General features: G+C 41.3%; 15 protein-coding genes across 17 annotated transcripts; 6 read left to right on the forward strand and 9 right to left on the reverse strand.

Moving 5' to 3' along the window:
* Positions 1-17,747: 17,747 nt before the first annotated feature.
* Positions 17,748-18,731, reverse strand: LOC139285403 (olfactory receptor 52B2-like). The gene has a single exon (XM_070905969.1). It carries the CDS (start codon positions 18,729-18,731, stop codon positions 17,748-17,750), a length of 984 nt encoding a protein of 327 aa, XP_070762070.1.
* Positions 18,732-19,989: 1,258 nt separating this feature from the next.
* LOC139285405 (olfactory receptor 52E8-like) lies at positions 19,990-23,694 on the reverse strand. Its single transcript, XM_070905970.1, has 3 exons — positions 22,790-23,694; positions 21,575-21,587; positions 19,990-20,112 (listed from the first exon to the last, which is right to left on the reverse strand). The coding sequence occupies exons 1-3, from the start codon at positions 23,692-23,694 to the stop codon at positions 19,990-19,992; spliced, it is 1,041 nt and encodes a 346-aa protein (XP_070762071.1).
* Positions 23,695-26,405: 2,711 nt separating this feature from the next.
* LOC139285271 (olfactory receptor 52E8-like) lies at positions 26,406-27,374 on the reverse strand. The gene has a single exon (XM_070905805.1). It carries the CDS (start codon positions 27,372-27,374, stop codon positions 26,406-26,408), a length of 969 nt encoding a protein of 322 aa, XP_070761906.1.
* A 6,528-nt stretch (positions 27,375-33,902) lies between these two features.
* LOC139285406 (olfactory receptor 52E8-like) lies at positions 33,903-34,898 on the reverse strand. The gene has a single exon (XM_070905971.1). It carries the CDS (start codon positions 34,884-34,886, stop codon positions 33,903-33,905), a length of 984 nt encoding a protein of 327 aa, XP_070762072.1. The 5' UTR covers positions 34,887-34,898.
* Positions 34,899-40,639: 5,741 nt separating this feature from the next.
* LOC139285407 (olfactory receptor 2AT4-like) lies at positions 40,640-41,617 on the reverse strand. Its single transcript, XM_070905972.1, has one exon. The coding sequence runs from the start codon at positions 41,615-41,617 to the stop codon at positions 40,640-40,642; it is 978 nt and encodes a 325-aa protein (XP_070762073.1).
* A 4,059-nt stretch (positions 41,618-45,676) lies between these two features.
* Positions 45,677-46,705, forward strand: LOC139285408 (olfactory receptor 13G1-like). The gene has a single exon (XM_070905973.1). It carries the CDS (start codon positions 45,677-45,679, stop codon positions 46,703-46,705), a length of 1,029 nt encoding a protein of 342 aa, XP_070762074.1.
* A 5,745-nt stretch (positions 46,706-52,450) lies between these two features.
* Positions 52,451-53,386, reverse strand: LOC139285374 (olfactory receptor 52B2-like). Its single transcript, XM_070905937.1, has one exon. The coding sequence runs from the start codon at positions 53,384-53,386 to the stop codon at positions 52,451-52,453; it is 936 nt and encodes a 311-aa protein (XP_070762038.1).
* Positions 53,387-56,727: 3,341 nt separating this feature from the next.
* LOC139285595 (olfactory receptor 1M1-like) lies at positions 56,728-57,660 on the reverse strand. Its single transcript, XM_070906184.1, has one exon. It carries the CDS (start codon positions 57,658-57,660, stop codon positions 56,728-56,730), a length of 933 nt encoding a protein of 310 aa, XP_070762285.1.
* A 1,717-nt stretch (positions 57,661-59,377) lies between these two features.
* LOC139285589 (olfactory receptor 52B2-like) lies at positions 59,378-60,316 on the reverse strand. Its single transcript, XM_070906178.1, has one exon. It carries the CDS (start codon positions 60,314-60,316, stop codon positions 59,378-59,380), a length of 939 nt encoding a protein of 312 aa, XP_070762279.1.
* Positions 60,317-63,599: 3,283 nt separating this feature from the next.
* On the forward strand, positions 63,600-64,538 carry LOC139285409 (olfactory receptor 52N4-like). The gene has a single exon (XM_070905974.1). It carries the CDS (start codon positions 63,600-63,602, stop codon positions 64,536-64,538), a length of 939 nt encoding a protein of 312 aa, XP_070762075.1.
* A 2,000-nt stretch (positions 64,539-66,538) lies between these two features.
* On the reverse strand, positions 66,539-69,972 carry chrna10a (cholinergic receptor, nicotinic, alpha 10a). Its single transcript, XM_070906171.1, has 5 exons — positions 69,912-69,972; positions 68,774-68,919; positions 68,488-68,642; positions 67,328-67,860; positions 66,539-67,239 (listed from the first exon to the last, which is right to left on the reverse strand). Exons 1-5 carry the CDS (start codon positions 69,970-69,972, stop codon positions 66,539-66,541), a joined length of 1,596 nt encoding a protein of 531 aa, XP_070762272.1.
* A 1,071-nt stretch (positions 69,973-71,043) lies between these two features.
* Positions 71,044-72,534, forward strand: LOC139285632 (post-GPI attachment to proteins factor 2-like). Its single transcript, XM_070906227.1, has 5 exons — positions 71,044-71,220; positions 71,306-71,555; positions 71,909-72,015; positions 72,115-72,223; positions 72,404-72,534. The coding sequence occupies exons 1-5, from the start codon at positions 71,053-71,055 to the stop codon at positions 72,532-72,534; spliced, it is 765 nt and encodes a 254-aa protein (XP_070762328.1). The 5' UTR covers positions 71,044-71,052.
* A 1,983-nt stretch (positions 72,535-74,517) lies between these two features.
* Positions 74,518-97,913, forward strand: stim1a (stromal interaction molecule 1a). 3 transcript variants are annotated; one of them, XM_070905342.1, is made up of 14 exons: positions 74,518-74,661; positions 75,451-75,583; positions 79,291-79,421; positions 81,902-82,016; positions 83,216-83,327; positions 83,900-84,015; positions 87,137-87,314; positions 92,515-92,692; positions 92,900-92,935; positions 93,510-93,677; positions 93,888-93,988; positions 94,358-94,587; positions 96,255-96,318; positions 97,111-97,913. In XM_070905342.1, the coding sequence occupies exons 2-14, from the start codon at positions 75,463-75,465 to the stop codon at positions 97,610-97,612; spliced, it is 2,052 nt and encodes a 683-aa protein (XP_070761443.1). In that variant the 5' UTR covers positions 74,518-74,661; positions 75,451-75,462; the 3' UTR covers positions 97,613-97,913. The 3 variants fall into 3 exon arrangements, with proteins under 3 accessions (XP_070761443.1, XP_070761441.1, XP_070761444.1); XM_070905340.1 differs by lacking the exon at positions 92,900-92,935 and adding an exon at positions 95,517-95,597 and having other exon boundaries at positions 96,255-96,675; XM_070905343.1 differs by lacking the exon at positions 92,900-92,935.
* Positions 97,914-100,706: 2,793 nt separating this feature from the next.
* Positions 100,707-107,760, forward strand: LOC139285717 (protein sel-1 homolog 3). Its single transcript, XM_070906353.1, has 22 exons — positions 100,707-101,181; positions 101,420-101,546; positions 101,650-101,771; positions 101,870-101,985; positions 102,078-102,139; positions 102,233-102,365; positions 102,448-102,583; positions 102,702-102,839; positions 103,556-103,761; positions 103,854-104,033; positions 104,659-104,778; positions 104,940-105,080; positions 105,210-105,272; positions 105,396-105,569; positions 105,656-105,783; positions 105,872-105,955; positions 106,049-106,139; positions 106,217-106,304; positions 106,394-106,503; positions 106,606-106,733; positions 106,839-106,941; positions 107,496-107,760. Exons 1-22 carry the CDS (start codon positions 100,707-100,709, stop codon positions 107,583-107,585), a joined length of 3,015 nt encoding a protein of 1,004 aa, XP_070762454.1. The 3' UTR covers positions 107,586-107,760.
* A 55,122-nt stretch (positions 107,761-162,882) lies between these two features.
* robo2 (roundabout, axon guidance receptor, homolog 2 (Drosophila)) lies at positions 162,883-416,256 on the forward strand. Its single transcript, XM_070905977.1, has 30 exons — positions 162,883-163,006; positions 274,508-274,834; positions 359,123-359,280; positions 359,590-359,710; positions 360,094-360,232; positions 369,425-369,561; positions 370,844-370,855; positions 375,023-375,147; positions 376,819-376,990; positions 379,570-379,775; positions 380,879-380,960; positions 381,096-381,261; positions 381,393-381,559; positions 382,877-382,998; positions 384,851-385,082; positions 388,074-388,198; positions 388,293-388,464; positions 389,413-389,601; positions 390,553-390,579; positions 393,565-393,607; positions 397,662-397,789; positions 398,658-398,930; positions 400,365-400,490; positions 405,354-405,513; positions 407,566-407,829; positions 408,749-408,963; positions 413,105-413,287; positions 413,794-413,952; positions 414,169-414,435; positions 416,054-416,256. Exons 1-30 carry the CDS (start codon positions 162,883-162,885, stop codon positions 416,254-416,256), a joined length of 4,824 nt encoding a protein of 1,607 aa, XP_070762078.1.
* Positions 416,257-438,547: the final 22,291 nt, after the last annotated feature.

Raw genomic sequence — 438,547 nt, forward strand, 5'->3', positions numbered from 1 at the left:
ATAATCTTTATTAACAGTTTCTGATGAATTATAAATGGAGAGAAACTGCCTCTGGATAAACAATATACAGTTAGATTCAGGAAAATGTTTGGCCAGCAGAACAGGAAGTTGCCAACAGCAAATAATATGAACAGTCGAACACGTCTTGGTTTTATTTGAAACTAAACTTATGAATTGGTTCTAAAAACACAGTCTAAGGGCTGTGAATTGGAAGGAGTTAATGAATCAGTGTTTTGCAGGATTATTGCGTTTACCTGGAAATAAGAGTGTTAGTGTGTTTGCCTGATTTGTTTCATCTTGTGCTAGACTTCAACAATTCATTTCCGAACTGCCTTGAAAAGTGAGTGTAATCCCTGGTTGATTATTGTGTAATTTGAGCAACCTAAACCCAGAAGGTGGCGCCATGATGAAGTAAATTGGACAGCAAGTGCAGTTAAAAGTTTAGACCATAGTAAGTTAGTTATTGTGTCGTGCACAACCCACATGGACTTAATAAGACACCAAAAAATATTGTTGCAGTGGTGAAACATTTGTCAGACATGAACATAATTTCATACATCACATTGCAAAGAAATAACTTCGACCTCTGTCCCATGTTCAACAAATCAAATCAGCCAGACATGAGGTTCCCTTCCTAAAACACAGCTCAAGTTTCTTATAATGATTCATCCAGAAGAGCTCATCAGAGGCACACTACCAACAAGACAAATAGTCTTCTAGTAGTGTTTTTTGTGATGAATACTAACTGTTAGTTGAGTTGTACAGGCCACATACACACACTCACCAAAGAGTCCAGAGAAAAGTACCTTTTGTGTGTTGTGTGTGCACTTCCCCAGTGAGTCCATGCAGGGACCTTTTGTGATCCTTTGCTGGGATAGAGTTCCCTCTGTGTGTAATTGGAGACAGTCTCACAGTCACGGTGGCCTCCCAGTCACTTATAGGGGGTTCACATGTCCATTTATCAAACTTTTCTCAGCAGCATTGCCCTTTGCCATACAAAGAACTGTCCTCCTCTCAAAAGTGTTTGCAAATATGAATGAAGCCACAGTGGTCTCCTTTCAGTGGGTGTAACACAAAAACAGACTTTCATCCTCAGAGTTCCTGCATGTAGTTAACATTAGGATTACAACTTGTTTTTATTAGGGAAGAAGCAGAAACGATGGCGGTCCTGTTCCCCTGTGTACCAGTTACATTAGGTGTTACAGTAACAATGATTAAGTGAAGCATACATGTAATCACACAAGAGGTAGTTATTTAATTTTGAATATGAAAGAGAAACTTATTAGAATATTCTGGCAATGCTAGTCTCTACAGTAATAACCCAGATTTGAGTTATGTTGCTACATTAACCATCTGTTCATCTAAATTCAGTTTTAACAGTCTGTGCTACAGTGTCATGTCAGCTCTCTTTTGAAACCAATGTTTCAGAGCGGCAGTTTTTTTTTTCTTTTCTCTCGTTTCACCCATTGAATGTACGCCTTGCGGTCTCTGAATGAATCCCGTAAATGACATGCAGCAAGAAAGGCTCCCTCTAGGCCACCTTACTGGAGGCAACTGTTCAAAGAGTCCATTTCATCTCTACATTGAGGAACCTCAATGGCGAAATCCATGGAGGGAATATAAAACAGCCTGATTCAGCAAAACATAGTGGATTGTATTATTAGTCTTTTCTTTTTTAATCCCCAGAATTTGGGTTCATTTTTATAAAGGAAGCAAGGTCATGTGGACTAATTAATTTAAGGATTATGAGGCATGTTTTCTTTTGAAATATATAGAAAAACAACAAACTTTCAATCTGCTGCATTTTGGAGCCCCAAAAGAACTTTTTTTTCCACTGAGGGATTTGCATAGAGTGATGTCAAAGGGGCGTGTCAGTCAGGATTACAGGCTGAGAAGATTGAGTAATCACTATGGATACAGCTTTTATAGTTTTCCATTTGTTGGTCTTGGGTGGAGGTAATGCTGTGCAGGACTTCCAGGACTTCACTTTTTACCGCCATATCTTTTTTGTTTTGCTTATTCTTGATTTTGCGATCATGACCAACTAAGAGGCACTTAAGAAGTAATCTTTATAATGGACTCTACTGGACAATGGAGAAAATATACAATTTTATTGTTAAATTTTATGGTAAGTTGGCCTCTTAGCTCGCGTGATGCAGCAGTGAGAACAGGTTTTTGAAGTAACTGATCAACGTCTCAATCAGCGTTTAAATCTTAATCATTTATTAGATTTATATGATTACAGTGCATTTAAATGTGTGGAATAAGTACAGGCTGTGAAAACAAATCTCCCTGTAGGATAATAAGAACTGTAATTTAAAATCCTTCAAAAGTTTATGCATGAATCACTTTAACAAGATAAGAGTAATTTCTTTCTTTTTTCTATGGTTCCTTAGGTGTTTAATACTACGTCCTCTTATGAACCTTCATCTGGAAATACAGTGAATGTGAGCAGTGAGAGGCAGTTTGCAGATATCGTCTTAGGGCAGCATACGCTTCCCTCCTGGTATTATACATCTATTGAAGCTGTGCCCAAGCATGGCACCGTCAGCTTATACTCTCAGAACAGATGGCGAACACAGATGGCTTTCTCCAAAACGGTTTATTCATTTGAAGTGAAAGAAGACACAGTACCAGGTTAGTCATCTGTGCAGCGAGGCCTTTCCCCGTGTTAATTAGGCTCTAATGCATAATAAACATTTTTTTGAGTATTACATGATAGTTTATGAAATGTTATTATTTAACTTGTGATTCTAGATATATACTATCCTCACTTCTAATATTTAGGATAGTTCAGGTCTGTTTTTGACAATAATGTTGCCAAATGTTGTGCCAGTGATGATGCATTATCCATGTGTTGACAGGAACAGTTGTGGGAAAGGTGGAAACAGTGTTTGAGAGTCTCACGCCTATCACATACTCAGTGCAGGAGGATGACGGAGAGAACCTGTTCCTCCTCAGCCCCCTCTCAGGGGAGTTCCTATTATCCCGCAGCCTGGATTTCGAAGCACAAAGATTCTACATACTCACTGTGGTGCAGCAGGGGGATTCACAGGTATCCAGTGTCAGGGTGTACTTCAATGTGTTGGATGTAAACGACAACCCCCCTGTTTTCAGTCAGGATACCTTTTCTGCGTCATTGCTGGAAGACGCACGGGATGGCACTTGCTTCCTGTCCTTTAATGTGTCAGATAAAGATGATGGTAAGTGCAAAAGTACAATTGAAATTCAACCAACATTCAGAAGATGTCACACTTTAATGACTCCTGTGGTATTCAAAGGCAAAGTAGAATCCACACACTGTTCTTTGCTCCTACAAGAAACATTACATTGAATGCACATATCTCAAGTGACCAAACTGAACAGTCATTGCCTGCAGCTCATATGCGATCATACATGTGTCTTTAGAAAACAATGAAGTAATCATTGATCAAAGGTGTCAATGACTGCAATGCAAAACAATATGATTAACAGCCAGAAAGAACCTCAAAATGATCAAAACGTTACAAAACAACAGTGAATAAAAAAACACCGTAAAAAAGATTTTTCAGTGTTCAGGTGAGTTTCCTTCCTATGATCGATTTTCCTCCTACAACAAAAAATGTGGGATCCATGCAATTACTCCCTCCAGTGGCCATGACTGAGGCACTGGCATTGCATCTGGTACAGGTCTGTTGATGCAGCCTTTACCCACAGCAGCATTGTTTTGTAGTGAAGCCAAAATCAATTGTCCAGAACATGGTAAAGTTAAAGTTAAACAAAGGAAATGATTTTTACAATAATGGTTTGAAGTCTATTCATACCTTTTACTTACTGCTCATGTACTACAAATACAGGATTTATTTTCACAGTCCATATCCTATTTTTCATATTGGACATGGTGCTCCAGCTGGGGATTTATAGAGCTGTCCAATTAATAGGGGTCAAATTGAAAATCCTCACTGCATTGCACAGTTCAGCCAAAACTAATGAAATGCTATATCCATGTATTAATAGCATTTTTTCAGAAGTTAGACACTGTGTATTTAGCATCAACCTCATCCACATATTTCAGTTTATCATAGCAAAAAAAATGATAGCTACGTAAAATGTTGCCCCATTAATTGGATTGACCTGTACATGGTGAGCTCAATCTGCATGGATGACTGTGAAAATTAAAGCTTCCACATTATGAGTGTGAAAAGACTTAATTAATATTGACACATTTCTTTGGCTACACATGCCACATTTGACAAGCCAAATCCAGACATGAATCTTGCTCAAAAAGCTTCATGAAAAGCTCATGTTTAGTTGGAGACTAAAGTTTGCACATTTTAGTTTCACATTTGCCAGTGAATTCCTGGCCTCCTCAGTTTATTGCTAATGAATACTAAAGTATATCATTAGCGTAAACAGGTTGTCAGTGTCTATCAGTGTATCATGTTCCTTGAGTTATATACAGTCAACCAAGCCATTATGAGAATGACATTCCATAATTTATGATAACGTTAAGTGTCATTTTCCTCTCTGCCAGGTGATAATGGAGCCTTGAAACTGAGAGTGGCCAGTGGAGATGAAGAAGAAGTGTTCTTCATAAACCCAGCTGGTAGTTTATGCCTGAACACAGAGTTAGACAGAGAGAGACAATCCCTCTACAATGTGACTGTGACAGCCAATGACTGCCTGCAGCCTGTGTCTTTACAGTTCACCAGCACAGCGCGTGTTATTGTGGTGGTTGATGATGTCAATGACAACCCTCCATTGTTTGTGTCAGCCAAAATAATCAGTATACCAGAGGACGCTGCACTTCATTCTGTTATAATGACTGTACATGCTGAGGATGAAGACACTGGATGCAACGGGGAAGTTTTGTATTATTTAAATAACACTTGTGATGGACTGTTCAGAATCGATAATGAAAGTGGAAAAATATACCTGGAGGGAGCATTAGACAGAGAACAGGTAGACACCCTGACTATTACTGTAACAGCCACTGATACAGGCTCACCCAGGATGACAACCTCTATGAATCTCACAGTGCACGTTGAGGATGCAAATGACCATGATCCTGAGTTCTCACAAAGCACCTACAACCTGACAGTCAGAGAGGACACCGCCAGAGGAATGAGCCTGTTTCAGGTTCAGGCTCTTGATCAAGACATCGGGACAAATGGACAATTGCGGTACATATTGACCCAGGAGAGTCCATTTGTGGTGGACACGGTTCGAGGTGTCGTCACAGTCATGGATAAAATGGACAGGGAGAGGGATTCAAACTACATCTTAATCATAACAGCCGTAGATCAGGGGGATATACCCAGATCTGCTACTGCTGTTATCAGTGTCACAGTGTTGGATGTCAACGACTTTGCACCCCTCTTTACTCCAGAAACACTGACCATACATGTAATGGAGAATGAGGAGGACCCCTCTCAGCTAACACATCAGGTGCGACTAGCTCTTGTTTACCAAAGAGTGCATTAAATGTTGGTTATCGAATGTTTTGATGTTCATTTCTAGATTGCTTATGTATTTCTTTTTAACCAGGTCTCAGCTTTGGATGAAGATTTAGGCATCAACAGCCAGCTTACCTATTTTATACAGAAAGGAAATAGTGATGGTGGTTTGTTCTCCGTCACTTTCAATGGCACATTTCAAATTGTACACAGCCTGGACAGAGAGAGGGAGTCATTGTACTTCGTCACCATCATTGCTGTTGATTCAGGTGATTCAGGCCAAAGCTAAAATGTGATACACTTTACAATATGTTGTTCTTTAAACGTTTTACTGAGTCAGTGTCACTTAAAACTGTTTGCTAATTCATTACTTACTTTGTCATTTGAAGGAGTGCCACCTCTAACAGGTACTCTAACTGTACATGTGTTGGTGGATGATGTCAATGATAACCGTCCAGAGTTTACTGAGGAAGTCTACAACACCATAGTGTCTGAGGACAGTCCTCCAGGCACTGTTTTTGCCATGATATCAGCATCTGACATTGATGAGGGTGTCAGTGGGGAAATAAGGTAAAATGTCACGTCGAAGTATTGTCTATAATTTGTACTTGAGAAATTGCTGCTAATGTTATGCATTTTTGTCTGTAACCTTCTTTGGTATCATGTGTCTTGAGGATAGTAGTTTAATATTAGGATCAACATTTCTTACACAATAGTCTTTCTTGTGTATTTACTAAATATGCTGCATAAGAACAACTGGAAATCACTCATGTATTCTATATACATTACGTTGATTCATACTTTATCATCAGCTATTGCGTCTTTTGACTCTCCATTAGGTATTCCATGGAGAACCTCGATGTGCCTTTCGCCATCGACGAAACATCTGGAGAGCTTTTTACAACCGATGTCCTGGACAGGGAGACAGTAGCCGTCTACAGGTTGATGGTGATTGGCAGTGATAATCATCCTACTCAGCCTCTGTCAAGCTCAGTGCTCATTACTGTGCTCATTGGAGATATTAACGACCACTGGCCCCATTTTATGAACAGCCCCTATGTGGCCTATGTTCCCACTGAGATGGCTCCAGGTGAGTTTAACAGTATATTTCATCCTGGATAACATGGACTGAGAGTTTTATTTTGTTCATGTTTTGTTTTTTTTCCCCTACAGGCTCAGTTGTTTGTGCAGTGCAAGCAACAGACAGAGATACCGATATGAATGCAGAGCTACATTATTCATTATATGGACAAAGTTCAGATCTGTTTTCCATCGATCCATATAGTGGCACTGTATTCGCTTCAAGTGCTCTCCGGAGAAGGGAGGATATAATTGTCAATGTACATGTGGAAGATGCTGGAGAAAATCCTAAATTTGACATCACTACCATTAGTATCAGGTTTCAGAGCATCTCTGAGTTTCCAGAGATGAATGTGGACGTTCTGAGTGATTCCCTCTCTGAGGATGAGGCAGTGGGAACATTAGTGGCAGTCGTCTCTGCAGCGAGTATCAGAGCTGAACCTCTCTCTTTTTATCTAGCTTCTGGAAACTTTGAAGACATGTTTCATGTGGAGCGAAGTGGAGCGTTGACAGTGGAAAACCCTCTGGATTATGAGAACAAAAAGGAGTTCACTTTGTTGATAGAAGCCAGAGACTCTGGCTCGCCCCCTTTCTCATCGTTTGCAGAAATTCACATAAACATCAGTGATGTAAATGATAACTTCCCTCAGTTCACCCAAGTTGAGTACAGGTGTGAGGTTTTCGAGAACTCCCCGCCATCCTGGGTTTGTGATGTTCTTGCCATTGACGCCGATTCAGGCAGTTATGGCACAGTGCAGTACAACATAACAGAAGGAAACACTGATAATTTCTTCACAATTGACCCTGAAAGTGGTTTATTGAGCACCACTGCAAGTTTAGACAGAGAAAATATCCCTGAATTCAATTTGACGGTTGAAGCTGCTGAGCTATACAACCCTCTTCATAAAGACAGAGCAACTGTTATTGTTGTTGTTTTAGACAGAAATGACAACGCACCTCGTTTCTCACAGATTTATCTCACAGAGGTATCCGAGGATTTCCCTGTTGGACACACAATCATACAAGTCACCTCAACTGATGATGACACAGGTGCCAATGCAGTAATGAATTACTCCATAATTGATCAAAGTGATGATATGCCATTTAATATTGACTTCACCACTGGCTACATCACTGTTGAAAGACTTCTGGATAGAGAGATGCAGGATCATTATATCTTGAAAGTAAATGCGAATGATTCAGCATGGAGCATTAGCACCGACGTCACTATAACCATAGTAGATGTCAATGATAATAGACCAGTATTTTCAGATCACTTTTACACCGTTGTCCTCCCTGAAACGAAAGATAAAGAGGTGTTTGTTGTGCAGGTTCTTGCTACAGACACAGACATGGGGCAAAACCGTGAGATTTTGTATGTTATTGAACCTCCAAATGAGGAGTTTTGGGTGAATGCTTCCTCTGGTGAAATCTATACGAAGCAGCCACTGATGTTACATAACTCTGATTTTGAAATCTACCAGTTCATGGTCATTGCATTTGATTGTGGTAGTGTTCCTCTGTACAGTAACGCCACTGTCACAGTGAGATTAGAACCATATAACTACTACCCGCCAATGTTTTTACCTTTACGTCCTCTGATTGCTATTCCGTATCACATGGCTGTTGGTACTGAGGTGGCCCAGTTTACAGTAATAGATCTGGATGTCAATAACATCAGCGTTGGTGTTGAATATGTTTTGAATGGAGGTAATGCATCTGAGTTCTTCTTTATCCAAGCAGACAATGGAAAAGTAATTTTAAATCAAAGTTTGATGGAGAGCGTACATTTGTTTTTCACTTTATTAGTTATGGCAAAAGATCAGGGCTACCCCTCTTTATCATCACAGACTGAAATCACTTTTGAAATCACTGAGAAGAATCAATTTTCTCCAAGCTTTAGTGAGCCCGTAGTCACTTTCTCTGTTCCTGAGGACTTGTCGGTAGGATCAGTAATTGGAAAAATTCAAGCAGAAGATAGAGATTATGGTCCCAATGGTGTCCTCATGTACTGCATTACCCCAGAAAATCAATATTTACCATTCTCTGTAGGAGAAGCCTCTGGGCTGCTAACACTGATCAGAGAGCTTGACTTTGAAACAGAAGGTATTTATCATCTCCAAATCAAAGCCAGGGATGGTGGCTGGGTCTCTAAATCTGGCATGTTAAATGTTACAGTGGTAGTTATGGATGTGAATGACAATCCTCCAGTCTTTTCATCCTCAGAGTATACCACTTCAGTGCCTGAAAACTCAGAAACTGGAACAAATGTCCTAGATGTGAAGGCTGTTGATGCTGATTCAGGTGCAAATGCACAAATATCCTACTCTATTATTGCTGGCCATGGGGATAAATTTGCAATTAATTCAAGAAATGGCACAATCACCACTTTGGACGTCTTTGATTATGAGCAAGAGCAGATCTTTGATATAACAATCAAAGCTTCAAACATTGGTGGTCATACTTTATTTAGTTTGGCCCATGTTGTTATACAAATCTCAGATGTCAATGAGTTCACACCTGCATTCAGGAAAAAAGAATTTAACTTTTCGGTATTGAAAAATGTACCTGTTGGAACTAGGATTGGCAAAGTAACAGCTACAGATGATGACCAAGGCTCTGAAGGTCAGGTGTTTTACCTGATGTTTGGTCAAAACAAATATATGGGCTTTGAAATCAATAAACTTTCTGGAGAAATATACACAACTGGCAATTTGAGGAAACAAGGCAACAGTCACATAGTTTTAAAAGTTCTGGCGAAGAACTCTGGTGTTATTACTGGCATGGATGTAGATGAGACTTTGGTCCGCATCAGTGTCATCGACACAAATGATGCACCCATATTCACCACTGCACTTTATTTGGCAAATGTGACAGAAGATAGCCCGTTTGGGACATCTGTGATAACTGTGAGTGCTCTGGATCAGGACTCCATCTTGGACTGGAATCGTTTCCTCTTCAGTATTGAAAATGGAAACACTAACTTCTCTTTTGCTGTTGATCCATTCAGTGGTGTTATTTCAGTAAACTCTCCACTTGACAGAGAACTGTTGCCAGTTTATAATCTGACTGTTACAGCCACTGATAATGGCTCTCCACCAGCCACTGGGACTACTAATGTCATTGTGACTATTGATGATGTTAATGACAGTGCTCCTAAACTCACATTCACTGAGGCTCAAGTGAGGGAAAATCAGCCTCAAGGCACCATAGTTGCCAGATTAAATGCATCTGATTCTGATTTGCCACCAAACCAGGGACCTTTTACTTACTGGTTGGTAAATCCTTCAACAGATAGTGCTTTTTCAATGACTCCTGATGGAGTTTTATTCACCACACGGACTATTGATCGGGAACAAATCTCTGCATTTCGAGTCCTGGTGGCTGTTAGAGATGCAGGGATTCCTCTGCTGTCATCAACAACAATGATCCACATCAAGATTGTGGATGAAAACGACAACCCTTCGTTGCCTAGAAATATCTTCATCGAGGTGAAATATTTTGGCAGTTCTTTCCAAGGAGGCATAGTCGGAAACGTCCATCCTGAGGATCAGGATGAGTCTGATGCATTCAACTGCGCCATCAAAAGTGGTCCACTTAATATGTTTGCAGTACCTAATGGCACATGTGAGCTGTGGTCGTATCCTTTTCAAGGCGAGGCTACATTTAACATCACTATCGAAGCTACAGACCAATTCCACTTCCCAGTCAACAACAGCATCTATGTGAACTACAAAGGTTTCACAAATGCTTCTATAGACAGCTGCATATTATTCTATGTGTCATCATCCTCAATGGAAGAGTTTTTGTCTAATAAGTATTTGCGATTTGTGAAAGCTCTGGACAGTCTGTTCAACCTACAGGCGTCTAAGACTCATGTATTTGGAATGAAACATATTGGCAGTGAAATCCTTCTATTGGCTGCTGTTAAAAATTACAATGGTCAATACCTTAGTAGAGAGGTGGCCAGTGGTATCTCTGCAGGCCATAAGAAATTACTGGAGGCTCAGAGCAATGTGACAATTTCTCACATCACCAGTGATCCATGTTTCACCAGCCCTTGTCAAAACAGAGCAACATGTAACAAAAACATTTACATCAGCCAGGATGTTGCTGTTCTGGAAAGCACGGCGGTCATCTTTGTGTCACCGCAGAAAGAGATTTTTAATTGTACCTGTCCTGCCGGCTTCACTGGGACACTGTGTGAAGATGACGTTGACGAATGTGAAGTGAATCCCTGTGAGAATAAAGGCACATGTATCAATACTGCAGGAAGTTTCTACTGTCACTGTGAGAGTGGCTCCTCTGGCTCTGTCTGCTCTACTGATGGAGATGAATGTCTGAAGGTGAAGTGCCAAAACGGAGGAACTTGTATTCCCACTCATGATAGATATCACTGTCACTGTGTGCCGGGATTTGAAGGTAGACGTTGATATATATATTTTAAAAATCACATTCTTCGCGTTAATAGATTCCAGAATATCTTTAAAGTCTGGGCTTTATTTGCCTTTTCCAGGAGAACTGTGTGAGCAGTTCATAGACCACTGTAGATCAACCACCTGTGTTCAGGGCAGCTGCATCAATTCACAGACAGGATTCTCTTGCCATTGTCCCTTTGGTAAGAATAATGCATGAGGAAAGGATCTTTAGAGTAATTGAATTGCTTTCCTGCATAGAGTTACATGAGAAGATCAATACCACTCTCGTCTGGACAACATCATAAATCTCATCTCATCATAAATATACAGCCAGAAAGCAGCTGGTTAGGTTAGCTTAGCATAAAGACTGGAAAGAGGGTGAAACAGCTCACTAATTAACTTGTTATATTTAGTTTGTTTAATAATGTGTCGGGCTATTTCTTGGCCAGGAGCCTTTGCAAGGCAACCAATGGAGACACCAGACACCAGTATACCCCATCAAAAGTGCTTGCAATCCCCTCCCCCTACTCACTTCCGACATCAGAATTGGAGGGGCTGTGGGGGCTTACAATTTCTGTAACTTTCCTGAAACCAACACCCCGACATTCACGCCCACTTCACGCAATGATTGGCTAACTGTGCGAAGGCGAGAAAGGACCCTCTTTTTTCATTCCTTACACAATTATTTCTGCCACTTTTCATGTGTACAATTGAGTGCAACACTATCAAAGATTTTTGCAGTTCAGTTTTTGTAAGAAATAAACAAAAGACATGTAACGTGTTAATCAGTGAGCTTTTGAGGTCCTGCTAGACTGGTGGATTTTGTTTTCTTTGCACAGAGCCAGGCTAACTGTTTTCCCCCATTTCCAATCTTTGTGCTAAGCTAACCGGCTGCTGTAGCCTTGTATTCAATTGACAAGGTGTGGGAGTGGTATCGATCTTCTCGTCTAACTTTCCACAAGAAAGGAAATGAGTGTAATTTGCAAAATGTTGTACTATTCCTTTGAATTTCATGATATATACTCCAACTTTCCAAGCTACAATTGAAAAAAATGCTTTATTAAAATGTAGTAACGCTATGTTTCAACTTTATTTTAGGAGTCAGTGGAATCTACTGTGAGGAGCACAGTTATGGCTTTGAGGAGCTGTCCTTCATGGAGTTTCCCCCATTGGATCGCAGGACCAATTTAATCTCTCTAGAGTTTGCAACAGTGCAGAGGAACTCCCTGATCCTATACAACCCTGGAGGATCATCCAGCAGGGAGTTCTTAGCACTGGAGATACTGGATGGGGCCATACATCTCTCTTATGACCTGGGCTCAGGGCCTGTGAGGCTGCAGACAAACAAGAAAGTGACAGATGGATATTTTCACAGTGTCACTGCCAGGAGGATTGGCAATGTGAGTTTTAAATATGTCAGCACATACACAAGGTTGATCAGATGGCATTTTTAAATTGGAAATGAGAAAAGTGAATCTGAAAAGACTGATGCAAAATGATTTGCATTTAACAGATGGGTTCTTTGCATGTGGACAACTGCACTGATGTTCAAAACAAAGGATTTTGCTTTTCACAGAGTGATGGCCGAAGCTTAGAGAGGTAGCATTGAAATAATAATTGCTACTTTCCCATAATTCATGATTGCCTTTTGTTTAATTTTTATTAACAACCCCTCTCTGTCTTTATCTACAATCAGGACACTTGATGTAGGCAGTAATATGACATTTGGAGGACTGAGGACTTTTGAATCTATTTTACGGCATCCTGTTCAGATAAAAACTCATGACTTTGTTGGATGTATTCGTAACATTCATGTGAATGGCATCCTGCTGAGACCTTCAATGGCCCTTGCAACATATAACATCCTTGATAGGTAAGCATTTTACAATATAAACAATTCACTTTCCAAATATAATGTTAAACTGTGAGGTTCTATGATTTAAACTATATTATCTGGGAGTCTTGGTGGCGTTTGGGACACTGACCTTGTGGTCACAGCATCCCTGTTTTGAGTCAAGCTGGGGACCTTAGTTGTATGTCATCCCCCCTCTCTCTCCCAACTAATTTGTCATCTCTCTACTGTCCCCATCTAATGATTTTTATCATCTTTATTAACAACTTATTTACAAAATACAGAAAGTGCCCCTCTCGGTTACTTTTGTATATGTCTACATTTCAGCAATTTGTCCTTGTAACACTGTTTTACAAAGGTGTCCTCGGGCAACACCATCCCCATGTCACAGCAACCCATGTAGGAATGGTGGCATGTGCCATGACCTTTGGTCTGACTATCTTTGTGAGTGCAAAAGCCCTTATACTGGAAGCGACTGTGCCAAAGGTAAAGATACCTTTTAATTTGCAGAACTAGTTTTTGTTAGATTTTAGTCTTAACTTTAATGCCTTTCTTTTCATTTTCTTTCTTCTTGAATAGAAATGTCAGAGGAGCTTGTGTTGAGATTGAGTGGGAATGACTACATTGAGTATGTTATCAAGGAGCGATTCAAGAGAGACTACCTGCTAAAAGACTTGCTGGATGATGAGAAAGAGGGAAACACCAGGGAACAGAGAGTGATTAACATCAAGTTCAAGACCCAAGATGATGGAGTGTTAATGTTTGTTGTTGGACTGACAGGATACACGATGCTAAAGGTATGAAATTATTTTATTCACAGATTTACTCATCTTGTATTTATGTTTTGATGTGTAAAATTGTTTGTTTTTTCATTCTAATTAAGATAAAAGACAGAAAGCTGGTGTACATTTCCAAAGACACACTGTCAGGACACCTGTCAGAGTTCACTGTGGACTCTCCGATGGCTGACGGGGTCTGGCATGTCCTCTCCTTGTCCGGCAATGGACAGAACACTTTTCTGCTTCTGGATGGTAAACCAGTCTTGAACATCACTGACCCAAGTATGGATCTCACTCCTGTCAGTGTGGAAAAGATCATTCTTGGTGCAGCTCCGACAGATGATTCAAAGCTCCAACAGTCAGGTAAATACACAGTAATCATTGCTGACAAATGAAATATTGAATACATCTTGGACACGTAGTAACTGTACATGCACTGTTAATCAAGGCAATTCAAACCAAGAATACATGTGTGTTGTGCAGGTGTATCATATGAGGCATGTTTACAGACAAAGATCAAAGCATCTTTGTTGTGTTTTAGCTGAAGTAAAATGATTTTTAGGGGTTCCATCAATAAATATAGTTTTACTAGAGAGGTAAACAGGCATTAGAGAGGCAAAACAAGTCTCTTGTTATGTCTTGCACGCTGCTGTAATCTCTTCTTTTTATGACAGGGTTCACTGGATGTGTGCAGTATTTCAAAGTGACCAGGTACACTCTGCCTGTCAGTGGACACAGTGTGATGGTGGACGTCTGGCCGAGCTCCACTCTTGCCCAGTCAAGCTGCAGCTCTCCGGGTGTCTGCCTCCCTTCCCCCTGCTCTGAGGAGGACACAGCCAGGAGGGGTTGTGTCTCTGCACAATGTCCAAAGCAGCGGAGGTGTGGACCTGTTGTGCAGAACAGGACCTGCATTTGCTTACATAATGTCTCTGACCACGCCTGTGATATCTGCATCTCTACAACAGAGAGCAGTGATCGATGCTCTGAGGCGCAGGGCAGCGTTCCTCTATGGCTCATAGCTGTGATTCTTCCTCTACTCTCCATCCTGGTGATTATAGGAATGTTTGTCGCCCTTTACAGAGTGAGACGGCAGAAATGTAAGAATGATAGCTCGCCACAGAAAACAGAGCAAGGGACAGACAACGTGGCGTTTTGCTTTGATGACAACAGAATGCTCACAGATGCTGCTTCTGCAGAAAAAGAGAAACAACATGACCCAATGAGAGTTGATCAGCAGAGGTTAACTGTGGAGTTTTACTGTGATGCCAGTCTGTCAAGTGTTCAGCCGATGCCAAACAGTGAGCTGGAGTATTATGAAATCGGCAGCATCTCTAGTGCATTTCATTCAGACACTGCCTCACTGAAGCTCAGCTGCCACGAGCATTTGTACAGCACAAAGTGTGTGAAATCTGGTCCTCAACGGTGGGGAGATTTGAGGACACTGTTTGCAGGATTTAAGAAAGAACACTCCAGTGAAGAGCTGGCAAAAAGTCCAACGAAGCCTCAAAATGTGGCTTCCCTAAACAAGCAGTTGTCAACCAAGATGGATGCAGAGCAGTCCCAGCACATGCCGCCTTGTAACAAGAAGGGGTTCCTACAACCAGAGTTCCTGGAACCTGTACAATGCCTCACTTTTGAAGAAATTACTAAACTAAACACTCCTCTGGAGCAAACAATGTCACAACGAGCATCCCTGAGGTCCGGACCCACCAAGTCCACCACGATGATTGATGTGTCATCCGACAGTGAAACAGACAGCACATTCACAGGCTCACAGTCTGAGTGCGGACAGTTTTCTATCATCAGCGCCAGGAAATATATACATGACCAGTCGTCCCCGTCACTGTGCAGCTTCAGACAACAAGACATCTTGCCTGTCAGCTCATTCTTAAAACACACCTGTCACTCTGCTGTAGGTCAGCATAAAGCTGAGAGCGCTCCCTCCAGAATGTTTGAGCAATGGGAAAATATTTTAAATATTCACCTACCTTTTAGCAGCTATGCTCCTGTATTTGAGGATATTGCATGTCTACCCACTGAACCCAGCCATAGCTATGATATGCAAAGTGACATAGAGGAAACTATTTGATGGTGTAGCTAATGGGTCAGGTCAGTCTGTGACTCACACTTTATTTCAATAATGTTGATACATCAAAACATGGAAATCCTAAGTTTTAGTTTGAACTTTGACCAGGTTGTAAACAAGCACTTAAAGATGTTTTCACTTAGACCAAAACTCTTGATCTTTTTTTGTTCATTTTTTGCTGGTTTTCTCTCAAGACTTATTCAAGTTTATTTTTACATCTTCAGAGCAGCCAGAGGATATCTTGTGAGGATGATTAAATGTATAAACAAATGTAAAGTATTCATACGTTACTGAATGTTCTATATGTACAGTTTTGTCTGTTTCTTCAGTAAACTTTGCATTAATTGATTCATGAATATTCAGGATGCTGTTTTCAGATCTGTGTCTTGTAAATTATAAGATGGCGCTTCTCAAAACACGTGAATTTTAGAAAATGTTTTGTGTCCATTCACATTTACTGGCTTGCAGAACTATCTAACCAGAATGTTTAAGGGTAATGTGTCCTTGTGGAGTGTGCGATGGACTTTCTTGAGAGCCGGTCAACTGGAGAGTGAAGAAGTTTCAGGAGACCAGGATGTCTTACACAGAAGCATTTATTGAAGCATGATCTATCACGGAGAATGGAGATTAAGCAATACAAGTTTACACAGTATAGTGCCATCTCAATTCTGAAGGTGGTTTCCTGAAAGAGTCCTTTTATCCTGATGTTTGGGAACACAAAGACTGATTTGTCTCCCAAATGAGGTTATTCTCCACATAGCTAAACATATGAGAAGGACTATGCTTACCTAAGCTGCCTATAGTCATGTTACCGTGTGGTCTGTTGAGAAGAGACGCCAGAGTAGTATTTGTGGAGTCTCCTATGAGTACCACATATCTTACCTGACCTTGGGTTACTGGACCTGACAGACAAGAGGCTGTCTTGGGACCCAGTGTGTTATGTTACCACTAGTCAGAGAAGAGAGAGAGAAGGACTTTTCCTTCTCAGAGTGTGAATGGAGAATTACATGTAGCCTGAAAGTGAATCACTGTCTGTGGATGAAATTGACTTTACTAGGATGAAACATTATGTTGTACTTGTTGTAAACAGAGAGGACAAACTAATAGGAGACTCACTCTGTCAAATTACTGAATACAGTGGTCTGAAATTCTGTTGACTTGCATCCACAGGGTTCATGTTATTTTAACATACCTTAATGGTTTGGCTCCACCTAGTGGACAAATTCTAGGCTAGATTCAGAGGAGCCCCTCTAAACTGTGTGGATTGTGCATTTAGCACGCATGCAGAAGTGGAGTGCAGTGTGATGCCCTTTTTCAAGTTAAGAGGTTTCACATGCTGCACTCTCAAAATTCAACATAATCAAAAGAGTTGAAATCTGTGGAAATACAGTATACGAAACCTAAGCAAACAGATACATTGCACAATGTCCAGCATAGCCTGCAGATTAATCAATTATAATAATATGCTAAAATGGTTGAAAATCTCCCAGATGCATACTTGCAAACATAAAGAGAGATTTAATGTGTAGACAATTAGACAATCTGTGGGGTTTTTATTTTGCATTTAAGTATGCCGACCATCACAATTTTAGATTTCAGGACTACAAGATGAATTTATATCAGAAGAAAATAGTTTATTTGATTTTCAACTGAATCTGTATATGAGCAGAACTATAATGGAATAAACATGAACTCCATTAAAACAAACAATTAAATACAATTTTGAGTTAACAATGAGGTAAGCTTCTGTCATTTATACATTTGCATGTTGGTATTAATCAAATCATTTATTTGGACATGATTTATTTATTGATTTTCACCTACAATACATTCCACAGATCTAGGGGATGTTATCAAGTATTTTTTGTTGGGTTTTTTTGTTTTTTTTTACATTTTGCGAAAATTCTTGCATGCTTGCTTGTGGTTAAAAAATGCTCTCAAGCAAACTCCATGGTTTGTTGAAATTGTGGACAGTGCTAGTGGGATGATTTATTAATAAATAAAGTAAATTCAGAATTTCTGTCAACCGTCTTACCCTAACCCTTTATGACAACCAACACATTCTGTATGTTTTTCATCTCATACAGAAGTAAAATTTTAATTAACATTTTGTTTATGATCAAATTGAATTGCAATACTTACTTTTCTATTTTTAAATCTCTGCATCAAAGCTTCTTTAATGTCCTTGGTCTTGAAACAGTATATTATTGGATTAACTACAGCAGGTATGAGGCTGTACATCATGGTAATAACAATACGGGCATCAGTACTCATACTGAATCCGAAATTGTGAGAGATATAAACAAAACATCTTGGCACATAGTAAAGGCAGGTAATAAAGATCTGAGGAGCACAGGTGGACAGGACTTTGTGACGCCTCTCAGTGTGAGACATTTTCAGAACAGCGATGATAATAGAAAAGTAAGAAAAAATTATGAATGTTAAAGGAACCAAGAGATTGACCAAGGCAATTACAAGTGAAACAGTTTTAACATATGCAACATTTTCACCACACCCCAGCTGAGTTATTGATATATGATCACAGTAGCACTGTGTGATGACATTTAGGTTGCAGTAGGGCAAAGATAAGGCATGAAGCACAACCCCTGTCATACGTATGAATGTTAGAACCCAGCACAGGCTACCAGCAATCGAAACTACTTTGTTTGTAATCATAACAGGATATCGAAAAGGAAACCATATGGCAACAAAGCGATCTAAAGCCATAATCAGCAAAATTAAAGAATGAATAGCTCCCAAAGAATGGACAAAATACATTTGTGTAAAGCAGGCTCCAAATGGAGATATCATGTCATTCCACCAATATATGGCAATGATTTTTGGAAGAGTCACAATGCCAAATAGGATGTCTGTCATTGCAAGGTGAAAAAAGATTAAGTATGTTGGTTTGTGAAGAGTCCTCTCGTAAATAATAACAGCTAAAACAAAAGCATTTCCAACCACAATAGATAGGAAAATGAGAAGAAGAAGAACAGACACTGGCCCGTAATACTCAGGCGGAAGTCCAGGGAATCCAGTGATAATAAAGTCTTTTACAGTTGTAATATTGGTGTGTTTCATAATCACATGTACATAGCAACAGAAATTAAAATGAAATAAAACAAACAAGCCTGGAAGTGAAATTAGAAAAGAGAATAAAAAGCACTTCAGTCACATCTGTCAATACTGATGTAGTAATATCAAAGAAAGCGTACAAACCTTTAGTACCTTGGAGGATATTCCACAAGCTATCCCAATGATTACTTTGCCCTTTTAGATATTGTCAGCACCTCTTACCTTTTAGACTCTAACTCTGACAGACTATGTTCCATTAACAGGTTAGGGTGAATTTACCCCTACCTCCCTGAACAATCTGCTTGATATTGTGTCACACATGCACTTATCCTCCAGTGGCCTTGACACTCTACCTCCCAGATTTTTTAGAGGTATTAGAGGTATTCCACAACGTCCCATCTTGTTCAGCTTGTATACTCTCCCCCTTGGTCGTATGTTTTATGTGTCTTAAAAATCTGGATACTCTACACTGTTGCCTTACTACTATCAAAGATTGGATGTCCCTGAATTTTTTATAGCTGACTACGGACAAAACATAAATCTTGGTCGTTGGCCCAGACCAAATATTAGTCCATACCTTTATTTAGCATTTAGCAGGTAATATAAAACCATCTGAATTCTAACCATCACATTAAGAAAGTGGTTCAGTCTTGCTTTTTGAAACTCAGAAATATTGCCAAAATCAGTTCAGTATTGCCTAAGAACATCGTAGAGCAAGTCATCCTTGCATGAGTTATTGTTACTCCTTATTTTCTTGTTTAAGTGAGTCTGCAATTGCTCGACTTCAGTTGGTTCAGAAAGCGGAAGCCAGGCTTTTGACAAAGAGAGCACATTGCCCCATTCTGGCCCACTTTCATTGGCTTCCTGTCCACTTTAGAATTCAGTTCAAGATCCTCCTGATCACATTCAAAACCCCCCATGGCGTGGCACCCTCTTATATTTCTGGATTTATAACTCGGTTTTCTGCACCAAGATTATTTAGATCTGCGGACCAATTGCTCTTAAATGTCCCAAAGACAGTTACTGTTTTATCTCCAATGTTATGGAATTGCCTCCCCCTCACTGTCAGGTCAGCTGAGTCTGTACCACATTTTAAAAAAACGTTTAAAAACCCACTTGTATAGGCTGCTGTTATTACAAGCTGCTTGCAATTCCTATTGGTTTTATCTGTCTTTTAATTTTGTTTTGTTATACTGCTTTTATTGTTGAACATTTGTTTCTGTTTTATAAATTGTGTTTTTTTACTTGCTGTTTTCATGCTTGCTTACTTTCTAGGATAAAACTTCCTGATGGAAGTGATCTCTTCCAGGATGACAATGCCCCCACCCATAGGGCACGTGGGGTCATCGAATAGTTTGATGAGTATGAAAATGATGTGAATCATGTGCTATGGCAGTCACCAGATCTTAACCCAATTGAACACCTATGGGAGAGACAGCGCTCTCCACCACCATCATCAAAACACCAAATGAGGGAATATCTTTTGGAAGAATGGTGTTCCACATCCTCTCAGTAGAGTTTCAGAGACTTTTAGATTTAATGCCAAGGCGCATTGAAGCTGTTCTGGCGGCACGTGGTGGCCGAACAGCTTACAAAGACCCTTTATGTTGGTTTTTCCTTTAATTTGTCACCTGTCTGTAATTACATATACATTCTGGCAAACATTTTCTGCGGTAAATTCTAGCTTTATGGCCCTGACCCTGGCAATTACATACAGTGCATCCGGAAAGTATTCACGGCGCTTCACTTTTTCCACATTTTGTTATGTTACACCCTTATTCCAAAATGGATTAAATTATTTTTTTTCCTCAAAATTCTACACACAACACCCCATAATGACAATGTGAAAAAAGTTTTTTTGAAATTTTTGCAAATTTATTAAAAATAAAAAAGTAAGAAATCACATGTACATAAGTATTCACAGCCTTTGCCATGAAGCTCAAAATTGAGCTCAGGTGCATCCTGTTTCCACTGATCATCCTTGAGATGTTTCTGCAGCTGCAATTGGAGTCCACCTGTGGTAAATTCAGTTGATTGGACATGATTTGGAAAGGCACACACCTGTCTATATAAGGTCCCACAGTTGACAGTGCATGTCAGAGCACAAACCAAGCATGAAGTCAAAGGAATTGTCTGTAGACCTCCGAGACAGGATTGTCTCGAGGCACAAATCTGGGGAAGGTTACAGAAAAATTTCTGCTGCTTTGAAGGTCCCAATGAGCACAGTGGCCTCCATCATCCGTAAGTGGAAGAAGTTCGGAACCACCAGGACTCTTCCTAGAGCTGGCCGGCCATCTAAACTGAGTAATCGGAGGAGAAGGGCCTTAGTCAGGGAGGTGACCAAGAACCCGATGGTCACTCTGTCAGAGCTCCAGAGTTCCTCTGTGGAGAGAGGAGAACCTTCCAGAAGGACAACCATCTCTGCAGCAATCCACCAATCAGGCCTGTATGGTAGAGTGGCCAGACGGAAGCCACTCCTTAGTAAAAGGCACATAGCAGCCCGCCTGGAGTTTGCCAAAAGGCACCTGAAGGACTCTCAGACCATGAGAAACAAAATTCTCTGGTCTGATGAGACAAAGATTGAACTCTTTGGTGTGAATGCCAGGCGTCACGTTTGGAGGAAACCAGGCACCGCTCATCACCAGGCCAATACCATCCCTACAGTGAAGCATGGTGGTGGCAGCATCATGCTGTGGGGATGTTTTTCAGCGGCAGGAACTGGGAGACTAGTCAGGATAGAGGGAAAGATGAATGCAGCAAAGTACAGAGACATCCTGGATGAAAACCTGCTCCAGAGCGCTCTTGACCTCAGACTGGGGCGACGGTTTATCTTTCAGCAGGACAACGACCCTAAGCACACAGCCAAGATATCAAAGGAGTGGCTTCAGGACAACTCTGTGAATGTCCTTGAGTGGCCCAGCCAGAGCCCAGACTTGAATCCGATTGAACATCTCTGGAGAGATCTGAAAATGGCTGTGCACCGACGCTTCCCATCCAACCTGATGGAGCTTGAGAGGTGCTGCAAAGAGGAATGGGTGAAACTGCCCAAAGATAGGTGTGCCAAGCTTGTGGCATCATATTCAAAAAGACTTGAGGCTGTAATTGCTGCCAAAGGTGCATCAACAAAGTATTGAGCAAAGGCTGTGATTTCTCAGGTTTTTTATTTTTAATAAATTTGCAAAAATCTCAAAAAAACTTTTTTCACGTTGTCATTATGGGGTGTTGTGTGTAGAATTTTGAGGAAAAAAATGAATTTAATCCATTTTGGTATAAGGCTGCAACATAACAAAATGTGGAAAAAGTGAAGCGCTGTGAATACTTTCCGGATGCACTGTAGCTAGGCCTGCTGTGGCAGACAGGGGGCTAACCACCAAGGACCAGGTACCTAGGGCTTGTTACAGTTTCCCTGTTTTTCACTAAATCATGGCAGTGCTATGCATGTTGGGATGCAGCAGTCTGTGGCCATTAAACCGCTACATCAGTGAGACGTGAGTGGAAAAAAAAGCTTCCCTGTTATTGGAGATCCACTAGGAGGCACTGGCACTCACAGACGAAATAAACTGCAATATAATTTAGGGGTATTATACATTCATAACAGAAAATGTGTTTAATAATAAGAAATTGTAATGTTACTTAATAACTTAGAGAGAAACAATATAAATATTATAAAAAAGAGATTGTTGAGATGAGATAAATGGACAAAATTATTTTTATATACAATAGGTTGGAAAAAAGAAGGCTTTCCAGTACAAGTGAGTTTTAAGATGAGATATAAAGTTAATTCTGATTTGGCTGCTTACTCAGGCTAGGAAATCCAGAGCTGAGACACAGAGAAAGAAAAGGCTCAGTCAGCCCTACTAACATGGCGTGTAGTTAGAACGATCAGGAGACCCCTGAATGAGGATCTCAGGCTGCGATGTGGCTCATCGAGGATTTTATAAATTGTAATTATCTTAACATTGACTTGATGATTGACTTCATTAATTGCACATTGCCATGTTATACTTTATCCAGTTTTTGTGCAGATATTAACTTTCCTGATATGAAATTTCTTTTTCAAATTTTCTTTGATATCTTTGGTTTTGAAATAGTATATTATCGGGTTGACAACAGCAGGTATATGACTGTACAGCATTACAACAACAATGCGAACTGGAACACTGAAAGTGAATCCCACATTATTTGCCAGGTACACGAAGCATCTTGGCATGTAATACAGAAATGTGATGAGAAGCTGTGGCGTGCAGGTAGACAGAGTCTTGTTGCGGCCCTCAGAGCTGGACATCCTCATAACAGTAACAATGATGACAAAATAAGAGAAGATAATGAAACCCAGAGGCACCAACAAACTGAACATGGCAAGACCAAATGCAACTACCTGAATTTCTCGTATGTTCTCACATCCAAGAACGGTTATTGCTATATGGTCACAATAGCACTGTACGATAATGTTTGAATTACAGAAAGGCAATGTAAGAGAATCTAAAACCACACCCACCATCCATGACATTGGCATAAGCCATGATATTCCACAAAGCACAGAAACAGTGGAGTTTGTGAAAAGAGCTGTGTAACGCAATGGAGCACAAATTGCAATAAAACGATCAAGAGCCATCACCATCAGGATGAAAGAATGAGCCGCCCCTACAAAATGCACAAAATACATTTGTGCAAAGCATCCGTAAAATGAAATAATGTTGTCACCAAACCAATATTTTGATATAATCTTTGGAAGAGTAACAGTCCCAAACACTAAGTCAGTTAATGCCAAGTGGCAAAAGATCAGATATGTAGGTTTGTGAAGAGACCTTTCACATTTAACAAACACTAAAATGAAAATATTTCCTACAGCTATAGCCAAGAAAATTAGAAAAAGCAGGGCTGACACAGGTCCATAATACTCCGGTGAAAGTCCAGGAAATCCGAGGATGAAGAAATGTTTTATCCTCGTCACATTAGTGTACAACATAATCGCTTGAATTCACAATAACAACCTATCAAATAGAAAACACAAAGATTGAAGTAGTTACTGGATGTGACAAGTCTAGAAAAATATTAAATAACATGGATGCATTAACAATAAACCTAAGTACTGCAATTCTACTGCAAACAAAGCATAAGCCACTATAGTGTGATTTCATGTTTTCTATGGAGGATCTTAAGTGTAAATTTTACCTTGTAAAACTTACAGTGGATCTGCTTCTGTGAGCATACTGCAACATCTCATTGTAGTGCCATCTACTGTGGGCTTAAGATCTTGTTTGGTATATTTTATGTAAACACAGATCCCAAAGGGTCACATTCCCAAAGAGTTCCATGAGGTTTGTGTCGACATGACACATGACATGTTCAGTAAAATAATAGTAATAATAATAATCATAGTCATACAGAACTTTTCAAGCTTAAGCAAAAAGTGTAGAATTTACTTACTGACTGAGCCCATGCATAAACAATAGAAGTGCAAGTGGTTAAGATAATGGTTAAATATTGAGACATGTGACTTGAATCATTAACCGAGACTCATGGTGTGACTCTAGATGCGCTGGCCTCTGGTTACCACTGAACACACAAAATGTATATCAACCCTTCATCAAACTCCTGGTAAGACTCAGTTACAAGTAATGTGCTATTGCCCAACACTGTGTGAATATAATCCACTCAAAATTGTCTAGTGAGTGTATTTCCATTCTATTTCCAGTATGTAGTAGCTACAGTTCTTTTCGCTTGCATGTCTTTCTATTTATGTAATGTTAAGTGGATGCATTATAGGCATATCTCTGCAAATTTGGTCTGATGTCCAGAAATATATGGGTTGTAATGTCAAGCTCTGTGACCGCTCTCCAATCTGCTATAATTACAATTTACTACAGATATCTGGTTCATATTTCAACAATAGTTGGGCCTCTGCAGTAGTCCGTAGTCTTAAAAATCTATATGTTAGAAATGGATTACTTTCATTCCAGAGGCTTAAAGAGTGTTATTGTCTTTCTTGGTCTTCTTGGTCTTGGTTGCTGTACCTGCAGCTGAGATCAGCAATCCGTGCTCATGGAGTCCCGCGGGATTCACCTTTATGAACAGTAATCCCTGTGAGCCAAAAGCTCAGTCTTCAGATGACTCTGAATGCTCCATTTGGTTTTCATGTCTACTTCCGTGTATGTATTACGTAAGACAGAACCGATGATCATCTGCTCAGGGCACAGCGGTGACAGCATGACGACGAAGAAGAAGAAAAAAGAAAAAAGAAAAAGCTTGGCCACAAAGTAGCGGGACACGCTCGGCCACCCGCTCAGTCTGTCTGAGTCATTCGGCTGCTCTGCTCAGGACTGCTCTTTACTACTACTCAGGTTGTTCAGTATGTCTCACAGAAAGTGCCTTTTCTGTTGTGAAGGAAAGTAGGTAGTTTCTTGATGGACAGGCGGCTTTACTTGTTTCAAAAGTAATCGTTAACTACTGCTAACTGTAGCGGCCGTTCGCTAGTTAGCTGTGCATTTAGCAGTCCTCTTAGCCATAGATATATATATCTATATCTATGCTCTTAGTTGAGGCAGAGCAGCCGGAGGACATGAGAGGGAAAACCAGAAAACATTTTCTCCATAAAATGATTGAGTTTCACCAAATTCAGTGAATAAAGTTGTGTGTTTTTGTACAGTAATCAGTGAGGCCCAGTCCCCAGAAACACTCAGCTCATGAGCTGCCGGGAGCTGGCCAATCAGAAGAAAGCAAGCTTTTAGGGAGGCGGGCCTTGAAGAGACAGGAGCTTTTAGGGATATTTGACTCATAGAAAGATCATTACCTGTAAGTCATAAAGCGTGGGCTTCCATAGTAGAGGCTTGGGATATCATTGGTTCTCTTGCAAACTCACTTTTTCTTTCACGGATATAATGTATCACTAGATTGTAAGAAGACCTACAGATATTATTATTTTTTATTATTATTTGTGTGTTTGTTTTTTGCAAGGCAATGGCGATAAATGGTAAATGATCTCACTTTACTGTGACAAACTCAATAAAAGGTTGATCACAAAAAAGTTATAAACTGTGTAAATATAATCCACTCAAAATAGTCGAGTGAGTGTATTTCTATTCTACTCACAGTCTCTAGTAGCTACAGTTCTGAGTATGTGCATAGAAACTTGGTGCCTTCTGCTAATCAGTCCATTTCTGATGGATAGAAGAATGGATGTTTGTCTGCACTATTCATTTTAACAATGTGCAAAATGCAATGTACTTAGTATTTTTGCTCAAACCCTGTACAGCTTATTCTGGGGAGTGGTTGCTTTTCTCTTTTGTTGGATTTCTTTCTATGTCATGTCAGGATATTAAGTGATGCAAGTATTAGGGTCATGAATGCTATCAGATTGTAAACCCACTGCTTTTGGTGAAGTCTGTAATTTAAATGGCTTGTGTAGTGCCCAGTACAAGTAACCCCCAAAATGAATGAAAAACACACCCCCTTGTGCTTGAGTAAAAACTTTAGTTGTGGTATCTGAAGTCCTATTGTAAAGCAGAACATGTTGAAAAGTTCCTCACTTCCATTGTATGACATACAGTGCAGTATTGGTAAAGCAGTTACACCTGAAATTACCAGTGAGGGCCATTTAGATATCATTATCATCTGATTTGCTGTAAAATACTTGCTTTACAGTCAAGAAAGGAAAGTTGTATCATCAGTCATCAGTTATTAGAATGAAAGTTTTATCTCTATTCCAACTTTAGTTTTCTTCAGCCTCTTCATCAACGTCTGCTTGATGTCTTGAGTCTTGAAACAGTATATGATTGGATTAACAGCAGGAGGAAAAAGACTGTACAACAATATCAATAAAATGCGAACATCTAAACTGAAAGAAAATCCAACAGTGTTAGCTACATAAACAAAACATCTGGGAAGGTAAAAAAGACATGTGATGAATATTTGTGGGGTACAAGTTGACAAGGTTTTTTTGCGCCCTGCAGCATTGGACATTTTCAAAATAACCACAATAATGGAAACATAGGAAAACAAGATGAATGCAAGAGGAAGCAAAAGACAAAACATGGCCATACAGAGAGTAGTGACCTGCACAATTTTAACATCCTCACCACATGCCTGACTTGTTATAGAAATGTGGTCACAGTAGCACTGAGCAATGACATTTGATTTACAGTACGGTAAAGTGAGGGCATGGAGTACAATGGTCACCATCAAAGACACAGGTATGAACCAAGCAAACCCACAGAGCACAGATATGATGTTGTTTGTGATTAGGACAGGATAACGCAGTGGAATACATATTGCAATAAATCGATCAAGAGCCATTACCAACAAGATGAAAGAAGTCACTGATCCTAAATAATGAACAAAGAACATCTGTGTAAAACACCCATAAAATGAAATAATGCTATCACCAAACCAATATTTTGATACGATCTTTGGGAGAGTCACAGTGCCAAATGTTAAGTCATTCAGTGCCAGGTGACAAAAGACCAGATATGTTGGTTTTTGCAGGGACTTCTGACAGTTCACAAATGCCAAAATAAATATATTTCCTACTGCAATAACTAGGTAGATGAAAAAGAACGTAGCTGACACAGGTCCATAAAACTGTGGTGAAAGTCCCGGGAATCCAAGGATGAGGAAACTTCTTATCGTTGTGACATTGGTGTAGGTCATTATCAGCTATTTCACAAGCAGCACCAAGACAAAGAAAGCCCTGAAAAGTATAAGTCAAAATTAATTACATGCAGCATATCAAAAGTAATATTTAACATGACCTAATAATAACAATATACAAGAAAATGACTAGTCTCCGAATTGATCAAATTCATCAACTTAATCATTATTTACATTTGATAGTGTTGCAAGTTAAAAGTTTCTCTAATGTAATGATTTGCTCGCTTTTCTGTCGTCATATGATTATAAATTGAATAATAATAATACTAAATTGAATGAGTTCTTTGGTTAAAAAAAGTAAACACTTTTGACACATTGCTGTAGGCTCTGGTAAGTTGTGATTGGCATTTGCCACATTCTTTTACATTCAATACATTAAATGATTAATTGATTACATGAAAAATAATCATTAGATTAATGATAAATTTAATTAAAACATAATTTGCAGCCCTAAAGGTAATTACAAATCATATTCTTTACTCCTTTCTCTGACTGGAATCTATCAGAACCAAAATTGCCCAATATTAAAAGCACTTCGTCGTGAATTGTATTACTTTTCTCAGATGTTTTGACAAAAGCATGTACATTTTGTTTTTTAACATTTAAACCAATGGGTTATCTGACACATATATAATATGTAAAAGGGAACAAAGACAGTTATATAAAACAGTTGTTGTGTTTTCCATTCAGTGTCCAAGTAAGAGTCTTACCTTTCAGATGCAGGCCAACAACTAAAAGCTGAGTTCAATGCCAGACAGCTAATATCTGCTCCCTGTGATGTATGATCATGCAAATCCTCAAGGGTCATATTCTCAAATAAACGTCAAAAGTTCCCAAATGACAAGATGGTATCTTGTTCCTGACGATTATCAACAATTCTTTGAAAAGATAACAGTTAACAATGTACATCAATATAAAAATAAACAAGAATAGGCTTAAAGGGCCTCACCGAACCCCTTAAACTACATTCAGTCTGGTTGCGGAATCTTCCAAACAAAATTCCATGAAGAAGGAATATTGTAGCACTTTTTAACAAATCGTGAGTCGCTGTAATTGCTTTCTTGAGGATGACCTCTCACTGTATATCAGTGATTTTAGCAAGCAGTTGGCTCTGACTCCGCTCCCACTGAACTCAGATATTACTGAGATTCTTATTATTAGCTGTGAACATATAACTAAAACAAATTTAGCTGCCTCAAAAGCTATGCCTAAAGTCCATATGTGTTATGTTTGACCTTGAACTTAATATGTTAACATGACTGTACATGGTTGTTTTTTTCTTTTATAAACCTGGATTTGTTGAAATGTCTCAAATTCAGCACAAATTTGGTTTCATTAAAGCCCCCGCGTCTACAATTTGAAGTTTAACGACCCTCTAGTGGTAGTATCAAACAAGGCACCGAAAAGCAATGTAACCCCCCACCCGTACAAAGTGATTTCACTAATTTAACTAATTTTAAAATTGTTATCTTTGCTTGAATGGGGCAGTACAGATATTAGGGATGTGATGATTAACAAAAACAGTAAAGTGCCTGGTGGAAAAAAAAACGAGGTAAGCTCAGCTGAATTAAGCAAAAAAAGTTGGGAATTGTTTACCACGAGCATTTACTGAGAGCTTAGCTCTGAAAAATACAACATAGTACAGTATCTTGTTACAATTACAAAACACCAAAATATCACAAAAATCTCAAACCCCTAGAGAATTTTCATATTGTCTAACAAGAGCCTTCTGCTTTTCAACTTGCAACACACACCGGTCGCGTCACTTATTGTTGATCACCATTCATAGGCCTGTGACGTTCTGTGCTGCTTTTGATTGTCCTCAGTCTTTCGTACGTTCAGTCAGTTGTCAATCAAATAATTGTTTGTACATGTGCTGAACACCTGATGTTGGGGCTTGGAAGAAGGAGAAGTACAGGAGGAAGCTGGAGTGGAAACTCCAGCAGAACAACACTAGAGAGGTCTGGAGTGGAATGAGGACCATCACGGGTTACAGGCCGACCAACAACAGAGGAGCTGAAGGCAGTGTGTGTTAGGAGACAGCTGATGAGACTCCACTCAAGCAAGGCTGCAGGCCCTGATGGTGTCAGCCCCAGGGTGCTTAAAGCCTGTGCCCCCAGCTATGTGGAGTACTTCACCATGTCTTCAACATGAGCCTGAGTCTTTAGAGGGTCCCCGTGCTGTGGAAGACGTCCTGCCTCATTCCTGTGCCAAAGACGCCGCGACCCAGTGGCTCCAAGGACTACAGACCCGTGGCACTGACCTCCCACATCATGAAGACCTTGGAGAGACTCATCCTGGAGCAGCTCCGACCCTTGGTCAAGCCACACTTGGACCCCCTTCAGTTCGCCTATCAGCCCCGACTTGGAGTTGAGGATGCCATCATCTACCTGCTCAACCGCGTCTATGCCCACCTGGATAAGCCGGCGAGCACTGTGAGAGTCATGTTTTTTGACTTCTCCAATGCGTTCAACACCATCCGTCCGGCTCTACTGGGTGAGAAGCTGACGGAGATGCAGGTGGATGCCCCCCTCATGTCCTGGATTGTCAACTACCTGACTGGCAGACCACAGTATGTGCGCTTACAACACTGCGTGTCAGACAGAGTGGTCAGCAACACCGGGGCCCCACAGGGGACTGTCCTCTCTCCCTTCCTCTTCACCATCTACACCACGGACTTCAGCTACTGCACAGAGACCTGCCATCTTTCTGCCAGTTTTCTGATAACTCAGCAATAGTTGGATGTATCAGTAAGGGTGATGAGGAGGAGTACAGGGCTGCTGTGGACTACTTTGTTGCATGGTGCGAGCAGAACCACCTGCAGCTCAACGTGACAAAGACAAAGGAATTGACTGTTGATCTGAGGAGGACCAAGGCACCGATGACCCATGTTTCCATCCAGGGGGTCAGTGTGGACATTGTAGAGGATTACAAGTACCTGGGAGTTCACATTGACAATAAACTGGACTGGGTAAAGAACACTAATGCCCTCTACAAGAAGGGCCAGAGCCGTCTCTATTTTCTGAGGCGGCTGAGGTCCTTCAACATCTGCCGGACTATGCTGAGGATGTTCTATGAGTCTGTGGTGGCCAGTGCTATCCTCTATGCTGTTGCATGCTGGGGCAGCAGGCTGAGGGTGGCGGACTCCAACAGACTCAACAAACTGATCCGCAAGGCCAGTGACATTGTGGGGGTGGAGCTGGACTCTCTGACGGTGGTGTCAGAGAGGAGGATGCTGTCCAAGCTGCGGGTCATCTTGGACAATGTCTGACAGCCTCTCCATGATGTACTGGTCAGGCAAAAGAGCAGCTTCAGTGGGAGACTCATTCCTCCCAAATGCACAACGGAGCGCCAGAGGAAATCATTCCTGCCTGTGGCCATCAAACTGTTCAACTCCTCCCTCTGAGTGTCAGACACTCAGGAAGAGACTGGAAATCTGGATCTACTTCACCTGTTCATACACTACCTCATTATTTATTCTTTAAATGTGCCAGTGCAATACATATATGTCATGCACAACTGTGCAATACATACACATATATATACATATATACACTACCGGTCAAAAGTTTTAGAACACCCCAATTTTTCCATTTTTTTTATTGAAATTCAAGCAGTTCAAGTCCAATGAATAGCTTTAAATGGTACAAAGGTAAGTGATGAACTGCCAGAGGATAAAAAAAAAGGTAAGGTTACCCAAAACTGAAAAATAATGTACATTTCGGAATTATACAACAAGGCCTTTTTCAGGGAACAAGAAATGGGTTAACAACTTAAAGCTGTTCTGCAGCAATGGAGGTTGATCAAGCCTTGAAAGTTGGTGCTACCAATTCCTACAGGTGTCCCAACTTTTCTTGATTACTTACAACCCCCTCTGTCTGCATAAAAGTAGTGCTGGAACACACCGTGGTACCATACCTTCGTGAGCATTATTTGAACAGTATTGTACTGCAGAAAGTAGTGTGTTGCTATAAAAATGGTGAGGAAAAGGCAATTAACAATGGAAGAGAGACAGACCATCATAAAACTTAAAAATGTAGGTCTTTCCTACAGAGAAATTGCAAAGAAAGTCAAGGTGTCAGTGAGTACAGTTTCCTTCACCATCAAAAGGCACTCAGAAACTGGGGGAAATTCTGACAGGAAGAGATCTGGCAGACCCAAAGCCACAACAGAATCAGAAGACAAGTTTCTGAGAGTCAACAGCTTGCGTGATAGGCAGCTCACAGGACAACAGCTTCAAGCACAGCTTAATAGTGGTCGCAGTAAGCAAGTCTCAGTTTCAACTGTGAAGAGAAGACTTTGAGTTGCAGGTTTGACAGGTCGAGTTGCAGCAAGAAAGCCATTGCTAAGACGTCAGAATAAGAAAAAGAGACTTGCCTGGGCCATGAAACACCGCCAATGGACTACTGAAGACTGGAAGAAGGTGTTATGGACTGATGAAACAAAATTTTAAATCTTCGGCTCATCACGCAGGATTTTTGTACGCCGTCGAGTAGGCGAAAGGATGGTTCCTCAGTGTGTGACATCAACTGTCAAACATGGAGGAGGAAGCGTGATGGTCTGGGGCTGTTTTGCTGGATCCAGGGTCTGTGACTTGAACAGAGTGAGAGGCACCTTGAACCAAAACGGCTACCACAGCATTCTGCAGTGCCATGCAGTACCCTCTGGTATGCACCTAGTTGGTCAGGGGTTCATCCTACAGCAAGATAATGACCCAAAACATAAGTCCAAGCTATGCCAGAACTACCTTAGGAAAAAAGAACAAGATGGTAAGCTTGAAAACATGGAGTGGCCAGCACAGTCTCCAGACTTAAACCCCATCGAGCTGGTTTGGGATGAACTGGACAGAAGAGTGAAAGCAAAGCAACCTACAAGTGCCACACATTTATGGGAACTTCTGCAACAGAGTTGGGAAGAACTTTCTGAAGAATATTTGATTTCCATTGTAGAAAGAATGCCACGAGTGCGTTCAGCTGTTATATCTGCCAAAGGTGGCTACTTTGATGAGTCAAAAGTTTATAATACATTTTGGTTTATAAATTGATTCCATGATTTCTTTTTTAACTTCAATTGTTTATTTGTTCTGTGCTTTCATTTCAGAGTACAATGAGACATTAAACTGCATGATCTTCAATAAAAAACTGGAAAAATTGGGGTGTTCTAAAACTTTTGACCAGTAGTGTATATATATACACATGCATATACATTGTTATTGTATATATTTTTTACTTTTATTCTCACTTAAATATTGTAAATGTGTATATTTTTATCTTTATTTTTTATTTTCTATTTCTTATTTTTATATTTTGTACATACTTTAGCTCTGAATTTATGCTACTTTCTAATCTTGAATGGGAGCACCGGTACTGTACAATTTCCCCCCGGGGATCAATAAAGTATTTCTGATTCTGATTCTGATTCTGGAAATAGGACAGCATCAAAACACATCTTACGTAGAAAACAATGGGTGCAAGTGATTTGACACGCATCATATGCCGCCGGTGTGTGTTGCCCTTAGGCCTCTAGACTAAAATGTCAACAGATCCTTGAAAGTAATAGTGGAACAGTGTAGCCAGTGTATTCAGGCCCTAGTTTCACTTTATATCGTGTAAACTCAACTTAGAGACGGTTAAGTCACTGACAATCAAATTGGGCGAATACAAGTCACAGAATGTCTAGACTAATAAAAGAGAGGATGTCTGTATTATGGAATATCACAGATTTATTTGTATACCTACACCAACACGTACACACAATAACATTTCATTTTGTCTGTTTCTCTCACTTTCACATTTACATACACACAAACACCCAAACACATACTAACATATTGTTAGTCCACATCAATGAGATCATCTGCCATTTTGAAATTATGAAACTGTTGCACATGTTTAAATAAGTATTAACGAAGAATGCAAATCACATTAGGTTATACATTTTTTAACACTAGATCACAGGGATGCCATAATCATATTTTATTTAGCTTGTAGAACAAGACAATGATACAAACCTGATTAAAATGTTTGCAGCAAAGTTTACATTATCATTTTAATCACTGGCTCAAACATGGTTTAGAATTCTCTGGACGTTAATTATTAAGGTTGTGTTCATTAATAAATACAGGGTAAACCATGCTCACATTTTTGAATGTGTACACACATAATTAACACAATGTTTTCAGTGATCAGTTAAATGGATACATTTCATATATCAACCTAACTGAAGTGTACCAACAACTTTGCAAAACAGGTAAAGATCATATTTTTAAATCACATATTTTGCCTGTCAAGACTTGCCTGAGAAATGACGCTGTTCAGTGCATGAGATGGATATTAGAGAGCAGTTTGCCATGACTGTTTCATGTGAACTAAAGGTGCAGAAAAGAAAAGGAACACCTGAAATTTGGAGAAAAGAATGGCTGAGGAATTAAAGTTGGAGGTTAAGTGCAAAGCACAAATTGTGAAGGTGGGGTCTGTCTTTAATGTCACAAACTAATTCCTGCTGTTGGCTTATCATGTGCATTCTGTCTCATCTGTCAGTTTTACATTCATATGAAAGTTTTATCTCTATTCCAACTTTAGTTTTCTTCAGCCTCTTCATCAACGTCTGCTTGATGTCTTGAGTCTTGAAACAGTATATGATTGGATTAACAGCAGGAGGAAAAAGACTGTACAACAATATCAATAAAATGCGAACATCTAAACTGAAAGAAAATCCAACAGTGTTAGCTACATAAACAAAACATCTGGGAAGGTAAAAAAGACATGTGATGAATATTTGTGGGGTACAAGTTGACAAGGTTTTTTTGCGCCCTGCAGCATTGGACATTTTCAAAATAACCACAATAATGGAAACGTAGGAAAACAAGATGAATGCAAGAGGAAGCAAAAGACAAAACATGGCTACACACAGAGAAGTGACTGCAACAATTTTAACATCCTCACCACATGCCTGACTTGTTATAGAAATGTGGTCACAGTAGCACTGAGCAATGACATTTGATTTACAGTACGGTAAAGTGAGGACGTGGAGTACAACAGCAATCATCAAAGGCAGTGGTATGAACCAAGCAAACCCACAGAGCACAGATATGATGTTGTTTGTGATTAGGACAGGATAACGCAGTGGAATACATATTGCAATAAATCGATCAAGAGCCATTACCAACAAGATGAAAGAAGTCACTGATCCTAAATAATGAACAAAGAACATCTGTGTAAAACACCCATAAAATGAAATAATGCTATCACCAAACCAATATTTTGATATGATCTTTGGGAGAGTCACAGTGCCAAATGTTAAGTCATTCAGTGCCAGGTGACAAAAGACCAGATATGTTGGTTTTTGCAGGGACTTCTCATAGACAACAAATGCCAAAATAAAAAGATTTCCTATTGCAATAACTAGGTAGATGAAAAACAGCAGAGCTGACACAGGTCCATAAAACTGTGGTGAAAGTCCCGGGAATCCAAGGATGAGGAAGCTTTTCATCCTTGTAAAATTGGCGATCATAATTTGAGTTTACAATAAGAATCTATCAGACCCAGGACATTCAATAAAGCTACAAGCTACAGGCACTGACTAGACCTTTAAAATATTAACAGAGATATCCAAAACCCAACTATTCAAAATTATGCCCTGTATTTATATCTATAAAGTACATCTAATGACTCTGGTGATCTCCTATACATAGTCAGAAAATGGCTTTTACTTTCCTAATTGGAGTTCAGTGTCCAAATGCCCATTACAATGTGTGGAGGCCAGTTAATATCAGCCTTTTGTTAAGTCTGACATATCCTCAAAGGATCATAATGTGAAGTCATATGTTTATAAGTTCAACTTGAGGTTTTAATCAACTTGAGGAACACATCAAAACAGCACAAAAACAATGCGGACACTAAATTCTAATTCTAAGTTGTTTTTTGCACTTTTTGAAAGTATTTCAAAGGGGAAACTATTTAGATCAGTTAACATTGTTTCTTTTAGTTCAAGGCGATACAAAATTTAGAAGAAACCCTTATTATGGTGAAGAGGTTCTTAGGTGTTACAACCGATACCCCCACCCAACGCGGATATCACATTGAGTGACGGCTGTTCTACGACCTAATCTTTAGGTTTTCGAACGGACTCCCAAAATCTACACGCAAGACCGCCTTAGCCTGCTGAGGGAGCCTGGTTACGTTCCCGGAATATCATTACAATAAGGCCTATATAGTTGACTATGTGCCAACGACCGGATATTAGCAGGAATATCTGTGTGTGATAGGTGTTTGAAGATTGGTGGTACCCCAGTGAGACCCCTGAAGGAACGATCAATACCGGGGGAGGTCCACAGTGAAGGGTGGCGGACACTCGCCTGGTTTCACACTGGGCCGCCTCAAATGCCCAAATCCCTAATTCACAATTTAGAGATAAATTTAGGAAATCCCTCCCTGTGTCCCAACTATTTAGAAACTTCAACAGTAACCACCAAACAATCCACAGCAGCAGCAAAACATCAGACAACTGAGTTGAACCTATTCAACATGTCCTTCCATGTTAAACATCACAATATATACATAGCAGCTTTCTTAGAATTCATTAATCAAAGCCAAAATGTTTATCTACTGTCAGCATATCTCAAGGAGAGGAGTCTTTTTACCTGAGGGAGGCTACTTAGATGATCTCAGAGAGGAGCAACACAGGACTTTGGTTGGAGTGTACAAAGTACAACCCAATTTTATTGGAGTTTTATCAAAAAGAGTAAATGGATACAAAATGTTCAAAAAGAAGAAAATACAACAATCAGGTAACAAAGTCTCATGAACAACTAAGGCAAAAGCCTAAGCAGTCAGTCAGTCAGAGGTGACAGGTCTTCTCCGCTCGCACCCGCTCCTTTGTCTTCTTCTTCCTTTTCTTTTATACCCCTCGCCCTCCTCCAAGGGGTCAGGGGTTCAAAACGGTTATTTTCTGAGAAACACATCGCTTCATCACATTAAGACCATAAACCACATTTTCCGAATACCTCATCTTCCTTGTTTAGCAAGTGTGAGGTTTCTCACTTTGTAGGGTGTCAGACAGATGCAAAAACCAAGACTCGTATCTGTGCCTACCAGACGTCAGTTTAGCAGAATGTATAGGGACAGGCTGTTCAGAGACATTTTTGGAGAAGAGGTCGGTTTAACGCACTTCCTGTCCTTATTCGCTGAACTTAGTTTGAACTTATCAACTGAGTTTAAAGTGTTACTTCGAAGAAATAGGGGGGTGAGGGTATGACTCGGACACAACACAGGTGGAACACTCAACAATGGTAACACTTTACAATATGGTGCACAAAAATGTGAGTAGTTACTAAGCAATGAGAGAGGAACGACTCAGGAAAGACTTGAGTAGTTTCTGAATAACTCTAAATTGAGGACTATATAGTAGTCAATGATGAGTCACAAGAGAACCAACTGGAAGATACTATATTTTACTTTTATTCTGAAGTAGGCACAGGAAATGCTTTGTGTTAGTCGGTGAGATTAGCACTGGCCGCTATGGATCTAAAATGTGTCAAAACAAGGCAATGGTCATTTTTGACATTTTTTGACAGCAGATCAGTTTGAAATATTGCAGTATGGCCCGACCTATCTCCACACTTTGTTTTAGCAATGAAGAGCTGCAGGCCACAGTGTCAATGTCACTGAACATAATAATTGACATGTGTCAATGTGCCCTGCTGTCCGCAGACTCATGCTGTGTGCAGCATAAAATCTGATCACGGTGCTCACAGAGTGATGGCAAAAGGCCAAGTATTGCCAGACTTCTTTATTAAAATGACAATCGTTTGTTTTGCTGCCCCCAGTACTCTGTGGCCTTGTAATATTAAACTGCAGTTTCAGAGGCTGCAGCTTTAGTTAAAAGGGCTGAACTGGAAGGATTTTGCTTGTGGAATTATGCTTGTTTCGATGCGGAGCCTCTTCCCACCCCGCTAAAGCATTCACAGTCAGTGCTCCACCACCTTGCTCACGTCCCTCTCCCTCGCACAACGCCCCAGTTTTTAACCGTTTATCACCCGCTGCACCCTCACCTCCCATCATCCCTAAGCCAGTGGACATACAGTATGTCCTTCAGTTAACATTCCCATGCCAAAGGAAGTTGACAAACGAGGAAGGCCAATCCTCTACTAGGCAGGCAGGATGGTTTGCAACAACTTCAACCACCTGAGTTGCACCCTTTCTAACTGCCAGCTCCTGCATGTCTGCTCCTTCTGCGGAAGTGCTCACGCCAGGAGCACATGCCCCCACAACCCAACCACACCTGCAGACTGACGGCACCTCGGTTAAGGTAAATGTCCTTGCCACTGCGCTGTAAAACCATCCTGATAGACAGTTAGTTCAGTTTCTCATCTATGGCTTCACAAATGGTTTCCATCCAAGCATAGAAATACTCCCCGACACTTCCCACATTTGCCACAACCTTCAGTTGCTCTCAGAGAATCACACAAGAAGTCAAAGATGGATTTATGATAGGCCCATTCGACATCCCTCCCTTCCCTATAGACATACATATATATTGCTGTTGTATATATTTTTTACCTTTATTTTTCACTTAAATATTGTAAATGTGTATATTTTTATTTTCTATTTCTTGTTTTTAGATTTTGTATATACTTTTATTTCTAAATTTATGCTGCTTTCTAATCTTGAATGGGAGCACCAATACTGTACAATTTCCCCCTGGGGATCAATAAAGTATTTCTGATTCTGATTCTGATCTGATTCCCAGTGCTCCGCATCAGCCCAATAGATGTTGCCACTTGGAAATACTCTGGGAAAAGGAGACTAATAATAGACCTGTCTTCCTCACAGGGCTCACACATTCCGAGCAGCAACAGCATCATTCCCAAGTCCAGACTTCTCCATTCAATGTGCAACCAGCAATCACGCCATCACCCTCATTCGTTTGGCAGACCATGGAGCCTGGCTTTCTAAAGCAGATATCACCAGCCCATTCAGAGTCTTGCCCATCCTTCCACACTTCTGGCATTTTTTCTGGCGGAGTTTGCTGGAAAGGAGCCTATTATTTTTCCGTGCGCCTTACTTTTGGCAGTCCCAAGATCTTCGACTCTCTTTAAGAAGCCCTGTGCTGGATCCTTACCAACAACTACAGATTCCCTTACATACTCCATCTTTTCGACGATTTCCTCATCGTCACTCCATCTTTCCCTCCTACCTCAGGCTTACTACTCTTACGACAGCTTTCTCAGAACTTGGTGTCCCTCTTTCCAATGAGAAAACCTCGGGGCCTAGCACATCCATAGAGTCCTTAGGTATCGGATAGGTAATCCTTAGGATTTAATTTCCTTTCAGGCATCTCTGCCCTCAGCAAAAATACAGCACATCACTCTGCTTCTGTCAAACTATCTCCTGGCAGACAGATGCACCAAACGCCAGCTAATAGCCCTCCTTTGCCACCTCAATTATGCCATTTGCATAACCCCAGAAGCAAAATCCTTCCTGTCCAGCCTTTTAGCTAAAGCTGCAGCCGTCCCCTCTCTCCACAATAGAGTAGATTTGGATAATGCATTCAAAATGGAAATGTGTCTGTGGCAACATTTCCTGTCTTCCTGGAATGGCATTTCCTTCTTTTACAATGACTTCATCACTCAACCCTAGGACATTCAACTTTACACGGATGCAGTTCCTTTGGTAGGTTTCAGTGGCTACTATGGAGGGAGATGGTTCGCTGCCACTTGGTTCAAATCTCTCGACTCTGAATCCCACGTCTCCTTCATCCACGGTCTACAAGCGATACTCCATTGTCATAGCTGCCACTCTTTGGGGGCATGAATGGTCCAGGAAATCCATACTCATCCACTCTGATAACACTGCAGTCGTAGAGATCCTCAACAAAGGTCGATCTCGGTCTCCAGCCATCATGCAATTCCTGTGCAGGCTCACATTCATTTTGGCTCAACATCAGTTCATCCTCAGGGCAGCCCACATTCCTGGTTATTGCAACAGCATCGCTGATTCATTATCTCGTTTCTCATTTCAGAAATTCAAACACGTAGCCCCAGAATCGGATTTTCATCCCACACCAGTCCCACTGTTTTCACCCACAATATTCCACTAGCTAGGAAACCTCTGTAATGCTTCTTAAGAAGCCATCCTCAACAGCTTCGCTCCAAGTACTCTCTCAGCTTACCTAACTGGCTGGAATTGTTTCAAGGCATACCACACCACATACCACCTGCCATTTCCCTCTCTGGACAACATGCCCACTTGCAATTTTATCACCCACGCTCATTCCATCCAAAAAATCCAGTCCTCCACCATCCTTGGCAGTTCCTTGGCAGAACACTATTCAAGCTATTCCCTCCGCATTGGCGCAGCGTCCACAGCTGCCAGACAGGGCAAGCCATCCAGGTTCTCGGCCGCTGGACATCTCAGGCATATCGCTCCTACATTCGCAACAATCTTAACGATCTCCGTCAAGGCCATACTCAACTCAGCTCAACTTAATCTGACTCTTTTTGGGGGCCTGTAATCAGCTTGGGTGGAAACACACCTGAGACGAAACCCCCACACTGAGTCTCCCTCCGCTTCGGACTTCACTACAACCTCCCAGAGCAGCCAAACAGACGACATCCTTCTTCCACCTCCACCCCTCCCCTTTACATCCATTCATCTGTCTCTGACATCCAATACCTCCAGGATTTTCATCAAATCCTTAAATTACATATTGTTGTGGCGTGGTCCTTGCTAGTGAAACAATTTTCGGAGATGATTGATAAACAGAGAAGCATCCAAGAGATTGAAAGTTCAAAATACTGATACAATCTATTAGTTATTGACATACATTTTATTGAATTCATTTTGTAATAAAAACACAACAGATGGGTTTGAAACATACCTTTATTCTCTATAATCCATTTTGAGCTCCCTTTGTATTCTGACTAACACATGATACACTCCAATTCACATGACAGGTCTCTACAGTAATTGCTGGGGTCAATAAGAGCAATAACAATAACAATGGAGCTGTTTTCCTCCATACCCTGCAACAGAAATCACTGAACATTGTTGTAATAATGACATTCAATAAATTTTGATATACCTGATAGCAGAAACCTTTTGCTTCTCTCGAAGAATGGACTTGGTTGAAATTAAAATAACGTAATTAACACAGCTTTGACTTTCAATTAGTCCCCAGTCAATACTTTTTATGAAACTTTCCAGTCCTCACAAAGAGAGATGGCTGATAAGAAGAAAGGGAAAAACATTGAATAATGCATTGGTTTAACAGTTACTAATAGCTGAAACTTGTGCTTTTTGTGGAACTGGAATTCTGTTGAATTGCTTCAACAAGCTTTCTCTCATGTCTTTAGCTCTTAAGCAGTATATAAGTGGATTAATCATGGGGGGGCAAAGGCTATACAGCATGATGATTACTATCCGCACATCAGCACTAAATTTAATGCCAACATTGCTGGCTAAATATACAAAACATCTTGGTAAATAATAGAGGGAGATTATAATCAGCTGAGCACTACAAGTGGACAGAGATTTTAGGCGACCTTGAACATTTGCTATCTTAAGTACTGTTACAATTATAGAGCAATATGAGAAGATTATAAAGGCCAGAGGTCCCAGTAACATAACCATTGCAAGCACAAAAGCAGGAAAACCATAAGGGGCCCTGTCAGTGCATGCCAGCATTGTTATACCAATATGATCACAGTAGCAGTGGTTGATTATGTTTGAGGCACAGTAAGGAAGAGGGTACGCCCTAATAACTAACATTAAAGGGGCAGCCTTGGCAATAACCCATGCACTAATACTGAGAATGTGGATGGTGGAGTTTTTAAGAACAAGTGGATATCTGAGAGGATGGCAGATAGCCAAATATCTATCTAAAGCCATAAGGAAAAGAATATAGGAATTCACTGTGCCAAGATAGTGAACAAAGTACATTTGGACGAAGCAAGCAGTGAATGAAATGGTCCCTGACTGAAACCAATACTTACTGATGATCTTAGGCACAGTAGTTGTGCTAAAGAGAATGTCGCATGCACTCAGATTTAGAATTATATAATACATCGGCTTATGAAGGCTGCGGTTGGTTGCAAATAAAAAAAGAACAGTAGCATTGCCTGTCAAAGTCAAAAAATAAACTAAGAACAATACAGCTGAGGCAAGGCCTTGGTACCCTGGGTGAAGTCCAGGGAATCCAGTAAGGATGAATTCAGTCACAGTGGTATGATTTCCCTCTGGCATGGTGGAGTACAAATTTCCTGAACACCTTTGAAAAGGAAATATGTTTGCAGTGATTCAACACATTCGATACACACATAAAACACTACATCATCTCAAACATTTAAACAATAACAATACTTATGTAGTATTATTTATCTGACGTACAATTCACTGTATACCATTTTATAATAATTACTGTTGCATTAAAATAAAAAGAATAATACAAAGTGATTAACTCTTATTATAAGGCTTTAGCTGGCTTTATCAGTTTCTAGGACTCCGCCTTTTACACTTACCTTTCTCAAACAGTATTGCAGCATACTCTGCAGAGTCACCTGCTGAATCACCTCTTAAAAAGACTTAACATGCCTTGTGAAGAAGGTACGGTCAGTCAGTTAACCCTCTTAGCCACACTAATGGCTGATTGGGTGATGGATGATTTTTTCCATCAAGCAGAAAGACATCCACCAATTCTCAAGACAAACAAAAAGTGCAGTAAACCAACTGGAGTCATTGATTGCGTATTATTCTGTATTCCAAACATTAAGAGTACATTTTGTCTCGTAATTCTTATTACTATATATTACAGGTATTATTGTAGGTGTTAATATCCTGCATTTCAGACAATAATTAACAAAGTAATTACCATTAAATTGGTCAGTGGGGAAATATTGTATATTCTATTCATAGCAAGGAACCCTCACTTCATGACAGCTTATTAGAACAACCATTAATTTAATAATGCTAATGGATTACAAATCCCACAGGAGAAAATAACTGCACTTTAACAAAACCCCCGATGTGTACCTCAATTGATACTGAGGAAGAAGTGTTAATGTCCCCAGTGTTTAATGGTGGTCTCTCAGCACATAGCATGTGTTTAATCTGAGAAGAGGGATATTGGTAGCAGTTGTGGTTTTAGTATGAATGTAATGGTAAAAATAATTGTAGTAACAGAATGAATAGAGGTATAAGTGGTACATAACAGAAGCTAAATAAATGGTAAAAACCTGTATTCAATTTGGAACAAGTTATCTGTAAAGATGGAAGCAAGAGCGAGACAAATTTGAGATGCAATAGAAGGTTACTTTGTGCCTATTTTTAAATACTGTGTATCCATTCTCATATGAACATGACCTTCCTTGAGAGCCGCATGCAGGTCACCAATGAGCGTCCACCATCAACGCTTGCTGGTGAAGTGAAGTTAGTTTACCTTAAGAGACATGCTGAGTTTGAAAGATATGAAAGGACGTTTGTCACATTTTAATTTTGATATTGTGCAATGACTCTCCATAAAGTTTTTCAATGACTGTTGTGTTTGTGTCCTTTGCTGTTCATGACAGCTGACCCTGTGACAGGACATAAAACCAATCATCTTCTACAGCTGCCTCACCATGAAAAAAGCGTTTCTACTTCCTGTACCTGTGTCCTCCATGTTCAATGAGGAAGACTCTCTTCAGAACCACACAGTGCTTGCTTCCAGTAACAGATGTGTTTTTCTTCCTGTCATTTCACAGCATTCATATTTTGCCTTTCCCAAATCTATGGAACTTTACTAAGATGTCAATTCATGTGTAAGCAACATATCAAAGAGCTGATGTTCCCAAAAATAGTTAGAGAGTGAGTAGGTTAGAGCTGTGAAACAACGTTTGGACTATGCAGTTCTGGGGAAAACAACATTGCATAACATTGTTTTGAGATGAGAATTCACTAAGGTATAAAGACACACACAGAAGGCCCTACACTCTCACATGCACACTTTAATCACACACTTGAGACAGTTATTGACATGAGAGTCTAATTAGCTTCCTCTTGGAACTCATTTGTGTTGTTGCTTCTGAGTATCATCCGTCTAAAATAAACACATCTCTCTGCCTCCAAGACAAAACTTTTTGAAGGTAAATCACAACATCAACAGATAAATTGTAAAGTACTTGCACAAGAAGCATTCATGTTGTCTAGGCCTCCAAAATTGCATAGGTTTTCAAGCAATTAAATTACATGTTGGATAAGTATTCATATAAAAAACTGATCAACACAGTAGTGGATATTCACAACTTTCTTTGTGTAAAAGACTGTGTCTGCATGAGTTTCCTCAAAGTGCTCTGGATTCCTCGAATAGTCTAAATACATTCAGTTTAGGTCAACTGGAATTGCTAAATTGTCCATTAATGTGAATGTGGGTGTCTATGTCAGTGGTTCCCAACCTTATTCTTCAGGGACACATATTTTACTACCCCATCCACATACAATTTCAAAAAAAGGGGAAAAGTAGCCTACTTCTTTTGAAATATCCAATCAATTAACTGTACAGCTAAATAGTGAACTTAATACCTGCAGGGCATTTGTATAAAATGATCAATGTTTATAAAATTCTGAATATACCATTTCTTATCAATATTGCAATGTATCAGACAAATTTTCTTTATATTTTTAGGAACACAATTTTCTGTCCGTATTATTAATTTCTAACTATTACACTATCATAGTGTCAGAAACTAATTCGATGCATGTATACTATATTTTATATATATAGATGTTTTGATATATATATATACACATATTACTGTGACTTGTCCCAGGTGTACCCCGCCACTTGCACGAAGCATGCTGGGAGAGGCTCCAAACAAGATAAGAGGATTTGAAACTAACCAATAAGCATAAGCTTTCCTGATATGGGAAAACTAGACCAGGATTGTGCAGCCTCGCGGCTCTGTGAGTAGATACAGCGGTGCTTTGAGCTGAATGTGAACATCAGTATGCTAACATGCTCACAATGATTATGTTTTTAAGCTGATGTTTATCTCATGGTGTCTGGTCATGTCTAGTGTAGCATAAAGATGGGTAGGGGGAAGCAGCTAGCCTCTGTCCAAAGTGGGAAAAACATAGTTGGTATTTTGACACTAAAACATTATAGTCTTCTGTAAATTCTCTATTTGAACATGCTCACTTTGTAATTGGCACCTGGTCGGGAACACAAAGCCCCCTTTTCCTACTTACAACAGTGACGCACTGCTGGAGAATAGCAGTGAGTTGGAAATCAATGATACAGTTTTCGCAAGGGACTAAGAATGTGAGGTGATGAAAAAATGTCAGCGTAGCATCCAAATCACATATACTGTATACTGGACTGCAACATCAGGACCAGAGAAAGTGGCAAAGTGTAAGTCAGTCGTCAACCATCTTCAAGATGTCCACACTCATGAGGACCCCTTAGTCCCGAAATGTGAACATCCAGACAGGACAACTACAGACTCAAGGAAGTGGTTGCAGCCAGGTGTGAACTGTAAATGTTGCACAGTGTTACAACTTTAATAATATCCTATCCAAATATTTGTCAGGGGTCAAAAGTTTCCATTACACAGTAACTGTCTTTGGACATATAAGAACTACTTTGCTAGATGTGATATTTCTCCTGCCTCCAACTCTTTTCAACAATTTTTCAACATTTATTCAATATTTCTTTTAAATCTGGTTCCAAATCGGAGTCCTGAAGGATATCGTGAAGTTGAGCCCCCTCCACCAGACTTCTTCCTCTGAGATATTTCACAGCATCATCTTATGTTTTGCCCCAAAGAATGTTGTCTTTCCTTTTATGCTGTGCAGGTAAGGTATTTATACTATTGATATATATATTGTATCATTCATGTAATGATGGTCACCTATTGTTTTTGTAAATATAATATTTACTATGAATATTCATCATGTTAGAGCCACATGGCCATAGTTAGAAATTATTTTATGTGGTAATCAAAATGTAATTACTGAAACTGACAACTATTGACTACTATTGTTTTTATGTTGGGACCTTGACATTACTTTAGCATATTCTGGGATGCATTAGGATTCAATAATATTAACAGTTTAGTAAGGCTGCTAAACCACTGTTTTTCACATTATATCCAGGAACTGATGAAAGTCTTTGACAACCCAACCCCATACATCAAGGAAGTGCAGAACATTAACATCCCCGAAATATGGGATTTCTGATTTAGGAAATGTATTCATTTTGCTAATTGGATTAACCTAGCCAGCTGCTAGCACAAATTAGCTGGGGTCAGTATCCAATGTGATTGGACGATGGGTCTGCCTAATGAGAAGTTGCAGTTCGGGTTGGTCTTAAATCCTAGAGGCTGTCTGGTAAGCTCCATTGTTGGTTGGTTGTATATTTTGTTGAATATGAATGCCTCGATCAAAGTAACAGAATTTATTATAGGTGGTTTTGACACAACCCAAAGACCTATGCTAGTTGGTGTGGTTATATTGATTATCTATGTTCTTGCTATTCTAGCCAATATGGTAAACATCCTCTTCATTATTTATGACAAGAGATTACACAAACCAATGTACCTTTTGATTTGCAACCTTGCTGCTGTTGATATATTGTACACCTCCAGTGCCAGCCCAACAATGATTGGGGTTCTCCTTGCTGGTGTTAACACTATATCCTATGTGCCGTGCTTAATTCAAATGTTTGTTTTCCACTTGAGTGGGGTGATGGAGATGTTTGCTTTATCAGTAATGGCATTTGATCGATTGATTGCTGTTAGCTGTCCTTTTCAGTACCACAGTTATTTAACAAATGTGCGCACTCTTGTCCTTACATATATCCTGTGGATTGTTGCCTGTGCTTTTGTGTTTGTGATGCCTGCAACTGTGCGTTCTCTCCCTCACTGCAACTCAAAGCTGAAGTACACTTTCTGTGACTATGCTGCCGTAATGAGAACTACTTGTGTTAACCCCACTTACTATTTCAATCAGATTACCATCCTGTCATTCTTTCTGTTATTTTTCACTTTCATTTTTATCTGCCTGTCATACTTGTATATTATATTTTTTGTGAAATTATCCTCAACTGATGATAAAAGAAAAATGGGCAGCACCTGTTTGAGTCACTTGATCGTGGTAACGTGTTACTACTGTCCATTATTTATCCGCATTGTCTTGACCAGGTTAGGTGTGGTGTTAACTCTTGAGGCGCGCCATGGCTTAATGATAGGTGCCATCCTCGGTCCATCTCTTGTAAATCCTTTTGTGTACTGTTTTAGGACCAAAGAAATTAAATTTAAGATCTTTAAGATATTCAAGAAAGTTGAGACATATCAGTAGATTCTTGTGAACTGTGAATTTTCTTTCTTATACATGTTGCATCCTTTTATGGTCTAAGTATTACGCTGAAATGATGGAATATATTCATCCGTGCATTTCCTAAATTGTTTGCGTGTTAACTATTTTTTATGTCAATAAGTAGGTTTTCACAAAATGATATACTGTATAAAATGAAAATGAAAACATTTGAACTTTGGGCAGAAACAACGAATGTGACATTTGATTGTGATATTACAGATAAAAAGTTGTCTCAGAAAAATCTCAACATTTGCTGCTGTCAAATGTGAGAATTTGATCCTTTTTCCTTTTCATTTTATAGACAAAATGATTAAAATAATGAAATAAAAAATCAGCATATTCATTGATACATTGGTATATATTCATACAGATTAAATATATATGCAGTATGTATATAAAATATAAGGTATGGTATTCTACTTTTGCATTCAGTATGCAAGAAATTAATGTTTTGTTCCAGTTTGTACTAAAAGGATGTGCCAATGATGTTAATTAATGATGTTGATGATGTTAAAACTACTGCCAGTTAAACCCAATAGAAAGAAAAATGTTACAAATATTGCAGAGCACAGCTGCTGTGACAGACATATCACCAACATTACTAGTGTCACCGTAATTTGTCCTGTGTTTATATATTGAGCAAACACTGATGCTCACATGTTATTACGCTGGAAATGTTTAAAAAGAGTAAAAATGACAAAATCCCAAATTAATTTCACTCTTGCAGTTGTGGCACATTTACGTGTAACTTGATCTGTTAACGTCAATGTCCTTCTTTATGCCTCATACTTAATAAATACTTAATAAAAACTTGGTCACAAAAAGGATTGCTGTATAGTACACTGAGATAATTGTTGACAAGGAGCAGCTGGGAGGACAGGCAGCAGATAAAGGTAGGTTAAGAGATCATTCACAGGTGTGTGGGACAAGAGGAGCTCACTGAGGGTATCTGGTGGACACGTCAGGAATGGCAGAATCAGAAACACAGGCAGGAAAACAGCATGGGGGGAGCAAAGTGAGGGCAAGGATAGAGAGGATGGAAATCTAAAGTTACAAACACACAGTTAATATCAAACTGTCTGCATGGTGGAGCATTGTCGGACACAAAAACCTGCAAAAATATCTGTCAGGTGGAAGTTACTCAGAGCTTCATGATGATCAACAGAAGTTCAGTCAGAGCTCTGAGGAAATAGTGCAAAACAAACACTCAGCACAAAAATTATATATATGAACATTTATTCTTTAGCCTTCTTTAGACTTATAAAAACTGAAGACACTTGACTGATTTGTGACTATTTTAGATTATTAAAAGCAGTTTTGTGTGTATTGATAATACAACTAAAAGACATGTTAGTGGCATAAACAATAAAAGGTAAAAAAAAAAATAATTCAACAAAATAGTTACAGTATAGCTGGATGGTGAAACGTTGGTTCCACAAACCAATGGGTGGCGTTACAGTGGCAACGTCCACTTCTTTTATACAGTCTATGGTTATAGCACAGTTAGGATGTTGAAGTTAGTGCTTTGAATCTATTTTTGCTTTGAGAAAGTTTTCTTAAAAAGAAAAGATGTTCACGACTTTAGTGTTGCTAAATTAGAGCTCTATTGGTTGATTTTGGGCCTTTGACCAAATGTAATTAATTATTAACAGTCTATATCTACTTTAGTAAGACATTCGAATACCATTTCCATGGCTAATAAGGGGTTTCATAGTCATTTCATCAAGGCAAACCGCTTTAAGTTTCACAAGCTCACTTGTCTATCACTGTTTGAAATGTTGCCAAACAAAACAATAGCTGTTTGCTGCATCGTGTCACCAAACCCTTTGAGGTTCATTACCAGAGCTAAGTACAGAGGATAAACCACTCCGGAGGGCTGAGTGTGACACATCTTTCCTATCAACACTTAAACAAACAAGTCATTAACCTAATGAGCAAAGTTAAAGAAAGAAACAGTAACCAAGCGTTGGTAACCATGACACAATGAATTGCTGAGGCTCACTTGGTAACAAAGTTCAGTGGGAGAAGAGATCGTCTGACAGGTGACAACATTAATCAGATGCTGCAACATTACAAGAAGTTAATCTGGATTAGTTCTGTGTTTCCCAAAGTTTACAAATTACAAAACAAGTAAACAGCCTTTTGTTATATTTCTGTCTTACATCAAGCACATATCCTTCTACAAAACAACATATAATAAAGTACATCATGTGTGCAAGTAGACATAAAATAAAAAGGAGACAATAAAAACAAGACATAAAAAGTAGTATTGTCAATTAGAATAAAACAGAGCATCTTCAAACACATGATGCAATTCCCACATTTTGATATCCAACATGTCAAGTTTGACACGTTATGAGCTGCTCTGTGCCCAGTGATGTGCTTTGTGATGCACTCAACTAATAATGAGCCATAACAAGCTACAGTGTGCATGGGTGTATTAACTTTTACCAACTAATATATCTATCTGATAATTTGATCAGCTTTCATATTCTATGATTACATTTACAATCATATTTGCCACCACACAAGTTCCAATACTGTTTATTAAAAATAAAATAATATTGGATTCATGATGAATTGCAGTACTGTATATCAGTGTACAGTAACTGCAAAGTGTCTTTGCTTGTTCAAATCAGGGTTTTACATGCCAATATAAGACTAATGGAGACAATGAAATGTTCTTATAGGTTGAAAATTAACAATGTAGATAATCTGTGAGGTCTCTGTATGGTCATAACATTGAGGTGTGCAATATCAAATTTCACCACAGTGTTGAGACAAAGCATATTTTTGTATTAAGAAGGATTATCAAAAGAGTGATTAGATGTTTTTCAGGTGGTAGATTGTAAACTTGTGAGGATTTCTTTTAATTTACGGTGTTCTTAAAGATTTGAAATGTCATATTCAAGATAATTTGCTCCATTGTCAGGGAGTGGGCGGCTGTGCTACTCCCTTTGGGCATATGAAGACTCCTTCAAAGATTGTGAATACTTAACACAACATCAACAAATCCATCTTCATTCCAGTTAACTCAGTTCCTTCCGTCGTCGCAGCAACATCACTCTGCTCTGTCAAGACTCTTCTCACCTTGCGCTCTTCTTATCTCCATCTGTTCCAATTTCTTCTGATTCCCCTCCATCCAGCCCAGTCCATTGCCTAAAACTCATCTCCTGTCTATACAAACATAAGCACTAGTGAAGCACATGTTGTTAATACAAACCTATTAAACTGCTGGTGGGAGGAATGTTCCTATTTTTATTGACAGATTTTGTGGCACTTGCTGTTTCGAAACTCTCTACTGTTTACCCTTTTGACACTGGAGAAATGTTCACTTACATTTTCTACTTTCACTGTGTTTTGTATAACATCATATAAGCATCTGTTCATTTCGCAACTATTTTTACATCAAAGATGCTTGTAATGTGGTTGTGGTTTGCCTTATATTTATATTTATATTTAGATATTTAATTCATCAGTGGTGGTCCACAGTTTAGTTTCAAAGTACATGAAAATTAAAAAAGACAGTCAGTAGATAACAACAACAAACATAGTGTAGAAAAGATGGCTGACGGGTTAAATTGCAATAATAGATTTTAAGTGGTTCCTGAGAAGACTTAGTCAAAGTTTTAAACACTGTAGTTATGTCTAATTCTAATATAAAACAAATTGTAATATAAATTTGATTATTTAGACTTATTTGATGAACTTCATTTTACAATACACAGCAGCCTGCAAGCATTAATTGAATGGAAAACATCAGTTTTATTAAGAAGAATCATAATCAGCTTTATTGACCAATTATATTTAACCATACAAGGAATGTGCTCTCAGTGTATTAACACACAGTGCCAACAACAAATGTACATGAATATACATGAGACATACAGCCAAAACAAGGACAACAAGGCTAAACAAAGATAAGCAAACATAAACATATCATGTGCACTTATTATGTACTTAGTATATAATAGAATAATAGGTATTTAGTAATTAGGGTTCTTTAGATGTGTATATTAGATGATTTAATTGGTAGTTTATCTAAACTGATTTATAACAAAAGGATTATTTATGTTCATGCTGTAAAGGTTTTATGTGGTTTCAGTTTATCTGGAGCCGTTATAGAATTTCCTTTCCTTACGTTTGTGGCTTTCTTTGAGCTTAGTAAAATATTTATTTTGTCATGCTTAGTGTTTATCACTGGTTTTAGTTCACTCTAAGGACAGCGTGCTTTGCAGAAATACCTGGAACCCTGGTGGCCTAATGTTGTTCAGGACTGGCCACCTCTGACTATTTACCTACCTAAAACACAAGAGGGCAGCAAATCACTCAACATGCAACCGATCCATGCAGCAAAATCATGTGCTGTCTGTTTCTTTGCTGGTATGAACGAGTTTAGTGTGTACTGATGGCGCCCTCTGTTGTATTTGTATTGTGAATACACACAGTAATATGAAGAAGTGATTACAATGTGTTATGGAAGTTTGCTGCACAACACATCAAGCTGCCACTGACCTGGATGACTGACAACCCTCACAGCCAGCTTTCTATTTGCATCATTTAAGGTGCACATTACACATTTTAAAGAATGATTCATGCCTTTGTCAGATTCCATGTAGTGTTCCTCTAATAAGCTTTAAATTTCAGTATATTTCAAAATGTTACGATGATTTTGGTTTCATTGGAATTATTGAATGTTTGCCAGAACCAAGACTAAGATGCATCATTCAAGTTAGTTAATATCAGCAATACAAGATACTGTGCATGACTTACGCATAGCCAAATAGAGTTTACTTTCTATTTTGGACTTAAATCAGTGCATCTTTGACAATGCTTGAATGGAAGAATAAGACATTTGATGTACGTATTTGTATTCAATGTCTTCAGTTTATCTCCTTAATTTCTTTTACTTTTCATATAAACAGTATTATTCTCCCACTTAGGTTATGTACTGTATCTGAAACCTGTCTTTAAATTCTTCTTCTGATAACTGTCTCTTCTGTTTCACCATGCACTCATCAAATTTCAAGTGACTAAAAAAAGAATTCAGGTAGTATTCCCAGTATTCTCATTTCTTGTTTATTTCACATGCCTCAGTGCCTCACACACTTTATATTTCATGCTTTGGCTCAGGCAACCTTTTGAGAGTATCACATTAAAACAAAAAAATGTAATAACATATAATTAACATTTTCACAGCATGCTTTGATGAGACACTGGTTCACAGGTTTACCTACAAACATATTAGATTAAGTCCAACTGTTGCACATGTTAAAGAAAGCAATAAATGCATATAAGTAGTAGTATGTTGTTTTACTGTTAACTTATTCTTTCTAATTGTTAGCAACAATATGCATTGTGTAAACACACGTTATTTTTGAAGCAACAGCAGATGACAGAGCTCTAAATACAAGTCCTAAAGCATGTTACTGACAAACACTGATGATTTATTTGTAAAAATCTTCATATTGGGTGCAACTGCTAGAGGAGAAAAAATGATGAGTATGATAGAGGTTTAAATTGCTTTAAACACATACTGCACTGTAGTTTTCATATGCATTGTTTGAAAACTTTTCCCAGAAATGGTCATAAACATGAAGCCAAAGGATTTAACAGCAAGTATTGTATTTATGAGGTAGCAAGACACATAAAAGATTGTATGTAGAAGAAAATTATGTCACAGTTGTAAGAAGTTTCAGCTTGCCACATAAAGGCACTGACAGAGCATTAAGATGGAAGGATTTTATTCCTAAAAAAGTGCACTACTTTTTCTCGAATTTCTTTTGTTTTCAGTCCATAGATGATTGGATTCAACGTAGGGGGGAAAATTAACGTTGACACCCCTATAAATCTCCTTAAATGTGGTGAAATGTTCCTCATTCTGTATGATATGATGGTGAAAAGACCCAGACACTCCAGCAGGAGAAAAACAATTAGATGTGTAGCACATGTCTGCAGAGCTTTGGCTTTTGTGTCTGATCGTTTGGATCTGAAGCATGCAACAAGGATCTGGAGATATGTATACAAAATCGTCCCGTTAGCTATCACTTGTGACAGAGCGACTATGAAAAGCCCATAGATGTTATTGATGGTTGTGTCGGCGCAGACCAGAGACAGCAAAGATGGATTATCACAGTAGGGGTGTGTCAACTCAGATCGACAGCGGGGTAAACGCAAAAGCAGGAAAAAAAGCAGACTTATTATAACTAAACTACTCATCCACACAACTGTGATTATCCTCATAATGTGAGCATTAGTCATGACTGTGTTGTATTTCAAAGGGCAACATATGGCGATGTATCTATCATATGCCATAGCACTCAGAATGAACACTGTACCTCCTGCATAGATGTGGATGAAAAAAGCTTGGGCAACACAAGCTGAGTATTGCATTGTCCTGCTGTTTGTCAGTAATTCTTTAATGACCTGGGGGAAGAGTGCGGAGGAGCCTATAAGATCATTGATGGGAAGGTTCAGCAGAATGAGATACATGGGCTGATGCAGAGATTTGTTCAGCACAATAGTGAGGATCAGAATAAGGTTGCAGAAAAGTATGATCATGTAGCTCAGAGTTGCAAAAAGAAATGCAGGAAAGACAGTTTCAGAGGAGAGATTGAAGCGATTCAGCTCTAAAACCAACGATTTGTTGTACAGGGTGTCCATTGTTATGCTCTTCATCCCTAGAAGATTGAAAAATAATTAATAATTTAATAATTTCAGTAGCATAACTATATATACATAACATCAAGAGATAATGATGTAAAGTCCAGTCATATTTCATTTATAATGAGCAAACTGTAAATACTCACTGTTAAAGACAGAACTTACCAAATGAAAGCCTGAATACATCCACAGCACTTCAGTTCACACACATTTCAGTTAAACACGATGCATCATATATCATATACTGCACATAAATAACAAGTTATAGTCTTCTGGATTTACGGTTTTGCACTGAAACTCCAGGATGAAATACACAGAGAGGACAAACAGAAAACAGTGCATTCATTCACTTCCAAGGTGAATAAATATTGTAATTAGCAACATGAGAGTGTATCATCTCTACCCAGTGCTAGCAATACTGGTAATGACCAACTGGTAAGATGCTCAGAAGGATTAGCATCTTTATAGGAGGAGGCAGGTCCCTGGAGTCTTCTGCTTTACCATAAAGTTTATGTTTCGATTGTTATGGCAATGAGTTAAGCACATGCTGCTGTCAGTTTTGGCTGCTATTCTGATGACTCACCAGGAAGTTATCAAAATAACCAAGACTGCCAGGCCACAAGGAAACATTCTTCCACCAACAATCAAAAGTCCCAGGTACAACAGGAAAGGTAACTAGGAAGCATTTAATGCCTTTAGAAATGCTTAGCTTAGGCTGACGGTTGGTCTACCGAACAGAAAGCTCTACAGCTAGTACAGGCAATGCTCAGGCCTAGTTACTGCACTGGTTGAACGAGGCGGTTGAGGGTTATTGACAGTTCAGCGTGCCCATACTCCATACTGGTTTCAGGGGGGTGAATTGTATAAATTACCAAAAGCGGAGGCTGCAAGGGATTAAATTCAACTGAAGTAGTGTGAGCTGCCACTCTGGGTAAGTAGTCTAATAATTAGTAAGAGTCATGACAGCCTGTAGTGTCTCTAATAGTGTATAGGAGGGAAGGTGTGGACATCTGACGCTGCATCCCGACACCTTTCCGTCACTGAAGCAGCAAAGCATTGCAACCAAGTGCGGGTGGAGGTAGGAGACTACTGTGTTTGTGTGACAAGGGTGGACACACTGCTCAGTGCTGCTGGACACAGTTTCTTAACAGGTAACAAGGAGGACACCCATTCTACTACTACTGAAGAAGGGTTGTTTTGTTGCATAGCTTCATCCAAGTTTGGTCTGCAACAAATAGGAAAGTATGTGAAGAGAGGAGTGCCACACAGCAGACAGCCATTGTGGATGCCCTGGTCATCTTTTCCCTCAATACTTTTCATCCTCAATATGGACAACCATTCATCCTCAATACGGATCAGTGGCATTGATACAGGGGCTGTGCTACATGTAGCTTTGGTGATTCCTGATGGCAGAAAGTCATGGCATACCACAGCAAGTCAGTGGTATTCTGCATTTCATAGACTACTTCAGCTGCCTTCACTTCGCAGTCAGGACTCACCACTCTGCCTTGCAGTGGCTGATGTCTTTTAGCAAGCTGGCTAGAGGAATTACCAACATATGATGATACACAGGGTGCAAGGCAAGACATGAAAATGCAAATGCTCTCTGCACCACGCCCCCGGAGTAATGATGGTTGCTGCCACTGCAATAAACAGGAAGCACGGGACAGAGATATGTTAGTCCGTATCAGAGCACAGCCATTCCCTTGTGACAGCAGGTCACAAAGAAGAAGAGCTATTAAACAAACAAGTAAAAGGTAAAGGTCACAAAAAATTAATAATTAATTTTTGCAACACCCTTGGAGTAGCTGGAAAATACATTGTCACAAAGCTGAAAACGGCTGTTTTTCTTAGTTAATGAAAGGTTGACTTTTTAGAGTTACGTGGGACATCGACGCTACAAACATTTAATGAGCTTATATATGAATATGATGCATTGCTGTAGATTAAACTACCCAGCAGCATATAAAGTAGTTCAATTAGCGCTGTAAAATGCAACATACACATTAATGCACCAGTAATATTAATCATAAACAAAATGTATAAAAGTAGAAAACAACTGAAAGGTAAAAAATAAATGCAAAAATTAGGGCAATGATTTATAGCACTTCTCTCACGGTGGCAGTTAGACCAGTGGTGAGCTGGCTGAGTGGGATCTGAGATCATTTTTTATCCTCTTTCAACAGTTCATTTTTGCATCTCATCAGGGACATACACTGGTCTGAGAAGCCCAGTGAGCAGCTAAAGAGATATCTGAGTATGTATAGATGTACTTTTATTTACAAAACATTTTCTTCCCTCACTGAAAATCTTTTCCATCCATCACTTTTTTGATTTGTACACTCTAACTTCAAGTATTTCCTGTTGAATAAATGGTTTGGTTTGACAAAGGAATTAGAGGAGGATTGTAAATAAAGAATGATTTGTATAGTTGACAGTGTTTATTACATATATTTGTTTGCTCTTTAAATCAGTGTTCTCAATTACTGAAATAATAGACTATGTGTCTCAACACAGTCAAACTTGCCACTGAATTTACTTTTATTCCCGTATCAAGGACACAGGAAAGGGCTGCACATATCTCAGTGTTTCATTTCAGCATCGGTTATTCCTCTTATAGTGCGCATACAATATATAACAATATACAATATAAGAAAATATCAAATCACATGTCATATCGCACGTTTTGTGCCATTTATCATCAAATTGATTACAGACGTTTCACACAGAGCGTAAGCACACACTCAAAGGATTTGATTTAATTTACTTTTAATTGTAAAAGACAATAAATATATATACTTTTTTAAATTCCACATAAGTTCCATTGTAAAGGAAAATAAATGTGTTTTTCATTTCCACATCGGACACAATGGCATTACATTACAAAGTTTCACACAGAGCAGAATGTATATATATATATATTCTTTTTTTTTTAATTCAAATGTGAATGCATGTGCAGCTGTTTTATTTATCGCAATGATTTTCAGCAATCATCCAGTTCTGAAAGGTTCTGTCACTTTTAATTACCTCTCTCATATCTCATATTAGTTATTGTCATCATATTTCTTATCATGTATTAAAATGACTTACAGTAGAAATCTGAGGAAGAGAAATTACCTCAGCTGCTTCATGTGATACATTTTAAAAAGGTTAGATAATTCACATAGTGAAAGAAAACATGACATTTTTGTATGCAGACTATTTTTGCTGAAAGGATTAAATTATTCTGGATTTGCAAGTCGCCTTTAGTTTAGGCTCTACATAAATATACATTTGAAAAATAAAGGTGAATGTAAAATATTTCATAGGAAAGCTGAAACCGAAAACTGTGGTCACAGCTTTCATGAACCTACATTTCTTTTTAGGAACAGTTTTATGTTCTGCTTGAGTTCTGTGCTTTTCAATCCATATATAAGCGGGTCCAAAAAAGGGGGGAAAACTAAAACTGACACACCAAGACCCCTTCTCAGAAAAGGGGATACACTCTCAATGCGATGAGAAATGAGTGTAACCATAGTATTGATTTGTAGAATTAGGAAAACCAATAAGTGCGAGCTACACGTCTGCATGGCTTTTCGCCGGGCATCAGGCTGATTAGTCTTGATGCATGTACGCAGAATCTGTGCATATGTGTACAATATTATTGACAATGGTCCACCTTGGAGGAGGACTACAGAGGCCAGTCCATAGTAGTTGTTCACTTTGGTGTCCTCACAAGCAAGTTTCAATAATGACGGGTTGTTACAGTACAAATCCACAATATTTGTCCTGCAAATTTTGAACCGTGCAAGCATCGAAATCAACGTGACTATTATTGAGAAATTTATTAACCATATTAAAATAATAATTCTAACTAAGCTATGTGGACTCATGATGGTGTTATACCTCAAAGGACAACATATGGCAATATATCTGTCATATGCCATGGCACTCAAAATCAGCAAGTTTCCTGTACCATAAACATGAATCAAAAAAGCCTGAGTAACACACACAGGATGGGAAATCAGTCTGTTCTGTGTCGCAATGCTGAAAACAAGCTGAGGAAAAAAAGCCGTAGCACCCACCATGTCACTAATGGGCAAGTTGAACAGCAGGATGAACATGGGCTTGTGTAGCTTTTTGCTCCAAGCAATAGTTGTTAATACCAACAAGTTGAAAAACATAATTAACAGATATGTTAAAGTCCCAAACAAAAAGGCTGGGTAAATATATACATCAGATAAGCCTAGTGTTTCCAATGTTAGTAACACAGCAGAAGATGCATTTGTGTACATAATTGTAGTTACTGTACACTATAATGTTGTTGTTACTGTTGGCTCTTCTGTCAACGTTTGCCACCTGAAAAAAAGAAAAACATTATAGATATTGTCCCTAAGAACAAACAATCTTAGATTAAGTACCTTGGAATAATTCAGCTGTGCCTCTGATATCTTACCTGTGGCAATATGTTATCCTGTTCTCACCTGCAGTGTAACTGTGCTATATGGTGTAATGTAAAAGACTTTGCCTCTTAGTGGCATTTCAGCACAAGGATAGCCAGTGATATATAGGGAAAACATGTATGATGTAACGCAGTTTCAAAATAGTTGCCTTTTGTTTTGTGCCATCTGTGGGACAGCAGAGGGTTAACCTCTTGCAGCAGTCTCACATTAATAGCATCAAACACAATTGACAATTGACAATTTCCCCCCGGGGATCAATAAAGTATTTCTGATCAAACATGTGTTGAATGTGTGCTGAGCGTGCTCAGAAACACTTCTTTCCAGTGTTATGTGAAGATGATGGAGTATCTAAAATATTCAAATCAATCTCATGTTTTACTCAGATTTTAAAAATGTTTTTACTGAGTGTTTAAAAGAATTGAAAAGGACTCGACAGAGGACCGATGCTGGTTTTATTGATGGTTGACAATTGTTTTATCCACGGTTTTCCATTTTTTTTTATCTGTATATATACAGTTTTCATCTGACTTTAATCTGAGTTTAATATGTGATACTATGAAAATTAAATGTATGTTGTGTCATTGATTGTGCTGTTTTTCATTATTCATTTGTTTTCATTAAATGACTGAATAACAAGTGTGTTTCGGAATATGCAGATTTTATTAATGGACCACACAGTAAACATCAGCACATCTTATACATATTGTACGTATATTTGTTTGTTCTGGATTCTGCAATTACTACAGTGGGAATAATGGATGTCAAGTTATTTGCACTTTAGACACCAGGTAGCAGTGGTGCATGGAGTGCATGATAAGTAAACAAAAATGTTTCTTAAGGAGATGGCTACAAAGGTCACTCTTCTTTTACAGAAAACAATATTTAGATTTACATTCAAATGTGAAGAGGACAAGAACGAGTAAAGAACATATCCAGCTAAATATTCAAGGCAGTTTTACTTTTAAAATGGTTTAAATGAAAATGTAATTTCAAGGATTACATGGTAGACTATGTGCATTATGAGACTAATATCTCCATTTATAATTATTCACCAGTGCGCTTAAACAACACAAAGCACTCTGCACAACAAAAGAAACACAAAAGAAGAGATCACAATAACAAGAACAACGTAGTCAAGTAACATAATTTTATGATTGCAGGAAGATACACACAGTTTCACCCAGTTTCATCTCATCATTATCATTGTGAGACTCAACACATTGACTGGGCTAAATATCCCCACTTTAAACTGTTTTGGGGTTTTTTACCGCAAGTTGTATTGAGGAAGATCTATATTAACAAAAACATCAGTCAATGTAAAATGTCCTGTCCCACACTAGAAAACAGCATTTCCCAATGAACAAAACTGTTGAAAGTGATTTTAGTTTGTGTTCAAGTTCATGCGCTTGTTATGGATCCATGCATAGTTGATATTGTTTCCACAACATTGTTGACACAATGTGACAGAGTGCTCCTCAACAGTGTTGTGATGGTGACTGCAGTTCAAAAAGACAAAAATTCAGAGCTGTTAACTGCATTGTGCAAAGATTTAGACGGATACTCTGCTCGTTTTGAAGACTGTCAGGAGAGTGTTTCGTATTTCACTTGTGTACAGTCCATATACAATTGGGTTAAGAAGTGGAGGTATTAGAAAGATTAGCATGCCCATTATCTTTTGCAAGTCAGCTGAGACATTTTTGAACCTATGAGATAAAATTGTGAAAGTTCCCACAACCTCAAATATGACCAATATGAGAATCTGCGCAACACACGTGTTGACAGCTTTTACCTTTGCTTCAGACCTCCTTGTAACCACACATGTGATCAGAATCTTCACATAGGAAAATGCCTGAACAGACACACTTACAGCTTGCATGACAGCTGTGTTAAACAACCCTATGATATTATTGAGTGTCGTGTTTCCACATGTGAGCTTCAGCAGAGATGGGTTATCACAGAACACATTCATAATAAGAGATTTGCACCTGGGAAGCCTCGCCTGCAAAGAGAACAATGACACAATCAAGACAAAGTCAAGACCCCAAACTAGAGAGATAATATAAATAACGACTCTGGGTGTCATGATAGAGCTGTAGCGTAACGGCATGCAGATGGCAACATAACGATCAAAAGACATTGCAGCAAGAATAAACAAAATTCCACCACCATACATGTGGAGCAAGAATGCTTGTAAAACACAGAGAGGATAGGAAACCTTATTTGTCTCTGTAACAATGTCTGAAAGTATTTTTGGTAGCATTGCTGTTACGCCAATCAGATCATTGAGGGGAAGACTGAACAGGATGAAATACATGGGCTTGTGAAGGTTCCTCTTCAGAATGATCAAAGTCAATAACGTCAGGTTGCAAAAAACACCAAAAACATAAATCACAATACCAAGAAAAAATATGGGATACTTTCCTCCAGGTAGAATAACAAAAGGGTCCAGAGTTAACTCAGAGCTGAACCCAAAAGATTCATTTCCCATTTTCATTAATTGTTAAGAAGAAAAACAGCAATGAAGTGTCATTATTGGAAAGTGAGTCAATGTCTAAAGCAGTCAGACAACAAGTCACTTGCAAAGTAGTGCTGCATGAAATGTTGAGAACTGCCCTGACCTCCTTGCTCTATTTATTGTTGCCGTAACCATAACTTTTATGTTATGTCATCTTTTGCCTCTGGGATTGTCAGTGGCTGTCAATTACTATAAGTATACAGTTCTGAGAAAGAGAAACAAACCTATGAAGCCCAGCAGGTATTAAAGGTAAAATAATTTTTTTAAATCATATTTTTTTTGTTTGTTCCTCAGAAGTCATTTGTACCCTCAAACCTTACTTATTTTATTTTAATAGAAAAAATGTTTTGCCTAAAACAATTACTAGAAGTGTGTCCTCAAATTATTTAATTACAATTAAGTTATTGTACTATAGCAGAAGGAACTAAAGTTATGGATTGTTGTGGCTAGTTAGTGGTGGTGTAAAAGGCTTTATTAGCAGTAGCTGCCCTCAAATTACTGAATGAATTCCCAGAAAATTGGTAAGATAAGACAAGATGAGAAGAGGTGATGATTACAATGGCAGCACAAGGAAAAGGCTAAAGGTAAAGAAACAGATAAAGAACAATTTAAAATGACATAGATCATGACAAGAATAATGGACGAACAGTAAGTCCATTAGGACACTAGAGTGTGTATCATCATTGCAGCTACTCCAAATGAGACTGACGTAGTTTTTGGAAGTGCAGAGCTGTGCCTGATGTGATGACCAACTGTATTCAAACACAAAGAGAAATGGTTGACCTTATTAAAGAACACACATCGTCTATATCAAGACGACAAAGAGGCTTTCTGTGGCAATATGCGGTTTATGATACACATAATGTATGTGGGCCTTTATGATGATGAGTGCTGTCGATCCCAACAGGTGCAGAAATGATGGTACCAAATGTCAGAGGCCTATTACTGGCCCTTATGATAATTGTCTTTTATTTGACATTACAACATGTCTGTAGGTATAAACATTTTTGGTTTTTCTTAATTACCATATTTACTGTAACACAATCTCTACACTGTGGTACAATCAATCAAAAGAGGCTTTGCTGTTTATATTTTATATTTATTTATCATTATTATCATTTATGTTTTTTATTGTATAGATCCAGCTATATAGTTGACCGTCTTTTTAATGGTGGACTATATGAAATCCACATTTTGGACAGTACTGCAGGGAAGACCTGACATCTTCTCTTCTTAAGTTTCCATTACTTTGAAAAGGCTGTATTGGTATCACACAACAGGAATACTGGAAATTATCTTATCAAACTTTTCAACCAAAGGACTACTTCAATTATATCATGTAACTAGATACATTACAAACAGGCAGAGTTACATCAGCGAGATGCATCATTACTTTGTCAAAACACATTTATTAATGAGCTCCTTTGAGATATAATTTAATGATGTGTTATTAACTGTCTCACATTGTAATTAATCCCTGGACAATTAGTAAACCTCCAGTTGATAATGAGATTCCTTGTTGTTTCCTAATGAAGAACGTTTGTTTATTAACTCCCAAGAGAGGCAGCAGCATGTGAGGTTGCATGTGACATTACAACATGTAAACATTTGATTCCTTAACGTTAATTATTAAGCGTGTTATTATGGAAAACATTGAAACAGATTAAATTCACAGTGGACGGTTAAGTACCTCAACACAGTCTTTGTTTTGTGTTTTTCTTTCTCTCCATTCGTCTGCAATGTTGTGTACAAAATCCACAATTGTTGTGTTGTTGTCAATGAATGTGTGAAATGGCTCAATAGATTAGAAATGTATAACATATCAGAATTGTACAGTTCAGCTTTTTCATATTTGTTTATGCATCCTAGAGGAAAAGTACCAATTAAATTAGCACTGAAGTGGTCAAATCAGGCCTTCGGGAACAAGGGCCTTGTTCGTGCACACGGAAGGGCTGCTAGGACATTAGGAAAGACTAATCATCTCACCCAAGAGAGATGGACATGATGGACCCTTGATTTGCTTTGATAATTAATTTGACCTGCTAATTACTTTCTGTGGTCTTTCTCCTGTACACTTTACAACAACTGGAGTATAATCAAAAACTTTTCTTTAGAGTTTGCACGTTCTTTGTGTTGTGTTATGTTTGCATGAGCTTCGTCCCTACCCAAACACATTCAGGTTCGGTTCATCTGTCTTTGGAGAAAGGCCTAAATGCCCAGTGTATATGAGTGTATGATGGTTGACAGTATAACGTTTTTATTTACCAAAATGTATATTTCTGTATCCTCTATAAACTATATTGTAACCTGTAGTACTTATCATGACAGTGTGATGTCTCACAATTCTGGTGTTCAGACTCCTGCAGGGTTTTAGGTCATTTCATTCTTGCAACTTTTCAATGTGTATAAAGTCAAATGAAACGCTTTCCCTGTATGTTGACTTTATTTTGAAAATGTCTTAAAGAATTACGTCGACTGTGATGCACATTGACTTGAATTAAGACGGACATGCTTGACTAGCCCTAGACTCTTCAACATGTGTCCAAACTAGAGATTTCTATGCCTATACATGTGGGATCACATGTACAGTACAAAGGGCCTACCCCTTGTTAAACACTGGAGCTCTAATGGGGGGGCATCGATTTCAAATGTATCAACACTCAAAAACATAAAAGAGATCAAGATCTTGCTGCTGAGACGGGATTCCCTCCTCCACAGGACAGGTACTGTCATCTGGGAGAGCAAACGCTTCAGTGTTATTTCAACACTGTGCCTATGCCTGGCTGTAGGTTTTGTTGTGAATTTATTGTATATATGTACAGGATGAAGGTCAGCATCATTGTGGTGTAACATTTAATGTCACTTTAATATACATGAGGCAACCACTCTGCATCTTTAGACTTAATCTTATGTTTATAATGTAATTGTTCCTGCCTTTACAGAACACATTTAGGTATTTGTACAGGAGAAGGAAACTGAAATGAATAGTCAAAAAAGTAAGTATTGCCTTTACACACAAAGCATTTTTAATTTGCAATTGAATTCACTGTTTTTCTTTTATTCTGATGAGCTATTGTAAGTATTTCATTTATCATTGACATTTCACACAATAAATAACAGAATGGTGCCCAATATGCTACCCAATGTTTGCTATATACGTTTTTTGAAACACATATAGATTTTTTTCCCCACCCATCACTACCAGTAAAGATTCTGAAATGTTTTCTCTTTTAGGTTTTTCATCACATTAAACAGAATGGAAAGCAACATGACAGTTTCAAGCGATATCCTAGAGATCCAAGGCTTTGACATATCTCCAGAGTTCACGTACCCTCTGTTCTTCTTACTGCTATTTGTTTACTTTTGCCTGCTTTTTTCCAATATTGGAGTGCTTGTTCTCATCATCACTGAGAGGAGATTGCACCAGCCGATGTACATCCTCTTTTGTAACCTGTCTGTCAATGATCTAATAGGTAACACAGTCCTACTGCCTCAGCTGATGGCTCACATCATTTCAACAGAGCGGTTTATCACCTACAAACAGTGTGCGGTTCAAGCCTTTTACAGCCACACGTTCGGATCTGCTTCACACATGATTCTGGTCATTATGGCAATTGACAGATATGTGGCGATATGTCACCCCTTGAGGTACAGCTCAATTATGACCACCAAAACTGTGATTGGGCTGTCAGCAACTGCATGGGGGGTGTCATTAGTGCTCGTGTCCGTTCTGATAGGTCTCACAGTGAGGCTGTCCCGCTGTAGATCGGTTATACAAAATGCTTATTGTGACAACGCATCACTGTTCAAGCTTTCTTGTGAGGACGTGTCCATCAACAATATCTATGGACTCTTTTTCACTGTGCTGCTCTTTGGTTGCTCAATTGGAGGCATAGCTGCCACCTACATCAGAATAGCTCTCATCTGCTGGATCAAGAAAAACAAAGAGCTGAATAACAGAGCACTGCAAACCTGCGCGAGCCACCTTGTTCTTTATCTTATTATGCTCTGGTCGGGGTTTTTAACAATCATATTGCATCGTTTCCCTGATTACCCAGATTTAAGGAAGATTGCATATATTTTGTTTCATGTGGTCCCTGCTAACTTAAATCCAGTCATTTATGGAATGCAAACAAGGTCATTGCGGGATAAAATTATCCAAAGTCTGAAATTCAGAAAAGTGACCCCAATCTAATAGCTTCTGTCTTCTGTTCATAATTTGCTCAAGGCTTGAACATTAAGACACGTGTAGCTCATTGTTTTCACTTGTTACACCTGGTCTGTACCTGGAACACAGAGATGTTTTATACACAGATCAAAATTCAAGATACACAGATCAAAATTTCAAAACTCTCATAAACAGGCAAGGAAACACAAGATCTTTGTGTTCTGTTACCAGGTCTATCAGATCTCAACACATCAGATTATCATCATAAAGTGTGAAGACAGCAGAATGAGTGTCCACACTAGTTTCCCTGGCCCCTGTGTGCTAACAAGCTCTCTAACAACATCTTGTGTCTTAATGATAAAACAGCATCAAGGACCTGTTTTGTGTTCGGTTACTAATTTTGATTATTTCAAAGTTCATGAAAATCACTCAAATCACAATTTCTGTTGACCTTGCCTAAACTGTTCCTATGATAAGGAGTATCAATGAGCATACAATTAGAGTATATTCATATAATTTGTACATGTATGTTTTTAATATTTCATGCATCATATTCATTGTATTCACAGCTTATTACTCTTGAAATGTTAATACTGTGTTTCACTACAGTACAACAATACAATACAAAAAACAAAATATATATAAAATATCCAAAATGAACAGCTGTTTGTTTTCTTTGATTGTTTTTTTTTACCTTAATATGGATAACTGATATATAAATTAGTCATATATGTATATGTGAGAATGTGTTACCTGTCATTAAAGAAAACCTGTACAAGTAAAAACTGACCACTACCTCTTCAAGTATATATTATTGACTGCAGTTCTGAGGATGTGATTCGGTCTTGTAGGGACTTGGATGATCTTTTGATGAAAGGTCAACTAGTGGTCTCAACAGGTCTTGTGGTCTAATTAAGTTGCATCTCAGTTTAATTCTGTCTGAAAAACAGTTCTCCAATTCTCTGAACTTTACGATACAAATATCTCAAATAGTTCTTTCCAAATCAAACACTGTTTAAGCATTCTGTTTTCCTTTGGTTCAGATTAAAGAGTCATGGCCCACTTAGCAACATAAAGACCAGGGATAATACACCAAGCAGCCAAGCAAATGGTGGTGATCCCGGGGATTTAACAGATAATCCATGTGGGTTACACTGAGATGTTGTTTTCTCTTATTCTGATTTTATGTACATAACCTAGTCCAGCTGTATCTCTTCACATATCGACTCTTCTGTAAAGTTGGGTGATATTCTCTTTCACTAATTATTGTCATGATACTAAAATTACATTTCCCTCCTCCAATCAATTAATCAGCAATGATATTTATTCATAAAGCACATTTAAAAACAGCAGCAGCTGACCAAAGTGCTGTACAGGTCAGAGAGAAAAATAAATAAATAAATAATAAAGAATGGTCCGGAAGTGGTCCAGACTATTATTACCTCATGCTCATATGTATTTATTTTCAAAATAAAATTAGGAAAACAAAGCCACATTTCCATTATTTTCTGGAAATACAGTATCTGGAACCTCCTCAGTGTTCCTCAGGGCACCATCAGAAGAACAATAAGTCTGTTTTGTGTGTTGTTGGTTTAATTACTGTCCTTTCAAAATAATAGATTGGTTTCAAGGATGTGCACCTTTTACTTTACTTTGTGGACACAATGTGTGTAACAAATAAAAAAAGAAATGGTTTATTTATTCAAAATAAAAGCACAAAATGTATTTCTTGGCTGAGCTTGGCAACTCATGCAGCGTTTGGGATGAAAGTTGGGGAATGCAAGTTGTCAACAACAAAACCCATAAACAGGAAGTTTATCAAAGACCTAATCCTACTTCTAGTTAGGAATGCAGTAGGGTGGATGAATGGACCATTTCTAAGGGATTTGGGGAAATAAACGCAATCTGAATGTTAATTAAATTATTGGATAAAATGTACTTAATGAATGCTGTACTAACCTGTAATAATCTCTGTGTTATGTACACCAATTAACACTGTCATTAAGACAAACTTCTCAGTTCTGCAGTTAGATGGCTTTGCCCATGATGAGAAGGCTCATTAAAAACACCATTATGAAAAATATCCACATGAAGAAGCGGTCTAAAACTTTGGCAACTTTCTTCCACTCCCCAGTCCTTTTCTGTGTGGCCCTCTGATCTCTGTAGCAGTTGGCTATGTACTCAATGTTGCACAGCAGCTGCCTCTCATTGCTGTGGGTGCTGCAGGAAACCTCTCTGTCTTTTCTCTCTCCATCACTCACGCCTCCCTTCCTGCACCTCCTCGGACCCCCCGAATCTCCACAGTCCATGCTTATGAACATGCCGTTCTTCCAAGCGCTGTAGTGGTTGGTAGGGTTCTTCCCCAGGGAGCCTATCGGACTCATCATCTGCTCCATGTCTTCCCTCTCCTCTGCGCTCATGGAGCCACCAGTCTCTTGTCCTCTCTCCATTTTGAAGACACAGTCCTCTCTTCCTGGTCCTGCCTGACCATTCATGGTGCAGTTGGTGTTCTTTACAGTTGGGGGCTCCTGTTTCTCCGGCTGTGGTGACATGCAGTTCTCCCCGACTTCATAAACAAAACACATTCTGGCCATGTGCTGCAGAATGACTTTCTTGGCCCACTTGGGAACAGGCTTGGCATCCGGGCCACAGTGGTGTATGTTCATGATGAAGATGGTCAGGGCAGTGGAGGCAGTGATCATGGTCATCGTTGCAATGTAATACTTTCCTGTGGAAGAAAACAAGACAGGGACGTCAACAAAGAGTCGTAATGCATTGTCATTACACATGTTGGGACCCCATTTTATCGCCCCTACCAATAAGTGGCACATTCTCAGAGGGCGGCATGATCTCTGCAACCAACAGCTGAAAGACAGTGAGCGCCAGCATCACGGTGACACCCAAAGACACCTTCTCTCCAGAGTCAGCCGGCAGGTAGAAACCCAGTGGAGCCAGGAAAGAGATCATCACACATGGGATGAGCAAGTTGAAGACATAAAAGGAAGCTCTTCTCTTCAGTTTCAGCGTGTAGGTCACATCAGGGTAAGGGTCAGCGCAGCAGCCATACAGAATGACGTTCTTCTTAGCCGGCATACCCAGGACTTCCCACTCCACATTTTCCACCAGGTCAGCCAGGTCGGCACTCTCCATGGCGTTCAGGATGTCCAGCTGGTTGCCGTTGTATGTCCAGGAGCCATACGTGAACCTGCACTGCTGCGCGTCGAAGGGGAAGAACGACACGTCTACTTTGCAGGAGCTCTTGGTGATGGCTGGGGAATCCCACATTATCTGGCCATCGTGCCGGATCACCACATTGGTGTCCATGGAGCCAGTGAAGTGGTCATCAGCACTGAAAGACAAAGAAAACTTGTCTGGAAAAAGAAATTAGAGCACATTATTTTCACATTCACACCAAGAGCAAATAGATATGTTAGATACCTTTAAAAATAAATAACTGAAGAACAGTTGTAATGTCCTGGAGAATGATTCAAGAAAGAAACTTGATCAGGATGCAAAGGCACAAGTACACCAACTGAGGGAAGAGTCAACACGTTTAGGAGAGTTGTACATATTCCTCAGTGTTGCGTCTGCATTTCATATCTTTCCAGTAATGCAAAGTGTTTATATGTGTGGTTAGTGTACATAGTATGAGCTGTTATCATAATCAATGTAATGTCATCTGAGGCATCTCTAGGAAATCTTGCTCCCTGGCCCCACACCTTTCTCAGGTGATACTTCCTTCCTCCTTCCTCTTCCTCTTTGTCATAAAAGTGGTCCCTCTGATAGATGTAATTGTAAATCGTGTTAGTCTGTTCTTGTCAGATGGATCAGTTACATTACTGGTGTATAAAAAGCAGACAGAGGCCTGGACACTCCGATAAATAATGCCTTCAAGGAATGTTCAGCTTGTGCCTTTTATACTGACCAAAAGATCAGATAATAATTGAATGACTAACCCAATACCAGTCCGACCTACTTGTTATATAGGACTATATCAGGTCTCCATACATAACTACTAGGTATGCGGATGGTATCGAGTCCATCGTAATCATCTTTATTCCATTTGAGGTATGCATCAACCCACACTTGCCGTATCCATAAATATGCAGTCAAAATTTGGTTTCGCTCATCCTGCAAAACATTGAAAATTATAGAAAATAATTGGCAACAACAGGGAACATACAATAAAAAATATATATTGTGTGGGTATCTGCACAGATTCTTTTCACACATACAATCTTGTGTGCACTGTGGTGTTTTACCATGTCTATGATTTGTGACAGCGTAACCTGCAGGGTCACATTCAGTATGTTGTTTGTGTCCTCCACAGGCCTCAGTGCACTAGTATAGTTGGTGAATAAATCATTCAGGAGCTTTTGAGCGTATTTCCCATGAGCACACCGACAGGCTAAGACAGGGAGAGAAACAATGTGCAGTCATATCACCACAAAGCACCTGTATCTCAGTGTACATTAAATGTTCGTAATTTATAAAAGTCAAAATTAAGTACTTGTTTAAAAGGACATTCTAATGTGATCATTTTTGATCAATCAGTTCATCAACAGCAATGTGGATGCTGGGGCTTGAAGAAAGGTAGAACATGGGATAAAATGGGAATGCATGACAGATGGTGGAGGGGGACAAAGAGGACGTCAGGCTAGATTGCCCTTCCATAAAGCTCTAGAAAGAGATCAGGGAAATCTGCCATTATGTAGCAGCAGAGACTTTCTCTGCTCAGACTGTGTATGTGGAGTTTAGCATGTGTTGATTGAAGCTTAATCCACGGACATACAACATATGAGTATCGAAAAGAGTCTAAACAGGGAGGTTGAACATGTTTTCACATCACATGTGAAAGGTTATTTTAAAAAAGAGCATGATAAATGTCGCTTTTAGATTTAATTGTTCATGTTTTATAAATCAGTTATTCATGACACTTTTACATTCATAAGTCCAAATTACCAGGAAACCTGAAAGGAGATGTATGGACAGTTTTAGAAATGGTAACACTACAATTCATATTCTAACTGGAGCTTGTTTCCAGTGTCAACAATGGATTTGGGCATGCCAGATGTTAACCCTGAAACGCTGTTTCAATAAAGCCTCTGATACAAAGAAGGTCTACGGGATTATGATGACAGCAAATCCCTCAACAACTGGCTCCAAGTTTTGCGGATTCTAGGTAACAGCTTGCGTGGAAGAGGAATGGAAATCTGAGAAGAAATGGATGATCCACAGAATATTGAAATAATGGCATTAATAAAAATGAAATACAACCGATAGACAATATTTTATGCAAATGTAACATCTTTGCTGGCACAGTGTTAGAGAAAGAAAAAAAATAGCCTATATCATGTCAATATTTCAGATCGTATGAGGAAAAATAAAATGGAAACTTACTTGGCAAAATACTGACACACAAAAGAAAGCGAAATAAAGTTTGGATTCTCCATCGTTTCATCTTGCTGAAACTAATTATCTCGATCCAAAGACCATTTGAGCTCCCCTGTGCCCAACGAGTTTCATTCACTCAAAACCAAAAACAGAAGAAGTAAAAGAAAAACAGCTGTGCGACAGCGAACGCAGCTGTGTTGCGTTTGTGAGCTGCAGGGCCGCCAAGTGCAGCGAGAGAGGCGGGGCAGCGGACTGACGGGAGGACCCGGTTCTAACACAACGCTGCCACATGTTAACCCCGTACACACAGCAAGCCACACACACGAGAGTGTCTCTGATGGGGTATGCTACTGAAATAAATGAAAAAACGAAAATAAAAGTCGATCCTTTGTTTGTTATGCTACAGCACCACGGAGAGCTCCCAGCTTCGTCCTTTAATACCAATCAGGCACAAACTCTTTATTTGCGCTTTTTCTTTGTACATTGTGGCTACTTCTTATTAAGAGACACATTTTCTACATTATGCAGCATGTGGTCTGTGATCCGCATCCGCCCAAACGCAGCCGCCTCAGCACTCTCCTCCACTCACTTTCTCTTCCGGGTGCTGATGTTGTCCTCCTGCTCTCTGCCGCACGAGGAGGATGCTGCATCCGCGGGCCTGTTGTCCTCTTCTGGGAGCATTCAGCTGAAATACAGTGGGTGCAAAAAATATAAGATGGCTGGATGATCCCCCAGGTGTTTTTGTTAAGACATTGCACCCTGTCGTTGGTTTTCGGAAAATTCCGGTCCATCCTGCAGCCTGATATAATGAATGTTATTGTGATCGCGTAGTTATTGACAAGCCAGGTGCGGGCAGATTGTGGTAGCAATTGTTGTTATTACCCCTGTAGTGCAGGTAGGTTGATTTCGTTTTTCAGATTTCAGTAAATGCATGCATCTGTATCAAAATGTCCCCAAATAACTGAGTAAATATCGACGTCCTATAGCTGTGCTGACATGTTTTCTCATCTCTTTATGTATATTCCTATGTAGCCTATTTGACTTGGAGAAAGTTGTTCATGCTATATGCATCACACTTGCCTGTGTGTGTGATCGCCTTTGCAAGATAGTGTTTTTAAATCTGACTTTTTCACTGTTTCAGACGAAAATGCTACAAGGCTCAAATATCTTGGGGCATGAGAGGCCCCTGGTCATCAGGGTGTCATTCAGCACCTGTGTTCTTGGTACTGTGTGCCTGCCACTGTTTGGACTGATAACGTGTGTCTTCATATCCTCTGTCTTTCATTTTGAGGACTCTACTGGTACACACTGCCAGGTAATGTGCTTATTTTGCAAACTGAAACTTTTTGGTGCTCCATACATTTTTGAAACTATACTGAATCATTTCTGTGTGTTTTCAGGTTCCTAATTACCTGCCATCCATCAGTGCCTCAATAAGCCTCAGCCCTGAGTGCCACATATGGCGGTTCTGCATCGGACTGCACTCAGCACCGAGGTTCCTGGTGGCGTTCACCTACTTCAAATTCTACAAGACTCGTTTTTCCTCGAAGTTCCCCGAGAGGCCGCTCAGCTGCTTGAACCTGGCCTTCTCTATTTCTGAAAACCTCGGCCTCTTGCTCCTCACATACGTATCATCCAGTGAAACGTACTGTGAGTAATTCACAGTTTAGTTACTCGTATTGGAGAGGTTGTATTCAAGCCTTTGTTTTTAATTAAGCTTTAATTTACCTCCTAAATTAACTGAGATTTTCATTTGATTTTAAATGTGTTGGAAGGCTTTGATAAAGCCTCATTTCTATCCTAAACTCTTCATTCAGTATTCATTTTCAGCAAAATAGAAAACCTTGATGGGCGTACACTAAATTAAAAAACAAAGTATTACACTTTTAGCTGTTTTAAGCACAATACAGAGTTGAGTCACTGTAACAAGCAGGGTGATGCAATTTATTATCACAATTACTGTCCTTTACTGACCAGATTTCCCTCTCTCTTTGTATATTTAGTTGTACATAAGGAAGGTTTTGTCCTCTTCATTGTCAGTTCCCTTATCCACATGCTGATAACCTGCCGTTTATGGAAGACTATTAAGAAGTATTCATTAAGTCCTGAGGTAAGAAACACCATATCCCACACTACATGACTGAAATCCCTCGTCTCATTTGTAGTATTTCAGTCCATTTCAGTCTCACTGTTTTTTTCTCCTTTATAGGATGCCAAGTCTCACCATTGGAAAGTGCGTTTCTTACTTCTCAACGCATCCTTCTGTGCTTTTGCCGGGTTCTTCTATTGGAAACACAACATGTACTGTGAATCAGGGAGTAAGTAATAAATCAGTTTGATCCTTTTGGTTTCATCTGTAAGGGTCGTTAAACGTGCTTAATGGAGAATGACGCAAAATTCAAAAGCATGTTAGTCATATGAACAGTAATGTAACTTTGTAGCTGCAAAATGCTGACCAGAACATATCTTTATCATATACCTGTTTCTTCTTTTCACAGGTTATACATTGTTCGCCCTGTTTGAGTATCTAGTGGTCTTCTCCAACATGGCCTTCCATCTCACAGCAGTGTGGGACTTTAAGAGCCGGGAGGTCATGGTCATTTCATCCTCTGAAGATAAAGACTTCTGACTAGAAACACAAGGACTAAGTGCTAAATGTGCAACCACTCAACCACCTGATGATAGCAGCCTTGATCCTGCCCATGAGGAAGAGTGGGATGAAGGCCTTTTCCATATATTTCTGTGATGACAGAATCTTTAGAGGGTGTAGATATAAGACAAGTTTGAACAAAAGATATGCACATGTGCTACTGTATGGTCTATTCAGTTAGATGTAAGTGCATTTTTTTTGCCTCAGTGTCTCATTCATGGATGCCTTCACCTAAATACAGTTTATGTAATGTGAAATTTCAACTTTTATACAATACACAAAAACAATGTGTGGTCATACTCTATGTGTGCCAAAGTAAAGTGACAGTTCTTCAAGTATGCTCGGCTTTCATTTTGAAATACAAAATGGGCGAAAATGTCTGTAAATGATTTAGTAGGGAGTGCAGTCGTGGAAAGCAGGGTGTCCATGTGACCTTCCCTTTGAGCATTCACAATTTTGTGCCTCAGACAGTTTCCCCACACACAAACAAGTATTGAGACCACTGTTGTGAAAATACTTTGTCTTTAGTAATGCTTAGATTTAAATTTGTTTATATTACAACATTATCTAAGTTTTTAATATTTTTGATTGTTTGCAGTTGAAATTTATGCAACAGTTTTCAAATGTGAATTCTCCGTACTCTATGTGGCCATAATGCTCTGTTGTTGATCTGCTGCAGGTATTATGATCACACACTGCTTACCTAACTGTGACCTAAAAGTTAATGCTGCTGGATAAAAACTCAGTGGCCCACTGGTCATGTACAAACACAAATCACTGTTTCACAGTTTCATTAATAGTTCTAACAGCACATATGAGCTACGTGTACTCAATATATATATATATATATATATATATATATATATATATATATATATATATTAGATATGAGAGTGTGCTATACACCATAACAAAATTGCAATGCTCTGAAGCCTCTTTTCATACTCCCCCCTGAAATCCGACCCTGATGATGCAAGTACTGGCCAAGCACCAGCAAGAAGTCTCATTTTGGCCACAAGGACCTTGACTTGTAACAACAAAACCCAGAAAACAGTATTTTTACTTCCTGCAGTTCCACTTGCTAGTGTACATTAAGCTTATGATGTGTTTAGGTCTAGAAATGAATGGAAACATCCTCCAACACAGAGAGTACAGACGACTGTAAAGTATGTAAGACATAAGGTTGGTCGACATAGTTGCTTTATCAGTAGGAATACTTTCCTGTTATAGATATACTGTATATTACAATATGGTCAAATGTGGGCAACAGTTTATTGCCTTAACAATTTGATTATTTTAGATCAAACAAAACTCTTCAAATAAATCAAACAAAACCTTCAACGACTAATTTGTTAGTTTTTCATTACAATTTACTTACAGCGGGATTATGTTAAACGCTATCTCAATCTGACTACTTTGTCACAAGGTGATAAAAGTCACTAAAAGTCAATAAACAACATATTTGATAGACCATTTTCACAGCAGACACTTGTGATTGTGGGAAACATTAATAATATTAACGATGGCTGTGTTCAATTCAAGTGTCCCGGTAAGCCATGACAGTGTGACAGGGAGACAGCGTGCACAATACCAGGACCCTGAAACTCAAGCAGCTAAATGTGATTAAGCCAGCATTCATTTTATTATTCACACCTGTGCTTTTCCCTCTTTGACGTGTTAAAACTTTTTCCGGGCCCTAATGATAGGCACATACTGTAGAGGGAAGGACATTGGCGTAATTGTCCTTTAACATATCTACAAGCCCTTGTGTGCCGGTGTAATGGCTGAATCAATCCACTAGATGGCACACTCTAGCAATTTGTTTAGCGTCAAATTTATTCGACGAGACATCCAGTATACCTTCCACACGTTAGGCGGCGACACTTGCTGATGACAACCAGGGACACCGTGGTGTAGAGGAAGACAAGCCCACCCTCTGTCCACATTCTGCGGCTTTTTCGGTTCAGTCTCGGTCGGAGGAAAGACCGAGACCTTTTTCTGACAGGAGGGCGAGTTCGCTGTGCTTCTACTCCAGGCGACCAGGCGTCTGCTGCAATGTCAACACAGAGCTGAAACTACAGATCTGCTGGCTCTAATACATGACAGGTAACTTTAGTTTTTATGATTCAGCATTACATTGTTACAGTAGTAACATTGCCATCTAGCCTAGCTAAAACTATAGTTGCTCTTTATTAACGTCCCTTGTGTGACTTGCAGTGTCTTGTGGTTAGCTAACGTTAAACGTCAACTGTGGCTAACGTGCGTCTGTAGAAAATGCGTGTCGACACCGACATAAACCGAACAAACACGGAAGCGTTAGTGCGAGTGCTCGGTAATGTTACTCCCCCTTTGTTGGATATTTCACTTCATTTCCTAGTTAGCCGAGGTGCTTTGCTAGCTAGTCGGGGCTTGTCAGCCATCTAGTCACCAGACGCAGACGGACCAGGCTTCTGTTACTTTTCATAATCTTATTATTTTTCTCCCTGAAGTGATTTGTGTTTGCAAACATGCCGCCAAGAGCCCAGAAGCACAGCTAAACTGACAAAATCAGGGTTTAAAGGATTCCTTAGCTAAAGCCAGGTATTCGCAAGCTAACGACTGTGTAACGTTACGTTCATTCATTCAGGAAGAAGAGGCACACTTGAGAAGTGATAGCATGTGTCTGCAGTTGCTGCAGGGGATCTTTATGTAACTAACCGTATTTCTTGGTGTGCTCTAAGGCGATTAATGCAGTTTCCTGTCCTTGCTAAGATGTCATGTGTTCTAAGAGACAAAATAACCACATTGTTTTAATTATGAGCAGCGTTTAATTGATTAACCTAGAAATACTGCAAATTCGTTATGCTATATTAGAATATCAGAATTTTCAAGGGACTCTGTTCTCTTTTTTTCCAGCATACACCAGCCATGGAGTTCAACAAATTGGTGACCTTGTGGATATTTTGCTTGTGTCTGGTTGGCGAAAGTTGGACTGAAAAACCAAGTTCACCTACACCAGATAGTCAGATTGTTGAAAATGGGGTGTCAGGTGAGTAATCAATCATGGCATTCATTTGTTGTAGCATTTTAAAAGTCTGTTTCTATTCATGCTCTATAGATTGGCAGTTACAGTATTAGTGTTCGTGCCATATCTCTGTGATAGTGCAGGCACTATATGTAGCCATGCTGAGAATAGTCCAGCTGACATTCTCCATTAAGCCCTGTCCTCCAACTCAGATCAAGCCGGCTAGTCAAAAAGGAGGTAATTGATCTAATGGTTAGTAGAGCGAATGAGCAGAGGGTTAAGTAGTTTCTGAATCAGTTAGTAGTAATCTAGATGTTAAATTATTTCCTATAAATCGTTAATTAGGATAAATACATTGTATATGTGGTATTAAAAAAAACTGGCTTAGCACACTTCTACGCAACCATTGAATTACTGAATGTGCAGTACTATAGAGGACTACATAATGATATTATGTAGACATTCGCATCTTGGATTTGCACTTCTTATCATGTGTGTCGCCAAAATTCTTCACTACGTAACCTAATATGTAGACTCTCATGATGAAGGCAATGTGGGCATCTCATAATAGCATATTCCTGCAGTGACTTACTGCACTACTAGTTTTATCCTTTTTAATTGAAGGTTTAATTTAAAACATAAACATGTTGAGTGATTGTAATATCTTGCCTCAATCCATGAAGTAATTTCACACAAGTGATGACAGTGGTTGCATCTGTCAAGCGTATCTTGAGTCAATAAAACAGACTGTAGACTTTGAAACCTGAATCTACTTGAGATAAGTATGAGCCAGTAGTATGTATGACATACAATGACTCAGGGTTTTTTTAAAGTGTACGAGTGTAAGAATCTGTTTACATTTTAAAATATTTAACTTGAATTTATCCACTGTAAACTACTACTATATTATACTTAAAACTGGACCAAGACCCAGTACTACAAACTTGCTTGTTGAAACTACAGATGAACAATGTGGTTAAACAGGAACTGTTGAGGCATTGTCCAAGTTACTCACTCATACACATTTTGCATTTGAAGCACATTTTTTCTGATGTGTGCCAACAGTCCCAAGAGGCCACAGTGTGGGAAAGAATTTGTTCTTGACAGTGGGTTTTAAAGCTTGACAGGTATTCTGAATGGCAATAGGACTTTAACTGCTGCAGTTATGGAGTGTGTTTTTCATCTACATGCGAGCACACAGAATGAGTTGCGTAACGTGAGCTCTTAAAAAAGGCAGGCTGACTGGTATGTAAATATCTTATCTTGTGTCTCCGGAGGTTTGCAAGCCAAATGAGAAAGTGGGCCAGGTTGGGTGTATGAGAGTGTTGCAGGTGGTAGGTTTTCACTAGGGAAACTGTCATCCTTTGTTTAAAATGGAGAGTGTGAGAGAGTTATCGCATTTTTGGTATGTGGCTTTGCAGGTTTTCCGAAGCTGAATGCTTGCACGCTGTGGCTCAAAACTTCACTTTTCACTACGCCGAAGTTCATGTTGTGCATCCAGCCTTCCTAGTTCTACTTTAGTGGTTTTGTGTAGATATATAAGGGACAATTTGCCAACTACAAAACCTTTGACAGACACACATTCATGGACAAAGTGACGTGACCGTTGCAGAGATTAATCCGTGACATGGTTTACTTTCTGTTTTCTCTCTCTAACTGCTAAGCGAAACCAGTCATAACATGTCGTTCTGGGAATAAAGAAAACGTGGATTGGTATGATACGTTGATCAGTGGGAGGGGGCATTACTCTGGAAATGCCAGCACGACTCAAACCAACTGCCTGCAGTTGATTATACACTATTGTGTGGGTGACGGTAATTAATGATGAAGCAGTATCAATTGAGATATATGAACCTGAGCTTGGCCATTTATGAAAGGAGAAGTGAGTTTGATTTTGCATACTCCCACACTATATTGTTGTGGGGATGATGCAGGCAACATGGAAACAATGTCTGGCAATTCATTTCATCAAGTGTTAAACCAAAAAATACCTCTCTACTAGCAAACCAGAATAAACTAGAATAAAGCATTTTATTGAATAAAACTGTGGTATTGTGATTAGAAAGGTTTGATACAAATTTTTATGTTGCAACACACTCTGGTTGTTAAGGACAGAGTTTAGGAAGCACAAGGCCAGCCTTCCCCTTAACCCTCACCGTCACATTCCTCTTTTGTGAGTATAATGCAATGAAATACACAATAAAGCATACTGTGTTTGACATATGCTTCTTATATAACTTAATTTAACCTGGAAAAGGCCTCACTGAGATTGAAAATCTCAAATTTAAGAGAGTGTCTGGGCTAAGATTGCAACAGCACATAGAACATAAAGGTTATATAAGACAGATTTAAAATTAACTAAATAAAACATACACTTACACAAGGTTTCAGGGGCAGTATTCTTCTGAATTCACTTCAACCATGTTGCTTTACATTAAAATTCACATTTGAACATTACAGGTAGCCTGTCATGCCCTTTCACACAACTCCTGTGTGCAGTACAGCCAAAAAAGGTTTCCTCTTAGTGGGAGTGGCGGCATTATCTCTGATGGCAGAGGATTTCTAATCCCTCAGGAAGGAGAGGGAACACAGAGGGCAGACAGGCTTCACTAGATAACTTGCAGATTGCTAAATTACATGATAATTTATCATGGAAACATACATTTCTGATTCATCTACAGTTCATTGTGTAGCCCTACACTGAAATCCTCACACATTATTGAGGCCTGACCGTCAAAATGCTGAATACATTTGTACATAAACATCATTTAAACTAACAAACCCAAGTTTCTGACATTAAATAGAACTGTGAAATCCAAATTGATGATTGATGAAAACAAGTTGGAAGCCCATTATTATTAAAAACCGATTTGCCATGTGACATGGGCTGTTTATGGTCAACACAGTAGGTCTGACAGTCATGGTATCTGGCTTCTTGGTAACATCCCCGCATTGAGTGAAAGGCCTTACATAAACAAGGCTTTGTCTTCAGCTAAGGAATTTTGCAGTTCAGTTATCTGAGCAAGAGAGAGAGGGTGAGTGAGGAAAACCCAACTGGGGAAGTTTAGAGAGCTATTGTTGCATTAAGCAAAAATGAGTACTTGAGTAACTTTTTTAAATCACCTGTCTTTACAGGGTTGACTGTTGCGAGTAGATATTCCTGACATTGTTAAAATTCCACGTATGGTGCTGGAATCTAGCAATACAAACTTCAGCATACTATACTTTTTTGTCTTATCACATAGCAACAGGAGGAACCATGACTAGGATTTCCTTCAAACATCTTTTGAACAGTATCCGTTCAAATTGTCGGTACAGTACTGCTCGCTTTTAAGATTTGGTTGCTGTTTTGGTTGTTTCGAGACTCTGGATGACAGAGCAAGTATGATACTGAAATAAACTACAAAAAGTATTAAAGGCTTTGGAGCCTTTTAAGTTTTTGGTGTTTTCAAGAGTCAAAATAACTAAAATGAAACCAAAATATTTTGTAAAGAAATTTTGTTTCATTCATTCTCAACCTGGTATATATTTTTGTTTTTTTTAATCTTATAATTTAATCTTAGGCTGTCTAACCCTTCTGAACAGTGAATTAAGAAATTTGATTGATTCTTTTGATTTCTTTAGTCATCTTTGTTGTTGTTTTGGTAGTAGTCGTAGCAGAAGACGTGAATATAATGAGTTTCAAAGTTGTCTCTTAACACCATCTTGATATGACTCTGTTTCTCCACCAGATTTTTGTCGCATCGATGAGCCACTATGCAAGGATGAGAACGGCTTTCTCAGCTACGAGGCTATCCGTAGTATCCACAAGCAGATGGATGATGACGCAAACGGCAATGTAGACGTGGCCGAGACAGACGGCGTAAGTAACAGCCTAAACAGTCCTCATCGACCTGAGTTGATGCTCTGTCGAAGGTTTTTTGGTTTGTCTAGTCACAGAGGTGGTCATTCAGTCTAAAGAGGCTTACAGGTATCACTATTGTAATCCTCTGTCATCTGACTTGTCATAGGATTTGCTGCTAAGATGGTCAGTTAATCATAGCCCTGTAATGTCTTTAACTTACTCTGAGTAACTGGAGGATTTGTCCTGTTTGCACTCTAGTGCCCTTTTGACTGAAGTTTTTGACAAATAATTAACCAAATTCACATTAAGCCCTGTTGTAACTATCATGCACGTTACAGACATTGATCTTGGCACATTTGTTCAAACACATTGTAACAAAGGGTATTAGTGTACCTTAAATCAGTCTATGTGTTAAGAATAGTGTTGGCTGCCTTTCTTTTCAATACAGTGAAGCATAATGAAAGCACAGTTTAAACAGCTGTATAATGCTCATCAGAAGTCAAGTCTGTTGCTTCTCATACATCACTGGTGCCTTAAAGACACTGGCTGTAGTCCATTTAGCTTACATCCGGAGCTTAAGTCTAAACTACATGTTGTGGCCTTGAGGAGGCCTCCTCTGGGGCCTCATTTATGTTTGATTCAGTCTGTGGCATGTGGTTAAGGCCAGACCAAAGCAGGCAACGTCCCCACTGCAGCCGTCTCTGGTTTTAGAAGAGGCACTTGGCATGCAAATATCCCCAAGGCAAAGAATCAAGTGCAGTACAGTGAGCACTCACATCTGTAGTGGCTTTGAGCCGAGAAATAGAAAGCTCAAAATGATTAAGAGCACTTCAAGACAGTAGTCCGGGTTCCTGTTATCATACAGTGATTAAATAAAGAGGATAGTTGATTTCTTTATGACCAAGATCAAAGTATCTTCACTGCATCTGGTTTTTAAGAATAAGCTTTGGTCCTTGCCCACATTATAGAGGTCCTGCTAATTTGCTAATGAGTGTGTTTTCAGGAGCATGATATTTCACCTGCAGTAAAGACCATCTCTCTACCCTGTAGTAAAATCCTCCCACATGAATCTTTCAAGAAAGAAAGGCATCATGACTTATTACTGTCTTCCACCCATGTTGCATGAGTTGACCTTTGTGGGAGTGCAAGTTGTTTTTAAAAACCTGGTGGCTGAGTTAGCCTACAATACAGTGGGCAACCAGTAGCGTGGTTCCATTGGCCAGTAGTTGACCAGTGCCACTTCATTGGGGGCGAGGGTGGAATTCAGCGTGCCATAAATTTTGGTACTCTGCCATTTACTGTGTGCCACGGTGTCTTGTGTACAACATGCAGGGTTCTTGTTTTCAAGTCTCGAGTCTTTTTTTGTTGTTTCTATTACCCTTAAAGGTCCCACATTATGCTCATTTCAGCACCTAGACCTGCTTTATAATCAAACAAGACCTGGAAATCTCACTTTATACAATAGGGGACCTTTAACAATTAAGAAAATTCTATTATTTTAGTTTAGGAAATTTCATTTTGTTTGGCTGGTCAAATCAAAGCCTTAGAAATTGACGGTCACCAGCTAACAAAACATAAGCTACAAGTGGTTGGTCTAAAAATTGCAAAGGCAGTGCACTTTTCTATGGTGAATGGGCCCCTTTTTTGAAGGGGTCCCCATTCACCAATTATGACAATATCAAAAAAGTTACACTCAGATTTCCAATGATTTTACAGAGTGCTGCCTTTGTGATTAGTTTGACAGTGTTTGTGTTTGACAATTGTGTTTTTGCAATAATGTATCAGAGCAAAGTGTGGCGTCCAGATTCTAGAAACATTGTAGATGTTTGCATTGTTTAGTGTCACAAACTTATCCTATTAGATCTTCTCACCTCTTTTAGTTACACGTTTGTATTTTAATGTAGAGTAACTATTAACACGAGTGAGGACGAAGTTCTGTGCTGCTCCAGACCACTAAATAGTTGAAAACCTTTTCAAGTCATGTATGGTTGACATATTTATAGTGTGTTATGTTCCTTTCACAGTGAGTGGGGCAAATACACACAAATGCCACAAGAATTGCATTTACTTCTTTTTATGGGGGTTATAAAGACCGCAGTACTGAAACAGGTCACAGTGCTCACAATAAATCCAAACCTCTCAACAGCAAATTTCTACATTAGTCCTCCACCTATTCATACATTTTATGCAATCAGCCCCACCCAGATGGACTGTCTGTGTTGTTTAGTGTGTGGGCATTTGCTGTGATGTGATATTTAATTCCTGAATTAGGTGAAAGGAAAACCAAAACATTACACTCAGTGGTACATTTAAATTCGACATTGCAGCATTGTTCGAACTAAGCTAACTAAAGTTCTGTATGCTGAGACTGAGTCAGCAATGAAGACAAAAAGACAAGTTGTAAGATTTGAGGCCTTAACTGTTGTAACTACTTTTGTGTATTTAACACTTGTACAAGATTCTTTGTAACCACTACAAACATCCTTGTCATCCTGCAGTTCCTGAGAGAAGATCTAAATTACCATGACCCTAAGGCCAAACATAACACCTTCCATGGGGATGACCAGTTCATCAGTGTGGAGGACTTGTGGAATGCATGGAAGGGCTCTGAAGGTACTGCTTTGAGGCATCATTTCCCCCCCCTGAAGGCCAGCAGTGTTTTAAATAGCTAGTAAATTAGAGTTAATGTTTTTCCATGTGACGGACAGTATGGGTCACACGTTACCCTGCTTGACCTTCTTACTCACCCAACAAAAGAGCAGAGCATTTGATCAGATGGCTTGTCAAGCAAAGTGCAGTCTACTTATCAGCTCCAGCCAGGGGCAGAGCGGACATCATTGAATCTGTCAGCACAGAATTCAGATCCGCACTCTCACCTCCTTCTGCCTATCTGTGTGGCTCGGCTATCGTGTAATGTTTGAGAGCCCTCTTCATATGCTGTGCTGTATCTGGCATGTCTCTTCACACCCTTTGCTCTGGCTGCATTTCTCCCCTTTTTTGCTCATCATTCTAACCCTTACCCTGCATTGCAGATTCTTGACAGGGCTCTAGAGGTTTTGAGCCAGGAAACTGGGTTTTTTGTTTAAGAGAGCAACATATTAACACAGATAGCCCACACTGTGGACTGTCTGCCAGGAGCTGGGGTGTGGATTTTCCTTCCCTAGTTATTACTGTGGGCAATCCAATGTATACTATGCTATAGGATGCCTCATAGATCATTCAGACTGCACATGGTCATATAATATGTCTCGTGTCAAGCTGTATATACAGTGCAGTTAAAAAGTGTTATGATAGTGACACATTGTTGTTTTGGCTCTGTACACTGGGTTTAAAATCAAACAATATCTGTGAGCTTAGTGCTGACTCTCAGCTTTAATTCTAAGGTGTTTACATCTATTTTAAATGAACATTGTAGGTAGAAAGACAATATTTGTACCAGTTAACATAACCTTAGTGACAGTTATCATATGTAATATTTGGTTGCAGATTGTTTTGTAATCATTGACTGCTTAAAGTCTATGACCCATAGACGTCAGCAGACATTTGGTATCTTCCTGGTGATGTTCTGCTGGGCCGGTATTGCAGCCATCTTCAATTCTTGCTGGTTTCCAGGGCTTTTTGCCTTCAGTCTGTTATTAAACAAGTGAAACACATGATGAACTGGACTGAGAGGTCAGCTGATTTCTTTCTGACTGCACCAAATGTGATAGAGATGTATTGTAGCCTCGTTAGTAATGAATTCTGCAGGTATTAGATGGATGAGAATCGATGAGCGCTCTAACTATATGTTTTTGTTTTCCTTTTCCCCTCAGTGTATAATTGGACAGTGGATGAAGTGGTGGAATGGCTCATCACGTATGTGGAACTGCCACAATATGTGGATGCATTTCGCAAGATGAATTTTAATGGAACTGCCATGCCAAGGTAAGGGATTTCTCGGCTTGTATCAACTTTTTCTAACTTCTCCAAATTATAAACTGTACTAGATCTATGAAAAATGTGCCTCTGTAGATTTACCACAAATACGTTGTGGTTTACATAAGGCTGGTAAGAATTTTTTATTCTCAGAAATAAAAATTGAGTGCTTCAATGAAAGTGAGAAGATTGAAGCTGCAGGGCTTACTCATGACAGCAGTGATGCACAATGCAGGAATGATGCCGATACAAATAATTGACTTGATACAAATTCTTCAGTGTCAGCAATTTAAAAACCATTTACATTACCCTCTTTTTAAGTAATTACATTCCCTATTCTGATCAGTCAGTTATTACATTTATTTTTATTGCCCACTTTTTTATTTGGCTTCATTAAAAGGGCTCCAGTCTGTACATTTGTCAAAATTAGGGTATCTAATAACCATCAGTGTTTTAAATCTGATTGGTTGGATTTAGATGGATTTGGTAAGGGGTCACATTACGCATGGCTCAAAATGATTACACCCTTTGCTCTTCCTTCCTTGTTCTTGCAAAATGACTGCGTGTCTGCTCTCTCTCAGGTTCGCTGTGAAGAACACCACTCTGACACTCTCTATTCTGAAGATCCTGGATCGCAGCCATGTACAAAAGTTGCAACTCAAATCTTTGGACACTGTACTGTTTGGAGCGCCCCTGAGTATGTGACATTCTTCTTTTTTAATTCCTGTACTCTGATTCATACAACATCAGTAATTTGTTCTAGAGACTTCAGAACCCTGACTAACGATGAGAAGCAGGGTTCTGTTTCATTACATCTTCATGGAGGTTTAGATTTCAGTCCCATTTTTTTTGTCCATTTGATAAGCAGGATATCTCAAAAACCTGTCAACAGAATTCAGTCAAATTTGGTAGAAAGTTAGGCAATGGGATTGTTGTTCAAAGGACATCCCAATATTGTTACTAGACTGAAATGCTCGACTTACCTGGGTGCTAAAAGATGTGTCACACACTGTAGTTTCTTGCACTATTTTCATTGAGATACTGTGTTGGAAGTTTTTGACTTGCTCAGATCATTTTGCCTATCCGGTATAAAACTGGTCATCAGAGAGGCATAAAACATCCAAATGACAAAATCAAAACCTGTAACACCCTTGAATTGAAAAAATGTTTCTGTGAAACCTCTGTAGGAAGTGTAGCCACCACCATTACTAACATCCTGACCATTGTAGTCTGCTACACTCTCATTTTTCATCAGCAGTGGTGTGTTGTGGTCAGATTTTGTTTGCTTTATTTTATTTAGTCACTTATTACTCTACTGACTGATTTACTCACAGTTAGCTCACCTTTGATATGTAGGGGAAATCCTATTACCACCTGTATCGGTTTAAGGGATTGAGGAAGTGAGCTGAGGGTTAGATCACACTGCTCTGTATTCCAGACACACCTCTCTGCGTACTGAGACAAATAGACAAATACACCACTCATCCTCTCCCTCTCCTTCTCCAGTATCGCTGCTCCAGTTCTATAACTACAGATTGTAAACCTTCAGGCTTTTTTTCTCTCGTAACATCACAATGGTTGGGGTGTGTCTCAGCTGTTATACATCTTGGCAGTACTTTATAAAAAATGTTTTTACATAATCTGTGTTGACATTGGGAAAAACATGTTCCCAGAATGACTGCCAGATTTTTTTTTCTTTTAAAACACGTGTGTTGTTAAAATCTTAATTACAGTGTGACAGCTTAATTCTGACATTTTGTATTGATAAGCTAGCTCAGAGAATCAGAAAAATTTTGGACTTGGTGTTGTTAAAAATATGAATCTATAGAGCTCACATAAGACATTAGTGGTGTGCAGAGAGTTCCCTAGCCTTGAAGTTGGATCCTTTTTTTACTAGAGAACAACTAAGATGGATAAAACGTGAAGTGGAAGGTTGTATATTTGGAAGAGGAGTGCTAATGAATGCAGATATATGCAATCATTAGTGAAGCAAGAAGAGAAAATGTAAATGTAACGCTACACAGAAAAGAGGCATTTGCATTGGAAAGAAGTGTGTAGTGGTCTGTGTCTGGCATGTGTCATTGTGGATGAGTTTCGTTAGCCACACCTGAAGGAAGACATTGGCAAGCGCTGTCTGGCTTTGACAGCCTCTCACAGCCTGGGGTCCCACTAATAGTCAAACTGACTGACTGTATATAGCAGCAGCATTTTAAGACACATCTCACAATGGGTTGATCCTATTCGAGTGGACAGTTGTGCAATAATTAACCCAAGCTCATTTGGGTCCAGCTATTTCCAGTTTGTGGTTAATTAAATGTCACTTTATGCTCACTTGGTGGTGTTGAAAGGCAGTGGATGTAGTGTTGACTGTATGTAAGTAGCAGATTACATAGATGGGGTGATGACAGAAGGCAAACCATGTTTCCTGTTTGTACCAGAGCAGTAAATAGAACCAGGAGAACAGCAAATTATTTGATATTATCTCAAAGATAATGCACAGTGTTTCCTTCTGCTCTCTGTCACAATGCAAACCCAAGACAAATTTAGCACATATGCATTTCAGTTAAATATTGTGACCTAGTTTTGGGGAGTTGTGCTCTTGGTGGTTAAGAGGTAATGATCTGGATATATCGGCCTATCCAATGTAGCTCATGCCTAGTTATTGTACTTATTTATTAGAGAAAGGAGCAGTGGTTTACAGCTGTCCTGTAGATTTTCTGTTTCTCACTTCTGGTACATACTGTGACACAATAGCAGGAACAGCTCCTCCAAGTTCCTTGACTCTGATGAACCTGTGTTTGTTCTGGACTTTATATGCAAGTCTACAGGAATATACACAAACCTCCTGAAACATTATTCATCACAAGCTAGAGACTAGGTGATGTGCCTTTCATTATACATAGGGTTCATGTGGAGAGAGATGTGTGCTGTGAGGTGAAATTTGGATTCATCATGTATTGAAAGAACAATGTTTTAGGTGGCATGTCACTTTGATCATCTAAAGACAAACAAGCCTGTCTTTTTCTCCTAATTGTACTTCCTTTTTGTCTCACTCCAGGAAGTACAACTCATGTTTTTGACATCTCTTTCCCGCACACCCTGTTGCAGGTTTTGCAAGAAAAACTGTGCCTCGTCGTGTAGCTTGCAAGGCTTAAATTTAAGATGTGTGTCAATTGCTGCATGAGAATGCTCTTCTGACTCATCAAATTACAAATAGACTGTATTAAACCCAATCGTGATTCTGGGTTTAATTTTAAGATGAAGGCCTTTTGTAAACATTCTCCTTACTTGAAAGTTGATCTGAATCTAATCAAAGGCTTCTTACAAATGGGATAGCTGCTTTCTAGTCGCTGTGACTTTTAATAGCTATGAATCCCTTTCAATGACAACATGACTCACACTTATTCAGAGGAATGGCATCTAGGACTTGATTCATAGCTCCTCATGTGTACCAACATGTTATAGTTGCCATTGTTTGCTTTTCTGTGCATGTTTATTTGCAGCGGTTACCAGACTGAAATAGGCTGTGTTAAGCTGGCTTTGTCGTGGTCTTTTGCACTAGGCCCCTCTCACCGCAACCTGAACTTGTGCTACTGACTTTCCTATTTGGGTCACAAAACTTGCAGTATGACTAGGCCACGTTCAAGCACAAGCTTCACACCACATCCTTGTGAAGGTTGCTAGTTGTTAGGCAGCTTTATCTTGTGATCTTGATATATATTGCCTGGCTGCATTATCTATTGGTTTATCTTGATAATTTTGATGTTTATTACCTTGCTAAAATGTAACTATCTTCTTTTTTTTTCTCTTTGTATCAGTGAATAGGCATAACCACTTGAAGGACTTCATGCTGGTAGTGTCAATAGTCATAGGAATGGGTGGCTGCTGGTTTGCCTACATCCAGAACCGCTACTCTAAGGACCACATGAAGAAGATGATGAAAGACCTGGAGGGCCTGCAGAGAGCTGAACAGAGTCTGCATGACCTACAACAGAAGTGAGGGTTTTTCCCACCACCCACACAATAAACGGTGTTATACTCTATAAAGTTATAATCTCTACTATACTCTAAGTACTGTGTTGTGCACACATACCATTCGTTTCATATTTCCACATAAAACACAGTATTAAATGCGGCACAGCTTTCTGTTGTTTCGATCAAGTCTAGATCACAAACACTACTGTAAACTGACTTCAAACTAACTCTAACTCAAGAGTATTTTGATGAATAATAATTATCAATCTAAATACTAACATCAGCCAGTGTTGGATTGGCAACGTCTTACATGTCTTGCATTTGCAGTGAGTTATTCCTCACACATCCCTAGCTCATTGACTTATTGAGGGGTTAGCCTCGAACATTTAGATCAGATTTTTTTCTTTTTTCCCCAATACTGCGACATTCTGCTATGAACTTAGACTGATTAATTCATTACTATCGACTGAGATAATTCTGACAGACTCTAACAGCCTTCTGTTTTTGTTTGATAAATAGATGACGGTCTAACAGCCTCACTCTCATTAGTTATAAAGCCTTAGTGTGTGAAATTGTGTCTCTGCTCTTTAAGGTTTAATTTCACAAAAGTTTATTTCTTCTGGTGTTAGCTAAAGCAGGCATTCATTGAAAGGAGGCAGCCTGCTGGAAATCTTGTCTCATTGGGATTGTATTATACAAATAAGATGTGCTTGATTGTTAAGAATTTGAATCCTATATATATTTCATAACTCAGTCATAACTTTCACAGGATTGCATGTACAGGACAGAGCCACACAGTTCTAAAATGGGAAGTGAGAGACTGTTGGGTAATGAGAGACTGGAAGAGCTGCTCTATGATGTGGTGAAGAGACGCCTTAATTCTCAGTTTTACAGACAATTTTCTTTCTAGCCCTCACCTGTGATCGTACAATAAGCTTCAAGAAGTGATCAAAAGTTTAAATTGCGGATCCAAGCAGTCATGACTTCTCTGCTAGGTGGCTAGTCTCACTTTGTTACCTGGTTACCTCCTCGGCATCTTGCTTTGCTTTCACTGTAGGAAATTAAACTATGCTGATAATAGATTTGCCCAAAAACATGTGAATGGGTGACCTCTGTGAACCTTGCAGTTTAGCAGTTATTAAACAAGTCTTGTGAATGTTGTGTGTCTGCAGTATTGCATCACTTCTGTTGTGACACGGGATACTTCATGCTGACCGGCTGTATTCTGGCCTAAGAGGCATCAGGCCATTGCTGCCTTAATGGTTAAATGTTTTGAAGTTAAATGTTTTAAAATAAAGTACCTAAATAGAGCCAAATGCATGTAAGCAATTTGCGGTATCATTGAAAGTTATGAGACAAATCTAACTATTTTGGTCCTGTTAATACTTCAAGGAATGCTCAGAATGTGCTTTTAAGCATGTACCGTCTCCTCTTATTCCTTTAAAGGATACTCGGCTTCACCTCATACACAGGTCAGGCTTTTTTACTTTTTAAAGGATAAGGCATTACCAAGGTGCACAGATAGTGCCATCAAATTGTCTAAAGTCACTATGAAATGATATTTGATGTTTTGCTACTGATGTTTAGCATCTGCAATTGTAAGTATTTCTGATTAAAACAGGTTACTGGCTATGAAAAGTGACTGTTCAAAAGTGAGCTGCCTTCACCATAGTTGCATTTTGAAATCTGAAGTTGCAGATTTTTTTTATGATTGAAAGGCAGCGTGTGAGGATTGTTGTCATAGATGTGTGGTTGTTATTGATTGGAATTTGTATGTACACCTGCTGGTCTGTCATGAAGTTACCATTACATCCACTCCACCTAGAAAAGGGTTAGGACTTTAAAAGAAAAAATAAATACATTTTGTAAAATGTGACAGTTGGTGGTCAGTGTGAGCATGTTGCGGCATCATGTTGTGTCACTGAGCTCATTGAGTGGCCAAAATGGAAAGTGTTTAACCTCTGGGGATACCATGTTTTGTTTGTTCAGAAACCAGACATGGGCTCGGTCCCATTCACTGGCCAGAGTAAAGAACAGTGACAGGCGTTGCCACATGACTGTATGACATTCCTGTCTTGATGCTTGGGGACAGGGAGCTGTTGTAGGCATCAAAACGTTCAGCCTATTTTACCACCCTTATTACCCACATGAGTTGCTCTTTGTATCAGCTGGCTGTTTAGGAGATGCATGTTTTTGACACATGAGACGACATGCTCTAATGAACAGCAAATAGACTGAAAGACTTAGGTTTCACCCACTGAACTGAGTTTGGGGTTTGTGTCAGCCTTGGATTCTTCATTTTCTGGACAGTAACACCTTCCTATTGCACCGTAATGTGTCGGCCATGACTTCTGTGTGTGCGTATTTTATATGATATATATGAGGTGCAGTACGAAAAGGGAGTGGAAAGTATTTTTGTGGGATTTGCCGGCTGAATACCAACCAAAAGAGCCATTGACTGCTCCACTGGGGACAAACCATTGAGGTCAAACTCTGTCCCTCTGATAGACTGCCAGGTCAGTCTGTGTGTTGCCTCTGTGGCTTTATACTTTGATCAGTTGTGAAAATACACCTGCCACTGCCAACTTTGATGTGGGCTCTGACATGTCTTTCTTGCTAAGCTAATTGCTCATACTTAATTCTCCTCCCACAGGTGCAGACATGATTCAGCATGTTCTGTAGGTAGCCAAACTTACCATAGCTGATTGTAGTACCATGTTAGTTGTTGGGGACAGTGCTGTGCTGCTTTACATAGGGTACCTTGACCAGTGCAGACATCGCATTACATCTCATATATCAAAGTTAGGGCTATTCTTTCAGCGTTACCTGTATAGTATCTGCTGCAATCCAATAGTGTTATGCAACCACATTTAAATCTAATCTGTGGTGGAGAATGGATGAGCAAACTAATTGTCTTGTGCCCGTTTCTCATGAAGTAGAATATGTCTCATAAAGCGTAATCATTTTAAAATGACTTGCATTTGATTTGCAGTAGCTTGTGTATTAATCTTGTGTATTGATAATCAAAAGGCAATGTTAAGCAGAGATCATTCAGGCTAGTCTATGTATCTACTGCCAAAAGCAGATAATTATGATTCTCAGACATTTCAGAGTTGGTGTTGTTATGCATCGAACTGTTCTAAATCAGATTTCCCTATATGTGTTGCAGCCTGGACAGCCAAACGCTGTGGCTGTGGGAAGGGATCTTATAATATATTGTAGGTCAGTGTGACTCACAAGTAGGGTTGGGGCGATATTACGGTATATACCATGTGATGATAGAAATGTGTCCACTGGTAGAGATTTGGCAATACCATTTTCCTTCACGGGAGCTATCCCTCAGTTTCTCTGCTATGTATTCGGGGCAGGCTTGGCTATGTCGTAAATCAGGGCTTTTAAACTGGTTTGCCAACCACCGCCGAAGAAGAAAAGTAACACTTTAACAAGAAAATATGGAGGAGAGCGAAATTCTAAATGCAGAGCATGAAGCATGGTTATTTTAATCATTTCTTAATTAAATTTACAGATAATTACTGTATCGTGATATAGTTACCGTGATATAAAATTACAAATACCGTGATAGAAGATTTTGGCCTATCCCCTACTGATGAACAGACTTTCATCTCATACAGTACACGTGGAGTTGAGAGAGAGGTATGTCCTCTGTCTGTAGCCCTGCCTTTCCTCCTGATCTTTGCTGCCAGCTGCTCTCTTTCCATACCTTCAAGCAGATCCTGTGGTGGTATCAAGTAGCCTGGCCCAGCCATGGCTTCCCTGTTGGGAGACAGTGGGAGGAGGCTTTGACTAGAGCTGGATTTCCTGTGTGCCTTTTACAACGCTGTTTGACCCAGCCTCCGCCTCACTGGTGGGAGATGGTGTTAAGCATGACTGCTTAACATGTCAGCTCTAGTGCTAATTCACCCACATTTGGATTGGGGAGTGGTGTGCAGACAGACATCCTGGAAAAGGACTGGCGACAAGGACAACAACATTGCATGTGATAGGCATTAATAAGTGAATTAATAAGTTATTCTTTCCACACAAAATTAATGTTATTTATGCACATAAGATAAATACAAATGTAATAATATTAGTGTATACAAACTTGTGGGGTATTATTTACCTTCTACTGCAAAGTCTGCTGAGACATTGTGTCTGCATCCTGTGAGCCCTGCAATGCAGGTCAGTTGAAACAGCATTTGACATCCTCTCCCTGCGTATTGTAGCTCTGCCAGTGCTTTCAAATCTTAGCTAGAGAATGGCAGAGGTCAGGGTCGAAAGCATTAGCAGGACTGCCCACCACCCACATTTTCCATAGCTAGCTCTCTGGATCACCTTTCATTTCTCTGCACTTCTCTGCTGTTGTGTTTTGCCTGACAGGAGGACAGTGCCTCTCCCTAGTGACTCCCTATAGTACTGCTTCCTGCCCTTCAGTGTCTGGAGACTAAAAACAGGATTTCGTTGTTGTAGTTTTGTTGTGTCATAAGTCTCAATATTTTGTATTGGCACTTTGGAATTCCATTGTTATAATTGCTTAGCCAGATGAGGGACTATTCTGGTAAAAGCCCATTTTGAGTATTATCACCCAGAGTGCCCAGTCTCATATTAGGTTTACAGATCAAATTAAACCATTTATTTGTTGGTTTAAGAATTCATATTTTATTTCTGCATACTTGTTAATCACAATTCCTTTGCTGTAGATTAGGTCTTTATACAGATCACAGTATTTTAAAATGTTGTGTGTCTTAAGCACAAATAATTATGTCACAGGTGACAAGCCCCTCTATTAAAAGTTGACTTTTTATGAGGCTGGACTAAAAATATCCCACACACAAATCAACACATATGTTCTGGATACTACAGGAGCGTTGGGTACAACACTGTACTGTTCTAAAGTTACACGCAGGCAGCTGTTCCCATTCTTGGCTCTGCTCCCTCTGATGTTAGTTTATTGTGAGCTGCCTAGCAGCTGACCATGGTCCTTTGCTTTCTACATGTTAGCCATTGTTTCCGGTGATGCATGGCTGATGCAAGTCCTACATTCCACACATACGTGGCTCTCACATGCTTACACATCATGCCTTCCCACAGAAAACGACACTGGTACCTACTACACTATGTTTCTTTGTTTGACCTTATTAAGCAGCCACTGATGACTTGCTTCTAAGACAAACTAAAAATAAAGATAATTGTTTCTCTTGGTTCCTCTCCTTGTTCGCAGGCTGCAGATCGCCCAGGAGGAGCACCGTACGGTAGAAGTGGAGAAGGTCAACCTGGAGCAGAAGCTGAGGGATGAGATCAACACAGCCAAGCAGGAAGCCCAACGACTGAGGGAGCTGCGTGAGGGCACAGAGAATGAACTGAGTCGCCAAAAGTACGCTGAAGAAGAGCTAGAACAGGTACTTGCTAAGTGATAAGTGTGATATAACATGTTTGTTGAGGTTGTAGTTGAAAGAAATCTTCAGTTCAGCACAAATGAGAAGCACTGAAACTGAGTGAATAGTGTTTTATGAACTTCCAAGGTGGCAACTGCTCAGTATGTTTAGGTCTATCAGATTCACACTGGCCATAGTATAAATACACCCACTGATGTCTTTGTCCATTAGGAATTTGGCAGGAACAGCAGAGCACAGCCCACACAAGTAAGCAAAACACATGAATATTTGCTTGAAGGACTATCACAGTGATCTAATTCAGATACTTTTGTCGCAGGTTGTTTTTTTGGGGGGGGTTCTTTCATTTCTTTCATAAACGCTGAGATTCAGTGTGGTTGCATGACACTTTGAGTTTCATGTTCAGTAGTCTGTGGCAAGGGCAGTCACCACTTACTTACAGTCAGGAGGCAAGTGTCGAGGTCCTTCAGCCCTTAACTATAAACATGATTTTAAATTATCTTTGCCTTTTGGAGTATGTAGGATTGAGATATGTCAGTGTTTTATATGTGTGTGTTGTAAAACCTTGTGACGGTTTACAGAAATTCAGAACATTATTTTCTACAAACTGTCTTTGTTGATGAGTATGAAATTATTATTTTTTTAAAATAGCACATTAGCTTTTCATTATACTAATCTTGCATATTGATTTCAAAATTTCAGAGCTTTTGCGATTTTCCTATTTTTAAAAAATCAGAAAATGCAAAAAAAAAAAAAAAGATCCTTGCCAAGAATGTGTTGCAAGATAATATAAAGTTTGTTGGTGTGTTGATTTGTCTTGCAGGTGCGTATGGCGTTGAAGAAAGCAGAGAAGGAGTTGGAGTCACGGAGTAGCTGGTCACCACCAGAGTCTCTCCAGAAGTGGCTGCAGCTCACCCATGAGGTGGAAGTGCAGTACTACAACATCAAGAAGCAGAATGCTGAACGGCAGCTCCTGGTGGCCAAAGAAGGGGTGAGCATGTAAAAACCTAAAGGGGAATGCCATGCTGTTTAAGAGTTCATGTAATTACTTCACATCACAGGACATATCGATAATTTATGAATTATATTCCAAAGCAACTATCCTACAAAGTCACCAGAGACCTAAGATTTGAGACTAGCCTAACATGGTATGTTGATAATGTCAATACAGCAAAGAAAAATGTTTGGTCATTTTTCACAGGCGGAGAAGATAAAGAAAAAGAGAAACACTCTATTTGGGACTTTCCATGTGGCTCACAGCTCCTCCCTGGATGATGTGGACCACAAAATACTGGCAGCAAAGTAAGTCAGAGATTGTAATGGTAGAATAATGAAATGAAAACCACCCAAAACAGAATTTTCATTTGTAAAAAAGTAAGTTACTTAAGCCCCATTCAGACTGGATTAACATTACAGGGGGAGGAGTGAAATATAAATATTCCACATGGGGTGAAAAATTACCCACATACTTTTTCAGATGGAATTAAAATCACTGACCAGCACAGGTAATATTAAAAATAACCCCACTTCCCCTAGACAAATGAATCCAGTCCTAATGGGGCTTTAGACTTTGCTTACTTATTTCACACTTCAATCTTCATGCAGTGATAATAAGTTACTTTTCCTCTTGACTTATTTATCCTTCTTCTACTTTCTCCTCATCTTTCGTAGACAAGCCCTGGGTGAGGTGACGGCTGCGCTGCGGGAGAGGCTTCATCGCTGGCAGCAGATAGAGATCCTCACAGGTTTTACCATCGTCAACAACCCAGGCCTTCCTTCTCTGGCCTCAGCCCTCAACCTTGATGCCAGCTTCACGGGCGGCAGAGCTACACCTCAGCACTTCATCATGTCTGACGACATGGACGACTTGGACGAGGATATCGTGCCTGGAACTCTGCAATGTAAGAGTTCGTCCGAATCTGTCGGCCATTCTGTGGGGAGTAGCAAACGAACCCCTAAACACTCCAAGACCGTGCTGGGGAAATCCAAAAATCAGCCCACATGAAAATTTGGACCTTTAATGCTACATTTACCTGAATGTGTCCTTGTGGCCTTGCTGGTGATGACAGTAGTGAGGGTCACACATGTCTGTGATTGAATGAGTGTTGTTTTACATTTGTATGATATGTACCATGTAAATCCACATAATTGTCTTGTTCTTTTACGCACATTTCCAGTTGAATACCTTCTGTTGCTTGTTCTCATTTTGGATAAAAGTGTTTACTTGCGACTCTCAGTCGATAATGGAGACTTAAGATTCCTGTGACTTTCCTCTGGAAATTGAACTGTCAAGAAAAATATACTTCTTAATGAGAATAAGTTTTTGTGCTGACCTATTTGTAGTGGTTGTGTCCTAATATGTGCTATAGACCTTTTTTGAATCTGCTTTTGGACAAACAGCTGCAGCCAAAAGAAACAATTTCAGTTCTTATTGAGGTTAAATATGAGACACAAAAACAACACATTAAATATTTTTTATGAAATCATAATGTACAAAAACTATGATTATTTTCATTGCAGAATTCTTGGGTAAACACATCTCATATCTTTATCTCATCAAGAAAACCAACAAAATACAGATGCCATCATGCTTTGTAGCCATGTCGTTATGGGCTCTATATTTGACGTATTATTACAGCAAAACTTGACATATTTTAGGTTTGGGCTTGACTAACTGCAGGTGAAAGTTGTACTGCAGAGTCCTTTTTCCGACAGCAGTGAGTAAGTCTTTTATTCAACATTAATCGCACCCCCTATCTCACTCCCCTCTCTCCCTCCACCACCTCTCTGGCGTTTGGCTTCCACTGCTGTCTCATTGGCCAAACTACAGATGGCACCCGACTGTTGGAGCGGCGAGCCAGTGACCTGTGGTCCGTCGGTTCAGACTGTCAGCCCATGTGGAAATATCCTGGTTGGCCATTTATTCATGCCCCAGTTCAGTCCTCAGTTTGACATCCCTGTCTCTTCCCTTGACTCAAAGCCACCCGGAGCTATAATACTTTTTAATTGGACAGTACGCCACAGATGGACACAGCTGAAAGGGAAAAACTACTCCATGCTGCGTCCATCTAAAAACACCCCTGACCTCGCCTTAGTTGCTTGCTTGCCACATTTACTCCCTCCTCTAAATCTTGTCACCACCCAGTGCACCCCTGCTTTCTTCCCGTAGTGATTTGTCACTTACTTTTATTGTAAATGGGCTAATTAGTTGTCAGTATTTTTTTCTCTTATTAATTTAAACAAGATATCTTTGTTGGTAACACCTTCACTGTTTTCCTTTTGTTTGATTTAATATTTTTCCCTGTAAGGGGGAGAGATAAGACAGGACTGTTGGGATTTTATCACATTACAGTAGTATATAGGCAAAAGAGGCAAATTAGTAAATGGGATTTATCTTTGAGAATAATAATATTTAATATTTGGTAAAGTTTTAAGTCCGTTAAAGTCAAGAGAAATGATTCCCAGCACCTGAGTATCTTTCCACTGATCTCCCAGTCGGTCTCCCCTTGTCCGTCAGACTTTTATTTTATGAGTGGTTGTTGATAATGCTGTTGTTTTGTGCCCACAGCTCCCAGTATGATGTCCCTGCGCCAACGCCACATTGACCCCCAGCTGGCCATGGGCTCCCAGAGGTTGGTAGAGAGTTGCCTGTTGGCGGGGCAGCAGGGAGAGGGAACCCCATACCCACCCAGGTCTAGGGCTACCCTCAGACAGTCCCGCAGCCACTCGTTTGGTCAGCTCGAGTGTCTCCCTCTGCCTCCTCTGTCCTCGGCTGTGTCTCACCCCTCCATCATCTGTACCTCCAACCTAAACCCTCAGTCCCTGTCTTCCTTGTCCTCCTCCTCCTGCTTACCCAGCTGTGTGGGTGGCGCTGTAGCCCCTCATTCCTCCCATATATATCATGCTTCTTTCCAGCCCATGGACCCCATTCCTGATTTCACCTTCTCAGATGTCTCCAAAGCACACTCCTCGTGCAGCGACAGCTTTGGGTACCCGTCTCTTTACAATTCTCCACACACATCGCATGTGCGTGGAAGTTCTTTTACCACCTGCTGTCATTTCATTTTTTAACACATATCATAACGTAGGTACCTTCTTCTGTACATCATTTTTTCACAGAGTCCATTTTATTTTGTAATGCTTTTTCTAGTTTTCATTTTTCTTTATTAATTTTGCTTTCACAACATTGCACCTGATGAGGCATTACAGGATGTATGCATTTACTCTTTCTCAATGTCTCAGTGTTCCTGGTGTTCTTTGCCTGCTCAACTAACAAGTGTGGAGTTCCAGTGTCCAGGCTGTGCCCAGCGTGTCCATGGCTTTGCAGGCATAGTGTAGACACCCCAGCATGCAAGGCTTCAACTTTTAACTGTTTGGATTTGTTTTTTTCTCATTTCCTCTAACTTGGCTTTTTTTCCCCACAGGGACCTAAATCGCTCCGACTCCGACTCCTCCCTGTCCCTCTCCCAAGTTGGTGACCGGCTGTCTGCCTACAGCTCCAAAGGCCACCTAATGAAGCCCACCGCTCTCATTCACGGCCTGTCCGGCCGTGCAGATGATGCCATCTCACCGCACGCTCAAACCCCCAACGGAGGGAACCGCATTCACGAGGTCAGTCCTGCAGAGCCTGACAGCCCCATACTCATGAAGACGGTGTACGGCATGGAGCAGTCGCCCAGCCTGGAGATCAACAGTCTGTCAGAGTCGTCCCGCTCCCTCAGCCCCAACTCCACTGAACCTGACACACCGTCACCTACAGGAGGGCAAACGGGGGCCGTGGGGGCAAAGGGCAGCACCCGCATCCCGCAGCTGTCCTCCAAGAAGAGCCCGCTGGAGGAGGACAGTGGCTCTACAGGAGAAGACACAGATTCCACTGCCAGCCGCAAGAAACACACCTTCAAGATCTTCAAGAAACAGAGGAAATAAGGGCTACATGAACTACAGGCTATCAAAGCTGTTTGACTGTATTCCTCTGGTCTGTTTTTGGAAAAAAAAAAAAAAAAAGTTTCAGCATTTGTGGGGTTCATTAATGGTCAAATGATGGCACAATTTGTTGCTGTTGGATCTTTTTGTAGGTACGACACCTACTCTGAGAAACTGGACCGTGGGAGCAACCAGCTGTTCAGTTTCATCTGCTTATTTGGTCAATGTTGAATATGTGGGGAATGGGTAGGTTTGTATATTGGAATGTAAAGTATTATTTATTCTGCAGGAAATTGTGCCAGTCTCAAAGGGAAATGTGTCTCCCAGTTGGTTTTTCTTTCTTGTTCTACGATCTATAACATTTTGCATGTCTTCACTTTTGTTTGACTGATACTCGAATGCTCTTAGTGTTTGCTTGGTTCTTGTCGTTAACCTGCTTAGACAACACTTGATGTTTCTTTTATTACTACCTAGCCTACAAATCCAAAGTGAATGCGCACTCTTGTTGTTTTTTTTTGTTGGTTTTTTTGTAAGGTTATCTTTTTATTGATGGTTACAAATATTTCAGTTTTTTGTTGTCTTCTTCTTGGCAGAGCAAATGACACATCCAAGGAGGTCCACAAACAGAAGAGTATTAGCTCAGACTAGAATATTAGTGACACAAATTTCACTTTTGGCTGTCAAAATATTTTAAGTGCTGTTTGAACACAGCACAGCAATAGTAGCTACTTAGCGTGATTTAGACTCCCTTGAGGCTTTATAATAAAAGGCTTTATAATTATTTGCAACCTTGGATCTCATCCAAGAGCACCTGAATCACATCACCTAGTATACAAAAGAGAGTTGGACAAGATGTAAATCTAATTGCAGCATTAGACCTTTTGCTTATGTTTGAGTGCATGTGAGCATGAGCGAGTGAGAGAGAATTGCTTTGCTGAAATGTTCAGCTTTTAAACAACGGCAACAAGTTTAACCACTGATTTAATTTTGGGATTTACACGTATTTACACGTATCCTCACTGGACCTGCAGGTGAACACACGTTTGAAGATCCTGGTTAAAATGTCCTGCTTGCGAGTAGGTATCCTTTTAGTTTTAGGCGGAAATGTTACCAAAAGCATAACAGACTGTTATGTTAAGTTGGAGCACCTACCTGATTGTTTTACCAAAAGCATAACAGACTGTTATGTTAAACATGTATGTTAAACATAACAGTCTGGAAATACCATCGACTGCATGACAATGAACTTTTATCTGTGTATTGAATTTGAAAATTAGGATACACTTTGGAGAAAGTGTACATTATACACATGAAAAACATTTATCAAAGACCGTAACACAAAACACTTGAAGCATGTTTTATTAGCAACTATTAAAAAAAGTAAACAACTATGTTTTGTTGTTGAAGATTATACTCCTAATAAATGGGATGTTGGGAAAATGGGATCCAACATTTTCCACTGAGTGTTAATTTGATGAACGGGCTGCGAGTTTAACTTTGTTTTCGGCTCCTGCTGTCTCCGTCTTATTGTTTCTGTTTTAATGATGACTTAGGTGGACAATGAAAACTTCACAGCAGTTTGTCAGTGAGGGATGGGTGCTGGTAAGGGCTATAATTACAAGGCAAAGTCATTTGCTCTGTATAAGATTGACATTTTCAAGTTGTAACCACTTTGTAATCCACTTTTTGTGGAAGATTTAGCTCAACAAGTTATGGAAGCAGAAGATGAAGATCAATGTCAAAGTGCCAAATCACTATTTCTGTCAGAGGCCTTTGTGTTTGTTGTATGTTCGGCCCTTTGAGCCCCTTTTACACAGAACACAAAACCACATGATATATATACAGTCTGTGATGTATATCCTGAGTTTAAACGCTGAATGTCCAAGGGTATTGTTACTGTAACAGTATCCTCAGTGCAGTATGTTTACATTTGTTACGGATAATTACTGTCCTCAGATTATCACAACAAAGAACGTTGTGCCAGTTGTAATATTGAAAGCTTCATATGAGCACAGAACTATGCATCAGTAGTTGTAGGTGATAACTAAAGTAGTAGGGACGCCAGTACACGTAGGGCGTTCCTGACCAATGAACAACCAAAAATTGCTGCAAAAGACACAGTCGGCCTCCCCCAGCCTCATGATGTTACAAGTGGTTTGGATGTACAAGTTCGAATATTTTATTTTAGAAACCAGCTAAAAAAATATATCAGTTTCCTACTGGTACTTTTTTAAAGTGTCATTTGTATCTCTTTAGCACGACAGAGCTGTAAATGGATTATGCCATCTGAATGTGTGAGAGTGTGTGTGTGTGTGCGTGTGTGTCCGTCTGCTCCCAGTATAATGCACTGTAATGTTGATGCATGTCAACTGCTGTAACGAAACCTATATTGGGTTAGAAGAGTCAAGCTCTCCCACCCTCCTTATTTCTTTCTCTTTATTTTGGGCTTCTATTTATGAATACATACAATATATTTGTACAGAGAAAATGATAATTTTGCATCTTCTGTGATGGTCTAGACTTTTATGGCACTTCTGCATGATAGCAATAAACTATTTTGAATGAAAGATGAGCTGATTCGTCATAAACATTACACTACACGCTGCACAAACACTAATATGTAGCATTAAACAAAGGTGTCTTCGCAAAGAAGGCAGTGTTCTTAATATATTTGCTCCTAAACAAAGAATTTTACTTCAAATGTAGAATCTGCATAACAGTTAGTTTACCTTTGGTTGCATGTTAAGTATTGGTATATAACCCAATTCACATAGCTCCACCTTATCTGCACTGTGTATATAGTGATTGGGTGGGGCTATGTACTGTTAAATATTTACCTTTGCTTCAACGTAAGTGAGGTGGAGCAGGATGAGGTCCGGATCTCGAGACTTTTTGTTTCTTTGCAGCTTGAAAATCTTTAATGGAGAGATTAATGAAAACACTGTGTGAACCATGGATCTCCATACACTACAAGTACATCTGTCTGTTTTGTCTCAGTATGCAGGTAGGAGCAGGTCTTCCCTTCTTCATACTCTGGTTCTTTCTGCTTTTAGCAGATGTTGTTAGCAATTATGTACATGTCCTCTGCCTCATACAGATGGTCTGCAGTTTAGACCAGGTGACACTCCTGAATCCTCCAGCGGAGCCTCTGTCAGACCATCATTTGAAGATACTTTACTCTTGTGATGAACCTGCTACAGTACAGCTGGACTGTGTTGTAACTTTTGACACTGGCATCATTTCCACACTGCTGCTAAGACAGTGGAGCTGCGTCCCCGGTGACCCTAAAATAAGGACTCTGGAGTTGAACCTGCCAGATTGGTTGGTGTATCAAGCTGATGGGATTGTTCCAGACTCCCAGTGGGTGCTAAGTTGCATCCTGCTAGCATCAGTCAGATCCAGTGGATTTCATGATACTGAGTGGTCTGTCACAGCTCAGGATGTGGCAACTTTGCAGCCTAAACCTTTTTTTAACCGACCACTAAAACGGCATCAACTTTGCATTGCCTGGAGCACACATATGCTGCAATTAACTCAGCATTTTTCAAAGAAACAATGCCCTTTGGAGCAAGGTAAGGTTAGAGAAGTGAGCTTTAAACTGCAAAAAACTGCACACGTGGACAAAGGCACCTAAAACCAAAAAATAGTTAAAGTGGAGCTTTGAAAAAACCTCTGTCAACATTTTAAAATCAGAGAATGGCATCCTCAGAAACAGCTATACAGATGAATGATATTAGGATGAGTCAACAATTTAATAGTCTTCTGTTGTCCTGCAAACTTCAACTTAAAAAAACTGTGTATGTCATTCAGAAACAGTGCATTTGCTGTCTTCAATATATGCTTCAACTGGAGAAAGCTTCGGTATCACAAAGACACTGGACCCTTATAGCAGTGAGTTTCTGGAGTATGTGCGTGTTAAAGCCATCTCTTCTCCATGGTAAGACAACGAAAGTCACACCATACATAACCTAGCTTTCTTTTCTGTTAATGCACATATTATTGAGGGTTAGTTAACCAAGTGTGCTCTGTATTTTTGCCAGGTGTATGTTATCCATCTGGATATTTGTGGCCGGACACTGCCAGGAAAACACGTGTGGAGTGTTTCACCATATAGACTCCCATAATAACTATGTCACACCAACACTGTTCCTCACAAATTCAGGTATAATTGAGATGTTTCTCTCACCTCTCATATATATTCATGTATTTATTATCTGGACTTACATTAGCCTCTCACTGTTGCATATATCATATGTACAGGCCAGCTACACATGCAGATGAATGGGGAGTCGGAGGAATCCTCTGCGTTTCTCTCTCCATTCAAGGTGCCTTTAAGTGAGTGGTGCCAAATCAGCGTGCTGTTCCGGGGTAGAATTGTAAGTAGTCTCTTGTTGACTGAAGATTTCCTTACAGGATGTAAATAACGGTAATAATGAAACATGAAGCGGCCATTGCCTCTGCATCTCAGGTGACAGTCTCCATGGTGTGCCTGGATAAGGAGCAGAGGACGGTTCATTCTATGGAACACATGTAAGTCTACTTTTGACACAACAAAGCGATCAAACTATATTAACATCAGGAACAGAAATGCACTTCAAGTGTTCTGCGTATCTGTTGTTACAGGCTGAGGCATGTTGTGGTGTTGGATGACACAGAGGGGTATTTCGTGATTGGTGGAGGGAAATACATACGAGGTGTGGAAGGCTATTATGGACCATTGGTTTACTACCGCAACAGAATATCACCTCACAGCCTGGTAATGTGCTGCACCTGCCCACAGTTATGGTCTACGTCGACTATTCACTGCATTTGAGTCTAATAGTTTTTCTCTTCTCCAGTCTGACATTGTTATTCCAGATGTTATTATGACTGTGAACCTGACCGGATGGCTGCAGACCTGTCAAGAATTTCGTCTTGAGATGTATTTGAAAATCAGTGGCTATTCTCTCAAGGCCAAACAGGAGACAGAGTCTGGTAGTGTGCTTATATATCCACTAGATGGTGCTAAAATGACTATATCTGAAGTGTTCTGAAGAGCCTCCTGCAGACCTCATGATGGTACAAAGAAACCATCCATGTTGTCTTTTTTCAGAGACGTGTTTTGATGCTTTCCATGAGTGGACGGTACAGGACAGACCACCATCAAAGTCACAGTGTGAGCTGTGGGAGGCCACTGTCCCAAATAGAAGACAGGCTGCAAGACTGGCCAAGTTTTTGGCTTTCAAACATGGTAAGATGAATTTGTCAAACACACTGGATTGGAGTACAATGTTAAGGTATTTCTACACCTCTACACTTATGTGATGACTTGAGTTACTTTGCAGATTAAGCTTCATATATTCAAAACATGAGGCACTTGCAGCACCTACAACACTGACACAGATTACATGAGTGCATATGGATGATTTAACACTGTGACAGGGAAACATCTTTCACAATGAGTACCTAAACTATGACAATTAAGTATGTTTCACTGTTTCTCAAGTAGGGTTTTAAATGCCTACTACTTTGCATTTGTACTTTTTTAACACCTGAATATCCAGTTTTCCCCTTTAATGCTCCCTTAAGTAGCTTTATGGTTGTAAAAATCACTCTTTTCCACACAGTCTGATAGTATTACTATACATGCAGTATATTCTGTATCAGCTTGTTCCAGCTCTAAATTGAAGCTATTTGATGTTTACACTAAATGAAATAGTCAAACCATTCCATCAAATGGAAATATTCTGGATATCTTGTGCATCACTTTATACACATTTCCCCAAATTCACATATTTGGCATCTTTGGGATCTCCATGAAAAAAACACAAAGTCTGGCTGCACTGCAAGAGTTTGTCAAGAGGCTGAGTAAACAAGTTGAATACTTATTCTACTTATTATTCACTGTTGATATCCATGTTTCATTCAACATATAGCACTGAAATCAGTTCACTTCCTGACTTGCAGGAGAAAGAGGAGTTAGCGTGCCAGCTGTGGGCAGAGCACTGTACTCCTTATCACTTCACAAGTTGGGCAGAGGAAGCAGCACTGGAGTGGTCAGCAGAATATTACCACTGCTGCTCCAAGCTGGCTGCTTAGCTGATGACCGAGCTCTGCACATGTCGTCGGTGCTCTACAGCACTGGCCTGGGAGTCAAGAAACAGCCCAGTAAGGTGTGTGCTACTGGATCAGCTATATTAAGACTACACCTGTGGTGAACATGTCCAGTTTTTTATATTCTCTCATGCCCTTGTGTTTGGCACAGGCTTGGCTCCTGGCCCTGCTGGCAGCCCAGAAGGATGATCGATTAGCACTTCTGCATCTTGGGCACCTGCACCACCGGGGCCTCCATGGCCTCTCCACAGACCCAGACTTGGCCTATGCATATTATGCAAACATTGCTAAACAGACAACTTTAGACCGTCACAATCCCACACCACAGCAGGTAATATATGCATTTGTAACTGGATGTTTTGGTCATCTTGTTTTAATCCAAAAGTGATACAGTTATAGTGTCTGTTGTATTAAAAGCTTATCATTGGAGCAGGACTTTGTGGGTTCCATCTTTACATCCCTATCAGTCACTAAACCTATGTATGTTTATAAAAGTCTATATTAACCTTTTCTTGCCTAATATGCATTGTAATTAATGGCCCAATTTAAATGATCATAAACATATTTGTGAAAAATATAACACGAAATGTCATAACTAGCATTGTCAGTAGCAGACATACAGTAATTGTAATGCAGAGGCTGGGAGGAAACTCACATGTAGCTGTGGGCTTATTACAATATATGAGCTGATATGTGATATGGTAATACACTTTCTGCTCCCCTTATTGTGGCTATAGTTTTCAGATTTCCATCATCAAGAAGTTTATCTTTGTCACTGCTTTTCATATGAGGAAAGATAACAGTATGATACATTTGGTAATATTACACTCGAAAGAGGTTCATGTTTTGTCTAAAGCACAGAGCTGCATTTCTCGATTTGTTTTAGGAAGGGCACAAAAGAAAAGAAAATCCATTGACTTTTACATGTGTCTTCCCTCTTTCCTTTCTTTTTTTAGACATTTGTTGAGGCTGTTTACTTAAACAATGATGAGGTGTTGAATCTCCAGACCGCTGAAGACCATCATATCTTCCAGTGGTTAAAACTGCAGGCACGCAGGGGAGCAGCTGAAGCCGAGGTAGCCTGTTCTGTCATCTCTGCTTTTTAAGTTGCCAGTATAAACACGAGTACCGAGAGTCAGATAAAAACAGGTGTGAGAAAAATGGCCACAGACACTCGAACGAGGTGAGGATGTTTTATCATGTCATTTTTAGTAATATTTCAGCAACTGTATTGCAGCAAGCGATAGCCCGCATGCTGTTCTGGGGTCAGCAGGGGGTGTCTCCAAACATCCAGATGGCTGTGAGACACTATGAAAGGGGAGCTGTCCAGTGGGGAGACCCGGTGTCCATGTATGACTATGCCATAGTTCTAATGCAGGTCAGAACCACATCTGATATAGCATGAGAAACATGAGAATGTATGTCTTCATCTACTGACAGTACTCCCTTCTAGTATTATCATTTAGTATTATCTGAGATTATTAAATATTAATTTGTTTCTCTGTAGGGGCAAGGGGTTGAAAAGGACATCCCTAAAGCTGTCACTTTCCTGAAGAAAGCAATGGACCAGGTTTGTTTGGTTAAATGTTACTAATTCTTTATTAGTTATGTGTTATCTGTACTGCAACATCAGGAGTCCACTTTCTGTTCTCATTCAAAGTTTGCACTTTTTTTACAACACTCTGTCCCACAGGGTTTTGTTCCTGCAATCAACGCCCTGGCCTGGTACTATGAGCACATTGAGCAGGACTACGAGCAGGCAGTGCAGCTGTGGGAGCAGGCTGATCTCCTCAAGTGTCCAGACGCTGCTTTGAATCTTGGTGTCATTTACTCACGGGGTCTGTATCCAGGAAAGGCTGCTGACCAGGTTAGCTCAAGTGTAAATGCTACTAGTATGCTTACAGACTAGCCTTGAGCGCTTATATTAAGAAGTATATCATTTGCCTTTGACAGTTTATGGCCTATCAGTACTATCTGAAGTCTGCAGAGAGAGGGCACATCAGGGGAGCAATTCACCTCGCTGACATCTGGACCACTGGGATGCCTGGCCGCGTCAACAGACGCCCATCAGATGCCGTTTTGTTAGCTACTTATCCTTTTATGTATTATACTTCACATATATGATTTTTCCTTGTGTCATGACAGAAATGTCTTTTTAACGGACTGCAGGTGGGTGAAGTGGGCAGCTGAGCACAACGGATACCTGGGCAGCATCTTGCGGAAAGCCTTGGATTCATATCTCAAGAGTGACATGTAATCCTTTTTCTCTATTCACACTTGCCTGATGATCCTGATCAGGCGTCTTGACTGCAGTTGCAGCAAACTAACATTCTAGCTTTTCAACAGGTTCAGCTCACTGTTATATTACATGATGGCTGCTGAGTCTGGGTACGCCGCTGCCCAGTTCAACGTGGCATATCTATGTGACCAAAATGCAGTGAGTTATCTCTACATTAGCTGTATCGTCATGGTTTTGTTGTCATTTTTTGATTTTTTTTTTTACTTCGTCCATAGTTAGGTTTTCTGGATCCTGCTTTTGCATCAAGCTCTATGTGGAGATATTACAACCTTACAATCCAAAGTCAAAATCCTGACACTTACGGTAAATAACTATCCTTTGGGACTTAATATTTGGAAGCTTGTGTGCAAATATTCACGATTGAAACCTTTTTAATTCTGTTACCTCTCCAGCCTTGATTAGGATGGGTGACATGTTGTATGAGGGGCAGGGTGTTGGGCAGAAAGACATGTTTTCTGCAGCAGAGATGTACAAACTGGCAGCACTAAGGAAGGAACCACAGGTCTGCTTCTTTTAAATTGATTTTCTTGCCGTGTGTACATTTGTGTTTATTCATAATTGCACTTGCGTGTACTTGTGTGTAAGCCATACTGTTCTTCCACAGGGATGGTACAACCTTGGCCTCCTTGCTGAAGACGGTTACAGGCTGCCACTGTCAGCATTGATCGAACTCGGCCTTTCAGAACTGTACCTGGCAGACAACAGTTTGCTTCTAAGTGCTTTGTACGAAAGGTGTGTTTCAATTGTATCTGTATATGCAGTACATCGGTTGTGTAAGTGCAATATATTGCTTTCAACATAAATCTGTCAGAAAATTCATTTTATATTTTCTTGCAGATGCAGAGACTCAGAGGATACAGATTCATACTTGCCTTGCAGCCTTGCCCTCTTCAAAGTGTATCTTCGATCTTTCCAAAAGGATTATAGTGCTGCTATTAAAGTTAGTATGGTATGCTCAAGCTACATTTATTACAAGTATTATCAGAAATACATACTTAAAGTACTATTAAAGTGAGCCTTTTCAGAGTATATTTTAGTATTTCAGCAATATTATTGTATTATTATTGATGATGCACATGCATTTCAGTATAAAAAACATTGAGTTAACGTATAATGTGATGTAACCTGCTCAACATCTGGTTGAAACACATGCAGTATGTGATATTTAATGCATCAATTTATTTTATAGCTTGTCAGTAGCTATTATATTTGATAACCCGATTGTACAAACTAGTCACTATGGCTGTCAGATAATGTAGTACAGTAGTACAATATTTCCCTCTGAAGTATGGTAGCATTATTAAGTATAAAGTAGCATCAAATGGAAATACTGAGTAAAGTATGAGTACCTCTAAATTGCACTTGAGTAAATGTACATTGTTACTTTCCACCACTGGTCTAAGTACAGCAGCAGGTCAGCGGGTATTTCAGACTTACAGCACTTTATTGTCGTGTAGCATCTTGCTGACATTTTGGTCATGTTATTTCCCACAGTTCTCCACTGCTGTTGCCGTGGTTGCAGCTACACCAATATTCTTAATCGTCCTTGGTGTGCTCAGGAGACCTGTCCCGTCTCTCAGCTAGAGCCAAGATTCTTATTAAGATCGTCAGTGCAACAAACTGAGCGACAACAGCGCAGAGTAAACCTGCACGCCAACAGCACATGTACATGTATGGAAACGTTTTTGGTTTGTACATTTTTTACTGTTTTACTTTTTCATGAAAAGAATAACCTGATTGAACAATAAAGAGCCTGAATAAGTGCCACAAGACTTGCAGTCACTTTCAAGATACCGTTGGTATATCAAAGATGTTGTTCTTCGCTGTCCTTTTGCCTCCCAGTGTAATGATTCCTTCACCCCGTGGTGGTCTGTGAGTGGATGACTTACAGAATGTCAGGTAATGAGTGCCCAGGTGCTGCCTCAGGTCCTCCATCACCACTTTATACTTCAAAGTGCTTCCTAAACAAGCATCTAACAGGTCACCTGGACTCCAGGCTTTTCTAATATGACACATATACCTTCAATTTGAAAATTTAGTTTTTGGTCTTTGGACAGGCAATAAGAAAGTTAGAGAGTTGTTCTTCCCTGGCTCCAATACACTGCAACACTGATTTGATTCTGGCCTGATCAGATAGAGGATTTAAGGTATGGGAAGAATTTGAACCCTGGGGCATTTATTTGTTAAGGAGTGATGCTTACATTTGAACAAATTCAACAAGAATATGGTCTCCCCAGAAATCACTTCTTCAAATATTTAAAAATTCGTAGCTTAATTCAGAATCGAAGCACTCTGCTCCTCGGTAGAGGCCAGAAATCAGTTCTCGGTCAGGGGTGTGCTGGACTCAACCTTGCTTGTAACATGAGTTCAGAATATCTATGATATAATTGCAATGTGCTCAAAATGTCAAGTGGAGGTGGGAAGATATAGGCCCTGTATATGTATCCATAATGTATCCAAATCCATACTGGGGTAAAATTGTTGATTGATTTTTAATGTCCAGTTTGACACTGAACCTCAGGTGCTGCCTCTTGGTTTCCCCTGTCCTTATATTAACAGATAAATCTGCTCAGTATTCTTACGTTTCTTGTCTGTAAAAATATGCTCAGATGGATTGATTTGAGCTAATACCAACGGCATATCTAACACACAGAATTATGGATGGATGATTTTATACTTACAAATATTGTATTAAAAGGAATGACATTGACATTTTTGGGTTATAAGGTGGGATATTTTTTAATTTTTTCAGAATTATTATTTTCCATTTTTTCTCTCCAGGTGTTTATTTGTTGCATCATGTTGACTGTAATGGGACCGAGTGTTTCCTTATATATACAGTACTCTGTACATACTGTATATCTTGAATCTAAGTCATATGTTTAGTTCTTGTGGCCACTGTATATCTTATATTATGTATTATTTCCACATAACACACTGATGCTCATCAAGTATGGAAAACACATATTCCACTAACCAAAATCAAGCAAGCAATTACAGACACTTCTCTTGAGACCAAATCCATTCAACTCTCAACATCTCATTAACACAGGCAGACAAGATTAATTGCTTTGCTTCTGTTTGTAGGGATGATTCAGAATTTGTTGGGGGTTGTGATGGTAAGGATGGGATAAGAAAGCTCTGAAATGTGTACTTTTAATCAGCTTTATTCATTGAAGTGAATATAGACTATTTTCAAGACTGCTTCCTGCAAAAATACAACTTCTGAAATGAATTTCAAGAGGTTCAAATGTTCTTAATTAAAAAATACACATGGCATATAGGCGCAAATTGTGGGCCTAATATCCTCACAAACACAATTTACAACAAGTTCTCAGAAAACAGGCCTTTTCATTAATCCCCTTACTGAAGGATTGTGGTTCCATATGTTTAGCTTAGATCCTGTCTGACCATGTTTTTGTTCCTGACTCCTGACAATCATTTCCCAGATAGGCTTCACCTGGCATTGCATGACTTAAGTTACCATTGAGGACACTAAGGTCTTCAGTATTCTTTCTGTAAATTTGAGGGGTTTTAGCTCTATGACAGAGTATTAGGGCAAGCACTTGTAATCAAGTTCATGAGTCCAATCATAACATACATTTTCTTGTGACAATATATCAACCTTTTTCTTGTATTACTTTGACTTTATCTTGACAATATCATGAGTTAATTCTCAAAATATTTTGACTTTGTTTTTCGAAATCTCAGATTGTTTTGTGGCCCTTACAATCCGTCACACTTTCCAGTATTTTTAGACCCAGTATATTTAAATTAAAATTTGACTACTTTTGGACCAGAAATAAATAAATAAATTAATGTTTTAGTATTTCCACATAGACATTTTATTCATGACAATGAATACAATAATGTTGGGAAATAAAATTGACTGAAGCAGTAATTGAACAGCTGATGTAGTAAAGAAATACATTAATAAATGTAAATCATTTTAACAGTTTTTACAGACTTTACTTTAGGCGTCTGGTCAAAAGGGTTGTAGGATGTGTTGCTGGAAACTACTCATGGCGTCAATACTTTTACAATTCTGGCCACGCCCCACGTATGACGTCAACAATTAACGGAGCGCAAGGCAGGAGGTAACGTTCCCTTTGACATTCCAACAATTGTTAGCTAGCTAATAACTCGAACAAGAAACTCAGTCAAGCCCAAATACATTTCTACCAGCAGGAAGAAATGTCAAGACAGGTAGGTGAATATGCTGTAATGTGCGTACATACGTAAAGTCAATGGAAGCATTAGCTTGCTGTCAGGCTAAATGAACAAGCCTAACAGCTGTGATGTTACTGGAAACGAGCAACAGTTAGTTTGGTAGGTTAACGTTATATTTGAGCCACAGAGGTAACTTAACCTTCTCTCCTTCTCTAAAAGATAATTAACTGGTGATGTATGAAAAACCAATAAGGTCGTTTAAAACACTTACTTTATATTATTGTATATTGTATTTCCGGAAACCCGAAAGACTTCTAATATCTGGATGAAAACTTTTCTGTCCATTTAGGCTATTGATGGAAAAGTTGATAAAGTTGCGTCTCTGTTTCCGAATCAAAACAGATGGCAGACCACCTGCTTCTTCCTTAGGAAACAGTTGCAACTTGGGAAACGGGTTAAAATCTTTTTTATGGTGATACCAGGTGTTTCCATGTCATCTTTACTGCATAATACATTTAGTATGGCACGAATATACTTTATTTTGTTTTCATGTATTTGTTTTCCCTTTGCCTTCTAAAAGACACATCTACTAGGGCTTGGCTCCCGGACATGGTTGCAAATCAGAGTATGACTCTGCTTGTGCTCAGATTTGACCAACTGACTAAACTCACTGAACACTGCCCTAGTAAACGCTTAAAAGCATCAACTACAGTATAGGTTATTTTAGGATGTCTTGCTATTTGAGCCAGTTAAATGCTTTGTCTGCGGCAAATCCTGTTGGATCCTGTTAGTGGTACTGGCCTTCAGGAATATAAAATGTTGCCCAGACTTTTTGGTGCTTTGAAGATGGTTCTCCTAAATATGTTAGGCTACCTGTTCTTGGCTTTGTTCATTGTTCCCTTGCTCCAGTTTGCCTTTTTTGCAAACTGGATTTGAGAGGTCAATTACCCTTAAAAACAGATACTGTATTCGTCTCTACATACTGTAGATGATAAGCAACCCAATTTTATGTTAAGAGCCACCTAGATTGGATGATGCAGACTGTCTGCCTGTCAAAAAAACACAAAAAATCAAGCTATAAAGCCAAATACGGTTGTTTGCCAGCAAAAGGCAAAACTCTTGAGTATTGCCAAGGGTAATATAGGTTTTTCCTATTCCATTCATGCTATCATATTATACATTATGAGCTGCCTAATGCCACTCAACAATATTACTTTGATTATGTGTAATTCAGGCTTGAATGTACAGTGGCTATAATTAGAACTGGAGTTGAAATGTTGTTATATGGTGTTGATGATTTCTATTTTATGGGAGGATCAGTGAATTCAAAGGTGACGGTGGCATATGACTAATGTACCTTTTGGACAGCAGGGAGTGTAGTCAGCAGGGAGTGTCCTTCAGCTATAGACCCAGGTTCAAGTACCTGCGTCAGCTTAATATTTTTGTGAAAGTTGCTAAATTCTTACAGTCTCAGGGGTATCTAGCTGAGCTCTTCTCTGCTTTGACCTTCCTGTTGTCAAGGGCTGAAGTGGTTGGTCAAATTATTCTGCTTGCCAGACATTTATCAGCAGTAAAACAAGTCCAGAAATTAGCATGTTGTTATTCTTTTAAAGAAATATAAGATATCTGACAGAGCTGAAATGGGCCAAATCTCTGCCTAGATTTCAAAAGCACTGGTTTAAAAAAATCATGAGAACCTAAGTAAAGCATACGCACTTGAGAGCTACCCAGTCTAACCACATTCTGCCTTTTTCTATTGAGTAGCTCCATTAGAGTAGTTGATAATTAATGCCTCACACAAGGAAACTTTAACAGAAGTTGTTCAGGGTAGGGAGAGTTTTACCCATCAACTTTCGACATAGTTATTGTCATCTTGTAAAGTATTTTGAACAATGGATTTTTTTGTATAGCCAACCAGTTCTGGATTTTTGAGGCAGATTTTGATATATGACAATTAAAAACATTTTTATATTGCTATATGTTATTCAGTTTTGGTAGACAAATGATGTAAAGGGGACACTGTTTCTAAATGACCTCAAACATGTCTTTGGCATTTCTATCTATATATTTCTATATCTTGTTGCCGTTTGGCCAACACATGCATTTTATCTGTGATAAGCCAATATTTGCTGATATTTTGGCCCGGCTCGGTCTAGCTCTAGTTTTTTTGCTGCCCTGTGTTATTACCACTATTTTACTGTCTTAGTTCTTTACTGATTGAAGGCAGCGGCATGTTACATCTATCCAGCACTCATCATTTGATAAAGAGAAGCAGCTTTTCCACTGTACATTTTGCATCTTATTGTGAATGTCACATGTTTTGTATGACTTTGTGCATTGAAATGCTGTGGGGTACGCCGTCTAGCGCTTCAATAAGATCCCACATAGATGGTGATTTAAGTGCATAGCAGGCAGGCTTGTGATTTGGAGCTCAAAAGCTGAAATGCGAACAAATGAATAGAACAGAAAACAGCAGCACTGAGGGAAAGTGAAATCGAATTAGTTTAACTCTTTTTTACTCTGTGCACAGTGGCTTACCAACAATGCAGCTCCTGACAATCTACATTATCAAAGCAATCTATCTCTCTTTTCCTTTTCTCTCATTCCCATCCATTGGTTTTCCTCTCCTTTTCTATTTTTTCCTTTTCCCCTCTTTTTCCCTCCCTCTGTCTTTGCAGATGGGCTATTTGGCTGATGAAAGGGAAGAGAGCTGTGCCAGTTGTGAGTGTACACGGAGGCAAAGGGAAGAAACTAACTCAGTCAGCAGTAGGAGCCGGACTCGTCCGTGGAATATACAGCAGAAACACAACACGGAGGTGCAGATACAGTACAGGTACTACGTCTGTGTGTGTGTGTTTGGGGGATGGGGCTGTAAAGTAGTCATCTATAGCACTAGATTAAGAGTTCTTCATGATTTGTTATTAGAAAAATTACAGTCTTTCACTGCAGCACTGAAAACTTGCAGTATTTTTTAGACTGTCCTTTTCTGTGACTCTGTTTTTACAACATATTTCAAAAGTTAGTTACAAACTTCAAAGGAATATGTATGTAGAGGAAGTGTTGTCAGCTGTCTTCATTGTTTAAAGTTAATCTTACCTGTGTTAAGTTTAATCAGCACACATTACATGATGGACATATTTATGCTTAAAGACGTTTTGTGTTTTTCCTCTGAATATTCAATTTGTTAGCTGAATGTCTGAGTAGTTTTCTGTTCTGGTTAATATTCTGCTGTGTGTGTATAACTCATAAATAATCCAAATGGCCTGCAGAGGGAGGAATCTATGGAGTAAAACCTGACCATTTATTTTCTTAGAAATTATATACAATAGATGACGAGTACATGATGCAAAATGTACTGTATGCTTGCAATACTCACAATAATGTTTTTGATCGTTGTACAGTTGATGAGTTGATGAAAAGAGGAGCGTATCTTTTGAGTCAGACGCACGTGAGCTGGATGACTGAGAAACGCCTCGTACAGAGACAGACTGTAATTTGATTATTGGATCAAGAGTTATCTTGAAGTAATAGAGAACTCAGATGGTCCAGCTTAGAAAGAGTCACTCCAGTCACACCCCTTACTGCTCAAACTCCTTGTTTTGAAGCCACTCTAAGAGGCATGTTAGAGGTGGGAGTATTTTGTTTTGTTTTCCCTCAACCAATCAGTAGTGAGTGACATACAGTGTCTGACCCACTGACATATTTTTTCAGCCAACAAAGTAACGTTTAATGTTTTCCATGTCATTCAAAGAAATTAGAAAGAGTTGTTGTTTCTGTATAGCCTACATACAACAATACAATCTACAGCTAATCTCTGTTGCTATGTTTTTTGGCTCTGGTACAGGTGACATCCCCATTATTTTTTCCTGCCTGTAGGGCAACAATCGTCAAAGAACACCAGAATTTGAAATGCTGAAAATATCTGAGATGTTGGCATTCAATACTCATTTATTTACCATTGTTGAATGGAGGCAAAAGCAGCATGCTGCTACACTGTAGAGTAAGAATTTGTGGATGAGATGTAATGGTTGGTGATCAGACGTAATGCCTGTTGTTTGCATGATGTCTTTTTTGTATTTGGGGGCACAACAAATTGGTTTTATTCAGGTGTCCAATGATGCAATGGTGCCAAATAATGAATCTCCTTCTTGGGTGTCAAGATGTGAATATAAAGTAGTGTGTAAAAAGTGTAGGCCTGATGTGAAATGTCAGGGTGAATGATGGCACTTAGTAAACTTTGCCACGCAGTATGCATCAGTTATTAGAGTGACAGGATGGCGCTTTGCCCTCATTCAGTTGTCAGTTGTGTTCTCTGTGAAGTTTATTATTAATTATACAACTAGTAAAGTTGCAGAAAATACAATTATTGGTGTATTATTTTCCATAGTTTCTGCTATTTTATCATTATCATTCATACCCCTGTAGCACTTATTGGTCTGGCAAAAGTGATCTGAGCATCGCATGCTTATGTGTATGTTTTACGTGATTAATTACTGTGTTTTACCTCCTTTGAGATCTTATTGTTTATCTTTCACTGGTGACACTTTGTTTGCCCCTGACATAAACTAACTCATTTGACTGCTAGCCTATACTTGTGAATCCAGTTTCCCTGTTACTGTACTAACTCATTTTTACAATACTTTTGGTCTGTTTTTGTTGTTGATGTTGTAAGAAATAATATGTTATTGTATGTTAAATGTAATGGCAATACAATAAATGTTCTTCTTGAACGCATGTTTACAATTGTGTTATTAAAATCTGATAAATTGTTGGTTAGTGAATGCTTTTTGTATTAATGTGGTGGTACTTTGGCCGGAGACTAATATTTTGTGCTGAACAGTTGGTGAATTAAGTATCTGCCAGATGATTTATCTTTCCTGCCTGGCCTCATGAGCCCAGCAGTCTCACATTTTCTTGTCATATCATATTTTTCATATCGTGTTTAATGGGCCTAAATACAATGGAAATGCTTGTCAATATCTTAATAGTTTGTTTCTTTCTATATACAGTACGTCTCTTTTCCCCAGTATCTGATGGTGCCATGGCCGCAAGGACCCGGAGCAGAGTGGGATGGAGAGCGCTCCAAGTGTATGTGCCTTTTTCCACCTTCCAGTTCCTTATAATTCTCTGTGGTCGCTTACTAGATGCTCACGGTCAAGGTAAGAATCAAATGTTTTTCTACTGTGTTTCTTCTTGGTCCGGTTGCAAGACAGAGGGCAGGCACGGGGCCATCGTTGTCATTTTTCCCACAACTTGTGGCCACAGCGACGTCACACACTTCCCACTGATTTATATTTTTGTTTTCCCTTTTGCTCTGTGGTGCCGAAATGTTGGTCTTGGGTAGGGCTGAAACAATTAGTTGATCAACAGAAATTCTATCACCAAATATTTTATACTTGATTAATTGTTTATGTTATTTGTCATCTTCAATCTTTTTTTGTTTTTTATCATTGTAAATCGAATATCTTTATGTTTTGGACTGTTGGTCTGACAGAAAATTACAATTTGAAGACATCCTCTGGCTCTGTAAATTGTGATAGACGACAGATTAATCAATAATGCAAATTATTGTTTTTTGCAATCCTAATCTGAATGAGGGTCACAGTTTTAACCTTTTTGTTCATCCCTCATTCCTTTTTTTTGTTCAGATTGTATGTAAAATTGAAATGGGAATACAAAACAACAACAGTATGATACCGAGTATTTAACAACCAGGACTGAGTAAAATAGTTAATAAATAATATCATCCCGGTGTATAATGTGGAGTGGTACAGTATAATTAGGTACGTAGTAAGCTACCAGTTTGTAGACCAGATTTAATCCTCATATCCTATGGAGACAAGGCCACTATGCCCTCTGCTGTCAAAGCACTCCACTGGCTTCCATCCCTCCCTGTGACTAGTTTTATTTATAGCATGGCATGAATTGCTACACTAACAAGTGACAAGAGCTCAAAAAATACACACACACACACACACACACACACACACACACACACACAAGAACACACATGCAGCACACTAGTGCCAACTTTCAGGGGTGGTAAGGGGCAGCAACAAGGTTAATGCACGAGAAGTGGGAGTAGTGTATTCGGCACTTTTAAAATGAGCTCTTATTAATGGGCCTCAGCTGTGGCATATGCCAGGGTGAATCTTGTGGGAGGACAGGACAAGTGCCAGACCAGGAGAAGATTAGAGCCATCCATTGAAACAAATATCAAACATTTACCTGGCATTTGGAATAATGAATGGAATAATTTACAGTCACGTTTCCCGACTTGAAGAAAATCTCTCTGCTGCTTTTTCTGTTAGATAAATATTAAGAACTACTCCCTCTTGTGCTATAAGTTAATGGCAGAATGAGTAGGATTTGTCGGTTGCGGTTTGTACACACAGCATTCAAAGTTGGCCCCTCCTCCCCGGCTCAACGACACCAGAAGCTTCCTCTTGGATGCATGTCCCACCCTCATACCCTGCACGTTCTTATTGGCTGGGGGCTACGCACCCACTGCCCAAAGATTGATGTCCAGAATCGTCTCGAACACAGCAAAATAAGCAAAATATTTTTGAGTCATTACATAGTTTTTTAGGAAAGTCCTACTCATCATCAAAATCCTACTTTTTAAAGTTACATGTATTTAACAGATAAAGAGAGGCCCCAAAACTCTTGAGCTAAAATCCTGAAACTTTATAATTGTTTTGTTTAATTGTCTTGCGCTGACAACTGCAAATCACTTAGCACAAGATTATTAATGTTAATGTTCCAGGTAACAGAGGGTCAATCTTTTAACTTGTTTGTCAGTAATGTGGTAATTGATGTACATTAGAGTGGAAAAAGAGGATGGGGTCATTTTGGGCATTTGGACTTTATTTATTTTTCACTTGATTCATTTGTAATTCATCAATGTGTCGATAGTAGTTTGTTTTGTGTTGATTCATTTATCTATCCATTTGTTTACTAATCCATTTATCCATGAGTTTGCACGTTGTACAAGCAATTATTTATGATTAGGAGAACTGCTGACTTAAATACTCACATAGCATCTCTGTGTATGGAAAGAGATTTTAGTGATCAGATGGGATCAGGTGGTTGCTGTATGTTTTACAGGTTATACATACAGTATTACTAGTATAACAATATTATTATAAGAAGGAGTGATGTGCTTACTCCTTAAATACCACTAGTGGCTTTTAATGTCAAATGTAAGTGTATTCGTATGCCATGAAGGTTTTACTTTTTTTTACTGCGCTGTGGTTTGTGGAAAAGATAAGAGTTCCTTTGTGTCTGACATCTGGTTATTAGCTTTTCTGCTTCCCTTGCTTCTGTGCCTTCTGCTGAGGATATGGTATTCTTGTCAAGGTGAACTATGTGCTGCAGAGACACAGGCGGGAGAGTGAGCATGTCCAGTATGCTAAGAGTTTGCTAAGCCAGATGTGAATAATGAAGTCACATTGGTGGCCGAGATAAATACCTTTTATATGCAGTAGTTGCCATGTCCATGTGAGCTTCAAAAGAAATTCAAGAGTAACATTACATAACATGTTATGTGAGGTTTTTGTTTTGATATAAACGTAACAAGTAATGTTTGTTACTTTGTTGTAAATCTAATCAGTAAAACAGATACGTCTTTTTGTTGGATTGGTGGGAGAACAAAATGTCTGTCCATGCAGTAGCTCATCCTATAGATTCAAAGAATTCATCATGAACATTGCACAGGTGTGGTCATCAGAAGTCCTCCTCCCCTGTCTTCTTGAAATAGATTGGTGGCCAGTTAAAATTACCAAGGTAAATTGCTGAGTAAACACCAGTGAAAATGCAAGGCCGTCATTCAACAGACATTAATAAACCGGCTTATGAGAGATTAGTGTTGGACATTTTTCAAGGGTTTGTCCCACAGGGCTTTAGATTACATAACCAGGAATCTACTTTTTGCTTTTAAGTGAATAAAGATGAGTCTGTGCTCCGCATGATGATGATGATGATAAACAGCATTTAACAACATCAGTGAGTGTTGCTCATGTATTGAGAAACAAACTTAATAGATTCATCTTTTAATGTGCATCTTATGTGGCAACTGCAGGGAATGCACATCAAGGGTATTTAATACTGACAGTATTAATTCGGTACTTATTCAAACGCTGATGACATCAGAAAGACCTCAGTCCTCCCACAAAAAGAGAGATGCACATTAATCTTTGTTCTTATGTTATCTTGTAATTTTGGTTAACTTCTTACATGGGTCATAGCAATTTTCCTTTTGTCCAGTATTCAGTTTAGGGATGGGTACCAAGGACCAATCTTAAATTGATACCTGTTCCTGATTGGTCAAACCCGTAATACCAAGCTCCTGCAGAAGTCGGAAGTCAGCTTTTTCAGTTTACCTACTGCTAAATTAACTTTTTTACCCACATGTAGCCGCCCACGGATGATGATAATGAATACTGTAAAACAGTTGACGCTAGGTGTATGTCTATTACAGTCGTTAACATAGTTGTGTGTAACAGGTAACACCAGTGACCTAATGGGGCAAGATTTAGGTGGTTTGTTGTTTTGGATTTTCTGACCAAAACTGCTGCTTTTCAACCAGCACTGCAGCTGTAGATTTGTCATGATAATTGTAGCACCATATCATTACCGAGATACCACTTTAAAATGAATTGTATATGTTGTAGTTTTGTTTCCCTTTGTCAGTCTCTCTCCATCATATCATGACTTTTCTCATCCGGTCACTTTAACTGATTTTAACTATTTCGCTCTAACTCTCTTTCTTAGCACTCAGTTTGTTTGATTTCTAGATGAAGTCATCATATAGTGTACTGAGAATTTATTTTCAGCACGCTATAGCCCCTTGCTGTGCCCTTCATACTTTTGGTTGATGTAAATCTTTGTGCTCAAGGAATATGAGCTCATCATACTGCTGCACTCATTCTTGATTGTTCTGGTCAAGATCGTGATCATGTAAATGCCTAAAATAGAAAGTGTTCTGTTGATGTTGTTCTTGTGGCATCACATTAAACTGTCATACAAACTCTCATCTGTAATTCTGCCAAGTCACGATCTCTGATTAAACAATCATTGTGAATGATATGCAAGTAATTTCTTAGATACACTGGACAACTCTGGGTACAGCACTGGAGGCACTTCAGCTGCTTGTAATGTGCCAAAAGACAACTCTGCCTTATCAGCAGCTGTGGAAGCCTGCCAACCACCTTGCAGATTGATTTTTTTTATTACCAAGAATAAATGGATATTGAATCTGTGAGTAACGGAGTGACCTGGCAATGAAGACACTAATGTATTTAAGTCCAGTGTGGGAAAGTACAGTTTGACAGCTAAGCTGATTCTATTAGGTGTAGTGTTTTACATTTACACAATGAAAAGTGGCCAAACCTGCGAGTAGGAACATTGAGAGACTCATTACACTGGCAATGGTCATATTTTTTCAACCCCCTCTATAAGTACGGTTTTATTTGTCCTGCTCTATTTTTGTGTTAAACTAACTAACACTTTATCTGAAGCCGATATCTATAATCCAGAAAGTCTATCTTAATATAGCATCCTAAGAGCTTCTGCAAACCTGCATTATGATGTTATGTAACAGTCATAGTACCCATTTTGCATTAAAAGTGTTGTAAATATCATGTTGCTAACTACAATGCTTGGAGAGTATGGTGATGGCTTGCCATAGCACATTCCTGACAGCTCACTGTCTGCTTCAAGTAAAGTAAAGATGTGCTGATATCTAGCAAACATACCGGAGGGCTCAGACAGAGGCAGGATATGTCTACGACTATCATGCCATTTGTCACTGCAGGCATTTAGTTGATCCTGACACCTGAGCTTACATTCAAAACCTTGAGAGAGCATGGCAGACATTCAAAGTGGAAGTGTGGTGGCACAGAGGAAACAGAGCCGCAGCCTTGCTGGAAGAACATCTGTATTAAGTGAATGGGAGTCCTGGCTCATTTGGCACGACCCACATATTTTGATAAGCTACAGAACCTTGCCTATCTGACTCCCTGTGTATCTCAATGCCTCTACAAACAAATGTAAACACATTTGTAAAGATATATTGATGTGTTTATTTTGACCTTTGTCACTGTTAGGGATGCACCAATCCAACTTTTTCTCTATCGATGCTGATTCCAATACCTAAAATCCTGATATCTGGCAATACAGAGTACTGATCTGATACCCGGCATATAGTCATAAATAAGGCAATATTATGTACCAGTAACTGAATGAATAATGTACCAGGAACTGAATGAATATAACTGTTAGCAGATACACAGAATTTTACATTGATAAAGAATGAAGAAATTCTGTTTAATGTGGCTCTGTCAGATCCGGCTGATGCGCAGTCCATTTAATGAGGTCAGAATCAGCACTGTGGCCCATGCGGTGGGTTGGATCATGAATCTCTAGTTTTTATACATGTAGAAATATCACAGAAAAATGCCCAAAAATTACTTATGGCAAAATCTATAAACTATGACACTATAAAAATGTTATTCCTGCATACACATGTTATTTAATACCTTTTATTGGAGCTGTTATTAAGGCAGTTTAGGCAGATATGGGATGCAGAACGTCTAGTTTAGTTTAAGTCATATGGAGCTCAAGGGTGCAACATAATTTGCATGCGTTACCTCTCCACAATACAACATGCTGGTAGTAATGTTTTGATTAAACTATAGCAAGATGTGCAGGCAATTCTATCGCTGAGATTGTATTTATTACAAGACCTAAAATTAATGAAGGAAGACTTGCAGTTGCAAACTGCCATTCTCTTTTTCGTAGTTTTTTAAGTACCCTTCAGCCCACTATATAGTCTTCCTGCCACTGTTGTACAACACATATTGGACAGTATGGTATCGTGGATTTAAAAAAAATAATTATTCATAATATTTGACAAAGACTATTTCTTCTGAAAGCATTTATATTATTATATTATTATTTTTTGGGAATGTGTTGAGCCAGTGAGGACATGTCCAAATTTCTCATCACACTAGATGGCAGTATTGCTTTGTTGAAAAGCAGTAATTCACCCTACTTTTCTAGGTGGGAACAGTTAAGTGTCAGAAAGACATAGGCTGAAATTAATAAATAATTACTACTACAACAGTATTTAATTGATTAAATCTGTTCCTGGCATGCATTGTTTTTCATTCACATTCACTCATTTTCTATTTGTATGTGATATGGAGGGGCTTTGTAGATTTGACTTTTTAAAATACTTTTTATAACTTAACTTATGTTACTATGATTTTATAACAAAACAACACAAGAGACAAGAGTATTGTTTAGAGTGGGGTGGTTTTTGTGTTCTCCAGACCCGTGGGGCTGCGGTGTCTCCTTTTTTAATGAAAGTGTGGAGTCAAAGTCATCTAAGATTCATTAGCCCAAACATGGTTGTTGTAGTCAATTGAAAAAAAGCCCACAGCACAGCAGGGCGCAACTCCATTACAACACAAATGACTTCAGAAAGCCATCTTTTGAAAACCACCATTTAGGGAGTTCATTTAGGATGCCTGGTTGCACTTGCTTATTTTGATGACCTTAATGTCACTGAGCCAAAAGACAACACGGAGGAAGAGTTTTTGTGGCAGTGTTTATTTCAGAAGACTATGGCTGCTGTGCTTTTCATCTGCTTCGCTCTGATTTACCAATGTATAGGGTCATGAAATATTACAGAGGGCTATAAAAGGCATGGCACATCTACCGCCCAGTACAGAATAAGGGGACTGAAGTCCCAGTGGACTTCGTCACAGTCACAGCCTCTGACTCCCTACACACAGCAAGGCCCATTAAGTCTAACTACCTGACTTTATGCTTCCCACTTGCAGCACCTCTTTTCCAACTAAAATCACGCTGATGGTAATGTTTATTCAATTTTGCAGGAGAAAAAGATATAAATGTGACACACACTAAGTTTGTATTATGAGGTTGTGCCCTTTAAATGGTCTCCCCGGAGAACTGGAAAGTAACAAAGGAATGCAACAGACAAAAAGGCTCAGTTACTTGATCATCACCTTCACAGGCAAACAGTAGTCAGAAGTCCAAGGGAGGAGAGACGAACAATATTTTGTTGTGACTGGATATACAACACTGTAAATTGGAGTCTGAATCATCATAGCTCCTGCTGCTGAAATGATAAGTTAGTTGACAAAACAATCTCACTACAAGGTCTATTTAGTAGCTGGAGCTTTCAATTGTATCACACAATCTCAAGATGGAGTTTCCCCTGTTGTCAGGGAACTGTAGATGTTCACATTTTTCAGAGTTCTACTCACCCTGTGAAAAGAGTTGGATGATTTCCCTGTGGTTCTGGAGGGAGTTTTGTAAAGTCTGAGAAAATAACCCTGATGACATTATCAGGGTTATCTCAGCTCAGGCTTGGAGACTACAACATTTTAACAGAAAGCCTGCGTTATAAACTGTGGCTTCTTTGAAAGACATGGCATTTACCTGGCAGGGGAAGTCTAACAAAAGAGGCTATTGAGATGCATTATGAGAAATATAGGATCCATCGTTTTTCGAGCTTGACTAATACTAGGGAATAAAAGTCAGGATAAGTCAGGTTTCTTTTTTTCAATCAACGTATCTCTTGCAAGCCTCCCAACTTTGTGGAAGGTCTCACCCCAAGGTTAATTTGGTAGCTGTTCTTCACTTCATCTTCCTCAGCAGATGAGTTTGTTAATTCTATGGACCAAATGATTTTATGTTGTAGATGCATTTAGATATAAAATGCCCCAAGTGTGGTTTGTGCACACTCACTGTCGTCCACTGTCACGGCATCCAAGAAAAGGTCAGCCACATACCTTTATTCAGGAAAACTAGAATAGCTTGCAGCCGAGATTTCATTAGATTAACAGAAATAAACACTTACAGCTATAATGGAACATGTTACTGTGGGCTGACCTGCCTTGAGGGAAGAGTTAAAGCTGCAGAGGAAAAGGTCCAGTGGACCTTGTCATCCTACACAATAACCCCTGCATTGTGTACTCTTGTGTAATGCCCTTTCTCCCTTGAGAGGAGCCCAGATGGCATTCTCTCATTGTGATCCTGTGGCTATAATAGCTGTGGACTCGGGATTTAGGCATATCACTGCATGCCCTTGGAGAGATGATCATTAAGTTGATCTGTTTGATTTTTGAAATGAGACCCAGTGCCTGTGCTTGCACCAGGTGATGCTGACTATGCATGTGAGTTTTTTTTGTGCTCACCAGTATGATTATAAATTTAGCTGTGCTGCCGTAGTGGGAAGAATCCAGATGTCCTTGGAGTGTTGGAGTGTTTGTCCTCTGAGCATGATGGTGTTGTGGTAAGGGGTGTGGCTGCGTGACCGGTCTCATGGCTTTGGCGGTAGCACTGACACTGTTCTTCAAAATGACATCTGAGGGAGGGACCTTTCACCAAATGCATCACAGTCTCATCAAGTGTTGCAGTCTGCCCAGATTAATGGGGCTGAGAGCTGATTATGCAGGGCTGTACATCATGTCTGTCTAACTGCCTGCTGCTCTCCCTGCCTGTCAATGATCCACCCTCCTATATCCTATCCTTCCACAGAAGAAAGCAGAAAGTGGCACTGTCGCCTTCAGCAAGAAGGACTCCCGTGGTTTACCCCCAGACTTAAGCAATATGATGTGGTTGAGCAGTTTGTCATTTATCTCTGGATAAAGTACAGGTTTGGTGAAATATCCCCACTATGCTGAGTACTATACTCACTTGTAAAGCCATCCATCTTTCTCCTGGCCTTTGTTCATACACATACAAACACATACCTCATATTAATGAACTATGCTGAGACACAGTGTACAGAAGGAGCATGTTTGAGGAGTCATCCGTGCAATGTCCTAGAACAAACAATATTTTTAAAAAATGTGCAAAAAGTCATAATGTATGGTCTGTGTGGCAGCCTTGTAGTTTTAATTTATGATGGTGTCAGACTGTAAAGTTTAAAGTGTAATTAAATGGATTGGAACTGCTAATATACAGGTATTTTACAACTCCAAAGGCCTTAACTGCTGAGTTGGGCTACCTGCATGTGTAAATTACCTCTGTCGCCGCACCCTGTGAGCCCAGCCCCGTGTGGGGGATGGATTAATCTTCCCAGCACATTATTGAATGTGTTCCCTTGCTTGGGAGCAGCCGATAAATTGTGCTTGTCACAATGGCCCTGCACCTGCTCTCCATAGCCTTGGAATTTCTAACAAAGCATCACATTTCTGAACACAGCACTCGGGGCTATAAAAAAATAGAGTCACAACATGGATAGAAAATGCTTGAGGAAGCTGAGGGGCTGAGGGGGGCGGGTTTGGACTGGGGAGGAGGAGGGGTAGAAACACAGAAAAGAGAGGTATGTCGTCCTAGTTGTTGCTTTATATTGTATACAATACCTCATGCAAACACCTACCCTCCAAACCTGCGCTCCAAACAAGGATTTTTAAATTAAGTTATTTTGAGATGCTACCGTTGATCAAAAAAGATGATCAGATTGTACAGGTGTGCCTAATGAAGTGGCTACTGAGTATAGCAAGAATATGCAGATATAACGGGTTCCCATCTTAGTTTAGCAACCTATCATGAAATTCAATATTGAAATAGCTCTGTTAACTTACTGACTCCCTTATCCACAGTATCTTACAATGAGTGGGAGGACGGCGTTTTAGTGTCAGTTCAGTGTGACTTGGTTTTTGATGGGACTGAATATTACAGTTGGTATACATACTCCTACATACACTGGGCATTTCAACTGTAATGGCTTCATATGATTCACGTGGAAGTGAAATCCTTGGCTATTAACAGCTATGAACAGTCCACTGAGCAGAATTAGCCAGCCAACACAATCTGATACGCTTAAATACACACCCACCATGAATATTTCACATTTGGAAACAAACACAACTGAATCAATGGCCTCCCTTTACATCCTTTGCACTGCTCAACGATTGAAACAGCTCCCACAACATTTTTCCCCCTCACCCTTTCCATGCAATTATTGTCATCCTAATCAATATTCTATACACGCCATTGAACTCACTAAAGACTATTGAGTTCATGAAAATCTTAGAAATTTAATTTTCCCCCGACTTCTCCCTCTTAGTTTAGTTGATGCTTGATTCAGAAACATTCTTCATATACAAAGCATACCATCTCGTTTCGCTGAATGGATGTTTGAGCCTAAAATGCTACTGGATGTCCATCTATGACTTGTACGGAGCTATGTGGTGTAAAAATGCTTTTTCAGTTTCACCAATAGGGGGAGCTTGCACACTTGCCATCACCTGTGTTCTTCCCAAGCTCTCTTTAGTCTTTCGTCGTTCATCTTTATGCATGCACCACCATATAGCCTAGCCCTTTTTTGCAGCCTTTGTTTTACTCTCCACCTTAACAGGTCATATGCTGTATATTTTCATTGCTTTTGTTTTGTCACATTAGTTGTCAGCAGTGATTAGTTTGCTCCATTGTCACTGAAAATATTGTTTTTCCTGAACACCATTGACACCAGTTAAATGAATTTCACTACATCTCCTACTCCATCTTCACCCTCGTCATTCCTGTCTCTTTGTTTTCACTCACTCACTTCTCACTCTGTCTTTGCTTCCTCCGCCAACCACCACCCACCACCCACCCCCACTCTCCACCCTGGCTGCGCTCATGCAGTTTCATCCCCAGAGGTGAAGAGCAGACTCCTATAATTACCCAAGTGTCTGTGAAATGAATCATTGGGCGGCTGATTGAGCTGCATGATGGGAAACATCCATCCTGAGTAGTACGACTGAGTGTTCTCAGCCCTCTACCCCATCTCTCTGCTGATGCCCAGGGCTGGCACGTGTGCATACTCAATGCCACTGCTGAGAGAGACAGGGTGTGGTCTGCAAACGCTGCGTGCTGTAGCAGAAACCATGACTGCTGACAGGGAAATGTAGTAATCATGAATGCTGTTACATAAACACTAACACTAACAACACCTGGATCACTGCTCTTGTACAGTAGTAGCACTTAGAAGTGTCTCACCCTACCGCGAAAATGGCGCACCTTTGATGCGGTTTCAGCGCATTTGTGCAGCGTGTCACAGGGGGCGCTCAACTTACACACAGCTTTGCACATGTAAACTGACTACAGCACTGTGGCTTGGGGTGTGATGTCACAGTATCGTACACAGTTGGCACCATCAAGTAGCTAATATGCTTTGAAAAACTGTGAAGCATGTAAGAATCCCCGTGATTGTGGTTTAACACATGTGGTTATATGCTTTTGCATCTATGAAAAATATACTATACTGCTTGCAATAGGAGGGGGAGGAGAGGGAGGGATGGCCACCTCTCCCTCCTGAAGTGGCTCAGAGTTTCGGTATGAAACGGAACAAAGCAGAAGCTGTTAAATGTATGGGCTACATGCAAAAAGTAAACGTGGTGTATTTTTACTGACAGTGTATTGCTGCGATTGTGTGTGTCAAAGAGGACCTATTATGCTCATTTCCAGCTCTATATCTTTATTCTGGGACACCACTAGAGTAGCTTTGTATGATTCACAGTTAAAAAATGCCCATATTCATCTTATTCTGGCCCTTCATGCAGCCCCTCAGTTCACCCTCTGTCTGAAACAAGCCGTTTGCCCTCTGATGTCCTCCGGCTGCTCTGCCTCAACTCTTGGTGATTTACTTTGAGTTTGCTGATGGACAGATAGCTTTATAAAGTAACCGCTAACTGCTGCTAACTGTAGCCGCCGTTAGCTCTGAGCACCGGGGGAAGGTAGGTGTTTACACCGCGGGCACAGGAGCTTTGGACTGCTGGGAGGAGGAGGTTTTCTGGCCCGGGCTGAGAGAGTCAGATGGTCAGAGTCAGCTACCTAAGAGCATAGATATAGATATATATCTACATATATATCTACAATGGAAAAAGCATTTTCTGCGAGACATACTGAACAACCTCCAAACACTTGAGTAACCCTGAGCAGAGCTGCCGAATAACTCAGACTGAGCAGGTGGATGAGCATGTCCCTCTACTTCGAGGGTGAGAACTTTGGCAACGTTTGACATGAATATCCAACATTGTGACATTATATATGTGACAGAAAATAAGGAAAAGCATTATAGCATAACTGACTGTGCTGTCTGTACTCTGACAGGTACTATGCTGTTGCATTTCTTGGATTGGTGCGTGGTAGCTCAAGACTGTGATTGACTGCTGAGGTCAATGTTCAGTCAAAATCCGGATGGCCGTTTTAAATGTCCAATATGTGGGCTATATTTGGCATCCTGAAATCTGATGCAAAAGTCAGGGAAATATTAAACATTGTTTATGCATGGGGAAACCATGTGTGTGCCTCGGTACCATCAAAGGCAAAGAGAGAGAGCACATTACCGCCTGTAGCCTTCTCTGTAGTCTTTTGTCTTGGAAATGTTAACTGCTGCCTGTAGGGAGGGTCTGGGGATGAACTGAGGATTGACTTTGCTTTATCCAGAGCTTAAACCTTCTGTATTTTCACAGCGGAGATCTAGCTTTCCTCTGATATGTGCTCATGATGCGCCATGGTGCAGACTGATAATTTCTCTGTGAACTTCTGTGCGATCCCACAGTACAGCTGTTGTCGCTCACCTTTGGTTATTTATTGTTTATTCTGTCAGAAGATGTCATGATCATGAAATAGAAATTTGATGGATGTCAGCATTGCAGGAGTTTCCAAACGACCTGAAAACATTGTCTTGATCCATAAGCAGCCTTTTTAAAAAATTGTATACATTTAGCCGGTTTATGTGGACAAAGAGGCAGTTGTGCGCGACCCATTAATCTGTAAGGATGTATCCCATTGTTCCAGAAATGACCCATCAGTGCGACCTCGGAGGTAACCTTTGCAGAACAGGTACACACGCCGATGCTGAAAATGGAGCACAATGCAACACATTCTAAGCACTTTATTTGTAACAAACTAAAATAGATGACTGATAAATGAATCCCATTTTGTGTAAAACATTCCAACTCACTGCAATATATAGCCTACACTACAGTTGAGGTAAACAAAAACAAAACCCCTATAAAAATGTAAACTCCTGGCCCAGACAGAATTTATCAGGCATCTCAGAATCAGCATAAATACAGGTTAATGACAATAGCTGTGTGACTGGCTGTATCGACATTGAAAATGAGTGATCACAGATAAAGCAAGAGAGAGCAGGAGGTTGTCTTTTTAGCTCCAGGCAGACGCACCCTCACTGTTTTCAGTGGATTATGTTCACCTGTGTTTCCTTTTGCTAAGAGCAGCTCTTTGGCAGAGGATCACAGACCTCAGACCTCTCTAAAATCCAGCGTGGATACCTTCGTTAATTATTTAAATCTGGATTTAGTATCATGGATTTAGTGGTTACTGAATTTGTGTGCTTCTCCAAACCCCATTTTGTATTTTTTAATGATAAAAAAAGTGAATGACCAGTATTTTGCATATGGATTTGTTTGCTCCTGACTTTATCTACTCCTTATACACTGTTGAATGAATGTCGCCAGTGACCCCAATTAAAAAATTGCTGAATTTACACAAGACCACCACTTTTATAACCACAAGATTGTTTATATGAGGCAGGTGACTTCTTGTTGTCAGTTAATTTTTCTCAACTTGACAATGTGATCAACCTCTACAGGAACTGCTCTCACTGCTCTCTCGACCAGAGCAGATCGTTCTGAAGTTTCCTGATGATTTCCCATGAGAAATAAACTGCATGACTGTTTACATGATTGACTGGTTGAAGTTCCTGGGGACCAGGATCTTAGACACCTAGAGATGTGATAACACCTCCATCTTCAAAGCCACAGGACAGATTTTCAACAGATACCCAACGTACAAATATTGAACCTTTCAAAATGTAACATTTTAACACAGTTTACTTTCATGCCACCTTCTCCTTCTCTTCCATATTTAAAGAGCAACTTTACACACTCATCTGTAGGAAAAGCTTTGTTGCACTGACCTTTTATGGGTTGAGGTTTGGTCAAGTCTGAAATACCTTTGACCACTCCGAGCTGTGATGTATCATTGCAATATAGTACATTGTGGATGTAATGCAAATGATATTCAATGCATTCAACGATTTCTGTAACTTGTGATTAATGTTGTACGCACTAGTTTGTTTTGAGTATACCCCCGCCTTAGAACATTTATAACTTTGTCACTTCTTCATTGTAAAGTTACATTTAGTTCAGTTAATACCACAAATCTTTTAATTAAGAGTTATTATTTGTTATTTTCCATTAATGTAAATATTACACAATAAGACAGAGACAGATTACTGTTACTGATCAAACAGAACTCTTTAAGAGAATATTTTTGTTGTGATGCAGCTTGCAACATATATACCTATATAACTGGTAACATTGATATTCTTTGTGGGTGACATTGTTATTGAATAGCTATACGGAATAGTTTACTTTATCTGCGTATAAAGTCCTGTTATGAGTAAGTGCTGTGTCAAATGGTTAATTTCTTGCATCCACTACATCAAGAGAAAGTCATTTAAAGACACTTTTAGAGATGCAAGTCCGCAATACAACTTCAGTCATATTTGTGCTCAGCAGTTTAGCTTAAACTCAACACTCAAAGCTTTGGTTTGCTCTCTCAGAGCTCAGTACGCCTGCTGCTTTGATGCTGACTCTGTGCTCACAGAGACGAAGAGAGATAGAGGGACAAACAGTGTGTGACAACAGCCCTTCTCCCTGGCTGGCATTAGACATGGGAGTTTATACTGGGGAGAGGATGAGTGCTGTGACAAAGTCAGTAGGACAGTGGGGGAATGGGACTGCATGGGCTTGATTGTTTAATTAGACTTTACTTCATGGCATGCCAAGCCAAATGAAAAAAAGAGGAAAAAAGGATTGGGGAAAAAAAGCCTGACATTCTTGGCCAGAACTCATTGTCACAGATTGTGATGGGCTCATGAGATTCTGGTGAGTTGCTGATAGTGTTGTCATTGTAGAGTTTGCACTTCTGTTCAAAGCCAAGACTTTGCACACAAACAATGACAGTTTTTAAATTTTATTTGATTATTTTTTTTATTTTAAACACGCCCTCAGAGTCATGAAGTCGGACACTGGGCATTTCATTTGCCCTGCCTCCGTATGTCTCTGAACCACCTCAGAAACGTGACTATCAAAGCAGATATTAGATCTTAGAGCTCCACTGATGTAATTTTGCCGTAAGATGGCCTATCTTATCCATTGCTTCATGAGTTCATCTAAGTTCGCTGTCACTGAACGCTGCCTATATTACACCAGCTGGCGAGTGTGCAAGTGATCTCTCAGACCAATAAGGCTTCAGGCCTTACTGGAAGCTCTGACATGACTGGGCACTTTTGGCCTGACATCCCCGAGGCATGGACCATGGGACATATTTCTTTTCCTCAGTTCTTATAAATGATGTACATGGTTTTGGAGTTGACACTGATTGAAGGGTGACAAATGAAAAACATTGATCACTGTCTGTTCTTTAAATGAGTATCTCAACATCAGCTGAATGTATTTCTCTTTTTACCTCCAGCGGTTGAAGGTCTCATCCTGTTGCAGTGATGTAGAAGTGTACTCTGGATGTGTCTAGTACGACCATTGATGGCAATCACACTGGAAGTGAAGGGTGTCCTTTTCTAATTGTTTCCAATGGGTTTGAAGCTTTAGCACAATGTTTATGTGCTATGGATACCTACCTGTTTTAGCCTTGTTTGTTTGGAGGAGGGCTTCACGTATCTTGATTTAAAAGAAGGTAAATTCAGCAGAAACTTGCTATGTCATCATGGCTTTTTTCCCCCTGCTGTCCAATTGGAAGAGTGCATGGACAGGCCTGCCCAACTAAAGTGTCAACAACAAGAGGGGGGAAGGCTAGTAACTCTTTTGTGATATGGTTTAGAGCTGCTTTTTGACGTGCAACAGACTTTAAATTCTGAACCAGAAGAATGTATATTTTAGCCTTGTGTCCAGTTGCTTTCTGATAGTCTTAGATAGCACTGCAGTATTCTGAACAGGCTTGTCTCTATACTGTAATTTCACTAGCGCACCTGATTTAGAGTACCACAAATTGAAGAGCGATTCCCACCTGTCTTAAAAAATTGACAGTGCTATGTTTTGTGACATCTGTTTGCTGTTGCTGGGTACTCTGGGTAATCCAGTGCATTTGTATGGAGCAGCATCCTGACAACTGCAGTGGCTCCCCAGCAGCCTGAGAGGGATTATGACTGTGCAGTTGATATACCTGACTATTGTCAGAGCCGGCACCTCCACCCACGCACACTTCTACACAATGTCAGCCAGCCGTCACAGGCTGAAGAATGATTGAACTCTCAAAATATTAAAGTCCTTCTTGTGTCCTTCCTTTTTTTCAGGCTTTATCATCTACAGTCTTTTTTCATCATTTCACACAGTGTCTAAGTCTGCATTCAGAGAACATGCATACTTCATTTCCAAAGGAGATACTCGGTGGGAAAAATGACGGGAAATGTTAACATCAGCTTTCATTTTAATTAATTGTGCTTTTGTTGACTGGTATACACAATATTTCTGTCCTCAAGAAGGACCATATATTACATTTTTTATATGGATTCTGCTCTGAAACAAACAAAAGATATTACTTCTTGTTTTTTCTATGTTTAATGCATTACTTCTTGAATATAAGTGCTTATGAGGCCTGATAAGGTCTGTGATATGCGACACAGAGTGTAATATCACTGCTGTAGCCATCGCTTGACTAGCCGGTGTCTGAGATTGGGACAAAATGCCTGCAAGGATAAGCAGCACAAGGCAGTTTGAGTGTGACGGCGTGAAAGAATTGGTACAGATTTATTGAATTTTCAATAGGAATAGGGGAAAAAAACACTCAAACTAATAAAACACCACAGGCTATTTTCCTATAGGGCAGTATTTATGACTTTTTGCCTTCTGTGGAAATGCGACCTCAATAAGAACTGAGTGACACAGGTTGTGCATTTGTCTGAAGGCTATGTTGTAATTATGAACCCCCATCGCCCTGCTAAGAAGGGGCTGAGAGAGGGCCATTCACGCTGCATCCAGAATGAGTCCTACCTTTATTCTCCTGTCATGCTGACACAGTTATATTCAGTCTTTCTTTTCATTTTCTTCCCTTTATTGCAGTATGATTTACATATGCTGCGCTTTGGAAAGAAAATTATGACGTGAAACAAAGGAAAGGTGGTGGGAGTACTTTATGAGTGTGAATACAGATAACTGCCCCCTTGATTGTCTATATTTTGGACTTAACATGTTCACTCTTGTACTTTGGTTGATTTGGTCAGGATTAAGGAAAAAAATCATACACATGGTTTGTGTTCACGCTGGCTTAAACCAAGAGGAGTAAACATGACGTTTTATGGACTGACAAATAACTCACTGATTGGACCATTTTTTTCAACTGTCATCTTGCAACTTTAGAGCTACATGGACCCATGCTGGGAAATCTAATTTCACTAACTGACAGCGAGTCATACAGGACTTTAATGCTTTTTCTTCTTTCTCGTCTTCTATGAACATTATTAGTTGAGACTGCAACTCACATATGTTTCACTAACATTTTTGAGGAACTGCCAAAATCCAAAGAGTAGGACACAAGCACAACACCTTTCTTTTAAATCCTTTTCACTCTGATGTATAATTGTATTACCAAATGATGTGCATGAATATATACGGTGGGGTCCAAAAGTCTGAGACCACTATCAGCTTATCAATTTGAGTGAAAAGTTGAATCTTTGAAAAATGCACCGGAATTTCAGAAAATCTTTGTATTTGCTTTAATGACAGCATGCACTTGAGCTGACATGGACTCTACAAGTGTATTTAAAACCTGATGACCCATGTTATCCCAGCATGATTTCACAGTGTACCAAAGGGCTTCTTGTGATGTCACAGAATGCTTGGCTTTCTGAGTCTTCAAGTGCCCCCATAATTTTCAATGTGGACTCAGACTTTTGGACCCCACTGTATGCTGCTTTTCCAGACCGCTTATAAGTAGGCTTCCTTCACAGTTCACAATCAACAGATGGATTTAATAATAGTGTCGCATTTTGACTTCATGCTAAAATCACACCACACCACACCATCACTACTGTCGTAAAATCATGTGGTTGGTCTGTTTTGCTTTCACACCACTATCAAACCGCACCAGTCTGCTTGGAAGCGAAGTGAGACCCACCTTTTCTTTTTAGTCCAGACCAGAGTTTGACAGCTTTCACACCAACCTAAACAAATTGACCCAAACAGGTAAATGCACCAAAGTTTGATTGAAATGCACTTAGTTAGGTGTGAAAGCCCCCTAAGGCAAATGTTAAAAGTAACCTATAAAATTAACATATAGTTGAGCTTCTGTACCAGCCTTTCTAAATGCTCTTTTTAATGTTTTCCTCTTGATTGCTAGGCTTCAATTCAGTCAGTGTCACACATTAACAAATTGCTTCACATGGGCACCATTATCCTCATCTAGACCTTTGTAGAGCAAGACATTTCAATTGGATAGCAAAACCCCTCCCTCTTCCACATTTCCTCTCTTTAACAATGACAACTCTAATCATCAGAAATTGATATTTTAAATGCCAAGTCTGGAGCTTCATTAAAGTGGTGTCAGGGGCAATAATAAATATCTTTAAAGTAGGAACAAATGTGTTAAATAACGGCTTTAATCTAATTCATGTCATCATGTTCTCTTGTGAAAGCCATTAGATTCTTGTGATTGGCATATACCTCTTTGACTGGAGGCTAAAATGAGTAACGACCCATATTTTTGTGAAAGCATTAATTTTCACCAGCAAACCTGACGGAACAGGGCTCCTAGGGGCGAGTTAATACAAAATGATCACATTTTCACTCATAATCAATATTGGTCAGTGACAGTGGGCCCCTATTTTTCATCCCGCCAGTTGTCTGGAGAGAATGATATGTGGCTCTTTCCTGGTAAAGGGCCCTCTCAGCGACTTGGAGATGGAAATGGCATTTTTAACAAGTGGCCTGGGAAGCTATTGATTATAGTGCCATTTCTGGGGCTGCAGTTTCTCTACCCTAAGAGCCTCTCCAACCATCTATGCCTGTTGGTTCTTAACAGAGTGAAAGCAGGAATATTGAAATTGTGTCCACTGTTGCATGTTGTTTTGTTTGGAACATTTACTATGCATTTGTCATGATGCCATTTTTGTTGTCTTTGTTGACTTTGTTGGGTCTCTGTCGCATGTTTTTGTAACTAAAGTTTATTTATTTTTTTTTGCTTTTACATATGTTTACATAACCCCAAAACGACTAGCTGTCCATCTGTGTCGAACTTCTATTAGTAGAAATATGACCAGCTTTAACTCACTTGTTTGTTTCACTTGGTTAATGAAATTAGAAAACATAATAAGATATTTGAGTCTTTGTATCTAAACAATAATTTTGGTCTGCATTTTAGCCATTCTGGTTCATGAAGGATATTCCATCTGAAAATTGTGTGACCCTTATCACAAGTGGGCATCCAGTTAACAGAGATACAGTTTAAAATACAAGTTATTTCTCCAAATAGGATCATAAATTGGTCAGCATCTTCTGGTGCAGCTGCTGAGTACATTAAAGCTAAAGGTAAGAAGGGCAAAATAATATTTCCTAAATTAGGTAAGATAAGAAATACCAGTTTAATAATGGGACAATTTTAAGTCTAATTTCTTTGTTAATCTCTTACATCATCCAACTGTTTTGTTACGTTTCATAAAACGAATTAAAACTGTCTTTTTCTTATAAGATTTGTGCTACAAATCTTCTGCTATGGACTACACTGAAAACGCTGCTGTTTGAAAGATCAGATTCTGGGAGGTAATACAAGATTCAGTCTGCTCTGCTCGTAAATTTATAGGAAGAAAATTCTGTACAGCTCCTTGTTAAGTTGACTTCGGGCATAGCTCACTTTTGCAGCTTATTTCCCCTATGACACCTTTCCCTCATTGCTCCCAAGCCTACTATATAATATTGTAGCATTGAGAGCAGAAGCAGTCTAGTAACTCAGCAGCATCAGCAGCATAACAACTCAGATTGTTTTTGCAACCTCGTAGGTCATAAACCCAATCTGAATGTAGGTCTAGAAACTAGGGAAGTCCAGAGCCGATCCACAGGACTGGGATCTGGGCTGATCCAGGCATAGTTGCCTCAAACACTGTCAATTTAATTAAATGAAATGCTAAGGTTGGCGTTATTCTATATTTTTCTTTTTGTCAACAAATGCCATGAACAAAGCAACAATGTGTTAATCTGTCTCTCAATACTTTCTGACTTGACTACACTTTCTCTGGCACTTAGCCCCAAGCCAATTTGTTCCCACTAAAAAAATTGTCACAAATATATAGTTTGGGTTTTTTTCAGGAGAAAAATGGGTGAGAGAAGCCAGGGTTCAAATTAAAAATGTTCTGTGTGTGTCTCTGGCATTTTTGTTTGCATTTTGCCCATAGCCCATGGCCCAGCAAAAGGTAACTGGACAGACTTGTAGCACACTTACATTCCTGACTGTAATAGGCTACACAAAACTCATACTTGAGATGTTCTGACTTGATACACTTTCCTATTTCTCATGTAACTGATGGTTGAATGCAAGGCAGAAGTTAACAAGTTAGCATGAACTACCTGCTGGCACACATCTATTTGCCAGATGGTGGATTCACCTGGGTAAACAGATTTGCTGAGTCTCATTGTGTTATCCTGGTGTGAGGGCCCACTGAGATGCAGCTGGCAGGAAAGAAAATTGTGTATTCGATCTGTAGCATGAGTGTTAACCTGCATTAAAGGAGGTGGGATCTGTCATGATATTGAACTTACAAACAATTATGTGTGGGATAAGATGTTTATGCCGGAGCAGTTATATCTTGAATGTCTATAATATGTCAGTGTAAGTGGTACTTGACTAAACTACAGTAAATAAAGACGTCCTAACACCATGTCTACACGGGAGGTGTAGCGAGAGCAGCATATTCAGATTCTTCAGCCTTTCATACTGATTGCCTGTTGTACATGGCCAGTCGCACTTTTGATGTCTTACAGTAAGTGGAGGGAGTGATTATGGCAGTGTTGGATATGGATATGTGCTGGGCATTTTCAACTCATCTCTGATGTCTGTGTATATCAATAGTTTTTGGGAAGTCAGATGTATGAAGAGAAAGTTGGCACAGAAGATGACAAGCAATGTTGAGTGCAGTCTGTTTTTCACAGTGCCCGTCATTCAGTCGAGAGCAGAAACAGCCTCTTTTAGTAGGGCTGTCAAGATTTTATAGTAAGATATAATTATGTGCTTTTGAGTAATTTCTTTCACAATTAATGAAAGTCACAGAATGTTTTTAAACAAGAAGGAAATAAACTATAATAACGTTAGGCATTAAAAAAAGGTTACAGAAGAATAAATCTCAAGTAATGGATAATGAATAAAAACGTTTTTCTGTAAAAATATGTTCAAAGAGGTGATTCTAAAAATGACATTCATTTCAGCCAATCACCTAAAATTTAATTAATCCAAGATTTCCACAGGTCTTAAGTGACAGTCACTGGCAGTAAAGTAGCTTAGTGTAGATAGAAGTAGATTTTAGTTTAGGTTTGAAGTTGGTCTAAATGTACATTTGGACATTGGTAACCGTCCAGCCCTACCATATGCTAAAGCAATGGCCTCTAACTTCATACCAAAGTGCACTCTAACATGGGGTGAGAGTGCATGTGGTTGTGACCAACACAATTTTGTTAAACAGACACACAACTGCAATTCTGGCAGAGCTTGGTGCAAACTGTAAAAGAGGCTGGCGCAGGACGTAAGCATTATTTGCATTAAGATTGGCCTCGATTCGTTCTTTGAGCTGAATTTCAAGTCTTCATAATGATGTGCTATGTAATGTATGATGTGAACATTTTTTAGGCTACAATTGCAATAACCTTTGGTACAAGTGTTGACTTTTATCTTTTGAATTAGAAACACCCATCCCCTGTAGGCTTGAAAGGTGCATTTAAAGTTTAGTAGTTTTCTCACTGAGGGAGAACAGCCGGTGCAGTCAGTTTGTATTCAGCCAGTTACAATGGATTCCAATGGTGACAGCTTTTCACGGCAGAAAAGAGAACTACCAAATTTGCCATACAAACCTCTTCAACCACTTCTGCTCCAAATCTCCAACGGAAGTAGCATTTTATTGGTGAAGCGATGTAACTATGAGGGTTCTCTTGCGGATGTTTATCTTATTTTGAGAAGTTTCTATGGATATTTTGATGCCTTTTGACCATTTTAATGCATTGTAACTGACAAAGTTAAAGCTGGCTACAGACACTGTTACTCACCAAAGTTGTGCAGTTGGGAGTTTGTGCTTGGGTTTGCACTTGCCCCTACTGTGTTTCACCTCCATATTGTTATAACCTGTGTTACAGCCTGTTGATTGACAGGAAAGTGTGAAAGTAAGAAAGTCTTGTAGGTCCCTTCCTTCAAAAAAAAAAAAAAAAACCCACAAACAACAACAACAACACAAAACATATTGAAGTATCTTAACAATATTTAAAAGTAAATCCTAAATCTTGAATACGGAAATAATAATAATAATAATAATAATAACCTTCGATGGATGGAGTTAAACCAGCAGGATAAACCTGTAGAGATCTGCTCAGGGCCAGTGTTGTTTCTGCAGGTTTAGTTATGTTGTTTATTGTAGGTTTTGTTGCCCACACACAGAGCAAACAGTCTCTCCATCATACATGGGCAGCAAAAACATACATTTTGCCTGTCAAGCTTCGCAGAAAGGATTCTCTCTGACCTTAGGGCACCGTAACATTGTATAAATGCTTACAGAAGCATCAATTTTCATTCCTCATTAATTGCCTAATTACTCCCGAACTGTCTTTGTTTCAAATGATGGCTTACTGACCATGAGGGCAAGTCTCCCAGCTGGTGTCTGAAAACAACCTATTAATCCTTTGTCACAGCAGTGTTATGAACCTGTCGGTCCATTCAACTCTTATCACTACTTGAGCTTTGTTTTCCAGGATGCAAATTGTAAATTATATATAGTGTATATATTTTTAATATTGTAGGCACTGTTGGCTCATTAGAAACACCTCACTATAAAACACGGCCGGGTTCAGTAACAAACTAGTCAAACAAAGGTTTATGAATAACTCAGAGAGACCTAATGTTAGTTTGCTGTTGTGTTGGCTAACTAACTTATCGATACATGACTTTGCACTGTGTGTGTGTTCAGTTTGGTTTTTAGGCATCCAACTAGGGGTTTAAGGGTATACAAAATTCAAGATTTGGTCAGTACCTCAGTTTCGGGGTCACGGTTCAGTATGTTGTCAGTACAGCAGGGAAAACAAAACGAAATCAGAAAATAACATTTTTGTCATTTATTTTGAAAAATGTAAACATTCAAAAGTGGCTCATTGGCCATAATTCTTACTGTAACAGTTAACGCACTCACATACTGGCATATTGTCAATAAAAAAACCAAAACACAAATGTCAGTAATGCTCCATCCAAGACTCTGACCTGTTGATAATTCCTGAACTACTGCAGGTTGTGCTGGTTTATACAGAGACAACGGACTGACTAACATGCACACTGACGGCACAGTGTAGCGGGGCTACACTGTATTCTCTACGACTGAGTACGGTCGCATATCTGCAGTGATAAACACTCCTGTAGCATCAGTTATTACTTTGACACTGTTCGAATCTGCAGTGAGAGGGTGCCTGAACGCTGTGGGGAGAAGGACTCGCCTTCCAGTCTGGTTTTGTTTCCGCTAATCGACACATTCAGGTGATGCCATTTTAAGACAGACCCAACTTCAGTTGAATGATGTCAGCATACAGTTTGAAACTAATCGTTGTCCATTCTTGCTGTAACTAACCGGGAAACCGTAATGTTCCCATATAGTGGATCTAAATGTTTGAGCCGAATAGCATGCTACAGCTGATATACTACAACAGGTGCGTTGCCAAAATGTTCGGGGTAAAACTTGCGCTCTAGAATTTCTGTGCAGTGCGTGCGAGTAGTTCAGATAAACTATTTTGACAGGAGTTCCACTGGTCTATGTGCATTATGAAATGACAGTTACGCGTCTTGATTGAAAATAAAATGCTATTCGGATTTTATCTAACTGGGTGGGCCGCCCAGGTAGAGCCTATATTTGGGAAACACTGGTTTATGTCTAATCCAGTAAAATGTAAACTTGACAAATTAATGTACTTCATAACATTGATGCTAAAATCCACCTGGATGATGTAGCACATGCACACACTGAGACAATGAGGCAAGTATTTGGGTGCATTTTTTTATTGTCTTCTGGGGAAGAAGGAGGTTGACTAGACTGATATTATATAAGTTTTGCAAAAAGAAGTGAGGTATTTTAGGAATACTACTAACATGAGGGTCGTACGCCATCATGTAGGGACTAATGTTGGTGAGATGCAGCAGCAAACTCCATCATTAACAATTTTACAAAACTTCCATACAGTTCTGATTGGGAGAAAATAACTTGGTTTGTAGTCTGTTTCATTTTAATGGACCTGCACCCGTACAGCAGGGTTTCTTTCCATGAATTATTTGCACAATTGAGCCCAGTTATACCAAATAATCTCCCTGGCTTTTAACTGAGAGAGCGGTGATGCAGCTATACTGCGGGACACAGGAACAAATCAGGGAGGACACCAGAGTAGCAGTCATCACCTGAGATGTGTGGACATCTGACATCTTTGTCACCTTCACTTGTTGACTGGTGACTGGCAGCTACAGTCTCGTGTTCTGCAAATTGTAGTCATTAACCAACGCTGCACAGATCAAAACGTGAATGAGTTGTTTCATACTGCTGCAGATGAGTGGCACCTTACAATGACAGATCTGGTAATTGTCACTGATCGCTGCTAACATGCAAGATGCTGCACAGCTGGACAACTTCAAACACATGTGCACATATCCCCAACCTAGCTGCTCAGTGAGTTCAGCAGCCGCCTTCTGTGTCACAACTGCTTGGAAGGATTAGGCGAATCACCGCAGCTAATCATGCCCTGGAGGAGAAACAAAGGCTACTGCAGTTGCCACCTCACAAGTTGAAGACTGATGTGGCCACCAGCTGGAATAGCTACTTCCACATGGTGGACAGACTCCTCGAACAACAACCTGCCATTTGCGCTGCTCTCCTGTCTTGTCAGGTGAGAAACTAACTAACGAGAGTGGAAGGCTAGGCTAGGGAAGCCTCTCAAGCCACTGAAAGCAGTGGCAATCATCTTGTCCGAGGAGAGGACACTTGCGTTGTCAATGATTATTCCACTGCTTCACGAAACAGAAACAGGTTTTGGTGGTGCTGACACACTAATTCCTCAGGGAATTAAACAGGCGATGCATACAGAGTTGGCTAAGAGATACACCACTGTGCATGAGATACAGCCGCTTTCCTTAGCCCGAGGTTTAAGGCAGTGACTTTCTTCTCCTAAGACAACTGGACATACACTCCAGTGTGACTACTGAGGCTGCAGCACTTATGTTTATATGGAATAATGGGTTTATGTATATATATATATATATATATATATATATATATAGAATATCATAATTGTAGATAGATAATAGTGATTGTACATACAAGACATCATGTCAGTTCATTTCAAAGTTGTGTTTAATGTCTGATTTTAGGGAAAAGAACTCTATAAAAGACATTAAGAATTAATCTGGAAAGAAAAAGATGTTTTTTTTGTTGTTTGTCTTTTCCACTGCTGCAAGAGGAAGAAGATAATGCAGAAAAATCAAATCACCCTAGTTCAGGTTCAAATGAAGGACATGTCCCAAAAAGAAAAGTATCTTCTGCATTTGTGTATTTAGTGAATAAGACATTAAGGTCAGAGTAAAACCTGAATCTGGCAGCAACATACCAGAGAAGCTGAAGTAGTTTATGGAGGTCTTCCAACTGACACTGTTGGACAACCCCCTCAGCTTGTGAAGGTCTCAAGAGACAGCCTTTCCTCTACTGGTCACGTTATCCAAACTGTATTTGTGTATCCCTACTAGCATTGCAGCATAGCCCATATATATACATTGACTGCTTGGGATATAGCCATAGCACAACAAAGCAATCCAGAGCATATGGACCAACTTCTGTCTCTAGCAAAGCATCTAGACATTCAAATTACACTCATTTTTTCAGCTAAACGTAGCACAGTAAGTGTTTGTTCAGATTACACACAGCAGCAGGCCTTGTTTTTTTTGTTGCATTTTTTTCCCTGCTGCATTATTGTCTCAAAGCTACATAGTTCTCATTATTATTATTATTATTATTATTATATAAACACTCCAACATGTTTACAGATTATTGCAGTCCACGTTTTCAAATGAAAAAGCTACGCACTCCCACACATTTTTCTCTGCTTTATTTGTTTAGTTGGACAATGACCTTCAGCCAGACTAGTTAGCTTAACTGCCAGTTATGTGTTTTTTATTGCAGTAAACACGTGAGTAAATTGTTTGGCACACAGTGCACTTAAGTCAGCCAGAAAATTGAGCTGCTTTTTCTATTTATTGAATCCAGAATAATTTCTGAATAAAATAGATTCCAAAAGATTCCCACCCCTACTCATCTCTCATTTCGTATCTTTGTGCAAAACCTGCATATTATGATCAGTACAGAAGTAATGAACAGTGAAGTGAAATGCTATTCTATATGAGCACCAATGCATGTACAACGTAATTTCAGCAAGAGTCAGCAAGTCTCAGGTGCACACTCAGCCAGGAGCTGTCAAGTGTGAGGCTAAACTGCTTCATGAAAAAAGTCAGCTTTTTCTTTGATTTTTCCATAGCACACTTGTTAAAGTAATACTTGATACTATTGTGACAGGACATAAAAGTCTGTAGAGTTATGTAGAGGTCATGCACACTTCCACAGATCCATGGATCTGTTGCTTCTGTGAACCCCGTAACTGTGTCAGAACAATTGTGTTAAGAAACATAATCTTGGCTGAAAGAGATCATTTACAGTTTTAGTGCCAGATTTTTCCCCCTGCCATTGATCTACCTTTCATTAAAAATACATTCAAAGATAGATCTTTTTTGATCACAAACCTTCCAAATGTCCAATGGCCTTTCAAATTTCAGGTCCAGTTAACTGGAATAGCATTCAGATTTCAAGCAGTACTCATTCTCAAAAGGACTTGCTGTGCAGGCATAGCAACCACTTGAACACCACCATGTGTGAGATGATAATCACTCTTGTGTCCTTGTGTCCTCTGTTGTTGTTACATGTTGCTCATTAAAGCTGCTTAGTGTGGGGCCGGGCCACAGCTGTACATATGCGGCCATATGCAGGGATCCTCCTGTCCTTTCTCCTGTTTGACACATAAGCTCTGCTGGTGCCAGATGAGCTCTCACTGACAGCTGGATGTAGGCCGGTCAATCCTCACGGGTTCACCTGTCAGCCTGTGTTTCTGTTTGCCTTCTAAAGCAACGCTGACACTTCCTCTGTCCCTCTCCTCTACTCCTCTGCTGTCACTCTTTCTCCTCTCCTTCACCTTCTCACTGACTTCTATCACCAGTACAGGGTTAATCATGTAGCTGCTTGGCTTGGGCGTGTGTCTTTCCAGCATATCAGATCTTCTTACAGTATTTATCTGTCTCGTCTGTATCCTTGATTCCCCTTATTCCAGGATACTGTCCTCGTCTCACTTCTACTCTATGGGTTTTTATCTGTAGATTTACCATAGGTTAACTGTCTTATCACACAGCGTGTTTACGCTGCCTTTTCATCCCATCCCATCCCATTCCATTCAAACCCATTTCCATTTCTGTTGAGACCGAAATGAGATTAGGGGATTGCTTACAAAACAATCATTGATGTGCAGTGCATAAATTGGTTTATACACAGCATTACATACACAATTCATATTTTAGGGGAGCAGTGATGTTATCTATAACCGCTTACCCTGGGTATCATGTCATGAAAAAATTAGTTCGTAGCCAGGTCATTGCCATATATGTGATTCAATTCAAATTCATTAGCTCACAGCTCACGTGGTTGTGAAATCTTCTTTTCTGCCCTCTATTGGTCGATTGAAAAAAGCCACCGCGGGCCTGCTTAATATTCTTTCATCTTGGACAAAAGAGCATACAACATCAGTTTTGTAATCAACCATACCTATTGCACATGCACTACATTTTTCACAGTTAGCTGCCAGATCAGATTTTTCTGGAAAAAGTGTATTTCAACCCCCTTAGCTATGTATTAGGTTTGGTGCAAATTAGACTACAGACAAAATTGTTAATTACTACGGACCAAATATGCAAATTGGCAAACATATATGATAAGATGACTGCGATGGTCCATAAGTGACATTTATAATTCCATAAATTGTAATAAGAGTATGGGTTTGATGGCCTTTGAATGATAAAACCTCTCAAAACATAGATTAATTTAAATTACGTTTTTATATCAACGATGAATTCAATGACTAAGATAAAAGAAATAAACAAGTTGCTTATACCAAACCCAGTGAGACGTTTTTGCAGATCTGTGAAACTTTTAGCAGCTTTTAACAGAGGTTAGCTCATTGTTCTGGGTTTCCAGCTCACACATATGTGGATGGTATGTATGTATGTATGTATGTATGTATCTGCAGCACAGAAAGGGCAGTACTGTAAGTCAGAGTTTGACAGTAGCAATTACCCAGTTGCTGTCCGGGTCTGGTTGCATTTGTTGCCCTGGTTGGCAACCACTTTTCTTTTTTCTTTTTTGTTGGAGTGGAGTGCTTCTGTTGACACGGTGAAGTGTTGATTGTTGTCAGTATCATAGAATAATAGAATATCAATTACAACAGGATTAATAATATTGAAACAGCTGATATTGAAACAGACCACTAGCAAGGAATTATAAAACTTACTGATGGACATGTGGTGTGACACCACACAATGGTAGGCAATAGTAAATGGCTTATTTCATTATAATAAAAACATTTTCTAAAGCCTGATAGATTAACAAGTTCTCATTTGGTTATTCGTCTAATCAATATTTGCCACATGTATTGTTAGATATGACTGAATGTACATGATATTTTTTATCACATTGAATTAGGTATTGTTTCATCTGACCATTGGAGCATATTTTGTCTGCCAAGTCTCAATTTCATTTGATTTTCCTACCTCACATAATGTCATAATAATTAATCAGCATAGATGCTTAATTTGATTAATTGCTCTTTTGCAGAGTTTGTTGGTGTACAAATAACACATGGACATGTCATTTATCAACAAAATCCTATTCGGGTAAGTTCAAATAACAACAGCGTGAGAATAATTAATGATGCCAACATGTAATAATTCACTATATAAAAAATGCCGCTTGTATCTTTCACACACACTTTAACTACAAATACAGAACATTTATGGAAAACATACACCAATGCATTGATACATATCCTTTGGGCAAAATCTAGTTAATATAGTGCATCTCAGTACATACAATATGCCCATACTGTATGTGCTGCACTTTGCTGTCAGGAGCATTTAAAGATCTTTAGGAAAAACATTATCCAATTATAAGAGATTTACATCATCACACACCTTTTCATAAATTTGAGAAGCACAAAAATTAATGAGGTTGAATTGATCAGCCAGTTTTTACTCTAACCACACATCTGCATGAGAAAGAAAATGAATCGACTAACCTGTCAGTACCTGTTCATTCTGGAAGAATTATCTGTGCATCTTTTTCAAATGAAGTACAACAGAATGCAAGATTTGATAGTCATCAAGTAAACAGATAACATTTCTGTCACACATTTTTGTAGACCATATCTGTATTGGTTTATTTAATCTATCTGTGTGGCAAGGATTTGAAAGCAATTGAGAGTTTCATTATGGGTACTTGGTCTGAAATTACTTGAGAATAACTAATCTTACTGGGAATAGGAAATGTCTGAAGACTGATACAACAGAAATGAGCGAAAATGATATGATCATTCCCTTAATTGTATTAGTTACACTAAGATGCACATGTCAAAAACAGTGTTCCACCTCTCCTATCACTGTATCTCAAGCTCATCTTCGATTTCTCGGCTTGTAGCCTGGTGTTATTGCTAATGGCGCGCTGTATCAGTGGAGACAGTAAAGGTGATGGCTAGCCTGAGTGGACTTCTGTCCTGTATAAAACCCTATCTCCAGATGGGCCATGGAAGATTTAGTGACGAGCGAAGGGGTCTTTTAAATGAGTGAGTGCTAGAAATGTGGAGACACATCTCCACACCCAGCCATTTGGACTGGAATTGCAGAGAGGTGAGCACTGAGGTCCTGTCCATTTGGAAGACTGACAGCACAATCAGAAGCGTCTTAATCACATCTGGTTGTCTCATTAATCAGAGGAAGTACTATTGTTAAATGTTATGCCTCTGTCCATCAATGCACCAGTACATTTCCGTTAATAATTTGGCTAACCTTCAAGGAAAGTTCTTTCAATGAACACATGGAAGGAAAAGCTTGCAGTTGAGCTGCTATCTATTTTATTTTTTAATTTGCACATATCATAAGACCAGATTCAGAGAAGTCAGAGAAGAGAAAGGGGCGATTATCTGGAGTTTTGAATATTTGATTCAGATGACACTGGATATTTTAAAGCATGAATGCTTTTGTTAAATGAAAGTGTTCTGTGTAGGCCTTTTGCTTTTAAGAAACAGTTACTGAAATAGTTAATGCATTAAAGTTACACTGTATTTATTAGGGCCACTATTTGGCATTACATTACGTAAAAGAATCAGGCTTTTGTTTTTAGAAGACAATTTGACGTATGCCACGTATAATTTCCAAAGCAACTTTTTGTTTCCGCATGGTGTAAGTTAGTAAGTAATTTAGGTGCTTTTTGTGAGAAATAAAGAACTTTGCTTCGTTTCTGTTGATCAGCAAAATAGCATGAAACCAGCCACAGTAAAGTGTATTGCATTACCTGGCGCCGCGGACGGCTGCCTCGGTCTGTTGGAGCGCACTGTTTTGCCTTGTTTTGTTTGTAAACAGTGTTTTTTGTTTTGGTTCACGGAGCTCTTTCACCAGAGAAGAGCTCATGAACATCAGGGGAACAACTCCAGTGGATTTGTTTCCCGAATTTCTTTCACCTTTAACTGTTTTATGGGACATTCTGGTCAAAGGTGCTCTCACCTTTGCAGCTCTACGTCGACGTAGAGGGAAACGTGCCGGTGCGCTCGTGCGTCTTCGCCGGCGAGGACAACACACACTGCTACCCGGAATATTTCTCTCTAACGTGCCCTCACCGGGTAATAAGATGGACGAACTCCAGCTGCTGATGAGGAGAAACAAGGACTTTTATTCATCTGCTGTTTTGTGCTTCACGGAGACATGGCTGGGGGAAAGAACTCCCGACGCGGCGCTGCAGCTGGACGGATTCCAGCTACTCCGAGCGGACCGCGACGCGCACCTCTCCGGGCAAAACAAAGGGTGGAGGTATTTGTTTCTACATCAACAGCAGCTGGTGTAACGACGTGACAGTGATCCGACGGCATTGCTCTCCTTCCCTGGAAACCTTTTTCATAAACTGTAAACCCTACTACTCCCCCCGCGAGTTTGCTTCATTCATTCTGGTTGGTGTTTACATTCCACCGGAGGCCAACGTGCAGGACGCACAGCGCGCACTCGCCGACCAGATACTGGAAACGGAGCAGACCAACCCGGACTCCTTAGTTATTGTCCTCGGTGACTTTGTAACCTCAGACATGAACTCCCAAAATACAAACAGTTTATTAAATGCCCCACCAGGGAGGGGAACACTCTGGATCACTGTTACACCACAGTCAGTAACGCTTTTCACGCCGTCACCCGCGCTGCACTGGGACACTCTGACCACGACATGGTCCACCTGATTCCCGCATACAGGCAGAAATTAAAACTTTCTAAGCCTGTTGTGAGAACTTCGAAGAAGTGGACCAGTGAAGCTGCAGAGGACCTGAAGGCGTGTTTGGACTGCACTGACTGGGATGTTTTCAGGACTGCTACCAACAGTCTGGATGAGTACACAGAGGCTGTGACTTCATATATCAGCTTCTGGGAGGACTGCTGCGTACCAACTCGGACCAGGGTGAGTTACAACAACGACAAACCCTGGTTCACAGCAAGACTGCGGCAGCTGAGGCTGGAAAAGGAAGAGGTGTTTAAGAGTGGCAACAGAGCAGAGTTTAAGCAAGCCAAGTACAAGTTTAGCAAGGCGGTGAGGGAAGCTAAACGACTGTACTCAGAGAGACTACAAGACCAGTTCTCCTCCAACGACTCTGCTTCTGTGTGGAGGGGGCTCAGGCAGATCACCAACTACAAGCCAAGAGCCCCCAACTCTGCTAACGACCGTCGCTTTGAAAGACAATGGGACAGTCCTGACACCATCCCCCACACCATCACCCACCAGCTCCAGCCCAACAGCCCCAACCCCCTAATCACACCTGGGGCTGAACTCTCACATCTCCTACCACCACAGCTGCCCCCCACAGTGCCCCCCACTCCTCCAGCATCGACACCTCTGTCTGTCCTTGAAAGAGATGTGAACAGACTCTTCAAGAGACAAAACCCGCGAAAAGCTGCTGGACCAGACTCCATCTCCCCATCCTGCCTGAAGCGCTGCGCCGATCAGCTGTCTCCGGTGTTCACGGACATCTTCAACACCTCACTGGAGACATGCCACGTGCCAGCCTGCTTCAAGGCCTCCACCATCATCCCCGTCCCCAAAAAAACAGGGCCCACAGGATTAAATGACTACAGACCCGTCGCCCTGACCTCTGTGGTCATGAAATCATTTGAACGCCTGGTCCTGTCCCACCTCAAATCCATCACAGACTCTCTGCTGGACCCCCTGCAGTTCGCCTACAGAGCCAACAGGTCTGTAGACGACGCCGTCAACCTGGCTCTACACTTCATCCTCCAGCACCTGGACTCCGCAGGATCCTATGCCAGGATCCTGTTTGTGGACTTCAGCTCTGCCTTCAACACGATCGTCCCGGCTCTTTTTCAGGACAAGCTCTCCCAGCCGAACGTGCCTGACCCCACCTGTAGGTGGATCACAGATTTCCTGTCTGACAGGAAGCAGCACGTGAAGCTGGGGAAACACGTCTCAGACTCGCGGACAATCAGCACCGGCTCCCCTCAAGGCTGTGTTCTTTCTCCTCTACTCTTCTCCCTGTACACCAACAGCTGCACCTCCAGTCACCAGTCCGTCAAGCTCCTGAAGTTCGCGGACGACACCACCCTCATCGGACTCATCTCTGGAGAGGATGAGTCTGCCTACAGGTGGGAGATTGACCATCTGGTGACCTGGTGCAACAACAAAACCTGGAGCTTAACGCTTCAAAGACAGTGGAGATGGTTGTAGACTTCAGGAAGAGCGCAGCCCCACCCGCCCCCATCACCCTGTGTGACTCTCCAGTGGACACTGTGGAGTCCTTCCGTTTCCTGGGCTTCATCATCAGCCAGGACCTCCGGTGGGAGCTGAACATCAGCTCCCTCATCAAGAAAGCCCAACAGAGGATGTACTTCCTGAGGCAGCTGAGGAAGTTTAACCTGCCACAAACAATGCTGGTTCACTTCTACACTGCCAACATACAGTCCATCCTCACCTCCTCCATCACCGTCTGGTACGCTTCTGCCTCCACCAAGGACAGACGCAGACTGCAGCGTATCATCTGCTCTGCAGAGAGGGTGATCGGCTGCAACCTCCCATCTCTTCAGGACCTGTACTCCTCCAGGACCCTGAGGAGAGCAGGGAAGATTGCTGCCGACCCCTAGTCAACCTGACGAACTTACATTGACCCCCCCCCCCGAACACAAACAGTACTTATACGCTATATTAACGTACATCACCCCTGTCCCCCCTGCGTTACATTAACGCACCCACCCCCTACTGGACACTTTACCTGGACACTTTACTTTATTCTGGTCACTGCACTGTTGTTATTTATCTTATCTTATTTTTATTTTTATTCTTATTCTTATTTTAGCTTTTATATTCTACTTATTTGTTATCAAAACAATAGCACCTTCAGACCACAGCAAATTCCTTGTAATGTATGTTACTTGGCAATAAACAGTTTCTGATTCTTTCTGATTTCTGTGTGCTCATGCCTGTGTGTGCGTGTGCATGAGACAGACAAACAGGGATCCACTCGTAAAAACATTACCCCATAGTGCTACTTGTTGTCAAAAACTCCACAGGGGACCTATAAATCATTGCAAGTAGTGATCGGCAACTTGAAAAAGTGGCGAGCTGAGAAACTTACAATGTAGCACACAGTGTTGAACTTATACTGAAACTTACTGTGAAGATGCAACAGGTCACAGAGCTTTATTTCTGCAAATAGATGAAAGTTCAGGGTGTGCATTGTTCAGAGTGATGGGACACTTATCTCTCTTGTATCTCCACTGACCAGCTCAATTCAGAACCTGTGAATATTTGGCTGAAATACAAAAGCCCAAAATAATAATGTACTTTTAATAGTAACTTGGCCAATGAAATTATCCACTTGCAACCAATGTTTTCCCTAAATGTGCATTTAATATCATTAGATATATCTTGGGGAAAGTACACCAGTGCTGGGAGAAAAATGCACATGTCCCCTTACTTGAAAAAAGTAAAAGCTTTTGTGCTTGTTTTGTCTTCATTTGAGTATTTCTGATCATGTACATTGCTACTGTTAATATCTAGGCTGAATAGAGCATTTTGAATGTTGTGCAATGTTAAGGGAGTTTTCTTCTGTGGCAACACTGCATAGCACCAGGAAACTGTCTCAGCACTGATCACTTAGTGGTGATTTGCTGGCATGGCTGGACTCATCCTTCTGTCACTAATGATCTTTCCACTCTGTTACAGTGTACTCAATTCCACCAGATTTCATTAATCTTTCTAACTGCAGTGACCTCTCAACTCTGGACAAGGCTGAGGTCCTGAACACCTGTCCACTTCGTAGTCGACTATCCAGAACTGTGGCACTTGAAGACCCCTCCTGCATGCCTCCCCCTGTCAGCTGATGGTGTAGTTCCATCATTGCAGTTAATAAGAGAGATTTCGCCCCATGGGGCTTGATACCACATGCAAACATAAATTCTTAATACAAAATTGATTCACTGAATCAATCATCACCAATCAATACACTGCAGTGTGACACTGGTCCTTGGATTTAGATGTGTATTTTATCAGACAACCCCCCTTCCCCTCTGTTTCACTCTTTCTTGCTCCTACTCTCTGTAGCATAATGCAATGATATTATGTTGTAGGACAAAGGCAAACAATAGTTGTCTTCAACTAGTGGAAACATGTTGACATCTCTGTACAGTAAGTTGAGGTTCAGCCAGGGACAAACACACAACACAGGCTCATGATGAGCGTTGGCTTGCAGCCAGCTATGTCCAGGTGACAAGCAATTTATCACCAAAACATTCATATTCAGCCTTGCATCATAACTGCAGTCCATGTGATAAATGCACTGTGGTCAGGTTTGTGTCTGGCAGTTTCTTCCTGTGAACGGAATTTATAGACTAAGTCATGGCTGTTTGTTTAGAATCAAGCTTTTTAATAAATAACAAACAAACAAAAAAACCCATAAAACTCCAACATGCAACACAAATGTAAAAATCCACTTCCACGCATTGCAGGTGACTTGCAACTGACTTTCTGCAACCTTCAAGTTGGACTCATAAAAGCTGGCTAACTGTCACCCCTGTCAGCACAGTCTGAGAGGTGGACGAGACATGTCATCCCGACAAAATTTAAAATGTGTTTTGAGGCCCCCTAGCTGAGTGGCTGCCACTCTTTCTCATCGGCAGGCAGATTTAATGCCCAACACTATTCCCGAGAGCAATGGGCCCACCCCAGCACATCAAGGGGTGTATTTCTCTCGATCTCTCTCCATCTTTCTCTTTCTCTCTGTGAAGCGACCCAGGTGGGGGTATTGTGGAGCTGGACCTTGAATTCCCTCCAGAATGTTTCCATAGGTCAGTAGTTTGACCTTTCTGCTTCCTGTTGAAGGGATCTGAATAGGAATTATGTGTTAGGAATTTGTTTGCCACTGCTTTACAGGAACCAACACTAAGTCATAATAAACAGTGTATGATTGGATGTTACTAGTCAGCTGGTACCTAATCAGCTGATGGATGATAGTGAAGCATAAATGAAGCAGCTGATGCTAAATAGCTGAAGAAAGCGTGACTTCTATTCTCTGAATTAAATAATGCAATGCTCCACATTAGTGCTGGAACAATTAATTGAGCAACTGATTAGTCAATCAACCAAAAATGTATCACCAATAATTTTGATAATCAATGTTTGGAAATGTGAGGATTTCTTTATTTTCTCTGATTTGTATCAGTGTAAATGGAATATCTTTGGGTTTTGGGCTGTTGTTGTTGTGGTTGTACAAAACAAGCAAGACAAAGAAGATATCGCCCACTGGGGAATTTGTGGTTGTCATTTTTCACTATCTTCTGACATTTTATAGACCAAATGATGAATTCATCAAAAAAATATTATTCAATGATTAATTGATATTGGAAATAATCGATATTTGCAACCAATCTCCATTTTGTGCACCTCGTCACTGAAGCTCAAAGCTGAAATCCTTAATTTTGTGTATGCTGTCATCCTCTCCAGCAGCAAGAGACTGTTTATTCAGATTTCAGCAAAGTTGTTGTCACAGTGACAGTGTGGAAGCTTGCTGTTGATTTAAATCAACCAATGCAAAAGTTAGAAAAATATGCCAGCTAACGAAGTGTGTTACCACTGGGCTTATGCTAAAATACACGGGAATACAAGCATGGTTTGAATACATCATTGCCAGTTTACTGGCTGTGAGTATTGGCAGTTGGTAGTATTGTCAATCAGGACAGGAGCTACCTGACAGGCGATCAACATTTTTCAACAGTAAAATATGGATAGCAAGTTAATGGTATTTATCAAATAGACATTTTCTCTCGAACCAATGTGTTGAAAGTGGACACATTTTCAATATGCCCCCTGTATGTGTGAATAAGTGAATGGTAGTAGGTTTCATTTTTTCTCATATGAAAAGTGATCCTATTTTCTGGAAGAGAGCAAAAGAGTGCGGGGGGAAAAGAATATCATTATGGAAACACCTGACTTCGGTCTGAGTGCATTTCTCTCCTGCTGTTATTTCTCTGTAGTCTTATTTTGAACTGGATATAAGGGGGTAGATTTCATATTGACTGGCTTATTATACTCATTCAATTTGCAGTGATCAAAAGTGTTACTGAAATGGAAGGATGAGCTGTAGGCTTGGGTGACTGTATGGATGCTGGGCTGGCAGCTCCAATAAAGCCTGAGGGGGCTCAAGTCTACCTGGAAGTGTCTGGGAGATGATGTGATTGTTGCTGATGATATGGAGTAATGGATGTGTATAGCTTTCAATCTACCGGCAGTCTCTCCTACTCCTCTGCCTGTAGCCGGGGATCTCGTTTTGTAAACACCTCCAGAAAGTTAGTCTGAGAGACTTGGCGTTTCACTCCATCCATCTGACTAAATGGCACTCCCACAATGCTTTGGGTGTGTGTTTTTATAATGAGCGCTTCTTTTGATGATCCTGGACCACCTTTTGGCATTTCTGCCACAGTTATTTTGTGTTTGATAATAAATAACCCTAGTGGAGTTGCTTTATATTCTTAGAGCAAACAGGCCTCCACACTGTATACAGCTGATGATCGATTGGCCAACAGTCTAGTAGTTTGCAAATGTACAGTATTCAAATGAATGAGACTGTGCAACAGCCTGAAGCTAAACTGAGGTAGTGATTTATGTCTCATCGACTTCAGACAAGTACAGCCCATTTCTCACCTTTCCATAACATTACCTATTATGGTTATTTTCTACTTGATGCACCAGTTCATGTTATGTAGAATGGGTAGATGTACTGTGTTGTGTACCTGTATGTAATGAAATGATAAAAATCATATGAGTTGGAAGGATGGTTGATGTATTCATAATTATCAATAACTTGAAAATCCTTATAATTGAAATGACGTTGATAGTGCAAGAAAGTAAAATATTCTGCACTCTTCTTAAACTGTACAATACAAAGAAAATATAGTCAAAGCCACAATGTCAGGTAAATGTTAAGTTATACTTACCTTTGCATGAATTAATGACGACTTGAAGTGTTGTTTTCCTTAGGGCCATATAGCAGTTCAACATGATGCTTGTTAAGATGTTAATATCAAGCTTCGTCTTTTAGCTAAATTGACTAATGTCACCAGCAAATTGATCAGATTTTGCCAATGTAAATTAATACATTTTACTAGATCTGAATATGGACATCTGTCTGTGAAACTGTTACGCCAGCTGAACAGCCAAAGTGGAGAGAAAACTCAACAGTATAAAGTAGAGGCTGTCAGATATCTTTATCTTTGATAATGTCATATGTTACTTATGTTATCGGTAGTTTGTCATTGCTGTCATAATTGGACAACTGCTTTTGAATGTCATTTCGATAATTTTTGAGAGCAATTGATAAGAAAAGTGAAGTACCACCTCTTACACAGGGATGCCGTATCTCTACCACACCTGTGGTTGTGCTAAACTGTGCAGGTAAGTTTAGTACAACCACACAGTTCATTTAAGAGTGGAGACTGACAGCTTTGGGCTGTGCTGCTACATTAGCCACGTGGCTAGTGCAACAGCACAGCTAACATGTCAGCTTTCAAGTTGAAATGCAACTAAAACTTTATTTGGCATTTCTATTTCCCTTTACTTTTTTCTCCATTTTTAGATGGTGTGGTTAATACACTACAACTTCATTGTACCGTATAATTCTGTTGTCATGGTAATCAGAGTTGAATCTAGCTTGTCTACTGCTTTTTATTCAGAAATCGGAACATGTCGACATGCTGTGGGGTTAGTCTGGTCTGCTGGACCCGCAGTGGACAATACCCGCTCCGATGGTACCGATGTCCGGGGAACGCAGAGATAGCGCCTCGCCTCGGGAAGAATGTCTGAATACTTTTCCACTTGTCGAAAGTATCCTGAGGGGGGATCGTCTCTCATATAGGTGTTTACCTCCGGCTCTGGGTCATTAGCTTGATGAGGGGTGCTGTAGTCGTCTCTCAGGAGCAACATCGTGGCTATTAATAATGTTCTAATAAATATATTCAGAATTGTTATTGTCAGTTAACGGTTAAACGGTTAATTATTAACATCCCTAGTATCAACTTTATTTCCTGGAACATTGGATCTTGTCCTGTAGTCATGTTACAGTCATGGAAGTCATTTATTTAATTTCATTTATTCATTATACTTATTGCCATAACTGCAATCTGTGATAGCTTAACAACGATGGTGTGTTCTGTAAAATGTGACAAAAGCCGCCTGTATGTCACTGTCATTATACCAGTATCTTGCAGGACTTTGTGATGAACAAGTGAATAATTACAAACTAGTTTTGCTACTAGCTATTCATGTACACTGTCAGAAAACAGAGGTTTAGTTCTGCAGACCACAACTGAGTGTGTAATTGAGATTTTATAGTGTTCGTGATATATGAGAGAGACAGAGACGGAGGAGAGAGAGTTGAGAGCTGGGACTCTTGAAACCTGTTATTTAATTAAGTATGTGATATAGAGTGCACAGTGCTGTTGGTCTGAAGAGCTGGTGACCTACACCAGTGAGACCAGTGATCAGGTGAAACTCTTCCGCCAGAATGGGGATAGGAGAACTGTCCACATCTGTCCATGCACCATTCCCCTCCACCCCACTAATGGAGACTAGAGTAGCAATAAATTGATTGTTCTCATTACAGTTTTATAATGCACTTCAGTTGTAGCACAGTCTGTGCATTGTGAATGTTGTAAGCAAACATTTTTCATACTGTCATGGCTTAAAGTGGGGTCCGAATTATTTTTGTTAATGTCTGCATCACATATATTCTCTGGTTGCCACAGTTTCCCTGAACTATAATGTCACTTCTGCCTTGTTTCTTGAGATTTTATCCTGTAGGCGTGGTCCCATTTTTACTTGGGTATAACTTGTTGTTAAACCCTGTTGTTCACCAACACAGCTGATGACTAGGAATGTAATGCATGTAGCTTATGACTTATCACTTCAAAGCGTCTTAGTAAGAAAAAACATTTAAAACACTATTCTGATATCATGCACCTTTACAATTATGGTATAATCAATCATACTAATCCTATTACCATTAGTAAGAATTATGGTCCCTGTGTGTAATTCCACTCTCATGCTACCTGTTGAAAGACTTCCCAGTTTACGGCTTTTGTATGCATGTGTGGTATACAGGATTAACGATATTTTTGTCTTTTGTATTTAATTTCCTGAGCTACTGACATAAAGCGATGAAGGTTTTAACAACTGTAAATGTTGTGACTGTCAAAGCTTTATTTGAAAAAATAAAATGTATCTGATTAGAACCCAGGCACACTTACATGCTGCACAATATGATAAATATATTCTGTTACAGTTTTGTCAGACACACTATTATATGACTTGAAATGTCACAGTATTAAAGGCCCTGTGGAACTTTCACACAGTTGTTTTCATTTATTTTGGCAGATTAGATCTCTACTCAGGATTGTGTGGGAATGTACAGACTGTGCTTGATTGACATATCCCTTAATCTTTTTGTGCCTTTGTTGCAGCTGCTAGGGCAGGACAAAAGATGTCAAGCAATTCCCACCTAAGCTCCGCCCACCTCCAACCTGAGCAGAGGTCTAATTAGCCATAACTGAAAACACTTTTGTGGGTGTGCAGGGCCTTGAAATGGTTACTGCACTGCGACAGTAGTTAGTATCGCGTTATGACATGTACTATTGAAAACTACTATTGAATATTCTTTTACCAAAATATTGGTAATCCTCCGACATCTAAGACACTGCAAACATCATCAACAAAATAGTAAATAACACAATATTTTTTGGTACCTGAAATAATGTAAAACTACAAATACGTATATAGATATTGAGTCCTGAGAAATTTAGATTTATATGTCAATATCCATTTAGTATATTCCTCTGGCCTCACTTAATTTAATATATTATGAAGTGCAGTTTAAACACTAATCTTAACTGTAGTTTTGAAAAGGCACAATCTTTAATTAGCTTATAAATGATTAATAATGACGGTTAATGTGATGTCAGTGGTCTCTATACTAGTCATAAAAATAAAATGTGTTCTCTCAACAAAAACAACCGCAAACAATTGGATCTGGAAGCAAACAATAAGAACCTGTAAACACCCTCACCTGAAGCACTCTGTACAACCACCTGTTATCACATGACCAAGTTCCATACTGCTGAGCCATCTCCGTGGCCACTGAGCAAACTCTATCCACTGATGAAGATATGGTTAAAAGCTCTGGGAAAAAAAGTTAGTCAGTGGACCTTGAATTAAAATAATGTTATTATACCAACACTTGACAACGTCTCCTGACTTGCACCAGCTTTGTGATGTGTGTCCACCGCATATTAATATTAATGTCATATTTTATGTAACATTTGTGTCCATAATTCAAGGGTGTGATCCCCATTTTTAAGGTTTTAGCATTGTCAGTTGGCTGAAAAGTTGTTTGGTGAGAAGGGGGATGAGGGATTGATATGGAGACAAAAGAAAAGCTCAGCACATGGTAGAAGTAGGCCTGTAGTAGTGGGTGGGTCTAAGAGATGGAGGAAAGCCTCAGGCTGGAGCCACACTGCCACCAGAATACCATATAAGCATGACACTGTTGCTTTTTTTAGCGCCTGCTTTCCAGTTTGCAATGCTCTATTAGACAAAACGTCCATCTGCCAATATATTCAGAATGCACTGTGGAGGTTATTAACATGCCCTTGGCAAAAAGGGTTTAGCTCTGTGGGGCAAGCATCTCCATAAATCGCGGCAGAGGCAGTTTTATTACAGGTTGTAAATAGAAGCCCCTGCCATATTTTATGACAGCCATCACTAACTCATTCTGATTCTTATTACCTCTCTGTTCTTTGACTTGCGGGACCATTCACAGACACATTCTGTGCACAGGTTTATGCGGTATAAAGGATTGATTGTAAAGGAATTTATTCCTGATGTAATTGCACCTTCAGCTTGCGCCACACTTTTGACTTCAATTGCTGTTTTCACGTTCATTATAACAAGCCCAGCCTGTTTCTGAATGGTTACATATAACATTTACATATTGATGCCTGTACCAGCAATTTGATTGAAGAGCTGTTTAGTACAGCATGTTATGGAGGTGCAGAACACAATGCATTTCCGATTAGTGTACAAAATTAGATCATTCATTGAGTTTGAAGGGAGCACATACATTTGCTTTTTTACAAATACTGTAATTGTTGAATTCTAACTGCTTTAATAGGAAATTGTTTAACAGCTCATTGTATAGGTTAATTGTATATGTAATTTTGTAAATAAGAATTGGCATGACCTTTAATCAAAATCAAACTGCAATGTATTTCTGAATGGACATTACTCTACAAGCCATTATGATATCCAGTTTTACAGTATGTACATTGCAATCATATTTACTAATGATTTTCTACAAGCACTACTCTTTTCTAGTCTGGCGTGTTTACTTGACAGAGCTGTAATCTTCTTATGATCTTTGCCAGGAGCCATACCGGAGTAGTGCTTTATTCAAGTATGTTGCTTTGTCAACCATAATCTATACATTTTTAGTGAAAATTATAATAAAAACAGATGGAATGATGTTAATCATGTCAATATTGGTGACTTAAAAATTCAGGAAAAAGACAGCATTCAGCTGCTCATAAAAGAAAGGTTCCACCACTGATTATTTGGTAAGTTTCTGGGCTCTGATTCTGGTAAATTATAATTAAAACATTAATCATTACCCAGAGATTAGCATTGCAGGAGAAATAATCATTTCACTGCTGCACAACAGTCATTTCAAGAGAGACAAACAACCAAATCTATTCCATTATAGACTTCCAAACTACACCCCTGTCCTGTACTGGGACACACATGGGCGGAGTGAATGGGGATGGATGGTTGGATTAGGAATGCCGGGAGCGAGTAGATTATCCAGTATCTGGGCAGGCAGATGCGCAGAGGAGAAAACGACTACACAAAGAGCCAGATCTCCATCAGGGGATCAATTCATGGTGCTCGCTCTGTCACTTCCTGTGAAAAAGCAAATTTCATGGTGTGTTTTCAAGAGGCCTGTGTCGGAAAAACATCAAGAATACATTTTCTTTCTCTCTCTCTCTCTCTCTCTCTCTCTCTCTCTCTCTCTCTCTCTCTCTCTCTCTCTCTCTCTCTCTCTCTCGCTCTCTCTCTCGCTCTCTCTTTCTCGCTCTCTCTCTACTCCTTTTCCTCCTTGTCTACTCTTCAGCTCTTTCTACTCTACACTCACTTACTCTCTATTTTTGGGTTTAGTTGTAAGACGTGCAAATGTGCTCTGTCTACCTCACACACATGCACAGTTGCACTTAAGACACACGAACACACGCATGCTGTAACCTATATTTGCTGAGTATGGTGAATGCCTATGTGTAAATTTTTTAAGAGGTTTAGCCAGCGAGAGCTGGAATGAGCGTTGCTGTTGGCTGAGTTTCTCAGCCCGGGGCCCCTTGCCTCGCTCCCCCATTTCGCCCAGTAGAGCTTCATCCTTATCGCTGTCCTGCACCCCATCACTGCTGAAGCTGGGCTCCTCTCCTGCTTGACCACATTTATCCAGGGGGCTCTTGTCTGGGGGTGATAAGCTGTCAGACTTACCAGTATGGATGTATGGGTTCCCACATCCCCTCCACTTCACTCCACTCTACTCCACTTTACTCCTTCCACAGTAGTAGTGGCTGTTTTGTTGACATACAGTGCTGTGAAAAAGTATTTGCCCCCTTCCTGATTTTTTATATTTTTGCATATTTGTCACACTTAAATGTTTCAGATCATCAAACAAATTTTAATATAAGACAAAGATAACCCGAGTAAATACAAAATGCAGTTTTTAAATGATGATTTCATTTGTTAAGGGGAAAAAACTATCCAAACCTACCTGGCCCTATGTGAAAAAGTAATTGCCCCCCCTTGTTAAATCATGAATTAACTGTAATTAACCCCATTTTTTGGAAAGCTGAGTTCAATTTCACTAGCCACACCCAGGCCTGATTACTGCCAGACCTGTTGAATCAAGAAATCACTTAAATAGAGCCTGTCTGACAAAATGAAGCAGGCTGAAAGATCTCAAAAAGCAAAACATCATGCCGAGGTCTAAAGAAATTCAAGAACAGATGAGAAACAAAGTCACTGACATCTATCAGTCTGGAAAGGGTTACAAAGCCATTCTAAGGCTTTGGGACTCCAGCGAACCACGGTGAGAGCCATTATCCACAAATTAACTTGGAACAGTGGTGAACCTTCCCAGGGGTGGCCAGCCTACCAAAATGACTCCACGAGTGCATTGACGACTCATCCAGGAGGTCACAAAAGACTGTACTCTACTCAACTATACTATTGTATATTTGTCTCGACTATCACACACTGCACAGGTTTCCCTCTTATCCCTCTTATTCCCTCTCCTTCTTCCCCCGTCTGTTTCTTAGTACTGTGTTAAAGAGGCAGAAAGTATTTTGAAGCAAAAACAACTTTGAATGGTTAGTGTAATGGGCTCAAAGGGACCTTAGACAAAGACTCTGAATGCTAATTCCAGCTACACTTCACCAGATTTATGTCTGTGTGAACTAATTTTACACAAGAGGCAGCAGACATCAAAGTCTGTCCCTTTAATCCACTGATGACACACACAGTTTGTTTTTGGAACATCTGTGCCATTTTTCTGTTGAAAAACTTTTTCCACATCAACTGTTAATATATCTACTACAGATTCATGTGTTGTTGTGTCATTTAGCTGCTTATTAGAGGGAGTCTGATGCACACTAGCTTTTAGATTAGCCTTTGGTGAATGTAAAATAACTCGACTCTTTGATGTTCAGTGTGGGAATAAGACTAACCCTAACATTTTAAGGTGTATATGAATACTGCGCGGTAGTTGCAACAATACGACTGCCATTATAGCAGCGATTCCTGCTCTACATCAGTAGTTTATGAAGGAGCACAGCCATGTGACACAGACAGTAACAAGCTGTCACTGTAGACCACTTACTTTTTAGGACGAGCTGCACCACATGCTCCATGTATTTCCGGTCGTCCTCCACTAGCTCCATGCATCTAAGCTATTTGGTTCTTAGCCTTGCCAGCACCATTTAAATTTGGAGCCCAAGGTACCACACCAAGTTCTTTATATGCAAAAAGAATAATCTCTGAGTATTACTGTTGAACACAAAAAGCTCCAGGCTACTGATGAAAAACTCCAACTTCGAGGTGTAGACATGCAGCAAGATATATTGTAGCATTAGGGTTTGAATTTACCTTGTCTGGTGTAGATTTGCAATGTAATTTTATAACGCAATTAACAGGGGACTGTCATACTTTAGAATTATGTACTTTAGCTGTGGTGTAATAGCCCAGAGAGAAGCAAACATTGTGCTTGTTTATCTGTCATTGGAATGAGTATTGCCAACAGATGCTCCTGCTGGTGTCTTGGAGAAAATACACATCTCTTTCCTCATGTGCAGAAAGCGTAATTATAGTTCCTGGTGTCGTTGCAGGTTGTAATGAAGGGAAAGCGAGATGGCGTGAAGGAATAGGAGAATGGGGGGAGGGGTGTAGGTAGGAAAAACGAGTGAAGATTATGTGTGGATTCAAGATATTAATTTGCGCTGTGTATAAAAATTATGGACTTGATCATGGGTTTCCTCAGAAGCTGTAATTAGGACATTAAAGCCATAGTGTGTGTACGAGACAGCCTGTTCATACTCCCCGCTTGTGAAGTACCTGTTTTATGAACTTGGGAGCATAACGACCTTGGAGCTCTGTCAGAGAAATGTGGTCGGTATCTTGATAAAGAGTGGACCTCGCATCCCAAAAACAGGGTCTTACAAATCACGGCTGTATCTAGTCATCAATTAGAATATGGATGGTTTTAACATGTTTATCTTTGCACCTGAGAAGTTGAGATGTTCATTTTGTTGCGGTGGCTGCAAACAGGTTCCTGCAGCGATGCCACAGGCGCTAACTTGGAGGGGTGACTGTGAGGAGGTTGTGTTATAAGACAGCTACAGTAGTTTGCTTTAATGATGAAAATCTTATATGTTTGATGATGAGATATGTCATATTTTTTTCTTTTTCTTTTGATATGATTAGATTAATCCATTAGCCAAACTGAATAATTGTTCTGATAATTGCTTAATTGTTAGTCATTTATTGAGCAAAAATGCCAAATATTCTCTGATGCCAGCTTTCTGCTTTAATCTGTTTGATATAATTGTACATTTATCTTCGAGTTTTGGACTGTTGGCTGGAGAAAATAAAGGAATTTGAAGATGTTACCTTGGGCTATGGGAGATCCAGCTGATTTTTTTACTTTTTACTGACCAAACAATTAATTGGCAGATTAATTGATGATAAAGAAAATTGTTAGTTGTAGGGCTTGTGGAGTAGCATAATTTCATTACCTTGTTTAACTTGTACTGCTGTTTGAATTGCATGGCTGTGTGATGACACAAACATGACTTATACCACATTTTCTTTTGGTTCAAGCTCAGAATGCAACAATCAAATCAGCGACTATACTTACTTACTTAGGTACTATATAAATATATACTTGCTGTAGTGTTTTAATTTTATTTTAAGTTTCAAATACATGTTCCGAATTAACACATTTCTTCACAATGATTTAGTTTGACTTGTTTTTCTGCAGTGGTCCAGGGATATTTTGTACACATTTTCGACCATGAGCTGTCACAGCAGAGGGGGAGGGGTCAATAGGAGAGAACCATACAATTTCCCCACCAGAGTGCTCCTTTCTGATCTCCTACTCTCTTTCTTTTTCTCTCCTTGCTCCATTGCCCTTATTGAAGCCTAGCCCCTTACTTTTGCAAGGGTGATGACATTTCCATGCACATGTCTTACTAATAAAGAGCATCTGTATAAATATGGACCTTGTCTTTCCTCTGCCCCCTTTGCTCACCAACTACCTGTTATTCTTACTTGCCTGTTTATTGGTTTACTCTGCCAGCCTCAGTCCAACACACCCCTGAAGAATTCTTCCTAGAGGTCAGAAGGTGGATTGTGCTACCACCTCTCGTCTCCTCCATGATGTGAAGCTCTAAGCAAAAGCACAGAGGAATTAATTCCCTCTGAAACCCAGAGTGAGGAGGGCAGGAAATAATTCAGCAGCAGCTCCAGCAGCAGCATCGGCATCAACAGCGGTGGCAGCAGTGAGCGTGAGAGAGACGGAGAGAGAGAGAGAGACAGAGAGAGAGAGAGTGTGTGTGTGTGTGTGTGTGTGTGTGTGTGTGTGTGTGAGAGCTTGAGTGAGAGCGAGTTCCTATGCACTGTGCCGAGCGTAGCTGAGTCGTGCCGTCGCGTGGCAAGCTGTATGTTCCCGTTTGGTTCCCGTGCGCTCTGGTGAGGCAGAGCTTACAGAAGGGAGAGATGTGGCTCCACTCGGAGCTCCAGCATCAGTGAAGACCAGCACCCAGCCGGGGCATCACAAAGCAGCATGGTAGGACTAGAGACCCACTGCTGACACCAGCGTGACTGATGATGACAGCCCACGCGTGGGTTACCATGCGCCACAGCCGCGCCACTCTAGGAGGAAACATAGCCATGTGAAAGTGACTCGGCTGCCAGCAACTCTTGGACATGTTTTCCAGGGCAAAGTCTGGATTTCTTTCTGTGTTTGAACTTGTTTTTTTTCTCTTGGTGCTGTCTGGCTGCCCCGAACTCACCTATCAGGCAAGGACTAAAGGCAGATGGAACAAGGGGGGTAAGTGATGATGGGCAACATCTGTAATGTTTATTCAAAAATGTGGGTTTGAGATGCTGAGTGCGTGTTTTTGTTTTGATGGACATTTTCAGGTTATCTTGGGCGGGACGGTGTTAAAATATTGAATGACACGTTCTCATCACAGACCGACCTTGCCTTGAGACACTTTTGGATTTGGATTTTTTGTGATGTATGCAGAAGTCTGGACTTGCACATAATGTCTTCCTCTGGTGTACTTTTGTCTTTACCATTATAACTCACTGTGGCAGCTGAGGTGTGTTAGGATAGGAGGAAGTAATGACCACATGTCAGCTGAATGGTTTTGTCTAACTTTTTAGTGCTAGCCGTTGTATAGCTGTTTTCATACTTTTTAGGGTTTTCATCACACTTTTACTATTCTGGTGCTATTTTGAAACCCCTCCACTCTCTACACATATATACTCACACACACACCCTGCCCTCGCTGTGAGGCAGAGTGTGTTGAGCGAGATCACATTTATCTGTGCACCTGGAATGTTTGGTTGGCAGGACATGCCACCAGTGTCTCAGAACTGTGATATTTGGTTTAACGACTTAGATCACTAGTCTTGAGGAGAGGTGTTAATAATTCATCTCAGCCCCTTCGTGGGAGCGGTCCTCTCGCCTCTCTTGTAGCATTTAATCCCCTTTGTCGGATTAAAGGAACCTCTAATCTTAGTGCTAGCGCTCAGTGAGAAGGCTGAGAAATGCTCCCTGCAGCCTGTCGGCATTGTTAGCACTCGAGGCTCACGCTCAGTGGGATGTGTGTGTCTTCAAAGAGGCAGTGTCACCACCGTGATCTATTTAATGATTCCTTGCCACTTCGCTTTTGCTCTTGTTCTGCCTCACCCGTTCTCTACTTTACATTTCTTCAAATGCATCTCTTTTACACCCTCCTTGTACCATGTCCACGCACTTCTCACCGACATGCATCATTAGCACCCAGAAGTTCTAACTTAATGACTTGGACCATGTTGTCAGGTCTATATTACACTCTCAGATATTGGATAATGAAATAATTTCTCTTTTGATGTCAAGGTCTTCTCTTAGTTTAATAAATTGCATACACATTCACAATCATTTCATTTAATTTTCCTGATGTTTGCTGTCAACGCGAAAACAACCTATGATAAATTTGCAGATATAACTAGAGAGAGAGAAGTTTCATTCTTTTCAAAAACAACATGCATTTTTTGAATCACTTGAAATGATGAAAATGCAAAATGTGTTCAAGGTTGAAATTTGATGTGTTTGTTGCAAATACGAATCAACAATCTGTAAACCAAGGGTAAAAGTAGATACAGTATGAAACCCTAGTTATCACTGGCCTCTGGTGAAATGGAGGGCAGTGACATCCCTTGGTGTAATTAGGCCATAGGCTCCATCCCTATCTGTGCACAGTTAAACAAATCATTCCACCGCCATACTCTTTGTGACCTTGCTTGTTCAATTATAGTTTTTTGCGACTAATGTTTTCCGTAGTTAAGATAATATCTGTGCAGATGCACTGTCGTTGCTGATAGAAGATACTGGGTGGGAATAGCTATTTAACATTTCATTTGTGTGTCAATGACTGTAAATTGCCATTAATTATCACATTTAATAGATCGTTAAATGTAATCATGATTTTAATGATTGTCATGCTTGTCTCCTTTACAACAGCACAGTGTACACCTAAATTATCATTATATTCCATACTGTTACTATTTATATAGCTAAGAACACACTGGAGGAATGCACGCTGAATGTATAGCTGTAAACCGTATTATTCACTCATTAGAAATTATATTGCTGAGCTTTTTGTCATATATCTACAGTATTTATTTTACCAGTGTATTTAAAGATGACTGTGACAAATTTGTGACTCATTAATTGTAGGTTGTTAAAACTTAACTTTCTCAAACTGTACAATAAGAGGGAGGTTACCTCGTAGTCAAATCATCATATTGCAATAGAATCTTCCTGAAATAAATCCAAATCTTTATCATAAACTTGAATGCACTGCAGTGATCGTCCAACCAAAATCTATCTTCTGAATGTCAACACTCTGTATGCTTGAAAGATGGCTGTAGAAAGTTTGCTTTCAGCTCTCACACAAAGATCAGCGGATCTGGTCATCTTGAATTTATGTCAATCACAACAGATTCTAATGTTGTTCCAAAGTTGACCTGGTGGAAAAAATGTCTGTAGAAATGTACCAAACCACTTCTGCAATCGAAATAGACTGCTTCCTGTGTCATGCTGTAACTGTCCTTTGAAGCTATAAACTTTTACAGCTATTGTACCTGTCAAGCCAGGACTTTCAAACCTTCCCTAGGAACACACCAGGAAGGTTCAATAAGATACGGAAAAGACAGACACACTATCAAGGTGTATTCCCAAAATGACCACTTGCATGCTGCAGTGTCACACCATGGGGAAATATGAGACCAAACAAATGGAAAATAGATACAATTTTGTAAGATTGTATAGATAAGCTCCTTGTATAGTTATGATTCTGTGTGACCAAACTATGTGTCACTTTGACTTTCAGCCATCCTTGCACAGCCTGATGTATGCTGACTGTGGGTAGTCAGTGGATTAACACCAGGTGTTCCAGCTGTGGTATAGTGAAGGTTGCAACAGAACGTTATTTATTGTCATCGCATCTCTAGAGAGTGGAGCACTACTTTTGAAGGTCTTGTGATCCTGAAACAACTCACTTACTTCCTATGCATGAAGTCTGACATCACTCAGAATCCAGCAAATTACTGTTCCTTTATATTCTCATACCACCCTGCAGAGAGAGCCTCCATAACTAATATCACACAGGCGCCCAGATCAGGGGCAGCAGAGATTGAAGTGAGCCTGGCAATAGGGGGGGAAATCCAATTGAATGTATTACGATCCCACCAAACTACAATAAATGGTAATGTGAAGACAGTACCAGGTGGAGAGAGGCCTGGCTCTGTTCGCATAGAGCTCTGAAGACAAACGATCTGTGGACTAGCTCAGGTTTAGGAACAGGGTCATTTTTTGTAATGTTCTCAACAACTGATTTACTAAACAGGGGCCTGCTGAGGCAGTCAGTGAAAGAGTAATGGTAAAAAGAAGTAACCAACACCTATTACAGAAATACCATTCACACTCCTCTATCTCCCACAGCTGTGTATATATGACCATCTGGGATGGGAGTGACAGAGTATCAGATTTATAGACCAGGAGAGGAGAGCAGGAATTAATATTACCACTTCCTACTCACACAGGAATGGTGTAGCCTACTACAGATCAACAGCACAAATTGCTTACTTCATCACTGTGTTTGCACATACTCCATAACTGTACAATTGGCAAGTGCTATTCATGGCTGCTCAGACCAAGAAAAAGAATAAAGCAACCATCTACTTTGGACTGAAAATGTTCCTGAACAACATTAACTTTACAACATTTATTGAGATTGCCTCCATCCTAATTGAATTTGCAACTCTTATCTAAATGATTTAGATAATTAAAATCACTATTTAATGATCAACTCATTTAAATAGTGGCCACCCTAATTTTGAGAGACTTGTATTGTTAAAGGAGACCTTCTTTTTATTTGTTACTGGCCGAAGTAACTGCAGAGACATCACTTAAAACAACTCAAACATGGCAAGAAACACAAGCGGTCAGATGCAGGTTTTAAACAACCCCCAGGTTCGCCAAGGTTATTTGGAAGAGAAAATAAAGGAGAGCGGTAAAGTTGTTACCAAAACTGTCCGTTGTAAATATCTATCACAGTTTACAGAACAACTTTCTGGTTCACTTTTGACCTACTTTATTTGCTGATCTTGCAATGAGGGATTATGCAGTGTGCTCACCAATAAAGTGGTAGATGATGTGACTAAACTGCTGTCCTGCATCCTGCTCCTGTTTGTTGCTCAGTCCGACTTGTTTAGTGATGTTGCATCATTTGGAGCTACTTAGAATAAGACCTGACTTTAAATAAACTGGAATTATTCTTTCAAGCTTCATATTCATAGCTGGTATCTCTACTGCGGTGTACATACCGGCAACATATTACACTGTCATGTTCTTACCTAATTTGATCAGTGCTCTCGCAGCTTCTTCTTAGATTAACTGTTTATTTATTTGTTGAGTAAATATTTTGTTGTAGTGTATGTTTTACATGTTGAAGTGAATATTACCATAAGGGACTTAAATAAAGGAAAAAATAATGCTTACAGCATGTCATTGTATTGTTATTTTGGGGGGTTTAGTATCACAACATGGTTTGCATATTTTTCTCAAGACTTAAGGTCATTGCTTTATGAACGCATCTTCTCTTTATGTAGAATTACTATTAATGGATATCATCCCCAACCCCCCCCAACGTGCCACTCATGCCCTCGCCCGAGCAGGAAGGCAGTACTGGCTGCGGGGATAGAAATATTATGCAAACTAATGGGGGGAAAATTAGGCAATGGCCTGACAGAAAAATTAAATCACTGTCATTACTTTCAATTAATATGTTTTGACTTGTGTCTTGGGGCAGGGAACACAGTGATGGCTGTCATAGAGCAAGGGGAAAATCACATCTGTTCCTGTGACGTTACACTGACATAATGTGACTCAGTTTGGTTTCACTGGTGAGAACTTCAGCATCCCATGTATGCTAATGTATAATGTAAAAATGTAGGCTGGATTTTCACTTCTGCCTAACACTTGATATTATAAACAAAATGTTTACAAGACAGCCAGCAAGTACATCTATAATGAAGCAGACTTTGCTCCCTCATAATTACTCAATCATGGTGAAAAAGGCTAGAAAGGCAGAAAATACGCCTGCTGTTCCTCGTTCAATCCAATTAGATCATTAAGCTTTGTGCCACTGTGAGTTGAGAAGAATCAGTTTCTCAAATGTACTTGCCTTAATTTTGTACACCCACGCCTTGTTAGAAATAAATGTAATGTGTATAAGCTGAAAAGTGTGGGCGAGATTACAGATACAGTGGTAACAGGATTGAGTCAAGATTAGGTAAATGTTGGCAGAGGGCTGTTGTCAAATCCAACCCAGTGCTAAGAAAATAATTATCGTGTGATTGTGTTATAGCATGTTTCTGTCTTACTTTAAGGTATTGTAAACATCTATGTATCTATGTAGATCTATGTACACCTTTGATTGGTCACTTTCAACACCCACAACAACGTTAATCCGTTCAAAGTGTGCTCTCAGTAGTTTGTAGCCCCATTAGTCAGGCTAGGTTATAACTTAGTGTAAGACTTACTTCGACATTGCTCCGACATGATGGCCCCATGAAAATGGTTGTTTTCTCAGGCAGCTACCTGTCTTCGACTGCAAGTGATCAAACCAAACAGCCAATCAAAGGCCATGGTCAGAATTCAAAGTGACCAATCAAAGGTGGGGAGTAGTCAGTCACCGTCTATTCCATCCCCGCCTCCAAAGTCTCAAAAATCAACTTGACGAGCAAGCGATACATTAAGCCCTGACACTGTGACAATGAGCCAGCATGTACACCAACAAGAACCTTTAGTTAGTACAACAATATTAAAGCATGCATGTTTGCAATGCAATGTCTACCGAGTTCGTATCAGCTGTAGTTTCCTGTGTTTCCACCCATGGAAGTTACTATACTCATATAAAAATGTTACTGATCACGTTTAAATTGGCTTATAAAGCCTAGACTTATTCAATCTCCACGAGCTTCACCGATTCTAAGATGAAGTTGTCTCAACAAACTAAAGGCAACTGAATGTAACGATAACTGTCAAAAGGATCATTAAACAAGGTCTTCATCTGAGGACATTTGGTGATGCTCATGGTCATTTCACAACTCAGTTTCTCCAATACTTACTCAAGACTATTCAGAAGTCTGTTAATCACTTCTATTGCAACATGGTCTATCAAACATGTTATTTCTTATTATTGGTAATAATATTTGAGTCATTTGTTACACACTCATTTCGCTAATGTGAATTTGCCAGTCATAATAATAACTCTACACTATTATCAGGTTAAATAATTTTAATATCATACAAATGAGCTTTTAACACACTTTTTAACAGCTTTTTTAATCTTTTAAATGACGGATTTATCATAAGGTAAAAAATATTGGATTCGTCTGATGAAAGATTCGTTATTGTGGGCAATTAAAGAATGAGGCAGTGAAATAACTGATTCAGTAAATTGGTAAAGTGCCATCAGTGGGTATTGCACTTCCTCCTCCTCATCATCCCAACCCCCAACCCACTTGCCATACAGCGCAGCTTAATTGCCACATTCCAGTCACACGTCCTCTAATGAAGCTGATTTCTAATTGCAGTGGAAATTACACTTTACAATAACACTGTTTTATGGGTGAATATCAGACTGTAAATATGACAACTTAACATGATGGATAGAAGTGGGTTCATTTTACTGCCCAGGACCCTTTCACCCTGTCATTCCCTGACTTGGCTACAGCCAACTTGCAGAGTATCCTCTTGATCCCATGTGAAGATGGTCTACGTGTATTACTGTATGCATGGGTGCTTTACTGCGCTCCATATCTTTCCTTCTTGCTCTTCTCTCATTCACTCACTAGAGATGATGCTGGCCATGCTGATGATCAACAAGATTTGCTGTTTAAATTTTTGATTTGAATATTTGTAATGCAGCAAAACGAGTGTAATGCAACGAAACGACGAGAGTGTTTAATGCTTCTTCTTTAAGGAATTTGCTTTTTGGGAAATGTTTAGTATTGCCTTAGAAATGTCAGCAGCTAAGGATAGAGTAACACCACGGAGTCTCTGTCCAATTGAATTTTTCTCCTGTTGCCAGGAAGATGACGCTGTCATGGTCAGAAACAGGAATCCTTCACAAAGCATGTCAGTGACAGAACTATATCTCAGCAAGCTTTTTTTTTTTTTTTTTTGCCTTATCTGTGACTCTCTGCCTCACTCTGACTCACTTTCTTTCCATATACCTCCTTACCTCTCTTTGCTCTCTGCAATAAAACTTTAAAGAGATAAGAAGCTTTTTTCTATTTCAGGGTCACCATTAGCCTGAATAATGCATTGACAAGAGAAGAGCAGTTTGAGTTCTATGGAGGATAGAAGCACAGCCTTCAATTAAATTATACATCATTATCACAGCTGGCAAGCCTGGTGCGACGGTACCCTCTCCATCCTCCTCTAAATGTTCCATGTTACTGTCTTGTCCAATATTGTGTGTCAAGCAACAGTCTCTTCCTGTGCCAGCACAGAGCTGGGATGCAGATAAGGCCGTCTGTGCTGGAGGTGCACATTAAAAAAAACGGGAACAGTCTAATGCAGGGACATAGCTTAAAGGAACATACTGGTGTTATTCTGCATTCCTGTCATTAACAGATATTGTCCCTGTCTTTAATAGACAAGTGCCTCTAGTTTGATGCTGTTAAACATCTGAGAGTGTTCAACTTTGACTAGTGCATCAGCACCCATGACAGCCGACTGGTGAACAAATCTCATTCTTTTTTAAGTGGACAATGAGTTAGTAATTGTTTTGTCAACATAATGTTCCAAGGTCAAGAGTTAACTTTGACACTCGAATGTCTTTCCCTTTATTCAAGGAACCTCCAAATAGGATGCACGGATTGAAATGATGCACAAAATACACAGTAAACTTCAATAAAAGTCAGGGGATAGGCTTCTATACAGATCAAGGAGTCCCTGTAGTACTACAGAGGGTACACACATGGTGTCACCACATGCGGGTAGTTGCCGTAGTCACTCCTCTTTGAGTGGCCAACTTCATCAAAGACAGTTTGTTGACATGTGTGACGTAGGCATAAACTACCATTTGAACTTGGAGTATTTCGTTAATGCTGGGTTTGTCTAAAACACGAGCAAACCCAACAGATGTAACAGATCCACATGGATATTTTTGGTCTGTGGATATTATACAAAATACTACAGGACACATTTAAAGCTATTTAGTTGTCAGACACATATTATTTGCTTTAGTAATAGGCATACTGAAAGCTTTTAAGAAGAAACAAAAATGTTTATTTAAAAAAAAGAATAATAATTCTGTATTGGCAGATACTCAACATGACAAGACTAGGATAGGGACTAGGAGCAAAAACTGTGATCCCCAAAGCATACACTGTGAGCACATATGCACACAAAGTTTGTTAAACACATGAATAACCTCCAGTGATGACAAAAAGTCAGGAATGCACCAGTATGGTTCTTTAAAGTAGCTGTAGGCAGTCTGTTAGGTCAGATGTGGGTTCATGGAAAGGAAAGCAGGCTACATTTTGCCTCTCGCCCCTGCTGTAGAAAGCATGTCCAACCAGATGCTGAATGTCATTTTGGACCCCAGGAGATGCAGCAAGAAGCTCTGGCTTTGTGGGAAATATGTCAGTGCAGTATTTATATGAAGCCAGGGATTTTCACTGCCAGATTAAGGTGTCTACAAAGGCCCTCTTTACATTTTGCATTAGCATGCGACTTATCCAGATCCCCTCTCTTACCCTCACGAAGATGTCACCAACATGGCAGATGCTGTTCAGTTATTTTCAAAAACTTGTCTTTTGCGTGGGTTCTAGTGCCATTTATTAAATTGAAGCTGTAACTCTTTATTTATTCCTCTATGTTTGTTGGTAACATCATTGGAAGAAGGTCAGGGCATTTTACTTCAACCAGCAGAGCCATGTAGAGACAGAGTTGCATTAAGGAAGTTCAAAATGCTTGATCATCACGTGATCCACATGGACTTCAAATAGTTCCAGAAAGTTCTTGGCTGACAATTAGAATGCATAAATATACTTTTGGTAATATGCTAGAGAGTGGAGTTGACCCAACTCTCTCTCTACATGGCTCTGGGCTACAGAAAAACCTCTAGCCAACATGAGAATTGGGAGACATAAATTCCGCACTCAACCTTTAAGTAAATTATCAACATATAATACATTTTTGACTGATTAAGGAAATCGCTTACACATTGCATTCTTAGTTAGATACACTTTTTGTTACTTTTTGAAACAGTAGCTGAGAAGAAGGAAGGTGTTTGCAGCTGTCAGTAATAATATGCTGTTGAAATGAGAGCAAGCTCCTCAGCTGTGCATTCATGATGATTATTATCGTGAAGCTCTATCATACTGCAGTTGTAAAGATAATGTCAGATGTAAAGATCATACGTTGTTCATTGGCATCTGAAGCAAATTCGTTTTCAGACTTTGTTTGGGGCCAAACCCACCAGGTCAAGTGCGAGTTAGACATGCACAGTTCAGCAGGGGTACGGAAACATAGACTCCTGGGACAAGTATTTGTAAAATTTGTTTGTAGAAACTGAACTTCATAGAAGGAATTTAAACATTTACAATCATTAATTGCCTTGCCTTTTTGCTTTTGATACAGTAATCAGTGAAGTAATCGTGTAGATGACTAATTATCTTGTCATCCTTTTGCTCATTTCAAAGTAAAAATAAATTTTCCACCGAGACATTGATGAGGAAATGAATCGGTTAGTGGTGCCGGGAAATGTGTTTTTGGATGATTAAGCTTCATTCGTTACATTTCAAGAAATTGTGAATAGCTATTCTTCTTATCTCAGCATGGAGGAGGGAGTTTCTGTTATAAGGGGGTCTATATAACTTTTTCTGTTAAAGCAAAGAAAAGGAGAGCGCCATCACACCAATGTACACTCTAATGCAGATCAACCTAAAGCTGTGTTGATGTCTGTTATTGTGAAGAAGACAGTAGAAAGACAGAACTGTCAAGATACATCTGCTATTCTACTTGGAGAAGAACTGAAAGCTGGAGTTGAGAAGGACATTCTCAAGTGTGTTATTACCTGCCCTATATTAGTGCTGCATTATTAACATTGTCCTTAGCCCACTAGTTAATTAACCCCAAAGACCTTAATTTACTGACGAATAATGCATAACAACGGATTAACTTCCTGTTCTCATTACTAAGATTGATTGATTAAAATCGCAGCTGCGTTATCGGTCATGTTTAAATATGACCATATTATCAGTGAGTTGCTATTATTGAGTTTCTACCAGCAGTGAACTCCAGCAGCACAGTATGTAGTCTTCTCAAGTATGCCTGTCCCTTGTGCTGAAAGAGCAGACACATGAAGCAGTTTTGCAACTATGGACATGAAAGCCTCCAAGTCGTGAGTTGTTTAATGCAGCTGTTGTAAAACAACTATAATCTTGGGTCATACGGTAAAAGTAGAATAAGGAATATTTGCTGTTGGCTGATTGTGCGTCTTGAGGTCAATATTCAGACTTGAAATAGTTTGTTTATTTAGATATTATCCCTAAAATGAATTATTTAATACAATTATTTTAAATGAGGATAAAATTGATCATGTCATGTTGTGGGATTATCATTAAAATGAATCCATTCTTGCATTTGACGGGGCCAAATACAGTACGTGCTAGAGAATTACACATTTACTTAAAATTCTATCTCATATTGTATTTACTGTACAAATAAACTAAAGAAAATACGGTATTTATACAAAGACTGCTTCCACGATACTGTACATATACAGTTTCTGCTCTGGCAAAGCTGGGAATTGGATGAAAGATCTTAAAAGAAGCCACAATTCTTACATCACCCAGAAAAAACACTTTGTGTAACTTCTTTGCAAATACAGACAGAGCTGGGAGGAAGGCAGTAGTGGTATCTGTGGTCAGAAGATTTAGAGATGAGATATGTGGGTTTTTCCAAACTCTTGCAAATTTGTAAGCTCACAAGATTTTTCACTATTTAATGGTGTATAAAGGCTTTTAGCTGGATTAAAGAAAGTTATATAGGCATTATATGTAAAATCTTGTTTGTTTTATATTATATTATATATTATATATATTATATTATATATTATATATATTATATATACAATATTTGGAATCGGTACTACTGTAGATGTGTTCTGGCTGGATTTTGCGCTTCCTGCCTTTGCGTTTTTACAACACAAATATGAAAAAAAAGAACTCTCAAATGCTCAGCAGCTCAATATGTTTTTGGAATATTGTTTGTTGTCAACATGAGAATAAACGAAAACAAGCATAATGGCTAATGGCAGGCTAATGGGTAAAAGAAAGCCCTTCATTATGTTTGTCACAGCAAGAAACTGGGCTTATTCTCAGCTGTTACGCCATATAAGTTTCAATTATAAAAACAAGTGTATAATAAGCAATATTCTTTGTGAGTGCTGTGCTCCTGTGACTGGCAGTGTCGCTTTGCAGGTTGTCGTTGTATAGTCATATTTAGTGCAGCATTATGGCTCTTTGCACTTTTATATTGCTGGATTAGAGTGTTTATTGTTCAATTTATCATGTTCAGGTTGCCTGCCATGAGAAATATCTCCCCATCTCTGAATATGGAATGGCTTTGCTTTGCAAATACAGCAAGACGAATATTAACAAGTGGCCTCTGCAATCTTCCAGCTGATGCCCTGCAAAGGTTCGAGAGCACGATTTCCTGCGGAGACCAAAATAATTTGTAGAATATTAGCCCAAAGGCAATGAGCGTAAAACAAAGTAATTCTCAGGATATTGCTTTACCTGCCAAGGATCATTTTCTGCTTAAACCTATAAAATGTATGAAATGAGAAAATGTTGAATCACTGTGAACTTCAATCTGTGGTTTCTTCCGTGTCGTAACAGTTCCAGCGGAGGTTTCTCACCTTTGCTTTCTGTCGTAATGAGTGGCTATGATGCAACGGCAGCATGAAGTGATATAAGAGCATTGATGCTTTGAAAGATGAGATGGAAGTCTGCACATTGAGGCTGGATTAAGAGTTTAATGACTGGTAAAATTGTGGCATTTCGTCCAAGGTGACCCCTGTGGAGAGATGATCATGCCAAAGCTAGATGAAAAGTGAAGGTAATCCTTTCTTCCTCATTTCCAGATAGCTGTCACCAGCACAGGCTTTGTCACCAAGGCCCAAGGCATGTAATTACACTTTTATTGGCTTTAGGGGGAATGCATCATTCATTTAAAGAATAATCTCACTTGTGAGCACAATCCACAGTACAGATAGATCATACCTGCATGAAAGCCTCTTGTTCTGACTCGCTACGGTTTAATGGACTTTTATGAATTTAGGTTTGATGCATTGTTAATAGTGTGTAGGATGTTAATACCTGAGTGTTATCCAGAAGTTGTGCCTCTCTCCTCTTCAGTTGGGCGTTTTGTGAGTTGAAGAAGAAGGCCATATGAGTGTGACAGCAGCAGCATGCGATTGTCTGGGTCTACTGCCAACCAGCCTTGACACCATTAGCTCTGGTGACACATTAAGGTTCTGTTTGCCTTGTAATTTGTTTTGTCTGTCAACTTGATGGATGTCTTGTTTGCCGGCACTTCCTCACACATTGGAAAATGGTGGCTCGAGGACATTGTTAAACGAACTTCAAAAAGGGAAGCAGAAGGCATTTGTTTTCTCCAAACAGGATTTTTGTGTTAATGGGTGTGTGCAACATTGTCTCGACTCTGTGCCACGCCAGACACTGGATAATTAAAGGTGAAAAGCTAATTGGAGGAGAAAGGCAGGTCAGGTCCAGAGGCTCAAGTCAGCTAGAAATAGAGATCCTTGTGACATCCTTTGGGGTACATTTCTTATCTTATATCGGTGTGGAAACTTTGTGGCTGGCCACTGCATGCCCCTCTTTCTGTGTAGAAAAACTGTTTGCGCTGAAGACTATAAAACCACCATCATGTCAATTTCTTCTGCTCTTCCTTCCTGTAAATGAATTCTGGTACCATAGTGCATTAATTCTACCATGAAGTAGCCATCACTAATTCCATTGCTAATTCTTTGTTCACACTATTGACCTCACCTCTGTGACTGAGCCGCACCGCAATATCCATATGACTGCAGTTAAGCACACTTTAGGAAGTGTAGAGGTGCGACGGAGAATGACTTCACCTGTTTCTGCTCAGATGACAGGTCAGGAACCAACAGCACAGGGCTGTTGAAAATTCCCTTGCCTGACCACTCGCCTCCAGCTGTGCAGTGTGGGAAGCCATCACAGCCCTCTACCTGGACCACTCAGCTGAGGAAACGTTACTGCTACACCACCAGCTCAGCTTAATGAACCACCTCACCATTACCTACATGCAATGCCCAAGAAGGTGTGAGAATGAATAGCACAGTCCCACACCTTACTTGGTGCTCAAGCTTAAGCCCTTTTACAGACATGGTATATGTCACATTGCTGGCTTCATGTGTTAAACATTTTTTTTTTTAAGTTTTTGGCCATTGATACTATAGGGGACTTTTATGTAAATGTTTCTTACAGCTTCATCCAGACATGAAGAGTGAGTGTTGTCACTGCTTCAAAATGGCAGTTGTTGAAAAGTAATGATATAAAGAAAGGCGAGTGCATGTTGAATTCCTAAATGCTCTAATGTAAAGTGTTTTGTTGGGTTTTCATAATTGTAGTAGTTTCTTGAAGTCTTTTGCCCCTCAGCGTTAGGGGAAGGGACTGATCTGACACCAGAAAGCATCAAATTTATTGCAGTACTCTGTGTGTGTTTGACCTTCACATTCATATGACTGCATTTATCTCAGACTTATTCAGACTTAATATTGCTGTCGTGACTACAGAACGTAAAAGTGACTTGGACATTTATTCAGACATGAGACAGACTTGTAAAATTGGCATCACATTACATAAGGTGGTGCGTGTCTAAAAGGGGTGTGTTTGTGTGTTGACATGTCTTCATTGGTGCAAACAAGCATGATAAATACGTGGAATTAAAGGCACTATAAAAAAATGAAGATGATGGATTTCTTATGTGAGATATTAGCCCATTTTGCTCCAAAGTGCAGATGACAGTGCGGAATACAGTCAGGTGGCCATCTCCACTGCATACTATTATTAGAAGGAGCTAGGGAAGAGTGTGTGGAGGGATATCAGGTGCCACTACACTGTTTTGTTCTGTCAGCTTCAGTTGACAGTGTGAGAAAGCAGAGACCACGGCAGCAAGCTTACTCAGTCTCAAAACTTGACTGAAGTGAGTAAGTCCTGTGTGTCATTGCTCTTGACTCTTTTCCCCCGGTGGTTTCATTTGTTACAACAGACCTTGAAATTTGAGAGACTGTGTGAAGAGCACTGTAACAGACATATCACAGTCTAAAAGCCAATGGCTTCCTCTCCATTTTCTTCCACATGTGGAGAAGATAATATGTTACAGCTGAATCTTTTCACCACCCTAATCCATGGAGCAGGGGATGAAATCTTATTTAGGGATCAGCACCAGTGCATCACTGCCATGATAGCAACAACATGCAACTCTGCAAGCTCTTTTTAAGAGCATTAGAGCCCAGGAATGAATCAGTCAGCAAAAATACCTCTTGGCTCAATCTTTTTTTTTTCAATTAGAACAGAAACAGCCAAGAAGCTGCAGTCCTAGAGTATGTTACCAAAATGGTCTTAATCTTCCCATTCATTCACAATATCAACCATACCAGCCATCACATATTTCTATACATTAAATATGGACGCCTACTTGCATTGGCATAGCAAAATATTTGAGACAGAGAGCCTTGGATTATTCAAATACAAAAGCTTGGTGAATGAGCTTTGCTTTTGTATGTGTTTGTTTCTTTTTCTGTTCTTTTGAATCTGAAGCCAAGCGTGTCTCAGCAGGATATGCAAATTTAGAAGAAGAATGGCTGTCTGGCTCCCAGAGAAGCTCTTATCCTTTACTGTAGCTTCAGTGCTGAATAGAGCTAGATTTTAATGTGCTATAAGGTGCTGTTTGGACAAACTCTTACATTTGTGCGATGGAATAAATATTTGTTCGCTGTCTGAGGAACATAACTGGACCCTTTGGCAGAGATTAAAGTGTTTGTGTTTCTCTGTTCTGTTGTTGATGGTCTGAATAACTTTGTCTTGTCTATAAATAGCTATAAATATTGTTATCCAGTAGTCAACACTCTCATCTTATTTTAGGTCCTGACAAGCTAGTCTTCGTTTGAATAACACCTGCTCATACAAAAGAAAGGAGGGCACCTCACTTCATATCTTGCAGAATCATTGGAGGCTGAACTTGCTGCTCTGCTACACTTGCATAGCAAATAAGGGTCTCCAAGGAGCCATGAAAAGCTGGTGGAAAGTGTCACTGCTTATAAACAGCAGCTCAGGAGAGGTGTTACACCGCAAAGGGCTGAGAAGTAAAACTGCAGAGCTGCAATTTGACAAGCAGGTTCAATCTATGTGTTACTCAAGTAGCTGCTGACTGTGATTGTTCGCAACACAAATTGTTTACCACAAAGCTCTAGTGGTCTCACTTTTGTCGCTAATAATGCTTGAAATGTTTCCAGCATTTAGTTGGACAGCCTCAGAGACGCATTTCATCGATACCGTCAAAATCTTTTTGCTGTCGACATGCGTTTGTGATTAAGAAGACTCCATTAGCATATTGGAGCACTGTTCCAATTAATGAAGATAATTTCCTCCATGCCCACACATGCCCCAAATCTGTGCTCAGTAGCAGTAACAGTAACAGCTGAGAGGATAGACTTTGACTCAGACAGATGAATGAGCAGATGTGAGTTGACAGTCTGCGACCACAGGTGAATCTAATGATGGGGATATTATGGAAAAACAACCTACTTTCACCCTAGAACCATAATAGTGCTTCATTTCCAACAATGCAAGGCTTTATTCTAATATGATTATAAGCTGCTTATGAGCCAAATATTGTATTTATTGTATTGTCATCTATTTTGACCATATTGTAATGATATATGATATAAATATTAATCGTTTGATCACTTTTATCAAGGCAAGCATGGTCCTATTACTTAAAACATTAATTAATAAATGTCTTATGAATGTCTGTCACTTTTAGTTTTTTAAGCTGTGCACATGTTGGTTGCCTAGCAGATGCTGGAGCATAATGCATATTCGTCATACTACTACTGTAGCTGTGCATCTACTGTGGCTTAAACTAACTGCAGATTTCCAAGCAGATGTAACAGAGTGGCTTATTGTGGTAGATGAGGCCCCCAAATGTTCTCTATCCACTTAGCTGCACAGTGGCTAGAATGAGGAAGGTGTGGTGCTACTGTAAATAGGCCATCATGATCACATATGAATATTTTATCGTATGTACTGTAATGGGTTACTTCAGTGAGCCTCAGGGGAAGAGCATTTCTATTTAAACTGGACTTCCTGGTACACAGCAACAATAGCTACTCTGTAGCTTTACCCCTTGTAAATAATCCTGTATTATTATCCTGTATTCAACCCCATGATTATATAATATATATATCTGTACCATTAGTACATGAATTTCTAGTCTTTAATTGTGTCTTTGTAAACACACTTCAGAAATAAGTTACTTTTTGTCAGGAGTTTGATAAAACCTTGCTGGGCAAATGAGCCTGTGGTTGAATGCATCCTTAACACATTTAAAACACCATTTAAATAGATTTACAGTTGTGTAATGGCATAAACACATACAGTATGCCTCTTATGCTGGGCACAGATCCACTGTTGGACATGTTGGGTAAATGCTATTTGTTTGCCTTTGTACTTGTTTGGTAATTTTGTGGATCCTGCTTGTGCAGGGGTGGGTGGAGCAGCAATGTTGGTACTGGTTGCATTAGGAAAATGCCCTTCTGTTTTCTAGGGTTGGCGCCAAACTTCGAAAAAACAGTTGACCACACCCATTTGGTCTTGCGTCCCTATTCTGTGGTTGTTGTTGCACCTAGTTTCAGGTAATTAGAGGCCTGAGTGGCATACTGGTTTATCACCGCATACCCTTCTTCTGAGACCACCTGAAAGGTTCACAGCTACTTATCTTCAAAATTAGTGACAGTACAGAAAATTCTTTCTCAAGGAAATATGCTATCTGAATCACACATTTTGGAGAAGAGAAAAAGATCCCCTTTTGTTGCAAATTCACATTTCCCTCACAATACTTTTGTTGACTTAAGCCCCTGACTCAATAAAACCAGACAAGAGGCAGAGGGGGCGGTTTTATCCTCAACCTCGTCCCATTGGGATGATGTGCTGTCTTTGTTATCGTACACCCAACATCAAACTCCTGATCCCAATCATAGCCTCTTTTTTTTTTATCTGTCCATGCTCTGAGAGCACACTACTCCCCCACGTCACCCCAACTGCTCCAACACTGCTCCTCAGATTAGAGAACTCGCCAGCTCTCAGCTTTATCTACCACTGTTTCCAACCAAACAAAATTGGCTCCAGAGGGGAGTGGGAAGGAGAATCACTAGGAGACGAGACAGGCTGGCTTTATCTTAATCAGCAGCAGACATTAAAAAGTTACACAGAATTAGTTTTTTCTCGCTCTTCTCTGAGTGGGGTCATTAGGGTTAAGTCTTTAAAGAAGGGATGGGATGTAGGAGAGATTTGTCTCAGTGTGTTCTGACTTGAAGTACAAGGCTTCAAGGACAGTTGTGAATTGAATACACCTGGTAAAACACAGTGGGATAAGCTTTAAAAGAATCAATACAATGCTTAACAGCAGTTTCTGTTTTGGTTCTCATGTCAAGGGGCTCCTGAGGAATGCCTACACTTTTGTTTCGTTATTATCAAATGTCAATTTCATAACTTGGAAAGTTTTCTTTCTATCCTCACTGCAGTTTGTGTGGGTGAACAAGGCTCTGTTCTTAGATGTGTCAACAGCTTTTAACAGTCATTCTTGTGCAGAAGTCAGAGATATTCCTATTATTTTCTTGGCATCTAACTAATGCAGTACATAACACACTCCCTATCCACCATTTCCAATTGCAAAACAGATACAGTGAGTAGAAGTGCTTGGGGCATGTTAAGCTTGTTGGGGATGTGGAGAATGTGGAAAGAATCAGCTGTGATAGAACTAATGATGTACACATCCGTTTGACGTAGCATCAAATGCAATTGTTAACTTTGTGATGCTCCATATGCATGTTGTTTTTTTACCCCATTCACACCTGGTATTAACATACACTCTGTATCCGGATTGACCAGATCGCAACTGGAGGAGGTCTGGCTATGATTTGGTAAACAGATGTAAATGCAATCTGTACAGTTTGGCCAAGTTCTCAAGATAAAATATCTGCCCAATAATTATTGATTATTGATCATTATTGAGATAAAGCACCCCAACGCAGACCACATGTCAGACGCAGACCATATTTTATTACCAGGTGGAAATGGGCTCTATTTTATGTAGAAACATAAGCTAGTAGTCTTTTGCTTATTTGTGGTGTGGGCCTTAACAGTGCGTTGAAAATGGACCTATTCTAGATTATAGGCTGTTTTTAACAATATTTCTTGTTCTTACCAGTTTTCACATAATGGATTGTCCTGCTTTCAATCAAGCATTCGCTCACAATTTAAATGTGATGAAAAACTCGGTGCAGTAAAGTGCAGATGTCCCTGGGGCCGGGATCCAAAAAGATGGACTTCAAACATGACAGTGAAGGCCGGGGGTTATAGACAGTACCAAGTCCCTCATCAAAATTTCGATTGAAACCATAAGACAGTGACAGATTCAATGTGGCCTTGACCCAAGTTGACATGACCCGGGTGAGCCAGTCAAAATGTCTCACCCATGACGAGCTCTCAGCTGCCTTCGAAGAGTTGACCTAACTGGCATGTTTCTCATTCACTCTTTGTCAATAGCTGAGACACAGCCTTACTGTGTCTCCTCCACTCATCCTCCATAACTCAATTCTCTGTAACCCTTCACATCAAACCTCCCATTTGGCCTAATTTTCCCATGAGCTGCATGTATTAATCAAGCCCAAGGCCTGATTGACAGGAGTTATCACCAGTGGATCAGTTCAGCGCTGCCTATCTGGGCCTTTCTGTCTGACTAGGAGACTATCAGAGCTTCTGCTATCTCTTGCGCCTGCAGCCAGTGTCTACCATGAGGAAGGGCTGCAACATTTGTGCCTCTCGCTTATCTCTTCCATTTTTAAACATCTCACAATCAAAGAGCCTGTAGCATTTCCTGGCTAATTGCCAGAGGATAATAAATTGCAAAATCCCCCCCAACACCCCCATCCTCTTCCTTCACCTCCATCTCTAGTGTTTACAGTTACTCATTGGCAGCAGGTAGCTAATAAACCGCTTCATTGCCACTGCTCTTATTCGCCTGACTGTAAGCATATCCAGTATTCAGTTACATGTTGAGTGACCCACTTTAATGGAAACTGTACCTGAATCCATGAAACACATCAAACAAATGGAAAATTATCCTAAGCATCATTAGGCTACACTTCCACTCTATCTGCCAAGATGGAAATTTGGAGCACTGGGGCTGAGCTGGAGTTTTCATTTAAAGATATTGGTCTCTCTCATTGCCCCAATTTACAGGATTACTATCTTTTCATTATGAGCCGGTTATGTTAAACCAGATTTACCGTATTTAAACAGATGGCATACGAGGGTGTCAATTTTGCATGACAGGATTAGGCTCATCTCGCCATTTGGGTGTCTTTTAAAATGCAGCAGAATATTAAAACACGAGCGCATTAGACAAGATGCTTTCATGCAGTCTCGCTGAGTGTAACACTGAGGGGTGATAATTACTGGGGATACACCCTTGGTCCTAATAATGTGAGGCTTAATTATTCTTTGAAAAAGAAATGTTGCCTTTGGGCGACTGATGATCTCAACTCCAGCATTTCATCTAAGCCTTATCTAGATTCCTATAGTCTTTAATGGCTCTAATTCAGCATTTGTAAGCTTTCTGATATTAAACAACATTGGCCCATTGAGACTTATCTGTGTCAGGATGTTCTCTCTGATTATCACTTGAACAGGAGCAATCTTCATTTTGACGCAAGTGTGACAGTTTGTTATTAACTGTATTAGCTCATTACTGTATTACCCCCCATACACAAAACACTTAATACACACAGCACTCTCGGTCTTTTTGAAATAACATTTTCTCCAGGGGAGGCAAAACATTTATCTAATGTTTTGGCATGAGAAGTGAAGGGTTTTTCGTGTTTTCCATACAACAATGTGCCTCAGATTATGTTGGTATTTGATTATACACTTTTGAGGTCTTCAAGATTGGCACCAAAATGTGGATTATTTTGAGCAGCAGCTCTGTTTGACTCATGATCAAAGCTGTTGTGAAGCATCTGATGAATATATACATATAAACTTGTTACAGCTGGCAACAAGCCCTTGTATTTGTAATTAGGCAGCACTTTATTTGGCTACTCTCAAACAGCTAATATTGTTAGAAGAAGAAACTTCATCCAATATGACACATTACTGATTACAAACAAAAGTTGTATTCAACATTTTGTCTTTGGATTTCATCTTGTTTATGAAATTGCACCATTAATTGACCTGTAATTTTCTGAAATTGTTCGACATTTTACGTCACCAACAGAACAAAAAAAAAGAAAATGAATGACATGAACATTTGGATTTTAAACTAAAATGATAACAATAAACAGTAAATCTTCCTACACTAATGTCTTATGTGAAACCCTATATCAGTGCTTTTGTCTCCAGTTCTCACTACTGAAGTACAGTAAAATGATTATGTTATAAACACTGGTGAGTTTCGCTGTACTTGTGAACATGACACTCATAAACACTGATGTGCAAATTTTGATTTATATTTATATTTAAACTGAAAAAATGTGTTTTTGCAGAATAGCTTTAAGGGTTTGGGACATAAGATTCAGGTCTTTGTCATTGTGGATGACGTGACAGTATTACTATGTGAACAGTTCAGTAAAATACAGTAATAGAGTGCTGCAGTACAAATATATATTTTTTTTAAATATGGCTGTAGAGTTACAGAGCAGCGAAGAAGAGTTCTCAGGCTCACTGTTTATTTTAGTTCAGTCAGTGTTTGTGATTGTGAATAACTCCTGGGTTATTCATGGGTTGACTGAACATGAAAGAAACGTCCTGTCTCACACTCGCACAGTCACACCTACACACACATTTACATTTGGGGCTAGTGCCATTTCAGTGCAGTTACAGTGCAGAAATAAATAGCCCCTAATGTAATGAAACACAAGACAAGAAGAAGCATTTTAGCTTTCATTTAAAGGAACAGACGCTTCACCAAGCTTTGTTTTAACTCTGAGGAGTATCCAGTCCAGCTCCAGGTGACTTGAAGGTTTGTAATACAGAAGATGATGACTACAGAGATAAAACATTTAGTCATTAAGTAACTAAGAAAGTAATAGTAGTTATTAATAAAGTTAGCAAACAAGTAAGTAAAAGTACTAATATCTTTAAATCAGTGCTTTGATGCACAAGTATCTGAAGTGATTGTTAAAACTGTAGAATGGGCTAAAACTGTATGATTGGTCATTGATGAATTATTTTGAGGAGGCCTGTGAAGATTTTTGTTATTATTATTAGTATTGTTATTTTTTTGCTACATGTTGATTCCATAACTCTTGTTGTACAAACACTTGTTTACTGTATGGCTGTGAGAAACTGAATATTTGTGAATATAAAAAATGAAATACCAGCTGCATAGTCTCCCAGCAGTAACAGTAACAATAGCATAATATTTTAGAGCGAAAACTTCCTCTATGTTTCAGTGGTGTGTCCTCTAGAGTATGTACTATGCTGTACCTGTCATTAGGGGATCCCCGTTGTAACCCCCCAGTCATCCTTCTCACCATTCCTCTGTCCCAGTTCCCTCTCTCTTTTTCCTCTGGGTACTAATTAATGTGTGGAGGAGGCTGAGAAGTTAACCAGCAGCCACATGATAGCAGCATCCTGCGTCTCCATGGCTCCTCCCAGGACAGAAGATGCTACTTTAGATACCACCTGAACACAGACACACACACGCACACTGACACTGATGTTCACTCATTGATCTTGTCCTTATTGACTTAACTCTCTTTCTTACTCACTTTATTTTTGAGCTCTCTCTCTCTCTCTCTCTCTCTCTCTCTCTCACTCTCTCTCTCTCTCACTCACTCACTCACTCACTCACTCACTCACTCACTCACTCACTCACTCACTCACTCACTCACTCACACACACATATATATATATGAAATATGTACTGTTCTGATTATAATTTACAGAATGCTATCCTAAACCATTTGAATAGTAGAAACCACTCCGGCTCTCTTCCTGACAAACTTTATACTTTGGTGTTCACACGCAATCTCCGGTCTAAATCAGTTCCTATTCAGCTAAGATAGATAACAGCATGACTTGGCGACCCAAAAGAGAACAATGGAACCAATTACACAAAATAATCAATTAAGTCATATACCACATATTTCTTATAGTCATACATTTCATATTAAACATATTTCTATGATACATTTTTTGTAGCATGTAACATGCATATTGTGAAGAATATGCTCCTTGTCATGTGAGAATGAGTTTGCTTGAGTCTTGATATAGGCTGGATCACCTGCTCACGCTCACTAGACCAGCTGCTAATTGAAAGCAATACACAACCGAAGCTAGTTTCTTTAATACCTGAATAAAGCAGAAACTTGACAAACCAAAATATATTTGAATCTGTCTTCAGCTGACTCTGAACTCTGCTTCATTTATTTGACTTGATACATTCAATTGTGGATAAACTGTCCTTCCCTACTGGCAGTACTTGTTTTACATTTGAATAACCATATAGAAAGATAGATACTTTAATGAAGAAAATGAGACATGTACATGTCACTGATTAATAAAGCCTTTTCCAGCCTCAGTGTATACGAGCACTTGTTTTATTAACTGACCTATATTGTGACCTCAGGAAACCACATGATGTACATATTAAATGCATACATACCCCCATTATAAAGTAAATAAATATGCCCTAGTTTCACTTGACATGTATAGTCATAGTAAATAATCTGTATTGCATTTTATCATTATTGTAATACATTTATTAATCTTAATTAGCAAATCTTCAATGTACTAATATATATTTATATATATATAGTGCATGTATAAATGTTACTACATGCATAAATGCTCATGAATGTACAATATACGGTATGTTTACCGTATATTATTCAGGCAAACTATGATTCTCCTCACATATTTGAGGTCAGAGGGCTGGCTATTATGGATAGCAGCCATAAGAGCATTTAATCACTCTTAATAAGAATTATGAATAATTTGTATAGACTGTGAGGGCTTCAGTAAAGAATATATAGAACATAAAGAATGCAGCCACTTATAAAGGAAGTTGTTTGCCATTGTTTGTGTGCAAGTGCTGGATGCATTATTGAAGTTTTACCGTGCTGCTTGTAATAAATCCTCTTGACTCCTATTATTCATTGCATAATGGCTTCCATTCATCATTGAAAACATGAGGTAAATTAGCTGCTGGAACCTGGTGTTTGGCTCCAAGGCTTTTCTAAAAAAAATCTTTCAAAGTCTTTGTCCGTTAGTTAATTTCTGTAAGAAAAGACAACTTTATTTACATAATGTAGCCTTTTTTAGAGACTGCATTTGCGCTTTAACAATAAGATATCTCCATACAATGATATATTGTGCACTATTGTATGGGAGATATTTGTCAGACCTCACACACTGACACATTACTCATGAGATAATCCTCAAATTTTCTTCTCATGAGTGCCGTACTTTTTAGATCTCATTGCTCAGATGAAATGTGTTTGTCTCCTCCCATTATATTCAGCCCTTCCCCCAAAATGATAATTAAACGAGGAATGCGTCAGAAAGCCTAGAATTAAAGTACTTAATTATGCATTCTTCACACATTAATCTTTCATGATTTGGGAATCAACATTCTTAATTATTCAAAACTGCAAAATGTATGAAAAGTTAAATGTGGAAAAGGCAGAACAGATGGATACAGGAATAAGCAAAACAAAATGCACATGGAGGTGGTGAAGGAAATGTCTAATAGTGTGCAGCAAGGCTTCTCTCTCACTCAACTCCTCATCGTTCAGTCAAACAAACATGTGCATCAGGGAAGAAGACTGGGTTTAATTACCTGATAAAAAGTTAATGCAGGGCAGAGGAACTGAATGGCAAGTGGTGCAGAAGAGATCTTTGACCTGGAACAGCAGTCCTGCTGGGAACTTAGATCAGTGGGGACTGACAGAGGGTCTAATATGGCCATCTTGTTGGATCAAAGTGAAACTCAAGTTACAGGATGTGAATGGAGTGAAGAATATATTGAGATGTATTGACATATCTGTTTTTCTGATTTGATCTGCCCAGTTTCTCTGGCATCATATCTAGGAAGTAACCTTTATGCAGAGTTTGGAATTCTTCTCTATATTTTGACATGACATCGTTTACCCAACATTAAGTGAGAATGAAAATTAATGAATTGAATCCATTTTAAATGGTTGCAAAAGATGAAAGGCCACACTTTAATCCGTCCATATTTCAACAAAGACAACAACCCCTTTTATGTTTGTTACAAGGTTGCACTAATGCTGTGTATGCTCTTTCTGCCTGTTTATGTATATATACGTAGTGTTTGTATGAAACAAACAGTGAATGCAGTCCCACACTGCTGTGTTGTGCATGTAAATAGGTTTCATGTTTATGTATTCTGAAGGTCCATCTGAGGGTAAAAGTGGAACAAAACAGTGACCCGCACCTCTGAAATCTTCTGTAGTCTGACAGTGACTCTGTAAACCACTACCCTAAGAAAGAGTTGTTACTGCGGCTGGAGGTCACCCAGGCAGGTCTGTTGGGATGGCACAAGGGCTCCCAGCATGTTTTCTGACCACTGCTGCTTCTACTGCCGGCCACCATAACAAAGACAGTGGCCTGAGCCAACACTTGGCCTCTCTCTCTGGCCCTTGAAGGCAATCACAAACACATGTGCACCCGTGTACATGTGCATACACACATAACTGTGCATGAGAGTTGACCAAGGTTCCCCACGAGGGTCTTGGCCTGTCATCTGACAAAGCCTAACAATAGCAGTGAGCAGATGCTTGGGTTCCAGGGCCAAACAGATGGATGGGCCAAGTGGCTTTGGATAAGAATCACCCTCCTAACCCATGAAGGCAGCTTGGGGTTCTGGCTGTCAGGGTGCTATGTTTTTAGATAAATTAGCACAGCGAGAGGAAAAACAGTCGGCTTTGCAAAAGTCCAGGAACAGCTTGCAGGAAGGCAGGCATAAAAGAGAGGCTTGCTTAGGGCCCAGAATCCCACCAAGTCTAATCCCTCACCCATTGCTTGGAAGGCCAGAAGGGAGGGCCAGTATCTCTCCATGAGGGACTGAAATATTAAAGCAGTTATAAACCATCAGACTGGTCTGTACCATGGCTGACAGGCTGACTTGGAATGGCCACTAGATTTAGGGTGCCATGGGCAGCGTGACAATAAAAAGACACATCACAGGGCAGTGCATCAGCACCTGATAAAACAAACAACTGCAGCAGCGTCTACCTCCGACACCTCCTACTTGTCTGACTTCCATCTCTTTGTACATTTTGGCTACTCTTCCAAACTGCTGTTTTTTTCTTTGCTTGTGTGCTATTTCTACATTTTGATGTTTTCTTTGTTTCACAACTTCTTCCAAGGCTTAGCCACCATAAAAACATGTGATATTAGGAGACCAGTGAAAGAAAGCCTTCCCTTTCAAACAGCCTCAGTGTGCTGCTGATGCTACACTGTCGGGCCTGTGATGAGGCCTGTGTTGGCAGGGAGCTGTAATTTGAGGAAGAGGAGGTGCTGGCTATCTGACCCCTGGCTTGTCAGGCAACCCTCACAGCATACACAGTATTGAAACTCTGGCAGTCAAGCGGGGAGGGGCAGGCGGCGTAATGGCTCTGAGTGGAGTGGGAGAGAGTGCTTAGCCAGGGTAATTTAGGAGCAGGACATACGGATGGGATTGGGGGCAGAGAAGAGACTCTGCAGGGCGGCAATGATTAGACAGAAGGGCTCTCTTGAGTGCAGCGATGGAACTTGGCCACCATGACAGAAGGGGGAGGGGGGGACCCCACCTCATGACATCATCAAAAGGGGTGAAAATGACAAGGGTGCTGACCGTAGAGTTTGGGATTTCCGTAATCAAAGGGCTCATGCGAAGTCCTTATGACAGCGCTGATCGTGCTGTTTGTTAAAGAGCAAGTAGGACACCAGGTTGCTACGCTCAGTGAAAATGTCCCTGCGGTCAGCAATGTACAATAATGGGTTTCCCAGAGGATAAGGATACAGGAAGGTAAACAATCACCAGCCAAGTACAGTAATGCTACACTGCAGCATCAGGCTCTGATCACACGCCATCACAAGAATTAAGAAATAGCACAAGTCATCATGCAGTGGAGCTGCAGTGTTGTTACATTAACACCCTGAGGTTCAAGAGGTCATTGTTGATAAGGTGGGAAAACAATGAACGCGTGGAAACTCAATACAGGCGATTTGACAGCAGGATGTTGCAGACCTATCAAACCAAGCAATGAATATACAATGCCTGTAGTCGTTGAGCCCCCTGGCTCTTATTTATCTGAAGGTAAAACATAAATGGAGAAACGCAAATGGCACTCAGCACCTGCACGCTGCCCATGTCTGTTTGGACATTAAGTGTAATGAAAGCCACACGTCTCCTGTCTGGACGGGTTGGAAATGATGCAGCTCAAATGAACCTGACTCTCAGTTAAATGTTTTCACACTTCACACTCCATTATGGTGGTGCTGATGTGAGCGGCTCCAGGTGAGCAGCGGGGATGAAGGCTGTCAGTGGAGGAGAGGGGCTGCGGTCCTTAGAGTGGGAGTGGGAGAAAGGAATGGGAATGGAGCCACAGCTCATTGGGAACATCAGCCTGTTACAGGGAGGACAGGGAACATGACTCATTAGGTATGGGCCTCTGCACTTTCTATACTGAGCTGCATGTTAATGTAGGGAAGACATGGCTGAATTGGGACTCCAGTCCGAGACGATCACAATGCTAGAGAACTGAAAAAGATTGTGGCTTTTCTTTGTAGCATATGGTGGATGTAGCATCACATAACCTTCTAACAAGCTGGCAGTCATAATATAGTCAACAATAGGTTCACACAGCCATTTAACATCAACAGTTCGATATACTTTTGTCTGAGATTTACTGGGAACATTTACAGAAAAGACCACTTGATTGACTTGAATAGTTAATGAGAAAAAAGCCTGCAATCATATACATTATGACCACTGACGAGCAAGTGAGCCCTGATGGAGATTGAAGGAGAGTGAAAACCATACTAATGAGGGATATTAGCCATACTTTCCAGGCTTCAACAACGTTGAAAATTTTACACTTGACATTAATTGCCTTTCTCAAGTACTGAAAATCTTTTTTTTTATCCCCAAGAGTGTCATTTTATGCGGCTGAGTTAAATATCGAGGGGGTTGGTGATGAATGTGGACAGGAGTCTTCCAAAAGTTTTCTATTTGCAAGGTCAAGATGTCAATAAAAAGCTCTTGGGATGGCATTTACCACTGCAGGCATGCACACACACACCTTACCTGTGTGTCATATAGGAATGCAGACAAGGCGATATCAATTCAGTCACATTAAGTGGAGTAAACCGCCCTGTAAACAATTTCTCCACATCAGATACATAAAGATGAACTGTATTTAAACACCTCAAAACAAATGGGAGCTTGTTACCTCTTGAATTTCCTTCCTTTTCTTGGCGAAGACAAATTAGATGCTCGAGGATACATTTGATTAAACAACATGCCACTCTCAAAATTAAATGTCCTGTGCAATAACAATGAGAGGAGTGACTGATCCTCGTACCACGTAACCCATTTGCATGTATCTTTCCATCGTCCTAACAGCTCAGATCTTTGTTTTCATCTTGGCCTTTGTAAAGGCAGAGCTTGTGAAACCTGTCTGAGTATTGATCAGAACAAGATGTCCTTTGAGAATTTAGACATTATAAGCAGCACGTAGCATACAATGTGTGGCATAAAATCCAATGAAATCTGCTATTTTCACCTTGTAAGGGATAGTCCCATAAATAGTGAGTTTGTCTGTTTCTCAGTACTTTCCGGCTTCACCAGCCTGTCTGTGGCTAAATAATGAAAATAAATGGATAAAGAGTTTACTAAAACAGTTGGGCATTGTTGTTGTTAGCAAACATCACTCAACCATGAGTAAATATTGCATTTCCAAGGGACAATTTTCAGCTGCAGGTTTTGTGCACTAGTGAGTATTTATGGCAGCAGGACAGTGTATGTGGGATTGACTCAAAATGAACCACAGTGGCCATTGTTATTGTAATAAAGGAACATGTCACCCAGTGAAAATCTGTTGCTCGTTTATGTGTTTTTAATAGTTTTGGGTCAACAGTGGAGGTTTATGGCATAGCAAATAAGCTACATTAGGCTTTGAATGCTCCGGCAACTTGTTAGTGGAATCGTTTCATTGTTGGTTTTGGTCTTTTCATTGGATTTGTTGACAATAAAACATATATAGAATATCACCAGACCTTTTCTTTAATGATTCCAGTAATAAGTTGTACTTTAGATAACATACTTGTGTGTTGCTGATGGTTCTATATTCCAAACAGAGGTGTCCCAGTTTTAAGCAGATTTATGTGAGATTTACAGTCCCCAACCAAGGTAGAAAACATTCCCTCCGGGCAAAACTCCCACTCACTCACACCAAAGTGAACAACAACAACTAAAAGTGAGGTCCCTTTGCAAGTTGCCTCGAGCCTTGCAAGCTTTCCGCTACATTGTTGTTGTGTTTTGCTTGTTGCTCACCTGCAGTGATTTATGTGTGCATCCGGCTGGGTTTTTGCTATCATATTTTAGCTTTCTTCTTAGGGCATTCCAGCTGTAACAGTCTCTTCATGCAGCGCTGGCTGGGAGTTAGACTCAAGCCTCATTGCTACACACACCTGGCCTGCACCTGAGCTTGCTGCATTCAGGCCTGCAGCTACCATTGAGGACACCAAGGTCATGTCCTCTGTATTTTTTCTGGGAATTTTAGAATTTCTATAATTCGCATCAGAATCTTTGCAGACAGGAAGTGTACAGGAAATGAGGCACCGATAGATAGTTGTGTGTTCAGTGATTATTACCAGGATGTATTCATCTTTTCAATAATTGTATACAACTTCCTTGAATCTGGGGAACAACTTTTTTTGCAAAGAAATACATTTGAATCAAATTGTCAAACTTTTCACAGCACCTCTGTCTTCCCTTGTATTGAATCCATTTACAGTTATACATCTTTATCAAGCTAAATCTTCTCCCTTTGTTCGACTATATTTTATACTCTTGCTGTCATGCCATGTGTTGCTTTTAGATTATGGCTTATTATTTAGATGAATTTGAGTAATGAGTGTTAGAACACTATTAGGGCAAAAACCTGGAAGGTACTGCAGTTGTGCTGCTCTGCTTAATTAGTTTGACAGTGAAAGGGATTTCAATGCAATAAGAAACTGAAAGAGTCATTTCAAAATTGGCCATAATTGTGACTTTTGTTGGATTCCAGTCCAGTTTTCATCTATGTGATGGCATTGACATTGTTTTCTAACTGACATAGATTTATACTACAGCCCCTGAACCCTCCTTGCAGGGCTAGGAGTCATGACCTCAGTATTTATAAAATCCTGGTTACGGCCCTGGCTGCATTATGGGGTGTTTCAAACATATCATTTGGTTCCATCCAGACTACTTTTGAAGTTGCAGTTGCTACGGAAGTGTTTTTGATTTGAGTCACATGAGGGTGACCGTTTCTTTTATCACAGTCTAGCCAGCAACAGTTAATCTCAAGAGGGCCCCTTAAGATTCTCCCCCGTCCTGCTGCACCGCTGTGATCAGTCACCTGTTCTCTGTTACACACAAAGCTTGCGTGGGCCGTGCGGAGTGTTCATCCCCAGTTCTGCCATATCACTGGGAGAGGGTGTTTTCCCCAGAGTAATCCTGATTTACTCCTCCGTAGAACCTGCACACTGCTGCCTCGATGGCTGTGGAGTTGTAGCATACAGCTAGATCCACCCTACTCTCCCTCACTCTTGCACATTACTCCACCCATCTTACATGCTCTTCATCTGTTTCCAGAGGTGAGATTTGGAATCGCGTGGGAGTGTGTCCAATGGCATTAACCCACAGTGGAGCTTGAATCACAGATTAGAGCAGAGGAGGGACTGTGCAGAGTGGGGCTGGGTGGGAGGTGATACAGTGGTGAGATGGGGCTTCGGGCGCCTGGGGAGGGTGGACAGCTCTCATCAGGGCCAGCAGGGATAGAGGAATAATACAGAGATGTGGGGCTTGAAATCCAAAAAGGGATAGGCTTAAATCTTCTGCTATTGAGATGGAGCTTTGGGGCTAATAAAGGATTCCCTTGAAGGAAGAGTGAGAGCTCGGCAGCCTCCAGAGTTTGTAGTGTCCCTGCTGGTGCCAGAGCAGACCAATTTATCATCTGTGTTCCTTCTGTAAGCTGCCACATTCATAGAGGAGACAAATTTGCCTTCATGTCACTGTAGTTTAGTCAAAACTTTTACTGACTTAAACCAGATTTGCTGGCCATAGTGAGATGTATTGAAGCACCTAACTTCAAGAGCTCATAAAAGGAATATTATTTGTCAGTGTTTTGAAGATAGAATCTCCTCTGTTTATTAAATCTAATAGCAGTTTTCTTAAAGCTAGTCTAGTTCTTCTTGTTGGTATAGATCTATTTGATGTGACATAATTATCGTGATGAGTTTTAAATATTCCAATAGCTTACTAGGAAGTATCAGTGCAAAATATGTGATGATCATCATTATGGTCCAAAGAAAGATAACACACATATACCGCAATAAAAGTCATTTGTTTTGTTTTTTCCTTCATTTGTGCTGATACTTTTCAGTGTAGTCAGTTTCACTCAGAGACTTTAAACACCACGAAAATGTGTGAAATATTACATCAAACTATCATGCTTATTTGTGGGGATCTCTTGCAGACAGAAATCAATAAGCAGTTTACAGTATATTCTTATTTCACTGATCCACCATTGCAGGTATCGTCAACAACTACTTGTACTTTGACATCCTCTACTTCTTACAGCGTTAATGTCAGTCAGTAAGAAAAAAAATGCCTCACCGACATTATTTATATTTGGGTGAACTTTCAAAATGGTAAATGAATCAATCTTGTATGTTCTGCTCTTTCTGTGTGTGTGTGTGTGTGTGTGTGTGTGTGTGTGTGTGTGTGTGCATGGGTGAATGAGTCCATCAGTCTTCTATGCACCCATTAATAAGAGCTGGGTTCATAAATAACAGGACTGGGAGGCGCTGGTGTTTGCATGCCAGTGGCACCCTCATTTTACCAGCACATTAAACCCAGTAAAAATGCACTGTTTGTTTATACCTGCCTACAAGATACCCCACTGCATACTGAGAATCATCAGGAGATCTATCAATAAGGAGGACAGTGTAAGATAAGTGGATGGAAAGCAATTCAAAATGTTTTATTTTTTTGGTAGCAGGTGCCAGGGTCAATGCTGAGTAACTGAAATGTGTTGCGCATTAAGGTGAAGTGCGTGGGCAAGAATGTTGTTTGTGCTCATTTCTTTGAATATGCACTAAGCCAGAATTGCTTTTGTAAAAAATGCATACACTAAAGGATCATTGATGGATCTAATGTGAACCTTTTCTTCTCCCGCAAATGCCACCCCAGATATTCAGCTGCCATTAGGTCTGCAGCTAACAGCTATTTACGTTAATGATCCATGTGTTGATTATTTATTTCTCATCGATTTAATCTTTTTAGTCTATAAAATGTCTGAAATTAGTGGGAAAATGCTCATCAAACTTTCCCTGAACCCACGGTTTGGACAAAACAGCAAATATTTTGCTTTATTCGTCACTGCTTGCAATGAATGAATTAAAAGGATTGTCAGTGGTGTAATTGATTAAGTTACTAATCATGTCAGCGCCATTTGCCATTGTTGTGTTTAAACTAGTGCTGTCTTTCTCTGCTTTATATCATTGTAAATTGAATACTTTCTGGATTTGAACTGTTGGTCAGATGTCATTTTGGGCTCTGTGAAATTGTGATGGGCATTTCACATCATTTTGTGACGTTTTATAGGCTAAACAAATAATTGATTCATCTAAAAAAACAACAACCGATTAATAGAAAAAGAAAACAGTCAGAAGTTTCCGTAGTTTGAATCTGGCCTTCTTCACACCACCTGGCATCAGGATTACAGCAGTAACTCCTTAAGGAGCCTAACCTGTCTCCTAACAAGGACGGAAATTAGGACAACTAGCCTGCACCAGCCAGTTATTTACACTGCACCGAGCCAAGTAGTCATTATTATTCAAATTCATTCAATTGCAAAATTCTGTGTGTGTGTGTGTGTGTGTGCGTGTGTGTGTGTGTGTGTGTGGGGGGGGGGGGGGGGGTCTTATGAAGATGAGGAATTGCAGATAATTAGCAGGAAGGCATTTTGTTTGAACCCAGCCACTTCGACTCGGGATGCGCTACAAAGGTTGGGTGATAAACAAGCAATGGAAAAACACAAGGGGAAAGAGAAAAAAGACAACAAGCTCTTTCATCTAAACCCACACAGAGATAAGTCTCAGGAATAATCAACTGTTGTGTTGGGTAGACAGCTGTGGAATTAGCCATCTCCAATCTGATTGTCCCCAGCACTTTAATCCCTAATGCAGATAAATATGGCTCTGAAGTCGTCGGGACAGAGTGGCTGCAGCAGCCCTGGGTCTGGCCATCTAACAACTTCTGTCTAAATGGCTTTGACTGTCGATGAAACGAGGCTGTGGCAGCGGCACTGATGTGATGTTAGCTCGCTCCCTCTGTTTGTCTGTCTGCCTGCTTGTTGTTCGCTATAGGTATCATTGTTTCCATTCCATTTCACAGCAATCGGCCTTGGTGAGGGAAAAGTGCTTTTCTATCCTTGAGCTGTGTCTTTGTCATATCAAGGCCTCGAGCTTGAGCTGCACATTCTGTGTAAGCCTTAGAATGTGTGTGTGTGTGTGTGTGTGTGTGTGTGTGTGTGTGTGTGTGTGTGTGTGTGTGTGTGTGTGTGTGTGTGTGTGTGTGTGTGTGTGTGCGTGTGTGGATGTTTTATCTACAGTACGTGCCTATAGTTATTGCAGTTTAACTTCATGGTGCATGGTTTTTTTTTTAATGTGTGCAAGTGTGTGAGTGAAAATGTGTTTGTTTGCACTGAATATATTGAACATGCTGATGGATCTATTTTAGGCTAAAAGAGCCTCTGTCAAAAGGAATTGCATTAGTATGACAACAGACGTTCAAGGCTTGTTGAAAGCACAGCCACTAGAATAAAGAATCTTTTATCAAATCCAAGCTAGCACTTTTTTTTTTTTTTTTACAAATTGTATGCAAACACCTTTCTTGTGCTCTTTTATTTTTCAAAACTGACAGAACGTATTTTGTGTGGCTATTTGAATTGCCTATTTTCTTTGGGTACATTTTGTTGATGGATGCATACTCCGGCACCTGCTGATAGTGCCTGGTTTTTGATTTAGCGAGCGTGTCCTCAATATAGCAACATTTTAAGCAAACCGCATTTATGCAACTGTACAACTCTGACAATGTTTGCAGGCTGATTCCTTTTCAGTTTTAATTGCATCCTGATAACCAGGGTAGGATGATGCTAGAAGTAATTAATCACACACCCCTTTTGTGAGTACATTTATAACACACATGTAGACTCACGCAGCCACACACACACACACACACACACACACACACAGACACACATGCACACACAGGGCTGTGGCAAGGTGATCAATCAACCTACGACAATGTTCCAAACACACCATCATTCCCTCCATGGCTGCCTTTATCAACAGGCTAATTTGTCTCCCTCTGCACCTCAAACATTATGAGTCCTCACGCATTTAGCCCCACACCTTTCCCTTTTATCTTCCTACCCACCACTTAATACAGCAATTAGAGAGCTGTGGAGGTTGCAGCTTCCTATTAACTCTTGCCAGCTCAGGCTAGTTGCCACAATCACACCCTGTTACCTGTAGCCTGCTGTGACAGCTAGTGTTCAGCAGACAAGGCGATAGCTACCTCAGCCCAATATTGCTCTCTCTCTCCACCTCTTGTCTTTCGCTTCTTTTCATAACACATCCTGCAGATATTGTTGTTACATTATTTCTTGCACACCACTCTCATCGATCTTCCTGCTTACAATTCTTCCATCTCATATACAGGCTCACTGGGTTGATAAAGCAATCAGCGCTACAGTAGCATTAAGGTAGGAAAACATATTAGCATTGCTGCTGTGCTCTCTCCTCCCCCTTTCATTTCTTTATAGTTTCCCACACCTCGTTTCTGTTTGGCTCCACGGCTCTCTCCTCCCCTCTGTCCCTTGCTCTCGCTTACTTTTTCTGCTTTCATGTGCTCTCCTGCTCTTGTTCTGCCCTCGTACTCCAATCTTTCATGTTGATTTCAAAACTGGCAAGTCCACAGATGAGAAGTGGAATGGAGTCGGCTGAAGAGAGCCAATTTCCTCGTCTCTTGTGAAGATTAGCTGAGGCTCATTGGAACGTATGCTTTGTGTTAAAGAGCCTGCCAAATGACAGAACACGGTTGGGGGATTCATAATTATCTTTTCATTACTCTGCATGTATAATGACTGCCCCCATTATAAAACTCAAGACGATGTACACAATTACATTACCCCAGACAGCACTGAAATAGGTGCTTCTATTGTACATTACAGTTGATGTCTTTTTGATAACATAGTCATTTTTTTATTTTTATTTCTTCATTTCAAATGAGTGATTGACTGTCAAACGAGATATTTTACAAACAACACTGCACACTATCAGATGGCGTTTGTTTATTAATGTGGTTAACATCACACGTACAACATGTTCCTACACTACAGGAGCTTCTACGACAAAATGAATGCAATTTTCTTTATTGAGGATGCAAAGCTATTTACAGCGTTTACCATATTATCTGAATTATGTGTAATTTTGGGACCTGGTGGTGAATAAAATTTGAGGGCTCATAGAGGGTAGAGCATCTGTGATAGGATGCAGCCTATAGGCACTAAGAATTACTGTATTACTGAATCACCATAAACCAAAAGTTTCCTCTTCATTCCTGCTTTACCTGCTATCGCTGTATGTTTTAAAACAAGGTATGGAATATACTGTATGACATTTTTTACCTGACTGAAGGTTTAAAAGGTTTGAGGGATCACAGGAGAAAAAACATTACAAAAGGCTGGGCACAGTCCATGTGCCAGCGTTTGCAGTACTTGCCCTTGTCACTTTTGCAGTTTTTTTACACACATGCCCTGCAGATCTCAAAAACAAACAGCAAGTATTTTTTTCTTAAAATGACTCCTCATTCCATTGTTAAATTCCCTCTATGTTGGTCCCAATCTGGCAGATCTTGAGCATTACATTGGGAGAATCATTTTAGGTTTGTAATTGTGTTTGTCTTGCACCATTTGAGTGCATGTGTGCACATACATACACATGGTTCTGCACATAGTGCCAAGTGGTACAGATGCGAGTGAGGACTGGGTTTATGGGCTTTTGAATGAGGATGGGATAGAGCAAATGGGTGGTTTGGCTGTAGTATTTCTGTCATCCCACCACAAACAGAAAAACAACAGGACTGCAGGCTTGTGAATAGACTCCGTTATTAACCCCATAAATCACTGGGCTGCTGATGGTTTCCATATATGAGACAATTCATCAGATTTGCTCCCTCTCTTTCTCATTTGCAGTCACACACACACACACACACACACACACACACAAGCACATGTACAAACGTACGTGTACAAACACAAAAGCTTGAAAAATGTGAAATGTTTCAAATCTTCCACACAATAGCATGACATTGCATCTTGGTCACCGGTGCTGTTTTGTTCTGTTTCATTTCCCTGCATATCCACGCTGAGAGGGACAATTTCTTTCAAAAATCAATCACGCCCTTACTGGTTCTGACTAATGGTGTTAGACAAGGCATTTGCCACTTGGGCTACTTGGGGACTAAGTAGCCCAAGAGAAAAGATACTCTCTCCATGAATAATCCTGGTGATTCTCATGGTTCCTCTGGAAAAAAATAGAGGGTAGATAAGATTATAGGTAATGAAGAGGAATGGATTGAGGCGAAGCAGAAGGAAGTAGGAGGGAGTCTTAACTCCATGACCAGCAGCTTTGTGATAGTGATTTAAGAGGTCAGAGGAGGAAGATAAAAGCGTGTGCATTATTAATGCTGAAGGGATATAACTAGATGTGATTGGAAGTTTCTGCTGAAGGAAAACGAAAATTCATCAAAGTGCCAGTGTGTGTGTGTGTGTTCTCACATCACTGCCTCGTGAAATGATCCAACATTTGAATCTTTATTTTAGTTCTATCCTGTGTTGCATAGTGTAAAAATAGCACAAATCAAAGACTTTTTTTTTTATTTTGCTAGTTGCTGTTTTCCCAGGATGAAAGTGTGCATCAAAAATTATTTGAAGTCAATTGTGCAGAAAGTGAGCCTCATTTCTTTTCTATGCTGCAGTGCTTTAAAAAAAACAAAACATTTATATTGGTGTTTGACCAAGTGAGGAAAGTTTGTACATAGAGCGTTGGTGAAATGGCAAACTGTGTCAGTGGAGCACAGGCAGGTCCATGTGCATGTGGATTGGTCCTGTGAATGTGTGTGTTTGTCTGTGTGTACTGTACATATTTGTACAAGTGTGTTTGCGTGTGAGATTGAGTGTAAGCTTGTGGTTAGCTGTCGCCCCCGGTGCAGATTGATGGCTTACAGACAGGTAATTTATGACCTCTCCGTGGCTGGCAGTGAGAAGGGTGACACGCGACTTTCCCCGCAGATAAATAAGCGCTGCTCTGGGGCCCACATCCCCTCACCCCTGCATGTTTGTGAAAGAACAGATTTAGCTCCCGCTCTTTTTTTATTTATTTATTTGTTGGTCTTCTCAAACAGCTCTCAGCTCAGTCTTCTCATCTTGCTTTCTTCTCTTTCTTCTCCACACATTTCAACACATTTTTCTCTCTCTGTGCCCCTCATTTAATACCACGTGCCCTCCTACCCTTTCCCACCCTGTTCCTCTCCCACCTCTGGTTGTCTTTGTTTTGCCCCCTCTCTCAGCAGGGAGACTTTGACATGCCAGCCATCATTTACAGGAATATGGTGTGAAATCGATCTCATGGAGAACCCTGCTGCAACAGTAAACTTGAGAGGGAGGGCTGCAGATTAATTTCAAGGTCTTTTTGGTGAAACACATGGCCTGTCTGAAAAAGGGAGAACATATGAAGGTGTGATATCATATTGTAATTTATCATGTGGCTGTAGTCTCTGCTGCCCGCGTGTCTGTGCCAGAGGTTTATTGAGGGGACAAGATGGTTTCATTTGAGCTGAAATAAACATCAAATGGTGGCCTAGCTCAATCAATCCCTTTATCCGTCCAAGTAATTCTTCCCCAGAGAGGAAAGCTGTAGTGTGCCGGGCAGGAGCAGGAAGTCGAATGGCAGAGAGGGAGAGAGATGCGTGAACAGAGGTTGACTGATGGATGGGGAAGTTATTACACCGCTGGGAGGATGTGTCATTTATTGCCAGTTGCTTGTCTCTCGTTGCCTCTTGTGTCTTTTATGGCAGTGATTACAGAGCGCATGCATGGACAAACAGCTCCCACAGAGATCCCCATCAGCCATATAAAACACATGCACACAGACGCACACACACAAACGAGACTGTAGCCACTAAACAGCAAGCCGAGCCACCATCAGAACAGTCAGGGCACAATGCAGGTACGGGGAGGGAGTCATCAGGAAAAGTTACATTTGTCAGGTCTGCTACAGGACCTTGTCCGTCCCTGATGTGATGACGTGCTAAAGCCACAGTCCATCAGACCTTGAACAAGTTCTTCTGCTTCACTCTACCAGGGACCCCTTAACAAGCACAAAATGTGTTCAGACAGGAGACGTTAGTGTGCCTGTTTAAGACCACGGCTCTTTCCCAGATCAGTCAAGCAAAATGTCTGTGGTAGAGCAGGATGAAATTGCAAAAATATGACACAATATTTTAGGCTATGTGTTTCAACAATATAGATATATTTGTGTATTTTCTTTACCAAGGGGTTTTTCTTATCAGAATAATAATGTGGACTAACCATCCTTTAATAAATATAGTTATATTTGCATAGACCTGTAAAAATATTTGACAAGAAAATCAAAACTCAAAAGAGACGCATCTCGTAGTCTTTATCAGCAAATGGAGTTTACTTGCGCGATGGCACAGGAACAGGCGGTCGTGTATGGGGGGCGGTAACACCTGTCTCTGTTCAGAGATGATCTTTGTTGTCGTCAGAGGTGAATGGCATTCTCGTTTTTTCTCCAGCCATCCACCACCTCCTGGTCAATGACAAAATACAATTTAAACATTATTCCCTGTCATTAAACATTACTTAATGTTTTGGACAAAAGAGAAAGTTTTAAGACACATTTAGTTGTCTGTGGCTACAACTTTGCTCTCAGCCCATTTATCTCAGTGTCACTGGGTCAGATCCATGGGACAGGCCGTTAGGACATACTACCACAGGAGGGTGCCAAAGTCTAAAATTGTCCATGATGGCTTTGAGGAATTGCCATCAATCATAGTCAATCAAAATGAAAACTGTTACTGTAATACAGTAACATACAGAAAATTCCCTCCCTGCCTGGAAAAATACCAGATTCAGTAGTTCTGAGAATTGCTTGAAATGTTTTGGTTTTTATGTCAACATCAAAAGAATACCTTATTTTGAGTATTATAAACTCCTTTTTGAACATAAGCGGCTGTTCAGTTGTTGGTGCTAAGGACACAAAAAGGTTTCAGTTGTGACACCAAGCTCTAATACAGAAATACAGACGGGAAGCTGCTCTGGCCAGCGTTCTCACATGCCGTCCCTCAGCTTAGCGTCCCTGAGAGAGCAAGTGACCACAAACAACAAGTCGCTAGTTGTGGCCACACTTCTTCTGCACCATGGCAACAGGAAGGATGCAGCAGGACAGATGCAGCCTGAATACAGCTCAGCCCAGCCCTAATTTTCTATCCAAGGACAGTGGCAAGTTAGTAGTGCCTGTTTCTGACACAGTGCCAAGCCATGCTCTTCTTTGTTGTCCTATTTTTCATAATAACACTTTCTTCCCAGGCTAAACAATAACAGAAGGGAGGGACTTTAATAAGCCTCCATCTCAGCCCTGTGCAGCTCAGGGGCTTGTGGCAACAGTAACTGTGTGTATTTATTATTGATGGCTAGCACCTTGGTCCTGTGTTTGCAGTGGAGGAACGGAACAGGAGAGAAACCAGGTCATCTACTGCACAATGCCGGAGGCCTGGCTGACTCACCCAACCAGCTTTATTGCATTATTATTGCATTTCTTTCATTACTGCTATCGCCTGCCTTTTCAATACCTCTGGCTTGGAGTCACAGTTCCCATAGAGTTTACCTTATGGCCTTATGGAGAGCCACTTCTCACTGCAACTCTCTATTACACACACACACACACACATACTCACACACTCTCTCTCTTCCGCTCTGTATGCCTAACTGTTTCTGTCCTCTCAATCTTAACTGCCACCCCCCCACATCCCTCCCGCCCCCTCGTCTTTTTTCTTTCACCCTTCTCTAGAGTTATTTTCCTCTTCTTTGAAGAACAGCGATAACAATTTGCCTTGGAAACACTTCTATTCACTTCTGTTTAGTTGCTTCAAGGTATAATTTGCCGAATCAAAAAAGGATGTTTTGCTACAAACGTTTACTCAGTGTTTTACTCTGGGGTAATATTCTAGCCTAGTGGATGATTATTTTCTGTTTAACAGCCTGGCTTTACACATGAATCTGTGCTGTGGGTGCAATTAGGATGGACAGAACGTTGTAGCTGAAAATTATGTTTTGAGGTCAAATACATAGTAAACACCTCAGATATACCACATTGACCCCCTGTGTGTTTTTCTATGTTTTAGGGGGGTACATTAACGCGTGTTGCTGGAATTATATTATACTACACGTAACACCCACACATTTAAGGTGAATTCATTAGGATTTGTGGGTTGAGGAGAATGGTCACAGAGTTTGTAAACATTGAAGCAGAGCATTTTTATCCCAGTCACATTGCTCTTTCTGTCTCAGAGAAGGCAGTCGTGGGTGTTTGATCGCATTAATGTGGTGATTAAGTGTTCATTGTCTCGTATTTTTCAACTAGAAAAGATTTTACTCTTTTTATGTGCCTGTGAATTGTAAATGTAATGGGACTAAATGATACCATCACGTCCTGCATGAGCCATTACTGTTTCAGGGTAATTGTGTTTCCCAGAATTAGCAGTAGGTCAGCCCATTGTATTATCACACCCAGTGATCATGGAGATGAATACTGCACTGAAATGTTTCCTATTCAAACAAGTAAAATACACTCTTAAAACAGTATCAATGCAGCTTGCTGTGCTAAACCATTCCATCTTACTTTTCAATCACCGACTATTAGATTATTAGTCATGGTTGTATGAACCTGATATTGGCCTTGAATTTATGTATTTGACATATGTCATGCATGTTGGTTAGTACTCTGGATTTATACTTAACGCAAGGGGTTACGTTGCTGATTACGGCAGTCCTGCTGTAGATAACTACAGGGTAGGGTTTTGATTTATAATTCAATGTTGGATTTCACCCGTTGATATTACCACCAAACGCATGTATTACGTGTAGGCCATATTGTGCTGTGATTATGTTACACGGTAGTGTTTACAGTCTGTCATGTCTCGTAGAGCGGTGATGGAAGTGTTTGCCTTGTCTAGCCACTGAAAAGGAGACTATTGCCGTGCAATCATGTTTGTGCTCTGTCACTCACTGTGAGAGAGAGCGGCGAGCAGAAGGTTTGCAGAAGAAATGGCTCCGCTAAATGTGTCTAAATGAAAAGGAGAACATTTTCACATTTGGAGACTTTCTTCAGCTATCTTATGCTGTGTGTCAATTCGGATACTTCTGTCAGTACACTTCCATGTAGTACACTGTGTACACTATGTACCTGCGTAGTGCATTCATTTTGACAGGTTAGTGTTGTCTCAAATTGAACATGTGCACACTCACCAGAAATGACGATTGCGACATTTAGCCGCATATTCTTCTTTTTAATGTTGCAACCGGGTGGAGCATTATCGCTAACATTTGACAGAGATTGACGTCGGACTAAATATCTGCCAGCTTGTTTGCTCACTTGACTTAAATTAAATGTGATTAAAAATGAATAAAATGAAGTTGCTTTTTTACTTGCTTGTGCTCATAGTACCCTACATTTTGCCATAATTGTCAGTGTGAGTGCATTAATGCACTCAAAAGCCAACCAAGTGTACGTACAGAAATAATGTGAGTTGAGACACAGCGTTAATGTTGTCTTAACTATCAACAGTCTCAAACTGCATCAGCACAAGCCACAGTTCTCGTAGTCTCCTTGTGGGATCTGCATATTTGCTGTAGCCCCGAAGTGTAGTTACATTTTTGAGGAGGTGCACATCAGCTACTACAAAGCCCTGTACGGTGCTTTGGCTTAGCTATACCGCAACTATCAGTTCAGCTGATGTGGCCATGTGGCTACATTAGAATATGTACTGATTAGACAAGATCCTCTCCCATAGTAAATAAAATACCAAGTCAATCAGCTTAATTAAAGCATGTGAGGGATATAGCATTTGCTATATTGTGAAGTACTACTGCCTCTGTTGTGTCATGTATTTTATCAATGGTAAAATAGTCCTTTTTTTACCATTGGTTTTACAAATGGTAAAATACAAGCACAAGTATAGAGTTTAAACTTTCATCAGTTCTACTTCTGTCTGAGTTCAGACACAGACTGGCAAAATAAACACATTTGCTAAGTTATGAGGTTAACAAATCTATTTATTCTCCTCTATCTTTCTTGTTAGCAAAGAACAGTGTATAAAATATTCTGCAGTAGCAGTTTTTGGCCGTTGGTGACCATTGCTTTTACCGTTTCACAAACTTTGCTGGCGGCAGGTCATCAGCTGTTGCTAACTAGTGTTAACTCTGTCAGTAACTGGATGGCAGGCACTGGTTAAAGATCATGCTCTCTGCAGCCAGTGTCTGTACTCATCCATATAGACTTAATGATTAATTAATGAATGGAAAAAATAATCAACAGACGAATCAATTATGAAAAGAATCGTTAGTTGCAGCCCTAATGGAGTTTTCAATCTATATCTAGAATGCTACTGTTTGCCACTGGCCATTTTACACATGCTGTCCATGCTCATCCTGTGGCCACCCTCTTTTATTTATTTTATACTGTATGTGTCTATGCTTTGTCTCATAAACTGTTCCACGCTGGCCTTGTTTAATGGCAGAGGCAGGGCCACTAGAGGCCATTCAAGGCCAGAGGTGACTAGCGGCCACACGTTCCTTGGGTCAGTCATAATTAGCTGGCCTGCAGCCTGGGGGCTCCCATAAAAATGAGATAGGTCATCTCAATCTCCGGTCGTCTTGGCCAAGCCTTTTTTCTGCGCTGATTTTAAATGTGTTCAGCGACCCCCAACCAAGTGCTTCCATAAAACACTATGCAGTGTCCCTGGGCAGTCAAGAGTCAGTCATGTTGTTTTTTTCCCTCTATGAATATTTCCAAAACTACTGATGCATGAAGCTGCATGAGGGCGTCAACGTAATATTGTGTCTGCCCTGTTCTTCTTTAAATCTTCTGGACTCTCTGAACACAGATCATCCTGGCACAGTCGTGTTCCCATCATTACATAAATAGAAAGCAGTTAATCTTTATTAGAAAACTGCATAACTAACTAATAATAATTGATAGTGTCAAAGCAAGCTTAGCAAATGAGGGTTATATAACAAAAGCACTGACAAATTTTATGTTTCATGAGTTTAACTTTGATGCATTGGGTTAAATGCTGGGGAGATGTCTTGTTTTACATTTATGATCATTAAGGCTATAATGAACTCTGTACAAGAGCTAGGCCAGAATTTCTTTTAATTGCAATATAGTCCTGAATTATAGCAGTCAACCTGGAGTGTTATAGGCTCTGGACAATACATTAGCTGGACAAATAGCAGCAAAGAGGAAAAGAGAGGGTATAATTATGTGTTTCATATGTCAAGAAAATGAGGTCGCAATATATCTCGGTGTCAGTGGATCAGGGCAGTGAGGTTCCAGCATTATGGCTGGCTGTTTAACCTTTTGATAAACATCCTCAAAAAACACTAGCAGTGAAAAATGTGGCTTTTATTCCCAGGAATACACATATTTGACGAAACCATAGTTGATTTTGTCCCCAAGTGCATCCATTCAAATCTTCAGCTCTCTGTTTCTCTCAGCATGTCGTTTATAACTTGTCTTGCTAAGCTCATCATTTATCTTCAGACTCCCATAATATTCAGACAGTGATGTCTTTTATGGCTATTATTAGAAATGGTGTCTGTCTTCAGAAGCTGGCACAAAAGTGTGAGTGGTCCCTTGGGCACTGTTTCATATCAAGGTTAACTTGTAGTGATTAGGATAAGGAGACGAGTAGTTGCCATGGGGATGAAGGAAACGGCAGTAGAGAGGACGATAAGCCCGGAGTGACAGAAGTCTGATGTTTCTGTTGCTCTGTATACAACAAAGCTAATCTGAAAACTGTTCATATGTATTATTTCCTTCACAGGGTTTTTCTTGGCTGCATTCGTCATGATGTGATGATGCAAACAAATAGATCCCTCTTACATAATGATCATAGTACAAATGACCAGTGCTGACGTTAAGTAATACCATGCCTTGAACACAGTAGTATAATATAAAGAATACATATTTTTGAGAGTCTTAAATAATCTGCACTAATAGTAATATTGCAATCATACTTAAGCAATCCCACGGTTTTGTTTTGGGAAATTTAACAGCAGCCTGACAGATCGTTTAAAACCGATCAAGGCTCTTATTATTTTCCATTCACTGATGAGTTTTGGTTGGCCGACTGATCTATTGCTTTGGGAATTCTGCCATCTGTCATTGAAAAATATGTTGTCAGGAACATCAGTCACTTGATCTAGGTCAATCTTAATGACATTCAAACATTGCATTAAGCAAATGTAACAGCCCTCTGATACCTAATGAAGAATACTGTACATACTGTACTGTAAACAATGAAAAGGTCAATCATCTAGAGCCTGTGTTGGATGGAAACTCTGCTATTGCTATATATAACTCATTTTAGTGACAATTATAGGGTCTTTATGGTAAATCCCTTTAAATCATAATCCCAAATTATGTAAAAACCTTAATCTCAATCTGTTACTATCAACTGGGTCATCTTCATTCATTAAAAACTCAGAATGATGCAGTGGATAGTTTTATAACAAAAATCCTATTATTTTTCATTTTGAGCATTTGTATAAAGGTTGAGCAGACCTTCTCATGACACCCACTCCTTCTATGGAGTTGATCCAAAATCCTCTTCAGCATACTTTTCCCTTGGCAGTGCCTTGAGCACTGCATGGATAATCCTTGGAGGAGAGGGCTAATGCCCCCAGATCGCCCCCATGAGAAGTGCTATCCTCGCATCCCTACTGCAGCGCTCTCTCTTCTCCCTGGTGCCGTCCCCAGCAACACAATAATTAATGAGCTCAACCAGCCTATCACTGCAGAAACCTCCCTCCCCGATCTCCATTATCCACATCATGCAATGATAATTTGACTTACGTAGGTGCTAATTTCATATAAGTTAAAAGGCAATTAGGAAAATGTGTCTTTTTGACGGGCAGAGGGATTAAGGCTAAGCCGTGATGCCACCAGTCTTCAGAGGGTGCAGGCTTATACTGGGTATGAAGGCCTCTGCTTGGCAACACCCATTATCGGTCATCACATTAATAACCCCATATTTCACATCTCCATTTGATGTGCTACATTTAATTAAAGTGCGAGGTTGTGTGACGAATTAATGCCTAATTGGAAAGCACCTTTTGAACATTCCCTTTGCCCTACACCAGCTGTGGTTAGTTATGGGGTAAGAGAAGTTGTCTTATTTCTTTTCCTGAGCCAAAATTCAACCTTGTATTGTTAATGTTCCCACGCTGCTAAAATGGACAAATGCTGTATGTGGTAAACACACTCCATTAGATGCATGCATCACTGTGCCGCGTACAGCATGTGCGATATTCTTCTACATTTCTTTCACAATTCAGAAACAAAGCATACGCCCTCATTAATGTTGCAGTGTCATACAGCACTGTGCTTGTGCTAAGTTTAGAGGGCATGTTGCACGTGAGAATACCTAATACACATACCCACCGCACCTGCCTGCCGAAAGTAAATGTAAAATTCCTGTTTGCATTGATATTACATATTTTTGAAAATGTGGACAACTGGCCTCCATCTCTTGTTTAGAATCTTAAACATCTGCTATTCCAGATTAGTTTAAAGCTCATAAAAATGTAAATCCGCCATACTGGGGTGGAGTATGTGTAGAAAATGATTTATAAATACCTCAGACAAACTGTATATTTCTCATGCATTTATTTCTCCCTTTGACGGCTGGTGGCTGAGAATTGGAGCTAATCTGACATTTCATAAATCTCACACTATTTAGGGAGATATTTGAAGATAGAGGTATTATTTCCTCTCCTACCTCAGCATTCCCATAGCAGTGGGAGGATGATTATTATGGATTTGTGGAGAAGTGGTGTTAACGAGTTTACTCACACTGTTTAGAGGCTAAAAAGCAATTTTAACCTCGGCAATAACCATGCAGGATATTGAAATATGGTGTATGCTCAGTGGAGTTCCTCGATTCTACATATTCCTGAGGACTCTTGACTATTGTTTCACCTGCTGTTCTGTTTAGATCCAGTCTCTCCTGCCCAGACTGCTTGTCTTGTGTGTGTTCTGCTCTGAAGGAGACCTAACAAATTAAATTTTTGCTTAAGTGCAGCAGGCAACCTAAGTCCCATTACAAACAAGTTTACTCTCTCACCTTGTGCCAAATTAATGCCTTGATTCAAAGTAACACAGAGCCTGTCACTCCGTTTGATTTCACCCTGTTGCACGACTGGCAGGTTTTTCCTGTGTGGCTGTTCTTCCCATCCCACACCCAGCCTCCATCAAGCTCTCATGTCTGCATTTTTTCATCATTTGTACCTCACACTGTGTAGTAATGACTCCCTGGAACTTGATTAATGCAAGTATTGATTTTATTGTTAAATGTGAGATTAGATGCATGGACTCCAGCTCTATTCATCAAAATGCACTGGCATATAATTAAATTGTCTGTTTATATTTTATGACTGTACACATTTATTAAATATTAAACTCATGTTGGTATTATTTTACCCGCAGGACAGTGATACTGTATGTAAACAGAGAGCGAAGGTCGAATACTGATATCCATCTTTGGTGGTTGAGGTTAATCTGAAAACACAACATTAGCACATAGTGTCATTGTAGATGCCTGTTACTACCAGGGGCATTTACTGCACATGAGGAAAGAAATGGCAGATAGGACACATGGGAAATGTTGATGTAAAATAAGTCTTTATCATTCACATGCACAAAATGTCACTAGTTACTTTAGGACACTTCATGTGAATGTCTGAATGTCTATATATATATATTTATAGTTTTAAAAAAATACTCAAACTAGCATTAAAATGCAAGCACTTAAAAATGTTTTGTGAAACATGGGTCACTGGGACTGCTCAATTGAAGTCCAAAGTGACATTTCCTTTTTGTATATTGAAAAAAAACTTTCACTTTAAGAACATAATCTTTAGCAGCATAATAGAGGAATCCAAGCAGAATTATACAGTAAAAGCTAATAACCTTTTGGGAACTGCCTCGTTTTTAGAGTGTGCCATGCTTTTATCTCGAAGTGAGTCACCTGATCCACTTTCTCATTCCTGATAAAATCCTCTACTTTTTGTACTTTCTCCCTTGTCCATCATCCCTGCTATAGCTATAAAAAAAAAAACCCACACATACCCACCCCCACACACACTCTCCATTTCTGGGTACTGGGATTATGGACTGTGTCCCAATGCATTCATATTTCAGAGTTGCATCTCTAGTGTCACTCTACATCTTGTCTGTGGAAGCAACATGGAGGATCCAGCTCGTGTTTAAGCATGTTTATGTTGCTGACCCAGTTACTGGATTCTCGCAGCGTTAGATATGTGGGCAGGGTGGGGCAGCAGCGTAGGTGCCATTTATTTCAATTTAGCTCTCCATTGCAAAGTAGCCATACACACACAGAGGTGCACATGACCACACATGGACACAAATGCAGGCAAATACGCAGATACACCCCGACACATACAGCGCACCTCTATATGCATGTGATGTGCACTTTTTGATTCTCATATTAGATGAATAGGTGTATGCATTACTCACGATACACATGAGGTATGCATACCTATCGAGCTTCTGTGGATGCTGTGGAGTAGCTACACGGTAATAATGCATGTGAGCTCATGATAGATGGATAATTGAAGACCTGAACTGTATAGAGGAAGTGGTTGGATAACCAGGGGAAGATAGAACCATGAGGAATGCTTTAGCGTTTCATTTAAAATCCAAGGTATTCAATAATGTAGAGAGCCCTTTGAAAGCTCAGTCGAGTATTCAAGCACTGAGGTTGTCAACAATGTTGGGAAAGTTAAAGGCACAGCTTGTACCGAGCAGCAGTGTATGTGGTAGGTTTGGAATCCTGTGTGTGTGTGTGTGTGTGTGTGTGTGTGTGTGTGTGATGAAGATGCAGACACAGAGATGTGTGTGTGAGAGCCTGTTAATGTATGCTGTCATAGGATGTGACGAAATGACATGTCACAACAATGTGGATCAATCTCCTCATGTCTCCTCAAGATTTCTGGCGCTTTTGCATTTCTGTTGCGTTACCTGCTGTGATTGGTTTCATGCCTTTAAAATCTACTATACTATACTTACTATAATGGCTAAAATGTGGCAATCGTGACATTGAGAGTGATCGGCCGTGTGCTGTTATGTTTCCCAGAAACAACACAGTCATTTCAACAACCAAATGATGTCATACAGCCGCCTCTGATGGAGTCATCATCAATGTTCAGGCTATTATTTCACTACACCCTATGTATGTTTTAATATTAGCATCTAAATAACAGAGAAATGTCTGTTTTTGTGTGGTTTGTTTACATTTCTCAACATTTCTTGTGCTACATGTCATTATTATGGTGACTTGAAATTGCATTTGACAATTGAACGTGGGCCACTATTATAAAGCATATGCTATGACATCTTTCTATTATCTATGAATGTCATTTGCTGCTAGCAACTAAGTTGTCTGTTGTATTTGTCCCATACAAATTACTGCTGCTGAAATATAAAATGCATCACTTCACATGGCCTCCCCTACTGGGTGTTAAGAACAGAAGATGTATATCTTTCATGAACGTGTTAGAGGTCAAATCATTATTGTTGGTGAGCGTAATTTTACCAAAATAGACGTCAGAACCTACATGAAAATATACAATACAGTGTGTACAGTGTTGTAGAAAACTAATATGCAACAATTTTGAGAATCGATTAGTATCAGCACCAAAGTAATCAGCAGATTAATCAATATAAAAATGATTGTTAGTTGCAGCCCGGAATTCAATATTACCAGACTCATGTTGTGACAAAATAATCATATCGTCTTCTTCCCTCACTGTGCGTGTAGGTGCACAGCTACGTGGCGAGCAATAGTGAAACTGTGAAAACAGTATTGGACAACAAATGTAATGATAGTGGTTACAAATCAGAGTTTCCATAAACAAGAGTTAGACCAAATGTAATGTAAAGATAGAGTTAGTACGGCAACAAGGAATCTGGATTCACAAAAGTACAGACTAGCTGTCAGTAGTGCTCATAGGAAGTAAAACACAGTAATGAATCTAGTAAACATAAAGTAAAATACAAAATACAACAGTTATTCTAACAATAATTCAACAGTGACTTAGAATAGAAAAAACAATGATAAGATAAGGTAATAAGATAAGAGAAGGCACCTTTGTGAAGGCTGTGCACGAAGCCTCTTATTTTGTTGATTACTTAAATTACGATGTTGTTTTAGCAACACATTAGCAGACAGCTAGTAAAGTGGCTAACTTGGTTAGCAGTAAGCTGATCATAGAAAAACTTTTAAATCACAATGGGGTAGTCATCATAAAGATAAGAGTGGTCACACTTTTTTTAATTTGTTTTCCGTTTATTTATTTGTTCTGTGCAATGCTGTTGTGTTTTTATAATTGTATCAATAAGGATTTAATCTATGCCTTTATTCATTTACTTGTATCCTCTTTATTATGTCTGTGCTTTTGTTTGATTGCAATTCTCATCTCTCTGTAAAGCACTTTGGTCAACATTTGTTTTCAAATGTGCTCTATAAATAAATTCACTTGACTTGACAAATCAGCAATCACAAAACAGCATAAAAATAAAAAGAGAACCTACAGATAATTCTCCAACAAGGGCATTTGTTGAGTAGATAAAATGTGCTTGTCAATATTTGCCTGGACACAGATCTGACAAAATGGTGGGCGTAACAATGTCAGTTAAGCTGCTATAGTACTGTGCCAACTGTGGTTGCTACTAGCAAAGAACAACCAACTGAAATCAACTGCTGGCGGCAGAATATATTCGTTACTGTTCTCCAGATTAATAATAGCTTTTGGTGTTTAAATGTGCGACTTAGGTCTGACGTAATTGTTTTTTGCCATATTATTATATAAAAATATTCTTATATGGTTTCAATCATATCGCCCTGCCCTTACCTGTAGTCTTCGTGTTATGTGTCTTTAATATGCTACCACTATGAGTGGTGTGTCCAACCTTTTTAATTGAACTGTGGCGGCTTTCTCCTGTAAAGTGCCCCACTAAGTGTTTGGGCCCGTCATAGACTGCTGGATCCCCCAGTAATGAGCCATGTCATCACATGTGAAGAAGCTGCTGTCTGTTCTCTATAGAGACATTCTGCTGCTGTTGAAACCCCCACCACCTTCACACACACGCACACACACACACGCACGGCTCATTCAACACCATTGAGAATTGCTGTTTGTCTTTTGGGTCTTAAAAGAGAGATGTTTCCTCTCTTGTGTCAACAACAACAGGTGTACTGTCTCATGGGGAACAACTGTATCTTTCACAATCTCTATCTGCTTTAAGATGGGTTATCATCGTCTTGTTTTTGCACACACAAGTCTGCACAGGTAATTATTGAATGATACAAGCTGCATAATTTATCCTTGATCTCACTGACAACACATCCATCTGTCTGTCCTTCATAATTCTGCTGTCAGTGAACTTGTGGCACCACTTGTCCTTGTTGCTCAGACAGTATTGTGAGATTGATGTATTCACAAACCTTTACTGATGTCTCTCTCTCTCTGTGCGTCTGGAGAGCTCAGTCTTTAGGAGTTACGGAGGTTAAGAATAGTACTGTCATCATTGGGTTGTGTCTGTGTTCAGGTTCCTGTTGGTCTCTGAGGTGATTGTCATGATGTCCTCACTCTGCAACTAAGCCAGACAGCTGACATCATTGACCAGCTCCCTTTTCTCTCTTCTGCTGTCAGGATGACACCGTCCCTCCTTCCGCTCTCGGCTCAGCAGAAGACGAGGGGAGTTAGCTGGTCTTGGCAGTGTTGGCTGTAGTAATTAGAATGCACACTTCTTAGGTCCTTACATAGATATGCTAATCCCCTCCATTAATCTTGTCCCCTTGCATGTAAACGCGGGAGCCAGATGCTGCACCAGTTGCTCCTCACTCTCTAAACTGTTAATGCTTTGCTGTTTTACTGGGAGAGAGCAATCTGCTGGAAAATAATCAAGGCCGCCTGGCCAGGACATCACTATGGTAACTTCCCATGACCCCCCACTGCGTAGGATCAGAGCTATCTGTAGATTAATTAGGCTGACTGCTATGAATCCTCCCCCTGCCATCACCCTCTATCAGTGGGTTCCACTCTGGCCACTGGTTATTCAGTGACCCATTGATTGGATTGCCCCCTCCTCTTTAGTGGTAGGACAAATTACAAGTGAGCTGTTTGTTTGAACAACACCCTAAAGGGAATGCGTTGAATGTGTTTACCAAAAGAACTGAATCAAACTTTCTAACCACATCTGAGGGCTGGATGGTTTCTGTACAGTTCAAAGTGAGCCTGTGAGCTTGTTGAAGGGGCTGGTAGCTGTGGAGAAATCGTCCTGAATTGACTCACATACATTTGAAAGACAGTCAGTATCATATTAGTTCATGGTGCCGACCCATAGTTTAAATTCTGCTCTTGGGATCAGTATCGGTACAAAAATGAGCTGCTGAGCCACTAAATCTTAAAAATCTGCTTCTCCAAAAGGCTAGTTACTACATTTTTCACTTGTACTTTGTGTCATCTCTCCATAAATATGTTAGTGTGTCCCATAACTGTTTTATATGCCTGTAATTCAAAAATACTTAAATGGTAATTAATTCACAAGGTCCTCATAATTACATTGGTAACCCTTTATGTTGAGACTTTTTCCCAATGTAATCCTATACTCTGTCATCATTTTTAGTGTCCACTGATTGAAAAATGTTACACCTCGATTAATGTACAAGATGGATGATTTACAAATCCATCATAAATCCACCATTGATAATGATTAAGTGTGAGGTGAGTAAAATATAGACTATAGTTCACATATCATTAGGAAGATGGGCAAACTTGTCATTCTTTTTAGTGTTTCAAACTGATCATCTGCTGAAAAAAAGAAAAAAACCTATCTTATTATATATATATATCTTATTTTGACCAACAAACTACCCCACAGTGGCTATTAGAAATGATGTGTACTTCACCTGCCTGCAGCTGCTTCACAGTAAAATCTTTCTGTTGCTGCCAATGACTGCTGTGCTGCTTGAATTCAAATGTAATGCTTGATGGCATCTTTTGAAATCATTGTTTCGTACATGACAGTAATATTTGAACCTATCACTATACTGTAGTATGCATTTAACTCCTCACTGTCAGAAAAAAGAAGACACCACCAAAAACATATTATTTTTCGTTTGTTCTCTCCTCCTCATAGCTAAAACACATTGGTCTTCCTAAAAAGAATTCAAAATTGAATTTAACAAAATGCAAAAGAAAACCAAAAAATATATAAAAGAAAAAGTCTAACAGCTTATTTGTGGTGATGACAAGTACTGCGTCTGAATGCACAAGCAAGATTGTGGGGGTTACTGTGTATACAAATATTCAGACCATAGATGAGAGGGTTTACTCTGGTAATTAAAAACTGCTCAATACATAACACACATTGACCTACTGTTCACCCACTGTGTAAATTAATGTCACCAGCAGTTGTGTCATTTGTTTTGCCAGTTGCAGTTGAAGTGTTCTGTGGATTCACTTCAGCACATTCCCTCAACACAGCATTGTAGCTGCTCCAGACTGCTGACCATCACTGGTAGCTGATCAAGCCACTTTATCAGCTTTATCAGGTGCTGTGCTGTTTCACCGGGGGTGGGGTTGGGGAGAGTGAGGGAGGGTTGTTTTCTTTTTTCACTTCATGCTTTGGTAGCCACGGCTTTGTTGACCAGGGTCTGTCTGTATGTGTACTTTGGGCTTGACATGAGAACAGTGCAGGATCAGTGGGAGAATCAGTGGAACAGAACTTGACAAGAGAACATGAAGGTTCCCTCTGGAGGAGGTTAGACAGGAAAAGACTCTTTCTCTGTGGGGGAAACATTTCATTCAGGGTTTGTTTGATCCTCTGTTACTTCTTGTTTTACCTCTGTTGAGTCCTGATGCATGATTGCAGAGGGTCTCTCAAAAGTCTTTAAGAGGCAGTGGAGTGCTAAAATATCATCGTCCCCTTTTAGACTGTTTGGACAGTGAAATTATTTGTTATCACCACAAGATGTACAAAAGGTGATATGTCACCGTGGTGGACAAAAACATTTGGTACTTTGTGCTTTTCAGTAAATATGTAAAAATATCTTGAGCTTAAGCTCTTACTTACTCCACCCATTTTACATGCCAAAGTCAATTTACCATTCACATGTCACATTACACAACTATGGGCTGTATAAACAGTTGTGTCATGCCTTCTGTGTCTTTGGAGTGAGCCCATTCAAATGACTTAAGTGACATTGCGTGAGTAATCTTGGCTTGGGTTTGTAGACGACACATTTGTAACAGAAATCCTGCATTACAAACTATGAAAGACAGGGATGTCAAACAGGTATTGATGGTATAATGCATTATGGGAAATGTACAGTCCAGGGTTATTGGAGCTTGCACCATATCCAGAAAGATATATCAGTCTCTATCAGTGCTGCATTTACTTTAGCTGTTGTATTTTCAATGAGTCCCCCAACTTTAGTGAATTGCAAGACTAAGTTGAGGGAGGGCCCCTTTAATAAAACACTTAAAAAGCTTTGTCTACCAACAAAAATGATTTAATTGGCTGCCAAAGACCTATCAGGCCTGTCAAAAAGATCAACAATTGAGCAATTAAAATCCTTTATGCATCAGTTTTGTTGTGATTCAATTTGTTTGGCCAGTGTTGTGTGATGGCGAGCGGAAAGAGCTGGAACTAATAGCAGTATCTCATAAACAGAAAATGAAGAAGAAGCGTCGAACAGCTCAGCAGCACTAAGCTTGCTTCAATAGAGAACGAGAGCACAAAAGAACACAAACAACAAAATGCATTTGAAATCAGATCAGAGGAAGACAAATAGCAGAACATTTATTTTGCCATAAAATAAACATCTTTGTTTTAGCCTTTTTTTTCTACAGCCACTGGATCCTTTTAAAGTTATCTATAAGATGCACACTGTTGTCGTAAGTGAAAACAAGCTAATAAGAGGGAAAATATTGTCTCCTTTTAGTCATCAGACAGTTGTTTTTGTTTGGACATTCAGATAAAGTTAAACATAATTCTTTGGAAATTGGCTAGTTAAAGTTCATTTTAACACATATTTCACATTAAGGCTCAAATAAATGAATAAACACACAAGTGAACCATTCACATATCAAACTGGCTTAATATAGGTGCACAATGTTGATATTAGTGATATATTAGTTGATACTGATAAGGAAACAGTGCCTGACACTGATAAAATGGCCAATATATATCAGTAGCATGACCATCTTTGTCCCTGTTAAGGGATTTCATAATACTGCTGACTGCTTCTGTCTAGTAAAACAGGATCATTACTAGTTTCACATTCAAATGATGATTACCTTTTGGAAGTTTACTGACGTGCTCTGACTACAGAAACACTGTGAACATTGCCGTGTGTGTAAATAATAATCTGCTCCGCAAACCCAGATTTGTCACTTGGCTGCAGGATCCCTTGCATGGCTGGCAGTGTCACTGTGTGAGATGGCTGCTGTTGTGATGGGTAGTTGATTATGGCTCATCTGCCTGCCAGCACCCTCAATCAACATCCACAACTAAAGGGATGAGGAAGAGGGATGTTTATTTGGGCCTGGATTCTGTAAATGGCAGTGTGGCTACATAAGCCCCGTGCCTTATTTCTAAGCTCAACTTTCTCTGCTTTCTCTCCCTCCGACTCTCCTCTTTCATGCTCCTTCTCATTCTCTCCCTGTCAGCTTTCTACTCCGCTTCCCCTTCCTCAGTCCCTGCGACACAATCAGAGAGAAATGTTTATGAGCCAAGCTTGAAATCGTGACCCAAGCCACCCTGTCCCACGTCTCCGTCACCTGATGTATTTTTCTCCAACCTCCTGTCTCTGTGCCAGAGTAAAATTGGCCAACCCTTAACATCTCCTACAGCCCCACCAGACAACCTCCTCCCTCTTCCCCTAGCCTGGCTCAACCCAGGCTGCCAGTCTGCTGTGCTGTTCTGTGCTCTACACGCTCCAGTGCGCTGTCGGCTGGTGACAGGCTATTTGGGATTTACCCACTGCTGCTGTGCCTGTCTCTTCATCTGCAGCCTTTCATGGCAGTAAAAAGCAGTCTCTCCTCCCCCCTTATCCTTTTCCTCCCTTCTCTCCCCCCCTCACCCTTCAGCTCAGCTCATTCCACCGTCCTCCCACTGCCCCCTCCCGCCATCTCTGCTCCTAATCCCATCCTCCTAAAGACTGTAATTGAGCAGCGCGGCGTGCTGGGATTAGGACTGTTATTGGGGATATTCTCATTGCAGGAGAAATTTGGGTGAAAGTGTGGGCAACTGGAATCTCAGATGCAAGCAGATGGTTAGGGAATGTGAGGTGTAGGGTAAATGGAGAGGGGTGAGGATTCAGAGGCGGGGTCGGCTGAGGGAACAGCCGTCGCCAAACCCCTGTTCTGACAAGGTCGATCTCCAGGTCACTGCTGATATCCAACAATCTGACAGAAAATCCATAAAACCATAACGCTTAAACAATAAAACATCAGCTCCTACAGCCCAATATGACATCAGATCACTGAACAATGATGGACATATAGTATTCTCCATATAGTATCCAACATTTGGAATTACATTTCACCAGAACTACGGAGGCCATTTCAGTGATTGATAGCTTTTAATAGCAATCAGTATGAATCCATGGCATGCCAGCTGATCTGCTATGTGCTGAGACAAACTTATGGCCTGGCACGACTTGAATCTGTGGTGGAGATTTACTGGTTGGCGAGTAGCGGTGCTGGTTGTTTAGATGTGTTTGCCAATTCCTATTGATCAGGTCTTTGGCCCTTGATCCTGCATTTCGAGGCAACCCTCTTTTTTTATCCTCCATCAGGAGATAAGATAAAAGAGACTGCACAGAAAGACTGATACAGAGTTGATTTTTTCCCTCGCTCCCTGAGTCAATTGAGGGATTTTCCATGACCCAGATGAATATTGATTCCTAATGGAAACCAGACTTCAATTGGCAAGTAGGTCTCGCAGGTCATTTAAGCAGTAAATGAAAAAAAAAGCGTTGATGCATCTGGCAACGTCCAAAACGCTTAAATGTCTTCAGTAATGTATGATACAAACTGTACATTTGCATTGAAGTGTACATCGGCCAAGTTGTCATGTGGCCAGCATGAGGTGGGATGTGTATTTAAACTCTTTAGGATTTAAAAAGTCTTGCAAACTGCTGTGGAATCATCAAGTTTATTTCCCTGTACTTTGTAAGCTGCTTAAGTCCTGTGCCAGCTTAGCATTGCCATATTAACATCACCCAGTGAGACAGCTCTGACAAGCTCCCTTCCTCCACAGTTGCCTCCTGCTCCTACTGCCTGACTGGCACTGTGGAGAAAAAAAACCTCTCATGAACTGACACACACAACCACATGAATACACATGAGCACATGCCTTTTGCCGCACGCACACACTTAAATACACTTCAAGCAGACGTGCTTTACATCAAACACTTGTACAAACTCTAATATTTGACAGAAGAATTTTTTTCTTACCTAAATGATTTTTTTAAAATGTAGCTGAGGTATGTAGATGTGATGATTGACGAAGCTTAATGTCATGTTACCAGCTGATCAACGCCATTTGCCTACCCTCGTGTCCCTGGCTGGATTCCCTGTTTCCTCACTGCTGAGTTTGTGCTTCTGTGCCAACGTAAATGTAGGGATGTGGAGAGGGAGGATTATAAAGTCACTGTTAAGCAAACATATGAACACATTGCAGTTTAATGCATTAGAAGATTAATAAATGACATATCATATAAGTAGTTTGCATGACATGATCTTATATGATGAAACCAGCTGCCCTATGACTTTGATGAGTATGCTTGTTAAGTTTGGTTAGGTGTTGGACAGTCATTATTTTAGCTAATATCTTTGCCTGCTTGATATTATGTGGCATGAGCCAGTTTTAATTAGCTGTTATCATAGCTGTAAATACTATTGTGGCTTGGTTACTGTCTGGGAATGAGGGGTGGACACCTAAATAGATAGTGGTGCCTATTTATTTTTACTGTCTGCCAGATGTGGTAAAACAATGGCAGCAGCCGTTTATGTAAAAGAGTGAGTTACAGCAACACATTTTTATAATAGTCTGACACCTGAGACTGTGGAGTGCAGCTTTCACTTGATCTGTGTGTCAGCCTCAGCAAAGTAAAACTGACAAAATATATCATATGTCTGTTGTAAGGTGTAAGACACTGTTACTTAGATTTTCAAGCGAAATTAAACTGTTTCACTGAGTGCAATCATAGAATATGTCAAGTGTGTCGGGGCGAGCAGGGTGTCGGTGACTGCTTTTACAAAATGGTGCTAGCTTTTGTTCAAACTATGTAAAAGTTATTGATTGGTTTGCTGTCTGTTTCTGTCAGGTGTAGTTTGTCAAGTAGTATGGAGTTTTTAGGAGATAAAGGAAAGACTGAAAACAAGAAGAGTTTTTGTGTTTTCATACGAAGGCACGATATTTTTCCGCATCTGAATGTGAGTAATTCTCTCTCTTCTGAGACATAATGTGAACATGGGATGAGCCTCAGCTTATGACAGGTCCAGCCTTTTGTCTCCTCTCCTGTCAGTGACTAAATTTAACATGCATAAGCCTCTTACCAATACAGAGGCAAACAAGATGGACTTTTATTGGTTCTTACAAAACAAAGGCATCATTATTATTGCTTGAAGGAATATGCCCGCAAAATTATGTTTGGCTGTCAAACTGATTTCAGAGGCAGTGCAAAGCAATACATTTGGAAAGTGAAAATGTAATTCTATTCATGACATTCTATATTCCCTCAATATTGTAACATTTATATTATGTGCCAGGCTGGTTTTCCTCTGGAGGCTGTCTCGTCTCAAAGCCTTCTGTTTTCATAATAAAGACCATATAATGGTATAAAGAGTACTCTACGTTTTCATATTGCCTTCTACCAACAATTTGCCCCTTTTTAACTATTCCTATTGCCCACATTTTAACATAAAACCAAATATTTTCTACAGACCTCATCTTTCCCCAGCTAATGATGGTAGGGAGAATGGAGCCCATGCTTGGTGTGTAATTTATAATATGCAATGTATGATTTGTCTGGGTAATGAGAACAGAGCTCTTTTCTAAGCTATTCCACCCACTGAATGCCCTGATTGATTAGGGCCTGGCGAGACAAACTCAGTGGATTCATACCTGCCTTAATACTTTGGACCCCAAGCTGGAATATTAACCTAGATGTATTACAATAAAATATTCACCTTCTTGTGCCTTATAAATCACAAAATGGGCAGAGATTACAGTGAATGTGGCACTGGTGTGATGAGGGTCAGCCCATTTTCTCCTTTCTCTCTCTGCTTCCTGTCCTTCTCTGTCTGGCTTCCTTTCTGCAGAGACAGTAAGAGCATGTCAAAGACAGACCACAGGGTGGGGTAGGAGCACACATAACTAGCCATATGTCTTCACTCTGCAGCACAGCAGCCATGGTGGGAGATGGGAATACTGCCTAATCCATCACACAGTTTGTGTACAAATGGACACAGAGATCTCATTTGTTGACCTTTGTTCTTAGAAGTTGTATTTCATACTTTATATCTGCCTTAATTAAGAGTTAATAATATTACTATTATTATTATTATTATTATTATTATTATAGGATCATGTTTTGGGAATGTGTTTTTCATGGATAAAGGTTTAGCTTTACAGTCCTTTGTTTATTATTTTCCTGGAAGAGAAACATTAAGATTGACAAAATTAATGACATGTATTGTAAAACCCAAAAGACATGCATTAGTACTTAATAGGTTTTGATAGCCATACGCATTCCTCTTGTTTAGCAGTGTATCCCATCGTGTGGGCGTTATTCTGTGCCCTGAGGCTGTATTGTAGGTGAGTAATGGGGGTGCAAATGTAAACACTGGGTTCTGGAAGCAGTTCAATCATGGGCTCATGCTGAGACCTTTAATATTCAACTGGAATTTCAGTTTGACATAAACTTTCTAAAATTGACAAGAGAGACGTTAACACAGCCATTCCCGAGGGGTAAAACAAAAACGCAAGAACAATGTCCAAACACACACACACACACACACACGCACACGAGACAGGAAGACAAACAGTCTCCCCGATCAGCGTGCCACATTAATGCAATTTAGAGATGAGTAACAGCGAGAAACAGACAGCATATTATCAACTAATGGCTTTGGTTTTGCAATCCATCTAACAGCAAATGTGCATGCTGATATAAATAACATTACTAACAGTGCTTGGAAAAAAACATATCCATGGCAAAGAAATAATCATAAAACATCAGATGCATAGAACAGTCATTTTAAAAATGAATGAAACAGGTCAGGTTCTGCTATGATGTCTAAGTTGGACAGAGACAAATAAAGTGTAGACATGAGAGATGGACAGCTTGCGTTTAAGCTCAGACTTGCTTTAAAGCAGTTGCCAGCTATGTGACATGACATCAAAACAAGAGCAGCATAATAAGGTTTGTGTGTATCTCTGTGTGTCTTGACAGCAGTCGAATTTATCAATCAACAATATAAATCCCTTGAGTTTCCTGAGTGACACGTTTTATTGGTTCCTTACAACTTTCTTTTCCAGAGGATCATCCAATACTATAGTCTGCTGATGTCAGGCATGTTCAGGTTCGATGAGATCAGCGATTGAAAAGTGTAGCTTAGAATTCATGTTTATTTATAGCTCAGTAATGATTTTACTCCCTATGTCAGGAATCATCATCTGTTCTGTATAAATTGTGCTGCTTCACAAATTGTGTCAGTTTTTTTATGTTGGCAGAATCAAATGCTGCTTTGCTACCTTTGTTCAAATTGCAACGACAGAAAAAGTTGGAAAAACAGCCTCAGGTTTGCAGAGGGCCATGTTATAAGTTGTTTCACTGTAGGAAAATTTGCCAGAAATCTTTTTTTTTCTTCCTAACAGCAATATGAAATTCTGCAATATGTATTCTGGCTTTCTCTCTGTCAAGGATCCAGCAATCAGCAGTATTCGTTGTACTGCGCTAGACTACCATTAAAAAAGGAAGAGGTAAAAATACAGAGTTGCACATTAACGAGAAGGGATGAGATATAAGTTTCACAGCCTGACTTTAAGCTTGCAGCAGTGAGCATTCCTGGAAATGACTGCCTGAGTGTCTCTGGGTTATTATTGTGCCCGTCCTCCCAGGGAAGGAGCTGGTGGCAGGAGCTGCTCAGAGGTATAGGAAAGCTAACAGGATTAACAACTCCACCCAACACTCACCCACTTTGGCCCTCACATGTGCATATAAGAGGCCATTTCTATGGTAATGCACTGTTTACATGAATGGAACAAATGTATTATTTGCCATTTTAGCCATAAAAGCAAATGACAGATTGTGTGTTTCTACTATTTCACCAGATTCCTGTCAGCTTTGTTCCTGATTTTGGTTTTCCAATGGAAAACAAATTGATGTCCCCACTTTTGATGAAACAGACCCTCAGGACAATAAATAACTGCAGTGCAATCTCACTCCTGTCTCAGGTAGCTTCCCCATCCATAGAGCTAGTTCTTTTACAACATCTTTGTATTCATTCATATTTCTAAAATAAGTCATACTTCTTCTTCCCCTGTTCATCCCCTTGAGACATTATTTTTGTAAGTGGTGTCCCAGCATTTTTATACCAATCCTATTCATGATATTCATGAACAAAGAGCTAGAATAACAATCATTAACACAATGAACAGCTATAGACACATGTAATACACTTGTGGAAACATAAAAGTTATTTGAAACCACTGTATACGATGAGCTGGGGCATCACAAGGAAAACATACCAGCAGGGTGCATACGTTTCTGTCCTAACAACATATTTTTAATTTGCAGCTGAGGCCGAGTGTAAATATTGTCTTGTTTTTGTTGTTTTTCCACACATGTGCATGTCTCCAACTGTCCAAAGTATGAATGTCTGTATGGCTAGTACATACAGTGAGACTAGTAGCAAAGCTAGCCATACCTCTGAGTGTATGTAGAGAAGTTGGGAGCTCAGGATAGTAATCTTATTTTCTACATGTCAAAATAGTAAAAATGTCCCAGCATCGTTGATAGACCTGAGGACGATTCTGATGCCTGCTATCTTTCAATTGATTTCAGTTAGATACCTGCACCCTGAAAGGAAGGTTTTATTAATTAAACTGCCCACACTGTTTGACCTTAAGTTGGATTTTGATGGATATTGAAATGGCTTATATAATTAGCATGAAGCAGCTCCAGAATTAAAAAACAATTATTCTGTATGTTTTTTCTCATTTGTGATTTATGTCTATCTATATAGGGATTAGACAGCAGTACTAATGGGCTTTATAATTGTCATATACAAACTCATGTGTACTATGTAAATGTTATTCATATTTATAAATGTGTACTGAAGCTGAAACTACGATCTGTTATGTGTCACAAAACACAATGACATTCTTTATCATTTGTGAATACGTAAATAGTTTGCATTGAGGGTTATGTTATGGGTAATGTTTTTATCCATTTTGATTTGTCTCTGAAGGAGTGCCTCGCCTCAGTTACTGTTCAGACTGTCTATGTGTTGGTTAAACAACCCTCAGGGTTTAACTGGTTGGCATTGCTCCACATGGAGCGAGACTGGTGAGTTGGCTGCTGTCATGTCTGCTAATAAAGACATCACATCCAATGGGTACGCATGCTCTCGTCCTTGGTTGGCATGACAAATAATACCATTAACCCTACCTCCCAAAGCAGCCATTTTGATTGATGTGTGAGCAAAAGTGAATGGAGCTTGTGTGTGTGTGTGTGTGTTTTTAAACCCACAGTGGTCTTTATTGCTGTGACCTTTCTAGTGTTCATGCAGCTGGTCAGCATTCCAATTAAAAATGGAAATGTTGCATGTGATCATAATGGCGTTGAAGCTTGGATCAGATATTTGTGCGACGCCTCCACAGATTTACGGAGCAGTTTTACTGCACGCACATGGGGTGCCTGTGATATATCACCAGGTGGCAGCATTTATGTACAGAATAAGCAGGAGCTGCAGTGGATCTGAATTCCTGCACTCAACTTTATGGACCCTTATATCTTGGAAAAGACATGGTATAGGATTTTGCGCATTTCATATTAGAAATTAAAAATCTAATTTCTGATTCCAATGTCTCATAATTAAAAAATGGAAGACATTTAATGTGGATAAAAATTTAATGGCTCATTCATAATTTACAACAACAGATGGGCATTCTGGCACATGGGATTGGATGCATGTGAAATGCTGTCACTTTTCAGGGGATGTTGTGTGCTTTGTATGATTATAAAGTGTTGGGGTCATTTTGTTTTGTTTACCCTGAAAATTATCTACAGTCCTCCTCCATAAAACAGGATGTGATTTTGAGTGTGAAAATATACAGTTGCTGAAGGTCAGTGGTCACTCAAGAAATTAAATACACATGCACACACGATGGTGGTTTTTATACAGCAGTCAAAGGAACTGTGCTTTTCTTGTCTGGTATCAGCAAGTTGTCCAACTTTCCTCTCACACAAACAGAGACTCTGTTATTTACTGATTTAATTGATGAAGAGCACACTCGCCAATAGCATTAATGATTTAAAATGTTAGAGTGAGTGTGGCGCCAGGTATCCCTGTAAGACACTTTAACTCTTGTCGTTTTAATTCATGCGTAACTGCATCACCAATTCCAAACTGACAGATGCACTCACATAGTTATTGTCCTTTTTAGCAATAGAAAGAGTGAATTGTGTGCACTTGTGGCTTTCCAGGGCTATGGATGTCACCATTAAAACTGTCATTAAACAGATTGCCAATTACACATCTCCTGCATTTCACCCCCTTCAGCTCCAGCAGCCCCCCTTCAGATTGCCCTTCAGTTGGTAAATGCTGTGCGACTCAGAAGCACTGAACAGGACTGCATGTGAATCTGACGGTTTTAATAAAGGAAATTGCAGTCAGAACACTCTGGACCCAAATCAGATTTGAGTGATGATGATTTGACTTACGGCGAGACATGCTGAGAAGTCCTGTGCCGTGTGTGTGTGTGTGTGTGTGTGTGTGTGTGTGTGTGTGTGTGTAGGTGTGTGTGTGTGGGCACCTGCTCGAACACGCACACATACGTATGTGTGATTTGTGGGGCTGATTGCATTAGGTGCTAGGAGTTGGTCCCTGTGGAGGAGCCACATGCTCGTTGTACCCCAGCTGTAGCCGAGATCTAATATTCCTCCACCAGCACCATTATGTCCTTGATGGGCCAAACCCAATCTTCTGCTTCTTTGTGTCTGCCTGGCAGGGCGGAGAACAGAGTGGAACATTGTGTGAGGAAACACATCGTATGCAATATTCATTTCTTATGAAGTAGACTTACAATCCTGACTGTTCAAGTCAAGATTTTTCTGTTTCTTATAGCAGCATGTGGATTTCTGAGACACAAGAGAAGCCAGACACCAGTCTGACGAGTGACACTTTGAAGGATTACTGAACCAGAATGTTTTTTTCATTTTAATCACAATCATATAATCATTTGACTCATGCTTTTTTTCAGATTCATCTTCTGTATTGCGTTCGGTCACTGCTTTGTTAATTTTCTCCGTTCAGAGGACAAGGCTGCATCCATTTCTGTTTGTAGTTTATGTGTAGTTTTTGAAGCAGTTGTTGCAGAGGCATGGTGTAGCGTGGGTGGGGCAGACAGAGGGCACTATCGTTACCTCTCTTAGAATGGCCACAGTGAAAGCCTCCATTAGTCAGCATTCAAGTTCTGCTTACCATCTCCATCCACCCAAGCGGCAGCCCTGACAAACAGGGAAGCACCGTCCTCACTCTGCGGCTAATTCAGTCTTCATTTTAATATGCCCCACTATGCCAGATGGTCTAAGTGCAAGCTATATTCCCCATTTAGGATTAATTGTACAGCTGTTGCATTTGTTTAGCATATAATGAAAAGGCTCTGCCTATTTTAAGAGATGCAGTCCTGTCTGATCCCTCTGTATGCTCCTGTTATAGACGAGAAATTGGCCTTTTCAGTGTGTAATCTCACTTCATTGTCTCTGCTGATTTCCATTATTGTCATCAATTCATAAGCAGTTAGGAGGGTGCCATGTTAGATTGACAGTAGGAAGTGGAGAAGCAATTAACACAAACAGCTGGTTAGAAAAAGAGACAGGGACTGTGTCATCCATGAGGTTCAAGAAACAAACACTCTCGGGGCAACTGATACAAGTTGATACTGCAGGTGCATAATACAGGACAATATATATTTAAATATTTACAGTAGTTGAAGTAGTATATGACAAATAATGTGGCATTGTTTCACATGTGCATCCCTGTATTGATACTGTAGTTGAAATGAAAGTGTCTCAGTAGAGGGTTAGGTTTTTAACATCCAGAATTGCGACTTGCAAGAGTGTATTGAGGTTGTTTAGATTCATTGTCTTTACTCTTGGATGCGAGACAGGGAAACTGCATGTGGTTGGACTCACCTCAGGTTAGCTGGGTCATGTTTACTACTATACATAATTAAATGCAATTCCATGCACAGTGAAGATGCACAAAATCTTTAAGTCATATCTAACGTCATCACACCCCCATCCCAGTATTCATCCCATCGTGGATGTGTGACAATATGATTATGAGTTTTTGTGGTTGTATGGTGTCGTTTCATTTCCTAAAGTTGATTTTCTCTTTTTAGTTCCATTTTTGTGACGGTCAAGTTTTGCAGAATTTTGAAGCAGATGTTTCTTTTCTAAAATGAGAGGAGCCATGATATTTTATCAAACATTTCTATCAAATATGGCAATGCCTCTGGATAAAATATTTGGTTATTTGAATGAGTGGGGAGTTGAGCTGTTTCCCCAGATACTAACTTTGTTGCCGTGGTAACGCTTCATTCTGGCAGTACAGCGAAGGCTATTGAAGATAAATTGCCCATTTGCCACATGTTGGGTCTTTTGCCATGTGTGCTCATTTCTGACACAATATTTATGTGCTCGTATGAACAGCAGTTAAGATACTATTTCTTTATACTGAGGCGCAGATTCATTTCACCGATGACCTGCTTGTTTACCAACATCTGCTTAATTAACCTCCTGCCTTGGCTGCAGAGGAGCTGCCCCCAACAGCCTACCAAGTGCCATCCCCCAATCCAGGACAGCTGCCAACTGGCCGGCAGGTGACCGCATAAACCTCTGGACCCATGACAAGATTGATCACTCCAATAACACCTCGGGATTCAAATGTGTGAGATGATTGCTATAGTGATTGGATGCCCCTAATAAACAGCAGGCTATATTTGGGAGAGCATCTCCCACTGGGTCATTTAGGGTCCACTGCGTCCAAACATGGCAGCCCTATGGCCAGATGTTTGATAACAGACTCACTTCCACTGCCAAAATTAGCCTTAAAAGTATTGTTTAATTAGAGCAGAGTCCAAATAATGGTAGAAAAACAGGACACTTTGGCAAAAATACATAATTTAAGCAACTTATAGGTTGTGGATTCATACATCTGACTCCCACTGGTGGGTAACATCACATGACAGGTTGTGCTGTTTTGTGGAAATGCCTCTTCTTTCCATTTGTTGTTTATTTACTGTAATTACTGATGCTATTTTATTTGGTCTCCCCCACTTTTAGGTTCCTTTAATTGTGTTAGTAATGTGTCTTCTACAGGTCCAGGAAGAAACATACTAGAGTGTTTCCATTTCAGCCAGTTTTGAAATGTCAGGTTGAATATTTGGGCTTTGTCATTCTAACATGTTTAGCACTTTGGTTTCGCCCCATGATTTGATTTGATTTGGATTGGTTAGTTGGTTGATTGGATGATTGAACTGCCTGTTGGCGACATTCATAGACAAACTGCAGCTGAGACCTGGACATTGTCAAGTTCAGTGATGTTGCTGCTATTTGCTATTTTCTGCCTTTCAGCCGTCTGCTATTTCTTTTGGCCTCATCAGACTGTCCAGCAAATTCTGACATATCAGGATGTGCTGAAATGTGTTATTTTGTGGCCTTATGACATCATTCAGTAACTAACAACATTTTAACTTTTGGTTTTACTTAGTCTGTGACTCTACCAGTAGATTTGCATTTTCTTTCTTGGAGCTCTGAAAAAGCAGGATGTATCACTGATGGAGGGAGAGTAGCCGGTCTGACTGATAAAATGTGTAGGAAGCAGTACATCGGATTTATAATGCTTTCATTTGCCCTTTGATTCAGCTCACATGCTTCATCCACTTCTTTGCATCTTGCTAACTTCATAGCTATTGTCATAACTCGTCCAAGAGACCTGATGTCTATACACATAATAATACGGCATTAGATGATATGACAAATCTCTTATGGCTTCTAATCATGAAATATTAACACCAGCAAAGTGATTATTGAGGCATTCTACCAATCTCAATATTCACTTCATGTGCTGGAATTATATAAAAATGTTTTATTGATGTAATTTAAGCCCCCCTCAAATGTTTTGATCATGGCTTTAGGACATAGATGAACTTGTACTGATTGCGAGAGAAAAGGCAATAAGAACAAAGAAGTGGGGAGTAACCTTTGAAGATGATCTTCCTTGTCACCTCTCTTTGCCACCGGCTATGTTTCTAGTGAGGCAAAAGCTAATTTCATTAAGACATGGGGGATGGGTTGTCTTCGCCAGAGTTGAGCCTACATTATATCATTATAGACTTCATCAGTGTTTCAGAGAGAAGAACAGGATGATCAATACATAGTTCTGCAGGCACTCACACCAAAACAGGGTACCTGGCTGAGTGAAATCAAATAGTGCGTACATGATTCAACCTCTGAAATCACAGAGGTTGGGAACCGCGCTGGTTCAAGGTGTTCATGTGGGCAGTAATAGGAGTGAGAGCCTCTGCTTTCTTTAATCTACTTTCTGCCTGTGCCGCTTCTATCATTGTGCTCCCAGCACTCGGGTGAGCAGTGCAAGGTAGACTGGAAGGGTGAAGCACTCAGAACATGACTTTATCTCTTTTCACCAGCCGCTCTCTGCTCCCATCTATAGAGGGAGCCGGGGAGGAGATTGAAATGCAGTGCAGCTGCGCTGTCGCAGAGGCTAACCCTGAAAAAAGGCCTTAAAATGAGTCACGGGGACAATAAGTCCCACAGCAATGGAAACCGGGGGGGAGGTCGGGCGTTGTTACTACAAACCAATAATTATGGCTTACCTTTACTGTGTGCCCCAACATGGCTGAGTGTGCTGCAGTATAACCTCTGTGTCATAGCTTCTCTCCACTATTATTCATGTTTACCCAGGCACAGAACTCCTTCTGTACACCCAAGCGATAATGATACTGATGAAATGTTCATTTTCTGTAATGAAAGTGTGGAGCTGTCATAAACAGATAAAGTGTCTGTATGTGGACAGGAACAAAAAGGAACCTGCTGCATAATCTACCTCAGATCAAACCTTTTACTCAACCGCTTTGTTTAAATTCTAACTTGACTCTCATTCTTTGAAAAAGAAAGTGTATATAACGCAACTGTGATTGCGTGTTAATGTGTGTGTGTGTGTGCGTGTGTGTGTTTTTGTGTGCCTGTGCATGTGAGGCAGAGCGAGCATAAGCCTGAACAGGGGGAGGGGAGTAATGGTGCCCTCTGCTATTCCTAGTCAACATGTTAATTAAAGAATTATTAGCACTGTTCCACATGTAGTCAGACGCTGGTGATTAAAATGGAAAAAAAAAACTATGTTCAGCGATTTTTTTTGTTCTAATCTATGAAGCTGAGCCTCTGATATGTAATTACAGCTGTGGTATCATTTAAATTAGAATTAAAACATCTCATTTAAATACTGCTATTGTCAGACTCAAGTTAGTTGAACTGCCTTTGTTGGAGTTGACCTATTACATTGCCAGTCACACTGGAGATAGATAGATGGTAAACTCTGACTTGCACAGAAACACATGAAGCCTATTGATTCATTGTTATAGATAAGGAGGCTATGTCACATTTCAAATATCTATCACTTTTTTACATTGCTATCTGTCCATGTCCATATTTGTGTCCATCAGGGAAGCTGTATTCAGATTTTATTCTGATTGTTATCAAGTCCTGGTTCTGATTCTTTTTTTATGAGTTATTTTATTTGACTGTTAAAAGGAACCAAAATATGTTGAAAGCAAAAACCACCTTTACTCACAGCTGTTTTAGGCAACCATACAACAACAGTTTGTGTTATTGTACATTAATCAGGATATGTTTTTGGCAAAATAGTTCATTAATAAACATTGAGCCTTAGAAAGACAGTTTGTGAGGTAGGTCGTGTCTAGATGTGTACATAATAACCCTGAAATACAACCCTTTAGGGAGGCTTTTGAAGTAAACGTGAACCCGAACAGAAATTATATTTTTTTATTTGATTTTTTTTATTATTTAAGTCCTTGGTTTGACTGACTGGTGATAGTCCAGATTTTAGTATCTTTTTTGCCCAAGCAGGATTAATGAACTCAGCAGAAATGGGATCATTGAGCATTATTAGTGCTTCCACATCACAGGATTTGCAAGTTACAGTAAAGGCTGGATTAGCACAGGGAAATTGCCAGCAGCTTGCAAAAATTCCCAGGAATGCAAACGTAAAAAAAAAAATCATGTTGTGTGTATTTTGTGAATGTTATTTTAAATGCGTGTGTATTTATGTGCATGGATATGTGCATGAATGTGTGTGTGTGTGTCTCTACTGTACCTGTGTGGAGACAGGGCAGCCTTGCTGTCTTGTTTGCCCGGCCATGGCAGAGCAGCAGTCGCTGCTTGACTCGCACACCAGCTGCTGTCACATTGCAAGACACACTCTGACTCATTCAGTTTATACCCTTCACTGCCCAAACACCTCCTCGGGCTTTTCACCTCTCTCATGGGTTACCAAACTGACATCACTGAATATGAAGATAATAAAAGGGCATAGTATACCAGGGTTTACGTTTTTCACAACAGTGCCGGAACTGTTCTGAACTATAGTCTGTAATGTCCACAACTAAATTTATAAAAGAATTATAAAACATTCATCACAACATTTAATACAACAATAATACAAATGGCTCAAGTCACACTCTGTTGTGTTATGATTCATAATAAAAATTAAAGCACTAACAATTTATTTAGCCATTTTGGGGCAACAGAACAAGCTGTAAACCTTAAATGGACATATTTCCACCTTATTAAGTTGTTACGGCCAACATGTTAGCAAACAGTTGCTTAATTACACATCCAGCTGACACTGAGCAAGTGTTAACCTGATAAATGTAAGTCCTATATTCACTTTATGCTTTGTTTTGATCTTCACCAACTCCTGAGGAAAGTGTTGGACTGTGCTCACCAGCTAGTCTCTAACATTGTTTGTTTGCTGTTTGGAGCTGGCCATGTATTGTACAGTGGATTATTATTAGTGCTGTTTGTCAGAAAAAAAGGCTGCCTGGTGCTTCGGGAGACCAGGTTGTTGAGAGCCTGAAGTTGTGGGCTGGAGAACCAAAAAAGATCCAAAGTAGACAAAAAGCCTTAATGTGCCTATGGGCAAAGTGGGACTGCAGAGTCGAATAATAATTGTCTGTGACCCCACTCACATTACACAAGCTGTAGTCATTTGTTTCATTGTTAATATAAAGCATATTGATTAGCAGACCTTGCACTGTAGAGATGCCTCTTAAGAACAAAAGACTTGATCCTGTTTCATTTTGTAAATGAAAATGTCTTTAGTTCTTTGTGTTTGTACAGAGCAACATATTGTCAACTGATTGATAGGGTCATGTTATTATTTCTCAGTGGTGTTTATTAGTGCTGGCTAGCATTTCCAAGTACATAATGGCAGTGGTATAAAAGTACATTGTAATAGCACTTAGAAGCATGGTGATAGTTTCACAATTACCACTCATATGACTGGAGGTTTCAGTAAATCAAATAAACCTCAGCAAAGAGAGGGGCAAAACAGAATATGTAGATATATATTACTTATTATTGTTAATGAAGCTGAAGGGATTTGGTGACAATAAGCAAGCTTTATTGGTATACTATGTCTTGAGCTGGGGTGCTAGGTGTTATTCAAACAAACCCCCTTAAACCAAACACAGAGCTCTGTTTCTGTTTACCAGCATTAATGCTCTGTTATTTAGTGCCACAGGCCCACAGGGAGCAGGGTTCGTCTGCGGGGTGAATATTCATTTGGGACTGACACCTGAGACTCACAAGCTTCTTACACAGCACATCCTCATTCTTCATTAGAGATGTGATGGATGCACAGTATTGACTGCATTGTTTCAGTGAAATATCCACTGTAGTCAACATGTTCATTATTTGCTTCTGTGTTTATTCCATTTTATTGTCGCGAAATGTGCTCGATAATTAGGAGATGCTGTTGTTTGTATAAGTGTCGCGGTAGTTCAGGGCAAAAAGCATGATGTTGTGGTTAAATATTTAAATACAGCAATACTGTCAAGGTCATGAGAACAAGATTGACAACAAAAAGTAACAATGCTTTACAACAGTGTGTTATAAAACAACATTTAGATTTAACAGTGTAATTTCCCTTCATGTTAGTGCACTGGGAAGCATAGAATTGCAGCGCTCATGCTTTTGAGCTTCCCCAGACTCTCCATTGTGTGGAATATAATGAAGGCATTGAGTGCTTCATGAAATCCATTTCCCTCTAGATCAATCTGGCCTAATGTCATCTGTCTCATTCACATCTAACTGCCTAGGACTGTATTAATAATTGCATCGGCTGTATTGATTTCTATTGACCGTCGGAGCGGCCTGTGTGAAACACTGTAGTCTTCAAGCGGCCTGACCCTAAATCAAGTGACATCTCATTAGAACAGACAGTGGCTCTTAAACAGATCTTTTCCGGCTATAAAAATGGAAATGGGAAATGGCCACTAACATAAAAGAGGATTGTTTCTTCATTCTTTGCTGATATGTCATTCACTGAATAAGTCAATATGTCCCCTCTGAGGCTGACAAAAGGTGTCTTGTTCATTTTTTTGTTATCAATTTGCCTGACCACAATTCTTATTTTTCTTTTTACTCTACTCACTGGCAACTTTATTAGGGATACCTGCCTTGTTTTGCAGTCAGACTGGACTGACTTGTTCAAGGCTGGATTTCGGTTAGGTTGCATTTTTCGCTGATTTTTTTGTCCATGCCTTCATGCTACAGTATGGACCTATTCTGAATGGGTTGAGATTGTTCAACCCATTATAAGAGAGTTAAATTGCTGTCATTTGCCTATTCCCCCTGAGGTCTCACATTGACAAGTTATTTGTTTGTTCCCACAGAGCAGCCACTGTTTTCTTTGTTTAATGTATTGCACCATTCTATGTAAACTCCAGATGCTGAATTGAAAGGGTTGCTGTTTGAGATGCAGGAATAAGTTCAGTCATACCACGTTCAGAGCCATGTTCTCATAGATCTTTGTCTTGCATACCCAATGCTTTAGTTAAATAATCACTGGATATTTTATCTGAATGCATTACAATGTATAATTAATGACAGTCATGATTCAAAATTGGTATGGCGTAAAGGAAAATTTTTGTGAGTGCTATTGTCATACTTGTGGCCATTTTGGTTATGGTTCATGCTAGAGATTCAGGAAACGCGAATCTGGCAAACCAACATGTATTTGGGTAAGCAGTGTGAGGCTTCTGAAGCTTTCAAAACATGCCTTACAGAAGTCATTTTAAAGGCCTGTCTCTGAGTCCGACCTGAAAGTACACGCAGAAAGTAGCTTCCTGAATTAGCTATTGTAGCTAACTGCAAAGGGATCTACTTCTGGGTCAACATACCAAACTAGCTGTCTATTTGTGTACATGTGTGAGGCAGAGGGTCGCTGCCATTTTAGCATGTGGTTCTGCTAGAGAAGTAGTGGCAAACAAAATGTTTATGTTATTGTCTAATGAATTTGCCTTTCACATCCACAAATAGCCTGATCACTCACACATTCACTTCCTTTCTTTCTTTTTGCCTCCGGATGACTCCTTCGGCTGACTTTACTCCAACTAGGTAAGTGCACAAATACATTTACTACATTATATTCCGTTGCTGGGACAACTATTGACATGTGTAATAAACCAAAGGAAACATTGGAAGCGTGTCGTCAATTGATCAAATATCACAGTGGAAAGAGGGCAGGACCTGCGGTTGTGAGGACTCATTTCTATCTTACTGATGAGCTGCTGCTGACACCATAGGTTAATCTCTTTCATTGGCCTCCTTTTCACTGTAAAAAAACATGAAAATCTAAATAACTTCATGTTGAATGGTTCATCGATGTCTTTTCTTCCACGTTTATACCATCTTCATTGAGATTATATAAAACACAAACCACACATGCCACTAAAATGGACAGAAAAGATGTTTAGGACTTTCAAGGATTATAAATTGAAACAATGACCCCCTTTTTTTTTTTTACAGTGCAACCCAGGCCAATATAAAGGATAATCTGTGGCTGGATCTGGTGCTAAATGAGTGCTTTATGATTCAGTGCTGCTCTCTCATGGCTGAGCTCGATTCAGTAATGAGTTAGTAATGAAATTTGGGTTGGTGGATGCTGGGTAATGTGGCTAAGCAATGCACCGAGGGTCCATGGTGTATGCTCACTTGCTTGTTGGGCCCTGGGCTCTGATGAAATCCCCACAGGTTTTAATATTAGAGCAGCAGTGGCCTTCATTGGGGAGTTGGGCTAACACAGGCGTATTGCTTTCTGATAAAAAAAAATATTGACAAAGGACAGACATTTTCCACATCTCACCCAGGTTGCATGTATGCCATGATTAATGATTAATGAGATAAATAACTACATCTAACGTCCCTTTAATAATTCTCTCTAATTTAACAATATGGCCATTTGGTCTCCTAGCTCCCTTCTCTATCACCCCCCCCCCCCCCCCCCACTTTACATTCAAATCTTTCCATCAGACGGTTCTGCTGAAAGCAGCAAAATGGGTGCGCTCGTTTTCAAGTTTAATAGTCATTAGATTTTTAACAGAGTGATAGCAAATCCAGAAAGCTCCTTTATTGTGTTAGTATTCTCAACCCTGTAAATTCCTTTGTGACTCTTTGTAAATTTAAAGCATCTATTACACTGTGTAGTGAAGATCTGTGATAAATCTGTGTGCTGAAAGTGTTGCGGCACGCTCAGATGGAGATTGCTGTTTTTCTTCCGTGTATCCTGAACCAGCCATGCATTTGAAAGGGAATCTCACCATGTTGTCAGTATGTAAATGCGTTTGTATTCGTCTCACTATTTTCATGATTGATTGACTATAAAATGTAAATGCGTACCCCCAGACGGTTCATTCTCAGCACAATTTAAAGCTACCGTTGAATTCAACTGCATCAAACCTGAAATTATTACAGGTACGTATGTATACTAAACACTGTTTCGATAAACAATCCGTCAGCCCTCACATGTCACACGAAATGAATACGTTGCCTCGTTGGAGTTTTCAATTTGTTCTTTGCAGTGCTGGGCTTTTTCTTGCTTTTGAGGATACAAAGCCGTTTCTGTGGAAGTCAAACCAATATAGCTGCCTCCACAATCTTTCACTTAGATATAAGCCACTTTCCTCCACTGCCCGAGTCAAGCCCACCTAATCCACTGTGGGACTTGCCAGCCTTCCCAGTTTGCCGCAGCAGTGGCGGTGACATTGCACATGTATACAGCACAGGGCCACATAAAGGCTGCCTCCACCTAAGGGGAAGAGGAACCCCTGTAATGACTAGTTGAGAGAGCTGGATGAAAGGAGCACAGCAGAGAATAGAGACCAGAGAGCGGAGCTCGGCTGACCCAAGGATCACGCTCTGGTTTGGCCCCTTGGGGTTTAGATCACAACCAATTGTAGCAGCCCCACTGCCCAGGCCTCACACAGCATGCTCTGAGCAGGGCTGTTCACAACCCCGCTACAACCCTGCTGCTACCTTTCCATAGGAGCCAAGGCTGAAGGTCTACAGGGATACAGTATTAAAGAAGAATGAGATCCTAACTCTCCTTACAACACCCAAGGCAATATTAGTGTTAAAAACGTCCCTTTGTATTTGTCACGCCATTAGAGTCTACCTTATTTTCACTTAACTGTAGTGTTTCAAAGGGTACATTTTTTTTCTCTGCCTTTGTTAATATGCACTACACTGTCAAAGCACAAGCAACTCTAGCCCCCAACAGTGTTCTGTGAAGCTCATTTAAATGGAAATTGTACAATTATAACCCTTGTGAAACTCAACCACTGTGATGAGAGAACTGAGACTTTTTTATGTCAAACATGCATTTTTGGTAATGCAATTACTGATGCTGAGTTTCTTCTCTCTTTTCTGTTGGGAGGGCAGACTGCTTAAGGTGTGTTTTGCCTCTAAATGCACTATAGCAAAGATAATGGCAGCTATCAAGCTATCAAGCTTTTTTTTCCACAAGGCCCACACACAGGGAGCCCATGAGGCAGAGATGCAGTAGTAATCTTCTTTTCTGCATGACTCCCACCTTTAACTGGGCTAGGCACGGCCTGCTGGCACAATAGCCTCACCACTTATCATAACCACCTGCCATTTACCCGCAAACACAATCCTATTCTCTGACTAGGTAATTACTGTGTGTTTGCTTCCACATTGTTGTGTCTCCACCATGCTGATAGTCATGTCCAAAGATGACAGCTACTGCTGGTTCTCCAAAGGCTCTACAGCTATGTGCCATATGCGCCTCTCCGATATTGTTTATCTTTTTGTTCCAAAGCACCCTGAAGAGACAAACATGACACACATCTATGCTTTTATGCTCGTGTACAACCCGTACATCACTTTTCTTTTTCTGTTTTTTTTCTCTAAATTGAGTCAATGAAGTGGTGGGGGTTGTGAGACACTATGAGTGACCGTTCTTTCATCCGAAACACAGGAAGACACTTGACTCCTCAGGTAGACAGTACAGTCAAAAGTACTACGACCTATCTTTTTCCCAGCATGGCTACAGCTGCAAGATGTTTACTTCAGGCCTTTCCATAAATACAAGGCTTCTAAACTGACCGGGATTAGCACTGTGGGGAAGGGAGGTTCTATGAAAGAGGATGGGAGTGGAATGCGGTTTTTGGGGGTTAAAAAGCAGCTGTTTGAAGACCATAAAAACTTCCATGATGTAGGTCCTGTGTACTTGATAATGATGACCCTGGATCCCATTACTCCAGAATCAGGGAGTCAACTTCCATGCCCTACAATTTAGAAGCAGGATTCCAGTCTGTAATGAGAGGCCCCTGGTCTGGACAGCACGGGATAGCCACGTGATCCAGGAAGTCACCCCGACTCCAGGTCACACAACAAACACACTGACCTCACAGCTACATACTGTCCATCCATTAAGTGTAAGGCTGTACACATACACATAGGTTTAAGTGGTATATACAAACCTTCATGTATAGCCAAAATATAATATTTAAGGTTAAAGTCATTCATGACAAGTCGTATTTTCAGATAATCTCACTATCTGTGAAATGTACATGGTTTTAGTAAGTGATTCTGCTATAGTATAGTCAATAGTCAATTTTATATTACAAAATTACAGTGTGTGGCCAAAATAGAATATTTAAAGTTGCAAGATCATTGACAATTGTTTAGTTCAATTTTTGTCAAATTCTGGTGATATTCTTAAAATAATCTTCAAATTTGTAAAGATTTAAGTTCATTAAGTGATTTAGAATTGCACCCAATCCCACTGATGTAGTTATGCTTTGTGGTCTACTAATGTTTGTTTTCTCTTACTCTCTCTAACTATTTTTTGGTTTTATGAGGAATGTTTACATTTTGTCATGTAGAAATATTCATTTTAAACAAATTGTTTAATCTGGCATTCAGCCCTATAATCATTCATCTTAAAAATGTGTATTGAGTATTGCATCGCGTTAAAACAAGAAATCTACCTTATTTCAAGATGTCATGAAGCTTTGGAGGCAGATGAAATCAATGAAATGTTTTTTTTATTTTCAATAGATTTGTAAAAATTTTGTCATTTATTGGTAAAATAATCCACAACTAACAGATGTGGCGTGAATCAGTGGATTATATTATGATTGCAATTTTAAATGTTATTTTCAAAGTAACCTTTCCAAAAGGGAATCACAGTGTATACAATATAGTGCCTATATTGCTCATCTCAGGGGGCAACTGATAAAATAATTTCAAGGAAGGACAATTGGTCTCTACTGAATTTTAAAACTCATTTACTGTCTTTTGCCAATTTTTGACAGATGGGAAAGTGGCAATTCTGTTTAGCTCCCTGTAGACTAAACAAATCAGATGCAGTGGGGTCACTGACGGGCTCCTGTGACTGAATTAGCGCCACCCTTTCCATAATTGTTCTAGAATATGTGCTGTAGGTTTCAGCTCGATACACCCTGCCATCTTGCGCACACAGATTTAGCCAGACCCTGACCCCCCACAGCTGTAATTCACATCAGGATTAGATTTCCCCTCATGCTTCTTCCATATATTTTCTGTTATATATATATGAAACTCCATCTAGGTGCGGGTAGCATCCTCACTCAGTTGATAATACAGTTTATTAAAACCCACCATGGTGGGTTTGGTGGAATGGAGGTCATACAGGAGACTCTAACCTGTGTCATCTATAATTCATTGTCAGAATATGCTCTTCTTAGTGGGATTAAAGTTTAATAACTTGACAGGCTCTGTAAATACCCCTTTGTGCAGAGCTAGTGTGTTGCCTTGTGTGGGGACCAGTGCAGGGGCTAGATCTTGTGCTGAGTAGGGGGCTGGGAGAGATGGGGAGTATCTGTTGGGGAAGAGGAGGTGCAGTAAGCCCAGGTTAAGCCCTGAGAGCCCACCGTCAGCGGGCCAGTCTCCTGCATAAGGACAAGCCCCAGCTGAAATGTGTTTCCCTGCAGATAAGGTCCAGTCCAGAATGGGGGCATGGATGAGATGTGGCCCCTATCTGTTATGGTTCTTATTGTGCGGGCAAGCGATTAGGTTAGGGGAAATGTAATACCTCTGTGAAGGAGTTTTGCTATGTATGTACCTACTGTAGTAACTTGGGGTGAGGTTAGACCGGGTTGAGGACATACTGTATGTGTGTCTACAGTTGTTGGAGTTGTAGAGTTGGAGTTTTACAGTCTAATCTAAGTCTAAGCAGTATATTAAGCAAAACTGCATATTGTGTGCAGCATAAAGCACTTTCTACACGGCACGTGTCTTTGCAGCACGACTGAGAATAAGTACGTGCTTTTATATATTTTATTGTAGCTGTTTTGGATTTTACAGTCTCACAGGAGTCTGGCTTTGCAGCGAGAGGCCTGACTGTCTTTGGCTGGCCCTGTCATCATTATTAGGTCTGACTTGTTTATGGCTGCATTTAGCCAGTGGACTAGGTGGGGTCACAGAAAGGAAACAGTCTCTATTTGGCCATCACTCAGTGCTTGTTAAAGAGTACAGCTTTGCTGCAGCTTTGAACCTCAGTGTTCCTACAGTACGGTAATGCTCTGTTATCAGTATCTGAGTTATCAGTAACAGATCTCTGATGTGGTTGGACTTCATAGCACCACTTCACTGTAGTGACCTTTCCCCTGCATTATTTTCCAGTTAAGAAGTGCATGTCTTGATCAGGCTTGTGGAAATTTGCCCGTGTCTGATGGCTAAGCAACAGTTTTTTGGCAGTCCTAGAAATCACTTGAAGTATGTCTTATAGTCCAGGCTCAGTTTCAGCTTTCGTTGGATCTGTTTGGCACCAGACCAACCAATTAACCTCCCTAAATGACAGTCTGGATTGTTTGAAATCCTTTTCGTCACATTTAGCCCCCCTGTGGTTTCTATCAGGGAACAGGGGGGATGTATAGTGTGAGTGTGTGTCTTCTTGTGTGTGTGTGTACATACAGGGTACCACTGCACTGTATACGCAGCGAGTTTAAGGTGTAGTTTCTGAGCTATGGCTTAGTAATTTCATTTCCTCTTTAATATAGCCCTTTAAAGCTATGGACATGTAAATGTATTTCTGCCATTTTCCCCCTCAGTGGCCCCTCTCTTTCAGGTTTATGGAGCACATTATGGTCTAATTGCTTTGATTTGGGTCCCGCTTGTAAAACCAAACCTGTGGTGGTGCTCTTCAGACCATCTCCTCACTTCAAAGTAAGACCATCCATCCCTCCTCACCCTCCTATTTGCTGTTGTGGCTAGTGCTTCCCTTCAGACCCATCTCCACCGATGTAGGCACTAGATTGCAATTATTTGTGATGGACGGGTCAGAAAAGCCTTTCCTTCTTCGCAAAACTCAATTCACCTCCATTCTATTGTTGTGTCTTTCATACAAGTAACGTGAATTCATGCGTTCTCCTGAATGTGTGTGCATGCTGTAAAAAAAACAACTTGTATTCTGGGTCTCTTGGGGGCTGATCCTTTGACATAGAATAGATTAAACACTGGTTGAGAAGGCTTTGTGTGCTGTACTGGGCAAGTGGGCAAGAGGTACAACAGCCAGGTAATGCTAGTGTAATGCATTCCCACCACACCTCTGTTGCAGCTCTGAATATGTGGCCAAGAGCTACACTGCAGCTCTGAACGAGTGTTTAGATGTGGCCTTGTAATTTGCTGCAAGCCTTGTAGCTTGTGTTACAGTTCAGTGTGGGGTAAAGCGTGGAGAATTCACACTATGCAAGCAGAGTGCACAAGGAGAGGAGGTGAAATACTCTGCTTGTTTGTATCGTCATTGATGCCAATGAAATGTCTAAACCCATATTTTCAGTAATAAAAAGCTATCGTTACTGTCTCTCATGCAGGTTCCTTTACCTGCAGGAACTTGCAGGCTCCCACTGTTCCAAAACATATTTTAAACAGCCTGCAGAGACAAACTGCTGGCTTGACTAACATACTACATCATGTAGACGATATATTTCAGTTTTTAAAGACATGGTTGTTTCTTTCAAGTCATCTTCAAATGTAATGAGGGCTATTTTCGTCCAGTTTTGTCAGTGCTGTGCATTTTTAGTCATGGTAGTAGAGAAGACATAAAACAAAACTGAAGTCAGAATGATGGTAATGGTAAATATGTGCAACTTTATCTTTAAATTCAGTTCAGGCATAATAGAAGTCATGTTGATATGACTGTAGCTGCAGTGAGTCATGTTTGGACAAAGAGAATACGCACATTCTTCAACATGATGCACTCAATCAGTCAAATCTACTCCTGTAGGAGTAGAGCTGCAACGATCATTATTTGAGAATTAGTTGCCCAAGTATTTGGATAATCGATACATCGTTTCAGCCATTTTCCAAGCAAATATGTAAAACGTTGGCTGGTCCCAGCTTCTTAAATGTGAGGATTTGCTGCTTTTCTTTGTCGTTCATGATAGTAAAAGACGAGTCTTAAGGTTTTGGACTGTTGGTTGAACTAAAGAAGTAATTTGAAGGCGTCACTTTGGTCTCTGGGAAATTGTGATGAGCAGTTTAATTAATCGTGACAATAATTGGCAGATTTAACGATAATGAAAATAATAAAACAATCCGTGAAAAACGTGGCAAAGTAAAATCAGTAAAATAAGTATCATACATTCATTGACGAGTATAGATGTTTCATAGGAAATTGAAACTGCACCAGTTTTGTCCTCTGAGTAGTATAAAGCAATATGAGCACTCCATGCATCCACATGCCTATTGATTTGATTTGATATATGATATTGATGTATTGATTTGTAAGTGATGCAGTAAGACTCTTGATTCCTGGCCTTAGTACACACAGATTTGAACCTGTCCTCTTACCTAAATACAAGTCCTCTCTTTGTTCCTGAATTTGATCAAGTGGCATGGTTTCGTCAAAAATGATGGCTTGCCATTTGTCTTCATTCAGAGGACAATTGCAGTGTAGCCAGGGGCCTTCCTGTCTCTATTGTTTTCCCCAGTCCCCATCATTTTTCTCAGGTATGGTCACTTTTTTTCAGGGAACATATTTTGTACAGTTATATAAATCCAGAATGTCTTAAGGTTGAACACCTAATTATATATCCACACAAAGATACTAAAGCAAAGCAATTTCTTACCATCTGTAGTCGTAAAATGTGGTCTTTTCCGAGGCATCCTTTTTAAACATTACTGTCAAAATCCAGTAGAGGGCACATTTTACTAGTTGCTTTTCTCTTTCAAGTGTGCCACACTCCCTTCTCTCTCCCACTCTACTGTGACTGAATACAACAATATAATAAGAATTGAATATCTCACATAGCAGATATGACAAGGTAAAAGCATTGTTAAACGTTTGAACCTTCCAACGTATTTTTTTATTTCCACATGCTGCACAACTGATTGATGTTTCTTGTTTTTGTCTTTCAGTTTTTTTTTCCTGCTAGGCCAAACCTTTGATTTGAGCTGAAAGAATTAACCGTTTGCCACGTGCGTTAAGTGAGAAAACGAAGAAAGAAGAGTAACAGGTTGACTTACATCTAAACGTAGAGCTTTTCCTTAGACGTCATTTTAAGGGTCAGATTGTAAATCATTTGGGGTATACCTGCATTTAAGTTAAAATATAAGAAGCATAGCGACAACCTCGGCCACTTGTCTGTTAAACATACCCAATTTATGACCACTGTGATGGCACTCCAGGGAGAAAAGCACAACATTGTGGCTACACAGCAGAGGGAAAACATATAGCAGCCCCAGTGACAAGGGCCTAAAAGTTCAGTACTTGAAAGTCAGAGATAGATAGAGTGCTGAACTTGAAAAATCCTCAGAATATGTGTGTTTTAAGCCTCTTGAATAAACTGCGTGTCTGGTTTCTTTTAGTATCAGTGTGTTGCTTTTCATAGAAGAGAAATGTCACTCAGAGATCATGGTACTCACAGTTCATGGCACCCATTAGAGGAGATTCACTGGCCTTTTAAAGGGATATTTGTGTGGGTTGCAGCTCCTCCTAGAATTGCAACAGCTTGCAAGGACAGATGTATTGAATACCTTATGTACCGTATGCTCACTTTGTAACATGAATGTATGAATTGATTTATCACTCTTTTGCAACATTTATGGCAAATTAGGAACGTCAGACCACAGCTTTTGTTACTCAGAACTGCATCTTGTTCTCAGAAATGTCTTTTCTGTCTGCTTTTGTAAATGGTTCTATTCTTTTCATTTAGAAATAGGGTTAAACTGCATTCATGTAAATAGCAGTAGTATATAACTACTATTCTTTCTATAACAGAACGGTTCTTAAATAAAACGGGGGACAACACAACATAGCATTTCATAGCACCTGTGTTATGTAATAAAATGTAGCCCTTCTACTGAATACATTTGAATATAAGCGGAGGGATAACTGTTCAGCAGTAAGGAATAGTAGAGAATTTGAAAGCCTGAAGTGTTGATATACTTCCTCAGAGCCCGGGTAATGTAGCACATGAAAGACAACCTGCTGTTAGGAAGCGAGAGAGCAGCAGATACAAGTACACATCAATAAAAGAAAATAAAAAAAGCACTACAAGTGGGGCCAAAAATAACAACTTGAATGGGAAGTTGTTATATGATATGGAACAAGTCCAAGATATATATTATTTTTATCTAAATGAAGAATATCCAACATGAGCTGAAGTCAGTCTCTTTCTGCGTCTTAGAGGGAACAAACTGTAAATATTAGGCCGAGCCTGACGTTTTAAAGTAGCAGGTTGCACATAGCTTTAAGAATTTATTATTTATACTACTTGGTCACTGACTGGGGAAAATATTGCTTTATCTATTTGGTGAAATTGTATTTGTTTTGTATTAGATGATTTGTTCATATCCAACTTTTAGCAAGTATGCCTCTCAGCAAGCTCTTTGTTTGTTTGTTTGTTTTTTTCTGTTTTTTTCTTGGCAGTTCTATAAAGACTGACTGCTTCTTAGCCAATTATTTTTGTCAGTCTAATCCTGCCATGGTGTAGAGGTGTGAAGCGTCTCATTGTCTCATGTGGATTGACTAATCTGATTGTAGCATTTGAAGAAAGTGTGTCAAAAATACAAATGCAAATGCAGATGTCCCGCTTTTTGTATTCTTTTACTGTTGTTTGTCTCAAGGCTGCACTGTTGATTAACCACAGCATGAAGTTACTTAGCATATTGTGATCTTCCATATACTGCAAATTTAAACAACACTAGTCTATTCATAATCTGAAACTCATGCATGATGAACAAGCTTAGTTAGCACATAATTGTGAACTGTGATAAAGCAGTTTTACTGGAAGAGTCTGTTTATAAAAAAAATGATGGGCAGGCTCCATCCAAAGAGAAGTGAGAATTCATCCAAGCCACACATTTATTTTATGCCTTATTTCTGAGGCGTCACGATCAGCCTCTCAGGGATAAAACCAGCAGAATTTACCGCAGCGCTTACTGTAGTCTTACAGGCACTAAATTACTTCTTTGTAGACAGCTTCTTATTTGCTTTAATTTTGCTCTGCTTTTCACTGATAATACCCTTTACAAACCAAAGCAACAACATGGCTGATTTTCAAACAATCAAAAGCTCCTCCAGTGTTGCGGATTTCTTTTAATTTCAAGAGGCATTTATTTATATTTGTAATGGCAAAGTGCTTCTTTTTCCAGGGTGAACAATCGCCTTTTCCAAGTCAGAGCATCAACTGCTCTTTTCTGCATCATGGTCCGTAATCACCATCTCCAATTAAACGTGTATCACTTCATGCTATTACACCCACCCTGCTCACATTATAGTGGCAATAATGCTACTTTTAGTGCTTGATTATATCCTTAGGACAGATCAGACAGTGACCACCTTCCTGCTGCAAACTAATCAGCTCCAAAAAATTACTTATTGATCCCAGGCCAGACCAAGGAGGGGGATTTAGTGGTGGGGTCAGTGGGAGGGTCCGTGGTGCCTGATTGCCAGCCAGCATTTTTGAATCATGAAAATACACACTCACACAGCCACACAGACACACACACACACACACACACACAAATGCATACACATCCATACACATGTTGTGCCTTTTTCATTTTTTTACCCAAAATGAACCAATTACAACACCCAAACGTGTTCTTCTAACAAGCTTTCCTTTCACAGAAACCTCATGATAGATATGATGGTCACTGAATGTGGTTTCATATTGAATACTCCCCCTGCACCACATCTCTTCCCCTTAAAATACATAAATTGGAAATGGATTTTTATATATATACTGTGCATGACATTTAGCTTGGAAAAGTAATATGATGGGCCTGGAATTGAAAAATCATCTCCAGTAGGAATGCTCACTGTATGATCCTATTGAGTTTTATAATAGCTCACTGTGGGAGTTCAGTCATGTATCGAGGTGCTGAAAGGTTTTTATATCGTCCTTGTACAACAATTATTTCTGTTATATTTTGTTGATGTTACATAGTAAATGTCTTACCATATGCAGTTACAGCTCACCAATATTTACAACTGTGTTCTATTAATAATTTCATTTTCAGTCCAGTTACAGCATTGCAAACACTGTTTGACCAAACCATGGTCCACATGTTTTTCCTGTGCTATTCCCATGGCATGGCAGCTCGCATTCCAGACAGCATTGATCGGATCTTTTTAGAGATGAATGGATTAATTACAGGCAGTGAGAGGAGACGAAATACAGTCTGGCGTGGGGACGAATGGAATTGAGGGCTGGGATTGAGAAAGCCATTAAGGCAAATTGAGGGCATTAATGACTGTAGCACTGCCAGGGGGCCCCAGTGGCCCACCCTTTTCCCTGGCACTATGGCTGTGTAATGGCTTCCTCAGTTGCTCTTTTCAGGCATCAGTTGAGCAGTGGCTCTGTGGCAGCGTGGCTGACATGATGTTCTTTTCCACACCTCTGAGACTTTACGAGGTCTCAAAGAGGCTGCTGTCAGAAACCACAAGAACCACCTGCACCACATTGTATAGACATGATTGCCCAAAGACACTGGAGATACAGTGCAGGTTGTAAATACTCATTAGATACATTTGACCAGGGACACTGATGATTAATACTATTTGAAATATGCCATACAAATACTATAGTTTATGGGTAATGCTGTTTTGTGGGCTATTTCTCTTCTCTTCTAGAGAAGAAATACAGCAAACTGCACGAATCATTAAGCCCATGCCTTGCAGTGATATGCTGTGAAACAAGACTTCAGTAAATAATAAATAGCAAAAGGAAATATGGGCCCTGGGTTTATCCAATTAAACAACATCAAATATGAATAACAATCAATTATGGTTTGCTTATAGGCTTTAAACACCATCACTGTTACATGGACCTGCACTGTCTTTAAAGTCATATAATTTACAATTCACCCACACTAATATCAAATAGGTTTTCAAGGGAAAGACTGGGGCTCACTGATTGATTTGCATCCTTCAATTGTGCAAACAGACACTTGGACACTAGTGTGTCTTCATCAGAGTCAAAATGGACAAAGACACGAGGCTAACAACTTACATAGTCAACCTAGAACAGGTTTTAACCACAAGTTCCAACTCGATGTACATTATGCCACCATGGAATGTTGCACATGAGATCCAGGACTGTATTGATGTAACAATCAATAATCATAGTGATAACAATAATTATAATAATCATAGCCTTCGTGCTCCTCTTTGTTCTTCTCTTGTAAGTTTGTTTCACCCCTTCTCAATGTCTAGGCTGTTTAAATCTAATCTAGCTGAACACATTACTCCGCTCACATGGCCCCCAGCTGAATGTAGCAACTCATAAAAGGCCAATATTTCAGCCATATTGATTCCTCTGGTAAAATTGGTTTGAGCTATGAATGTGCTGCAGCACTGTACACTGAAATGTTTTGCAGCTGTGGGGGAAAAGAACGAGGGTGACCTTGAATGTTTTTTCCCCTCTCTTACTTTCATATCAGTTTTTCTCATTCTGCCTTTGAGCACTGTTTCATGGTTTTTCTGATATCCTCATGTACGCTGTAACTTGAGTGACCTATGGCACAGTATCCACATTCTCTTAACCTGAATTACATCTCTATTCATGCCTTCTCCAAAGAGAAAAATATTTGGATTTGCTCCTAACTTTGATCGAGGAAATGACAAGAAGCAGTTCTTTCTTTGATCTCAGGTTCAGATCATTTATATGACGGTTTCTCTGCTTCCTTTCATCTTTTTAGCTCCTTCAGCAGGACTTCAGTCAGATGGAAAGTACGTTATGTGCTTGTATGTGGTCCCTGACCAGGATTTCAATAGTATGCTGCTGCAGTTCTCTTTCAGCACCCTGACTATACATTATGCTTTGGTGATATGGAATGTAGCATGCAGACACATCTAAACATGAGCCTCTTATAATGGAATAACCCCTTCTGATGTCTTAACCTTCCTGGAACACGTGTGGTTACATGTAAACAAAGTGTTCCTGTCAACAATAGTAGTAACAGTAGTTTTAGATTCACTTGCACTCCTTCTTAACTTCATTAGTACAGACAATTAAAAGATAACTGCTACAGCTGGCTGTTTAATTTTTACAGACGTCCATGAACTTCATAATGGCCACAGCCGTGGTTGTAATGCTATTAGTACAAGTGACGGGAATCATTAGGATTATATCGATACTGGTATCGATACTCATTATTGGCATTAATACTCTTATTGATACTCCTTAACTTTAACTAGATTAAAATATATAACTAGTAGGTGCAACAGTGCTCAATGTACCCTTTATTTGCCTTCTTTTTTTTTTTGCAAATGATCATGGCATCCTGTTAATTGTTGTTCAGCAGGAGGGAGAAATAATTAGTGTGCGAGAGCTAGACTATTACTGGATGTCTGGCTTACACGAGACGGAGGCTCAGTGTTGCTATATAGCAGGAAGAACGTCAGACGACCACAGCTACCACGCTAGCTAAAGTTGATGTTGGTGTTTAGACTTTGTGTTGCTCTATAATGTTAATAACTGTGAGGTTGCTTCATCTGAAAAATGAGTGTTGGCTTGAGTATAACAGCCACTTTGCTCAAAAAAGAAAATCCAGAACACTGCAAACAAATGGTATATTGTCCCATTTGGTCGCCAGTGTTACCCCCATTACACACAACAGTTGTTACACATGTAGTGTCACCTGTGTCTTTCGCTTTGCTTTACAGTTAGCCCAGTCTGCACAGCATTTTTACCTGTCACCTATAACTACAGTCCACACAATGTAAACACACACACGACGTAGTCTTGCAACACTAAGGAGAGCATTATCATTAGAGCTACATGTTGGGACAAAGTCAAAACAGTAGGAAAACAGAAAATGGCTGTCAATTTTAACATTCTGATCAATCAGGGTCCATTATCAATTAAAGACTCGTCTTCGGTACCCATCCCTAATTAGTACTGCTATGTGTCATGCAAGGTATGTGCGTGTTGGCATGCAGGCTTGTGTGTGAGTGGCACGTGCATTTCCTCATCATGTGCGTGTCACATTGTTACCTCCGTGCCGATGGCTGTTTTGCTCTGTCTGCATTGTTTGTCACGTCAAACTGTCGGTGTATTTCAGCTGCAGATGGGCCGATAGATTTGACAGTCTGCCGTGAGTGGAGGTAGCAGCGATACAGAGTGTTCCTCCAACTTTTTGCTGGCCACTATACGTGTTTGTGATTTGAAAAACAAAAAAAGAAAACTCAGCCCATTGTAGTGGTTCACATTGTGGTGCAGTTGGGTCAGAGTTATAAGTCTAATGTTGAACTGTAATAAAGTAAAGGGGTGAGACCCAAACTCAGTAGAGACTGATGGAAGGAAGTAGGAAATTGTGTGCCAGGATCTTCGGTGGCAGGTCTATTGTGGTGAAATTCTACAGCTCCAGAAAAAAGTTCCACCTGATGGAAATAAATTGGCTGGGGGAGCCGGAGTCTCTAAAGACAAACCCAGCTTCTAAATGGCTCAATTTAGCTTTTGTTGGAGCCAGGAACCAGAGCAGGTCACTGCCCCACAACCCGCCACAGTGAAAATCAATAGGTAGTTTCAGAACAAGGGGCCTTATTAAAACAGGTCCTTTTTCTGTGAGGTGTTTGGATGACACTGTCTCACAGAAATCATTAAGCTCAGCTCAAACTGCTCACCACGTTTAAATTGTTGCAATCCCTTTTGACCCACACATCCTCTCTTGTTTTCTCTTATATCCCCTTTTTGATCCTGAAGATAGTGGGAGTACAATTACGATCTGCTGTAATTGTAGGATACCAGAAACTGTATAGACATGAATTTTCCAGTTTATCGCTGGTACACAATAAGGAGCACAAAACACATTCTATAGACTCTCCTCCAAATACAGCCACAATAAATATCAACAAAAAAGACTTCCAAGAGGAAGAAAATCAACAACATGAATCGATGGGTTTACAATGTCACAGATAATGCTGCCACAAATGTTTATTTTAGAACTTGTACATCTTTTTTTTTTGTTAAGTTAGCAAATATAGACATTTTCTATCACCTTTTCTCTCTCTCTTCTATCTTTGTCTCTCTTTCTGTTGTAAAGGTAACAACCTCACGCTTTTAGAGCAGAGATGACCTTTTTGATTTTATGTGTTAGACCTTAATGGCACACAGTAAAGTCTCAAGGCCAGAAGCACTGCACAGCAGTGTAGTAAAATCCAAATAATGTTGTTGACCCAAGGCCGCATGCCCACACACTCATTCCGTTTACCTCCTAGAAGGCTGTAACACACCGACCACAGCAGCAGTGACAACACCCTGAACATGGCGGGTCATGAGGCTTCAACCTGCTAATTTCTTTCTTGATGATGTTGAGTCACAGTCTCACTGCAGAACTTATTCACTCCCATATGGCTGCACTGTGATTATGTTTGTTTTGTTTTACCTCCATTCTGAATTAATAATATAATTCACCCCTGCAGGGAATCCATTTATAATTTATGGTTGTGTATTGTAACATTGTTGTGTGTTCCAGGCTTCTGTTTTGTTTTATGTGAACTGTAAATCAAAACAAGGGAAGAGATGCATCAAAGTGCCAAGCTAGTGCATTACATTTACCTGAACCCAAACACATATATATGCATTGACTATATGCACTGGCAAATATGTGTATGAACAGATACACAGGTTGATATATTTATATATGTGTGTGTGTGTGTGTGTGTGTGTGTGTGTGTGTGTGTGTGTGTGTGTGTGTGTTTGTGTTGGGGGGGTGTCTTTGGTGCAGCTGCTAATCGGTAACCAACCACCTGCCACAAGTAAATTTGAAATCATTCAACTTTTATGACAGTCTCTTCATGCCAAAAAATCAGCAGGCAGCTCAGAAGTGCTCGGGCCATAGCGGTCGAGACTAGGTGTGGGTCAACACTGTGTAGGGAGGGGGAAGTTGTTACACAGAGAGACACATCGAGATGGTGCCAGAAACCAAATGGTGCTGAGTTTGGCTTATGTTGTAACAACAGAGAGTCATCCAGAGGAATCAGCATCTAATTTTATTACTCCAGATGTGGCCATCTTGTGGTTTTGTGCTAAAACCGGATGTCTGTTTTCCACTCTTTCTCTAGTAGTACCTTTCTGACACAATCTACAGAATGTGACCCATTTCAATTGAGACCTACTAACCCATTTTTATTAATTAATAAAGAAAAGAATACATTTATTAATTGCTGTGTATATAATGGTCCCATTATGAACCGATTCAACCTACACTTGTTGGACACTTTAAACTGAGCAGAAGGTCCAGAAACAATGATGCGCTATCTTTACTGAACACCTTCTACTGCAATCTGACTTTTTTACAGCTGGTGGAAATGTGAATATACACATAGCTAGTAAAATGTGGATTCAGTCACTATAGTAAGTAAGACAAATGTTTGAGGCAGAATTTGTAATGTGCCTGGAATAAAAGAGAGAGCAAACATCTACTGTCTGTTGTAACAGCTTAGAAGTGAAGAAAGAGCTATTCTTGGAGGACGAGACAGTGTGATACAGTGCGGGTTGAAAGAAAGCCAGATTAGACAACAAAGGCAACGGAAAGCAGTTATTTAGTGCTGCATTAAAACAGATTACGGAATGAGCAAAAATGCTCTTTGATGATTGCTTACAACTTTGATGTTTACCAGTTTCAGTTAATGTACAATGTACAGTATCTGTGAAAAATAACATCTTTGATGGATGTTAGATTTAAGCAGGAACGCAGTCTCACTAAGCTTCTCATTGTTTGGCCTCATTCTATCACCTCTTACTGTGCTCTGCCGCACAAATAAATTACAGGAAAACGCAGCATTGCCTTTTTTTCGTGCCATTCTAGTATGTAAATGAGTGGTTTGAGTAATATGCTTTGTTTCGTTTTCCAATTAGGCACCCTGTTTGCTGCATAAAAGTTCTGCAATACAGGCAGCACATGCTGTATAGCATGTTTAGAGTTGTTTACAATCTTTAAAATACAATAAAACACCATAAATAAAGTGAAATTATGATTAACACACCGTGTAACCATAAAGCATCTTAAGCACCAATGCAGCATTTTTGTATTGATGACATCATGGATTTATAGGCTGCTATTTGAACAGCCTTTGTGTATTCATAGCTTTCAGGTCTGTTTGGCTTAATGTCCCAGTGCTGCCGGCAGTATTTGTGGCATGGTGCAAAGTCTGACTTCTTCAGTGCTCAGACTAGGCCTGTAATGGCTCTGTTGGGACAACGTGAAAGTGCTTCTTCAGCGCTCATTAATGGAGCAAATTGAACAGGTCTCCAGGCCTACCTCTGTAATGAGGGCCCCCTCTTCTCTGCCCCCCACTCCCACCATCATCCCGCAGTCTATTGTTCACCTACAGTTAGGGTCAGAGCTGCCGAGCGGTAATTGTATCACTCTGACCCTCTTTTGGTTTTTATTTTGTCACAGGGACCTGCACTTTATTGGGTGCAGGCCATCCCTCAGGTTGTAAAAGCCACAGTGCCCCTCCTCCCACACCTAGGGACAGGGGTGCTGCCTGCCTGCCAGCGATCAATATGCCACTGTCGTTAACTGGATTTGTTGCTGTGGTGCTTGCTTATGAGGCAGCAATTAGAGTGTGAAGTGGCAAGGCCAGGGTATGAGGCTGTGGCCGTGCGAGGCTTGGCCCTGAGGGATGGAAATGTCAGGGGCACAAGCCCAGTTTCATTAGGGCCTGAAGAGACTATGACGATCCATACTGTCTGTGTAATTCATTCGGCCGAAGGGGGTTAGAATTATTTGTGGGAGACAGTTAGCAAACACAGAAAGAGGTCACAGGTTAGGAGTAGCTGTGGAAACTTGCTCGCTGTGAAATCCACTTACACCCCATGGAATCCACTTACATGCCTCCATTGTTTTATTACAAGATCAGTGGTTTGAGGGGAGCTGAGCCTGAATGATATGGTTGAACTGCAGCCTCTTGTCATGCAACAATTCAACTGTCATTTACAAACATACAGTATATTCTGAATGTTTTGTGTAGTAGCTTTTTTGCTGGTTCTTCCTTAAACACCATCACCTGCTGCTTGTAGGCATTTATTGGGTTTAGTGTGCGCGAGTTCATGCCTAAGAATAATTACAGGCCAGCATGGTCATGTCCAGCGTCATCTGTGTCAGACCATCACTCAGCTCCATTGGTGACATTGAGGCATTTATAGCGGGTGGGGTGCCCGGGGGGGGCCCCAGTGTCTGGACATTTTTCTCCCCCAAGAGGGTCATGGTGTCCCTGGTCGAGCATGCGGAAGGGGTGCCCTAATGTGTCATTTGGGATTGACTCTAACCTAAGGCTCTAAATCACTTTCCATTTTGGGGGACAATTAAGTTTGAACCTCTGATGTGCACTGCCTTCAATTGATTCAGTCGATAGCACTCAGCATACAGGGGCGGGGCTGTCTGTTTAAGTGGAATACCCCTCAATTTTAGAGCCGATGTGTTTTATTCAGTGCAGTGGTCACAGGCTATTGATAAATGAGAGCCAAATGTAAGCAACTACTTCAGACACTAGATATCTAAAATTCAGATCTGTCATTTCAAGTCAAGCTGCTTTGGTAAACTCATGTAGAAGATTGCTTATATGTATGTGATCAAATGTGACTGTTTGTTCTTCATTCACAAGTCACAATTCATCCTGGGAAGTGTCACATTGCTCCATGGAGCTGTACACGACAACACTGCAGACTAAAGCCTGCAACAAATGTTAGTTTCTGGCAGTAGGGGACAACAGATGTTCAAAATGTCCCAGGCCACAGGGTTACCAAATCCAAATATTAAGATTAATGTTTTCCCCCTTCTAACACCTGACTGAAGGTGAGTAACAAAGCAGACAATCTAAAGCACATGAGGGGGTGATATTGTTTTTGTAGACATGATTACAGCCAGTTTACAGTGTGCAGAGGGGACAGGGAGATTGAAAAGGTTTAAGTAGGGACAAGAGAAGCAGTGAGAGGAGCAGTTTTAATTCTGGGCTCTGTTCCAAAAGTGAGTGCATACTGTGTAGAAGAAAGAAACACCCTTTTAGCAGATAAAAGTTTTATTTGAAACTGTTTATACACATTCATTTTCCCTGGAAATGGGCTTTTTCTCCAATAGGCACTTTATAGTTCAGTTTTAAAGTTTACACTCCAGCATACAGGGTTGAGTGCTAGAATATATTAAACATAATAAGACAGACACGCATAGTACATACAAATTGTTGTTAACATGTACAAAGTCATATGACAAAGCTGTTGAATGTAGGAAGAAATCAGAGAGAAGAGAAGGACTGAAGGACACATTGATAAATGGAGAGTTTGCCAACTTTTAGGTCTCATTTTTTACATGATGAATACTTGAATCTTGTCCCAATCCTCCATCACAGACCTCTGAGTTGTGAGCTGCATAGTAAAGTAAGTTCAGAAGAATTCAATCATCATATCTGACTTTTCCATGAGTGAGTGAGCGGCTGCTCTGCAAAAAGTTACTTTCCATTGCCAATCAATAGAGGGTGGGCAGAAAAGAATGAGCGCCTGTACAATATAATGCTATCCAATATATAAAGCAATTCAATGCAATAACCACCGCCTTTAATAGAGAGATACTACCTTTGTAAAGCTTGCAGCATAATGTGAGTTCCACTGTACATTTGCTACCTACTAACACAGAAAATAAATTGCATGACTTCCAACAATTGGAGAGTCTAGCAATCCTTAAATACTGTTTATTGATTGCATGCCACCACTACAGAAGGAGGTTTAATTAAACTCTTAGTTCATGCTCACACCCACTCTGCTTCCTCTAAGGAAGAAAAAGAAATATTTACAGCAGCTAATACAAGGAGTCTCTGTGTCTCAGTGATGTTAAACAGGAATAGCTGGTACAAAATAAGTTATAACCCTGTTTGGTAATAGACAAATTCTTATTTACAGTATAGGCTATAGTAAAATACAAGGCTTGGGGGCAGTAATGCAGATACACAATATGTCAACACAACCGATTGTAGAGAATGTACACAGTGAATATGCTAGCACATATGTGTGTAAGTGTGACAATGCTGGCATGAGGCAAAGTGCTACCAATCATACTGACACTACCAGCTGATCTGAGAACCTTTCCAAAATAATCTCATTCTCCTCTCATTAAAAACACATTATTTAGTTAGATTGCTAGCCAAAATAAACACTTGGTTTTGAACGTCTTTTACATGGATTCAATCATGGAACTCAACAGGTTAAAAATGGTATTTATGATTACATAATGCATCTCATATAAATGTGTTGTGCTTCCTGTCTTGTAAAGTTTATTCTACCCAACAAGACTTGTAAATTCTTGCACCCTAATTGAGGATACTCATGCCAAGTCTTAGGGAGACTTGGCGATACTTTGCAATAATATTTTTAATGAGGGCGAAGGAAATGACTTTGTATAAATGATGTTGATAGCTTAAATAAATCCATTTGTTTGGGTTACTTGGGTGTTTATGAGACCAACTGTGCCTTTTCCAGACTTTCCTGCAGGGGTAATGAAAATAAGTAACTTCCCATTATAACAGAGACTGTTGTATATAAGATTGACATTGGGTTGCCTCATGCCAAATATGAAACCAGTCTTATCAGTCTTTATAGTCTGGTAAGTTGTGCAGGACTAAAGGATTTACTAACCAGAGGAAGCAGAGCCTGCTCAGAGCCTTGCTAATGATGTCTGTAGCTGTCGGTCTGAGGAGGAGGACTGGAGAGAGGAAGGACAATGTCCTAACTGATAAGGAGGTTGGAGAGATACTTGAGGAGCTCTTGTCCTCCCTTCCTCTCATTCCCTCCCTTCTGACTCGTCACAGCTCAAGTATTCACTCCTCACTCATTAACGGCTGCTGCCCATCGCTCACTGGACCAAACTGTTTACCCTTGTCCTGTCATGACAATAACTAGCACCCTGTTATCAAGGTCTGCCCTAGGAGGGGGATGACAGTTGCGATGAGTTTCCACAGAGACAGATTAAGCGGCTATGTTCAGGAAAAAAGTAGGCCAGCTAATTAGCTGCAGCTCTCAGGACTCTGGGAGTGGGCTGTTTTTCACCTAGACAGGGAAATTCCATAAATGACAGGAATGTGGTTGATGAAGAGGGGCTGGAATATCTAATAAGAGTGGGAGGAAAAGAGAGGTTGACATAAAATAGAAAAAATGGAGGAGGGAGACAGACAATCCTGTAAAGTTTACTTTTGGATTCCTGCAGCTGAACTTATCTCATAGTGTACTATATAGATTCTCTTTTGACATTTGTGAGTTTGTTAGTAGCTTTTTTCAGTGGAAAAATAGACATTACCACCTGTGTACAGGACTAAATGTAAAATGTAATCTTCTATATGAAATATTAGATTTGTTGTTCAGTCATTGGAGCTGCACTGATAAACTGCTGCACTGTATTTTCTTTGGGGGCTTTCACATCAGGAACATGGGCCCGGATCAGAATACACTTGACCCCAAAGCCCAGTTTGTTGTGCGGGGCTCAGTTGGAAAAAGGTGGTGTCATGTAATTCTGCGAGTTGTGAGTGAGTTGTGTGGTCACTTGCTTATGTTACCAGGCCACTGTCAATCAAATCCGATCAAGCCACACCCACAAGGTCTTGATGAAGCTGAGTTTTAAACTCTTTTTAAGAAATAGGGATGTTTTTTACCCCCAAACTTTAACTTTGATTCCTGCTTATGTAGTCATGAATATTTAATAGGGAAATACTCAAAATTTAAAAAGTTTTCAGGGGCTTTAAGGGTTTCCTATAGAAATTACAAACCAAGAAATTCCTTAGTTCCATTTCTACAAATTAGTAAACATGGATATTCATGAATGCCCTGCTGTGTCCCATATTATTGCCGCATAGTTGCTGCATGTTTACATACATTTCTAAACAAAATCATGTACTGATAGATAGTTTCTTCAGTATTTCGCTTGACTTGAAAGTGAGAGAGAAGAACGGGAAATGACAGAGCCGATGTGAAAAGCAAGAATTCCAATACAGTAATCCCCAGTTTTGCAACATTTGATAGGGTGCCCCTATCTCTCTTCCTGTACCTTTCAGTGAACGCAGAGGAAGACGGGGCGATGCATTACATACAGAGTTTATGTCCTGCTGAAAGAAACCTCTCTCCACATCGAGCTCAGGTGTCGTGTCCTCCGTACTTCCTCCATCTGTCCAGCCTCCTCCCGAAGCCCCTCTGAGGTTGTATCGGAGTGTACAGAATTTAACATGTGTGGCACTGACTTCCATTAAATGTTTTATTGCCCTGAATAAACCCACATCTGCCGTGTTATGTCTCCAAAAACTTGGGTTCTTATAAATGTCTCCCTGTTCCATGTATCATATTAAAGCCACAAGCCTAAATAGCAAAAGCAGTCCAAGCTGCTGAGGCTCAGCCAACATTGATGGTCTGTTCGTGTTCAGCCGGCCACATTTCTGGACAGAGACTTTACTGAACTCTTACTCAGTAGCCATTTTACTTTTTTGTAGCTGCGTATGGATCTTATTCACTGCTGAGCGGTATGATTTGCATTGTTGGACAATGCATCACAGTGAGAGGTTTGTCACTTTTTCAGCATAGTGTGATATTGGGTTTTGTGTATTAAAGAGTGGAAGGCAAGGAGGGTAACGGAGATATCTAATAGATCTATGGACTCTTTGTCATGCTGGAACTGAATCTGTAAAACTTGCTAAATAAGAAAGTAATATCTCAGCGAATGTTAACGCGCATGTAGTGATGTGTTTATGAGTTGTGAGTGTGCAGTGTGTGTGTGTTTGTGTCTGTCACTATATTGTATAGAAATCATTGTGTCAGGGTGTGTGCCTATGTGGGTGTTATTGCCGAGGATAGTGCGGAGCAGAGCACAGCTTAATATCTATGTTTGACATAGAGGCCCATTAATAAGGGCCTGATCCGAGCCCAGTGACAGGACTGCTGACAGAGGAGGATCATGGGGAAGAATCATGCCCTGCTGAGGGAGCCTGGGCTGCAGGTAGGCCCATTCTGCCTTCCCCAGGTGTCATTACGGATGCTGGGGAGGGAGCACAGGAGGGAGGGCCACTACTGACATCTACATTAATCACCCCTCCACACATCGCCCTCCCTCCGCACACCATCGCCCCCCACCTCCAGCTCCTAATCATCCCTACACAGAGACCCAAACCCAGTAAGGGGATACTCAGCCATGAAAGATATCCAGCTAAGAGCTCCCCAAATACCACTCTGATCTGATCATGAGTGATGTTGCTACCTGAACCTCTGACCTGGCTCACAATTAAAAACACTTTCCTCTTTCTCCCTCAGACACATACATACAGACAGATGCAGCTTTACTGAAACTACGCATTCTGTTACTGTCTGCTTTTGATTCATAGTTTGCATTTGAATTGGACCTCAGTTACATGCAATTAAAATGCAGAAAATGTCACTGATGGAATGCGTCTCCAAACCTCCAGCGTGTGTGCTGCTGTTGTACACACTCCTGATTGTCTCGTAGATATCACGCTCTCCACTTAGGGACCTCCTACTGATCCTCAGCTGCACTTTTATCTACAAAAAAACAACAACACTGCAGCACTTTATGTTCACGTGGCGTCACTATAAATAAAACATAAAAGATCCTCAATCATTGACTGGATGCAGTATTAAAGTGATCATATCAATCCTTAATAAACTGCTTAAAGTTTCTCTAACTTGCAGTAAGCTATTTTGTGTATTGTATATTAATAGAATAAATTATTTAACTTAGTTTTGCTACAAAAGCCAGTGGACTTTGGGAATAAACTTAAAGCCATGTTGCTTGAGAAGTGGACGAGGATAGATGTGGGTCACACCAAACAACCTTCTTAATGAATGGCTCCGCCCAGGATCCATCAATGAGCAGATGTTCTGAGGACAATAATGGAAAATTATCTGATTGATTATTAGTTTTGATTCAATTAAAAACACATAATTGCACAAAAACGTGACAGTAATTGTGGCATGATTAGTTTAGGTTAAAACAAATGATCCATTTCAGCATCTGGTGGTGAACTCAAATTGTCTTTGCAGGGATGGAAAAAGGGAGGGGGGATAATTGCATGCAAGACTATGTTTTTCTCCATGTTTTTGATATCTTTGGTTTCATCTGTGTTGTTGATGCCCTCGTTCCAAACCACCACTCTTGCTTTGCTTTACCCTCAGTGACGTCACACTTATTTGTGTGTGGTTACACCTCATCTGCATGCTCTCAGTTTTTGAAATGAAGGAACTAATCATCCCTGAAAAACCCTGTTTGTCATTAATAATATGAATGTCACCCTAATAAAAGATCTGTGACGTTCTACCAGCAGTGGAATGAAGCATACGCTTATATTATAGAGTCCATGAGTTATCAGTCCATGGCTTAGCCCAACCATCTCATTTTTATGTAATATGCCTTGCCCTGAGTAAACACTGCCTCCAGTTTAATTAAAATAAATCCACTTTCAGCTGATATTTAGAAACCCGGGGAATATCACTGCCTCCGCTACAGATACAGTGATTGAAAGTGGGGAATAAAAGGCTGGGCTTGAGGGAGAATTACACTCTACTTACTTTTCCATCAATGAAGCCATACACTCCATTGTTTATGTTTGAAGTGAGCTTTTCTTCTTAGTAAATTACCTTTCTCCAATCCCCTTTTTTTCTCTCTTTTATTTGCCTTGAACCTTCAGCAACACTGATGACACAATAAATTCCTGTTTGGCTGTGTGTGTGTGTGTGTGGTTGCACGCATCTGGTAGAATCTAGGACACTATGGAGGCACTGAGAAGACAGCATTTGCATGCAGCTCACAAACATATTAAAATATGAAGACAAATCACTGTGTCTGGCCAGCTGACAGCGCTGCCTGCAATGGGAGCAAGCTAGCAAACTTACAACATGTCGCAGTTCCCAGTAAGGCCTTTATAGGGCAAGCTCGAACATGCAGCTTGACAAACTATTATTAAAGGCAATAGAAGTGGTTCCCTTTGCCAAAGCCATCCTGTCATGGTGTTAGTGTCTATATTTTTTCATTGGCAGAGTATGGTTTTCACAGACACCTTCAGGGCACATACTGTGAGTTTTGAGGGCTTTGTTCTATGGCTGACTTTGATGTAAGTCATAAAATGGGTAATCCAAGCCTTTCGGGTTGTGCTCCTGCTAGTGTTGTGTCCGTTCAGGTAAAAACAAAGAGGCCAACATGTTAGATTGAGCTTATATCTCTTCATGTTTGTGTGGTTTTACTTTCTTTTTTTTTTTTATTTATAAAGATGTTGATTTAATGTTGCATACAGCTACAGTATTTGCATTCTTTAAGTTATTTGCAATTTGCATTAGTTGTGTTCTGTGGGGAAAGAAAAAGACATATTGGATTTGTTTTTTTGTCAGATTTATTATTACATGCCCCTTGAAGTGATGCTGTAAATGAGCTTTGTGTAGTTACAACATATACCAGTTATTTAATATTATATTGCTGTGTGTTGAAGGAGCTCTTCTGATGTGAATCCTGCTGCTGAACGTAACAGAAATGTATGTGATGGCTCAGTTACGTTACATCAATCACATTGCTTTAGAAAATATTTATGTTGTGGCTCCACAGGCTGTCTCCTCTTTGTATGCCACTTGATAGGGCAGCAAAGCCCGGTGACAAGACGATTGCTGTAACTGTCACCAGTAGGGGGAGCTCACAGCTCATAGCTCACTGTATAATAAACTGGTGAGACAACATGAAGAAGGTTGCTGGGCAGCAGTGCAGCCCCCCCCCCCCCCCCCCCCCATCTCTGAACCTCAACATATCTTGGGTCCTGACTGCTGTGGGCAATCACATTACCTAAATTTATCCATAATTAGAAATAGGATTGTAGGATTGTTGTGATTTCCTTCTGTGCTTGCTTCATCTGCACACTTCGCCCTGAACAAGACATACATGTTTGCAATATTGGTATGCAGAGAGGCCGCCTCTGTCCTCATCTTGGTGCAGGGGCTCGGTCAATCAGTCATTGATTTCTGACAGGGATCACATTTACAATTCTGCTTCAATATCTCAATGCATTAACATCCATATACTATTCAGCATGTTCTTTCTCCCACCTTTAATAGCCTATGCCTACATACAGGCATTGATTAGTAATTTTCACCATATTGTGGATTGCATTTTTTAATCACACTATCTGCATTATTTACATTTTTTTTCCCAAATGACTTTTTTTCCCTTATCTAAAGCTACTCTTGTGTTATCACACATGCTACCTGTTGGCTTTTTGCACAATTTCCCACTAATGTTGTAAATAAGGTGCTTAATCTGTGTGGATATTTCCACATCAGGTTTCTTGTCCAATTTCAGTGCAGTGCTCACACTGTGTAGTGAACAATGTGCTAAACATTTATGTAAATCTATAAATGACACGTAAACTCATTCATATGTGTGTAAACAGAGCGTGTGTGGGTTTATCCTCCACTCCACCTGTAGAAAAAAAGGGTCACTAGCCTACAGCCGCCATTTCTTCCTAACCACAGACAGGTTTGGACTGAGATCCAGGCTCTCTTCCCTTCCTGCTGCTGTCCTTCCCCTGCCGATCCGTGTTTCGTGCAAGTGTGTCAGGCTTCGCTGTGGTGGGCTGCGGGCTGTGCCGGGTGCGCAGAGACCGTGCGCTCCTAGCGGCAGCGCAGTTGAAACCAGAAAGGCGGAGAGGGAGAAGGAGGATGTTGACCTGACTTGTAGTACGACTGTACATTTACTGCGCTTTATCCCAGCCAAAGCACATGGGTCTTTTGGGAGCTGGTTCCCGTTGTAATAAAACAACTTTTTGGGAATGCATGAGAGTTGAAGGCTGGTTTCTGGTCAGCGTAGCAGCCGAGCCATGTGTTGAACTGTGGAGACATCGCTGAAGATTTGAGAGGTGCCAGAGACGCGTCCCGAGGCAGCGAGGACCCGCGGAGAAGTGCCACACTCTGCGTCTGATTTCCAGTGTGGACTTTATGTCTCTTCTCTCGGGCTCCGTGGGCTTCAGCTTGTGAGGTGGCTCATCTTGGAGAAAATAGCAGAAATTGCGGATGAACTCTCGGGACAAGCAGGGATAATACTCAAACGCCGAGAGTTTGGTGGATATGAACACCCCGAGCAGCTCCGGGTGACCTACTGTGAAATGGATCCTCTCAATTTTTGGACATTGAAACTGGCTTTTGTCAGTAACTAGGACCTCTGCATAACTCCCACAGACACGGGGTGGACTTGCTTGTCATTTTGGACAGATTTCTTTTCTGCAGTGAATTGAAGGATTTGCGCGCCCGCCGTGGATGTTTAATATGCTAGTATGGGTCCGCTAGCGTTCATCCTTGTTGCTGGATTACTGTATTTTCAAGTTGATGGTAAGTTGCCCAACATGTGTTGTTGTGTGAAACTTCTTTTTTGTGTGTGTTAAAAATATTCAGTTCCGTTTGACACAGACTTCCCCATACACTGCCCCTGGCACTCCACGCGTCGTTTTTACTCAGCTCTGATTTGTAAGCAATATTGTAAATGTATGTTGTTGGGGGAAAAAACACATTTCATTAAATCACTGAGTTTGGATTATTAAAGAAGAAGAAGTCAAGTCGGCAGCTCTGCAGTTGTCTGGGGGACATACTGTTGATAACAAGGCTAATCTGATGGATTTATAGACTTTATTTCACATCATCTCAGCAAATATTTCCCATTGCAAATTTCTCCCTTCATTAAACTAAAAGTAACGAATGGAGAAGAAGCTGAATTCAACAGGGAACTCTTCCGTCCAATGCAGATCATGGTTGCCACTCAGGAGGTTAAAATAAGCGCAGAGATGATTTTTTTTCCTTCCAATGCAACAGATAGAAGAAGCAGCATGCAGTCCGTGTTTTAAATAGTAATTATTATTGGATGATTTGCATTTATTATGACAAAAACGACCAGTTAGTTAGGACCAATGTTTCTTGTCTCTCTCTGAAACTCAGTCAGTGTAAAGCAAAGATCTGTGAATACCAATGATTTCCAGGTGCTGTTACAGTGGCTACAGGTTATCTCTGTAATGCAGAGGTGGAGGTGGTGCTTTTGTTAATTTGTTAATAATGGCAGCAAACAAATCCAAAATATTTCTGTGTATTCAGCTGGCACAAATGAAAGGCAAAGTAGTCCAACACAGCCAAGTATTTCAGACCTGTGGGTGGGAGGTTCACTGGCTTGCAGGTGTGGTGTGAACGCCCTGCCTCTGCACTGTAGTAGATGGTGCTGCTGTGGTCATTTTGTTTGAGGATTTTTAGTGCTGTGATTGTGCATCATAGTGTAAACCGGCTTAAATCCAAACTGGGACAGTGCCCCAGTTTATCATTCCCATTAGTTTGATTAAACTTTTGATGCAATATTTGATGCAAATTAGATTGATACTGTTTAATTTCTGAAGCCAAAAGCTTCAGCCCTCTTCTTCCAATCAACCACTTAGTCACTAAGTCAGCATCTTTTTTGTTTTTTTTGTTTTTTTTTACAATTTTACATGGCTTCTTGGGATTCACTGGCTGACAATAGAACTGGTTTAATGGAGGAATTAAAACAGCCTCAGCTGCAGAGTTAATGTGATGACTCACATCAATCATCAAAATAGGAGGGCTTAGGTGACGGAAAGCGTGAGTGGGATTGGTCCCACCTGTGACTGGTGGAATGATGGTAGGGATTAAGGCGTATTACTTTTACAATGCATAAACCTGAAGTCTGATTGAATTTTAGTGCTGCTTTTGATTTGAACACACCTTTTCACAGTTGCCTATCTCTCTCTCTCTCTCTCTCTCTCTCACACACATTCTCTCTCTCTCTCTCACTCACTCACTCACTCTCTCTCTCTCTCTCTCTCTCTCTCACACACGCACACACACACACACACACACACACGCACACACACACACACACAAGCCTGCACAGACAAAATGTGGCTCATGATCATAGAATGAGGAAATAATACTCCTGACCATTCACATACTGGGACATTGTATCAGCACCTACGTTGTGAGTGGTGATTCACACATGTGTTTGCTTTGTATTGTTTGTACAACTTAGTAATATGTAAAGCCGAGTTTTTGTTGTCACTGAATGCAAGAGCCTGCAAGGCCCCATTTTTCTTTTCTTTCACCTGTCAACTCCCGCTTTTGTTCTTCACAGCTGCAAGTTTTGGTTCTGAAGCAGTCCTCATGCCTTCTGTAGTTGGCAAATCCAGTCCCCTTTCTGCTGGGATTTGAATATTTTTCTCTTTCTTTTACCTTTTTTTTGGGTGTCTTTCAATCTGTTCAGCCAAACCCACTGGTTGCTAAGCAATGGCTGATGGCATTGCTAGCTGTCCAGAGGGAGAGGATGCACATCTCCCTGGGAGCAGTGGATCTTCCCAATCATTTGCCTGTCACCCCCCATCATCCCCCTTCTTCCTTGCTCTCCACCTCCATCCCTGCAGAACCCACCCATCACCCAGCCCTTTTCAGAGGTAATCTGAGGGTCCTTGGAGAGGGAGGAGCTTCCTCTAAGAGTCCACTTACGCAGACAAAAAGGTCTGAAGTTGTATTCACTGGGCAGCATAGCCAACAAAGCCAAGCCTTGTGAATGGCGTCAGTCACTGTTTAGTGTGCTGTGATTAACACTGCTTGTGTGTAGGAGAGGAGAGAAAAGGTGTGATGGAGAGAGAATAGGGGGAGAAACTGAGTGTTTGTTGCCAGGGTTGAGAAGAAGAGAGGGGATTGTTTTGAGACCTGAGAGAAGACACTTTTTTTCTAAGAATCCGATTGATTGCAGTAGAAGATATTTCCAGGAATACACCAGTCGACAGCTGCCTGGTTTTCTCTTAAACTCCACGTGCTGCTTTTGAAGCTGGATTAGAACATGCTTTGCATAGTGGACATGCACTCCTGACCCTGTACTATTCTGAGATCTCCTGCATGCTTGTGTCTGATGTAGGAGCTGGTGACATCACGTCCATCCTGGGTGACACTCTGAGAGGTGCTGAAATATGGTCTAACTTAAATCTGGCTAAGAGGCTTCGGAGACGGCTACTTGGGGTCTTTGATGGCCTAGACAGCGTGTAGCTCTCTATCCGCCAGTAGGGTTGTGGTTTCAGTAATGCTGAGTCAAGAGAAACTCAAACCCCAGAGAGTGGTTATGTATGTGTCAGGGAAAGGAGGAGGGGAGGGGGAGACAGAATGAGTGTCATCAAATATAAAAATTGAGAGAAGAGTTGTTTAACAACACAATCTTTTAAAGGCGAGGATGAGGCTTTATTACCAATGCACACTGGAGACTAACAGCTCTGTTGATGCTCATGATTGAATGAGAGAGGTTTAAAGTACTGCCCTATAATGGAAAGTAAGCCCAGATTAAAACAGTCTAGGTGAATGATGAGGCAGGCTTAGGTCATTGTGTAAGAGCCATTGCAATGTCTCGCCCCAAATGTGATTGTTCTGCTTGAGTTGGCAGCGTTTAGGCAGCGTTATTGTAATTGCGGTTCATTTGCTGAAATGGGGGCTGCTGTAATGATGAACCCTCATCTGAGATCTACAGGAAGCTCCTCTCTACTGTCTCCCGCGGTCTCATCACTGTCAAGGATGCCGCTTTTCCTCTCACATCAAAGAGCACTACTGTTTATTCTCTGATTAACATCAAAAATGAGTGCTGAATAAAGACAAAGGTGGTGATCATGAATAGAAGTGAATGACCAGGGAACAAAGAAAGAAGTGAGCACTTGTCCAATGAAAACCAGCTTACAGGCTCGTGTGTGTGAGTGATAAGTGTTACTTGACCAGTGACGTGGGCCTGTCAACTCCTATGATATTTTAACATCCAAGTCTGGCTACTCTGTGGATCACGTTTCAGCAGCCGTCACTCCACACGTTCAGGACAGAACAGAATAGAATTTGAGTTCTGCATACTTCTTTTAAGTCCAAAGTACTGCTCTGTGATCACTCAAAAATAAAAGGATTCACAGCTGTTTTAAATTCTGGGATCATGCTGGTAGATGCCTTTCCATTTTCATAGTGCAGAAGTGGGAGAGAAAATGTCAGCGTCAGACAATGCACATGGCTGGTTTTGCTGTAAGACCCATGGACTGCAGGGGAAGTAATACCACTTTTCCCTGTTTTACCTCCGCTTTATTAAGCCCCAGCCAAGCATACTTCTGACATTTACAGAACAGGAAAAAAAGGCCTAATGCCTTGATGCTTTTGCCTAGAGAAACAAAAGAGGAGGACGTTACAACAGGAAGAGATAGAGGTTTAAAGCTATCAGGCAGGCGGCAGTAAAGGATAAGTATAGTACAAGTATATTTCCAAACTTCCCCATCTTTCATCTCTATCTCTTTCCTTCACTCACACACACACATGCAACTACCCATCGTTGGCTTTGTCCATGAGGGTGGAATTCAAACACTGAGGGGGTTGTTGTACACCTGTGATGGCAGTATAGTGGAGTGTGTGGAGGAAGGGATGGGGGGAGGAGTGATATGATGAATTGAGCGTGCTGACTATGAGGTAAAGCAAGCAGTCAGGGCCTCCACCTGTCTCACACACCTGTACTTACAGAATACACACCTGTGCTTACCCTCCTGGGCCCCTAGACACAGATCTAATCCTTGCTCTCTTCCCTCGCTGCCTCTGTTTCCAAACAGCCGATTAAGAGTTTGAGGCAGGCCAACAGATAGAAAACGTTGATCTAATTACTGTTATATAATCCCTGATGATTAGATGATAGTGAATGAACCCTTATTGATCAAAGGCAAATACCCAGCCAGCGGTTACAATTCAAACTACATCTGTGTACGACAGATTACTCAGTTGCAGCGTGGATGTGACGAGCATTCTTATCTCCACAAAACTTGATTATCTTAAGAGCATGCCAAAATGCAGACAGGAAGTCAGGATTGAGTACAACACAAGCCCGGGATGCCTTAAACTTGCTGGAGGAGACAGCACGTTTACCTTATCAGTGTTTTCATGTCGCATGCTGCACTGAAACGTCGTGTTTGGGGAAGCGTCTAATTACCCTGTGTGCCGTTGCCCTCACTCTGCCCTTGGGTGGCTGTCTCGCAGCAACCTTCGGATAGAAGGGAGGGATGTCAAGGTTGAATGACACACAGAAGTACATACAACTATATAACTATACATACTCATGGGTGCAAGCCCACATACACACTGTAAACACAGAGAGAACAATACAATTGCATACTGGCAGCCATGCAGACATGAAAGCAAATGAAAACATAAATGCACATGAGTTGTAAGAAGAAAAGCATTTGGCACATGCTGTATTAATTCACATCCCTTTTTATCAGACATACCTGTTCATGGTATAATTGTAGTCATGATCACATTCCTTCTAGTTTTCCTTATTTGTGTTTTCAGTCAGTAACATACCCTCTTGTTTTTCATTGTCAAGAGTTTGTGTGACAGTTGTACCTGAGCTGAGTGTCTCACCAGTGCCTTGAAGATGAGGTCAGGCCTGGTGATAAAAATGCATGAGCTGTCTCTCAGTGTGAGATGTGTGAAGATGGACAGCCAGAGCATGACACTCAAGCACACATCCGTCACACACAGCAGTAGTCCGGCGCAGCTGTAATGCCGTTCAGAATGGTGGAGCCAGTGAATAAGTGTCTTGTTCCACCAGCTCCATCCCGGCTTGGTCTATGGATCACCCAGCCGTGACAGCTTGGTCCTGTTTCTTCTCTGAGACCCTACAGAAGGGCAGAAACTCCAAACTATACACCATCACTTACCATACTAGTGTTTTAGTGTAGAAACTACAGTAACCTGGCTGTCCTCTGAGGGGCCTGACCTCTTGTGAACAGACTGATATCTCCCTGCATGTCAATGAGGGCATGTCAACATTTACAGTACTGTACAGCTGGCTCCCTGGCCAAACATGCTAGCATTGATATGTTGATATAGGGTATATACTATGAATGATGTGCTTTCACTGTTCTTGGGGTCTCTCTGCTACATTTATTATACCTCATTTGGTAATAAGACATAACGTTCCCTGGCAATGTATTTCTAAATAACCTTGTTGTGTAATCAGCGTGTCTATGTGCTAATATATGCTGTTATATGCTAAATGATGTTTAATAATAGAAAATGACTGTTCAGCCAAGCAACACGATTTAACAGAATTCTCATTATAAGACATTTGGAGGCTGATCTCATTAATAAATACATAATATTTGGTAAGCAATAAGGATTGTACTGTATGTCAGTGCTGTGGGAATCTGTGCTTATTGTGTCCCTGCTGCAAAAAAATGGCACCACACTGCTTTGTAAACCGAGCCAGCGTGACCAGGGGTGAGTTGATTTACTGTACATAATGGCTCCTGGTGAGACTATCTTTGTGGTTGAAGTCTCAGTGTGGAACGTGGCACGAGCCAAGTGTCACAACCACTGCGGCGGATAAGAAGAAAGCCTTAATCACATCCTTGAACGTTTGAACTCTCCAGTTTCACTTCCAGGATGGTGATGGTTTTTCTGGAGAGCAGCTCACAGGCATTTGTCATTTAGAGGCCCGGCAACACCCAGCCAGTGGTAGAATTATGAAATGTGGTGGGTGTATGTGTGTGAATGTGTTTGTGAGCACCATTAATAACCATCAAAGCCCATTGTTTTTTGTGTTAGCATGGATTTATGGGCCTGAGTAAATTGAATGAGTCCTTCATCCACTTACTGCGAGCTCCCTTGACCCTGTTGCCCTCAGCCAGACCAGATGAAGTGTCCCATTGAATAGAAATTTAATAAATCTCATCTTGACTTGTTGTGCTGTACCTTAAAAAAACACAAACAGTGAGCTATAAGGGCCATTTGATTACCTCGCTCTGCTCCCCGAGTCCATCACTTAGATGGTGTGTGGTTATAGCTTTTATTCCTCACATGTGGATCTAAGGACCACTGGAGTTGCTGGAGGTGGTGACTGCCCTCATTGACATGCAGGGACACTGCAACTTGTTCAGTACAGGTCAGCACCCACGGCACACCTCCAATTATCCACTCATCTCTCAACACAGTGTATCATAGACACCTGAAGGCCTTCTCCACCCTGCCCTCCCCCTTGCCTTCATTTCTAAAGCAATAAAGCACTTATTTATTTTGCCCTATTCAATCTGCTGGAGGAGCTCAGCAATGCAGGTAAAGAGATTACAATGCTTCAGGGAGAATCAATTGATGCTATTCATTTCATTGCACTTCTCTCAGTGGGAACTGTTTAGAGTAGCCCACGCTTGAAAGAAGGGAATTGGTGATGTGAAATTTTGCGCCCAGCTATGACCCACATTCACATGCACACCACACACACATATATACTGTATATCTTGAGAAGACTAACATAAACACTGCTGCTTGCTTATATGATTTTATAGCACATTTACAGAGATTGAAAATTGTGCTCTTGTGGCATAGTTTTCTACTGATGACCACATTACCTTAACTCAAGAGCTCCTCTGCAGTAGTTGACAAGAAAAGGGAGACTATTAATCATTCACTTCACCTCTTTAATTTTTACTACTTGTTCTGGGATTTGAATTGTTGATTCTCCACACACAAGCACAAATCTTCAATATCAAGGCTATTGGCATCGTGCAAAAGGCAGAGGCAGGCAAGAAAATGGCTGAGCACAGAGGGATGTGCAGGAAAGGAGACAGGGCTAAAGGAGGTGGGGTGGTGCAGCGAACTACATGCTTGAGTGGCCCTGGCATCGGAAATCATTTAATCTGCATCACACAGTTTAGTGTCCCTACCAGTAGCCTGACAGTCCCACAGAGCTGGTGCTATACTCCTTATACTAATCAGCCCATATATAGGGAGTGAGCTGCACCCTTATCAACACATTGCACTTCAACATGAACAGGTCTAAAGTGTTCTTGTGTCCCCCCCCCCCCCCTCCCATTCTCTTGTTTCAGCAATCTCAGCTCATCTGATACAGGCCATCTGCTGAAAAAAAAACGATAGCATCGGCCTTTCAGTTCATGGCTGCTGATAGTAGAATCAAGAGTGAGCATGAGAGTAGTTTGGGGAAAAAACAAGGTGGAAACTGCTTGATATGCAAGCTATGAGAATTGGCCCTTTGCAGCAAAATCAGATATTCTGTTTCCCACAGTAATCTATTTATGTATTCCAACTACATGGGGGAGAGAGGGCAAATACACAGATGCAGAGTCAATACGACCCCACCACACCACTGCCTGAAATACACTCAGAGTGGAATTCTATCTGATATTTGTTGGAGGCAAGCGTGGATGCAGTGAGATGTTGAGAGCAGCTCCTAGAATTACCCTTGTGTTTGCTTTCAGAGTATAGATCTTAGCAGGAGAAGGGGGGGGGGGGGGGGGGGGGTGCGCGACAGTTGAGTAGCAGAGCATTGAGGTGGAACAGATCATGTGAGCTTGTTAGCTAGCTAGCTCGAACTCCCTCCCTCTCTTGCAACCAAAGATAAAGCGGAAGAATCTATTCTGCACCTGTGAGCACCCTTCATTTCACTTTCTGTGTCTTCACAATGAGAATTTTTGCTGTATATTCCAGGCTGTATCTAGTGGCAGGCTGTATGCAGTGGGCTGGGGTGGACTTCAGTAGATACAGCAGGTTGTCTTAGTGACACCTCACAGAGATGAGCTGTACGTCTGGTATTGGGGTATACTGGAGCTCATGTGCTGTGACGCTGCTGACAGCCTGCCGTAAAGAAGATGAATCTCCGGTGCAGAACGGGCTTCTTGCAAGTGTCACGACAGGCCAGTGCTGAGGCGAGGACGGCCAGTAACATCATTCTATCGCCACCCCCAGTTTCCCCCTGCCGCTCTCTCACATTTCCCTTCTGATGACATGACGGATATGACTCTGTCACCCTCACAGCGAGGGTAGGACGTAAGGGAGCAGGGAGCAAATGAAGGAGAAGCAGAGATATTGGGAGGGAGAGATATATAGAGAGGAGGAGATGGAGTGAGAGGTTGAGGAGATGTGGAAAGAGCCAGGAGAAGTGGGAGGCAGGGGGAGAGTATATTTCAGACTGGACAACATGGATCTAATGCATAATTCATTCCTTCTGAAATTTCTTTGAGGTTTTAGGTTTTTTTTGTACAATTTTATATTCACTCAGCTCACTGGGTTTCAGCACTTTCTGCCTCCGCCATTTCAGTATCCACATTACAGTGTTACTGCATCTTGGCCTGGACCTTGGTTTTCGTGTTTGATGTTTTATGGAGCCTCAGTGACTGTAACTTTTTGCCTTGGTCTGAGGTTGCCGTTGGTTACCTGTGATCAGCGCACATGTCTGTTGGCAGAATAACTAATATCTCTTTGGGGAGCCCTTCCTTTTATGCTCTGGCTGAGACTGGTTTGGGTATTGATTTGGTTGGTGGGCTAGAATTTCTCCTGGGAGCTAATAAAAATAATTACATAAAGATCATCAAAGGCCTGACCTTCTGTTGCACACATGAATAAATATGTGACAAAGATAATAGAAAAGACCCCTTCTATGTGTGTGGTCATTGGAACATGAGGGAGAATAGGCTGTTATGATAGTTAAAGTGGAAACTATGTTTATATGTCTTTAGTTTAATTCAATGATGAATGTGAAATGTGAAATGATATTTGGAACATAGAAAAAAACACTACAGAGTGAGGAGCATGTTGTAGAAATGCACATTTCTTGGATAGCAGCATTGCAAAATTGCATCCGATTTCAGCGAGGCTGACATAAGTAGACTGAACGAAAAGGCAGAAAAGAATCAGCTTCTGGTTCAGTAATCCCTCTCTGGTTTCATTCTCTGTCTGTGTGCTTGTTTGTTTGTTCTCTGGTTGCTGCTTTCTTCCAGGAGAGGATGACTGCACAGCAGTGGCGAAAAGTAATGGTGGTGTTATTGCAGACAGGGGGAAACACAGCATTTTGATTGGAGCGTGTGCCCTGAGACCCAGTGAAGTGCACTCGCCTCAGCTCAGAGAGCACTTGATTGCACAGCACCAATGATCGCATTAAAAGGGCAACAGAAAGCCCATTTACCGTAAAGAGAGTGAGAAAGGGGGCCCAATAGGAAGCTGAAAATTGACTTTCACTTCTGTTAGGAGCTTGGTCTGATACATGAGGTCTTTTATTTGATCTTCTTGGTCAGCATCTGTAGGACATGTGAGCCACATGAGGGCACACTAAAAAAAACAACAACACATAAAGGTGCAAACATTTTAGTTTGTGCTTTTTAAAGTGAAGCTTGCCCAACAACCGGCAAGGTTTACATGCTGAGTTTATCCAGCATTGAGATTGATGTGCCTCTTTTAAAACATATGCTTTTAACTTTTCTACCTCTATACCTGACTACCTCCACTCAGGAAGGACACTGACCAGTCACGTCTGGCCCTCTGTGCACCCGGCTCAGCTTTTTCTGGCAGTGAAAGGACAATTGTAGAGGCATCTGCTGTGTTCATTTCCACGGAAAAGAGGAGAGCAGATGGAGACTCAAGGTTTAAGTGATTAGAAGGCAGTAGATTGGAATACAAATTGGATTTAAAGAAATTAGACTGATATAAATCGAATGGAGTCACCGCAGTTTAGTGCTGTACATGCGCATTGGCCTTAGTGGAAAGCCACCGCAGGGCGTGTGGATTATAAGGGAAGCAGATGCTCCAATAAGATAAGAATAAATGTGCGTTTGACACTCCATCCGAGGGAGATGGGGGTCTCCATGTCCGTCCTTTATCTTGCCCTCCATTTATCAATGTCACAGTGTTAATTACTGCTCCATTTATTAAGTCAGTTACCACCAGAATACAAACTTGCCCCTCTGCCCCTGAGCTGACAGGGAAACTGACTGTGTGCCAGGTTACTGTTACCTACCACTGCTGAAAGAGATTGGGTTAAAAACTGCCAGCAGCATAATGTGGGTTTTTGTTCCACATCTTCAGTTTTCCACGTAATGCCAATGAGATTAGATCATTCACTCTGTGAGCAGGATATTACCACCCCCTCTACCGCAAACCCCTGTCTGTGGCCCTACTTAGAGCAAGACACTAGGCCTGATCACTAATCAATGACAGGGAAATGGAGGGAATTAGCCCAAATTAGGAAGAAGAGAGAACAGACTACCTCCTGTTCAGGGGTCAATATGCCACCTTCTGATGCCTGATCCCTGTTAAGACAAATGGTGGACCACACTCACAGCCTTTGAAGTGGATTTTGCTGATCAGTGGGTTTCTAACTGCGCCTGTCCTTTTGCCCGCAGACTCCTGGGCAGAAAAGCCCGGGGTACAGTGTGTCCCGGTTTCCCCTGAGAGATTGAAGTATAAGGGGTAGTGGAACATGTGCAAACCCAGGCAAACAAAGAAACTGGAAGCTCCACTCTTTTGCCTCCATCCCATGTTGAAATTAGCCCTTACATAAGCACAAAGGCCTGTGTGGTACACTGCTCTTCTGTGCAGCAGCCCTCGTCCTATTTCCCCACTGCACTGCCCCGGGGAAGGGCACAGTCATCAACTCAGCTCAATCACATGCACACCTGCAACAACTAATTTCAAGACAAAAGAGCCCAGCACTCTACTTAATACAACACTGACTGGTTAACATTTGGCTGCCAACTGCATCAGAGTTATTGATGGGGTATTGAATGTGGTTCAAAAGAAAGAGGATAAAGAAAGGGCTGTTGGAAAAGTTTGCCTTATTCCCAATTCCCCTTACTTTGTCTTTGATTGTTTGATGCTGGATCAAACTCTTTGATTGTTGCATGGTTCCCAGGGCCTTTGTGATGTAAATGCATGTGTGTGCGGCCTACAGCATCTTATCTCCATGGCTAAGACCTGGTCACAGACTCACAGAGCACTCTGACTTGGGGAGCATTATCTTAGCTGCCAGAGCTCACCCACTGCAAGCCCTAATATAAAGGAGTGGGCCAAGGTTTTGAGCCACATGTGATTAGCATTTGACATTAGCCTGGACCCCGACATTCATATTCACATCACATGTATACTTCTACAACAGTGGACTCAACAGTTTTACTTGTCTGCACCCCACTGAAAGCCAAATATATAATTTGGGTGTGTGTATAGTTCAGATGTAAGCTGACTGTATGCCTCCATTCACTGTTCACCCATGGGTCCAATTACCCACAAGCCCTTGCATATAGGGTTGAGATGAGCAGATGTTTTTTTTTGACTGGCCTGAAATGGTGATGAAAGGGTCCATTATATGTTTTTTTACATGGTTCAAACCCAAGACAAGCTTCGGTAACTATTAGTTAGAGTCATCCATCCATTTTCCATTGCATTATCCAGGTCTGGGTAGCGGTGGCAGCAAGCTAAGTGAAATAGCTTAATGCTGTTCCTCTATGATTAATTGCATCTCTTCTTTCTCCTCCAGGATCCCGTCTGCGCCAGGAGGACTCCCCACCCCGGATTGTGGAGCACCCCTCTGACCTGATTGTCTCCAAAGGGGAGCCCGCCACTCTCAACTGTAAAGCAGAGGGGCGGCCAACCCCAACAGTGGAGTGGTACAAGGATGGAGAGCGGGTGGAAACGGACAAAGATGACCCACGCTCTCACCGCATGCTGCTACCCAGTGGTTCGCTTTTCTTCCTTCGCATCGTTCATGGACGACGAAGCAAGCCAGATGAGGGAGCCTATGTCTGCGTGGCCCGGAACTACCTGGGAGAAGCTGTCAGCCGTAACGCATCTTTGGAAGTAGCATGTGAGTCATGTCTCCTCTTCCTCTTTGCTGCATTGCTTGAATTATTTTGCTAATTTAATAAGTAATTTTGCTGGATGAAGAAAAGTCTTGATCTCGCTGCTTCCAGGTATTGGAAAGACTGGATTTACATTCAGCACACGAAACTTGAGAGATAATATTTAAACATTTCCTGTCAACATTATACAATCTTTTTTTTCCCATTTATTCATAATGGAAAATTAAATTGTCTTCACTGCAGTAAACAAATCAACGTTTAATTTTAGGCTACTGTAATTAGATTATTTTAAGAGTTGTCATCTTGCTTTCGGTGCTCTCTATTTGTTAACACTGTAATCATTTCCTGTAGGTCTAAAAGGGGCAGTCTCGCTACGTGTGACATTGGTTGGTGGGATGATGAATTGTGCAGAATGAGTTTTTCAAACAAGGACTTGAGATAAATTTGATATATTTTTACCTCGAAGGAGTTTTATTGAAGTTGCCTGCAGACCTTTGCGTTTGACATAAAGCTACTGTCAAACTATATGAGAGGGACATGATGGCATGGCAGACATGGGTCTCTCACAGGTGGGTAGGGGTAGAACGTCAGGCCCAGATCAAAGTCCTGATGGACATTTGACACAGGCCGCCTGGATTGTGTTGGTGAACACTGACAGGCAGAACCTGAGCTGTGGATCAAATTACCTTTGAAGATGAGTCCCCCCCCCCAGCAGGCTCAGACTGGGCTTCCTATGGAGTGGCTCCGAGGCACCTCAACTGCCCATGAGGTGGAGTGGAAAGTCTCCATGTCCTTATAATGTTGTAACTGGTTGTACTTTAGTAATATAATCCTGTGTTTCGAACAAGGGCTATGTTCATGAGACATGAGTCCTGCTATAATATGTGATATTCATTTGGCATGGAGAGGAGACATTAACTTTGGGCATTGTAGAGTTAGCTGTATTTAACTTCAATCAGCAATTCAGCAAAATGCTACGCTCTCATTCTCCTTAGTAAACATAAAACAAGCAAACCCTTTGCTAATTAAACGTTCAATAATGTTTTGAACACAAGAGGCAGCAGAAACTATATCTCCCACATAATAAAAATGCCTGTAACTGTATTTCTAAAGTCATTACAATTATCAGCGATAATAGGATAGGTAGTGGGTGGTTTGTGATCCTTGGGAAATGGACTATGTGTGTTGAGAGGAGGGGGTTGGTCTCCGCCTCTGATCCAGTCCCCTGCCTTCCCGAGGGCCTTCCAGCTGCCCCCAGGTGCTAACTGCGTGACAGCAGCTTGATCTATCGATTGCTGTAAGAGGGCTCTCCCAGTCTAAATGAAAATTCATGAAAAATTGATGAAGTCTCCAGATTATTTTATTTTCCCCTTCTCATACTGTTTCTTAGCCAGTATTTTCAGTGCTCTCTCTTTTTCTCCCTCTCTCATGTAATATGGGTTGAGCAGCAGTGGGGGTTGAATAGAGGCATTGACTGCTTGAATGGCTTAAATGTGAGGGGTGAGAGGTCAGGAGGCCAGGAGACGAGGGGATAAGGAAGAGCTGGCAACCTGACGAAATAAGTGCACACGTATGATGGGTATTACCAGTGATACTGCGTTTGAGAGATACAGGTTCAGGCCAAAGCCTCAGGCCGCACTCTGAGAAAACAAGATTAGAACCGTACTTTGTACCTAGCTGTACCATTTTGACAAAAAGAAAACATCATCAGGCAACACACTGTACTGGTCAAACAAATGTACCCAAATACCTGTTGCCCCTGCCACCAGAGGGACACCAACAGGGAGGAAGAAAACAGTTTAAATAAATCAAAATGTCTCCCCATCTACATTTACTTGGGGCCGATCTTCCAGTTCCATTTATAGATAAACTGATATTGGCACGACACTACCTCACACAATTTTTCTTATATTGACATGACCTGACCTGACCTGACCTGAGACAACTCATAGTTTGAAAATGACACCGAGATGGAGTGTGGGTGTAGGAAATGGTTATGCTGGTGGGTCAAGTGCAGCTCAACAGGGACAGTTACTTGATTATGATGTGACTGTGCAATGAAGTTTTATTTAAGTAGAACATTGTTGATATAAGTCATTTGATTATGAGCTGATCAAAGAGGAAATGGAGCAGATGAGGAGTAAGAAAGGAGTTTGAAATATGCAAGCAGGGTATTATATTAAGGCATTAATGACTTGTTGCAACTTTAATGACAAGTAATCTAAAGGATATTGAGTGGGAATGTCCTGAAGCTGATCTGCAGGATTGAAGTGTCTGGCCTAGGGCACCAGAATGGACAGAATCAGTGCAGCGCTTGTCTAACGTAGCTTTTAAACATAGTTTGCTGATCAAATAATATTGTTCCACTTTTTTGTAAAATATACATTATATTAACAGTAAGTATTCATTGGCAACAACACTGAGGTGATGCTAATTATATAATTATATATAAATTGACCCCATTAACATAAATATATGACCATCAGCAGTGTATTTTCTTTGTGTACTTTTGTTTTTCCAGAAATAAGGCTATCATAGATCCCAAAGAGGAGGGAGGGCCATTTTGCAGAGCGCTCCATGCCCGGTTTGTTTTGGGCCCTGGGCTTTCTCAGCTTTCTCTCTCAGCCAGGTCTTCAGGGGGACTGGGGGAGCAGAAGGGGGTAGGGTGCTAAATCCCACTGCATTGGCTTACTGCACTGATTAGCTTTATCAGGTCCTGCCATCCGTCTAGTGATTGTAAAGCCAAAGCTAATCGCACAAGAAAAAGCAGCATTTAAATCTATATCCATGTTGAGCTGGGTTTGTATTTATGATATGTCTTCCACACACAATCCCCCCCCCTCGTCCTCCACCGCCCTCGTATTGAACACACCTTTGCCCCCCTTCCATTCACGAGTGGTTGAGCAGGACCCTGGTGAGATAATTGAATTGCAGCTCTGAAACAGATTGAACTCAGTGTCCACTGAGCAGAGTGGCGCTGCTGCATGCAGGACATCAAGCTGGGCAGCACTCCACACTCTCTCTGTTAGAGGAGGAAAGGTGGAGTGGAGAGGAAGAGGGGGAAGAGGCCTCTGAGAGGTGCCTCTGCATTATTAATGTGGGCCAGATTGGGGGGACTTAGTCTTTCAAACATGTCTCCTTTTAGTGTTGGACGTAAAACACACATTGTTCACAAATGGGTGGACAAGAGCATGAACTGCCTTATGTTATCTAGGTCCATGGTGCATGTGCTGAGTGTGAGGATAATGCTTAGACATCACTTTTCTGCATTTGGGGAGAGACTTCATTATAGCTGTTGTTCACTGTCTTGTACTTCAGAAGATGGAGAACTTGTAAACGTGTTGCCTGAAGGGTATCTGAGCAGTCTGCTTTGTAATCTTATTCCTCCTCCCATGCTCTCCAAAACTGACTGCAGGCCGGCTCCATGGGATGGATATGCCGCATATATGAGGAGATGTGCCCCCTTTTCTCTTTCAGAATAAACTAGGTCAATGAGCAGGTTCATAAATCATTGTGAAGCCTGTGTCAGAAATGCTAGCTGCAGCCACCGCTGCTGAATAAATTGCTAGCACTGCGGATATCTGTGTATATGTAAGTGTGACAAGGCACACCTGGGGCGATAGGATCCCAAGGAAAATGTTAATTAGCCCCATCTTTTCAGGTGGATGGGTAGCACAGGTACCTAGTACTCCAGATACAAGCATGTAGGGTGAACAGTTGTACTTTTAATTGAGTGGCGAATGTGACTCAGGGAGGCCCTCTGACATGTATGTGGTTGTTTGTGTATTAAATGTGTGTAATTGTCTTGGGGGGGATCGCGAAGGAATGAAAACACACAATCCTGGAGTATAGATCTGTATCCTTTGCTGCTTCGTTCACTTTGTAACCTTTAAAAATGCAAATGACACAGAAATGAAACAGATGTCTTGGGTTGGTTCGAAATGCCGCTTGGAATGGGATTGGATGACTTTTAAAAAGGTCCTTTGATATCATCTAATGTACCACTTCTCCAATTAAGTGAATCGTTAGGTAGCATTTGGTACTCGTACAACAAGGCAATTAGCAGGAAAATAGAGTTGGGAGAGGTGTGAGTGGTGAAGAGAGGAGGAGGGTACCAAGCTGTTCCTGTTGTGTCCAGCATGAGGGGAAGCTAATAAAGGGACAGGCCAGGAGGAGCAGGCCAGGTGGGGAGTCAGGCTGAGCTGCGCTGCCGAGGCTTTCACAAGCTCATCTGGACTCATTATTCTGTTCCAGAAATGAGAAAATGGAGTGACAAGTGCACACAAACAACAGACACTCACACGCCCGCACAAAAATGTACACAAACACCTGCCCTCACGCTCGTATAAACCCCGGTAGGGTGAGGTTTAATCTGCACTGAAGTCCTTGAGAAATAATGAAGGGTAATGAAGGAAGCAGCAACAATGCAACCATTACAGCACATTAATGATGCATGCTACAGTTAGGAAATAAAACACAGCCGCGAAAACTGAGCGTGGCCTAATTTGTATTTAAATGTTTGACTCTCACAGTGCATCTCAGTGTGTCTGTTTGTTCATGCGGTGAGATGTGTAGAGCAGTTGAGGGATTTTTTCTGCACCTTTGAATGGCTCTGTTCTGGTGCACTTCATAGAGTTGCGAAGCAGGAGGGGCACCGGTTCTATATTCCCATTTAGATTTTTTCTTTAAATGATATCCTTGGTTTTACAGAGCATAGAAACACGGGACTCTCCCAGATGATGTAACAATCGTATCAGTTTCTGAGAAATCATGTTTTGTCTGTAATTTTGGCATGACGGACGGGTCCAAATACTAAATAGTAATGACCCTCGGCCGCTGTTGCCATGGAGAAAAGGCCAGTCAGAGGCGTCGCATCAGAGCGGTAGTGAATTTAAAACACTTTGTTACAGTTGAGAACAAAACACGTTGCCATAATAGCTGAGAAAATGTGATTCTGCTTCTACTTAACCACCTCTTTACATTTTGATATCAAGAAAAAATTACTCAGAATGACTGTTGTCATTGTTTAATTGCTTAGTACTATTGATATTTCTTGCTGAAGTTCAGTGCAGAAAGAAGTAGTTGTATGACAGGAAAAGCAAAAAGTATAGATGCAGAAAAAGTGAGTGTTGTCCTGCGATAAGAGAGATGGTGAGGGCAGGCAGGGGTGTGAGACATATCTTCCCCCTGATAAACTGTGAGAGAGGAAAAATCCCTGATTAAATGTGTCAGCTCTGTGTCTGTGCTGCTGGAGTTTGCTGACCTCTGTAAAGAGGTGTTGTTATCTATTGGGATTTACTCACACAGTGTCCACACAAACACCCACACGCACGCACACACACACACTCGCCAGCCATATACAGCAGCATGCAGATTGCTCTCTCATTTATCAGCCACAGATGGTCTCAGTAAATGAGGAGTTCCCTCCACAACCCAACTCCCATAGAAAGAGATTGGCCTGCTGCTGAAATGGAACAGAAATTTGAAAAACTCTCGCAGGGAGATAAATCATAGGAATACACTGCAGTCACTACCAGCACTCTGACCTTTCACTGTCACACACACACACACACACACACACACACACACACACACAATATGTCCTGAGACTGCACTTTTACTATCCTCAGCAGGCCTCGTGTCCCAGCTCTGACCTCCCCAACTCCACCAAGGGAAATAGACTGTCTGCGTTACCTTCTTACCTTCAGAGGAAGTGAGTGTAGTGCTGGAGATGGAAAGCACACCTACACACAAGCACTCTATGGCTGAATAATGACAGCAATAATAGAGTAGTGCAGCAAGAGCTGAGGACAAAGATGGAAAGTGTGGTGAGAAGGTGCAGGAGGGTGCCCAAGAGTTGCAGCACAGAATGAGATCCAAGTTTGGGGTGACCTTTGACCATCTTTCTCAGCCCTTTATCAGTCCCTTTCTCTCACTCTTCTCCTCTCTATTTCCACCATTGTGTCACCTTCGAGTGTATAAACTGGATTAAACAAGTGCGCGGTGCTCCGTCATGGATGCCACGGCCCGTCAGCAGAGGAGTGAGCTGTCAAGCAGAGAATGCTGAGCCAGCCGCTTCTCACGCCCATTAGTGCCCGGCAAGATGAAGCACCCGCCGCACCGGGTTTTGTTGTGTTTCTTTTATACACCCTACTCTCGCTCCTTCACACTCTCCCTCTTTCTCTCTTTATAGTGACACTGTTATTGATGGCCTCTTCACTCTGACAATACAGGGCTATTGCTTTGTCTCTCCTGCCTGCCTGTGTTTTGCCTCTTCTGTCCTCCTCGCTCCCTCCACCCCAGCGTGTCTGATCACCCGTGCTTCACACTGCGGGTGCTCGCTCTGCAGTGATAAATAAATCTTTGCATTAACATTGGGTCCCTAAATTGTACAAGCTCGGCAGCATTGTTGTAAAAAGTACACACCTTCAGACAAGCACGTTCTATAAAATAAACTCACCCTGCCTTGCCGCTTCTTTTACTCTCATCTGACAATTTCAGATGTAGACTGAGCTGTAAATTATTGAGATCTGTCTGCAGGCTGATTATTGATCAGCCTTAAAACACAGACAGGCTCAGAGGCTCCTGCTTTCATGGATGGATTGCACTTTGATTTATGTTTTAATATCGACTTATGGTTGTAATTTATTCAAGCCCCGTGTAGCTTGCAGTTTTTAGTAAGCAAATTTATTTTGATGATGATCTTCCAGAATATACCTTATCAGTCCATTAATCTGCTCTTCAAGCTGTGTGTAGATAACCTAACACATGGGGTCTCCAACTTTAAGTCTATGTTAAATTGTTGCACAGGTGTGACATTTTCCAGCATATTGATGGATATGTCTGATACCACTCTATTTGCTGTCAAGTGGGCGAAGGGACAAGTGAGTGATAATAATATTAATCGAAAAATGTGACCCTGAGTGAAATCCCTGTAGACCGCTGCGTTCTGAGGGTGGCTTGCCATTGAGTCCAGCCGGGATTGGATCCTCTGACCCCTGGAGAACCCTTTGCCCTATCCTATCCACCCCAGATCTCTGTCAAACCATAATTCCTTAACCCAGCGCTCCCCTCCGATGAATGCGTCTCTGTAGTGACTGACCTCCCCCACCCACCTTCCTCTCTCTCTCTGAGACCCTCTGAGACTGCCAGAGATGGTAATCCATCATATGGAGCTGGGGAGGAGGTGACAGGGTGGAGGGCTGAAGTTCAGGCGCTAGCTGATATGGGTTTGAATCAAATGTCGCTGAAATTGATTCACCCTCTGGTGTGTGGAATGGTGTGTTATTTCTGCACCGATGTTCCTGGTTCAAATGCCCATAATTTCCTAGGTTACTTTCACACACACCCTTAAACACACATTCATTCACACGCATACATGCCTTTGCACAACACTGTAGGGTGCGCAGTGTCGCTGGGGATTGATCTTGTGGAAGGGTCAGTCAGACCCAAGATTCAGTCTGTTTATTTTGGGTTACGACTATCGCACTGCACACTGGGACTGCACACTTACACACGAGTACACAAACACACTTGTGCACAAGCACACACAAAAATGCTTGAGGTAAATGGCTTTTGTGGCTGTTCTTCTTGTTGTGCAAACATTAAGGACAGTCCCTCTTTAAAGTAGCCCTTTGGGAACATTGGAGACACAGAATTTCAGCTTCATTAGGATCTCAACTGAACTGTGTGGCGGGGGAGGAAGTAGGAAACTAGGGGAAGGGAGGAGGGAAATACATGGGGCACAAATTCCAAACTGGCCTGAGGAAGTTGAGAGTTCATCCTGTGTAATTTTGCCAGCCTTGTGGTTTTGAGAAAAAACACACAATTAGGAGCTCCCTTCTCACCGCATAACTTGGTTTGTGTTGATTATTATTTAATAAACATGCAGTCCCTTAAACTGTTACCAGGTGTTATCGTGGGTCCGGATGTGTTATGACTTGGTGATCTCTCGATGGCGTAGACAGATATTGTGTTTGGCTTGGATTACATTTGCTGTAAGGAACACCTATCAGCCACCAGAGCCCTCAACAGCTGCAGACCAGAGTTGAAACCTGATCATCCAGTCTCTGCTGTCTCCCTCTCTCTCCGTCTCCCTCCCTCCATCACTCTTTTTCCTCTTTTCACTTTTTCACTCCTCTCTCATTTCCTTTCCTGCTGTTTGAAAGTGATACTCAAAGCATTTTGATCACTTTCAAAAGTGAAGGGAGACAAGATCAAATGTTTAAGAGTTTGGTTTCTAAGACAGCTGTGGTTCCATTCCATTTTACAGCCTGACCTTTACATGACTACGTCATTGCATCCATTGGGCATATCAGCAGAGGAAGTTGGGTGGCTGCTGTGTCTAGTTGAAGGTGACCTTGTGTGTTGCAGAGTTAATGGCTTCCCATTTCGATGTGGAGTGTGTCCTAACTGCTGCCTCTGCCTGTTAGACTGCTCTGGGATCAGTCCCAGGCTTGGCCGAGGTGAAGGAGGGGACACGGAGGTTTGATGTTGTTCACTCAGCAGACACCAGTTCACTGCGAGAGCCGCCACCTCTACTCCGTTAACAAATAAACGTCAAAGGTTCTCAGCTTCAGGACCAGCAAAGGCACGTGACTTCATAGAGGGAAACGGGCTACCTCAGTTATGTGTAATGCAGTGTGACCAGGTGCAGTGAGATGACATCACATGGTGAATGAGACTGGGAGCTGTGGTATGTGTGGCCACCTGCTTCTGCAGCTGGGAGGATGATTAGCAGCTAGCCAGGCTGATTATTAACCAGCCAGACTCTCATCCAGCCAAACGGACAGACAGACAGACCGAGACACTGACAGACATTGCACATTGCCAGATATTGGTTGGCACAGTAGAGACCAGACAGACTCGCCCAGACCACTTAAGCACTAGCATGGCCAAAGGCCAACTGAATAGAAATCAGAACACCCTATTCAAATGCTAAGCAGAATCTTATCTCAGTGCCTCTTGCTGCTGGCCCTCATGCTCTACACTGTCCAGGGCAAAGCTATTAAAGAACACGTAGGTGCCTCCCATGTTTGACTGTGTTTCTTTGTGTGTGTGTTTAGATAGGCGTACAGTTGTCTGCATGTTTCTCTTTGCTTGCTGTGTTGAAATTCATGAGCGGTAGTGTTTGGGAAGATATTGCTTGAACAATATTCCAAGAAATCGATCCTATTTTTAGTGTATTTTCAATGATTACTGTTGATCTCAATGATGCCATACACAAAAGTATCCACCACCCAGTGAGACAGAAATGAAGGCAGTGAATCATCTTAAGTGTGGCTGTAATTGCAGGGATTTGTCTTGGATCTACCGAGATCTTCTTATTCCACAGGAAATGAAATCTAACGACACTGAGTGATCACCAGGGGGTGTGTGGCTAACTGATGAGCGCGCTCATTTGACTCCACCGATCTTTAAAAGCCATTAACGCTCTCCTGTTTCATGCACAAATTAGGGCTCCACACACAAAGGCACACAGGCACAGCAGCACATAGATGTTTGGAGCTCTGCACAAGACTGGGTTTGTAAAGGCACATATGCACATGCACACACATGCCCGTACCCACACACACACACACACACACATACACATTTTGTAACAGACTCCAAACTCCCTTTTTGTCATCCAACTTGCACAGTGAACGTTTGCCCATTTGAAGCCTAAATGGCACAGTAAGGGAAAAATGAACCCCAAGACACTCCGTTGTAATGGAGCTGAAAAGAACAGCTTAATTGGCCAACATAAGCCATGCCCAGGCATTAACTGTGAAATTTACATGTTAGCTTTTTTCCCCGTCTTTCTTTTAAAGGTCCCTGTGGTGTTCATGTGGAACAGACACATGAATTACAACTCTGACACTTCATGAATATCGATTTGGCTGCTGTTGCTGTGCAGGAGGTTGTGGAAAACAATATTATTCAAAACATGTTGAGTGGGATGCATCTGCAATTAGTCGGTTGTTAGTTTATGCAACTAATGTGTTATTAGTTTAATTGCCAGTTTTTGGTAATTCACTTATCCTCTCACACACAACCTCGTTCTGGGAAAAACGTCCTGAACATTAAAAATTAACCATAATTTAGAAATATTGTGGCAACGTTCTTAATTGTTTCCATGATCCCTGGATGACTAATGTTATTTAAAATGCTAAATTTGAGTATATGGTAAATTGCTCTTATCAGATTCTCAGACTTCAAGCAGAAGGGAGTTGTCCACATGATTTAGCTCCATTCACAGCAGTACAGGAGGGTGACAGGCCAGTCATACCTCTGGGTCCAGATAGGCTGACCTTTGGCCAGCTCTGGATGTGACCTCTGACTGACCATCGATTGACCATCATCTGACCCCGTGGCTTGAAAACAGAGCTGCATACGGGTCCATTTGGCAGTCTGGAGAGCATCTCTAGCATACACTGTTAATACAGTTACCCTAGTATTATTGGGAGATGTATGAAAGGAGAAACTGCTCGGGAAGGCAGGGTTATTCCTGTGTCAGAGGAAGAAAAGCACAGATAATTCAATTACAGGCTAAGGGTTATGAGCATCTGTCAGCTTATTCATTCTTATAGTACTCAAGTTCTGTTGTAACTGCTGTAACCTCAAAACTAGATTGCTGCCGGATTCAACTCATTACCTGCTTTATGACAAATTGAGCCAAGATTGGTATTCTGACATCTATGAACCTTTACACCCTTTATTTACCATGTTTAAGTGTTTTATCATTTTACAGTACAAAGGGCCTTTTCTGCTTTGTAAGACTTTTATGAAACTAAACCTTGCACAATGCTTCTACATTGCTAGACCAGATTCTGCTATCTCTCCTCAGCATCTTGCCACTCTTCCACCCCCATCCCTCCTCCATTTCTCCCTCATCCCCCAACTTGCTGTTCCCTAACTGGCTGTAGATGATAACAATTTCAGCCCAGCAGCCAAAACGCCCATCCCCATCCCCCCTCCTGCCACGGAAGATCAAATAGCAACTTAGTGACTGACTGCTAATAAAATTAGCAGAATTTCTCATAAACCTTAATAAGTAACTTCACTCGATAAAGGATGCTGATGGGGGCGGGAGATAGCAATGTGATTTGGAAGAAAAAGGATGGGGATATATCATTCATCTCAAAATCACTCAACGGTGCCAACTGGGGTGTTGATTGTCATAAATATTCTTGGACATTCAATTTTCACCCCCACCCCCACCTCATCCCGCAAGATCATCTCACCTTTTCTGACTGCATCCATGAGCCAGCAACACCACCCTCAGTCCTCTCTCTCTGTCTGTCTCTTTTCTCGTACGCAGCAGGGGGATGGTTGGCCCAAGAACGTGGCATCATTAACTTTCTTGAGTGGCAGACGTTAGACGTGCGGAGGGCTGTCCTGTCCCACCCCCTGCTGGGTGTCCCTCAACCCCCATCACTCCTTGCTGTCATCCTCCATCTCTGCATTTCTTGCTTCTTCTCCCCCAAACACCCATCCGCACATTTCATACACTTGATGCTCAGTCAAGGGTGAATGAGAGGATGCATGTCCAATTTCAGCGTCATGGGTCTGACGTTTGATTGTTGACGTTCATGTGCACAGTTTGTATTATACTCCTGTGTTTGTGTCACTGTTGTGACTCTGGCTCTTTATTAAAGAGTGGAGAGTCCACTACCTCACAGTGTCAGGAGTTTTTGTTGTTACCACCAGTGTGGCACGTGCTGCTGAGCTCCCTGTGGCGCGACGCCCTGTCTCATTAATCACAAGCCCTGTGTTAGAGCGCTGACAACCCACAACCTGGTGGCCTACCACCTCCCCTCATGTATACTGGGAAGGCTCTGCACCATTATCTGCTCACAGGAAGAAGGCAACACAGCAATGACAGCTGCCAGTGGTCATCTGAACCTACCCCCCTTTTCAATTGAAACTCCTCACTTCACATATCCCCCACCAAGCTTTTTGGCTTTCTCTCGTCTCGGGTTCACAAGTTTTGAACCGCTGGGGCAAAGGTCAGTGGATTTGCCAGGTCGTCACAGCAACTCTCGACAACATCAGATGTCAAGAGAGTTGGCTGACCATGACGAAGCCAAGCAGAGAGCTCGCCCAACCACTTCCTTCTGGAGAGCGGAGGAAGCAGGACAGAAGGGGAGAGAACAGTCTTTTTGTGAAGTATACTCCCCCCTCTTCCTTGGCTTCGGTCTGTGTCTGGAGTGATGAGAGTTGTGGCAGAGGGGTATTTAGGCGTTCATGGGGGGTGTTAAGGGCTTGTCGGGGTCCAAGTCAGGCTTGTACAGTGGGGTGCTGGGGCTCAGAGCGGTGGTGTGGTCTAGTTGTGTCATGAGCATGTAGCTGAGCTGTCACTTGTCTCTAATTGGCTTAGATCAGCCCACGAGAGGCTCAAAGCTCACTGACCCACCCTCTCTTTCTCTCTCTCTCTCTCTCTCTCTCTCTACCTCTCCCTCATTAGCTTTTGTTCCTCTGCCAAGCTAAGACAATGGTCTCCACATGGTCCTTTCCATTGGACCGTTTGATCCAAAATCTCTCTCTCGTTCCAGCAGGCCTGTCATTTTCTCTGCCTGCATGTGTGTCCTGCTATGGGGGGAAATCTTGCGAGGAGCAGGCTACTAGAATGATGAGAGAGGATGCAGAGGGCAGCTTGATCTAATCCTGATTGGACTCCTGATTGATCTGGACCCCGGGGTCGTCACAGGGTCAATACATGGACTGATGATAACATGGCTCATCTTCAGGGAATAAACCTATCGCGGCACTTTCACATGCCACTACACCTCGTATCAATCCAAACATTAATTCATATCAGTTGTCGCCACCATTACAGTTAAAGATGTGTCCTAGCACCTCATTTACCAGCGCTGCAATCAGTCAGCCATTCTGAATCCTGCCAGAGTGGGTGTTCCTTCGCGGGCAGTGTAGGATTTACGATTTGTTACAAGGGTTCAGGGAATGACCCTCTAGTGTGCATCCCTGATGATGTTCTAATTGGATGGGGTGACCTTTCTTCACTGTAATTTTTAAGCGTACTCTCTCCTTGGGGGCGGAAACAGATTAAAAAGCAGCCGGGGTGGGCTGATTGATGTGTGCTGTGGTTGGTGTGGTTGTGGCTGGACAGTGACAGGTAGAGGAACAGTAACATATGAGTCCACAGCTGTTGAATGGGAAGACATGTACAGACTGATGCATGGTAGCTAGCTGACTGATTGCTGCCTTCTGCTACATCATCCCTTGTAACGAGTGCAAAGACTATGCCTGCTATGATTGAGTGTTGGGGGGAGTTGGATTGTTTGGTTTCTGTATGCCTCAGGGGTGCGCCATATCATATAATCCATGACATCCTAGTATAATTTCTAATGTGGTAGAAATTTATCACATCATGATATATACAGTAAGATATTGTAACATGTTTTATTAAGTATCATGACTCTGTGCAGCAGAAACATGGACAGCAAAACAGTGTTGAAGTGGTTTAAAACATTAAATATCAGAGGAGCTACATCACACAACACAGGCCACAAATGGTGTCATATAATAACTAAATTGATGCATCAGGATCCGTCTGATTGAGCTCAATGATTGATCGATTGGATGCATGTTGGCTTCTTTGTAATTATTCAGAGAAACACATCGCAAAACCTCAGTTTTTACAAGTTGGGAAAAGCAGAAGTGAAAGGGACAATGAGTCACTATCAGGTGATGATATGTGGAGATTAAATGACTATACACACAGATGTATAAAAATGTACATTGATATTTATATACATTTGATCATAATGAATGCATACAGTTATCAAAATGATATTCATTTATGGATGCACTGTAGATATAAACATTATGTGACTATGTGTGTTTATGCCATCTACTGTATGGTTATCCCTGATTTAAATTTTTTTTTTGGCTTTGCATTCATGTACAGCACTGTCACTGTGCTCACAAAGCTCCCGGCATATATTTATTTATTTATGTGTGTCTATATGAAATTTGCTTTGCTTTTCTTTGTAGCCAGAATGAGTTGAAGTGTGGTGAATGGGTTGTTTTGGTGCATTGACTGGTGGATCCTATTTTGATGGCGTATGAAGCTGGAACTAATTCCTGCATATTTATATGGCTTGGTCGAAGCAAGCTAAGCACTAACCCTACTTAATATTCCAGGGCACGCTAACAGCAACAGCCTATTGGTGATAGCAAAACAGCCTCATACAGCCTTTGAAAGACTGTGAGTGGAAAAATTCAAGCGCCTCAGAATGTCAAAATAATTTATTTGCTTGCAAATGAGCATGGATGCATGCATCAATTTAAGGTGTGAGGATTTGCTTTTCCAGCTGTCTTTTGTTTTTTTATGTCATTTAGCCCCAAGCTTATATCTGAAAGCCATGCTAAAATGCTGAGAGGAAATAATCCACTCAATTACAAATACTGCCATAGTATTGTAGTGGCTGTTAACTGGATTCATCAGCTTGTTTTAATTATTGTCAAAACATTTCCCTCTGAATTCAGTTTTATCGCTCAATATAGATGGGCGGTCCTACTGTAAATTAGTTGTTGGGTCTGAGTGAGTCTTTGTATGTAGTGTACAGTCTGTGTGCTACAATATGTACTACTCACATGATAGATCTTTCCTCTGCTCTGGTCAGATTGACTTTATAAACACAGGTCTTCATGCACCCCTCATTGATTCAGTCAACCAAAACCCAACCTCAGTTAAAACCCTTCTGCATCCCATCCGACATGGACAGAAAAATGGGTAAAAAGATAAAAGAGCATGAGGAGGAAAGAGAGCCTCATCCCTTTCCCCCAGCCATCTCCAACAGGCTTGAGGCGCTTTGTTGTGGACTGCATCTGAAAAGATCAGCTTTAACAACCTAAGCAAATATCCATGAAAAGGCTTGTGAAGGGAGGGCATTGAACCTTCTGTAGAACAGGTGTGTTTTATAGCACTGTATTTCTTCCTTGGTCTTTAATGCTGTCCCACATTGTGCGTGTGTGTGTGTGTGTGTATTTCTGAGTGGCTGAAGCTCCACTGTAGCGGTGAGCCAGCCCCAGCAGGAGGGCCACAGTCAACCCTGTGCCATGTGAGAGCTGCAGGGAGCAGGCTAACGAGGTGTCCAGGCAGCTGACTGCTTTGTCCTGCCGCCTGTGAGTGGCGATGGCACAAAGAGTGTCCTGCAGAGAGTCCTGTCTGTTCTTTGTGTCTGCCTTTCTCCTCTGTCCAATACTTTGGGCTACAAAAGGAAGCCGTGCGAGGCAGCATTGTGGCATCAGGTGTTCGAGGCCCTTTGCCTGTCGCCCATTTCCCCCCTCCCCATCCCCGTCCTCTTTCCTTGTTCCATCTTGCCTTTCTTTCCTCTCCTTTTCTGTCAAATCATGCTGAAGGGAGTGATGATCCAGAGGGCGGGCAGTTCTCTGTCCTGTGTTTGCTGCTTGTATCCCATCTTCCTCTCTTTGCTCTCCTGTCTAATTTATGAACTGCTACACTTGAGTGGGCCTAGCGCCTATTAAAACCAGCGCAGCGCCTGTGTTTATCCTGGCCTTTCCTGCTCCACAGGAAGCTCATCTAGAGCCCCCGCTAGTTAATGCCACTGCAGGGGGTGAGCAAGAAACATGGACACCTCTGTGGATCCTCTGCCCACTGGAGGGAGAGATTTGACGCTTCTTTTTAAAAGGCCAAAGTCATTTGTCTTTGTTGTTTTCTGTCTCACAGGGATTGTTTAGATAGAAAAAGACAGCAAGAGAGATAAAGAGTGAAAGGGAGTAAGAGCAAGCAAGAAAACACGCCTTTCTCTCAGGAATCTCTTTGTAGATGGTGTGAATGTTTCTCAACTGGGCCATTATACTGAAAGCTGTGCTTTGCTGTGTTGTTCAACATTCAGTTTTCTCTTCACTCTATTTCTCTTAAACAACAGCTGTGCGTTGTCTCATTGTCACAGTTTAAAAATACAAAATATATTACAACATATTCACCATTGATGCATTTAATATTTTTGAATTGCTCAGCTTTCTTTAGTGTTATAAATCAAAGTTTGCCAACACCATATGTGCGTAGGGCCCTGTAAATCTCCATCAATATTTAATCATTTGGACAGCAGGTCTGAATAACGGTCGTAGGATTTATGGTACCTCAGAACAAAGAGCTTTGATCCTTCAACCTGTGTGTTACTGTCTTCTCCAATGGCCAGAGAAGCTGTGATTGCTCTGGTGAGTCAGCATCATGAGCTGAATATCCATATGGAAACCAGACATGCTCCAGTCATGTAGAAGCAGACACCAGCTCTAACAAAGAATCCACACCGTAGGCGTCAAACAGCATATTCACATCCGCAGCACAGCATCACTGCTATGTTTTCATATGTGAGTACCACTTGCTGAGCTCAACCGCAGTGCTTCCATATTGTTATAGTAATCGGATTCAAAACAGAGGAACATGGGGGCAGACAACCAAGAGAGAACCGCAAAAATCACAGAAAGGTTAGGATGGAATCCCGAAGGACTACAAATCCCTTCTCTGATATCTCATTGTTTGGAAACCATGAAACCGGATTCCTATAACAAGTCTCTGATCAGTGGAGCCTCGACCCAAAGGACTCAATTAGACCAGAACGGCCCTTTCTGACCAGGCCTTTATTTTGCCTCCTTCCTTCTCCCAGCATGCTGCTACCACTGCAGTGGAGCTGTCTAATGCCCCAGACTGGGAGCCTGGCCGTATGGCACTCTGAGCGATCCATCTCTCAGCTTTTGCTCCTCTTATCACACACCGACAGTATAAATCCACACCAGAATGTGTGTATGCATGTATGTGTGTGTTGCTCCCCCTTTGACTTAGTGTTTCAATTTGCGGCGCAGGTACGGTAAACGTATATTTAAAACACTGGCAGAAAATAGGAGTTACTGAAACATCCCTGCAGTTGGGAGGCAGTAATCCAGAATTTAATTTCAGTCATTTTGCCCTCCTTCACTTGTGATTAGAGTGAATTATGATAATTTCTTGATTATGGTTCGGCCCCTGCCTGTGAGCCTGAGGACACTCCTTGTCTGAGCTCAGCAGTAGATGGCAATGGGGAGCATGTGCAACCCACTGGATCTGCAGTGTCAAACTCTTCCTTTAAGATGCCATAAACACAAGCTGTACTTTGTTGTCCGTGTTTGTCTTCAACTTGCCCTGCAGTTGATATAGCACATGATGGCAATGTGGCAGGTACATATTTTTTCAGTCAGATCAGTGTTTGCAGAAATATTTAACTCTTCACCTGTGGTTCAACATCTGATTTGTGTAAGTCGCCTATAGAGGTATCTACAAAGAGGTAGATGAAAGATGAGATATGACATTAGGACCAACCAACAAATAGCTTGGCTGGCGTGTATGATAATGAGTGAGCGTATGTGTGTGAGAGAGAAAAGCATCAGCAGTCGGGTCAGCAATCTCCATAACTTGGCTTCCATTGTCTGGAAACCCTATACCACATCACTGATTCACATTCAATCAGCGATTCAGATAATACAAGCTGGATCATCCACATTGCTTTCTTCACACGAAAGTCAATTAGAGGTTCATTTAAAAAGCAAAATTAGTTGTTATAGATTTGATAAGTGACCTGGGCTGTGGCGGACTGGGCAGAGCCTGGGAGACAGTGGTTGGAGGTCCGTGGGGAAATGAGTGCCTCCTCACTAAAGCCCATTGGTAATGACTTCTGTTTAGTCTTGATAATGTCTACTAATTAGTTAATCAAAGACAATGGCCTTCTACATACACCTCCCACCTTAGCAGCTTCTGTCTGCTTCACTGAACAACAGCTCAGAGTGTAAAGCCTTGAAATCCCCATTCACTCTCGTCACTGGCGGACACACCTGGTTGGGTTTGGTGTATGCCTGCAGCAAGATGTAAAACACATTAATTTGCTGAATTAATGTTAATGGAGGCAATAAGGAAAAAAATATGCACTGATCTGTGTTATAAAACATGTAAGAGGATAATGAAATATTATAAAAGCAATACACTTCATCCCATGCGAGGTGTCCACGCTGGTCAGAAGGTCGATATAAAGACCCTCTGGGCTGGACAGTCTGGAAAAACAGAGCATTGACAAAGTGTCTCAGCACCCCTTGGAGCTGCCATCATTGGGTGAGTAATACTCTGTTTTCTCCATAATCAATTAGTAAGCCTTCATTAGCTCGGCCATTCATTATGTTGCCGTGTCAGGGACGGGACATGGTGCAGTGGTCGCCCCTGGGATGGGCACGTCAGTGGGTGCTGATACATGACGAGGCTCTCACAATCGCTCTTGCATCTAAAGAGGACACAGCCATTACTCTGTTGCACAGCCAAGCAAGCATTGCTCTGCATGGCCAGCAACATTACTTTGTTGTTACACAGCCAGCCAAGTAAGCATTATTCATTTTAGTTGCACAGCTAAGTAAATATTATTTACTGCTCTTACACCACTAAATATTCATTACACTATATTGTTAAAACCATTTGAGCTCATTTATTTTTCAAACTTTTTCCTCTCAACATGACTGTTTTATTTGGGAGCTGAATGCCGACAGTACATATTTGGGGATTCTTAAGATGAGAAAGCGCGAAAAGCCTAGCTGTTGGCTTTTAGTGGGAACTACATAGTAAGACATCCTAAACATATCCCAATTACTCTGGTTTCTCACAGCCCTTGTGAATATTACAGTAGGTTGTGAGCTGCACTAGGAATCATTAATGTAAAACAGATGTTAGACGCATTCCCTGGTGCACCAGCTCTCATCGCTGGAGTCTGTACCACTGCAGCATCAACTGCTCTGCTTGTTTGGATGTATATTTAATAGAGACAGAATTGATTCCACAATATATATAGTGAGTCTGTGTGCATGTGTGTGTGTTGGTGTGTCAGCGTTTGGGTGTGGGCAGTGTTAAAGATGCCCACAGCACAGTGTGAGCCCTGTCTCTGTGTGTAATGGCCTGTGCTATAGAATTATGATGAGGGGCAGACAGAGATTAAAAGAGTAAGATATTGAATGGCCCTATGATGGATGAGAATTGTTTGGGGATCAATTAAACAATAAGAAATTAATTCTGCCAGCGACATGCTCATTAGGGACTTGGTGAAAGGAAGGCGGGGGGGATGTGTCACTGCTATATTTTATTAATTTTGTCCTTGCATTTTTTTTTTTTTTATTATTTTTCTTTTAAGTTTCCAGTCTTTTGGAGAATATACATGTCATTCACTAGCAGTGACAGTTTTATTTTAGCACATACAAAACATTTATTCTTTAGCAACACCGCCCTGATATATATATATATATATAGGTCACTGTTTGACAGAAGGTATGGTGTTTGCATACTGCCACTCTCCAGATCCTCCTTGATGTTTACGATGTTGCTGACCTTGTTTAAAGGCCACAGCTAAGAGCTTTTTTTTCCTTCTCCGGCTGAAAAGAAGCTCCTATCAACCTTGGACTCTACAGTGCGGTCTTTGCCCACTGCAGCTTGATTTGGCTGAGCAGAGAAACAGAGGAAAGTCAACTAATTACGGGAGCAGCTCGTATCAAAGGGCCGCTGAGCGCTGCAGATACGGACGCCAACAGATGTGAGTAACAGCTGCCATGTTGAGTGTCAACCTTCTCGGTGCTGTCAGTCTCCATTTGCCCTGTGCACGAGTAAATAATGTGTTGTCTTAATTCATTTGCCTCCGCTTGCAACAGCCGGTGCGTAATGGATTCTAATATTAAACATGATCCCGTTCCAGTGTGCAATTAGTGTGTAGCTCCACCTATTAACACTTACATATTAATGACATTTTCCTGAGTTTGCTGAATGGTGGTTGTGGGCCTAGTCATTGTAGCAGTGGGGCACACCAGTTGGCAGGCACCAGCGATTGGGGACCCATCAGCCTGCCTGCCATTGGAGGCACTATGGAACTTCTGTGGTACTGTGGCAGAGCCAACACAGCAGCCCCCCCCCCCCCCCCATGGGGAAGGCTATCCTGATGCGCTGGCTCAGGGGGTGAGCACACAGACGGACAGGCAGGGCTAGTTGCCAAGCTGGGCCAGGCCCACTCAGTGCGCAGTCTGTCTATGTGTGCAAATGTCTGCTTGGGGGGTTTGATGTGGATGGACTGCTAAGTGGAAGTTGAGAGGATGGTGTAGGGGTGTGGCTGCTAAGTGAGAGTGGTCGAGGGTGCACTCTGTACAGATGGGGGGATGGAACGTCTGCGTGCTTAGCAGATGTTTTAGGGGTGTATGTTTGTCTAGGGGGTGTGACATGGTCAGCGAAGGGCAGTCAGGGGACTATAGAGAGGACATTTGTTGTTGAGCCTGCTGCTCTTCTGAGGCTGCTCATCCAAAAATGTTAAAGGTGAGGCTGGAGACTTGACATCTGGGAGTGAGCTCTGCCCTCTATCAATGGTCAGGGTCTCAGAGCTAACTCTCCCCTTTGTTACAAATATTCCTGTCTTTGCTCTAGTCAGGTGACTTGAAACATCATGAATGCAGTTTTAGGACTATGTTAATGTGGCCGTTTGGTCTACAGGCACCTAATATTTTTTACTGCCTGGTAGTGAGGGGCGTTGATTAGGTATATGCATTATAGCACTCCCTTCATCCCTAGCCTGTCTGCTGCGGAGTGCTATTCTCTGGTGCACAGCAAAAACAGATTGGAGTTTTCATTAAGACAGAAAAACTGTCAGATTCTTGACAGCTTTGGATCTGGACATATGCTCTGATACAGTGGAAATAAACACAGGAACCAAGCCTAGAAAATCACTCTGTCTCATCTCTATCACTCTTTTTCCACCATCCTGGTGAGCTATATTTCTGTATACATTCGTACCTCACCTGTAGTCGAGGAGATTTGCTCTGGTGCTTGCTTGAGTTTTTTTTTAATAATTGGTGGATAGTGATGGGTCTTTGAGTATGGATCATGGCTGTGTAATGACTCTTTCTGTGTGTAGGGGTGTGAATGCAGGGTGTAGACCAGCGCTGAATGGGAATGAGATGAATGCTGGGTGGAAATGAATTTCTAAAGGCCATGGTGCTTCATCACGGTCCCAGCACTGCCCGTCCCACTCCTGCCTGAATAACACCAGAATTATCACTCAGAGGGAGGAGAGAGCGATGAATACCTCCAGCTACTACACCCTGGGGACTCTGGTTCCCGCCACCCCTCCCTGTCGCTTTCTCTTCCACACACACACACACACACACACACACATATGAATCTACCACACACTCACACAGGTAGAGATAGAGAAGGGGGGGCAACATTATGCACTAATGGTGTGCTCCATTAATCATACAATGATGAAGGCCATTTCCTTTATTTAATTGGCTGCCAGTATCTCAGTGTCTTTGTTGCATGTCATTTCAGACTCTCACTGGCAATATGCTTGTGTGTGCTCCACTCTTTTAGCTAGCAGAGTGCAGTATGAGGTTATGGCTGAGAGCTCTAGAAACACATCAAACAAGTGTCTTTTGTATCTGTTCGTAGCATATTGCTAATAGACTGAACAATATCGGAAAAAACAAACCTCTATTTCTGTCATGCACTATTTCCACAAAATCTATCAGCATTCAGTTAGTCTCAAGTTATTTTATCCATTTGAACATGCAATTGTAGATTAATGTGCTTTCTTAATTAATCAACAATTATTATTTAGTTAGCATTCAACACCTACTCAGGTAGCTATACTATTTGAATGCTAAGAAAATAACCTTTATTTAAAGTTAAAATTATGACATGTTTACAAGCAAGTAGACGGATTAAAGAAACTGTCCAGAAGAAAATATGTTATAGGTCTGAGGCTGGAAGAACAGAAGCCTGCTCAAAATGGGGTGGGGCCAGTAATTAACCAGTGACTGCAGTGCCATATGAAAGAATAAAATGTATGTACAGTAGAGAACGTCATGCAGAGGTTTCTTGAGCTGAAAAGGTAGAAATAAGTTTCCTCATTGCTACCAACTGCCCCGTTTCCTCAGTGGGTCTGTCCAGTCCTCCAATTGCTTTTTTATTGTAATCCACATCGTTCTTTAGTTTGGCTGCAGTTGTTTTCATTGTCATTAATAACCAAAAGTAGGTGGGCAAAAAGGGGACAGGTCCATTTTGTGTCTACAGCTGGGTGGGTTGCTATTAGGCTATGAATATGTAAGTGTTATTAAGAAACATGTAGCAGTGAACGCTTAGCTGAGCTCACAAATAGGCAGTGGAAGGGCTTACTGAGGCCTGACCCTGTCCTGGTAAAATGCAGCCACACTCACATAAACAGAAAGGGCAAACTTACACCATTAAAGCCATGTGCCTGTTTTCAATAGATAGACAATTAACTAATTAACTAATAGACAATTAATATGTTGATTTACAGTTAGCACTTTGAAGAGCATACTATTTTTCCCCATAACTTTTGTTGCTTGTGGGCCACACAAGTAGTATTAGTGTGGCATGCTAAAATAGATTTTTGTGCAGAAATACAGACAGACTGTGCACTCTAGGCTTTATTCATTGCTTCTGCACCAGAGGAAATAGCAACATTTGTGTGCCACTGAACAGATTTTCTTCGCTATAAGGGGATATTTTTTACCACAGGTGACCCACTAATAGAGCCGCATGCTAATAAACATGGTATTTTTTGATTCAGAGTAACATTAGGCATTGTAAGTATGAAGCATTTTTATTCAACAGTGATGCGAACAAACAGAATTGCCTGCATGAGAATTCACTGTGGGCATTATAGTACAAGCTGATTTGCCCACAGTAGCAGATACTGCATTGACCTGAATTTTGATGCTTAACTATGAAATAGTTGTTAGTTTGTAAATTGCTTTCTTCTATTTTTTATTCACTGCACATCCAGCATATCGATAGAAAACAACAAGTTTATTTTTTAGGCTGTATTTAGTCAGAAATGTAGGGGTGCACAGAAAGCTTTTGTTTATGTTAATTTCTAAAACATATTCTTTACGTAGTCTTTTGTGTTGCTCCTAATTAGACAAGACAGTTCTCACATTGTAACAATGAGGGAAGCAAAAAAAAAAAAAGAGTATGCAAATATGGACTACTCACAAAGGCCTTTTTGGTTCACAAAACACTTGGTAGCAGCTTTACTCAGGCATGTCTATTATCATAATGCATACTGCCTGTTCACAGTGTGGAGAGGAGAGCAACAGAGGCAGAATGCTGCAGTTGGCTTGTTTTGCTCTTTGAAGGCTGAAGGAGGGCATGGCAATATTTACTGAGAGAGTGCCCCCACTCGGTCCCACCCTGCTAGGCTGGCGTTTGAGCTTCACAGCCGGGGGATGTGTTTTGCACCAGTACATCTCTTCTCCCTCCCCCTCCCCCTCAATCCCCCCCTCTGCAAGCCCTCTACGGACACGCTGCACAGGGACACCCACTTCCTCATTAAAAAACCAACAGCCATTAATGTTAGATGAGGGCAAGAGGAGCTGGAGGAGGGAGAGCGGGGAGAAAGAGGGAGGTGTTTTCCCCTTGATCGACTCCTAAGGATGCATGATGAATCCTCACAGACACACAGGCCGACATGCTGGGAAAGGGGAGGAGATGAGAGGCTGCAGACATTTTTCCCAAAGACAGACAGACTGACAGACATAACCGAGGTCTTATAAAATGGCTGCAGCATCTCTCTTATAGAGACACAATCTGACATACGGATAAATGGATCAGAGACTGAAACAGAATAATTGTGAAGTGAAAGATTTGCATGACTGCAGGAAGCATAGTTAATGACAGATTTGTTCAAAAACACGTGTCTCCCTCCCTCTCTTTCTCACACGCTCACACACACGCAATAAATATGGATGCAGCTAGCGCCCTGTATAGATGGACTGTTAATACTGAATATGCCCCTGCTGTGAGGTCTTAAATTGGTAGGCTCCCTGGAGTGGGAATAAAAGTGACAGCAAGAGGAGGGGTAACACCATCTCAGCCGTAAATCTGAGGTCAGAGTGATAAGACATGGCTTACAGCTTAAACATAAACACGCACACCCAAATGCAATAAAGAGTTCACAAATCTCTGCCGTTGCCATGCGTTGGTTTGTTGTAAGACTGCTGAAGGTTCTTCACACTCACAGCAATCCAAGACTGTAACGGTCAATTCCCTCTGGCCATCGACCAATCTGAGACCCTCCACTCAATTCCACATCTACCTTTCCAATTGTGATAGACAGTTTGGTCCAGAGAATCAATCCTGTCAATTTCGGGATTGACCCCAGCTGCACAGTCTGTAAAGACTTGAGCACATAGGCTCAGGTTTTAAACACTAGGGCTTATTTGGATATTTACATGCCAGTAGTTTATGTATGTCATGGAGCTTTTCCTTTGCTGCGGTCTGAGGATCACCATCATGCGCTCCGTGTGTGTTGATGTGTGTGGGAGGAAATTGGGGTCATTGTTATTCCAGTGTTTTTACAGGGAACCTCCAGGAAGAAGCAGAGATTACAGCCCAAAGCAACGTGGGTGGATGTTTCAGAGGGTGTGTGTGTGTGTGTAAAGTTGTATTGTATTTGTGTGCGTCTGCTGCACATGTGTGTGTAAGCGCTCGTCTTTTCTTTCCACATATTCATCCAATATCATTGGGGTTGCGTGGAGAGTTCCACAGCCCTGATGAGAAGGGGGGGCTGTGGCTGCAGATCTGTAGCCCTATAGCGGTGGCTGGTCTGTGGGGAGCTTACTGTGTGTGTGCGTGTCTGCAGGCCCTGTCTGTGTGCATAGAGCTGGGGGAGACCGAGACGGAGAGAGCGGGCAACCAGAGCTAGCTGGCTGGGTAATGAATTTGCTCCTGCGGCACTCTTTAAAGCATAATTACACTCATCAAAGCCAGGAAGGCCTGTCTCGCCCACTGACTCCTAGCTAAAACAAAGGCAGAGCAAAAGCACCACGGCTTAATTCTCTTTCCATATTACCATACCATAGTTACCACTACAAACCACAATATCATTTTTTATGTCCTTTTCTGACTTTAGCCAGAGCGCAGACTGTAAGGGATACATACTCTAGTTCAGTTTGACCAGTTTGTACAATACAGAAAGTCTTTCTATCCTTAAAGTCACAGCCTTCGTCTATGCTGAGTCTCCTCAGCATCATCGTCATTTCGTCTATTACTTGATCAAAGTTCATACTTTAGCTCTGTATAAGATGTCCCTCTTTGACTCTGTTCTCAAATTCAACCCCACGTTCCTCTTGCCATCACTGTCCGCCCCCCTTGTCTTCCCTTGACCCCCCTTCCTTCGCCTCCAATTTCTGTGGGAAAAGGTCAAGGCTGTGTGTGAGCACTTGGTTGTGTGTCCAGGCACACGTGGGGTGTGTGTGTGGGAGGCATACAGAGAGGAACCCAGCTACATTCGTTCTAGCTCTGGTGACAGGAGGGGGGTTTAGACGAGGGAGCGCAACGCACCACCCTGCTCTAAGACTGGGATAAAGAGGATCAGACACTGCTGGGTCAAAATAAATTCATACATGCACACACGTGCACATACATTCATGAGTGCATGTGCACTCTCACACAAGTGCAGACTTTCATTCATCTCCTTTTTTGCCATTTTGTAATGAGATTATTATAGAATAAAAAAGTATATTTTATTGAAGGCATAACTACAGTATTAATGGAGGCATCTGTTGCGTATTTGGTGTCATTGACACACATAAGCAACTTGTGATAATGACTGCCAGCCCCAGTACACATTTGCCCACAAGAATTTGCCAGGGGACAGATGTGGCTAACAACTGTGGGCATACTGCTATTACACCCCTCCAGATAAGTGTGTCTCTCTGAAGTCACACTTCTGTAAAACATGGAGCAAAAACAACCGCCGCTTTGATCAGTAGACTCACTTGAGATAGATTTTGTTCGTGATTTGAACCATCACGATTCAACATCATAAAACTTGACATCAGCATATAAATTAGTTACGAGCAAGTCCCTTTTCATCCTGCACGAGTATGAGGAAGAATAAGATGTTGTGTCTTGTGTGAGTTGAAGAATCATTGCAAAGGCATGGTGGGGTCATGGCCATACACTGCGCCATATAACAATAAAATCTGACCGCCAATTTCTATGTAGTTTATAGGAAAGAGAGTTAATGCAATGAATTTATCTTGTGTGCCTTTGTTTTGTGTGTTTGTGCAGGGTGTGTTTAGTCTAATTACTGCAGTCCTCTGCTTGGTGAGGTGATTTACACATTGTTTTTCTCCACCGGGTTTTTTGGTAAATTTGAGATAAGCTCCCTCTCTCTTCTCTCTCTCTCTCTCGCCCTGTCTCACTCAATCTTCCCTCCAACTCAACATAATAAACAGTTTCAGTGTTTTGTTTTCCTCCGCAAGGCCTTTGTCTCTTGAGGATTTATCATCCGCCTACAGTATTTTAGGGGTCTTAATCTCCTACGATTTGATTACTACCAGCTAATTAAACAGAGAGGATGCCAAGCAGGTGACAGAGGGATGGAACAGTGAGGTGGCATCGGTCCCTGTCTGCAAGCCAGGACTTCTGTCTTGTCCTCTGCTCTACTTGCCACAGTCTGCACCAATAGTCTAAGTATGCTTTACTTGCATATTATAACTGCACTCATATGAATTTTAGTTTGTACAGTGAAGTACAGTATGTCTTCAGATCTGTCGACTGAGCCAAGTTGTTTTTCTTCTTGGTTAAATAGACCTAGTTTTTATTTCGCTTCTGGACTGCTGGAGGCCAGTGAGAGGGAGGAGTGCTAGATTTCAAGGGTCTGCGGCTGGGAACAAGGAACTGCTGACATCAGCATCCAAAAGCCATGAGAAGGAAAGGATTAAAAAAAAAATGCTTATAGATTTTTTTTTTTTTTAAATGAAATTGGTTGCAACCCCTTTCCCCCGTTTTCTCCATCGCAAAGTTCAATGTCCCTTGTGAGATTTTAGCAGCAGTTACAAATCTTTTGCTGTGCATCCATTTGGCGTGACACCTTGCCACCCACGAGGTTGCTTAAACAGAGAAGTGAAATGATGGCACACAGATATGTAGGGGACAATGATAAATGTCACTGATGACAATGAATTTGTCACAGCAGAGAGATGCCCTTTTCCTCAGTCCCTCAGCAGAGATGCTCTCTTCACAGGTCTCAATCCCTTGTCAAGTGGTTGAACCTGCACATCCATATGCATGCTGCTACACATGAAACAGCATGCATCTGCTTGTCGTGCTCCGCGGCTGCCCTAGTAGACAGGCAGACAGGATGTCCTTAGCCCCAAGGCCAGTGAGACAACACAGGATCTGCTGACCGCGAGAAAGGGGCCACCAAGATCCTCAGGGCAGAATGATGCACTGCTGTGACTGTGGATGAACTACTGTATCTAGTTGACAAAGTAGACTTTGTCAGCATATCAGCAGAGTGATATTCAAACTGACTTCTTTTGGCAATTCACCAATTTTATCTCTTATGGGAATGAACAATCATCGAGGGGGTAAGGATTGTGGTAGTTCTTAAGGTGAGCATGCTGAAAGGCCACTTACGTATCTCCTAATTATATTCTTTTAGAAGGCAGAGCGCATATCTTTATGCCTTAATTATAGTTAGTCAAACAGATAATTCATGACCGCTGAAGCGATATCAAACTACTTGCTTAATTAAGCATTTATTGGGGTTACATGTGAGCAAGAAGCTTTGCAATGACACAACCCCATCATTAGAACTTAATGGATTTATTTCTGTTCTTTGCAATCATGTTGCTTTCCATTTTCAATTCCACAGAAAATATATGCCTACCACTATTTTACTTCTGTTTAATCACAAGCAGAATCATCTGTCACAGCTTAGACTGGTATCCATTCACAATGGGAGAAAATGGGATATGTTTTTTCATAGGTACTATCTTGAAAAGGTTGATTTATTGACTAATGGTGTAATCTTTTTTATATTCTCATTTTAAATAAATAAATTCTTTTTAAATTGTGTTTCTGTGTGGCTCTTTAATGCTGCACTTTAGTGATAATAAAACCCAGTATCTCAAACATGAAGTGCCACCAGCAACACTTAATTAATCTTAATTGCTTTGAAACAAGCCAGTCTGCAGAATCTCCTCGTTTCTCTAAACGACTCTTCCCTCAACAATATTGCATACAACCATTTTTCCCCCTGTCTTTCCTGGCGTGATGAAATGCGCTTTTCCTTGCTATCTATTCCTTATCCACTCTGTTCCGCCACACACTCTTCTCTCCGGCTGAGGAAAAAGCTTTCGGAGGCTGCCAGAGCAGACCCGTCATCTGCTGGCAGTCTATTTGCTGTTGTTGGTGGGGGATGAGTAATGGCAGCACCGCTGTCCTTATCACCAGTCCACACACCTGCACTCCTCCCTGCACCACACACTTAATTGCCCCCCCCACCCCCACCCCTGCTTCAGGCCCTGATATCTGCTTATGCCTCACATTCCTGGATAGAGGCCTTATGTCCATTAGTGCCATGGCTGCATGGGATTTATAGCTTTGCTATGGAAGCTAGGAATCAACATTTCGGGCTTGGTGAGCCAGGGGATGCTGTCGTCTTGGCAAACTGGTGCGTAGGGTCTTGGTTTTTGAGCACAGGAAGGGGGCAGTGTTATCCTCCCTTGCAGTGAATGTCCTGAAGAAAAGGAGTGCTGACATTTGCCGTTGATTTTCAGGACTGACAGATCCCTAGTGCTCAGGGTCAAAGCTGGCATACCACTGAGTAAAACAATGAGGCAGAGAGAGCATAAGACAAACAAAAACAGGAGGCATGGAGGAGCATTGAAGTGATGTCCACACAAAGCCAGACAGACAGTCCCAGAGTGAGGGTCACAACAAGGTGGATGCAAATGGAACAATGGGCTCTTGTGGGTTGCAGTGGTCTCTCTTCTCGCTCTGATGCATACCTTTCCCTTTGCTAATATGAAGAAATGCGTTATATGTGCATACAGCCAGCAGATAGTATATAATAGTTTTCTATTACACATATAACTATGTGGGAGGTGCAATACCGACAAGCAGAAACTTAATGTTGGCTTTTGTTGAGATCTTTCCTTCCGAGGCAACATTACTTTGGGTTGTTGAAAGGTAATTGGAGAACCATTTGAAGTCCTGTGATTGTAGATTCCTCAGGCCCACTCCTCCTTTGACAGGCCTGTAATAGCCTTGTCTCTCAGTCACCAGGAGACCAGTAGACTTGACCCAATCCATCTTCAAGGCCTTGTGAAAGATCTCTCTCAGGAGACCATGATTGTACCCTAAGAGATTGTGTCTATGTGTATTATCTGTCTTTCTAAACATGGAGAACTAAGATGGGGTTATTGGCTTGGATGGGGATTTGTCTTTCCTGATAAATGCACTTGAATGCATTTATTCTCCTTTAAATTGTCTTTTCCCTTTTAAGCTGCAAATGCCACAGTTGGAAGAAATGAATATGAGTGGATTATTTTTCTTTTTTCTGTCCTCTAAGGGCTATTACACAAAGAAGGTGAAGTGAAAACGTGAGACATGCAAAGCATTCTTGTGTGTGAGATTGATTGCAGACTGTTCGTTCAAGCGAGCTGCATTCTCAAATAGAAACAGTGGCAGCAGCGGCTGCAGCTCTGGCCTATAAAAAGCAGCAGCAACAGCTCTAGTATCCATTTAAGAGTATCCATCCTCCTCTGAGCAAATGCCCCAGAGAGCACCTCCATTAGGGCTCCAGCTGGAGACAGTAGCAACCACAGTTACACTCTTGTCCTGCCACCAGCCTCCCGGGTCAGGAGGGTGCTAAGAGGCTCCTATTGGCAACCGACCCTTCCCCAGTGATAGATATCCAGGAGCACACTGGATGACACCAAATTTTTCATCATTAATCTGGGCCATTATGAGGCTGTTTCCCCAGCATTGATCCCCAGCCCAGTCCAGCTGACGCAGCCCCTCTAGGGTGAGGGTGGGGGGGTGGTCACTGGGGGAACTGGGACATAGCCAGGCTACCCAGTCAAGTGCAGGGCAGGAAAGCTTGGATAAACACAGATGTGAAGTGTTGCTTGTGCATACTAATCACCCTATACTGTATGTTTAAACATACACACAGTTATATATAAACACAGTTGAATACAACCGTACACACACACACTCACACAAATATAAACACAAGATGCTGTGTTGGATGAAAACTGATTCTGTGAGGAATAGGATGCTGAGAATCAGGGCCAGATGTCCAGGTGTTTGCTGATAGTAAAGCCTTAATTATATTCACATCGGCTTCAGAGAGACAGTTGCTCTCCATTACGTTTTATAAACACACATACTGTACGTACACACACCAGTGAGCCCAGGGGGCAGATGCACAGCTATTGTCTTAATTTCATTCCCCACTTTTCCTCGATTTGCTCTCTTTTACCCCTCCTGGCTGGCCCAATTGAGATTGGCCTGCTGTTGCACACACCCAGTATTCCAGAAAATGAGACGAACAGAATGCATTATATCCCACTGGGGAGAGACGTAGAGCAGGGAGATTTACCTTCTTTTTACAAATGATATCAAATCAGGGAAAGGAAAGTCTGTCAGCTGTGAAATTACTGATCATCCGGGTCTTTCTTGTTTCTGCTCACCGAGAGAGAGAGAGCCATACAGACTGTAAGACAGAACCAGTCGAGGAGAATAGGATGGGGAAGTATTTGGCTCAGCAAGTGCTCCCTGTCTCCCATCTTCCTCTTCCCTGTCATCAATTGTTGAGGACAATCTTGCCAAGGCTGATTGTGCATCCACCTCCTTTGATGAAGGCGGGCACAGAGACTGTCATAGGGCCACATGGAGGCAGTGAACTTTACCTCCAGGCTAACAGTGTGGGCTGCTGAGGGTCGCTCCCCTTTAAATGCCTCTCTTTCCTCTTGTTACACAGAGGACGGCTTTATTTCGCCAACCACTACTTTATCCATTAGCTTTTATGTTGCAACATAAACATGCAGAGATGATGATCTTAAGGATGGTGGTGTAATAGAGCTGTGTCACGTGTCACCATATCATCCATAAAGCTCTCTCCCAGACCCGTCCTCATTGGTGTTGTGACAGCCAGCTCGGTCAGAGTGGTGTGGTGGTGGTGGCAGAGTTGCGTCTAGAGGGGAGGGGGGTCAGATGGACGAGGTAATTACCCGGATCAGTGAGCATGAAGGTGGGGCCATGGACCGCTGTCATCACCGGGCTAACAGCTGGAGGCTAAAGCCCCTTCAACAGCTGGGTGATTACATACACACGCACTAGCACACACACACACACACACACACACACACAAACACATGCGCACAGTCCACAGGAATTATCTTCACCTGTACTGAAAAGAGACAAGTGACCAGTGCTGTGATAATCAACAGCACAGCCAGCCAACTACTTTACTCTTTCTTTTCAATGCTGTGCACTCAGAAATGAACAATGAACATACAATATCCTCTTTGTCACACTGTTCATACAGTCATTAAGGTTGTATGAGTATTTGACCTCCTCCATCTCTTCTCGTCTGCCTGTGTGGTTTTGAGCTGTTGACATCACTGTCTCACTCCTTTCAATAGAGACATTAATGGAGCTGGCAGTCCTACTGTGTGAGTTATTACTCTGCTCTTTCCCTAATGGAGAAAAATTTAATTATCAGCTAATTTGCTGTGTTGTCTCTGGTGACATCAAGTTCCCCATAGTGTCGGCTCCCATTAAATGCTCTGCTTTGACTCCTTTATTCAGACACAGGGAGTAAAGAACCCAGGTAGGCGCAATGAAATTCGGAGCACATTCGCCCTTTTGTGGCACATATGGCACGCAACACACCATATGTTGGTATATTAGCAACTTTGCGTAGTTCTGCATCCCAGTAGCAGTCTCAACTTTAGGTCATATTCAGATCTGATCTGAGGCAACATGAAATTAGATAATGGAAGTGAGTTTTGACAATCATTCCTCTGTATTTACAAGGTGAGGTGTTCTCATCTGTGTGCCAAGGGTTCATAGTAAATTTGTCTGACTTCATGATTACAAAGACGAGATAAAATAGTAACAACACTAAATCTGTGAAATAAATAATTCAGTCACTTCTGAGAACTATACACAATAGACCTCTTTTTAAAAATAAGGGACCTGCATTAAACCTCCACATAGTCTGTCTTATTGTTATCCACTAAGTGTGTTCCATAGTGTTCCTCATTTATCTGTCTGTCTCTGCTTGTAACCACTGGGTATAATAATAGTCAGCAGTGGAGCCGTCTTCCTTCCACGTATAATGTGGATGTCATCCAGTGGGACCATTAAAACAATGTGTTATGATTGGGCGTCTTGAGCAGTGAAAGGGATTGATTTCCATTTACCCCCCATTAAATCCTCAGACATCTGGCATGCCTCTTCCACCACGTTTCCAACTCCTCCTTTTTGTTTTCTGTTGAAATATTCAGGAGTACCTCTTGCTTCTGTGCTCTTACTACCCCCCTGTCAAAATACACTCAACCTAATTTATTTATTTATTTCATTTTAGGAAGTGTGTGTACACCATGCACTCTTTCTCTATAATCCTTTGACAGCTGAATCGAAATTAAGTGATGTTATGTGACGTGACTCCATGATTGTTTTCCCCTCAGTGTGTAAGTGTGGTTTTGCATACCTGCATGCATGTGGTGTGTGTGAATGAGTGAGTCTGTTGTGCAAGTGGTTGTGTGTTGTGTGTGAGAGTGTGCACATGCTATAGTGAGGCTCTGCGGATGCTGATGTTGTGTTGTTGTATGTTAGGCCTGCAGGCCAAGCGTAAAGACGGAGGGGGCACATGAAAAATACATGATAATCATGCCGCCACAGTGCACACAAAAGCCTAATTGGAGAGTGGGCCCCCTCCTTATTTGTGCACAGAGAGGCACCGAGAGAAGTGGCATAGTCGGTTCATTAGGCCTTTGTTTTATCTTTACCCGAAGATGCTTGGTTTGGCTTTTGTTTTGCTACTGAGCCAAAAAACTACTCTGAATAGTTCGGCATTGAAATAGTATGTATGTTTATTTTATATATGTTTTTGTATTATATTTTTGAGTGGGAAATTTAACAGACATTATTTATGTTTTTGACTTCTTTTCCAAATCATTTGCTAAGAATAGTGTTCCAATTTCACCATCTTCAATCTGAATATCCCAGTGGCTGTTATTGAATTCGGCCTGAGGCTCTGTCAAAAGGGGTGTAAATATATGGGTCAGGAGTAGGAAGTGTTTTGGCCACCCCCATCTCTGCTCTCTCAGCCATTTGAACAAACACCACACAGCTGCTTACCCATGCATACCTCGCCTGCAACACAATATCTTATCAGCTGAGAATCCACACAGGCCAAATCAATTAGAGCCTGTGAATATCTATGGATCTGCAGTGTGAAAGCATCAACATCCCTCCAGCTCCTCCTGAGAACAGCCAAATTAATAACTCTAAGTGGATAATGCCCTTGCTCCTATCAACATCAAAATTGAATTCTTGCAAACAGCTGAAATACAGCCAGGGCATGTAGCACTGTGGTAGTCAGCATTACAGGCTCTTGCTTTGATAGCTTGGTATCCTACGGTCCTGCTGTGCACATTGAAATTCAAAATGCTAATTCTTAACAGTATCTAATTGGCAGGGGGTGTTTAATATAAAAGTGTTCCTGGAGCCATTCCTTTCCAGACACTCTCTGTTCAGCATTGATTCTCCACTGAGCGGCTCTGTTGAACAAAGAGACTATGAGCAAGGATCTACAGTGTGCAGAAAGAGTCGTGTCGAGCAGAAACTGAAGTCGGGTCCACTGGCCAGCTGTGAAACTGGGGACTCTCTGGGGGGGTGGGGGGTGGGGGGGGGGACCAGCAATGCTTGTGAAATAAGTGGAAAGGACAGAGTAAGTGCTTTTACATAATACATAGTAACACGAGAGCCAGCAGAGCCCTCCTCCCCTTTTTTTGAATGCCCACTGACTGTTGAGATCTTATTGCGATCTCTCATTTGTGCTGTTTTAACCACTGTGGGTCATCTATAGTGCGAGGAGCACCACAACACACTCGTTCAGAGAGTCCTCATGTTGGCACCACTTACTGTTCCCATTCACATGGGCTGTGATGGCATGGTTGGGAAGGGTGTATCTGAATAATCAGTGAGATAAGGCTTTTTTTCCTCTATCGTCAACAGTATCTGAAGCAGCAGTACATCAACAAAGACTCATTTGGTTGTTTGTCCCTAGAGTTTGTTAAAGTTAATCTGGCTCTGATTAGCTCTTTTAATAAGACAAAGTGTCTGCTCTGTGGAGCGGCTTATTCTTCCCAGGGAACGTTCTTCTATGGGTTTTCCAAGTTGTACTTTCCAAGGATTTTATGTCATGTTTTATACCCTATCATAAATTCAACTTAACAATGACCCTGATTCACACACAACCTCTTTCTTATCGTGTTCAGTCTGTTTTGCTCAATGAAGTTTCGCTCATTTCAAGGTCAAAGACTTCCTGATTACTTTCTCCACGTCCTATTTCTCCTTTTTTCCTGCTCAACCCCCCGTCTTTATCTCTCTCGATGTCTCCTTTGCCCTTCTACATTTGCTTCATCATTTCGCTCTCCTCCATCATGAGTGGATAGTCAGACTAAGTAGTTCTTGTCTTTGTACGTCTCCAGTACGTCACCCACAATGGCCCTTGAAACTGCCAAGAAAAAAAATTTGATAAAATGTTTTTTTCAACTCTTAAAAGCTGCAGCATGGACAGAGAGGGCACTGCCCTCTGTCTTTCAATGTCAAAAGAGAAGTAGTGGCAAACAAGTGGCAAATAACTGAAGTGTCAAAAATGAAATAGCGGCAAATAAGCTGGCACTGATAGAATTTGAGAAAAAATATTAAGACGTGTAGCCAACTGAACAAAAAGGATGCTCCGTCAAAGGTGTTTTACTCAAATAAAACACATGAACCCATTTGAAATTGTGTGAAACAGCTTCAAAGAAAGGCAATGAGGGAGACATATAACATTTTGTTGTAGATAAAATAAGATGCTTGCAGATTTGTTTAGGCATCTTTGCCCAGTGGCCTTTTCAATTGTTTGAAACCTGCAAATAGTCAGGTTAGCTGAACTGATTTTCTTGGCCACGAACGCAGCAGTGTTTTAAAGTGGTCAATGAGGCGGATGAGGGGTTAAGAAAGCTGCTGTCTATCCTCTCCTTTGTCCTCCTCACACAGCAATGGTATGTGAAGTTATTGGGGTCCACAGTGATCTGATAGAAGGGGGGGATGGGGTCAGGTAATCCACCGGCCTGCCTGCAAACACTCTTTCATGCTAGACTGCCTCTCAATAAATAAGAAATGTTGTCTCCTTCACCAATATAATATTAACCTGATCTCCCCCATGGAGAGTAGGGGGGGTACCTCCTGGGTTAGGGGAGGTAGAAAGGCCTCCAGGCCACACTGCTAATGGATACACACGTACACAGTGTTTGAGGATTAGACGAAAGCCCATCTAGGGGGAATATAGTCCAGGAAAGCAGAGGGGGGTGTGGAAAGTAAAGGTATCTCATTTCAACATCAAGTCACCACGTATTTACCTGGTGGTCATAGAGTTCACAGTGCATAATCAAGACTAATGTGATGCATATAGAAATAAAATGTGTTTTTCAGTGAGAAGCTCAGACAGAAGGCGGCTGACTTAAATTACATGTCTGTGTGGAATCATGTGGACATACAGAGGCAGAGCGAGAGCTGAAACTGAACTGTGGAACAAGCCGGGTGGAGGGATGTTGCAGCCGCTCTGCAGCAGTGGCTTCATGCTGTGTTTCCCTTTGAATCCCTCTCACTTTTTTTCATCCTAAATTCACTTTTCTCTTGGAGACAATCTATTGGTCACAGTCTGGGAGTAAAGCAGCACGGCTTAGGCCACAGAGGATGAGCTCCATCCTAAATAGGTACTACTGGACACTCTCTCATTCAAAGTCAGTGCCAAATACCAACACTCTCATTCAGCTGATTCAAATCACTTTGAGGATTATACAAGATAAAATATTATGCTGGAGACACAAAGAATAATTACTAATGGTGGCTTTAGAATGGCCTCATTCTGGAAATGAGAATGAGGGTGACAGAGAATATTTCAAGTCTTTATCTTGAGCTTTCATTAATGCAAGTTTAATGGAAAGGATGCTGAGAGAGGAATGTTAATTATCGCCATTCATTTTTCAGCGAGCAGAAAGCCGAGGACGGTTCCACCGGAACAAAGATGATTCAGATTTCTTGTTCTCATAACCTGTGCTTGTGAGCCGATCTGTCTTGTTGCATGTTAATGTCGCCCACAATTGGCTGCTTATGAGACTATTTTTAGTGCAAAACTCACTCATAGAAAGCCTGTAGTGACTCAATAGTCATGTAGAATGTTGATCTACTTTGTGAGCAAAGAGAGTACTAAATTTTAGCCATGTATCTTTTATGTATATCTCCACTGGGTTCTGATGTACAGGAAAATCGTCTGAAAGGTTGAGTTTGTGTCTTGGTCTGTAGAGGAATGCAGATGTGGTGGTGAATGCCGAGTGGATGCACCATTGTTCACTGTGTGGAACTCGTCTATAATTTACAGGGTCTCCACCTCTCCGTCACTAATGGATGGGGGTGTCTGCTCGGAGACTGAGCGGGGCGTTGAGATAGGCTGGAGGATTGTCCCTTGAAGACCCCCCTCCACCGCAGCAGATAAAGAAAGACCACTTCAATTTGGTGCACGTCTAGTCCACGCAACGGGTTACCAAAGATACCGAGACAAATCTTGAATACAGCGCTAAGGTTTTGAGGTGGGACATATCTCGTGGGGGTAGATATTTGAGAGAGGGGTGATGGAGGTATTGATGGGGGGGGGGGGGGGGGGGTGTACAATGTGGAGTGTACACAGATCATTACCATCCCCTATAGCTCCAGGGCTCGTCATGCTGAAGGCAGGCAGATTGAAAGGGCTAATGGGAGCCAGGGTGCTGCTGTGTGGAGTAATTTAGTGCAGGAGGCGTGGTGGTTGAGAGAAAGGCAGGGGGAGAAGGAGCTCTTAATCCCCATCATAAAAAAAGGAGTTATAACGTTTCACCTTAGTGTGGGGGAGCACCTTTCGATGCATTGAGGACAGGTGCTCAGCTGAGAGAATGATGGAGGTTACTGCGGCCCCTAGGCTATATTGAAATGACTGCATGGCGAAAGCTGCCTATCCCTCTCTGTGTAGTGTCAGCTCAAAAGAGAACAGCCTTTTGTTGTTGAGCCTTGACACCAGATGTGAGTGTCAGCCACAGGATGAAGAACAGCTGCTGTGAGGTTGGAACGGTATGGCCCGGGTAAAAATACTCAGCATGTTTGCCTGTGAAGTTCAGTGGCCATGGTGATGGCATGTAGTGGCTGGTTGGGCTGGCCTGGTCCGGGCTGGTCCGGGCCGGGCCAGACTAGAATTTGGGCTGAGTTAGATTTGTCGGGGATGTACAGCAGCCATCTGAAACTGTCCGTCAACAATGTTACAGTGCACTCGCGCTGACTCAGATTCACTTATTATTCATTTATTTGCTCTGCTCTTAGACGGACTAACCTCACTCTTCACTGTTTACACAGAGAGACAGAGACATTTCTCTCCTTCTGGCAGAGGAAGGATCAAGAAACAGGGGTTCCATCCAGATAGCTTTAGGCAGAGCCGTGTGATGAGGGCCTGATGAAATCATTGTTTGAATCTGAAGGACACAGAGGAAGCTGTCTGAAACAGTTAGAATCAATTTAATTTGAGCTTTGGGATCAAAGGCAGGCCTCTGGGCTGCTCAGTATTTTTAGTGCTGCCTTTAAAGCCATCAGTCATTTTCAATCCTGATTAACTTATGGAAATCACAAGCTATTTTTGAGGTGTTAATTCTCATTAGATTACGGATGGATAGACGATGACTGATGCATAGGCACGGTGATGTTGACTGAAATTCAATTGGATGCTCCATTGATTTTTTTAATACACACTATATGCTGTGTTTTTTACATTCACTGAGGCTAACTTTACATACTGTGGGCCCATGTGGTTTCATGTTTAATAATACTTCTGCCATTGGTCCCAGAGTGAAAAGGATGTCAGAGTAGTTGCTCAGTGCTCAAGGTATCTCCAAGTAGCAGAATACTCCCTCATACATAAGACTTTGTAAAAGCCTTCTCATTTTATACATGTAATGTTCTTGGTATTGTATATAGTGCTTTTAAAAGGTTAGTTGTTGTGTCTGACCTATTAAGAGGTGGCCTGAGGATACAGCACTCAAGCTTGGGACCAACTACACGGCTGTGGACAAAGCTACTGATAGAATCTACGCCTTCTTTGAGAGGACCAGAGGTGACATCGAATGTGTACATGGACCCGCGAGACATAGAAGTGTATTAGTATTTATAAAAGCAAGAGAGTGAACACACTCCAGTGCTCCGGGATTAGCTTTGTGTGGCCTGGTGGGTAACCTGCTGTTTTCTGCATCATTTCCAACTCGGGTGTTTTCAGAGGAAGATTAGGACAAGGCCAGATTGTTGAGTAATTGGTGGAGTGAGGCCACGGCTCCCTATGATCCCAATCACACTCTTCACACCTCACTGGAATTCCCCCGAGATCAGTGTCATACAGATAGGAGTTGGAGCTGTATGTGTGCGCGCGTGTATTTGCATGAGTCTCTGCATTCATGTGTGTGTGGCAAAAGTGACAGAAACACAGATAAAGGTGGCTGAGAAACAGACACAATATAATGATGTAGATGATATGTAGACTTTCCTTGTTACCTAATAGTGTTTTCATTTGTATTTATCAAAAAAGAGCATGCGACTGATCTCTCTGTCTGTGATGTTGGTTGATGGAAGCTGTCAGTGCTGGAAGTCTGTTGACCTGTGTGCCTGTCCTGGGGTTCACGCCTGGATATGCAATCTTTCCTCAGCTAGCCCCCATTGGCTTTTTTTTCCTTCCCCCTTTTGATCTCAGACGGATAAATTCTGGCTGGCTGCCCCTCCGTCAGAAGAAAACCCAATGGTGTGTTAGGCAAGGTCATGTGGAGAGAGGGACACAGTGAGGGTAGGAGACAACGATAGACAGTGAAGAGACAGAGAGCGGCTGGCAACAGAGAAAGAAAAATGCAACACAGAAAAAATGCACCCGACATCTTAACGTATTGCATCAGCACTATACGCTGGTTTCATGGCAGATCAAGGTGTTGACATTGTGCTGACATGTTTGGCCCATCCTGTTGTTCAAAACCAAACAGAGTAGACCCCTTTTAACCCTCTATATACCTCTCCTGTCAAACCCACACCTTTTCAATGGATTTGATGTTGAGACTTTCTTTACAACCAGTGAACGAACCCAAATTCTCTGTTAATACTAGTGGATCACAGAGATTAGAAGACATAATACTAGTAACAGACCAGGGTAATATCCCCCCTGATACCATCTACTTCAGCTCCCTTATCTAGACTTTTCCCTGCCTTACCTGCCAGCCCACATTGCCTGTCCTTATGTATATTTGCTTAGTGGTTAAAAAGACACTGAGGCCGCTGTCATGTTATCGTCCTGCAGGGCTCTTTATTTATTTACCAGTCTATCCTTTCTGATGCTGCTCATGCCTTCCCCCTGTCCCTGACTCTTGTTTCCTTTGAAGTGGGTCATTTTATAGACGAGAAAGGTCATTACCTAAGACTCCCTTGTATCTATCTATCTATTGAGCAATGCTAATATGCAGATAATGCTGTTAGCGCTGTGCAGTGGCACTGGTGCTGAATGAGTGACTGCCAGGAGTCCCCTGCTGTTGACAGACTCTGTCCGCATGTGTGTGTGTGTGTGTGTGTGTGTGTGTGTGTGTGTTTTGAAGGGGGGGGGACAGCTCAGCTTTGTCACTCTCTCAGCACCCGGCCTTATATATTGGACACATGGCCGCATGCCTGCAATTAGCAGCATGCAGACACACACACAAGTATTTTCATCCCCTGCGTGTGCATCGTTACAGGCATGCAAACCATTTGTTGCATACACAAAGGCGCACACATGCCTGTGTGTGCATGAATCAGGCATACATACACAAACTTGAAGCCTAGATGGCAGACAAGGCTGTCCCTTGTAGTTCAAAAAGAGTTGTGATTTCATAAAATATGATCAAGAATAAGAAACGTTTGTGAAAATGGCCTCTTTGCTAACAAGCCTTGACATTTTATGTTGGTAAACCTTCTTTAGTCAGACAAAGGTCGATGAATTTTTATGAAATTGCAGCAGTCTGTCTCTTAAGGTGCCTTAGTTGAGTGGTTATTTTTACCAAACAACATTCCTTTGAAGATGTTGTTATTTTGTTGTTGCTTACTTCTGGAGTCCTTTGTGGTAACAAGTGCTGAAGATGTGTGGGGGGCAGATGCAGACACAGATGCCCCTTTTTGTCTGCTGTTTATAATAGTGGTCTTTCTGCACAGCTACAGGCATACAGGAACACACAGTAGGTGTGAGGTTGGAGGTTTGACCTAACCATCACCAGCTCCACCTCACCCCCCCACCTCCCAAGTCCTCCTCCATCCTGACTGACATCCCTCTATGGGTTTGTACTCCCAGCAGCAATGGTCAATAAATTCCTGTCTGATCCAGCACTTCAAAAACAACCAGCCCCAGTCCCTGCTCAAGCCAACAGCGTCATGAATAACAATTAACACCCTCCAAAAACAGCAGTAACCTCCGATAACTCCAGTCTATCTGGCTTTGGGCTGCATTTGCATTAATGATTTCTCTCCCTTCCTGATTCTCCCTCTCTCTCAGCCTCTATCGCTTTGTTCCTCTGCTCCTCTCTGTGTATCTCTTCGGCCAATCTGTGTCCACTTTTAAATGTGTATCTGACAATTACAGCTTTACATGAATGGCTGTAATGTACAAAATGCGCTGATGACACTATTTTGTGTCAGGAAAGTCCCGTAGTAAAACATATTAGGTATTTTAGATTATGTGTAAATCCAGTCTGTTCCACTGCAATGGTTTAGAGACAACATACATTTTAAAGTGAGCATAAAATGCTTACTCACACACTGTTTTTCTTATTTATGAACCCCAGTACTCTGCCTAATGTTTCCCTCTTGTCTCTTCTCTCTCCTTCCTGCCACTCTTGCCTGATGACGCTGTCCTTCCCAAATCTCATCATTCAGGTGAGTCATTTTTAAGTCCTATTCAGTCATTTCATCTTTCTTCTAGAAGAAAAAACTTACAACTGATTGTGTTTTAAATTTCCTCCTCATATGATTTCTCTATAATGTGATGAGACCCTGCTGAGTAAGGTTTCCTTTTGTCTGTGCTCATTATATACCATACTAAGTAGGTGTAAATGCAGTTCTTCAGTTTTCACTGCCCTTGAAACACACACATGCATGTAAACACATACAGTATGTGAACATGCGGACATGCACACCTCAGTCACACCTACACCCATAACTGCTTTCTGAATAAGCTGATGGGTACTAGAATTGTCCCACGGGATCTGGCTGAAATAACTGTGATATTCCTTTGAAGGCCCCTTTAGAGCGCAAAGTAATGAACACTTTCAGCATGGAGCCTGCATTTTGTGCTGTGAAATTGTCTTGCGGTGAAATGAACAAAATGGGATTTAGACTGGCATTTTGGGGAGCACATCCCTCACACTCCACACCCGCTTCACTTTCTTGTTTTACCGACTTTGCTCATCTACCTCTGGTACCTGTTTTCTCCTCCTCTTTTTTCCTCTCCTATCTCTCCTCCTGCCTGTAGCATCCCATTTTCCTTCCTGCCCTTGTTTCCATATATTTCCCCTCATACATTTCCCTTGTTCCCTCTTTCTCCTCTCCTCCTCCCCTCTATCCTTGTCTCCATATGCTGTGTCTGGGCTCGTTTACATGGCTGGAGGAAAGGAAAGGAGAGGAGAGGGCTAGTCTGAATTATACATGCAGCAGCAGTAGTGCACCAATCCAGTCGGGACCCACCAGATGCTTGCCCTCCAGATTCACTGCTTTTGTCTCTTTTGCCTCTCTTAACATGCACTTGTTGTGTCTTTTTTATTGTCTGTGTGTGTTCTTCTGTGTGGCCCTATTTGATAATTTTAGAACGGTCACAGTATTAATAGTACGATGACGTCGGTTCTGAGGAGAAACTGCATTTATGCACTGCACAGGTCTGCAGTTGAAATGCCATATGATTGTATTTCCTGTCACAATACTTCCCTCACTCGTGTTTATCATATGCATGAACCAAACCTTTCTACTGGGTCGTGGGGTTAGTGGCTCCTATTTCTCAGGTGAATGTGATTTGACCCCCCCCCCCTCAGATGTGTGTGTCTGCAGCATATATGTGTACGTGTGTGTGTACCTGTATGTGTGACAGGCAGATTTACATGCTCTAATGATGAGGGATCAGGGTGAGGACAGGGCCTGTCAGCGCCCCTAATGAGAGAGGGCCTGTAGCCCGGGGCCAGGGTAAAGAATTGGAGAGAAATATGGATGGGGGCTGAGGGTCGCATTAACCAGTGGGGGGGGGGGGGGTCCAAGGCGACAGAGGCTGGCATCTGTCTTTAGTGACACTGCCCTCATGGCTAATTCACACCACCCGTCCTGAATTCCTCTGTACAGAAATGATGTGGATAGAAGAAAGAGGTGCCTCTACTCTGTTGAAGAGGGCTACTGATTAGGGCTGTTAGACTCTGCCAGGATTGAAGCCTTTTCTCTCAGGCACACAATGTCATCCCGCTGTCTCAGCTCTGCTAAATTATGCTGCTTATTGATTCAGAATCCAGCTGTAACAACCCCATGCTGGATAACTGGGTTCGGATTGAAAACATATAAATGAATAAAATCAAGGATCTGGAGTGAATTCATTGGCACTCACCAGTAGTTGTCTATTGATTTCAAGCACATGCACACAATCAACAGTTTTGTGTGAAGGTATTTTTTTAATGTTTGCTCTGAACAAGGCAGAATCCCAGGGATTAGTTGAGTCTTATACTAAGCCTCTAAAGATGCCCTGTAGACCTGAGTAGTTTCTCTACTCTCACCTTCACCTGAGGGATTGTCTTCTCAGCTCTGCATTAGTGTGAGGTGCGGGTGTAACATCGCACCTATTTCTCTACCTCAGGCACTCAAGCCAAATGTGTTCAAACCAGAAATGGTAAGACTGACCTCCCCACTGGCTCTTGTGCCCCAGATGGACTCAGTTAGACTCCACTTCCCACAGACACACATGCCCACTCTGCTTGCCTACACACAGTGCACAATGAACACAAAATAAACAGATTTGAATCACATTATTACCATGTGCTCATTTGTCATATCAGACTGATATATTCTGCATTTTCTTAGTTTTTCTTTTGTTATCAGAGACAAGCGCTGCAGGGTCATCAAAATCTCCCTGAAAGCTTTAATGATATAGTTGACAATACATAGTGCATTACGGCAGGCCATTGACTTGACCTCTGACATCAGGAACATCCTCAGGGCATGCCCTGGCTGTTGGGGGATCTCCCATGATACACTGAGGCCACTATCCGTCCACACATGTTGCAGTGGCTTTACTAAAGGCCATTGATAATTCAGCTAATGAGTGTGAGAGGATGACCAGGATTAACCCTCTTTAGCATCCCACTGTCTATATGCCTGTCTGGCTTTGCCTCACTGAGCCCCTGCAAAAAGGCAATCAATAGCCCGAGATATGTCACACAGAGCTACTGATTTGATTCACCACAAGAGGCTGTGTGAGCAAAAGAAAGCATGTGTTTTGCTCACAACAAAAAAACCCAGCTATTTGTCCATTGCTAGTGTCATGTTTACAATATGCTGTATGGTGGCCCCCGCGGTGGTCCCAGTTTGGTAAAAGACAGAGAGGATAAGCATTAGAGAGGCTTTTGCAGAGAGCAGCCCAGTGTTGCCACATGCAGCAGTCAGGGCCCTGTTCTGGGATGTGCTCTGTGCCTGGCTTCACCACATCAGTAGAGGAGGCCTCATCCAGCAGCCCTGCCTCCCAGCTCCTCTCCACCTCCTAGGCCAGAGACCGAGCCCAGGCCCTGCCTCCACCGCTCTAATTATAACAGGAGCTCCACAATCTGTAATTTATAAGTCTAAAACACTGTAATTAACTACAGCTTTTATAGGGAGTCATAAATAATGCCAGGCCCTTTTTATAAAGCTAACTTCTCCGCTTTGCCCTTTCCTTGCCTGCTCCGGGTTTGTTTCGAGGTAACATGGGGAGACCTGGGATTATTATTCAAGCCACCCACCTCATCCAACCCCATAACATCCCACTCATGCAGACAACCTCAAAGACTTTTTGAGTTTTTCTGACTGGTATGGGGGATTTTGTGGGGTTACCCAACAACATTACGTCAGAACATCTTGTCAAGTCCTGCCAGTTTTGGGATGTTTGACTCAGGGGTGGGGTGGGGGGGTTGAAGGACGTTGGCTTAATATGTCTTTGGTGTTCCTGGAAATGTTGGGAAAAAAAGTGCGGTAAGGGATCCCTCTGAATGATCCTGATGTACTTGTCTTTAGAATAGTGATGTAATTAATGACTCTAACAGAGCAAGACAGAAAACCACAGAAGGCCAGGAAAATGTTACCATATGGCTGAAGTAAAGACAGATTTCTCTATAATGCCCTGAGAAAAATATAGGACACAGTGACAACACACATACACAGTTCTCAGGTTAACAGTTAAGAGATGGCTGTATTTTATGTAGCTGCAGTATAGCCTGGGGTCTGTGAAGTAAAAAAAGAAATTCCCCACTTTGTTTCCCTGCCTTTTTATAGACGTTTTACTCTTGCAGTAGCAGATTTTTCCAAGGTAGTTGAGATAGTCAGATATGCAAGGGAGACGTAGGTGCATACGGATGATGGTTCCTGCTGTAATCAGCCGCATTGTCTGATGGCTGTTTTCCTCCCTGCCTGTTTGGGTGGCTGGTGATTTATGTGGTGGTCTTTGCATCCAGTCCTTGGGGAGGGACAGCCACAGAAACAGGCTGGAACAGCTCGACTCAGCATTCTTCTCCTGTCACAACCAGCCTTCCAACTTGTTCCTCAGACAACACAAAACAACCCGCACAGAGAAGAATGACCCCCCCCCCCCCTCCACAAAAGAAAAAAAAAATCTCTGTTTTATATTAGAAAAGGTTAACAAAAGTGAGATACATAGTGTGGCACAAAACAACAGCAAACAAAACAGAGTGTAACAAAGCCCAAGGCTGAGGGGAGACAGAGAGGTGAAGTATGGGATAAAGAATGGGCCACCCTGGGCACAAGGAAAACTCTCAGCACCCACTCCCCAGGACTCAACAGACAATAGTCCATCTGCTGGAAACACACAAGAGCTTTCAGTCTGCAGAAAAGCCCCCTCGTTTGGATTCAGCCTCACAGTATCTTTCTCTCTCCTCCCTTTTCGACCACCCAGACACTGCCGCCGCCCCATCTCCCCACTCTCGCACATCACACATATGCAGGAGATGATTATAGTCCTCCCTGTCTTACGGCCCTGCCTCCAGTTTTTTTAGTATCCACCGGAGACAGATCCTACTGATAGTTCAAGGCAGACAGAGGCTCTGTTCTATTGCTGCTTAAACCCTTCTCTTTAGCGGACTATTCAGCTTGGAATCAATTAATCTCAAGCCTGCCTGGTAAAAAGCCTGCAGGAGGGATTTTAGTTGAAACCAGCATTTTGGGTTTTTTCCAAGAAAATGCGCAGCTGAGAATTTGGTTTTAGGTGTTATGAAGAGCTAAATAGAATACTGATCCATTCCGCGGTCTGTCTCAAGAGATAATAAACCCTTAAAAAAAATTGTTTTCTTTACTTTTGAAGGTGCATATAATGAATGTGCACACATATGTCTGTCTGCTTGGCAGTCTGTTTCTGCTTGTTTGTTTGTGCCTTTGTGTGAGCAGTGCTGTGGCTGGGACCGAGTGCCGTCCTCAGCGGAGCAGGTAGGCCTCCTGAGATGTGGCTCTGGGGTTTCCTGTGTTCCCTTGCTGTGCCATGGTCTTTAATGACAATATGGTGGCCCAGGCAGTGGCAGGTCCTCTGAGAGAGAGCGAGGGGAGGAGGTGGAGTAGGGCAGGGGCTGATTAGCAAAGAAGCCAAAGATGTTTACCAGGCTTTGCTGCTCGCTGTTTTAACCCCTATCAGGCGCTCCATGGAGATTAGGCTTTCATTTTGACTCCACCAGAGTATATGCAGCTTATCTTAGCTTAGCTTTCATCACCTTCACTGATTCCTGATCTGTTATGAAATAATCTAACTTCTTGTTGTTGTTGGTTTGTTGTTGCAATAGTTAATTTGGCAAAGCTTAAATCTAAATTCAGGTCACAGGGTAACCAATGCCTCTAACCTCACCTGCTCTCTATGCCATCCGCCAGGCTCCTAAGGATTCCTGGGATGTTGTGGCCTGGATTCCAAATGTTTTTAGTGGGTTTAGGAAATGGGGTTTAATATGGCTGGCAGCTTTCCATTGCTCCGGCACTGATTCTGTTGAGGATAACTAAAGTAAATGCGTGTGTGTGTGTATGTGTGCATGTTAGTATGGTCTTGTGGATGTTACAACCAGAAAGCTCTTGACGTGAAGTAGATGTTAATCCTCCCTCTAACTAAGCTGCCAGCTCTTGGGTATAATTTGAACCCATCCAATCTAAATCTCAGCGTGCCTCTTCTCTAAGTGCTAGGTTGCGGACTGCAGTTTCTGTCTGTGCGTGGCAGCTTTTCTCTGATGACATAATGTGCTGACCCTCCTCCTTGTGTTCCATGCATCAGGCTGCTGGTTGTACAGTCACATAATCCGGAAATGAGTAAGTGGCAGGGAGTGGGGATGTTCTCTTTAAAGCTTAGCTATCTGCCTAGCAGTGATGAGAGGGTTCAGTTTGGGGATGAGAGTAACTCGGCACATCCCTGTGGTCTTTCTCATGCCACAGCCACTTTTCAGGGACAGACAGAATGGATGCTGGCAGATGAGGACAAGCCTCCTCCTGTCCCTGCTTCACACTAGTTCACCATAAATGACTCTCTATGGCAACACACACACCTGTGGGAGTAATAGCAACTGCCTGTGTGACTTCTGTTGTTGTGCTTACCAAAAAGCAAGACAAGATACTTATCTCTATACAGTGTTTTATTTTTTGTATTTTATATCCCAGATGTAAATGCAAATATATTCTTTATAGAGTCTTACTTAAACACCAATCAAACCACGTAGTGCTCTGAACGCAGTAGCATCCACCTTGAGAGATTTGTGTACCATGCTGCAGAGTGGTTCCATCTGTAATAACCATAATCAAATCAATGCCAGTAAATATGTCTCTTGAGCTGAACAGACTTGGCGTTAATGACAGAAATGTTGAGATGTAGCAGTATGCTGAAGGTAGGGACTAGATGATTTATTTGCTGAGGAAATTGCTGTCACAGCAGCCCTGCTCTCAGCCCTTTCCCTGGTGCCCAGTGGGCCAATTAGACCAGCCTCTAATCCAAGGTACAACACCTAACTATGCCACCAGAGAGTAGGCGCACACACAACACAGACCGGCTGCTGTCATACACATTTCAGTCACAGACACTCTCCTGCTTTTCCGTTTTGCATTCTTATCAACCTCCGTCTCTGGTTTTCCTCCCCCTCTTTCTCTCCTGTGTGGTACCTGCTCCACTGTGGGCCAGTCAGGCAGTATGGCTGCACGGACGTTGCCGTACAGTCGCTGCCATGCTCAGGTGATTAGGCCTCATTATGAAGACATTTGTGCTACACTAATTAACGAGCCTGTTGTGTTGCCTCTCAACCTCTTCTCTCCTTCCCTCGCGTGTCCCTGCTTAAGTTCAGGCTGTGGTCTCCCACCTGCTCCACAGCCTGACGTTTGCCCTTGCACTGTAGCAGCTACCAGATTGTAGACTTCACACTGTGGCCACACAGTGCAACCAAGTGCTGACAGTTAATTTGACTTCACCTTCATCAAGAGCAACAATAAATCAGAAATGCTGTGACACTCAATCAGTGCAGACTGGCAGTATGTCAGACACGGCTGCGTGGATGTTTGACACTGTTTTGATCAGATATTCATCTGTATGCTTTCATCCCACACTGTGGCTGATTATACAGCTTTGTGACCGATCAGTGTACATGCGCGTTTCCGACTAGACACCCAAACGGACAGTCAGTCACTCCAACAGTCATGTCTGGCAGCTGTTAGGAAGGGACAGCTCTCTAATCACTGTCATGTACTCAGAAAAAGAGGCCTCATCTTGTCCATTCAGACCATAAAGCATGCGAATATCCAAAAGAAGCTCAACAGAAGGATCTGTGCGTACCGTTGTTGCCACTGGCCTTCCCTTGACAGCGGCACCATTAGCAACCAGTGTCAGGGCAAGGGCAAATCTGGGCGGGAGTGAATGGTCTCCAGGGGGAAAGCGGGAGGCTCTGTGGTGGCTGAGGACGAGGGGGATGGGTGTCATATTGCAAATCATCAAACAAAGCAATGAGATTACCGCCAGTAACCGGTTTTAATATCAGAGCTCAGATATTGCCAGAATCTCCACAGTGCCAACTTAAAAATGTCAAACATGATTTAAAAGGTTACTATACTGGCTTGTGGGGAAGAGAAGACATTCTCTCCTTTTTTTCAATTTGTTTGATTTTTATAATAAATCTCTCTGTGTTCTCTCCACTTCAGCTATCCTGTCTAGATTTGGACAAGTATACAGTTCAGTATAGTTGCTGAGAGAAATGATCTGTGAGAAAAATACAAAAAAATCAAAACATATTACACTTCTCTCATAAAAATCAATGTGTCAACTTTTGCACTCCAAAACAAGTCTTTCAATTGGAAGTCGCGGTAAAACTACAGTTCTACAATATCCTGCATCGATCTTAATGTGGGGTCTGTGCAGTCTCATTTCAGCTCTTGTCATGATAGGAGCCTATTGTGTTCCCTGTGTGATTGTGCTATGATCTAAACACACAGGGAGCCCCCAATCCTGTTGTCTCCCCATGTTGTTGCCGGGGGGGGGCCCCTGTTGGAACAGGCCTTTCCTGGGGCAGGCCTTTGATACTCGCAGGAACCATTAGATGTCTTGTTCAAGCACATTAGTTCCAGTGTTGACTAGGGACGACTCAGGAGTACTGGGGTGGGCTGTACCTTGATGTTGGTCTCAGGGAAACCTTAGTTAGGCTACAGAGCAAGACAGGCTGGATTTGCAAAGCCTAGGCTGGGGTTAAAAAGGCTACAATTTGCCTCCACTCCAATCCTTTAGATCCACTGTTTGCCATCCCTCTTGAGCATTATTTTTCCTCAAGCCGTAGCTTGTTGAATAAGTCTGAGTAGCATGCATATGCAATGACTTCTGAATTCCCATGCACCTGCTCTCCCCTCCCTGCTGCTTCCACATATCTAGGCCCCTCAGGGGAAGAATGGAACCCATCACCACCACCCACCAGTCAGTCTCCTGCTCCTCACTCATTCCCCTCCTGCTGGAATGCCAGCATGATGTGATGTGTTTGACAAAAAAACAAAAAAAACAATAGATGCATGATAAGTGGGATCATGTATGCATCAGACATTGCACTTTCAGTTAATCATCTTCATCTCATTCTTTCATGCTACTATGATTACCTGAACCACTTTAAATAATTTCTCTTATTTTAACACTTGCATTCAGTGACCATTGTGTCCTGGCACCTGTACTGGTGTGATGAAGCTTGAATTAACTTCATCTTCCTAATTGAGGATGACATGATACATAGACGCTTTGGATTCCCGGAGACTGAGGTGCATGTGTCTATGAGTTGAGCCAGCGGGCTGTGCACTGCACATTCTGCTCTTTTTGTCTCTCATCAGCAGGTTTGTGGTGCGGCATGTTGAATTGGTGTGTGCTCATTTTCAAATTTGTTTGCTTCATAAATCATTGGCTTTCTCTGTAGTACACTGAGAGAAAACTGGCAGGGAGTGAAAAAGCGCTCTTTAAGCACCCCCAGCTGCTCAGCTATCCTACATGTGGGATCCTCCTTATACACAAGTGAAGACTTTGGCAGTGCAAATTGAACCAATCCATCAAACAGGGTACAATTTGTTTAACCTTCCCCTGTCAGATATTTAATGGCTCTGTTATGACATGTAGGGAAATGCCACACATACTCTTCTAACTAGTTTAATAGTTATAGATATGAGCACAGGTAGGAAGATGCATGTTGTGTATATGCACAGACTGAGTGACTAATGGAGTACCGTTTGTTGTGGGAGGCGTGTTGAAGGGAAAAGAAGAGTGCTGCAGAGAACACAGTGGCAAAGAGTGTTAGACAAGAACCGAAGAGAATGTAGGAGAAAGAGCGTATGCAGAGAAGTGGAAAAAAAAGTGCAGGAATAATAAAACAGTCTCTCTGGCAGGCAGCCAGGCAGAGTGTGAGGGCAGGGTTCAGATAAAAAGAAGAATAGGAGACTTGGAAGTCAGCCAGTCAGATTTCACAGTTTTTGTTTTTTTACTCTCCCTTCTCCTCCCCCCGTTTATTGTCAGTGCCAAAATCTTTTGCCAGAAAGTAATGGAAACTCCCTTGTAGCTAGCGTTCCAATAGTGGAGTAGAAGAGCAGGTTTGTTGAAAGGACACTTTTGATTGCTGTTGTCTCGCATGTACAGTATGTATTGTTTGCTGCGATAGAGTCGATACAACTCCCTGTATCTGGCACCCTTTGAAAAGACCATATTTTGTTTAATGTGTCAGCTATACTTTACCCGTCCACATCTCACCCCAACACTCCTTGAATTGACCCAGTGGAATTCCAGATATGGTTGCTATGTGTTTCTACACATGTAGTCATTTAAAATCTCTGAAAAAAAAACTGTAAAAGGGCCTGTGTCCACATAGTGTTGTTTTTGTGCGCCCTTTTTTCAATTGCTCCCAATGAGGAAAGAGCGTATGCAGCAGCGTTTTTGCAGAGCACTCCAGCTTTTGTGTTTGGCCGCTCCGAGCGCTTCGAGTTGAAAATCTCTGAACTTTTCAGAAAGGCGCTGGAGAGACAGAGACAGAAAAGCCCATTTGTAGGTACAGATCGGCCAGACACTGAATGGTGGTTGTGAGTGTTGTGCTTTTGTCACCCTACACGTTGTTAGCTTGTTGTTAGCTTGTTGTTAGCTGTGTAGTAAACCCCTTAACATAGCGTTAAGATATTGTTGTCATAGAAACAAAACCGACACGCAGCGTTTTTTCTCTCACTGCATAAGCGCTCCACCCCAGCGCCCTGCCAGCGCTTTTCTGCCAGAGAAAAATACTATGTGGACACAGGCCCTAAGAGTACCCTAGGGAAGTCATTTTGGGACTGGAAGGTCCTCAATTTGACTCCCATGTGTTTCTGGAAACATGGCTGGAGAAAGTAAATGAGCAATATTCAGCGGCCACCACTGAGATGGAGAACTCCCGGTTGTGCTTTTTCTTGGTGGCAAACAGTAGTAGACTGGGCAGCTTCTATGTGTGAATGTGACAGCGTGAATGCGAAGCAGAGAGTTTCTGAAAAAACAGCATACTCAGATGACCTTCCCTGCATTAATAAAGGATTGGGAAAAAAATATGTACCCTGCTTCCCAAACATTAACCATGAAAGGGCATACGATGCATGGCGCAGACGCATGCAGCCTGCTTGTGCAGTTGACATAATGCCCCACAATGACACTTATTAAATTGTAACAGTCCTGCCCTTGGCACCCCATCTTTGCCCCCGCAGCCCCCGCCTCCTTCTATAACCCAGAGGTTTGTCAGAGCACCAAGAGGAAAATGCTGACATTGTGGGCTGCTGCTGTTCCTCGTTATTGCAGCCCACATCTCAGAGCTGTCAGGAGCTAGCTGGTGGTGATGTGGGGAAATTGGACTGACTGCTTTCTGGAGGGTATTCCCCCCTGCTATGCCCTGACCTGAAATATGAGAGAAAGGCCACTAGTCACTGGACCATCACCTGCTGTAGTACTTGGTGAAACAATGGCAATTGTACCTTAAGTAGAGGCAGCAGTAGCCAGTGTTTGGATTTCAAAGTTTGTTTAAGAAAGGAAGCACTCGTCTTAGCTTTTTTTCCTCTGCCCTCTCCCTTTCAGCTGAAGTGAGAGGAGTCTTAAGAGAGAGGGATCTTGAGCAGGACTCACCAGTGGAAAGAATTTATCAGCGATTAGTAGAAGATTGGATGAACTAATCCTTGGGAGCTACTTCAAGGCTCCTCAGTCCCTTCTCCTGGGGACAGAGACTTGTGTGTGTGTCAAGCTAATATCCAAATATCCACACATACACATGCTCACACACACAAACACACTACTAGTATAAACAGAAATACAAAATAAAAAAGCTCAGCCTTTAAACAAGGCTTTGCAATAATGCAAATGTATTCAAATAAACTTATGTTCACACACATGCACGCATTGAAACACGCACACTCATGCGCTACCCACAAAATCCCTTCTCCACCACCTGCTAACCCACATCCATAATGTTTTCCTCTCCCCTGCAGCTCATCAGGGATTAGGGAAATTGCCTGGAATGAAAGAAATATGTTCTTTGATGGCCCCTTTTCATGCATATGGTGGCACAAGACGCAGCTGGAGGTTCTTTCTGGAGCCAAGGAAAAGGGTTCAGCTGTAGAAATCCCAAACACAGTGAATGACGGGGTGTTGTGTCCTGTTTTCTCACTGTTTCAAGATAGATACTTTTTGGTTGTGCTCTTAGTGGTGTGCATTACCATTCAGTTTATCCACTATTTATATTCTCTAGACTTCAGTGGCTATGTTATGGACTAGGCATCAGTTGTCTGCTGGTGAAGTTTACCATGTGCAGCTTTATATTCTTCCAGCAGATGTTAAGTGAATTGGGACATCCTGTAACCACAGTTTTGCCCTTCTCTAATCTAATTGGCTCTCCAGCCTGCAGAACTGCTGGAACATGTTGCAGTGGTGCTACATGATGCCGCTTTAGTTTCACAAAGTACACATGGCCTTTCCCTCAATTGCACCACATGTAGGCACCGCAGCTCATACTGCATGGCCAACTGGATGCCAGCAGCCTGATGGTGAGGATAGAGGTAATGACCCCCTGTGCATGCGTGGGTGGGGCTGAGAGGGCAGACGAGCGGGTAGTGGTCTATAATTGTACCCAGTGTGACTGCATGTTGAGGGTTTCAATCGGCCCATCTCTACTTGATGGTCTGAGAAACACGTAGATCCTGTTGGGGGCGTTGGGGGCTGGGGAGGTAATTGAAGGGTTTTAGCAAGGTCTGCCATTGTACCACACAACAAGTTCAGGTTTTTCACCACAGGAGGGCAATACATAAGATCTGTAGTCTTTTGAGTGTGAGGAACGCCTGAGTAATGAAACCTCACTGCTTCCTGGAAAGGAGGATAATTATACAAGACAATTTTTCTATATTACCAGCGTAACGGGAAATATTCAGTAATGTGTGTTAGATTGCACCTCCCCTCCGTGGGCAGTTAAGTTATATTACAGTGAGACAGTTAAAGATGTGAAGGTGAGAATATGTAATCAGTTTAATTGTCAGCTATGGGTCATTTTTATGCCCCCACTCTTCATTTGGCTGCCTCTGCACCAGTCAATGGCAGTCCTAGCGTACATCGATCTATTAACAATGTGTACATATTGACTGGCTGTGCAGTAATGTACATTCCTGCAATTATTGGGGGCCTACTCTCATCCTTATGCATGCATTTCCTCACCTATGACCTTTACACAGCCACAGGCATTTAGGTGTTATTATGATAAACACATTCTGATATTGTTAGTAGAGATGGGGAACAGCATGCAGACGCAGGCCATCATGCAATCTTCCAGAAACTGATTCTTTCTAATATTTATTTACTAAAATATCCATTTGTGGGTACAAATTATTCATAAGTACCCTCAAATTATTACCTTTGATATCTGCTTGGCTCTGTATGTGGCTGGCTATCTGTATGACATTTTGATTTTATTAGCAATCAAGAATTTTGTCTTTCTAAGCTGTTCTTTGCTCTCTCCGTCTGTTCGCCTCTCTCTGTCTTTCACTTAAAGACAAACATCCCATTTTGTGTGTCTTTCTGTGGGCTCTGCTTGGATGTTTGCTTTGTTTTAACCACAGCAGAGAGGCTTTGATCATTTAGAGTTGGCTTATTTTAGGACATGTATTTCAAGTGTGTGCTAATGATCAGCAGAGAAGCAGATGTGCACAGCAGATACGACACAGAGAGAGTAAGACGAATCATATAGAGTACATGTGTATGTATACATTTGTGTGCTTGTTGGCCTGTTTCTGCATTGTGAAAATTATACTGTTAGTTTGGAGTACCATGTGGTCTTGTGTCCACAATCCCAGTGCAAAGGAGTGGAGCCGTTTTTTGTTGCCCCAGTGAAATGAAGGGTGGAAAGGAAGAAAAAAAATGCTGGATTTGAAATGGACTCCCAGCCTGGAACCCAGGGCTTGGTCCAAGAACCACAACCAGAGTTACTCCTCTGTGGTCACCCCAGCCTTGTAGCATCCTGGCACAGGCCAGTGGCACAGAAATAACAGCAAAGAAAAGGGAAGTCATTATGGGGCTGGGTTAGTGCTCACATTGAATTATTATCATGGTGTCCAAAATAAACATGCACTCCACAGTTGGTTGATTTATGAGAAAAGGGGGAAAATAATCAAGATCGAAAAATAAATGTAATTATGAAAAGTGGCATCGTATTTCCTTTGAAGTCTGTAATTTTCTAATTTGGTTCTAATTCTGCTCTTTCAGCCAAGAGAGTTGGCAGTAAGTCCCTAAAATACTTGGGAATACTTGTTGGAGTGTTGAATATAGAAAAGGAAAGTGTGGAATAGATCTATTTAAGGACTTTACTGAATGGATTTCCGAGGACATCAGTGAAGGAGTATATGTTCAGGTTAGCAAAGTAACATTGTCCAGTTGTCCAGTAACACATAGTCCAGTTCTACCTCTTAATATTCTGAACTCCAGTCAGAAAATTGTGACAGACAGACACTCACACACACACAGCTGTACATAGCACATCAGTAACGGAGACTCTAAATCCGCAGCTTCCCCTACTGTGCTAATGGAGGGCTCATATCTTCTTAGTCCCACAGGAAAGTTGTGCTGTATACCTTCCCATTGTGAGGCTAATCTCTAGTTTATGGGCCAGAGAATATCTCTCCAACCACAACAACTAACCCTTAAAAACTCTCCCACAAACCACACAGGGTCCTATCTCAAGCAATTAACTGAGCTCAGCCCAACACATAAGCTGTCTGCTTCCAGGCATTGGGAGGCAGAAAGACAGCACTTGCATGGGGTCCTGGGATGGTGACTGCCTTGGGGGCTATTGGAATTGATTGGATATCCTTACTTAGGAATGACCGAGCTTCTCTAAGCGCTTAACATGCTGACCTAAGAAAAATGAGGCCGGGCTTCTCTTGGCAATTTCCACACAAATCCACTTCTCTGCAGCACTCGACTTCAGTCCACAGCTTCTGTTCACTTTAGTTCTGTGTGCTTCAAGAGATGAGATGAATGAAAGGACCATTGGGGTGGTGGTCTCCCTCTTCGTCTTTCTTTCCCCTCTTTCTGTTGAAGAGCAGCATAATGCCCACCCCAGGGTCACAGCATCAGGGCCGCAGTGTGAAGGTAAATAGCAGTGGAGGGTAATGAAGTAGATGAATAATAAATGTGGGAGTGTGCCATGTGGTGCCAGGATCCTGGGGCGGGTAGGAACAGTGGGGTGTATGAGGGCCTCTCCGCCCTGGGGTCAGAGTCCACACAGTTGAATGGGTGCCAACGCAGCCAGATCAACAACCGATCAAAAACAGAAGCATCCTGATGTTCCTCTGATCTGGTCAGATCAGTTCTCAGTGGGGGTGTAGAGGGTTGGAGCTTTTAATTCACATGGCATTGGGGAAAGCATATGACTGTTTTTAGCTTGCCTGATGAAAATCTTTGTCTTAAATTGTATTTATTTTGATTCTTTCCCATAAATTATATAAATACAACAAACATAACGTAATGTTACTTTCGGTTTATGCTTTTTAGTGCCTCAGAGAAGCAACACTGAAAGTGTCATCATATACATAAAACATATTGTGAATTATGGGAAAACCTGACCTGAACATGAAATAAAGTTGACCAAATGCAGGCCCCTTAAAAGCATACTGCATTGTTACGTGCAGTTTGCTGTTAAAGCTATCTGTTCTTGACAGTCCAGTGAGTTTGCAAGCCTGATTTAGTGCCTGTGCTTGCATTCATGTCTTTTAACATAGAGAACTACTTCTGATTGTGTTCTCACCATTTTACAGGACAAGCTTTTATGTAGCAACTGGAGTTAATGGATCAAGATTTCAGTGCAAAGGGGAAGAATAAAGTACAATAGTTTATCATTGCTTTAGCTGCAGTTTCGCCTTGGGGATGCAGGTGTAATGCTTTCACTTGAGAAATAGCTCCTTAATGATTGCCTGTGACAGCTGTCTCATTTTTACATTGAAAAAAGCTTAACGCAAATCTCTCTTGCCCTTCCCTTCTGTCTACATTTGGTATTTCTATTGTGTGTTCACACCCAAGAAGAGATGCAATCATCAGTCTTAAATGTGGTAATTATGGGGATAATTATGTAGTAAAGAATCTGAATGTTGATCTTTGAGTCAGTGGAAAATGACAGAAATATCCGGGCATTTTGCTCTTAGCAGGTGTCTCACCAAATTTGACTCACCTTACTAGCACCCAGCCTGGCCAAAGCTAACATGCAGTATGAGCATCATCTGGGCATACTATTCATATGAAAAATCCTGCTGTCTGTAGGTATTAAGTAAAATGTAATTGCCACAAATGTATGCTGGAAGTGTGGAAGATGTCTTTGACAACCATAAAATATGAAATAAATAGCCATTTTCTGGTCAGCCAAAGGCACTATACATAGCTTGTAATTGTGTTTGGTAAAAATCCCACAGCCAGACTATCACACCACAGACACACAACACCTTTCAGCCCCACATCCCGTTATATACCCCCATCGCCTTTAGCCTGCAAGTGGATGTCAGTTCACGGGAATTTAAATTGTTTTTCTTGGCCCCAGACAAGGGAATGATAATGGATAATGGTGATCCGCCAGGCATAAAGCGGGAAAAGAGAAAAGAAAATGGTCAAGGTTGAGAGAGTAAATTTCCTGGGGTCAGAGGTCTAGGGATTAGCAGATGTCAGAAGGAAAGCTAGGAGGATGGGGTGATGCAAGGGTTGAGGGGGAAGAGGTAGAGGGCATGTAGAAGTGGGGTAGGGAATAAGATAGTGGTCTCAGACTGGGTTCTAACAGTAACCCCAGGTCACGGTTAGTTCCTCTTAGACTTACATTAACTGCAAGGTTTACATTGCTTTCTTTGTTACTGAAGATTTCTGTTTGCTTTTAACTAACCAGTTGTTTTCTTCTTTTCATGTCTGTTCCTGATGATCCTTTCTTGTCTTCTGCTGTGTTCTTCTTGATAACGGCCTTGCCTCCCATAGGTAAGTGAAAGATCAACACAATACAGATGCAACATATTTATCCACTGTATATAAGTCACATGCAGAAACACAGACAGAACCTAAACAAAAAAAAGTTAGTCGTTGATAGAGATGCAGAGATCGTGACAGCTAGCAAAAGGCTAAGAAGAGCAACCACTCAGTGTAGAACTAATGCCTTTAACAGGATTTTCAACATATGTTCTTATGGCCCCTAAATTACACACTCAAACAAGGATCCTACCGTATCCTCCCAGGCTGAGCAGTTAATATTTGTTCTGAGGACCCGTCTGTGTGTGTTTAAGCCCAGCTGGGATCCTGGTGAGTGCAGAGGGAGCAAGAGCGGGATGCCGAATAGAAAATAAAAATCTAGAAAACCAGCTTAATTGGCTTAAATTAAAACGGCACAGGAGGAATTGGAGCGGATGTGGAGTGAGGTTATCTGGAACGGTGCACAAATATATGTATGTGTATGTGTGGGAGCGCACCGCGGCAAGTTGCTAGTCTTGCCTCAGTTCCTTCCTGCGGGTTCCTTGGCACCAGATGGGCTCCCTGACTGAGGAGCAGCTGAGGAGTTTGATGAGCCCCAGCGAGGCCCTGTGCCGAGATGTGAAAGATGCCCCGCCTTCCGTTCATGTTTCTCCATCAGGGGGGTGGATGTATACAGGCCTTGGGAGGGCAGTTAAACTTTCATCTACAGTCGTCCTCCCACCCTCCACAGCTGGTTCAGCCCATATCCGTGGTCCCAAAGAGGCCAAGGGCAGGGTCACCAACCCCTCTATAGCCATAAAACATAAATCTCTCCCACAGAGGAAGAAGTTCTTCTCCTCCATTTTCTCACCTGCCATATTCTTGACACAGTTTTAGAAGATTCTCCTTCTCCACACAATTATCTGGAGTTTGGGCAAACTATATATATATTTTTTGATATATTGCTCTTTGTTTGGCTTTCTCCCACTTACATTTCACTTGCAGTGTGATTTCACTCCCACTTTTTGTCGGGAGGCAAATGTAGGTCTCCTCTGTCTGGTCCACATGTTGAGCATCACACTCCTCGCTGCCTCTGTGTCTCCATTTTTTTTTTTTTTTTTTTTTTAACCAGAAAACAACATTCCTCCCTAGCTTGGTGTTATCTCCACAGGGTTACTGTCAGGGCGAAAGGGAGGTGATCCAGACAGACTCCATCTTGTTGGAACACAGTCAGATCGCAGCTAGTGAGGGCCTCCTTTGTTCCGATGACCTTCTGTATCAGAGAGGGACAGACACAGGGAGCAGACAAAGCCTCAGACAAAAAATAATGACAGAGTTTAGTGTTGTATAGAGTATCTCTGTGGACTAGTACAGCACAGTACGCCCCTCTGTATGGGGCGCTCTTTGTCTCCTGCTGATTCACTGATTTACCTTACATACTTTTAGTATTATTACCTTGTCTACTTCAACTAGGCAGGTTGTCTGGGGCAGGTGGTTCTAGTCACCAGGCAGCAGTGGAGCATATAAGAAGTGTCTCAATCCAGCACAGATTGTATGCTGGCAGTTTACTGATAAGAAGGCAGCAGCATGGTGGTGGAGTTGATGAGTCAGGAAACATTTCTTCTATAGCAAAGTACAAGTTCAAACCACAGTGACAGCCCGCCTCAGGTGTATTTGAACAAGATACTGTGTCGCTGTCAGTTTCAAAAATGCTGATTGACCCTAAACGTTGACTATATGGTGGACAGCATCCAAAAATGCAATTACTCAGCAGGGTACAACAAAGAAATAAACCCCAACATGAAATAAAACCAATAAAAAACACAAGTCAAAGTCTGTAGCCATGCACAATGGAAAAGGGGCTTTATGTAGTCTGGCCTTTTTATTTTTTACTTCTCTCCAGAGGCACTTGACATCCACAACCAGAGTGACTGTGAAAAAGAGAGAGGAAATGACCACCCATAAACATGGCATGTTTCATCTGTTCTGTTGTGGTTATTGGAGAAGTCACAAGAGGTTGCCTGTAGAACATCTTTAATGGCCATCTCCTCTTTTTCTGTGACTGTCTGGACAGGCTGACACCCCGTATCTCAGCGAAGCTGTCCAAGTCTGCCAGCATTCTCCCAGCCTGAATCTCTGAAATATCTAACTCCACTCTGTGTGTGTGCATTACTGTGAATGTATGTCTTTGGGTCGCATTGTTGCATTTTGCATTTGCACATAGAATTGGGACACATTTGTGGCAAGAGAACCAATTAATATGGATGTTATGGAGTAGCATAAATGTAAACTGTATATCAGTGAAACGTATCAGTCCCAAGTCTTAGCTGTCATTTGTTTATAATTCTTGAACTGCAACCTTGGACAAACAGAAGTTATGCTGCACCAACGCTGACTAAACCGACAGCTATAGTGTGAAATCACACTGTGAACAGCTTTTCATAAAGCGTGTTTCGCCTGGCAGACATGCACACTCAGTACTTAAATTACACTGCAGGTATTCTAATTGGAAAATTGCCCCTGACTTGATTTGCATGTTTGCGATACAGTGCAGTAGGAGCTAAAGAAAAGGTAATGAGTGCTCCACCAACCAAAACTGTCCATTCAAGCTTATTCCTACTTCAACTGTTGTTAGTGACGTAATAATAACATATATATTAATTTATTAGTATCTTTCCATTATAGTGAGTTCAAGTTTAGGGCTTCAGCGCCATATTGTCAAGTTCTGCATTGAATATGTATTTTCAAACCAATATATCAGTCTAACCTTTATGTGCATATGTGTATTTATTATGCAGCACACAGAAGTAGGTAGAAGAGAGACTGATTAGCAGGCTTTGCAGTGGCCTTCTCATCCTGTTTTTCATTGCTTCTTTATGTTACTCTCCACTTACACAACCATATACTTGTTTGTCGTCTCTGCCATTCCACGCCACCTTTTACTGTTGGAATAAAACCTGAAAACTTTACAAAAGTAGTTTTGAATTCCCAGGCTAACATCGCCTGTGTTTCCTCTGGCTTTGATTCCTCATCCCTCTGTGACTCGACGGATGGAGAGGGCAGGAGAGGGTATAAGATTTAGACAGGTTTTATCTCCCTAGCCAAGCTGCAGTGCAACTCTGAACTGCCTGCTTGCTAACCCTGTCAGAACCAGACAGAGGACTCTGGTGGAATGAGACCTGAGGATGGCTTGTGTGTCACTCTTGGCTTATATCCTCTCCCTTCACTGCTTGAAAGCCACAGGCTTAGTGAGGAGGCAAGCTGAAACACACAATGCGGGGAGTAACATTCCTGACATTGTTGCCTGAGCCAGTCAGAGGTAATTGTTTATTCGAATATTCCGGTGCGAGACGGCTTCCACATGTCAATTGCTCAGAAAACAAATTACGGTGAGCAGTGCTGTTGAGAGAAATTGGGTGATGAATGGAGCTGAAAGTCCCTATGTGCAGAACTTGGCAGAGGGTCCTGCAGTTCATAGAACACACTTGTACACACAGACTGGATTTTCTCTCTCTCTCTCTTACCTATAGGGAAAGGTTATCATGCCCTGACCCCAGCATGCCCTGATCTTCTTACTAACTTCCACGTTTTGTTTACAAAGTTTAACCTGCAGGGTAAAGAGAACACACAAAGTGGAATCAGCAAGTAGTCCGAATAAACACTGCAGACCTTGAATTGCCATATTTCTGTAATGGTTAACTACACTAGAAGTTCTCCCATGGTCTTTTCTTTGCCCTGATGGTCAAGTCCACATAGAATGTCAGTGTCTCGCAGCGAACACATCAAAGACTGTTTACCCATCAAACAGTCTGTGCAGAGTGGGAGATGTTTATTTGGCCCTGGGCTCTCATTCAGCTAATAGGCAGGGCTTCACTCTTGATGAATTGTCAAAAAGAAAGTGCCACATTCCTCCTCTGATGGCACTTTGAGAGTGTTATTGCTTTTTATTGCTTTCCTCCCTTAATGAGTGGAAGGGAGCCCAATTACCAGCAGAGGCCATCAGGTTTCATCTCCGTAACACATTTCAACCGGCAAGTATTATTATTGTTCATTAGGTTAGGGCCAGAATCTGCGTAGCTAATGAGAAAGCTCAGCAGCCAAGAACCCTCATGTACCAACAAGACCACAATTCAATTAATTATAACATATTGCCTAATAATGCCATGAGAGAGAAGGGCGATCATCAGTTCTTATTTTCTTTTTTTCATCTTCATTTAAAGAAACATTACAGTAAGCTGCATTGTGCGGGCTCTCCGAAAGAGTAGAGTTCGGCAGAGGACTGTTGAAAGAGAGCTCTGTGTGTTTGTTGGCAATGAGAGGGGATTGGGACTGGAAGAGGCCTGCCAACACTGCTGTTTAAGTACACACAGCGTTATTGGGTTACTCCAGTGGGGGTGGGAGTAGACTTGGTGGGCCCGGATTAGCATGGGGGCAGAGAGCGGACAGCTGGGTGTTTCTGGTGGCACAAGATGGGGCTAGGCATGCGTTTATGTGTGTGCCCGAGCAGGAAACAGAGAAGAAGAGAGAAAGAAAGAGAAATAGGGAGCGTGCACAGCCGCTTTAACAGCCGCAGCTCAACCATTTTCTCCGCCACATTTACTCCTTCTCCTTTACGGTCTGCGGTGTAAACAGGGACCTACTTCCCTTGGTGTGCGAGGGCTTCAGGTGAAAAACAGTGGCTATCACCTCCATCTTCATCCCCAGTGACTCACCCCATCTTCTAGTCTACCAGTCCCAAGCTCGCCAAGGTCTAATTAGCTCACCGGCACAGAACGCAGCCAGAGTAATTGCGCTGAGTGTGAAAACTCAGCCTGTAGCAACCTGGCTTGTGTACACACGAGGCTGCTCAAATAACGTGGTGCTGTGGCAGGCGGCCACCACAATCTTCTCTCCTTTATTTATTCACTTACTCAGTCACTTAGCTTTGCTTGTCATCCTCGCTCTGACACTTAATCAGATTTACCACGCAGTTAGGACTGTTTCACTCTGTATTTTGTTCTCTGTGGCTTTACTGCCTTTTTTATTTGGAACTGTCAATCTTTCTTGGCTTCTTTTTTTTCTTCTTTCTTGTGGTGGTACTTTTTTTTTTTTTTTTTTTACTATTTTCCTCTTCGTGACTTGCTGACAATAGTGGTGTAATTTGGGTCATGAATTCAGTCCTCCTTGATCCATTAGATGCTTGAGGATCTTTTTCAGCTAATTGCTGTATTCTTTTTGGAAAGACCAGAGGTTGACTCAACGAACATTGACCCTGGGGGCTGTCAGTCCTTTCAGAAAGACACAAAATCCTGTTTCTGACTGGCATCGTGTCACACAGAAATAGTAGCATATATTTATACAACTTTGCTAATGATATCACATTACTTTTTATGGAACTTAGGAAATTATGCAGTGGCTTTGGATGTATTTCACATGCTTCAGGGTTGTGACACTTACCAAATAAAAGACCACAAACCTTTTACACTTTAAGTACATTTTGATTTATGTGTTGCAAATACAGAAGACACGCACACCTTGACACATGTTCAAACACAAACACAGAGCTTTCGCACTGAAACAGCAAAACAAGTGGAGGGTAAGTATTTTTCTAAATAAATGGACAGACTATTCACTCCCCCTGAGACAGCAGTATTTAGTAATGTCACCTGGGGCAAGCGGGGAGGGGGTCAGAAGCCAGGGGGGTGAAAATGGAGCCATCTAACCTTCACCATCATTCATCCTGATGGCTGGTTTAAGGGAGGAAGGAGGAAAAAAAGGAAGCTGGATTGGAGAGGAGGACAGTTGGAGCATGGGGGGAGGGGGGTCTCAGAACAGGCTACACGCTATGATGGATAGAGGATTTTAAAAGAGAAAAGAGCAGTTGATGCTAGTGTGGCTGCAGAAGCAAGAGAATAAAAGAAGGAAGACTGAATAAAAGGATTCATCACTAGGGAAAAGGTATTAGTCTGATTGAAGGACCAGTAAAGAGAGTAAAAGAGAGGGAGGGGTGGACAGGGGGGGCAGAGGGAGTGACATAATCTCAGAGGTGTAGAGGTGAAGATTTGGTAAAAGAAGGAATTAACACCGGCTGGCAGATGGAGCGTATTCCAGGGAATGTTAAATAATCATGCTGAGTCTAAAGAGAACGGAGAGAAATCGGTATTGTTTTGTCTTCTCCCGTGCCTTCAAAGTGCTATTTTTTTCCTGCTGTCTGTCTAGTGGTGGGTCGTGGGTGTTAGGGGGATTATGAGTTTTGCCAGGCAGACCAGGGTTAAGATGAATGGTTGTCCTTTTGGATCCAAGATGGTCATTATCATTCCCACATGGTGCCGCCAGATAAAACCCCCAAAGCCTTTTTGATTCACATGGGTTTGTTGTCCGTCTCGTTTTTCTTTTGTTTCTTTGTTTTCTCAGTGAACGTGGTTCTACTTTATACCTCCTCCTGGAGCAGAGTGAAGCCTGTCACAGCCCTGTTTGTTACTTCTGCATACATCATATTTAGGACTCAGTCAGTTACAATAGCTATAAATGAAACAATAGCAGTTTCCATTCCAAGTTACTGCATGGAAATAAGTTTGGGTGAAAATTGTGGAAATGTGGAAATAATCAATCAATTAGTTGCCCAACAAAGAATTAATCAAATTGCTTTTTATTCTGACAATTGATTATTTTCTAATATATTGCATTCGTCAATTATCAAGTAGAAATAACACTTTTTAGTGTTTTAGTGTGATGAGTGTTATAAAAACAGCATGTTTCAGATAAATAAAATGATTACTGTACTAAACTGCTGGTTAGACTAAGCGGGCAGATGTTAGAAAGTGAATGATGGCTAAGAAATACATTATGTCAAAAGGTTAAAAATAAATGGATTTAATTGTTAATTCAGGCCCTATTTACTCTTGCAGTGGCTTTCTAAAAGCACAGTTGTTTTCAAAAAGGAGCATATTCATTGGCTTTGTCATGTGTCACATACTAGGGTTTTTTGATTCATTGACATGGACAGTCCCTGGCCAACCATTGTATTTGTCTATAGTGAGACACAACAATAAATGTGTTTCCATCTGTTGCCTTGGTAGCAAATAACAGGGTTTAAAACAATTTCTCAAATGGATGCCCTTAATGGCTATCTCTGTCTCATTCTTCTCCAATCAGAGGCCAGTGTGATTAGCTATGTCAGTCACTGGTGAAAGCCCCTCATACACAGCGGCGCTGCAGTTTTCTGTCTGAATAGACTTTGTAGGAAGCTCTCCAGTGGTAGCCTGGACACTAGAACCATTCATATTCACATCCTCTTTAGTAGTGTCACTTCAATATTGTAGTATTGGGAAACATGTTGACATTCCTCTCCACAGGATTATTGTCAATCTTTGTGCTGTCCATTATGGCCAAGCTGCACATTATTCTTGGCAAATAATAATACCCCAAGGCTCGCAACACGATTCTCTTGGATGGAAATGGGCTTTAACTGACAAGGAGATGAAATGTCACAGACTCTGGTCAGCTCGCTGGCAAATGCAGCTATTTTGGAACATTTCTGTTCAGCCTTTGGCTTTATGTACTGTACATGCATGAGTTGTTGACAACTAGTGGTGGTGATGGTGATCCAAGTATGCTTGCATATGTTCATTCATGCATGCTGATGTGTGTCTGTAAAGAAGTGCATAGTCCACTCTGTAATGCACTTTGCTTCAGCCTTTTGCCCATACCCTGCCCTCCTCCTTTGTGCCGCCCATGTTTGCTCAGCAGTGGACACAGGCCTCAGCTAAGAGCATCTGGGGTGCTATGATTAAGTATTAATTCAGGCGTGTGATCGATTTCCCTCCAGCTGCCGCAAAAGGAACTAAACACAGAGGGCAATGTTCAAATCCTGACTCGGATTAGTGTTCAACAAGAGATCTTTTTTTTCTGTTTTAGTGGACCAGATAGACCACACGCAAACAAAGAATTGTCATCTCTTGTATCATCATCACTTTATACTCTTTGTTTTATCCTCAGCAAACACGAGCCTCATACACTTGTCAGAAGTGTTACAAAAGTTTACTTCTACACAATGATTCTTTGTGTCTTCCGTTCATGGAAGGGGTGCTATACTGTTAAATATGATGGTAGGATGACAGATTATATTTCACTCTTTCTGAGAGTAGCAAACAAGCTCAGACACGCATCCCTATCCCTTCAACTCTTCCCCTGCAGATCACTTGATCTCTGACCCCTGCTCAGGATACATTGACACTCACGCCACTCAGTCAGTGGAGAGGCCTCCTCACTCCACCTCTAACCCTGCAGGTCACCAATTAGGCTGGGTGTCCGTCATCCAACCAGCCATCCTAAACCCCCCTTTTCCTGCAGATGATACCCCGGCACATGGAGGCCATATTGGTCCTGTCCATTTGTCTTCATCAGGGTCTATCACAGTGGAGGCCTCACTAGCCCCAGAAGGGCCCCCCATCTCTGATCACGTCTCACTCACTGCCTCTAACTTTGCCTGAGAGGTCCACGCATATTCTCATCAACCCTTACCATGAGAAGCACCTGATGGCAGGTACAATGACAACCTATTACGTTGAAGCAGTTTTGTTTTCAGCGTGATAATGAAGAGGGGGAATAGGGTGCAAGCAGAGGACAGGGCACTGAATAGCGATGGCTTCGCAGGGGCTGTAGTGCACTGGAGCGTACAGTAGGTCTTTGCAGGCCAGTATATTTTCCTGGAATTGGAGGGTGTGAAACAAGTCTGAAATGGCAGACAGAGGCCCGTTAATGGGCCTGTCAACACAGCCAACCTTGCTTTGAGTTTACTGTTTTAGTATCATTTTCTGTGTGAGAGTGTGCTGTGGTGTGTATTTCTGGCCATGTGAGCATAAATGTGTGTACATACGTGTGCGTAAAGGCCTGCTCCCTCATCACTCAAGTTGAATGGATGTCAGCCAGCAGTGAAATTAGACTGTCTCTCCCTCTGTGGTGGACTGTCACTACTGAGATGGAAGGAGGGTGAGCGGTCTGGTCCCAAGGCACTTTTAGTGGAGGCCCATTTTGAAGCGTTTAATGTTTGACACAAACTGACACACTGTCAAAAGCACAATGACCTACAAACAGCCATACTCTCCATCAACAAGGTATGGCAAAGCCACAGCATAGGGCTCCACACTCTAAAGTCATACATCCATTAAATCAGGCAAGCAGAGGCTCTCTATTTTATCTAAACGCCTCTATTTGGCACCAACTCAAAAAACTAGCTGCTGGGATTCCAGTAAACCAATCCAGTTGATTGCCTGACACAGTGCAGGCGATACCTTTCGTTACTCAGATACAACGATTTTTGGAGAGAGGTTTTAGTGAGATTCTTGAGCCAGGGGCAGACTCCATCCACTCCCCTAGAATTGTACATCATGTATGTGAACAAATACTCAAAAGGAGACTCTGATTTCGGTTTTGCTGTAATTTTAGAGAAAACTTTGGATAAACATCTGTATCTGCCAAGACTTTATATTGGTACATCCTTAGATTTCAGAAATGTGATTAAGGGGGTTATGCATGTATGTGCATGTGGTGGCACATGAATTTCAAGGATTCATCTCAAGACCGCCCTCTCACTTCACAAGCTTGTGATTATAAGGTTTGGTACTTACTGTAGAGATAATCGTCATACTTAACTGTTTCTGTCACTGTTGGCATTCCCCATCGCCCTTTATGTTCTAGACATCGAATAAACAACTCACTATTTTACTCCTTTTCCTCTTTCAAACCCACATACTGAACATTTATTTTTGTAAACATTCTTTGTGGAAGTTTTTTTTTTTTTTTTTACTCATTCATCAGAGAAGCAGACAGGGGGCATAGAAACAGCTGCAGACGCACAGCATGTTGCGACTTTATGGTGATATTGCTCACGCACTCCCTGAAGCATCTCTTTGTCTGACGGCTAAGTGGAGTGAGGTTACAGTCTCTTATTTTATCAGGCTTTTACCACTCCTCCGCTTCCCCCTCTCTCCCATTACAGGTCATCCTGCGGCATCTCCCGCCGCTGAGCTTAAATGTTTAAAAGCCTTTTCCCCTTTACTGTTTGTTTACCTATTTATTATGTTACCATGCCTCTCATTTATACGGTCTGTTGTAATATTATTCTTCTCTCCATTTTCTCATTTTATATCTGGCTTGTTTTTTCACTTTGTTTGTGGGCTCTGATAAGAACAAGTGGCTAGCCAGGTGCTTGGCCTGGCATTTATACGAGTCTACCATTGATCCTAACACTCACATCAGACCAAATATGTCCACTGAGAACTGGAGGAAGCCACTTTTCCTTATATACTATATCTTTTTCTCTCCGTTAATTTATACAGTTATTGGATTCCTCAGGTCCTATTCTCAGCCTATCCTATGATCCCCTTGTTTATACAAGGTCTGGTTGTCCTTGCAGATTTAGCCACTTTAATTTGCGGTTGCCCATAAATGCTGTGTTGATTCACGGCTGGTAATTTAGCGTCTGGCCACGAGGGGAGTGGACAGGCCCTGGTTCCCACTCATTAATAGTGTGGCTGTGACAGAGAGAGAGTGGAAAGTCGTCCAGGCTCCATTGATTCACCGTCTCCATGCTGCATACTGATGCAGGCAGCCCTGCCAAATGCCCTAGTTCAACAACCTTAGTGGGTAGAGGGCGGGTGAGGGAGAGAGACAAAAAATGTCTTGGCTTGACACAGATTACTGTCTCTACTGAGTAGCCTCACTGCTTCCCACTCCAGTTACACCACCACTCTCTAGAGAGGTGACTGCACAATGCAAGGTCCATGTTTTGGTCTCTTAAGTTTTCACCAGCTGTCAGTGAGTCTTAGTCATCTCAGAGTTATGTGTTTAGACAGAAGGCTTGAGAACAAAGAGATGTGTTTAGCAGGTGTCTCCACCATGTAGCACTTACTACCTCCAGGTTGTAATTTGTTTGGATTGTACGCGCGTAGAGCAAGTCGTGATGAAGACTAATGGTTCATTAGCGTCCACTAAATCACAGTTGATGTTCAGTGAAAACAGTCATGACCCTTATGGCCCTCCCAGACACCCAGAGGCTCCGGCAACTGAACCCTAAGGGGTTAAAGGTTGACTAAAACAGTTAACAGAGCAAGAGTCGCACCTGACCTGACCCCACTGTAACCTGAGTTAAAGATTGGCCGCCGCTTAGGATCCCCACCAATCTGTCATTTCAGACTCACCCATTTGGCACAGCGCACACACACCTATAGAGGGTCATGAACACCTCCTCTAGGAGGCTACAGTGAATCGCTGCTGTGAATAGCATGAAGGAGAACTGGAGTTGTAGGGTGTGTTGTGACAAAGATAGAGAGGGAGAGAAAGACTGTCATCTCACTGTCCCTCTGGGGTGTGGAGGTTATCAGAATCCTTCATTGCTGTGGAGGCAACACCATCCCACATATGCCATACTAACTCTAGATATACTGTAACTTAAAGACGCCCCTAGGTCAACAATCCAGTAATCACTTATTATGAATATAATTCCAGGGATGAGGTTGTGGTTCGCCTTTTAAAAACCAGAAACTTGCCCAATAAGCACAACAGATACCTCAACAGATTAATTGGGGCTGAGAAACATATGCATATGTTTGTGAGACCCCTTTCTTCTCCAACAAAGAGCCTGGCTCTGCCAGCATTGATGCACCCCTATGCTCCAGTATAGTGGCTCTGTGTCTGGTTGGCCTATGTGCAGGGCTGCTGAAGCCCTGTCTCCTCTCCAGGGACTCTCCTTCCACTCGCTCACTTCATCCTCCTGCTGTTGCTGCCCTGTGGGACACAGAGGCACACAGAGCCCAGATTGAGCCACTCTTGCTTGGCCCTGCTCCATTCCTCCAACAATGCTAATTACATCTCAAATGGTAATAGATGAGGCCTCGTTAGCAGCTCTCACTCCCTTGAAAGATTCACAAACATACATCAGAGGGGCCACTGATCGGTCTGAGCTCCCTCCTTCAAAGGCTGGACTTCACAGGGAGCTGGGGGCCCGATTCGCTAATTACTCCTGCAGTTCCACACTGCTGCCCTGTGCACCGCCTGCACCAAGCAGACAGCATTTCTCGCATCACCAGCGCTACTCTCAGACAGGCCTACCATCAAACCCAGGCCAAACTACACAGGCGTGTTAAATCTATAATTCAATGATCAAATTAGCTCTATGTCTATTTTTGTCTCTCCGTAAACCAGCTGCTAATGCGATGACATTGCAGAACTCAGTTCTCTCATACTCACTGACAGTTTTAACCTCAACTTTGGAAACTCCTGCATGTTAAAGAGAGAAACAAAGAAATATGATGTCATTATAGTTCTTGGGGAAAAAATGCTGACGTCTCAACATTAAGTATGTCATTAGTGCTCCCCCTAACAAAATGAGCCTAATTAAGGCTAGAGTTCGTTATTAAATTATCTTACCACAAAGCATGTCATTTTCTGCGCTCAATATTAGAAATGTAATTTTATTCTGCAGCGATCCACTTAATGGGATGAAAATAGATCTAAAGTTCCTACTGTGATCCCTCAAGTGTGTCATCACTTTGGTATGCTACGTACATATGAATGTGTGTGTGTCTATGTATATACATTATAAATGTGCTTTCTTATGTGTTTTATATGTTTTCTGAAAAAAATACATTGTTTTGCACAATTGTATTTTTGTTTGTAACTTTTGCATTATTTTCATCTTTACCCGTTGAGCTTCTGGGCCAAATGGTGCATCACCATAAAGAGAAGCTGCTCTTCTGGCTTGTTGAGCTTATGTGCATATAAAATATTGACTGGTATACACCTCTATCAGGATCTTTATTGGTTCAGAACTGTGGCTGGGTCCTCTTCATTGTTTTAGTGATTTAATTCCACAGAATCCCATTAGATTTCATTATCATTTGTGTTTTATTCGCTGGCTGTTGTGAAGGAGACGGAATCAACACGAAGATTAGACACTGCTCTAATTGTGGTGTGGTTTACAGTGGGCCTGTTTGCCTGCATCGATCCGCTGTGAGAAATAATAATAAAATGGAAGTAAAGCAATGCAGGGAAGGAAGAGGCGGCAAGCGAGCAGGGCTCGTTACTGAAGGAATGATGTATTGATCGCGTCTGACAGGGTGCTGTGGACCGATCAATCCTGATGGGCAAGGGGAGCCTGTTAGGAGATTCTCCTGGGTCGTCAGGGTCATTCAGACAACAGGCAATGGGGGAGAAATTAACTCATCAAGGAGAAGGGGTAGATGGAAAGATGGAGGGATGCATAAATAGTCAAGAGAATAAAATGTTAGGTTTATTCAGAAAATAATTTAGTAAGGTATCATTTGTGTATGACTGCATGATTGGACTATGACACCCATATAAATGAATCTGCTACTCTTGGCCTGTTCCATACTGGTGTTGGAAAACAAACACTCATGCAAATGAGAAGAGCCATGCAGTGTGTGGACATTTTGTCCTGCGTACTGCTTCTGTATATGGTAAGCAGCTGCCTGCTTTTTGACTCTGTTTTAAGTGATTTAGATTAATGCAGCCTGACGCAAAGAGGAATGCATTCCGTCAAAATGACGGTCAATTATTCAAGATTAAAGAAGAAACCACTGTCGAACAGGTGAATAGTTTTAGATAATGAGGGAATAAATAAAACAGAAAAGAGAGAAAAGGCATAATGATGGTAAAGATGCAGTATTATTTGTCTCCGCTGTCCAGCATCTATCCATTCTCTTTTCCCCTTGAGTACACTATCCCTGGCCTTGCCCAAGCTAATTGATAGCCTGTACGTAAATTTAAGTCAGACATGAGTGGCTGCTATTAATGAAGGCAGACTTTGCTGGCCTGACAGTGAAGTGAGGGCTCAAGGGAGAGTGATCTACAGCTTGAGGCGCAGTCTAGAGGCGGACGCTGGAGTAGTGTGGAGGAGAGCAGCCATTACATTTCAAGAAGGCATTGACTGTGAACTCAGAATGAATCCATTTTCACAGTAAAATTACCCCTATAATTGGTTCTAGGAGCCATTTTCAGCATGTAGAGCAGAGACGCGAGCAAAGTTTTCCTTCTCGATTGCTTGGACAAAACTCATAGGTGATAGTAGGGTGAAGTGAGCGGGAGGGGTCACTCTACGGTGGCAAAGATGAGGGTATGTTTGTGCTTTATCTGCTCAGATCGATCGGCCCGTCCACACTGCCTGCCCATTTCCATTTATCCCCCATAATTGCTGGCATTAATACCACACACATTTACAAAGTATTGTCAGCCATGAAGTGATTATGGTAATCAGCAGATGAATTCGAAAAGGCAATTTTAAACTGCCATTTTTTTTTCCTCAAATGAGTTGATCGACTTCAATCATCTGAGTGCTCTAGGGGAGATTGGCCATGAATTATCTGTGTTAATGACAGGTTTTTAGCTGGGCAAGGGTGTTTGCACTATAATGTGACAAAGCAAATACACATGTGCTGTTTGTTGTCAGTGGCGCTGTGCTGCAGGGTCATGTTGATGTAAAACACGCAACAATTACCTGGTGAGATCAGACTCCCCGTGGAGAATGCTAAGTGCTGGTTGTCTCTGTGGCATGGTGAGGTCAGGGGTCCCTTTCCTCGGCAGAGTGCTCACATGTCACCTTTCTGCTATTTAAACAGAGGCTCTTTGCCCCATCTCCTCTTATCTCCCTCCTTCTTTTCCCCACCCATTTCTCCGCCTCTCCCCTCATATTTAATTCAGTAGCAGTCCGTGGTGCAGGAGCACTGTGTGTGGGTTACTTCTTAAAGGCTGGACTGAAACAGGGACTGACCATTTTCTTAATAATAGCTATAATAACAGTGGTTCTCCTATTGATCAAACCATCTTCACTGACTCATTAATGTAATACACACCCCAGAAGTACATTTTAAGCATCATTATTATTATTTTTCTTTTGAGGGCATCTAGTAATAGGGCGGGGGTGTTGAGGGCCATGCCGAAATGGACATAGAGGAAGCTCATGCTTCAGTGGAGCTCCTAGCTCTTCATTTAAAGACCTCTTTTGGAGGAGGAGGATGCTTTCTTGTGGCTTGTTATGCTTCCCCCACATTCAGACATGCTGTATGAAAATACATCCCTCCATCCCTACTATCATGGATTCAGTTATTCAGTTATTCATGGCTTGAGGCTGAATATTGAAAGATGGTGAAAAAACACTTCACTCTGCCTCTCTTTTCTCTCTGTCTCTTGACTGGATTGCTACTAAGTTCTTGACTCCTATTGAGCTAGGGCATCTCCAGCATCAGCAAAGTCAATAATATTGGGAGAAAAGTCACTCAAATAAAGTCACTAAAATGCTATGATATCCAATAATGCTAATGCAAATTGAAAACGATTAGCTAATCTATACTAATCAAATTATCTAAATCAAGCTTTGTCTATGTGCCTTCCCACAGAATGCAGAATCCTATATGTTTTTACACTATCTTCCAGCCATACAGTATGTTTGGTGAGAGCCTCAGCATCTTGACAGTGATCTGTGCCATCAAAGAGCCCAGAGTGATGCGGCACATGAATACAGAAGTAGCTCTTTTTACGGCTGTGGTGGAGCAGAGGCTTGCACAGCACGGCGGCTGCGATTGCCACCACTCTGTTCTGCTCTTTTATGTGGCTGTGGGAGATGGAGGTGTTTGAAGACAGGGATAAGTCTGGTGTTGTGGCGCTGTCAGCCACCGCTTCATTCTTTTGCTACAGTCATTTGAAGGCAAGAAATCCAGCTCTGAGGCGTGCCAAGCTGAAACTGAGAAACAGCCATTGTTTAATTACATGCCATACAGGGGGAGACGATTTTCTTGCATCACCTGATATCTAAATGCATGATTATGTATGTTGAATGATACGCACATACAACATGTGGTTCTTGTTGTGTAGTAGGTCCTTGATTATTAAGGCTTTACCTCTGTTTTAATATATAGAGTTTGCCAAAACAGACACACAGTGATTTTACACTCATTTATCTTGATTAAGCCTCCTATGGAGAACACATTAACCCAGAATACATGATCACAGTCATTTATCTCCACACACTCCCTAATTCTCCACTTGTACCTGCTTGGCTGTGTGTGTCCAGCAGGGGGCAGACCACCAGACAGGCAAAACACAATCTTGTGAAGGCTGTTATCTGTGTGTAGCTCTAACTGATAAAACCACACACACTAATTGGGTTTTACAGCAACCGCAGTCTCACAATGCTCTTTCATTACCCAGGGGACAGTGCGTCTGGTTGTTTCTGTGTTCAGACATACAGGGGGTTTACAGCATCTGTGTGTGTGTGTGTGTGTGTGTGTGTGTGTGTGTGTGTGTGTGCCTATATCATAGACATGTGTGTGTCAACCACCCCCCACTGATTTGAGAGTGCAGAGCCCATGTGCAATCAGGGATTCCAGCAAAGGCAAGAAAGGCAGCTCAAGTAGTGTCTGCAGCCACATTAAATGTCCACCCCAACTACAGAAGTCCCTCCTAATGGCTCCCCAACGTCCTGCTTTCTGGGGTTAGACATGACGATTTCAAATGTCATTGTATCACAGTGACCTTTCGAGGACCTGGAATTAATCAAAGAAAAAATGTGCCTTCTATCTTAAATGGCAAGAATAGTCACCTTTGATCCAAGCATTAGATGGAATTGTCTTCAGAACTGAACTGATTTCAGGATGGTTCAAAGGCTACGTTTACTGTAAAAGGTCTGTGTCTTGAAATCAGAAGAGTTTGTGGTATTTGTTATTACACTTAGGAGTAGTATTTGTCAATTGTCCTTATATGTTAAAATGAACAATAGATAGATCAATTTTACATTTTTGAGTGTGTCGCTGACCACTTGTCCACTGACTAAAAGACACCCAAGTCATCCTTGGTATCAAGTGGAATTATTATTTTCTTTATAATTAGTACTAAATTACTTGTTAATATATTACTTTGGACTTTGGAATTTCTTTACCAATATTTCCTCAATTATAGATTCCCAGTGACAACATCATGTCTAAAATGTGTCTGCATCCCAGTCATGGCAGAGTAATAAAGCCTTGTTTCCTATTATCAGCAAATGTCCCTTAATGTTCTCTGTGGTTGAAACACACTTGAGAATAACACTCGATTTTATCTTCTCGCTCTCACTAGACACATGCACAAAGCTTCAGTATCAAACACTCATGCGCATCATTCACAGCAGACATATGGCAGGCCACAGCCATACCCACTCCACCCCCTTCCCACCTTCTATCTTTAGCAGTTCTGGCTCAGTAGGTCTAGCTCACTGAATTATTAGCTAATAGCCAGGTGAAATCAGTATTGATTGTGTGTTGCACAGCAGCTAGTGGTAATAGTAGTATATAGCTGGTCGCAAACTGGATTCTCCTACTGGGTGATATGAAAGCTGGGGACTGTAAAGATAAAGGACACAGCGTGGGTGGAAGTGGAAACGCTCGCCCATGCACACACACAGCTTACACACAAACCCATACAGTGTCTTTTTAGCGTTGTGTCTGTGCTGCAGAATCTGTGCCCTGGAGAGCTGTGGGAACACTGTGCTGTGCTGCTGTTGAGCCACTGTCTTGTCCTTGCTATGTAGGTCATCGGTGCCCTCCAACGATATCTTATCCCATCTGCAGTGCGGTCAATACTGTTGACAGAACTCCAAATAGCTTCAGATTAGAAGTTGCCTCATTAACTTTGTTCCTTTGCCTAAATGATTAACCTCACATCTCCAGCCTACAGATGTATTGGACAAGTTTGTAGCACTAACACAGTAAGAAACAGTACTGTTTAATCTGCCTTTTTGATGTGGTGCCTGAGAAAAATTAAGGGGGGGGGGGGGGGGGGGGGATAAACCAGGAGGAAAGAAATGGAGAGGTTTAAAAAAAAAAAAAAATGGGGAGGGCTGAGGGCCAGAACAGGAATGGTTTAGACACAGCGCTCTGCACTGATCCTGAGCATGGCAGCCAGTGGTGTGTTTCAGATTGTTTTCCATTTGCATGATAATATGAGCATGGATTGACTCACACACACACACGCACACACATGTGCACACACACCAGGGTTATTACATACAGGCTGACGGTTCCAGCAGGCCAGATTACCTGAGTGAGCATCCTGGGTTTTTACTCCATGCCCTGAAATGAATGAAATTCCCCCCTATTAGCACGCAGGTTACATAAGCCCGGTGTACAGGTATATCCAGCTGCACCGAGGCAGTAAGCTGATTACAGATGGAACTAACACAATTACTCCTCTGTAATGCAATTAACACGAATTGGATTGTGAAATAAGCAAGCGGACTGTCATGTGGATTCTCTCAAGATGTAGAGCTCCTCCGCAGAATGACGCCAGAGAAGCTTTACCTTCAATAAATAATTTAAATGCTCCGCTAAGCTAGTTAATGTCAGAGCATTTCAGCACATGCGCTGAAGTCTTTCGCATGGCATGCAAATGCACAAACATGTGAATCAACTATACAGTAAATCGTCTGTGTGTGTTTGTTGTCTCCAAGGAGTTTTGGACCAATGGACTGTGTATGAGCATAACTCCTGCTATCTCAGTGCAGTAAAGAGTGATCAGTTTGTTATTAGTGCTGTTGGTGCATTGCTCGCCGTGTGCAGGGCAACTGCTTTCCATACAAACTGACAGACTCTGCAGCACAGACACTTGAAATTGTAATTTGTGCGTGTGTGTATGAGTGTGTGGTACTTAGGTGAGCCTAATGTAGCAGTGATTTGCTGAGCAGGCAGCAGCACTGTTACAATTTATTCCACGTATTTAGATGTTACGCGCAGCATTCAATCACGCTTCAGCAGACGCACATAAAGTCTATAGCACATCTTCAGGACGACAGTGGTGCTGGTTTTTCAGAGGGGAATTTTTCAGATGCACATTCTGACTAAATGGTGAATTGCTTCTTCCCCCGCCATCATAAACAGCTCACACATATACACACTGGGGGAAAAATCCCTATCCATGGGTGAGGCTGTTGTAAAGGTCATCTCTTCGTATCCAGTTTAATTTTTGCTCTTCCTCAAGACTTAAGATCCATAAAGTGATCAATAAATCTCTTTAAATGTCTCTGCATCAAGGCTGCATGTGATTTAACACCCCACCACATCTGCCTCTCAACCTTCCTCTGCTCACAAATCTAACTGTATCAACCTCTCCCCCCCTGCCCAAGCCACCCACCTAGAAAATGACCACAACTTTACATTTGATGAATATCAGAACTGGTTTAAAGTCCTCTGTTAGGTTCTGATCCAGAACCACCGGATGATTCCTTGTATGGAAAAAGTGTCACCTGTGATCTACAGTGGGGAACAAAGTGTCCTTAGGTGTGAGATTCTTCCTTTCAGGCAGTATTGATTGAAGGAAAGATGATCTGAGGAGGCCATTAGGAGGATTGAGGAGGGGGGACAGGCAGGGAAGGACTGTGATGAACACCTCTCTAATCATTATGCCACGTACAGCACTGCCTACAGCATAAGCCTCACATGCACATTCTCACGTACACGTACACACACACACACACACACACACACACACACACACAGGCCACCAGACAGTTGAGTAGGATTAGTTCAGAATTTACAGCAGTAATGTGAGATCAGTCTTCTGCTGTGTTCATTTAGATTCTTGTTTGTGCCCATTTTCTGCCGCCATGTTGTGGGGCTGGCTCTGCATCTGCACCAATACACACATGACTGCACACCACTGATGGGTGGGGCTCTGTCACAATGAGCACAAGGAGACACAGTAATGGCATACACACACACAAACACACACACACACACACACACACACACACACACAAGCACACTGAATTTTTATGATGTCTCCCAGTATCTTCTTGGTCCAGGCATGTAGATTGGTGTCTAGGGATGGATGCTGAGTACAGTAAACTGGGCTGCCTACAGCTGTTGTAAACACCTCCTCTCCTCCTCCTGCCTGTCCTGCAGTACAGTGTGGAGCACACTTGCACTTGGGGCTCATCAGACCAAGCTAGATAAAAGCTGCTCAACTCCAGCCGAGAGCTTAATTAAAACGGGGCTGCCATCGCAGAGTGACACCTTTTACAAGCTCCTAACGGCTCTCTGCTCGCCGTTACTGCCAATCCAATTATAGACCAAAACAATAAAATAGATACGGAAGGAGCTGCAGCAAATAGGCTCGCATAAAGAAAAAGAGGGGAAAGCTATTAAAGATTATATGAAGATTCGCACAGTGGACTGCAGAACTAGGCTGCAGGGGTTTCATTTTCACCAGAGATGCCCGTGTAAGTGTGCCACACCGGATAAGCGACTCAGCTTCTGTGTGTGTGTGTGTGTGTGTGTGCGTGCGTGTGTGTGTGTGTGTGTGTGTGTGTGTGTGTGTGTGTGTGTGTGTGTGTGTGTGTGTGTGTGTGTGTGTGTGTGTGTGTGTGGTCTCTGAGGAAATCCAGCTCTGTTCTCTCAGCCTGGACACAGTTCAGCAGCATCCTGGGGATTATCTTTCCCTGTGGAAGGTCACTACCTCAATGTTATTAGGCCAGAGCTCACACAGATATGCTGAAGACACACACACACGCACACACAGCACAAACAGCATTTCAGACTTCCAGCTAATTTCTATCCTAGTGTCTTCTAACACAATGGAGTTACTCCTCTGGTGAGACAGTGTGTCACAGCTGGACTTGTGACATCTGTTACGCTTGAACAGCCACAGGAGAAAACTGTGGGAGGTTATACATATTAACTGTAACACTGCAGGTGAGAGAGAGATATGGTGAGGATGAAAAATAATGAGAGATTAAGACATTGTTTGAGGTGGTGTAGGAAGAGAACAAGGTGGCAGATGAAAGTTTGGTATTTTGTTCTGTATGTATATAAAATGAAGTTCTAAGTCATGAGGGAAAAGTCAAGCGAATATGTGTGATAAGAATCAATACCTCGAGTCATAACAATATGTAGAAAGAGCAGCTTTTCCAGCTGCTAAAGGGAGTTTGCTTTCCATATGTTCAGATGTTCCAAAACACAACATATTACTCACCACTGTAAATGCCTACTCAGCCACTCTTTTGCGTAGCACTATTACACTCCTAGCCATAAAACTCCAGCAGCTTCCATACCGTATATCTATAATGTTTATGTGGGACTGATGCAATAGGAGACTAAGAGAGAAGACATTAACAGGAGGCATTTGCCTGTCTGCCTGAGTGCACTACTTCCTCTCCTCTTCTTCTCACTTTACTTCCTCTCCGCTCTTCCTCTACCCAATGCAGGAACAGACCCACCTGCTCCATCATGATGCCTCACTACCTCTGCCTGTGCTGTCTCTGTGCTGGAATTGGCAGGAAATCAATCCCACTCTCATCTACACCCCCACCCCACCCCCTTATTCCTCTTCCTTCACGTCTTACTCCCCCTCCCGGCTGTTAAGTGTCCATTCTGGACTGAGGACAAGCATCAGCACAACATCATGCCTTATCAGAGCAGGCACAAAGACCCATGGGCACATTGTTCGTCAGTATCAGCCAGCTCCAGTTTCAGCGCACTGTCTGCATCTGCCAAGCCCCCACAAACACATTCGTGACCATAAACAAGACAACAGAATGAAAACTGGAGTGGCCACCAAAATCATTTTGGGGCAAAATGCATCTTTAATTGTAGCGCCTGTTAATTACTGAGTGCTATGAGAATGGAAAATACATTTGAAAGGAGGATGCAGCACATCGTTATTTATTATGCAAATGTATTCCATTTTAGACACAATTAAGTGATTAGAAAGCTGTCGCTCTCTGCTCTCTTTCTTCTCCTTGTCCTTACTTGTCATTTTCTTTGCTTTTCTGCATATTACTGTAATGAAGCCATTACTTCTTCAAGTGAATTTTAATGAGTTTTTAACTAACATTTTAATGAGCTATACATTACCATAAAGCATGGATTAGGCTAAATTGAATTGTGTGTGTGTGTGTGTGTGTGTGTGTGGATGTGTATATATGCTTGTGTCGGTATTGTTAAAGGGTGTAAAGGAAAGAGGTTCATTAAGAGTTAATTATATTGTTTCTCCGGAGCAGCACCACACATCTTTCCTGGATCGGCCAGCAGATTTGCCCACTGTGGTCTTACTGTCATTACTGTGCTGCCCAGGGGCTTGTTAGGCCAAATTAGGGGTGCTGTTTGAAAAATGAGCTTTGAACGGGGCTGCTGTTTAAATAAGGATGTTTGTTTAGGCTTATCTACTGAATCAGAGGTGGATTCCCAGTATGCGGTATGAGTTTGATGGAATGCACTCCATTCATTTACAGTCAGCCTCATCTATTCAGCACCTTTGTACTCCTCTCTTCAGTTTGACCTTGATCAGGCATCCTCTCGCCATCCCCTGTTGTGTTGTGTTATGTCTTGCCTCCTTCTTCTCAGCATTCTCACTAGAGCACAAATGCTCTGTCTCTTATTCCATCCTAGGCTCTGTTAAAGATGCACATTTTATATGATATCACCACCTGTGATTCCCCCCCACTATGGTATCACTGCCGGCCATATGATTCTCTTTACCTTCACTCTTTTCCATATTTCCTGCATCGTATCTGTGAAAGTGACAGTGTTATTTACAGTCCCTTAGCTCGGGATTTGCAGATATGGAGAACGGTGGTGGAGATCATATCGGGCTCGGCCATGGTCTATGGAGAATAATCGGCTGTGCATGTGTATGGCTTCATCTGCGAAACCTCATCTGCAGTCAGTGCAGAGGAAGCCCTGACAAGCCAGTGAAAGTGAGTGGAGGGGGCAAGATGCAACGCATGGGACAACGCTGTGGGATTGGAAAAAAATTGATGAACCGAGGAGCTGGACGAAAAAGAAAGACAGAGAATGACCCCTGATGGTGATAGGAGAGAGTAAGACAGACAGAGAGAGATGGTGATGAGTTGTGCTAATGATGAGAGTCTCTACTCAGTTCTCAGAGGAGGTACAGCCTTGGGCACCGCCAGCCAGCCAGCCATATTTTTGCAGCTGTTTCTCTGGTCTGACCTGCAACCCCTCAGTGGAGGAATATAGGGGATATGTGTGAACCTGCTGCTTTCCTGCCTGCTGAGGGGGTAATTTCTGCATCTGGATGGGGGGCAAAGGTTAGCTCTGGCCGGTGGGAGGGCAAATGAGCGAGTCAGAGCTGGAGAAAAAGCTTGCATCCAGACAAATGGAGCACATCTCCTTTCACAGTGTAGTATTATATATTGTGGCATTATCCTTCTCCTGCCTTCAGCGTCAACAGTAATACAAAACATCAATGACAGCACATAGAGTGGGTTTGGTTTTGTCAAGTGACATATATATTGTCTCTCTTCTCTAAGGGTGGAATTGAAAATGGCGGTATTGTAATAGCACTCTGCCGGATGAAGCGCAAAAAGCACTCGAACGAAATGATATTATAGCTTGGAGCTACCTCTCTACAGCTCTTCGAGTTTGTGTGTGTGTGTGTGTGTGTGTGTGTGTGTGCATGGTTTATTTTCTAATCAGAGTGTGGGTAGAAGGTGGTGGGTCTGGGTGCCGGGGTATGGCCCCGGGCTTCTAGCTGTTGTAATCTCTCTCTGTGTTTCTTAGCCCCTGACCCAGGAGAATATCTATGAAAGCACGGAGGGTCTTTTTCTCTAGTAAATAGGGAGGGAAAAGTAATAACAACCACACAAACATGCACAAACATTCACATTCGTAGTATTAAAAGATACCAAGCCCTGCAGCTTTTAAGAAATGTTTCACAGTTTGTCAGGTTTGCGTAAAGGTTTTTGTGTGTGTGGTGAATGTCTATCAAAGTGATGTGAATGTCAAAATGGAGGGGAAAAATTGGTTTTAGACATCAATCTATGGTGTTGTGGCAGTGAGCACAACCTTTGTGAACCAAAGCTAGGTGCGCTCCTGTAGGTGAATGCATTTGTCAGCACTTATCTCAGTATGCAGGCTGGACGCCTCAGTCAAGGCTCCCCACTAATCTTGCCGACAAGCAGTGTCACCCTCCAGTGAGTAATATCTTGGGTGAGAGAAGAGGGTGCACTGTACAAAATATCCCTCCTCATCCCGTCCTTGCCCTGCCACCTCTGTGCTATGATGCCGGGTGTTTGTGCTGTCATGTATCTGCGTCGGGATGATTTTTTTGTGTGCTGAATCTATCTTAAGTAAGAACACACACAGACATACAGGTGGACCCCCCTAATGGTTGCTGGCACAGGCCTCCCCTCCCAATGTAGAACAATCTGGTTTACAAAGTAACTGTGTGGGTGTCTCCTTTGTGTTTTTATTTTGGCAAAGACCTCCACTCTCAACATTCTCAACCCCTTGGCTGTTTCACAGCGCAGTTGCAACCTGACTCCCTCCCCTTTAAGTTTGAGGCGTTGAATCAGTGCCAGCTGAAAGAGCTGCAAATTTGCCATGCTTTGCCCCCTGCCTGATGCTCCTTCATTCAAATCGGCCCACTCCTCTGATATTTGGGAACTAAATAAATAAATAAAATACGAGAGGCAAAGGCAGATTAATATTATTCAGATATGGGTTCTTTTTAGCCTGCAGCCGGATTGACAGATGTAGCACGTTCCAACAGAGGGGTGTAAATGTACAAATATATACATATTAATAAGCAAGTAAGCAAGGCGGCAGAGTTTGGGGCCTGCTGGAACTCCATGGGAGGTGAGATGTTTTCAGTGGAAGAAGAGCTGAGTGTTTCAGGGGGATAGAAAGGCAATTACCTTACGTCTGTTGGCTGATTCAGGCCTGAATGCCTACAGGGCCTCTGAGTTGGAGCCGCAGTTCAGTTTCTGACAGCAAATACTCAGAACCCACTTAATGGTACGCATTTATCAGATGCACCTCACATAGATTAACAGAGAAAACAGTCATGTTATGTTTCTAATAGAAAAGCTCTCGCTTATGATCCCTGACATAATGTAGTTCAGCCCATGGAGGTGCCTGCAGGCAACAATGGGAGAGATACACACTCATACTGTAATGAAGCAAGGCAAACGTTACACTGAGGTGAGGAATATTTGAGTTGTGTGTGTGCTTTAACCGTAGGAGGTTGACCTTGATGACTGTGGCCTTGTAGTTAGGATTAGATAGTGTACTAAAGTGTATTTGGATTGGCCCCTCCCCTCATTTACTTAGTAGATGTATCTGCTCAGAGTGTTGCCTTGGTACTAACAAGCCCTGAACCAACACACAGGGCATAATCCTTTCACCGGTGATGTGTCATCTGTTTGTTTGCTTGTAGCTGTTTGTAACCCTGTGTTTATCCTGTCCTCAACAAGTGTGCATGTTGTATTTTATTTGCTGGGGTGTGTGGCCACTCTGTTTTCATTTTTCTGTTTGTGCATTTTGTGTATTTATTTAGATTGCAGGGTAGGGATGCATTTACTGTGACTGTACCGTGCAGCATTAGATTAGATTAGACAGCGTGGCACAAGCACCGTAATGATGCACCTAATGTGTGTTTCTTTTGTCACTGTTCTGTGTCAAAGGAAATTGATTCTGACAAAATCCCATGGGTGCTAGCAATGAATGGAAAGGAGCAATTAAATCCAACGTGATCTTGAAAACAACAGGCAATGTATGGTCCAAACCAGGCTATGATTTTAAACAGCAGGACTTGTGTTTGTAATGCAAATACAGAGAGCCCAGTGGTGATGGCTGTGATGCCCACCCTGGCCAGGGGGTCGGCCACTCTAGAGCTGACTAATTACCTTAGCTCTTTAGATTAGAGGGCAGCACTGCATGAGAGGGAGAAAGCCTCTACTTCTATCTCTTCTGTATTCTCTCCTATTACCCCTGTGTAAAGGTTTCATTTGAATTCATGTCCCACTCTGTACCCCTGTGCATCCCCAGGATAATTGGGTTGAAAGCTTCCTCTCTTCCTCCGCCCCGCTTTCCCTTGGTCTAAATAAATAAATAAGAAGACAATGGCTGCGTGGCTTTCTGCAGAGAGGCTAAGAAGAAGTGTATGAATAGATGAGAGAAACCTGGAGCGCAGGGACCAGTTAGCCCCTCTTATAATCCCAGCCCTCCCTGCCATCGTCCCCAGTCCCATGTGGAATTTACATAAGGACCTGTGGTACTGCCCTTAATTTAGCCCTCCTCAAGCATCTTCAAACATCCTCCAACAAGCGTAGTCCCTTTATACTTCAGAGGAATCATGTGTCCCTCGCTGGATGGACACTGCTGAAGCTGAAATTTCTAAAGTGCTACTCCACCGATTAGATGTATTGGAGATCAAATCAAGAAAGATGTGTTTCAGTACACACAGCAGGAGAGAGCCAAAGAGACCTCCAATTTGTACCTTTAAACCTTTTTTTTTTTACTACATTAGTTATTATGTATGTTCACTCATTTGTATCGGTGTATCCTGAGGGTTTAATTTCTTGCAGTTAGTTTAGTTTGTGTGCATTTGTGGTGTCACATTTGCGTTTGCATGCTCATGCGTGTGTTTGTGTGTGATGGCTGCTCTCCCTGTTTGATAATGAGCTGGTGTTGTGTGTTTCACTGAACACTATGCAGGGTGAGAGGCTATCTCTGCAATGAAAGACCTACCTGAGGGTGATTAGATACAAGGCCACAGTTGTTCATCAGACCACCCACTGTTTTTTGTGTGTTAGCACGTATCTGGTTGTGTGTATGTGTACATGCCAGCAAAGTGAGGCAGTGCTGCACCCCTGTGAGCTCTCACATGTGAATGACACCAGGCTTCAGGGCATTCTGTCTCTGTTTGTTCTGCTACCTCCACAGGGACCTCCATTAGCTCCAATTAGCTTGCACTTGTGCTTGCCTTGTCAGATGAAGCTGCACATCCCATTTAAATAGCCACGATGAAAGCTGCATACATTCATGCTGTGCACACATAAGGAGACATTTAAAAAAAATGGTGAATTTAAACATTTAGGCATTTAAATTCAACAGTATGCTACACAACTGTACTCTTCCTGAACCCTTTCCTCCTTTTTTCCCTCAGTGCTGCGAGATGACTTCAGACAAAACCCTACAGACGTGGTAGTGGCAGCAGGAGAGCCGGCAATCCTTGAGTGTGTTCCTCCCAGAGGCCATCCTGAACCCACAATCTACTGGAAGAAAGACAAAGTGCGAATTGACGACAAGGATGACAGGATCACTGTGAGTACCATTATCATCTGTTTTAATACCTGGACTGAAGGGAAGAGCTACTGTCTGTTGGGAACTATGTTATTAGGGTGTGGACACATAGGAAAAAAAGCTATTGCTCCTCGAACGGTCTGCCATTGAACACATTTGGCCGTGTTTTCATGTGTTGGAAGCCAGTGAGGGATCATTCCTTTGTTGCTGCACTTGTGACTTAAACTGGTTTGACAAGGAAGGACTTTAATGCATAGGGAAAAGAAAAAGTTGTTGTTGTTGTTGTTGTTATTATCTATGTCTTTAACGGAATTTTTTTTTTTTCTTTAGATCCGAGGGGGGAAGCTAATGATCTCCAACACAAGGAAGAGCGACGCCGGCATGTACATCTGTGTGGGTACCAACATGGTCGGAGAGAGAGACAGCGAGACAGCACAAGTCACAGTGTTTGGTAAGCTTTATTTCTATGTTTATTTCTATAATCGTGTTTCTCCTCAGTGATGTATAGCGACTTCCGTACATGTTCCAGCATATCCTCAGTAATTGTATAGTCGTCAACCAGGGATGAGCCTCTACTCTACGTCAAGCTCAAAAGTGGAAATACTTTGTGTTTTCCCAGATGAATTCTGATCACTGATGATCATGCCTTTTAGTGTCATTACTAAATTATATGCCCATATAATGATCATAGAAGATATCACAAATGAACAGATTAAAAAAATTATTGAGGTAAACTGAATTTTCAAGAGAGTGAAAACAGGGTGAGTCAGAGGCATCATTCATTGCATTACATTATAACGTTATCTATTTCTGTGCTCTGTGCCCATCCTGCAGAGCGGCCAACCTTCCTCCGGAGGCCCATCAACCAGGTGGTCCTGGAAGAGGAGACGGTGGAGTTCCGCTGCCAGGTACAAGGGGACCCTCAGCCAAATGTACGCTGGAGGAAAGACGACGTTGATGTTCCTCGTGGGAGGTATGTACATCTACAAGAATATTCTGAAAAAAGGCTTTATTTCAAGGGAGAAACATTTCTTAACACAGTGATAAGATGGTGGCTCACAGTAGCAAGCAGTTCAGCCTTCCTCTGTTATGTTATATGAGCAACCAGTTTTGAGCATGTGTGTGTATGTGCCTCTGCATACCAGTATGTGTGTGTAGTACTGATGTGACAGGCTGCACTTAATGCAGAGGAGATGTGGAGGCACTGATGTCAGTCTGAGTGACTGTTTCAAACTAATGATAACTCACACTGCCAGCTCTCACCTGGCCTGACTGCCAGGGGGCATTAAATAGCTCTATTAGGCTGTACACAATGCACATTACACATTCAGGATAAAATGACTCCACCCTCAGGGGCCCCAGAAGACAGCTCCCACAGCCATTACAGGGGTAGAAGGTGTCTCATGTCAAGGAAGGGGTCTGCATGAAGACAAACAGATATTGAGCTAGACAATTAAAACTGAGTGACAGGTAAGTGGGCAGGGAGGCTGAAAGGTAGACATTCAGACAAGCAGACAAAATCTGGCACATTGAAAAGCAGACAGGTAGAGAGTAAGAGAGATCGAATGACAGGAGATACGAAGAGACAGAGTATAGCAGCTGATGTGGCCTTCAAGTGCCTGTGTACAGGTGCAGCTGTTCAGGTGAAATCTTGCCACAGACACCTCAGAAACCTGGAACATAATCACACATTTATCCTCATTCAGTCTGTGTGCCCTCACTGACATGACACAGGCATTCACTCCCAGTTGCAAAAACAGAGACTGATGAAAGAAAAAGCCATAAATGTCTGTAATTTACTGAGAAATGCTATCACCGCTGCCAGCTATAGTCTGGCTCACTTCCTGTAAAAAGCCACTGATGACATGGTGATACTGCTCTTGTTGGGTCCTGTGTGTCGGCCTGTTGCTTCACCGTGAGTCACTGGACTCACAGTCAACAGTAGTGTGTCTTCAAAGAGACCGGCGTTCGGTCCCAAGCCAGCAAGCCAGTCACACACTGCTTGGATCACCTCATAAAACATACACTCAGTGGACCTGACATCTCTTAAGGCTAGCTGCAGAGCTGAGCGTGGGCGAGTTGTTTGTGCCTGATAAGGATTTGGTTCACTGGGCAGTGGGACACGAGCACTGTGCCAAAGCAAACACATAAAAGTATTTCACTCATGTCTTTGATAGGGAGTTGGCTCCGGAAATGAGTTCATTTTGTACACTAATTAACAGATTTATAACGGAGGAGGATGAGTGTCATGTGCCTCCGTCCTTGCTAACTGTATCATCCCTTTGAAGTTCGGCCTTATTTGGATATGGAAAAAGAACTGAACGCATTAAAAAGACACTGCCAAAATTAATAAGAAATAAATATTGCAGTGTTTCTAATTACAATGTGAGAGCTTTTGTTTTCCTCGCTATATTTAATTCTCCAGTTTTGCTTTGAAGCAGAAAGCAGGCATGAAGACTGCGATATTCTAATTCTGACATTTTCTGCCGCCTTTGTTGCATGCCAAAAAGAAGACTCCTCATATTGTTAAGTGGCGAACTGTTCCTGCTTTCTCTACTGCTTATCCTCACTTAATAAACATCAAACAGGGCTTCCCTGTGACTGACAGAGGAATTGTTTAAAATCCCACAAAAGAATAGTTTCCAGTTTGATAACTGTTCTGAAGAAGAAGAAAAAGAAAAACGGCTACTGTAGCACAGCCGTTGTGTCATTATACTGTGGGCGTCTGTAGCTGTATCAGTAGTGGTCCTGGCCGTAGGAATAAAAGACGACTAAAGATCAAGCACTTCTATATTCAGTGGGGAGGGGTCTCTGTTTGCTCTTTATCCGAAAAGGTTACACTGTCCTTATTATTATGATAAGCTGTAGAAAGAGAGAGACTTAGTAAGGCCGCTCTTTCTTTACCATCAAATTGTTTTAACTTGTCTTTGCTGGTCCCTTTACACGCGCTGTGCATTCCTGTGTCTTTCTGTGGGTGTTTGTGTGTGCAACTTTTATACTAAGAAGAAGGGAAATGGAGCCTCAGCTGAGTAAACAGGTCTTTAATATGCTCAGTGGCTCCAGCAGCCTTCCAGGCAAACACACGCACACACTGGCACATAGACATAAAGCACGCCAGGATGGCACTGGCTTCAGTCTCTGTGGGATTGAAGAGGAGATAGAGACAGCACAAGAATGGTTTCAATTAGAGGACAGAGACAATGTTGCTGCTCTTTTACCTCTGTGTGGGTGTTTTACTGTGTTTGTAAAAAACTAAATAAAAATCACCAATCAAACGTATCTACTCTAGGACGCTTGTCAACAGGCTTTGGTACTGCAATGTCATAAAATAGGTCATCATTTTTCAGTGTACATTATGATGAGGAATCCCTCGACATATCCCAGTGAAACCATTCAGATTACGGTCTGGCACATGTCAGAGTAAATAGCTAAATGTCAAGGAACTGCAGGTGCATTATTACTACAGGTGCATTAATTATGATTGGGGATTGAGATATTTCTTTGTGTGTTGGGAGAATATTTGTGTGGACCTTGTTCTAATAAGAAAATATTAATTTGTGTACATGAGTTGCTTAAAGCACTGTGTCATATTCATGTTTGCATGTTATGGAGCAGCCCAATTAGCCCAATTAGTGCTTAACCTTAAATTGTATTTGTGGTACACACGTCTTTTCCGACTCGTACTCCAGAGGGAGGGGGTGGTGGCAAAACTCATGCTTCTGGACTGTATTTCACCCAATGCCATATCACAGGATCTGGTTCTTTAAGAGAAAAAAATATTTTTCTTCAATATTGTTATTAATAGAAGGGTTATCAAATTATCAAATGGTTCTTTCTGGATTCCTATTGTACCTTTTCTTTAAGGAGAGGACTGGAGTCTGTAAGGTGATGGGGTTAAATACATGTAGTCCACCACACATAAAATTGGTTATAGAATGGCAGATTAGCCAAGACAGAATAATTACCTGTAGCTGAAATTAGATCAGCCCATTTGTTGAGCTTGCGGGTTCTTACTCTCATAATGGCTTTTCTTTTTTTCCTTCATCATCTGGGCTCCCAAATTGGACTGTATGTTGCCTTCAGGTCAGAAAAAAAAAACATTTCTGCTTCTTTCATTGTCACACAGAACTCTAAACTGTGTGCTGAGCTAATGAAACTCTAAAATACAAGGCCTCTCTCAGGATGGGACTTAAATTGTGAGAGGACCAATAAGTGTGCTGAAAACAGTAGTTACCTGGGGCTTTAATTATTACCAGGGTAGGAGGAGAAAAATCATGTATTTACGCTCCGGGCAGGATTAAAATCACTGACCAGCACATGTAATATCAAAATCACCCAACCTCCCCTAGAGAAATAATTTGATTCAAATGGGGTCTCATTCTTTTTGCCAATATACATAAGATTAGATTCAGATGGTAGAGTAGTGAGTCTTCCCAGGGGAAAATCTTTGGCATGTGTCATCAAACAGCTGGATTGTAGCATGTGTCTGAAAATACTATGATAACTATGTTAGAGTTGTAGTTTATTGAAGGTGTATACAGTAAATAGTAGATCTGCAATGCCCTTCCACAATGTGGATACATTTACACACTCCAAACAGGCCAATTTATTATTTGTAAGAGTGTCTTCATTTGGATTATTATCAGTATCAGATTAATATCCGTCTGTCAAGCATCTCTGCAGAATCTTGGGGAAAGCACACAATAGCTGCTCCCACATCAGAAAGCTGTGTGTCTCCAAATGGAATAGCTTCTGCTATAGTCTATGAATCCCAGTGAAAAGACTTGGGCAATGTGTGTTATCTCCCGCTGCCTACCAGCTCAGTGTGTGGCCCACGTCTTTCCCTCCTTTGGTTTCCCTCTCTGGACCCTTGTGCCCTCTCCTGTGCCTTATCAGAGGCCCTTTGGTCTTGCAGTCTATCTGTATTCAGGCCCCCTGTCCCCGTTGACCTCCACAGCACAGCCCTTGCAACATTCAGCAGAAAAGCCTTTCTTTCTCACTCAATCCTTTCATTGTGTGTGTGTGTGTGTGTGTGTGTGTGTGTGTGTGTGTGTGTGTGTGTGTGTGTGTGTGTGTATGATAGAGGTGTGTGGGTCATTCTATTTGAGAGAGCTGTTAAAGCTAGTGTGACAGGAGCGCCTGTGTTATGCTGACCATCCAGTTTCAGTGATTTCTCACCTCCGCAACTCAGCAGAATGAAAATACGCCAGGCTATGGTTCCTGTCTCCATTACTTCCCCTGATATATAAGTGGATACATCTGGTATTTATGAGAGCGCATGTGTAAGGGGGTTGGTGAGTGGAATGGCTGAAGGATGAGCAGGGGTGTATTTTATCTTTCAGGTTTATTGACACTGATTGTGTCAACAGCAAAGTAAGGTGAATAAAATGATAATTCCCTCTTAATGATAGAATATATAGAAAATATGGTTTTACATTAATTAGGAAGACGTGCAGCCGATCATTCATTATGTATCAGTGCTTTTTCTTTATCTTCATGAATGGTAGAAAAATATCTCTCTACTGCTAAGAAAGCACAAATGATTACCTCAGCATATACGTCCAACTTTCTCAGTGCTTTTGGTGTTTGTGCGTCCTTTGGCCTTCACACACACACGTACACACACGCTCACAAAGAGAGAAAAAGTAAGAGTTGCTTCCAGGCATCGGCCAATGAGCTGTGCTTTGCTGTTTCTTTTTCTCTATCTGCAACATTTTCCAGTACAACCATGGCGTCTGCTCCAAACCACTTCGACTAAGTAAAGACTACACTGCTGCCACAGTTGCTGTGGCACTGAGGAGAAATAACTCTTTTGAAGGCAAATTTAGGATCAATGTGCTCCCCACAAACCCCCAGCCTAACCATGAGGGTTGAAATCTTGCCAAACGGATCTTTGATTAATGTAGGATAAGGTGATGAATGTCTGTCGGACTGATGGGAAGGCCCTGACCCTGCTAAGGTGTGAGAGGTGCCAAGAGAGAGTGGAGCTCTGGCTATGGGCCTTACAGAAGGAAGATGAGAAGCGATAGCGGTTAATTGATTCCCTCTCATGGGTGACAAGGCCTGGACAGGTAGACTCCAGCTCTTTTGATCTGGATGAGGTAAAGTAGCAGTCAGATGATGTGAAACTGGATCAGAGTGTCAGAATGAAATGGAGCAGAGAGGGGACTTTGTGTCAGAGCAGTCAGGCCAGAGAGCAGGCTGGAATTAGTCCTCTGCTGTATCTTGAGTCTGACTCATGTGCTCAGAGTTGGCACACAACCCTTCTGCCTACTGCCGGCCTCATTCACACAGGCGAGGCAGATAAGATCCTCTCAGGTTGAGTCATTTTGTGGATAACTGTACACAAACACACACATTCAGTCGTCCATACAACCAAGAGATAAGGTTCTCTTAATGTGAGTGAATTGGCACAAGTCTGAAGGTGGAACACAGGTGAGCGTGTTCTTGACAGGCAGTTTCAAGGCAAATCCTTTGAGATGATCCGGAGCATTTTTGAGATGTAATGCTTTTAAAGTGTGTCCAATAAAGTTTTCATTTTTGCACAGCCTTCTCCGTGCAGCAAACACATCAAGTTGACAACCCAGAAAAATGCTGCTTTGTCTTGGCATTTGCTTACATTCCCATCACTCCTCATCGCCCTGCACGAGTGAATGACTCTGCACATGTGTGGATATGTGTTGGATGATTGTATACTTTGTTCTCCTCTGTGTGAGTGTGTGTGTAATGTGTGCCTTTTCTAGTCTGAAAAGGAGGGAGAGTCCAGCGGGGTGAGCTTGGCTCTCCTATCCTTTCCACAGCCTTTCTACATGTGCAATTACATTCCTCCTCTAATAGAGAACAGAGCTCTACCCCAATCCAGTCTCTATAAAGAGCTACTGTTCCCTTTCTGTGTGTACTTACATGTGTGTGTGGCCACAACTACCTCTTATCCCTGAGTATTTCCACTCATCTTGTCATCTAGGCTGATTCCATATAGGAAGTTGATTACAGATTGATTGGGCTCATGTTTCCCACTAATAAGTCATGGACGAGCCTGAGGTTCTGTTTGAGAGGTTGATGGAGACGGGACCAAGAACAAAAAGCATGTTGTCCGGTAGATGCATACATGGGTTATCCACACGGCAAGGCCTCAGCCATGCTGATGTCAGGCTGTGGGAACCTGTATGAGCAGTTGAACTGATCGAGTTTATGAGTGACAATATCTGTAGCTCTCATGCCTGTCCTGTATTGCCCCAATATATGCTGTCATGGAAGGAGAAGAAGCTCAAAACCCTGTGGGTTGTTGTAATGTTTCGTCATTTGATTAAGTTTAACTAAGTTTGTTGCTAGCTAGCTAGCTAGCATTGGTACCTGGTTAGCTAACAATACAATGCTTTGGTCTACATAGTTGGAGGACAGTTTAGCCTAATAGCTCTATAATCTCACACACCAGCATCCTTTTTAGCCATGGTAGTAGCATGGCTCTTTGAATGGCAATGTCACACGGTCAGTCATTCAGTCGTTCAGTCAACCAGTTTGGTCCAGACTGAAATATCCCAACAACTATTGGATGGATTGCCGTGAATTTTTAAAAGATATATATTCATGGTGAATTATATCGACTGTGGTGATCCTCTGGCTTTTCCTGTAGCGCCACCATGAGACATATGACATATGTGGTTTTGAGTGAAATGTCTCGACAACTATTGGATGGATTAGCATGAAATTTGTCACAGACACTCATGGTACAGAGATGATGAATCCTATTGACTTTAGTAAGCCCTGGATTTTTCACCTGGTGCCAACATCTGGTCAAAAAAATGCCAGTTTCAGCCAGAAATACAACTCCAATAAACCAGGAAAACTACACTGGACCGCATGCATATTTTAACCAGTACAATTAGATTTGAGGTGAAAGAAGTCAATAAAATGTTAAAAAATAGGGTTGTAGCAACCAACTTCTTAAGTGAAACACTGCCTTCTTTGTACACAGAGCTGGTTAGGGTAGGTTGATTGAGAGTACTGGGAAACATGTACTTGTTTACTTGCTCTTATCATGGTTTGTGAGGGAGTCATGGTGTTTGCCTAAGCCCTAACTTGTCCCTGCCACTCTTGTGCTCATCTCCACCTCCTCTTGCAAGTCAGGAGTTCATGTTGAGCTACCCGTCCTAGCCGGAGGGCAGGCTATGGGAGGATTCTTTTCCTATTAGCTTGTTTGTTTTTCATCTGACAACAGGCTTGTCCCAAAAGGTGCTGTCTCATTCTTTGGATGCCACTCACTCGGTTTCAACAATAAATGCTTTATTCACGTCCCCCACCTTTATCTGAACTGTACATCCCCTCTCTCTAGAACAAAGCATTCAGTCATGACTCAGTCAAATAATCATTATGGCTCCTTAAGTACCTGTGTGGAGAGGAGGAACTGGCAGTCAAAGTTGAGGAATGTGCTTCAATAAAGCTGCCTTTGAATGCTTGCTCAGGAAATGTCATAACAGCAGGCGAAAAAAATCTGACATGGATAGACAAGACAGATTAGTTTTGCAGCTGCCAGTGGCAAGCAGCCATCAGTACACCTGATGGGAGAGCAGAGGGGTCTTTCCCACTCTGAGTGAAATGGAGTCACATCAGAAAGTATCACTGTAAATCATATTTTGTTGACATATCTAATTGTCCAATTTATTATCCAGAATACACAGTTATACACCTTCATATGGTATACAAACCTCACAGTTGAAAGTATAACTCACTCATTTTTTTTTATTAACTATTAACAATTCCTCTGAAGAGATCAAAACCAAAACCATGAATTTATCCCTCTAACAAGTATCATCTGTGTAGGCAAAGCCTAATATAGCTTATTCCTCTGTGCCATGGAGCTCTATTGTCATCCAAAAGCCATTAAAAACACATAAAAGAGTCATACTGTTTCACTGGGTGGCATATTTCTTCATTGCAATGAACACGGCCAGTGTTTTCTAAAACAACTCTGACTGCATTTTCAATCTCTGAAGGGTTAGCTCCATGTTGGGCAGACATCACTGCTCTTGGTTCTTTTATGTGTTTTTAATAGTTGTTGGACTACAAGTTTGGAGTTTTATGGCACAGAGACATGAGCTATAATAAAAGGATAATATAACATCAGCCTTGTCCTTTAAAGCCCCTATGTGGGTTTGAAAAATTCTGACTTTTGGGACTCCAAGTGGTAGAATCAAAAAAATACACTGTGGCAGACTGCAGTGCACAGATTGTACAGCTGATTTCGACACATAGACTGCACCAGTTTCACCCAGATTGTCTACATCTACAAACTGATCATTTAAAATAATCTATAATCATGTAGAAATTCTACAAAGTTGCTTTGAAGGGGCAAGCAAAGTTTCAAGCTCTAATAGAGAGGCCCTTTTTCTGTTCATCTCAACTGTGTTCTCGGTGTCTCTGAGTGACAGACTGTGGACAGCAGAAGGTTGTCAGGCTGACAGACCACCATCACGCAGCCCCACCACCCCCACCAGCACACTACTTACACACTGCCAGGCCAGCACCCCCTTCAATTACAGACTTGAACAACAAACCACACCAGCATCATCCCCCTGTCAACTGCCATACTATTCATACAGGTCTAAGCACACATGCATCCATCTGCAAACTCACACATAAACACAAACATTTGCATACTGCAGTGGAATTGAAATTAGGGCCAACTTTGCCTTAGTATATTTGCTGTGTTGTTTCAATTAATTGCTTTACAATAAGAAGGTGTAGCTCTGTATAGATTTATTGCAACCGTACATTCATGCACGTGTAGCAGACACACAATGGTACGCACACAAAGAATATAGTTTAAACATATCTACACACACAGAGAGAATCTTCTCATGAATATTGAACGAGTTTTGAGGGTTCCAACTGAACGCACCTCTCTGTTTACTGTGTGTCATTGTTGAATAATTGATCCTTCTCCTTGCAATCTCCATTTGTCAAAATGAACAGTTGTGCTTCAGTGTACCTCTCCAAGAGGAAATAAAGTTTTCATGCCCTCTGCCAGACAGCTCAACGGGCATGGGTTAAATACTGCAGCACGTCTTATTCGTCACGGGGTCATCATTTTATCTGAATTTATAATATTTGCATTTAATGCTGAACTGGCAACTTCAATTTCATGATGTTACGTCTTTGTTGACAGGTACGAGATCAAGTATGACAAGGACGACTATGTGCTGAGAGTGAAGAAGGCTTCCATTACCGACGAGGGCACGTTCACCTGTGTGGCAGAAAACCGCGTGGGCAAGCTGGAGGCCTCCGCCACTCTCACAGTCAGAGGTACGAAACACCTTTGTTCTTTGTTATTTTTTCACATTAGCTAGCACATAACAACACTTAGAGAAGTCATGGACCATTGAGGTTATTGTGCTTGTACACCAATATGAGGTTTTGATTGGCAGTTTACTCTCCATAGGGTCGCCTTTACACAAATGGAAATCCAGAATGCTGACTCCCACAGCCAAGAGAGATGTAGACAGTCTATGAATCTCTTTAATTATTTACATTTCCAAGTGCAGCGTCGACACAGTCTGCCACCCTCCCCCTGTCGTGGTGGTCTGCTAGCCACGCTACCCTCCATCCTGTAACCACCCAGTCAGCAAAGCCATTTCACAGATTACTGGTGCACACCGCCAGTCCCACACCTGGGGTTTGCAAGGTTAATAAAAACATTCTAGCCATAATTTTCCCTCTTTTCACCACTCTTCTTCCCATTAAACCCAAGTGTTTAAGGTCTCTGTGGACCGCTTTAGAGCGACACAGGGGGCCAGAGGAAGGTAAAACAAGGTCTGGGTTGACTTCTCTTTTTACCCTTTGTGGAAGGTGGATTTTTGAAAGCAGCATCTTAGAGTTGTACTTGATAGTGAGGACACAAACAGTGCCACAGAGGAAACACTGGGGAAACACAATTCTTCTGGACGGAGTGTGGGGTTTCAGAGGCTCCAGTCTCTGGCTGTAACCCACATGCTGTCTTCACTTAGTCTTTGAAATCTTGTTTGCTCGCTCTCTCTCTCTCTCTCTCTGTCTCTCTGTCTCTCTCTCTCTCTCTCTCTCTCTCTCTCTCTCTCTCTCTCTCTCTCTCTCTCTCTCTTGCTCTCTCTTTTTCTGCTCTCTCCATCCAGCACTAGTGATGAACACACCCTCGCCTTGCTATTACAAACACACACCACCCATAGAATTGTAGATTTCATTATTTCAGACAGCAAAGGTCCTGTAGTATATTTGTCTCTGACGAGTAGAATTGGCTGCTATTTGAATGCAACTGAGAATTTCTGACCACCAGGGGGCGGTCATACCAGACTCCCTTCATAATTCTGTGTCTGAGAAACAGAGGCTTTGAGCTCATCAATAACACTGTCCAGCAGATAAAAGCTACAGGATCCTCTCTGCCATGCTTATCCTGTGCCAGAAACATACAACATGTCATTCATTCTGACTTTATTTCTTTTTGTCTTATTTTTTTTTGTTTGTTCTGTTCCTCAACCGTTGTTTTATATGTTTGTATGTCTTTGTCTTAATTTGTTTCTTTTATGTATACACTCCTCCATTGTTGTGTCTCCAGCTCGCCCTGTTGGTAAGTACCCATCCTTCTGATTTGATTCCATCCTGCATGCCCTCTCCATACACACTACTGCGTTTGACTGCTTGACAATCAATTACCATTGCTTTAACATTACTGTATTTGACTAACACAGGTGTTAACTCACATTGTGTACCCTCAGAATTAATGTTTAGAAATAATATTGTAGTCTGTGTAGTTTTTACTGCCCTACCTTGATTACTAACATGAAAAACACTAATGGCCTATTACACCAGGTCTGTCAGTTAATTGAATAAGATACATACCGAGTCTAATCAATGCAGCCAGCTCCACTTATTTTGTTTGCAGCCACTTGACAGAAGTCAGAGACAAAGCTCCAAGGGAACACTTTATTTCCACATGCCTCCTAAGTTTTCTGAATATCCAAATGTGGTTTGAACTTAGTCAATTAGGTGAATAGAATTGACTTCAAATACATGTCAACAAACTTTATCATTATTAATGTGAGAGCAATTTGTAATAAAAGCATGATGTTATCATGGAGCAAATTGTCCAGGCACATTTTTTTAAATAAAGAAAGCATCACTTAGTATATCCTTCAGGCACAAAATACACCAAATCATTGTCTTTGCCAAGTCCACATTCTTTTTTGTAGGTTTGTATTTTTATCACTTACACTTCTCAACCAGCAGCTGGTGGAAGTGATGTAGGTTTCAACAACACCGTGCTACAGCACAGACTTATCAAGCATATTAACTCAAAGTTTCTGTTACCAGTTAAGCTCTAAACTGAAGGCTCTACAGATTCTAGACCCTGTCCTTTACAATGACTGAGTGGGCTGGCAGTCTGATAGTCTCAGACATTGTCATCTCATATGGTCCAGAACGTGTTTAACTTGCAAGTCTTGAGGCCATCTGTGGATTTTTGGAACACAGAGCTGAGATCTGTTTATTCTGGACGAGCGTCTTCCCCTCTGAGCCCCACAACACAGAGCTGGGACTCTCGTTTAATTTCCCTATAGATTGGGGAAAGGTCAAGGCAGAACCAAATATGATACACTTAAAATGTTAGAGGAAGTGAGTGAAAATGGCCATCTGGAGAGAAAGGTGTGCTTTTTGAGAGTAGAAACAGGAGGGTGGCAGGAACGAGAAACATGCGTCAGGACAAAGAAGGGAGAGGAAAAGAATGGCAGAAGTGTGTGGCAAGACAGGCTTGACTGGCAAAAAAAACCCAGACACTGCCTCAGTGGCAGGACTTCGGTTGCCAAAACAGCAGTGGCTGTTCTATGATTGTCAAACTGTCAGCTTTCAAGAAGATGGAGGAAATTACATATTCAGTCCGCCTGTGGGAAAAGACAGTAATTGCCGTCGACTTCTGAATAAAATATGATTGAACGTGGGATTTTAAAGGAGGAGGAAATGCTTCATAGTTTATGTGCCTGGGTGTACTGAATGGATGTCTGTCTCTCTGGCCATTTGTTCTTTGCTCCCTGACTGCTGTTTTATGCTGAGCCCTCTCCAAACCAGGCAGATGTGACTTGTCATGAATTAAATATGGGCACCTGATCATGTGTTTCCTTAGGAGGGGACAGGAAGGAGCCTCTCACATGTCATTAAGGGTCTCTGAATCAAAAACTGGGCCAGTGTGAGTTAGCCCTGAGCCGAGCTGTGAGACTGTCACACACTGACTTCCTCTTGATTTGTCTGGGTTTTTGATCTATGCTTCTCTGTGGGCCTCCTTCTCCTTTTTTAGGTCCATCCTCCTCACCTTTCTTATATGTGTTTTTTATTTCCTTTTCTAATGTAATTCAAAAGATAGAAAGGGAGATTGAACGTAATGCCACAGGTATAGAATGAGCTCAAGATTTATCTCAGGCTACCAGGAAAAGTTAAGCAAGCACAAACTATGGTAAATTAAAACAGTGGAGTTGATGTTTTGTCCTGTTATCACTGGGTCAAACAGCCAAGTGTAGTAGGAAACATTTTTTATTTAATTAGGGTGATTCAAAAACAGATTTCTTTCTTTTATTAAGTTTGCTTACATCTAGCTGAACACTGAGCAAATTGTTGTTTTTGACATCCAGCTGCAAAAAAATCATCCATACAAGCAAAGAACAATTATAAACCTCGAAAACATTCACATAACTTAATTCTGTTTGACAGTACTGCATCATAAATATGGAAATAAGTTGTGTAAAATCTTTTCTATAAATACAATCCAGTTTGTGTGCGACAAGAGCCTATGAGAACAGATAAGAAGGAAACACTGATGAAGACAGTGTAATAAAGGACAAGGTCGGGCAGTGCAGTTAGAGGGACCAGCCTGTAAGGTGTTGCACCATATTTTTAGTTAGTACTGCAGCGTGTGGGATGGAACAGAGCAGAGGAAGTGAAGGGAGGGAACTGAGTCCTTGCCAGAGCATGATTTAGGAGCTCTGTATCAGGCCCAGCATTGTGAGAGCCACAAGATATCCAAGCTGCAGAAGGCCAAACGGGAAGGCAGTAAATCTGTAGCCATCTGTACCATTCCCAACTGTGTGTATCTTTGACAAATACACACCCCCAAAAAGGGATTACATGGAGAAACCAGCCAAATGGGAAGAGTCTGGCCTTACTGGAACCAGCTGGCTTGTCAGTGGAAGGACTTACAAAGAAATCAAAAGAAACAGAAAGGGTGCAAGATGTTGCATTGCAACAATTCAGATTTCTTTTGTCATAGAATTTTACAAATCTGTAGAAATTTCTAATTTTTCTCATTTTGTTTGTCTCAAGAAAGAATGGCCTCTACTGCACTGACTCGAGGCTATTGCAGGGACTCTGAGTCTTTAATTTGTTGACTTTTGTTATCTCTGCGGGAACCATGTTTCCTCCCGTAAGGAACGTGTCGTTGATTTCTTATCTTGGCAAACATGGCACTTGTCAACACAGGACTAAGGCATAAAGTCATAAAAAAGTAGAGGTCTTGGGTCATGCAGTAAATTACCTCAGGTCAAAGTTTTGCAGCCGAGATAATCGTGGTAATACTCTGCTGTTGCACAGATGAGCATATGGCAACTGTGTGAGAAATGTGAGTCCAGGTTACCATTAGTTCATAAAGCTTCTATGCTGCACTGCATTGTTATCTATATATAAGACACTGTTCTATTATTTTGGATAAAAACATACATTTAAATCAATTTCTCAAGATTAACATCTCTGTTACATAATAAAGTTTGTCATGGGTAATGAAACACGCTATATCCCATTATTATCCAAGCTATGCACATGATTCATCGGCCTTTGCTTGTTATTTGTCCCATGAAAAATCATGGTGACTGTTGGTTGGAAATGGGAGGGAAGGGTGACGTGAAATCCTGCCTCCCTAACCTGCCATCAGGGAATGGTCAGGGAGTGAAGAGAGACAACACTGCACACCAAATTTGTATCTAATCTCTAAACTTCTCTCTCTTTATTATTGAACTGCATCTGTCAAGTTGTCAATCAGACATTTCTCACTCTGTCCCGACTGCGAGTGTGTGACAACTGGCCTGGCTCCTGATGGAGTCGTGAATATTGACTGAGAAAGCTTCACACTACGATTTCAAAGTCTGATAGCTTTTCAAGCCTCTTCTCGCTTTGATGGAGAGGTGATAGCTTGAAGTGTGGTAAATACAGAAATAGTCTTTTCTCTCTCTGACTCCCTTTTGATACAACTTTGATCAGAAGTACTGAGCCACTTCAGATCTTGACTTTTATATGAGATGCATTCTGATACAGACTAAATCTGACATATGGAACGTCTGACATGATTAACCCCTATATGTCTATACCTGTTCATAGTTTTGGATGTTTCCAGGGCATGGGTGTGCCTTTGTGTTGTCTCAGATCTAAACGCCATTGTGACCACGGCGCTTCCCCGTGTGAATGCAAATGTGACTGTCATTCATTCAGCCTTAGCCTCACCTGGATGAATGGCCAACCTGGTTACCATGGCAATGATAGTCATTGGTGTCCTTCCTCTGTTCAGAGCCATTAGAGAGCGAAAGACGGATATATCGCTGCATGGACGCTCTGTACGGCACTCCCATTTTGATTTGACCGTGTGGTATATGGCTTGTTTTTGCTTGAAATCCCCAAGCCCTGATAATCTCCAGCCCTGATGTTTGGCCTCACTATGTACCACTGGTCTGCTAACACTGGTGTTTTTGCCCTTTGACTTCAGCTGCGCCTCAGTTTGTCATCCGCCCAAGGGACCAAATTGTGGCTCAAGGCCGCACTGCCACCTTCCCGTGTGAAACCAAAGGAAACCCTCAGCCTGCTGTCTTCTGGCAGAAGGAGGGAAGTCAGGTAAGTGCAAACAATCTCACACAACCCAGTGTATATCTTTTTTATTGCTTTTTCTCATTATTTCTTATATGTGGAAATATATTGCTATCTTAGTAGGCAGCTTTCATTATCTGCTGTGCATCTAGTGTAATTAAAACTCAGCACTTTGTTTGGATTCCCTTGGCGGTATTCATAATTGCTGAGTACTTACGGTTCTCCTGCTCTGCACATACATACACACACACACACATAGACACGGCACTTCAAACTATACTATCTGTCATCAGTATCTTTACTACGGACACAGATACACCTTTGTTTTCAGGAGCCGCCAAAACGACAGTGTGCCTGGCAAAGTGCTAATCGGTTTCCCGTGACCCTGCACAGATAAGAACGATCCTATCCCTCACTCAAGCAGATAACCCATTCAAATACCTGGGTGTCCTCACAATGCTCAACAACAGTGCCAATTAGGAGCCTGTTGGGGCTTGTAGATGAGCCAGAGATATGATTCAGCTCTGGCTAAGGTTCAAACACACACACACACACACACACACTCTACACACACATAGCCTGCAGGCCTACAATTACACCAAAGTTCTCTTAAAAGAGTGAACAGAAGTGAGACACATGCTTACATGTTCACAAAAACATTTGGTGTAATACTCACCCACGTTACCCCTTACCAATGTGTGACCTAAAGCGTATGAGTCAGTAACACTGAGTAATGTTGTGAACCTGTTCAGATAGAGTAGATTTATATCTGGCGTGTGTCTCACTTTGTCATTAAAGATGAGCCCTTTGAAATGAATGCGCTACACTTTTGTACAAGCAGCTGCACGTCCTCGCCATCTCTGCACTTGTCTCTGTCCTTGTGTTTATCGATGCTTTCTCTACCTCACCCACACTGACGTATAAAAGGTATGAAGGTATTTGTTGAGAGAACAAATTAAAGCTAATTCAGTAAAGTAATTAAATGACAGAAAGGCCTTTTTCTCACACTTGAGGATAATGGAGTGTACATCTCTCATGTGCTGGAGAAGTGTAGTGCCTAATTTAAAAAAACAACATAATTTGTCGCATTAAAGCGATTAGGTGTAATTAAATCCAGCTAATGTATTTGCTGGTTTCCTTTGGGGATCATAAGAAAAAAGGAATACAAAAACTAGAGCTGGGATAGAGTGGCTGATTAGCCAGCTAAAAAAAAGGAGATGTTTTGTCCTTTGATCCTGTGTATTTACTCTGAAATCAATATGAGGGATTGATTATCCCTTCCTCTTCAGCTATTTTAAAGATAAACTGTATTATATTTAGTCTAAGCTCAACTCGTATGGGGTGGTCTCTGTGGGTAAAAGAGCAACTCAAAACTGCTGTGGAATTGAAGCAGAAAGGAAAGTAGTCATGAAGCCAACAAGAGCAAAAGTTGCCTTCATAACACTGGAGCCTCTGGCTTGGCCCAAGAATAAGTATGAAACCAAGTCATTAAACTGTATACATGTTGGGCAGTTTTTTGAGGTTGGTTAACCAATTGATGGATGAAATTGTTCATACTGTTGCAGTTACGATCTGATCTGTGTGTATGTGAGTGTGCACAGTACATGTGTAGGTTTGGTGTGTGAATGCTTTGTCATTTCTCCAGGTTGTACTGGTTCCATGTTGTCACTAATTGCCTGTTTGTTCGTCTTCCTGCAGAATTTGCTCTTTCCCAACCAACCTCAGCAGCCCAACAGTCGCTTCTCTGTGTCACCCAGCGGAGACCTCACCATCTCATCTGTGCAGCGGGCAGATGCTGGTTACTATATCTGCCAGGCCCTGACCGTTGCAGGCAGTATCCTCGCCAAGGCTCAACTGGAGGTCACAGATGGTGAGGGAAAACTGACGCGTAACTTCCTCCGTGCCAGCACACTACAGCACACGCCTTAGCACCACTGCAAATGTGGTGGAAGTGCATATGTGCATCAAACACAGATGTACTTTCTGTGTTTGATTCTCTCCGACATGCATTTAGACATTTACCCCTCAACAAACCAATTATTTATACTGACATCAGTGACATATGATTTTAGATTGTCATTCTCTATCTGTGACATCTTTCTTGCCTTGCTGAGTTTATATGGGAATTTGGCCTTAAACACCCGTGAAAGTATAGGTACACAAGCACAACTTATTCTGCTGTTATTCCTTGTGCAGGAATAAATTCAGCTTCGGTTTGAGAAATGTCAGTATGCCCATGACCTTCAGTGACTGTGTTTGTGCAGTACACTCTTTGTTTCATTTATTTTTCCTGACACAATTTAATTAAAATTTTCTACTTTTCCTTTTGGAAATGAAAATAAAGCATTGCCCTTGAGTTGCTTCAAGTTTAATGATCAGCATTTGGGTGAGTTGGCGAGGTGCAAGTATGTGTGTGACGGAGGGAGCAAGAGAAAGAGACACAGAGAAAGAGGGGGGACATGATTGAGTGAGTGAGTGACAATGGTTTTCTGTGGAATGAATTATGTGGTCCTGTGAGGTGTGGGAGCATCTAATCTGCTCAGCTGTTGCGATGGCAAGATAGATGGCCATCCATATGTCTGCTGAAGTACATTTAGTTTGGAGAAGGAATAGTTCTATTGCACATACACAATTGGTATGTCCTTCAGCTGCCTGAAATAATATCATCACATTTTACAGCCAGATACTCGTGCTTATCAACACTTAATCATTTAATTTATTTTGTTAAGTATTTACTGTATGTTTTGGGGATTTAAATCTGTATTTTTTTCTCTGCTGAAATGTGCAACCAAAGGCATGTTAGCAAGACGGGTGTTAGGCAGGTCTAAAAGAAAAGGAGGGAGAGGAGGAAGGAGTGCGGGAGGGCCAGGGTGAGGTCATGGCCACACCTGCTGCAGTCTTTATGTGATTTACTGCCCCGAGCCCCAACAACAGTCTGTGGAGTTCAAGGAGATCGGTAATGAGAAATTCCTGATCCAGAGACCCAAGGCCTTAGTTGAGCCTTGCCCACCCCCCTCTGTCACTCCTACATGCCATCAACACGTACATCAGGCGCATCAGATCCCTGGACCTGGTGCCATGTCTTTGCGCTTGTGTACTTGCTTCTGTCGAAACTAGTCATAGCTTACTGTCTTCTCTAAAAAAGGAACTTCACTTAAAAACATTTATGAACAAACATGGATGCACAACATAATTCAGGCTATTTAGTAGTGAACAAAAGGCTTTATTCTAGTTTATAACGTTGGTGTAAATCAACGTTATAGCAATGGCATCTTTCCGGGTGTGTTTATGAGATAAGATAAACTACAGCATAGTGACTCCCTGGCCAGCAGCAGGTGCTTTGAATCCTCTCTTGGCTTAGAATCACTTTTGATTCATTTTATTCCATTTGCCCTAATATAAACATTCCAGAGGACTAAAACAATAAGTGGAATATCTTTAATGAAATTGATGGACAACACAACACAGTTTTTCTCTTTCTGTCTCAGATGACCCAAAGCGAGGGATGACCATAACATAGCAAAAGTGTATTAGTTGGAATCACTTCCTTTTGTCAGATGTAGCTGCTAAAGAGAAAATAGGGGTGGAAACGAGGGTGTGATAATGTGTTGAAAGGTTACTGAGGTAGACTCGGTAATTAGCCCCTGCAGGTCTGGCATCATTAATCCATACCTCCTAATTAATGTGGGTTCTGTGATGCCAGGGGGACTCCACATTATTCAACTCTAAATATATAAACTGCCTGTGTGCTAGAGTGCTAACTCTCTCTGAGATCACCTCTGACATACCCACTATTTCATAGAAGGAACCCACAGGCTTCTTTTTTTTTGGCACATTATAACAAATGAATTTGCTCATGTAAATGGAATTCCTCACAGCATTAGCATTAATCTAAAGTGAAACTAGAAGAAAATATAAAAGGTTATTTGATGTTAAGATTTAGAAACTATTCTTCACTCTGTTTACACCTGATATGAGTATCATGAAGTGGTTTCAGTAACATTTAGTATTTGAAGTTCACCTTTCATCCTGCCCCATGCTGCACATAATGAAGTATTTATCTGAACCACACTGAGTCAATAGGCAAGAGTCTCACCGCTAAACTGTACCACAAAGTCTAGTGTAGTGTATAAAAATAAGGCTACCCAGGCAGTAACTGGAAACTGCTTAGCATCCCTCTGCCACATCAATGAAACTCGAAAACACTAGTCAGCTGTTCTTTCCCTGTTTCCTGGAAATACAGGATATGGCCATTGTTCTGTGGTGCAATTACAAGACCTGCAGAGAAAATAGTCTACTTTATGATAGATACCCACATCCACCCCCAGTGCATTTTATGATCAATGCTGTCACTCTGTTTATTTTACAGTCAATCATCCATCTGAACTTCAGAATGATAAGGATAATATTTATTCATAATGAGATCACATTTTTGTTTTTCTGTCGCAGTGCTCACAGACCGGCCGCCACCCATCATTCGTCAAGGCCCGTCCAATCAGACGCTCGGGGTGGACAGTGTGGCACTGTTGAAGTGCCAGGCATCAGGAGACCCCATCCCCTCCATCAGCTGGCTGAAGGATGGGGTCAGTCTGCTGGGAAAGGACCCCCGCATGTCCCTGCAGGAGCTGGGCAGCCTGCAGATCAAAAGCATCAAGGTAAAGGATTTCATTTGTCCTAGTGGTTTTAAGAACGTCTAATCAATTTATAGGAATATTTCTATTATTGTATCACAATAGCTGCGTCCATTAGAAGAGTTTAACTATGATTGTCTATCAACGGCTCCCATATTGCTTCACACTTTGACACTATTTCAGAGTTGTCACTGGCACATCCTTAATTATGTATCTTAATTTACAATGTTTTTTACAGTTATAGGCATTTGTATGGTCATGCTTGCAACACTGCAAGATTCAAGTTGTTGTAGAATTCAGTAGGGCATGGCTTAAGCATGACTTCGATTAGCAAGTTACCATAATGCCTTAAAGAGATGAATAGGCAGCATTGATTTTTTTTTAATTGTTTGATAGTATCACTTAGTAGCTCCAACGGGGCTCTGCTGTGCAGGGTTGGATGGACTCCAGCTGTACCATAGAAACATGTATGCACTTACAGATATATACACACATGCGTACACGCGTACACGTTTAGAGTAGATTAAATTTAAAAGGCTCACATCTTCCTTTCCCCACTCCGAGGCCTCAGTGGAATATCTATTATGCTTGACAAAACTGCCGACCACTGACATGTTATTTAATAAATGGAAGGAAGGCACAGGGACAAAAACCAACAAACATCCAAAGTTCCTAAGAGGGATGGAGAGACAAGCCAGCTGTCATCGGTCCAGGGGGTTCCAGCAGCCCACCCTAAATTAATTAGCCTGGCTTTGTTGTGGTCGGCAGGACAGTGGGGAAATAAGGAGGGGGAGTGGAAAAGTGATGGAAGGGTGGTGAGTAGAAAATGGAATTCATTAGGAAATTAGCGTCAGCACTTTGAGGCACTCTCAAATGACACACAATTTGGCCAGCAGACGGCTAGCTCACGAAGTCGCCCCATCACTTTTCAGCGTTTCAGCGATTGGAAGATCACATGTATTCAGTCATTGCTACTGCTCTCAGGATGTGTGAAATGAAATGACCCTTTCACTGAAAGTGTTATTAGCGGAAGTGTTATTAGCGGAGTTGTTAAGCTCGGTGTGTTCGATGCTTAGTGTGTGTGTGTTTGTTTTTTTTATATACATGTGTATTCTACTGTACACCAGCTTTCAGACTCTGGGATCTACACATGTGTGGCTACCAGCTCCAGCGGTGAAACATCATGGAGTGCTTTCTTGGAAGTCAAAGGTACAAGATGCTAAATATATATATATATATATAATATATATATATATAAAAAATATTTTTTTTTTTCAACTTGTCAGCTGTAGTTTTCATAACAGGAAGTGGCTTTTCTCTGTCTCCTTCTCCCCATCGATTCAGAATCAGGTGGAGTGATCGTCATCAAAAACCACGATGAGAATGAGCTTCCAGGGCCACCATCTAAACCTCAGGTCACCGATGTCACCAAGAACAGTGTGTCCTTGTCCTGGCAGCCTGGGATGGCTGGAGCATCACCCGTCTCCACTTTTGTCATTGAAGCATTCAGGTTTGTTTTACCAGTGACATCAAACCCTCAATCACTATTCAGCCTTGGTATGCTTTGGATTGCAGGTACACAAATACTGCACCATGTGAAAAGACATTGAAATATAATCATCTTTTTCTCTGTCATTACAGTCAATCAGTGAGCAACAGCTGGCAAACAGTAGCAGATCATATCAAAACCACCCAGTTTACTGTCAAAGGTCTCCGTCCTAATACCATCTACCTGTTCATGGTCCGAGCAGTCAACAGCCAGGGCCTGAGTGATCCAAGCCCCATGTCTGATCCTGTCAGAACACAAGGTATCTTACATAACATTAAAATGAAAGGAATTCATTATATTGACAGTGTTTATTGAATACATGTATAGTTATCTCAGAACCTTTCCTGATCACTTTTGCTGTTGGTACGTGGTTTTCTTTTTTGCTTAATATATTTTCTGTTTTCACTGAAATGGTAAGGTAACTGTGCTCCCCCTCAAAGTGTGATACTTATCTGCCCCTCTCAGCAATCCGCAGTGAATAGCTATACTGAAACACTGCAGAACTTTCCAGAGGTCAAATTCTCCATCACAGCCCAGCTCATTAAGGCTACACTTAAGCAATTATGTAAAATAAGCATGTCTACTTTTGGAAGGCCTAACTGAGTTAGTGCTATCCCTGCTATGTTAATGATCATAAGAGAAATGACTCCCTCCAAACCCAAAGAAGATTTGATTACGGCACCGGACAGACCACAGTCTCCAGATTACATTGATATGATAAGTCCCCAGCAAAAAAAACAAAAAAAGCAACCTTTCACCAAGCTCTGTCAAATGCCAACCAAAAAAAGAATCAATTTGAATTGCAGCATATCTCTCTCATGCTGAGGGTCTTGAGATGATATATAGATGTGTTTATTGACATGGCATTGCATTGATGACAAATTGATTTTTCACTTCTTTTTAACTGTGCTTGGTCTGTCTTTTCCTGTTGGTGTGGCCTGTGATTCATGACTGTGTTGGGTTGTCTGGATGAAGCTTTTTTGAAATATAATTTCCTCTTGCAAGTTTTTTTTTTGCTTCCTTTTAGTAAATAACTCAAAATGTGGCTTGCTTCAACCACACGGTATCTCATACACTGGAGTTTTTTATTGCTTGTAACTTGAAACACATGCATGTGCAAAATGGGAAATGAGCTGGAAAATGGTGTCATAGTGTCCATTCATCTCCCATCCAATATGTCTGGGGTTGCGCATTCAGAGTTCATTCGTTGATGTGGTTGTTCAGTCAGGCCCCAGTCAGTGCAGACAAGTCGTACATCTGAAGACCTTCGCCAGCCAAAATCTCCTCTCTTTTCTCCAAACCAGACAAGTGCCTTAATACAAAATGGAATGAGGTCATTTTAATGCAGATGAAGTTGCTCCATTTCAAATGAATTTGTGATCACCAAGTGTATGCTTCTTTGTCGAAACCGATTAGTCTATTGAGTCACTCTTTTCCCATTCCTCTTCTGATGGTGATGAAGTAAGGTTTATTGTGAGGAAGTGAATGAAAACCAAGTGGAGGAGAGTTGGCAGGGTTTTATTTTGGGCCCTCTCTCTCTGTTTTTCTCATCTTTCTTTTTCTTGATCTCTCATAGATATCAGTCCTCCAGCTCAGGGTGTCGACCACAGGCACGTACAGAAGGAACTTGGCGAGGTCATAGTTCGATTGCACAACCCAGTCGTCCTGAGTCCCACAACCATTCAGGTCACATGGACGGTGAGTGCAGCTTGTCTTTTTGCATACAGAATATAACTATGTTTAACTGACACTACACATTCAACAAGTCATCATTTTCCTTTTGTTCAGCTCAAGTCTTTACACTGGAAGAACTTAGACTTGTGAAATTGTTTGATTTGTATGTGGTTTTCTTATCTCTTTGCATTCTTTTTACATCTTTGATTTTGTAAAATTGAGTCATAAAGTCAAGATAGTTGATACTAAAGATCCCTCTTTGAAGCCAAAAGGCTGCTCCTTGAGGCTACCATTTGTTTTATGCCAGGTAATTTTAGACAGGTTGATCCCTGAGACTGCAGCTTTGAAATATTGTAATTGGTGACTTAAAAGTAACTGAACATCAAATAGCTGAGAAATTGTTTCTTTTAACCACACTGAACTTCAAAAGAAAGAGATGTCAGAGACATCTGGTTGTTCATCAATCTTCCATATGTCTTCAACTGCTTCCCCTCTTAAAACAAAGACTTTGCACAGATGAAATTAGATTGAAATGAATGTTTGTGGTTAAACTGTATTGTGTGAATACAATTTTTCCTGTTTTCCTACTGCCATGATATGATACATTAATCTTCTTTACACTCATGCATGCAAACAATACACACACACCTGCTCTTCCACCATACATATGCACATATTGTTGTGTTTGCCTCACCACAGGAATCAGCACATTATATCCACAAATTAGACAGTTTTATTAGATGTGAAAAATGTAAAATCAGTTACAACCTTGGCTAAGATGTTTTTTAAATTGTATGGTAATGAGGAAAAAAAAGGCAATTTAATTATTCAAAGCTGAGATGTTCATATATTTTGATTGTGGTGCTATACATCACTCAGGTGCAGGTATTTACAGTATACACCTATCACTTAGTGGCATGGGGTGCCTGTTTCTATTTTCAAATGAACCACATTAGCAGTTTTCCTGGTGACATGTTTATTGAACCCTGTAATAAGTCTCACCCCACGACTTGGTAGCTAATTTAATGCTAAAGCATTGCTTTATGATTGTAATGTAAAATAAACACAAAACATGGCTACCCAATCAATCAGGGGCCCTTTCAGTAAATAGAGGGGCCACTCCCAGAGAGCTTTTATATTCCCAAATCATTCCATTAATAAAAGTCACGCACCAAGCAGGGAATCCATTTTGCTGATTTACTCGGGCTACACTGGTGAAAAACAGCTGCTTAATATCTCACTTGAAAGCCCCACTCACTTCTTCTACTGTTAACAAGCCATTACAATGAGTTATGCACCCGCTCCTCCTCTGCATAAATTCAGCTTTTTCTGTCAAGCTAAATGGGCCCAAGTTTTAAGGGAGGGGTCTTTTGTGGGTTGCAGGAGGCTATCACACTTCCAGTGTCTCCGTCGGGACAGATCTGCTGTTATCACCTCTGCTGTGTATTCTCCTCATGTCCCTGTGGTGCCTATATTTGTTGCTGCTTGACATTTTCATACTCACAGCCCATCTTAGATTTGGTGGGACCTGCTTTCCAGTGTCACTAGTTAGTATTTATAATACATATGAGACATGCATATGTCCTTTAAGGTGGCATTACAGAAAGTCTTTTTAATAGAGGGAACACTTTGGGGCTGGGAGCTTGGTGTGTGAGGTAATGTCAGGGTGTTAATTGAGCTAAGTGTGTCATAGCTGGTAATAAAAGGCCCACTAAACGAGCAACAGCCTCCCCAGTGTCTTGAATGCAATCCTGTGAGGAAGAAATATATTGCAGAAAAATATCCTGTTATATTATCTAGTGGCTGTTCCAAGATAGCATCTACCAATCTCCTCTCCACTGAAATGCAACAATCTTGTCTTCATTCACTTTCTCAGGTGGATCGTCAGTCCCAGTTCATCCAGGGTTACAGAGTTCTGTACAGGCAGACCTCAGGACTGCCTTCACCAGGGTCCTGGCAGACCCAGGACGTGAAGGTCCCCTCTGAGCGCAGCGTCATCCTCTCTGCACTCAAAAAGGGCATTGTGTATGAGATCAAGGTCCGTCCTTATTTCAATGAGTTTCAAGGCATGGACAGTGAATCCAGGACGGCACGGACGACTGAGGAAGGTATGAAGAAGGCGAACGTGCTGAGTATTTGTGTATTATGTCAGGAGCAATACAACATAGTGAGTCAAACTGTGGTGCATCCACACAAATATGCGATGACGGGTGACACATGACCCCTTAGGCTGCTTTCATGTTGGTTTTTGTCATAATATCACAGGCACCGCTGCCCCTCCCTCTGATACTGAGAACTGAGGGTATATGTGTAAATGCGAGTGTGTGCATGCATGTTTGTGCCTGTCTGTCTGACCTTCCTGCTGTGCTTTTTTTGTTTATGATTGGTGGTGTTAGTGCCAACCTTCTTCTAATCCATCACCCAGCAGCCATAGGCCTGAGCTGTGATTGGACACAGCACACACTTCCTCCTGCGAGTATGATCTGTCGCCCAAAGCTTGATTCATACAGGCCCTGACAAGGCTACAGAGCAGCGTGGCACAATATCACACATAAACACACACACACACACAGGTCTGTGTTTGGATGAATTTACTATTTTGACCTATGCCAAATCATAAATGCATCCAGCAGCATGGCACCAGCCTTGCTTCAACCTTCAAGTCTGAAAACGGAAATTAAATTACGACGTGATCTGAAGTAAAGACAAACAGTGCATGCATACAACAGCACAAAAAGACAAATACAGACTCTTTATACTGGAAACAAAGCCCATCTTGCCACAACATATTTAGGCCTGCATGTATAGGAGACAGCTCACATCCTGTCTGTGTGACAGGCCCATTTATTTTCCCTTCCTCAGAGGGACCATATCTCCTGTGGCCAGCCAGTGTACGCACTGCTGTAGTGGAACTGCCATCACATCACAGCTGTCCCCAACACACACACACACACACACACACACACACAGTATACACATGCATGCATGCCAGCACACCACCTCCCCCTAAGGCCTCCAGAACCTGCATGTCCCAGCTATTACGAATGCTGATAACTCTCCCTGCTTCTGCTCTATCTGCATCCCAGTCCCTCAGAGAGCTCGACCACTTTCTATTTCTGTCACAACCCCGCCGCTGTGCCTGGTCATAGCTGATACACCGTCAAACACACGGCTCTAGGCTCCTCAGAGATCCTGGGACTACAGAGAAAGGCAGCTAGATGGATAGAGAAGTCTGGTTCAGAGGGTGATTAAAACTTAGGTTGTCCATTAGCTAACACAATTAGAGAATCCCCGGAGCAGGTCCAGACGGACGCAGGGTTACAGTATGCCCAGCGCTCCAATCTTTGTAGTCTCTCTCCGCCTTTTTCACACATTCTCTCACTCTCCATCTGGACAGTCATGTCATGACTGATAAATGAAGTGATTCCCACTGAATGAGTCTAAGTCTAAGAAGTCACTAAGAGGCCCATCTTTATGCAAAATAATGCTTATTTAGGGGGAAGGGAAATCAGTAATGTTTGTATAAATGTTCATTTGTATTGGACTAATCTTCATCCACGTTGATGGGTATCTCTGGGGAAGGTCCACAGGTTCCTCCTACACCACCCACTGCTTTACATTAGCTATTGGCATCTTTTTTTTTTGTATGGATATGATATGTCTGTATTCCTTCAGCATGCAGCACAGCACAGCACTATGTGCGAGACAGGGGGTCACATTCCTGACTGCCATACATCACTCCGCTAATGGCTCTATTAGCACAGCCTCCGAGGCCTCTAATGAAAAATGTGTGTTGTTTAGTATAAATATGCATGATAATAAGCTGCTAAATCATTCATAACATTAACTTTGAACGACATTGTCTCTGATGGCTGCCACGCACCAATCGGTCGCTTTGTCACCTGGATGTAATGCAGCGTTGGAGAGCCCTGAGCATGATGGTTGATCAGATGCTCCCTTGGTAGATTGTTTCTAATCTGGCCAAGGTGTTGGGTTCATCATTGGACCCATTCATCTTCCACCATGCCAGGGCCTTCTAGCTCTCTCTGGGCCGGTGTGGCCAATCGCGCTGAGGGATGAGCACAGATTTACAGGGTGACACGTGCCATTTTGGATGGAGGCGAGGTGAGCGAGAGGCAGCCCAGGAGTAATTGACCTGTCAGTATTCTGCTGTGGTGCCGCTCCCCTGCCAGCCACTGCGGAAATGAGAAAACATTATTTTTAAAACGTTATTTCCAGTTGGGCCAACTGTTATTTATTTTTCCTGTGTTACCCCTTGTGGGGTCAGAAGATTGCTGCCATCAGAATAACAACAGAGTGAGGTTTATGAAAGCCTGGACTTGTCTTGTTTCTATCCACTCTCTGTCTGCCTATGGATAGAGCCAATTCATTTAGATGTGCCTCGCTCTGAAGCTTCCCTCTGATCCTTACCTACTGGCTTTAGTTTCATCTGGCTGATCGATGGAATCAGTCAATATGTTTACTGAGACCTTGTTTCCTTCCCCTGAAATGTTTTTTTTCTTCATATTTCCTTCTCGTCTGCACCTCATCCTATAAGCTCGTTGACCCGCATGCCACCCTGGCTCGGTCAGCGCCGGTGTCTTAGCTTGACTGAGAGCACTTGCCTGACCGTGCCAGGCTGTCGTTCCACAAATCAATACCAGTATTCTCTCTGCAAATCCACCTGGCTGGAGCAGAGGATGAGATATTAAATCATAGTGAAACGTTGAAGATAGGCTATAGCCATGTCAGAGCTGCCCTGGTCTTCATGTAAATCCCCCTCTAATGAGACATCTTGACAGCCTTCAGCCACCTGTGCCATCCCTGAAGACTAACATTCCTTTGGAAATGTATTTGTGTGTGTGTATGTGTGTGTGTGTGTGTGTGTGTGTGTGTGTGTGTGTGTGTGTGTGTGTCTGTTTTGTGTATGTGCAAGTGTGCATATATGTTTATGAGCTCCTGTTCAAACACATTCAGATGTACAATACTGCTGCTCATCCCAGTATTTTTTTTTTCCTAATCATTAAATACTCTTCTGCTGCTGAGCTGCAGAATAGTATGTGATGGTTGACCTGGTTATTTTGTGCGTCCTCTTTCAGCTCCCAGTGCCCCTCCTCAGCAGGTAACAGTCCTGACTGTGGGAAACCAGAACAGCACTTCCATTAGCATCTCCTGGGACCCCCCTCCACCAGACCACCAGAACGGCATCATCCAAGAGTACAAGGTTTGTCTCAGCGAGTCAGCATGGATTCCCATTTAACTCATACAAAGCCAAATGGAATCAACTGCCTCTGTATGTTTCCCCCTCTCTGCTTTAGATCTGGTGTCTAGGGAATGAGACACGTTTCCATGTGAATAAGACAGTGGATGCAGCCATACGCTCTGTGGTGGTGGGCGGGCTTCAAGTGGGAGTGGTGTACCGGGTGGAAGTGGCTGCCAGCACAAGTGCAGGAGTTGGAGTCAAGAGTGAACCTCAGTCTATTATCATTGGTAAGATTGATTGATAAAAAGCATTCACAACTTTAGACATTGAGTGTGAATGTTTTCATTGAATACTAGGAATGCCAAAATAGATAATGTTGTTGAAATGCTACTATTTTGATATGTGGCCTGGCCACATATGATTTATGTGGTGCTGAGGCAGATTGTGCCTGATTTGAACCATAACTGATGGCTTGGCCTGTAGCATGTTCTTATTTCCCCAGTGTCACTCACATAATCCATCGCCGAGAGCAGAGCCCCAAGCTTGCAGTTATAATATATTGTGTGTTTGCGTGTCTGTGGATGTGCGGATGGGTCATGTGATTACACAGTAATGTAAAGATGAAGAGCATCTGTGCAACTTTACATGCATGCACGTATATAATATGTGCATGTTTATCTTTACGACTGTTTATTTGTTCCTGTCAATTTGTGGGAACATGTGCTGGTGCTCTTTTCATGCGCCAAGAAATAGTGTCAAGCAGACTAGTCAGGGTGAGCTGCGATTGGAGATCAATAGAGGCCAGAATCCTCTCCTCTCATTTCACATGGTGTGTTTTACCGGCAGTGAAGTGAATTAGGGGCTGAGCTAAGCAAACAATCTGCTCACCTGGGAGTTTGTTATAAGCTTTTAGGCTTTGTCTTTTTCAGTCTGTACATTACATTTCACTGCACATTCTTTAGATATATGTCCTGCTTCCCCAGTCAATATCTCAGCTGAAATTCATCAGACCTACTTTCTTTGAGCTTAATCTTAACCCTAACCCTGTCTTGATGTATCTATAGGTGTTATTTCTGCACAGTGAAATAGTGGGACATTCTCAAGCCCTTCAGTATTACATAGGCGACTGTGTGAACTTTCACCTTGAAGCAGCAAATCATGCACAACAGCACTGTTATTTCCTATTTCTCCCTTAGCATCACATTAATGTTGCCTGTTTATCCCCGTGCCCTCAGGTAAGGAGTTCCGGGACGTCATTATACATGGAAACCGCAACAACAGCATCACAGAACAGATCACTGATGTGGTGAAACAGCCTGCTTTTATCGCCGGTATTGGAGGGGCCTGCTGGGTCATCCTCATGGGCTTCAGCATCTGGCTCTACTGGAGGAGAAAGAAGAGAAAGGGCCTGAGCAACTACGCAGGTTAGACTGATCACGGTCTCATAGTCACCTATGCAGATTTATACTGACATTCCGCTCTTGTACCTTAGCAAACATTGGAAAATTATTCTGCCATTCAACAAATAATTATGTTTTTTTCTGTCAAAGCAAGAATATTTTACTACTACATTATCATCTTTCAGTCTTAATCAGTATGGTTTTGATGAAACATTGTAGAAGTTGCTAGCAGTGAGGTTGAGATGGCTACGGTGTTAAAGCTCTACAGGGAGACAGATGTCAGTGTGAATCATTTCCAGAGGGCTACAGTTTTTGACAAATCCTCCCACGGTGTTGGTTAATAGCCCAGGGTGGTCGAGCTGAGTGGGCAGACTGGACTCTCTGCTGGTCACTGAAGCTGGAGTTTGTCCAGCTCTCCTCCCACACACTGACCCTGACATCTTACTGAGTGACCCCCAGTCAATACCAGCAACCACCAAGTCCACATTAACTGCCAAGGCTACAAGATTTAATTATAGACCAGAAAATGGTAATGAACTGACACATTAGTGCTGCAGTCAGTGCATCACAGTATTCTAGCATTTGCTCTTGCTTTATTAACGAACAGAAATTCAGAGAGAAACACATATTTATGTAGCCGTTTTTTCTTATTATTTTGAGCAAGTCGAAAAAAAGCATGCACACTGGCCGCTGCTCTGAGCTGGTTTGGTTAATTTGATCTTCATTTCTGTTTGTTACATTTATGTGTATGTGTGTTTTCTTTGGTTTGTGCCACCGTCTGCACACCTCTGTGGCCTCTGAGCTGGCTGCTTTCCTGGCTGTCGCTCTGCACACTGGGTGACGATGTGGTCTTACATTCTCTGACCTCTCAGCACCTCACGGCTTGACCCCGTCCCCAGTGTGTAGATACCCCTAAAGCACCGCTTATCTCTGCAGGCTTTTAACACACAACTTCTCTGTCTTCTTGTTTTGCAGTTCAGTCCTTCACCTTCACCCCTGCAGGTACTGTTCATTTGTCCCGTCTCCTCACCCCACCTCAACGCAGATTCATCTCCCGCCCGCTTATAGTATATATGTTTGGATTGTCAGACTGATGGTCATGGCTAATGCAAATCCAAACTTCATACCCATGAAGGCAATTTAACCAACCAGAGAAGGACATTTACAAGTCAAAGTAATCTAGATTTGCCATGACCAGAGCCGTGCAAACTCAAGCCCTTATTCCTGCCAAACCTATAGCCTTATTTACATATTGTGTTGTATTTGTGTGTATGTCTGTTGTGGCTACCTGTTTTTGAATGAACTTTCATCCTGTCTTGTGTATCTTGTTTTGTGGCAGTCTTGTGGTACGGTATAAGACTGTCCATTTTCCTGTTCCATCAATAATCTTATTCATGTTTGTTTTCTTTTTAAGACTCGGATCGGGTTGAAATTTACACATTTGTTCTCCATAGGTGTCAGTTATGCAGCTGGACGGTGTATTTGATTTTTATTTCCCCTTTTCGTTGCGCTTAGTTTTTGTGTTCTTTACTTGTGACGATTTCCCGCACTACTGTGACTATACATATTTGGCTAAATGTCTTTTGTTCAAACTAAAACTAAAGCCATTTTGATGGTGTAACAGTGTTATATTGTCACCATCTGTCCTCTGCTGAATTAAGCCTGAGTGGCACCAACACTGTACAAATGACTGACTGGCTGTATGGCGTGTACTGAGAGTAGAGTAGCCTATGAAAAACACTGGGTAGTTGGTAGGTGTAAAGAGAGAGTTTAAAAAGTAAAAGAAGAAAAGGCATTACAGATTTATATGTACAGTATCAGTATATCTGATAGCTGAGGTACATTGAGTCAGGGGTCAGTGCCCTTTCCTCTGTTTCCTGGATTTACTGACCTTAACTAATAATTCTTTTTGGTAAAGTATGCATGTAGCCATGTGGTGCCTGTGGAGCCTCCAGCCAAAAACCGAATTTACTTTACTTTCCACATCAGCTTTAACAACAACTTATGGAAAACATTCATGTGTTAGTGAAACTTGGAAGCACACCTCAGAGACGCCAGAGAGGAAGCAGGTTATTTCACTAAAAGAGTTTTGAGTGGCAAGCACAAAACAAGGTCAGATATAGCAGAGATTATAGAGTTAGAGTGAGGTGATATTTAGAACATGAGCCAGAGTGAGACTGAAGCGTCTTCCAGTGCTGCTCTACTCTGTATTGACAATTAGTTGATGTATCGAGAGTGTCCTGTCTCTGTCTACCTCCTAAAGCTGTCACTACAGGAGAGGTAAATCACTACAGTGTTGAGGCGCATGGCCAGCAGGAAGGATATTTGATGGAATTTTTATACGCTGATTATGTCCACCCCCCCTTAATGCTTATTAAAGAGGATTAATCTGTATTCATATTGGAGGAAGTGCTTATCTGGAAGACGGAGGCGAGAAGCACTGCTATGCCGCCATGTCACTCTGGCTAACATAAAAGTATTCCACAGCAGCCCAGAAATGTGCCTGAGCACAGATAGGGACTTCAGAGGCCTTCCCGCTGCACAGCCTCCCCTCGCCTCCACCTCCTTCTCCTGTCAGTCCTCTCTCAAACGACGGAGAATTCTCTAATGCAAGTTTGTTGGTGGTGGAACAAAGAGAAATGGCTTTAGCTATGACTGAATAAGGAATGCCAACTCTTTCTCAAACTGTCAAAGCTATATTTTATTTAGGCAGACCTGCAATGTTGGTTTCATCTGGGTAAAACTTTACTTTTGTTAGCAGTAAGTATTTTAATTCCACTCGCTGCTGTTCAGTTGCTTAAACCTTAATGCAGTAAATAAACCATCAACTGTGCTGACATGCATACTACACAAGTTTTAAAATGTGTTTGTCTTGTCTAAAATCCTAAAATCCCATTCATGAGAGAGAAAATTGGATGAAGTAAGCTTAGGTAATGTTGATGAAGCATTAAAATATCCTGTTAGCAGCCTCTGTAATCTATTGCGGGAGTTTCCTCTCCCTGTCATCTGTGTTACTGCGTCACTCACAGAAAAGCCCCCTCTCTCGCCCATGCCTGGACTTGTTGTGGAATCAACCTGAATGAAACAGAAAAGAGAGGAGGAATGTTCAGCCTCCTTCTCTCTTTAATCTCCATCTGTGGAACAAATGAGCCAAATTACTAACAGCTCTCCTTCTCCCTCTTGAGTAAACCAGCTCTCTTTTTTCCCTCCTCTCTCTTTTTTTTTTTCCATTGGTATGCGGTGATTTCCAAAACTCTTGCTGCTTTTCTGTGTTTCCTGTGATCCATTGAAGTTCTTACATGCTTAGAACTCCCGATGCTGCTTTGTCATCATGGTCGTTGAACAGAGATGAAATGGATCCTTCACAGCCGTCTCTCACTTTGAGCCATGGAGTTTTTACTAGCCACTGACAAAGAGCGGCCCTTGTTATCTATAGATCACTGTAATGGAACAGGCCACATGTATGGCTTCTGGGGAGCCCTGCTTGCTGAAGGATCAGTAACTCAGCCTCCACGCTTGCAGATAGAAAACTCAACGTGATTAATGAGCCCTCTGCCTTTTCTAATCATTTTTTGGCTGAGATTTAATCACAAATCTGATAATAACTCAGCAGCAAAATAAGAAAGATGAAATGAGTTTTGCCTCTCATCAGGCATCTTGTCCTTGAGGAACACATGACATCTCCACTTATGCAAAGCAAAGCAATATGCAATCATTGCACTTTTTTTTTAATTTTCATGAAAGGCATTGGACGCAGGGGGACATCTGCATCCCTTAGTGAATCCATCAACTATCTAGAAGTTTAAGAAAAAGTGAACAGATGAATACATAACCGTTGAAGCAGAAGGGCAAACTGGACAATGCTGAAGAGTCAATGTGTATTATCTTCATTATGGAAATAAATCCTGGTTGTTTGCTAGGTGTTATACTGGAAAAACTTAACATTTTCCTCCATCCTTTTCTTCTTTCTTTCTTTTCTGACTGTAGTGACATTCCAGAGAGTTGATGGTGGTCTGATGAGCAATGGAAGGTGAGTGTCCCACCAGAAATAATGGAGCAGCAATCAGTATTTGAGTGCAATATCACAAGCAAATAATAAAAAATGCTCCCGTCATTATTATTTAATTCTCTCTTTACATATCTTACCACAACCTTTCCTCCACAGTCATGCGTTCAGTCTACAGCAAGCTGCTTGTGATTCTAACACTGATGAATGATAGATTGATAGATAACCAATACCTGTTTGTGTGCCTGCCATGCTAACCACCATGTAAATATACATTTCAACCACATCTCCGTTCATGCATCGATAGATGAACTCATAAATCTCCTCAACAGAATTAACAGAAACAATTTAAGCAGAGAGTGCTTTTATTTTGTCATCTATCTTCCGCTGCTGGCTACAGGCAACCCAGAAGCCCTCTGGAGTGATAAATTTGCCTGTCACCTTGCGTGGGCGGCTGGGATCTGAGCACATGTAATAATGTAAAAATAATTACCCAGGGGAGAGATGTGTGGAGGTACCCCGCTTGCACCCCCATACAGCCTCCTCCATGTCAGTGTGTGTTGGTGAAACAGAGAAGGGGCTACAGAGAGTGGGGCACCTCTCAATGACACCAGTTACTGAGCTTTTGTGGGTATTCAAGAGACTCCCTTGAGAGTCCCGGGCTTCTGTCTATCTGCTGCTTATCACACCTGACTAGGTAAAGCCTCCAGATCTCAAACACTCAACGAGAGATTGCCAACTAAATCTGACCCTGTGTGTCTCTGGGCTTTTGGGAATGTGTCTGCTCTGCAGCCTGGTTGCAGAATATATATTTTTATGCTTTTTTCATTTTTTTTTTCATTTTTTCCCTTCCAGTGTGCATATGACTGGATGCCACAACGGGCAATTTTGCCTATATTGTTCCGTGAGCTGCAAGCATGCTCTCAATGAATTAGCCACGCCACTTGCCATGCCTTTTCTCATCTACTTTCTGCTGTAGTGTTTTTCCTTCAATTTTCCACATAAGTGGTTCTGATTCTCACTCCAGCAAATGGGTTTTGAAATGTCTGTATTTGTGGGGTTCTATATTTGTCACATCTTTAGTCAGTAGCAGCGACTGCCACAATTTTCACAACACTGGAATAGGATGCAGTCTGGAACTCTTATTCTAACACAAGCCTCTGATCCATTAGTTACTCCAGTGCCATCAAACCCCAGATGTTGCATCTTGCCCATCTGCCCTGAGAGTGAAAATGTGTAGCAGAGTATCAGAGGAAAATGTGTTCATTTGTTACATGAGATGTTTATTGCATTAATTAGACAATAGCAAATGAAGCCGCGTCTGTTTCCAGTTTCTCATTGGCTCCTGCCAAATTGCCTGGACTGAACAATTACACTTAATCGATCACAAAATAAATGATTCATGGAAGATGAATAGGCTGCAGATTGGTAGACCTGGACGATTTGACTTTGGCTGCTCAATTGAAATTGATAAAAGCCGATAAGGGCTCATTCCTTATCCCCATGCCAATAGGGAGATGGTAATTAGGAGGTAGTAATAACTTCCTATCTCAACACTGATCAATATTTTAGCAAAGCAGATTCATTCCTATAGGCGGGGAGAATGGGCTGAGCATTGCAGTGAACAGGTTTCACTAACACTGTTGCTATGGAGATTCCTTTACATCCCAGGATCTAAATGCTAAATGACAGCATGTTCCCTGAGAGTTAATCTAGAAAGTAATCTGTGTTTCCCATTGCTCTAAGTGTTAGCTAATGTCTAGACTTTTAATCCAAGTTCTATTCACTAGTCTGTGGGACCATAAACACCTGATTTATGAAGTTGCTTTGGAATTAATATCTCTCACTTGGTTTATTTATGGGAAGCTCAGTGTCAGGCATCATAGGCAGTATTTATGGTTTCCTACCCATCACAAGTAACTGAAATGTCTAACAGCAAGAGGAAACGCTCCAAATCAAATTTTATCTGCCAAGGTTGCCATCCATCCTACATTGGGCAGGGATTAAAAGTTAGGTGTTGACTTTTCATTAGACGTATGACTGGGTGTCCACCCCCCACGCGCTCCCCATTACCCCACCATCTCACACACACACACACACACACACATATATATAACAAATATCCCCAGTAGAAATCAGTCTTATTCTAATTATCCTTAGCAAGAATGCTGCTGTGTGATAAATACAAGGACGATGCAGCCATTTCCACTGTCAGCTCCTTGTCTTTCAAATGGTCTTTCTCCAGTGGGCTGTGGGAGGACTCGCTGGAGTACACAGGACAAGTGGGACAAGTAATGAGTCAAAGGCATGGTTTTTTACTTTAGAGAGTGTGTACTTTTGTGGTGCAGGCTTGCTGGAGTCAACAAAAGAGAACAATGTCCTCTTCTTTTTCAGCTGCTTGAAATCTTTAGTCTGACAGATGCTAAGCGCACTAGAGGCAGGGAGGAGGGACGAGGAGGTGGAGGTGTATGAGGGGAACATAAAGGAAAATAGGGTTAAGGAAAGATGGTATAGCGAGAGAAAATGATGGCAGTGGGGGAACATGGCAGCCAGAAACAGAGGTAGGAAGGACGTGGAGAGATGTATTACCCTATAAAAGTGCATCTGTCTGATGCACAGCCATCAATTTGAATGACTTGTCTCCCCCGAGGGCCTGTTTTGGCATTCAGGAGCCACAGCGAGGGCTCTTAGCTTGCCAGGGCTGCAGTTCATTTGGACTCCCCCCTCTGTGGAACAGCTCTTCTCATTAGAACCTGTGGCTGAAGGTGAGACCGACTGCACGCCCATTACCTGCCCTTGTCCTCGGGGCTTGACTTTCTCCCAGTCCCTGAGAGCCAACACATCACCTCACTGGAGCTAAGACAAAAAAAACCCATCAGGCAGCCTGGCTGCTAACTACTGTGCTCCGCAGCTTCTCAGAGTGCACATGTGTATCTGTAGTCTGCTACGCACAGCACTGCCAGGCACTGATGGCAGGGTGTGCTGTGTTTCTGAGAAGGCAATGCCATCCACTCCGTCACGTGTGGTGCTTGTCTGGGTGTGATTTCTCATGGAAAAATATACAAAAGAGGCCTTATGTCTGCTTAAAATGTGTTTATTTTATATCCTTCCTCTGCTTAAGTAAACTAGTGATTATACATTCTTAAATGTTCTTTTGCATTTTAATCCATTTCAATGCAAATTCATTGGAAAAAAATGGGGTATGATGTATCAATAAAGTGACACATAAACAAAGGCATTCAACTCCATCTCTCATTCTCATTTAACTCCATCTGTGTTACCCATGGTAACGAGCCTCAGACGTGATTGTACAGTAAAGTGGCCCTAATGGCCTCCCAGCAGTCACCCATGACAGGTTAAAGTCTTAATGGCTGCTTTTTATGGTTCTCACCCCCTCAGGAGGGACACAACACCTGTTAAATGGAGTTGCCCTCTCCCATATGCAGACATCCCACAAGTGGGTCGGGGCATCATGGTGAGGCTAGGGCCGAGGTTTGACGTCTCATCAAATAAGATTTAGACTGTCTGGACATCACCACAAGGGGTTGATGGGAAAACACAGCAGAATGTACAAGATATTAATGAATAAGGAAACATATACATGTGGGTGTCCGCATGCACTGCTGCACATGTGTGCAGAGAGCAAATGCATGAATTAGTGTCTCCACAGTGTGCTTTTGCATTAATAACTCAGGGAATGTGACAAAGACACAGCAGGAGAAACAGAGAGATAAAGGGCTGTGTTTGCCTGAAGGAATTCCAACTTTGTGGGGGAAGAAATGTATCCGTAGGGTTATTTCCCCGTATCTCGGAAGTGTTTCATTAGCTTCAGTGGCTTATGGCAAGCTTATCTCACACAAACACACATTCTTGTGCAGAAACTAACATTTAAACATATGTTTGATTTTTTTGTCTTCACATTGTCTCGCTGCTGATTGCTGTCGTGTTTTTATTCATTATTTCTGAATCCAGTAATGCAGAATTAAACCATGCATAATAAGTCATTTTTGTTACATTTTGTTAATGTAATTTCACAGCCTATGTTTAATCTAGTGTTTCATCCTGTGTTTCTGTGTAGTCGGCCAGGCCTCCTGAATGCCAGTGACCCAGGTTACCCCTGGTTAGCGGACTCTTGGCCAGCCACCAGCCTGCCTGTCAACAGCAGCTCCGGGGGACCCAATGACCTGAGTAACTTTGGCCGAGGAGGTGAGAGCCCTGGTGCTGTCTCAGGTGCTTTGAGAAAGACACCATAAGAGATGAAAGATGATGGCCTGCCTTCCTTTCTGTTCTGTTGTTCATCATGTACATATATGCATGCAAGATGTATACGTACATGCATATTGCATGTTGGGTGTATATTTATATATCACATCAGAGGACAGCAAGCGCATTAACAGCAGGGCCTCCACTGTCACCAGGCTGAGTAATGGCAAATAGTCCAGCCTGGTGTCATAGCCCATACCTCAGAGCAAGTGAATGTGAGGGGAGAGACGGGCAGAGGAAGCAGAGGAGCAGGGGGTGGATGGGTGTTTGAAAGGATGGTCTTGAGCAGCCAGTCGTGAAGGACAGGCGCAGCTTGACTGGCGCAGATGCGGACACTTCCGCCATGGCTCTACATCATCTCCCCTTCACTGGGCATGCAAACCATGCACTACGGAGAGAGTCTGCTTGCTCTTTCCCTTGCTCTCTCTCTCTCTCTCTCTCTCCCTCCCTTCCTCTGTCATTACGCACACATGCAGAGCAGCAGCATTGTCCCTTATGTATATGAACAGAGGAGGGAAAGGAGTGAGATATCCACACATGTGGAGGGGAAACTGGGCACCTCGACGGGAATGCATGAATAACTAGGATGATTTTTTTGAATGAGGTGGTCCTGTTAAGACGTGAGCTGACCTGAAAGCACCAAGGCCATCCCTAATATACAGGGATGGTCATCTTCTCTTTATCTGCTAAACAAACCAGACAAAGTTTGGTCAGACAAGTTTTTATTTAAATACTCCAGGGTTGCGGTTGAGCTGGATGTTTCTTTAAGGGAATAGCTATCCTGTAAACTCCCTCCCTTCTTCTTTTCCAGATCTTCCCACTGGGCAAGGGGATAAGACAGGCACCATGCTCTCTGATGGAGCCATCTACAGCAGCATAGACTTCACCACTAAAGCCAACTATAACAGCCCTGGCCAAACATCCCAGGCCACTCCCTATGCCACCACCCAGATTCTCCACTCCAGCAGCATCCATGAGCTGGCTGTGGACCTGCCCGAGGCCCAGTGGAAAGCTTCACTTCAGGCCAAGCAGGAGATGGCCAACCTCGGGTACTCCCTGCCCGACAAGAACTCCTGCAACAACAGTAAGTCACGCTGACAAAGTGAGTGTCCTAATGGCGATTTGTCACCTCCTGTGTGAGGTTCAGTGAGTGTTTATATCTTATCCTGTGGCATCAAAACCGAAGTGAATTAACCCTGATCACATGCCACAAGTTTACAGTTGTAACAAGATGGCCATCTGGAATTTAAACTCTACCAAAAGTATCTGAAGCCTTTCCAAACCCACTGTGGCTGGGAGGAGGTTGTCTTAAAGAGAGTCATTTCACCCCCCAGCAGACATCGTCTTGGTTGAAGGTTAAATAAACATCTCATGAAGGAATAGTGCAGTTAAGACATCCATCTGTTTTCTTGCTGGGTTTTCATGATGGGACCACTCCTTCAGTTTCAGAGTAAGCCAGTCCATTTTAGCTCGACTAATATTTAAAGACATGTATCAAAACATACATACAAATAGTCTGCTTGGAACAGTGTGTCTGATATGTTTTTCCCGCAAAAAAAAGTATAATTTCCTTGTTCAAATCCTTAAAAAAGCATCTACTCCTAGCGCATTAAAAGTTCCACAATCTATGAATATGCACATTTTGTTCATTTAAAGTTTTCCTGCTGAACACAAGATGTCTCCTACTTCAATGTAAAGTCCCCTCTCAGTGTATTTGTAGGTTTCTACATCAAACTTGTATAAGTTGCAAATTGAACCAGGATTGGCTTCTAAACTATTTGTGATGTGTCAAATCTAAATCAAAAATGTTCAATGAGCACAGAGAAACAGTGTGAATGTGAAAACAGCCTTCCAGTGTCAAACTCTGCACATGCATCATTCTGCACAGTGAAGCTCAAACATCCAACTGTAGGTACCAGAAGAAAACATATTTCTGAGTGGAGGGGGACTTATAATCCAAATTAATTACCGTGGATTTGAGGCAGGATTTCTTAAAGCCGAGTGGAGTTTCATGCTTAAGGTGTAATGACTATTCCTTTGCTGTATTCTAATACATATTTATTAGCTAATTTTCCAACAGTCTAAAACAGATTAATTATAGTTTTTACATAGCCCCTTTTATGCAATAACTCTTAAAAAACTACTTTTCTGATTCTGATTTCAAGAAGTATGATCACATACGATTATGTGTGATTACATCTCTCTGAAGGGGGACAAATACTTAATTAAAATCTCCACCACTGACTCATTTATCTAATGTCTTGAATTGAATAGAGTTTCAAGAAAGATTAACACTGTTTTTAAAATCAACAACAAATCAAATTTGTCCAGCGAATGTAGCATACAAATCAGAAAGTGAATGAAAGGTGAATAGTGCACCTTGTCGTTTGTCTGTTGAATGTTGTATCCTGAATATATCCTGCTTGCTCAATGCTCTAACTGCATGTTTGCATGTGCTTGTGCTAACTGCCAATCACCTGATGCCACTGTGATTTTTGCCCTTTAACCCCCACTGTAGCCCTCCTTTTCATTCCTGACTACCGATTGGCCGAAGGATTGTCTAATAGAATACCACACAACCAATCACAAGATTTCAGCACCACCAGCTCTCACAACAGCTCAGAGCGAAGCGGCAGTCTCTCAGGTTGGTTTACGCAGCAGAGGATCTTATAAAGCAAACTGGGACACTCTCTGGGGCTCTGCCACTTGACTTTTTGATTGAGTGATGTCTTAATTGCTTTATTGATCTGTTATTTGCATGTGCTAACCTGACATCTAAGAAAATTTGAAACACAGTCCCTCTCCCTCACCAGAGTTGCTTTGCTCACTCAGCTCCTGCTGCTTACAGTTCATTACATGTGAATACTTGTGAACATATGAAGTCATTTTTGGGGTTATATGGGGTTCTGAGCATGAGAGCCGCTACTGTGTGTAGCCTTGTTGTGATATTGGATAGGAGTGGACAGCTTATTGGAGCATAAATAAACAGGACATTTAAATCGGAGAGAAAGAATAGTACTATGATGTCCTGATAGAATATGGCAGCAAGTGCTAATGCTGGGTCTCTGCCATCACTGCCGGTCCTTGTAAAGGCTTTGTCTCTCACTGTGTGAGTGAGCAGACGGGAATAGGGGCAGAGGGAGTCTTTCAGACAGACTGGACTATATACACATACACACACACCATTAGAGATGCTTGGCTGGGTAAAGTGGCAAAAATACCTCCCTTTTTCCCTCTTCTCCTAATGGTGGCTGACTACACTAAAACCCATGTTCAGAGAATTACAATGTCATTTATAGGACACCAAGGCAGCCCTCTGCCTGCCTCCCCTCCACTCTCCTCTTTTATCTAGTTACAAGCCACTGCCTTAACTGGTCTCTAATTCAATCCTCTGGCACACAGAGGGCTGGAGAGAAGGATGTTAGGTGGCCATGCCTCATGGGCAGATTCTTCCCATAGACATGCAGGTTACTGAGGGCTCGGACTGGACATGACACCTGTTTTATTAAAATTTCATGAGATGAGGAGAAACGTAATTAACAAAAAAGATTCTTGCGCAGTATAATATGTCAGAGAATATGCTTCGAAAGAATAGCTCAACATTTTGGGAAATACTCATGCTAGCTTAGCTTAGCATGAAGAAACAGCTACCCTGGCTCTGGCCAAAGGTAACAAAATCAACCTACTAGCACATAACCCCCCCGTAAAACCACAGTGAGCTTCAGAGGTGGATTTTGTTGCTTTTGGACAGTTTTTTGTGCTAACCTAAGCTAACTGGTTGCTGGCTGTAGCTTAATATTTAACAGACATACTTGAGAGTGGTATCAATTTCTCATCTAACTCTGGGCATGTAAGCGAATTTTCCAAATTGTTGAACTTTAATGAGCTTTTTATGAGTTAAGTAAAAGGAAAGGATAAATTATTATTATTATTATTATCCATATCAAAACGTAAGCTTTGAGGAATGTATACTGTATCAGGTAGGCTAATACCTATTTCAGGTAGTTTGGCAAACGACTCTGCGCGATTAATGAAAAAAATTATAATCTAAATGACACCAAAAGTATCTGTATTAATGATGATATAAAAGTGAATTAATTAGCAGGAGATGTGATATTCATTAGACCCATTGCTATATTGAACAGAAGATGAGCACTAAAATTGGTTACTGACTATACGGCTTCTAAAAAGTATGTGAGTAATGCTGTACACTGTATGCTACATCTCTCACTGGTGGAGTGATGGAAATTTGAATCAGCACAAGCTAAGAGTTGATTCAGACTTCAACCAAAGTAAACTCAGCATTTGACGGGGGGGGTTTAAGTTACAGTGCCTTGCTCTCCCTCTAAGGAGATGGAAGGAATAATGAATGTCAGGTCTGAAGGAGGAGAGCTGGATGAAAAGGAACAGAAATAGAGCAGCTTTCATGGCAGCATGGATCTCCACTGGGGACATGAAGCTGCTCATTAAAACCTTTCTTAGTGTAGGGGAGAAGAGGTAGCTGGTGTTTTCTGTGTTTTCTGTAGCAGTCTGAGACCCTGAAGACTCCCGCACTCTGTGAAGCTACAAAGCCCATGATTATGTGAAGTCCATTGTTACGTGTGACCTGCTGTGCTCCTGCACTCTCTGTATATGTTGCATCTCACCTCATTATGTAACATGTATTTTTTTTTTCAACCAAATCTTTAAAAATGATGATACATGACTTACTTATATTTGATGTCCTTTTTGAAATGATTCTCCCACTCTTAAGTTATGTCTGGCTGCATAGTCTTTCTAGAGTCTCTGCTCTGTGGCTTTCCCCCTCAGCACTGACGCACCCAATGAAAACAAAGCAAGCTCAAGGCTATGCAGCCCTACAGTTATAGGCTGGGAGCGCCCAAACCTTGGGTATAAATACCCAACGCTGATTCTATATTTAGTATGAGTTCCCCTTTGAAGAGAGGCCCATTTTTGTCAGAGGAGATGGGTTCGCTGTGTAATTCCTGTATAGCTCCTAGCCACAGCCTCTCTCTGTATTTTTCATATTTGGGGTGAGCTGTTGTAATTCCAGTGCCAGACCATCCTTCCCTAGAAGAGGCTCATTTACAATATTGATGGCTGGTCTTGTGTGGAGGGACTAAGGATGATTGAACAATCACGTCAGCTCACCATTTATTGGTAAAAGTCAAGCGTCGCCCAGAGGTGCGATTAGGAAACCCAATTACTTTCAGACTATACTTACACTGTGGTGCCGCCTGCCTTGGGCTTACAGTTGTTTCTTTTATTACTTCCATTCTTTATTAATCTTATTCTGACACGTCTTCTATCTCCTCATGCCTGATATTTCCTCCCCTGCCCCAGCATTTTTACCATGCTTTGAAGTGCTTATGTTTTTTTGCTTATAATAGTAACATAATCAGAATTTTCTGAACTTAAAACATATTGTACAGAGTTTCTTATTTCTCTTCCATCTGGCTTCCATGAAAATCAATAGAAATGTACCTCATTGCTTCTGTACATTTCTTTCGATGACAGTGATCTACTTTTTTACTACGTCTGAGTCGAGTCAGTTTATTAGATTACATTAGAGTGCATTACATTGCACAAGATGCGATATTGGCAGCTTTTTTGTGGGACTGGGAAAAGTGATTACAGGCCTTTGGCAGCGAAGGCTAACCAACAGATGACAGATACAAATGTGTTCAACAGAGTTTCCCAGAGACGGCTTTTACTAGTCTCTGTGTCTGGTGATGTCAGTTTGAGGTATTTCCTGGATTGAGATGTAAGGTGTTTACTGGTAGAGAGAGACTGCCACAAATGGAGTTGTATATGCACATACTGTTCAGTATGTCTCCCTACTTCCTTTGCATATTCACAATCTAAGAAGCATGAGATGAGTTATATATTTATAAACCTCCTGGCTCAAAAATGAATGTGATAGGATTACACAACATGGAGATACTACGCATCATGTGATAAACTTGATAAATACTGTGAGGCAATATGGTAAGTAAGTGTAATAAGTGTACATTTAAAAATTTGATCCCTTGATTTTACATGCAGCAATTTTAATGTCTGTCATGACAAAGAACAGATTGTGTACTGAATCGATGTACTGCACCTCCATGTACTACTTTACATGGTCTTTTGTGATAGTAAATATCTTTAGTTAGTTAGTTGAGCAAGGCTGGCAATTAGAGGATGTCACCTTCAGCTTTAGAAAATTGTGACAGGGTTAGGGTTTTTTTCTTTTTTTAACTTTATGATTTATAGACCAAACGATTGCTGATTTATCAAAAACAAATATGAATCGATAATGAAAATGATCATCATATTTGCAGCCCTAATGTTCAGTTAGGGTAGCATGTTCTACACATTGAGGTACAAAAGACACCTGTACCACACGTCTGTAGTTGCTTGAATTGAAGGGACTGAACTGTCAACAGGTACTGTTAAGTATTAAAGAAGAGAGCTCTTGCCTTTGTGGAAGTTGTAATAATATATTTCCACCTACACCAGTGAGTAAATAATTACTAAAGGAGCTAGTAAAAATGTTAACCACCCAAAAACAGATGTTCTTTTTAAATTGATACATTGCCAGTAAATAAGGACAGAAACAGATCTGAAAGTAGTTGAAGTTAATGTAAAACAGGTAGCTGTTTATAAGTTTAGCAGTGTATTAAGTATTTAAATTCATGATGATGTAGTAAGAGTTCATTTTCCTTCAATTTTCATCACCTTACTCTCCAGGAGTATGTGCATACTCTATATACCTCAACTTAAAAACAGATTTGGGCTTGAAGTCAAATGTGTTTTAAAGAAAAAAAAAGGTTTCTTTTACAGTGACCAAATCGTATAAAACCCAGTATTGACCTGGCTGGCAGATTTATAAAGATGGATGGGACAGAGGAGAATCTGGTGTTGGAGGAATATGAGTGGAAATGGATGGGGTTAGCGGCTCTCCAGTGTAATAAAAGAAATGAAAGTAGTAATAGACTCTCAGTGAATTCCATTAGGGACACAGTGACACTACACAAGCCATTCATTATGATGATGCTGTGAAGTGAGATATTTCATTGTGGAACCCAAAGCCTGGTGTGAAAGGGGACACTGAGGGATGGGTGGAGCACAAAGGTCTGCCTTAGCCTCGTTTACTGCCGTTCTCTCCTGTTTCTATGGAGATTTGAGGCTTTTCAGCCAATTAATCAATGGAAGCATGCTTTTCATCGGGCAACCTTGAGCTTTTCTGTGTAAGCACTGACAGTCAGGAGCCCATTGAAGTGTTGTGTTTGAAATGTTGTGTGATTTTCCAAGGGTATGTTGAAATTGAGTCCAAATTGTTCTGTAATCTAAGTAACATGTTTGGATAAAATTTAGTTTCTTTACAATGTACATTTGTCACATGGCAAAAGCAGCCACTGTTATTGCAATGCTATCCCACTTGTATATTAGTTTCTTATTGATTTTCTTTTACAATCTAATTTTCAATGACCGTATCTCTTAAATGAATCCCTTCCTTTTGTAGGTGGAAAGGGAGGAAAGAAGAAGAAGACCAAGGCTGGCTCCAAACCCACTAAAGCCAATGGGTCCAACTGGGCCAATGTTCCCCTCCCCCCTCCCCCTGTTCACCCTCTCCCTGGCACTGAGATGGACCTTTATCCCAACGAGCACCATGAAGGAGGAGGGTATGTCTAGTAGGGATGTAACCAAATACGGATGTTTTTTTTTTGTTTTGCATTAATATTTTATTTTGTTTTGAGTGCAGGATTAAACTTGACTGATGATACATATGTTTTATTTTTACCTCATGATCAGATTTTGAAGCCTGGCACTTTGCACTTTTAGGTAAAGAGTTTCGTTACGAATGTTATTTTGTTTATTTTGTGGGCAGCTAAACTTATTAATACACTTATGAGGGGTAAAAATGGCAGTTTAAAAGAAAATTGAACACAGAAAATGAAGCAGTATAGCCAATTTCTAACATCTTCCAGTATATGCCCTGCCCACTTCCAATATAAATCCAAGTATCTTATTTGTGTGAAATAAACAGATTCATATAGTAGCTTTGCAGTACACCACTAATGCCTACTGACTGTTCTCATAGAGATTGCTATCTCTGTTGTTCTGGCTGGAATGAACAAGGCAGTGCATGCCAACGTGAGCAACACCACACATTTCTGTGTGTAATAACTGGGTTCAGCTCTGTTTTCTCTGCAGCTAATTATTGTACTACTGTACATCTGGAGAAAAGTGAAGGATCAATGTGTGTATAGTCTCCACAGGCAGCCAGATACACACACACACACACACACACACACACACACAAAAGCTCATATACAGATGGCTGCAGATCAAACTATCTGCTGATCCTGTCTTCAATCTATGGGATGACTTCATGGCTGGAAAATAAATGGTGAAAAAAAAAAAACAATGTTCCAGCAGCCTCCTTCTGCTACTAGCTCATAGACACACAGATGGTTTCAGATTAATCTATTTGCTGAATTCCACAGTGGGGAAAAAATCATAATTGCATTGTTTCATAAAGAGACAGAGTAGGATTTATACCAGCAGAGTTTCAGCCACCTCTTAGTCTGAGGTTCTTATAGATGTTTGATGCGATAACAATCACTCCTTTAGTTTATCTCTACACTAATTACATGACTTTTTAAAATCAGCTGACACATTTTTAACATTTCATTTAGTGTAGTGAATCCAACAGAAGGTCAAACACACTCTGCTGTAGGTACAAAGTAACCAAGGCTTCTTTAAGTGATAGTGTGTTTCTCTCTCTTTGACCCAGTAGGTGCTGTGTCCTCTCACTCCCATTTCCAATCTGGGAGAGTCATCTGCTTTAATAGGCTATCTGGAAAATGAAGAGTCCTGTGCACTGTAAATCTGAGGCTGCTCTTAATGGCAGCAGATTAAAACAGTTATGTCCTATGGAGTGTGCACTGACAAATTTCTTTAATGAACATTTTCTTTATGGCTAGTATTATTTCAGCATGTATAAGCACAGCTATGAGGAAGTGAAGCCTGACTACCTCCATAATACCTCCACTCAGGACTGTCGTAAAACAAATTCTTATGAAAGTTGGACAAGGTCACAAAGCTCCATGTTAATATATAGGAATGTCTCTTAAAATATTTATATTTTTATGCTGTCTGCTATTCCCTCCCCAGTAGGGTAACCTTTTTACATTTGGAGACATGGACAATATCACACACCTTATTGTAGTTCATATGTCCATATGTTTTTTTACTATTTATTTTCTCATTGATGAGCTGTGTTTAACATCTGTGATACATTTATCATTTTTTGGCTTATATTCTTCAAATATAGATGATCTGACTAGAGCTGAAACAACAATTAGTTGAATAAGCGATAAGTTGATCAACAGAAAATGAATCTGCATTTTGATAATGGATTGATCATTCCCTAATTTCATCCTCTCAATTGTGAGGATTTGCTGCTTTTCATTGTCATGTTGTCATATGAAAGTATACTAAATGTCTTTGGGTTTTGGACTATTGGGCTTTGGGAAATTATAACGAGCATTTTCAATCTTTTCTGACATTTTTTGGACAAAATGATTAATCGAGCAATTGAGAAAATAATCTGTAGAATAATCACCAGTAAAAAATAATTGTAAATTGCCGCCCAGACCAAAGATTGCATACACAACTTCACACATCAACTGTGAGAACCTCTGTGCAGTAAACATCTCTTCTCACATCAGGTATGAGAGTGATGGTTGGGGCCCGCCCATGCCCGTGCAGACCTATCTTCACCAGGGCATGGAGGATGAGCTGGAGGAAGAGGAGGAGAGGGTCCCCACCCCGCCCATCCGAGGGGTTGCCTCTTCACCAGCTGCTGTGTCCTTTGGACAGCAGTCCACAGCCACCCTCACCCCTTCTCCTCGGGACGAGATGCAGCCCATGCTCCAGGCCCATTTGGATGAACTGACCAGAGCATACCAAATGGACATGGCAAAACAGACATGGTAAACCCAGCAGTATTAAAACAGCATTAGAAAGATTTAAATTGGATAATTTAATTATCTATCTATCTATCTGGAAAGAGAAATACTGTTATAGTTGATAATGTATGCATTGTTGTCATTTTGAAATGCTTACTGTACATTTTGTTCTGCATGTATCGCTGCCAGGATTTATTTTGGTCCTGCAGTATTCTTCATGTCAACTGTGTGTGCAGTGGAGATAAACCCATTAATCATTTCATTTTAATGGGCCCATGCTACCACTTAGGTGACTACTGTATTTTGCTCACTCTAAGAGACACCATTTCTTACCCACAGTTGTTTACTCTCCCCACACCCATACGGCACATTCCATTGTTGTTGTGCTCATGCAAGTCAGATGAAGGCCATGCTTCATTCTGTCGGCGAAGTGTGTGGGGGGGGGGGGGCCTTGTCAGGAAGGAGATGTCATGTTACCCAGTAATGACTATGTTGGTTAGAGAGCATCTCTGACAATACCAGAGGGCCAGTAATTACAACCAATTCCCACTGCAAAACGCGTCAAAGACATTGCACTCCTCAAACAAACGCTGCTGTCAGCAGAGCGGGTTGCCACTGAGGTGACAGCCATGTGTCGACAGGCCTGGAGAGCATGCCTTTGTACCATCTACAGCAGCAATTAGCGGGTCATTGTGTTAGCATGCAAGCAGCACTGTAGAATTAGTGGAATTGTCCAAATTTTCACAGCGCTTCGCATATGAAAGAGGTCTCTAAAATGAACTCTACACTTCATGTATACATTCTAGTTTTTTCACCATCCTGTGGCATAGAAACTATGGAATATTCCACTTATTCTCTTTATATTCATCATTGCTCCACATTCCTTGATATACACTGTATGGTCACTCCAGTACATTAATATGCTATCTCTTTCTGCTCGCAGGCACATGCAGATAGGCTCACTTCCTCCCCAGGCTCCAGCTCCTCCAGTGGGCTACGTGTCGAGCACAATGGTTTCTGACCTGGAGACTGACCTGCCTGATGAGGATGAGGAGGAGGAGGAAGAGGAGGAGGATGAAGGCTATGGAGCCAGGCATCCCCGCGGTATTGAGCACACACCAGGATCTAGCATGGACAACCTGGACAGCTCTGTAACAGGTAAGGTAGTCTGGTTGTGAATTGTGTCTATTGGGGTGTTTCTTTGTTGAAATATGTATTTGTTAACCATAGTGTAATTTATTTCAAAATATTCTTATAAACCTATAAATTCTTATAAAGTATGTGTGCAATATATATATATATATATATATATATATATTACAATTAAATATGTTAAATGTGTTCTTTGATTTTATTTTAGACACTGATTTATCAATGTTGTATATTTTTGTTCTAATCAAAATGACTTAATTCTAATTACTCTCAATGGGAAAACATTCAGTTCCCATTGTTGTTGCATCTTGTCTTACAGTAAATGGATTGTTGTTCATGACATGTTCTTCATCAGTCTACTATGCAAACATTTTTATATGAACATGCTTACTGAGTGCCCCTCAATCAAGTTTTTTAAGCACTTTTGGCAGACTCTGGGGAATTATAATTATCATTTCCAAAAAAGAGATAAGAAAGTCCATGAATTTTAAACAGGATAGTGAGAGGGAAATTAAGAGGAGGGAGAGGCATAGCAAGCAGGGGAGAGTGACTGTGATTTAACTCGCACACAGCACTGGAGCCAGTCTCACCCATATCTTCCAGAGGAGATTTGAAATAAATTTCACGTGCGGCATATTCCATTCCAGACTGGAGGCACCATTTCCATTTTTACAACTCACTGAAAACTTTTACAACCGTCTGTCAGGGGGACATATGAAGGGCATGACATTGCAGCGGCAGAGCTGGGTTCTGGACTGCTGCTCTCATACTGACCAGGCCACACTATCCATCTGTAAACTAGAGGCAAAACCTGAAGGGATATTTATGGAGGATGGGTGGCATTTTGCTATCATGCACTATTGGGAATAAAGTCTGTGAATACTGAAAAATAAAATCCATATTGGGAAATGTATGGGTGGAAAGAAACAGCAAGCGAGCACAAAATATACTATATCTGAAAGTAGAGGAGTTGAGCCAGTTGAGAGGGGAAGCATGAGAATAAGAGGGTTGACAGCGCTGCTTGTTGGTCTGCCCTGTCAGTGGCAGCCCTAAAGAGTAGTTTTCCATGGGATGATGGAACAGTGGTTTTGGTAGCGCTGACACATGCTACTGCTGATGTATTTAGAGGAATATAAAGCAGCAACTGGGCCGTAATCTACTGCATCTCTCCTCCACTGTATTACTCTGAAGACAGCACTATTTCTTCTTATCTCTCTGCAAGTCTGCCTCGCACCCCATCGTTTGACAACACAGACACGGTCCCAGCTCCAGGGTTAGTGGGAGGAAGAGAGGGAGAGATTTATTGTGGACACCATTTTGAGGCTATACAAATAGGGGAGGGTAGGAATGAGATTCCTGTCGAGCCTCACTTGATAGATTTGTCATTGTTTTAATAATATGGAAATAGGTCTGTTTTCATAATGTTACACCAAAGGCCAGTAAATCAAACACTTTCACCGTTTCTCACCCGCAGATTGTCCGCACAGACTTTCCAAATGCGTTATTCTATCCTGTGAGATAATACAACACATTTTTCAGCAGATAAATGTAAATCCTGATGTTGTGGTGGGTATTGCAGAGCCATGTCTTGCTTGAGCCAGAGAGATGAAGTGAACACATAGGTATTACCTGGCTTTGTGTGTAGGCGCTATAGGTCATGTAAAGCTGAGATGCGGTAGCGGTGAGGCTGTTACGCCCACAATGAGCTGAAAGCTGGGCTGTTCAGGGCGATTACTCTCCCATAAAGCCTCGCCAGGTTTGTGAGGAGCAGGGTCACGTCTCCTGACGGCAGGTAGAGACGCCTGCTCGTCAGGGGGAATGATTTTCCCGCTTAACGACATGCAGATTAGGGTTTCCGTCTGTATAAATCAGTTTTAGTGGCAGGAGGGACCTGGGTTTGGTTTTACTGCCCCCCAACCATCTTCCGTTTACTGGCCTTGCTCTATCAGTGCGTGGAGCACGGGAGGTGTCAGCCGGTGGTTTTTAGAGTACATGGCTTGGCCCATTGCTCTGGTTCAAGACATGATAAAGTGACAGACCCGTAGTGCAAACCTTGTTCTGGAGCTACAGAAAAAAAGACAAAGAAAAAAGAAAACTAGATTGAATTTTTTATCAAATTATGTGACAATGATCACAGTTTGATTGGACTGCTATTTCTGAGAATAGAAGTGCTCCAGAGGTTCAGCAGTAGAAAGTGGCAGTTAATGCAACTGAAAAGTCATTCTGTGATGTGATTTGCTGAGGCAGTGTTCCTTCGCTGAGCCGGAGGAGTTGGAAGCTTCAGTGCTTTGGCTGGCACTGCCTATACTTCAATATCTGCTCTATTCTTTGTGGGAGGATTGGACCCAGCGGAATTGCTGTCTTTCATTCTTAGAGAAAAACTCTTAGAAAAGAATTTCAAAGAAAATAGCTAGGCAAGATGGAGGGTTCGGAGTAGTTACTGCCTTGGATTTCAGTTAGCGCTGTAAAAATGGGTTGTGTAAGGGGTTCTCTACCTTATGCAAGCTTATATTTTATAGACGTTTCCATTAATCTGAGAGAATTCTACTGCAATAGGAGTGAAAAGCTGTTGCAACTTTAGCTGTTGAAGGTGCAATTCCCTGAAGTCACATCCAGTGGCTGAGTAACCACCTCTTTGAGACATATGGTTAAAGATGAAGAGACTCACAGATGGGGAAGTTGGAAAACTCTTGGAGGGCGATAAATAAACCACAATCATATTACCAAGTTTTATGTGTGATTTCAAATGTGTCATATTGTATTGTAAAGAGAAGTGCATCTGAGAGACCAAACTCTTATTAGTGCAGCTAATATATGTGTGAGTTGTGTTCATTTAAATCTCTGAACTCTGCCAACCGTCCTGGCCAGGATTATGCTACCTTTTGTGTCATACTGACCTCTTAATAAATCCTGCTGCTAACTTTTTGTTCCCATCGCACCTTCTACAACCTTTACCCTCACACCTCCCCAGTTCTCTTTTACACCAGTCTGTTCAATCACATCACTCTTGTGTTGTGTGTGAGGGAGAGATAGTGCGTGAGCAGAGCTCTTGGGTTTGTGCCACTTGAGCAAAGTCTGCCAAGCCAGTCCCACTGAAAGCTGTCACATTAGCCGACAGTTCTCGGCATTTTTGCTTGCCAAAGTGCCATATTTTAATTGGCAGACTGATACTTTTACATTTACAGTGCTGGCCTACCTTTTTATGTGAAGGAAAAAATCAAAGAAATGAAGAAATACTTACAGTAGCACAGATATATAGTCTTATGATATGTACACATCCTACTTATGTGTGCACGTTCGATCCTGTCAAATATTCAATTATGTTTCAGTGTTCATAGCATGTTAAGTAGGGTATTGATTCAATCTCCTATTTATTAATCATCTTTAATGTAACATATATGAGTAGAGGTGTCTAACTCTACAGCAGCTGTAAACAAGATACCTTGATTTTCTGTTAAAAGTCTCTCTTTCCTTAAAGTTATAGCTGCTTCTAGACAGTGGTGGCTGTGCATTTTTAAACAGGAATAAAAGCACTGTGTGTGCATACCACCAGGTGTTTGACTCAATACATTGTTTCGTTAGATGCTTCATCTGTGTCACCTGAGGCAGTTTTGTAGCTAACTCTGCTCTGCACAGGTGCGCTCATTGTTCTTCATCAAAAGAAGAGCAAATTCAGTTGATGGCGGTCCTGCTGTTTCACTGTGTTGGTTCCGGTGTGTGTTTGTGAGCATCTTTCTGTGTGTGTGTGTGTGTGTGTGTGTGTGTATGCAATATATGCATGTGTTTGTACTTGATGAAAGAGGACAGGCCAGAATAGAATGACTACACAAAAGTACTCACCTGCAAGAACAGAAATGCCCTGCGGCAAAAATGAAATCATCTAAGTGTAGGATGTTAATAATACCTCTTTTTTTATAAGATCACTCGAAACATTCATCCCTCTAAATGTAAAATCACAGCCCAGATGTTCAAAATGTCAGATCATATGTCCATAAAGGTTATGGTCACTGAGCTGAAACGTAGGAACATGATGGGGTTGAATTTGAGTGTTTTGAAATAAAAGAAGCATTAATTCACACACATTAATTCACACACGCAGTCCAGCACACTCGCACACACATTTGCTGAAACCTGTGGTGTTCCACAGGGTCCATGGTGAATGGGTGGGGCTCAGCCTCGGAGGATGACCGTAATTTCTCAAGCCATAGGTCCAGTTTGGGCAGTTCGTCTGATGGCTCCATCTTTACCCACTGCAGCTTTGCCCAGGCCCTGGTGGCCGCTGCAGACAAGGCAGGCTACCGCCTGGAGGGCACTAGCCTCAGCAAGAGAGGTTGGTGTGTGGAGACCAGCTACCCACTGCTGGACTGGAACTACCAGTGGCACATGATTAGTTCCTTTCTGCTCTGATTCTTCCTCCTGCCGTCCATTGGCTGATGTTTTTCCCCATAATGTTGGCTTTGGATTTCCTCTCTGCTGCTTGGGGACGCTGTGCCCAGGTTGTGCATGGCACCTGTTGTACATAGCTGGACTGTGGATATCTCCCTATCCTTAACTTTGATTTAGCACCTCTATAACTCATCTGGCTTTGCACTCTGGCTGTCTTGATTTAAATGAGTAATAACTGGGTGATGTGTTATACTTGCAACCTTTTACAGGCTTCTACCAGAGTGCTTTCTCTTCTAATGAAAACCTTTCCCTTTGTTTTCTAATAGGTTTTTGAATCTTGATTGATAACCTCTACCTTTCTTAATGACAGCCCCAGCTCTACTGTCTAGGTGTTGGCTGCTTTATGTCTTTATTAACCAGCTGGCTTGTGGTCCTGTATCCCTGTTGCAGGTAAAGGCTTGTCCCACAGGCCCCGGCCCAGCAGTCCATTCTCAACAGATGGCAGCACAGTCGGCACACACAGCCTGGGCCACCAGAGGGCCACCAGGCCCACACGCAAACCCCGAAGCCAGGGCACAGCACCCCACCGGAGAGATGCTGGTGCAGACGGTGAGGCAGCGACTGAAAACACATAGTTAAAAAAAAATTCTCTAAAACATCTGCTGTTTTTTTCTTAACAAGAAGGAGTTATATTAATACGTAATAAAATATTCGATGGAAATGTTTCTAGACATGATTCGAGTCACTCTTTTACAAGTAAACTACATTTTATAAGTCATTTATGGCTTCAGTTGATTCATTCTGTTGGTTTCCCCTTTGACACAGACCTACCTCCTCCCCCTGAGCCGCCTCCCTGTCAGGGGCAGGGCCGTATCCAGGGGGCCCGCAGCGTAAACAGCATGGCACCTCCTACAGATAGGAAGGCTTCATCTCTGGAGCGCCCGCCTATGTCAGGAGCCCTGCCTGGGCCGGATGACATGAAGAGCTCCATCGACAGACAGACACGCACTTCTCTGGAACATCATCGCCAGGCTCAAGACAGGCTGGGCTCCATGGACCGAGCTGATGATGGCCGCAGGGGACACAAAACAGGTACGGCTGAAACAAGACTAAAGTGTGTAGCCATGCAAACGGGCAAACGACCCTGTGAAGCTGTACACCTCATTAACAAGCTAATGTCAGCATGTAAGTTAACATGCTTACAGTTGAAATCTTTTCATGTTTAGTATGCCATATCAACATGTCTAAGTTAGCATGTTATCATGCTATTTTAGCATGAAAGTCAGTTGGGGCTGACAGTACTTCACACAGTACTTCATTAGGTTTTGAAGTACTATAAGTTTTCATGAAGTAAAGTATTGGGCAGCTTATTCGGATTCGTTCTTTGGCAATCCATCCACTGGTTGTCGAGACAATTTAATCTGTACCAAATGTTGAACTGACAGACGCATGGACGGACTGACGACTGACATCTCCATCACTAGAGCCATGCTGACAGCAGGGTTACAAAGAAGCCAATCACACATCTTTTTAGGGTAGTGCGCTCTAGGCTTTACATAAGCATGATGATGATGATGTGATGATGTGTAACATATATATATATATATATACAGTTCTGCACCACTTCCCAAACAAACAAAGTCCATAAAATGATTTTGCTTTCTTAAAACTATTCATTACTAAGGAAATAAAACATCTAAGCTTCACATTCTAAACAAACGTGGAAATGTTCCTGTTTGTTTTAATAAAGAGATTATTTTTTGCATTATAACAAGAAAACAGCAAGGACAGAGGATTTTTGCTGCTGCTGTGGCTTGGCAGTGGGGGATTTTTCTCTAAGTTCTTGTGTTGAAGTTAGCTTTCATGCTGCTGGGCTCCCATGAACAGATTGCACTGTCTGCCACTTGCTGTGGTTTCCAGAATGCCCCCCTCAGCCTCCCCAATGCCCCTGTAACTGTTGCCAATATGGACCTGCTCCGCTCCAAGTGAGGCAGGAGGCCCCAGCAACTGAAATGCACTCTAATCGCCTCAGCTTTCTTTTCTCACACCAACAGCAGCCACTCTACACCCCATCTGTGTGTGTCTGTGTTCATGTGTATGTGCGTGCCTGCATGTGTGTTTGTGGCCATTAGAGATCTCCATGCTGTGCGCCCTGCCCTCTTTGTGCCAGGACTTTCTCAGACAGTTAATCTGAGACTGTGAGACAAAGACAGGTGCCTCAATCAGCATCTTTACAAAAAAACCCATAGGTGAATTCCCATATGTGTCAGAGTGCTGACTGATTCACAGTAGAACCCACTGAGGTCGGGGCAGGCTCTATTACAGTCATTAGCAGAGCAGTGGGGAGCAGTTTGATGAGATTTCACGCAACGATGAAGACTGCTGAGGGTCAATGTTATGCTGCCCTGCAGTAGGGGGTGCCACAGCAGCCAGTGGTCCCTGTGTTGTTGTATTTGCCCCCTCATAAGGATGGCTGATAGCTGCAAGGCCATGTGTGAGGCTGAGAGTCCTCTCTGTGGCACGCCCTGGCATAGCCTGTTGGCACCACCACTCTGCAGATGTCAGGAGGGGGGGGTGGGGGGGTTTGCAAAGTGCTCTTTGTCTCCATGCATCAGATGTTAGACGTGTTTCACTGCAACAATAAAAGTCACGTGTCGTGTCTACTTTTCAGACCTAAAGTATGCCTCTCAATGCCTCTTTGTGCTTTCAGAGGACGGGTGCCTGCCATACAGTAAACCATCCTTCCCCTCCCCAGGTGGCCACAGCTCCTCTGGCACAGCCTCCTCCAAGGGCTCGACAGGGCCACGCAAGACCGAGGGTCCACGACAGCCACAGCAGTGGACCACCACAGAGCACGCTGAATTCCTGGGGACCAATGGACAGGGACAGTACTCGGGAGAGTTATGTGAGTAATTCAGTATTTTGATGTTTTACGATATACGATACGGTTCTGCATGTATGGTGAAAAAGGCTTGTAGTTTTGCAGTCCAGCAATACTACAACAACTTCTGACCAAACAACAGTATATCCATCGGCCAGTACTTCTGTGTAGCATTGGACTCCCCGTAAAACCACAACTTGTACTTTCAAGTTTTTGTTTGTGAATCAATTAAACAAATGACATACAACATGATCATTTGTGATCTTTAGAGGTGTTGATGGGCATATAGTTTGAGCCAGGCTAGCTGTTTTCCCGTCTTTTAGCCTTTAGCTAATACTTGTTTAGCTGCTTGTCCTTGTATGTGTCAGCATACTTGGCCAATACAGTTGATTCTGATTTATGCTATGCTAAGTCAATCAACTCCTGGCTCCAGCTCTGTAACGCACAGACATGAGAGTGGTATCATTTGTCTCATCTAATTCTTGAAAAGAAAGCAAAAGAAAGCAATTGTTGAATTAAATCTTTAAATAAATGTGTTGTTTCTCAATTTGGACTCATTTTGTATCCCTTATTTCCCTTGCTTCCCACAGAGTGATCTGCCTGGGATGTGAACAGGAGAAAACCCGGTCTGTCCTCAAAAGAATGACGCCGTCCCAGTTGGGGCAACGAACTTTGTCCTTATCTGTGTGTTCTCAGAGGGAAGGAGTGCAGCAGAGGGCACTACAGAGAAAAGCAGTGTCACAGAACTGTAAATGTGATGTATAGACACAGACATACTGTACATCTCACTATGTTTTCGTCCTCAAGAAAATATTTTCCACCTCCTACCTTACTGTAATTTTCTTTTTGTTAAAAAAAACAAGTAAAAAAAATGAAAACATCTATATGAGAACAGATTTTCTGGTAACTGCCCTTGGGGGAAAAGGGAATTTTGTTTCCTGTAAATATATTCTTTAACTTGTTGTTGCATTGCTATGCAAGCCTAATTGAGTTTGAGCTTTTTATTTCCATATACAGGAACAGTTGGTTTTATCTGGTTATTTGTATTATATGTGAATTGAGTGGCTGTTGTGCCATAAAATAATTGTTTTATAATCCATTGTTTGTTAATAGTTACCATTAATTATTACCATTATTATTATTAATTATTGTTTTTGCACTGCAATTTTTGGTGATAAGCACAAAAACATGCTCCTGCTGACATGAAGAACCGGAAGAATATGTGAAGAGGAGTTTCTGTACTGTAAAGTAAAGAGAAGAAAATTATATACTAATGTACAGAGAGATATTAAAGAGTAAGGTTTTGCTCACAGACAGCAACAAATAAGGCACCCGTTCCCATAGTTGAGACTAATTGGGTGGCAGACACACAAGGTTCCCGAGGGTCTAAAGGGCAGATATGAGGCTGGAAGACTTGTTCACGGAGGATACTGTATTACTGTAGGTGACCGAGTTGATCATTTAATTCCTAATTAACTGTCCAAAATCAGTAGTTTGATATCAGAAATATTTAGTTCCCGATGTTTTTGGGCAACTCCAGGAGTTTTTTTGCGTTGTTTTTTTATTTTTTATACAAGGCTCCAAGCATTTCAAGTTCTGTTTTTATAATTTACTGCCTAAATAATTTTACTCCACTGAGTTTACGCTCCTCATTCAGTATAACAGCACACTAACCATGAAACAGTCAAACGGGAGGAGGAGTCGGTGAGATCTGTCCGCATGCTGTAGTTCAGTCAAAGCACTTACAGAGGCAGATTTATGATTCTTCTATAGCCTTAATGAGTAAGCAGACATCACAAAGGAGTATTTCTTGTGATTAGTAGCAATGATACTCCCACACCAACCTTAAATATCAGTGGAGCAACATCATTTGTTTACATCTTTTATGTTTTAGATTTAATGTATTTTGTTCCATCAATTTTAATATTGTTTGCTTTTTAGAGCACTTACTGTTTTATGTTTGTTATATTATCTGTGGTACAGTATCATCCAAGAAAACAACACATAGACCTGTTCGGTCCAGCCAAGTCTGGCTAAAAATAGGTCACCTATTAAAGCAGTCGCTGCTCCAAAGGTTGGCGCCTCAGTTACCAATACACTATGATTAGCACAGTCTTGTCAATAACTTTGAGAAGAAATGGTGTGTGTACAATTTACAATGTAGCTTTGAGTCACTGTTTGATCCCAAACAGCGAAGTGATAATGGAGAAAAGCCTTGTGTATTAATGAGCAGGTCCCACTGCCTCCATGTCTACAGCCACAGTGTTGAGCAGAACACACCGCCACAAAACACACACTTATCATCTGCAGCTTTCGACTTCTCAGCCTCTGAAGACAATGTTTTTATTGGTTGTCTGTTTTTTTTAATGAAAAGCTTGTTTATTTGTATGCCTTTTATGGACTCCAAAACGCTGCTTACAACAATGTTTTCAATATTAACGTTCAGGATTTTTGTGGTTCAATGACTGTTTGTTTCGTCTTTTTTGTACCGCTAATGTTGATAAAAGGGGGGTGGAAACTAAAGGCCGTCAGATGCTGTTGTACTGTTGTCGTCATGCCATTGTCATTTTATATCATCCACCCAGTGGCCAGTGTTCTGGAAATGAGGTGCAAAGAGTATCTCAGGTTATTTTACATTCTGGTGGTGTTTATGTATGTGTATATATGTGTATATATCCATACGCATCTCCACTTGATTATGCCATTCCATTTTCATTGACAAAAATATCCCTCTCATGTCCAATCCTGTCGTCCCCTCTTTTCTTTTCTGCTGTGGATTTTGATTCTGAGTATAATGTGCTGGTTCATCCACCTTAAGACAAGATGTCAGTAAAAGAACATACCAAATTAAGATTGATATTTCTAATGTCTAATGCGTTTTAGTGTCTCTTTAATACTCATTGTTTTCTTTTAAATCACAGTGTCGTTTTGTATTTATTAAAATGATAATAAAAGTATATTGTGAAATATGCATAAAGATTTGTGGAATATAAAACGTGTTTTTTGTTCCTTGTAAAGTTTGCTGTCAGAGCTGAGCAGCGAGGCCATAAGGAGATGATAGGCACACTGTGCTCACAGCATGGTGAAGTGCCGGGTCAGTAGTCGTCTGAGTCACTCTTCGTCCTGCATGTTCACCGCACTGCTCCTCTCATGTCAAAACTAAAGAAACTTAAAACCTTTTTGAACACAAGGAGCTAAAGCGCTCACAATTTGCTTGTCAAGACAATAGAGAAAACGTCTTTTTGGAAGGATGAAAGTACTTTGGCTTTCCCTCTCTTTTGTTCATTTTCTCAATATTGTTGATTCTTTGTAGCCTATCTGTGTGTTGCCTTTTTGCTATAAAAGAGGATTAAAAATGACAAAAAGAGAAAGTTGTTGGGTGAAGTCTTTCTGTACAGTATGGGGTGAGGTGACACCCAGATCCAATGCCATTTCTACAGTACAGTTCATTCTGCTTTTTTTTTCTCTGCAAACCACCTTCTGTATTCACTTGCATGTCCTTGTCCAAGAAGAGAGTGGATCAAGAAAATTAAACTTTTACAGTCTCATTCCCATGTCCTGTAAGATAAATCCATGTTCTTTTATTTCCTTGTACCTGGATCAATATCAAATAAAATATTTTTGAAAAATGAAAATGCCTAAAGTTTGTCTTTGATAGAAAGACTGCTGTACAGAGAATTGACAGGCCCAACTTGAGTGTAAAAAAAAAAGAAAAAAAGAAGAAATAATGCAGGAAAATATATAGTAAAATGAGCTCTTAGCTGTAATATTTCAGTTTTTGTAGGCTATATCCTTAAACTCCAGTTACAACCACATGGCAAGTTTGCCTGTTTCTCCAAAACATGTCCCCTCTGATATCTTGTTAGTGTTTGACTCAGCACACAACATGTGTGTAGTTTTGTGCTGTGTGTGTGTGTGTTTACACATGCACTAGAGATGTGTAGCCCACTGTGTATGTGTGTGTTTGTGAAAGAGTTCCTGACTCAGCTGTGCTTTTTATGTCAAACCGATCCCTACCTTGATCCTTCTAGAGGAGCAGCTTCAAACACAAATCCAAATCTCCTAAATCACTGAGACAGGCAGCTTGCTTTCAAGCTTACATGGGGCTCACAGTAAAATAACTGAATATATAAAACGTGGAACAGCTTCTGTATCCATGTGCAAATATAAATAAACAAGAACAAGCCTGTTCTTTTATCTCTCCATCAAACATTTTCCATATTCTATATGGAATCAGTCTTTCCATGCTCCATGTACAGGGACTGACCCCATGGTTATACACCTGGTTATATATTTGAACTGTCTGCTGAGCAGTATACTGTGTGAGCTGGCATCAGAGGTTTCCACTTAACATGTAAGAAAAAGACAACCCGCTCTCTGGAACGCACTGGTAGGAGCTCCAGAGTTGCCTCAGTCTGAGGTTTGGACTCTGCTGATACCTGAGCCTCATTATTTGGACGTGCTTGTAGCATGGTCTGAGCTGATGGACCCTCTCTCTCTCTGCACAGCCCATGAAATCGTCCAGTTTCTTCAGGAAATGCTGAAGGCCTTGAAGGACACCCTAAATGGCCTGTACGGAGAGGATGGCAGGGAGTTGTTGTGACCTGTACCTCTATCTTACAGAAGGTCAAGCTGTTTGGCTGTGGGATTTGGACCTGGTGATGAAAGCTCTGCAGCACGAGCCATTTGAAACCCTTGAAATGTTTTAGACTGCAGTGGCCGTCTCACAAGGTTGTGTTCTTATTGGCAAAAAAAGGAGGAGAACTACATACCAAGACATTGCATAAGGAGTCTACCTAATGGGCCTGCTGGCGAGGTGGCCTCTTGTCAGAGATTTGTGACCAGATGTTTGGTAAAACACAGCATGACTCTCCAACCCTGTACAACTAACAAATTCAAGGATGCATTCGCTTTTTCGGTCCAAGTCAGAGTTCACGTTTGTGCAACTATTCCCTGTAAATTTGCTTCGCTTTCATACTCTGTTCCTGGGCTGAGTTTTGGGGAGCTTTGCGGAGCATGGAACAGAAGGTTAATGCGACCATTAGTTTAACCAGGTGCAGACTTTGCCATTATGCAAGGTAGGCATCTGCTGGGGCTCTGAGCTAAGAGGGCCCATAATAGCTATAGAAAATAATATGACAATATTGTAATCCATAACTGATATCATGTATATAAAATCATGTGTCATTTATATCCTGCAGTGATTCAACCCTCTGAAGGTGATTATTTTATCACCTTGCCCTCCCTCCCCCTCAACAGATGAATGGACTGTTCCATCACTAGAGGAGCCACATTGTCAATCAGGAGCACCTGAGACATTTGTTTTAGCAAATGAGGCCGAATTCCCGGGATTTGCGGCTCAGTTTGACGCAGAAACACTGTCCTGAAGTGAAGCGTTGTTATCCTGGTTTGCGGGCGAAAAAGTATATCGTACACAGAACAGCTGTTTGCGAGTTTTTAGGGGGAAACTACTGCCTGGAAAATGAAATGTCCTAACCCAGATGTGGGTGGGTTGTGCCCAGAGCTCGGTGAGGAGGGAACACCTGGAGAAAGGCAACACACTTCTCTCTGTTACTACGTCTTTGTTAATGGCTGCTTTAATGAGCCGCTGTGATTATTGCGCTCGTCAGTGAGTGTTTGTTGGGTTGTTTACAGTTCTGATTTAAAATGCACAACACAAGCGACTCAGGGCTGCAGTATGTTTGCATGCTAGTTGTTATATCCCGCTCTGACATAGTTTGGTACACTAATAATGTGACTGTGCCAGACATCTGGGATCTGGCTACTGTCTGGCATCCTTTCCTTTTCATGCCAGACATAATATAGTAATGGCATACAGTTGAGCAGTACTGAGGATGAGGGGGCCTCTGTGTTCTTCATCTGTTCCCATGGTCTGCAGGGGGGGACAGATCATTTCTCACTTCTTATTGGCGTACATCAGGTTGGTGCCACCAGCTCGAATCACCATCAGTCATTCAACATATGTGTTGTCATACAAAAGTTGTGGAAATTTAGAGATAAAAAATTATCATTATTTAATAATTTTCCAGCAAACTATGTTGTTCCCGGATGCTGAAATGTGTTTTCTGCCTTGGATGCATGCGTTTCTTTGGATGTTTGTGAATGTGAAAGCCAGTTTAGTTTGAGCGTTGTGGTGGTCGTTGCTCTTGCAAGAGGAGCTAGACCTGCTTTGTTTCCTGCAGAGGGTCCCAGTATGGAATATGTATATGTAAAGTATTTCTGATTCTGATTCTAATGTAGGGTGGAGAGAACGACTGGTTACATGTAACCATGGTTACCATGGTTCAACCACAGGTGGTGTGTCTCTTCGAGTGTCCATATCAACTGTTCCCATGGGGTCGGTCCTTATACATATGGAGTATATAGAGTTGAATGATTTACATATCTCATGCTGTACCTTAATTTCTGAATCATAATTTTGTAAACAGGCATTTTTTTATGTCCTACATTTGTGTTTTGGACACTGACAAATGACAATTGACATTGCCCAAGCCTGTGAAACTCGATGTGGGATTTCTTTTGTGGTGGCATTGAGTTAGTGTCATATCTCTCCATGATGAGTGATCAAGACTTTAAAGGTTAGCCCTGCCTTTTAAACCTATTAAACAAGAGAATCTGTTGGCACTAATGGAAAATTACGTGTAAAGCTGACGTATTAAGCACAGCTTCATCTTTCTTAGTCGGTTCCTCATAAATGTCAACTATTACTCATTTTAGTTTTGTGTTTTGCTGGCTCTCATCTTATACTCACTTTCGTCCTTTAGCTGTATTCTTCTTGGCTCTCCTCCTCCATCTGAAAAACATGTTTATGCAAAAACAGCCAGTTTCTCCTGTAACTCCTACCCTTATTTTTGAACCAAGGCTGACATTTTAGGGTGTATTTGGGTGACTAAAAAGAGTTTATTTATGCACTTGTTTATGATCTATCAGAGCATTTGAACTGATGGTGCAGTGGGAGAGCATGCTCTGGAGTCGGAGAGTGCACAGCTTTTCCATACTGTGCTCATGTCTGGATTTTAAAAATAGCCTTCTGTTCAACAAACCAGCATATTTACACTTGTTTACTTTAGTGTCAGGTTTAATTTTAGTTGGATTTAATTATTTGGGATACAAGATTGCACTGCTTACAGTGGTGATATTTTCTTACTTACCTTCCTTTGCACTGCTGTCTCAGTTATACTTCCCCTGTTTGATGTATCTGTCATGCACATGTGCACATGTTAAAGCCCTGTTACAAACCATCATAAATCATTTTTAAATCACTCGCATGACCGAGAAATCATGTTTCTCCGGCAGAAATCTAGCTGTTAAGAGCTGTCTCTCTTAATCCCTCACCCCAATTAGGAGAGATTTTTTTACATGACATTTAGGAAACCAGATTACTGCTAAATTAAGACTGTGGAGGTAGAACCTTTTTTCTTTTTGAATTGTAGGGCCTTAATGCATAACATTTAAAACAACCCCACACAGAGTAAAAGAGTTAGGTTGTGTGAATAACTAATTTTCATGATATTTCTTCTGGAACGGTTGGGAGGTTTTTTGCATTCATATCTACAGAAAAGTTTCAGCGCTCTCTCGACCCTTTAAACAAACCCATCAGAGCAGAGTGGGCAGGAACTGCTCCCATTTCACACTACTTCCTCCGCCTATTCCTGCGGGGCAGGACGAGTAATGACTGCTCCTCTCCTTGCCAACAAAGCAACTTTCTCTCCACTCCCATCTTTTATTTCCAACTGTTTACCAGTGTGCACTCTTCCATCTCTTCCTCATTTCTCACCTCCGCCAGAATGTGCAGCAAATATGCAGTTTGCAGTGATGTACCTGTTTGTCCATGTACTCCCAGAAGCCTGTGCTTTCATACAGCCGTGTAATTGTTGCATCAGAAGTTGCAGGAGATGGTCTGTGGAGAGAGCAGAAACTGGTTAGCCAGGCAGAAGGAAAACAGGTTTGCTCAGCAAATACATACTGCAGTAAGATACAAGTTATCAGGGTGTGAGTGTGCATGTGTGTGTGTGCTTTGATGTCTGTGCCAGTGTGTTTGCGCTGGGAGAAAGGAGCTGCTGTGTATGTGGTTGCATATGTGTGTGTGTGTGTGTGTGTGTGTGTGTGTGTGTTGATGAAAGGAAGCATCTACTACTCGTGCTGCAGGATTTTTTTTTTCCTCCTGCTTCTCCTCCCCTTTGTCTCCTGACTGGTGACAATGAGTGGAGGTGAGAGGGCAGCAGTACCAATGCAACACCATTCATCACACATGTCAAACAGCTAGACCAGCTGCTGGGGACAAGCGGCAAAAATTAGCATTTCATCTCTCTCTCTCTCTCTCTCTCTCTCTCTCTCTCTGTCTCAGCCTTTATCTCTCTATAAATTTCCGTCATAGCTCCACATTTGATAAATTACTCCAGAAGCCACATAATTTTCCACCTATTTGGATGAAAACACGGCGTTATTGACCAACACTTTCCATATATTGAGCTTTTTGTCACAGAACAGACCAGTCTGGCTGGTTGCATGCAGTTCTTTATGCCTGTGCTGCTGAGTCCTTAATGACAGTGTGGGGGAATGAAATTGACCATGATACTGGTTAATGTCGAGAATAGTACAGTAGCCAAGCCAAGGTGGACAATCTTCAACTAACATTTATTTTAATTGTTGATTAATCAGACAATTATTTTCTCAGTTAATTGATTAATCCTTTTGTCTATCAAATGAAATCGTGACAAATTTCTATCGCTGTGTTTCAAGAGCCCAAGATGACGTCTTCAGTTGTCTTGTTTTGTCCAGCCAACAGCCTAAAACACAAAGATATTCAGATTACAGTGATATAAAGACAAGCAGTAAATCCGGGCAAGCTGGATGGTCGGCATTTCTGGTTGAAAAATGACTAAAACCATTAATCGATTATCAGAATAGTTGCTTAATTTTCTGTTGATTAATTGACTAATTGTTTCAGCTCTAATCTTTTCCTACCTAATATTCAGCTTGTGTGATGCTGTGTGTTCTACATCCCGCACAACACTCATCACAAGAAACAAAAAACCCACACTAGGTATTTGACTTTGTTACTTGCCCTAAATAAATTAGCTACACATCATTTAACTCGTGTTCTTTTATTAAAAAGTGTCTTGTGAAGTGGAGGGAGTTCATAATAAGCATTTTTTTTATGCAAGTTCAAAACATTATCACACACGGAAAAAATGTTTTCAATTTACCGAGCAAATCTATAGATACATTATACTCTCCTGTGTCACGTTCGTCCCACGCACTGATGCGACAAATGTGCGTTTTACTCGCACTGTACATTATATAGTTATTATATGTTCTTCCCTTTTACATTGGTTACTACAGTGATTGTGCATTGGACTCAAGCACAGATTACATACAATGTAATACCTGAACGCATCCTGTGTAGACACGACAGAGGACTAAAGAGGGTGAACTGTTAATATCAGCGGATATTATCTTTTTTGTATCAGCATATGTCATCATGATCTTTAAGACTGTGGCTTTTGACATATTAAGCGATCAAATGATTTTGCACCTGCAGTTCAGACATAGATGATTTGGCCTCTTTGGAGCCCTGTTACTTGATTTATGTTGCTTTTATAACTTGCACATTAGAGTGCTGATTACTCTTTGTTAGTTGAGAAGTGCTACTAATTGGCAATCAACCCAATAGGAACTTTGTAGGGGTGTTTGTAATTCTGTTATTCTCTTTTGATTCTTTTTTTTCATTTTGCATGAGATGTTGACATTATTCTGTGTATATAGATAGCTGGATAGATAGATGTGGAGTAGGAGGGGCCGTTACATTTCACCTTGCAGTCTTTTCAAAAGGGACTATTCATACAAGTTGAGAGCAGGGACGTTGGTGAAAGCAGAGAGATTTTATTCAAGAGAAAAGCAAACTGACTGATTGTCATGTGTTGTAATGGCATCCAGGGAAGGCAGAAGCTGCTGAAAAGAAACTACTGTGCGCATGATTTTACTTTCCTGACGTGAATAGCTTGTGTGAATGTGTGCGTGTGTGTTAGCACCACACATTGCCACTAGATGTTTTCATCTAGGTACACTTGTCATTCACTGACAGAATGTACCAGTGTTTGTGAATACAGGACTTTAGCTCCCTGTTCCTGTGGGCTTTGAACATGCCATTGGCTGCTAGTGCGATGGCTTGATGAACAATCTCTTAATCAAAGCTTAATTGTTTAGCATGATCCTGAGTGACCTGCTTAATGGAACCCCCCTTCTTGATTAATGATGTGTGTTAACGAACACAGTGGGAGACACCCCAAAACCTTGTCTGACTCTCGTTAATTAAAGGCTGGGTCCGACAGTATCTGGGTTATGCAGCATAATGTAATGTAAATATAAAGTGAGGGAAGTGAACTAATGTTTGTCTTGTAGCTGTGTGACAGTACTGTTATATTAGATATTTGTTAACATTACATTATCTTCTGTTGTTTTTGTTGTCCTACAGTGTATGTCCAAGGCAATCAAATAGTACATACAGTAAAAAGATAAATTCAGAAATGTGTTTTCTGACTACACGTGTCCCTTTTTCATGTCCTTCAAACCTTGTCCACGACATAGAGGCATTTCTAAACCCTCGCTCTTCCTTCTGCTTGAAAACCACACAGAAGAAAAAAAGAAGCAGCTTTGCCAAGGCCAGCTTTTGTCTCTTGTTGTATGAAGCGGGGCGGAAATATGCAAAACAATCCTTTTCTTCCTTTCGCACACACACATACACAGGGATAAAGCATAAGACTGAGATATATATTTTTAAAGTCTAACTTTTATGGAGGCTTGCTCATGTTTTTCACACAGCAGCACTTCAACATGTGTGATGGGCAGAGCTTTGCAGATAGAAGTCGTTGCCAAGGACTTGCACTGAAAATCTGCCCTCGTGTTTTGAACGTTACAAGGCTGTGGCTGTTTTCAATGGCACTACCGCATAATAACCTCCATTTTATAAAATAAACTTTAAACTTAAGAATGAAAAACTGATTTAATCCAATCAGAGCTCTTAGAGTGTGCTGCACTCATTATTTAATAGATTGCTAGATTCACTGTGTGCTTTTTTGTACAACATTTTATAATCTTGATTTCTTGCAGCAACAATTAAAACAGAGCACATTGGCACGTTGGTGACGAGGAGGCCTTGGTCTTTTCTTCCTGATAACGTTCTCTTTTCTTCACCTCCTGCATGTCCCTATGAAGTGATGTGTGTCACCACTCTTTGAGGCATAATCAGTTAATCAGCCCAAGACGGGCAAGGTCACTGTAGACACACGCTGCCCAACCACTTATCTTCTCCAGCTCAGGCCACACAGGAGGCAGGAGAGGGGTTGGAGAGGATGAGGAGGAGGAGGAGGAGGAGGAGGAGGAGGAGGAGGAGGGATAATGCAGGAGATTATGTTAAAGGGATTTTTCATATTATCCTGCATCTATAATCTGTTTTGGGGCCCTTGAGTTAAATGTCAACTTTGCCCAATCATTTATAAAAGGCTGTATCATACATATCATATAGGTTGCAAAACTTCAGCAGGGTTTGACCTATGTTGGCTCTCGTGGATCTGCAGGTTTTTGATGAGGCTAAAAATGTACCTACACACCGCCACCTTCTCAGAATTCCTCCTCGACTCCTTTTCCCACTCATTACTTCGGTCACGGACAATAGCAGATGGTGCAGCTGCCGGTTTAATTGTCTTTATTACCGAGGCATCTGCTTTCTGCTTTTTTAATCCAGAACACCGTGGCATCGCGTAGGCAGTCGAGACCATGTTTGTGAAATAACATAAACAGAACAAAAAAAAACCCCAAAACTCTGTCAGACTGCAGTAACGCCACTCTCGTGCCTCTCTGCAAATCACAGCAAGTTGTGTATTTTCAGGGCAGAAGATGCGATAAGATGCCACAGTAACCTACCAGCTTACACCTCAGCTTGTGTTGCTCCAATAAAAAAACATAAAACATAAAATAATATTAAACATTATTGTGTGGGTATGTTTTCATCTTGCCATCTGCCTCACATGTGTTGCTTGTGAGACACCCGAAAGTCTGTAAATGAGAGAAGGAGAATCCCTGTGGCTCTGTTCAGTTATTTTCTTAGCTGCTGAGATGTGTTGTACCGAGCTGAGGCTGAAGGAGAAAACAGCAGATGTTAGGCTCTGACAGTCCTTTCTGCCTTGGATCTGCAACAACAAAGCAGCTGAGGGAAAATGTCATCCGCGCATCATCCCTGACGGCCCTGCATGAATGAATAATTACTCTGCTTTAACTCAGGTCAGGGGAAAGAAGGTAAAGAAACCTCTAACCCTCTTACCTTGAAATCCTTTCAAATGGGAAGCCCTGCATCATGACATGTGATAAGACGGTGATACTGAGGAGGCTGTGACATGCTGGGATCCTTCAGAAATAAAAAGATTTTTCTTGTGGCAAAACGCTCAGGGAAATGAAACGATTCACCCCAGCAGCTCAGTACGTGCTCTTCCTCAAAAAGATGAGATGGGGACACGGGGTTCATCTGTGAAGAGGAGGGGGGAGGGAGAACATTGGAGGATTGGTTGAGCTAACTGCAGTCATGTCAGGAAGGAAGCAAGGCTTTAGAAATGCATCATTGTCACCATTATGCTTAATAATTTGAATGACATCTCTGTGCATGACTCAAAGGCACTTCTATGGGGGCTGGCGGGGTTATTAGAAATGACTCCCCCAATGATGCGTGTCACTGAAGCAGCAAATTAACATGAGGAGATGGAGGCATGTTAAAAGCAGCAGAGAAAAAGGGAGTGAAAAGCTGAGAAGAAGGAGAGGGAGAGATGTAAAGGGGAACAGCGATAGATGCGGAGAAAGATGTTGCTATTTTCACTCTCTTTGTTAGCTGAGACGCTCTGGTTGTGGTGTTCCAGCTCCTGCTCTGTTAAAGCTTTTTCTGAACACCAGGTGCTCCTATTGTGATAAATGATTCTCAACTGTGCCAAACAATGGCAGAGGCACCCAGACTTATCCCTCATCAAATAGTTCCACAGCTCCTCTTCCACAAACAACACAATGAGCACACTGGATTGTGCCGGCAGTTGTTTGTCTTGCCACCACACGAGACTGAAGGCTATTTTTGCTTCCTGTTTACCATGTTACTCATATGGTAACTGACAGTCCCCTGGAAGACACTACTGGAGGTTTTCTCTGCCCGTTCACTGGCCAGTTTCTTGTCCATCACCCCTCTCTATCTAAATTTCCTGTTCTTTTCTTCCTCTCTGCCACTCATTTTACATCCTGCTTCCTCTTCCCCGCCCTTTGCTCAGCTCCTGTGCCGTCCTTTGTTTCCCTGTCTTCTGTCTCTGACAGCAAACAAGGCTTGATACATGTACAGTGCCTTCACCTTTTTCTGCCCAGTAATTTATGCTGTCAGGAGTTTTCCTCTGTTTGGATGGCCAGGCTTTCATGTGTGCGCAGAGCAGTATCTTGGGGCGTTGACACGTTCCTCCGTGTTCAGCATGAAACAGACTGTAGCAGGTAATTGATGGGGGTTTACTGCCACAGGCACGCAGCGCAAACTGGGAGGAACCCCACCAGTTTTTAACGCCACCAATTAGATTAGCAAAAGGGTGGAGACGGAGAGGTGATCTCAGCAAAGTGTTGATAATGTAAACGCTTACCTATGTCAAGTAGAAACATCAGCACGGATGATCTTCCTCAGCAGATGGAGTTTGTCCAGTTGTCATGGAAATGTAGATGTTCACATTTTTATTTTTCTGAGCATTTTAATGACTTCTTGTGTGTGAACAAGTTTAGATTGAAAGTTCACTCTTGACCTCAGAAAAATTGACTTTGCGGTGAGATTGTTCTGTCAAAATCTGTTTCCAAAGTCAAAAATGAACTTATTGTTTGAGGGTCATTTTAGGCCTATATTGGATAACTAACAGTGGAGAGGAACAGGAAACGATTGGCGTCCTAATCCCTACGCCACCAGAATGAACTCTTCATCTTGTCCATTAACTCAACACCTCTTTAAAGCTGTTTTTAACTGTATAAGCTTCATGAAATAAAGTTATAGTTTAAGGTGGGGTGTGCCTAATAAACTGACAACTGAGTGTATATCAGTATGTAAGCCGAAAACTAAAACTGAATTGCGGTACAAAAATTCCAAAGATGTAGGAGCAATATCGCGATTACATCATATGTCCACCTGTAAGCACTGACGAGATTGTTTTTCAACAACACAATGTCCCTCTCACTACATATCTTGGTCACTGTTCTTTAATAATCACATTCAACGGAATATTGGCCAATATGTCAGTATCTGATTTTTTTACAGTGTCAAATATTGATATCTGAATTGATCTTAAAATCCAGTATTTCAGGCTCTAATTTCACATAGCACTGAAATTTTTAGTCAATATAACAATTAGTCTGTTGACAAGATTAATTGACAACAATTTAAATTATTGATTAACTGTTTAAATAATTTATAAAGCAAAAAATGCCAAACATTTGCTGAAGTGTGAAAGTGTGCTGCTTTTTTCTGTTATATATTATTGTAAATTGAAAATGTTTGTGTTTTTGACTCAAACAAAAGACACAATTTTAATATGTCACCTTGGGCTCTGGGAAAATGTTATGTGATATATATTTAATCAAATAAATAGTAATGAACTGGTAATGAAAATAATTATTAGTTGCAGCTGATTTCAAACCCCCTGTTACCTAAACTTGATCCTGGACCTGCAGTATGTTTCTGACGCTCCTGTGCCTCTATAAATCTACGAAGGAGCTCATATTCATCTTTATGTTGGCACAACACCAATATGCTTCTAATGACATCAGTTCCCCCACACCTCCTTGTCCTCGTAGTAAAACCTCTTCCATCCGTCCTCACTCCCCAGCCACACAATAGTCCTGTTCAGCATTCAGCCTGGCACGCTGGCCAGGATTCTGCCAAAGTGATAAAACCCCATTTATCAGCTGGAAGCGTCCGCAGACTGCAGATATATCCGATGTCTATGCTTTTGATGCCAGGGTCACACCAGTATGATTCTGGCTGGCTTACTGAACCCCCAGTGGTTACCCGCTCAAGCTCAAGATCTCATTACCAAGTGGTGTTACTTGCTAATGAATTTGTCTCTAATCATGTTATTTGTAAGTGTCTCACACAACTTTAAAACATGCAACAGTTCTCCCAACAGGAACAGAAATAAAACATCTCTCTGGGACTTTTTTTTTGTGGTTGATTTGGCAGTTTATTTCAGAGGCATCTAACAGGAATCGTAATAGGAACAGTTTTGAATCACTTGACTGCTGAAAACCATTTGAATTTTATTTTCATTATTTATTTATTCCCCATTTAAAGCAGCCAAAGCCTTGTAAACGCTTGTAAACTACAGGTTTTTCCCTTCCTCTCAGTTGACTGTAAGCTTCACATACTGCCTCCCACCTTGGGGTTGATTACTGGACCTGTTAACATTCGATCATAAACGTTCCACGTATGTAATAAAGCTTTTGAAAATGTGCAGCAGCAGCATTGTTCTAATCGCTTTGCAAATATTGCCTCAGAGGAATAAAAATCGCATCACGCTTAGATCCAATTTGTGCTACACTCACCAATTACTTTCACGGTCCACTTCCCGTCTAATACAGAAAGGCCAGATTATCCGCTGGATGTCTGGGTGCTGCACACCCTAATTACAAACACAAATTGGAAAAACGCAACTTGTGACAAAAAACGTAGCATGCGATTTGTCCTCTTTCCAAGAAAAATATTTGCACTAATTTACTTCGACTCTGTGTCTTCAAGGAGATAACTAGTCTCTAAGAAACAGAAAGCCTACTTATGTAATGTGAAGAGTTTTTGATCTTTCTATTGGACGTGTAATCAGATAAAGCTGTAGTATGCATGTGCTGTGTCTAATTGGGTTGATGTATAATTAATCTAAACAGTAGTACCAGCGTAGTTCATTACATAACTGATTAAGAGGATGTACAGAGGAAAATACAGAACATTAAGTTATCAAATATAGTAAATTGCTTTGAAGAGCTGTGTAAGTCGAAGACCCAGAATTAGTTTGAGCAGACTTTTAAGGCACTTTTTAAGGCACCATAACCCAGTGTAAACTGACTACTGCACTCCACTTACAGCTTGCTTTGCTCTTTATTGCTGCTGCACAAGTTCACTGCAGTTCCTCTGTTTCTGCTGGCTGCACAAATCTCATGCCTGGACTCACAGAGGACGCGGGTAGCGAGGAAGTCAGGGCCGATAGTGGTGTAACTGAGGAGAGAACCAGTAGCATTGAGTACAACATTAATGCATGTGAACTTGAAGTCACATCCAATGATTGGTTTGTTGTTAATGATGAGTTTAGCTGAGGGACAGGTCCGACCTACAGAAGCTGAATCTGTGGCACAGGGGACTGGATTGGAGGTTTATTGGGTTTAGTATCAGATTAAGTATGAAAAGTATGAAAGTTTTCAGGTGGTTCTTGCTGGCAATGTTTTCTGTTTAAACCACATAAAGGACATTTATGGCTGATTAAACTGTTTGGTATTTGTATGTTTGGTATTTTTTGCTTGACAAGTGACTTAAATGATAAATCGACTGGTGGATTAATTCATTTGATGGACTAATCAATTGTTTAGCCCGTTGTTTCTGAACAGACTTACGCTATGTAGGCAAATATTTGCTTCAGTAACTTAGAATCAACGGTCCTTTTTGACATGCCTCTCATTCTACGCAACAGAGTTCACACCTGCCAAATTCAAAGCAAACTCTCATGAGGCAAAAGCGTTCAGATGGAGTCACAGAGAGCCCAGGGCTGCAGGTAGGACTGTGAGCGAGTCGGGGAGCTGGTAGAGACAGAACAGGACTCCTCAGCCTTCCAGGAGATAGATGCGTCCTGCCACTGTATAAATTGGCTGTCGGAAACGTTGTGCAAGGAAAAGCTGCAATTGCTGGGAAGTTAGAGGCGGAGTGACAATGATGGAGAGATGAAGAGGAGAGAAAGATGGGGTTAGGGTCAAATGGGAAGAGGTAGTGAGGTGAAAATTGGGAGATGGTCAAGGTCTGCGTTAAATGTCTCAGAAAGGGCTGGAGATTGGTAGACGGCTTTTTCAGAATAAAAGACCTTCAGAGATAGGACAGTAAATGAAGATAAAGATGGCTTAGATTCAATTATGGACAAAGAATGCCACATGTAACATGGTTATCAGATTATCTATTATAGAATAAACCTATTGTACAGTCAACAACAAATGGTTATTAAAGCTAGGACTACGGTCAGTATAATTTTCATAATGACTGTGTTATTGGTTTTAGTGCCTTATATGCTTCACTTGTACAGCATTTCTCCTGAACTACATCATAAACACTACAGCAACCTCAGTGCTGAACAATGACTGGCTTGAATTCAGAACAATAAAGGAAAGAGCCACACTGTAGAATAGCAATTATTCAAAGGATCTGGCAGGTCTGATAAAATTAATGAAACCTTATGACTTGGCAAAGTAGCTTCATGGTTAATGCAGGACTTCCTGGATGGAGGTGAAAGTTATTGGAGGACCGTTCCCCCTGCGGGATAGTAAAGTGATTTGGCCATACTCTGCAGATGTCTGCCATATAGAGGAAGAGATAGTAGCTGTCTGCTGCAGGATGGATGAGATGAGGAAATGAGAGCGACTTAGACCAGGGATCGGCCTATGACTAGGATGCCAATGGCAGTATCAAAGGAGCAATGCTGAGAATGGTGAGTCGAGGAAAGACGCAATGGTTGCATCTCCATTTCTGTTCAAGTTGCTGGCACTGCAGGATCGTATTTGACCCAGAGGATCACCTAGTATAGACAGAAGATACATTGGCATCCCTGTAATTGCCTGAACCTTTAACCTGAAGGCAGGAAGTGGTCACTTTACCCTGGGAGGTCTAATGTCTGGCCTCTATCATAGGACAGCATCAGCTATTGACACACCGCAGTAATGGCCTACCTTAGGGCTGGTAGCTTCACACAGAGTAATGATGACCCATGCTCGCCTGCAAGCCACTGCTTTTCTTCTCATCGATGCAATTACTGCACTGAGGCATGGCTGGCCAACAGCCCCTGTAGCAAGGAGGAAGATCATAATTCCCTGCTGTTCCTCTTACCACCAGTCCAACAGCAGAAAAGAACAACAGTGGCTTTGTGTTAAAGTGTGAAGCTAATTGGTTAATCTGTGCTATTGAAATGGATATAGGGGCTGTTCTGTGCACAGGTTGTCGTAATGCATTAATTATTGTTGACGCTCATGCACGTCTAGCCCCCACCAGTGAAAAATGAGATGACAAAAGAGGTAATTTCCTCTTTCTCTCAAGATGGTATGTAATTGTGTGAGCTACAGTGAGGGGGGGAGTGATCTGTGTGAGGCTTCTCCCTCCCCATTCCTTCTGACAAAGACTTTAATTCACCGTAATTATACAGATGGATTGAAATATACAGCAAGACAGGGAATCACTCCAATTATGCAGAGTTGATTAAAACTTAGACCCCATGCCAGGGTGCTGCAGGAGCATGGGAGGAGTCAAGATGTGCACCATAGAAGCACTGAACACATAAGACTAGTGAACATCTGCACGAAGGGGGCCAAAACATAGAAGAGGATTTCTGCATCATACAGTTTGATGGTCTGGTGCATGAGGAAGAGTTTCTGCTCTTGACAGAAGGCAAACTACTTGCGTTGAAATCGCACCGCCTCCTAATGAAGATGGATCAATGCTATTCATTTACTGACAACCGCACACAGTGTACAGCACAGCCCATCTCCTGTGTTCTGTCACTGCATATAGCTACAGCATTTATGCGCAGTGGTGGGGATAAGTCCTTGGCATCTGGAGACCATGGTCAGTGGAGGAGAACGAGGAAGAGACAAAGGGAGGGAGAATAAAAGAGAAACAGACACCGAGACAAAGAGAATGAGAGGGAGAGAGTAAAAGATCACAAATAGGGAGGAACGGAGTGAAAAGGGCAAGACATTTGTCACCCTCTCCTACAGGACCATTGGAAGAAAGAACAATATCATTAATCTCCTGACATTTCAATATTGTATTAACCTTTCTTGTGGAATTCTTTGGGTTCATTAGTCTTTTTTGAGGGGTAGAAAAATAATAATCAATAGAACAAGCTCTGGACACGATCTAGAAATATACTGCAGTCAGATAACATACAACCTCAAGCCAGTCAAATAACGCTGTCCTGTCTGTAGCAATCGCTCCCTTTATCTACTTTAAATTAATTGGTTAAAATACAAACACATGAAATAAAAAGATGAATGGAGGTGAAAGGGTGTTGCTCTCAAGGGGTAGGTCACAGTCATAAAAGAAAAAAATGGCCAGGTTGCAAAACAACAGCTTAAGATGGCAACACAAGCACATCAGCCATCGTATGTGAAGAAAAAAATGCCCCAAGGCCACACAAAGCGTGATGAACCCATGTCTCATCTCCCCCACTCAGTCAGTCAGCAACCTGTCAGCAATGGAAAGTTAGAAAGAAAGAGAGGGTGGAGGATGAATCCAAAGGTTCCTACACCCTTTAAACTCCACCGCCACCATCCTCCCTTCCTGTAACACCTCCACAGCCCGCTCACCCATGTCCTCACCTTCCATCCATCAGTGCCTGAAGAACACCAGCCATTCAAATCACCAGCACTCCCCAGGTCATTTGACTAAGAAAACACCCTAATTTATTCCCATTATGTGACCTCGCTGAACATCAAGCACCGCCGGGCCTTTTGTCTATCATCATTTACATTTAGCCTCTATGATTGGTCGTGTCAGTGTTTTTTTGAGCGTGTTCGGCGATGCTGTTATGAAAACATGTCGCTTTTGAATGGTGTGATTGTATGTTTGCGTTGGGCATTCCTAACCTCGGAGAGGAGTCGCCGCAGTTCAAGGGTTATTTCAATACTGTCATTATAGGTATACCTAACACCTTGACTAAGACAAGAGTCCTAACGGGTTTCTGTGAATTCACAGGGAAGTGAGTGGGTGGCAGATTCACACACCTACACGATATTTCTCTCTGTGTGAGAGGGCTTTTAATTAGTGTTCTGCTTTGTAATTTAGCAGAAATCAATCATATTTGTAATCAGAGAGATATTGTATTGGACAAAAGCCAGATTAAGAATCTGCAGGGGGTAGACAAAATAACAGAAACGGACTCTATGGTAGAGCTGGGAAGATTATATACTATAAGACAATAGATGTAGATGTTGTTGCACAATCTCCACCGAACTATCTATCCCTTTGACATATCTGGATATATTAGGCCATTGCAGCTGCAATATTGCAAATCAATGAGGTGGATTGTTTTATGCCAATGTAGGATTTACATCAAAGTACCGTGTCAGCTATTTAATTTACCGCATTAGCCCCAAAACAGACATCCCCATCTGGTTATTTTTTTATGGTTCTTTAATTACATTTGCAGAAAATGTAGATGATCCTGAAGGTAGTGCTGAGATGATAAGTTGATTATTTGATTAGTTTATTGACAATTTATAAGCAACAATTTTGATAGTCAATTGCTATATATAATCAATGGAAGTTATTCATCAAGTATTCACTAATTCCTGATTTTCTCTGCTCTGTCAGTGTAAACTCTATCTTTGGGTTTTGGACTGTTGGTTGGAGAAAACATCACCTTGAACTATGATTGGGATATTATTATTGGGGTAATTTTTTTATAGTTTTTTTCCCCCTGTGCATTATACATTTTATAGATGGGACAATAAATCAACTAATCAAATCAAGACATAAAAATGTAGGTTAGTTGCTAGCAGTTGAGGTGGTAGGGGTGTGATTCGATTCAGAATTGATTCTCGGCAGTGTTGTGTCTGTATGACAGTAATGAATTGAAAGAGTAATTATCGACCAACATCACTGGTTAAATGTTTTTTGTAAAAACAGATGTTGGTGTGTGTCGTCATCCAAAATTCTGTACGGGCGCAGGGCTTGAAGTAAAACGGACTGTTTATTTACCCAGAATACGAAGTATTCACATAATACTTCACCTTCATCTTGGAAAGCCAATTATGACGTTATCCTTGTGCATCATCTGGGTGCTGCACTGTGCCCTGTTGGGTTCCACCTTTTTTGTTTTTGTCAACCTGAGGTTATTAACTAGCATTATTACAAAAATAGTTTTTTTGTGAATCAATTTAAACTCAAAGAAGATAAGAATCACAATTTTTATGTGAATACATTTTTGTCACCCACCCCTAAAAGGTGGGTCATGTATATTGTTGTCCACCTGTACAGTGTGTACTGTATGTACAGTATATGTTCATCAGATGCTTATTACTTTCAGTTTTTGTCTCTTATCAGTGTTTACATTTTTTTCCTCTTCACCATTTACATAATTAGTACAGTGAATCTGGTAAATGTATCGTGCTAATCAAAGGGCTTATGAGACTATTAATAACTGTCATAAGCACTTTGATAAGGACCATTACGTATTGGTGATATTAAATGTTAGATGGTGAGATCAGCTTACAGATGCAAAGAGGACAGCAGAGAAAAAGCTGAGGGAGGGAAGATTCCAGGGGACGGCAAGAGGAGGCTATATTCCTGTGGGTTAATTGTGCGGACCCCATCGGCACTAAATAAGGATGCTTAGAATGACTGGCTAAGTGACAAATGGATGTACAAATCACCCAGATTACTTCCCAGTTATTAAAAAAACTTGGATTTGGCTGGCTTCCACACTCCCTCTCTCATTACGTCTGGCAGTCTCACCACTGACGGCTATCTTTAACAATAACTCATCTTGGTTCAGTTTTCACAAGTTGAAACAAGCCTAAGTGTTTAACATTGATTAAAAACAACTTTTTTGTAATGATGTGAAATTGTGATGAGTTGGTTGGTGAGATCATTAAACGTAAATGAGTTTTGATTGATTGTCTGAAGAGGTGGCGTTTGACCTGCAGCTGTAGTGTAAATGGCTGTGGAGAGGTGCTGGTAAGCTGTCTAAACACTGTGCACCTGTGATGACGGGTTCCTCGCTGGCGTTCTCGCGGAGGGTAGCGACAGTAAGAGGAGTTGTCAGACAGTGCACAGCTGTTCACTTAATTACCTCCTAGTTTGGGAAGGAGGTTAATGAAGCAGTTTGGCGATCAGAAATGAGAGACAGCCTGAATGTGCACAAAAGAAATTAGTTTCTGGCTGCTGGGACGGAGTTGAAAGCAACAGCAGTTTAAATTATTGATTGCAAAAACTGAAACACTGAAGGCATAAAGAAAGAGGAAGCTGGAAGAGGAGGAGAGGTTAGTGTGCTTTACAGATTT

This window comes from Enoplosus armatus, chromosome 5 (assembly GCF_043641665.1).
Source record: "Enoplosus armatus isolate fEnoArm2 chromosome 5, fEnoArm2.hap1, whole genome shotgun sequence".
Taxonomy (NCBI): domain Eukaryota; kingdom Metazoa; phylum Chordata; class Actinopteri; order Centrarchiformes; family Enoplosidae; genus Enoplosus; species Enoplosus armatus.

Bases quoted from the DNA above. Each gene is read 5' to 3' on its own strand.
- LOC139285589 (XM_070906178.1), bottom strand. From the start codon at position 60,316: ATGGGAAATGAATCTTTTGGGTTCAGCTCTGAGTTAACTCTGGACCCT.
- LOC139285717 (XM_070906353.1), top strand. From the start codon at position 100,707: ATGGTCTGCAGTTTAGACCAGGTGACACTCCTGAATCCTCCAGCGGAG. The intron at 104,034-104,658 runs GTAATATATGCA...TTCTTTTTTTAG, and splicing joins ACAATCCCACACCACAGCAG to ACATTTGTTGAGGCTGTTTA. The intron at 105,570-105,655 runs GTTAGCTCAAGT...TGCCTTTGACAG, and splicing joins CAGGAAAGGCTGCTGACCAG to TTTATGGCCTATCAGTACTA.
- LOC139285632 (XM_070906227.1), top strand. From the start codon at position 71,053: ATGCTACAAGGCTCAAATATCTTGGGGCATGAGAGGCCCCTGGTCATC. The intron at 71,556-71,908 runs GTGAGTAATTCA...TTGTATATTTAG, and splicing joins ATCATCCAGTGAAACGTACT to TTGTACATAAGGAAGGTTTT. The intron at 72,016-72,114 runs GTAAGAAACACC...TCTCCTTTATAG, and splicing joins AGTATTCATTAAGTCCTGAG to GATGCCAAGTCTCACCATTG.
- LOC139285408 (XM_070905973.1), top strand. From the start codon at position 45,677: ATGGGTCTGCCTAATGAGAAGTTGCAGTTCGGGTTGGTCTTAAATCCT.
- LOC139285407 (XM_070905972.1), bottom strand. From the start codon at position 41,617: ATGCCAGAGGGAAATCATACCACTGTGACTGAATTCATCCTTACTGGA.
- LOC139285405 (XM_070905970.1), bottom strand. From the start codon at position 23,694: ATGTTGTACACTAATGTGACGAGGATAAAACATTTCTTCATCCTCGGA.
- LOC139285271 (XM_070905805.1), bottom strand. From the start codon at position 27,374: ATGACCTACACCAATGTCACAACGATAAGAAGTTTCCTCATCCTTGGA.
- LOC139285374 (XM_070905937.1), bottom strand. From the start codon at position 53,386: ATGGACACCCTGTACAACAAATCGTTGGTTTTAGAGCTGAATCGCTTC.
- LOC139285403 (XM_070905969.1), bottom strand. From the start codon at position 18,731: ATGAAACACACCAATATTACAACTGTAAAAGACTTTATTATCACTGGA.
- chrna10a (XM_070906171.1), bottom strand. From the start codon at position 69,972: ATGAAACGATGGAGAATCCAAACTTTATTTCGCTTTCTTTTGTGTGTC. The intron at 68,920-69,911 runs GTAAGTTTCCAT...TCCCTGTCTTAG, and splicing joins GTGTGTCAGTATTTTGCCAA to CCTGTCGGTGTGCTCATGGG. The intron at 67,861-68,487 runs GTAGGTCGGACT...TTTGTCTTTCAG, and splicing joins GATATAGTCCTATATAACAA to TGCTGATGACCACTTCACTG.
- LOC139285595 (XM_070906184.1), bottom strand. From the start codon at position 57,660: ATGTACACAAATGCATCTTCTGCTGTGTTACTAACATTGGAAACACTA.
- robo2 (XM_070905977.1), top strand. From the start codon at position 162,883: ATGTTTTCCAGGGCAAAGTCTGGATTTCTTTCTGTGTTTGAACTTGTT. The intron at 359,711-360,093 runs GTAAGCTTTATT...CCCATCCTGCAG, and splicing joins AGCACAAGTCACAGTGTTTG to AGCGGCCAACCTTCCTCCGG. The intron at 400,491-405,353 runs GTTGGTTTACGC...TTCCTTTTGTAG, and splicing joins GCGAAGCGGCAGTCTCTCAG to GTGGAAAGGGAGGAAAGAAG.
- stim1a (XM_070905340.1), top strand. From the start codon at position 75,463: ATGGAGTTCAACAAATTGGTGACCTTGTGGATATTTTGCTTGTGTCTG. The intron at 94,588-95,516 runs GTAAGAGTTCGT...GCCAAACTACAG, and splicing joins CGTGCCTGGAACTCTGCAAT to ATGGCACCCGACTGTTGGAG. The intron at 95,598-96,254 runs GTTGGCCATTTA...TTGTGCCCACAG, and splicing joins GCCCATGTGGAAATATCCTG to CTCCCAGTATGATGTCCCTG.
- LOC139285406 (XM_070905971.1), bottom strand. From the start codon at position 34,886: ATGATCGCCAATTTTACAAGGATGAAAAGCTTCCTCATCCTTGGATTC.
- LOC139285409 (XM_070905974.1), top strand. From the start codon at position 63,600: ATGGAAAGCAACATGACAGTTTCAAGCGATATCCTAGAGATCCAAGGC.